The sequence below is a fragment of the Alligator mississippiensis genome, chromosome 2 (genome assembly GCF_030867095.1).
Source record: "Alligator mississippiensis isolate rAllMis1 chromosome 2, rAllMis1, whole genome shotgun sequence".
In the NCBI taxonomy this organism is placed as follows: Eukaryota; Metazoa; Chordata; order Crocodylia; family Alligatoridae; genus Alligator; species Alligator mississippiensis.
Window position 1 is genome coordinate 244,773,811 of NC_081825.1, and position 576,716 is coordinate 245,350,526.

At 42.7% G+C, this 576,716-nt stretch overlaps 4 protein-coding genes and 5 long non-coding RNA genes across 16 annotated transcripts; 3 read left to right on the plus strand and 6 right to left on the minus strand.

Annotated features, from left to right (window-relative positions):
• Positions 1-670: 670 nt before the first annotated feature.
• On the minus strand, positions 671-89,027 carry LOC102576410 (neuroendocrine protein 7B2). Of its 5 annotated transcripts, XM_014595454.3 has the most exons (12): positions 88,810-89,027; positions 86,414-86,484; positions 86,072-86,168; positions 85,196-85,446; positions 83,469-83,629; positions 83,203-83,343; positions 80,934-81,008; positions 80,100-80,267; positions 73,625-73,757; positions 72,673-72,781; positions 72,202-72,352; positions 66,927-71,798 (listed from the first exon to the last, which is right to left on the minus strand). In XM_014595454.3, exons 1-12 carry the CDS (start codon positions 88,939-88,941, stop codon positions 70,249-70,251), a joined length of 3,039 nt encoding a protein of 1,012 aa, XP_014450940.1. In that variant the 5' UTR covers positions 88,942-89,027; the 3' UTR covers positions 66,927-70,248. The 5 variants fall into 5 exon arrangements, with proteins under 5 accessions (XP_006276354.1, XP_059578991.1, XP_014450940.1 ...); XM_014595455.3 differs by lacking the exon at positions 80,934-81,008; XM_019496556.2 differs by lacking the exons at positions 80,100-80,267; positions 80,934-81,008.
• Positions 60,764-63,652, plus strand: LOC109285456 (uncharacterized). The gene is made up of 2 exons (XR_009460199.1): positions 60,764-60,843; positions 60,959-63,652. It is a non-coding gene; the product is annotated as an uncharacterized LOC109285456 (long non-coding RNA).
• Positions 89,028-117,137: 28,110 nt separating the features above from the next.
• Positions 117,138-122,291, minus strand: LOC109285445 (uncharacterized). Its single transcript, XR_002093184.2, has 3 exons — positions 121,908-122,291; positions 119,508-119,641; positions 117,138-117,881 (listed from the first exon to the last, which is right to left on the minus strand). It is a non-coding gene; the product is annotated as an uncharacterized LOC109285445 (long non-coding RNA).
• Positions 122,292-146,801: 24,510 nt separating this feature from the next.
• On the minus strand, positions 146,802-148,729 carry LOC132248414 (uncharacterized). Its single transcript, XR_009459603.1, has 3 exons — positions 148,671-148,729; positions 148,311-148,396; positions 146,802-147,009 (listed from the first exon to the last, which is right to left on the minus strand). It is a non-coding gene; the product is annotated as an uncharacterized LOC132248414 (long non-coding RNA).
• A 9,516-nt stretch (positions 148,730-158,245) lies between these two features.
• Positions 158,246-254,985, plus strand: RASGRP1 (RAS guanyl releasing protein 1). Its single transcript, XM_019496498.2, has 17 exons — positions 158,246-158,546; positions 160,960-161,141; positions 206,083-206,188; positions 209,571-209,633; positions 212,310-212,441; positions 213,467-213,620; positions 221,068-221,241; positions 222,702-222,818; positions 225,097-225,372; positions 230,984-231,064; positions 232,591-232,695; positions 234,444-234,553; positions 235,462-235,606; positions 236,445-236,481; positions 237,176-237,322; positions 240,259-240,641; positions 248,442-254,985. Exons 2-17 carry the CDS (start codon positions 161,072-161,074, stop codon positions 248,574-248,576), a joined length of 2,235 nt encoding a protein of 744 aa, XP_019352043.1. The 5' UTR covers positions 158,246-158,546; positions 160,960-161,071; the 3' UTR covers positions 248,577-254,985.
• Positions 254,986-256,661: 1,676 nt separating this feature from the next.
• FAM98B (family with sequence similarity 98 member B) lies at positions 256,662-285,293 on the minus strand. 3 transcript variants are annotated; one of them, XM_019496499.2, is made up of 9 exons: positions 285,207-285,293; positions 283,283-283,428; positions 282,366-282,500; positions 280,344-280,522; positions 275,340-275,465; positions 270,831-270,911; positions 270,342-270,458; positions 265,661-265,828; positions 256,662-260,682 (listed from the first exon to the last, which is right to left on the minus strand). In XM_019496499.2, exons 3-9 carry the CDS (start codon positions 282,445-282,447, stop codon positions 260,377-260,379), a joined length of 1,059 nt encoding a protein of 352 aa, XP_019352044.2. In that variant the 5' UTR covers positions 282,448-282,500; positions 283,283-283,428; positions 285,207-285,293; the 3' UTR covers positions 256,662-260,376. The 3 variants fall into 3 exon arrangements, with proteins under 3 accessions (XP_019352044.2, XP_019352045.1, XP_006276360.1); XM_019496500.2 differs by lacking the exon at positions 285,207-285,293 and adding an exon at positions 284,904-285,053; XM_006276298.4 differs by lacking the exons at positions 275,340-275,465; positions 285,207-285,293 and adding an exon at positions 284,904-285,049.
• Positions 285,294-285,436: 143 nt separating this feature from the next.
• On the plus strand, positions 285,437-384,773 carry LOC109285447 (uncharacterized). Of its 2 annotated transcripts, none has more exons than XR_009460200.1 (2): positions 285,437-285,589; positions 384,670-384,773. It is a non-coding gene; the product is annotated as an uncharacterized LOC109285447 (long non-coding RNA). The 2 variants fall into 2 exon arrangements; XR_009460201.1 differs by lacking the exon at positions 384,670-384,773 and adding an exon at positions 327,060-333,071.
• Positions 287,271-295,737, minus strand: LOC109285446 (uncharacterized). The gene is made up of 2 exons (XR_002093185.2): positions 295,557-295,737; positions 287,271-287,479 (listed from the first exon to the last, which is right to left on the minus strand). It is a non-coding gene; the product is annotated as an uncharacterized LOC109285446 (long non-coding RNA).
• Positions 332,557-431,352, minus strand: SPRED1 (sprouty related EVH1 domain containing 1). The gene is made up of 6 exons (XM_014595453.3): positions 430,556-431,352; positions 384,737-384,911; positions 361,755-361,923; positions 359,815-359,864; positions 344,697-344,855; positions 332,557-337,641 (listed from the first exon to the last, which is right to left on the minus strand). Exons 1-6 carry the CDS (start codon positions 430,585-430,587, stop codon positions 336,982-336,984), a joined length of 1,245 nt encoding a protein of 414 aa, XP_014450939.1. The 5' UTR covers positions 430,588-431,352; the 3' UTR covers positions 332,557-336,981.
• Positions 431,353-576,716: the final 145,364 nt, after the last annotated feature.

The window sequence follows — 576,716 nt, forward strand, 5'->3', positions numbered from 1 at the left end:
GGTTGTTCAACTGGTCGGCCACACGTGACCCCTGAAAGGCTAGCATGTGGCTCATGGGTTCCCACCAGGCCACTACTCCTCCCATCAGCAGCTCTTTCCATGGCTGCCAGGAAAGGGCTAGAGTGCCTGAGATGCATGGCAAAGCCAAGTTGCCCACACTGCAGGAGGTTGATTCATGCAGCTGAGAGAGCGGGGGCAGATACTGTGCACGTGGCAGGGGGAACTGAGCTGAGCTGAGCTGCCTGCAGAGGAGGAGAGGCTGCCCATGAGGCTACAATGGAGAACTGAACAGCCCACAGAGCAGGGGACTGGAGCCAGGGGAGTCCCAGCCCACCAGTACAGACAACATATGGTCCCTGGGTCTGTGGCTCCTCTCTGGAGTAAGGCTGCCTAGAAGTTAAACAGCTCTGTTTTAATGGCTAAATGCTGCCGACACTAAGCCAGAAAGAGTTGGATGCCAGTTTGTAGACTAGAGAAATATTAGCAGCCAGCTAAGGTGGGTGAAAACATCTGGAAACAGTGAGAGAATTAAATGATAAGAAAAAATTGAGAAAAATATTGCACTGAATATATTATCAAAGCATACTGTTTTAATTTTTGTTTAGCCTGACAATAACTGAACCAGATTATCCTATTTTATATTTTAGAAAATGTCACTCAGGAAACGCTCTAGATTGCTTGAATGTTTATTAAAATAGACCAAAAGCCAAAAGTCTCTGAGTAAATTAATAGCTTGTTTTTGCTAAGTAACTGTATTTGTGAACAAAACACAAAACTCTAACTTCTGTGTTTTGAATGTCGCAAATATTAAGATTAAACACTGGGCTCAATTGAGTAATATTTTTGCTTGCCTTCCTTTATACAAATTGCTCACTGAAGCCATTTACTTCACGTTAGCTCTTAACATGACTAATATTTTTAAAGCTTACTCCATGACTAAAACGAAAACAACAAAACAGGCCTATTACCATAATTTAACAGAAAACAGAACCATATTTTCATTATTTAGGAAAACATAATGTTATAAATACAGCTGTTTCTCATCCACAATTATATAAATAATAAACATGCTGCCAATCACAATAATTTCAATAGCTGGTTATATATAAGCAATAATATTACGATCTCATGAGGAATGGCCTGAGTTTTCATCATTCGTCTTTGCAGTTCTTATTCGGTGCCTTTGTCTTCATCTGAAAAATGAGGAACGGATTTCTTTGCGACAACATTGTCCAGTCTCTGTCCTTGCAGGTATGGGTTCACACTCTGAAAAAAGTTTTAAAAAACCCCAAAAAACAAATTAAAAGATACTAATTATTAATGGGGAATTATACCCAACTAGCAATAATAGGAATATAAACAATTTTTACCTGTTGTGTAAACTGATAGATTGTTAGGAAGCCAAACAGATCAGATAAACAGAAGTGACCAAGTCACTTGCTTTCAGAAGTTCTGCACTCTCCACCTGACCCAACTTTTCTAAGTGTATTTTTCACTGCTTTAGTGACTTTAGTCCTTCACAGCCTACTTCCATTCTATGGAAAATTAGGGGCTCACCTCTACCAAACTAGATCAATAGTATATTGGGTGTTTTATGAGTAAAGAGAAACAAATCAAAACTCAGTGGGTTGCTCTCCACAGAAGCAGCATGTGTGTGATCAGGTTAGTAAAAGTATATATAGCATTACATGTTGCAGCTTCACCAGTATTTCAGGGTATACTAAAGGAAAGCTTATTTTGAAAGAATAATTGGCCTGGAAATATTCAGAGTTTCTCCCTGGGAGCTATTTCTTCTTCAAGGACTGTGAAAAAGAAACAGCTCAAGGGAATTAGCTTTACTAGTTTCAAGTTGGTCATTGTTTTTTTCCTAAATAAACTCTAGTGCAAGAAATAATGTATTCCACTAAAAAGAATAAAGGCTTTAGTTGTACTTACTGTGCAATGTAGAAAAATGAATGAGAGAATTTAACAAAATCTAAATAAAATGCCAACATATTGATTTTTCTTCTGTTCTACTCAGAGCAAAGAGAAAGGGGGATTGACAATAAGCAGGATACAGATCTCTGATTCTCAGCTACATGACACCAGCATAAGTTAAAGATACAAGGGCAAGCTTTTGCTACTAATGTAATGTCTCTCATGGATCTTATGCCAGTGGAAGCTGGCTGTCCTTCTCCTCTTCAACAGTCCTTTTCAGACCCCTGCCTTTCCATGTGAAAGAGCAGCCAAATGGGGAGTCTGCTGCCAATCTTAAACTGGAAAAAGTTCCTCCTCGACAAAGGAATACTACCAGGACAACCCTTGGCTATTTTGAGTTCACTTTGTGCTATGCAAGAAGTATAAAACAAATGTGGAGGCTCCATGAATCCAGCTGTGGAACTATTATGACAGTGTAGTGGAGTAAAAAGTGTCTGGGATCAATTTTCAACTATTTACTCTTTTCTGGCAGTATAAAGTAGCCTTATTGTGAGCTTAAATATTAGTAAAATCCACTGTGAGGCCCCTTTATAACCTCAGGTGAGTCAAATACTCTCTGTTCACTCATGGATCTGAATAAAACTTGGCAGCATGGCTTCTTATTTTCAACCAAAGTTTTGTGACACCTTAAGGCTGGAAGCAGACGTTGCTTTCGTATCACCATGAACATTGTTATGGTGGCACAAAGGCCAAGCAAACAGATGTCTATGTCTCTTGTCATGCCATAAACACCCCTATCTATGGCTGTAACAATAGATAGCAATATAAACTTGTGCATCACCAAGCTCCAGGGCCTGACCATAGTCTGCTGTCCCCATGCACTAAAGTGTCATGGGGATAATGCTCAGAGTTCAGTCCCAGACCCCAATATCTTCCCCCTACCATGTCCAAGACCTGCAGGGGAACAGGCCCTGCAGAGGACCAGTGGCCATAGTCCTGACAACCAGCACCAGCAGGGAAAGGAGCTTCCAGACACAAAACATTCCCAGTGTGGCACAAGGCCCCATAGATGGGGTACTAGTACTTGACTGAAGACACCAGGGTTCATCAGTGGACCATGATGAGGCTGCATCCCCATCAGTGGAGCTAGCTCCACCTGCACCCTCACAGCACCTGTCCACCACATACAATAAGACATCCCTGCTCCTGGGGTGTACTCTCTGTTCTCCATCATTTTGGGCAGAGTGGAGTTGCAGAAGACCCTGGCATCATGATGCTGTCCAGTCAGCCACTGAAGATGTGGGTGAAGTGGCCACAGTGGTTTGTACAACAACATGAAGCAGGACAGAGAAGAAACCCTTGTGGTTGACGAACTCCATGGAGTCTTGAGGTAGGCAGATAATGGGAATACAAGTGTTGTTGATGGCCCCTATGCAGTTGGGAAAGCCCATCTGGCAGAATCCAGTGATGACCCTCTTGTGACTTGCTGTGTCAGACAACATGGCTCACTAGCATGTCCTGCATGATCAGCACACCTCCTGAACTGCTGCTCTGGCCATGGACTTCCCGATGCTGAACTGGTTGACAGTGGAATGGGGGCTGCAGAGAGATGTGAGCTTCCAAATGGTGGCTGGTGACATGCATTGTTGAGGTCAGGGGTGGCTTTATACCAGTGTTCTGCTGCTTGATATAGGAGACCAGGTAGGCAACAATGATGATGAAGGTGGCCCAGCACATGTAAAAGTTCTGCAGCCACTGCTCAACATCTCAAGTGCCCAGAATGATCTGCTCCCAGTAGTCACTGCTCATCTTGCAGGCCAATCAGTCTGGAGTTGCTCCTAGACCACCCCAGATTTCATGGCCTCCATTAGGGTCTCATCTTCCTTGGCCATATGTTTCATAGTTTCATAGTTGGTAGGGTTGGAAGGGACCTGAGCAGTCCGACCCCCTGCCATGGGCAGGAAAGAATGCTGGGGGTCAAACGACCCCGACTAGGTGATTGTCTAGCCTCCTTCTGAAGACCCCCAGGGTAGGAGCGAGCACCACTTCCCTTGGAAGTTGGTTCCAGATCCTAGCCACCCTGACTGAAGTAGTGCCTCCTTATGTCTAGCCTGAATCTACTCTCAGTCGACTTATGGCCATTATTCTTTGTTATTCCCAGTAGTGCTTGGGAGAACAGGGACTCTCCCATTGCCTGCTGGTCCCCCTTGGCAAGTTTATGGATAGCCACCAGATCCTCTCTCAGCCTTCTCTTGTGGAGGCTGAACAGGTTCAGGTCCCGTAGCCTCTCCTCGTAGGGCCTGCCCTGCTGCCCCCTGATCATGTGAGTGGCCCTCCTCTGGACCCTCCCAATGCTGTCCACATCCCTCCTGAAATGCAGTGCCCAGAACTGGATGCAGTACTCCAACTGCTGCCTGACCAGTGTTGCATAGAGGGAGAGGAACACCTCCTTGGACCTGCTCGTGATGCATCTATGGATGCATGACAAGGTACGGTTAGCCTTCCTGACTGCATCCCCACATTGGCGGCCCATGTCTGTCTTGGAATCAATAATGACACCAAGATCCTTTTCTGCCTCTGTGCTGACAAGAAGGGAGTTCCCCAGCCTGTAGGTATGGAATTTGTTGGCTAGACCCATGAGGCTTGCTGGCCATGAGCACTGATAAGCAGCCTCACATGGGAGTACATGCCCTGGAGCCCTGTGCTGTATGTCACCATAAGCATCTCCTGGATCACCTCAAGACAGGCACAGAACATCTCTCTAAGTCTCTGGTGAAAGGAGGAGGACAAGCAGGTGTTGGTGCAGCTCTTGGCTTCTACTAGAGGGGTAGGAGTGCATTGCAACATGCAGAAACAGAAACTGATATGATTGCTCTGGGGTTCGTCTTTCAAAGCCTCTCATCTGCGAGAGAGAAGACAGCCGGCCAATCAGTGCTTCCCCATGCACTCAGCTGCTCTCAGCACTCTAGCAGCCAGAGGTGCCCACAAAGGATGCTGGGATGTATTAAAGGGCCCCCCTGGCTCTAGGCCATCAGCAGACTCTCAAATGCTTATAATGTTCTACTGATAAGTTTTCCTACCAGGGGAACAAAACCATGAGACTTCCTGTGGTTCATTTGAACTTTTGTACATACCCAATGGTAACTTTAAATCAGGACTCATTAAAAAATGATGCGTGTAAACATATTTTTTGCATTTGTTTTATGCAGATCTATTCAATATTCATTTAGCAAAATTCAATTGTTACACAACTTTCTAGGAATAATCGTAAAATTCTTAGAAGACTTAATTGGTTTGTTTTCTGAGGGAGCTCACTTCTTAATTTTTAGAAATGAGAAGAAAATGAGACTACATAAAGAATTATTAAGAATTAATAAAACAGAAACCAAGATATAATGCAAAATTCTGTGTTGACATAAATCTCAGCTAACCCTGCTGAAGTCAAAGTAATATTATTGTAGCTCTGAAGTATCTCTTTTCTCTCAAACCAGATCAATAATATGGTCTGTGGTTTATCAGAACAGGGAAACAAAAACAAAACAACTCAATGGCAAAATCCAGTGATGATCTCTTCTGAGTTGCTGTGGCAGATGACATGGTTCACTAGCATGTCTTGCATGATCAAGCACACCTCCTGGACTGCTGCTCTGGCCATGGACTTCCTGATGCTGAACTGGTTGACAGTGGAATGGAGGCTGTGGAGAGATGCAAGCTTCCAAATGGTGGCTGGTGTCATGCTTTGTTGGGACCAGGGGTGGCTTGCAGTTTCTCTTGTGAACATAGGCCAAAACCCAACTGTGTCATTAGATGAAGAAGTAGCACTATATTATTAGTGTTGGCTACATAAGCAGCATTTAAGGCCATTTGAGAGGATTTAAGATTCTATTCCCATGGTAAAGGCACATGATTATGTGTAAGTTGCAGAAAAACAACGGAAGAGCAGGTACCTCCCATGCTTCAGCCCAATAACCTAGTTATTAGGACATTTACTAGAGGAATGGGAGACCCAGGTTCCAGTCCCCACTTACACAGAAAGGGTTTGAACATACATCTCCCTCTTCCCAGAAAAGTGTCCTAACAACCAACTCAGACTAGATATTGCCAAAAACAACCTCCACCATCCTTTGAAGCTGAACCATTGGGCAGCCAAAAGGAAAAGATATGCAGGACCAGATGGAGAACTAGCCACAGTAAGGGAAAGACAGGGGCTTGGGTTCTATGCCCCTCACATAGGGCAGAAGCTCACTCACTGCTGTCTGTCCATCCAACGACTGTTAAGTGAAAGCATGCAGAAATACCAGTGGGGCAAAGGCAGGGGCCAAAACCTTAAATCACCCTCCTTTCCAAAGCAGTATCCATCACAGAGTCATCCCTAAAATCAAGCCACTTGAAGTTTGCTGTTACTTTAAATAGAGTTCTTGATGTATTTAGGAAAAGATTTTTTAGATTTTAGAGAAGGCAAGTAAGCACAAATCTGAGTTCCCTTTTAAGTATCTCAGTGCTACTAACCCGTCTAAAGTTAGATCCCACTCCCCTCCCAAACAACTCAACTTGTCCCTCTGAGCCTGCTCAGACAGAATCTATCATGCCCACTTCTGTTTTGTGGCAACCATATTCTACTGCTGAGACCATGTAATTCTGCATAAACATTTTTAGTAATGTTCTGTCTTTTAGACTAATATTAACAGATACCACATTCTAGGTCTTCAGCCTGAGAGTTTGAACCTTCATCTCTTGCTTCCCAGTAGAATACCCTAACCACCTGGTGATAGGCTAAAAGTGGTAAATACGAAGGACACACGCCACTCCTGTTGAAGCTGGTCTACTTAGTAGCTCATGGAAATACATGTTAGACCAAAAGGAAAGCAAACCAGAAGATGCTTTGCTCTGTGGCTCAGTAAAACTAACATTGTCCTAAAAGGAAAGGAGCCCTGTGCTCCAGCCCCTGCTCTCTGTACTCAGCATTGTTTCTGTATTTGGCATTAAATAACCATTGAATAAAATACATATAGATCCATAAGCTGGAGCCAAATGCAGAAACCAGGACCCCCTGACTTCTAGAGCAGCGGCATCTCACTGAGCTATAATTCTTCTCATTTGCTTTTCTTCTGTCTCCAGATATCTTCTCCTGTTGTGCACTAGAGGGGTAGAGGGTAGTGTTAGCCCTACCCCACTGTTTGGCAAGATAGCGAACTTTATTGGGAAGTGGGAGATGTAGAGTCAAGCTTTCTTAAAGGCCTAGAATCCCCAGACAAATGCCCCTTCCTCTGGGCTAAAAGTTAGGAGGGCTGCCCTCCTACAACTAGCATTCTGGGGACTGACTGAGAAAATTAGGTGTTCTCCTGGGCAAAGCATAAGTGGCTGGAGCAGGTCTTTCCTAGCATGCTCAGTAAGAGCATTTGAGTTATGCTGATGCCATTTATCTCTCTAATGTTAAGCGGGTAAATAGCACTTACTTAGGCCCCAGGCAGACATTAAACTTAAGACACAGTTAACCAGTTAATCACATCTTGAAGTGTAAACTAGCCACAAATTCAGTGGATTAATGGCATAATAAAACAGGAAACCAGCTACAAAGTTATTAATCAAAATATATGTAATAACTTTGTGGCTGGTTTCCATTATGCTTTAATTTGAACATGTGACAGGGGCTGCCCTAGGATTCAAGCTCCGGAGCAGTTCTGATCAGCTGATCCTGGGCAAGATTGGCATCGCTCCAGGGCTTGAGCCTTGGGTGTTGCTGATCAACTGACTAGCTGATAGGGACTTCCCTGGGGATTGAATCCCGGTGCAGTCCCTGCCAGATGACAACAGATCATGGATTCTGCTGACAATCAGCTGATCAGGACTGTTCCAAGACTTGAGTCCCAGGGCAGTCCCAATTAGCTGATGTTGATAGATCAGGACTGCCCCAGAACTCAAGCCCAGGGTAGTCCCGATATGCTTACAATCAGCTGATTGCCAGCCAGATCTTGGGACCACACAAGGATTCAAACTGGCTCCTGGGGCCCCCCTGATGATCCTAGACTCCTCCTGCATAGGTAATATGGCATAAGTGAGATCTGCTCCCCAATCATGCAATCATGTCTCCTGCCATGCACATGTGGTATGGCAGGAGGCACAATTTTTGAGATTGCAAATCAGATCCCATCCCAACAAATGAACATTTTAGCCACCTAAAGGGGGAGTTGGATTTGGGCATTAGAGCATATAGGATTTAGTAACCCTGTAAGTAACAAATGCAGCTAGGCTTTTTACATTATAGAAGAATGCACACAGGCATGTGCCCACTCGTGTACATATGCACACACTTGGCATGAAATTCATAAAGAGAATTATGCGTGGTTATGCTGAGCAGTCCAGTGCCTACCTTTAAGGCAGCTTGTGGTAAGATTCACAAATCCAAGTTAGGAACCTATGTTCCCTGTAAAAGGGAAGCACAGATACCTAGAAATGTGATTCATCACACCAAACGAGGAATGCCTAAGCTAGCCAATAGAAAGTGCAGAAAAGTAAGGTGGTACCTGAAATCCCACCCCTTTTTCAAACCTAGATACCTGTAGATTATGGCCTTATCTATGCTAAAATGTCATGCTGGCAAAACTCAAGTTTTCATGGTAAAAGTCTGCATGACAAATTCCCTCAAAAGTGGCAGAACCACTGCTCTGGTTACAGCCAGGTTTCATTATCTCCCAACTGACAGATGCCCTTCCACATTATATGGAAGTCAGCAGAAGGCAAATATAGACATTACTGTGTCTCTGATGGACCTTAGCAGTCCACTTAGTGCAAGCTCATAGTCAGCCATTCTGGATGTTGTTTTGGACTATGTTGTCCAAATTTTTTTAACATACTGGAAGCCAGTTCCTGCTTAAAAGTACCTGGCCATTTCAGAACTCCCCCATTTGCTGCTTCACCATCAAGCTTGAATTTCACACCTTTCCTGCCTGTGGCTGCAGTACTGAAAGGGAAAACATGGCTTTAAGTTTTGCCTTATTGATAAAAGCACAAGCAAAAATAAAAAGTGCTCCCTGGCAAAACCCTATTCTCTCCTGCCACAGACAGCTCCAGGGATTGCAAACCACCAGTTCTCATGCACTGAGATGATGTGCTGGGAGCAGTGCCTATGACAGATGGGATCAGCAGTGGAAGGAGAATATGCTCTGGCAGTTGCAGAAGGAACAGGAAGCCAGCAGGTGTATGCAGGGGAAGATTATATATATCTTCCAATAGTAGGCAGGCATGCTACAGAAGTTCATTAATCTACACAGCCAGCATGCTGCATCCAGCCTCCTTCAGCAAGCCCTTGGAAAAATCCCACATGGGATGTCCATCTACAAGTGGTCTCTGCTGAAAATGGGACAAAAGCCACAAATGATAGGAGATCCAGGACAGGTGTTTAAAATAAGGACTGTCCTGGTGAAAGCAGGATGTATGTTCACTATACCTTTCACCTTACTCATCTTGTGCACAATACAACAAAGCCACAACCACAACAGGCACATTTAGCTTGCTCAAGTCCAGTTGATTCCTAACTGACCAGAAGCAATCTCGGGTGGCCAAATTCCACACAGTGATCACCACTCACTTCTCAACAGGTAAAGTTGCTATCAACTCCTGCTGCATGTGCAGCACAGGGACAAACTTCACATGTGGATTGAGAAAAGGGGCCTTTCATATATAAAAAGTTCTTCAGACACTGCTGGTCATCCTAGGACAATTCAGTCTTACCACTCTGTGCCCCAAATTTTCACAAGCTATTAGCTGTAGGGATCCACTTTTTGTATACTGTCTACATTCTTTATCCAAAGAAGCCTAATACTACAGCTGTACCTTGTTTTCTTCCAGGTGGTACAAATAAGTAAATATGATGCGTTTCATGAAGAGGAAGGACTCAATCATACTATAAAGCCCTTTGGAACCTATGCTGATAGTGGAGGAAACAACAACAGCTGATGGTGAGTGTTTGAAAGATGGTGTGTGCAGATAAAAAAGCCACAGTAAATAGAGAAAAATGCATGCTAGGTTGAAGGTAATGCTCCCCTTTTCCTTCCCACCCTCATTTCTTAGTTCTCTTCCCTTTTATCCTGCAACACACTTGCCTGGAAGGCCAAAGGCCAGTAAGATGATTTCTCATGGTGTGTTTGGTGATGGTGGCTGTTGTAAGACAACAGAATTGTGAACTCCAAATTTTCTAGAGTAGGCCTGAGATTTACAGGCAAAAATGAAGGTTGGCACCCATCTTTAGGACAACAATCTAATGCCTGGAGCACTATCATAAGAAGTGGGAGACTCAAGCCTTCCTCCATCTGTAGGGTTTCAAATCCACATCTCCCTCTCCAAGCAAGAGGGAATGTGTAGTTCCAGGATTGGAGGTCTGGATTATGGTACCTGCTTCAGAGACTGTTTGTGCATTTTGATTAAAGAGTCATGGGAGTAAAACACAAACAGTCCTGCAAGCAAGGACTAGACCCAGGACCTCCCCTCTTGCCAGAGGAATGCCCACAAGTGTTTCTTTTTCCTGGAAAGAACTGACAAACCTTTCTTTATTTGTCTTCTATTTTTGTGGTCCCAGAAAATATTCCAGTATTAACATTTCTAGATGACACTCATGTAGCTATGTTGCTTCCAGTTCTTGAGTTAACACATACACAGTATCTTTGCATGATGCTACCGTGACCTGCTCTTTGCAGCTTTAGCCCCAAATGATTTATCCAAGGTCTCACAATCAATCTGATGGATGACTAGTTTCCATTTGCCTACCTTTCAAGTCCCAGATTACTACTTGAGCCAGTAAAGCACCTGCTCCTCCCTGTTCATACATATATGTTGAGCAAATGAGACAGCACAAAGCTTTCTTTTCTTTTCTTTCTTAAGTAACTATTTCACTCATCTGACCTTAAAGTACAGTCCTGCTTCATTTAAAAAGATTCCATATACCTGCTCCCAAAGTCACATCTGCTTACTGTACTGATTTAAGTTGGCACTTTATTTTCTTTTCTATTAGCACAGCAAAACCAACAGAAATATAGAAGGAGGTAGATCCTATTCTGGACCCTGTAATAATCACTAGGACTGAGTACTAAATTCTGATTGCAGTATGTTTATTGTTGGCAATGTATGACTAGGAAAAACTCAACTTGTCTCCTCACTTCTTGGCAGAGACTGCAGGGTAAGAAGTTAGAAAAACAATCTTCATTTGTGTTTCACTTATTCCATCCCAAGTCTGTTCAGTTTACAGTAAACCTGTAGCTCCTTGATGTCATACTTTATGAAGTAACTTTTCAGTGTAGATGCACACTTTAACTGTAAAGCCCTATTTTCTTCTTGCACCAAATTCAAAAATCTAACAACAGAGACTGTGACAAGGCTAGAAGCAGTGAAAGCAGTGAGAGTTTAGCAAGATAGAGGGTGTAAAAATCCTGCACGGTGACTGTACATCTTTTTATAAGGTCATCATCAGAAAGAGTACCTATCCATCTGGTATGTGAAACAGCCAGACCTAGAACCATGAGCTTGATTCTCTTCTTACACTGCAGTAAATCTGGAGTAACTTCACTGATATTGCTAGAACTGGCACATGTAGTTAGAAGTCAGAATCTGAACCATGGAGATCTAGCATTAGCACTGGATTGACCTTATATCTGTTGCAGGGAAGAAATGTTTAAAACTTCAATTTGAAAGAAATGATCTTGGTTATTAAAAATAATTTCCAAAAAAGTAAAAAAATTAATATGAAGGCTATTAACATTGCTATATTATAAATCAAAGCTTTTCACCTGAACACATCTTCTGCATGTTATATACCAATATGCAATAAAATAAAATAAAATTGTCTCAGTGGATTTTCAGAGACTGTAGCATTGTAACCCCACCCCACAAAAGATATTAAAATGAAACCAAGTTGTAGTCTGACTTACCCTTTTTCTTCTTTTTGGTCCACTCTTCATCTTCTCAAAGAATAAATTATTCTAGGAAAAAAAAGTATGGATCAAATTTAGGTCATTCTTTCTTTAAAGCAAGACTTTGTGTCATTTAAATATTAGCATATGAACATTTTGTAAGCTAGTTTAGATGAGGTTGTCATGATATTGGAAAGATAAACCACAGAGAAACATTTGGATAACTGAAGCTAATATTTTTCAATTCTTCAGGGATAGTCAGTGTCATCAACAATTATAAAAACAGGAGTTTTAGACAGTCTATGTTATACAATGATTTTATTTGTGATCAACTCATAAGCACTCGGGGCAGGGGGAGGAGAGGGGGAGAGAAACACATTAAATAAACCATTTATTAAAAAAATATATAAGGAAGTGGGATACCAGTTTACTGTAACTCATTTCCTTTCTTTTGAGACTATAATTGTAACTATGCAGTATTTTTATTTATGCTTTTCTGACCCCTTTTAGAAACTGGTTTCCTAGTTGCTACTTCTGTTTCTTGCCTTTGATTATTTTATTCCTGATATCAACTATGTTCTATGCAAAGAAGTTCTGCTGAAATTCTTTTAGTGCCCATCCCTTCCTTTGTTTAAGTAGCGCCCCCAATAAAATCTCCAAAAACCATTTGGTCTATAACATTTTTAATGGAGTGAACCTTTTAAAAACTGCCAAAAAATGTCTTGGCAGAATGGAAAGTTATGATGAGAAAAAAGAATGACTCTGTGACCATAGTTTGTATAAGTGCTTCCACATATTGCTATATTTCATACACATAGTGAACTCCAATAAGGTCTGGAATATCAGACACATGCTCAACAGATTGTGTTTCATTTGTGATTACTGTGAGGAAACCAAAACCTAACCTGAAAGTGGAATGAGAGAAGAACTACATGTTTAAAAGCAAAACATTGTATAAACAAGGCCATTAATTCAGCTATAAACAAGTGACCTAACATTGATCATATAAATAGAAAGTGGAATTCTAGTGAGAGACAAATTCACAAAACATTTTTACCCTGTGTGCAGCCTCAATAGGAGAAAAACAAACATTTTAGAGTGCTACAATGACATCTGCCAAAACTGTCTGTTTTGTACTTCTCATGTTCATTAAACCCCAAATTCACAATGCATATCTCTTGTCCAACCTCAGCTATTTCATCAGGGATGTGCCAAAAAGGCAAAGAAACGGAGATGAAACTGGCCAACAAGATACATTCTTGGCTATAGTCAGTTATACAAACTCACGTGGGGAAAACTTTAATTTAGCTTTTTTTTTAAAAAAAATGTAGATGTACAAATTATTCCCAGTAGGAATCAGATCATCATTGCACTCTTTCTTCATACACTGTTTGAACTTATATTTTACATTAAGGATAAAAAAAACAGTTCTGTAATAAAAAGAATTGCATGACTCCTAAAACTAAACACTCATATCAGGCAGGAAAATTCCTCATGATTGAACTGTTCCTGCTCAGTGAGATCATATTTTGTTTAGTCTGTTTGGGAATGTTTTAAGACCATAACTACCATTTAAGTAGAATGTATAGCACAGGGCACATAGGGTTATGAAACCTGATCTAAGAGTATGCTTGTGCGGTAACAACAAATCTATGCCACTATGAACGGGGCTGATTCTGTGACCCACTACATTCTTTCGTGAAGTGCTAAACGTTCTCAGCTCTCATTTCAGATTTGGATCTGAACACATACAGCACATTACAGGACTGAGATCCCAGAAGAGAAAGATATGATGCCTTTATACCCAAATATTTCACTTTTAAATCCTTATCTTAGGAAGTATAGAGCAAAGAAAGGGAATATAGGATTTAAGAGAGAGATGTAGGGAGTATCAGGCCAATCATCATGTTCTCCTCTACCTGCAATGGACAGGAGATCTTTGGACCTCAGGGCTGCAGTAAAAGGTACAGCATGCTCTACAGCTAAGAGGATGAATGATTTCTTTCCCCTTTCCTTCTTGTCATTTCTTACACGTAAGTCTGTTATTTTGTCAGAGTACGAGGGACCAGATTTAGGCTTAAGCCTTCAAACTGTATAATGTATAAATGCCAAACCGGCTAATGCCAGAGAAAGGGTTTGTTGCTTTTTTGTTTGTTTGCTTGCTTGCTTAGGTTGTTTTGGTTTGGGTTTTTGTTTTTCTTTTTTTTTTTGGGGGGGGGGGGGGCAGGGTGACTTTAAAAAAACTTTATTATAAAAATAATTTAAAAAGTGCAATGGTATATGGCCCTCCCAGGGGCTGAGTATGATATAATTTGTTATCAATGAGAGAGAGATGTGAGAGAGATTATTTTTAGACATCGGTGGTTATTGAAATTAATAAGGATGCTCAGCTCTGTGCTCTGGTTTTGCATAATCATTTAGTTGAGCTGAAAAGGAAACATAGCAAAATATACCCTGCCTATCTTGAGATAGGCTTTTTATCTTTCAGTTTAGAATCTGTGGGTGCTGCTGCCTTCACACATGAAGTTTTATATATTAAACCAAACAGAAAACTACTCAACTGAACTGAATAATCCACAGTATTGTCTAACATTTAAAAGTATTTACAAAGTTTAACATAACTCTTCCTCAATCATAATTTCTGCTTAGATATTTAGAAATTACTTGTGTAAAGACATGCCCACAAAATTTATGCTCAGTTATTGCAATGGCTGTGTAAGTCAATTACTGGATAACAGGCAATTTGTATGTACAACTGCCACAGGACTGCACACGCCATTTTGGTAAGTGTATGCATGTATTTTTAAAAGTCTGTTTTTAATTTTCTAAATGCCTTCAATGCCAGGCTAAAAAAAATAGCAAAAACTTTGCTCTCTAGTTAAACTATATCACTGATCATTCTATTCCTTTGCTTTTCTGAAAAGCTTTAAAAAAAAAAAAATCAAGCAATATCAATAATGATAGGAGCCTATCTCCCTAATTCAACTGTGAATTACACTTAATTTGTAACAACACCTCATGCCATCTGCCTGAGTTAAGCAGCAATTCCTTTCAGCTTCCTTACAGGCTCCATTAGCTGTTGATCTCCACTGCCTGAAAAGCCCCTGCCCTCACTTGCAGGCCTGTCGCCAGTGCCCACAAGTGGCAGTGGTGGATGGCAGCTGCAAGCCGGTCCCTGCAGGTACCCCTGGCAACTTCCCCTGAGCAGGCTGTCAGGGAGCCAGTTGCTTTCCCTCCTTTCCCCACAACCCCCACCTTGCATTTGATCACGTTTATTACCAGCTGTTTCATCTGTAATTAAAAAGATCTGGACCTGGCGATGATGCTGCTGAATGTAATTTCTGTTGGAGAGTGTACACTTTGTTTTAATTCATACATGGGCAGGGTAGGTTTTTCTCTGATTTAACAGTAACCGGCAACACATTTTTAAAACAGACTAAAAAAGACCAAACTAAGGTATTTGACAATCTTCACTAAGGATGACCTATAATCTCTTACGTGCATATTGTTGATGACAACGTATTATGAGCCCTGGTTCTGAAATACTGTTTTAGGCCAAAAACTTGATGAAGTGTTTTTACAGTCTTCAAAGTAGCATCATGAAAATAAATTACTTCTGAATAATAAAAACAAGTAACAAAGTTATCTGGCATAAATAATGGAGTTCACCATCTGGTGTTTTAATATTATAGCCTTTGATGGTAGTTACTTAGATTACAATAAGAATTTCCAATATTCAGAGTTCTGGCATAGTTCGGTCTAGAATTTTAGGGCTCATATATGGGAAGACATGAAGATTGATTATAGATGATGAATCATTGTCTCATGGTCACCGCAAGAGAAGGTGCTGCCAAGCACATCTATTTATCAATATTTGCAGGAGGAAATCTGGTTTAGGGCAAGCCTTTCTAAACTGAAAAGTAACAGCAATGAATTATGGGATTTCATAGTTTGTTCTACAAGTGCAAGTTGTTTTAATGATGCTTTAAAATGGATTTGGTATCAGGCATCTAACTAGAATGCAAGAGTGGAAGGAACCTCCCATGTCAGAGTCTAGTCCCTTGCATCTGTAGGCAACAATATACCGAACTCTGCCAAAAGGTTAGACAAGAACATCCACTCTTACACACCACAGCCACAAATCACAGCACACCAAATAACAAAGGGAAAAAACCAAAAATCATACCACTGGACCATAAAGAGGAAGTGGAACATCCCACACTACAAAAGGGACGCAAGAAAAAAACTTTAGTGGTCCTTGTCAATTTGACAGAAAGTTCCCTCTCGTGACTGAAAACATGATAATTAGTTTAACTCTTAAGTGCATGTGGAAGACCTAGAAGCCAGGAACCCATAACTATTAGGAGCACCGGCATTCCCAGACAATCTTCCATTTATAGTCATGATCAATGTCCACTGCACCTAGTAAGTAGCCAAATAATGCATTCAGAGGGGGAAACGTATGATGGTGACCCCTGAAGATCCCAGGGCAAGTCATGAAGCATGAGATTAATACAGTCATCAGTACAGCAAACATTATAAACATATCACAAAACTTATGTAACCTGACTTTTAAAGATTTACTCTCCATGGACCAACTCCTTCCTTGCATAAGCAATCTGGCTCCAGTCACTGGAGTCCTTGTATAAACAGAGCAAGAATTTGTTAGGTCTGGCTATATTTGTTGAACAGAACATGTAAAACTGGGCTTAAAAATAAATTTTAATATAAGCCCATCTTACTGTGGGTTTATTTTGTTTTCATTCAAGTGAAAGGAATGGAATGATGGAAGCTTGACCAGGGGGCGATTGAATCCACTTAAGGCCTTATAGTCTGTCCTTATCCAATTAAAGTTAATATTAAACCTTATAGTACTTGACAGTCCAGGTATTGCACATATTGATAAATTCCTTTCTCCACAAGTAAGCCGCTAAAATATTTCTGCATATAGTCACACTGGGCATGTCTACACGAGACATTTACTGCAGAGTTACCCAATTAGCTCTGTAGTATGTTTACTGCAGTGTCCACACATCTGGCCCTATTAGGCTGCAGGAAACTACTAAACTGCACAGCAGGTCAGTACTTGTAAATACAAGAATCATCCTGTGGCAGAGTTTTTTCATGCACAGAAATGTATATGTAGATGCTGACCTGGCTGGCTGGGGCATGAGGGTGATTCAGAGCAAGGGCTGCCTGTAACTAACCTGCACCGGAGCACCCTCATGCTGCAGCCAGCCCTTCCAGAGCACACTGAGCCAGGTCGGAGCAGCTCTGGACTGGCAGGCTGGCTCCCCAGGCTCCCTGGCAGCCAGGACTGCACTGACTCAGCTCAACATGCTATGGTCTCGGGCACATATTCAAGTAGCACACCCAGAAGCAATAAACTCCAGCGTGATATGTGCTGGAGTTTATTGCTGCAAATTAACTGCATGTGTAGATGCATTCACTGAGAGGTAGTATTTGGCATGAGCAAAACTGAGTTAGGCAGACAAGGTTCTTTGGGTGAATCTGATATCTTTTATTAGACCAACTTAAGTCAGGGGGCCAACTTAAGTTGGTCTAATAAAAGATATCAGATTCACCCAAAGAACCTTGTCTGCCTATGTCCTTAGACCAATACGGCTACAGCCTACAAAACTGAGTTAGACATTTACAGAGCCTAAGTCATCAAAGTCAGTTATATCTTACAACCTGAGAGGAACACCTAAACCATTTTAACATTGGAAATTCTGTGCTAAATAGATACTACATCTTAATATTATAAATTAATATATATTATATTATAATATACAGCATATTATGCAATGATTTTCTAGCAAACTATATTATAAATGTATGAATATAACAGACTGCTGCATGAACTGCAGTTTGAATAGAATCCATGTGAAATTACTGGATTTATCACATACATTATCATCATATGAATTCCCATTTTCTCTCACTTTCATTTGCCTATAAATAATATTTATCTTTTTTGGCCATTGATTCCATTTTTCTTTTAAACTGAAGCAGGTTCTTCTCTTTAAAAAAAAAATACTTCCTCTTATGTGAGCCTTTTTTCTAGGAGGTCTTCTTACAGCTTTTACCTACCCACCACTTATTTCAATACTTAACAAAACTAAAGGCTGATTTACTCACCCATTTGCCCATGCTGGGGTAGTCGTGCTCTGGATCAAAAAGGTGTTGGTGCAGCTGGTATTCCCTACTGAACTCTGCTGTGTCTGGTGTGTTTTCTAGACATCCATCATCAACTGCAAAAGTATTTTGAAAGCATTAACTGATAAAAAAAATTGCAGTGCTTTAAGAGCCCATTCATATTTTGTGGCAAATTTCTTAAACAAATTAGGCAATAAAACCTTTTAAAGAACTGGAATACTGAAAAATACTGCATAGTTTTTCTTTGGAAAGACTCTGCCAGGGTATTTTTTTTTAAATCTCATAAAATACAACCCTTTGGAAGCTTGCACATACAATCCATTTATTTTTTAACCTCTTTCTCACTCTGAGGGCACTAAGCTGGTTGGTAAAACACACTGTTCTTCCACCCTGGGGACAATTCACCATATTTTTATTTTAGAAAAAAAGTGTTATTTGTTTGCAGTTCATCAGCTTGCACTGTAGTAGACAAACTAGATCTAGTGCAGAAACTTCAGTAATCTTGAAACTGACAAAAGAGTGATTCTACTGGTGCAGGTAAAATCTCTGCCTTACTAAACAGATACTAGCACAGACAAAAGTGACAACTTTCACCTGATCCAGCCACAGAAGTGGGCTATAGCCATGACCAAACACAAGTACATGGCTGCAGACAGCTTAAAAAATGGCTGATAGGGTGAAAATCTGACCCCTCATTGCATGAGAGGTCAGATAAAGACATTTCAAAACACAGCATCTTTTGTAACTTCTGTCTGCGCTGCCTCCCAGCCAAGGAGATGTTTTCAGAATGGGAGGAGGGAAAGGGAGCAGAGGGAGTTCAGTCTGGGGTTTTTTCATCCGCTGCTGGAGGGTGGGGTGGGTGTACAGGAGCCCTTCCCAGGTGGCAAGGGCTCCAATTCACCCACTCCCTCTTCCAGCACTGGCTGGGGAACTTGTTCTTTTCCACCCTGCGCCGTATGGGTGAATTCGATTGATTGATGGTCGCTGTTCCCAAGGTCATTCCCCATAACCAACACCAAGTCCAGTAAGGCATTCCCTCTAGTGGGACCATATACCTCCTGCATTATGCGAAGGTCCTGTACACTGGTTAAGAACCTACGTAAATAGTTGGATTTGACTGACTGCTCCCCCCAGCAGATGTCACAGTAGTTTAGGTCCCCCATGACAACCATGCCCCTGGACTGTATAACCTGAGAATTCCAAGTCTAGCTCCTCCACTTGATGTGGCAGTCTGTAGCAGACCCCCACCATCAAGTCCCTTTCTCCCTGACCTGCATGTATGCTAACCCACAGCACCTCAACATTCTCCTCCTCTGATCCCATTTTCATTAAGGTAGATGTATACTGCTCCTTAACATAGAGGGCAGCCCCACCCACCCCCTTCCTCCCTACTCTGTCACATCTGTACAACCTATAACCCTTAATGCGTACTGCCCAGTCATGGGTAGGGTCCCACCAGGTTTCCACTAGCCCCACTAAATCGAAGTTATTGTTTGCAAACAGGCATACCTTGCTCTCCTGTCAAGGCCAGATGTACCTTGACTCCAATGACAGCCCTAGAATTGCTTGATTGTTTATATTGTTTCTTTTCTGTTATCACTGTGTATCAATAAATTTGCCCTTTAACAAATGGAAAGGTTGTGGTTGGTCTGAGGGTGGGTCCCCCTCAGGAACAAGGCATCTGGGTCCTAAATCCAAAACCAACAATTAACACCCAACGTGGGGCTCAGGACTCTGACTCAGGAACTGGGACCGGGTCCAATGCCAGCTATTGCTGACTGGAGCCCAGGAACTGGAATTTGAGGGCAGTAACCTGACAGATCAGGGAATTTGTTGATATAGAATGACCCTTTTTAGAGGGGTCAGCTAAGACTTGTAGTAAGATAGAGCTGTATGGTAATTGTAATTAGGGTTGTAAGTTTTGTGCAGGAGACGCTGAATCTGGATAGCTATCTTAACAATTGGATAAGACACTGATTGTGGAGTGACATGCTGGAAGCCACACTGGAAAAACAATCTAAGTAAATCAATCAGTGTGGAGTGGGGAGGGATGAGCAGGTCTTTTGGGCCTGGGTGGCAGGCCCAGGGAAGGGTAGGTGGGATCCAATGGGGGAGGGAAGAGGGCTAGCCGAGGCAAGATGTGGGACCGAGTCACAACGGCTCATTCGGGGGGCGTGGGAAAGGGGGGTGGATCCCACCCAGGGGAGCCATGGCGGGTATGTGCCCCCTGGATATGTGCACAGGGTAAGCGTGAACTGTTGCTGTGGGCTGGAGCCAGGGCCATTGCCAGGCTCTTCCCAGCTGCAGGGGGGCTGGGCCAGGGCTGTGCTCAGGACAGCTGGCAGTGGCACTGGAGTGGGGGGGGGCCTACGGGGTGAGCTGTGGCCACCCCAGAATTCGCTGTAGGCCCCCCACCCCTCTAGCCCCTTCTCCTCCTGCACCCGAGTGCAGCCCCGGCCCAGCCCCCCTGCCAACAAGAACAGCCCAGTGCCGACCCCCACCCCAGACCACAGCAGCAGCCTGCCCTTGCCCCACACACAAATCCAGAGGGCAGACGACCCCCATGACTCCCCCAAGGATATGCATAGTGGCGGGATCCGCTCCCAGTCCCTGTGCCCCCCGGATGAGCCTCTCATGGCTCCGTCCCATGCCCCACCCTGCAGCACCTGCGCCAGCCCTAGCCCCACTCCCTCCCTCATTGCAGGGGCCTCTATCTTCACCCCCATGCCCCTTCCCTCCCCCTGCCCCTTTCCCCACAATAGACTTACCAGCCAGACGCTGCTCTCTCCAAGCTGTGGGACTGGCTGTATGCATGCTGCAGTGGCACAAGTGCATGTGGCATTTATTGGCGACATTATCTGCCACATCAACCAAAAAAAGCCAATTGCTGATAATGCCAATTTTCCTTTTATTAGTGCCAATACGATATGGACCAATGTATTGGTGCACCTCTACGATAAAGTTTTGCGCTGCCTTCCACCTCCCTACATGCTGTAGAGGGGGGGACTTTGAGGGGCAAGGAGTGCGGCCAGGCTGGGCAGGAAGGTAGGGTGGGGGTAGGGGTGGGTAGCCCCCCCCCATCCAGGGTTTACCAGGTGGGTGTGGCAGTGCTCAGTGGCCCGAGTCAGTCCCCACTGGTGGCAAGGACATGCAGTTCCTGGCAGTGTCCTGAGGCACAGGGGCACAGCATCCAGCTGCCTGGGCAGAAGCCCCTGCTGGGGTACAGCTGGAGCTGCTGACAGCCAGCGATGCCATTGCCAGCCTGGCCTCCTGGGTGGGGCTGCGCACCTGGAGCTGGCAGGGCAGATGCTGACCCTGGCTTCTGGAGCTGCTGGCTGAGGCCAGGGGCAGGGAGTGTAGTGAGATAGGCTCCTGGTGAGGGGCCCTCCCCTGGTGATGTGTTGCTGCAGGTGCCAGGCTTCAGCAGAGGCTTAGGCAGGCCACTCATGCTGGAGTACACAGCATGGCTTCAGTCAGGGTCCTGGGGCATGAAAATGTCATCCAGCTACTGCATAAGGGACATGGACTTGTGGGCAGACCCCAACCACTGGTTGTGGTTGGTGAAGGTGACCTACTGTGCCCACAAGGCTTTGACCTTTATGCAGCGTGGATGCACTGACCAGTTGTGCCCATGCTCCTGCATGCATCCTGACAGGCCCTTGTAGTTGTACACATTGGAGTGCCCACTCCATGCTAACTGGCTGAAGACCCTGGCCTCACCCCACAGTGCCACGAGGTCTGTGGTCTCCTTCTGGGACCAGTTGTGGCCCCGGGAGGTGATGTCTGGCATTGGGGACAATGCCAGCGTGGCTCCATTGACAGATTGTTGGGCCACTGAGCCATATTCCTGGCGCTGCCAGGCCTAGGCAGGTGCCTGCAGCACCCAGCCCAGGGGCATGGTGTGGGGCAGGCAGGCACACGGCAAGGGGTGTGCAAGGCACCAGCACTGGGGTCTAGGTAGGCTGCTGTGACTGGGTGCTGTAGGGCCTGGCAAGTGCCTGCAGCACCCAGCACAGTGCAGTGGCATGGGACAGGTAACTGCATGGCGACGCAAGGCTGAGGGAACAGAGCTGGGGTTCAGGCAGGCTGCCACAGCTGGCCTAGAGCCTAGCTGCAACACACAGTGGTCAGAGGCTGGCTGCAGATGGCCCAGGGCCCTAGTGTCTCCGCAAGCTTTTAAGGGCCTGGGACTGGGGCAGGTAAAGAGATGTCCCAGCCTTGGAGCTGGAGAAACTCCCAGCCCCGTGGCCCTAGGGTGAGGCTGCAGGTGGCCTCCTGGTGGTAGGGGTGACTGGAAGCAAATTTGGTCCCAGTCAGCATCTACATGTGCATTACTGTACAATAACTACTCAGGAGTTAATCTGCTACCTGTACTTACAAATAGAAAATTAATTTGCAATTAGAGCAAATTTCTGTGCAGTAAGCATCGGCACGTATAGATTGTGATGCTTACTGTGCAGTAATGTGCTCTACCGAGCAATAAAGCATCTCATGTAGATGTATGAATTCACAATTCATCATTGTATATTGGTGTATAGCTCATTCATTGTCATCATTACTAGAGATGATGGCACCAAGTGGCTGCTCTTCCCACCTACAGGAGGATACTCTATTCAGCTGTAGAAGTGTTGGTATTTCTTGTTTTTCTTGTGCAAGTTGGGAGCTTCTGGGGCCAGAATATGCCAGTGAATCTAGCTGGATCCATTATTGCCTCATTCATGTACAATAACACTTTCCCACTAAGGCAAAGTAGAGAACGCCCACAAGTTTGTGTGTTGGTTTCCTTGATTATCTCATGTAAATCAGGAGAGTATTTGCCATTCTTCTCAAAACATCCAGGAGCAGCCGAGGCACTTTAAGTGTCTACTACTATCGGATACAGCCTCATGATGACGTAAGAGCAATATTTGTATCTAAGTGACCATGAGGAAGCTATTCTGGGTTTATCTACATTACGGCAGTAGCATGTTGTAGTGAGGATGGATGCAATCATGCCCTGCCCAGAGTTTGCAGGCAAGTTCCAAATCCCAAAGTGCCATGTCCAAGTGTTTGGTCTCTGGTGGTTTTGGGAGCAGCTGCTAAAGACAAGCCCATTCTAGGGTGGATTGGACATAGGCAGGGCATGTTCAGCTCATCCTCAGGAACCAACTGCTGCTGTGGTATAGACAACCCCTCTAGGTCATAAAGTCCTTACTTTTTTGCTAAAATTAAGATCTTAATTTGTCAGTTGGCAACAGGGTAAAACTAGCTATACTAGCTGTCTAATTAGAAAACTGTCAGTAGGAAGCTAAAGACACCTAGCTAAAGCTTTCCTGTGGCCTGAATACAGAAAGCAAAAAGCTATCTTAAGCTGAGAAGTGGCTGAAAGAAACTATTTAGGCATTATCTGCCTTGTATGCCCTTGACTCAAACCACAAGAAACAGCAGGGCATGTTGCATAATCAGACCGGTACCAGTGGCCAAAGAAGTCTTCAAGCACATGAAGCATGTGCACCCCACTGTGGGATGTGCATGAATATAATCACTGGAAAGAGGATGATTTGTTTCCCATTAACCAATCCATAAACCTGTTCTCTGGTAGGCTGTATGGACAATGTAGTTGTAACATTCACCCTTTGGATACAAACTAATTTTCATAACCATAAGTGGAAACGTTTCTACTGAAATATTGGTAGATGTAATCTTCACTGAGAATGCATCTATGTAAAAGCAGCCTTTCATAGTAGGCAGCATTTTTCCAGGAATGCTCTCGATTTTCATATTTGGATGTATCATCTCAGCTGACTAAGCATTATTTTCCCTAGAAGAAAACAAAAGATTTCAAGGGAGCCTCAAACAATTTCACTGGAGTCCAAAAATTAATCTTGTTCTTCTAACGACTAGCAGATCTGATGGGTAAACATAAAATGCAAAAATCTGTGGAGAAAAAAAAATCTAAAAATAATTATTCAGAACTTGTCAGAGAAAAGATATATTGGAAATAATGTAGATATAAACAACATATATAAATACTAAACAAGTATTTCTCATTTTTAAACTTTTAAAATATTTCTAGACCAAAGGTATACTTTTCTATTCTTTAGTGTTTATTCCCACAGGAGCAGATGCACTTCCTACTAGGAACCAATGAGAATTTGCCTATTAATTTCAGTTCTGGAAAACTTCATGCAAGTCACCTAAAGGGAAAAAATCAGTCCCTTAATATATGTTGATAAATGAATGAGACAAATTCTTCTTGGAGAGTGGAACAACACTTCTAAAGGAGCCATTATGAACCTTTTCTTTTTCCAATATATGTGCAAGGCTAATTTTTTGACTGCTTCCTCTAACGCACCAATATTAACATATATATTATATATAAAACAATCCAAAATAAGAACACTCCAATGCACACCCATCTCTTTTTGGGAGAACAAAATACTTAGCTGATGTTAGTCACATTGTTTATTGCTCTACTGTAAGATACTTAGATCCTGCCATGAAAAGCAAGGTATAAGAACTAGAAGTACCTGTTTTTCCAATTGGGCAGGGATTTGGAGGGTCAGGGTATCCCTGATCTTCACTAAAATCCTTTGGTATGTTATCTCCTGTTAGCTCAGCGACTATGTTTGGGATATTGCCGTAAGGACCCAAGTGCTGAAGACCTTCATGTGCACCACCTGATGAAGAGAAATTCATGCTCAGACTTTTTAAAAGGAGAAAAAGTCAGATTTTTGCTTTAGCTTTTCCAGGAAATGTAGGCCAATATTTAAAAAAAAAATAGATGCTAGCCTCCAAATTCATGTTTAGGAATGTAACCTTGATGCAGTTCTTAAAAGCACCAAGTTTACAGCCCCTTTGTAAGTCAAACCACTTTGGTACCTAAGCCTGGACTTCAGAATTTAACTTCAGGAAGTCCTTTTGGAAAATCTTAATCCACAGTTTTTTTCTAAATACCTAAGGGATGAGTAAAAGAACGCAGAAATAAATATCTAATATTCGAGATAGTAATGGAGTTGAAAGACAATACCTACTGTATCATAGGTAATGTTACTGTTCATTGCATCAAGTAAGAATTGAGAAGTGGTAAGATAGCATACATAGTGCCAAAAAGACCATGTCAGAGAAAAGAAATAGCACTCTTTTTAGGAATTTGTAAATAAATTCAGTCCTAGGAAAGAAATAAAGATATATCTTGGCTATAAACTGATTACATGCTCGTCAGCTAAAAAAAACATTGTGTCCATCTCTCATTCTGAATAATAAATCTAGTGTTTTTTCTAAAGTAATAAAAGCAAAACCAATTAAGGCTAAGTACAGGCATTCAAGAAGTCCATTGCAGAAGCACTCTAACTTTTGAGCTTTACTCTAAGCACCCAACCTAAATGGGGGTGCTCAGAGTTTGCCTGTGAAAGCAGCTGGTCCCAGGGCCCAGGAGGCTCCTGCAGCCACACCCTTGCACTGGATGTGGCTCTGCCCCACTCGCACTGTGCCCCACCTGCAGAGAGGCCAAGCCCAGAGCCAGGAGCCCCCCGAACCCAGTGTCCTGGCCTGGCCAGGCAGAGTCCCCTTGCAGGCAGAGCAGCTGTGGCCCACCCCTGCAGCTGAGCAGGCTGGACCAGGCCCTACCTCAGGTGCTGCTGGGCACCCCGGTCCACCCACCCTGGCCTGAGTCTGTGGGACCCCAGGGCAGCCCTCACTTCCTGCACAGCCCCCAATCTCCTGCGCAGCCTCTGCACCTCTTCCCTGCGCTTGCTTCTCCCTGCACGGCCCAGACCCTGCCCCAAACACCCAGCCCCAGCACCTGGTGCCTTGGTGCTGCCCCTGCATGGGTGAGATGGGGCCTGGGCTCCCCCAGATCCAGGACCATCAGGGAGGTCTGAGCGTCCCGGCCTTGGGGCTGCTGTTGATGTGCCAATGCCTCCCTCCACCAGACACTGCCCTGGACCACAGGGCTTGAGTCACAGCTGGTAGCGGTGGGAGATGTAGGTGGCAAGGGGCATGCCCTCTTTCTCTTTTTCCTTTTTTCTCTTTTTCCTTTTTTCTCTCCTCTTTTTTCTTTTGTTGTCCTCCTTTTTCTTTCTCTTCTTTCTCTCCCCTTTTCTTTTTTCTCTTTACCTCTATTTTTCTCTTTTCCCTCCTCTTTTTTCTTTCTGTTTCCCACTCATTTTCTCTCTCTCATCACAACATGCTTAACAAAAAAGAATACACAAGAACAAATGTAGTATATGAAGTTTTATTTATTGCCACCAGGTTTAGAATCTTTAGAAAACCTGGTATTTACTGTTAAAAAAAGCAACATACATGATTATTAACTATATTAATATGCAGTGTGTCCTGCCATGTACCCTCCCTCTGCCTGTTCTGTTTTTCTGGCATCCTTCCCTCATGTGTCCCTTTCCAAAAGTGGCAGGGAGAGAGGGAGGTCTGTTTTTTTTGTTTTGTTTTGGGATTTTTTGTAGGACGAGAGGGGAATTTTCTTGTTCCTGCAGCAGTTGTCAGACACAGCTTTGGCATATCTCCTGTCCCTTACCTGGGGGTGCTCTCTGAAAAAACTGCTGTAGGCCTACCTCCGCTGCCGACTTCTCCAGCAGGGTCCCTCCAGGCAATTCCTCTACAACATCCCTGGTCCTGTTGGCATGTTCTTGGGGACAATACCCTGTTTTTGGTGAGGATATGGGAAAGGTCCTTGTAGAACTGCATGGTCTGCCCCTGGCCCCTAAACTACTTTCTAGAGTCAAGCATGTGGTAATAGTCCTCCCCGTTGACATGGTCTCAGCAAGGAACTGCTCCCAGTCTCAGCTGCAATCCCCTTGCCTACATCTGCTGGGCGACATGCTTGAAGATGTCTGTGATTCAATACCCTATCTGGAGCTGGTGCTGGATGTCCTCCTCACCCCAGATGGCGATGAGATCCTTTATTTCCTCATAGTGCCATTTCAGTGCCAGGGGTTAACTCATAGCAGTGGCTGGTCCAGTTTTGTCCATGGCGGTGTCCACTGGGGTGTCAGTATCCATGGGCAGGTGATGGTCTGGCTGCAAGGGGAGCGGGTGGAAGGTTGGATAGAAGCAGTGGTGGATGCGCAAAAATGAGGTTTAGGGCATGTGATTCTCACTCTTTCTTCAGGGGCTTAGGGTCACTGCTCCTGCTCTACCTGGGCTTGGCTGTTCAGGTCACCTCCACAAGCTCAAATTTCCCAGACACCCTATGATTCTGGCAACACCACACACCATGCCCAGGTTGCAAAATTCAAAGGTCCTCATCCCTTAACCAAGGAGGCAGCTGGCCAATGCCCCACATGGTCCTGAAGGTTCCTGGGGTGTCTGTCAGCTCGCTCCAGCTTGGAGGTTCACTGTCCCCCTGCCCCTTCCCCCTCCCACAACCACATCACCCTCAACTAGCTAGTTGATCATTTATTAGGTTGATGGGTCAATGAGGAAGAAGATGGGAAGTCAATCCACATTGAATGAGAATGAAGCACATGGCAGGAGCCTTCCCTCTGAAGAAGCTAGAAAATAGGTAAGTATTTAGGGCCTAACCCACCCACCCTTTTTCTTCACACCCTTGTAAAACGGAGGATGTTAGTGGAGTGGATTCTATTACTGGCATGTTATGAATTTCAACCCCAAATAGGACTTGCCAAATGTTATTAGATTTCCTTTTCTTTCCCCATCCCATAACTGGCACGGTATAAAATCCCTGTTTTTAGATTTCAATATAAATATACATATTACAAATGAGACTACACTAGGCACCACACTGTCAAGTGGTTGTTTTGCATTATTACAAATTTATTTTTATATTTGAAAAAGAAATAAATCAATCTGGATATGCAGTTTATAAACTGAAGCAAGGCAGAAAGTTGAGATGACTCATAGGGGCAGATGTGGTATTGAAAGGCATGTGATTTTAAAAGGAAGAAGATTACAGAGGTCTGAGACAGAGATAAGAAGAAAACCTCTCCTCTCATTACTTTCCATCATCTGGAAATGTAACCTTTCAAGAACAGACATAAAAGTAGAACTATTGTAGTGCTGGAACCAAAAGCATATGCCAGGTTCAGATCTAAGACTAATACAAACACTCCCCCACGCACCTAAATTGAAGTTTCATATTTATCTATTCTCTACGTGAAAGTGATTTTTGAATGAACTAAACTAGTCCAGAGAGGTTTTGGTTCAGAGCTGAGAATTAACCTAAGTGTGAGGCAAGCACATACTTGGTTTGAGCAAGACACTGTTTACATCAGGACATTACAAAATACTTCCGAGTGTAAGCAGCTGCTTACTACATCGGATGCTTCTGAAATCACTTTGGAGAATGCAGGATGGCAAGTAAATATAATGGATTGTAGATACTGAGAACAAGAAATACAGTTTACTTTTTTGTTACTTTTTTCCCCACAAAAGCCTTCAGATGGAGTAAGTGGAGTCCTTTCCTTTTTGTGTCCTTGTGACAAGGCATTTAGCAGATCCACTGGAATCTGACAGGGCCACGGTATGAGCACTTCTGTGATGGACTTAGACTTGTGATCTCCAGGCTGTCAACTTTGCATCTTAGTGTCCATACCACCCAAATCCCCAGAAAGTGGAGTGTTATTAAAATATTTTGGGCAAGATTTTGCTTCCTAATTTACACCCACACACATAACTGGCTCTTATTCTTATTTTCTTTGCAGGTGAATTAGTGAAGCTGCTGAGCTCTGATAAGCTTCAGTTGGCTTCATTCACCCCTGAATGTGCTGTCTTCTCACTCCCCATTTCCCCAAATTGTAGTATTTCTGCATACTTGTAATGCTCTTAATGATTACCCAGCTCAGACAATTTCTCTAATGCATTGCAAGAAGACAAAATAAAGGCAGGCTAGAGATGTATCTTATAAACAGTCCCATGCAAAAACTCAATCCTGCTCCACTTGAAATCAACGGAAACTTACCCCAATTTTAGATTTAAATATGTTACTGTATTATAAACTTTCATATGACTGAAAGACTGTGAGAAAAATTTAATCTAATTGCCATGAGTGCAAACATTCAATACTTTTTAAAACCTTCAAAGGCAGGCAAGGTTATTTGGGTAGATGCGATAGCTTTAATTAGACCAGCTAAATAGTTGGAAAAACGTTCTCTCCAAACTTTTGGGCACAAACTCTCTCCTAATGCCTGCGGAAGGGTGTTTGTGCCTGAAAGTTTGGAGAGAACGTTTTTCCAACTATTTAGTTGGTCTAATAAAAGCTATCGCATCTACCCAAAGAACTTTGCCTGCCTATGTCCTTAGATCAACACAGATATGACCAACAGCCTTAAAACCTTCAAACAATTTCTTGGTAAACAGTGTATTGTCCTGGGCCATGGGATCAAGTGTCCTGCAAACATACAATGCCTCCAGTTGGCTGGTAATGTTAGGATGCCAGCTAGTAAGGCAATTAAAAAAAGAACTGATGAAATACTGACACAGTACTAAATACGTGATAAGTCCTAAGTTCTCCTTTCTGGCGCATGAGCTGGCAAATGAGACAACCTGACTGCCTCCATTCACCACTCTCTAGGGATTCAGGAGAGTGACCCTGTTTGTCCGGTGGCTTGCAAAATTCTGTACAGATTTTAGGAAATATACTGGATTCAGAAGGAAAGATCAAATCACTCCTCCTTTTACAGGCAGCACATTATAAGGGCAGGGAAAGAACTTCCTCTCCTCCCACTGAAGAAGATGAGGTGTTTCCTAAGAGGAACATCATAGACACTGAGTCCCAGAGGGGTGGGTTGTTGTTTGGTTTTTTTTTTTGATTGCTGAGTGGGTCTAAGAAAGGAATGCTACATTAAGGCTAACAAGACCATTGGATATTATTATTCATACAGCCAGGAAAAGAAAAAACTGAACAATGGTAACTAATAAAATAAACAACGTGGGAGCTTGACAAAAGCTATATATCTACGGAACTCCCAGCAGCATACTTCAAACTCTGTACTGAACCAGCTTTCTACCAACTGCACGTGGTTCCAACTCATTAATCAAATGACCAGGATTATCAGAAATTGGCTTCAAGACATGAGAACAGAGAAACACACTCTGCTTCTTTATGGGCCATTTAATTCATCCAATGTTTTTGGGACTTTGCGTCCATGAGCTGGACTCATGGGATTCTGATCCTGTCTCCTGTATTGAACACAGGCAGTATAAGTGCTTCTCACAATCTACATTTTACACATGCATTTGGTTTCTCTAGACATGTCAGAAAGCAGTGATGCTACATGTGCACAGGTGTGCTGACGGACATTTTGGGCATGTTCAAGTACACTCTTACTTCCATTAGGGAACTTGCCCATTGCTAGAAATCAGTGCAGATGAATCAGTTCTTAAGACAGGTTAACTGCGAGACAAAACAATACAGCAGCACACCCACATTCAGCACTAGCTTACCTGCACCCATGACAATAAGCAATAAAAGAAATTCAGCAATAAGCAATTTTCTGTGTGTGGAAGGATCTATGCTGCCCAGAGGGAGGACATGGGTGGGCCTGGGGACAGAGGCTTCACTGATTCTTGCCAGGGATAGTCTGGGATTAGGCCCAACCCACTGCTTGGGCAGAGAGGAGCTCTGGCCTAGACTAGACCATTGCCCCACGAGGAAGGGTAAGAAGAGTGCCGCAATGCTTCAAGGGATGCCAGGTCATGATGGGACCATACCAGGTCCAGGAGACCATGAGTGATAGATGCGTAGGTTGTAAGTCCAGAAGGGACCTCGGAAGATCATCGGGTCCAGCCCCCTGCACCAAGCAGGAAAGATAACTGGGGGTCAGGTGATCCCAGCAAGGTGACTATCTAGTCTCCTTTTGAAGATTTCCAGGATAGGTGATTGCACCACCTCTGGAGGGAGCTTATTCCAGTCTGGACACCCTGACTGTGAAGAAGTTTTTCCTAATGTTGAGCCTGAATTGATCTTCTAGGAGTTTGTGGCTATTACTCCTGGTTTTCCTCCTGGGTGCCCTGGTGAACAGCTGCTCACCAAGTCCTTGATGTACTCCCCTAGAGTAGCAGTAAGCTGCTACCAGGTCTCCTCTCAGGCTTCTTTTTCTCAGGCTGAAGAGTCCCAGATCCCTGAGCCTTTCCTCGTATGGCTTGCCTTTTAAGACTCTGATCATATGGGTGGTTCTTCTTTGGACTCTCTCTAACTTGTCCACATCCTTGTTAAAGTGTGGTGCCCAGAACTGGACGCAGTACTCCAGCTGCGGTCTCACCCATGCTGAGTAGAGCAGAAGAATCGCCTCCTTGGCTTTCCTGGAGATGCATCGATTCATGCATGCTAGAGTATTATTTGCCCTGCTGGCTACAGCATCACACTGCCAGCTCATTCATACTGTGGTCCATTATTACCCCCAGGTCCCTTTCATTCGTGGTGTTAGTCAGTTTGGTGCTACCAAGCCTGTAGGTGTGTTGAGGGTTGCTTGTCCCAAGGTGGAGCATGTTACATTTCTCTACGTTGAATTTCATCAGGTTCCAGTCCACCCAACTTGCTAGCCTGTCTAGGTTTGCCTGTAACTGTAGCCTATCTTCAAGCATGACCACACTTCCCCCATAACTTGGTGTCATCTGCGTACTTGGCCAGTGAGCTGTTCACCCCAACCAAATGGTTAATAAAGATGTTGAAAAGTACTGGACCAAGCACCAATCCCTGCGGGAAACTGCTGCCCACTTCTCGCCAGGATGACACAGATCCATTCACTACAACAATCTGGGTCCTATCCTGCAGCCAGTTTCTCACCCACTTGACTGTCTCGGAGTTAAGCCCACAATTCTCCAATTTTCTCATGAGGACATTGTGGGATAATAGATCAAAAGCCTTTTGGAAGTCTAGGTATCCAATGTCAACCTGTTCTCTTGTGTCCAGGTGGCAAGTTACTTGGTCATAGAAGGAGATGAGGTTGGTAAAGCAAGACCTGCCTGCGATGAAGCCATGCTGGCTGTCATTCAGAATCTTACCTTCTGCAAGCTTATCGCAGATAGATTCCTTGATGAACTTTTCTAGGATTTTCCCTAGGATGGAAGTTAGGCTGATCGGCCTATAGTTAGCTGGGTCCTCCCTCCTGCCCTTCTTGTAGATGGGCACAACATTGGCCCTCTTCCAGTCCTCGGGGACTTTTCTGGAGCTCCATGAATTGTGGAAGAATTTTGCCAGAGGTTCCACAGTGACTTCAGCCAGCTCCTTCAGCAGTTTTGGATGAAGATCATCTGGTCTTGCTAACTTGTATAAATCTAATTTTATTAACTGGTCATACACCGATTCTACGGCAATAGTAGGAAGGCAATTATTCCTACCGTGCTCATCTGGTACCCTACCTGGTAAGCTTTTCCCCTTGGTCCGGTGAAAGACTGAGGCAAAGTAGTCATTCAGGAGTTCAGCTTTCTCCTGGGTGCTGGTTACCAGCTCTCCTGAGTTGTTGAACAATGGCCCCACACTCCCATTTGTTTTCCTCCTGTTCCCTATGTACCTAAAGGACAACTTCTTGTTGTCCTTGATTCCCGTTGCTAATCTATCTTATCTGTTCCCTGCAAGTGCAGGCCATCGTGGAATAGTCCTCCTTGGGGCCCACCCCAAACTTCCATTATTTATAAGCCACTTTCTTCTTTCTTAAAAGGACCGTGATTTCCTTGTTTAGCCAAGAGGGCTTCCCAGACCTTCTGTTACCTGTCCTCCATGTGGGAATGGACTTCCTTTGTGCTTCAAGGATAGTGTCCTTAAGAAACAACCACTCTTCATACACACTTTTCTCCTTCAGTCCCTAGTCCCGCAGCCCTAGTCATGATGGGATGTGGTACAGATTTTTGTTATGGTACTCTAACCTACAGCACTGAAGTCTGATAGCACATCCATCCAGGGTCATCTTAGAGTGGGATCTGCCATTTTTACCGTGCTCTATGGGCCCTGGCCATCTGCTCAGTTATGGTGGTAGAGCACTTTCTACTACCTACTGTGCAGTAAGTGTAACTTCTGTACTGGCCTAAGATCCCAAATTGTTACTAGTATGTTTAGGTACAAACACATTCTAAGGGCACATTAAAGCATTTAGCAGTTTTCTTCCTTCTCTGACTTAATTAATTCTGAGTATAGGATTCTTTATTTCCCCTGAAGCATAGCAGCCATCACTGACTGGTTAATAAAGCACTTGTAATCACCAATACTCATAAAGGAGAAGCACCTACATTTTAAGTATGTGTAGCTTGTAGTATCCATGTAACGTGGCAGGATACTAGAAAACAGGGAAGTTAGTAGGTCAAAGCATATCACCTCATACCCTTGGGAGAATTTGCAGAGGACTCTCCCGAGTAAATTGTTTTTTCAGGTTCTGAATTGCACAAGGAAAGCATCAGCAGTTTGGAGGATCAAGAAAGAAAGACACAAAAGGCAAAGATTTTCCTCTGCAGCTTGAATGGACATGACTGACTGATAGTCAGGTATTAACCTGGGATCTGAAGAGGAGCCTGCAATGTGCTACACTCTTCCTTGCCTTTTTCCCCAATCATAAACCCATATAATCCCATTTCATCTGTGGAGCTGTCATCATTGAATAGAAGGAGCTTCCATCACAGTTAGAGAAATGTCACAAAGCTAAGTCCTGGGTTCACCCCCTCAATACTTCTCCATACATAGGAGCCAACTCTGAGTGCTCTGGGGCTCAAGCACACACCAAAAAAAAAATAAAAAAAAAGAAATAAAAATGAGCAGGTGCTATGCTATGCTACCCACAGAGCCATGTTTGCAGATGTATAAAAACAAAAACAAAAAACAAAAAATGCACTTTTTTGGAAGCAGTAGCATATTATACATGCTGCAGAGCCAGGTTGAAGTAAAGATTAGGTACTTCAGTGGGGCTTTTTGGCTCTTGGCTAAAACTGATTCAATCAGTTAGTATATAAAAGTGCCAAAAAGTCCCACTAAAGTGTCTGATCGTTACAGACAGTGCAGAGCCAGGTTGAAGTAACGTGCTGCCTCTTCTGGGCATGTGCAGGGCTCGGCACTGCTTTATGCCAGGTTATTTTTTTCACATCTGTAAGCACCCACCAACAAAAACCAAAGTAGGTGCCAATGTCTCCATACACAGATCCATCCATTTTGTTCTCATTTACTGGCCAGCAGTATCTAGTCTTCCAAAAAATATTGAAATATTTGAGTGTTGACGTGATGATGTCCAGGAGATATGCAAGAGGCAAGAATTCCTGTGGGTGATATCTTTTATTGAGCTAACTATATGGTTGGTATAGACACAAGCAAGCTTTTGGGTATCAGAGGCCTGAAAGCTTGTCTATGTCTATACCAACCATAAAGTTGGTCTAATTAATTATATTACTCACAAAATTCTCATCTCTGATGCAATGTTTGAGAGGTTTTCTAATTGTTATTCTCCATTGTTACTTTGAATTTCAGATAAATAAGAACAACTTAAATTTCTGGCTCAAGTTATCTCTGGCACCCACACATGAAGCAGCTTTGAGGCCAAATGGGCTCAGTTTTTAAAAAACTAACTACATTCACGTAGACTTGAACAAATCACTTAGCATTTCTGCCATCAGTTGGTTGAACTGAGTGCTAAATTGAGACAGTTCAGCCAATTGCCAGATATTAGCAATTAATTTGCATCATACTCTATCAATTTAAATTTTGCAAAAAACATTATTAGATTCTTCTCAGCTATATCAAGTCTCTTTGTCTGTAACCCAATTGCCTAATATTGCATTTTACAGACACACAGCAAACACAAAAAACTGATCGTATGAAAAGTTCCCAGTTTTGAGTTATGATTTTTTTTTTACTTGACAATGAGATTTTTACTAGAAACATAATATATCTAAATCTATAAAGTTTATTGTACATTTATGATCTGTAGCCAAAACAGAAATTATATTTGCAAGGGTTACATAGCTTCATAAAAATGCTTATGGGGATGTGGTCAAAGGAGTTTAAAAGAGCTGTCTTGTGACATCTAGCGTGTATCATGAAACAATTTTTGGGCAGAGATCCTTCATATGAAGATGGATTGCACATATGTACTTAAAAGCACATTGTAACTCTGCTGTAAACTACAGAACCACATAATCAATAAGTGTTTGTATATCCTATATACAGTTTGGTTCACAGGGGGACCATCTGTCAGATACAAGCGTATCTATACTTGTACGTGGCACAGACCTCCTGGCACCAAAGTTCTGTCCATAAAGAAAACAGAGGTACTTAGCAGCCTCCAGCATACTATATTATATCAAAGCTTAAGTTGTCTGCCAAAAATTCAGTAGACTGAGTACAAAACAATATTTTATATTAATCTAAAGAATTGTTTCCTTTCAGTATAACCATTCAAGGGTTTTTTTTTTCCTCCCTTCTTTCCAGATTTTAAGACAACAGTACCTGTTTCAGGACTATATTTTTGCTCACTTGTGTGATTTAATAGCATTTGCAAAGTTCATTCCTTATAAGCCACGATGTATTCATTAAAGACTGGACTGGTAAAAATGACATGCTCCAAGTATACCAGTTAGCTATACTTGATCTGAGCCTTCAAGAGGCCAAGAAGCTATTTTTATATTTTAATTCACAAATTCACACAAGTTTAGTGCAAAAACTCAGTCAAAAACAAACATTGCAGCTACTCAGTCATTGCAGCTACTCAGTCAAAGTACTGTGACTTACACCTATACATAATCATCCTGAAAAGACGGTATTAAAAACTCTGGTCTTGAATCTGCACCAAGACTTGAGGTACTGACTAGAAGTTAAGGCAAAAGAAAAATCAATGAAATATTAAAGAAAACATTCCTAATGATGAGATCTATTACACATCCAATGCCAGCACCACTGCTTGATTTATTTGCTAAAGCACTGGAAAATAGTATGTGGAAAAATTCTGCACTAGCAGAGCAGGTACATTAGGGCTAGGGACAGACATTACACATAAACCGGTTTAAGTGATCATAAACTGGTTTAAACCTGTAACAGAACAGATGTTCAGTGCACATAAACTAGTTTGAAAATGGCTGAAACTGGTTTGAGATAAATCTGGTTTAATGTAGTATCAGACTTAACTGATTTGGGTCAAACCAGTTTATGGAATGTCTGTCCCAGACCCCTTCCTGGTTTAAGTTAAATCAGACTCCCCCAGCATCCCAGCATTCTGTCTGGGCTGGGCAGGGCTCCCTGGCTGCAGCTCCAGCAGAGACATGCAGGCACAACAGCATCTGCCTTCCTCCTGCTCTGCCCCTCCCCTCACCACTCCCTGCTAAACAGAGATCCCCTCTCCTCTCTGCCTTACACAGACTCCTCAGCATTAGCAAGCAGACCGCACGCTGGCTACAGTCTGTGCTGTGGCAGACGGCAGTGTCATCTTAGGGCTGTTTGGAGCTAATCAACAGCTCAGCTGGTAATGTCCCTCCGTTTCTTCTTTGTTTAAGAAGAGCTTGAACTAATGAGAGAGGTTGTCTGTTTTCTGATGAGGTGATAAATGCTGATAACAGAGCTGATAGATCCTCTATTATCAAGGAGGGGAGGGAACCCCTCCCTAATCCTGTTGGGGCCTGGCCACATCCCCCCCCCCCTCAGCTCAGCTCTACGGAAGAGAAGGGAGGACTGCTGTAGCACCCCCAACTTCTAGCCTGAGCCACTGCAGACAGCCTGTATGTCTGGGATGTCAGTGCAGTTACAAAGTGATTTAGCCTAGCCAAGTTAGACTAACCTGCAAAGATTGAATCAATTCAGGCTCACACTTTTTGCATGTGTGTCCCTAGCCCAGATGAATTTATAGGTCTCATCTGCAATTATTATGATTCTCTGGAATGACTTTTGTATACCACAGCCCTCTAACAGAGAGAGTAAGTTAGATCTATTCACAAGTATTTTATTTCTCTCTGCAGGGTAGAGCCATTGTTATAGGTTCCATGGACCAAGCTCTATTTTAAACTCAGCTTTAACTTTCCAACACCACATTTTTGCAGCTAGCTGCTGACACTAGGCTCTGTTTGCAAGCAGTCAGGAATTGCTGAGGGAGAGGTGGGGAGAACAGCCATGCAATTTTGGGAGTTTTTTAAACTATTTCCCTAGCTACTACTGCTATCCCAGCTAGAGATAGTCAGACAATATCCACAAACCTCAACTGATTAAAAACAGAAATAAAATTGTACAATTTGCTGTAACAGGCTGTTAGTGAAACACACCCTCTATGGGTGGGAGGACAGCACAACTCTGCTCTAAAAAGAACCGCAAAGAGCAATAATTTTCCTATAATAATACTGAACGCTTGCGCCATACCACATACCAGTTAGAATTTCCTTTAGCCTGTTAAGTGCTTATTGCTGCTGCCCATTTACTGGTAACACAACCCAAAATTGAACTAAGTGTGCAGTCAGGAGCAATGACGCCTGTCAGTTACAAGAAGGGAACGTTGCCTTCAGACAAGTCAACTTAAAGCAACAAATTTTCATCTTCTGTTCCAAAATGCAAAATGACTGCAGCACTTATGAAAATAAATAGAGAGAACAATTAAGAAAAGAAGTGGTCTGGCCCATGCTAGGAATCTAAGACAACAAAATGGATCATGAACACCAGTAGTGGGTACATAAATTCCAGATGCAAATGAAAGCCTTTAAAAAACCTTTACTTCCAGACTTTTGTTAGATGCCCGAGTTTCTCTCAGACATGTTCAAGTTCTACTTGGATGCAGTGAGAAGGGAAATGGCCAGGGAGCTAATTGCAGCCTCAATCTTGAGATACCCATCCCCAGAGCAAGGAAGAACCATCAAGGAACATTCTAAGTCACCCCAGTGATGCAAGGTCCTCAAAGGACTTAGTGCCAGTGGAAGATCAGGTATATCAGCGATTTGCTCTGCCGCTTGCTCCCTGTCAACTCCCTAACATTGTTCTATAGGAGGTGACATAAGTTACACAGTTTTCAGTTATTTTATCCTTTTTGCTAATTCAGTAAATCTAAAATTTCTCTCTCTGTCTTTCTCAGTGTCCAAAGCTGGAATGTCCTTGAAAAGCACAATCTTCACCTCTCCTGAAAGACAGACCCAGGACAGGAAACATAAACAGCACACAAAAGATAGTATGTTCTGTGAAGTACCCCCTTTCCACAAAAATTGCTGGTCCAGAAAATAAAGACTGGAGGGGCTGGAGAGATCACAGGAGGACCATGAATTTAAGGATAATATGCTGCAGGACAATCAGAAGTATAGGAAGATGCACCAAAACACCAGGTAGCTCTTTAGGCAATAAACCAAGATGATGGAAACTATTAAGCAGCAAAGTATTCAAACTTCTCCTCTACAGCTTCCTTTGTATCCGATGAAGAGTTACAAGTCTGCCTACAAGTACACCCCATCTACTGCAAGGAGTAGCAGCATCCTTAGAATGCAATCTTTGTAAAATCATTAAACTATTTGTACTAAAAACTTCCATATATATATATATATATATATATATATATATATATATATAGGTTTGTTTTTTTTTTAATTCTAGCACACTAAATGCATTTCCTAGAGTTTTAGAAGAAAAGTTACTGAACTTTTGGCATTGACTCAATTTTATTCCTTATTTTAACAGGACACAGTAAAAATATTTCTTAAGACATAAAATGGGTTCATTGTGAAATGGTATCACCCACACTTTCCTCATGAAGAATTTATAGTGGTAGCTCTACACACAATAAAAAGAAACAGTATTATACTTCATCACATAGCATTAAGGTGATTCTTAACCACTCCCCCAGCAGAGCAGCTCCTTTTAGGAGAGACTGCCCTATTAGGATCATATGAAAGTAGAGCTGGAAGGGATATCATGATGCTCAGCGCAGGATCATTTCCAACTAAACCATCGCAGTTATAAGCGTGTGTTTAAACCAGGAGTGGGTAAAATACAGCTCACAGGCCAGATCTGCCCCACCAAGGAATTTTATCTGGCTCATGGCAGGTCCCACCCAGCCCAGGCCATAGTGCATGAAGCTGGTCCGGCCCCCCCAGGTGGGGTAGGAGCATCGTGACACCCAGATTCAGCTTCCCAGCAGCCCCTGCAACACTGGCTCACTGCTCAGCTGCTGGTAGTCCACCCTGCACTGGAGGGGCACCAGAAGGGGCAGGTGGGAAGGATCCCCATAGAGACTGGTCTCAAACCAGTGAGCAGGATGCACTCATCTGGATGGATGGGATGGGGCTGGGAGCAGGACAGGCAGGCAGGGCCAGGGCCAGGATTGTGGGGCAATAACAGCGCAGAGCCTGGGGCCTAGGGCAGAGCCATGATCTTCTCCCCACACGTCCCTCAGACAGAGCCACAATCCTCCTCTCATGTCCCTGCCCACTGAACTGGACCCTACCCTGGACCCCGGCCCCAAGCTGTTAGCGTCCCCTGGCAGCTGTGCAGTGTGTGGCAGCAAAACTGGAAGTGAAAGTGGCGCAAAGTGCTGTTGTGCCCCGCCCTGCCCCCCCCTGCTTCTCCATACTGCTGCCGCGTACCCCCTGGGGCCTTCCCAAGTACCCCCAGGAGTTTGTGTACCCTTGGTCTAATCTATTAGTAAAACTACATCATCAACCACAACACACTCACAAGGCATAACATCTTACCTTGCCACAGATGAAGCCAGGGGACAGCAGCAGCCAAATGTCCTGCTGCTATGAGAGCTGTTAAAATATGCTCGAGAGATCCAAGGAAGATGGTCACACCCCCTGCTACAGAGCAAACCTCTCCCCCCACCAATCTATACCAGTCTAACCCTGGGGTAAAATTTCTTTCTGACTCCAAATTCAATGGTCAGTCTGACCCTTAGTAGAGAGGCAAGATCTTCTAGCCAGGAACGTCTGGGTTTAAAGTTCCAGCAGGAGCACTGGCATACCCCAGTCAATATCCCCAGCCTTTTCTGCAGACAGCACCATATGATCCTAAGGAAGATAATCAACACTTCATTGTACATCATGGTGCACTGGGGACAATTCAGTGTGCAAGTCTCCCAGGTATTGATGCTAATACTGTATTTCTTCAGATTGGCCTTCAAGGTGTTGTCCTCTTCTTTTTCCCACCTTTAAAAACCGTGACCACTGGTGAGCTGGGAGTACAAGACCTGTTTTGGAAGCTGGTTGTCAGGTATCCTTACGATATTCAGAGGTGATGGTATCTGCTTGAGCCAGAATGCTGGCATTCATTGTTCTGCCCTGCCAATTGATAGGGAGGATTTTCTGAAGACATCACTGATGGTAACATTCAAAGCTTTCAGACATTTTTGAAATGTTGCCCATGTTTCACATACCCATACAATAGGGTAGGTATGAGAAGAAGATGAGTAGACAAGGAGTTTTGTTTGGATCCTGATGTCATGATCAAAGACACAATTTTGGAGATGTCCAAAGGCAGGACGAGTAGATTTTACTCATTACTGAATATTGTCATCTACGTTTATACTTTTTGGGAAAGGTGGATACCCGGGTAGGGGAAATGCTCAACATTCTTCGAGGATCATCCTCTAACCGTGTTGTGTGGAGGAGCAGCTCCTCAGTTTGGGATGGGTTATAAAAAAAATCCTGTTTTTTGTGATGTTGACAGAGAGTTCAAGCACGGTGTGTCACCAGGAACACAGCCTTCAGAAACAATTAAGAGTTATCACAGCAGATCTACACCGCAATCTGATCCTACCAGAGTGCTTGTTTCTCAGGCCCAGGATATGCCATTCAATGTAGTTTAACTTGTCAGTGAATTGCAACAACCTACTATTGTTATTCACTCTCTGAATCATCTGTCATTCTCCTCAAAGTAGCCTGTCATCTACATCAAATTACTCACGACTATGGTGACAATGCTCATTTAAATTCTGCAAATAAAAAAGCACAGTAAAGACGCTGCTGATGCACTTCTTATGAGATGCACAGGCATTCCCTGTCTAATAGAAGTTTTAATAGCTCAGAAACTTCCATTCAGCTGTCACAGTTTCAACCTATGCCATAGCATAACCAAGAAGAGAAAGACTCGAAATCACAATTAGCCATTTCCCAACATTTCTATTTTTCAAAATAAATAACAAACCACTTTCTTTACAGAAAATTGGGTTAAAATCTAGTAGGCAGAATGAACACAAATTAGAAGCAAATATAAAAAGGTAGAACTCTTACTACAGATGCCTAAAGGTTTATTTTGTTTGTATAAGAGCAAACCAGATAAAAAATAAAAAATAAAATCCACAGCTGCTCAGCAGAATTTAATCAGTTATTCAGGAATAGGCTTTGCATTCTTATGGGTGGTGTTCACTGCTAAATAAAATGTAGAATTAATATTACAGTCAACTCCCATATACCATTAATCCACTTTAGATTGTGGAAGTCCTATAATGTTTCAGATATTATCAAAATTTTCAGCAGGTGGAAACTAAGTTATAAAGAACATTGATCCTACATCAGCTTTCTCTATGGTAAACTGAGGCAAGCAGAAGTAAATTAGTGTAATATTCTCATTCAAATCAATGGGCTTCTTTACATGTGCTCCAAGGTGGCAGGGAGGCATTTTAACTAGAGTGGCTCTCAGCAGCTGCTCTAATTAAAATGCCTGCAGTCGTGTGTATTCAGCATCCCACACTTCAAAATGGTAGCAGAGGCACTTTAACTAAAGCTTGTTTGACAAGATTTAGTTAAAGCACCCCCACCGCCATTTTGAAATGCAGAGACATTTAAAAACTCAATTTCAATTAATCGAGTCTGCTCTGATGCATTCTAATTAGAACACACTGGATGTGTATAGGTGCCCAATCATTTTACTTTACAGACATAAACACTTACTTCTATGTCCCAAAGCACTCCAGATTCTTTAAAAAGTGACTGCAGAGAGTACTGATTCTAAAGATGTAAATTTATATCATCCTATCATGTAAGAGACCTGCTGAATTTAGGTGCATACATATGTGCTGAGTCCGCTTGAGTTAAGCGATGTCAGAGTGTGCACACATACAGCTTGTTGACATGGTGGCAGAGATCTTGCGAGCTAAGTCGACTTAGTGTAACTCAAGACTATTCACCTCGGGGGTGTATTATCTTGCACCACATTTAAGTCCGCTCTGCTTCACATACATGTGCACTCTGACACTTAAGTTAACTTAAAAATGTAAGTCAGCTTACCTATCAGAAAGTCAGTATGTGCATATGCACCCTTTATAATCTGTTGCAGCCACTTGTCTCCTAGGTTCCCATGATCTTGGGTATGTCACCTTTGGCTAGAAACACAGAAGGACTTCCCACACAGAAACAGAAAAGAGTACTAGGGATGCACCAATAAATATTTTTTTGGCTGATACCAATGGCCAATTATTAACCAGCCATATCAGCCGATACTGATCCAATAACCGATTTACAGAAAAGCAGCCCATGGGGGTGGAATAGGGCGGGGCAGGTGATGGAGGCACTGGGAAGTGTGACTATGGGATGGGCTAGGGCCACCCGAAAACTCCCCATAGCCACTGCACCCAGCACCACCACCGCCACCCGCCCCCCCCCCGGAAAAAGTTGGTGCAGCCGCTGGCCCTAAGCCTGCTCTCGCCCTGCACACAAATCCAGGGGGCACATGCCCCCCATGCCTTTCCCAAGGGTGCATGCAGCAGGGAGCCACCCCCCAGGTGGTGAGAGAAAAATATTATTTGGGGGGGGGCTGACCTCACCCCACCCTCCCACAGGGCCATTATGTGCTGATACTATACACTATGGCAGAGGAGGGGTGCCAGGTGCTGTGGGACAGCAGTGCCGCAAAATTAGTTTGTGGGGGGCCTAAGACCTGTTGGCCCTGGGCTTTCACCACCTATGTCCCCTCCTCACTACCCCCCACCTCTCTGGAAGAGCCACCCATGGCTGTCCTGCTCCCAGCAGGGTTGCATTCACCACCCTGGCTTAGCAGCGCCTGTCCCTGCCCCACTCCCACACACCCCTTCCTTCCCACAGACTTGCTAGCTGGATGCCACTCTCCAAGCTGCCGGGTTGCATTCCTGGCCATGTGCATGCTGCGGCTGCATGCATGCACACGGTATTTATCAGTGACAGACTACACCAGCCAAAAAAGCCAACTGCCGATAATCTTAATTTTCCTTTTAATTGGTGTTGATCTGATATGCCACTGATATATTGGTGCACCTCTAGAGAGCACCTCATCACAGAATAGTCTGTAGCTTGGCAGCCAGATCATTCACCTGGGAGGTAAGAGCTATAGAGGAACATGCATCTCCCACATTTTAGAGAGTGCTCTAACAATTGAGCTACTTGATACAAGGAGAACAATTGCACCACAATCTCAGTAGATGTGATTTGTGAGAAAAGACTGGCATAGCAATCCAATTTAAGGAAAGAGATATAAATCCAAGCCCAAGACAGGTGCTTTAATCTGTATGGAGGTACTCAAGAACTCGAGAGAGGTGAAAATGGAAACACATTGCCTTGGCGATTCCTTCCTCAATTAGATGGCTACATACCCAATGTCCTGACTTTTGTAGATCCTATTCTTAGGTACCTAAGACTACGTCTTCACTTTCCATGCTGCTCTCAAGACCTGTCCACCCACTCTTACTGCACATGCTTCAAACCTAGAACTGAGGTGGCAAGTATGTTTAGCAAACTGCTACTCTCAGGATCTCCAGGGACAGAGATCTTGAAAATGACAAGTGAGGTGCTCCCAGAAAGTCCTCATTGACATTTGTTCACAGCAGAACTTAAATGAGTTACTCAAGTCCAGAGGGACCAAAACCCAGCAGTTACCAGCTGAACTCCTGTCCAAGCAGTTCAAGAATGGAACTTGTCTTTTTTGCAGGAGATTTGTCTGTTAGTCCTTCATTTCCCAGGAGCTCATTATTCTCCAATATGCAAGAATGCATATATAAGGTTTAATTTGTTTCAAAACAACTTTTTCACAGAGCAATGAATCACAGCATATATCCAGAGAGACAATGTATAGCCTATCCTCAATCGATTGTGAATCAGTCAGTGTCACTTGGAGCACCTATTCACATGCAGGGAGGCTGCTGCAACACACTGTAATTACACATTATTAATAATAGTCTGCTGGAGCATGGTAATTACTGTGCTCCAGCTTGTTCAACAAGCTTTAGTTAAAGTTAGTTAAAGTATACCCCAATGCCATTTTTCAGCATGGGGACACTGATACACGAGACACTCCAGACGCTTTCATTAGAGTGGCTCTTGAGCCATTGTAACTGTAGCCCAGGTAACTTGGGTATATACTCCTCTTCTCCAATTGAAGAGGACTGTTAGCTGGCAGGTGTGCTATGGAAGTGGGGAACTGCAGACCGCTCAGTTTTCCTCCATCCCTATAGAACCAGTCCAGGACAGTCAGGGGAATTAAGTTAATGTAAATAAATTTGTATATAATTATCACAAGGAAAAGGAACATGGATAGAAACACATGTACAATATATATATATATCTAAACAAGTAACATAAACAATACCCTCTGGGTAAATGACATAAAACCTTATACCAGTGTTCCAGATACAGGTAAGTATCTGATCTGAAACAGATAAACCCCAAAGATAAACTTAATCCCAAGGGGAAACCCCAATGCCCTTGTGCTTTTCCTAAGCCCTACAAGGAAGCTGGTAACTTTAGGGGGGCCTTCCCAGTGGCACCTCCACTTTCAGACACCCTTATTTAGCCAGGGGGGACTCCCCCTCCCCTGGGGGAATCCTCTTTTCCCTACAACTCACAGCTCCCAGGCCTGGAAGGTAGCCCTCGTCCTCTTCACCAAACTGCTCTCTCGCCTGCAGTGGGTTTCGGGGAGGTCGCTGTCCCCTGAAACAGGGCTCCTCTATGTAGGGCTTCTGGGGCCTCTGCCTCAGCCCTGTCTGCTGGCTTAGTAGCCCAAGCACCGTCAGCTCCCTGGACTCAATCTTTTGCTATGGGTCAGAGGCCTGGGCTGCCTCGTGCAGCACCAGGCTCGGTCTGCTCCCAGAACCTCTTGCACTGAGCTCCCAGCCTCATTCCAGGGGTTGAGGACCTGAACCGCCCAAGCGCTCCAAAGGTCCTACTCTGTGCACCAGCCTGTGCACCGTATCTCTGGCCGCACACCAGAGGTTGCAGACCCGAGCTGCCTCACGCAGCTCCCAGGGTCTGAACGCCGTGCACTGTGCTGCATACCGAGAGCCTAGCTGCTGGAGCCATTCGCTGTTCCCTACTGATGGAAGTCTTCAGGGGCGCTTCTGGGCTACTGCTGAGCAGGTCTCCTCAGCTCTTCTAAGCCCTGCTCTTCTCTTTTTTCTGTCCCGGATGTGTTCCCTCATGCTGGGCACACAGCTCCTTCTATACTGTCCAGGGCTCCGCCCCTGAAGTCTTCTGGACCTGAGTGTTGCAGTCTTCAATCCGGTCGGGGGGGGGGAACTCCTCTCCCCCTCCCCTCAGGAAAGGAGTGTGACTTAACTGCTCTTGTTGCCTCCTGATTGGTGGATGGGCTCCACCAATCAAAACAGCAAGATTTCAAGCCTGGGACTCAACCCAAGCTCCAAAAGGCAAGCCTGCTACATAATTAAAAGTGCTCCCAACACTCCCGGAGCACGTGTTATAAACACCCTTAGACTTTAGAACTGCCATTTTAAGCCCACCCTTATAACATCACTTGACACCCAAACTCCTCAATTACCTTGGACAATGCATTTTGAAAGGCACACAGGAAAAAAAATCATAGGAATTCTAGCAAGATCTATGTAAGAATCCAAATGTTAACTTCAGTTAAAATGCATGCACTCCCCCTTTCAATTTTTTTTGTGCCAAATGTACAATGCCCCAAATTTTTCACCTGTGTTGATTTGGTAATTTTATTTATTGCATATCTCTAGTAATTTATAGAAAATTGAAAGGAGAAAGTCTCTTGGAACATGCTGGCTTTTGTTTTACACTTCAAAATCTTAATAAACTGCTTGACGGACATCATGCATGCTTTTAACCAAAGCACTCCCACTGCAAGCACAAAATGAATCCAGTTGATACAGAATGTTCCTTCTAGAGCCGATATAATAACCCCATATCCCAAACTCTTGCCTGGTCTTTTTTGTATATACTGACAGTGCAAAGCAGCCCTAAAGCAGCAAAACTGATTGTGGGAGGTCTGCCCCAGTACAGTGGCATAGTGCCAGGGCACTGACTCCTGCACCACTTCCCACAGTCACTGGCATAGGAGATGTAAACTAGAGCAAAGGGGATACAGCCACAACATCCTTATGTCTGCTGATCTCTAGCTGCCATATTCCCATGCCCCCAGGGCCATTGTCAGGAACTATAACTTTACTTCCCTGAAGGCAAACAATGATTATACTACAGAAGACTGCTAGCACACAGCTTAGAATCAGAGGAACCTGAAGGTCAATTCTGCATTAATCTTAGTGAAGGAATCCATAAGCCATATTTTTCTTGGGTGATGTTATCATTGTAGGAAACAAACAAAATTCTTTAGATTAAGGCAGAGCAAGGTGTATACAAATCTGGGACTATTTTTCTCCATTTGCAAAAACGAGAAAAAAAACCCTGTGCATCACAGGAGTGGTGTAGCTTAATTCATTAATATTGGTAGGGCACATTGAGGTCTGATGCTTCTAAAAAGCGAAGGATTACTATTATTAATGTAAATGATTCTCTCTATATTTTTGTCTGGAGTTTTTCAGAAGGTAAATTTTGCTCGAAATACTGTCTGGAAAACACAGTGGCTTATGCAATACAAGTATGGTTGTCACACACTAACAATCAGCCAACCCATATCTGAATGTCTCCCTGCACCCTTAAACAAAACCCAAGCCTAGTCAGCAGGCGTTCAGAAAATGATTTAGTCACTCTTGGAGATGCAGCTATGTTTTTCATCCCTACAGTTGGTGAGGTCTAGGGTGAGAGAGATTAAAGGGGATTTCTCTTCTCCTGACTGGACTGTACCTGTTTTGGGATCAAAGCTTCAGTCTCAGAGGACTGTGCGCAATCACTTTAGCAAGATTACTTTCATCTGAAGATTTCTTTGGGACGGAAAAAATATCTAGGGTTTAACTGCTGTGTTGTAAGTGTGGTCTGGCTGGAGAAGAGGGAGCATGTTTCTGCGACAAAAGTGATTAAGAGGAGACAATAGTTTCAAAATTAACATAAAAATTTATGCTTATTATTGTGAGTACTAGCTTGAAACTGCTCCATCTAAGATGCTGGTGCCCCCCTGTGTATAAGCGTGGTTTTACTGCTCTCTTGTGTGTGAGATAACATACTTAGTTTTGGATTTGATTCACTTGTCTACTCACCAAAACTACAATATTTAAAAAAAAACAAACCCTTTAATCCTAAATTTGTACAAATTTTACATCTGTAATTGCAATATACACAGGAGTATTTAAGGGAAAACAACACTGTCTCTTCCTTTGTTAAATCCCTTGCAATAGGAAAAAGATCTTCCCTCTGTTTTCTAGACAGCACTAAAAATATTTTGAAATAGTATAGAGCAGTAGCGCTCAACTTTTTAAACCCCAAGGCACCCCTCAGAAAATGCCAGCTCTTCATTTTCACTCATTTTTTACTATGGAAAAATGATACAGCCATTTTTCTATTGCAAAGAACTCAGACACAATACATCAGAAAGTTTTCAACGCTATGGATTTTTATTTGAAACCATTGGATGTTCCAGATGAGCGTGCACATGCAGTTTGCATACAAACCACATGAACTCCATATGTAGGCATTCACCATGCTGCTAATTTGCAGGGAGGGGGGGGTTGTTTTGTTTTGTTTTTTTATACCAGGAGATTCCTGTGTCAAAAAAAACCCTATGCCTGAAAAAAGCAGAGCGGCACACATGGCAGCAGCACGCACTGCCTGAAACCAGAGCCTTGCCAGCCAAAGCCACACTGGCTGCCGGCCAGGCTCTGTGCACTGGATCACCACTGCCGGAGCCCCAGGAAGCCCCCAGGCCTTGAGTAAGGCTGCTGGGGCCAACTATGTGCCACTGCTATTTGTCCCCAGGGAAATACACATGAATGCTCATTTCGACGCGCCCACTGGGCTTATTTTGTGAATCATGTCTGCACACCTAACTGTGCTAACACTGTGTGGCATCCTGTGGGACTCCTGATAGGATATCAAGGATATCAAGGCATCTCAGGTGGTGTGGCAGGTGAGAGTCTCTAGTATAGAGTCTCTGGTATAGAGGGTTGCTATATCCACACATCGTATTTTTGAAAAAGGAAAACAATATGTTGTTTTGATTGAGATTATTTCATCTTTCTTTTTCCTGCGTTAAGGCAAATACAATGTTGTTACTTTCATTGTACTGTATTTCCTTCAGTAAGCAGTGCTGCAGTAATCAAAATAGTTATTATGGAAGCTCCCCAAGACATTTTTTTCTTAGGATACAATAGTGCTATAGCTAATTTGGTGAAATAGTCTAAGAAGAGGTAATAGAGGTAACATATATGCCCAAGTATTTGTTTAATATGAGGTTGCTATTTTAAGGATATAGGCTGCTTGCAGATGATAAAAACAAAACAAAACAGCCCCCCCCCCCCCCCCCACACACACACACTTGGTGCATTCCCATGCCAAGCCCAACACATGCCCAGAAAAGGCAGTGCGCTAGTTGGATTCAGCTAGCCCAACATCTGTAGAGAGAAACCAAACAACAACTGCATACCAGAATGAACATACACCAGAAATATACCAAAGACAAGAATACCCAATTACCTGTGGGGACACATTTCTCACAAGAAAAGCACTCTCTCCCCAATCTCTCAGTTCTAATCCTCAAAGGGAATTTACAAAACACCTTCCACAGACAAGCCTACAAACTTCACTTCATCAACCTACTGGATATAAAAAAAATCATGGACTAAATATACATTGGATTTATGGCACATTATAACCACCTAACATCCGACTCCCCAGGTACCTCTCCACTATTTACCTGCTACTTTAATTCCTCCCACCCCAACCTGTCTCTCACCCATTGACTCCTCAATTTACAGTGTCACTGACTGCCTTTCTTGCATGCATACCATCCTCTGGCTTCTTTACTATTCATTGCATCCAGGAAGAGCACACATGAAATGCAGATGGGTCAGCCTGATGAAAAAGTGTTTATACCTGAAAGCTTGCAAAGAAGAATTTTTTCCAACTATTTGAGTTAGTCTAATAAAAGATATTAGATTTACCAAAAGAACCTAGTTTGACTATGTCCTTAGGCCAACATGGCTACAACCTATACCCCTGAGCTTTAGTGGGGTTTTAGTGCTTTTCTCTAAAAGCTGACTGACTCGGCTTTAGATAAAAGTGCCAAAAAGCCCTGCTGAAGTGCCCGATCTATACAGGCACTGCAGAGCCAGGTCAAACTAACATGCTGCTTCTTCCAGTAAAGCACAGGTTTGGGGTTTTTTGGTTTGTTTGTTTTTTTAAAACATCTGCAAGCAGTCTTGGAGTACACCTGCAAAGCAAAGTATAGCAAGCAATAAAACATAAAAAAAAAAATTGTACTTCCTAGAGAGTTCAAAAGGTAACATAGGCCCTTTCATTTAGGGACACCTGCTAGTGTCATATTCCAGCAGCAGCCTCACCCTATAGAATCCATTTAGCTTCCTTCAGCTATTAGTATACAGTGCACCATCTACTGGCTAAAGCACGTACACACAGTGAATTGGATGTATATCTTTGCATTTTTATATTTAACAAACAAACTTGCTGTTAATTCATACTACTGCAGCATTCAAAAATCTATTTACCGTGATTTCAGTGATGCCTTAAGCCACAATAACATTCTTATTATCCTGAACCCCTTGCCAAACAGTTTTTATTCAGTGTTTATTTAACTGATTTTAACCAACTGAGTAGCATTTAATTTTTTTACTGGAGATAATACAAAGCTTTTATAGATTATAAGAATGATATCAAAAGATAGAAATATTAAGATGTATTCATGGATTTTAATCTAAAAAAAAAAAACCGTAAGTACTTCACAATTCAATCATCAGGGAATATACATTTTACTATGCACTTAAAACAAAATCCTCTATACATTCAGAAAAGGCTATATACTGATTTATATGTTCTCTGAATTTTACTTTTAGAAAGGGCTATTCTTGGCACATGAGAAATTTTACATGAGCAAGCTAGTGACTGCAGTTATTTATTGTCAGATTAACACTACCTATTTAATGTAAAAATGTTGGAATGTTATGCAAGTCTACTGCAATACATTTAACTCTGCCCTTCCAAGCATTTTTTAGCCAAGAGCCTGATAGTTATAAATGGTAAAATGAGGGAGTTGGTATGAATTAAATGTGGAAGAAAAGGGAAGCAGGCAGATTATATTTGCCACTCAAAATTCTACTACTACATTTGTCAGGAGGGATGTGGAGGAGCGGGCACAAATATAAATATTTTCATACTGCAGGTATCTTGTTTTGTGAATTACATAGGTTTTAAACAACAATTTTGTTACCTTTGAAAGGATTATCAAGCACTTTTTTGAACTAAAATGGTCATCAAAAACACACAGTAATTTGTAAAAACTTCTTTCCTGTAAAGCAGCCAAACACAATCCTAAATGAAAAATAGAAATTTCCATTTTTTAATAAACCCATAATCATGGTAAGTCTTTCAGACAATCTACTGAATAGTGTTTTACCATGGACTTCAGCAGAGCCAGGGGTTCATCATATGAAGTCTTTACATAGGTGCAGCACGTCTACACAAGAGCTGTTCAGGAATTCTCTGACAAAACATTTTTTGGTTAGAAAACATAATGTGGCATAAATGAAACTTGATGCAGGTAAGTAACAATTCTAACTAAACTTTTGCTAGGAAAGACTGCATGGAACACCTGGTAAAAACACACACACACACACACACACACACACACACACACACACACACACACACACACACACACACCCTCCCCCCACAAGAGCCTACTGGTTAGGACACTCACCTAGGATATGGGAAACCCTGTTTTAAGTCCCTGTTTTCTTCAAACCAAGAACTTCTGTTTTGGTCTTCTATGTAATGAATGAATGCTCTTCTTCCTCTCTGCTGCCCCACAACTGTTTTCTTTCTTTTTTGTTTGTTTGTTTTTTGAGAAAAGCATTCATTGGTCTCTTTTGGCCCAGTATAAAATGGCAATATTTTGACACTTCAAGATGCTCACAATCAACTCAGATACTTGTACTGGGTTGATATAGAAGAAGGTTGGCAGATAATCAACTATGCTCTGGCAAACCCTAAATTGCGGAATTTACTTTTCTTTAATGTATCCCAGCTCCCGCCTCATCATTCTTAATAAAATTGAATGATTTTAACTATTTTTATCACATTCCTTATTTCCTGTACCACGCTCTCCTATTTATTTTCCTTTCATTTTAGTCAATTTTAAGTTATTACATTATTTATCTTGATTATGCAATAATGCCAATGGGCACTCAGAAGCAAGCTTTTTAGGAATAAGAATTACTGCACATGGATTCTAAAATTTCACCCATGTGTGGTCATTTCCCTTACAACCAAAATAGAAGTCAGCTATCGTCCAAGTTTAAACCACTGGGGTATGTACGTTACAAGCCCTTTCCCCGTCAATCCAGAGAAGACTTGACTTTGTTGTAGCCCCAACTATGTAGGATAGGCTTTTAGCTTGAGCCCCACTAGCAGCATCCAGCTTAGTTCTGGAGGTCTTTGGCTTATTTCCCCATCATTTTAAAATATAAGGGTTCTATCTAAAGACAAGCAGAGATTGAAACACCCTGGGGAAATGTGGGTATTTTGACAAGATTAGAACAGCAGTGCTCAACTTTTTGACCCCGCAGTCAGTCTGTGGGCTAGATCTGGTCTATGGGCTCAATCCGAGGTACGAGCACCAGCCTGGGGCCTGATTGGGCACTCATGGATGGCCTGGCCAAGCCCAGTGTGGTGTGCAGGAGTTGTCAGATGAATGGCCCCAGCCCTACAAGCTGAATTGGGTCCTGTATCACATTGCACCTGCAGCCCTGGCCCCATGCACAAGATTGTCACCTGGCCCACAGGGTTTGGAAAATTTGGCAGTAGGGTAGCGCTAGCAGTCAGTGTTAATTGCTACTGCTCCCCTGCTGCCAAATTTCTGAACCCATAAAGTCCCCTGTGGGTCACATGATGTTTCCACAGGCTGAATATGGCCTGTACGCCAGAGGTTGAGTACCACTATATTGGAATATGAACATTTTTTTGAAACAAGATGGTCCAAAAATCTGATTCAGAAACATCGAAATTGATTTTGTGTTGATTCATTCTCTACCTATAAGCCTGTGATGCTTCACAGCTGTTGTAGCTCAAATGCCCCCAGCCTTCATTCCTCATGAGACAGGGTCCCTGCTGAATTTTTCCAAGTTTTATTTTGTTCAGAAAAAGTGTCTGCTGACTGAATTTATTCAGAAGTTTCATAGTAGCTAGGGTCAGGAGGGACCTGAACAGAACACCTAGCCTGACCCCCTGCCACAGGCAGGAATGAATGCTAGGTTCATAAGACCCCAGACAGGCAATCATCTAACCTCTTTTTGAATTTACCCAAGGTAGGGGCGAGGACCACTTCCCTAGGAAGTTGGTTCCAGATTCTGGCCACCCTAACTGTAAAACATTGCCTCATGATCTCTAACCTAAACCTATTCTCCATCAGTTTATTACCATTGTTTCTCATCACCCCAAGTGGTGCTGGGGAGAATAGAGCTCTTCATATTTGTTGATGATCTCCCCTGATGAGTTTGTAGGCAGCCACCAGGTCCTCCCTCAGCCTCCTCTTGCTGACGCTGAACAGGTTCAGGTCCCTCAGTCTCTCCTCATAGGGCCTGTCCTGCTGCCCTCTCATCAAACGGGTGGCCCTCCTCTGAACCCTCTCCAGGCTGGCCACATACTTTTTAAAGTGCAGCGCCCAGTACTGGACAAAGGGGACTCCAATTGCGGCCTAACCAATGTCACATAGAGGGGGAGTATCACCTCTCCGAACCGGCTTGAGATGCATCTTTGGATGCATGACAAGGTATGGCTGGCCTTGCTCGCTGCGGTCTGGCATTGGCGGCTCATGTTCATCTTGGAGTCAATAATGACTCCAAGATCCCTTTCCGCATCTGCGCTTTCAAGAGGGGAACTCCCCAGCCTGTATGTATGCTGTGGATTCCTTCTCCCAAGGTGCAGCACCCTGCATTTGTCTACGTGGAACCCCATCCTATTCTCATCTGCCCACTTTTGTAGTCTGTCTAAATCTAGTTGCAGCCTCTCTCTCCTTTCAAGTGTGTCCACCTCATCCCACATCTTAGTGTCATCAGCAAACTTGGACAATGTGCTTTCAACCCCCTCGTCCAAGTCGCTGATGAAGATGTTAAATAGTGCGGGCCCGAAGACTGAGCCCTGGGGGACCCTACTGCTCACATCTTGCCAGGTTGAGTACGACCCATCCACTACTACTCTTTGTGTGCACCCCCATCAGCCAGTTTTTTTACCCATCCAACTGTGTAGGCATCGATGTCACAGTCGCTTATTTTATTAATGAGGATGGGGTCAGAGACAGTGTCAAAGGCTTTCTTAAAGTCTAGAAAGACTACGTCCATGGCAACACCATCATCCAAGGATTTAGTTACCTGGTCATAAAAGGTAATTAGGTATGGTCAGGCAGGAGCTGCCTTTGATGAACCCATGCTGATTGCCCCTGAGCATGATCTCCCCTGCTGGCCCCCCACAGATGTGCTCCTTGATGATTTTCTCCAAGATCTTCCAGAGGACCAAGGTGAGGCTTACGGGCCTATAGTTACTTGGGTCCTCCTTCCTCCCTTTCTTAAAAATGAGGACTACATTAGCTAGTTTCCAATCCCCCCAGCACCTGGCCAGATGACCACAAATGCTCATACAGCCGGGCCAAGGGCTCCGCGATGAACCCTGCCAGCTCCCTCAACACCCTTGGGTGGAGGGCATATGGACCTGCAGATTTAAAAATGTCCAGCCCTTCCAGAAGATCTCTAACTACCTCTGCGCTGACCCAAGGCCTGTCAAAGGCCAAGATTATCCCTACCTCTGGCAGGAGGGATGTCCCAGTCCCTATTCAAGAAATCAGAGGCAAAGAAACTGTTAAAAATATTGGCTCTCTCATCCGGCATAGCCACAAGGTTACCATTTGAGTCTTGCAGGGGCCCTACATTGCCTGGTGCCCTCTTCTTGCTCCCAATGTATTTGAAAAAGGACTTTTTGTTGTCCTTAATCCTGGACGCTAGCCTGAGTTCCATCTCTGCCTTGGCCTTCCTAATAGCCCTTCTACACTCCTGGGCTGAGGAGGAGTACTCCTCCTTGGTGATAGCTCTTCCCTTCCACTGGTTGTACGCCCCCCTTTTAGTCCTTAGGCATTCCTAAATGCCCTTTCTGAGCCATGGGGGTTTCTGAGCACTCCTACCCTTGCTTCTCTCAGGGATTGTTACCCTTTGGGCCTGGAGGATTCCCCCCCTTAAGGAACGACCATCCCTCATGGACTCCCATATCCTCTACCTTCTGGGCCCTCGTATCTTGACAGTAAGAAATTAGTGGACAGACAGAAGAATAAATGGTCAAAGGTAGAGTTTTTCTTACAAGGATATCATGTATAATCATTCATCTCTCAGAATATGCAACAAAAACAGTTTGAATACTGCTTTCTTAAAAACAAACAAACAACTGACAGCAAATAAAACGCACAATCTATAATGCAGTTCCACCCCTTCAAATAAGCAAGCCTAGATATTTGATTCTATATTTTCATAGTTAATCCATAACTTATATAAGAAACGTAAAGGCTGCTCAGTTAACATGGTAACTAGGGAATGTGATCCAAAGCAATGTTACCTTGATCAAACTGTATATCTTAGATCTTCTCACTTAGGTTTAAAAACAAAATGAAAACATGATATTATGTTATAATGAAGGTATGATATTAAGTTACATTTTCTTAACACAAAAAAAAAAGTAGGGCCAGAAAACTCTATGCATAAACCCTTAAATGAAAACACACACACTTTTCTAATATGGGCTGTTTATGGATATTAGTTACAGAAATGAACTAATACATTACAAAATTGTTGAGTTGGAAGGAACCTCAATGGTAATCTAGTCCAACTCCCATCAAATGAAAAACAAACACACAAAATAGCCTTGATCAGTGATTTTCAACTGGGGTGCCATGGCAACCTGGAGTGCAGTGAGACCCTTTTAAGAGTGTGAGGTGCCATGCAATATTAGCACAAGTATACAAACACCTATGTATGATTCACAAGATAAATCCAGAGGTTTCAAACATCATCCATTTCAGAGGAATCCATAATGTCAAAATCATTCTGACCTGCTGTGGTCTCAGTTTTCTACAACACAAGAATTGCTTTATTATTTTTCTGTAGCCAAAAACTGAGACAAAAAGGAGTAAAATTAATTTTTGAAATGAAGTGCTGCTGCTAAGTTATGGCCAGGTTAATTTTGGTAAGCTGTCGAGAAAAGTTATGGCCGGGTGCTCCGAGTCTAAAAATTCTAAGAATCAGCGGTCTTCAAAGTTATAGCTCATAGATGCGTTAAACAAAAAGAAATTTTTGTCAAAGTCCTGGTTTAAATATATAATTTAAAGTTGTAGGACATTTGTTCTTTTCAAAGGATCTGCTGCTTTTGAAGAAGATTTATTAGCAGAGTTCAACATTTCTTAACCACTGTAAGAAAGGGTTTGCAATTCTAAAAAAAAATGTATACTAAATCTTGCAAAATTCACTAGCTGTACTGCAAGATTGAGCCGCATATCTGAGAATAAGGAATTTTAAAGATGATATGAAAGAGGTTTTATCTTTTTATTTTACTCCTTCCGAGGTATAAAGACAGGCTGAAAACCTTTAAAGGAAAAAAAAAAAATCACACATTAGCTATTCCAAACTTGTCTACACTGTCTTCCCTGGAAGAAATACTGTAACTGAAGAACCAGGGTGAATATAACCAAAGGAAAGAAAGCTAATCAACTGAGAAAATGAGCATTGTTTTTATTGACACATGTAATTGAAAGGAGGTAGCATGTAACAGGACCCGACCCCATTTCTGTGGGGAGGAATGTGTCCAAACCACCTCCAACCCAGGACATTCTCTCCCCCCTCCTCCCTTCCCCAGCTCCAAGACAGATGCAGCTGCGTCATGGCTGCACTAGCCAGCCAGAAGTTGGTGCAGGGTGCAACCCCAACAAACAGCTCTAGCTGTGGGAGTGTTCCCCAGTTGCGGGCAATTGGGAACTTGGCCATCCAGGTAGAGTGGATGGGCTCACCCCCACAATAGAGAGGGAATAAAAGCAGCCAGGAGCCCCTGCCAAAGGGGATTTCTCTCTCAGGGGCAAGAGGCTACCAGGGGCGCATGCAGACAGCATGGTCCCTGGATGGGGCTTCCCTCACCCTGCCGATTCCTAGGACTAGCCCGTGCCCAGGTAAGGGTGGCTAAGGCACCAGTACTGCAGAATGGAGTACAGACTGCAGAGGACCAGAACAAGGTAAGTGCAGGCTTTTTTTATTTTATTATTGTTGCGTTTGGGTTTTCTAGTTATAGACCAGGGCAGACAATTATTTTGGCTGGAGGGCCACTTCACGAATTTTGGTAAGCTGTCGAGGGCCACGTGGGTAGCCCCACCCCTTGACAGTTGCCCCGCCCCTGGTCATCATTTTGTGGCCGGAAGTCCCACCCCTTAACCCCTACCTTTTGCCACCAGAAATCCCTCCCTCTGCCCCCAGAAGTACTCCTTTTGGGAGGGGGTAGTATGGCCTTGGAACTAGAAGTTATACTCTGTCACATTGTCTAAGTCAGGTGTAGGCAATGATTTTTGGCCAGAGTGCTGAAAAAATAATGTCTACCTTGTAAGAAGCTGGAATACAGGCATGCCAAAAAACCAAAACTGGGGCAGGGGGTATATAGCAAGATGCATGGCATATTAATATAGTTAATAATCATAAATGGTTTCTTTTTTATGGTAAATACCAGGTTTTCTAAAAATTCTAAACCTGGTGACAATAAATAAAACTTCTCTAAATAAAGAGAGAAGAGAGGGAAGAGAGGGAAGAAGGAAAGAAAGAGAGAAAGGGGAAGAAGCAGGCACAGGGGGAGGCACCGCAGGTAGACTGGCCTGGCCAGGCCCTTGAGAAGGTTACAGCCGAAGGAAAGGGGGGCCCAGAAGGGAAGTGGGGGCTGCCTTCGAGCTCTGCAGACTCAGGCCATAGCTGGGCCCCCCAGAAACATCTGAAGTGGAGCCCAGCCTGGCCCACACAGCTCTGCGGGATGGGGCGCAACCGCCTTGCCCACAGGAGGATGCTGCCTGGCAGGGGCAGGATGCTGGGCTTAGGAGGCTCCCAGCTCAGCCTCTGTGCACAATGAGCACAGCACGAGTAGGACAGGGTCCCCCGGGCAGCAGCAGGAGCCCCCGGGGCTCTGGGAACATTTGCATAAAGCTGCGCACTTATCTCTGCTTGCCTGGCCCATCCAGTCCCAAGCAGTATATGGCCCAGTAGCCATTTCTCCTCACCTGTGCCGACTGGGCATTCAGAGCAGCATGCAGGGAAGCAGCAGCTGGGCCGGCTTTGCTGCATGCCGCTCGGGACAGGACGGGCCTGGCCAGGTCAGCACCGGCAAGGAGAAGCAGCGGTTGAGCCAGCCGAGCCATGTGCCACTTCCTCACATGCTGCTTGGCACGGGCTCAGCCATAGCTTTGCCTCTCTGGTGCCAACCTGTCCCAAGCGGTGAAGGGAAGTGGCACGCGGCTCAGCTGCTGCTTCTCTTTGCTGGTGCTAACCTGGCCAGGCCCGTCCCGTCCCGAGTGGCACACAGCAAAACCAGCCCAGCCACTGCTTCCCTGCATGCTGCTCAGGATGTGACAGGCCCAGCTGAGTCAGCATCAGTGAGGAGAAGAGGCACCTGAGTCGCATACCGCTTGGGACCAGCCAGCAGAGGTAAATAGAAGCTGTGGCTATGCCATGTGCCTTTCAAGCCTGACCAGGCCAGCACCGGGGAGGGGAAGCCATGGCTGAGCTGGTCCCCAGTGACACAAGGTTCAGCCGCCGCTTCTCCTCACTGGTGCCAACCTGGCCGGGCCTGTCCCATCCAATGTTGAGCGGCACGCAGCAAAGCCAGTCCAGCCACAGCTTAGCCGCGTGCTCAGGATGAGATGGATCTGGCCGGGTTGGCACCAGCGAGGAGAAGCAGCTGAGTGGCGTGTGCACCTGCCACTCCCCATGGCCCCTGGTAACACCCCATCCCTCCCCATGCTGTTCCCCATGCCCCCCCCCCCCCCGCTGCAGCAGTTCCCTCTGCCCACCACCCTGCTTCCACCTGTCCCGCTTCCAGCCACTGGGCTGTTCCAGCAGTCCCCGCCACCCCTCCGTCCAGCCCAATACAATCCAATCTTGCCTTACTTTCCACTTGGCCACAGAGGCTTCTGGTTTGGGGCTGAGGGTGGGAGGGGAAAGGGGGTGAGGGCTGGGGGCGGGTGGAACCAGGCTTGCCTTGCTGCTCAGCCACAGGCTCCTGCTGGGTCCTGTTGCTGCTGGCTGCCTGTCATCTTTGACAGGCAGTGAGGGGCAGATAAAAATTAATTTTCTAAAATTTTTAAGGCCCTGCCAGCCAGATAGAATAGGTTGGCAGGCCAGATTTTGTCCACAGGCCGTATTTTGCCCACCCCGTTATAGAACCTGGGGCTGGGAGCCCAGGGTTTGGTCAGCGGATCCTTAACCAACCCACACCAGCTAAAGTAAGAGGGGGCAGGTATGGCAGTACACCCAACCCAGCATGCTCAGCAGCACCCCTTCAGAGTCACAGCCACCCACCCAACTCACACAGCAAAAAGTTGAGAGGAAAGAGTTCTTCGTTAGCAATTCAAATCCCTACCTTACAATAAAAAGGTAAAGAACTGGTATATCTGCCACCACTCAAAAAACAAAACAAAAAACAGAACAACAACAACAAGAAACACAAAATAATGGGAATGTGTTATTCTAAGATAAGAAACTAGCAGGGAGGGAAAGGAAACAAGCAAAAGAGCCACAACTCACTTATTTACCTAACAAAAAATGCAATACTGGCTCCTTCTATTTTTCACCATAAGACACATATGTGATTTATAAAAAACACAAAAAAGATGGCACGAAAATTTCACCAAAGGCAAAAATCAAGCCCAAGTTAGACTTAACCTTCTCTTCAGCCCCTATACGCATGTATTTGGCTGAAATATTCTTTTAAGATCTTCATGACAAGGCCACTCATCGTGGAAAAAATAGAATATTAGCAATTTTTGCCAGGATTTTAGTCAATAGCATCATTTTGGTCTTTGAGAAATAAAGCACATATTTTTGGCTTTTTAATGGTCATATTTTGACTAGGAACGCCAAAAACTGCCAATATAACACAGTACAATACTCCATGTATGTTGCAGTATTACTGTTAGAATATCTTGCACTTTGAGCCACGTGGTTCAACTGGTTTGCACACTTAAACTGTGATTCATATGAAACTTTCTTTCACACAAATATAAGCCAAAACTTTTGAGAATGAGCAAAAGCTGTGTTGTTCTCCACGACCCATTCACTATCATCATTGAGTATATAGTCAATAGAGTAAAATTGGTAATGAAGGGGAATGTGTAAGCTAATGGCTGATGTAGTACAGCATGAATATTGCACTGGAGAAGGACTTTGTCAGAGATTGCCATTTGGAGCCATTGTAACACAAATGTTGCCAAGTCTATGTTAATTGGTTTGCAGAGCAGGTGCAAACAAACCTCCCTGTTCTCTTCTTGCTGGTCCAATGTACAAGTTATCACTACAGTTAGCCTCAGCAAGGTATAACTGCAAAATGGAGGGTGATTTTGTGCTCAACTTCAGGTAATAATAAAATCAACATTAAGAATGACATGGTACATGATGCTTTGATACCTAGAGTAGACACCATACATACACACAAAACAACTTTAGCCTAATGGTTGCAAAAGGAAGCAAACAAACAAGATACAGTACAAAGGAGGAATCAGCTACCTTCAATGCTTTGTGGACCCACTAGATTCATAGCCTGATGTGCTGGATATTCTACTCGGGGTCTGGCAATGCCCAACTGTTCCATAACCCCGTGAAGGAGCCTCTGAATATCTGCCTCAGAAACCCTATCAGCGGTCCTGGAGTTATGACTTGAAGCCAGGGCCGATCCAAGTGCCACCAAAAATACCATGTTATAGAGCATCATGGTTGTCATGCTGGTGGCCATTTCTAACCTGTAAAAACAAAAATAAATGATAAAGGAAGGAAAATACAGCATGAATATTTGAAACAAACACATCTGATCTTATTACAGATGGCAGCTTCCAACTTCAGCTAGAAAGTGCTCTACCAAAAATGATGCATTTAGGACGGCAGAAGAGACAGCAGGAATCAGTGAATTCTCTGAATAGTGTTTATTCATAATATTTACTGCCTTCATGAAACAAAATGGTCTCTCTCAAAATCCCTGGAGAAGCATCAAACCAGCGAGAGAAGATTCTCATGCCTGGCTTTTCCCCCTCCCCTACTTAACTCAGTATTTTGAGGCGCTTTATAACGCCTACGGAGAAATACAGAGAGGCGTGCTCTGCTTTTCAAATGTCCCTTTGTGCTTCTCCCACGAAAGGCAGCGCTTCCCATCAGAGAGGGGCCTTCGCGGCCTGGTTTCTAGCTGGACTGGCAGCCTCCGCACCGTCGCCACACACCATTTTTTCCCCGCCGAGAACAAACGCGCTTCATTTGCTCCCCTCAGCTCCATCCCTCCAGACGGCCGCTGCGTCTCACCCAGGCACACTACAGCACTTGTCATTTCCTCGCTGGGCTGGGGTCAAGCAGCGCCTTTATTCTCCGGAGAGGTAAGGATAAACGCCCTCTCCTAGAAAAGCGGGTCCATTAGCGCTGGGGGTGGGGATCCCAACACCCCTTGGGACCCGTTTCGGCCTTTGCGGTCATTTCTCCCGCGCCCCGCAGGAGCCTGGCCTCCTGGAGGAGATCCCGCCTGGACACTCCGTGTGCGGCACGTCGCCGCGGGGCTCCCCGGGGAGCCCGGCCCGCGGCCCCCCAGCCCGGGCAGCACCACTCACCGCGGCGCCGAGATGCGGACGAGCCCGAGCAGGCTGCGGCCGGGAGTCACCCACGCGCAGTCACAGCCCCGCCCCCCCCGCAGGTGCCGCCGCAGAGCAGCCCCGCAGCTGTCCTAGGGACCGTGGAGCGGATGGGAGGAGGAGGCCGGAGGCTGCTTCCTTCGTGACACGTTCACAGAAAGGAGGGGAGCCCGTTCCCGCCGCTACAATTCGTCCGTCAGCATTTCGGTTTTAAACTCGAAACCTTCCTCGGCCTTTCTGCCACATGCAGGCGAACACAGGCCCGAGCTCCTGCCCTCGGGAGCTGGGATTTGCACAGTGAAACAGGGAGGCTGCACCAACGAGGATGGCATGCAGTGCTCCTCACTTTTTTTTAAATAAAAGTTTTTCTACCTTAGTAAAGTGTGTGTGTGTGTGTGTGTGTGTGTAAATTTTACTAAGGTAGAAAAGCCTGTTTTAAAAAAAAAGTGAGGAGCATTGCATGCCGTCCTCGTTCATACTATTTCACTTGTATATTCAAATGTCTAGTTGTATCCTGTACATAGGCCACACATAGGAGGGACAGGGGAGGGCACGTGCCCCTGAGATTAGCTGCCACCAACCGTGCGGCGTGTCTGCAGGTGGTGGCTGCCTCCCCACCATCCATAACTGCCTGGGGGGGGTCCCTCACTGCCAACATCACCATGTCTGCTTGCACGCAGTCCCCACCTGCTGCCGCCACACCACCACTTGCAGGCTGTCACCATGCTCCCCCATCCTCAGGAGGCACGAGTCATTTACTATCCTATACAACTGTAGGACTCTGCAAATCAAGCTCACACCTGAGTACCAGATGCAGAAGATACTGACCCTCCACTATGAGGGAATTAAGAACATCCCCTAAAAACATTTGTGTGATCAAGATTTCAGGCTTCATCCCCTCCCTACAGACTAATTTTTTGGACTATTTGATCTCTAAAGCATGAAGGCACAATCTGGCTCCATATTGGTTAGCAGATTGGAGCTGGCATTGGGGTTGTGCGTCATTATGTAGGTGGCAAGAAGTACAATTTTATGTCACACAGCCCAAGCTGGTTAAGGATGCCAGGATTTATACGGCTAATTTTCCATACAGAATTAGGAACCAAGGCGAAGGCAAACTTATTCACAATAAGTAGAGGAAAAGGGACTCCCTCCCCCACCCAAAGCCTTTCTTTAAGGTATTCTTTTCTTGATTAGTTTTCCAAGGGAAGCTTCCAAGTCTACCACTTGATTTAAATCCTTCAAGAACAAAACAAATCAGGCTCCAATCAATCTTTTCTACAGCCGCTTTGTGTAGTTCCCTGGCACTGTGTGTAATGATTTGATAGTACTAAAATCTGCTCAAAGATTTTGAAAGAATCATAGAAAGTTAGGGTTGGAAGGGACCACAGGAGATCATCTAGTTCAACTCCCTGCTCAAAGGAGGACCACCCCCAACTCGATCATCCATCCCAGCCAAAGCTTTGTCAAGCCTGGTGTTTAAAACTACCAAAGATGGAGCTTCCACCACCTCTCTGTAAAACTTGCTCCAGTGTTTTATTACCCTCCTAGTGAGAAAATTCTTCCTAATATCTAACATAACTTCCCTTGCTGCAACTTAAGATTGTTGCTCCTTGATCTGTCATCTGCCCCCACTGAGAACAGTCTAACTCTATCCTCTTTCAAACCCCACTTCAGGTAGTTGAACGCTGTTATTAAATCCCCTCTCAGTCTTCTCTTCTCTAAGGCTAAAAAAGCTCAGTTCTCTCAGCCTCTCCTCATAAATCCTGTCCTCCAGCCCCCTCACATTTTTGTTGCACTCCACTGGATTCTCTCCAATTTATCCACATCCTTTCTGTAATAGGGGCCCCAAAACTGAACACAGTGCTCCAGCTGTGGCCTCACCAGTGCTGAATAAAGGGGAATAATCATTTCCCTTAACCTGCTGGCAACACACCTACCAATGCAGCCCAGTATGCCATTAGCCTTCTTGGCAACAAGGGCACAGTGCTGGGTCATATTCAACTTCTTGTCCATTGTAACACCCAGGTCCTTTTCTGAAGAGCTGCTGCCCAACCAGTCAACCCCCAGCCTGTACTGGTACATGGGACTGGTCCCTCCCAAGTGCAGGACTTTTCACTTCTCCTTGTTGAACCTCATGAGATTTTTTGGCCCAATCCTCCAATTTGTCTAGGTCACACATTCCCCCCCCCCCCCCCAACCCTACTGGTGTCCCTCAGTCCTCCCACAATAACCTCCCAGCCCTACATATGCAGGCTCAGACACCCAGGCAGGTGTGTGAGAGGAGAAAGGGGCAGGGTGAGGCAGGGGAAAGGGAAGGGGCTGCAGGATGCAGATTGAGTGGGTCTCTATCTGTTCCCAGCAGGGCCAGGGGTGCAAGGGCAGTGGTGCCCCTCTGTGGACCACACACACACTGCCCGGCCAGACCAGGGGGCGGGGGGGGAGGGAGGGTTAGCACACAGCTGCCACCCCTGCCACCACTACTACTGCCGCGCTGCTTTGCCATGAAAAATACCAAATTATATTCTAAAAATAAAACATCTACTACAACATTCATTAATTTGATTTCAAAAAATATTTTTTCCTGAGTTGCCTGCATTTGTGTTGTGTACAGAGGTGATTGCACAATAGCTCACAATGAAGTCTTACTCCTGTATATTGTGGGGGGCTGTGGATGTGTGGGTATGTGAGGTGTGAGGGAAGGTGTGGGGGGGGATGCAGGAGCATGACAGGGTGTGAGTGCATGTGGGACTTGCTGTATGAAAACACACACACACACACACACACACACACACACACACACACACACACACACACACACACTTTCACCACTTTCCTGCCCACCACAGCGCTCCAGCACCACATGGTTCCTGGCTGCATGGCCACGACTACAGGACTCAACAGGAACCAGTCAGGCCTAGCCCCGAGGACTCGTGCGATTGCCTGCAGTCCTTCCCTGCCTTCCCCCCCTCTCCCCTTCTTATCTGAATTTCCCTCTTGGGTGGAAGGAAGTGGGAACAGCCCAAGGGTTCCAGGCCAGAAGCCTCTGCTAGGCATGGGCTTCGGAAGGGGGGGGGGGGGGGCGCAACCTGTAATATCCAATCAATGGAACCCTAACTGAGAAAATATCAGATTTCATCAAATCCATCCTAAAATCTTTAGTCACCTAAAGAGCAGCTTTTCCAAGACTCAGACTTTCTATGAAAACTTAAAAACATAGACCATTTTCCCAGCCATACCCTCCTAACCACCATAGATATTACCAGCTTATATACCAACATCCCACACTGGCTTGGCATCCACATATCTACAAGAGCAAAATTACAACTCTGAGTTCAGATCTAAAGATACTACCCAACTTATACACTTCAACCTTACAAACTACAACTTCAAGTTCAATAACAGACACTTCCTCCAGACCATGGGTACTAGAGATGCACTGATACGTTGGGCCCACATCGGTTCAGCACCAATATAAAGAAAACGGACAGTATTGGCAATCAGCTTTTTTGGACCAAAAACGTTGCCAATAAACGCCCTATGCATGCATGCAGCCACAGTGCAGCGCACAGGCGGCCAGGAACACAGCCCAGCAGCATGGAGTAGCAGGCTCTGGCTGGTAAGTCTGTTGTGAGGGAAGGGGTGTGAGGGGGGCGGGGGGCAGATCAAGGTCCCCACAGTGAGGGATGGAATGGGGCTGGGGTAGGAGCAGGTGCTGCACAGCCAGGTTATTGGGGGGGGGGGGGGGGTGGAGACAGGGAAGGAGCTGCTACTGCATGCACCCTGGGCTGGCATATACCCCTGGATCTGCACAGTGAGGGCAGGCTGAGGCTAGGGCACTGATGAGCTCTTCCCAGCCAGGGGTACTAGAGCCAGGCTGCACTCAGGGTAGGCAGCAGCAGCACTGGGAGGGGCAGTTGGGGGCCAGGAGGGGTGGGTTACAGCAATCTTTAGCATGGCTGCACCCACCCCCATAGCCCCACTCCCAGCACCAAATGCAGCCCAGCCCAGCCTTACTGGGAGCAGCCCAGTGCCACATCCAGCCCCAGCCTGCAGTGGCAGCCTGCCCTGCCCCGCATGCAGATCTAGAGGCACACACCCTCCATAACCCCCTGGGGTAAGTGCCCTTGTGGTATCCCCCCACCCCCGTGCTGCCTGGATGATCCACTTGCAGCTGTCCTACTCCCTGCCCTGGCTGTGCAGTGCCTGCCACTGCTCCTGCTCCAGCTCCACTCCCTCACCACGGGGGCCTCTATCTGTCCCCACACACCCCCCTTCCCTCCCCCAACAGACTTACCAGTTTATTGCCATTTCCCACGCTGCCCAGCTACAGATCAGAATTGGCCAATATGGCTCGCTAAAAATCAGCCATTGGTATCAGCTCCGAACAAATCTCTATTGGTGTACCTCTAATGGGTACAGCTATGGGCACTAGAATGGCCCCACAATATGCCAACCTTTTTATGGGCCACCTGGATCAAGTACACCAAACCCACACTATACCCAAGATCAATGGTGGGCAAGATATGGCTCACCAGCCAGAGGGGCTTTGTCCATCCCATGGTGGGTCCTTCAGTCCCACCTGACCGTAGCACATCCTGCCACCCCCCACCTCCAGGGACGCAGTAGGGGCGGGGCACTTTGCAGTGGGACTGCTTTTCTCAGCAGCCCAGCTGCTGCCACAACCCCAGCCCTGTGGTAAGAAGCCAGCATGCACAGCCCTGACCCTGCATGCTCTGAGCCAGCTTCAGGCTTGCCTGTCTGGGTTAAGCAGAGGCAGTATGGGGGCAGCAGCGGCACCCTAGGGGCCCCTCCACTTCACTGGTGCAGCTGCCCAGAGCCAGCACAGGGCTCCCCTGCATTTCTGCTGCTTCACCTCCTCTGGGCTACCCCATGGGACAGCAGTGGCAGCGGAGAACAGATGTAGGGCAGCCCTGTGCAGGCTCTGGGCAGCTGCACAAGGAAGTGGCTGCACAAGAGCAGTTTCTCTCCCAACACCATTGCTGCCGAGCCTGGGTCCCAGTACCTGCTCCCAGTTCACCTGTCTGGGCTAAGCAGCAGCAGCGTTGGCAGCACTGGACAGACAGTTGGTTGCTCAGTGCAGGGAAAGCAGTCCCTCCCCCTTGCCACCACCGGGCAGCTTTTGATGTGGCTGCCCAGAGCCCGTGCTATGCCGGACTGCCTCGTGGCTTTGTCACCACCACCACTTCTGGGCTACCCTGCAGCTGCTCCGCACCATCACTGCTGCTATGCTGGGCAGCCTGGAGGCAGCGATGATGGACCCACAGGGCAACCTGGTGTGGCGCAGGCTCTAGACGGCCGCACCAGAAACTGCCCAGCAGCGGTTAGGGGGAGGGACCGCTTTCCCTGTGCCAAGCAACACTTTCTGCCTAGTGCTGCCGCCACTACTGCTCAGCCTAGACAGGCGAGCCCAGAGCCAGCACAGGGGTCGAGGCTGCACGCACGTGGGGCCAGCAGCAGCAGCTGGAAGGAGCCGCCCCACTGCCGCTGTATGACCAGGGTGGCAGGACACAGAACGGCTAGGCAGTGCAGAGCGGTTGTGGGGTGCACTGGGGCTGTGCACTGTTGGCAGTGGCAGGGATGCACACTCCCAGGCACACCACACATACCCTCAAATCCTTCCCCTGCAAGCCCTCCCCACACACACACACACCCCCACCACAAATACCATACAAACACACACGCACCCCTGTGCACCTCTGGTGGAAGCCTTGTTCACTGCTACATACACCCCACCATACACATGCACCCACCCTCCCCCTCCACACACATCCCCACAAACCCCCCATGCCCACCTAACCACACACACAGTATAGAAGAGTAAAATTTCATTTTGAGCTATTATGCAATCACTTCTATATACACAAACAAATCAGGACAATATTTTTTACAATTAAATTAAAAATATATTATGGATGTTTGATTTTTAGTACACAATTTGTTGTTGTTTTTTCCGGTTCTATGATGGCAATCCCTCTTCCCAAACGAAGTACTTCCAGGGGCAAGGGAAGGGACTTTCAGTAGCAAAGGTCAGAGGTTTGGGGCATGACTTCTGGTCCCAAGATGGCTACTAAGGGGTGGGGCTACCCTTGTGACCCTCGACAGCTCAAAGCTCATTAAGCAGCCCTCCAGCCGAAGTAGTTGCCCACCCGTCTAAGGTATATAGATGACATCTTTATCATTTGCACCCATGACCTGAAATCCAATTGATTTCCATCACAAGTTTAATAATCACCCTTCCAGCAGACTCTCTCTGGCATACTCCAGCACTAACGTTTTCTTTTTAGACACTATGATCAATATTCAGAATGGTGAAATACAAAACACCATATACAAGAAACTCATGGACCAACACACATTTACACGGAGCCAGCAATCGCCTTAAACACACCAAGAAAGCTGTAATATATAGCCAAGTCCTCCGATACCACCAAATTTGCAATGTGGAGAACACCTGGGATTGTCACCTCACAACTCTCAAAAGTTTTCACCCAATAAGGGCCCTCCTCCAGAGAGGGATCACACTTTTGAAAGAGACACCCAGATACTGCATGAAGAATTGTTGCAATACAAAAAGAACATTCCCACGAATCACACACTATTAGGTATGACATACCATCCTTCCCTGGAACCTATACAGAAAATCCTCAAACAATTGCAACCCATAGAAGAAGACCCAATTCTTAAAGAGATCTTCCCAGAACCACCCATCCTAGCCTTTAAACAGGCACCAAACCTCGACAACCTCATCACCAAAAAGCAAAACTTCGTATGGCCCAAAGCACACCAAGTGGATCCAAACCATGCCAGGACAAATGTAAAGCCTGCCAACACTTATCCACTCCTCCCACAACTACATCCCACAGCAGAACCATCACCATTCCTGCATCTTATACCTGCACCCCCAAAACTGTAACGCATCTCATCCAGGGCACTGAATGTCCTGATGGAACTTATGTAGGATAAGCCAAACAATCGAGTATCAGAATGAACACACCAAAAATCTATGAACGATAAAAATACCCAATTACTACCTGTGGGTGCACATTTCTCACAAGACAACCACTCACCAATCTCTCAGTTCTAATCCTCAAAGGGAATTTACAAAATACCTTTCGTAGACAAGCCTACAGACTTTGCTTCATGAAACTACTGGATACAAAAAAAAACAAACCATGAACTAAATATAGATATTGGATTTATGGCACATTACAACCTGCCTGCCAACCAATAACCCCAGGTAACCGTCTACATTTTACCAGTGGTCAACATTCCACTCTCTTGCCCATTCTCCACCCCACCACAACCTACCTACCTACCTGTCTCACACACACAAACTCCTATCCCCCTCTGATCTTCCCTGCCATGCATTTGCATTTTCACACACCTGTATTCTGCATATTGGCTTAAGCTTCTATTCAACCCTAGAGTATACAAATACCAGCACTCTACTGTATGAGCTTATTACATGTATGGTCTATGAGCTGTCTTGACATGCTATTAGTTTCTGAATAGAATCAATATTGAATTTTGACCTACAAAGGCTTCTTGTGTCTGCAATTTACATGGCTTGTAGATGTTTTTGCCCATTACTTCATACTAGAATTGTTAGTAGGAGCACGTGGGTGTGGTATAGCAAAATCTCTCTAGATGCGTGCATGCCCACGCACCAAGAGTAAAGGGTCCATTAAGTCTGAAAGACATTCCTTTCCTTGCCCAACACAGCATAAGTCTGTTGAACATTAAACATACCATTAAGAACCTCTCTGATCTTGCTTTTGGGGAGTATGAAGAATTAGAAGAAGGGGATTTTTATTTTCTGGTAGTTTCAGAGGGTTGGTGAAAGTGCTGGAGTTGGCAATCTCTTACAAACAGCAAAAATCTGAATTCCAGCTGTCATTGATCATTTACCTACACAAAAATAGAGATTAGTGCTGCAAGGTATAAAAGCACTGTAGAGAGAACATTTACAAAACTCAAATAGGATGAGCAAACTTATACTAAAAGAAAGTACATATGCAATGATTTCAGCTCTTAAATCCTGCCAACAAGCAAGCTGTATACATAGAAAGTAACTGTCATAATTCAAGATTTTTAGTCTTAAATAATTTTACAATGGATAACATGTAAACAATTTAAATTCTAAGACAGATGTAAACATTTGTTTGTGCAAATGAAGTTTTAAACACAGTATGGCTTTTTACATTTGTCTCATTATTTCAGTGACATTGTCTTAAATCTACTTTTGTATCATATGATCAGCTACATTTCTTTGCTCTAGAAAAATAAGTTAAGACCAGCATATTATCTATTAACATAAAACCTTACTTTACCACTGACAGAAACTCAAGGTAACATGCACAAAACAGATACATCCGTGTTTTCAGGGGTACAATATTAAGCCCACATTCTGCTTATTTATTTCCTATATACTCAACTACTTCTCTCATGTGCACATGCACAGATAAATGCAACTGGTATGTACACAGAAACCCAACTGTGAGGACAGAGATTTATCTACCTATTGAAAAAAGCCACACAGTAAAATCAGAGCAGTAGAGAAGTCTAGGTCAATGCTTAAGCTAGACTACTGCCATTTAGTCACTGTAGTGTTAAAAAAATATATACATATAAAGAAATAAAAGTAGCAATAATAAATGAGTTTTACACATCCTGATGGATAGCAGTGAGCCATTTTCTTGTGTGAGCATTGGTTTTGGTTTTTAAAAACTTCTGGCAATTGTTTCTTAAAATAAAATACTACACTTGTCTGGACACTGCAAGAATTAGTTTGCCTACTTCTAAAAGGATGCATCCCACACGGTTTGAGATGGCCTTCCATGAACAATTACAACTTAAAGTGTTTAGAAATTAAGCTAGATTTTTGTTTTTCAGAATCCAGTCAATTGAAAATAGCAGACAACTAGTAGTCATAAAGTTACAGTAAACGGAAAATCATATTGATATACAATTAATGACATCTGTACAAATCTAAACATACACCAAATTAAAACAATTACAATTAAAAATCCCATTATACAAAAGAATTCAGAGCTAAAGCTCATCTAGACTTAGTTTTCCCAAAGAATATTACAGAAATTCTAGTTAACCAATTCAACTGCCAATTTTTAAAACCTATAAGTCTACAGGTTTAGTAGATGGAAGAAGTTTAGCTTTTGATATTGGATTCTTTGGAGATCCCCTGTACCGAGCCTTTCCAGTAGCATTTTTTGTAAGGATATTTTTATCTGATGTAGCACCAATAATGTTTGTATTTGTACTCAGTTTAACAGCAGCTTTTGACACTTCATGATTAGTTAGGTCTTCTAAAACAGTCACTTTCTGTTTGCAGCTTCTAACAATTCTCACAGAAACATCATCCTTCTCTACTGGATTTAATGGTTTGGAATGAGATTTGGGAATTAAATCCATCTCTTTATATGACATGAGGACTTGATGTACAGTTTCACAACTGGATGATGTTGTGGAATTCTTTGAGGACTCTTCTAGACAGGAGAACAGTGCAGAATCATAGCTCACTGATTTAGCAAGTGGAGAATAAGCATCACTAGGTTTTGCCAATTTACAATTTACAGACTGTCTGCTGGCCTCCAATAGAGAGTTCATTCTTCTTACAGACTGGCGGACAGGAGTACGTTGAAACTTGAGGGGCGGTTTAGCTTTGCTTGCTGAACATGGATCATTTAAACAAAGCTTATTGAACCATTGTATGTGGTCAGAAACCCTCCCAAGATCAGAAGCAGGTAAAGTTTTTGGTGTAGTTTTATCATAACTTCTAGTCTCTCCACTGTGTTTTCCAGTTTTATTTCTGGACCCTAGCAACTGTGAAGCAGGAATTTGTACCCCAGCAATAGATTTCACACTTTCTGTCTCTGAATTACAGTATTTAAGCTCATAGCCTTCCAATATTTTTGACTGCTCCAATTCTACTCCCCGTTCTTTTCTTCCAAGTGAATTTAAGTTATCTTTGGAGAGGCTTTCCTGAAAATTCAGCTTGCCCTCACTAGTCATTACCCGAGACACAGTAAGTTCTGGCACATTTTCTGTGTCCAATTTCTGAGTCTGAAGCTCAATCTCAACAGGGTTTTGGAAAAAGTTCTCTACAACTCTGATTTCATCCTTCCTCAATTGATGACAGCCAGTGGCAGAAGACTGATCAATTAATTGATCAAACTTATCCTTTGATTCTGCAACTGCCAGATTTTTTGAAACTTCAGCTAACTGTTCTTTCACTGGACTGAACCCTGTGAGATGAGGAGTTCCATTTAGCTTTTCTTCTGTTAGTTCCAATAGTGAAGACTCTGTATCTGCTATCAGATTGTGAAGATTACTTCCAGAGTCAGAAAATGCTTTCTTAATCTTCAGTAATGTTTCTGTAGTCAAGTTCTCATCTTCACAAAGTGAAACTTCTCTTAGACTGACATCTTGCTTATTTACAATAGTAGATCTCAAATCATCTGGAATAACAGGTGGCTTTCCAATTACAAGAACAGGTTCTGAAGAACAGGTCTCCGCTTCAAGATATCCCATCAGATTTGTCTCACTGTTGCTGGTCCCCTGAGAATCTGCATTACTGGGTCCATTCCATGACATTCGATAACTTACTTTATCATGACATTTTGGCGTTAGCAAGTTTTCCTCAGATTTGCTGATATTTTTTGAACCTTAAGAGAAGTTTGATAATAAAATTATTTTTAAAAATGTGTTTAACATTAGTCTATTAATAGAACATTAGCAAAACTATAAACAAGAATCTTGTCAATAAATCCAATTATAATAAATGAATTTGAAGTTGCATCATTCTCCATTTAAGTACTTTGGTTTAAATTTACATATCCAGAGATGAAAGTCTTTCACATAAAGACTTTAGACTACTAGTGTAGTAAGACTCATCAGTAAAGCAAGGTACTATAAAAATACAGTTATTTAAATTTGTAATTACAACTAACTTTTTCCCATTACCCAATTTATCAGTTATTTTTTGTCTGGCTATTTCCCCTCTGGAACCTTTAAGATCACTTAATTCTGTTTTTAATGGCCATCAGCAAGCTGTCAAATAACTTTTACCTTTCTTTGTAAATTTTTCACTAACACCTGGGGTAAAGAGCAATTCTGACTTTGAATCTTCAACTCTGTTTTCCAGATCTTGTTGATTTGCAAGTCTCCGGCCAATGTTTTCAGACCTGTGTACAGCTGGACATCCACTTGCAACATTCATCTTGAAAGTGAAAAAAAAAAAAAACAAACAAAAAGTTTTAAAGACTGAACATAAGATTATTCAAAACTTAATTTGTTTTCTAGATCCAAATTAAATGCAAGTTTACAGTTCAAAGAATGTTTTTCCATTGATAGCAACTGCTAAGAAGACTTGCATTTAAACATTTTTAATGAAAAATTTTAGAACAAAGAAACTTCTCTCTTCCTTATTTAAACAACGTAGACTTCTTTATGCTATACAGGCTACAAGAACAGTACTCTCTCTTCCTTGACATTCCCTAGAATATGCTGACAAGAATAGAATAGGAAAAGTTAACATACTACATCTTTGTTGCTTTTTCCCAGACTGAACTTCAAACGTAACGATCTGCGAACCATTTCTTTTCGGCTAATCTTTGGAGAGAAACAGCCAGTTTTTCCTGATTCGGCCCTGAAAAATGTGAACATTAAGAAAAAGGTAATGGAAAGAGAGAAAAAAAATAAAAACAACCAAAATACTGCTCTCTTTATAATTTGTATCCTTTTATACTTTCTATTTTAGATTATTTCTTTGAGACCAGTGAGATAAAAACTGAAGAGGAAAAAAATGAAACACACTAATAAAATAATTGTTTCTAATAAAGGAATCAACTTCAATACACTTTAAAGTAACTGATTTAGTGTTTGATGCTACAAAGTTGGGGGGGGGGTGTTTTGTTTTGATCCGAGTTAGTGAAATAATTTAAAAAGTGGGGGAAAGACACAGAAAGGGGAGTCAGGAATTAAAGAGAAATAAGGAATTCTAGAAAAAAAACCCACAATATGATGAATCCTTGGACGTTAGGTTTTTACACTTCATGGCTTTCCTTCAGGCATCCACCTCTGTCCCACCCATACATTCCACAACTCCCAGAGACAAAGCACTATGAAGTAAAAAGCTAAAAGCAAATCTGGCAGAACTAAAAATGTTTAACCTTCTGTCTTGTCCAACAGACATCATGAAAGAGAAACATTCCAGAAATCAAATGGCTACCATAATAACCCAAGAAGATCAGTATGAAGGATCTCAACCTTTTTAATCTCAAGGCTTTATTTACCCTCAGGAGTTTCAGAAAGGAACCTATACATAATGGCAGCTTGTTTACTTGCTTGCTAGAAACTAGACCAGTCACCAACTCACTTTTTATACAAGGAGATACACTCTATACACATTGTAAAAGAGCAGCAAAGGGTAGCCTTTCAGTTCTGCTTCTCAATTCAGCACATACTGCACCTATGAATTAAGGCAATTTACCTGCATATTTTTTTGCATGCAATTCTTTTGCTTCTCCTGTTTCCTGTGCTAGACAGATGCTTTTCACTGCTGACTGATGGAGACAACAAAGCCTGAGATGACCGAGACACACAAGGACTTGCTTCATATTGAACTACAAGAACAAAGTTATGTACGTGATAAACAGGTAATTTTATATCTTCATGTTAAAATAAAAACATGCTAAAAAGCTGTTGGAGGCAAAGTTTGGGTTTTTTGGAAAGGCACTCATTTGCTCATTACAACTTGCTTGAATGTGCAGTGTTTGAAGTCAGGTGACTCTGCTGTTTAAAGCATTTCAGGCAAGGAAAAATGTTGGAAGGAAATCACACAAAGTGAAACAAGATCTTTGTTTTGATACTAGCAAGTAGAAGCACCAGCACGTTATTGGTTTCACATCCTAAATCAGTTTCTAGCTTAATACACTTCATTTATTCCTGTTTACATTTTACACTTGAAATTTTTCAGTAAAAACATTAAAATGGTAACATGTCAGTGTGAAGATTAAATGTGGCAGAAAGCATCTGTGTGAGATCTTTTTGCAACACTTAGCCAGAATAGACTTTAACAGCAAAGGATATGGTGTTTTTTATTCATCCACCTACACAGAAAATTGAGATGCATTTCCTTCTAAAATGATTAGTGCTTTAAGACTTGTTTATTCTTCATAGCAAAATGAAGAAGTTGAACATTTTGATTAGTTATGTTAACATAATGGACAGTAGATGTTTTACAGATATTCTGAGTCCCTTCCTGCTCCAAGAAGCTCACAATAGAAAGACACAGAGAGCTTAGAAAATGGAGAAATACAGTGCATCAGAGTGGATAAAGATCAACATTTTCTTTAAATAAGAAAAAAAGATTTTTAATTAAAAAAAATCAATTTTTTTTATTTAAATTCTTTTATTTTTAAGAGGCTTTTAAAAAAAATAAACCTATATAAAAAAGATAGTATAGTTAGATGTTATAATCCCTATTCCATGATGCCATCTTTGAGGTTTAACATATCTTAAATTAAAACTATTTGAGACAATACATTCATGTAACCTTTTTAGAAAAGTTTTATAAATAGGTCAGAACAGGTCATGGATTATATTAGGGGTCCAATCTTATGGGGTTATGGAAGCATAGAATTGCAAGGGACCTGTAATATCAAGTCCGGTCCCCTGCCGTCAGCAGGAAGTTACTGGGCTCAAACAAGCTCGACAAGGTGTCTGTCCTGCCTCATCTTGAACACCTCCAAGGAGGGTCCTGCACCACCTCTGCTGGGTGTTCCAGATTCTGGTAACCCTTAAAGAGAAAAAGTTTTCTTATATCTAGTCTGGATTTACCCTCTATTAGTTTATGCCCATTGGTCCTCATCCTCCCTTGAAGTGTCTTCCTGAAGAGTTGCTCCCCTAGATCTTGATGCTCACCCCTGACATACTTGTAGCCGGCTATCAAATCACTCCTCAGCTTTCTCTTACGCAGACTGAACAGGCCAGTTCCTAGAGTCTCTCCCCATACGGCCTATCCTCCATGCTCTTGACTACACCAGTGGCCCTTCTTTGTACCCACTCAAGCTTATCCATATCCTTCCTGAAGTGCAGTGCCCAGAACCAGACAACAGTACTCCAGCTGAGGCCTCATTCAGTGCCAAATAGAGAGGGAGGAGCATCTCCCTGGATCTATTAACAACACATCAGCTGATGCATGCCAGAGCTCTATTTGCCTTTCTGGCAACCCCATTGCACTGTTGGCTCATATTCATCTTCCAGTTGATCTTGACCCCCAGGTCTCATTCAGATGCTAGAACACCAGACATCGTGTAGTTATAGTAAGGGTTCTTCCTACCCAGATGAAGGACTTTACACTTCTTCCTGTTAAACCTCACCTGATTCTGTTCCACCCATGAATCCAGTCTGCCAAGGTCATCCTGGATCTTTACCCTATCTTCTGATGTGCCTGCATTTCCCCACAGCTTGGTATCATCCATGACCTTAATCACTGAGCTTTCCACCCACCTCACCCAAGTCATTAATTCTGAGCAGAATATTCCACAAGTCTTGAGGGATAAGTTTCTGAGTATAGCCTCTCCATTGATTTGAAATCTAGCGACGGAATGGTATGGTAGAAGGGAAAACCTATCATGGCAGCAGGCTTGCCAGGCCATAAGAGAGAAAAGAAATCAAAGATGAGAAGAAATCTAGGAGAAGGGGTAAAGAAATAACATGTCTGCAGCGCTTATTTGATGTCCTTCTAATACAGCATGGCAAAAATCTCCCATACATCCATTGTTAATCTAGCAAACTGGAGATAGTTCACAAGTGTCTGCTTCAATTAGCTTTGGTAAATAAAGTAACCAAATGATAATTAATTTTCTGGCTGCATCAGAAAACTGAATCTGAAAAAATATCAAAGTCACCACTTTAAAATGTATAGTGTGGTACCTTCTAAAAATGAAACCTACATCCATCTCTGAGTTGTGAGTAACTTGTATTAGAGGTTATATCAAACAACAGAAATGCACTTCTTGTAGAAAACCATGACTAAATTGAAGCTTCCTGCCCAGTGACTTAATCGTGATTTGAATTTATTTCATTTAAATCAAATACACCCTGGGATTAAACTCACTGCACTTAGTACTACTTTAGAAGTGAAACTGTAAAAGGAAGATTTGCCTATTTTAGCCATTATTTTTATATCCCAACCGCATTAACAATATGATAGTTCAATAAAGTAACAACTATATTTTTACCTCAAACATTTTAATGAGAATTCAAGTAGTCCAGAAGTCCACCCATAAGATATGGACAGGGAAGATGGGCAGTCCATGAAGTATGGAACAGGGAGGATTTCATTTAAATCACTGGTCAAGCCTGGATTTAATTTTTTTTATTTTTATTAATTAACACAAAGTGTATTTTTGTTGTTTGATATTCTCAAACGGGGCCTCTTTTATGGCCTGGCAAGCCTGCTGCCATGACACATTTTCCCTTCTACCAGACTATTCTCTCGCTGGATCTCAAATCAATGGAGAGGCTATACGCAGAAACCTATCCCTCAAGACTTGTGGAATATTCTGCTCAAAATGTTTCTCTTTTGTTTCTACTGCCCCTCCCTTCTTGCATTTATCTCCAGATTCCTAGTCCTTGGCCAAATCTACTCCACCCCTTACAATCGTCTATTCATTTAACATCTTGAAACTTTACATTTTTAGAAAGAGGTAAGAGCTTGACTGTGTACACAAACTTGCAGAGACAATAGGGCTGATGGGTAGGTAATCAGGGCCATTATCTCTCATCGCCATAAACTGCTGTTAACAAAAATGTTATTTCTGGAGGAAAATACACAGTTTGAGAATTGAAACTAAGCATCACAGAGATCCTTAATGGGATCGTCTAGAGTAAGCGCCGAGTCCCATCCGGTAGAGTGGTTTTCTGCAATCTTTCCTAAACTATAGAGGAACTTCTGAGAACCCCATAAGATTGGGCCCCTTATAGGTCACAAGCCATGGACTACATTTATAAACCTTTTCTAAATAAGGCAATATATTCTTGTAACCTAAGTAGTATATAGTTAGAAATTATAGTCCTTATTCCATGATGATATCTTTGAGCTTTAACGTATCTTAAATTAAAATTATCTTAATAGAGGGTTTTGTTTTGTTTTTTAAATCAACAAAAATTAAAAATACAATTAAATTTAAAAAAAAACCTGATTTAAATAAAAATCCAATTTATTTTTAACCACTGATTTTTATCTACCTTAAGTAATACTAAATGAGCAGTACCATAGTGACTGCACTGACTTCTTTTCGTCAGGAGGATCCATCCTCAAAATACAGGATTCTGACTATCCATCTTGAACGTCATCATCACTGTCTACAGTTTCAGAGTTATCTGCTAATGATACCAGTGTTCCAGTCAAATGCGTTTCACATAGTATATCACCTGTAGCAAAAATCTCCATCATCCAGAAACAACCAATGTTAAATTTGTAATAAGAACCAGCAATTACAGTAAGAGGCAGTCAATGAAAAAAAAAATGCTCTACTTGTTTATACAACAAACTCTTCTTTCCATATGGTTGAGAACCCATACTTTATTGACACAATTCAGTCATTGTGACCTGCATACAGTCCACCCAACAGAGCAGCAAACTGCTGGATAAAGTGTATGAGAAAGAAACTGAATTGTGTGCAAGAACCCGAGTCCTGATGGGTAGAGCAATGTCCACAATGATACAGAAACAAATGATCAAGAAATGCACACACAGCAGAATACTTACAAGAAGTAGCAGTAAAAGCTATAACAAACAAAAACAATTCAAATATGTACCTGTCACAGACAGTGCTGCAAATGTATCAAAAGATGAGAAGAAATCTAGAAGAAAGCCCCAAGCTAACAACATGCAGCTGCAGCACTCATTTGATGCACTACTTAGTTAGACTTCAGTGCTCCAGAAATAAAGGCTAGTGTTGCTGAAATTGCAAAAAAACACTTCCGTAACAACTACTTTGCAGTAGCTGCTCGGAAGAAAGCAGGAGGAACCAAACTAACTGTCACACAAAACATTAGATGGAACTCAGTAGTGGACTTTGAGTGATATATTGAGAACTGCCCCAATTTGATGATAATTTGTGAACCAAGTCATGACAAAAATAGATGAAACTGTCATAGCCAAAGTTCTCAACATTGGGTTAAAGAGAAATGTAGAACATATACTGATTATCCTAAGGTCTATTTCTGTAGCCTTGAACAAAACTGCATGAAATCAACAGCATCAGCAATTAAACAGTGAGGATTGAGAAGAAAATGAGTGAGACCTTGAAAAGAGAAATGTGCTAGGTGCAATAACAGGAGATAAATTATAGGCATTTAAAAAAAGAATGGATCAATCACTATCTCCAGCTCATATTCATGCCAATATTCTCAATACTTGATACCAGGGTCATTCCTTAACTGCTGATGAGGAGTTGGCTATAACATGGACATCCAGCAATCATCCTTCCATAATACCAACTATAATAAAATTTCAGGGCTAAGGGTGAACCATTCAATAAATATATGTTTGCTGATAAGGTTTTAAAAGGAAAGTCACACCAGTGAATTGGTGGAAGTCATTTAAGCACCCGGATCCATCTGCTTCAATCAGGTTTTGGTAAATAATATAACCAAATCATAATTAATTTTTCTGATGTAGCTGCAAAATTAATCTGAAAACTATCAAAATAAATTGTTGGTTTACTATGTATAGCATGTACCTTCTAAAATTAAACCTACATCTCTTCAGCTGCAAATAACATATATTAAGGTTATACCAAACAATAAGAATGCACTTTTTGCAGAAAAAATGAGGGGGGGGGGGGGGGGAAGAGGCTTCCTACCCAGTGATTTGAATCATGATTTAAATAGATAGGATTTAAATCAAATTCTGCAGTGTGTACAAGTCAATTGACAAGGGTTAATTTGAGAGACAAATGTAGCCAGGATAAAAAGCCTACAGTTAAATCCACAGCCTATAACATTCTTCAGGGGCTGCATGGAATGAGGTAGAGGAGACTGAGAGAGGCTGACAGAAGGAAGGACAACTGGGAACTCTGGTGAAATAAGATAGATTAAACGAATGCAAGTTTGACAAAATGGAACATAGGGTTGTGCAAATGCAGGTACAGCCCAGCCTTGAAGATAAGGTTAAATTGATAGACTAGAAAACAGGGAGCTAATAGAAGGCTTCAACATAAAAAAAGATCACTTGAGCCCCTGTGCTTTGTATACAGTTAGAAGTACCATTATGTGCCTTTAAGGTGGCCAGACAAAAGGAGTAGAATGTGGTAATCTAGTAAACTCTGACTCCTTTATAAACTAGGTGGGGAGCGGGGAATGGGGAATAAGGCAACTTGCAGGGAATTGGAACAATGGCAAAATTAAAACAAACAAACAAACAAAAGTAGTGAATTAACTAGAGACCTTACCGTATTCAGCATGTAAGATGGGAAAGAAGGATTTAGTTATGACCTAGGTATATAAAAAAAAGAGAGGGACAGGAAAGGAAGACTTCAGACTTGCAAGTCTGAGTAAAGGAAAGAATAGTTGCATAACAGAAAGCAGAAGAAGTGCGATGTGGAAAAAGTTTGGAAAGAGAAGAGGAGGTAAGTAAATAATTCTGTCTTATCCATTCCATGTAAAGTTTTCAAGATTTTAATTCATCTTTTCCAGGTTTTAGATATAACATTCAAAAGGAGATTCAGGATTGAACAAAGACAACTGTCATGCATATTTAAATCCGACAGCAAATGAAAGATCATAGATGAAGCTATAAAATAGAAAGGGTCAAAAGCACACAACACCAAGAATATTAAATTATGTTGCTACAGTCCAATAAGAACAGGAGACTGGGCTTTTAATAACGTCTTGAAAATAAAATGCCTTCAAGGTTCAAGGAGGGGGAGGGAGGAAGAGGAAAATCACTGTACCTGATGCTGGTGTTGAGCCACTGTTAAAAAGACTACTTGGTAGCAATTCAAAACCAAAACTATGCTTGAGAGACCGTCTTTTTTTGCTGGAAAAGCCCTGAGAAGAATCATTTGGAAGCTTACGCTTAGTGCTTGGAGTGAGAATCACTGGAGTCACTGATGGAAGGACTGCAATAAAAAAAAATCCAAAACAAAGCACTGAATCTGCAAGAACAGTCTAAAAGATGAGAACTTAATGAAAAAGGTAAAATACTCATTATTTAAATAGGGGAGATTTTTCTGCAGAAGCAGTTATTAGAAAACTGGAATGAAATGGCATGCATTTTAAATAAGCAAGGCACTAAGCAATAGCTTTGTTTATTTTGCAAGCAAAGTTCCCATTGGAAAGTCTACAATATACATTAATAGAACAAGATGATATAAGTGCTAAGAAAATTAAGATAAACAGAATTGTTTTGGCAAGTTTAGAAGACAGAAATGTGCAAGATTCAAGCTTAAGTTTGAATTCATTCTCTAATTCTCCAGATAGCTAAATGCTGCACAGCCACATCCAAATCTTAGTTTGCATCATACAAAAAGCAGTTTAGTTTCTAATCCTAGAACTGCTCAATCCACTACTACAAATGGTACTAGCAGGTCTAAGACTAAAAGTAGTATCCTCACTGAAAAAGTGTAACTATATTCAAAATTTGAAAAGACTTGATTTAGAAACCATTAATCATTTCAGTAAACAAAGCCTTCATTCTTTTAGTTCAAGTCTTATTAAAATATAGTCCACACACCTGAAGATACTGCAGGAGCTTTGTTTAGCACAAACATACACTAAATACCTACCACTTGTGTCTCGCTGAGGTGTAGTGGAGGGTGTTCTGTTAGATTTTAGTTTATTCAATGCTCCACTAACAATATCTGAAATGCAAGACATACCAAGCAATCAAGCTTTTAATCTGAACTTGTCTTGCTCCATTTTTAAAAACGAGAGAAAAGTGATTATGGACAAAGAAAATAAGAAGGGTTTTTTTTGTTTTCCAGGAGTTACACTTGCTCCCCCTCCAAGTTTCCTTGCCAGCTCTTTAAAAAGAAAAATAATTGAGTCTTCCATACACAAAAAAAGTAACTAAATAAGAAAGCTAAGCCAAATTATATACAAAATTGTTAAATATATAAACAAAAAACAGAGAAATATTTTTGGTAACAGACAGCTTTTTTGTACAGCTTCCCCCCATTGAAGTCTAAGTAAAAAAAAGAAGAGACATCAGGTCTGTCCAGGGTCTGACTGTCCTAAGCTTTGTGACAAGTGGGGGGCAAATCATTTACAGGTGCAGCTTGAATGGCAATTAACTTGAATAACCAGCAACTGCACTGGGGAAGAAGTCTTCTCAGGCTAAGAAGAAGTATCAGATTTCTCCCAGGAAAAAGCCTTTTATCCTGGGAGCCTAGTACAAGCCAGCTGTCCCACTTAAGTACCTGTGAGGTATTCCATACCACATTTATAAACTTTTTCAGGTTTAGACTGTGTGGGCATGACTAAAAGTTCTGGGCTTGAAGACATAACTGGACAGATAATTTTTTATCCTAGATTACAAGTGTCAAATAGTTCTTTCAAGCCTAGTTTTTACATTTAGAAAATACTATATATTACTGTGCATTTCCACAACCAAATCTCAGAAAATTAGGGCAATGCCACCCACACACTTAAGCAACACCAAATTCAAAGAACCTTTTCTTAACATCCACACATTGTATTTACCACTCACTAACAGAACGTGCAACTCCTCGGGGATCTCCTTTCCCCTTCCAACAGATGAAGCACGCTACACAAAAGACATAGCGTGATTAGACAAAAAGCTTCACCTCCAACTTCTGCAGAGATATGTTTCACCTGTAGCAATATACACTAAGCACATGGTCCTATTTTTAAAAATGTGGAGAAGTACAGGTACAGTGCTAGTAAGACAACTGTACTGTGCAGAGTATTAGTGGGGTTGCGGAGTACACATTATCGTACATAGAATCAGTGGGGCTGTGGTTCCATTATCTATATTTGGCAAGATTTACGTGAGCTATCATTCCAACATGTGAAAAGACCCAGACTGGTATATCACACCAATAGCCTAACATGTTTTATATGTGGTTTCTGAAATATCCCCTCGCCAATAGCTAAGCAATAGTAAGACCTTTGAGAAGAATGTAGAGAACTGTTTGAGTGTTCTATTAAAAAAATTTAATTTTCTTTTAGCCCAGCTAATCTTATTATGTACAACTTCAAGGCCTATCCCCCACCCCAAGGTCAAATCCTATTCCACATACTGGGTGGGGCCCTTATTGCAATTGCATAGCTGGGCAGAACTTCATTATATCCAAGTAAGTTTCTCATAAACCAGTATATAGTCTATCAAGCTTGAATGCCCAAGACATATTGGGAGAAAAGCTCCTGTGGATCTGTATAAGCACTTTCCTAAAACAGCACTCTACCAGTACATTTAAGTCCTAATTTGCAACATTAATATTTCAATTCTAGAGGTCACATGAACTAACTGTTAGTTTTGTCAAGATGTGGAAGAACCACTGATTAACCAATAAACTGTGGTCCAAAAGCTAAAAAGTGATCCATAGATGGTCACTACTCCTCCCAAGTTCCACTTAAAGTTTGATAAGCTTGTAAACCTAAGAAGTGTGACATCAGTCTGATGGCTCAAGAATTTTCAGAGCTCTAAATTGATTTTATTTGTGACCAAAGGTAGGATTTGAAGCCAGGTGTCCACATGTGAAAAGGTACAGCATTATTTTGCTGCATACCTGCTTACACCAAACTGATAACTATTGTGGTTCAAACAGGAAAAAAAAAAATGCATACTAAGGGTTGTGGCAAGCATTATCCAAACGTGGTTTTCACTTCAGCAATAATTAAGTGCCAAAATGCTTTCCAGCCATACGCTAGCTTTCATGAAGCCAAGCTTTTCAACCTCAGCTTATGAAGCTTCAGATGATGTGGAAGTCTGCAGTTCTGAGACAGAAGCAGGTCCTCCTCAGATACCATGATCTCAAAGTTTCTCAAATTAATAGCACTTGTTAAACTCAGATTTTCAGTTAACACACTTACCTCCAACACTTTGCCGTCTCTTCCTTTTCCATTCACCAGGAGATTCACTTTCTTCGTAGCCCTTCAGTGAAGGAGTAGAACCCAAGCCATCAATACCCAACATGGCTGGCACCTTTTCCAGGATAAACTCTGGTACTTGACCTGAATTAGAGATTTATTTAAAATTGTTAAAGAGGGAAATTATGGTCCAAAAGCACACGCATGCTTTTAAACAAATAAATACACATCTAGTCATTTCAATAAACAGTATTCATTCAGCATCTTACCTATATCACCTGCATGATCAATAAGTGTCTGCACAACAGAGGCCTGCAAACGAAGCTTCTTTTCTGTGCTGACTGACATCTTTTCATCATTACTTGAGTGCAAGAGATTTGGAGCAAAAATCACTGCCAGGTTACTGCTATCCATTTTATTCTCATTGGATCTAAAGAAAATATTTTAAACGTGTATTTTAATATAATTTAAGTTTTAGCTTACAGGGGTGTAGGTTTCAGCCATTTTGGTCTAAGGAAGTGGTCTCCAATCTTTTTAAGTAGGAGATCACCTTTGGCACTTAAAAACAACCCAAGATCTATTGTGTGCTGCCACCTCCCCTCCCCCTGGGCAGGTAAGTCTGTGGGGAGGGAAGGGTGGGGGCAGATCAAGGCAGAGGGAGAAAAAATTATTTAGGGATGCACTTCCCCAGCAGGTAAGTCCCACCCAGCCAGGGCCCCACTCAACTTACCCCTGCTCCTGTCTCTGCAGCACTGTCCCTCACTGCAGGGGGCTCGATCTAGCCCCAGCCCCTTCCCTCCCCCACAGGATGACCTGCTGGACTGGGGTGCCCGTGTGCATGCATGCAGGCACTCAATGCCCCCCCCCCAGCAACCCCAGCCTCGAATTGACTCCAAGATCTGCCGCAAGAGGCTCTGAGATCCGCTGGTTGGTGACCACTGCTCTAGACTCTCTCAACTAAAAACTTGAATTAGCCAGCCTTCCATATTTCCTGTGCTTATCTTCTGATTAAAAGGAGAACATAAAGCTAAAACTTGGGAGGCAGAGGGCATGTGCCCCCCATGGGGCAGAGGCAGGCTGCCTGCTGCAGGCTCACAGCTCTGTACCCAACTGCCTTTGCCCCAGGAGTCTGCCTCCTGAAACACAGTACCCTGCATCCTGTCAGGGTGTGGGGACCCTCCCTCCCACCCACACACCTACAGCCCCCCCAGCACTTCACAATTAAGCCCCCTGACACAAACTTCAAAAATAGCCTCTCATGATTTACATGCCAATCTCTTGATTTTTTAAGCGTTTATCTCATGATTTTTGACACACTGGGGTTGGCAATACTGGCATTCTTATTTGAAAGGTCTGCATTTCAGTGGCAATGCATAGAGGGTGCATGTGCACCCCCTGACAGCCAGTGTTCCCCATTTCGGCGAGGGGCACGTGGGAGCGCTGGTGCCCCCCTGCTGAGAGCACCGGCTGGGGAGTGGGGGCACCAGGAGAGGCGCTGCTGGCACTTCTGGGTCGGTGCGATTGGCTGTGCCCACCCCTGGTGCTGACTGGCACTTTTGCACACCTAAAAAAGTAATACCATTGTGTGGCAATGCAAGGCACACTTAAAAGGATGGTGAGAATCACTGATCCAAGCCAACACTTACACTTTAGACAGGAAGTCATGGCACAAGCATGCTATTGAACTCAACAGTTCACAGTTGATGAATTCTCTCAGACAGGAGAACCACCCAGATAAGAGATAATCTCATTAGCTGCTCTTTTGGAAGGGGGAGAAAGATGGTAGAGGATAAGAAAAGGAGTCATACTCCCAGCAGGTGAAGATTCTATGGTATACACTCAACAAGTTAGGAGGAGACACTGTTTGCATTAACCCTGGTAAGCAATGATTGTTTATATTTATGAGAGAAAACTACAGCCATTATCTGAGTTTAGCATTTTACAAGGTTTCCAAGTTGTTCACCCCCCCCACCCGGCCACATTTCTTCCTACTTACCTCAGGGACACATTTCTGAGGAAGTTGAAAAAGTACCGCAAAGTATCAATTGTTTTGTCAGGGAACAGGCAGGAAAGCAACATTGTAACAGTTTTCTTCTCCTCTCCTAGCTGCTGAGCCTTTAAAAGAGCTTCTTGAAGATGAGAGGGAAGGATGGGCTCTGGCAACTCCCTAAAGAACTGTTTAAGCAGCCCTGCAATATCATATGGCAATGCAGCAGAGAGACAGTTTTCACCTTGATCCAGTTTACTCTGAAATAATTCATAAGGAATGTAAATTGAGGTCTACAACATGTTTTATAAGATTACTAGATTTAAGAGTTTCCAGTCTCATCGACAAAGAGCCAATACATTTCTCACCTTCCCTATTTGCACAGCAGACAAGGTGGCTTTGTTTCATCTCACATCTTTCCAATTTTTAGTTGCAGCCCCCACCCATACTTTACACAACAGTTACAATCCTGGTAACTAGTAGTTAGTAGATAGCATTGACCATTTAATATCAGACAATATTGTTTCTGGATGTATTGACTCTCCTTCATCCCATGCTACTGTGAGAGAAGACTACCAGCCTCGTATACCCACCCTAGCTAACGTGTATAACTTTTCACAAGGCTTTTGTTGTTAAAAAAAAAAAAACAAAACTTTTGGAGTATGTGCTTACGTACTCCAAAAAACTGAACATGGTTTTTTATGTTTCAAAACACAAAAAGGAAGCCTATCTTTGAGAAGAAATTTAAATAAATAACAATAGTAAAGCTAATCCAAGTACTCCCAGTTCAAACACTTGAAGGCTTCTGTAGAGTCAGATCATCAAGCATGTCTAGTCAAGATAAATATAGTTGAAGTCTAATAGAACTACTCCTTTAAAATTTACCTTTAATGTTTTTAAACGAACAACAGCCCCAGATTTTCTGAAGAGTCCTTCAGTGTGGATATGCTCTTCTAAATGTTTGCAAGCATCAAGAAGAAAGCTGAGAAGAGGAAAAAAAAAAAGTCACAACATAGTTTACATTCAGAACGCAATTCAGTTTTCCTTCATCCATCTCTCTTGAGTTCCCAATACAATTTCCAAACTCTCTTTTTTCAAAGTAGAATCTCCCCTCCTCTGACAATCTTTACTAGACAAACAAAAAAAATTGTAATTGCTCTCCAGTTTAAATAATTTGCTAGAGGAAGGGGGAAAATGGATCTAGTTTCACACACAATATTTGCTTACTTTGGAATAGTTCCATATTCTGGCACAAGTGACTGAGGTAAAGCATGAAGAGATATTCCAAAAACCTTGCCCTAAAAAACACAAAATATGATATTGTTAAAGAGTTTTTGAATGTGTTACCAAGCAACTGGTACAGAAAATACCCAGCATAACATAAAACGTAAGTGTAGGGAAGCCGCAAGCAGCTAAAACTTTGCAAAAAACCCCCAACGAAAACAACAAAAAGCCCCAACTTGTTAGAGAGTCTACATCAACTTAAAAAAATTGGAACACGCAGTTCTTTTTATAAAATTATATATTTACAGTTAACTACCAAGGTTACTTCTCCAAGACTCCAGTTTAACCACGGTAGCACACAGTTGCTCTAGTTATAGATGCCCAAATTCTAACACAGACCAAGCTGTGAGCTAAAGTGGTCTTCAAGTATAATATTCTTCTCTACTTTGATGCACCTAATATTTTATTTAAATTAGACATCTAAAACAAATACCTTGTTGTTCTTTTTCTCTTGATGAATATCAAGCCAATTCTGTATTTACACTCTTCTCCAACAGCGAACAAAAACAAGCTTTAGCTTCCCTCTTAATTTTGAATGTGCAAAGTACAGAGTACAGGCTGTTCAAGAACAAGTTAATAAACAACTGATGCAAACTCATCTTTGAAAGAAATCAAGGCTATTAAACAGAAAAAGACTGAATCACTAGGGACTGGTAAGAAAAGTCACAATACTTGCAAACCTTTCATTCCAGATTTCTTTTGAAGGTACAGATTAAATGCAAATTTGAAGATAAAATGATCTACAGATTTACATGAGTCTTAAATGAGATCAACCCACAAGCCTGCACAGACAGCATATAGATCCCATAAGGGGTATCAACTAATATCAAGTGAAGTGTTACTAACGCACCAACAAGCTAGAATGCTCTCCTGGGGGAAAAAAAAAAAAAAAAAAAGGTTCAACAAAAGAGGCATTTTTTCTGGAAAAGAATCTACTACTGTCTTACTGTATTTTCACTCCCGGTAGTGGTTATAAGAGAAGATTTATGCCTCTGTAGAAAATATGTATACAACTTTGCACAATTTGTAAACACTTTTCACACCCATCTGCGCCACACACTTCCTTTTTGTTATACCAGGTGAATAATTTAGTTAGAATGAAGTCATAAAATATTTTGTTTAGACTTCTTTAGCCCTGCATAAGCCAACATCTCTAATATTACCTGATGGGGACATCTGCCTTATGCTAATTGAAGTCCTCCAGCAAATGATAGGGTAATTTATTTTCCCCCCCCCCAAATACTTTCAAAATGCAACTATGTATTTTTAGAACAAACCCCTTTCCGATCATTTGTTAATGTTACCGTTTTTATTTTAAGGTAAAACAGCACAGGGCTTGCCACCAAATAACAACACATCCCCAAATCCTAGGAAATATGAACTTTCACTTCTAACCCGGAGAACTTTTACAACCTTTTCTCCAATGCCTGATGAAGGGTGTTTGTGCCCAAAAGCTTGCAATTAAAGATTTTTTTTTTTTGCAAAAATCTTGTTCTAATAGAAGATATCATCTCTGCTACAAGTCCTGATTGCCTCAACACATCCCAATGACGTTTAAAAAAAAATGATGCACACTAGAACTCAACCTAACAGGAAGTTTATTTTCAGTTCTGCTGAAATGCTGTTGCTTACAAGACTACATATAGTCTTTTTTTTTCTTTTTACATCAAACAGGCTATATCAGCAGAGAAAGCTTCCTCAATCAGAGGACTAAAAATTTCAAGATGCTTCAAAAGCTAAAAGGCTTTTGCATAAAGCGGCACTATACAGCACCACCTTTGGCCCACTTGGTTACACAAAAAAGTCAAACTCAGTAGGACCAAGCACTATTCAAAAAATCTGAGCTGCCTCTTTCACCATTATCTTCTGCCTTGCAACACACAGCTTCTCAGAAACAAATAAGAATTGCAAAAGCAGCCCCATACCAAGTCGCACCACTGCTACGTCCATCGCTGCTCGCAAGACGGACAGAGAAAGGGACCCCCGCCTGAGTGGCCCTCTCCGACACAGGCCTGAAGAGACGCTGAGCGCCTAGCTTCTCGCCCACACTCGGCTCGCGCTATTTACCAAGCTGCTCCGCCGAGCGGCGCCGCTCCCCACCGACGCACCCCCAGCCCCGGGGAGAACCTGCGATCGGGCCGCGCCCGCTCCTCCTTACGGATAAGAAAGGCCGGTCAGCGGCAATAAAGTGCCAACATCGAGCGGAAATGGGGGCGAACAATTGAAGCCCCGGGTCCGGCCCGACCCGGCCCGGCAGGAACGGCAGGAAACGGATCCCGGGGGCAGCACGCGCAGGGTCACTGGGACTGTGGTACGTGCCTCCCCCTTCCCTCCATTACCTCCCCGGCCGCCGTCGGATGCTGCTTCCCCGCCGCCGCCCGGCAGCTCCCGCTCTTGACCTTGATGCCGTGGGCGGCCCGGAGCTCCTGCAGCACCGCCAGCCGCACCAGGCCGCGCCTCTGCTCCGCCATCCCGGCCCGGCCCCGCTATCACACGCCGCGCAGCGCCATCGCGCCCCGCCGCGCTCACGGCCACGGGCCCAGCCCCCTCCCAGCCGCGCCGCTCAAACTCGGCGCCCACAGCCGCCGCCTCGCCTGATTGGGCAGCCGGGCGTTCGAATCGCAGGCCCCCGCGGCTCAACTGCCGACGCTGGGTGCCCACCCCAATGCCTGATCCCAAGCGGCGATGTTGGGCCCAGCGCCACAGCATGGTGATGCGCGGGGGTCCTTCCCACTTTCTCTGCTGGAAGGGCAGACTGCCGGGACCCGGCTTCCCAAACGGCCTCACTGATTCCCAGGCGGTTGTAGAGGATACCTAAAAAAAAGCCCCTTCTCAGTGCCCAGCGGGCGCAGAGGAGCTACGGCGGCCGGCAGGGGGCAATGAAGTGAGAATGGCGGCAGCCTGCCCAGGGTGGAATGGGGCGGGGGTCCGTAGCGATACCAAAAGCTCCGCAGTAGCTGGGGGAGGGGTTGTGTTTTTTTAAAGAAATGTTTCGTGTTGCAAGCTAAATCAAGTCGAAATGCGTGAGTCAGTCCAGAACCATAAGTAGCCCTACAACCCCACCATGGGTTTCAGATATTTCCAACATCTTTTGGCAGGCCCAGTAGATGCGCTTGTCCAGCCGCAGGGGTGCCCCACGCACCCTAGGGCTAGGAGACCACAGCTGCTGCGAAATCCCAACGGCACGGGCTCCACGCACCCCCGCAGCTGGCAGGGAGCAGTCGGGCCCCTCCGGGGAGGAGCCGTGCCCCTCGGGGGAGGGAGCTTACAGCTGCAGTGACTTCGTGCCAGTGCCCGGGAAGCCCAGAACCTGCAGTAAGGCACAATGGGAACTGATGTGTGATTGCATGATCAGGTCTGCCACCGTGCATGTGTGGCACGGCAGGAGGCGTGATTCCGTGGATTGTGCATTGATCTCACCATGCAGCGGGGCCCTGAAAGAACAAGGGATATTTACCAAGGCAAAGAGAGTTCTCTAAAATGCGACTACGATGCAAGGAACAAATACATTAAAGAAGCTGGAATTGGATTGCTTGACACCACTGTTAATATGCACAATATGGAAAGATAGTATAGCATTGACAAGCTAACCCATTTGTGTCCACACAGAAGACATGCACTGTTAAACTCCCACCTAAACTTATTAAACTGGACTACGACTTGTTTACAAGGGTTGTACTAGTTTAATTACATCAGTGGCCCCATCGCTGAAGGAAGGTATTCACTGGGGAAATGAATTGAGTGAGAACTGCCTTTTGAAAAGGCCAGTGGTGACGTGTAGGTGGTACACAGGGGTGCACGTGCACCCCCTGAGAGCGCTTGCGCACAGGCCATGCTCCCCACTTAGGCAAGGTCCAGGGGGGCAGGCGGGAGCGCTGGTGTCCCCACCGCAAGCACAGGCTGGGGAGTGGGAGCACCAGATGAAGCGCTGCAGCCACTTTCCAGTCAACGCAATTGGCCATGGGGGACCCCCTCCGGTCACTGACTGGTCGCTGGCGGGGCACGTGCCCTCCCTGACTAAGGTGGCAAGTCGCCCATATGAATGGCTGGATTACAGGCCTTTTAAAAAAACACTTTGGGGGTAGCACTTCAGCTAGATTTTACACCAGATTAGAACTACTTCAGGAAAAAGTCCAACTTTTGTAGAGGAGACTCAGTTCATTTCCCCAACAAATAACTTTCCTTCAGCGATGGGGCCACTGATGTAATTAAACTAGTACAACCCTTGTAAACAAGTCCTAGTCCAGTTTAATAAGTTTAGGTGGGAGTTTAACAGTGCATGTCTTCTGTGTCGACACAAATTGGTTAGCTTGTCAATGCTATACTGACTATCTTTCCATATTGTGCATATTAACAGTGGTGTCAAGCAATCCAATTCCAGCTTCTTTAATGTATTTGTTCCTTGCGTTGTAGTCACATTTTAGAGAACTGAACCTTTTGGTTTACAAGCAGTTTCTAGCTCCATAGTTGCAAAGTCAGGTTTCCAACCATTGGAATAGAAAATTAAGAATACTGATGTTTTCCTCACAGTTTGCAGACAACTTGAAACAATAGATCTGATAAAGCTGAATTCCTTTCTTCCCACTATGCTGATTGTAGTCTAACTCTAAAGACCACTGACAACATTGAGTGCCAAAAATAACTATTTAAATAACTGAGTTTATTTGGTGGAAGAGAAGACCACAGAGGTCAATCCGAAGTGACATTATACTACAGTAAAAGCTCTGTTACCCGTCATCCATGGGCAATTGGGGGTGCCGGTTAATCAAATATGCCGGTTACCTGAGAGCTTATCCCCAGCCCGGCTTATCTTCTGCCATGTGTGGTGCGCCAGGGCTTTCACTCCCTGGCGTCAGTGTGACAAGGGACCCTGCACAGGTTGCTTTGCCCCGGGCCGTGGTCCTCGAGGAAGAAGTGGGACTCGGCTCATGGCAGCAAAATCAGAAGTGCCATGGTGGGACTTCTGGTTTCGCTTTTGCTGCATTGATCCACTGCTGTAAACAACAAATGCCGTCTATGACAGATGCCAGTTAAAAGAGCACTCTGGATGGTAAATTGCTAGATAATACAGCTTTTACTGTACATTGTATGGAGCTCTGAACACCCATCAAGAGAAAAATCAAATGAGAAAGAGATATGAGAGAAAACCTGACAAGAATAGAAAGTATCTATTCACTTTTCCAAAGTAACTAATCTGGGTAAAATCAGTCATTAAGAAATGACTAATAGGAAAGAGAAGACTAAAAAGCTAGAAGTCCTAGGCAATAATGGAAAGCAAATTAGATATGCATATTCTCCTATGGAATGAGGAAATAAGGTCATATGTACTGCACATGCAAAGTATGTCACATAGCAGAAAGTCAGTGTTTCGTCTCTGTATGGTGTTAGTACAACCACAGAAATACGGTCTTTTCTGGTGACAGTATTGTATGAGGACTTTGACAAGATGTTCAGTTCTGGAGTTGTACACTTGAGAAAGGATGTAGGACTTGCAACATTTAAAGTTATATAGGGAACGATGCCCCATTGAGAGAGAAATTGACTGCATGTTTTAAATAGATTTCCCTCTGCGGCTTTTATTCAGTCTTCTACTCAAATAGATTAGGTGTGCACAACCTCTGGCTCACAGGCCAGATTCACTCCACAGGGTTTCCCAAAGGTCAGAAATCTGGCAGTGGGAAAGTGCTGGCAATTAACACTGTCATTATTCCCCCACTGCCAAATTTCCAAGCCCTGTGGGCCAGATGACATAGCCCTGTGTGCCAGGCCTGGTCTGGCCCATGGACCAACTCTGTATTACTCATCTGGGTACCAGTGGAATAGAGAGTCCCAGTACTAGGACTTGTAACATGAATATGCAAGAGACAAGGAATTTTGCAGGTGATATCTTTTATTGGACTGACTGCAGGGTTGGGATAGACTTAGGCAAGCTTTCAAATGCAGTGCATTCTTCAGATCTTCAGCTGATCTGAAGGAGAATGTATTGTATTACCTAAGTTTATCCCAACCCTGCAGTTGGACCACTAAAATTTTATTACCCACAAAATCTTTACTTATCACAAGTATGCTGGACCATCATGGATACAACATCAATACTACCAAAACATAAACATAGCGTTTTAGTTTTCAGGAAGTAAGTCCCATTAAATTTACATAGGAATCTGCAAGCTATACAGTTACTGAAGTCACCTTTAGTAAATATTCTTTTGACTACATGTCCAGTAAGCTTCCAGTTCAAGAAGAAATCTTTAAAAGAAAATCTACTAGCCATTCAAGTTTGTTACTGGGATATCATTGAATTTATTTTCCTGCAATACAGAGGACCTGCACTAGAGGGTCCTCTGACCTGAAAAATGGAGTAAAGCCCTTCCAGTTCCAAGTGTTTCATATCCAAACTATATATAAAAAGAAACTGTTAAATGTGACAAATGCTTTTGATTATGTGTTTTGGAGAGAGGATACCTGGAGAAAGTCAGCTTTACTAAGAGTAGTAAATCAACATTAAAGCGTGTGTGTGTTTCTTAAAATGCTTTTATTCAAAATGCTGTGCTCACTTGTCTTTCTGAAGGCAGGGTAGATGCACATCTTTATAGACCAACTAAAATATATTTGGTAGATGCGCACCCTTATAGACTAACTAAAATATATTTGTCTAATGTGCATTTTAGTTATAGGAAGAGACAGTAGCATAACTTTGGGGGAGAAGTTGAGAGCAACTGTGGCACTGGCTCTGGGAACCAGTTCAGAGGGGGCAGAAGGATGGCAGCCACAGAAGAGAGCCTGCACTGTGTCCATAGCTTGTGTTAGGGGAGCTTGTGCCAAAGTAGCGATAGCCTGTGCCACCACAGTCTGTGAGAGAAGGAAAGTGCTCCATTCACATCACTCCAGGCACCAACATAATGTAAAGTTATACCTTTGGGAAAGGGAACCAAGGCAAGGGTTAGGTAAACTGCACTTGGTTAAACTGTAAATTAAGAGGAAGATTAAAAAAAAAATTGTAACTCAATCTCAAGAAAGTCAATTTAAGAAATATATGAAGGCAGCTCTTGAACGGCTTTTTCAAAAGCAACTCATTAATGTGCCCATCTTGAGGCCCCCTAAAGATGTCTGATTTCAGAGCCTAAGGGTGTAATACTTTATCCATTAGACGACATGGCAGAACTTGCACTGACCACAATGGTGGAGCCAGCATTTCACCCCAAGTAAGCAGCACTTCTGAAAGTAAGTGATTTTAAAGGCACATCAAGCTGGGCACACAAGTTTACAGGTACCTTCTTAAGCATCATGGCTTAAACTTCAGATGTGAGATAGATAGATAGATAGATAGATAGATAGATAGATAGATAGATAGATAGATAGATAGATAGATAGATAGATAGATAGATAGATAGATAGATAGATATACACACTGGAATCTTTTTTACATATATTAAGGGAATCTTTTTTACATAATACAGATATCTATAGATATCTATACACACACACACTCTAATATAATAAAAGCTTTAGTCTGTCTGTCTGTCCATAATGCTCTGGGCCAACTGTGCATGTGCCGCCAAGAGGGTGTGCGCCAATTGGCTGCAAGGGCCCAGAGTGTTACTGACAGAGGGGGCAAGGGAGCAGCTGCACTGTCCTCCCACCCCCAACAACAGCCAGCAGGGAGGGTGAGACAGAGGGAAAGAAGGGAAGGAGTGGGAAGGCAAAGGGGGGGTTCTGGTGGCAACCCCCCCTGCTGCTGCTGCCGCCTGGCCCCAACAGCAGCCGGCAGACAGGGGAAGTGGTGAGGAGGGAGGGAGGAGAGGGTGAGGGGAGGTGGGGATGTTGGCTGTTGTCAGTGGCTGCCCCCACATGCAAACTCCCCCACACTTTCCTGGGAGCTGTGGGGTGGTGGCAGGGGGTGGGCAGGGCACGTAGGGTCAGATGCGGGTGGCAGGGGGAGTGTGGGGAATGGGGGGGCACACAGGGCCAGAAGTGGGAGTTGGTGGGCACACAGTGCTGGATGCGGGGGGCAGGGGATATGGGGGTGCACAGGGACAGATGTGAAGGGCGGGGGAGGGCAGCAAGGGATGGTGTGTGCATGAGGCCAGACGTGAGGAGTGGAGGGGGGAGGGGGACCTGGGAGATGGGGGGCACATGGAGCCGGACACAGGGGGTGGGAGGGGCACACAGGGCCAGAGGCGAAGTGGTGGTACCACGGGGTGCTGAGTGGTGGTGCTCCATTTCCGCCTACCCCTCCCCCACCCCTCCTATCATTCATGACAGGCAATTTGCTAGTGTGTGTATATATATGAGTCCAGTAATCACATTTTAATATCATTAGTTCAATAACTATGCAGAGTAGTTCCCAACAAAATCACCCAAAAACTCAACCAGTTGAACAGAGAAGCAACTGCAATAGGCTCAGCCACCTCACAAGGAGGGAAGCAGAAAACTTCTAGCCAATGTTACCTTTCATAAACACTCAGAGCTGTACAAGGGAGAATCCTCCTTGGCAAAACCAGGACTCACATGGCCCTACTCATTCTCCAGCCTTGTAAGTTCAAGTAAGAAACATTCTGGGTTAGGTCACCCAGAAATTAAGCTGGCAGGAGATAAGAAAAGCTGCTGCATTAGAGAATTTTATACACCAACAATATCAGTGTCTGACAACAGTTTACTCTGGACATTCTCCATCACTGGTGCTTTGCTCCAATTCCCTTTGACCTTCTCCCCCAGCTTCTCAGCCTTATTACACTCATCTTTCACACTCCCCATATCCTTTCCCATTCTTCTCATCCCCTCTCCTATTTTCAATTAATTCTCTTCCAATAAATCTCTACCCTAGCCCTAGTCCCAAAACAGAAAGAAACATCATCGACATCATCATCCAGCCAATATATGTACAATCCATCATGTGGTTCAGAGGTGTCCAACCTGTGACAGCCTGTTTATACAGCACAAAGCAGATGAGAGAAAGAAAAGGTAGTACAGTGGCAAAATAGGGCAGGGAGCAGAAAGGGCAGCAGATCAGACAGGAAAGGGGGATTACAGAGGGTGTGGGACTAATTTGTGGCATGCCTGCCAAAAAAGTTGGACCTCACCAATGTTGTTCACCTCACTTATGGTTTATTTATATCCCTTCCTCTCAACCTTCGGTCTTGACTCTAGATTAAATCTTATGGCCCAGCACTTGTTGGAGTGTGCTTAGCAAGGTGGTGTCCCCTCTGTCACAAAAATCCTCATGAGTTAACATTCTGTGTTGCATAACATATACTTGTGAGACACATAGTTTGGTTACAGGCAAAATAGTCCTGATTGTTTTACCATGCCTATCTTTAGACTACAAAGATATCATTTGCCCAGTATATTAGTTGTTAGTTCTATACAGAGCCAATTTTAACATATTTTTTAAAAGTAGAAAGATAATGTACCAAAAAGCCTTCTTCTGAGCTAACATTTGACATTACATTCATTTTAACTATGAATTCAGGAAGAAATAGTTCTAATTAAATAAGAATTAGTCTGCCATTATTCACAAGCCTTGAATCAGAGTTCTGCACAATCTCCAAGTACTTAATTAGCTCATAATTGATCACTTTGTCACTTAAGGTGATTGAAGAAGAAGCTACTGTTGAATAAGATTGGCTGAAAGTCCACTAAAAGCTTAATGGCAGCTGTATGAATTGTTGAACGCATATCTGAACTTGGTCCTTATCCAAAATTCTTGTGATTAGACTATTATTCTTATTTAAGTACCAATTAATGAAACAAGAAAGCCTAACTCATTAAAGGGTGAATATTCAGTGCTAAGTCAGAATCATCATCAAGTCAAGACATTTTTGTTTAAAGTATTCCAGGACTTGATTTCATCAGAAGTAATAACAAGATCCTTTCTCTCAATTTAGCTACAATGTTGTAGCTAATAAAACAACTGTTTCTTAAAGTAATTCTGTCTTGACTGTCAATGGCTAGTAGTACCTGGTATTTATTTACTTTGCAGGCCACTGGGACTGCCATTCATTGACTCAAGATTTCTACACTTTTTGCAGTTTGAGGGTATGGTACAGAGTGACTTTTATCTCTAGTTCTAGCAGATGAACTTCATGGAAGTATAAGCTTGGTTTCATCAGATGGGGTAGAATTCTCTGTGAATTCATTTGGTTGATTCCACAATAACAAGCTCCTTGTTTAGAATGAAGAAGTGCTGTTGCTTTAATGCAACTGAAGAAAAAACTGGGCTTCTATTTAGAAATAGCTTGTTTGGGAGTTTTGTAAAGACCCCCCTCTTCAAAGCAAACATAAAGGGATCTGGGGTAGACGTAAAGGCATTTCTCCTCTCCAGCAATACACAAGACAAGACTTACTATCCGTAAATTCCTTATAGAAGTTTTTGTTTTGGAGCTGGGATCTAAGATACTGATTAAACCATATGGTTTCCTAACAAAGAGTTTTGGGAGACATCAGAAATCCTTTGTAGGGCAGTGAGGTGAAAGACTACTATACTTTAGCAGTTCTAGGAACAGGTGTACTGTGACTGATTACTTCAGATCACTTCACATTAGAAAACTACAAAGTGAATAGTCTCCAAATAGTAAATATTTGACATTTTCAAGTCTGTGAGCAGTGTCATAGTTAGTCTATAGCAAAGCTTTTATGAGCTGAAGTATCTGATGAATTATGCTTCAGTTCAAGAAAGCTTTTGCTATATAATCTACTCTGGGTAGTCTATAAAGTACAAATCAAATCTGACTTCATTTTTAAGTCTGGCCAAGGTTGACAGTTTATTATCCTTGACAATAAACACAACATGTTGCAGTTTAATGCTCTGAGCCAAGCAGAAAACACGATCTAAAATAACAATGTAATAATAAGCCCTAATAAACAGATACTGTAATGAACGGAGCTTAAAATACTGTGGTGTGCTAACCAAATCAAAATGTCAAGTCTCTCAGATGTAACATGCAGAAATCTGCTCAAATATGTATCAGAGAGAAATTGTTTAATCCACAGTGAATGTAGTCTCATTTTCTGTTTGTCATTACAGTTGACTTCATGAGGCAAAATACAGCTGTAGTCACCAACTTAAATATTTCGTCATTTAAAAATCTACAAAATTTAAAGGCCATATTACAAATCTTCAAATCAGGTTTTATTCCTATCTTACCGCATGGACATAAAAGTTGGAAATCCAAAAGGAAAGCAGACATCAATGCCCTCAAAAAGCAAATCCCTAGGAAAATATATTAGATAAGTTAAAATGATTTATAAACAAATGGTAAGTATTGTAAGAGTTTTTGTTAAGTTACTTAGAAAGAATGCATGTATTAAGGGCTTTTGTTAATAAACAAAGCCCAAACATTTCTAGAAAGGAAGTAAGGAAAATAGATATACATTAACATTTTAAAAAGATTTTCACATTTGTCAGAGTTATAGCAATCAGTTGGATATTCTTAAAAGAACTACCTCTTCATTTGCACTGATCATGCTTTTTTAGCCTTACTGACTAGCATTACATAGCACTGTCCAGATCTCCTGGTTGCAGAGAACTTCAGTCACTGCTAGAACCAACAAAAGCAGCAGCTGCCCCTTTGACAGGGGGAAATTATCATACAAATCTCACTTTTTCTTATGGATATGGCATATTCTGTATATGCTCAAAAGTAAATCTTGGGCAGGTACCATTTAAAGGTAGGGCATATTGCTCCAAGTCATCTAAGGCAGAGCTAAGAACAGAACCATCTCTCTTACATGACAGACCCAGACTTATTAGCAGCTACATTCATTCTTAGCCACAAGATGTAAACGGTTTGCATTACTGTCTAACCACTTAAGCACCACTGTAGAGCCAGGAAAAAATGGGAATCCTCACTCCCAACATTCCATTGCTGCCTGTCAAATAGGCAATGAAACCACTGGCTAACAGTGTCATATCCCTCCAGTGGTTGACTGACAAAGGATAATATCCAACTATTATTCTTATTTTAGTCCTCATGCTCTAGTTATTGAGAGCTATGCTGTGAATCTATAGGTCCTGGGTTCTAACTGTTGATGACCCACCCATGTGTCAATAAGCCCCTATATAACTTAATATGTCCATTACCACCCCCCCCCCCCGCGCAAGGACCCCAGAGTCTTATTTACAAAAAGCTACCTAAAACATTAAGCAAAGCCAGATGTTAAGAGACACCATGGTTTTCAGTGCTCCTCATGTTCAAACATCAGCATACTATCTTCAGTTACCACATCACATAACATTTTTCTACAAGTGCAACCTCACTTGGGGCAAAAAGATAGACCACATACAATAGAAATATTTGTCAGAAGAATAAGGAAGCTTTCTTATTGAGGCACTGGACTATAATTCAAGTGAGAAAATATCTATTCCTGGATCTACTGTAGATTTCTTAGATGATTTGGGGGAGGCTTTCATGATGTACAAAAAAGCTTGAAGTCAACCTTAGTTTGGTCTTTTTTTTTTAATCCTGTTTTTGTTTTGTTTTTTTAAATTCTATGAGTGCTTGGTTTTATACTCTTAGGGCATGTCCCCACATGCAAGAGTGTGCACTTGCAGTGGCAAAAATAATAGTGGCACAAATTTGTGCTGCTACCTTTTGCTGCTCTGCATGCTCCTGGATATCCAGGGATCCAAAAAAAAAATGCAAAAAAAAAAAAAAAAGGTAGAGCAGCACATTCAAAGGCAACATGCACCACTCAAAACCAGGGCCTGGCCAGGCAGAGCTATGCTCCAGCTGCTGGCCAGGCTCTGAGCAGCAGGATTACCACTGCTGCAGCCCCAGGAGGCCTCCAGGACACCAGGTAAGGCTGCTGGGGCCAGTCTGAGCCTCCCCTACCAAACCTGGGGTAATCTGCCACACGCCAGAGGGCGCATGATACAGGTTTTCCCTGGGGAAAACTAGCAGCAGCACAAGTTGTCCCACTGCTAGTTGTCCCTGGGGAACCAAACGTCCACATTCACGTGGTCGCGGGCTTAGTGTTTTAAGATTTTTTAGCTTAAAGCTTGAATTATTTACTAACTTTCTCTGCACAGACCACTTTACAGCAATTGTTCAAAGATTCACAATACATTTTCAAAGGAGATGGATACACTTTCCCCACCTCTATAAATGGAGAAGTAGAAGCAGAGAAGAATAAGAATTTGGGCATATTATATTATCTGTCTGTAGCATTTCATTAGGGAGAAAAGGGAAATAGAGGGTTATATTTTTAATTAACACAAGACTTGTTTCAAGCGAATACTACAAGATCAGCAAGGAGGACTGCAATGCCCTTCCCACCAGTTTTCAAAAGGGATGGCAAATTGTTCCAGAAAATGGTTGGCCTAGATTAGCCTCTGCCTCACACTGCAGATGATCACATGAAGATGATCACATGAAGAGCCCACCACTACCCCAACCTCAACCACAGACTCTGTGCAGAAGCAATAGTCTAGTCCAGATGTTTTCAAACTGTGGTGTGTGGACCACCACTGGTCTGCAAGCTCTATTTAGGTGGTCCGCAGAAAGGTGACATAAGGCTAAAGCTGACAAACACTACACCTGACATCCCAGAACTTTGTTAAAAAAAATAGGCACGTCCATTGCATTAGAAAGGTAAGACTACTGATATTAAAATATGAGTTGTGTACTTTGATCTGTAGAACAAAAAATGTTTATTAAGTGATCCATCAAGACCCTCAGCAATTTTCAAGTGGTCTGCAAAAAAAAAAAAAAAGTTTGAGAACCACTGGTGTAGTCCTTTGAAAAAGAACAATACAATAAGGCATAGCTCCATTAGTATAACACAGTCATCAACCAAAGCAAAGCTATAAGTCATGGTTTGCTTAGCCAAGTCTAAATAAGAGATCTGGAGAATGACTTATTTAATCAACATTCTGGGAGGGTGGGGAAACAAACCTCCTTCCCCATTTAGTATTAGTCCTCTATCTGCAAATCCTGCTTCTTAATAACAAAATTAGTCCTTTCCCCAGCATATTTCTCTTATAATATAGTTGGTGGACAAGAGAAGAGAAAATTGGCTTAGTTCTCACAGCTGGCTCACCTGCTGTCCTGCAAATCCCTCCCCTTCAGATTGAGGGAGAGAGTGAAGAGGGAAGAAGAGAAACGTAATGTTTTCCTCCTAGTGCACAGATTCTATAATCCTTTTAGAGTGCATTTACAGGTTTTATTCTTGGTAGGATACTTTGATTCAGGAAGCAATGTCCCCAACATTAACATACCTGAAATCGTACATATGCTTAAATAACATAATGCTATAAAGAATAGAAGTGCAAGCCCCACTGTGTCCTTATTTTTTATTTGAAAATGAGGAGTTTACAGATGTTGAACATAGTGGTAGCAATATTATTCTTAAGATATAGCAAGATATATACAATATATTCTTGTTCAGACTATAAGATATTAGTAAATTGTTTATAAATGATTGACTGGTAAGGTTGATCTTTGTAGAAAAGGCTACTGAAGTTCTAGAAGAAACACCACTGCATAGAAGAGAAGTTTGAACTAGATATAGGAAACAGCAATCGGTATTTCTGGTCTTCAAAGTGCTCAAAGTTCTTTAAAAAGGGAAATCTCAATTATCTTTTCAGTACATCAGAAACACAAAGTATTCCGTTGCTTAAGGAAATGGTTGATAATTGTGCTATTAGTAGGTCTCAGAAACTCGCCTCTTATCTTTCCCTTTGGCAATCCTCTTGTTCATCTATTAGATGGTGAAGGAGAGGGTAATATTCAGATTTTAAAACTGAGTCATATGGATAGCAAGAATGTCTTTGCCCCATTTTCCAAGATCTAATTTAGATGTCTTTATTGCCACCTTTGACAGAATTTTAACCTGAAGGCTGTTTTCTTGATTTTATACTCAGAAGACAGGAGTTGGGATTTAAAAAAAAAAAACTGTTAAAGGTACTTAGCCACACAACAACTCTTAAAATTATTTAGAGGTTTTCTGATAAATCTCCTTGTCAAGTTAGAAAATCTCTGTCAAAACTATCAAAACCTGCATACTTTCTTCTGTATGAAGGATATTCTAGCTGAACACTCAGGTCAAGAGATCCTTACTGAGAAAGTTCATTTATGCTAAAGTATAAGTTCCTAGTTTTCTAAGAGCTTAACTTTCTTGGTAGGCAATAAAGAAACATTTTCTGACCAGTGTCATTTTGGATGTGGAAAATGAAATTAAAATCTTAGTAATAATGTTTTATCTTTATAGAGCTCCTGTCATCCAAAGTGCTTAATAAACTATTTTTAGGATTCAGCTCACCCACCACTGAAATGTAACACAGGACACAAAGAATTTGTATCCAGATGAAACTAAAAGGGGCATTGAAATAGGCAGAACCCAAATCAACAGTTAGCTTGAACATCCTACTTGGTAAAACATGCCATAAATATTCCAAGTGGACAGGGTTTTACTTTCACGTTGTATCCCGTGGCACAGTGGGCACTTTCACCATGTTGTGCCAGTATTGACTCAGGGTCAAAAATACCTTCTATTGATTTAAGAAAGTGATATAGTTACAGCTTATCTATAGGCACATTCACCCTTTGTAACTGGTGATTCTACAAGGGAATACTAGTCATCTAGAATTAGAAAACTGAAGTTACAAAAAGCAAGATTTGAACATTTAAAATTAGGTGGCACTGAAACACACAACCATTCCCTGAAATGGAAACCAGAACCCTAAGTTAAGGACCGCAGAATGGGATTCTAATAGCACCCTGCACCACACCTACTTGTCCCTGGGGAATGCCCGTGCCAAGTGCACTTTGGTGTGCGACAGGTTACCCCAAGTGGGGCAGGGGAGGCTGCAGCCAGCACTGAGCTGGCCCCAGCAGCCTTACCTGGGGGCCTCCCAGGGCTGCAGCAGCAGCAATCCTGCTGCACAGAGCCTGGCAGTCAGATGCAAGAGGAAATTGCAAAGGTGAGGAAAAAAGGTAAGTTACTGCAGTGACCCTTTCCTGGGTTATTTAGTACAGCAGATGATGGAGGCTGAGTCAGTGGTACAACCAGGGCAGCATAAAGCTGGTTATGGGTAGAATCAGATGTGTTATTTTCTCCAGTAGGAGAACTGCAAACAGCTGAAGTGAGTCCTTCCTTGCCCCCACCTGTTTGTTTCTGTATATTGAGGGCAAAAGGCAGTGAAGTCTTGGCATGTTGTGGGGGCAGGTGAGTGGAGGAGAGGGGATGCATGGTGGAAACACTCAGCCCCTGGGCTCCAGAGCTATGTGAAAGCAGGGGCTGAGTGCTACCACCACCTGTACCCTGCTGCTGAATCCAGGGGTGGCAGGTGAGGGAAGGAGAAAGGGAAAAAACAACTAGCAGTAGTGCTCAGCCCCTGGGTTCCAGAGCTGTGCACAAGCAGGGTGCTGGGCAAATCCAGTGTCTACCAGCTGCTCACAGTACAAGTGGAGTTCCCAGAAGGAGCTGCGCCAACATACTGGGGAGCTCAGAGACCTCACTGCAGATGCAGTACACTGCATTGCTGTACTCCCTCTCCATCCATGCCTCCTCTTCCCTCTCATACTAAGAAAAATCTGAGGGCACTCTCCTGGGAATCAAGAGATGTGGTTTGATCCTTCTTTGATACAGAGAGCCTGTGAAATGAAATAGGTACTCTAACCATCAGGTTATTCTATAAAAGTGGCTTCATCTTCTCTTCCAAATATGTAAAAGAAAGCAGGGGTCACAAATGTATTGTTTTAGGGAGCCTAATTCTATTGATACAAACTCTGAGAATGCTTTCCAAAGAGGGTTACTACAGAGAGAGGTAGTTAGCTTTGTTTCTCTCAAGTCAGGCAGATGGCAGGCCAGACTTGCACCTTATAGGCTAACTACAGCAGAGATGCATAGCATAAACTTTCATAAGCAGTGGCTTCAGTGGTGTAATTAGGGTGAAGCAACTGGGGCAGCTGTCCCTGGTGCTGCTGGGGGGGAGGGAGTGACAGAAAAGGCTGCCACTGCTAGCCACGTGATCCTACAGGTGGGGTGGCAGCCACCAAAAGTTGTTGCTGCCCCTGTGCCCTGGGTGCCTGGTGCCTGACTGTGTTGCTATGCCATTGAACATCTTGTTTTTTCAGATGCTCTAAAGGGACTGCAGTGCCCCCTTTCTCCTTCCCCATCACTAGTCTTTGTGTGTAGAATCTGCTCTGTTTTCTGCAGCCCCTTCACAGCATCTGCATTTTTTTTCAAAGCACCCAGGTCAGTGCCACGGCACTTGTCCGAGTTGCCTCACCCTAGTTACACTACTGCAGCAGCTGCTTACAAAAGCGTATGCTATGCATCTTTGATTTAGTTAGTCTATAAGGTACAAATCTACCCTGCCTTCTGTCTGGCTTGAGACAAACATGGCTAATTACTTCTCTCTGTTCCAAAACCAAGTCAAGTTTAGGCATGAATTAGGTGCTTAGCTGTTCAGTTCTGTCAAGACAGAAGTAGTTCTGGTTTCAGGGAACTTTAAAGTTAAAAGGAGATGTTTAGGTAGTTATAAACCTCCAGGGTTAGAGGACAGCTGAATGGGGTTTTCAGGATCATAATTTAGGATTTGGGGCATCTAAATTCCCTAGTTCCCTCGTTAGGTACCTAAGTTCCTTCTTTGGACCTGACCCACTTAGAACTCAGGATGACTTTGAACTATGACCCAGTCTGAATTCTTTAACAGCCTAAATCAAGATCCAAATCTTGAAGAGAGCTCCTTAGCTTATGTCCATCTTTCATGTTTATGCCTCCCAGGATAAAACACTATTTTAGTTCTTCTGCAGCAAAACTGTAATATTCAAAAACCCATTTTTTTCTTTTCAATCAGTGTGGGAACGGGAGATATGTGTATGAAAAATTAGAATAAGAATAAAAACCTGTCCAAATTATGCAACAGGGATCATTATGCTATAAAATTGCTCTTCAAATGGGGATGTCAATGAAAGATGTTAAGGTTTCAAAAGTTATTTTCTTGGTGAAGACTTAAAAACCATTTTTATACAAGAACTTCAGCTGAAATCTCTGCCTACACAATTAGTGCCCTTTGGTTCTTAGGAAAAAAATAAGAGTTTGAGCAGTCCCAAAGCATATGAATGTAACATGTAAGTTTTTGGATTAATTATTTGGTTTCAGGTCAGTGCCACATGATATTTAGGACGGTAAACATATTTTCAACTATTTACATATAGTTGCAACTAAAGGGAAACTGCAGTTCATCAATGTTATTTGTCCACTGGAAAGGATCAGCCTATAAACATTATATTGTAGTTCTGGGCTTTAGTTGTAAACCCAAGTGAGTATGTTAACTGCTTTGCTACTGCTAGGGTTACATCTAGATTGGCACATTAAACTACATATAACTAAGTTGAGTTGAAATCTGAAATCCAAAATATTTCTTCCTCTCCATTCCACATTTCTCTTCTTTTTTCCTATGAAATGGATTTTTTCATTCACAAGTAAAGCAAAAATTAGGAGACTAACTATACTAACGGGTCATTTGTGGGAGGGTTAAGGGAAACAAAATGTACAGATGAATGATCTCCTGTTGTTACTGCTGTGGTTGTTCTAGTCTGTCCAGTTCATGCTACTACATATATAATCTGTGGATTTCTCCACACTGCACATGTCTATTATCAAGAACATCATATATATATCTATGCTTTATATGGCACACAATATTGTAGTTTATCAATGTTTCCAATATTTTGAAACAAATATACAAGTTGTATTTCTTGCTTCCCTCTGGTTAGAAAAGGGTGATTATTCTTGTTTTAATGGAATCATTATGAGAGTAGCAGGACAATGAATGGTCTAAAGCAGGGGTTTCAGAAGACCAGGGTGAGTGCTATTGCCCAACATGAAGAGGATGTAGTAAGCCTTCATCTCACCCATTTCCCTTCCCCACCCTAGGGTCAGCCTTAGAACTATTGAGGGAACACCCCTTCCCTCTCCAATGCCTTATGTGGCATAGTTCAATGAGTCACAGCCAAACTGACAAAAAAAAAAAATAGTGGGCACAAGGCCAAGCAAGCATGCAGAAAGAGGCACCTGCAGTCTTGATCTCACACCCTTCTTTGACCTTGATTTAAACACAGCCCAGAATCAGTGACTTGGTTCCCCTTCCCAAAACACCTTTGGCAAGGAGCCAAGCTGTGGCACAGATCCCATGGGCTTGGAATCCCATTTGAGCTATGCTTAAATTGTGGGGGGGAGAGTGGGGAGAACCATGGGGTAGCTCCAGCAAGGAAGCTAAGGAACAGAGCCAGCAGAGCCAGTTAACACAGAGAGCAGATGAGAAGCCTTCATCTCACCCACTTCCCTTCCTCACCCAAGAGCCAGGCCCAGAACTACGCAAGCATGCACCCCTTCATTCTCCAATGCCTTACTTGGTATGGCCTGAGGGGTCATGGTTGCCCCAACAACTAAAAAAAAAGTACAGGGATGAGCAATAAAGAGATGCCTGCAGTCTTAAACTCATTTGGCCTCCCAGCTGCAAAGCCCTGTGTCTAGCAGCTCCAGGATGGCCAAGAGCAGACTGGGGCAAGGCAGCCTAGGGTCTTGAACCAGAACCTGGCACTAAAGAGGCCAGCAAGTTAAACACTGGACTATAAAAGCAGACCTAACCACCTGACCTCTTACACAACCCAGGCTCGCTTCTCTGCCGGCGCGTGAGTTAGCGCGGAGTTCGCACGGGAGGGCGTGCGGGAGGGCGCCAGACCCTGCCTGCGCACCCCCCAGGGTAGACAGTCCCAGCTGTAGCCAGCCTACCAGAGGCATGACACGGATGGGCACGCGCCGCACCCCAAGGGTCCCCTCGGGCTCCGCGGCCCCCCCCCTGGCACCTCAGAGACAGCCACCCAGACGGAGCCCCTGGTTCCGGGCTCCACGCAGACGGAGCCCCTGGCTCTCGGCTGCGGGGGCTGCCTGTCCCTTTTTCAGGCTCTGGGACCTGGGAGCATGGCGACCTCCCCTTGCGGGGTCTGCTCCCTTTTGGGGTCTCTGGCACGCCAGCTGGAGGAGCTCCAGGCCACAGTCCACAGACTGCGTGCCATCAGGGACTGCGAGCAGGAGATAGACTCCTACTGCCAGGCCCTTCTCCCCCGGGAGGCAGAGGGTAGATCACAGTCTCCCTCCAGGCCAGAGGAGGACTCTGGGACCTCCTGCTGTGTCCAGCCAGGGGCATGGACCAAGGTGGTCAAGGGCCCTAAGGCCCACCGCACCAAGGCCCCACCCCCGCCACAACTGAGCAACAGGTATGCACCTCTTGCTGCCCCAGCAGAGCCTGCTGAGTTGCCGGCCCCCACAGGCAACATGGGCCCAACTGCAACTCCCGCCCCTGCTCTCCCCAAGACAAAACGTAAGGTGTTTGTTGTGGGAGACTCCCTCCTGAGGGGGACGGAGGGGCCAATCTGCCACCCTGACCCCTTAGCCCGGCAAGTCTGCTGCTTCCCAGGGGCCCGCATCCGGGACATTGCGGAGAGGATCCCCAAGCTCCTCAAACCCACAGACCGCTATCCCATGCTCCTTATTCATGTGGGCACCAATGACACGGCTCGGAGCACTCCCAGCCAGGTCATGAGGCGCTACAGGGATTTGGGAGCGGGGCTTAAGGGTCTGGGGGCACAGGTGGTGTTCTCGTCGATCCTCCCAGTCTCAGGCTATGGGCTGAGAAGGGACAGGAGGATCTATGTGGTCAACCAAAGACTGCGGCGCTGGTGTCGTCAGGAAGGCTTTGGCTTTCATGACCACAGCCCGCTCTTTGGCGAGAGAGGCAGCGAGCTGCTGGGAAGAGATGGTCTCCACCTCTCTCCCCTAGGGAGGAGGCTCTTCTCAGCCAGACTGGCTGACCTGCTCCACCGGGCTTTAAACTAAGCCCGCTGGGGGACGGGGGCACGACCGCCACTGCTGGCCCGCTGAGCAAATCTTGCAAAGCCAGCGGATCATGGCACTCAAGGGAGCCCGCCCCAGCCCCAGCCCTGGTAAAATCTGTGGGCAAGGAAGGAGCCCCCCAGGGGGCGCTTGCCTGCCTGTACACAAATGCCAGGAGCTTGGGGAATAAGCAGGAGGAGCTCATCCTCCTGCTCAGTGCAAACAATTACGATGTCATAGGGATCACGGAGACCTGGTGGGACTCCACCCATGACTGGACCACAGGGATAGATGGCTATACCCTGTACAGGAGGGATCATGTAGAGAAAAGGGGCGGGGGTGTAGCTCTCTATGTTAAGGAAAGCTACACGTCCCTGCAAGCCGATATTGGCGACCAGGGTGGACGGCTGGAGACCCTCTGGGTTAAAATCCGTGGGGAACACGGCACAGGGGACACAATGGTGGGAGTCTATTACAGACCTCCCACCCAAAGTCCTGAGCTAGACCAGGAGTTTGCCCAGGAACTGGCTGAGGCAGCTTGCTCCAGGACCATGGTTGTCATGGGTGACTTCAATTACCCAGACATCTCGTGGGAGGATCGCTCAGCAAAATCTGAGCGGTCGCAGAGCTTCCTCTCATGCGTGGATGACCTCTACCTGGCTCAAGAAGTCTATGGGCCAACGAGAGGCAAAGCGCTGCTCGACCTGGTGCTGGCTACTGGGGAGGACCTAGTCGGCGACCTAGTGATCGATGGGAAGCTGGGTGACAGCGACCACGAGCTGATCACCTTCACCATCCGCCGAAAAGCTGGCAAGTCGGTCAGCAACACGCAAGTCCTTGACTTCAGGAAAGCCGACTTTGACAAGCTCAGGAGGCTTGTCAGTGAGGCCCTAAGGGACTGTGACCGCAGGGAGAGGGGAGTTCAAGAAGAGTGGTTGCTCCTCAAGGGAGCGATCCTCAATGCACAAACTAAGTCTATTCCATCTCTGAGGAAAGGCAGCAAGAGGGCACAGCAGCCCCCCTGGCTCTCCAGGGACCTAGCAGACCTCCTGAGGCTAAAAAGAAAGGCCTACAAAGGATGGAGGATGGGAGTCACCTCCAAGGAGGATTATTCTGCACTGGTCTGGTCCTGTAGGGAACAGACCAGGAAAGCCAAGGCTGCAACTGAACTCCAGCTAGCTTTGAGCATCAAGGACAATAAAAAGTCCTTTTTCAGATATGTGGGGAGCCGGAAGAAAAGCAGGGGCAACGTTGGACCCCTACTGAACCAGATGGGGCAACTGACAACTGACGCCCAGGAAAAAGCCAACCTATTAAATAGGTACTTTGCGTCGGTCTTTCACCAGCCCCATGGGATGCCCGTGCCTGCTACAGGGCCGGGAAGTCCGGGTGAGGGTGATCCCCTGCCCTCCATTAATGCTGACTTTGTGAAGGAACATCTTGAGAAGCTGGATACCTTCAAGTCAGCCGGCCCTGACAATCTTCACCCCAGGGTACTCAAGGAGCTGGCGAGCATCATAGCCCAGCCTCTAGCACGGATCTTTGAAAACTCTTGGCGCTCTGGTGTAGTGCCCGAAGACTGGAAGAAGGCCAACGTGGTGCCTATCTTCAAGAAAGGGAGGAAAGTGGATCCGGCTAACTATAGGCCCATCAGCCTGACTTCTATCCCGGGGAAGATCTTAGAAAAGTTTATTAAGGAGGCCATCCTTAATGGACTGGCCGACGCCAACATCTTAAGGGATAGCCAGCACGGGTTTGTTGCGGGTAGGTCTTGCTTGACCAATCTCATTTCCTTCTACGACCAGGTGACCTATCACCTGGACAAGGGAGATGAGATTGATGTCATATATCTTGACTTCAAAAAAGCCTTCGATCTGGTGTCCCATGATCGTCTCTTGGAGAAACTGGCCAATTGTCGCCTTGGGTCCCCCACGATCCACTGGCTGGAAAATTGGCTCCGGGGTCGGACCCAGAGGGTAGTAATTGATGGAAGTCACTCATCGTGGTGTCCTGTGACCAGTGGCGTCCCCCAGGGCTCTGTCCTTGGACCCATACTGTTCAACATCTTCATTAACGATGTGGACACTGGAGTCAGAAGCGGACTGGCCAAGTTCGCCGATGACACCAAACTTTGGGGCAAAGCATCCACGCCAGAAGACAGGCGGGTGATCCAGGCTGACCTGGACAGGCTCAGCAAGTGGGCGGATGAGAATCTGATGGTGTTCAACGCCGATAAATGCAAGGTTCTCCACCTTGGGAAGAAAAACCCGCAGCATCCTTATAGGCTCGGCAGTGCTATGTTGGCTAGCACTATGGAAGAAAGAGACTTGGGGGTCATCATTGACCACAAGATGAACATGAGCCTGCAATGCGATGCTGCGGCTAGTAAAGCGACCAAAACGCTGGTTTGCATCCATAGATGCTTCTCAAGCAAATCCCGGGACGTCATTCTCCCCCTGTACTCGGCCTTAGTGATGCCGCAGCTGGAGTACTGCGTCCAGTTTTGGGCTCCACAATTCAAAAAGGATGTGGAGAAGCTTGAGAGAGTCCAGAGAAGAGCCACGCGCATGATCAGGGGTCAGGGAAGCAGACCCTACGATGACAGGCTGAGAGCCCTGGGGCTCTTTAGCCTGGAAAAGCGCAGGCTCAGGGGTGATCTGATGGCCACCTACAAGTTTATCAGGGGTGATCACCAGTATCTAGGGGAACGTTTGTTCACCAGAGCGCCCCAAGGGATGACGAGGACGAATGGTCACAAACTACTACAAGATCGTTTCAGGCTGGACATAAGGAAGAATTTCTTTACTGTCCGAGCCCCCAAGGTCTGGAACAGCCTGCCGCCGGAGGTTGTTCAAGCGCCTTCATTGAACACCTTCAAGATGAAACTGGATGCTTATCTTGCTGGGATCCTATGACCCCAGCTGACATCCTGCCCTTTGGGCGGGGGGCTGGACTCGATGATCTTCCGAGGTCCCTTCCAGCCCTAATGTCTATGAAGTTGCCAGCCTGGCAGGGAAATGGACCAAGTCTTGGCTTCTGCTCACTGCCCCACCAGATTCTGGTCAGACCCAGACACTAATGCACATAGACACTCCAACTGCTTAGACTGATGTATGGCCTGGAACTGGGGGCTTATCTCCTGATTCCTTCAGCCAAGCCCTGCAATTTCATAGCCAAGCCCTGCAACCTGCACAGCTAAGCCCTGACCACAGTTCTTCTGGAGAGGTCAGAAATTCAGGGGCAAAAGTAATGGGTGGGGAGGAGCAATTTTGAATTCCCATGTATGGAGCCCACTAAGGGCGTCTCAGTGGCAGGGAGTAAATGATGGCTACATTAATATCTGTGTTCCCACTACCACCATTCACTCTGCTACTGTCACCATTTCTGGATCCAGCCTTAGTCCAGCCTGATCATGGCAGTTGAGGTTGCCACCCTTGGTTTAAGGAGCAGGGCACTGAACTAAGATACTTGGTTCCTATTCCCTCTGCTGCTCTCCTGCTCTGTGACTTTGGGCAGAACACTTAACCCCTGCAGGGTTAGAAGGCACCCTTCTTATTAAACTGCTCTGAGAGTTATAGATGATGACTTAACAGTGCACTCTTAGGTCACTCTCCAGCCTTTTTTGGTGCCTGAAAGTGGGTAATTTTGCTTTTTCCTGCGGAAATGTTTTGATCCAACTTCCTTATGCAAATACACATCTTTCACACTAGGGAAAAATTATTTGTATATAAATGATATAATTCATTGACCTTATTGGTTACTCTTCTGCTTTTCTACTTCTCCTTATTATTTGTGTTACAATAGTGTGAGATGCCCCAGTTGAGAGGAACATACCATTTTGCCTGGGAACAGAGTAAAACACAGTCCCTTCCACAAAGAACTTACTCTCTAAGTAGACAAGACAGACACATTTTGGGAGGGGAAAGACAGACATCGATTCAGTCTGTTGAACCCTATTATCTGGCCTGCAGTGTTCCCCACAGATCTGGGACTGTACCAGCACATGGGCTGGGTCTGGTGTGTGACCTGCACATAGCACCCGAGCTGGTCTAGTATGTGCTGCAGCTTGTGACCGCACCCGGCTGGCTCCCACACTGGACCCAGTACAGAAGGCTAATCTGATGGCCTTATTCAGCCCATGGATCAGTCCTACAGTACTTATCTGGATCATATAGCCTGATGAGTTTGACATCTTGATATACACTCTTAGGCCGGATCCAGGTGTACAGGCATGTGCAGTTTGTGGCACTACAAACCTCTGCAGTGCCACAAACTGCATGCCTGGCACATTAAAACATGCCCCACATTGCAAATTTGCAATGCGTGGGCAAAATTTGCTACTGGGAAAGCCAGGCTTTGTGCTCTCACTTGTCACCTAATGGCAGAGGGGCAGCAATAACACTCAACTGAATTTAGGAAAGGGAAATCCTGCCTCACTTACATTGCAAGGCCACAATTCTGCAAACTCTTACACATAGGCAACGTGTGGGGGGGAACAGGGGGTCACTTGCCCCCACCCTGAAATTGGCCCTTGCCGGCCAGGGAGTCAGGAGCGCTGGCTGGTGCCCCCCCCGAGAAGCCACCGGTACCCCCTCAGAGCCAGGAGGCACCAGTTGCCCATGCTCTTATACATATGCTAAGTTTACTGTTGCAAATAATCCTGTTGAGATCAATTAATAACACCGCTGCTCAAGCTAGTAAAATCAAGCACAGGTGTAAGTGTTTGCCTTAACAAGCTTTTTATCTGGTCATACATATTTTTTCACTTATTTTAAAAGGAAGTTCTCATTAGGAAATAGCAATTTAGTTTGAAGGAGGCTCTCAGGCAGGTAACAGAAGATAACAATTCATTATAAATAAAAATCAAACTTTTCTCAAATGAGACAGCTAACATTAGTGGCAAATCTTTTTTTACTGGTGACTTTCTTCTGTTGCCTTATGAGCTCCAGTTTTTGCACCACTTTTCCCATTCAAAGCTACAGTATTGCTAACTTGCCAAACAGTTTTAACATCACTCAAAACAGAGAAGACCAGCAGAAGCCATTTCCCTTCATGTTTCCTTGGAAAAGAGCAGTGCTTTATTATTTCTTTGTTTCACCATTACATATCACTCCTGGTCAGAAACAAATCAGAATATATCTATGAGGCATTACTGGTTTCCCACTTAAAGGCTGGTGATACGGTGTTTGCTAGAAGACTAAGTTGGTTCTTATTGAAATACCTCTTTGCTGAAAGGTTGTCAAAATGAAGTTCTATATAACATGCTAAGTTTTCCACTTTACATCTAATTTTAATCAACTCTTAATTGTTACAATCGCTTGTGCATCTTGAATTGCATCAAGACAATGTCTGCTTCTCTTTGTTTCTTAAAAATAGGAGATAAGAAAATAAATCCAGATACATAAAGGCTTCTCTATAGAATGTTAATACCACTATTTATAACATTTTTGGCAGAGAAGGAAAGGGAATTTAAGAGGAGAAATATCTTAAAGAAACACAGAGACTGTGATTTGCCCAGACTCATACAGGAAGGTTCTCTAAGGGCAAAGATGAAACATGGTCTCACCCAGCCCAGTGAAGCAGTTTTCATTTTTTTCAGTCAAATTCTCCTGTAAGGGGCCCAAGTCCTGTAATCCATAAACAAGTAAAATGTCTCACTTTTACTGGCTTTGGGACAAAAGCTGGGACCCTGGACGAGCTCACTAAAAACAGTGTATGCTGGGTGCATTCATTTGGCTTCAGCCTTTGACAGATTCATAAGCACTCAAGACAGCTTAATAAAGAACAAAGCATACACATTTTGGTGGAGCAGTCCTTCTTAAGGAGCTATCTACTACTGTTTAATTAATTTCTGCCTCCATTTATCTAAGCCCTTATGAAATACATTCAGCTCACTAAAGAACTACTGAATTCTCCACTGACTCTACAAAAATATCTGTTAAAAAAGTTGCAAAGATCAAACAATTCCTGCTATAGCTATGGTAGGTGCAGAAAACCACCACCCCTGAAGCTATTTCCTGCTTGAAAAACCATAAGCTGATTGCAGAACAAAAACTGGGTTTTAACAGGCTCTACTTCTTACAGTAGTAGCTCCTGAGTTGAAGCATATCAGATGCAGAGCTGCTCACAAGCCTTTTTTGTCCCTTCTGTGAAGAAGGCATTCTGAAGTTGCCTCCTACTCCTGTTGCAGCTGGGTGTGATGATAAAATGTGTTCCAGTGTTTTGTGTGAACTTTTTTCAGTTTCAGCTGTTCCAACGTTTACATGCTCCAGAAAGCAAAGGGCACGTGTTTAGGTAGAAACCAGGCAGTTGCCTCTTTTCAGTCACGCATCATCCTTGCCCCAAGTCAGTTCCTTTGAAACTGTTTATTTGAAAAACAGAAGTTATGGTCTCCCTTCCCATTCCTTTCAGGACTGTTATGTAGACTTAAGCATATAGCACAGTATATAAAACACTAGTCTTTTGCCTGAAAGGAACTGAAAGACACAGTATGAGTTAGAAAAACCTCTGTGTTGTTCAAAGAAAATGTATCAATTTGTTCTCTGATATTTACTTATTGATAATATTTATTATTGACTGATATCTATTGAGCAATACAGATAATTTATCATTCATTCCTCATTAACCTCATAATATTTATAAATTAAATTGATAGAAAGTTTCCAAAGTAGGAAGAGTGGAGCTTGGTTTGTAGTATATAGTTTAGTGCTTGAAAAATAAAGGTGCATTTTAAAGTTATTTAAATACGTTATGTTCTATATTCAAAAGGGGCATGTCGATGGTGATCTGCTCAGTACTGCAAGACCTAAGTGACTATGAAAGTCACATTTCATTTTTGAAAGTGAGTTGGGCACTTGCGAGATTTCATACAATAGACTTCCAATGAAACTTTAGTTTCTAAGTACCTACCATCAGTGTTGAAAATGCAACTTAGGCTCCTAACTCACCTAATATCACTGAGTGGTGCAGTACCTGTACTTTTAAAATTCAGGGTCACAGGCAGTTATGATCCTAAATCCTTTTAATTCAAATAATACCTAGGGCTCCTAAATTAAAAAAATTACTCTAAACTTTCAGGAGTTCCCACCCTTTTGTGATATATCAACCGTTGAATGCTCACTTAAGACATCTATAGCCTGATGTTCAGAGGTTGTGAGGTTGAGCTAATCATAATTGGTTTTTGACACCTCCAAATATCCCGCTGTGGATGTTTCAGATTGGATGTACAAAATGAATGGGCACTGTACAAAATGTAGGCCTATGACTTTATGCATTCTGATGTACCTAATTCAAGAACTTTTGAAACTTTTAAGGGCACACACGGAGAAAATCCTGTACCTATTAATATTATCAGTCTTTCAGATCTCTTTTATTTTCCTTCTGACATTCTATTGGACTAATTAACCTTCTCTATCACATTGAAAATCAAGAGAAACTCCATTAAAGTCACTGTGGTTTCACAGCTGTGAAATAGGTGTAACAGAGAAGAAAACAGAGCCTGCCTTTTTTTTAACTATATATCTTAGTTCAGGCCTATAAGATTCATGAGTTATGTATAAAAGATAATTATAGACTTTAGCAGAGGTGCCGAGTATGTGTCACCTGAAATGCATAAAACTTTCCACGTGTCCATCATTTTAGGCTCCCCCTAGCAAAAATAAAAGTCAGCGCCTATGGACTTTAGTATTCAAAAAATACATTATTTTATCTTACTTACTCTCTAACTTTTGCTGGGTACTTCTTAGGATATCATTTTAAACATGAATATATATAGTACATTTAAAATGATCTAATATATATACACATAGCCTATTTCTGGTCCCATTATGTTAGTAAAATATTTACTCTAATGGAAGTGGGATCAGGGCCTTAGTAAAGTCAGTATTTCCATAGAGAACATAACTTTTGGGTTAAGATCTGCATTAGTAGAATTACAATCTTCACATTGTAAATATAAATATGGCCAATATGCACAATATGGCATATTGGCCATATTTATATTTGCAATCTCCACATTGTGTAATACAGTGCTTCCCAAACTTTTCCTCAGCATGACCCCATTTATGGCCCCATTTCCCCAGCATGGCTCCTCATTCTCAACCCACAGCTCCCCACCCCCACGACCTCATCCGCTGATGTTGCAACCCTATTTGGGGTCACGGCCCACAGTTTGGGAACCACTGGTGTAATACTTTCTGTCAGTTGCTGTGTGAAAAGAATCTCCCTTTTTTGTCAGGCATTTCACTCCATTTTATTATTTATTTGGATAGCACCATTCTGCCCCAAAATGCTGAAAGAATTACTCTCATAGAAACGTATCCAACTCTGGAAGGAAGAGGTGGCTGACCCACACTGCAAAGAAAACAGTTTAGTTAAGAACGCCTGCGCACACACTTTCTCTCATGAAAAATGATAAGAGAATCTTAAAATCCATGTAGGACAAGCACTTGGAAGGTCAAATATGATAATCAATATTAAATTTACTATATTTGATGGCAATATTGTATCTAAAACTCCCTCTTTTTTCTCTGCTAACTTTATAGAAGGTATTTCCAGTGGAAAAAGGGAAGTATTGATATGATGTAGAGAGAAACATCACATGGAATACAATGCAGTTCTGCCGCACCCCCCACGCTCAAGAAAGTTTCATTAAGATGGAACAGGTGCAGAGAAGGGGTACTAGGTAGTTTACCTTATGAATGGAGAGAAAAAGAAGCAAAGGCCAAGAACAGATATTATTGCTCTCTATAAATATATGAAGGAAATAAACAGCTGGGAGGAAAAAGAATGATTTAAGTTAAGGTCACTGTTGGCACATTGTTGGGGTTTTTTTATCCTACAGCAGTTCCAACTGTGAATCTAGTTATACCAGTACAAGCTTTCCCAGTACAACTGCATGTACTCCTAGAGGGGATGGCATTGTGCTGCTTTACATACTAATATAGGGGTGGAATTACAATTTTTGTTTGCAGAGGTACACAATTGTTTTCGTAATCAAAGTTTTAGTTTACCGTGATTGTTACCATATTTACTTGAATCCAAAATGAGGCTTTTTCCTCAAACAATATGGGGGGAAAAGCCTTGTCTTAGATTTGCATACTGGTCCAGGATGGGTGGCGGCTCAGCTTCAGCTTTGGCCCCAAGCTCAGAGCTTAAGTCAAAGCTGAACTGCTGCCTGCCCCAGGCCAGGACTGTTCATTTGGTGTGGAAGGGGGCACATGGTCGGGGGAGCACTGAGGGAGACAACGGGGTGTGGGGGAGAATGGGGGGATACACTTGTGCCGCACAGGGGGAGCTCAGGTGAGACTGCGCAGCCTGCCCCAGCCCTGACCCAGTTCAACTGAGAGCTGCCACTGGTTTTCTCTGGCCAGGCTGGGCTGGGACTAGGCCAGAGCCACTACTGCTGCTGACTGCCCTAGAGCTGGAGCAGAGCTACAGCAGAAAGGCAGTGACCAGGGCGGTGGAGGGCAGGGAGCAGGGGAGACAGGCATGGGGGGTGGGCAGGTGGCAGGGGTCAGACACAGGCATGGGGGAAAGGGGTGGGGATTTGTGGGGCAGGCAACAGAGGGGAGCAGGCACTGGGGAGGGGCAAGCGGCAGGAAATACAGGAAGCAGGGGGAACAGGCACAGGAATGGGGGACAAGGGACAGGTAGGGACAGCAAGGGACAGAGGTCTGGCCCATTACCCCCATGCTGCCACTTTTCCTGCCACAACAGTGGAGGCAGGGGAACAAATTTTAAATGACCCTTCAATAATTAGATTCTATACATTGAAAATTAAAAATGTGTTATCATTTTTCATGTATAAGATATATTTATTGGCAGGTCTTCTACAATTCAAAATCATCTTGAATTCAGGTAAATACAGCACATTCTTTCCCCCTAATACAAAACTGAAAGAAGCCTGTCTATTAATAAAGAGCCCCTTTAAAAAGAAAAGTTGCAGATTAAAAATACACTTGTGTCTCAGTTTTTTACATACTTCTATTAAAAGAGTTTGATGTGAAAAGTGTTCATCTCTTCCATTTGTTTATGTATTTGACAGGCCTTTCTGTATGTTAATTTGCATGTCCACCTGTATGTTAATTTACATGCTATTGTAAGTCTGTTTCTACTGATTATGTTGGGCTTTCATAAAGCAACATTAAAAAACATAAGGAATATTAAATAAAACCAATAATGGCAAAGATGAGGGCAGATGTGCTCGCTGATATTATTTTAAATTAACTGTTTGTCTGCCTTTAATGGACAAAAGTGTTTATCCTGGGAAGTCATGCCCAATTTATTTATTAAAACCCAAACATACAGAACTACCAAACAAAAGAAAAATAAACTCCTGATTTATCAGATAACCCTGTTCATGGCTAATCATACAGTTGAACCTTTTGACATCTGGGTGTTGGCTCTCACCTTAAAATTTTAATTTTCTTTCTCTTTCCTTTTCCCTAATTGGAGATGTGCCTCTGTGACTATAGTTCAGGAGGGAATGGAATTTCCAACCCTGACAGTGTTTCTCCGAAACCATGGCAGTTTTCAAATCTCTCCTTCTCTGCTGGTAATGAAATACCACCTACAGACAGCATAAAGAAATATAGTAATGATTTTAGTAGTCACCACCACTGATGACTAAATGTAAAACCCTACCCTGATATAGGCCTCCCTCCCCTTCCCCCCACCCAGAACCACAAGTCAGCAGGCAGCAAAGCTTCACTTGTCAGGGCTTCTTCACATGAGATTGCACTTTAAGTAGCAGTGTCATACAGAAACACAAAAAAATTTGAATCCTTCTCCTGACCTGCAGCTGGCAATAAAGGATTCTGGACACAACTGTCTTTGCAGTCAGGAGATGTGATTTCAGCATGGGTAAGTATACCCTAGCTAGTTTTAATTTAGCTGGTTCAGTTAACAATAGCACTGAACAGGTGGCAGCACACGCTTCAGCATGTATGAACCTGGATACTGGACAGCTAGGCTATTCTGAAGTCCATGCTACCACATCTTCGCTGCTATCATTACCCACATTTTAAATTTACTGCTACAAAGAGCATAGTTCTTTACTAGATTTGCAGGACCTTCTGAATATTATCACTGGTGAGACTTGTACTAAATTCAGTCTAAGACGTTCCTCATTTATAACATTTTGGCAAGATAAAGGAGCCTCAAAGTGGAGGTGTGTGTGTGTGTGTGTGTGTGTGTGTGGGGTGGGGGGGGGGTCAGTAATTTACATCACTAAGATTCGTTACACTTGCAGAGTAAGTGCCCAAGTGGTAGAAGGGAGCTATTCTGTAAAGAAGGATCAGTTCCAATGTTAAACTCTGGAAATGTGTCCTGTGACTTTTTGCTATTGCATATTACACAATGGCACTCATTTTCTGAACACAAAAGACACCTTTCAGAGGCCATTTTAGTGTAATTCTGTTCACATCCACAAAGTGCAGAAGGTGACAGTTGTTTTTTTAAAGCGCCCTGTCAAGCTGGCCTCTTTCCTGGTGTTTAGTTAAAAAAAAAATTGGTGCAACGCAAGGAACTCTTATTCTTGAGTTGTCTGTATGCACATTCCACTCTGCGTATGTCCACACTTCCTGTGCTTGACTTGGAGATTTTTTAACTAGTAGTACCCATGCAACATGCATGCACCCTGCTGCATCTCACTGAGGGCTGAAAGGGTGGAGTGCTCCTACTGTATCTCAGTTCCTCTGAACCATTTCTTGAGTTGAGACAGAGGTTCTTGTTGTCAGCTTGCAGAACACAGGCTTTAACTTTACTTAGTTCCTTCACTTAGTTAATTCACTAGAGTTAGTTTTTCTTTCCCTTTGGCCACTAGCAATCTATTCCTAGGTTGAAGAAGCAGCAACTATCCCAAAGACAGATCAAGGTTCACCAGCAGCCATATCAGCTTGCCCTCCTTGCTTTTCCTCATCTCCTATACTAAAGCTTTAAAAAAGTCTGCCCTGATGGCAGATTCCCCTCATGCATTTTCCATCTAGACAGGTAAACTTAAGGATATGCTCCAAATTCATGCCAAAGGTAATACAGAATTTCATATAAACCAACAAATCCATGTTATGGTATTTTCCTGAAAATGTCTTACATCCAGGATGCAGGCATCCCCTCCTGCCCTGGAGGTGAAAAAAAGCCCTGACAAAGCCCTTGCAAAGGGCTGGAGCAAATGGAAAAACTATGTATGTCATCTCACCAGGTGTTTGTAGTCATAGTAGAAGATGATTATCACAGCCATCTCCACCCACAGACTTTCTCAATGGATCTTTGGGCAGAAATCAGGCTACAGAATAGCCAAAGTGGATCCTTCTACAAGTAGCATCAGCAGCACTGTTGAAAAATGTATCCATATTAGACATCTGCAAAGTATTTAGCAATATATTCACAAAATACTATGCAATTTCTAAAAAGCAGAAGTTATAGTCAGCAAAGCAGGACTTCATTTGCTATTGCCCGAGATTTCAGGACCCTGCCTCTGAATGGAGGGTCAGTGTTTGAATGCCACCTATATGCATTGTCTCTTTAAATATTCTGTAACCTATGCCCTCACTACTACCATTCCTGGCATTTTGTGGTTGAGAGGAAACTGAAGCATTTTACTTTCAGATCCTTTTATGTCTTTGGAGCAATGCATAAGGAGCAGTAGGGGTGTATGCACTGGAGGGGCCCTGTAAGCCAAGGAAATTTCCAAGCCTAAATACATGAAACACATGCATACTCTCTGTGGAATGTGTACTTGGACCTGCAAGGTCACTGTAAATTAAGTAACTTCTCCTTAATGTTTTTTTTTTATGGTAAGCTATGAGCTGTGACTGTCTGGGCAAGCATATTCAGCAGCATAAAAACAAACCTAAAATGGCTATCATCATGTGACAAAAAACATTTAAAATCAATCTTTATAAGGTGCTTAGATTTTATTACCTTTTAACTGCAAAATCAATATTTCTGTGGAAATAATATAGGTTAGGCCTATAATTATGCCTATATTACCACCTGTCTTTAATATAGGCATAATTAAAGACAGGTGGTATAAAAGAGCCATTTTTTTTTAAAGGGCCTTCAATTCATAATCCAATTTTGAGAGTACAATTAATTGTTGGTGTGACAGGAAAGCAGCAGCAAAGGTGCAGGTGATAGGGAAAGTAGAGGCTTGAGAGTTGAAGTGGGGCAGGCAGAAGAAAACCAGGGAAGGGAGGAAGTGGGGGAGAAGCAAGGGCAGGAGTACAGGATTGTGGAGTGGGGGGGAAGCAGGGGCAGGGAGGCTGACCCACCTCCCTCTACTTCTCTCCCCATCACCTGCCTTCTCTCACTTGCCTCCCTGACTCTCCCACCTTCTGCTGCCTCTTCTCTGATCTGGATGCAGGGGGAACCCTACAGCCACTCATGCTACAGTTCCTTCTTCCCTGCCTGGTTTCCCTCCCTCACCTCTCCTGATCAGGAGCAGGTTAGGAGGAATCTCTGTGCTGCCACAGCTGCTCCCTGCACATGGAGCAGGAACAGCTCTGGAGCTCCCCCATGCCTACTCCAGCTGAGAGCCAGACTACTGTAGCTGGGAGCTGCAGGGAGCCACCATGCAGGGAGGCTGGCTGGCTGGAGACCACAGCAGCAGTGCACAGATTCCTCCTTCTCAGCCCGGCTCCCTACCAGCAAGGAAGGCAAAGGGAGGGAAAGAGGTGGGGAGCAAATGCTGGAAGCAATAATCTGCATGTGGTTGATGTTGTCCCTGGCCCAGCCAGGCTCCCTGTACTGTCTCTCCCCACAGCTCCTGGATCAGTCTATTGCTTGATGCTAAAATGCTACTTTGTTTTCCCCATGACAAAAAAAATAATCTCATCTTGAAATTGAGTAAATACAGTACATTATTCAATATGGCTAGAATTTCAAAAGAATCAGTGGGTCCTTTAGGGCATGTAAGGTGCCATGAGTTAGACCAGGGCCCTGAATGTCTGTAGGCACCCATGTTCTTGCTCAAAGTCTATTAAAAAGACCTATAAAGCTCCTCTGAAAATATATTCTTTGTCTGTCTAGAGCAACCTGATGTTCAGAATACATTTACTTTTCCATTACAAATTAGTAGCAGAATTCTAAAGCGGAAATAAATGCTGATGTCTTAGCAACAGTTTTCAGCAACTCTTACAAACAACAGATATAAAAAAAAAAATCAGCCAAGGCAAACCTCCTACATAAGTCAAATGTTTCATGGCTGTCCGATTTAATGAATTAGTAAATTCTCTGTAATAGTTAATTGGATTGTTCTAAATACAATGCTATCTGGTCACACTAAAGTTGTGGACAGACATCACATTTGTCTCACTTCAGTTGTCAGACAAATTTTTTATTTCATTAGTACATGTTGATTACATGGTTTATTGCATTTTGCATTAAGTAATTGGATACAAAAGCATAAACAGTCCTTGATGTAGAAATCAGAACCTGGAATTCCTCCCTTCTAGGTGAATACCCATGTCATAAGGCTACAGCCTCCTCCTTCCTTTCTCTCTGACTTACAGACTTTGTAATACATTTGCTGTTTAACTGGAAGGGTGGACAGTGCCCCCACTCATCATAACATTTAATCGGGTGATGGGGAATATACCTGGGAGGTAGAAGATGTGGGTTTGAACCCCTTCAAACTGAGGAGAGCATCAAGCCACTGAACTACTGGATGAAGAACAAGTTGTAGCCTCATCTTCTTTTCTTCCTCCAGTCATCCTTTGTGAGCATCGATTTAGACACCGAATCCAAAAAGAAGATTCAGAGTTATGAAATATGATTAGGTAGCCATTTCACCACAACTTGGAGTAAGATTTCTAAGTCCTGTCCTTCTCTGGAACTTAGGGCACAATCCTGTCTTCAGTGTTTCCAAATTATAGCTCATATGCTGGCTTTTGTGGAGTCCATTCTTGGGTGCCCAACTCTGCTTATAAACTTGTAGGGGGAGCCTAGGCAGTTAACTTGGGACTGGGGTTTCTATAAGATAACCAAGTGCTGCAGACTGTAGCATTTAATCACTTAAATCAAGTGTTGACAACCTACAGCCCACTAACACTTTGGATCTGGCCTGTGGAGCCATGGCTTTGGCAGCCGGGAGGCAGTGCTCAAGGAGTGCTGCAGTCTGGAGATGGAGACTTTGGCAGAGGAGGAGACTCTGCCTGTGCAGCCCTGCAGCTGGTTGGCAGGGTGAAGTAGTGGTGGAGGTAGCTGGGTCCTAGTACCAACCTGTCTCAGGCCTGAGCTGGGTCGTTCCAGCCCACTGCCAGAAAACATTGACCTTTGACCCAAATCTTTTTTTGAATCCAGCCCACAGAGTTAAAACCCCCCAAATTCACTAACTGCTTTTTTAAAAGTTGGTTTAAGTATATGCATATTTTAATATATGCTACTTATATTTATTGGACCGTCCTCTCACCTTATATGGGTTTGTTTCTCAGAAAAGACTGCATGATTTGGTTTCTGCTTGGACAGCACCTAGCACATAATGTAGCACAGAGAAGTGCTACCACAAATATCTATCAGGTTCATGAACTTAAACTTGTATTTTATTGATTCTCTTCTCTTTTGGAGTTGAGCTTTTAACTTAAAAGCATCAGTTAACATCCATGGAGATTAAAATTAAAATAAACAGTACATTAAAAAAAGCCACATTGAACACAAATCTGTTGTACATTTTCCATTTATAAAATGTTAATATGCCAAATACCATATTTAATTTTTTTTAAAAGACAGTAAATAAAGTATCACCTTCAGGGGGCAGTGAAGAGCTGAACGAGTGTTTGAGAAACAGAAAGGGTGCGTCCAGATGAGCGTGGACATGTGATATATGGAGCCGCAGATGCATCTGCAGTGTCACACACTGTACATACAAGTGTTTCCCATGCTGTTATTTTGCAATGTGGAGTGGGGGCAGATGTTTGATCCCAGGAGATCCCAGGGTCACAAAAACCCATGCCAAAAAAGGGGGGTGGCACATGTAGTGGCAGTGCACATCACTCAGAACCAGAGCCTGGCCAGCCAGAGCCACACTTCAGCTCACAGCCAGGCTTCCTGCCATGGCTGCAGCCCTGGAAGGCCCCAGGTAAGGCTGCTGTGGCCAGCACAGTATACGATCTGTCATGCTACAAATGCCCAAATTAGTGGGCTGACAAAAACTGCTAATAGTTTCTGCTGCTTTTTTGCAGCAGACACCTGTTAGCTTTATGACATGAAAGCCCAGAGCTGTCCACACTACCTAGCCACCCCAGACAGGTGCTCCCAGGGCCTGAAGGGCCTGGTCCTGTGTTCCCTCAAGCTCTGGGAGCACCTACCTAGCTTTCTGCTCTTACAGAGACATATCCCAGGAAATATCTGGGGCTCATCTCTGTAAGCAGGAAACCCTAGCTTTCTCTATTTATAGATGTTATAAATAACATCAGCCATCTTTGTGTGTGTGTGTGACAAGTTGCACATGGTGTTAGCAGTGCCTGAATCCTGCCACCAACAGGAACACAAATGGCAGTCAGTGATCCCCAAGTAACAGATCAAGCTTCAGCAGCGCTATGTCCAGCTCAGAGAAGAGGCTGGCCATGGAGAAAATGCAGACAGTTAAAGTTACACCACCAGCTCCTGAATGATTTCAGCTTTGGATGCCACAGATACTGGATGGCCTAGAAGGTGTTCTTTGTCATGCCAATGACATTTTGGTTTTTGGGACTACCAAGGCACACATGATATATGATTGGATGCAACTTTCAAGAAAACTCCAAGAAGCTGGAGTTACATTTAATGAAAAGTGCACTTTTGCTACCTCTCAGCTCATGTTTGGGGGATAATGGATCACACCACAAGGAATCCAACCAGATTCAGCAAAATTTGCAGCTATTAAGGAGTTACCAGAACCCAAGGATGTCCCAGAATTACATATATTTTTAGGAATGACCACATATTTGCCAAACCTGGCAACAATAGCAAAACCTTTAAAAGACCTTTTAAGTGACGAGAATATATGGTTCTGGGGTCTGCTATAAAAATCAGCCTTCAATGAGATTGAATCAATACTCAGCTCATCCCTGACATTGGTCCAATATGATCTGGCACAAGAAAAATATATTGCAGCAAATGCTTCATCCTATGAACTTGGAGGAGTGTTACATCAAGAAGCTTTGTGTCAAGAGTACTTGTTCCACCTGAAACTCTATATGCACAAAAAGAAAAAGAAGCACTAGCAGTTACATGGACATGAGAGTGACTCAGAATTTTCCTCATTGGCCTGACTTTTACTTTACAAATAGATCATAAACCACTCGTGTCCCTGTTAGAAGACAAATGTCTCAATGAACTCCCATTGAGAATCCAGATTTTGCCTTTCAGGATGCTGAAATTAATCTACAATATGGTACACATTCCTGGAAAAGAGTTACAGACAGCTGATGCTCTTTCTAGAGCACCATTATAGATGCCACTGTCACTGGAAGAACTCTGCCAAGAGAGAAATGTCACTGTTTATGTGGACCTTATTGCAGAGGGGATACCCATGTCTGTTTCATTACAAACAAGGATCCAGGAAGTGAAAGAAGCTGAATTTTTCCATCAAAGATAAAGAAGTACTGTTTAGAAGGATGACTTCAAGTAAGATTCAAAGACTGTGAGCTGGCAAAGTACCAACAAGAGAAACTCAATCTCCATGTTGTCAGGGATTTTGTTATGTTCAACAAGAGTACTGCTACCTTCCTCTCTATACCAGAAGATCCTAGAGAAGATTCAGGAAGCTCATCAGGGTTCTACAAGATGACAAGCAAGGGCTCGTCAGGCAGTTTGCTAGCCTTCTGTCACTGATGACATACAGAACTGGGTGGCTAGTTGGAAGGTTTGTGCTCAACACCAACCCGTCCCTGTACAGTAGTGGGCACCAACTGGGAAACCTCTCACAGTTGATCTTAGTCTGGGGGAGCTATCCTCGGTAGAGTGAGATCTACTGTCAGAGGCTCTGTGATTGGGAGTGGCCAGGACACAGGCTGGGAGCGGTGGGACATAGGAATGGCAGGACGCATGTGGCTGTGCTGAGCTGCACCCTCTGCTGCCAGGGCCAGGCCAGGTGAGTGAGATGATCCCCCTCCGTGCCCCCTGCTACCGGGTGAGTGGGGCCCAACTGGGCCAGGGGAGCGGGGGAGGGCGCTCCCGCTGCTGCATACACCCCAGTGGAGGCCCAAAGCCCAGGGAACAAAGCCCAACATACAGCAGCAGCCGCCTCACCCTGCGCACAGATTGGGGGGGCATGAGTCCCCCTGGGCCTCCACCAGGATGCATGCAGGGGTGTGTGCCCCCACATGCCTGAACAAACTGCCCGGGATCTGACCTTCCCCTGGCTGGGGCCCCACTCACCCCTGCCTCTGCCCTACTTCCTCCCTCATCATGGGGGCCTCGATCTGCACCCCCCCCAACCTGCTGGGTGGGGGGGGCGGGTGAGGGGGGCACGGTAGATCTTCACCTTTAAAAGGTTGGAGATCACTGCTGTACAGTTATGTCTTATGGCTGAATTACCAGATTATCCATGACAGATCCTGGGAGCTGATTTACAGACCTGAAAGGGTTCTGTTTATCTCATTGTTATTGACTATTGCTCCTGTTACTTGGAGATGGCACAGTTACAGTATGTCACAGCTGAGAGACTTATAACAATGTTGAAGAGTATATATGCATGCCATGGCATCCTGTCAGTTTCATGAACAGATAATGGTCCACAGTTTTCTGGAGCTGCATTTAAGCAGTTTGTAGCCCAGTAAAACTTCCAGCATATCACCAGCAGTCCACATTTCCCACATAGTAATGGAGAAGCAGAACATGCAGTGCGGACTGTGAAGAATTTGCTTCAGAAGAACAAAGATGTCTATAAGGCTCTCCTGATAGACCGTTCAACACCATCAGAGCATGGATGGAGTCCAGATGAGTCGCTTATGAGCCACTGACTCGTACAGCTCTACCAACTATGATAGATGACTTGGTTCCAAAACTTGGCAATGTGCAGTGTAGCAGGGTGTGGTGTGCACCGTGGTGCACCTGCCACCTTAAGGGAAGAAGCTGCCAGAGAGGCAGTGTCCAGGGGGCGTGGGGGCTGATTGCAGGCTCACCTAACAAAAGAGGGCCAGGCTGAGGCTAGATAAGCCCAGTGCCTGAGCCAGTCAGGTGGTCTAGCCCTGTGAGCCTGAGGAGTGAAGTTGTCTGCAGCAGAGCAGTGGGGCTCCTGAAGAGCCCAAGAAGGGAGAGGAAGCAGAACAACTCTGCAAGCCTAGGAACCAGAGAATATTACACAGGGCAGAGAAGAAAGGGTTTAGGCAGGCAAGGGGCCTTTGTTTTATTTTGGTATTATTGTTTGAGTTATAAGCCTTGAGCCCTGCTGGAAACAGGTTCAAGGCCTACAAAGAATTCCCCTGCCCAGAGAAGGGGCTGAATGGGGATAGAGGGTTCACCAGCCCAGAGAAGGTACTGAGCAAGGGAACAGAGCCCGCCAGCCCAGAGAAGGGACTGAGCAGGGATACAGAGGGCCAGGGAATAGAGCACACCAACCCAGAGACGGTGCTGAATGGGGTACAGAGGGTCCCCAGCCCAGAGAAGGGTCTGAGCAAGGGAACAGAACAGAGGACCTGCTGAAGCAGGGGATTAGAGGGTCTACAATCCCTGAGAGGAACTGCGTGAGGGGCCAGGGTCAGAGGGCCCAGAGAAAGAGGGCATGGCAAAAATGGCAGGATCTCTTATTTATGAAGTCTAATTGTTTTAGGCATTTACCACATATAGGAAGGTAAGGTCTCTGGCCTAAAAAAAAAAATCTGATTTCCAGTTTAAAAGTTCCTCATAGATATCTACTTCATGGCCATCCAACTGGCAGGCCAAATGTGGTCCCACATGGGTTAACCTGTGGCCCCAGGCTCCCAGTCTGGACACCATGCTCCATTACTCTCTTGCTGTTGCTCCTGGAGTCCCCCCTCCCACTTCCTGCTTCTGTTACCTGCCCCCACCCCTGAATGTGAGGCAGAGCAGTGCAGCCTGGGAAAGCTGAGGCCAATGAGAACTTTGCTCTGAGGAAAAAGTGCTGTGAAATGCTAAATCTTTTTGAAAAGTTAGACTACACACATCTCAAACTGAGGACCCAAAATGCTTTAATCCTGTTAACTGTTTTAGCTTTAATTTGGGTTTTCCATTTTTGTGTGTAAAATGGACGACACTACTTCACCTCACAGAGAAGTTATGAAAATATATTCACTCATTTTTTGTAAAGAACTGAGATACTAAAATGAGAATACCATAGAAAATGCCCTGAAGAAATTAATTCTGTATTTAGGGCACGGTTCATGTAGCATGAACTAAATAATGCGGAGGGCAAACCATTGATTAAAAAACATATTGAATACATATTACTGAAAGTGACCTCCTGGGTTATCAAATCCATGCTATCCCACACAGAGTCATAGGGCACATCTACATGAGCCAGGCAGGGTTATTCTGCCCCAAGTGGCACAATTTTCCTAACACCAAAGTACATGTCTGAGCATGAGGGCTGAGGCAAAAAGCCCCGGCTCAAATTTGCGCCGCTTCTATTTGAGCCTTGCGCACCAGCCTGGACTCCATGGTCATGCCACCCACCCCTCCCTCCCTACCACTTCTCACCACCGCTACTCCCCGCCAGCTCTAGCACCACATGCAAGAACAACCCTCACTCTCCTGCTGCCCCGCCCTGGGCCCATGCTGGCTGTCACTCACCTCTTCACTCACTGCCACCTCTGCTGCTGCTTCTCCCTAGCCCCACGCTGAGCATTATAATGAAACACTCTGAACACTAAGTGAAACCAGGTATGTATTTTAAATGAGCGCTATAGAGAAACTGCAGTAAGTGAAACTGTGTTAAGCGGGGGCTGCCTGTAATCAAACTTAATCTTAAAAGCCAGGTCAGTTGTTCACTCCCACTTCCCCTATCAGAAGGCTATTCAAGAACTTTACATCTTTAATGGTTAAATACTATCTTCTCATTTCCTGCATAAATTTATTCATAGCCAGGTCACCAACATTTTTCTTGTGCCTGTCACAGGGCACCTTAGTGCCTGCTCCTAGAGAGGAAAAACTGCCAGGGAGAGAGCCCTGGCAGAGCTAAATGAGCGCAGCTGCGGGTCACCGGAGCAACCAAGGGGAACCAGCTGCCTGTAGGAGGCAGGGCCTGGCCCTTATAAAGCTCAGGGCTGAGGCCAAGCTGGCAGTTCTCTGCCAGCAGCCGGAGAGGCAGGAGCTTACTCAGCCAAGCTATGGGGAGAAGTCTGAATTGCAAGTACAGCTCATGATAGCCCTGGAGGCTCGAGCTATGATACTGAGTTATGGCCATGTGGCTTGTGGTTATGTTACAGCCTAGGGGCTTGTGGTTTTGCTTTGTGTTTGTGCTATTACACCCGGAGGCTGGGGTGAGGCTGTAGGGGTTGGAGGAGGCCTCAACTATAGGGACCCCAGAGAGTGTGGGGTGCCCTAGCGCCAAGATGGCGCATTATCTGCATAGCGCCAGGGAAGGCGCAGCTCGCATGCCAGTGCGTGAGCAACGGGCGGCGAGGAGCACGGCCAGTGGGTCGCGGGCGCAACCCATAGGTTGCGGACGGGGACCTAGACCCCGGATTGCGTGTGGGGGAACATAGACCCCGGCCCCAGGAAAGGGGCGGTATTATTGAGTAGCCCAGAGTGGGCACGGTGAGCCCCAAAGAGGGGGAGCGGCACATTGTATTATTGAGGAGACTAAGAGAAGTAGGCAGTGGGAGGAAAAACTCCGAGAAATGCAGAAACGGGTAGCAGCATGGGAGAAGAAGTCCCCAGAGCCTGATATAGGCCAGACGGGGGGGAACAAAAAGAAGCAAGGCAACGGCTAGAGGTATCCAAGAACCTCATAGCAGCCCGCTGTGACACTAGTGCATTGGCCGGGAACACGGCCGTGCACGGGGAAAGAACCCGCGTCCCTGACAAGGGAAACGAACCTTAGGGCTATTTTACAGATCGACGGGGCAGGGAGTTTGAGGGGCTTGAGAAGGCAAGCCCAGATCAGGAGAGACACTGCCAGTTGAGAGCATTTGAGGATGTTGGGTCTGGTTTAAACCGAGAACAGAGTCATGGCAGGTATAGAGGACGTGGAGAGCCTCAAACAAGAGAATTTCACCTGGCTATTAAAAGTGAGCGAGCTGGAAGAAGACATTGCGCGGCTAGAGTGGGAGCTGGAGGTAGCCCAATCCCAGAAGGAGCAGGTGAAGGCAAAGGCTGCTGGATTGGAACAGTGGGTACAAGCAGGGAGAAAGGAAGGAAGTCCTAAAGGAATTAGGCACCTGATGGCAGTAGAGGCAGAGAGGACTCGAGCACTAGAGCGGCTCATGGCAGAAGAAACCAAGAAGAGCAGACGGAGAGAAGAGAATCTGCAAGACATGCAGAGAGAAATGTCAGCATGGAGGGCAAGATACGATGCACTCCATGAGCGAAACCTATTCCTGGAAAAGTAGTTAGAGACTGGGGAGAGAGAGAACGAGGACTTACAGTCCCAATTGCGAAGCGTGGAGGTGGAAAAAGGACACCTGGAAGAACAAGTACGGTCCCTTGAAACCCACCTAGAAGCCAGCTCAGCTAGAGAGGCAACAAGTAACGCAGAGAGAAAGCAGTCGCAGCTGCAAAGGCTGACCCTAAGGCAGCAGATTCGGGCCTTAGAGGCAGCAAATAAAACATTACGAGCAGCAGGTAGTCAGACGGCTACAAAGGGCCAAGACTCTAGGGAGTTGGAGAGTCCAGAGGTGACAAGTACAGCAACCCAAACGGGAGCAGTGCAGGAGGACCTGGAAAGCTGGCAAGAGCGTTGCTTACAAGCAGAATACCAGGTCAAAGAACTCCGAGAAAAGCTAATAGAGAGCTTTGCCCAGGCAGAAGAAGCGGGGAGAGCGATAACAAAGGAAATAGAGAAAGTAAGAGAATATATGGCCAACCATGAGGCATTAGAAGAACAGAAGCAGTCCCTGGAGACAGAGGTAAAAGCCAGAACACAGGAGTGTGCACAATTGGAGGCCCAATGGCAAAGGGTAGAAAAGGAAAAGGGCCAACTGAGGGAAGAGATACAGTCCCTGAAGGCCCTATTAAAAGAGAGCACAGCCAGGGAGCTAGCATGCCAAGAGAGGATTGAACAACAAGCAGTACCGGCTGCTCGGATACAAAGCAAGAGACTGACCATGATAAGCAGCCTGTTGGAGGAACATGCCTCCATGATTAAGGCAGGATGTGAGGAGCACCTTAAGGAGTCTAAAGGCTTGAAAGAGACCCTAATAGACACAGAAAGACTGATTGAGACTGCACAGCCCCTACTTCTAAAGGTCCTGAGAAATCAGGATCAGTCCAGTGAGGTGGGCTTAGGAATCCCTAGAGAAGAGGGGGAACCCGAGCAGCAGGAAAAGAATATAAAGCTGGAGGCACTCTCCAGGATAGGCTCAAGGATGAGAGAAGAGATCACCTCCATAGTCACGGAGTGCCTGAATCAGAGATGGGGTCAGTGGGCGAGCCAGTACATTGAAAAAATGAACTGCCTGAAGGAAAAACTAGATAAAGGTGCAGGCTTGTGTGATGTTAGGAGATTGACGGTACCAAGGCAAGATGCAGCTTCCGCAGGAGAGGGAGCAACAAAACCGCAAAATAAGAGAGCGGTCCAGAGGCCTGAGGGAGATAAAAGGGGCCAAAGCCCCAAGGAGCTTAAGGGGGAAGGAGAGAAAGGTCTCAAGCTCCACCCTAAGATGGAGATATCTAGCCCTGCACAGCAACAGGGACCAAAATGGAACCGAACGGCAGGTTGAGGTAAAAGGGCCGAAGGTCCACCAATAGCCCAGGTGATCCAATCCGGGGAAGAGCCAAGGGGTGGAAGAAGGCCCTGTGTCTATGTTAATAACCTCCCAGGGCTAACCCAGTGGTGGATGTTGAGAAGGCTTGTGGAAGCTAGAATCAGCGGCGTAGCCTATGTGAAAATCTATAAAGGGCCTAGAGGAAGACCCACCAGACAGGGAAAAATAGAGTTTTGGGAAGAGAAGGATGACCAGAAAGCATTGAAGAGACAATGGGAGCTCTGGGGAATACTCGTAGACAGGCAAGAAACCTCAGGAAGGAGGGAGTGTTACAAGGGACGTGCAGAAGGAGACTTGGGATCTAGATGGAGGAAGAGGAGACCAGATACCCCGAACAAGGGAAAACTGTTCCACCAGGAAGAGTGTGGAGACGACAAAGGCGGAGAGGACAGAGGCCTAGTTTGCACCCTACCAGGGAAAAGCTAGTGTGGGGGGACTACCTTTGGCAGGGTAACTCCTGGAAAATCCCACGCGGTGCACCCTGGGAAACAGGCGAGCAGGGGGCGCCTTAAAACCTCCGCCGCTTATAAGAGAGATGCCGGGTGTGGGAAGAGAGGCCGAGAAGAGCCGCCGAGTCCAACTGGATTTGAATGAATGAAGATCTCCCTCAGTGAGTTCGATCTTGGGGGGGGGGGGGGAGGTGTGTCGCAGGGCACCTTAGTGCCTGCTCCTAGAGAGGAGAAACTGCCAGGGAGAGAGCCCTGGCAGAGCTAAATGAGCGCAGCTGCGGGTCACCGGAGCAACCAAGGGGAACCAGCTGCCTGTAGGAGGCAGGGCCTGGCCCTTATAAAGCTCAGGGCTGAGGCCAAGCTGGCAGTTCTCTGCCAGCAGCCGGAGAGGCAGGAGCTCACTCAGCCAAGCTATGGGGAGAAGTCTGAGTTGCAAGTACAGCTCATGATAGCCCTGGAGGCTCGAGCTATGATACTGAGTTTTATGGCCATGTGGCTTGTGGTTATGTTACAGCCTAGGGGCTTGTGGTTTTGCTTTGTGTTTGTGCTATTACACCCGGAGGCTGGGGTGAGGCTGTAGGGGTTGGAGGAGGCCTCAACTATAGGGACCCCAGAGAGTGTGGGGTGCCCTAGCGCCAAGAGGGTGCATTATCTGCCTAGCACCAGGGAAGGCGCAGCTCGCACGCCAGTGCGTGAGCAACAGGCGGCGAGGAGCGCGGCCAGTGGGTTGCGGGCGCAACCCATAGGTTGCGGACGGGGACCTAGACCCCGGATTGCGTGTGGGGGAACATAGACCCCGGCCCCAGGAAAGGGGCGGTATTATTGAGTAGCCCAGAGTGGGCACGGTGAGCCCCAAAGAGGGGGGAGCACCATTGTACGTTATTGAGTAGCCCAGTGTGGGCACGGTGAGCCCCAGAGAAGGGGGAGCGCCATACTGAGCAGCCCTAGAAAGCGGGGCCATACTGAGAAGCCTGAGACGGGCATAGTGAGTCGGGCCGCAGGCTAGTGCGGCAACACCCCTCAGACTGAGGCAGGGTGCTGCGGTTGCCCCGAGAAGACAGGGAGTAGCAGCGCGGGGAGCCAGGGTCAGAGAGGGTGCCCGTGCGGTTGGCCCATAGGACCGGAGGCCCGCTAGAGAGTCCCTGAGCGGAACCACACCGGCAGGGGAGGCCTAGAGTGGGCTAGACGAGAGTCCCAGCAAGAGGCTGGGCATGAGAGAGGGAGCCCAGAGTGGGCCACATTAAAGAGGAGGCCCGGGAAGCGGGCGTACAGACCGGACAATGCCCATTACATCTGCGAGGCTTGGGGCATGGTATCAGGGGAGGTAGGAGCCACGCATAGCCCATAAGGCTAGGGTGTCCGGAAGACACCCACCATATCGGGAGACCCCCCAGGGGGTCCGGAAGAACCGTGGGGACAGAGGTCCCAAGTAGCCGTGCCCAGGGAAAACACAAGGCAGCCTCCCATCATTATATTTACCATCAAAGACGTGGCGGGCGAGAATTAGAGGGTGTCTTGGGCCGGCCTGACACGGAGCGAGGGACCTCAAGGAGATCACGGCCCCCCGCGAGGACCCCGCTGTGACAGTGCCCTTAAGTTTAAAAAGCTCTTTTCCAAACCCACTATTTACCTTCATGAAGTATTTACAGGCAGCAATTGTGTTCCATCTTAGCCTTCATTTTACTAGCTCAACCCAAGCTCTTTTAGTCTTCTCTTGTAGGATAGATTTTCCATTCTCTAAGCTAAGTAAAGACAGTCAAAAAGCCCAAGGCTGAATCAACTGAATCTTTGAAGGATAACTTAAGTCAGGTGTGGGCAAAATGGTGGATCCAGCCAGTGGCTGGGCTCCATTTCCCAGTAGTCCCTGCCTGCATCACTGCAGCTAGTTTCCATGGAGACCCCAGTAGAGGCAGCACCATGACAAATGCAGGGCCAGGGTTTCCATGGAGACTAGCCCCAGCAGCATTCATAGGATGTGTAGATAGGTGGGCAGCTGCTCTGGGGCCAGGGCTGTGATCTTGCAGTGGTGACAGCATGGTCCGGAGCTGGGGCAGAGTCACAATCTGCTGCCTGCATGCCCCTGCCCAGGGCCGGGATTTTGCAGTGGTGACAGTGCCAGCTCTGAAACAGCTTGCTGCTCAGCCCCAGCTCCAAACCACGCTGTCACCACTACAAGATTCCAACTCTGGCCCCAGAACAGGTCTGCGCCCAGCTGCATGCCCTGCCAGTGTTGCTGGGGCCGGTCTCCATGGAAACCCTGTCCCCATGCTGCCGCTACTGGGGTCTCCATGGAAACTGGCTGCAGTGACACAAGTAGGGGCTGCTGGGAAATGGGTCACCAGAGCATGCCTTCCTTCTTGGTTGGGCCAAGGCTAGCCTGCCCACCCTGAGAGTGATGGTTTGTGGGGGAGGTGCAAAGCATCCTGGGATGCTGGGGGACTGTGAGTTAACTTTATCTGGAGGAGATCTGGAACAGAAGCTCAATAAACCAATTTAACCCAAATCAGTTAAATCTGATACTACTTCAATCTAGATTTATTTTAAAGCAGTTTTGGCCATTTTGAAAATGGTTTCTGTGCACTGAACTTCTGTTGTGTTACAGCTTTGAACCACTTTCTGATTACTTATACTGGTTCATACGTAATTTTTGTCCCTAGCCTTGATGATCATAATAGCCTTTTTCTGAACCTCACGCAGCTTGAAGTTACTTCCCTGAATATGGGTAAATAGAATTGACACAGTATTCAAGTTCTTTGCTTTGCTTGTACAATAGCATTAATTCTTTCCTATCCCTACCTGAAAAGGAAAAATATTTAAAATGCTGAAATGTTTTAGTTTGGCAATGATAGAACTTAAAAAAGTGTAAACTAATCCAAAATGACATGAAACATTTCCAACAACTCAAAACTCAAACATTTTCATTGACATTCAAACAAATGTTTCAAGTTGACCCCAAATACTCTCTGTTTCTTCTTATTTTTGGTTTCATAACTAAAATATCCAGTTTACACCCAGCTTTACTTATGCATACATGTATAAATACAATAGGCTAGAAGTTCTTCATGCAGTAACAAGCATAGTAGTGTACAACTTATTTAATTAATTAGATTAAGGCTGACATTGTAAAATGGAAAAAAAATCTTAAACAAAAACCCCAAAAATCTGAGCACATATGAAAGTGTACATGGATTTTAATTAGAGACTTTTTTACTAGAAATTAGGAAAGACTGAGAACTCTCTGAAATATATATGAAAGCTATTTATAGATAAGCAACAGCATTGATTGAGTGGGCCATTGGAGAAAAAACAACTCAAGGAAAATCAGCCAGGAAACTACTGTATCAGACATACCTTGAAGAAATGAGGGGCCACTTACCAAAATGGAAAGTCTGTGTCACTTTGTTATCAATTAAGGATTGTGAACTGAGCAGCCTGGTATTTATTTGAAGATTTAAAATGTCAAGTTGTTTTGTGTAATTAAATAGTGGCATGAGTATTTATTAAATAAATGAACCTAACACTGTTTCTCATATATTTAAAAATAAAATCTTTTCTAAGAGAAACTTTAGATGTCACAGTGATCATATGCATGTACCCTAGCAACCAGGATGTTGTTGAAATTCGGCTTTATGAACATGTAAGCGTATGAGTCATTGTAAGAGATAACAGTAGTTCTAATAATGAATGTTAATGTATGCTACTGTTCGTGAAGTAATGGAGAGTTAGATCTTGTATATATAGAAGGTAAAATGAATTTACCAGCTATGTGCATATGGTACAGTTTCCATGCTCAGAAAGTAAGTCTGTATGCTAGCTATTTTCACTTTAAAGTAAAATATGCTTTTCCTTTGGCCGGATTACTTTCCTCATTCATTATTTGAAAGTTTCCTCATAATAAAGGTGGAAGTCATTTTCCAAACTGTTCTGAACCCAATGGTCAGGACCTGTTCCACAGTTCTTATATGTTGATTCTATGTTACCCTGCAGTTGTATAGTAATCTATACAGAAAATTGCTTGACTGCAATTACCATACATTATACCCAAGCAAAAGAAGAGTGGCAGACTATGTAACAGTAGGCTATATGTATCCTTTCCCAGCATCCAGTCCTGTTCTATGTATTTGGAGCATGTCTAAAACTCAACTGTGGTCTTGGATAGGCAGAGTTGTACCTGCCTGATAGAACTGCATATTCCACTGTTGATTGTACAGCCTGCAGTAGCTGCTGCTTTACAGTTCAGATCACCCTTAAAAAAAATCAGTGATAAGAACTAACCCTCAAATTAGCATGCAGTTTCCATTTAGGCATATCATCTGATCCAGAGGATTCCTGAGGGGCTGGGAATTTGGCAGTGGGGAAAGTAGGAAAGCAGGTGTTGGCTCAGAGTGATCTAGGATTTAACACTGCTGTCACTCACCCCACCACTGAATTCCCAGGTACAGAGACCAATGGCAGCAGTGTTAACCTCATGGTAGCTGCAGGGGTTAATGCTGCTGCCACTCACCCCACTGGGACAGATAGTTCTGGGTCTGGCCCATGAGGAGTCCTGCAGTTCAGATCTGGTCTGGGTGAGCCAAACAATTGACACCCCTGTTCTTTGACACCAGAAAATACAGTCCTTGCATTAAAACAGTGGTGACACGTAGGGAGTACATGGGGTTGCACCTGCGCCCCTTGAGAGTGCTGGTGCACCCCCTGACAGGCCATGCTCCCCACTTAAGTGACAGGCAGGGGGGGCAAGCAGGAGCACTGGTGCCTTTCCCCCCCATGAGCACTGGCTGGAGAGTGCGAGTGCCAGATGAAGCACCATGGCCACTTCTGGGAGTGCTGTGGCTGCTTCCTGGTCAGCACAATCAGCCGTGGAAGACCTTCCCCCCTGGTCGGCAAGATTGGCCATGGGGGGACTCCTCCCAGTCACTGGGGGGGGGCTCATGCCCCCCTGACTAAGGTGGCACCAGTTGCCCATGCATTAAAAGGTTGGGTTAGCTAGTATTTTCTTTCCCCAACTGCATTCAGTAGATTTTTTTTTTTTTTTTAAACTGTAGCAATTATGAATATTTTTGTTAAGGAAAAAGTAGAAACTACCTTTGCATTACAGCATTTTTTGCTAATTTGTTCTTTAATTTTTATACTAAAGTTGCCACTGCATCTTACAGAGACCAGAATCTAGGCTACAAGGAAGATTTGATCTGTCCCAGAATGGCATTTCCTACATTCCTATCAAATGTTTAGTAACAACTATTTGTTTGGTTTGCCTTACAGTTCCAAGACTATAGGAAAAGATCAGGTCAATGGATATCGAACACTTCTGTAAAGTAAGTTTGATGATTGGCTGCTCCCTGCTGAACTCTATTCTCATCTTGTTCTCTGAAGAACTTTAATAGGTAGGGAAACAGGTACCAGTCAATCCACCAAGGAAAGATGGGAGATCTACCTAGAAACCTCTGAATATTGCAGTAGAGCAGGGGCAGGCAATTATTTTGGGCAGAGGGCCACTTACTGAGTTTCGGAAAGCTATCGAGGACCGCATGACAGGCAGCCCAGGGCAGATTAATATTAATTTTCTACATTTTTTAGGGGCCCTGCGGGCCAGATAGAATGGCCTGGTGAGCTGCATCTGGTCTCCGGGCTTCATTTTGCCCACCCCTGCAGTAGAGTGATATTGTAGCTGTGATGGTTCAGAAATTATGTGAGGCAAGGATCTTTTTAGAGCGATATCTTTTTTTTAACCAACTTAATGGTCGGAATAAAATTAGACAAGCTTTCAAATACAAGAAATTCTTCATCAGCTCTGAGAAGGAAAGTAAGCAAACACAGCTGAAAGGACTGTGAAAATGGAGTGGGGAGGGAGGGAAATTCCCTGGGACAGAAATAAATGATACCACACTCCCAAAAAGCTTGCCTCTGAATACTGAAGGCTGCTGGGATGGAACAAGAAGGAGAAACAGGACTTTACAGGCACATTGCACGTAAGGAGATAGAGACCCAAAGTTTGTTGTGTTACTAACACAAAATTAAGCGGAGAATGAACTGAGGAACTCAGTAAACCCCGATCTAGGCCAGGTTCAAAGTTCACTCTGTTTCTCAAAGTCTTACATGCTCAGGTGTTATCATCCCAGTGATAAAAAGAATATAAGAGGACAGACACTCAAATAAGGTTATGTCTTTTATTGTTGTACATCTCTTCAAATATCTGTAAATTATTTATAGATATTCAGGTACACTGCTTCCCAAACTTTTCTTCAGCATGACCCCATTTTTGACCCCACCCCACCGAGGTGCCCCTCACCCCTAATTCACAGCCCCCCACTCTTTGCAGGTGCCCCAGGGTCAGGGCCTGCAGCCCCCTGCCCCCTCCCCACCTCCCCAGCAGTGCATGAGCCTCAGCTGCCACCCCCAGGAAACAGCAGCTGTTGAGGCCGAAGTGTGGAGCCTAGTTCCTTGCCCCCATCCCGTCTCTTCCCTCATGGGTGGCACAGCCAGACCGGAGCCCATGGCAGGGTGGGGAGGAAGCGGAGAGGATGTGGGCTGCCCACTGCGGGCTTGGGCAGTGTCCTGCTGCTCTTCCTCCAGGCCTCTGCAGCCCAGTGGGCAAGACGTGGTGTGGGAAAGAACGCGGCACCACAACCCCATCTGCTGATGTTACAACCCTATTTGGGGTTGGAACCCCCAGTTTGGGAACCGCTGTTCTAGTGAGAGGCAGCAGAGGCATAACTAGCAATTTTGGCACCCTGGGCAGCAGAGCATCAGAGAGAGGAGGTAGAGGTGGAGGTGAAGGAGGTGGGGGCTCTAACTGTTCCTTTAAATCAGTAACAGAACCTCCTCTAAATTGGCACTAGGTGCTGGTGTTCCATTTACCCTGCCCTAGTTACACCTGTGAGCAGTGAGACTCCATTGTCTTGATCTAGGGTGAAGGAAAAAGAAATAAAAGGCATCATACACTGACAGTGTGAATGAAAATCTGTCTCTTTTCCTGGAATAATTGAGCAAAGGGTGCAGCACATTCTTGCTAGCTCTTATCATAGAACACACACACTGATTTATTTACAGTGAGGCACAAAGTCAGGCATGCTTTTTTTAGCTCTATCTCTAAATACAGAACCTACTGGCATCAGTGCATATCACTGTTGGCATCAGAAGTAATATCAAAATGAGACAGTATTTGTGAATGTGATTGCAGTTCCAAATTTAGGGCTAATAATCAAGATTAAGCAACAGAATTAACACTTTATGAACTTAGCATTTTCTAGAAAACTAGACAAATAAGTGCTTTAGAAGGAGATAAGAGTGGTTGGAAATGATAAAACCTGGATGAATCATTTGTAACTATCAATTTATTTGAGAACAAAAGCCTCTTCTTCTTTCCAAACTGTCTACAATCATGATTATCCACAGTTTGAAACAATTCACAAAGCTGGTTAATATTTTTGGTCTATGAACAAGGCACAAGCTGTTAACTGCAAATGTCTGAATTTTTCAAATTTCCACCGCATTGGTTATTGACATCTCAAGGCATTTGATATATATTGGTGACTTACATAACTGATTAACAGGGTAAATTTTGCACTACATATTTACATATTTGTATTCCTGTATCAAAAACTAGCGAAGGGCCCCAGTGAAGAACAAGTCTCTATCTTACTAACTATTAGAGACATAAAAAACCTTGGTATGCCATGAAGAATATACAGTATAAATTGAACAAATTCACCAAATGTAAGAGGGGAAATGGATGCAAAGTGATTTGTCCAAGGCCATCCAATGATTCAGTAGCTGAGCCAGGAACAGAACCCATTCTAGCATTCCATTTACTGGAACATGCTTCTCACATGTAGAATTTGAGTCTATAATCTCTGCTTTCACAAGTACTTACATTAGTAAAGCTCACTTTTTAGAACATACACAGAAGTGAGACATAGGACAAGCATGCAGTATTAAACAAAATACAGTTAAATGAGCAAATGTTCTGCCTTCTTCAGGTTATAACAGTGGATTGGAGCATTGAATTAAAGGCCTTCTTGCAGGTCGGTTTCATGAAGAAACCATCCTCCCCTATCTCTGAAGTTTCCCTTCCCAGATTAACAAGGTGTCCTTCCTTCTCTTTTCATACCTAGCTGCTGGACTTAACAGGTTTCTAAACAGGGAAAATAGATCATCTTGGGGATGGCAAGGTAGATATGAGGCCCAAATACTTGGGTACAGGAGCACTTCATGAAACAGTGACAGTGTTGTTAACTCTCCTGTTTTTGTCATGATTCTTGAGATATTTGGCGTTTTTCTTAAAGCCACCAACTCCTGGACTCACGTTATTTAATTAGACTTTCAACATTCATTTAACAAAAAATAATATTTCTACCCCTCATGGTTCTAGAGAAAATTTGAAAACATAACCTGCCTTTATGTCAAAGAATTAAAAAACAGAAGGCAAATAAAAGAACCCAAATATCTTTTAATACTTCCCAGTATTTTGGGGAATAACTTATGACTTCTGAATTCTTGGGATTGGAATACTGTACAGCTTCCAGATGAAGTGTTACTTTTTTTCCTCCTTCAGTTTTAAGACACTTGCATGTGGTATGAGCTACAGCACTTTTATTCTGGTTGCTATAGTAGTGAATGTAGTTAACTGCACAATCAGTATGATTAGATAGTGAAGGAAAGTGCTACCTTTAGACAGCTCTAACATTATAAATCATGTGACAGAAGGTAATGTTGATTTTCTATTACAGAAGAAGTATATTCCAACACTCTTTAATCTACATGCAAATACAATATTAGCAGAATGTACTTTAAATAGGAACAAAGAATGATGACCCATGGTTACTGTTCTAGCTACTGTTCTAGACATGGGTTCAAATCAACTGTGTGATCTTGGGTAAGCCCTCAGTGCTCCATCTAGTAATATACTTTATTGCCAAAAGACAGATTTTGTAATGCTGGACAGAGTAAAATCTAGGTCCCTGAGTGAGGTATTTTCATTTCCAATAGGCAAAACATTTAGCCAAGAGCTGTGGAATGTGCTGTGGAAATCATCCCTCCCTTTGAAATTTAGGCACCTTTGTGCTGCAAGAGGCACTCCCATCCACTCAGGATGTATAGCCCACAACACTGTATAGCCCAGAACACTGCCATGTGTCTGAGTCCTTCTTTTCATGAAGAGAGTAGGAAGGGATGATGTCACCACTTATCCTTCTTTTATCCAACAGCTCAGTGTTTAGAGCACTAACTTCAAATGTGGAAAGCCAATTTAAATACTTAATTTGCCAGAGGAAATTTAAAGAACTATCTTCCACCCATCAGCAGAAAAGTGCTCTAAAACAAGAGCTATCTGGGGAAGAAAAACCAGTATCACTTTTTGTTGAAACTGTTTCAATTGACAGGGGTTCCAGTCCCCATTCAAACCCTTGCAGCTATGCAAGGACTTGAGGATTGCCATTCTGTATGCTCAAAATGGGAACAGGGTATCTTAGGTATCTAAGTTCATTTGTGGCACTAGCCTCCAGTTTCCCTGTGTTATTCCCCATTTGTAAAATCGAGTCATGATATTGGTAGTTCTCTGTCAATACTTCCTTTGGTACTGCTAAGGGCATTGTGGAATCAAATACAGTAAAGATTGTGAAGTGTTCGAGGACTTCTATGACAGGGGCTACATAAATGCCAGAGATAGAAAAGCAGTGCAATTAAGTTATTTATCTAAATGTTGCAAGTTGTAGTACAATATGAAGTGTCTTAAAAAGTGAAATAACCAAAAGGGTAAAGGCTTCTATTAAGCATTCTAAAAGCACACTGCTTCAATGAGCAAATATACAGCATAAAGGCTGCATGATTTGTAAAACGCCCCTCCTATACTGATCTCACAGCACTTTATGATCGTTTCAGTAGCTGAATTAGATGATGAAGCAAATGGAACTAGAGAGGAGGTGATACTTATACTTGATGGTAAAGAAGACAGAATTCAGAATGTATGTACTGAGAGAGAATACAGCAAAAGAGGGAATTAATATTGTTTAAGAGCCTAGAATGACCTCTTGAATGTCCCTTGACCATTGGCAAAACACAGGGTGGATCTACATGAGATACTAAAGGCACAGTAGAATAATTCTACTGTGCATTAGCATGGACAGGAAAAACTATACTAATGCACAGTAGAATTAGTCTACTATGCATTAGCATCACAAAAAAGTGTGCCAGCGCTACCGCACAGTAGCACCAGTTACAGCACATTTAGTACCTGTTATTACAGATACTAAACATAATGCGCTGCAATTACTGCACATTAGTGAACAGGTAGATGCATCCACAAAGGTGTTAAAATATAGACAGGGGCAAAGAGTGTAAGAAATGCCAAGAGGTATGTGAAATTTTTGGGATGGTTTTAAAAATATGTTTAAAATACGTATAGGAGTAAAATAAAGTTGAACAGAGTTGAGAATCATGAAAAAGCATAACTCTCACTAAATAACCAGTGAAACCAGTTTCCAGCCCTTTATGGTATCATAAATAAACACGTTTCATTATATTCACAGCTATGAGAGAACAACTTCCTCTGAAACATCTCAAACATACTAAATATGCATCTGCATATCTAATTACACTATATTTATCACCAGAGCACAGCTTAGAAAAATTTCCATGAAAATGAACTAACCCAATACAATTTGTGTGTCTGTCTTTTATCATACTGATTGATGCTGATGAAAGAATGGTGCAAAGCTGCAGAGTACCTGAGGGCCTCTCACAATGGATCAGATTGTGCCACCACTAACCTGTGTGTAAAAACAGAGTGACCTAACTGAACTCAAAAAGGTTTACTATGGATTTACATCAACGCAAGTAAGGACCCAATTTATTTAATCCTAACCAGTCACCTGTTGCCACTGTTCTAACTGAGGACTCCCAATAAAATGTTACCATTTGTCTTGTGATAAATCCCCAAAACTGAAGAAACATCATGTCTTTTACACTTCAAATAACTACTTTCTCATTGTCACAGTCACTGTGACAAACCTTTTTATAATAAATATGCTTCATAAGACTTGTTTAAAATGTATACCAACTATATTCAAGCCTTGATAAGCTTGAGGACCTCCTGGAATTATCGACTGGGCATACGGTTTTTGGAAGGTTCATGATTTTTCTTCTTTGGGAATACATAAGCACCCCTAATCCATTTCTGTACTTCATTGGATGGAACATTAGACTGGATTTTAAGAGATGTGGATTCTATTCCTAGCAATGCCACTAACATCTTTTTTGATACTAAAGCAACACATTTCACTTTTCTGGATTTGCTTGTCCTTCAATCCCATATCTGTTTAGATTATAAACCTTCTGGGGCAGCGACAGTGTCCTTGTAAGAGGTTTAGAGACATCAGTAAAAATTACAGTGCCTCCTCTGAGGTACCAGTAGGAATATATCCTAGCCATTTTGTAGATGAGGAAATGGAAGGCTATGAATGTCAAAGAATTTCCCCAGTGTTAAACAGCAAATCAGTGGTTGAGCCAGAGAGAGAATTCAAAGCTCATATTTGATTATGCAAGTTAGTGACTTGAGGTAGAATCTGAATTGCCTGTTTAAATTAAATATTTCACCTCTATATCCAAATTTCCTTCTACAATGAAAACTATTTTAAAAAATACACATAAGCACACTAGAAATTTGTGTGTACAAATTCTTTAAAAAATCTGGAATTGTGATGAAATCAGTCTTCAGAGTAATAACATTTGTCACTGTTCTCATAAACAACATAACACAGCACTATTTTTAAAACATCTATTCATTCTGTTCCTAGTAGGAATATTTAGTTTAGTCACACAATTGACTGGCAATGCTAGTGCCCTTTCCTGTCTTATTTCTTAAAAATGGATGCCACTGAGATTAATCCTGTATTAACCTTCAAGATGTGCTTGTATCTGCTAAGAAATATAACAACTTTTTGCCTTTTAGTTACCTTGCATAATTACACATGCCCTCTTACTTAAAAATTATGAAGAACCAGCAAAACGGAAAGGAGGAGAGAAAGCGTGCATGCACACACAGGCATACACACAATTTTGTTTTTCACTAATTGGTTATTTGCATTGTGTAAAATTCTATATTAGCATAGCACTTTGCCCTTCTCACTGAAGTATTCAAACACCTTCCTTAAGGTTAATGAATATTACCACTGTAAAATATGTTTTTTTACAGAAGAAAGAAAAGGAGGCACAAGAAGGAGAGCCCAGTATTTTCAAAAGTAGTCTCAATTTTGTCTGTTTTCAGTTTCAGATGCATCGATTGGGACACTATAGCCTGATTTTCCAAAGATGCCAATCACATTAAGTTTAGCTGGACCTGCAGGTGCTCATAAGGTGGTAGGTAACTCAAGGGACAATGACCACAACATGATAGAGTTCAAGATCCTAAGGGAAGGAAGAAATAAGAATAGCAGAATAAAAGCACTGACTTAAAAAAAAGCAGACTTTAATAATCTCAGAGAATTGTTGGGCAGGATCCCCTAGGAGATGAGACTGAGGAGAAAAGGAATCCAGGAGAGTTGACTATACAGGCTCTTCAGAAAGTCCTTGTGTACTTTTAAACTTTAATAACTTAGATTGTGCACAAGACTTTACGAAGACCTTGTATTTTAAGGCAGCTGTATTAAGGGTACTGGAGCAAGCAATTCCAGTGTGATGAAAGGCTGTGAAGTGTAACAGGAGACTGACCTGGCTAAACATCAGTCTCTTCAATGAGCTACAACTCAAAAAGGAATACAGTAGACCCGCCGTTTTACGTGTATTCAATTTACCCGGGTCTCGCGTTTACACAAATTAATATTAACACCCGAACAGAAAAGTACACCCTGAGATGCACGTCATTCACGTGTAATGCGAATGCCTTGCGCAATGCGCAGTTTGGGTTCCCAAGAAGGATTCTGGGGGCTCGCTCAGTCTCAGTGTTGCCATTGCGGTAGCAGCATTCATTAAGTGTTCAAGATGAGTGCTTCTAATAGTGATTCTACAAGTGTTTCCGCCTCTACAAGGAAAAGATAAGGTATAACTTTAGAAGAAAAATTTGAAGTTGTGAAGAGATATGAAAGAGGTGAGAAGACAAAGGAAATTAGGTGTGCTACAGGGCTCAGAGAGTCAACTCTCTGTACAATTAGGGACAATGCGGAGAAAATTAAGGAGTCCTGTAAGAGTGCTACACGTTTATCTACTGCCCATGTTTCATTAACAAGGTCAGCTATCATGGAGAAAATGGAACTCATGTTGACAACATGGATTGAGCACCAGAATCAGAAACACATGCCACTTTCGACCCAGGTGACTCAAATAAAGGCATGCAGCATTTATGAAGTGTTAAAACATGATGATCCTGGAGCCACGCCATTTAATGCAAGTGCCGGATGGTTTGATAGATTTAAAGCACACCATGGATTTCATAATCTCAAACTGATGGGCAAAGCAGCAGCTGCTGGTAAAAGTGCTGCAGATAAATTTCCTTCAATCTTGCAGGCTGCCATTGAGGAGGGAAGCTACGATCCGAGGCAAGTTTTCAACTTGGACGAAACTGGACTCTTCTGGAAACAGATGCCAAGTCAAATGTTTATTTCAGTCAAGGAGAAAACTGCCCCAGGGTTCAAGGCCACGAAGGATTGCTGCACACTGCTGCTTGGAGCAAATGCAGCTGGCGACTTCAAGCTCAAACCATTGATAGTTTACCACACCAGAAACCCTCTGGCGCTTAAGGGTTATGCAAAGGGACACCTGCCTGTTTACTGGAGAGCCAACCGGAAAGGATGAGTTACTGGATCATTGTTTGAAGATTATTTTTCCAGTCAGCTGCATTTGGAATTGAGGGCTTATTGTAACAGGCAAAATCTGCCTTTCAAAATTCTACTGCTTCTTGATAATGCTTCAGGACACCCCCCCAAGCCTTGGTGACCTCAGTGAGAACATTAAGGTGCTGCTCTTGCCACCGAGCACAACGTCGTTCGTCCAGTTCATGGATCAGGACATTATTTGAACTTTCAAGAGCTATTATCTATGGAGGACCTTCAAAAAGCTTATCAATGAGACAGAGTCAAAGGAAAAGACAAACATCAAAGAATTTTGGAAGAAATTTAACATCAAGATGGCCATAGACATCATCGGAGATGCCTGGAATGATGTTACACAGCAGTGCCTTAATGGTGTCTGGAAAAACATGTGGCCTGCTGTTGTGAATGATTTCTGAGGCTTTGCTGCTGAGCAATTTATCAGTGATGCAAGGCATGAGATTGTTGAGATGGCTAAGAGTGTGGGCTTTGAGCAGGCTGACGAGGAAAACATGGCTGAGCTGCTCAATTCCCATAGAAAGGAACTCTCAAACAAGGATCTGCTTGAGCTGGATAGGGAGCGCCATGGAGAGGAAGAGCCCATGGAAGAAAATGAAAGGCCCTCCCCACAAGTTCTCACAATGAAAGGCATGGCTGATGCATTCAAACTTTTGGATCGTTACCTAGCCTTCTTTCACGAAAACGATCCCAATCATGAAAGAAGTGCTAAGGTTGCCAGGCTGATGAAGAAAGCCAATGCCTGCTACACAGAGCTTTACAGGGAGACGCAGTGCTGCTTGGTGCAGTCTTCCTTGGAAAAGTTCTTCAGGAAGTGTGACAGCACTGTCTTGACTCAATCAACCGACTCTCAGCCCTGCACTTCCGGGTAAAGAGATATCACCGCCATCTTTTGATGTGTTCGACCTGGATGAAGACTCAGCTCCTCATTGATGGATGGATTGAAGATTGTTGTATGTCCATTTTGTATTTTTTGTGTGCATTTCTTATAATGTAACTGAATAAATATGTTTATAATATGTTTTTGTAACATAATAAATATTGGTTGAAAAAGGTTTTATTTTGGTACTTTTGATGTCATAAATGTGAGGTCTAAGAAATGCAACCCCTCACTTTTCTATTATTTCCTATGGGAAAATTCACCTCAAGTTGTGCAAATTCAGCATACACGAGGTTTCTCAGGAACGCAATATACGCGTACATCGGGAGTCTTCTGTACTAGAAAAAGTGTAAACTTGGCCATAGTACTAGAGAAGAGTATAAAAATATTACACGGACATGCTTGGACATACTAGTGTTTCATGTGACCCTGTGCGGGTAATCAAGGAACAGCTCTCTACTTAATATAAACAGTGTCTTTATTATAGCAGTTTCTTACAGAGCCGTTACAGGGCCTGTTGTTCTCCCACAGCCTTTCTAACTCTCTTCCTCTTCCTATCTCCTTCCCCTCACTTCCGGTTCCTCCTTCGAACTCCATTTTTCTGCTGTTGCTGGTTTTGCCTCTCAGATCCGTAATGTTGTTACAACTAGGAAGGCCAAGGCATGATTTGAGATGCAACCAGGAAAGGCTATAAAACGTAATAAAAAGGTATATCAAAAGTAAGAGAAAGACCACAGAAATCATAAGTCCCTTAAAGACTACAGAAAGCAATCTAATTATGAATGATACAGAAAAGGCTGAAGTATTTAATGCCTTTTTTTATGTCAGTCTTCACAAATAGATGCAGCTCCCAGATGATGAGCATAGGTTTTAGACTTGAGGCATTCCGCCACAAAGTTCTTTATTTAGTGACATCCCATTTCAAAATATTATTTTTTAAAAGTAGCAACACATTTTTAATGGGTATTAAAGCTTTTTTTTCTGAAGTCCCTTTACCTTAGACTAGATCTCTTCTATTAAAAAAGATACTTCCACAACTTTTGCCCCCAGGTATTCATCTACTCCCCAGTACCCTTGCCAGTTAGAAAACCACTCCTCCATTGTGCAGGCAACTTCAACTCCTCCTCCTCTAGGTCAGATGGTACAGCAGCAGATGGTAAATATGTTCACTGCCCAATTAATCATCAGGTTTCCTTGCTTACCAGACTTCACTTGCTACAACTGTTCCCTTGGGCATCTGCCTTTCCAAAACAACACAGACCAAACTATTTAGTCCTAGGCCTCATAGGCCTATTAATTAATATTGCTCTAACCTTATCCTTAGTGTAGCCTTACCTCTCTTGAAAAAAGAATCCTCTGTAGCTCTATATATAATTAGAGCTGCTTCAGAAGATGAACCTTTCTGACAACTTGATAGCATATGCTTTGACCAAACTAATGAGAATGAAAGTGTTTCTATTATGATGTGCAAATCAATCAGGGACCCTGGGATTTAGCAGCTCTTTATTAAAATTCTGTTTTCAGACTGAAAGAGAAGTTGAGATAATTTCTTTCCCTTTTATGTAGAGGTCATCCCCTAGCTTAATCATCCCTGCCAGAGACAGCTTGTCACCAGCATTTATAAAAATGCTTCTGGAGAACAAACCTGTTTCCCTTGGACTGCCATACCAAATGACAGACACGAATAAAAAAAATCCCAATTGACAAGGCTCCCAAAGCCCAGAAAGTATATGTTCTTGTTCTCTATCCAAATTACATTAATTCAAACAAGCATTGAGCTACTAGAATCCTCGGTGTGTTTTTTTCAGGGGCAAAGTTTAAGCCTTTCTAGCAAGTAAATTTTTGCATAAGTTTGATGGGAAAGATCATTCTTCATCTTAGATTATAATGAGAAATGGTTGGAAATATCAAATTTTGATCCAAAGGAGAAGAAAAAAGCGGGGAAAGGGAACTTGGAATGGTTTTGCAAAACAATTCAGTTTTTCCTACCAGTTCCAGTGATGTGTGTGTCAAATGAATGGCTAAAATATAGATTCCCCAGTAAGTCACCTCATTTCTTGCCTGTATCACAGCAGCTGTTTAGGGGACAAATAAAAAGATCATTAAAGCTGGCATGTTTGAATCAGGCCCTAACTGTATATACCAGTTTATAATGGAAAGAGTACATACAATAGCCAAATGAAGTCCTATATTTACAGATCTTTCTCTCTCTCTCTTTCTTTCTCTCTCTCTTTATGTAGATGTATGTTGCTGAACTGATGGGCTGCTTAACATCATCAAGCCCAGAACTAGATATTTATATACTGTGTGATTCTTTTTCTTTTAAATAATCTTTAACATCCAACTAACCTTATAGCAGACTTCCAGTAGTGGATAATTACAGAATTCCCTTAGAATTTGATCTGAAAGAAACCAAACACTTTCCTATAACACAGAGCGTCATTGACTGTCATTTTACTTGTTATTTTCTCACTAGAAATAAATTATCTTGTAAATATTTTGAGTCAACATTAAAGCCAGAAAATAAAACTTTATGGGCTCCTTTTTCACCCAGCCATATCCTCAAAGGCTTCCTATTAAGTATCACATTAATTTATCAACTTTATCTGAGAAAGCACTTTTAAAAGGTTAAAACAATATACACTTTTTATTCCTAGTCAGCTATGTTTTGCCTCTTGCTGGTGAGGAAATAGCTTATCACCGTCTCCTGAATTTGGAAAATGTTTACAGTGGGTATTTAGAATGGTGTTATCTACTCCTTGCTCCTTTGGAACTGATGATAATCCAAAAACAAGTATCCTTAGTAGAATTGTTACCCTTTTCCCTTCACTATCTTGAGTCCCATCCTCCTAGGCCAATAGATATTCCATGCATACAACTCTATTTAATCTCCACTTTCCCTATTTTATAGATCTCTGTTTGAAAAAACATGGTATTGCTGCTGTTTCTTTCTCCCATTTAAAACCAGCTCCTAAATTACACCTTGTTAAAAGACAGCTATATTAATCTGTATTGTCTTTAAAAGTCTAAAGAAAAACAAAAAAAAGAAGTATATAAGACACTGGCAGCCTTTACCTGAAACTCTTTTAGCACATGTTGATCCAATTAGGAGAGGGTTAAGTACTTACTGACTCATTTAGGCAGGTGACTCATTAGCCTACTTGGATTTATAGTGCAATGATTGTCTAGACTTTTAAGACAACATAAGGTGTGAGCTGAGCAGTCCACAGGTAGGAAAACCTACAAAATAAAGGCTTGACCTTTTTATCTTAATGGTTTTTTTTTCACTAATAAAGTCAATCCCTAAGAAAAGGCTGAGTTCCAAATTTTACCCAATATGTAGATTTTGTTTTTATCGTTACCTGGATATACTGATATTGGAAATTGTTGGAAAAATGAAACCCTCATAAAACTTCAGCAATTTTACAATGCATGTAAATCATTAAACATTATTTCATGAAATATGGCCAAGTTATTTAGCTAGCGTATTATAGATCAATGAATGTTGTATTTGTGTTTATTATAATAGAATATCACAACCTATTCAAAAAAGCATCCTGAAGTAATTTTGGCTCTAATTTTCAACTTTGCTAAAAAGACATATGCAATACACATGCAGCATCCCTTTTCAGCTGCTGTTATTTTCAGGAAAATGTAAAAGCTGGTACACTACTGCAGTACGACATTCTGTCATGTAAGATTCCTAAATAATATGATATAAACTCAACCATGTATAGAGTAAATATGTTTAAAAACAAAACAAAACAAAACAAAAGACACCCAAACCCTAAAGAGAACATGTTTGGGATCCTACAGAATAAAGCCTATAAGAAGCAGGCTTTATTTACTGCTTAGTTGGCTGCTTGTGCTGAACATTACCCTTAGGAGTATTTTCATGGGAAGTAAGAATCACTTTAGATAATTACTCCTACTGCTTTTAAAAGAGCCCCAGAGACTTCCTTGAATGTGTAAGAGTTGAAAGCTCTTAGAGCCACTGAAGCATATCATATTATTCATTTGCTGAGTGAGACACTGAACAAGTTGTTTACAATAAGTATCATCCATTTACTTTGTGGACATGGTAATTTTCATACTATGTAGATATATATTTGTCCATGTGTACACTTGACTGCAATGAGATTCAGATAAGGAAGAAGTGATGACAGTTACAATTTACTGTAGGTCTGAATACTGTCAAAAACTTGACAGAGATGCTATTTTAATTGAAAAAGGTGTCTTTAACCAACAGGATGTGGCAGGTTAGGGTGTTAGGTCTGTGTTGTGTCAGTGTTGACACTAGTCTTAAGTAGAGTTTAGATTATGGATTGTATGGGTGGTTTGGGATCCTGCCTCAGGCAGGGGGTTAGACTAGCTGACCTCTGGAGGTCCCTTCTAGCCCTACTTCTCTGTGATTCTTTGTTACTTATCATTAAAATTGACATTAATAATGACTTAAATATATATAGAACCTTTCATTTAGCAGATATGGGAACAGTTTTTGTATCAGAATTGCAATTAATTTCATAATGTTAGATCAAATTAATAGGGAGATAATGAGACTATGCACAAACTCTTTGCAGAATTTTAAGTGGAGTAAGAAATGTGAATTTGCAATGGAGGCACTATGAGCTTTTTGAAAGATTTTTTCTCCATTCTTCATCCATAATTTTCAGCCTCAAAAAAGACTTGTACATTAAACTGGGGTGTCTTCTCACACCTTCATTTGAATTTTCATGCATACTAAACAGATTATCTCGGCAACTTTCAGTGACACTTTCTACTCCCAACTGTATTTCTATCTCCTAGCTTTAATATACCTTTTATCTGAAATTTATTATCCAGATATTGTCAATATTATCCAGATATTTATATTCCAGATATCTCCTGACACATTTGGACACAGTGTATGTCTATTGATTATTGTAAATTTGGAAAGTGGTCAAGGGCTGAGGTAGTGAGTGTGAAGATGCAGCTTACATCTCCATCATCAGCTGTCAACAACTTCTTGCTGCTGTTCCTGTGCTGGTAATGTAGTTTATCTATCCAACTACACCAAATACAGTCCCATTCCAGGGTAAAACAGGAGTCCAAATAACACAGAGTTCCTTTTGGCTCTTTCTTTCAGGTATTTCAAACTGTCTCTGCCACTTGACAGCAAGTGTCTTTACCTACCCTCTCTGAGTAGGAGAGCTGAAGCATAGGCATCTGCAGAGATGTAGTTCTCCACTCAGGCCTTACTGTTCCACTTTATTCTTTCTTGGAGTTTGCTCTCACTCTGCATTTTTAAGGATTGCACCATGAGTCCTTTAATTTTCTGTAGCAATATCCCCAAAGATCTCAGGGCCCTGCCACATATGAATAACGGTAGCAGCAAAGGTGGGGTAGGGTGAAGTTCAGAGATGAACTAACTTCAGAGGCTTAGGGTTACACTGAAGAGTATAACAGGAGTACTCTATAAAACAGGTGTGTGTGTGTGTACACATATATCTATATCTACACACACATATGCATACATACATATACACCCCCCATGTAAACATATATATATAAATATAAATATACACACACAAACAAACATATACATATAAACATATAAATACACACACACACTGCAAATTAAGGGGGAGCTCGGGGATGGCAAAATTCGCGAATAAGGCACTGCATTCATGAATGCCATCTGGGTTCATGAACTCAGTGCCCCCGGTGGCTGAGGAGGGGCATGGCTGCTCTGGCGATGGCAGGAGTGTGGCGGTGGTGGGAGCCCAACAGCAGCAAGCATGGAGCTCCTGAGGAGCTCCTTTAAGTGTATATAAGAAGCAGATTCGACATTCACAAATATTTGAAACCACGAATGCCAAACTCGCAAATAGTGAAGATTTCCTGTATATACAGAGAGAGATGTCTCTATATAGATATAGAGATCTCTCTCTCTCTCTCTCTCTCTCTATATATATAGGATTTGAATATATCTATTTATATAGATATATCTATTTATAGCTATATATATAGATATAGATATATAGATATATCTATATAGACTCAAATTATATATGTAGATATCTATATCTATAGAGATATATCTATATATATAGATCTCTCTCTCTCTCTCTATATATAAATATATCTAGATAGATAGATATAATCCTGAGGAGCTCCTTTAAGTGTATATAAGAAGCAGATTCAACATTCAAAAATATTTGAAACCGCGAATGCTGAACCCATGAATAGTGGGGGTTTCCTGTATATATATAGAAAGATGTCTCTATATAGATATAGCGATCTCTCTCTCTCTCTATATATATATAGGATTTGAATATATCTATTTATATAGATATAACTATACATATAGATATATTTATATAGACTCAAATTATAGGGTTCATATATATATATGTAGATATCTATATCTATCTATATAGATATATCTATATATATAGATCTCTCTCTATATGTATATAGATATATCTATATAGATAGATATAATCCTATCTATCTATATATCCTATATATATATAATCCTATATATTTCCTATATATATATATATATATATATATATATATATATATATATATAGGATTTGAATATATCTATTTATATAGATATATCTATTTATATCTATATATATAGATATATCTATATAGATTCAAATTATAGGGTTCAAATTATATAGATAGATAGATAGATATACACATGTGCTTACATATACGTATCTATCTATCTATACACATAGATAAGGTGAAATCAAGAATATGAAGCATAGTGTCTGGGTTTTGTAGGGGCAATAAACTCTGTAATGTTGTACTGCGGATGACCCCTTACATGCAGCTCACAAATGAAGGAGGCAGCAGAACATTTCCAGAACTTTCCCTCCAAACAGCAGCTGGGACCTCTCAGGAACAATGTCAGCAACCCCAAACATCCCAACAGTGTGAGTCAGGCACCCCATAAGACTAACTTAAAAATCATTACTTAAAAAAAAAATACATTGCTTTATTGGTCTGCAGGAGCCTTGTCGGTATAAGTGTTTTGCAGTTTGGGGCTTTTCCTGCCATAACCACAAGAACAAGAAACTTACTTTTTAATGGAAGTTGAGGTTTCAATACATAAATAAATAATCCCCTGACACTAGGATCAGGGCCCCATATGTGGGCACTAGTACAGACCATAATGGCTCAAGGCCAGGAAGTTCCATTCCTGACTTCTGTACAGCAGTGACAGCAGCAGCCTTTCTACAGATGGTGAAGGTAAGAGAAGAGAGAAATCCTATAAAAAGCAGGTTGCTGTACTATTACTTTCTCCCCTCCACTAGTTCAACCTCTCTGACATGGCCAGATACAGGGGATAATATTTGTAGTACTAGTAGGATGGGGGAACAGTGTAGTGGGGGTGGATTTGACTCAACATGTGTACATTTTGGCTACTGTATCCTATAGGATTCTTTAGCTCCAGTGAGTTAGAATGCTACAAGGAAAGAGAAGTCATGGGTTTTTTTTGGTAAATCTGCATATCACTGGTTTGTAAATCTGCATATCACAGTGATATGTAATCTGCCTATCACTGTGTTGTATCTGACCACAAAGATGGATTATATTTTTGTCACCAAAAAGATTTATGTATATTATTGTGTATGCTAGTTTGTAAACTGCTCAGGAACAACTGTGAAACTGGAAGACAAACAACAAGCCAGAGTAGAGTTTGGTCAGGTCGTTGAGCTAATAGTCTAATTTTTACAGAAAATGTCACAGGCTCTCTTAATGATCACATCTGGTCAGGACCTTTGATTTTTATTTTTGGGAGTATGTTATCTTGTGAACCACACTGGCCTTCATATATGCTGGGAACTGGCTCACTAGTGATATGGAATAATATCTCTTATTAAGTCATTAATGCCATTGCAGCAGCACTTAATGTCAGGCTTCTGCAAACAGAAAATCAGAGTTATGAAAGTGAACAGATCCAAGGACCCCCTCATTAGGACAGTTATCACAAGGTCTGGGGAAAAAAAAGATCAGCATCAATGTTCTGGCCTTTTTGAAAATCTGTCCCTTATCGCTTATTGCTGATCTTCAACAAACAATCCTTATTGTGGGCACAGAACTCCCTTGAAAAAAATCTAAACCTTACAGTTCAAGGCCAGCCATGCCTGAATTATGAAAGCTGATGGATTCCCAACCATAGGTAGCATAGTATTGTGATGACTGAGTTCCTTTTGACAGTATAATCACATAATACTTCATATGGAGTAGCAAAGGTTTGTAATTAAGGTTTGTAATTCTGATGGCTCTATAAATAGTGCTTCAGAAAGGATTGCTTAATTTTTCAAGTCACTCCAGGCTCATGCAGCATTTAGCAAGGGGAAGGGAGAAGGAGGAAAGGGAAATTGAGAAAGGAGAACAGCACCCAATCAAGAATGTTCTAGCAACACCTACAACTAGAGAGTCCTTAATAAGGCATAGGAATTTATACATGCCTTGTGCTTTCAGGCATATAGTTTTACTAGTATGACTAATGTTTGCCCTTTCAGCAGAAACTGAATACAGATATGAAGTAGGCCAGTCCTTATCAGTAGTCTTTTGTCCAGTTGTATTTATAAACAATGATTTACTGTATGGCACCTTTCTTATCTCTAGACTGTGACTACACTAGGCTGAATTTGAGACACAAATCTCTACTGAATCTAACAATATTTTCATAGAAGTTAAGAAAATTAAGTTTCATTTGGTAATTAAAACCGAGTCTAGAAAGGTGCTGTAACAAGCCATTTCACTTTAACATCAGGTCCTGTAAAGGCAAAGCAACTCTGTAAAGGGATGCTGTTTTGTGCTAAAACTCTCTGGCTGTGGTAAAGAATAAAGGATTTTTGGAGGAAGGAGAGGGAGGCAGTGTGACCAACTCTAAGGCTGTGGTGGGGCCACATCCAAGCAGCAATGCAGAGCTGCGTCTGGGTGGCAACACAGGTCTGGGCCTGCACAGCAGCACATTTCCTGGTGCGTATGGTGGTGTGGGGCTGCATTCAGGTGACAGCACAGGTCTGGGAGGCTGCTGCCAATGGCCGTGTCCATTTGGGTCTAGAGACCCCAAATTCTGCTGCAGGCTACACCCCTCATCTTCCCATAGCCTGGACTACTGGTGGGCTGAACAGATCAATTCCATCTTTGACACCTCCAGTTTAGATCATAAATCTCTCAAAGTAAGAACCCAGGATCAAATTGGTCTCTACATGAGTAAGCAATGGAAATGCAGTAAGTCTGGGTTCCTAGAGTGTGTACAGAAGTGCTCTGTGCATGGTTTACAGCACTGTAATTTAGAGCACTTTTTATAGCACTATGAAGTTACAGCGCTCTTAAACATGACAGAAGTGCAGTGTTTGGTGATGGTGGGGGGGACTTATGAGCCTTCCTGCGCTTTCCAGGCTAGGAGGCAGAGGGCACTCCGTAGCCTCCTGGCGCTTCTCCACTGGTCAGAAACTTGACCAGTATACAGAAGTTATTTAAAGCACTCTAGGTTATTAAAGTGCTGTAAAATACAGCACTTCAAATTGAATACCTCATTTAACAGTGGTTTTGAAGTGCTGTAAAGCTGTGCACATCTGTTAAGTCATAGTAATTAAGTGCCTTAAATGGTGAAAAAAGTAAATTCTGTACATACCAGTTTTCTATCTGATCAAGGATTTTTAGACCCATGTATCTAAGATAAAGTGTCAGTGAAAACTGATCAGTCTCCTGTTTTACTCTGTCCCATAAAAAACATGAACCTAAAAGCAGGGTTTTTTCAATTAGAGAAATGATTCTAAATCATTGCATTACACAGTTCCCCAGCTCATCCAGCCCTCCTAACAGGAGAGGAGCATGTGTCTGACTTCTTGGGTAGGCTGCAAGAAACTAGTGTGATTTAGCTCTAGATCCAATAAAGTACAATACCATTTAGGTACCTGTCCCCAAAGGCGAATCCAGAACTTGAGTTAGGCACCCGGGCTCTAAAAAACCTGAATGCTGAGCAGGGAGCTATCTAGAGCTAGCTAGTAGGAAACACTGAGCACAGAGGTATGGCTTCTTTCTGGAATGTCCATGGCTCAGGGCTATAGGCAGGTGACTGTCCAGTAGAGCTCCAGAATCCTTTTCAAAGGTAGGAGCCTACATCTGGTTTTGAAAAAGAACACTTTTACATATGGCCAGAGTACATGAGAAGTAAGGAAGTGGCTCCTACCCACCTTCTAGGTAATAGCTAAATGCTTATAGCACATGTCCAAGAATTGGAAGACTAGCTGGGAGAGAAAACAGGAGAAAAAAGACTCTGTATCCTAGGGTAGGGGTTTTCAACCAGGAGTACGCGTACCCCGGGGGTACTTGGAAAGGGACTAGCGGGTATTTGTGGACAGGTGCCACATCCCTGCCAAGAAATCGATGAATATCGTGGTCTTATAGAGTTGAAGTAGATGCACCTCCTAATCCCTAGGACAGGGGTTTTCAACCTTTTTCAAGGAGTCTACCCCTTCCGGGTACACTTCTGGCAGAGTGGGGGGCGGGGGGCGGCAGCTGGATGCAGAGCAGGGAGGCTTGCATGCAGTAGTGGTGCCAGGTGGTGGATGGCCACGGCCACGTACGCTGTCACCCACTACCCTGCACCGCCGCCTCCCAGAAGCAGGGCCGGGGGTGGGGCGAGGACAGCAGCTCCCCTCTGCAGGCCGCACAGGCTCTGCCTGGCCGGCTGGATGTGGGAAAGGGGGGGAACTTGCACGTGGCCGTGGCCATCCACCACCTGGCACCACTACTGCATGCAAGCCTCCCTGCTCTGCATCCAGCTGCCGCCCCCCGCCCCCCACTCTGCCAGAAGTGTACCCGGAAGGGGTAGACTCCTTGAAAAAGGTTGAAAACCCCTGTCCTAAGGATTAGGGGGTGCATCTACTTCAACTCTATAAGACCACGATATTCATCGATTTCTTGGCAGGGATGTGGCATTTTCTTCCACGTTCCCTTTCTAACAAAAAGGTTGCTTTTTAACTTTGCATTTCACTCTCCTGCAGGCAGCATGAACATGCTTTATTGTAATGAGAAAGGAGGAGTGAGAAGGAGAACAAGGTGGTGGCAAATATCACACAAGGCTCCCCTACAGATTACAAAAAAGAAGAGAGATTTAAAAGGCAGTGGGCTCCCAGGAGTTGAGCTGGTGGAAGACAACCCTCCCACTTGGTGAACACACCAAATGAACCTCTCTCTATAGGTATAAGTAGGATGAATTCTTAGTAAACAGAGATGGGCTCTCCATCCACAGATCTCAAAGCCTCTGCTCAGGCGCTTTTATTCTCTTGTTCCAGTGATGGAAGTGAGGTGCAGGGAATGCCCGCAGCAGGGCTGTACTGAAGTCAGTTTCCCAAGTAACAGAGGATCTGGATGCTCCAGCTGCGGCAGAGAGAAACTTTTGTTCCCAGAAAAAAAACTTATTCCTCAGAATTTTATTTTTTTTTGGAGTGGGGGGTGGGGGGGAGTGGAGGGAGTACTGTTTTCTTTGAGTGCCTATTTTTTTTGCCTTGAAATATGAATTGTCATTCCTACCTGGGAGAACTTTTACAATCTTTGCCATCCCCTATGGCCAACGAAGGGTACCTGTGCCCGAAAGCTTGCAAGTAAAACCTTTTTTTTTTTTTTTTTGCAAATATCTAGTTGATCTAATAAAAGACATCACCTCTGGCACCAGCGTTGATTCCTTTTTTTTTTTATTTTTCTCCTTGAAGCGTTTGGTATCTTGTCAGTACGACCAACGCGTGCTGGCCTGAAACAAGCGTGTTTAAAACAAATGGAGCTGCAAATGGATCACTTTTAACGAAAAAGAAACACCCCCCCTCCCCCCGGTGGGATTTACTCCCCCCCAAAAAGGGAAAGCATCTCGGCGGGCGGGCGGAGGGAGCAGCTGCGCGCAGCGGGGCACGCCTCGCTACTTGGTAAAGCGCGCGGCTTCAGAGAAGAGCGGCCCCGGGGCTCGCTACTTCCTCCTGCCGATAAGATCTTCGCCTCCGCTAGTCACGGGCGTCTCTCGCCGCGCGCGGCCGCCCCGCTCCTCCGCAGCCTCGAGCGAGCGAGCGAGGGAGCGGCAGCAGGGCCAGGGGGACATGCGGGGCTCCGCGCCGCTCCGCAGCCGCCCGCGGGGCCAGCGCGGCCCAGCCCGCCGGGCAGCGGGGCGCGGGCGGGCGCCGGCATGGGCACCTTAGGGAGGCAGGAGTGAAGCCCGTAAGTTTGCGCCGTCCTCCCCGCTAGGGCCCGAGGTCCACCTCGTGGTGGGGCGGGGGAGGAGGCCCCACGGGCGCCTTTGTCTTCGGGGCCCCCGCGGCCGGGGCTCGGGGGCACGGCACCACCACGGGCCGCCCTGGGCGGGCTGCAGCTGCCCGAGGGCCTCGCGGGGCACCGCTCCCAGCTCGGGGGGGGGCGGCCGGCTGCTGCTGCCAGAGGGAGCCCGGGGGGCGCGTGAGAAGAGCAGGGGGAATAAGAAGCGCGCGAGAGAAAGGCAGGCGGGTCCTTCGCCGGTGGGACTCCCCCCTCTGCACCTGCACGTCCACACGAGCCCGGGCCCCGGCCCCGAGCTTCACGAGGCCTCGAGGGGCAGGGGGTTGAGCTTCAGCCCTGATCTGACCTGGAGCTCGTCTCTCTGCATTAGGGATGCATAACTGCCCAGAGCCCCCGGGGCATAAACCTGGAGCCAGGCATGCCTTAAATGGAGGTGGTAGCTGTGTGGCTCTAAGGACGCAAGTAGGCAAGGCTCTTCTGGTAAATCTGCTATCTTTTATTAGTCCAACTCATCTAGTTGGAACAGTTCTTCTTGGCAAGTTTTTGGGTGAGGCTGAGGAAGCGTCTGGGGATGGTCTGTGGGAGCCTGGGCGCTGACACAAACTCCCAGCTGTGGGATGACCACCCTGTAGTAGTGTACATGCAGTACATTGCACCCAGCGTACGTTTTTACAGTGCTTCAGTAAGCCTTGCTTGTAAAGCGCTTTGAATATTAAAAAGGGGTGCTGGTTGTAGCCGTGGTGGTCTAAGGACATAGGCAGACAAGGGTTTTGGAGGAATTTGTGATATCTTTTATTAGATCAACTTACTAGCTGGAAAAATCGTTCTTTGCAAGGTTTTGGGCACAAACGCCCTTCTTCAGGCATATGGAGAGTCGGGTGTTTGTGCCCAAAAGCTTGCAAGGAACAATTTTTCCAACTATTTAGTTGGTCTAATAAAATATAATATCTACCCAAAGAATGTTGTCTGCCTTGATTATTAAAAGGCATTTTGAAAGAGTAAATAGTTACACTCATAGAATGGGGTGCAACTACATCTATAATTCCCTCAAAGAGTTTCACTGGTGCTGACTTCATTCAAGGCTAGAATTGGTTGTAAAAGGACATCTACACTTCACCTTATTTTGCTAAGTTTTGTTCCTTTTCTCTCAAAATTCGCTCCACAGAGTGTTTTATTTTTAAAAGGTTTGCTCCAAAAGACACTTCTGTCAGCGATTTGTTTAGGAAGATTTTCTTTTTAGTTGCAACTTACTTCCCTCAAAACAGGCCCCAATTCTGTTGCAAGTTTCAATAATCGCTGCCCCTGTGTGAACTATAAAACCATATTTTCAAAGGGCTTCAGAACAGACACTAGAACAGTGCCTGTTGTTTTACCAATGAACATTTTTCAGCACATTTCTTTTCATGCCTATGATTTTCTACCTACTAAATCTTATAATAACATGTCAATTTATAATGATATATGCAAAAATTACAAACAGATTTAAGTACTATTTCTGTAAATACAGAAGTCTTTTGCATGTACCAAAGTTAGGTGTGAATTTATATATGTAGAGGAAAAAAGAAAGAAAAGCACTTGCATAATGATATGTGTAGCTTGATTATAGGCGGAAAAAGTTCTTTGGGTAAATCCGGTATCTTTTATTAGACCAACTTGTGCACAAACACCCTTGTCAGGCTAGATTGGTTATAAAAATTTAACTAATTAAAGTTATTAATCAACCACTTAAACAGTATATTAGCAATTTAGAAGAAACTAGCAGACAATTATGGTAACAGTTATAGAGTAGCAACAAAACATTTCATTAGCTACAAAACATTATAGATACTCTGTATGGGACCCTGATATTTCAGATGTGCATTAGCTCAACTGAAATTAATTTAAAAATCTGTTTTATATAAGATTTAACTATGGACTAAATTCTAAACCCTGTGCTTCCAATGTCTGCACATAACTTCATATTAGATAATCAGTACCAGGACACTTTCCCAGTTTTACATAGCTATATACATTGTTCAATTTGGAGATCTACTGGATTATCTGAATCCTTGTTGCTCTGCTTTGGAGTTGATATGCTTGTATTGAGATTACAGGAGAAAGATTAAAAAACAAACAAACAGAAAAAAACAGCTCTAACCATATGCTGTAAAATGCATACTTATATGAGAATATAACTAGGAAGAGAGGTCCCTTTGGTGCATTTGCCAGGTGGGAGGGTTGTCTTTCACCAACTCAACTCCTGGGAGCTGATTGCCTTTTAAATCTCTCCTCCTTTTTGTAATCTGCAGTGGAGCCCTGTGTGAAATTTGTCACTACTTTGCTTTCCTTGTTCTCACTTGCATATTTCTCTGTCTTTTAGAAAACCTGCACAAGGATGCAGCACTGCCCCTAAATCGGCACTTGAGCTGAAGCAGATCAGTCATTGTGCCAACCATTCATATCTTACCCAATCCACTGAATTCAGAATAATAATGCCTTTGGGACACTTAGCCAAAGAGGCCAGCCTAGAAGACCTTCTTGAAGCCTGCATTCAGTCTTTTGGTGAGTGCCTTATTTGAAACAATTTTTATGTTGCTACAACAGAAGTTTAGGTAACTTATCATTTGTGGAAGATTAGGGCTAGGAATTATAAAAACAATAAATGATAATTTGTATTTTATAGCTATGTATCTGTGTGTTTGTGACTCTCTCTCTCTCTGTCTCTCATATATGGTGCGAATGATAATTTTGCTGTTCTTTCTTGGATGATGACCACTAAGTATAGTAAAGTTGCCATGCATTTTAAATTATTTTTCTGTTTTTCTTACTCTAAATACTGAACTGAAGTACTTTTCATATGGATGGATTTTTAAAAACTGAAGTGTTGCAAAATGGAGAGTACAATGTATATAAATAGTATGTTTATAATATTTGTATTATTACATGCTGGGTTTTTGGCTACAACCAAAAATCCAGCATGTTTATAACATCCCTTTTGGAAATCAGGAGAATTATTTGGTGGATTATGTGTATTGAAGTAGGAATGCTTTTTATTCTATCAGTAGAGAGTTTTAAAATCAGATCTATTGTGAAGGAAAAAAAAGTATCTAGATGAAAAACCCAAATGCGTAACTTCTAGCTTATGAATTATTCATCTATTTACTCTTTCACCAGCAGAACTGCTATATTGATGAGCACCATCAGAGATGTATAAAGTAGGCAATGCCACTTTGAAAATAAAGTGTTTGCTAATGAAAACAGAAAACATCTTTGTTATTTTATTAAAACACATCATGCCAGGAGGGTTTCAAAGCCCTTACAAAGAACAAAGATTGAAATACTTCAAAAGATTTCTGATCATTTATTTTTAAATGCTATAGTTCTTTCTTGACATTAAAATAGCATTTTTCTTTATCACTGTTTCACTCTATCCATATTTTACCTTTCCATGCCAAAGTCTAGTTATTTCAACTGCAACAGAAGTCTGTGGCATCTCATTTATTTACAGAGTTCATGTCTTTAAAACTATATGCAAGTTTTAAAGCCCAGTGTTTTAACATGGGGAGTAAATTGAGAGGAACACCGCTTTTTTTTCCCCCTAAGCATCTAATGAGCTGCTTTTTATCCATTACTGAAAATAGAACAGCTAAAGTTTTTTGTTTATGCACATACAAAAGGTGAATTGCAGTTGCGTTTCCTTCTAGCACAGGATTTATAGGAGTTAAAACAGTCATGCTTAGTGGTGATATGGCTCTTTAGCGTCAAAGCATTAAGCAAACAGCTCCCTGCTTGAGGCGGGGGGCAGTCCCTACCAGGCTTTTGCCCCCCTGCTCCCTGCCTGGGGCTGGCATGCTGAGGAGGGGGGAGTGGGGTTTAAGCCCCCTCCCTGGCCAGTATGGGACCCCAGCCCAGGCCAGTCTAGGGGGGCTGCCTCTGCCTAGTTGTTGCCTTTTTTGCCCACAGCCCTGCTTTCTGCTCAAGTAGAAGTGTTGCCATGCCCCCTGCTCCCAGCCCGGGATTGGCATGCTGAGACAGTTGAATAAGGCAGGGTTTAAAACTCCTCCCTGGCCTGCATGGGACCCCGGCTGGGGTCTGCCTGGGGATGGGGGAGGGCAGCCCCTGCTAGTCCTCTGCCCCCTCCCCTGCTTGAGGAGGAGGGGGCAGCCCCTGCCAGGGTTTTGTGTCCCCCCTGTCCCAGGGTGCTGGCCTCAGGTCAAGGCCTGGCCACTCAAGTGGAGAGTAGAGTGCATGGCCAGGCCTTGACCTGGGGCCAGCACCCTGGGACAGGTGGGAAAGGTGTTTAAACTCCCTCCCTGGCCCAAGCGGGACCCCAGCTGGGGTCTGCCAGAGGGGGTGGGGGGGGTGCAGCTCTTGTCAGGCTTGCCTCTGTTCCTCGCTTCAGTGGTGGACATGGCCACGACCTGGCCCAGGGCTGGCACGCTGAGGCCCGAGGGGATGGGGGTTTAAATCCCCTCTATGACCTGCCTGTCTCCTGCTGCTCCTTGCTCAAGTGAGGACAAGCCTGGCAGTCGCTGCCCTCCCTTCCCTCCCCACCCCCCCACTCCCAGGCAGACCTAGGTTTGGGTCCCATTCAGGCCGGGGAGGGGGTTTAAACCCCCCTCCACTCCCATCTCAGTGTGTAGGCCTTGGGCCAGGGCATGGCCATGCTCTCCGCTTTAAGCACGGAGCCAGGAATGGGGGCAAAAGCCTGGTAAGGGTTTTCCCCACTGTCCCTCCCAGGCAGACCCCAGATGTGGTCCTGTGCGGGAGGCAGGGAGCCAGGGAAGGGAGGACAAAAGGGCAGGGGCTGCCCTTCCCCAGGCAGCTGGGTGGGATCCTCTGTGGGCCATGGAGAGGGTTTAAATCCCCCTATCTCCCTGCTTCAGTGGGGCTGGCCATATCTGCCCCCTCAAGCAGGCAGTGGGGGGAAAGCCTGGCAGGGGCTGTTTGACCCCTCCCCCAGCCAACCTGGGCTGCAGTTCCATGCAGGCCAGGGAACGGGTTTAAACCCCCTCCCCGCAGTGTGCTGGCCCTGGCTGGGGCCTGGCCACACCCTCTGCTCTGTATATGGGGAAAAGCCTGTCAGGGGCTGTTGCTTCCCCTTCCCCCAGGCACCCCTGAACTGGGGTCCGGACCTGGGTTCCCCCAGCCCCACCACCCTCTCAGCTAGCCGAAGCAGTGACAGTGCTCTTGCTAGGGAGCAGAGGGGTGGGGCCAACCCTGCTTGGCTGGAGCAGATAGCCCAGCCCAGCCCAGCCCAGCCTAGGGCTGCAAAGCATCTTGGAATGCTGTGGGACCGTGAGTTAACTTGAACCAGGAAGGGATCTGGGACAAAAGTTCCATAATTCGGTTTGACCTAAATCAGTTAAGTCTGATACTACATCCATCCAGGTTTATCTTAAACCAGTTTCAGGCATGTTGAAAACGGTTTAAGTGCACTGAACTTCTGTTGTTACAGATTTTAACTGGTTTCATAGTCACTTAACCCAGTTTGTGTGTAACTTCTGTCCCTAGCCACAATGCCTAATACTCACAACACCCATGTAGGAAGTCATGAATTGTTACTTATATATACTGATTATATGTTTGCAGATAAAAACATGTCTGTGGGGGGAAGAATTGGTGACAACCATGAATAATGCTGTATTCCTCCTCCACTCTTCTATCCCAACCAGTTTTAAATGAACACTGACTGTTACTTCTTTTGAGGAAAAGAAGTCCACCAAACCACTATAAAAGACTTGGTTCCTGCAAAAACATCCTGACCATATTTATCTCTCTCTCTAGATCAAGTGAGCCAAACAAAGTGCTAAAGTAAAAGTGACACCTGTATAAAAGGTTTACATCTTAGCTAATTGATCAGTCTCATCTTAATTTGTATCCAGGAAAGGATTATAAATGTTATATTTTGAAAGCTGGCGGCAGCTTTTTTGCTCCAAATACTGTGGGTAAAACCCTGATTTCACTGACATATCCAATATTTCTGTTTATTTTGGTCTGCAGCATATTTTTAAAAACTAATTTTAGGGCATATCATAATCCTTCTAAATAAATAGCAGTGTGCATGCAACCTTAATTTTATAAGGTTTATGGAATGGCTTGTTAGTGAGAAATTATGCTGTGTACTGTAGCAATCCAAACTCTCTCTCTTCCATTGTCTGAAGTGATGCAACTCTGTGATGTCGTTCTTTGGCCTATATGTTGTTTTTTCTTCTTGACATTGTGCTGGTTCTTAAAATATCTGGGATTTCCCAGTAGAGTATTTAAATAAGTCACAAAATGAGGCTGGTACAATTAGATAACCTACTTAAGGAAGTTGCTTACAGAGTTCTTTTTGTTGGTATCTACAAACATTTTGCAAAACAGTCTCACTGGACTCCATTGCAGTCTAGGAGAAGAGTTAGCAAGTTCTTATCTAAGATCTCATGTAAAAAGGTTGGCTTTTAATTTGTAGAAGTACATTAACAGATTAAGCAAGATTTTCTCTCCACATGATATTGGAGTACATGTAGTTAGTTACTTTGGACAATCGGTTTTATTCCATTTAAAAAATATTTTCTGTCCACATCTAAAAACTCACATTGGAAAATGCTCTTATGTTTTATAATGTTTCACAAGGTTTCTATCTTATGATATTTAATTATTTATTTTGTATATAAAGTAACCAAGATATCCAGTGCTGTGATATTTTACATTATTATTCAAGATATTTTAATAACAACCCTATGAGTTACTGTCCTTCAAATATTATGTAGAAAAAGTGCTATTTATATGTTCCCTATTTAGAAACCCTCCACCCCAGCATATTACCATATCCAAAATATGCCATACAATGTGCCTTTAAATGCATGGTACATGTTATGTTATGTCATTTTTTTGGTTAATATTTTTATTGTACTGGTTCTTACAGGCCACACTCATGGATCAGATCCACACAGTGTTCATCACTGTACCATTTAAAAAAACCTGATTTGTACATGTGACTAATGGACAATAGTGGGTAGCGTCAACTGAAGTGTAAAGTTGATAGGCTTATGCCATGAAGGAGAAGATAATTAAGGGAGAATCAAGCCAGGCAGTTGTATTATGCCATACATAACCAGGAAACAGATGTCACATTGCTGAAACATTGATCAAGAAAAGTATCTTTTGCAGCAGTGTTTTGAATGGATTTAAGACTGGGAAGCAAACAGACTTGTCAAGATGAGAGAGGAAAAAGTTGGAGTACTTAAGATGTACAATATAGAGGATTTGGACTGAGCCAAAAATGCTAGATCGTGGAGATCCTTAGGATGAATTGGACAGATTTATACAGAGTCTTCATGTTAAAAGTATAAATCCAGGTAGGGCTTGGTTAAAGACAACACCAGATTGTGAACCTGCATGGCAGGAAGGATGGTGTTGTTGTGCAGGGTGACTGAAAAAATGGGGAAAAGTGGGTCTGAATGGGAAACTTAAGCTGATAGCTGTAAAAAATGTAGGATGAATTTTTAGTTTGGAAGGAATGAGGGAGATCTGAAGTGGAAAGATGAGTAAGAGTCATTAGTGTTATGTTAATACTTCAAACTACATTATTGAATGAGATCTTCGAAAACTGGGGCAAAGATGGAGTTAAAAGAAGTGGAGCTCTTGAACTTTGGCCTCAAACCCTCAATGAGGCTGGGAAGAAGGGATTGGAACATCCTCTAAATGTAAATGTTGAAAGAGAAGGAGGAGATAAACCAGAAGAGTAAAAAAACTGAAGGGAAACAAGATTTCCAGAAAGGCATGGTTGATGACTAAAGACAGGTTGATATGGCTAAAGCTGGAATGTGAGCTTCAAGAACAACTCAGGAAGAAATCATGACTCAGTATACTCAGTGGAGGTATCTACATGTGCGCTTTACTGCAGTTGACTAATTAGCTCTGCAGCAAAACATCACCATCTACATATGCAGCACTATAAGGCTGGAATAAACTAATTAACTCTGCCATAGAATAGTATGGCCTGACACACATACTATCCTATGGCAAAGTCTAGTGTACCACAGCGCATGTGTAGACAGTGACTGGGGCTGGCTGGGGCAAAAGGGTGCTACAGTGTGGGACCTGCCTGCTAGCCCTGCACTGTAGCACCCTTGTCCCTCAGCCAACCCCTCTGCAGCATGTTGAGTTGGGACAGAGCAGCTCTGGGCTGGCAGGCTGACTCACAGGGCCTTCTGCCAGCCAGGGCTGCACTGCCCTAGCTCAATGCGTTGTGGTCCTGAGTGCATGTGTAAAACCTGTGCCCAAGAGCAATAAACTCTGGCACAGACTGTGCCAGAGTTTATTCAACTGCACTAATTGCACGCATAGATGTGCCCAGTGAGAGCCGTTTCACCAGAGGATAAAGAGCAGACACCTAAGTATGAAAGGTATAAAGTTTTAGACAGCATGTTTAAAGAGGGAAAGAGCCAATCAAGTGGGGTCAAGAGGAAGGCATGAGGTATGGGGAGAGGAATGAGTCTGAGGAGAGACAGAAGTGAAAGAGAAATGAGGGAGGGAATCAGACTGTAGGGAGAGGGAAGTCAGGAAATGAGGCAAGATGTCACTAGGGTAAGTGGTAGGATTAGAGGTTGAAAGCAGATAAAAAGGTAAAATTTATGGGGAAAAAGAGAAAAGGATGATGAAAAAAAGTAAGGAATGGATGGACAAAAAGGTGGCCAGGGCTATGAATTAGAGGTTCAGCAGAAGTAGTGCTGCTTGGCTAGGGACATGGCAGAGCTGCAAACGGAGTGCATGAATTTGTAGCAGAACAATTTTGCAGTTGTGACTCATAACTGGTACTTCTGAAGTGCAGTTATAATTAGAAAAAAGTGACACTAAAATGACACTGGGAATGAACAAAACCTCTCTGAATCCATAGTTTCCTAACACAATTGTTCAGTTTACAAGTTAATAAAAAGTATTTCTAAAGAACAGTTCTACATGCTCAACATGGGTTCTGAAGGTCAAACTTGACCCTATCTCTTATGTTCTTGCTAGTAATCAAGATATTTGAAACATCGGCTTATTGATGATACCTGAGACAGAACAGAATTGGCTCTGAATACAGTGGTGACACTAGTATAAATATGTCTATCTGACATGATTTGAAGGACACAGGAAGCACAGTTCCATTTTCACCTAGTCATTGTGGCATTGGGAGGGCTAAACACATGTGTAATGTGTTGTAAACATGATTTGAATTTAAATACAGAAATATAAAATGTTATATTTTTAGTCAATAAAGTATAATGGTATATTTACTCTGAGAGAGCAGTGTGGAGTTCAGACTTTCTCTAAGAGTAAATATATTGTGGCACAGACTCTGAACAAGGAACTGAAAGGTTAAATATTTCAGTAGCATTCACTGGTCAGTCATGTTTTAATCTGTCAGCTGTATGTGCAGCAGGTATAGAAATGAAGTATGAATACTTCACAACACTATCCACCCAGCTTATTCTGAAATTATAGCGAGCCCAGTACACTAGAGTTTGAGATCAGTTATGTGGTAGGTGTTTGTCATCGCTGATTATTTTGCTACTTAATCACTCCATGGGGGTGTGAGTTTGAGTGAGAGGAAAATTGAGTGGTAAAAAGTTCCCTGCTTTTTAGCTTTGATTGTCAGTTTCTATCACTCCTAGATAAAGCCACCTTTGGGTTTAATGTGATTAGGGTTAAAAGGCTTGTTTTTAAAAGGCCGTAACTAATACATTCCAAAAGCCAAGGCAGTATGGAGTTAATACACATTAAACTGGTTGAGTTGAAACCTGGGGTTTGTCTAGAGAAGGTTAGAAAGTGTTATATAATGTTTGATTAAAAACTTAGTATAGACAGAGCAAAATATATACATGCATTAGCTGGCAGAAGTGAAGACTATAATGTGTCAGTTAAAACAATTTAGTTAACATACTTTAAAAATACAATCTTTATCTAGACAAGCTTCAGCAGGGAATCTGTTTCAGCTTAACAAGTTTAGCATGTATTAGTGCCCTACTGAAGTCCATTTACTCTGAATTGATAATTGATATGTCAACCTATGAGAGCATAGGGGTGTCTGCTGTATTCTATTTTCAGTCATCATCTAATGAACAAAGCTGTGACTATTGGGAGGGATCACAGGTTATTAATTAAAATTAACTAGTTGAATCAAAATGGCAACACAAGAACCAAAGCTGTGGAATATAAATTCAGTGTAGTCAAGATAGCCACTGTATCTCACTGCATTTTATGGACCTGGGCGCATAAACAGTTTCCCATATGATTTGTACTATAATGTAATATGGTGGAATATGCTATTTGGCGTTGTCCTGTAGTTGGAAGCTTACCTGAAATAAAGTATGTACACTGGAAGTAAGTGCTCACAATTGTATGCATTAATCCCATAGCAAAATACTTCAGCTGAATCAAAAAACGAGATTCTGACCCCATACCTAAAAATCCTATGGTGCCTTTAAAAATTATAATTTCAGGGACCTAGCCAAGTTCTAATTTACATAGTTTAATTTTTTCCACTTAACATCTAACTGTTGTTACAATATTCTTCACTTGCAGAAGTAAGGTCCTCCATGTTCATTATTAAGCATCTCTTAGTGCTGGGCAAAATGATGTATTTATAAAAAATATACTTTGTTCACTAAAATATAATTAAAGAAGCACTTTGGGATCCATCTGAATGAAAGGCAACAGGTAGGCAAATTTATAATAGAGAAACAGAAATCCGGAGGTGTAGACAGAAGAGCAGCTCCCCGTTGTAACTCATGGTGCTTTGAAGGAAGCACCGTAAGTTACAATGATCCTCTGGGCCGAACAGATGCTTGGCTGGGCTGCTGTTTACAGTGACTGCGATTCTGTAGCTGCTCTCTCCTAGTCCCACTCTTTGCCCCCTCCCAGCCCCAGTGCTGTTTTCAGAATGGGAGTGGGGAAAGGGAGCAGAGGGAGTCTATTTTGGGGGTTGCCGACCCATGCTGGAGTGTGGGGGGAAGGGAGGTGGATTGGATCCCTGCCACCTCAGAGGGGCTCCAATCTACCCAACCAACCCTCCAATGCTGGCTGGGCAGTCCCCAGAATAAGCTCCCTTTCCCTCCTCCTACTCTGAAAGCAGCACCAAGAGCAGAGCTGGGTTGTCAGCCCAGCCCTGTCCCAGCACAGGCAGACAAGTTACTGACGTCACTCTACTTCGAAGCACCTTCATCTGAACCATCATATAATGAGAGATCAGATTTTTGTGGAATTGGGCCCTTTTAAAATGCCCTGCAGTCATGTACTTGTGTTTGGTCATGCCTGTAGAGCTCTTTCAGGGGCCAAATTGAGCGAAAATTGGCACTTTTTTCTGCACCTCGGAAGTAGTCTCTGAGCACTTTTGTGGAAGTGTTACCAAACATCTACAAAAATGTATTGATTTCAGAGTGCCTATGATATTTCTAAGGTAACAGTATGAACAGGAAAAAGAAATTGTATTTATCAGGTTGATTTTGTACATCAATAAAGAGGGAAAAGTTTCCAATGCTGATTTAAAAAAAAAATTGTGGATCATCTTTGACAGATTTGCCAAACCAAAGAGGGCATCTGTGTCAGTGCTAAGATTAGCAGTAAGAAGTCCCTGTGCCCTAGTCTTTTTGTTCAGATTACTAAACCAATCGTGTGTCTCTGCTATTTAAAAAATCCTAAACTTTTATAAGAATAAAGAATAAATAATATTTTTCAAGAATATCCTTAGTGATTGCTATATGCCCAGTCCTACAAGGAAAACCACATAGGCAGCCTGCTTCCATTATGTAGAGTCTAATGACAACACTGAATTTCCATGCGGATGCATGGATCTTCCTGTACAGTTCTCTTTGCAAGATTGGGTGCCTGTACACGTGCGGGGAGGCTGCTCCAATGTATGTTAATTGAAGTGTGTCGGAGCAGACTCAATTAATCAAGCCTGCTGGAGTGTACTAATTGCCATGCTCCAGCCAGCCTCTGTACCTTGTGTCAGCATCCCCGTGCTTTTAAAATGGTGGTGGCAGCACTTTAACTAAAGCTCTTTTGAGCTTTAATTAAAGCACCCCTGCCTCTGTTTTGAAGCATGGGGATGCTGATACACAAGAAGTCGTTGGCACTTTAATTATAGCAGCTCTGAGCCACTCTAATTAAGGAACCCCTTCCCCCCCTTCCCCAGAGCATTTTCACATGTGCTCTAAGTGCCAAATTTTAGTAACAGAGATCTGGTTGGACTTGAGTACACTTAGGGCTTGTTTAGGGTTTTTTTGTTTTGTTTTGGGTTTTTTTTTTTTAAATCTTCCTGCTTGATCTTTCAACATTCTGTAAGGCATTCTTACATTACAAAATATTCATTAAATAGTTAAAATCCCATCAACCTGACAAATTCTTCATAGTTGTTAAATGTTAATATTTGTTTAGTTTTTAAAGTAAGATGCTATATATGCAAGGTCAATATTTACTGCCTGATCAAATCATTGATGATGCCACTGAATGCCAGCGTAATTCATACAAACTAACAGCGTTCTGACTCAAAGGCAATTACGTATTTTATAAGCAAATGCACACCCACATTAAAGCAATTTACTTCTTGCTGCTAGATTCACCTGGAAACATTTTGTTTTCCTTTCATTCTTTACAAATTTCTGGATTTTTTTTCCAAGAAAGGTTGTAATTTCTGTACAAAACATTGATGTTTCTGTTCCAAAAAAGTGCCCCACAATTAAGTCGGAGATATTACTCCGTATTAAAATGGGATTGATCATTCTGTTTTAAATATTCATAGCAGAATTCTATCAAATATGGCACAGAAACTACACTATTGCTTGGCAACAGAAATGATGTTAATGAGGAGCTAGTGATATCATAAGAACAGAAAAGCTATAGAATGCTAAATGGTAATTTACTTAACTACTACAGCGGATTATGATTGTAACAAATGTAAGAGTCACCAAACACCTAACATTTTTGCAAAGCAGATTTTCTCATAGAATGTGAAAGGACAGAACAGAATTAAATATTTTTAAAATTATTTTTAGAGAGAGAGGAAAAAAGTGTTTGCCCTCATCTTTTTTTTTTTTAATCTTTTTTTTTCTTCCTTTTTTCTTTGCTCTGCATGTTGACTTTGGATAATTAAACTGAGAAAAAAATCACATACATAGGATTCAGGTATATAGGATGATATTTCATATGAGAGAGTTCCAAAAGAATGTCAGTTTCTGAGCTTGAAAAAGAATACACCACAGGCTATTACTAACCAAAATATGCTAGGACTCTAGATCTGCCTAGGGCTATTGACTGTACTGAAGTTAGGTTAATTTGCACCAACTGAGAACCTTGCCTAGTATGTTCAGTTTTTACTAAACTGAACATTTAGAAAGTTCTATTTGTGAAAGTAGGAAAAAAAGTTGTTTGTACCTATTTTTGACTTCCTCAAACCGGTTTGTCATGTAGCAACAAAACAAAACAAACCAACCCCCCCACCACCCCAAAAGCAAACAAACTGAAGTGATTGGTGCCTCTCTGGACTCCCCAGCGTATTATTCATTTTGTCTAGCTGGTTTAAATTGCAAACTCTGAAGCAAGGACTTTCAGCACATTGTCAGCCCTAAAGAAATAATATTTTCTGCTACTAAACTGACTCAAACAATGAAGCTACTACTTCCCCCAGAAGATTATTATGCAGTCAAACATCTCATTGCTAAAAAGGCTAGATTGACAACAACAACAACAAAGAATCAAGGTATTCAGGACTAGAAGTGAAGCTGTTAGGGAAGGACAAAAGAGGAAGGTAGTAATCATTAGAACAGGCTGGACAAAATGGCAGATTCAGCCAGCGGTTGGACTCCATTTCCCAGCATCCCCTGTCCACGTTGCTATGGCCAATTTCCATAGAGACCCCAGGAGCGGCAGGGCTGTGATAGCACTGGGGCCAGGGTTTCCATGGACACTGGTCCAAGCAGCTGTGGCAGGGTATGTGGCTGGGCAGGGGACTGCTCTGAGGCTGGGATTTTGCATGGCCTGCAGGCTGGACTTTGCCTGTCCCTGCGTGAGAAGCTATTAGGACTACAAATGCATTGGAGATGGATTACAGGAAAGCTGAAGTAGATGGCTTTAAAAGACTAGAATGCCTGCTTGCAGAAAAAGATAATTATTCTGTGATTTCTTAGTTGGTCTAATAAAAGGTATAATTTCTAAACCAAGAGTTCTAGATTTTTGCAGCACTTAAAGTATTCAGGCGCTTGTACACATGATGGTGGGGCCATGTATATTTGACAAAATGATGAGAAATTTTCATTTGTCTAACATAATGGCATCACCATGTACACATGCACAATTTTTTTTTGTGTTAATATTTATTTGAGCATGGCAACTTAGACCACCTTGGATGTATTTTAGTTTGATCAGGGCAAATTGTCCCATCGTGGATTTAAAAAAAAAATTGTGCGTGTGTACATGTCTGGTGACTGGAGAAGGCAGCAGAGACCATGCACAGGGTGCTGGAAGCCCTATCAGGCTGACAGAAACTTGGGCTTGGCAGGTTTCCAACGCCCTGTGCACCATGCCTGCTGCCTTCTCTGGTCACCAGCATGCCCAGCCACCCTCCTGTCACCTTCCCACACTGCCCCAGAGGCAAGCCAGCCCAATCTTGGTGGTTCCAGGTGGCAGGAAGGCAGCAGGGACAGTGTACGGGGTGCTGGAAACCCAGCAAGCCAAAGCTTCTCCGAGCTTCTCCAAGCATGCCTAGGCTTCCGGCACCCCATGCACCATTGGATCAGGCTGGGCGCTGCTTGCAAGCTGGCACCCACCCAGCTAGCACCCTGCCCAGATGGCCCTCGTGGGTGCTGCCACTACAGAGGGAAGCACCAGTTCTCCTCCACAGCCCAGGGGCTGCATGGCCTGGTGGTGGCTCTGTGGGGGGGGGAGGGGGAGGGAAGGGGAGGGGTGAGCCCAATCCTTTTTTCCTCATGGAGCCTGCCTGCCTCTCCCATGGCCAAGGGGGCAAGCTGCCAGTGGCCTCTGAGCTGCGAGGACCCCCAGACCTTCCCTCCATGGGGACAGCATCCCCCAGGGCTGCCTGGGGGGGCTTCTAGCAGGTGGGTGCTGCCCAGGGGTTGCTGTCGCTATGGAGGAAACGTCCGGGGCCCCCTTCAGCTCATCTGCCAGTTGTAGAAGAGGTAGGTAGGCTCCGTGAAGGGGGTGGGGGGAGTAAAAGATCAGGTCCCTCGTTTCTCCACCCCCCACCCCCCTCCCGGGCAGAGCCTACTCGTGGTACCAGGGGTGGGGAGGGTGAGCTGATGGCAGGCCATCACTTCCGTCACAGTGATGGAAGCCCCTAAATTGAAACTGTGGGTCACAAAAACCCACAAATTAAAAACCCATTGTTTCAAGTTAGGGGAACTAACCCCCCTCGCGTGTATAAGTGCCCTTCAATATTTAACGCCAAATGAACAGAAAGAGGTAGTTAATGTGTTAGTCTGAAGTCAGGCAGAAGGCAGGGTTAGGATGAATCTTATTGACTAAATCGGAGATGCGTAAGCCTGTATGAGCCCGAGCATACTTCATTAGCTGTTGTGATTATGTGATCATATCAGCATCTGATGAAGTGAGCTTGGGCTCACACAAGCTTATGCATCTCTGATTTTAGTGAGTCTGTATTGTGCATCTCTACCCTGCCGAATACCAAATGTTTAGTGGTGAAATGTCACGTCTCTAAATGGGATTTCTCCGTAGATACCTTTCCTTTGAAATGTGGGTCTCCTGTAGCAGAGATCAATAATGTGTGACATCAGGATTCTTTTTTGTTTTGCCTTTGAAATTGATTCACCTTTTAGCACATTAGTTGAGATCACTTCCACACCACCGTTTTGGATGAACTGTCCTTCTAAAGTATTTTCTACAATTTGAGCGTAGATCAGATTCTCCACTCACCTACACTTAGGTTCATCAGCAAATATTTAAAAAAAAATCACCTTCCACTTCATAATACACAACCATGTTATTTCTTTAAATATATGCAGGCAAAAATTGTTAAGAATAACCTACCAAATAAGCAGATTTATTTGTTGCTGTTGTTAGTATCATAGAAGTGTATAGAAGCTCTTCCTGTGGAATTAGACTCCATTCTGCTGAGCACTGCACAGACAAAAAAACCCCAAACTGCTTAATATTTTAAGTAGTTTAAAATATAAATTGATTTAATGGAGATTTTTCATTCACAACTGAACAAGCCTGAAACAACAATAAACAATAGTAAGGAAAATGGAACAGCAATGAGGAATCTTCTGTTGACTTCATTGAATTGCATAGAGTTTAGGGAGTGACTGCAGAACTGAATTAGGATTTTTCACTAGCTGTCATGTTTCTCTTATTCAGAGCTGCTAAGTAACACATGTCATGTGATGCTCATGTACTTAGCAGATCTGTCCTGCCTTCTTGCAGCCCAGCTGAAATATCAGTTTGCTCAGTCTGTTTAGTTTATCAAAAAGAAAGTGGAGAGTTGACTTAATCACAGCATTGAAATACCTTTGCAGGGAGAAAATCGTGACTTCTTAGTTGAGGAAAGCTTTAACCTACTGGAGGAGAGCCATAACGAGAGCCCAGGATGGCAAGCTGAAGTCAGGCAGATTTCAATTTGATACAGTACTAAGAGAGATGAGTCATTTGGGGGAAAAACTGCCAGGCGAAGTTAGGCAGGCCAGGTTCTTTGGGTAGATGTGATATCTTTTATTAGACCAACCGAGTAGTTGGAAAAAAGTGCTTTGCAAGCTTTCAGGTGCAATCACCCTTCTTTTACATTCTCACTAACATCCTGTCACACTTTTAGCTGCTTTCTTTCCTTGGAGATCTCAGAGCAGCAGAGACTCCCTATGCCTGAAGAAGGGTGATTGCAAGCTTCAGGCACAACGCACTTTTTTCCAACTACTCAGTTGGTTTAATAAAAGATATCACATCTACCTAAAGAACCTGGCCTGCCTACATCCTTAGACCAAGACAGCTATAACCAAAAAACCCAGGAGAAGTTAGTTCTTCTTGTATTGATATCTTCAGATTGAGATTGGATTTCTCTCTGGTACTTATGGTATAATCAGCCAGAAAGTTACTGAAATTGGATGGAGCTGCAGATACTCTGGAGAGTAGGGCTAGGATCCAAAATGACCTGGATAGACTGGAGGCATGGTATGCAATTAATCAGATGAGATTAAACAAGGACAAGCACAAAGTCCTGCATTTGGGAAGGAATAATTGCATGCACAAATACAGACTGGGTGTAACAAAGTAACAGGCTAGAATCCTTCTAAGGGGGAGAAAAGGCAACACAGGAGGGAAGCTAGAGCAGAACTAGCTGCCAGAGAGTAAGTGGTAGAGGCAACAGAAAGACAGGAGCCTACAGATGACTACTGTTGGGCAAGCTGCACTGCAACCAGTAAAGGACAGTACAGGAGGAGCAGGCTGAATAAAGCTAAGGAGAGACTCCTGTGTAGGGTTAAGAAACATGCAACGGGAAGGGGTGGCTGTCCTGGGGAATGTAAGCCAGCTCCTGAGGCACAGTAGGCAATCTGTCCCTGACTGCTGCAAGGAAGGGAACCTTTCAAAACATGTGTGGGTAGATGAAAAACTGGACCACGAAGAAGCTACCCTGTGAGCTGAGAGAGAGCCCTCTGTGGGGTAAGGTTTTGCAGGGGAGCTGAGACCCAAAGTAGGAACTTTAAAGAAACAAAACAACAATTGATTTGTGGTTTAAGTTCAGTTTCTAACTGTGAGGTTCTGAGTGGCTATAGGGGGGGAGGAGGCGGCCATGAAGAGGTATCCCAGGAAAGGTGCTGTTAAGGTGGGTGCCAGTGAGACACTCTGCATCGTGGGACTGTGGTCCCAGTGCATGGAGGCAGGGCCAGGGGGACCAGTGCAGAGATGAGTGCCTGGATGGGTTGGAGCCCTGAAAGGCTGCCTGTAGGAGACAAGTGAAGGATGAGTGTTTGGAGAGCTTGGAGCCCCCAAAGGCGGCTGGTTTTGGAAATAGGCCAGGATGAATGCCTAGAAGGGGTAGGACCCCCAAAAGACGTAGATTTAAAAAGAGAAAGATCTGTGAGGTAGATGTGCGGGGGTGGCTGAAGGCCCCTAAGGCAATTTGTACCTTAAGGCATGAATAGGGGCCAGAAGGGCCATGATTACATGCCGTAAAGCAAGACTAGTCCTAGCAATGCACAAATAGAACTGGGGGTCTGGTTAAAACAGAGTGAGGTAAACTAAGGCTCACTCTAGGACCCTGGGGTAGCTTCCCTAAGTACTATGATATATCTATCCAGGTGTGGCAGGAGAGGGTGAGAAGGGGGAGGGGATTACACTGAGGAGCCAAAGTAGGGCAGAGCTATTTTGGCCACCAGGGGGCTCCATGGCTGCCCTTGGAGCTGCTTCTGCTACACTGGAGAATGATTGGTTAGGCTGCACTACTGCAGAGAAGGACCTGGGGGCTACAGTGGACCATAAACGGAATATGAGCCAACAGTGCGCTCTTTTTGCAAGAAAAGCCAAAAGCATACTGGGTTGTATTAGCGGGACCATTGCTTGCAAATCAAAGGAAGTGATTCTTTCCCTGTATTCAGCACCGGTGAGGCCTCACCAGGAGTACTGTGTAAAGTTTTGGGCCCCACACTTCAAGAAAGATGTGGACAGTTTGGAAAGAGTTCAGTGCAAGGTAACAAAAATGATTAGGGGTCTCAGAGGCAAAACTTATGGGGAAAGGCTGGAAGAACTGGGGTTATTTATACTGGAACAGGTAAGACTGAGTGGGGACTTGATAACAGTTTTCAAATACCTGGATGGAGATGGACTTTTCTCTTTGGTTATAGTAGACCAAACTAGGAACAATGGCCTCAAGCTAAGGCAGGGGAAATTTTAAGTTGGAGGTTAGGAACTTTCTGATTATGGGGTTGGTCCAGCACTTGAACAGACTACCTAGTGAATTTGTGAAATCTCCATCGTTGGAAGCTTTCAAGAGTGGGTTAGATAGACACTTGGCCACCATGGTGTAGTCAGGGATTATAGAGAAGCAGGGCTGGAAGGGACCTCTCTAGCCCCCTACCCAAAGCAAGATCATCCCCATCCAAACCATCCCATACAAATCAGAAACCTCGTAGCAGAACTATGCAGTCAACCCTAGCACAACAAGACAGAACAGCCTAACCTGCCACAGGTAAAGCAGGGGAACCACAGCAGCCAATGTACTGCTGCTGCTCAGGTTGTTAACAGGTGCTCAAGAAATCCCAGGAAGAAGGCCATGCCCCTGCTACAGAGGAAGGCAAAAACCTCCAATTCACATAAAGGGGACTCACTTTACAGTGTAACAAATAGGGATATGTCCCAAGACTTTGACTGTACTGACCCCCAGACCCATTTCTACCACTTTTACAAGACAATTTTGGTATTCACCAACACTAGACAGTACACAACACACACAAGCACAGCGTGGTGGTGAAAGTTTAGTTGGTGTGAAGAGAGGGTGGTGAAGCAGGGGCATGGCCTTCTTCCTGGGATTTCTTGAGCACTTGTTAACAACCTTAGCAGCAGCAGTACATTGGCTGCTGTGGTTCCCCTGCTTTACCTGTGGCAGGTTAGGCTGTTCTGTCTTGTTGTGCTAGGGTTGACTGCATAGTTCTGCTACGAGGTTTCTGATTTGTATGGGATGGTTTGGTTGGGAATGATCTTGCTTTGGGTAGGGGACTAGAGAGGTCCCTTCCAGCCCTGCTTCTCTATAATCCCTGACTACACCATGGTGGCCAAGTGTCTATCTAAACTACTCTTGAAAGCTTCCAAGGATGGAGGTTCCACAAATTCACTAGGTAGTCTGTTCATGGATGGACCAGGGAGAGAGGTAGGAGATAAGCTAGCAGGATGCTTAGCAGCCATAATGGGGATGGCAACTACAGAAACATGTTGCAGACAGTGAGCAAGGAGCAGAGATTCACACAGGAGACTATATTTTGGTGCGCGTCACTCCCACAATGCACTACACAAAACAGCTGGCTGCAGGCTTCCACCGCACCGATCACATAAGAGTGAATTACCTCGCATATAATAATTTTTTGGTACAAAAAGGGTCATCACATAAGAGTGAATTTACACATACAGAACCTGCATAAAGTGAGGGAAACCTGTACACAACAGGGACAGGCAAAATACGACCTGAGTGCCAGATCTGGCTGGCCAGGCAGTTTCATCCAGCCTGCAGGCACCCACCAACTAATTGTACCCCGCCCGGCCTGCATGTCTCACTCCCACTCTTGTGGGCAGAAGGGCCCTGCCCAGCCAGCACACAGCTTCCAGGCAGGGCTGCTGCTGCCACTTCTGCAGCCGCCAGGGGATCTGCTTGGCTTCCCTGGGGTCCTGCTCTCTCTGGGCACCAGGTAAGGAAGTGTGGGTGTGGGGGGAAGGGGAACTGCAGCTGGGTAGGAGCACAGAGCATGGGACTGGGGCTGGTGGCAGCACAGAGCCCATGCCCAGGACGCCCCCCTCCTCTCTATGGTGCACAGTCCCTGCCACCAGTGGCAGCAGCAACAGCAGACGGGTGTTTGTGGCCCACAGCGCATGGCTCTGGCCATCACCAGGTCATCCTGCCTCTATTGCACAGGGCCCCCACAGTACACGTGCAGCTCCCAGCACTCATGTGTCACACACGATGAAGCCAGCTGCCTTCCATACCTCCTGCTATGCCGGTCCCTGGACTCTGCCGGGAAGTAGGGAGCAGGGCTCCCTTCTCTTCTGGCAGTGTCCTGGGACCTGCATGACAGGCAGTGACAAAGGCAGCTGGCCCCATTCCATGGGGCTTCCGCCAGTGGCATAGATTCATAGATTGTAGAGTCAGAAGGGACCACAATGGATCATCGTGTCCAACCCCCTGCCCCTGGCAGGAAAGGGGACTGAGGCCAGATGACCCCAGCCGGGTGACTATCTAGCCTCCTCTTGAAGACCTCCAAGCTAGGTGATAGCACCACCTCTCTTGGAAGCCCATTCCAGATCCTGGCCACCCTTACTGTGAAAAATGTCTTCCTAATATCTAACCTAAATCCACTCTCAAGTAGTTTACACCCGTTATTCCTAGTCACTCCCTGGGGCGCCCTAGTAAACAGTGCGTCCCCTATTCCCCTTTGACCTCCCCTAATAAATTTATAGGCAGCCACAGGATCTCCCCTCAGCCGTCTCTTGTGAAGAGATTCAGCTCTCTCAACCTCCCCACGTAGGGTCTATCACGAAGGCCACTAATCATGTGAGTGGCCCTCCTCTGGACCCTCTCGAGATTCCCCCGTCCCTCTTGAAGTGCGGCGCCCAAAACTGGACACAGTACTCCAACTGCTGCCTGACCAGTGCCGCATAGAGGGGAGGCATCACCTCCTTTGTTCTATTAGTCATGCAGCTGCTAATGCACGACAAGGTGCGATTGGCCTTGTTGATGGCCTCGTTACACTGCCAGCTCATGTTCATCTTGGAGTCATTTATGACTCCAAGATCCCTCTCTGCCTCCGAGCTGCTGAGAAGGACACTCCCTAACCTATAGGTGTGCTGGGGGTTCCTCCTTCCCAGGTGGAGTACCTTACATTTATCTTTATTAAATTGCATCCTATTTCTCTCTGCCCATTGATCCAATCTGTCCAGGTCAGCCTGAATCTGCTCCCTGCCCCCCGGTGTACTAACTTTGCCCCATAACTTGGTATCATCAGCGAACTTGGAGAGGGTGCTCTCCATGTCCTTGTCCAAATCGCTGATGAAGATATTGAATAATATCGGTCCAAGGACTGAACCCTGAGGGACGCCACTGCCCACCTCCCTCCAGGCCGAGAAGGAACCATCCACCACCACTCTCTGGGTGCGGTCCCTAAGCCAGTTGGCCACCCACCTGACCGTGTAGGTATCCACTCTGCAGTCTGCTAGCTTCCCAATGAGGATAGGGTGCGAAACTGTACTCTACCTGTGCCTCGGCTCCTGCATCCAGGCAGTGTGTGACCTGGTCACAGAAGGCTACAAGGTTTGTCAGGCAGGATCTACCTCTGATAAACCCATGCTGGTTTCCCCTTAGCATTGTTTCTCCTGCTGAGCCTGCACAAATGTGTTGTTTGATTATTTTCTCTAGCATTTTCCCAGGAATAGAGGTAAGACTGACTGGTCTGAAGTTACCCAGCTCATCCCTTCTCCCTTTCTTGAAAATGGGCACCACATTGGCCCTTCTCCAGTCCTCAAGGACCTGGCCGGAGCACCACGAGCACTTGAACAGCTGTGCCAGCTGCTCAGCTATGACACTGGCCAATTCTTTCAGCAGCCGTGGATGGAGGTCATCCGGGCCTGCTGACTTGTACCCATCCAGCTCCTCCAGGAGCTCCTTAAGTATTTCAGAACTAACCATAGGTGGACTGGTGCCATGTGGACATCCATCAGTGATCGAAGTGGGGGAATTGGCTTGGTCAGTACATAGAAATACTGAAGTGAAGAACTCATTGAAGAGCTCTGCTTTTTTCCCCGTGTCAGCCACCAACTGTCCTTATTTGTCCTGCAGGGGCCCTATGTTGCTCTGAGCTTTCCTTTTGCCCGCTATGTACCTGAAGAAGGACTTTTTATTGTCCTTGATTGTTGAAGCCAGCCTGAGCTCAAGCCCCGCCTTGGCCTGTCTAACTGATTCCCTGCAATAGTGTGCCAGGGAGATATATTCCTCCTTGGTGGCTGCTCCTTGCTTCCATTGCCTATACATCTCTTTCTTTGCCCCCAGACTCTCCTGGAATTCCCTGTTCAGCCAAGGGGGCTTTTTTGCCCCCTTACCTCCCTTCCTATGTAATGGGATAGACTCCTTTTGAGCCCCAAGGATCACTCCCTTGAGATATCTCCAACCCTTCTCGACCCCCATATGCTCTATGCTCTTGAGTTGCATCCCCTCACTAACTAGCCTTCTAAGCTTGCTAAAGTTGGCCCTTCTGAAGTCCAACACTTTAGCCCCACTAGTTACTTTACCCACCCTTTGCTGCATAGTGAACTCGACCAAGTGATGATCACTATCTCCCAGGCTACCATGAACTCGCATGTTCCCCATGAGATCATCCCCTGTTGCTAAGACCAGGCCAAGCAAGGCGCTACTCCTGGTAGGACTAGACACCATCTGGGTTAGGTGGAGGTCCTGCACACAGTGTAAGAACCTCCATGAGCGGCTTGTTTTGGCTGTCTGCTCCTCCCATTAGATATCTGGATAGTTTAGATTTCCCATGATCACCGCCTCCCTTGCCTGTGTGGTGTCTGCTAGCTGCCCAGAGAATACATCGTCTAGCTCTTGATCCTGATGAGGAGGCCTGTAGTAGACCCCCACAACCAAGTCCTTTTCCCCTGGCCCCCCCTGGATCCTGACCCACAATGCCTTGGTGTTCCCCTCCTCCACCCCCGCCTTAATGGTAGAAGATGTATACTGCTCCTTAACATAGAGTGCTACCCCCCCCCTTTTTTCCCCACTCTGTCACACCTATACAACCTATACCCCTCAATGCCTACTACCCAGTGATGTGTAGAATCCCACCATGTCTCGGTTAGTCCGACTAGGTCGTACTGGGTGCTAGCAAGCAAGAGTGCGAGCTCCTCCTGCTTGTTCCCCATACTCCTGGCATTTGTATAAAGACATTTTAGTCCCCCAAAGGGGGCTCTTGGTGCCCCCTGTGCTTTGATAGTGTGTGTTCCCTTTATTACTTACCTGGTGTGGTCTGGTGCCTTGTTTATAGCTTACCAACCCCTTAATACTTACCTGGTGCGATCTGGCATCTTGTTTGTGGTTTACCAACCCTGGGCTCTCTTCGACCACCGGTTCCTCGACCCCCATCAAGCCTAGTTTAAAGCTCTTCGGAGGAGATCAGCCAACCTGCAGGCGAACAGATACTGGGAAGATCATCATCTCCCAGGAAGCCTTCTCCCTAGAAGTGCTGGTCATGGCTGTAGTACTGTAATACATGTAGTATCATGGCTGTAGTACTGTAGTACATGCAAGTGCTGAGAGCTGCATGGGCACCATGAGGAGCCTTGTGTGATAGAGCTGGCTGCCAGGCCAGCCTAGCTGCGCTCCTTGCAACTACATACAGCACTGGCCAGAGCCGCGTGCCAGCCGGCCGCCTGCTGCTGCTGCTGGTGGTGGTAGGGGCTGTGTGCCATGGGGAGGAGTGTGTGGGGGGTTCCCACACCCCTCCACCCTCCCTCATGTCCCACAAATGCCACACACCCATACCCTGCCCCTACAACCCCCCCCACATATACATCCCCCAACATACCGTATTGCCCCCACACACCCCGACATACAATATACAAGAGTAAGACTTTATATAGAGGTGATTGCATAATAACTAAAAATATAGTACACAAACACAAATCATGGCAAAAATATTTTTATAATATAATTAAAACATGTTAGAGTAGTTGTTTGACTTTTAGTGTATATTTTGTTTTTTTTCTGGTTCCAAGATGGCAACCCTCACCTCCCAAAAGGAATACTTCTGGGGGGCAAGGGAAGGGACTTTATGGTGGCAAAGGTCAGGGGTTAGGGGATAGGACTTTTGGTCACAGGATAGTGACCGGGGGTGGGGCACCTGTCATGGGGTGGAGCTACCCTTGTGGCCCTCGACAGCTCACCAAAACTCATTAAATGGCCCTTCAGAAAAAATAATTGCCCAACCCTGGTCTGTACTAATCTGACCATGGGGCAAAATTCCTTCTTGATGCCAAATATGGCAGTTGGTCTGACCCTGAGCAGAGGGGCAAGACCTAGCCAGGATCCTCTGGCTTTAAGTCCCAGCAAGCACACTAGCACATCCTAATAAAGATGCCCAGTCTCAGCTGCAGCCAACTTCTGATGCCTCTGAGGAAGGCTTAAAAACATCCTGTAACATGTAGCAAAAAGAGGGACATGTTGAGGAGGAAGACACCCAGCAAAGTCCAGAAGCATGAGAAATACTCATAGTGAAATATAGGCATAGTTATGCCTATGTCACCCCTGACCAACCTGTGCTTGAACACTTCCAGTGATGGAAAGTCCACAACTTCCCTAGGCAGTCTATTCTGCCTCACTGTTTTAACAGTGAAGACATTTTTACTGATATCCATTCTAAACCTACTTTGCTGCAACTTCAAGCCATTGGTCCATGTCCTACACTCTGTAGCAAGGATGTTCCTGCCTTGAGCAGGGAGCTGGACTAGATGACCTTGTGAGGTTCCTTGCAGCTCTACTCGGCTATAATACAGAGGTCAAACTGGTTCAACTAACAGACCCTTGAGATATTAAACTTTATGATTATATAATATGAATGCCATGTACCCACTTGGGCTGAAATAAGGAGCTTCATTTGCAGGTTTGGGGCACTTGGGCTTACAGACAGTTGTACAACCTCTCTGCTTTCCCTCTGGCAGCTAGCCATGCTGGTTCATTGTGGGGAAGCAGTGAGGAGGAAGTGTGGGTGGTAGTGGAAGTAGTAGTAGCAGCAGCAGCAGCAACAGAGAAAGTGATTAAGTTCCCAGTACTTGTGCCAGGCTCTTCCAGCTTTCCACATGATATCCAATATCCCAGGGGTGGGCAATATCCCAGGGGTGGGCATGCCAGTCTGGCCTGCCAGGCCATTCTGTTCAGCCTCTGGGGTCCCTAAAAAATTAGAAATTTATCTGCCCCTGCCTGCCTGTCAAAGATGACAAGGCACCAGAAGCAGCAGGACACAGGAGGAGCCAGGGGCAGGACCTAGCAGCTGCAGCAGTGAGGCCCGGCTGGCCTGGCCCCCCAGCCCCCAACTGGCTTGGCAACCATGGGGCTGTTCCCAGCCTCCCGCAGTCCAGGAGTGGAACTCAGCTAAGAACGGGGGAAGAGGAGGACTGCTGGTGACTGCCCCAGTCCTTGGAGCTGGGTTGGGCCAGCTTCTGTGGTCCTGGTGATGCAGCCAGGAACCACATGGTGCCAGCAAGCGGGTGGGTGTGTGTGAATGCGGTGACAACTGGGTGGGAGTGTGAGGCCCACAGTGATGCCCCGGGGCCAGGGCTGGCACAGGCTCAGGGCAGGGTGTCAGGAGCACGGGGCCTGGGCTGGCAGGGGCGCTATGGAGCCAGGCCGGCTCCTCCCTTTCCTTGCTGGTGCAGCTTAACCTGGGTCTATAGAACCCCTGCCAGCCTCCTGCTGCCCTGCTTTGGACCCCCACTGGCCCCGGTCCTAGAGGACTGGTACAGGCCCCACACTCCCGCCCAACTGTTGCCGCACTCATGCCCAGTCACTACTACTTGCTGCCCCCAGAGTGCTGCTGCTGCCACCGCCATTCTCCCACTTTTCCTCCTGCCACTACTTCTCCCCAACCCCTGGCATGCCAGCTGCTCTGGCACTAGGTGGTTCCCAGCTGCATTGCCAAGACTGTAGGACTCAGCAGGAGCCAGCCACCATGATCCTTGGCTGGCTCTGTGCAGTGCCAGCCGGGCCAGACTAGGTCCTGCTGCATCCTGCAGTCTCAGCTGTGCAGCTGTGAACCGCATGGTGCCACATCCCCGCCCCCCACATATACAAAAGCAAGACTTCATTTTAAGCTATTTATACAGTCACCTCTATGTACACTATGTGAACACATGTAAATCAGGACAAAAATATTTTTTGAAATCAAATTAATGAATGTTGCAGTAGATGTTTGATTTTTAGAACATAATTTGGTATTTTTCTGGTTCTGAGATGGCAAACCCCTTTGCTGAAAGGCATACTTCCAGGGGCAAAGGGAGGGACTTCTGGTGGTCAGGGGTTGGTGAGTGGGACTTCTGGTCCCAAGATGGTGACCAGAGGACAGGGCACCTGTCAAAGGGTGGGGCTACCCATGCAGCCCTCAACAGCTTGCCAAAACTTGTTAAGCGACCCTCCCACTGACATAATTGCCCGCCCCTGCAATATCCCCTCCAGACATCATGTTTCTGTAAGATATCATTAACTTACCTTTTCTCCTTGCCCACGTCATTGATATCTATACTAGTCAGCCCATTTCACAGCTCCAGACAGCCCCATCCCTAGTTGCCCACCCACCTCCAAGCTTTGCACAATATCCTCACCCATCTTCCCATTCCTCTGGTTCAGCCTTCTTATAAAGCCTCAAGCAGTTCTGCACAACCAGTGCTTTATAGAAGATACCCTGCCAGATTCAAAATACACACTTACTTCAAGCCACCCCTTAAATCTCTTCTCATGTACTTTCAGCACAGATACCAAGTTCCAGCATACCATGACCCAGACACACTACTGATTAGAGCAAAATGTGTTGATGATAATCAACAGTTTGTTGTAACATGTAAATTAAGTATTGATATGCAAACTACTAGAGCTTGTTGCATCATATTGTCCCCTCTGTAACTGCACATGTATAAGAACACCAGACTAGAAAGAGCCTCCCAAGCCAGTTCCCTGGTTTCTATTGCCAGAGTGAACACTGGTGCACCCCAGCCGAACTCCTACCTCTGGCTGCAGCTGATACAATGTTTCAGAAGATTTTGGCGGGCGGTGGAGGAGTCACGGTAATGTAATGTATAAAGAATAACACCTTTCCGTCTTCCAGTGTTATATTCAGAAAGTTGCCATTTTTTCTTTGGTCAATTTGTGACAAGAAAAGGTACAGCTTGACATTTCAGTATTTCCCAGGAGAAAGATTTAGATATTTTTTGATTGACTGGTTCAATGAAAGTGACATGAAAGCTGGGTTAAACCCCACCTATTTGTTCCAGTGAAGTCAAGTCTGAATGTGGAGTTCTTGAAGATAATTTTAGGCTTAGTCCAAGGAAAAAGGGTCCGTTTTGGTGAATGAGCAGCATTCTTCTCTTTGGTAACAAAAGTTCTAATTCCATGATTTATAACTTTTTTTTTTTAAAAGCTTGCACATTCATAGTAATTTATTAGGCTTTATAGGAAAGATCATTTTGTACAAATACTTGTCTTATTTAAATGTCATAAGTTTGCTAAAATGAGCAGTTTTAACATGCTGTAGAACAATGAACATCAGGTGGGGGTTTTTCACTTTACTCTTGGTTTTGGCCTCCATTACTTGATCTGAATTTCCACTACTAATGGAGTGCTTTCCACCCACATTTCCATTTGATGTCTGTTTAACTATGCTTTAACTTTTCAAACTCATCCCATTTCCCCTCCACAAAAGCTTTTATCTTTTGTTTCTACTTCAAAGTGGCAGTATTCTCTCTTAAGGAGATTAGCTTTATAAAGGTTGTTCCTGCGGGAGGGCAACAGCACTCTGGCTCCTGTCTCTAACCAAATTTTACCCAAGTTTCCTTTTTTGTAATGTTTCCTCCTGTGTCTGACTAGCTGTAATACCCAGGAATATCTTTATAGAGCCTTAACCTAATAAGAGCATGGAGCCACAAAACATTACTACTCGGGTAACTTACTTTGGTTTCGGTACAGTCATACACCATAGTCTAGAAAGACTGATTACAATCTCCCCCAGGGTAGCTGCCAGGGTATGTGCTATTACAGCACCTTGCCAGTGGTAGAGGAGCTTGTAATAATGTGTTTGCACTGAGCAAATGGCTAACAAGAGATAAATGCAGACATCACCTGCACTGATGTAACTATTATAGGTGTAGCTTTCCCCCTGATTTTTTCTAGATGTAGTGCTATTTTTCACATATTCACTCCTTGTTAACACCAGTGTAAAAACAGGGTATATCATTGTACTAAACATGTGCATCCAGGCCCTGAAAGAGAGAGAGCTAATAAAATTAAACTGAGAAAATAAATAGGCTGTCTACTTGAATGGTTATTGACAAATTCAAATCAGGCACTCATCTGAATAAATAGGATAAGGGTACTTATATTATTTACTGGTACTTGGCACACAAACCATTTCAGGCCAAACATTTCTCAAAACATGGTTTGAATAGGTTTATGACACAAGAAGGCAGTTGTGGCACATTAAGCAAACCCTGTTTCTCAACCTCCTTCTACCTGGAGACCTTTTTTTATTAAAAAAAAAAAAAAATACGGGCTCTTTTGCCAAGACCATGTAATTTAAATTGGTTTATTTTTAGGGGGGATCCCTGATTTAAGAGTTAAACAGGGTGGTAGAAATACCATTTCATCCTCTTTCCAAGATCCTGTGGTGTTGTCATTTCATTTTATAGAGCTGGGTTAGGTTTGGTGTGAGCATATCCTCACGTATAGGATACAAGTGGAGTATTACTTTTATTTAACTATGAAGGTCCTATCTATATGGGTCTACCTTATGATTCCTTCAGTGCAGATTTGAACAGGGAGGGACAACATTGATTTTTTCTGTGTAAGCAAAACCAAAGCATACAATAATTGTATTACAGGCCAGAACTTCTAAGTTCTAGTTTTAGGGGTTTTTTAACCTGAATATGGTTTTTTTCCCCCATCTACTTAAAACAACTCAAGAGTATTATTGCATAGTGACCCCATAAGTGAGAATTCACATCGTGGATGTAATAACAGTATAACACAGGCTGCTACATTATTCCATCTTTTGTCTCTTCCCAGAGCAAAAAGAAATGAAGTGCATTATTTTTTAATTCTAAGACTCTTGATACGAGTGCATCATAACTGAAAGCTCTGGTATTGGAGAAAAGAAACGTTGCCTTTGGCAAAAAGCTGGTTGTTTTTAAGTCTTCAGGGCCGGATGACATTCATCCTAGAGCAGCAGCTATAACCTTTAACAAGCTGTGGACTTGAACAACCAGGTTCTGGTTTGATGTGGGCCATGTGGCTTTAGTGCAGGGGCGGGCAATTATTTTGGGCGGAGGGGCCACTTACTGAGTTTTGGCAAGCCATTGAGGGCTGCATGACAGGCAGCCAGGGGCAGATTAATATTAATTTTCTAAATTTTTTAGGGGCCCTGCGGACTGGATAGAATGTCCTGGTGGGCCGCATCTGGCCCATGGGCCACATTTTGCCCGCCCCTGCTTTAGTGGCACATCAGCAGTGGGGAGCTTTGCTTGAGCCTGCACCAGGGCCAGGCAGCTGAAAGCTTCCTCTTCCTCTCCAAGCTGTCACTCCTTCTCCCCACACCATGTCCTCTCCACCTCCCAGTTCCTGTACAGGTCCCCACTGGGTAGAAGCTACGCCAGTGCCATAATCAAGGAGCAGAGGGCTGGGGAAGGCAGCAGCAGGATGTTGCTACCTGGCCTTGGAATGGGCACAGGCACAGACAATGCCCTTTGGCTCCGTGGGTCAGATCCAGTGATTCTGCAGGCCAGATCAACTGTTCTGGAGTATTTGGTGTAAACCTCTGTCCTGTTTGGTGCAGATCCCTGTTGCCAACTCCTGTTGTAAAGTATTCAAGGAATTGTTTGAGGTAACTGAAGAGTCTTTGGAAACTGGAAGAGGGCAGTTATAGTGCCATCTTTAACAAATAGTCTTTAAACACATGAAGGGTAGTTATAAAGAGGATAGTGATAGAGGCTAGGGTTACCATATTTCCAGATCCAAAAAAGAGGATACCTGTCGGGGGTGTATATGATTGGGGGGGCAGGGAGCAAGTGATATGCCCATGCCGTGCTTCTGCCTCTGCCCATTCTGTAGCCCCTCAGTCTCAAGCCAAACCCCCTCCCCCAGCCCTGCTGCTGCCCTTCACTCCTAACCCACAGACCCCCCTGCCCTGTCCCTACTAGTCCCAACCCGCAGCCCCCTGGAGCTGCCAGTGCCCCACACTCTGGATCCACAGTCCCCTACCCCCCACCCCCCCAGTACCCCTCACTCCCAAGTCACAGCCCCTTCCCCAGCCCTGCCAGTGCCCTTAACTCCCAACCTGCAGCCCCAAGCCCTGCAATGTCTCCCGGCTGTCCCACCCCTGCAAGCACAGGCACTGGCTCCCTGCTGCCCCTGAACGGCGGCGACACGGGGTGGTAAGTGGCAGCGCTCTGTCCTCACCCTCCCTTCTTCCCCAACCCCCCATCATTCCTGATGGGCAATTGGATATTTTTTCTATAATTGTACACATGGGAAGAACCCTAGCTTAGGTTATGGACATACGTATATTTGGAACTGTTTCAAAAAGGGAACTGTAACAGAATGGTCTGTCCCCTTAAGATGAGTCAGCCAACTCTAGTAAGGGTATTCAATTGTGGGCCTTCTGATAATGGGAAGGAGTATCCTCAGTAGCAGCTTAAAAAACCCAGAGAAGAGTGTGGGAAAAGACTGAAAAAACAATTTTGAGAGGAGGAAGCAAGCCTGCTACAAGGTACCAGGTTGCTGCTCTGGAAGCCAGAGCCAAAGGGCTTCTTTTCGGGTACCTTGAAAAAGGCAAAAGGACTTCTGTTTTGTTTGCTTAGTATTTGACTTGTTGTTACCTAAAAACTTTGTTGCTTAAGAGGACTGTTTGAGGTGTCCATAAGGGAGTAAGGGTGCCTGCTGAGGCCAACAGGTTAGGGAACCTGCTTACAGGGATTTCATAAGGGGAGCTGCTGATTGGGAGCAGGCAGCAACTGTTACTCTCCCAAAGTTGTGTGTGGACAAGCTGGGAAACATACAAGTGTGGCAAAACCACCTTAACTTGAACACTACTTCATCCAGGATAAAGTTGGAGCAGTTTCACTGCATTTGTATCACTCCCAGCTGATCCACATGTAGCTGTTGTAAGAGATTTGAAGCAAGAGTCTCCCCATCCCTTCTGAAATGGTTCCAAATGTACATGTGTCCATCCCCATAGTTTGCACCATTGCCCACAAGTCTGATAAAGTCTGTCACAACTGGTGGACAAGACAGTTGCTTCCAGCTTCAGCTTGATCAGCTCAGAAACCAGCCCCTTAGACCTCTGCCTTTAGACTGGCCACACATGCAAAGTAATTATCGTGCCATAAAAATGTATATCCAGCTATAAAAAGAGCCAACCACTTACATAGCTAGTGGTTGAAAATGTGTAACAACTTTAAAGCTGGTTTCTGCCCAGCTTTAATTTGAATTTGTGGCAGGGGCCTCAAGTGATGATGTATGTCTGCCATTAGGCACCACCCCACCCTGCCCCACCCCATTGTGGTTAATATAAAGTATCAGAACTGCAACAATAAGCAATGTGGGTAAATCTGTTGCATGAAAGATGTAATGATAATCAGGTGGCAGCTCAGGTGAGGTAGAACAATATGAAAAGATAAAAGTATAATTTTAGGAACAAAATGTTGGTATTACGTTGGTTCTTAGGGAATTGCTGGAAATAAAAAGTTACACAAAATATTTTACTTTTTCACCTTTGTTTTGGCAATAGAGGAACACAGCAAACAAAACAGATTATATGAAAATGAAAGGTATTTACTGGTATCTATATCAATTCTTCCCGAAATAGTTTCACATCTCAGGTGGTGGTAATGTAACTTTACATGCAAAGTATCAGTACTAGGGTTTGCACTAAATGGCATATACATAATTGCAAGGTTCTGCTTAGGAATTTCCAAGTATGTAGGAGGCTGCACAGAGGTCTTGAAGAGCTGGTCAAGCTGATAATGTGGTGTACCATATTTAGTAAGTAGAAATTCAAACTGCAGAAGTTTATATAGAGTAGGACCAATGAAGCCACCTCTGGGAAGTTTTTGAATATTTATAACACAATGGGGAGGTCATATTCTGAACAAGTCTCTCTTCTAAGTGCATTAACACGCAAGCATGTTTGATTTTTACCAAATATGCCTGCTGTGGGCAAGTTAAGTAGATCGTGTGTGGTTGGCCAAAGTGTGAAGACCTGAGTGACTGTCTCAAGTAATTCTCCCTGCAGACAAATTGCTATCTATTCATCACTCTTATTTTTATTAGATTTCTGCCCCTAGATGAAGGGGCAGTTTTTGCTTTTATGAGATGGGATAGATACAAAGTATAGTGACTATTTTTTTTTATTTTTAAAGCAAATGTTCCCAGGACCATCAGCTTTCTTACTGTTCTTGTGGCACCTCACGTTGCATACAGAATCAGATGTGAGGGAGTTTTTAGCTGGGGTCTTCACTATACAGTGAATGTTTTAGAAATTCACTTAACAGAAAAAATGGTACAAATAGCACATCTAAGCATTGTCATCCTGTAAAGCAAAAACATGTTTAACATCAATGAAGTAATATAAGAACTTGGAGGCTTATAAAGTGCTGCCCATATTATAAATTGATAGGAACAGGTATGTTGTACCGTTTATGGCAAACAGCCACAGAACTCATGATAATGATACTTCCAGAACTAGTTGTTTCTGTTGTTCCAAAGATCTTCTCTTAGTCCTGCCTCTTAGTGGCATCTGGAGCAAAGTGCAATGCAGCAGTAACAAAAAAGCTGATTAACTGTTTTCTGAGCTTCAGCAAAATATTTGTCTGGTACACATGTACATGTTTCCTCAATGAAAACCCCTTCCTAAAGGGGCTCTTCCAACTGTGCTAGGGGAGTGTGCTACTTTTTCTTATGTCAACAAGAGAACATGATTGCCTTCATGATTACAGTTCCAAACTATTGAGAATGACCTTCTATGCATTTTTGCTAAGCATACTTGCTGCACTGATTGTATTAGTAGGAAGTTGTGCTCAGCTGACTTTTGGGATCGTAATAGGGCATAAGGCAGGAGAAGGTCCCTTAGGTATGTAGGGCTCAGGGCCTTATAGCTCAAAACCAGAATGTGAAATTGCACCCAGAAAGTTATTAAAAGCCAGTGTAAACTCTGGAATTTAGAAAATACATGTTAAATTGGATTGACAGGCCTAGTACAGGGAACCTGACTCTGGAGAATACTGCTTCTGATCGTTGAGTTCCATTTAGCTTAGACCTGGTAGACAAAAGAATTCTGATTATGGCCAAGTGGTTAATGGATGTGGCTTGCATGTTTCATTTGCTCTGCCTATTCTAAGCAGCATCAATATGTATATGTGCATGTCTTTGTGTGTGTGTGTGTGTGTGTGTGTGTATAAATATATATATCTATATATAATGATTTCTAAGGCTAAGTGCAGACAGTCAAAAAGTCTGAGGTGTGTATGTGTGTATATACATATATATATATATCTATATCTAGATATAGATATAGATATATATATATATAATGATTTCATTTTTTTTAACGGCACATAGCTGCTATAACACCTTAAAGGTGTTAGTTTTGTTTTTCCTTTCATAGTTAGGAATATTATAAAAATCACCTCTTGACTCTGTTGAAGAGGGAAATTACAATTGCAAGTACTCATGAAAAATATTTTACAGAAAAGGAATGTAAGCATTTGGAGTAGATTGTTTTACTGAAAACAAATACAAACCAAACACTTGTACAGTATTTTTCAGCATTTTCCCAAGGTGAAATCATATAAACACTAACACATAGCCATTCCACTTTACTATTCACTCCGTGGTTTTGCTCAGCAGGGTGTGTGGTTAGGAACAGGTACACAAACGGAAACGAAAATAATTCTCAAGAAGCTTTCAACTTATAAATGTAAAAATATACTACCCAAAGTTCAAGTGTATGTTATAACATACACAGGCTGACTTTTGCAACAGCATTGGAAGGTACTTTTTGGCTCAGTGGTTTGTATGAAGATAATTTACTTAAGTTTTCATAACTTCTTTATACAAAAAACATATGTCAATAGTTGCTTCTCTAACCCAGATTTTTAAACATATTTACCAAGCAATAGGGAGCCAACTCCATACTTAGATTCTGATATAAAAGTGGCCTTGTTTTCTGAGAGGCTGAATATAGCTCTGGAAGAAACTGATTTTTAAGCTAGTGTAATAGAGAGCCAGAGGTTCCTGTTACTTGAAGGGTGAAGAAGCAGGGAGAGCCCCAGGAGGAGGAAAGATTTCCATTATGAGCAGAAAGAATTCCCAGGTCCCTGGTCTGCACCAGGGACCTAGGGATTTAACTGCTACAAGTACTTACTGCCAAACCAGCTGCACGGCAGTAGCCCACTGGGCTACTACCTTGCATGGAAGACAAGCTATTGTTACAGCAGAGGCCAGCAGCAGTAAGTTTTCTTGGGGCTGAGCTGCAAGCTAAATCAGGAAGCACCTGTGGTAATGTAGGGAGTCACATGACCAAACTGGGGCATGGCTTCCAGCCCATATAAACCCAGGGCCTGAGCCTGAGTATTCAGTCTAGCTCTAGAACCTGTTGAGAAAAGACCTTTAGTGTAGGATTACTGTAGAGAAGCTCTTGGCTGGTGCCTGGATTACCCTAGGAAAAGAGCAAGTAGAAATGCTGCTGACTTGCAGGGGAATAGGACTCAGGGTAGCAGGGAGCTGAAGGATACAGCCAAGAAGCTGGGGTTTGGGCTTTGTTATAGACAGAGGATTTATTTTGGGTTAGAGTTCTATACTGGTGCTTTGTAACAGGGACTAAGGGGTAGTTTGGAGGTCTCATTAATGCCCAAGGGGCATGTGACTGTTTGGATTCTGGTTAGGAGTCAGGCTCAAGGTGCAGAATGGGGCCAGAGGATCCAGAGGAAGGCAGAGCTTGGGGCCAGAGCAGGGTGGAGACAGGGCTAGGGGACCCAGAACCAAGGTAATCAAGGTAAGAACTGGTGCCCAGAAGCCAGGTCTGGTACAATGAGCCCAGGCTAGATGGCCCAGCTAGAGAAAAGGGTTGGAGGCTGAGAAAGCCAAGGCCTCAACAAGGCAATAATGGTACAGTGACATCTGAGCATGGGCATGGCTGTAGGGGAGATAAGGAGGTTGTGTTTAGCCCATAAGGCTATGGGTGCCTTAGGGGCGCACGTGGGCCACGAGAGCCCATTTAACAGGACAGTCTGGTGTGAGCAGCAGAAAGCTTGCTCTAAGACTTGTGGGCAACCTCCCTTCATTAATTTCTTAATAAGAACAAGGCACGACAGGTGAGGAATCAAGGGAGGGTATCTTGGAGACTGAGCCAGGCAGGATCCATACAGCTACCAGGGAGCCCAGTCCTGTTGCACATAAACTAGTATAAATGATCAGAAACTGGTTTAAACCTGTAACAGAGCACAAGTTTAGCGCACATAGACTGGTTTAAAAATGGCTGAAACAGGTTTAAGATAGACCTGGATGGATGTATTATCAAACTTTACTGACTTAGTTTAAACCAGTCTATGGAACTTGTGTCCCAGATTTCCTCCTGACTCAAGTTATCTCACAGTCCCTCAGCATCCCAGGATGTTTTGTGCCTCACCCCCCAGCCCCCACTTGCAGGGCCAGCAAGCTAGCCTCTACTCCACTGTCTGCTCCAGCCAAGCTTGACTGGCCCTGCCCCCAGGGTGTCACAAAGCTGACAAAGTCCCAGTTTCCCAGCCGAGCTGGTGGGGGCACAGGGCCATTGGGGGGGTGGGGGGGATGGAGCCCCCCTGGCCCAGCTCCCCCCTTTTCCCCTGGGGTCTACAGAGAGTGGGGGGAGCCTTGGGTGGGTGTTTTTCCTCCCTCTGCAGCCTGGCTAGGTGATGATCACCCCTGCCCCATGTTGGAATCAGCCTCTAAGCCGCATGGGGTGGGGGGGGGGTACACAGGCCCCCCTGCCCTGGCCATATACACCCCTGACTAGAGTCTGCACAGCCTGGGGGAACCTGCGGGGCAGCGGGGGCTTTTCCCCTTCACCCTTGCATTCCTTCCCAGCAAGCCTGGCTGGGTGATCACCCCAGCCCTGCCGCAGTGCTGGACCCAGCCTTTTAGCTGCTGGGGGCAAGGGCAGGGGGAACCAATCCCCCCACCCCAGTCATGGGCCCCCCTTTGCTCTGCCTCCCTTTCTCCCCCTTGGCCACAATGGCTCCAGTTCTGGAAGCCTAGGGGGCTCAGCCAGGGGAGGGTTCACAGTGACAGCAGGGGGTTGGAGGCATGTGCCTGACAGCCAATCAGGGCTGTTTGGCTGGGCTCTGCTGCTAGGCTGGGAGATGTGCAGGAGAGCCCTCTCGCCTTCTGGCCTGGCCAGTGCAGGTATTTGCCTGCTTCCTCCCTCACAAGGGCAAACATGTCTTATGTTTGCTTACGATTCAATCTTTGCAGCTTAGAGAAATCCACAAAGGTTGAATTGATTCTGCCTCAGACTTTTTTACTGTCTGCACTTAGCCTTAGAAAACAAAGTTCAGATTACAGTCCTGTAGACCTTCAGAAACAGAAGTAGTCTATACCATTTCTAGTTCTAGTTAGGGTAATCAACTTACTACAGGGCTGCAGCTGACTGGGCTGAGTGATGCAGTGCTGCACAAATGTAGCCAGGCTGCTTCTAGCCACTAACTCTTTAGCTTTTTCCCAAGCTAAATGCTGTATAGCCACATTCTTGTGACACTGCAAGTGAGGCAAGGAGCTGTGCTTCACAGTATTCACCCAGTGCAGTGTCAGGGCAAATTAGGTCTCTTAAAAGCTTATGATTATCTCCATAACTGACAGCATCATATTGATGCAGCACGAGGCAGCACACTGCTATGCACTTTTAGGAGGACACTGCCTGACACTGCTAGGACATTTGAAACCAGTTGAGAACCAGTTTTTCAAATTTGGGACCAAAGTGCCTAAATTAGGAATGTCCCAGAGAACTCTGGACAGTTGGTTGCTTTATATATGAAAAATACTGCCTATTAGTGCACAGAATTAAATATTTTGAAAACCATGCAGTAGAAATTTTGAGGAGTGGGCAGGGAAGTGGCTTATGGGATCACTTACAATGTTCTACAGAATAAGGGCTTGAAACTTTCACATAACAGCTCCAGGGAACTGGTGGATTTGAAAAACAGTTGCATCAGAAGCATTCGTCACAACAATTTCAGAAAATAAGACCTGAAGGATGTTACAGCATCTACAGGCACAAGGAAGGAGCAAAGGTACTTTGGCCCTTTGTCTTCCAAAGTGCATGTATATGTGTATGGTAAGTGTGACCATAGAATGATGAAATGAGGGTTGGAAGTGACCTCTGGAGGTCTGTAATCCAACCCCCTCCTCCAAGCAGGACCATCCCAGCCAAGGGTTTATCTAGCTGGGTTTTAAAAATCTCCAATAATGGAAAGTCCATAACCTCTCTGGGTAACCTGTTCCAGTGCTTTACTATCCTCCTAGTGGGAGTTTTTTCCTGATATCTAACCTAAACTTCCCTTGCTAAACGTGAGATCATTGTTCCTTGCCTGTCATCTGTCGTCACTGAGAACAGTCTAGCTCCATTCTCCTTGTAACCACCCTTTAGGTAGTTGAAGGCTGCCAAAGGCTGGCCACACATGAGACCATGGCAACAAGCTCAAGTGTTCTTTTACCAAAACAACAATGTTAAGTGGGAATAACCTTGGCACTTTATACTACAAACAGTAACTCTCTTCTAATGTAACACCTGTTTTTGCCAGAATAACCCCACTGACTTCAGTGGACTGATTGCTGATTTATCTCCTAGAAATAGAGAAACGGACCATGCATTTCATATACCTGTCATAAACAAAGTATTAAGTGTATTTTTCACCAGTTACTGTTAAGTAAATTTAGAGTGCCACTTTGTAGAGTGCCATCTTTCAAAAATATGCTCCTCTTTGAACATATTTTTCTGTACAGTAAGGGTTAGATCCTCTTTGACTTTGCATGCCCAAATAACATTTATCTAAACACACATGTACATGGAGTGTGGATATGCGGGTATCTACACAGCTGTAGAGTATGCTCAGTAGGCTTTGCTTTAGCCAGGCAAGTGCATGGCACTGAACACACACCTTGGCAAGTACAAGCCCTGGAATTGTGGCTAGGCAAAAAACTCTTGACTATCAGAAGTGGACAGGAGGAGGCCAGTGGCCTTCTCATCTTTCAAGTCAGTAGCCTAATGGTGTTCACCCAGGAAGTGGAAGATTCAAGAATGCAGAGAGGTGAGCAGATTTAGCCCTCGCTATTGGACTGTGATTATTGAAAATGTCACCTGGGTGAGTGATGGACCAAGTTGTAGGGGTGGAGGAGCCCTGGACAAGATACAGCTCAGGACAGATGAAGAGTCAATGGACTGTAGAGCATAAACCAGAGGAAAAGAACAGCTGAGAGGAAGTTTCCATAGGGCACATTTTCCCTTAGTCTCCAATAATTCCATCAAGGCATGGCAGGTGAGAAATCCAATGACAAGGGAGTATTGACTGTAAGTGGGAAACTAACCCACAGGCCAGATAGTAACTGTGACAGGGTGCTAACAACAAAACAAAGTATGCAGCCTTTCTTTACCTATTTTTATTATGCAGTTATTGTGAAAGCATCCACACCATGTCCTTAATATTAATTTTTTGGGATCTGATCCTCTGAATCTTTCCTTCGGCAAAATCCTTTTGAGGCCTGCAAATGGTGGCTACAGTTAACATAAGAGAAACTTGAGGACAGAAATTTAGTGTAAGAAGCTGTCTGCAAGTCCTTCCTGTGAAGTGAAAAAGCTAAATAGGCCAAAACATATTTCAGCACAAAACAAAATAAATTAAAAAGTCTTGCAGGACTATATTTCAATGGGAAACTTGGCACAGAACAGACACCTAGATTATGTGGTGATAAGTTTAGAAAAGAATAGGAGAGAGAGCTTTAAAGCATTTGTATAGTCATAGAATGTGATGTGTGAATGTGATGAGCACTCAATAGAATGTGATGAATGCTGAGTGCTTTTGAAAAGTTGGATACTGAAGTAGGTGCACAAGGCCTCAATCCATCCAAAAACAGGGTTGTTTTTAAGCATGTGAGTAATGTTGCAGAGTTAAAATCATACATAACAACTTAGCTCCTAGAGCCTCCTTGTTTTACCCTAAGCGATAGGGCATGATGATAGGGTCTCCAAATGCAAGGACTAGGAATGTTTTGCTGCCGCTGCTGCAATGAAAGAGGTCCCAGATTTGGACAGGCTGAATGGGGACTAGATTCCACTTCATTGATAACACAAGCGCTGCTCTGTAATTTTCCACTTTCACACCTGTAGTCTGGTTCCATTGCCCTGAATACAGTGGTACAGAGTATCTGCATACGCTATTCCTGATGTAGGCTGCAGCCTAATGGGCCCCAAAGATCGTAAATGAATTAAGGGCATCTAAGATCCAACCTGTAGTCTTGATTTGGCCCATGAAGCCCTATCCTCCAGCTGCTGGTGCTGCCCCTGAGTCTCAGTTGACCCACATGCCTCATGCAGTTCATTCAAGACCAGCCCAGCACACGGGGCCCAGGAACCATGCCGCAGAGCACCAGCCTCAACCGGTCTGGGACACTGCTACACTGTATGTAGCATGGGTTCTGGACTGGCCAGGGCAGGTGGCATGTGCAGCATGCATCCCAGACCAGGCTGGCACAGGCACTGCTTATGATGCAGTCCAGGACCAGCTGGAGCATGTGCTGTGTCCAGCATGCAGGAGGGTAGGAGGGATCCATGGGCTAATCAGGCCCGTGCACCAGCTCTGTGCCACGTATTCAGTCCACAAGGCCAGATGTGTCTGACATCCCTGAATTAAATTAACCTAAAACACTATCAGTAAGTACAGGGAACTTCAATATCATACTAAAATTGCAAGCTACAACTGTAGGCTATGGAAGGATACTGATACAAGTTGTTACAGTGCAGCTGTGATGTCAGCATGATTCTGCAGTGATGCAGGTATGGCAAAACCAGTCCAACTTTACCTGTGCTTCATCTGGGTATGGCAAAACCAGTCCAACTTTACCTCTGCTTCATCTGGGGTCAAAGTTAGGGTGACTCACCTCACTTTTTGCTATAGGATCATACAGGTGTAACAGTTCCAGCGTAACAGCAGTCGCATACTGCTGATCAACATCTCCACCTTTTACAGGGGCTACAAACATGTTTCTCCATATACTTGTCCATAAAATTGTAGATTAAGGGACAGCTCAAGAATCTTGACAATAGACAAATAATTCTACATTTCCTATGTGCCTATTTATCTCCTGATTTTATTTTCCATGGCTCTCCCCAGTATCAAGGTTAGACTAAATGGTGAATATTTTTATGGATTGATTTAAGAAGATTTTTTTTGTTCTTTCTAAGCATCAATAGGGGGAATAATCTGAATGACCATAATTTATTGTTAACAAGTCTGCAATTTCTTCTGCTGTTTCATCAAAGATTTCCATTCATCTGGTTTCCAGCTGCTAAATTCAACTAGTCTGTTTTGTAGCTAGATTTTTAAAAAAGAAAGAAACAGTATATCATTAATTATGATGACTAAATGCCATGCTAGTGTTGTAGATAGCTGGTTCCTAACTGCCACCATATGTAAACTTGTATTGTTTCAATCTAAAGTACTGACTGCTTTGATTTTTTGTTATTCCATGAAGGAACACTTAGCCTATGTGCAGAGTGTTGGTGCAGGAATCAAAATACTTTTTATCCATTTGCACAAATGGACACCAAATGATTATTACTTGAATTTCAAGTACATGCCTATTTGTGTGGAATAGAGTGTTTATAGGGAAGACAAAATAGTCTTCATTTAGTTTTCTCAGCCAGAACGTACATTGGTTCTTACTAATGTTGAATACACTAACAGGCTTCTAGGACATCCAACAGAAAATGTGCCATTGCAGGATTACCTATTTAACATGCACACACATGAACATCCTGTACAGATGGCTGTTAGAATTTTTATACTTTTAATCTGTAAAAAAAATATTTAAAGGAAAGAGAACTCTACAGAAAAAACGAGGCAGGCAAGGTTGTTTGAGTAGTTGTGATATCTTTTATAAGACCAACTGAGTAGTTGGAAAAAGGTTCTTAGCAAGCTTTTGGGCACAGTCACCCTTCTTCAAGCATAGGGAGTCTCTGCTGTTCTGAGACTCCAAGAAATGAGAGAAACTAAAAGTTTGGCAGGATGTCAGTGAGAGTGTAAGTAGGTAGAAATTAGAAAGATATTTCTAATTAGGCATCTTTTTAATTTCTCCCTGTTTACATTCTCACTGACATCCTGACACACTTTTAGCTTCTCTCATTTCTTGGAGTCTCAGAACAGCAGAGACCCCTATGCCTGAAGGAGGGTGACTGCGCCCAAAAGCTTGCTAAGAACTTTTTTCAACTACTCAGTTGCTTTAATAAAAGATATCACATCTACTCAAAGAACCTGGCCTGCCTATGTCCTTAGACCAACACAGCTACAACCAAAAACACAGAAAAAAACAAAACATTCTGTTACCTTCCCATCCCCTTACGCTGGAGGCAATTGAGCAGGTTCAACTGCACATGTAAGATAGAATATCCTCAAGACTCGTCTTACCAGTGATCCTCAGGACTCGTCTTACCAGTGCTTCCCTGGCAACAATGACTTGTAACAACTTTTTGTTTGGTTTACAGTTGCTACATGCTCTGACCATATCTCCTCCAAACCCCTCCAGTTCTCTCCCAACAATAGGCAGAAACAGAAATAGGTGGTGTGAAGCTAGCTATGCCAGGTTTATTCATTGAATTCAGAGTCAGAAGGGACTACTGTGATGATACCAGCTGACCTATATGATCACAATACTTCTCTAAATTAGTTCCTGTTTGAGCTGAAGTAGATCTTTCGAAGCCTCTAAATCCATCTCAACTTGACAGTCGTTCTTAACTTAAATTTTTCTAATGATGGAGAATATACCCTTGTTGTTCCAGTGGTTAATTACAAATTAAAAATATGCACCATGTTTCTAGTATGAATTTTTTCTGGCTTCAGCTTCCAGATTTGATTTATGTTTTTACTTTTCCTAATTAGAACTCTCAAATGTTTGTTCTTCATGTAGGGTACTTAGGGAATGTGATAATCATTTACCTTGTCTTTGATAAACTAAACAAGTGTAGCTTTTTGAGTTATGTTTCCAAACATGGAAATCCACTTCTCTCAGCTCTTATTTGAACTTTTCCAGTTGATCAGTATTCTTCAATTGTTAACAGCAATCAGAACTGAACAGGATTTTCCAGTAGCAGTCAGCTACAGCCATCATGTAACTTCCCCACTTCTACTTAAAATTCCCAGTTGTACATGCAAGATCATATTAGCCCTTCTGGCCAAAGTGTCATACTAGGAAGTCAGTCATATGAGTCGTCATTATCTCCCAAACCATTTCTTAGTCACTGTCCTGTAAGTATGGCATGGATTCTTTGTCTTTGATATAGGACTTTACCTTTGACTATATTAAAATACCAGTTTATGAGGTAGTGCACAGCCCCTACATACCACTGTCTTCTCTTTCTCATTATTAACTATTACCTCAGCCTTTGTCTCTTCTGCCACCTATATCAATAATGATTTTATGGTTTATTTGAGGTTGCTGTTAAAAAGTGTTAAATTGCATACGGCCAAAAGATTCCAGTAGAAAGCCTGCTGTTTATTGAGTATCCCCATCTTGGAATCTCATTTTCGGATCTAACAGTTAATCAGTTTTCAATCCAATACCATCACCTTTATTGACCAAACTTGAACTCTCATAAAAATACTGAGTTAGTCTGGCAGTCTATTTTCCATAAATCCATGTTGATTAGCATTGATTACATGACCTTCCTCTAATTTTTAAATTCAAATTCTGTATCAGTCATTCCACTATTTTTCCATTCTCTATTTAAAGGTGAGAGGCCTAGAACAGTCTGGATTGTCTAGTTTTTTGTATTTAAAGGTGAGAGGCCTATAACAATCTGGATTGTCTAGTTTTTTGTATTTAAAGGTGAGAGGCCTAGAACAATCTGGATTGTCTAGTTTTCTGTATTTAAAGGTAAAAGACCTATAACAATCTGGATTGTCTAGTTTTCTCCTTTAAAGATTAGAAGAACATGAATGTTGTGCCAATTCTCTGGCATTTCCTTGAGATTCAAAGACTTATTGAAAATAAACATTAATAATCCAGAGAATTAACAATACAATTCAGTTTAATGGTCTGGGATATAAGTTGTTCAGACTTGCTGATTTGGAAATGTAGTAATTGCCCTTTAATGTCCCTCAGTTACTGTTTGAATTGAAAGTATTTCCTTTTATGTGATAAGACTATCTGTCTCCTTTCACATTTTCCCAAATACAGAACATAAATATTTGTTAATCACTTTAGCATTATTAATAATTCTGTTGACAGTGACTCCTTCCCCCCTCCCCAATACTTGTGCACAATAAGAGGAGGGTTTTTACTCTTCTCGTCACTGAAGAATTCTTAACTAGCTGATTAAGTTTTTTTTTGCCCACATTATGCTGCCACAGAAGAGGCCAGGGATCTGGGATAAGAATTTTTGTTTATGAAGATGCTATTGTTGAAGATATGTCCTGTAATAAAAGCAAGCTTTTAAAACTGAAATTCTCCTGTGAAAGTTATACAACCCCCAGGGTACAATTCTAGGCTTCTCTTGCACAATCACAGGCACCAGTATTATGGTACCCTTTGCCCTTTCCCCTTCTAGCTCATCATATACCCCTTCCAGGCATTTAGAACTCTGATTTTAACTCATGTATATCAAGATTTCATTGGTCCTGTGGGTCCACAAAAAGACTTAGGTTGAGATTTATAAGGGTATTACTAAAGCAAACTTTAACATGTCTAGCTTCAAGAGCAGAATTCACAAACCCAATTTAAGAAGTTCCTTATTAAGTTCCTTATTAAGTGAACTGGAAGACATAGGAATCTGAAACTGGGATTCATAACATCTGCTGTGCTGGGAAGGGGCAGGAGGTGATGCCTAAGGTAGCCAATAGAGTGTGTCCGGAACGGAACTGTTCTTTTTGGACTTCTGTACCTATGTACAACCCCAAATTGGGTATCTGTCCAAAACTGGGATTCATGGCCCAAAATCACTTCCTGGACTTAGGTACCCAAGTGATTCCTTTGGCTAAAGACCCAAGAGTTCCTTCTCCCTTGAGGGGAGTACCTTCAGAGCCATGCTCTTTATTGCTTGCTTTCTTTGGTCCTATGAATCTCACATTCCTTTCTACCCAGCAGCCCAGCTTTAGTTGAAGAGGTGGAAACCACATCCCTGACTTATTTACAACCTTCTGGATAAGGTATTATCTTGGGAAATAGATGTGGGTTTGAACAAGGGATTCCTCAGGCTAAGGAGGGCATTGAACCCAAGTCTTCCTCATTTCCTGAGGAAGTGGTCTAAGCACTAGACTGTTTTGTAATACCTATTACTTATGGCCATGTTACCTATACCCAAATCAAAGCTTAAGAAAGGAACTACCACAAACAATTTCAACAGTTAAATTTTCAAAATGGAATAGGAGCTAAAATCTGGAACAGGTAACTAGAGTTGTCAATCACAGTGAGTGGCACAAATCAATACAAGAGAAAGTGGAACCTGTTAAAAAAATTCACAAAGATAAAGGCACCCTGAATTTACTTTGAAGGGTTAGAAAAAAGTTACATGGTGTTTTATGAGTTTTTAAAGATTCAGAGTGCTGTGAAATAAAGATGAAACTCCAGCTTCTTTTAACCGATAGATAAGGATCTACCTAAATTGTGGTGAGCAAAAAAGAGCAGATTATTTTAGCCTTCTTGCGATGAGCCTGCTCTTTGTTGCTGATTGGCTGAGGGGGCCCTGTGGCCCTTGCCTCTTGCCTGAGAGGGCTGTCAGTGGCCACGTCCCTCACTGCTGATTGGCAGGGAGGGGCAGGGCCATACAATGGGTAGCCCTCTCAGCCGATCAGTGATGAGGGGTGGGGGATGTGGCCACCATTGAAGATGCTCCCTTTTGGGCCAGTGGCTCCCCATTCCCCCAGTAGGCCACAAGTCAAGACCACAGCAGCCATGAGGACTGCTGGCTCTCATTGGAGAGCCAGCATTTTATTTTTTAGTAAGTTTTTAATTTTTATTTTTGATTTTGCAGGTTTCACGGACAATGCCTGATTTCATGATTTCTGTGAAATCCACAAAATCATGAATTGCGTAGGTCCCTACAGATAGACTTCTCATATCTAGTCAAGGGAGACCCACAGAAGAGAAATCTTTAGAGTGAGTGAGTTGTGATACAAGGCTGAAGATGGATCTGTTCAGTTAAAAGTGATGCATCTTCTCTTTGTACAGTGTGAAAAAATGAAAATGAGACTGACTTGGCATCACTAGTCAAAACATTAGCTAGGCATCTTATCCTAAATTTTCTTTAAAATCCAGAAAAAGATCTTGGATCAGAGGTGCACCCTTTAGAGCTGGCACCTTCCTCCTGCATAATGGTACAAAACTTTTGCTTGACAGCTGCCTCTACATTTAATCATTTTAAAGGTAAATTAAACTTGACATCTCCATATTCATAATCTGAAAATGTTTTACCTCTAACAATGTGCACCTATACACATGCTGGACATCTGCTCCAATGTGTGCTAATGCTCCAATGTGTGCTAATTAGCACACATTGGAGGAGACTTGATTAATGGAGTTAATTAACGTAATGCAGTCCAGCAGCCTCCATGTTACATCTATTCAGCATCCCCGCACTTCATAAACTCATTCAATGAGCTTTAGTTCAAGTGCCCCTGCTACCATTTTGAAGCATCGGATGGTGAATATATGTGATCCTGCAGGTACTTTAATTAGAGTGGTTCCTTGGAGCCCCCAACCCAGAGCATGTGTATAGATACCCAATATGTGTAGTTTCATATGCATCAAGCCTAGTGTTTTGCCTACTGTTTCCGTTTTGCCTTCTCGTTATGTATTGCTTCAAGGATGTTTTATGCCATGCCAGTTTTCAGCTGCTCTTAACTAGTAACATAAATCCAGCTTCTTAGAAGAGAATATTTTTAAAAGCACTCAAAATGGTTATATTTTATTATCATGTTGCAAGGGAATCCAATTTCTATTTAAACTAGCCAGTGTCTCTTTTCAGATACTATATAAAAATACAATCTTTGAGTGTTTATAAAATACTGATTATACCCGCAGCAAATTTACTGTAATGTTAATTTAAACATGTCTGAAATGCCTGATACCTTGGATTTTTTCCAAGTATGGAAGCGAGAAAATGTTAAAGTTGTATCTAAATCTAGTACAACTGAACTCAGCAAAAGATAACTCGTGTTAGGTCTCTTGGGGCAAAATTTTTTTAAGCAAGGAGGTTGCATTTTTGTTTTCAAGTTTTCCTGATACTGTATATGTATACATGAACCTGGAAAGCCCAGCGTGGGTGTACTTTGAAGAGTTGTGAATCAAATCAACTCTGCAAAAAACTGCATGTATACTTTAAAATATCTGCAGACTGACAATCATCCAGTCTTGTTACAGCCTAATTATTTTGGTTCAGTAACCTAACTCCACTGTCCCTAAGTTTTCTAATCTGTTTAAGAGGTTATATTCATGTTCTTGAAGTGAAAGATTGGTAGATCTTTGCTAGATTGGAGCCACTGTATACATCTCTGAATGGTATTTTGAAGGTGAACTAATGTTTATATTTATATAGTACTGATATTTTTATCAAAAGATTTGGAAGTCCATTACAAATTGTTTATTACGTATTTCTCTTTGCTAAATAATGATCTCACTGCTGCAGTAGAGTATGTAATAGATCTCTAGTATGCCACAGATAAGCAGGCCTGATCAGAAGTGAAAAACTGGAATAATCCAGCATCATGTATGGCAAGTTGTATTTATTTCTCAATAAGACTTCTTCACTGCACTTTTCAGATGCAGAAGGAAAAGTATGTCAAAACAGCCAGCTGCTACAAGTAATGCTGACTATGCACCGATTTATCATCCCTTCCACAGACATGCTTCAAAAACTAATTGATCTATATCCTTTCTAATGCTTGCTGTGATTAAAGTAAGGTAAGACAGTTATGTTAATGACAAAGTTGTAAGTAAAGTATATGCAAGCTATTGGCTCCACATAAACAGGTGTATTCATTTCTGTATTTCACAGTGCCTTAGGCTATAAACAAGTGAAATGGTCCTGATTGTTCAGAGTCAAAATCCAGGAAAAGAAGAGGCACAGCTCTTCCAAGCTGCACTACTGCTTCTCTGCCAGGGAGAGCATGGAGCTTGACAGGCTTGTCCCAGTAATGACTGGCAATTAACTTGAATGAGCCATGACTAAATTTATAGAAATTTATACTGTCCCAGGAAAAAGTGTTAACACATTTTACCTCACATACTTCACAGCTGCTTAAACTAGCAAAATGGACTGGTATATCTGTAGGATCCCAGGACAAAAGTCTTTCTTTTGGGAGAAGTAATTTGTTTACACCCTTAGTTTTAGATTGCCTTCTCTGTGCAGACAAAAGTTCAGAGAATAAAGTGGTAAATTTAAAAGAACTCCCTAGTGTGAAGAGATGCAACAAGTTCTGAAAATATATTTTTCACAAAAATTACAGCACATTTTAAAAAATCATGACGTTTTCCTTATTTTGTTGTAGATTTTTAGTCAGCTTCTTTGTATTCATAAGAATGAGAGTTTGGCTCCTCAAGCTTATAATAAAAAGTCTAAAATGATGAATACTGACAGTATTGCTCTCTTATTTAGAGATTCTAACTATGAAAGAGAATGCTTAGCTCCTTTGGCTTTGGGAGAGATTTGCTTATAATTAATTGCGCACAGGTGATGCGTGACCTACTGTTGGCTCAGGCATTTACTTAGTGCACCTTGTTTTAATTAATCCTTTCCTTTCCATTTTCCCCTCCTCACATAACTTCAATTTGTATTGACTTCTGATTAATGTAGTGGTTCTCAACCTTTTTAAACCTAAGGCACCTCTCACCTCTAGTTCTTAGTTTTCACCCATTTTTTGAATAAAGAAAAATAATAGTGCAATACTTATGTTGCAAATAATTTAGAAGTCCAAAACAGATCAGAATATTTATAAGACTACGGATTCCTATTTGAAATTTGGGCTTATCTTGTGAAACATATTTGCAAACCTTATAGTGGTAATATTTCGTGGTAACCCATGGCACGCTTAAAACAATCTCCAGGCACTCCAGGGTGCTACCACACCCTGATTGAGAATTACTGGATTAGCATCTTTGTGCTAAAAAAACTGCCATTACATTAGTATTTAGACTAACCTACTATTGTTTTATACATGTAGAATGTGGAGTGTCTAGAATATCAAGCAGTTGCTTAATGGTTTTTGGAATAAGTGGCATTTAATTTAAGGTCCTGCATTTCCCCTAGAACTGTAAAATATGGGGTTCAATTCTGACTTTATTTACATTGCTGCCAGTCTAACTATGAACCAAACACATAACTGATTTATGGGTGCAATTTTATTCCAAAGCCTAGAAAACAATTCTGGTTTAAAATAACATGAATCATAATTTTAAGGAGATTAATAGCCATGCCAGTGAAGAAAGATCAGCATGTACTAAGAAGGGATTACACCATCATCTATAAAGGATCAGAACACAGATGTAAGGTTTAAGGATACTCCTCCTCCACAACTTTCTCCCTACAGAAATAGACACAAGGGCTAGGGACAGAAATTACACATAAACCAGTATAAGTGATTGGAAACAGGTTCAAATCATGTAACACAACAGAAGTTCAGTGCACATAAGCCACTTTCAAAATGGCCAAAACTGGTTTAAGACAAAGCTGGATGGATGTAGTATCACACTTAACTGATGTATGTTATATTGGTTTATTGAACTTCTGTCCCAGATATCCACCAGATTCAAGTTAACTCACAGCATCCCTGCAAACCTTGCTTCACAGGGTGGGTGGGCTAGCCATGGCCCAAGCTGTCTTTTCCAGCCAAGCAGGGAGGCATGCTCTAGCACCTCCCAGCTTCTGGCCTAGCCCACTGCAGGCATATGGCTGCATTTCTGGAATCAAAAGTGAATGTCTGTTTGCTTGCTTATTGGTTCAGTCTACACAGTTTAGACTAATGTGTGAAGACTCAATTGATTCAGCCTCAGGCTTTTTGACTGTCTGCACTTTGCCAAGGAGATTTGTTGAGATGTAGCATGGATCTGGTCTCTTCTGGAGACCTCAGTAGATATGGGCTGAGTCTGTGGGGGAGGCAAGGCGGGGGGGAGGGGGAGGAGAGGGAGAAGGGGTATATGATTGTGTGTGTGGGGGGGGGGGCGGGGCAGTGATATGACCATGCATCACCTCTGCCCCTCACTCCTAAGCCACAGCCCTTCCCAGCCCTGCTGCTGCCTCTAACTCCTGACTGACTGTACCCTGCCCTACCAGTGCCTCTCACTCCTAACCTGCAGTCCCCTGCCCCCCCCCAGCCTGGCCCATGACTCTCTCAACCCACAGCCTTTGTCCCCACCAGCCCTGCTGGTGCCCCTCACTCCTGACCTGCAGTCCTGTGCCTGCCCCCCCCCCCCCGTGTGCCTCATTCCCGACCCACAGCCCTCTGCCCCCCACAGCCCTGCTGCACATGAAGCTTGTGTGTGCATGCACACGTACACTCTCTCCATCTCTGTTTCTCTGTCTCTCTTACCTGCTGGGGCATGTACCCAGAGCATGTGATCCCCCAACAGCGAATCATGTTGCCCTGCTACTCCCAGACCCAAGCAGCCAAGCTGGAAGTGCCAGGAAAAAGCAGAGGCAGAGCAAAAATCTGGACATTTGGTTGCATTTTAAAAATTCACCTGGACAAGGGGCCAAAAAAGAGGACATGCTTGGGAAAACCTGGATGTATGGTAACCCTAATTGCATATAATTTTTATTTGATCCTGTAAAGTCCGTAAGTTGTCTTAATTAGAATAAGTACACAATACCACACAAAATACAGCATACCTGCAGAAAAAAGTCCATAATACATATTTTTCTGAACTGATCTTCCATGTCTATAAAATTATTTAGCATATACACATAAAAATCAAGTGTTCTCTCTACAATACACATATGTTTCTTACCTTGATAAGATCTCTCCCCAGCAGTGAATTTTACTGTAGGCATTTATACAACTATTCTTTTCACTACTCAAATTTTATCAAATGCATTGGTATTTGTAAAAATCCTATTTCTAATTGTCCTGCACTAATGATTTCAGAAGGTTATAGTTATGTATCAGAACCATAATCCAACCTCAGCTGAAGTCAGTAGAAGGTTTTTCCAATTACTTCTATCAGTGGATATTGGATTAGGCTCCAAGAAACAGCAAGCACATCAAGTTTTAGATCACAGGTAAACTGCCTTGTTTTCCTTAACAGTTCTCCACCTATCTGGATGCTTTAGAAAAGAAATCTTCTGTGTTTTCTGTAAAGATATGCTATTTTGTAAGGTAAGGACTTTTCATATAAAGGATTTTGCCAATGACATGCTAGCAACAGTTATACAAGGTGTTCATGAGCTGCCACAAATAGGACTGAGTGGCTTTCTATTTCTTAAGCTACCATTCATTAAAGAGGAATGATTGTATTCTTTAGACTTCCTTAAATGTTTAAACTTTAACAGATTTATGTGTAATGGACTGGTGAAATTCCATTTAAGTTGATGGATGAATTCAGCTAATTTTTTATTAAGGCATAATTACAAGCCAAGTCCTTAAAGTATCTTAAAGCATCTTTTGTCGAGATCAGAAGAAGCTGAAGATGCTAAGTACCTAGTAGCCTTGTTCCCAGTGTTACTGTGCAATTTTCTCTTTCTGTGTTCAGTAAAGTTGAATGTTGGCAGTACACCAGCATGAAGAATCCCCCATTGCATTCACTAGGAATTCTATTTAGATTAACGCAGTTGACCCAAGGCATTTCTTCTCTTTGCCCATTCATTACATGTTTGATGATTTTGCTTAGGGATATTTTTAATAAAGAGTCAACATTTGCCAAAAACAATTGCACACAAATAATTATTTTTAAAAAATAATATGCGATTTAATGTGATTTAACAAGGAGAAATGCAAAGTGCTGCACCTAGGGAGGAAAAATGTCCAGCACACCTACTGCCTAGGAAATGACCTGCTCGGCAGCATGGAAGTGGAAAGGGATCTCGGAGTCTTAGTGGACTCCAAGATGAACATGAGTCGTCAGTGTGACAAGTCATCAGCAAAGCTAACTGCATTTTATCATGCATCAGGAGATTCATGACAAACAGAACCAAGGAGGTGATACTTCCCCTCTATCGGGCGCTGGTCAGATTGCAGTTTTGGGTGCCACACTTCAAGAGGGATGTGGATAACCTGGAGAGGGTCCAGAGAAGGGCCACTCGTATGGTTAAGGGCTTGCAGGCCAGGCCCTACGAGGAGAGACTAGGGCACCTGGACCTCTTCAGCCTCTGCAAGAGAAGGTTGAGAGGCGACCTTGTGGCTGCCTATAGTTCCCTAAGTTCATCATGGGGGCGCAGAAGGGAATTGGTAAGGCTCTACTCACCAAGGAGCCCCTGGGGTTACAAGAAATAATGGCCACAAGCTAGCAGAGAGCAGATTTAGACTGGACATTAGGAAGAACTTCTTCACAGTTAGAGTGGCCAAAATCTGGAATGGTCTCCCAAGGGAGGTGGTGCTCTCCCCTACCCTGGGGGGTCTTCAAGAGGAGGTTAGATAGGCATCTGGCTGGGGTCATCTGAACCCAGCAAACTTTCCTGCCTATGCAGGGGGTCAGACTCGATGATCTATTGAGGTTCCTTCTGACCCTAGCATCTATGAATCTATTAATATATTTTTAAAAAAGGGAATGACTGGCAAATGTTGGCTTAGCTATGACAATTATATTACCGCAAAAATGGCATATTGCTTCAGTCACATCTTATCTTCCCACATGCAACACGTGTCTTTGCTCAAGCAGAGATGTGCATGTGAATTGTCATGAATGAGTGCACATGTGTTTTTGCATGTGCACACTGAAGGCTTCTGGAAATTTACCGTATAATGTTATGTGTAATACTGAAATATTTTCAACTAGCAATCTGACAATCTAATGTAAAAAGCCATATTTCTCAGGAACTATCTATCATATTCTATAACTATCCATGTGTAACTATATCATCTATACAAATCTTGCTTGTTTACGGGTAGCAGTTTTTCAGCAGATTTTTCTAAAGCAAAAACTTGCATTGGCACAGGGCATTTTCTTCACTGTCAGACTAATTTCAAGAAGCTCTACAAGAGTATGTCTTAAAATTTTGCAGTATATTAAACAGAATATAAAGAAAATGTAATAGCTTAGATCAGGTGTTGGCAACCTGTAGCCAGTCTGGCCCATAACGATTAATTCCAGCCTGCAATTTGGTCTTTTACCAGCAGTGTGCTGAACCCTGTTGCATATTAGCTGTGGGATCAAGCCTGGGTTTTTCATTCCACATTTTACTAGCAACTGGCTAATCCTTTTGGCAGTCCTTGTTCCTGCTCCAGCTCCATGGAGGGAGCTGCTCCCACCATACTGTAGTGGTGTTCACTGAATTAGCTACTCTGAAAGATGCAGGGAGAGACAATTTAGAGGACCTTGGGGGTGCAGGGTTGGGGGACAGGGAGCAAGTGACCAGCCCCTCAGCACAGAGCAGGAACTGGGGCACAGCAGGGGGTGAGCAGCCCACAGCACCAGCTGGGTCACAAGGAGTTGCCTATGGTGAGTAAAAGAGGTTGCCAACCCTTGGCCTAGATCTTTAGCTTTTATAAATTAGTGTAGCTGCATTGATTTAAGTGGAACTACTGATTTATACAGCTGAAGATCTAGCCTGATATAAAAAAGATTCTAGCACTGAATCAACTCGCAGCTATTTGATAGCTAGCTAAAGTATATTTTTACAAAAAAGTAAACCAGAGGTGCTCATATTAATCCTGCATTTGATTTATGCATTCTGTTGTCCTGAGCTAGATAGACGAGAGTACTTTGAAGAAGATACTTGGTAACAAGATTTGTAATCTGGAGTGAACAAAATACAAGTAATCAAAGTGTATCTTTGTCTTTCAGTCTTACTGATGTTGCCTCAAAACATTTTTATTATTGTTTTTCATTTACTAAAGGTATTGGATTACAGAGTTCTGGGTCATGTTCAAAATGGATTCTAAACTAACTAAAACTGTGGAGGAGTTGCAGGAACTGGCGAGAGCTAATGGTGAGGTGTTCCACTGTCGTCTACTTGACACAACTCAAATGTGAGTGTTAAAGAGTTTTAATGTTTGGAAAACAAAACAAAAGTTGTATCTCGCTTTCCTAAAACTGACATAATTCTCCACAAGCTAGACCAGAACAAATCCTCAAAATCTGTATTGGCGACATGAAGAAGATCTTAGAGTTTACTGTTTAACCTATACAGAGGGCTGGTACAGGACCACATTATCCTTATAGGCCTTTTTCAGGGCTTAAATTGAATTTAAACCATTGACCTGAATTTAACCCAGTGTTGACCAGGGCAGATTTCACTCTGTGTAAGGAACAACAAAGATTTGTAGGGGATAAAAGATTTTGAAGCATTCCTTGAAATGGCAGTGAACAAGAATAATGTATGTTACTCCAGTTGAATACTAGTAAAAAATGGAAAGTTAGTACCAGCTTGTTTCATTTAATTGACCCTCTAATGTCTAAATCAGTCTTTTTAGGCACAAGGCACCCCTAGATAGATTAATGGCACCTCTGGATAGATTTGCAGCACCCCTCAGAAAAAGACCAGCTCTTAGTTTTCACTCTCTTTTTTCACTACAGAAAAATAGAGCAGTTTTTCTATTTCAAAGAATTCAGAAAGACCACAGCTATGAGTTTCTATTTGAAATCTTCAAGTTTATCTTGTGAATCATGTTAGCAAACCTAACAGTGCTAAAGTTGTGTTGCACCTGTTGCACCCTTGAAAGGATCTTAAGGCACCTCAGGGTGCCATGGAACCCTGGTTGAGAATCACTGATCTAAATTGTGAGTGCATTTTAAGTAAAAGACTTATCTTGTCAAGAATAGATCCTCGGGTGCCTTTAAAAAATAGGGTGAATGTGATCTGTCCCTTATGCAGTTCTCTTCCAAAAAAAGAAGTTTTCCCATCTTTATGTGTATCAGCAACAGCACCAAGTCTGCTTTAAGTGTAAGTTGCAGTAAGTCATACAAATGAGGTAACTAGTTTCAGGGAAAAATTAAAATTGGTTTTGTTAAAGCAACCTGCATTTTACTATTTTATTACTTCTTTTTTTTAAAGAAATTCTCGGGATTGGTCCCGGAAGCTGACACAGCGGGTAAAGCCCAACACCAGCAAGAAACGGAAAGTCTCTCTTCTTTTTGATCATCTAGAGCCAGAAGAATTGTCAGACCACCTCACCTACCTTGAATTTAAGTCTTTCCGAAGAATATCAGTAAGTTATGAGCTCTTGATTGGTAGGGTATAGGGGCATTTATGTTCTGTTGTAGCAATGTCTAGAAGCATGGGCCCTGAGCAGCAGCTGTGGGTCAAAAAGAGCATTAGTCAAGAGGTTGCCAGGTGGAAAGAAGGGATCAAAATACTGACCTGAATTCTGGAGGGATGGTCAAATAAATGGGGAGGGGGAAGATAATTTTGACCTTCTTAACAGTTAGCCAGCAAATGGGAAAGTGTGGGAAATGGAGAGAATAAGGAATAAGTAATCTCCTGTCATGCAAAATAGTATTTATGCAGACACAAAATATTTGGGGTGATGGAAGAACAGAGCAGTGGAAGAGCTAGACCATTTTTTCTCAGTGATCTTAGCTGTCACCACAGAGAACCGTGCCACACTTCTGCACCATAGAAAAAGGGCTTCTGGATGACTTTACAACCCATTAAATGTTGACCTGTCATTTGTTTTGAACAGGCTCATTGGTACTATAGTTGCCCACTTTCTATTTTCAGCAAGGAAGTGTTGGGAATACAGCAACACTTCAAAACATTAAGTTCTGGTATGGTTCATATGTGAGATACTAGAGTGCATGGCAGGACTAGAAATACAAAATGATAGCACAGAAGTAGGGTGCTGAGTTCAATCTACTCCATGATCCCCAGAAAGTTATACTGTATTGCTTTGAAAGATGATATGATGAGGTACATATCCAGAAGAACTAACAGACTCTTTTGAATGGTTGCACTAGTTTAAATTTTGCAGTTAATGGGGATTATGAAGATTGTAGCAGATTTCACATAGTTTAAGGGCTTGGTACGTGACTCCTCTCATGTATAATAGAATCAGAGATGTGGGGTGGAAGAGCCTTCCATAGGTCATCTAGTCCAATCCTCTACCCAAAGCAGGATCATCCCTATCCAAACCATTCCATACAAATCAGAAACCTTGCAGCAAAACTATACAGTCAACCCTGACACAACAAGACACAGAAACCTAACCTGCCACATGTAAAGCAGGGCGACCACAGCAGCCACTGTACTGCTGTTGTAAAGGTTGTTAATATGTGCTCAAGAAATCCCAGGAACAGGGTCATGCCTCCTGCTACCGAGGAAGCAAAAATCCTCATAGTCCTTACCAATCTGACCTTGGGGTAAAATTCCTTCCTGACCCCAAATATGATAACTGGTCTGACCCTAACTGGAAGGGCAAGAACCCCTAGGCTGGAACCTCTGGCTTTAAGTCCCAGTAGAAATACACATAGAATCATAGAAAATTAGGGTTGGAAGGGACCTCAGGAGGCTATCTAGTCCAAGCCCTTGCTCAAGGCATGGCCATCCCCAACTATACCATCCTAGCCAAGGCTTTATCTACCCAAGTTTTAAAAACCTCTAAGGATGGAAATTCCACAACCTATCTGGGTAACCTGTTTCAGTGCTTTGCTACCCTCCTAGTGAGACTGTTTTTCCTAATATCTAACCTAAACTTCCCTTGCTGCAACTTGAGAGCATTGCTCCTTGTTCTGCCATCTGTCACCACTGAGAACAGTTTAGCCCCATCCTCTTTTGAACCACCCTTCAGGTAGTTGAAGGCTTCTATTAAATCCCCTTTTAGTCTTCTCTTCTCCAGACTAAATTAGCCCAGCTCCCTCAGCCTCTCCTCATAACTCATTTGCCCCAGCCCCCTAACAATTTTGGTTGCCTGCTGCTGGACTCTCTCCAATTTGTCCACATCCTTTCTGCAATGGGGTCCTAAAACTGGACACAGTACTCCAGAAGTAGCTTCACCAATGCTGAATAGAGGGGGATAATCACTTTGCTTAATCTGCTGGCAGCAGTCCTACTGATACAGCCCAGTATGCTGTTAGCCTTTTTCACAACAAGGGCATAGTGTTGGCTCATATTCAGCTTATTGTCCAATGTAACTCATGTCCTTTTCTGCAAAGCTGCTGCTTAGCCAGTCAGTTCCTAGTCTATACCACTGCATGGGATTGTTCCATCCTAAGTGCAGGACTTTGCACTTCTCCTTATTGAACTTCATGAGATTTCTTTTGGTCCTCCAATTTGTTTAGGTCTCTCTGCATCCTAGCCCTACCCTCCAGCATATCCACTACTCCACCTAGGTTGGGGTCATCCATAAACTTGCTGAGGGTGCAATCCATCCCATTTTCCACATCGACACATCCCAGTGAAATTTCCCAGCCTTCTCTGCAGCCAATACCTGTGGAACTGAAGTCATGAATTTATGTACATGCTACTACCTTCAGGCAATGATAACACTTAACATTTATTTAATAGTTAATGTTCTCCAGAGTTCTGTGCAAACTTAATTAATGATTAATGGGCATAACAAGTATTATGCACAGTCAGTCTTGCTTTCTTCATTATATACAGGTAATTACTTAGCAGTGGGATGCTGACTTCTCTATATTTTACTAGTGATAAACTAGGACCAAAATTTAGTTTACTGGAATCTTGGACAGGGTTGGAGATTATTATCCATGAAATAGAACATCTGTTTAACTCCTTACAGAACATGCTTTTGAAACATGAAGCCTACATTTTTCTAACAGTGACTAAATTAAGAGATTATGCAAATGAAATGATGTAATATTAGCATGAGAGTAACCACATATAAGGTCAATCACTTTAAGGTCAGAGGAGACCATCAGATCATCTGTACTCCCATCTGTGACACAGGCCAGTTATTTACACTTAGTAATCTTCTAGAAAGGCATATTTCAGTTAAGACTAGGCAATATAACTTCTTGTCTTAAATGAAAATATGGCAAGTCTCCCCCTTCCTTGTTTCTCATTTGGATTTCTCTGGCTCCAGATTTCAGCCATTCCATCCAATTATACTGATGCCCAAGTTAATTATCTGATCATGCCCAGTACATATTTGCACATTGACTTGAACAAACATTGCAAGAGGCACTGCCTTTAAAAGGTTTTGAGTTCAGCAGTATTATTAGAATGGCATAGTAACCAGTTTGACTGTGGTGTCCAAAAAAACCTATGTGGGTCCAAAAAAAATCTCAAAATAACTCCTGGGCCCAGGGCTGTTCCTGCATTCTATAATAAAAAAGGTAATTTGGTAAAATACAAAGCCAGTCCTGGGACAAAAGCCAACACAGAGGGCTGCCTCTTCCAGGGTGAGTGCCCCAGCACCTAAGCTAGAGATTCTTAACCAGAGTGCCCAAGGTGCCCTAGGGTGCCTTGAGACCTTTTCTGAGTGCCACACAACATTAGCACTGTTAAATGTGAAGACATGATTCACAAGATAAACCTAAGTTGAAAGCCATAGTGTTAAAAAATATTCTGACCTCTTGGGGGAAAAAAAGTTAAAATTAAAACCAGCATTTTCTGAGGGGTGCTTTGAGTCTAGAAAAAGTTGAAAACCATTGAAATAAGCTGGAGTCATACTCTTTGACCCAGTGAACCTTGAATTCTTATCTGCACAGGGGCACAGCTCCACAAGAGTGGTGCAGAGTGGCTAATAGGTTAGATAACATTTTGTCCCACATTATAGAAAAACATGGTGGGGGGGGGGTGTTATTTTTAGAGAATGTGCTGCTGATAAAAACTGATGGATCTTATTCATTATTATAGTGAAACCCAACATGAGACAATAATTATAATTAGTTATATAATTTGGATAATTTTTCATCATCTAGAGTGGCTGCTCAGGTTCCACATTATTGCCAAATCTGGCTTTGGTTCAAAATTCAAACAATGGATATAAGTACATGTAATAAGTACTGTGTAATCTCATAGACAACTCTGCTCATTAGCGTTAATATTTCTTCTTTAACAAGAGGAAAAATGCAAGGGTGTCTGTTGTCATCTGTACTTTTTGAACCCTTAATAGCTCTTATTAAATTAAAAAATAGGTTAAAAGAAGGTAGAATGTGGGGAATGTGCAGAAGCTTGATGATGTATAACTTTTTCTTCTTGGTCTATCCCTTCCAGCCCACTCTAACAAACTAATGAGAGGAATTCATTGTCCACTCTCATTATAAACTAATTCTTTTTAATAAGAATTATTTTGGAGGCTGTGGACACAAGCCTTCCATCACATGATTTCTATTTTGGATTGCTTTAGGTGATGCAGATACTTGAGTATTAAAGTCGACTTTAAATGTTAAGAAATGGCCATTGACTCAAAATAGGAAGTCATTTTAATGAATATCCTCTTGTGTTGGTGAACAGCCTTGATGACCATTCTTCGTTGGTTGTTGTATTGTAAGGGCACACTGTAACACATTAGACCATTTTCTAGTTAAATTAAATAAGACTCACAAATCACAAGGGGAAAAAAAAGCCTTATAAGCCTGGTTCCAATATAACTTGCATTAGGTTTGCAGTGACTTCATTGGAGTTATTTCTGCTTTATACCACTGTAAGTGAGGTCAGAATTGTGCCTTGATATGGACATTTGAGAGAAGTCTTAAGTTTCTTAAAGAAAAGCTATAGCACCAAGGGCTGAATTGGACCTTTCCTGAGATTTGGATTCAATGAATCCATGAAGCCACAGGAGGTATGGTAAGTATATCCAAGCCCCTAGTACCTATGAGTGCAGACAGAAATGCAGCTCCCCTTTGCAACTGAGAATGCTTTACAGGAAGTGCTCTGAGTTACAAGGATCCCCTGGACCAAACAGAAGTTCACTGTTGGTTTGAGGGGGGAGGGAAATCTAGCTGTTGGCTGCCAGCCTGCAGCCCATTTCCCCTTGCAATGGCCCCTCCTCCCTCCAAGCCTGTTGCTGTTTTCAGAAGTGGAGGGAGGAAAGAGAGTGGAGGGAGCTTGTTTTAGGGGATCCCCAGTCCTCACTGAAGTGTGGGGTGGGTGAATTGGAGCCCCCCACCTTCCCCAGCATACCCACCCACCTTCTGGTGGGGGCTCAAAGCCCCCCAGACCAAACTTCCTCCACCCCCTTTTCCCCCCCTCCCATTCTGGAAACAGCTCAGAGGCTGGCAGGCAGGCAGGCAGACAGCAGTTACGGAAGATGCTGTGTTTCGAAACATCTTCATCTGACCTCTCATGAAATGAGGGTTCAAATTTTCACCCAATTGGCCATTTTTTTAATGGTCTGCAGCCATGCACTTGTATTTGGTCATGGCTATAGACCGCTTTCTGTGGCTAGATCGTGCAAAAATTGCCACTTCTGTCCGTACCCTTTTTTTTTTTTTTTTTTTTAATAGAAGTATCTGCAGCATTTGAGAGAAGGCTCAAATCAAGACTAACTCCTCTGAAAAATTTGTAATGCAGAACTAAAGTCCTTGTCTGTCTCCTGACCCTTGTTTCCTTCCTCATCTGTCTTGGAGACCTGACTGACTTCCAGGACCACTCCTCTTTCTTCCATGTATTCACTTGTGGATGTGGGTCAGACACAAGAGACTTTGGCTCAGCCACCTATTCCAAGATAAAGTAAATTAAGCTTTAGCAGACAGGGCTTCTGCCTCTTGGGAGGTTTGACATAAACATCAATCACACCACTATTTCTGTTTCTCTTTGTTTTCTGTGCCTCCCCATCCCTAGTGACAACAGTTCTTATCTCCCCCTCTCCCTTTCTGTTTCTGAAAACTAGCCTATGGACAGATATAATTTTTAACTAGTTGCAAAGAGGGTGTTGCCACTTGGAAACTCACATTAACTGTTACAATGCAACTGATACATGGATGATCATGCAACTGATGCAATGCAGCAGATACAGAGGATCATGCCATTCAGTTATGGCATGATGGAAACCAAACACAAAGTTATTACGTATCTTTTGTTTTATCACACCATTAATTGAATGTAAGTGTGGCCAGGTTAGATAAATCTCTGTCACTTTAACCTTGAATGAAACATGGAGCATGCCAACATAAAAGTGTTACTGTGAAACAGCTTATACCAGTACCATTTTATATTACCATATTTTCTTGCATGCCACCGCCCCCCACCCCCCTCCCTCAATAGGACAGGTACTTTGTTTTTTGGGAAGACAGAATTAAGGAAAAAAGAGCACCCCCCTCCCCCCCAAAATAAACAAACAAACAACAAACCAATCTTTCCAGGGTTATGGTTGCATAGATCAGGGACAGAGCCTAATCTTTAGTTTACTCACCTTTAATTTACTTGCTCAGGCAAAAGCCAGAGCTTTCACCATTTCATAGCTGAACTGTCAGCAACTCTTGGCTATTGACACAAAAGCTGAAACTGTTGCTGCTGCTGAATCTATGGCTGGGATCTATAATTTTGAAAAAAGCTAAAAACAGTCTGCAGGGCTGTGAAACAGAAGAGAGACCAGAAGTGGCCAGTGAAAGGAAAGCTTGGTCTTTGATCAAGCTTTAAAAAGGAGAGTGGATTGTTAACATCTATTGAGTGAAGAGCAATTAAAAGGAATCAAGTAGATTACAATGAACCAGGAAGTCATTTAATTCCCTCAGGGCTGCCTAAACAGAAATGCTACTGCTGCTATTCCAGGAAGAAAAAAAAATCAACTTTCTCCTTGCTTAAGAAGCAAAACCCAGTTTTGAAAGGCTAATTTTTGGCAAACGGGTGCATGTGCTCCTCTGTGAGTAGATATGGTAATATAATTGGTACATCTCTTAGTGATGATGGACATTTTTTGCTCCCTTTTTATGGATGCCTTTTTTAACTTGGCTCTGTGATTACATAGGGGTATAAATATTAATTGTCTTACTCAAGCTAGGAGAGCTATGACAGTTTACATTTAATATTCTAATATGAAATATTATATTAATATTGTAGATCTTTTAATATGTAGCTAATATGCTACTCCCTAATATTTAATTTAGCTACTTCAGAGAGTATCCTTTGGAAGGGCTACCTATAAGAAAACCCAATGTGTATTCACTATAACTCATTGATGCTAGAATTCCAAAAAAATATTTTTTGCTTATTCCATAAAGACCTCTGGCTTTTGAATAGTGTATTTCTCAAAGATGCTAGCATTTATTAAAAGCTGTAAATTAAAACCACACATACCTTTCCTTTTATGCTTAAAGGCAGACAAGGATGGAAACTGAAACACTAGAACTTTAGAAAATAAACATACTATACATATTCATGAATATGTATTTAACGAGAAATAGTACAGATTGTGGGCTGAGGGAGAAGTTGCTCTTACATAGGAGGTATCTTAATTGGTATACAGTTGGTTGAGACATCATATCTGCCTTCTGCACCAGCTGTTTTAACTAAAACAGATCTTTTTACACATACCTACCACTCGTGAAAGGTTCTTTGAGAAGCTTCAACTGGTTCCCAGATTGCAACCCCTCTCCTTTGTGCTGGGTAGAGCTTTTTATAGGGATGAAATCTCTCTCATACATGTCTGATGCATAGTCTATCCCAGTATTTCACTTTGCACATAAATACCGGCACACAAATACCATGGAATACACAAAGTCTGGATGAGTTAATTTAGTTTGGTATTTTAGTTTTCAGATTATCAGAACTACATTGTGAATAGCTGTGTGAAGGAGAATCCAACAATGGAAAGATCTATTGCTCTTTGCAATGGTATCTCCCAGTGGGTACAACTAATGGTTCTTAGTAGGCCAACACCTCAACTTCGGGCTGAAGTGTTCATCAAGTTCATTCATGTTGCACAGGTCAGTTTAATTTTGACACTTTTTGCATTTGTCATTATTCCTCTCTCTTTCTTGATTCCATAGTAAATGCTCAAGTATCACTTTTTCTCTTTCCTCAGTTGCACTAGAGCTCTCTCATGATACTCATATTACATTCTCTTCTTGCCAGAGTTTCCTAGAGCTGTCACTAATTTAGGGGCTCTGTTTACCTGCCAACTCTTCCTTTTCCAGAAAATGAACAGCAGCAATATGTTTGGTCATTGATAGTGGCCAGATGCCTTGCAAAATTACCTTATTTGACAGCCTGGAGTTGTCCTACTATCAGTTTTGAACTAAACTCAGGCCCCTACGGGATATTCAGTTAAAGGCACAATGGGATCTGAACTGCAATCTCAACACTTTACTCTTTCTGCCATGCCACATGTGCATGGCAGAAAGTGCGATTGTGGGATCAGGGATAAGATCCCAATAGCTTCATATTGCCAGTGCGAGAGAGAGAGGGATCAGGCTCCCCCTTCCCCAGTAAGCTGGGTGCTTGGTGGAGCTCAGGGCTCAGGTGTGATCCCACAGCTGGGAGCCTGGAATCAGCTGATTGGGGCTTCCCACCACTGGAACACATGGAGCCCTTGGGGCTGGCCACATGATCAGTTTATGGCATGATGGGAACCAGACACAAGGTTATTACATATTTTTTGTTTTATCACACCATCAATTGAATGACAGTGTGGCCAGGTTACTACTTAAGATGCGATTTACTGGTTAATCACTTTTTAAGTGTAATGTCTGCAGGGGCCTCACTGTCTGCACTCCCAACTTAGATGGTGTACAGCATTTCTTATTTAGAGAAAAACTGTGGGTGGGAAAGAGGGACCAGATCCTTTTCTATTTGTTAAGCATCCAAATAGACTTAAGCACTTTTGTGTGATTCTATTTCATGGTATTCAAGTCACTGAAAATTCATTAATACATATACTTTTGTAACAGTATAATTTTATCCATAAGATTGAGTCACAAAAAAGCAGCAAGGAGTAGGAGGACCCACATTTTGTTATACCAGTTTTTCAGGATGGAATAGGATTGCATTTAGGTACCTCACAAGTGGAATAGAATATGACCCAAGATGGCTACGATCTTCTGATGGGCAGAAGTGAACAACATTGTTAGAGTTTTCATTTTTGCTTTGAGGAGAGTCCTTTTTCTTTATTTGTATTTGTAGAATATAATACCAGTACCTACCACACAACAGAATTACCTACTTACAACCCCCACCAATGAGAGCAATAGTTTGGTATCAAAATGAATAAGCATGAAATGGATACAACGTGCTAACAAAAAATGAAGTGCTAGTAATAGAGTTTGTGGGATCCCCCTAACACTAAGAATATTTTAGATTCTGATTTTAAAAAAATTAATGATAGTTCACTATCTGTCACTTCAGTGACAGACATTAAGCAATAAGTATTGTTTGTTTGTCAACACAGAAGCTTCACCAGCTGCAAAATTTCAACACATTAATGGCAGTAATTGGAGGTCTCTGTCACAGCTCCATCTCCAGACTCAAGGAAACAAGTTCTTATGTTCCTCATGAAGTCAATAAGGTCAGTATCACAAACAGACATGTTAGATAAACAGGCAAATAATTTAGTTCCCTCCCCACAACCTTAATTATGCTTATGCACTGAAGTCCATGTTGTTATGACAGAAAACAGCAACAGAAAGCTTTTCCCCTCAGCTTACAAGGTAGTGAAGTCAAACCCTTCCTGTACCTCCCCCTGTCCACCTATGAATACTTGTGCATGTGGTAGTGAAATTAAATCCTTTCTGTGCCACACACACTTTTCCTTTAAGGAAAAAGTAATTTGCTAACATTTTCTTTCTAATATTCAGAATAGACAGGTAGTATTCCAATTACAGATATTACAGCTATAGCATAGCATGCATGACTGGATAATAAAAAATCTCAGAACCTAACTCAAAGTCAGCTTCAGCGGGATTTACTGTATTTACCTGAATCCAAGATGACTTAGACCTTAAGATGACCCCAAATAATTAGATTCTATGGATTGTCTTAAATTTGTCCCCGCTAGTACTGCAGCAGGGAAGGCAGCAGTAGAGGGGCACACAGCTTGCCCCTTGTTGCCTTACCCTGCCCTTGTGCTTGACCTCTGAAGCCTCAAGCCCCCGTCCTTCCCCTTCCCCATCTCCCTTCCATGCCACTTGTGCCCCTCTACATCCTATCTCTTCCCCTTCACTCCTCTCCCACTTACCATTGTTCCATGCCAACAGGCTCCATCCTGGGGCACAGAGCATGGTGCACAGCTCCAGTCTGGCCCCACGGCAGTGGTGGAGAGCCAAGCACTGCTGCTCTGGGGCCAGGCTGGAGCTTTGTTCCATGCTCCAGGCTAAAGTATGGACAGTCTACCGGTGCCCAAGAAAGAGTAAAGGAGGAGGGGGGGGCAGAAGCAGCAAGCAGGGGTGGGGAGAGGGAACAGGGGAAAGGGGTGATGGGGAAGGGAACAACAAGGGCCAAGGTTGCTGAGGGGAGAGACAGGGGGTGCTGAAGTGGCAGGGGCTAGGCAGCTCTGGAGCTGCAGCACCTGCCCCTGCCACCTTTTACTTGATTCCAAGATGACTTTATCCCCCACCATGTTAAATGGGGAGGAAAACCTCATCCTGAAAATGAGTAAATACAGTACCTGCCTACATGTGACTTATGGAATGCTAGTATAGTCCTCTACATTTGTATGGAGATCCTTGGTGCAGGATCAGGGATCAAAACTGGCAGAGATTTTTCTCTACCCCCTTGTACTAAAGAATTGTTCCCTATGCCATAAAAGTTGTCTAGTTCAGATTCAAGTAATACAAATGAAAAGATTTTTGTTCCTTCTCCTTGGTAAATGTGCAGTGTAATACAGCAGAATGCTAGTGATCCATAGCAATTTTCATTATAATGCCTGTTTTTCCAACAACTTGTAACATGACCAAGCTGGCAGGGATTTGATAAGCAAGGTTTAGAGTGCTGCATATCTTTAAGAAAGTTGCTTAGTACAATTTTATTATTTTGTTCAATTAAAAATGATCAAATACATACTTTTCCTCCCAGGTCTAATAACAAAATGATTTAATATTTATAAATTGTGAATACAGTCCTTAGCAGACTAGTGCCTTTTACTAGTTAGCCATATCTGGAGCCAGAAATGTTTCATGTTAGGTACCAGAGGATCTTGGCTCTTGAATACTCTTTCACCCAGTCAACACTTAACGAAAGGTACAAGTTTATAGCATAAGCCAGAATTACAGCCTTCCACAACTGCTCAGTTATTTCATTTCACAGAACTCAGAGCACCCTCACACTTATTAAGAGATACAGGTTTTGGGGGGGATAAAGCATTCTCCACATAATTGTATTCTGATAATACCATTGTAGGATCAACTTGATATATTCTCAGTCCTGAAGTGATTTTTTTGCATACGTATTTGATAGCAATTAAATGACTTTACTGATCAAGAAATTCCAAATAAGCTCTGGTAAAAGTCAGGAAAGAAAAAAATGGAGGATGGTGACTTTAGCCACTATTTTTTAAGATATGTAGCTACAAATCATACTCATTTGTGAAGCTAAAGTTGATGGATTAAGTGCTTTTTAATATTATTAAATTGAAGGGTGTGTGCATAATAAAAATAGTTGTAAGCTAATTTTCACTTTAAAACATTTGATGTTTTAGTCTTTTAATTTTAGTTTGGAGGACAAAACAAGTCTTTGAACAATAATATGGGTTATCCGTATACCATCTGAAGACAGAAAATAGTTATAATGAACAAAATGATGAACACTTAAGACATTATATTAATTTTTCCACTCTGTTTCTTTTTCAGGTGTTTAATGAACTGACCGAACTGCTTTCATCTTATAGGAACTATGACAACTATCGACGTGCCTATAACGAGTGCACTAACTTTAAGATTCCAATTCTTGGGGTCCACTTGAAAGACCTGATCTCCCTCTATGAGGCCATGCCAAACTACTTAGAGGACAAAAAAATTAATATACATAAACTGTATTCTTTATATAATCATATAAATGAGCTGATACAACTCCAAGAGATGGCACCTCCCCTAGAAGCTAATAAGGACCTTGTTCATCTGCTCACGGTAGGTCTGTAAAATCACAAAAACAGTAGGGCTGTGCGAAGCTTCAGTCCCTGATTTGATTTGGGGGTTGAATCTTTGAATCTGAGTCAAATCAGAGGACCCTTTAATCTCTCCAAATCGAATCAGAACCTTCCAAATCGATTCGGAGAGATTCAGAAAGATTCTGAGATTCTAACATAGACACAGCTTCAAATATTTTTTCTACATACCTCTAGGTAGCAGGGGCTCGTGAATGCTGCAGTGCTGGGGCACATGGAGTGTCCCACAGAAGCGTGGGGGGCTCTCCAGCGCGCTTAGCAGCAGACCCAGAAGTGAACCAGAAGCACTTCTGGTCCACTTTCAGGTCCACAGGGGAGTGCACTGGGGGGCACCCCCACAACCTCCCAGCTCGGTGACTGGTGCCTCCTGGGTCTGGGGGGGCACCCGGGGTCCCCCTGCAGCTGATTACCAAGCCAGGGAGGTGTGTGGGGGGGCCCCATATGCTCCCTGGCAAACCTGGAAGTAGACCAGAAATACTTCCGGTCCACTTTCGGGTTCACTGCCAAGCACATGGAGGGCCCCTTGCGCTCCTGTGGGACATTCCATGTGCCCAGCATCACAGCGATCATGAACTGTGCCTGCTACCTCAAGGTATGTAAAAAAAACTTTTAAAGCTGTCTCTGTGTCTTAATTGCTGATTCTCTGAATCAGCATCGAATCTTCAGATTCGGATTCGGCTGAATTGAATCAGGGACAGTGATCCGGATCAACAAATCGAATCGCTGTTCCTGATTCAGGCTGAATCTGAATCCGAATCAAATAGGGTCCGCTTCACACACCCCTAAAAAATGCTTCTAATTTTTTTTTTAACTGACTTAATGCCATTCTCAAGCATTTAAAGCTAAGTATATACAGGCAACCCCTGCTGAACGCTGTTTCGCTTAGTGCTGTTTTGCTATAACGCTCATTTTAGATTGATACCTGATTTTACTTAGCGCTCAGTGAGTTTCATTGCAGTGCTCGAGGTTGCCATCTTGGGTCATTAAAAACAATTGTGGTCGCCATCTTGAGTCATCAAATACTTTTGATTTTGCTTAACACTCATTTCACTTAACACACATTTTTTTCAGGAACCAATTAAGAGTGCTAAGCGGGGGTTGCCTGCAATTGTCTAAAGTTGCAATTCCCAAACTGTGCTTCATGGATCCCTGGTGGGCTAGGAGGTGGTACATGGCCCATGGACTCCCCTTCTAATTTTTGGCAATGTTGCCTAGACATTCTAGACAGTTGTAGGCTCTTTAAGGGTTTTGAGTATGTTAGGTGTAACGGGATCCATTGCTGGTGGCATGGGTGGTGTCTGCTGTGGCCACTCGAATCTCACTCTAACCCTATGGTATCCCTGGTACTCCCTGTCCTCACCTGCCGTGCTTTTGATGGTACTATTATACTCTGAGAAGTTGCCTCCAGAGAAGCAGTGTGGACTTGGGTGCCCTGCTGCTTCAATCAGCACAGTCAGGGTCCATCTCCACTTCCCCACAGTGCTTTGCAGAGCTCCCAGCAGTGAGCTTTTTCCTCCAGCTCTGTCCAAGTCTGACTACCTTCTGCCTCAGATGCAGGCCTAATACAGTAGCCCCTGGCTCCTCCCCCTTCTAATTAACTATCTTATTAACTGCCATCTGTTCATTACCTAGGGCTCTGCAGCCTATAACCTCTGTCTACTGCCTATTACTCTCAGTAATAGGGCTTGGCCCCTGTTACAAAGGCTCTATATGAGTGTTACTGAAATCACTATGAACTCTCGCAAAAGGTGCATTGTGAGATGTGTTGGGCTAAAAGCACCCCACCTCTTAATTAAATTGTTTGCTTTGGTACCAGTAATGATGATCTGGTACTATGCTATATTGCGTGATTTCAGTATTTACTAAACCAGGGGTGCTCAACCTCTGGCCTGCAGGCCAAATTCAATCTGTGGAGCATTGGAACCTGGCCCACGGGGCTCCTCCCAAGTCAGGAAATTTGGTGTCAGAGGAACAGTAGCCATTAATAAGGCCACCCTTCCCATCTCACACCACCAAATTTTGAAATCCCAAGACCTGCACAGCCGGTTGGAGCCAGGCTGTGCTCCCTCCCTCGACATTTGGATCAGGGCTGGATTGGGGCCAGGCCATGATATCTTCCTCCCTCCTCATTCCCCACTTGGGGCTGGGCCATGCCACTCCCTCCATATCTGGATCAGGGCCAAGTTGGGGCTGGGCTATGTCCCCCCACCCACAAGGCCATATTCCCTTTCCCTGTGGGGCTGAGTTGGGGCTAGATTATCCCCCTCCGTGGGAGTGGATGGTGCTTTCCCTGCATGCTGGATCAGGACTACCAGCCAGATCCAGCCCCTGGACTGACTGGGCACTGTCCATCTGGCCCTCGGGGAAAAAGTTTGAACACCACTGTCATAGACTGTCTTTGCCAGCACAGTGGTACTGAGAGGATACTGAGTTAAATCAATTGACATGCAACACAAATGTATCTAACTTCCCTGAACTTTCTCCCAAAAATAGTTTTGCCAAAATAATTTTATGCATTAGTAGTGTTCGAAATGTCCATCTTTCACAATTCCAGTGCAAAACTTCTGTTATTGAAAGAACAGTAGGTGTTTTCTGAGTCTTTGCTGGCAATCTCTTGCAGTCGAGGATGATTGTTTTCCATGACTGTCTGTTTTATCTGTGTGTCTGAAGATGGTTTTTGGAGTAGGTTACACCCTATACAAACGTGATATCTGCTATAACAGCAATTTAAAATAGAAGCTTCTCATCCTCTGGCATTCCTGTCATCAGGCTAGCCGCCTTTTATTTCAGTTTCACAGTATCATCCACCCTTTCTCTCTTTTACCCATACACTTCTGCACTTGCACATGTCAGTTTGAAGAGGCAAGTATAACTTCAAAGATGAGTGAATAATTCATAGGAAAATATCTTATTTGACACATTTGGTCTTTCCTATTTTTCTGAATGTCAGAGACTTGTTTAAGGTTGCCTGATTATTTGAAATTATTAATTATAATGACTGTAGTAATAATGTTTTAGATGTAGGCTGATAATGAGCAGTTAGTTGCACATGTTCAGTACCTGGAACTAGAATGTATTTCTATTCCATGTTTTGTACAAATATGATGGCCATCATCTTGGCTAATACATGGGGCTAACAGAGCTAACAGCATAAGCTGCTATAGCTTAGCTAAATCTCTTTAGCAGGGGTTGTTCTAGGTTCATATTTTCAGCAAAACAGTCGCAGAGTGAGACCTGTAGGACACACTCACTAGTGCATTACATAAGCCTAACTTGTTGAATCTGATTTTTACTGTGAACACCTGCATGTACGCATTAAACATTAATTCTTGTGACTATCCTCCTGTATTAGCTGAAAACCAGTGTCTAAGAACGGTCGACAAATTTATTTACTAGAACCCCGGCAGGTACAAGGATGATCCCTTTCTAAAATTGGTCATGGCAGCACCAGGCTTTTCTCTCTGTTCACAGAACCCCTCTTTGGCTCTGTGATGCAGCTACCAACACTTCATGAACTTTGGCTAAAAACATCAGCAAAGAGCACATGGGTGAGAGCAGTGAAGCAATATACCTCTATGCCCACAGCCCCTGTGCCTGGTTTGCCAGGGCCTATTGAGGATACTAATTCTTTTCCAGCTTCACAGCTGTTTTGCACTTCAATTTCCCCAGCACCAGGTTTTAGCTGCACCACAGTTTACCCTGGTAGTTGGGTTGTTTAGCCATCTGACTGAGCCAAGAACTCTATTTTTTCCAGGATACAGAAAGCCAGTGGAAAAAAAGGCAGAAAAATGAAAACATCACCTCTTCACAAGGGCTGGTGTAGCCATTTCTTACCTTTATTTCAGGGGCTCACTCCTCTTCACATGGGACTCCCAAACAATCCATTGTTCAGGTCATCTCCAGCCTTCTTAAGCACATCTGATTTCCTCCTTAAAAGAGAAACTCAAACCAATCTTACCATCCTCCTGATCTCTTCTACACCAAGGGAAGACTTTTTATCCTCAGCACAGTGTTAGCAGCCTACAGCTCCCATGATTACTGGATTACAAGTCCCAGAATCTTCATGCTTTTGGAAAGGTCCTAACAAGAGCAAGCTGACTCTTTACCCTGCAAAGGGGCTAAACTCATATTGTGATGGGAATTGATCACTGCCACTGCTCCCTAACATCTACCTAGTAATATGATGATGGTGATGATATGCAATGAGTGCACTGAGGTGAGATGATTACAGGCATCATATAATGATATACACTAAGTTTATCCAATAAAAACAATTCCAAGAAAGCCGTAATGGAGAGGATTCTATATAATAAGGTTCCAACCTTTTGAATTTAAAAGGTTCTGGCAGACACATAGTGGTCTGATACTTGGTCTTTGTGTGGTGCAAGAACAAAATTCTAGTCTAAGGAGAAAGTTTCCTCTCATAACTGGGTATAAAATGTGAGGCTCTCATCCCACATACTGGAAACTAATAATACAGTATCCCAGCAATAATGATCATGGAGGGTGGTATATAGTATGACAATATCACATAATAAAAGCCAAAATTCATGGCTACAAAGGTGGTATCAGTGAAGCTTTTGCTTCCTTGACAACTGATTGATGTTCTGACAAAAATTACTGCTGTTCAGGGATAAGATACTTCTAACAAAGATCAGCTTTTGGAAGAGAATCTTAGGACATCATCTGGCTAATCTGGCAATCTGGAGGGCTTTAAACTAGATTCCATTGGAGTGGCAACAAAAACCCACTGGATGATGTGTACTTAGGATAAAAAAATGAGGATTGGGAAAGGGGGCTAAATTCTTGTGAACCATAATACGGTTAAACAGGTGCAAGAGGAAAAACAGCAGTTATCTTTGATGTCTGTACAGTATACTCTGTTTAAGTGCTTCTGAAAAGTTACAGGGGAAGAAAAAGCAGGTGGCATTACACTGTGTGTCAAGGATGTATATGCTTGTTCCAGGGTCCAAAAGGGAATGAGAGCTAATGAATGCATCTGTGTGAACATAAAGGGGAAATGGAACAGTAGTGATGCTATGGTGGGAGTCTATAACAGACCATCTAATCAGAAAGAGGAAGTATATGAGAGATTCTTCAAGTATGGAACAAGAATATCCAAAATGCATGAGCTACTAAGAGTGGAAATTTTAACTTCTCTGATACCTGTTGGAATAAAAAATACAGGAAAACATAAAATGTTCAGCTAGTTCTATTTCAGAAAGTTTAGGTGTTTTTTCCTAAGTGCTATATTTGTTTTTTATTATGTCATGGGAACAACTTGTGAGCACACTGTAAGCTACAAATATCTAAATGTACTTGTGTTAGTGATCATACTTGTGTGATTTTAGGCAAGCTCTCTCAGGTAATCAGAAAAGCAGATTGAAATGCTAAGATGTCAACTTGGCATCAACATGCATACCTTGTATAAGTGTCTTCAAATGCATGTTTCTGTAACAACACTTAAAATAGTTGTTGATTTTCAAGGAGATTGCAGGTGAGCCAGGAACAAATAAATTCAGGGAACAATAGTAACTGCTTAGAAACTAAACCAGTTTTATGTTCACTTTCAGCTGTCCCTCGATCTTTACTACACAGAAGATGAAATTTATGAGCTTTCATATGCTCGAGAGCCAAGAAGTCACCGAGCTGCAGTAAGAGACCTTTTTTCTTTCCAAAATTTTAACAAAATGATTTAAGGACAGTAATGTGTACCTTTAATTCCTTATATTCACTTTAATTTAAGCCACAGTACATGGAGGCATGGCATTGTTTAATACATCTTTACATTACAGACAAAGTGAATATGAGTGAAGCTTAAATAGTAATCACTCTCTATATTAGAGGCCTGATTCTTCTCTTGCTTATGTCATATGCCAGTGTAACACCATTTTTTTCAATTAGCATTATTCTTGACTTATATTAACATGAGCAGAGACACCAGTCCTTATCCCTTTGATTTTAAACATTAAGCCTTCTAAATAAATAGTTCTTGCATAATTCCAGTAATCAGATGGTAGGTTTTCTTTAAATATTTATTTGCTATTTTTATAGCTTTGTGGAAAATAAAGTGACTTATGTTGTATAAAACTGATTTACTGTTAATCAAAATATACAGGACTGAATTATATTAACAGTGGAAAAAAAATTCTTCTTCTCCCTTAAATTGGTTTAAATACTGAAAAATAGAATTATATACCACCACATTGACCATAACATATGGATTAAACAGCTTCTGCAAAGTAAAACTGTGTGTTACAATCCAACAGATCAAGAAGCCTCAAAGTTCCTAACAAGAGGCAAAATAGATTAAATACTTACATGATGAAGCAAAAATACTGTCATAGAGGAGAAACTTGAATAGAAAACAGAGCCAGATATAAGCAATCATAAACCATGTGGCATCAGAGGCTCCATATTAATGCTATGCTACACCATACTAAAGCTTCATACTAAGACCTGATCCATCTAGAAAATGAGAATGACATGTCATAATTTAGGTTAGTTAAGACTGTAAAAATATTGTGATAGATTTCAGAGGGAAAAGGGGGCAAAAAGATGGCAGATGATAGTCATCAATAAAAAAGGATAAAGCACCATACCTGTGAGGGAGTAATTACACATTTGAATTACTCCTACAGTTAACTGAGATAATCGGTAAATTGTAACAAGTTGGGAAGAGCATCTAGGAATGACTGGCCACCCCATTCAAGGCCTTCCTCTGAAATAGCTGGTATATTTCAAAAAAATATATCAGAGATAGGACTTTGGATTAGAGCAGTGGTTCTAACCTTTTTAGACTGAAGGAACCCCTCAGAATATACCAGTTCTTAGTTTTCACTTTTTTTTTTACTACAGAAAAATAAATAGAGCAGTTTTTCTGGTGCAAATAACTAAGAAAGGCCACAGGTATGGGTTTCTATTTGAAATTTCTGGGTTTATCCTGTGAATCATGTTTATAAATCTAACAGTGCCAACACTGTGTAGTACCCTGTGGCATCCTTGAAAGGATTTCAAGGCACCCCAGGGTGTTGTGGAACCTTGGCTGAGAATCACTGGATTAGAGGGACCATTAGTTTGATCCTCTGTAGTAATTCCTATGTTCCAATTAGCTAAGGTGAAAAACCTAGGGATTAAAAATACTTGATGTTATGATAAGTTTCCATGATATTTATTTTAGCCTTTGACACCTTCCAAACCACCAGTAGTTGCAGACTGGGCCTCAGGTGTTGCTCCAAAACCCGATCCAAAGACCATCAGCAAGCATGTTCAGAGAATGGTGGATGTAAGTATGGTCAGCCCATTTAATGTATATTTTTTTGTTTAATGTTTTAGTTGTATCTGGAAAAAAGTAAGTAATGAGGAGCTGTGTCCTAAAAAGTTGACATATTCAAAGCTGCATGTAAATGTAATATTCAGAATACTACATTTTTAAAAGCATAATGGTAGCAGGTAACACCACAGTGACAGTATGAAGGAAGTAGTCTACTATGTACACTGTTGTTTGGGAGACTCAGGTGTTTGCATTACATATGCTTACTGATTGCTATTTTTTTTTTAATATGGTATGTTTTACAGAGGTGTTTATGAAATGTTTGGCAGTGAGAATTTCAGGTTTAAGCTAAAATAACTTTTAACTTAAAAATTAGGGCCTGATACTAACCATTACGCTGATTTGTACTCATGCATAGTACCACTGAACTCAATGACACTTGACAGGAACAAGGATTGTAGAATTGGGCCCATATATCTTGATTCTGCAAGATGCTTCAGTATATGAGCAATCCCACTGACTTAATTGTAACTGTGTACAGGATCACTTTTTTTTTTTTACACTGAATTGAGAATGTAGCCAAGGATAAATGACTGTGGGTGACCTACACATGCAAGATATGCTACAATATGTTATATTCAGGTATTTAAAATTCATCCAGCTCTTTCTCTTAAGTGCATGTACACCATTGCACTTGCACATGTGCAAGCAACATTACTCTTGTCCATAGCCTTGTGGAAGTAATAAGGCACTGGAACAGGTTACCAAAAGCGGTTGTGGAATCTCCATCCTTGGAGATTTTTAAGACCCGGCTAGACAAAGCCTTGGCTGGGATGATCTAGTTGGGGATGGTCCTGCTTTGAGTAGGGGATTGGCCTAGATGACCTCCTGAGGTCATTCCATCCCTAATTTTCTATGATTCTATTTTGTAAGTATTTTTAAAGAGGGGGAAAAGGGGATTTGAAGAGATGGTGGGTGCCCAGCAATCCAAAGCAAGACAATGTCAGGAGGCTTTGGGGTTTGGGAGAAGGGGAAAAAATCCAAAGAGAAAATGCATGAAAAATGGGAAATTGCATTTCTGGTGGGGCTGTGGCTACATAACGAATGGAAAGACACTTCCACCCTCCTTCCTTCCCAGTTATTTCTGCCTGGATCAGAATACTTAAAATGACAGTAGAGGCTGTCAGTTCCTAGAAGAAAGGTCCCTAAGGCATGTGTGGATGTACACCTGCTTCTGCTGAAGGGGGCAGTTATATTGGCACCAATTGTATGAATGCAGATCAGGCCAGAGTGACTTAGAGAGTGAGTGAGAGGGATTTGTGGAAGAGAAGTGCCACCACAGCCAGTCAGTGGGAATTCATGCGCTATAAATCAGTACAGAGTTTAACTCAAGCTTTTTAGATTTAACTTGTTCTTTTAATGCCAATCAAGAATGCATAAAGTTTCTGAAGACTTAACCAGGACAGGCAGTGAATATGTTTTTTGAATTGTTTTCAAGGAAACAATTCAAAAAATTGGTTTTTTTAAAGAAACAATACGAGATTTTGTTTTGGACTCTCTCTTTCATATATACACACACGTGTACACGTGCACACATACTCAGTATGAGTCCAAAACAAAGTCTGGAATTGTGTATGAGTATATAAATAAACAAAGAGACTGTGCACACACACACACACACACACACACACACACACAAACGCGCGCGCGATGATTTGGCTGCCACTGCTTCATTGTAATTCTGTTATTATCTTATCCAGTCTGTCTTCAAAAATTATGACCATGATCAGGATGGATACATTTCTCAAGAAGAGTTTGAAAAGATTGCAGCAAGCTTTCCGTTCTCATTTTGCATAATGGACAAAGACAGGTGTGTGCCTGCGAGCTTCTCTTTTGCATTTGCTTCTGCATTTACATTTTGTAACAGCTTTTTATTATGACCACTACATATTAAAATTGTCCTGCCCCCTCTAAGACTGAAAGCAGAAACATAACTCACTGAAGCATTGTTTGGGGTAGTAGTAAAGGGCATACCTACCTATAGCAATACTAATTAGTTCTGTGCTGTATGACAGACTGATATGCTGCAGACAGATTTTAGTATAATATCTTAAAGAATATTTTATTGAGCAACGTTAAGTACTAATATATTAATTATACTGAGCATTTTTCTAATGTAAAATCATTAGTCTCTCAGGACATGGTATTCAAGAAAATGTAGACAAAAATACCCTTTGAAGCAGATCAGTGAACTTATGTTTGACCACAATGATTGTACATTAACCCAGACATTCCTGAAATTATGGAAAAAGGCATTACTTGAAAGTTCTCTTGCCTGCAAAGGCTTAACATCCAGAGGCTTAGGGAAAATGAAAATTTGGCAATTCTAGAAACACTTATTGTGTATCTTTCCTCCTTGTTCTTCAAAAAACCATTCTCTGCATTGCATTACAGATTGTAAAGAACAGTTTGAATTCAGAGTGAAATGAATGATTCCTCCTGTTCCTTCTTTGTTTCAGTAATTGTACACAGCTTTATGAAATGGTGAGGTTGCATCTCACATGAAGCTATTTTGCTTATTCTTACAGACTGCCTTTTAATTTGTATATAAACAAGTTCCTGAACAGTTTGGCAGTGTTATTGATTATTGTTGACATTTATGGCCATGAAAAGGATTGCAATTACTGTAAGCAGGGGGTGAGAGAAGATGTAGTTTATTTTCCTTGTGCTGCTGGAAAAACAGGGTCCCAATTAACCATTTCTCTTGTTTATTTGCAGGGAAGGTCTGATTAGCAGGGAAGAAATAACAGCTTACTTTATGAGGGCCAGCTCCATCTATTCTAAATTAGGTCTTGGCTTTGCTCACAACTTCCAAGAAACCACTTACTTAAAGCCTACGTTTTGCGACAACTGTGCTGGATTTGTAAGCTTATTTTTAAGTAAACTGTATTAATGTCCATAAGCACAATGCTGTTTTGTTAAACTCATACTTAAACATTTTATTATAAAATCCTGAAAACTTATAATAATTTCCACAGGCTTCAGGCTATTAACCATGTTTCAAATTTGTTTCAGTCTCTTTCTCTGCAATATTTTTACTACTACTTTAATATTCCCTCTACTCTATTGTGCTCTTTTGGGTGGCAAAGTGGCAGGGTTTCAGGCTGTGTCACTGTCAGGCAAGAAATTCCAACTTGGAGACTCTTAGTCCCTGATGCTGTTGGAGTTGGTCCTGTCGAGTACAGATATAATGCACTTCCTGTCTAGCAAGATTGGGCAAACTGTGCACCACTATTGCCCAATAACTGATCTTTGAGATCAACGCCATGCAATTATGGGATGATTATGCTCTGCTTCAGCAGCCAGGGAGCTGACCTGGAACACCTGAACTACTCCAGAATCTCTATGGAAAATTTATCTAAATTGCAGTGAATTCAAATTATATGCAAGCATGTACCATTGCAGACGAGGGACCCTAGATTTAAACTAAAGTATTTTATTTATGAACTCTGAGCAGCAACAGGTAAAAGTTCAGCCTGCCACCTGATTAATGCTTCTGCTGCGGAGGTGAATGGCACACATTTCTGATCAGTACCCTTTCTGTTAGACATGGGCAGAAGGCCAAGATTTGCTGGCACAGAATAAAACAATTGGGTGGGGCTTTTGTCATTTTGTTATGCTTTTTGCAGGAAATCCTACATACCCAGATTACCTGAAATATCTTAATACAATTACCCTTTTTTTGTTTGTTTGAATTCCAGCTATGGGGAGTCATTAAACAAGGATATAGGTGCAAAGGTAATTACTACTTTTAAGCTCCACCCATTTAATGAAGTTTAAAGGTGATCAAAACAAGAAAAGAACCCCAGACTTTGATTGTCTGCTGATATTCCTTCACTGATGCCCCTACCTCTGTCTGTCCTGGCTAGTGGGCAGATCCCAAAGACATCTGTGACATAAGAAGCCCTAGCATGACAGCTGAAGGAGGGGTAGATGGCCCAGAGTCTATGTGAAGTCACAGAACCCCAAAAGCCCCCCCACCCCTTTTGTAAACTCCGCAGGATTCACAGAGTGTAGGGGTGGACTTTTTTGTCCCACAGGAAAGCAAACCCAAATCCTGACTAAACTGCATGGGGAGGAGGGGAGATACTTGACAATGGAATTCTCACAAAATTTTCCTCACCCAAGTGCCTGCCCTCCTACAGGCTTTTGAATGAGAGAAGACAATTTGATGCTTTTTTATTAAATCCTAGTTAATACCACTGTATTGTGTTCCGATGGAATATTTACCATTGGATAGCTTCAATATGAAAGTGGTTTGACTAGTATAAGGCACAGGGATGCAGCAGGGTCTACATGTAACCTGTGGTTTCATATGGTGTCTGAATGCGGAGTGTGAGAGGAAGTCTACTGCTTTCTGAAGAGATATAAGACGTGCTTTTAGATGCAGCAGCAAAACCGCTAACACATGCGAGACTTATTTTGTTTACAGACTGTGGAATGAATTGTCATAAGCAATGCAGAGACCTGGTTGTATTTGAGTGCAAGAAAAGGTCCAGAAGTATGTCTTCAGATAACAGCCCAACTTCTGCGCTTGCTTCTAGCCTCTGCCCCATAGCGGTCAAAGAACAGTTCCATGGTAAGTTCAGATAACTAAGTTCAAAATGATTATTACATATGGGACTTATCATGTTCCACCTTAAGAAGACTTTTTAATTAAATATCTTTTTTTTTGTGGATTAACTATGGCTAAACATTTTGAAAACCAGCTGTAAGCAAACCTTGCTTTGGTTACCTCTCAGCCTGCCCAGAATATTGCTAAATTCTACTCAACCCAGAACTGCTGCTCCTAGTTCGGTCTGGGTCATTCCCTGAACAGAGGCCTCCTGTCTTGCTGAACTGTATAGTGAACAAATTGTTGAACAGAGACATTTTCAAATTCTTGTGAGTTTTAACTCAAAGAAAATCTGAATATAGATGCCTAAAAATGAAAGACTGATGGGTTAACTCATTGTGCCATCTTGTGTCTTAAGTGTGCTCTAGTGTTTATCCCATGGCAGGAAGCGATTGCTACATTAAACAAGTGGCTCATAGTTAGAACTTTGAACTAAAATTTCGTTTTTGTGTTTCTAATTTTAACTCGCATGTTTATCTGTACATCAAGAAAGTAGAACTGTAATTGCATTAGGTTTCTTCACTTCCCCAGTTGAACTCATAACACCTTAAGCTAGACTAACCCTTTAATATTAGTTCTTAGCTGTGCAGATCTTTCAGTGCTTTTACTGACTTCTCATGCCCACATTTTCCTACCTATCTTGACCAAAGAAACATGGTTTAATCTTAGATTTCACCATTGAAATATCCAAAGGCAGACATGCTTCTCTTGAATGAAGCCAGGGGCTCTTCCTTTTCTGACTCGTACCTTCTGATGTGCCTTTCTTTTTACACATCTTCTATCTGCAAATCTGCCTGTCACTGCATTCACCTGCATCAGTGCCTCAGCTGTACTAATTCTTACCTGTGCCTCCCTTGCCTTCTCGATGGTCACCTTCTGGTCCACCTTTCCATATGCCAGCTCATGCAGATACTCATCTCTACCTAGTCCCACAATCAAAGGACCAGAGCTACAGCCTCAAATAATTCCACCAGCTCTCCATTCATTTAAAAGAAAAGCCATAAATTGTTGTTCCTACTTTCTAGTGTCACATTTGCCACAGTCAGATAGTATATCAGACACACCTCTTTTCTTTCCTCTTTCCACATACATGTACAGATCTAGTTGCAGCCTCATTTTATCAATATTCATAATCTCTGAGCTGCTGAAGAAAATTTCTTTGCAACTTGTGTAACTTGCATCTCTCTGAACCCCGCAACCCCGTATCTCTCCTGCTTTCATTTATTATTCTAACTTTGGAACTGATATCAACATCTCTAAAGAATTATAGAATTAGCTTTCTAACTTATAGTACTTTTTGGTAATTATAGAATTATTAACTTATACTCAAGGAAGGGCACTTGATGCCCAAAAGATTTTCCAACAGCTCTCCCAACTATGCAGTTCGTGCAGCAAAACATATCTGTCATGCCTCTACCTATCCAGTGGTTAGTCTCTAGAGTACCCAAAGCAGGCTCTCCACCTTCGACTCACCTGCCACGACTTGATGTTAATAGACTTCTAAGGAGGGGTTAAGTGATGTATATATGGATGCCCCCATTGGGGGTACTCACGGTTTTGATTCAGTCGATGTTGGGGCTTTGCTTCCCCTACACCCCATCTACACGCCACCCATTGATGTTGAGGCTTGTGGTGACTTTGGCCTTATCCAGTCTCGGTATTTGTCCACTGATGTCCCATATCCACTTCCCCTGTGGATTGCCGCCCGGGCCAGATGGGGTCTCCCTGGGCCTCTTATGGCCAGCTGCCTGTTCCCTGCCCTCTATGCATGGCTTACCATGGTGGGCCTAGATAGGGGACTTTTGGTGCCCTGACCCCTATGGCCTCTCAAAAAAATAAAAAACAATGCAATCATAAAAAAAAAACCCTCCACTCTGGAGGAGTTGTAAATTCAGGGCTTGTTGCCTGTGTTGTGTTTATATGGTTTTCTTCACTCCCTATCGTGCTGATCCCTGGGCTCAGCTGGACCCATAGTACCAGCTCCAGCCCAGTGGGGCCTTTCTGCCCAGGGCTAATAGAGCTGTTATGGCCCTACCCCCACTCTGCCTCGGTGCCCTAAGACCTTCTCTGCCCTGGCCTCCGCTGGCTTGGAGGCAGTTTCCCTTCTCTTTCTGTCACCATCATTGGTGCCTTTTAAATCTTCCATGGTGGTGCTGGCAGCTAATGTCATCAGCCTGGCGCTGCCTAGTTTGATTGACATGGAGCTTATAAACTGTGGTGGTGGCGCCATGTGTGGTTTTGGCCCTGGCTCTCCCGGCAAGTTTCCCTTTTCTCCCAGGGTTCCCTGCCCGACCTGTTCTGGGTTGGCCAGTGTTCCCAGGGTACTTAGGGACTGTGTGCAATCCCTATTGCCACAGTATCATAAAGAATCCTTGTCTTTCAAAATTAAGGTATGTAATTATACCAATTTTGTAGATTTGTAAGATATAAAGAGAGATTATGTGACTTTTTGTGGGGGGGTTTTAAGGCCAAAGAATGAGTTGGGGACAGAACTAAGAATAAAGCTCAGGAATCTTATTTCCAAGTTAGTCACTAGTGCACTGACCACCTACCAGTGGTCTGTGAAGAACTTGCTAGTGTTCCAGAGACCTCTCTAGTCCCACATTGCTACACTATGTTAAAAACAATTAAACTGAATAACACCTCCCTTGTAGTGCTTTCCTATGCAAGTACTTACTAGTATGTATAGCTTTTTCATGTGAATGGGAGGGAAGCTGTCCATACCCTGGAAAAAGTTTGAAAACCTATGCTAATAGAGCAAATTCAGACAGATGTGACTATAATAACTGCTTAAGATTAAATATGGCATTTTCCTTATTCAAAAAAGGGACAATGAATTATTATGGCCTACATACCTTGTCCCTAGTTTGTTAACTCTGTTTGCTCTTTGTGTCCTGTAGGGCAGGAGGAAGGACCATTTTCATTTCCTAATGGAGAAGTGCATGAACACAATGAAGACAGTAAGGATCGAACAATTATGCTTATGGGTGTCTCACCACAAAAAATCTCAGTAAGACTGAAACCAGCAGTAGTTCATAAAGGCACACAGACTGAGGCAGCATTAACGACAAGTGACATACCCTTTTGGCTGATGGAGAAGAAGGAGCATAGGACACCATCAGAAAATATTTATCTACAGCCTGCCCCACCATCACCAACACCATGGCCAAGCCCAATTTTAAGCCGCAAAAAAGGTTATGTGAAATGGGATAACAAAGAATCCAGCCAGAAAATAAAAGAAGAGTGGCGCATTTGCAAACCCTCATACCAGGAACTTGAACAGGTACCTATTCAAGGGCCTAATTTTCCTTTGCACAGCAATGGCACTGTAAGAGGCTTTAAGTGGTTATGACAATATATCACATCATGATTCCTTGATGCTGCCAAGGTAATTAACTACCGGAACAATCAGTGAAGAAAAAAACATTTAATTTTTCATGTGGTAAAGAAAATACTAAATAAAGTTTCAATCTAGAATTTCTAGTTGGGGGTGATCCTGCTCTGAGCAGGCAGTTGGAATAGATGACCTCCTGAGGGTCCTTCCAACTTTAATTTTATATGATTCTGTGATCACGTTTATGTGAAGTTCCTATGCAGGTGTCAGATGAAATTATCACAACAATCTCTTCCAGCTTTCATATCCGTGGGTGAACCCCTTGCCCAATAAGGTTATCAAGCTGAAGCTTCTACTCAGTAAACGTAATCATCTAGTTTAAGGAATATAGTCTAATACAGCCAGTACAGTAGTTTGGAAATTCTAATTTGAGAGAGAGAGAGAGAGTGTGTGTGTGTGTTTTTCCACAATAGAAAAATAGCCATTACGCTGTAATAAATATGCTGCTGCCAGATAAACGCTGTCTTGCCAAAAAGTCTTTCTAGCTAAAGACAACCCTGAAATAGTCTTCCCAGGAAGCTTTTAACATAGTGTTCAGGTTACAAAAGCTCAAAATATGCAGAAGTCAAAATGTCCACCAATAACCTAAGTCAACTGAGTGGAGTTTAGTGTTTTGTTTCCACTTTTCTTTTTGGAAGAACAGAAAAGGGCATTACAGTTTGTAGCTGAAAACATACTGTAACATAGATTGGAAGTGCAATGCAGCCATACTCACTTTGATATTGAATTAATTATTAGTAATCTTTCTGATAGCCATATATTCTGTCAGGAGGAAAAGTGAGACTCAAGTCCTCATGGCAGAACCTGTCTTCCATAAAGTCAACATATAAGCCCCAGGCCTCATGAAAGATTTATTTTCACAGTGGTTATAAATCTTTATTTAAATCAGTAAATTTACTCCCTCATATTTTTTGTTAAATACTGTTCTATCTCTGGGCAAACTAAACTCTGTGACGTGGTTGTTTCCAGAGCCTGATTATACTTGGCTCCAAAGGACCAAAGCATTCACCTGTTTGAAGCATTAAGGACTGTTGTGAAGGATCTTCACCTCTCAAAATGGGATATTCACAGTATTTCTGTTTGCTACAGTGTAACAGGTCTCTCTCTTCTGGGCATTTTTGCTTAACGAAAGCTCAAGCTCTTTGAATATTTCTAGAAATGTCCCCTTGTATAAGCCCCTCAGGGGCTGGTAGGGGAGTAGCACAGAGTTCTCCACATGTATTTGTTAAACACTTACCTGGTTGCCAGAGCTGATTTTGAAATTATTTGCTCGGTAAGAATCCTCAGAACTTCCTTCTGGGTACATTCCTACTTGTGAGCCAACAACAGTAGGATGGATTTGGAAAAACACTTAAAGAACAAATGGTTATTAACCTTATAGTAACTGCTTGCTTGAGATGTCCTGTCCACTTGCATCCCATCACTTGAACCCATTCTTTCTTCTTCAGTATTCTTGTGACTTAGTGAGGAAACTGAGGGTCAGCTGCACGGCTCTATGCCCTGGATGTAGGGAAAGGTGAGTATTTTGTGAAAAGTACCAATTTTACTTTGTGAGTACTTTGTGAAAAGTACTGGCCAGATTTGGATGCCCTGAAAAATACATCAAGGTCCTAAGGCTTGTCCCTGACCAGATGAATGAAACCATCCTTTGTAGCAGATCAGAGACAGATCTATTTGTCATCAAAATGGGTCAAGCAAGGATGTATCATCACTCCAATTCTGTTATTCATTTTTTAACTGTCATCCTGGTTCCTGTTAGGGACCACATCCTTTCCAGAATGGACACTGAAAAGCCTTCCATTCACTTGGTATTCAATCTGGGTTGTTTTCTTTTGAAGACCAAAGTATTCAAAACAACCAGCCTTGGCCTTCAGTATGCCGACAACTGCATCATCCCTGCACACACTCAGGAAAACCTCTAAATGATGCGGGATCTCTTTGCAGAAGCCTACTGTGCCTGCCTGGCCTCGAACATCCGGTCACGTGCGGCTTTGGTCCGAATGTTCGATGGTGTCCACCTTGTCACCCCGGGTGGTCCGTCGAGTTGGTGTCTGCTTCCGATGTGGTCCTCCGAGTCTCGCCTGCCACAACTTTGAATCTTATTTCAGTGGAGGGTCGGACCATTTGGATTCCCCCGGGGGCGGAACGTCTCTGGTGTTCTTCTGCGAGGCTCCACCTTCCCTTTACCTTGCCCTTATACCCAGCCTTGGCAGGTCACTGCTGTCCTTGTGGCCATATTCCCGAGCGCTGAGTCCCTAATTCCTTGTGGTAGGGGTGAATCCCTGCCCTGCCCTTTTGAAGGTGTTGGCAGCCTATGGCGTCCTCCCTGGTCTCTGAGGCTGCAGCCTTTCCTTAATGCTAACCCTGATCCTGAGGCTTACGAAACAATCAGGCTCCCCGAGCCCTGACACCCAACCCCTCCAAAAGTGGGAAACACAAAATGCAAAAAAACCCCCCAAAAACCCCTTTTGACACTGTCAAAGGGACCCAACTTCCCCCACGCCAGGCCCTCTAGGCCTAATCGCACCCCCTGACTCTTATGGGGCCATGCTAGGCCCTATACATGGCCATGAGATCCTGTGGTTTCCATCACCCATCCTCTCCCGCGGTGCCCTGCCTTCTATATCTTCGGGCCCCCTGGGACCCTACAGTGGATACGTGTCCTCCCGTCACCTGCGGGATTGGCGATACGCCCCCAAGGTCCGAGCTTCGCAGCGTCTTGTGCTGCCCTGGCCTCTCGTCTTCCACCTGGTGCACCTCTCCTGCTGCCTCGGTACCCTCCATGGTCCCACCTGGTCTGGTGCCGGGTAGTGGGCCAGCACCTCCAAGCCTTCTGCAGCAGCCGCTGGAGTTGGGGTCCCTCCGTGCCCCTCCACCCTTTCTCCAGGCTTCCGGACGGGAGCAACCGCTTCTAGTTTGCTGCTGCAGCCAGCAGTCTCTGGCTCGCAGTGGGTGCAGCAGGATCCTTTTCTACCGGGGGAAACGGCCTCCAGCTCTGTTTGCTCCCTTGGGAGCTTGGGAGAGGCCCCTTCGTCTGGTGCTCCTGCCGGTGTCCATCTTCCCCCTGCCTCTTTGCTAGCGGCCCGCTTTATTTCTGCTGGCTGGTGATCGCCGCTAACATCACTGGCCGGCTGCAGGTGTGTGAAGGCACGGTTAATGAGCCGCGCGGGCTCCTCCCCGTGTTCCAGCTTCGCCACGGGTCCCGCTGCAGGTGAGTGTTCCCCTTTACTTTTGCTCTTTTCCCCCTTGTCCTTCTAAGGATTCCTGTTCCCGGGGTTCCCCCCTTGCCCTTTGGGGTCCTCCCTTTTGTTTTTCCCTGCGACATAACCCCCCACTTAAGTTGCCTTGGGGCGGTTTGTTCAGGGTTATTGTTGTCCTACCTGTCCGTTCCTGTACTTCCATCTGTTTTTGTCCTTCCATGGCGTCTTGGGATGTGTCATCACATCTAGACAAAAAATCCGCTGTTATGTTGTTTATTCCCGGCTGGTGTACTATTTGGAATTTAAAGGGTTGGAGAGCCAGGGCCCACCTCATAATCTGGGTGTTGTCTGTTTTTGCTGTACTGAGCCATCTTAGTGGGGCGTGGTCTGTTACCAAAGTGAACTCTCGACCCATTAAATAGTATCTGAAGTACTCCACCGCCCACCGTATTGCCAAGCATTCCCATTCAATTGTGGCGTACCTTGTCTCTGCGGGTAACAGTTTTCGGCTCACATAGGCCACCGGTCTTTCTATCCCGCCATCCTCTTGCGTCAGCACAGCCCCTATGGCTGTCTCCGACGCATCTGTCTGTAACATAAAAGATTTTTTTAAGTCAGGGACATGTATGACTACATCCTCACACAGGGCTTTCTTCAATAGCTGGAAACTTCTAGTCATTTTCTCTGTCCACTTAATCCCTTTCCCGGAGGGCCCTTTTACAGCATCTGATAATGGAGCTGCTAGTTCGGAGAACCGTGGTACAAAGCGGCGGTAGTAGTTAACTAAGCCCAGGAAGGACCAGAGTTGCCTGGGGGTCTGAGAGGTCTGAAACTTCCGAATGGCTTCAACCTTGTCGGCTAGTGGCCTGATGGTTCCTTGTCCTACCCTAAATACTTCGTCTGTTGTTGCGCTATTGCGCATTTCCTGCGGTTGGCTGTTAGGCCCGCGTTCCGTAGTTCTGTTAGTACCGCCTTTAACGCCTGTAGGTGTTGTGTCCAGGATTGCGTGAAAATAATGATGTCATCGATGTATGCCGCAGCATAACTTGCGTGGGGGGCCAGGATCTGCTCTATTAGGCATTGAAATGTTGCCACGGTGCCATGCAGCCCAAATGGCATACGTAGGAATTCATACAAACTCCATGGCATTCCGAAGGTGGTTTTGGGCCAGTCCCGTGGGGTCACCGATACCCCTTTGCTAGATCTAAGGTGGATATGAATTTGGCAGAGCCGATTCGCTCCACTAACTCGGTGATGTGGGGCATGGGGAAGGCATCGAAGATGGCTATCTCGTTCAGGCGTCGGTAATCTACGCAAAGTCTCAGGGTACCATCTGGTTTGGGTACCGGTATGAGAGAGCTCCGCCAGGGGCTTCAAGAAGGCCATATGATGCCCAGCTCTAGCATCTTCTCAATTTCCTTCCGTATGGCACTTATGAGGTGGTGCGGTATGGATTGCCATCGATCTCAGTACTATGGTGCCTGGTGGTGTGCAAATTGAGTGATATGTGCCTTGTAGCCATCCTGGCTCCTCCCTAAATGTGTCTTTAAACTCTGCAATGAGCATCTGTATCTCCCCCTTCTGGATGGTCGTCAAGTTCTCCCCAACACGTATTGGTTGGTCTAATTTTTCCTGTTTTGCTTTGTTCCCTTGGGGCCCTAGGTCCTCTGACCCATCTTCCAGAAAGGTGGCCCAACCCTTGGGATGTTGCCATTCGTGTTGGAGGTTAATGTGGAAAATCTGCTTGGTCCGAAGGTGGCATGGCCTATAGACTTCATCGTCTACAGGGCCTACCATCCTGGTTATTTTGAAAGGCCCCTGCAATTGCCCCTAAATCTGCTCTCTGCTAGCTTGTTACAAGAAATAATGGCCACAAGCTAGCAGAGAGCAGATTTACACTAGACATTAGGAAGAACTTCTTCACAGTTAGAGTGGCCAAGGTCTGGAATGGGCTCCCAAGGGAGGTGGTGCTCTCCCCTACCCTGGGGGTCTTCAAGAGGAGGTTAGATAGGCATCTAGCTGGGGTTATCTAGACCCAGCACTCTTTCCTGCCTATGCAGGGGGTCGGACTCGATCTATTGAGGTCCCTTCCGACCCTAGCATCTATGAATCTATGCGTTAATAACTTACTGGTAGATGTAGGCAACAGTATGAGCACCTTCTGCCTGGGCTGGAACTCTCATCTTTTGTTGTCCGCGTTGTACTTCTCCTTTTGTTGCTGTTGGGCTTGCCGTAAGTTCTCTGTGGCTATGTCTCTGGCCAGCTGTACTCGGCGTTGGAAGGCTTGCCGATGCATCGTGGGATCTTGAGCCACTGTGGCAGGAAGCTCCCAGTCTTCCCTCAGTATTTGCAGCAAACTCCAAGGATGGTGCCCCAGTACCAGCTCAAACGGTGAATATTTCAGGGACTCCAAAGGGGTGCCTCTAAGGACGAATAGCAGAGAAGCAAGTCCCATTTTCATGGGTCCCCCTGTATGCATTGGCATAAAATTCTCTTCAGGGTCCCGTTAAGTCTTTCAACCAATCTGTTTGTTTGCAGATGGTAGATGGACGTGTGGAGTTGCCTGACTTTCAGTGTTTGGCACACCACCTTTAATACCCCTGACATGAAGTTACAGCCCTGATCCATCAGAATCTCTTGCAGTATTCCTACTCGGACGATTCATTTTACGAGTTCCTCCGCTATTCGGGGTGCTGTTACAGTTCTTAATGGTACTGCATCAAAATATCACGTGGCATAGTCCATGAACACTAAGATGTATCGATTGCCTGCACTGCTGCGGGGTAATGGCCCGACCACATCCATTGCTATTCTTGCTAACGGGATATCGATTACTGGCAAGGTACCGTGCAGTCCCAACAATCATGCTTTCTGCTATGCCACATATGTATGGCAGGAGGCATGATTTTGGTATTGGGGATCAGAATGCAATCACACCCTACTTGCCAGTGCAGAGGAGCCCAGGAACATGATCCCAGGTTCCCCCTTCACTGGCAAAGGTACCCAAGAATCAGTTGACTGTTGGTTGGCTCCAGGGACCCACAGTGCTAGTTTGAGCCCCTGGAGTCAGTCGATCAGCTCATCATCAGCTGGATCAGGACTGCACTAAAGCTCAAACCAGCCATGGTACACGTTCTGCTGATTGGCCAGCAGGGACTGCACCAAAACCCAGTTGAGCCCTGATGCAGTCCTAACCATGCCCCATTCATTTTAAGGAATGACAGAAACAAACCACATAATTATGACACATTTTTTGCGCCACTGAGTACCTGAACATGTGGCCAGGTTACACTTTAATGTGATTAACTGGTTAATTGCATCTCAAATGTAACATCTGCCAGAGACCTAAATGGTAAAGAACTGTTTTTATCTGGCACAAGCTAAGGACCTGATCCACCCTACATTGAAGTCAAAAGAAAAAGTTAGTCTTCACTAGGAGTTGAGCGAGACCAGATTTTAGGTGGAAGAAGGCAATGTTATTAACCTAATTTCACAGATAGAGGACTGAGGCAGAGAAATGGAGCAGCTGATTCAGGAAATTTGTGGCACAGGTAGAAATTAAATCCAAATCTAAGTTGCTGGCCAGTGCTTCAACCACAAGCTTCCCCTTGTATCACCAAAGTCAACCAACTCAAGTGAAAATTGTGAAGATTAAAACCTTAGGTCTGATCAATGCTAAAAGTCTCAGGCAAGCAAGGTTAAAAGACAGTTTGCAATCAATCAGCTGCTAAGTATTAGTGCATGGGAAAGAGAAGTGATTAGACAAGGTTTCAAATAGTCCAGTGTCTCCAGTGAGCAGAAAAAAATTGAGACACCAAGAGAAAAGCTCTGACTACCTCTTGATAGGCTCCAATCCTTATTTCGGATCGTTGGTTGTAGGTTGTGTTGGTTTAAGGACATAGGCGGACGAGGTTCTTTGGGTAAATGTGATATCTGTTATTATTAGACCAACTAAATACTTGGAAAAATTATTCTTTACAAGCTTTCAGGCACAAACACCCTTCTTCAGGCATAGGGAGAGTCTGCTGGTGTTCTCTGTGCTCTCCTGGGTGGAAAGTCTAATAAAAGATTTCACATTTACCCAAAGAAACTTGTCTGCCTAAATCCTTATTTGGGAAACACTTCCTCTTCCTCCAGATGTTCCCCCAGCATCTTTTGTATGATGGTTGTGTGGAAAATATACTAGAATAAATGTAAACTGCACATTGTGCTGAACAATACTGGTTCTGAGCTTAAAATGGTTCATTTGCAAGATAGTCATATACATTTTTGAAAAATACAAAAAGAAAGCTAACTGTCTGCTCATGTTGATCTTTGTGTCTGCAATGTATCATTTATTGGTCAGTGCATAATAACCCTTTGGAGAGAATTAAATATACTCTCACTGAAAATATGAAATGTCAATCAAGTGCACCTGCAGACAGGGTTGAAATTGATTTGAAATCCAGTGCTGCTCTGATGACACTGACCTTTCTCTGTTTTTGTTTAGGAAAGAAACATTCTAAAAGCAGAAAATGAAGCTTTAAAGATTCAGCTTCAACAGGCACGTAAAACAATTGAATCTCTCAGCATCCAACAAAAAAATCACGTGCTAGACAACACAAAGCACAGAGACTGCTCTTAGCTAAAAAGACAGGAGTTCTGCTGTGGAATAATGTTAAAACTGAGACTTTGGGAGGTGTGACAAGGCTGCTATATTCAACTGAACAGGAAATAGAGACTGAATGGTTTTAAAGAGAGTTAAATTCTCTTAAATCAACATATTTTGCCTGTTAAATATACTCCTGAATGTATAAATGTGTTCCTTTTTCTCACACCATTTTAAAAGATTTTGGTGTTTTCTGAGCATTGCAAAAAGCACATTCTGGGATCTCTCTTGAAGGGTAGTATACACTTTGAAGTTCGCATTTATTCTCAAGACAATGAAGGCAAATTTCATTCCCAGTATAGATCACAAAATGATTTGACTGCAAGTAGCTATAATTTTTTTTTTGTCAAGTTTACAGTCCATATCTGCAAGTGTTGTGTCAAGGTATCCAATCAAGACAACCTCACCCACTCACAGTTGTTGCAAGTTCAGGTGTGTAAAAAAGCAACTTTTGATAAAGTTTAGAATTTGGATGCTGCCAGGTCTTTTCAAGGGTGCCATTAGGTATAAGGACGTAAGTGAGGTGTTAGAAGATAAACTAAATAGCTAAGCACAGGCTCAGGCTTGTTCCTGCCTGGACAACTCTCACATCCCCACTGCAAGTCCCCCTCTGCAAGAAAGTAAGTACTGTAATCCATAAATCAGTTTTTGAAATTCACAAAAGCTATGGAGGGGGTCCTCAAGTCCAGTGAGGGGTACCTCAAGTCCAAAAAGGTTGAGAACCACTGCTCTAAGACATTAGGAATAAACTGACATTGTTGAAAACGTTCCATTGCAGAACTGTTTTAAGAAGTCTTACTGCTCCAATGTGAGTCTCTACAAGACTGAAAATAATAGTGCCTCATAGTAGACTAAAAGATTTAACATTTGAGTGTTGCTGCTTCTTATGCATTCCATGCTTCTTGGGTCAGGCAGCACTGCTGGCTTGCTAGTTAACAGATTTTATCCACAGGATGGTGAGTATAACGTTGGACATTTTTCCAGCATTTAAATCTTTGATGCATAAAAGTACAATATATTCCTATATTATTTCATTATTTAAACATAAAATATTAATAATAGCATTGAGGAAGGAACAAAATACTTGCTTCCTATGAGCAGTTCACTGTCATGGTATCCAACTGAACTTTTGCTACAGCTTCAATAATTTATGATTTCTGGTGCAGTTGGCAGCTAAGGACAACAATTAGGTCTTTATTGTTTGCACAGTGCTTTGAAGTAACATGCAATTACTTCTGCCTTAGAAAGTTTGTTGGCTTAAACAAACTGCGTATGTAATGAAGCAATTTTGAGAAGCCAGGCTGTAGCAGGATGTTGCATGAACATTTTGGGGAATTTTAGGTGATGCTATTATGAGTACCTTTTCTTGCTAGAGATTCTAAGGTCACAGGATCATGGTGACCCATTGCACCCACAGAGAACCTCCCTTCCTTTTTCCTTACCTGCAGCTTTTTGGGAACAAGATCTGGGGACATTTAATTTCTCCATATTTCCCTGAGCAGTTCAAGGAATTCAGGACAATTCCCCCCTGGTATTTAAGAAGCTTGTTTATGCAGTCTTTTCACAAGAAAGACAGGGCAAGTGGGATAGAGGCATAAACTTCATGCTGCTAGAAAGGCTACTGGACTTCTTCCCTTTTTGTCTCTCTTGGAAATTGCAGAGGCTTGGTGTTTCCTGCATCCCTTAGGGTTGTCCCTTTGCCCTTATTCCCTTTTGAATGGAATAATCATAGATTCATAGATGTATAGATTGTAAGGCCAGAAGGGACCTGGGAAGATCATCAGGTCCAGCCCCCTGCACCAAGCAGGAAAGATAACTGAGGGTCAGGTGACCCCAGCAAGGTGACTATCTAGTCTCCTCTTGAAGATTTCCAGGGTAGGTGATTGTACCACCTCTGGAGGGAGCTTATTCCACAGTCTGGACACCCTGACTGTGAAGAAGTTTTTACTAATGTTGAGCCTGAATCGGTCTTTCAGGAGTTTGTGGCTGTTACTCCTGGTTTTCCCCTTGGGTGCCCTGGTGAACAGTTGCTCACCGAGCCCTTGATATATTCACCTAGTGTAGCAGTAAGCTACTAACAGGTCCCTTCTCAGCCTTCTTTTCTTCAGGCTGCAGAGTCCCAGATCCCTCAGCCTTTCCTCGTATGGCTTATCATGTAAGACTGATCATATGGGTGGCCCTTCTTTGGACTCAAGCTTGTCCACGTCTTTGTTAAAGTGTGGTGCCCAGAACTGGATGCAGTACTCCAGCTGCAGTTTTTCCAGTGCTGAGTAGAATGGAAGAATCGCCTCCTTCGTTTTGCCAGATATACATTGATTGATGCACGTCAGAGTATTATTTGCCCTACTGGCTACAGCATCACACTGCCGGCTCATATTCATACTGTGGTCTATTATTACCCCCAGGTCCCTTTCATTCAAGGTGCTAATCAGTTTGGTGCCACCAAGCCTGTAGGTGTGTTGGGGGGGTTCCTCATCTGGAGGTGGAGCACTTTACATTACTCAACATTCAGCTTCATCGATTCCAATCCGTCCAACTTGCTAGCCTGTCTAGCTCTGCCTGTATATGTAGCCTATCTTCAGGCGTGACCACGCTTCCACATAACTTGGTGTCATCCGCCAACTTTGACAGTGAGCTCTTCACCCCTGCATTCAAATTGTTAATAAAGATGTTGAAAGTACTGGACCAAGCTCCAACCCCTCCTTGCCAGGATGACACAGATCCGTTCACTATGACTCTCTGGGTCCTATCCTGCAACCAGTTTTTCACCCACCTGTCTCAGTGGGTGTTAGTGACTGTATGTGTGTGTTAGTCACTTATTTCAACATATATCTTGGTTCTGTGGAATTAATATCTTCAGTGCCTACCAAATCAGTGCCTACTAAAACTCATTCCACTTACACCATTTTCACACATTCACTGCAGTTGTGCACTTTTCCAGCAGTGCTACAGCTGCCTGCAGTTAACATCTCCATCTAGCTCTCAGGGTCTTGCTACAACTAGCCTTTTGTACAAACTCGTATTCTTCTTCTCAGATGCTGGTTGGGACCATCTGTCTCAGATTCTTACTGGGATCACGTTGCCTCTCCAAACCAGGACTGTTGGCTTATCATGCCATTATGGGTCAAATTTTCAAAGCAGTCTGTTAACGTGTATGTCTAGACATTCTTCTGGGGACTCATCAAGTTCCAGCAGAAATCGGTGTCAAATCCTTTTGATTTGGAAACAAGATCAAGTTCTAGCAACATAAAGTTCTGAAACTGTATTTCTAAGTACTTTTGCACAAGTGTGAAGATGCCCATTTTTGTTCACCTGTTTTTGACTATAGTTTCTGGGTACCTGTCAGACTGCAACATCTTATGGAAGAGGGCTCCCTACTTTGTGCCCTTTTAAACAAGAGGCTTGAGTCACTGAATGACGTACCTTCTTTTACTATCTCTTAGAGGTAGTGCAGCAACCACTGTATCTGTGGGAGGATCTACTTGAGATTCCCTAACATACAAGCATAACTGTCATTTATACGCAGGTGCTTTTATACTACTCTCAGGGCCTCAATCTAAAGCAATTTTGGACTAGGTAAAGGTCTTAAGTTTCAGATGGCCTAATTAAACGAAGGTTTTGATTAAGATCAGATGAGACCAGAAATAGTTAGCAGCCTGACAATGCAAAATTCAATTGGATAGACTCCTCTTAGGTTGAAGCACAGCATAAAAAAATGCATCATGCATTTTTGGGATTGCAAAGTACAGGCTTCCTCACAATCCCAAAATCTCACAGCCATCCTTTGGCTTCCAGTCCTGTAATCGGTGCCATTACATACGGGTTTTAAAATTCATTGTCTTTTAATCTGAGATGACATCAACATTCCAACAATATGATTATTGCAAAGTCACTTAAGAATCTGAGTTGTAAAGCAGGACTTCATTGCACTGGACACTGACAAACAATGCACTGATTTGCTTGGATGAGGCGATACCAGGCAAAAGAACTCCTCGCTAGATTGATGCCGACTAGCCGCCGAATTGGAAGCAGTTGCACTCTGCATGCAGAGGTTATCAACCTGCACATAGCACCACACTAACAGCTGTAAGGCTTCCAGTATATCTGCACAGAGCTGCCTGCAAAATGGTTATAATCCTTACAGTTTCTTCTGTTCTCCCCTTTTAGTTTATTATTTCTTAATTTCCCTTCTCAGCTGCTAGCAGTTTAAATGCCATTTTACCACACCTGAAGTTACAGCTATATAAAGTGTCAAGATGAAATTCCTACTTTGCATGTAAGTAGTCCATAGCTGCAGGTGCTAGGCTGAATTAAACCCAGTCTGTTCTTAAGGCAACAAAGTGTACATATTGTTAAGAGGCAACTAAAATGGTGTTGCAAATTGGCACATTAAACTCCAACCATCAGAGGCCAGTTTCAGGATTGTGTTTGTATTCTGAGATTGTAAGACTCATTAGTTTCATACAGTTTGGTTTCACTGAACAGGGATGTTATCATCAAATGTAATTCAACTGAACATCAGAAACTTGTGTTAAAGAGATGTGTGCGCTACATTTGCTTAAAGCTCTTTCATAAATTATTTTACACGAGTACATAGCTGTGGGAGATTGAGTCTTAGCTGATGAATGCAATAGCATGTATACTTTTTGTGTTCCAGCATATAGTAGAAATGTATGTTTATCTCAAAGCAGTTTAACTGTTAAGTGTATGCACCCTTTATTTAAGAAAAAGTTTTTAAAAGTTCACTTAAAATGACTTATAAAACTGTAAGCTTGAATCTTTCTTTTTGAACTTGGATTTTAGGTTGCCATCTCTATTGCTGTGTTAACCAAGTAAAGAGATAAAGCCTATTAATAACGCCAGTGATATTTTACTAACTGTAAATAATGTGTACAGTATGTAAATGGTTATGCATGTGGGTTTTTTTCCAAAAATCAGTAACTGTGAATTGTATGCAGTTTTGTTACTAATACACTAAACCCAAACTACCCATGATGTGGATCATCATAAATTGCACCTGTATTCAACAAGTAATTAAAAGTGATGTTGGATCACACTTGCAAATTTGCTTTGACTTCTCTCTGATAGGGTTTTTTTTTCCTTTAGGAATCTGGCTCCCCTCTTTAAAGAAACCCATGCATTGATTCAGGGCTAAAATTTGGATTCCAATAAACATTTGTTTTTATAAAAACTAATATGTACAGAAATACATTTTAAATTAAGCTTTTGAGCCCAACTGGTTTTAACTTACGACTCCAAATTAGAAAGTTATAATAACTTCTTATAACCATAGTAGATACAAACCCATTTTTCCTATGTATGCCTCAGTTCTTGCAGTCTATTTGAAGGACTGGCAGGGACTCATTTGCAGGAGACCTTCATAGGGAAGGCTACGACCCTTTCACATTTGCTGAAATAAGCCACTGCAGAGTCACTTGAAATCTGGAGAAGTTCATAGCACTAAAAGTACTTTCAGGCACTACATCTGCTCCTTTAGGCCCCTACTAATTCTTGCAGCATTAGAGCCACATTTTCCTATGTTTGAGGCTCCCCTCTGCTGCGTGAACAAAATTGTGCTAACAGTGGAAACTGACTGCACAGGGAAAGTATTGCAACTGACTACAAGAATGTTGTGGAAAGCACAAAGTGAATAAACTGAAATAAACGACTTTCCGTGTTTTTCACTTTCAGCTACTTTACAGTGTGTCTAGACCAGGGGAAACAGGTGGGGTTTTAAAAACATGTTGCTGACATTTTAAATTAAAATGAGCTACTAACATGTTTTAAACAGCAGTTAAGTCCTTTAAAATGTGTTAGGTTGTCATGGCTATCAACTAAAATGTACCCACCATTTTTCCTAGTCTAAGACAAGGCCTTAGTTGCTGCATGCCCCAAAAATAAACTTTCAAAGTGTGATTTAAATTTTTTTAGTGGATGTTGTTCTTTTAAAGACAATACTGTTTGTGTGTAGATTAAAAGTCTAATCTTTTGAAGTTACTTGTTGACTGATTAATACTTGTATAGGAATAAAGTAGACTAATGCATATATAATGGTTTTCCTAACATGGAACATTCAGAAGCTGTTGCCTATAATTTGTATGCATCTTTTGAACACAAAGAAAATTCTACAAATTACACCTAGAGATGTTAAAAGACAACTGACTGAAAAAAAATGTACAGACTGTAAAGTTTATATCAACACGTGCAAGTTTTCTGTTTAAATATTTATATTATAAAGTAATTACAAACTACAGATTTAATGCCTCGTGATTAAAACTCTCTCTGACTTGTCCAATGCTAACATGTTTTCAAGCAGTTACATCCTTAAAATGTGTTAGGTTGTTCACAATCAACTCTGAAATAAATATTACCAAATGGAAAATTATGCACTTTTAGACATCTCTCATTACTGTCATTTTCTTTCAGCCTAGCATCTGTCATTCTTAAAGGACTAAACTATCTGAACACATTTACATCTTTATCTATTAAAAGCCTCACTTCTAAACATCAACTCTAGTGTAACATGACTTAAAAAAATTGTTTTTAAAAGCTATCACTTCTTGCAACTTTGTACATGGCTTTGAGGTACTAAAGTTTGTCTTATCTTTTTTTTCCAAAATAAGATAAAATTCTATTGTACAAGCTAAAAAAAAGCACCTATAGCATTAAGAGGCATTCAGAAAATATACAGCCTGACATTTAATGATGCGATCAGACCCACCAGAGTTCATATACTAACATTTGCTAGTAGCTATTTTGCTTGGTACTTTATGAAGATGCATCATTGTATCAGGCACAGAAAATTTGAAAAAGAAGAATAAAATCCAAGTTGCAATCATGTATTTCCCTAAGAAAAGACTCAAGCCCAAGAGAAATCCAGAAGTCCATGACCGCAGTACTGGGGGGAGAATGCTTCTTTATCTGGTACAATTAAAAGTCCCCACAACTGAATTTAACAAAGGGAGTATTAGCATTAAGGATTAGCCACCATCCCAAAAGAAGTTGCTGCAGTCCACAAGATAGTGTTGAATGACAAAAATGAACAGTGAGACAGTCAAGAGTGGGCATTACACTTGATCACTGCATGTCATTCTCAATAAATAAAACCTTAGGCACGAGAAAGTGTTATCAAAATGGATGCCCAAAATGTTGATCAGAAAAAACCCAGCTTGGCATTTCCCAAATACCTGAGGCAATTTCAAGCAAATCCAGAACAATTCATAGGCAGGATTGTAAATCTCTATAAGACACACCTTGATCTAGAGCCCAAGCAGAAGAGTGTGTAGCAAAAGCAAATAGTTTTCACCTGCCAAGAAATTCAGGAAAGACAGTATCTCAGTTGGTAGTCATGGCCACATTTCTTTGGAATAGTGGAGGGATGCTCTTGACTATATCAACAAGCAAGAATGTTAATGGGTACTGAACTGCTGCGCATAGGAGAAGCCATAAAAAATAAGTCTCTTGGAAAGTTGATGCAAAGCTGCTTTTCCAGGATAATGCATCATCAAGCATCCCAGCTTGTAATGACCAGAGAACAACTGACTTTGAACAAATCCCCATCTAGCCTTTTCATCAGATTTAGCTCCCTCAGCTTTTACTTTTTTCCCCACACTGAGGGAAGACCTTTGTATGAAGATTTTCAGTAATGATAAAGAGCAGATTATGGCAGTGAAGGAGTTGCAGAACAAGGATTTCTACTAGACGGTCATACCTAAGCTGCAGCTGTGTGCAACCACAAGCACTAGTATCACTGGGGACTATATTGACAAGTAGTTTAACAAACAGTTGAATATACCTGACCCTTGAATAAAACAATTTAGTCATATCTGTGATGCAGCCATTTCAGGAAAGTCTCAGGAAATTGTTATTTAGTACTTAAAAAGTTAGAGGCTACCATACAGAACAGAACTCTTCACACTCCAAATGACAGACTTCAAAATATTTCTATTTTCCCCATCAACTCAATGGCAGTTCTTCCACACACTTGCAAATTACCAATGGGAAACCATCCTAAGAGCAATGTACAAAAGTTGATCTAAACAACATACAAATCATGCAAAAGAATTTTAAATACAATATTTTATTTATCAGTGTTCACACCTGCTAATAAAAGTGTTTTTTTAAGTCTTGGAAACCATTTTTTCCAAAATCTAAAGTCAAGTAAACAAAAACAACATTCTGGGTGGATGTTCACTAAATGCAAGTAAACACAAAAACTGTTCACAGACACACGTACCAAAAACTATATTTACACCAGAAATTTTAAATACATTGTTCAGGACTGAAATATACAAAATATTTTGAGAACAGGTTTAAATCAAATTCACTTTTCAACAAATTTTATTGCATCTATAGAAAGTTAAAAGCATACATCCTGAGAACAGAGGACACAAAAAATGATTTAATCTCTAAAGTGTAGCATTGTTCACTTTGTTCTCGTCTCCCAATTCTTCTGATTTTGGAAACTCTTAAAGTTTCATTTAGCCAATTAAAAACAAACTTAGCAAATTTATTTTATTTTCAGTTCAATATAGATCTGGGCTACAAGGCTGTACTAAAATAACTGATGGCATGATATTAGTTTATCAGACCAAATTAGTTTAAATGGTATTATTGTGGTGTTGGCACACAATTTAAAGCTGGTTTACATAAGTTTAGCTGTCAGTAGTCCTGTTATGGAATAACTAAACAAATGAAAGGTGGGTTTAAATCAATCAATGTAAGAGTGTCCACTTATGTAATCAGTATAACTGAACTAAACCTGTGACCTCAAACCTTTAAACTGGTGCAGTGTTGGTGTTTAGATGAGCCCTGTGGTTTTCCTATTTGTGACTGCCACTCTTATTGATTGGAGACAGGCTTTGGGGTGCAGTTCAGATGTTATTTATGACAGAAATAAAATACTTTCTTAGAGTGAATAGAAAGAACTTCAAGTTAGGGAGTGCTATGTATGAAAAGACTGGTTCTTTCATTCCCATTCTTCTTCGATTCTTCTTCTATAGCCAGTTTGGAGACCAGAATTCTCATTTTTTTAAATGAATCCATCACCTCCTATAGTACCAGGGATGAGGACAACAGGCAAAGCCATGCACAGCCACGAGGAACTGAATGTTGCTCTCCACAGTCCTCACCAGCTTCTCTCTCTCACGACTGCAGACTGTCAATGATTCCCCTTTTACACAAGCAGCATATGCAGAACAGCTGAGTTGCTGCATAGTATCAGCAGCTGGGTGAAAACTGGGCCAGCTGAGGGCTGCAATAGATTAGGAGCAGCTGACTGCCCATCACTTTTCTCCTTCTATAAAACCTTGGTGCCCTACCCTCAGGCTCCAGGGTTTTCTCCTCACACTAGCTGACCTCTTAAATGGAAGAAAATGAAGGTAGTTTTCTTCAGTACCTATTTTGTAACTACTGATTCAACCATTTCTACCACTCAGATTATAAACAATATTCTTACATGGTCTGTATCAGAAAACAGGGAAGGAGTGGGAAACTCCAAGTTTAATTTAAATGAGAAGTTCAAATGTTTTTTTAAAAAGTGTTCACTATAAGTTACCTTATGAAGTCCAAGACAGGTATTTGAGGGACAGACTCACTGATTTTGAATATAGCTTCAAAAGCAGAAGTATGCAACTGGCATTAGAGTCAAGGAAGCCATGCCTGTATCCCCAAAGCCAGAATATACCCAAATATACCATGTAGGACACTCAGGAAGATAAGAGGGAAAGAACTGAACTGACAGTTTAGACGACTAAGAACAAAATACTGAGGCCCTTTTTACTCCAACATTACTTTTGCAGCTGTATGACCCATGGAAGTTCTCTGTTCTTTCTATGGTCTGTAATCAAAAACTACTCCTTGGGCGTGTCTACACAAGACATTACGGCACAGTAGGAACAAGCTACTCACAGGCACTAAACATGTGGCGATGACAGTGCACAGTAGCACTGGGTAAAAACCTTGTGGGGACAGTACTGCACAGCCATTTAGTACATAAGCCAGTAATAAATGACTGTGCAGTAACAACTGTGAAGTGTGCCGCACATGTACACCTGGCCTTTGTTTATACGACTGTCATCTTGGCTTCAGCCACATATATATTTCAGCCCAAAGGAAGGTTAAGATTCTGTCCACCTAAATGCTATTTATGGTAATCTAAGCCTGGAAAATGTCACCAGAAGTAGACTCTCTCTCCACTAACCACCCCAACACCTGGGGGACAGACAAACAAAATGGGCCATGTGAACGTCTCATTCCATCAGGCAGCTCTGAATCAGAGCTAAAGGTTTGCTTATACATGGAAGCCTATCAGGATAATTCTCTGTGCGGACACTCTTCTTCCAAAATAAGACCACCATCAGGGAGAGAGCATCCAAATCAATATACAGGGTAAGAGAGGTCTTTTTGGGGGTTGGCGAAAGGGACAAATGAAAACAAATGGCTTACATGCAGAGAGCTTGCCCCCAACGTGCTGGAAATCCAATGCATCAGAGCAGACTCAATTGAGTCTGCTGGAGCCCACAGATGTGCTATGGCAGCCTCGTGCATCACATGTATCAGTGGCTCAGCGCATCTTCGTGCTGAGAATATGGTAGCAGTGCACTCGGAAACAAACCACATTTGAAGTGCTTTAGTTCAAAGTGCATTGCAACCATTTTTTCAGCACAGGGACATGCTATACCACTAATGTGTGTGATGCATGGGCACTTTTAATTAGCGCAGATTGCTAATTAAAAGTACCTGGTGCCATGTTGGGAGCATATGTAAAAATCCCCCACAAGACTTGCTTCCACAACTATACTTCCTCTTGGGGAAGTGGGTTGCGAAGGGTACCTAGTTACAAAAGTTCTTCTTGCCCATTGATCAACACAGCTCCACTCAACAAACAAATATCTGTTTTTCACTGTACATCGGACAGGTCTCCCTTCTAGACAGGCCAGCCCAGTGCTCAGTTATATTACATTTCTAGGGCTCACAAATACAGAGAAGCATGTCAGCAACCAGGTACAATAGTTGGGGAATTTTTCTTCACAGGGTCTTACTTAAAAACATTTTTCATGGAATACCTACTGTAAGTAAAACGAAAGTGATCTGCTACCAAGGTTTACCACAAATCTTTATCAACAAGGCTCTTGGCTTTGAAATATTTTAATGCATTTTTATAAGAATAGCCTAGATCTGTTTACTGTATGTAACATGGAAGTGAAATTTTACCACCTGAATGTGAAATTCTGGAAGACTCAGAAACCTGTGGGAGTTTTTGTTTTAACTTAAAATATTCTAAAATGTTTAACTTCTGAAATTATGGTTCTTTCAGATAGAGGACCAAAACCACATGCAGCTGAAACCAGTTTTGTACAGCATATTAAACCTTGTGCAGCCCATGGAGCTGAAGTCCTTCTAAATCACTTCATGCATGATGGATGAGGACAACAGTTAGAGGCTCAAACATTAAGTAGTAACATTTTTAAAAGAAAATTCAGTGTTTCTGTTCATTTTTTCTGAGATTTGTTATTTTTTTAAAAAAGCAAGCAAGATATTTAAAAATATGTGCTCAGTGTGAAACAAGGGCTGCTTTACAGGTGTCACATTTTCATATACATATAAAAAAAAGTCATTTAGTTTAATAACAGGATTCAGTGACAAGATGAGGTGGTCTAATGCAGTGATTTGTTAATAAGGGGATTATATGTACTCTAACCTAAACATAACCAAATTCCTGTCATCAGTAAACTACCACCCAGGTCCTGCCAGTTACATTAATGTTTCTGAAGTTTTAGTATCTTCTATATCCTCCTCCCCTTCCACCATATGGATCACCATAGCCACCTCTACCACCATAACCCCCCCTGCCACCATAGTCCCCCCTTCCCTGGAAGCCACCTCCACCTCTACCACCGCCACTGAAACCACCACCACCTCTACCACCCCCTCCCCCCCAGCCACCGCGCCCACCTCCTCCACCCCCCCAACCACCCCTCCCACCACCTTCTTGTCTCTTCTGCCAAGGAGGCATTTCAGGAGGAGGTGGTTCAATCTCAGTTGGTCTGCCTCCACGATCTGGTACTCTCCCCATCAGAACCTGTGCAAGGAAATATGCAGTGCTTAGTTTCAGTGGTAATAAGCCTGTTGAAAAAGATGCAGATGAGATGAGCAAGCAAATGCTCTGTTTGCAACGTAACAGCAGGCCATGTGGACTTTGAGAGTCAGGACACCTAGATTCTCATCTAGCCTCTGCTACTGATTTTGTGAGACAACACAAAGTCTGTTTTACATCAGTAACAGCTCCTAGCTACCTAAGAAAATGTTCAGCTTTAAGTAACTGTTTATAACAAACTTCAGATATTTACCAAGGGTGCTACTTAAGTGCAAAGTACTACTAACATTATAAGTGTCCATGGCTCCTTACTTCTTAAATTAGGATGTTGTAGAAATACAAAGAATGGCAAGGATACGTTCAAATCTAATAAAAGACTGCACAGACAGATACAGCAACTGACATGGCAAGCTGACAAAACGGGTAGCCCTATTCAATTCTAAATGCCATTCAGCTTGATGCTTTGGCTTCAATTATAAATGACTAAGGCAGTGCCCCAAACTGAAATATAAACAATGCATTATGCAACACTGCAGCAGTACCTTCCGAAGAAAAGTATTTTCTTGCTATTTGATGCATATGATTTAATGTATAAAGATGAAAAAGTTACATAGCCTATTGTCATTTTAATATGTAGAGGCACGTCCTTACATTAAACTGTCATGCAGAAGAATGACAGTTTCAGTTATCCAAAAAGCTTGCTTATTTTCTTGTTTTAGAGGGTTTATTTTCACCCTCCCCCACCACCAAAATTATGAACACTAACATACAAGCTATTTAGCCTGCTCCTTGTCAAAACAGCATCAACCCATATTATATATTAAACAGTATTTACAAAGACAAAAGGAAGGATTTGTATCAAGGCAACCCTTTGATTCCAGTCAGCCAGTTATGTGATATCCTGGTACCACTAAACCAAAAGGATGTATGCGAGAAACAACTGCTGCTCTCACACACCTCCTTTCTTTCTCCAGCTCCTCCTGGTCCTCCTCCCTCCAACTGATTTCAGATGTCCTATTCTATTCTATTTGATCCCACAAGCTTTGTGATCCACCTCCGGCACCCAACAATTCCAAAGCTAGTCTTTCTCTACTCTGCCTGTCTTAGTTGCTTCAGAGTTGCGAATCCATCTTTACACCTTGCTTTTACACCATCCAATACCCATTTGTTCCACCCCTTGGTGATCTGACCCTTCTGGTTTTCTCATCATTCCCATTAAGAAGGCACAAATTCCACTTTTGCTAAATTAAGAAATCTGGGGACTGTGGTGGCTATTAAGTATCACACCTAAATAGGTTTACAAAGACTTTGAAAGTTTCCAGATATGCAATTAAAAAATATTTGGTCTTTAGCCTACTTTTGGTCTATTTTTAATTTTGGGTTGGGGGGTGGGCAGAAATCACTCCCAGAGACCTTTTGTACCTAGTTTCAACCACATAATGTTTAACTGAGCAATGAGCGTTAAGTCTCAGAAGACTCATCCATAATGAAAAGACACCTAAACTCAACAGCTATTATGACATGCCTACTATGGGTATTAAAGAAGTGATGATGAAATCATTACATTTAGTAGCTAAGGTACTGATCTTGGAAGCACCAACTTATGTGCTTAACTTAGGAGCGGGCAAATATTTTGGTTAGAGGGCTGCTTACCAAGTTTTGGCAAGCTGTCAAGGGCCTCATGGGTAGCCACACCTCTTGACAGGTGCCCCGTCCCCTGGTTGCCGTCTTGAGACCAAAGTCCTGCCCCTTATCTCCTGACCTTTGCCACCAGAAGTCCCTCCCCTTGCCCCAGAAGTACTCTTTTCAGCAAGGGGTTTGCCATCTCAGAACAAGAAAAATACCAAATTTTTTTTTTTTTTAAATATAATCGAACATCTACAACATTCATTCATTTGATTTCAAAAAATATTTTTGTCCTGATTTACACGTGTCTGTGTAGTGTACAGAGGTGATTGCACAATAGCTTAAAATGAAGTCTTACTCTTCTATGTTTGGGGGGGTGTCTTGTGGGGAGTGGATAGGTGTGGGGTGAGGGAGTGTGTGGGTGTCCATGTGGGGTGTGGGTGGGTAGGGTGGCTGAGATGTATGAGGGAGTGTGGGGGAGTGCTGCAACAGCTAAGCAGGAGCACGGGGCCAGGCTGGCAGAGGCTTTGGAGCTGGGCTGTCTCTCTCCTCTCCTGGCTGGTGCAGCCCGGCCCAGCTCCATAAAGCCCCTGCCAGTCTGGGCCCTGTGCTCCTGCCACCCCACTCTGGGCCCTGCCAGTGTTGGCCCTGCACTCCCACCCAGCTGTCACTGCGCGCCCGCTCACTGCCACTCCTCTCCGCCTGTAGCTGCCATTTCCCTGCTTTCCTGCTTGCTACCACAGCACTCCAGTACCACATGGTTCCCAGCTGTATGGCTGCGACTGCAGGAATCAGCAGGAGCTGGGCTGAGGCAATCATTCGTGGTCCTCCCCTGCCTCCCTCCTCCCCCCTGCTTCTTATCTGAATTTCCCTCTCCAATGGAGGGAGGCAGGAACAGGCCCAGGGTCCCAGGCCAGAAGCCTCTGCTAGGCAGAGGCTTGTGGTTGGGAGGGGGCTGAGGGAGGGGTGGGGCTGGGCAGCCCTTGCTGCTGGGGTGCTGGGTCCTGCCACTGACTTCCCTGGGTCCTGTCATCTTTGACAGGCAGCCAGGAGCAGATAAATATTAATTTTCTAAGTTTTTTAGGGGCCCCAGAGGCCAGATAGAATGGCCTGGTGGGCCAGATCCAACCCATGGACTGTATTTTGCCTGACCCTGGCTCAACTTCAGACCTATGACATAAGCAGTCCCACTGGATTCAGACAGACCTCTTATACACAAAGTTAAGCATGTATGTAAAGGTGCTTGTAGGTTTGGGACCTAATTCTATAACTGAAGAATGAATAATAGATTTGATCACAGTAGATTTGCACCTTTTAGACTAACTAAACCAGATCTGCATAAGCTTTCATAGGATCTTAGGAAAATAGGGCTGGATAGGACCTTGCAAGGTCATCCAGTCTAGCCCTCTACTCAAAGCAAGATCATCCCTGCCCAAACTGTCCCAGCCAAGTGTCCATCTAACCTGCTTTTGAAACTTCCCAAACATGGTGATTCCACAACTCAAGGTAGCCTGTTCCAATGCCTGGCCACTCTCGTAGTAAGAAAGTTCCTCCTCAACTCCAGCCTGATTTTCCCTGCTACAGTCTGAGGTTATTGCTCCTAGTCCTGTTCCTTACAGCTACAGAGAAAGCCTATCTTAGTCCTCTCTATAATTACCCTTTAGGTATTTGAAGGCTGTTATTAAATCCCCCCTCAGCAGAGGTGCACCAATACATCGATCCCATATTGTACTGGCAATCGACTTATTTTGGCTGATGCAGTCGATTATGTCACTGATAAATGCCCCATACGTGCGTGCACCCACAGCGCAGCACACAGGTGGTTAGAAGCGCAGCCCAGAAGCATGGAGAGCAGTGTCTGGCTGATAAGTCTGTTGTGGGGGAAGGGGCATGGGGAGGGAGGCAGACTGAGGCCCCTGCAGTGAGGGAGGGAGTGGGGCAGGGGCAGGCACTGCACAGCCAGGGCAGGGCAGGGGACAGAGCCGCAAGCAGCTTGTCCGGGGGGGAGAAGGGGAAGGGCAGAGGGGGGCAGCTCCTGCCACTACACCCCCCTTGGAGGGCATAGGGGACATGCCCCCAGATCTGTGCGTGGGGCAAAGGCGGGCTGCCGCTGCGTTCTGGGGCCGGGGCTGCACCAAGCTCTTCTTGGCAGAGGGACTGGGCCAGAGCTGCACTTGGGGTGGGAGGAACTCTGTCAGCCTGCAAGGGGAAACCTATGGTTTCCTGCACTCTTCCCCGCTGAAGGAGGAAATCCGTGTTCTTCTGCAGCAAATGGAAAACCCAGATCCCTAATGATGATTCAACCAGTTACACATCCAACTTACTGTATCTTTCATCTAGTCTGCATTTTTGTATCTTTTTAATTGTAATGTTGTGAGAAACACCATCAAAAACTTTGCCAAACTCAAGGAATATCACATCCACTACTTCTCCTGCATCCACAAAGTCTGTCACTTTATCATAGATGGAAATCAGGTTGATAAGGCATGACTTGCTCTTGGTGAAACCATGATGGCTGTTCCTTATCACCTTGTTCCCCCTCTATGTGCTTCACAATGGATTCCTTGAGGGCCTGCTCTATGATCTTTCCAAGTATCAAGTCAGGCTAACTAGTCTGTAATCCTCTGAATCTTTCTCTTTCCTTTTCTTAAAGATGTGCACTATATTTGCCCCTTTTCCAATCACCCAGAACCTTGCCTGATCGCCATGAATTCTCAAAGAGGATAGCAAATGGCTCTGATATTACCTCAGCTAACTCCTTTAGTACCCTAGGGTACATCGCATCTGGCCCTCCTGATTTGAAAGCACCTCACTTCCTTGTTTTTCCATTACTAGACTATTTGTCTCTTTCTCCATCTTTCTGCCAACTGCACTCACCATCTGGTAGTTGCTCCTACTTGTGAAGACTGAAGTGAAAAAGGCATTTACATACTTCAGCCTTCTCTGCATCATCCATAACTAGGTTGCCTGTTACATTGTGTAAGGACCTATGGTTTCCTGCAGCCAAGCATCCAACTTAAAGAACTATCAGGTTTGGTCCTGCCTCCTGAACTATAGAGCAAATATATAGCATTGCAGAAGTACAAAGAGCATCTAAACCTCGCTTTCTTCATCAACTGGAATTCTCATGTACAGCTACTGTGTAAAATGACAGGGTAGCAGAGACGGTTGGGCCAAAGCTATATCAAGAGGAACACTGAAACCCTTCCTTTTCCAGGGCCACAATGCTGCAAAAAGGGAAGAAAATAGTAGGCAAAGAGGAAATTAGCTTTTATAAGTAACTAGAAGTTGCAGGAACCATTTGTCTCTATCACATTAGGGGAAGGAAGAGGCCTACCTTATTGATGGCACAAGCTGTCTTTTCTCTTGTAGATCCACTGCTTGTCCTTATTATCTTTGATAAATCCTCTCGGGCAGCAAGAAGGTGGGCTAACGTAATGGTTGATTTCGGAGATAGTACATAACGCTTGGGCTGGTAGATTCTTGCTATGTCATCTGTTTTTACCTATATAATAAAAGGTCAAACATAATTCATTTGTTACAGATCTCATGTAAAAGAAAAGCACTTTAATAAATGCTTATTGTGTACCGATCAGTGATATATGGTAAATCTCAGTCCGACTGTAGAACACAAAGTTTGGATGTTCTAACTATCATAGTAAACATGGTGCCAGTCACTCAATGCCTTCCAGTCTTGTTTCTATCAACCAGCCAATGAACAAAAATGCCAAGGCAGATAGCCATTTGAAGCTTAGCACTCCTCCTCTGGAGCCATTTATTTTTCAAAGTACATAAGGGTGTAACAACTTAGATGTAAGGTTGCTCTCTCAGGGCTTCAAACATGTGATAAGTAGGCCGCTGCACAGCATGATAAAAACAGAACATCTTCAAAGTAAGGTTAACTGAGAACAACAAGATTCAGGACTGCATGACACTTCAATATGACTTTTCATAGGTTGCAAAGGGAAAATATTATAATCTCCCAAACAGTATTTATACAGAAGGATTTTTTTTTTTTTTATCATTAATCTTTTTATTTCTACCATAAAACAGAGGAGAAAAAGATACGCTGCCTGAAAAGCCTGAAGTCAACTTCAGAGCAACCAGATATTTGCCCATTTGGCTAGGGCCCAAAAATGGTCCACAAGAAAGGTGCTGGTGAAGACAGAGGATGAAGGAGATGTCTCCTTATTGCATGAAAGTTTCAAAAGCAGGTTAAACAGACACTTGGCTGCTAGAATTTAGTCAGGTATGACCCTGCCTTGAGCAGGGAGTTGGATAAGATGACCTTGTGAGGTCCTTTCCAGTCCTACTTTCCAATGATGCTACAGCTTGCCATTCTTGCCTTCAGAAGATCTTGTACCAGACTTCCACGATTTAGAGAAGAGGTGGGCCTGATATAGAAGTAGTAGCAAATACATGTTCTCTGCCCTTCCCAGCTTACACAAGAGAAAAACGTATATGTTCTCTGGGCAAGGGAAAGAATATAAGCTATCCAAAAAGAACAACACATAGCAAAACACAGAGTTGGTCATATGAATATCTCAAGTATATCTTAAAACATCTCTTATATACCCATATTACTCTCACATTAATATGTAAAAGGTTCCATATATACATTCTGAGAAATTTTAAGCAAGTAAAAAAAGGGAATTTTAAAGGCCAATTCTTAAAATGTTTCCAAGGGGACAGTCTTCTTTTCACAGGTGCAATTTGCACCAACAAATATACCTGTATCTTGCATGCATAATTCAACTGTAACTGTAAAACCTAATGAACAACACACTTGAGTCTCACAATCTTTATGCTCAACTATAGATGTACATAATACTCAATTTGCAGTTGTGATTAATTATCGTGGGCACAAATTTTAGACAAAAAGAAAGTTGGTCGCAAGTCTTTTGAAAATTTACACAGTAATGTAATTTCAACCTCTACTGCACTACAATAGACCTTTTGGAAATATCTCAGGAACTGTACTTTGTTTTTGCATGAATAATCTTTCTAAGAACAGGCTTCTGACTCATCTCACCACTTTAACATCATTAAATAAAACAATAGATATGCTTTTCTCACAATGGAACAAAAGCAGTTTAAGTCGTTTTCAATGTCACATCTGTGGAGTAGTACAAGATCAAATGACTCAAAAATTAAAGTTAATTTAAGTTGGAGTCACATATTAAATTTAAATAAGACTCTTAAAATTAATTGTATTTAAGATTTACATAGTTTTATAGCTACATACTGTGGAACCACATAAGACACAGACAACCTCTACTTTACTCCTCCGACAGAATTAAAAAAATGCATAGGAACATATTTTCAAGCTTCAGTGCTTAAAGTTAGGCACTGATGGGTGTTAAAAAACCTAAACTGAAGTTCCAACATAAGGAATCCTACTGGACCATGTTTCCTCCAGTCCTTGGGTTAGATATTGCCATTTTTACATAGCAGTAAAGAGGAAATAAATACATGCAGGAGAGTGACTTTGCCATACCAAATTAACTTCCTATCCTTTCTTCTACAAGGCATCAGCATTCAAACTGGATGGTAAGATGAAAGATCCACAAAAAGACTGAATGTCTGAGAAATAAATGATTTGTTCCACAGGGAAATAGGGTTTGCTAAGTTTTTGTTTTAAGAGAAGTTACAAGCTTAACTCACACTAGCGGTTAGGGTGTAATAGGCTCACAGGGAAACTTCCAATCCCAGAGGTAGCCACGTTTGTTTTTTGGACATGCATGACAAATTAATCTCCATCCCTTCTGAAGAGTCACACTGATCTCCACCCCTGAGATGTGCATCTGACAGGGCTTGCGCCCTGGGGGATTTGGAATGGATGGAGTGTATGGGGGGGGGGGGCAGGACACTGCTATGAGAGATGCCACAGCCAAGAGCTATGTTAACCCTTTCTTGGTCCCACAACCACCCAAATTTGTATATGGTGAAAAAGGATCCAAAGTCCTGAATTTGTCAGCAGCTGCAGGGTCGGGGAAAGATTAATTCAGCTCTTGGCAGAAACAGCTGACTGCTCCTCTTACAGCAACACCCTGCTCCTACTCTACTCCATATGGCCAAATGCTCTAGACCAGCAGTTCTCAACCTCACTCCACCTATGTAAAATCAAAAAATCCTGGTCGCACCAGTTGACAAGCGGGAGGGGGGTCCCCCCAGAGGCAATTCAAAGAGCAGAGGGGAGAGGGGGTTGTCCCCCAGCAGTCAATTGAAGCACGCAAAAGCAAAACCAGAAGTGCTGCCATGACACTTCTGGTTTCACCGCCATGACCCAAGTCCCATCTAGAGGACCTTTGCGTCCCACCAGTGGGACACCTTCCATCGGTTGAGAATCCCTGCTCTAGACCCACCTGTCTCAATTCTGATAATTCCCTTTACTGAGCACCTGGGGCTCACATGCCACATGCAGCAGCTATCTGCACCCCTTGCAGCACACATGCTGCCAACTGGCCACCCCTGACCTATCTGGATACACAAAACGGTCACAGGTTTTCTGATACACACTGCAATTTGCTGGAAAAAAACCCCCAAAACAGTTGATTTTAGGCTTCCATTTGGTTCAGTAGTCTGAGAACTAAGCTACTAGCAGCTTTCACAGGAGGAGTTACAGAATGATCCCAAGGACTATGCAAACAGTTCTATGCATTGGCTCTCCCCCTACATTAAGGCCTGTTGTTTGTCTCTTTCCAGAGAAACACTCTGATGTTCTCCTACAGTGGTCTAAGGAAAACAAAAGGAAATGAAGAAACTGTTTATTATCTTGTGGACCAGAAGCTGAATGCAAGCCAACAGTGTGTTCCTGTTGCCAAAAAGAGAAGACAACAGCATATTAGGGTTCATTAACAGGAGTGTCGCTTGTAAATTGAGGGAAATGATTCTTCTGTTCTATTTGGTACTGGTGAAACCTCATCTAGGAGGTCTGTGTCCAGCTTTGGACACCATACTTCAAGAAAGTTATGTACAGCTTAGAAAGAGTCCGGAAAAGAGTGACAAAAATGATGAGGTGGCTAAGAAACGTGACTTAGGATGAAGGCTAAAAGAACTCAGATTATTCAGTCTGCAGAAAAGAATGACAGTGGATATAATAATAGTCCTCAAATACCTGAAAGGCAATTACAATAGTCTATCTCCATCCTCTTTCTTTGTGACTGTGATCCCCTGGGATAGGACTAGGAGCCATGGCCTCAAACTGCAGCAGAGGAAATTCAAGTTGGCGAGTAGGAGGAACTTTCTATAAAGATGGCTATGAGGTGGAACAGGCCATCTAAAGATCCTTGGATATTTTTAAGAGCAGGCTGAAATAGTTTAGTCAGGGATGATCCTGCCTTGAGCAAGGATCTAGACCAGACAACCATGTGAGGTCCCTTTCAGCCCTACTTTTCCAAGATCAAGTTAAATAAATAAACACATAAATAAAAAGACCATACAGAAAGCTATTGTTATTGGAATTTTAGGAGTGCTTTGGACAACAAAAGATGGGTAACATTACAATTTAGACCCATGATTCTCAACCAGGGAGTTGTGGCATACTGAGGTGCCTTGAGAACCTTTCAAGGGTGGCCTAGGATGCCACACAACATTAACACTATTAGGTATGCACACAAGATTCACAAGATAAACCTAGAGATTTCAAATAGGAATTAACAGTATTAAAACCACTCTGACTTGTTGTGGTCTTTCTGAGTTCTTTGCAACAGAGAATTGCTCTATTATTTTTCTATAATCAAAAATGAGTGAAAACTAAGAGCTGACATTTTTCAAGGGCTGCCTCAAGTCTAAGCAGAGGTGCCTCAAGTCTAGAAAGACTAAGACCCATTGATCTAGACAAATCCTCTCTCTATCACATCCAGGGAAGGTATGTTAGGAGGTGATGAAGGAAGTTGGTTAGATAGAACTGGTTGTAACAGGAAAAACATTTTTCATGCTGTACATCTTCTGCAAGACAGCTTGGAAAATTGTAATAGACTCCCACCTGCAGGAAGCCAATAATAAAGCATGCTTACCTTTGCTCTATCAGACCAACCAAAGGACTGAACTGTCACATCTAACCTCTTCATTAACATCCGACGACGACATTCATATTCACTACGGAGAGCATCGTTGATTTTTTCCAATCTTTCCTAAAACATTAAATAGCACAAATACTGAATTCTACTAAAAACAACAAGTCCCCTCAACCTTACCCATCCCTATGACATCTGTTGCTAGTTGGCTATCAAAAGCATACATATATCATTTATGGCACTTCATGCATAAATGGACACCTCAGCAAAATCAGTCGTAACCAACTGAGTGAATGAAACATTTTAGTATGAAATCACAAAAATACTTTAATACTAAACTGATTTAATTGTAAACATTCACTGTCCATTACTTAAAGCAGACTGCAAAATGAGTATAAAGAGCTCATATGCATTATGTCTGTCATATGCATTATACAAGGCATTATACAATGCATTATTTGTGGATAGCAAAGTAAAGAGCATTCTTACCACTTGATCAGGATTCAAGGATGTTGTTAACAATGGTTTCCCCACATGATTACTGTGAATTTTTGAGAGAATATCCTTTATCTGAAATAAAGCCACATACATACATACCCTTGTCAAAATAAATAGAAAGACAGACCCAAATGATATTCACAAATGCATTTCAACAACTTGCTTTAGTCCTGAGATTTAATATAGTGCAGCTTTCCACTAAAATTTGGTTCTATTGCAGAGTCTTTGTTGTACCCTTAAAACCAGATAAGGACCTTTTAGCCTGCTAAAATCCCTTAATAGGATTTTTTTTTTCATAGCATGAGCCACATATAATTTTTCTGTGGACCACATTCATTAACAATTGCACTAGCCAATCACCTCCCAGTCATAACTGCATAATATCTGTGTGGTAACTTCAGCAATCATTTGCACTGACAAGTAGGAATAGTATTGTCTTGTAGCACCTGGAAACAAAGAGGTACATCAGACCAATTTTCGCATTTACCTTACGGCTAAAGGTAAATGCTGGTAATAAAGATTTCAGTTAAGATATTTTCTACTTGTTATTTTTCTCTTTTAATCCAATTGGCAGCTTCTTTTTATATCCTCTTCAAAACATCTATTTCCCTCTTTTACCACTGCCTAGTACCCATTTTTCCTTCTTTCACCTCTGTCTAGCACCATCACTGCTGACATTTCTGGCCTTTAGTCTTCTCCTACCTAGTACTTTCATCGTCCCTTACCTCATTCTCAGTTATCCTATTTGCATCCTCCCCCTTTCATTACAGCAAACTTTTTCACATCACCTCCTATGCTTGAAAGAAGCTCTCTTCTGACAGTCCTTTCAGTTCTTCCACAAACTTTATAACAAATGCCCAGAAATTTCTACATAACTCTGAGGTCAACTGATCCTTTATATAGGTTATTGTATAACGATATTACTCATGACAAGTTTAGGATGTTGGGGAAGGGATAGTGTCTTAATTGATTTTTGGATGAAATATTGTATAAATCAAAACAAATTAGATTAAAGCTAGAATTATGTACCTTTACAATCATGGCACTTGGGAGCTTCAGAAGAAATCCCATTATAATTCTAGATCTAAGGCAAACCATCAAATCACCTCTCTAGAACTAGTTAGTTATCTAGTATGTATGCACAGAATTTTCACAAGACACATGAAATAAAGGTGAACTCCAAAGCTCTCTTCTTCCATTCATATTTTTAAATTCTAAATCTTCTTGTCAGAAATTAAAGGGGTGCCAATATCTTGAAAGATTTATATGTTTCCTTAAAGAAAGCACCAAGAAGCAGTTTTGCACTGTCACTAAGAATCAAAATCTAGAGCAAGATGATTAAGAAAACCATTGGAGTAGCAGTACTTTCCATTTCTTTTTAAAAACTGAGGATTTTGTTTTTCTTGGTGTTGAAGAACTTAAGAGTTTGTTCAGTGTGCCTTTCATATGAGAGTTTACATACCCCAAGAGAACCTTTCCCCCACTTTTCAAGATACAAAATATCTGCAATATTTCTATTCTCCTACATCAAGGTCACAGAAAAGGCACAATAACAAGTTTCTCAAAACTAGGATTTCCCAAGGTGGTAGGCAAAACAATGTCTCCCCCTAACAGCACTCTGAAGTGAGCAAATTTTCTGAAAACTGACTGTTCAGGCCTATAATGTGACTTGGTGGCCGGTGAAGAAGAGGGATCCTCGTGGGGTATAGTGGCTTTTACACAACCCCTAACCCCAGTTACTGCCACAGATAAGAAAAGGGGACATGGCCAGTGCCTTTTTACACACCACTGATTTCCCTCCCCATCTGTTCCTGCATTGGTTTCAGAAGGCCACCAACAGCCTGCGGAAATTTTCAACCAACTTCAGATTTGTCTACAAGACAGACTGCCCTGCGGATCAGGGAAGTATCCCAGGGCATCAGGAGAGCACAATGGCCCCCTATGCATACCCTAACCAATATGCCTGGATTTAGCAATGCCTCAAAATTTAAATTTGCTTAAAATATATACAGTCATGGAACTTGGGGGAAGGGGGAGGAGGGAAGAGGGAAATGGCTGGAGGGCCATAAACTAAAGTGAATAAATGGCAACGTAACAAGCTGTGCATGTCATAATAGTGTACATCACAAAGCTGGCAAACTGCAGAGATGATAATAAGTTATTAGTAGCCCAGAAGGAAGAATAAGTAGAATGTGAAATGAAAATCAGAAATGACACTAACTGAAGCAACCCACACACTCCAGTAAGAAAAGAAACATAATTGCCTAACGACATTAAAAAAAAGAGAGAGATTAACTTTGGAAAGAGAAATATACAGATCCGAAAGAAAATCTAAAACATCAAATGAGCGAGAAAACTCAGTAAAGCACCAGTACTGAAAGGGATGAGTGAAAGCTGAGAAAATCAACTTAGATATGAATTTATAACTAGAGAAGGAAGTTGAAAGAGAAAATACAATATTGGGCTCAGTATATAAAAGGCAGGGAATCATAAGATAAAGTAGCACAGTTTAATCCAATTGTGATAAACTCAGAACTGTGGCCTTTTCTTTACCATAGAGATTGAAAAATGTATAGCACCCTGGAGAAGGAGGGTTTGTGAGAATGTGAAGGAGGACAATCAGCACCTACATAATCTAGTCTGGATTTTAACTGCAAAGTTTCAAGGTTGACAGGGAAGTGGAACCCACTCTCATACTCACAGCTCCAGCTATGGCTGTCTTGGCCTTAAAGTACACTAGCAAAGGCAGGGAAAGAGAAAAAATAAAAGTCCTGGGGCAATCTAGGTAAAAGTCCAGGTTAACTCTGCAGTCAACACAGAGTTTTTAAAGGAAAATTTAAAATCTTACATGATGATAGCAGGATCAGCATGTAGCTGTTCTGAGTAATCTTAGTTCTAAAAGGCATCCATTGCATTTCCAGAAATCAGTTGAAGGATTACAAATTTGACTGATAACAAGATATTTACTAGGAATATAACTGGTATACCTGTGCATTTCTAGGGCAGACATGGCATTATTTATATTATCTAGAAACAGTCTCTAAAGCACATTATTTACTATATTGTTGGATTGGTCTTTAAAAAAGGGAGGGGGGGAGAAAAAGATGCCATACAAAGCAAGTTTTTTGGACTTTTCTCCTGAAATGATTAATTGCATTTAAAAAAAGAAAGGAAAGGAAAAAAAAAAAACAAAAACACACAACCTATTCATCTCAGTTAAAAATCACATGTCTTAAATAAGTATGGAAAGAAAGGGTATTTGATGCTTTTAAATCCTGTAGTTCTAAGTTTTTTAATTATTCTAAGACTTTGAAAAAAAAATTGAAGATGAACTATAAACACTAGTTTATTTTAAACTAAACTGCCAACTGTTCAAGGAAGGGACAGTTTCTTAATTGCCTGTGAAGTGTCATATACATTTACAAAAACAAACAAAATCACATAGAAACTACTATAATAAAGTTTGTCATATCCCTTTTACCCCTTCATACTCCTCCATTTGTCAGATGCTTTTATTGGTTTTCATATTTATTCTCCTAGCTGTAAGAATATTTTTGCATGATCTATTATACGTTGACCTATTTAGGCATATAGTGTACAGTAAACCAAATGTTTTGTCATATTTCTCAATGACTATGATATTACAATTAAGCATTGTATAATGTATTTGCACAAAGTATATTGGATGTATTATAATACACATTTTGAAAACTAGTCAGGTTAAAAACAATGTACTAGTTTTGAGAACAAATTTCAGAAAAAACTTCTTAAAACTTTTTTTTTTCTATTCTATTTTTCCAATTTTCGTAAGATCCCATCTTCTCTCCGTTTTAGTTCATTCTGTACCATTTCACTTCATTTTACTTAGACAGCTTTGATCTTGTATTTTGTACATACCACCAGACCACTTAAGGTAATAACACTGGTGGCAAGAGACTTTTTGAAGTCTTTGTATTATGATTTTGTGTTGTTTGGAAAGTTACTTTTTATTTGTCCATTTCTAAGTAGTGATTAAGTTTGTATTATCTTCTGTATGAGGACTAAAGCTAGGGATCAGCAATATAAATTACAAGAAAATACATTCCTGTCAAATCTCCTGAACTTCTGATGGAAGTTCACCTCCAAGTTATGCTTCTTTTACACTAAATATCAGTGTTTTTACCTAAATTTACTGGGGCAGGGCAAAAGGAGGGCAGTATTACCTTGACAAACAAATCCAACAGGTAATATACTAATTTTTTAATCCCACCAATTGAGGGGAATAAATTTAGTATTACTGCCAGCATGGTCTCAGTTCTTCACATTGCTTTAGTTTATTAACCACTATACCAGTTTACCATAATTAATGTAAATTTTGAAGTGACACTTAAGATGTTCAAAGTCTGACCCATTACAAAAGTTAGGATCTCAAGGAAAAAAGTGATCTGGACATTATACTTATTTTTTAAATAATCTGAGAAAAGATTTAAAAAAAAAAATCAACATTCTAATATGCCATACCAAAATACAATGTGTGATCTGTCCCTTTGGTATACCGCTGATGCAAAGCCAAATACTATTCTCAGAACTATTCCCACAGCTACTGACAATGGTGAAGATGCTAGACAGAGACAAAGAGCAGACGTGCTGAAATGAAAATACATTTACAAATTGGATAAAATTGGCAGATAAGTAAGAAAGTTTCCATTTTAATTATTTAGTTGCTCTAATAAAAGATATTGCCTCTACCCAAAGAGTTTTGTCTACCCATTTTAATGATTAATTTTAAGTCAAAATATAATATGGAACCAAATGAATTTAGACGCAATACACATTTAAGAATTCAAACACTTATTTCAAATGAATTCTTACTAGAAAATAGTGCTAAAAAAAAAAACACATAACCGCTACTTCTGTAAATATTTTTGCTAAAATATCATCTGAATTTAGTATTTCTCCACAGATACTTATAATCGTTTCTAATGTCAATAGAAATTGTTAATTTGTCCCTTTTAAAAATAAGTCTTGGGCATAGTGAAACAAAGATGGTATAGTATTTCCCAGGGATGGGACAAGGAAATTTGTATTTTGTAAATGAATTAGTATGCAAAAGACAAACTGGAGTATTGATTCTTAAAATATAACACACCTTGCAAACTCCAAAGTATCACTTTATTGCCTCAGTGACAGACACATTGAAAGAACAGGGCTAAAGAGCTTATAAGTGAAAAAAGTTTGTATCAGTTTTCAGTTCATGTCAGTAACTTATAATTTTCTACATATTAAAATTATAAAAATCTATATACCAGAACAGACAAATTATTCTTTTTTGAAGGGGGAGGGGAGGCCCTTAAGCTTTTACGGGATCATATAGAAAAGGAGAAATTATTAATGCAAAAAAATACTTGCTAGGTTCTGTATTTTGCATAGGATTTTTTTCCCCATAGGGTCAGATACAGAACAACTCCTGGTCTGCTTAATGTTCAATCTTTTATATCAAATTAAGAGCAATGCAGGCTTCCCCCACACAGGGGAGCCCCTTCTCATAGACTGTGATCTTTCACTGTATAACAATAACAATGATCTTAGCTGGCTTGGTGAATTTTTATTCAGTTCTAACTGCAGTGCTTACTGCGAGCAGCCAAACTAAAGAATAAAATCTAATTATCTTGTATATGCTCATGTAGCCATCTCAGAATGCCTCAAGTTAAAACCACTACTAGATATGAAGGAACATATATATTCTATATTAGCCAAGGAGCGAATTTTCCTAAGTTCATAAAAAACATCCTCCACTTTGAAGAGTTATTGGAGAGAATTAGTAAGTGCCACAATTTTTAGTACTGTATGCCAGATCCAGACATGCGGGCATGTGTGGTTTGTGGTCCTGCAAACTTCTTTGTAGTGCCACAAACCACGTGTTGTACATTAAATTGTACAAGGCACTGCTAATTTGCAGCATCAGGGCAACATTTGCTACAAGGATTTCCTGGTAGGAAAAAAAAAAAAAGTATATAAGAAAGAAGCAGCACAAAGCATGCCAAAGTGGCATGCACTGAGACAAATGTGGAGACAAGGGAGCAGGCAGCCCTGGGCTGTGGAGCCCCTGCACTGGGGTGCAATGTTCCTCAAGACAGAGGAGCAGGCAGCACCTGGCTGCTCCCTTGTCTGCATGCCTCAACACAGGGGCTCTGCTGCAGATCCCCTGCACTGAGGCACATGGTGACAGGGGAGCAGCCAACCCAAAGCCCAGGGCTGGTTGCTCCTCCATCTCGAGGCACACCGTGCCCCAGCCAACTCCTCCATAACTGGCTGGGATGCAATGTGCCTCAGCACAGGGGCTCCATGTGCCTTAGGGCGGGGGCTCCACAGCAGAACCCCTGCGCTGGAGCATGCGGATACAGGGAAGCAGGTAGCTCAGAGCTGGCTGGCTGGGGCACAGGGTGCCTCAACATGGGGGCTCCACAGTGTGTGGAGATGGGGGAGCATTCAGCCTTGGGCCGCCAGCTCCCCCGTCTCCACTGCCGCTCCTTGGCTGCCTGGGGCACAGGGTGCCTCAGTACAGGGGCTGCCTAACAGCTAGCACTGCACTGAGGCACCCTGCGCCCAGCCAGCCCCCTCTGAAGCACATGGAGTAGAGGGACAATGTGTCCCACTGCAAAGGGCACAGACTGTGGCACAAAGTAGCAGCACAAATTTGTGCTGCTGCAAACAGACCCCTGTCCGTGTGGACGTGGCCATAGAGGCCACTCAGTTATGACACATTTAAAAAATAAAATAAAAATTAAAGTGTAAGGTTTGTTTGTTTTTTTAAGAACACATTCTATCTACAAGATCTTAAAAACAACAACATTTTAAAATTTACTTATTGCCTAAGTTGCTTCCAATCAACTGCTAAAGAATCAGGCCAACACCAATGCCTTTGAAAAAAATCTATGCTGGGGGACCACCGGCTTGCTAGAAATTAAACTAGCTAGCCAAGGGATATAAAAACTTGCTATGAAATGAAATGCAACTGGAAACTTGGTGTTACAGTAAAACCAACAGATCCCAGTGCTATAAAAAAATCATAGGAAACAGAGACACTTAGTTGCCTATAGTCAGGGAAGTGGTCTTTTAATATTTTTGTTGAAGTTTTCATTGTTGCATGTAATACAGTGTTGCCATTCTCTATGTACACACACCTAGTGCCACACACAGGTAGCATATTAAACATTACACTGAAATTGAGTTAGAAACACACAATTAAAATATATCCAATTTAAAAGTTTTGGCTGGCTCCCATCCCTGTGGCAACATGATTTAGCAATAAGACTATGCAGGTATTTTCATTTCCTTCTGATTTTGCATTAAGAGAGGTCTGCTGTTTCACTTGAAGACACCCATCTTTAAATCTTAAGAAATGGTCAGGAAAACGCAATAACTAAAGAAATGGCAAATAAGATGAATTAGCAGTCTACCAGGCTACTTGTGTCATATCATCTCAAAAGAGTTCAATAAATTAGTATAAATTTTGATTATTTATATCATCCAGCTTGTTGAGCAGCCACATCCCTACAGAAAGAAGAGTAAGATAGCTGAGGGAATGTTTTAGTGTGGGAGACTCAGGGATCTGGTTGACTTCTGAAATGGTTATATTATTGAATGCCTCATCGTATAGGTCTGAGGTCTGTTTCCTAGATCCAAAATAACAAACTCATCAAGCTGAATAATCTTCCATTCAAACTGGTGCCCATTAGCAAAAAACTGGGTCACTACAGCCTCAATTCATGCTGTCAGAGAAGGGCTGCAGCAATAGAAAACACTCGGTATAAAAGAAGAAACAAAACCCCCAGGTATTAGTGCTGCCTTTTAGAAACACAGATTCTGAGATGTTTGGGGACCATGAAAGGATCCAACTACAATTTGTTTTCACTGGAGTCTTAGAGTTTTAGTTTATAAAAAACAAATTTAAGTTCCTTAGTCTTGATTACTCTCTAAGATACAAGAGAGTGAATATCTAGAACATCCATTGTGCCAACCAACATAGTTAATGTTGGGCATCTCAAGCTTTGGGTACCGAAGTGGGGACATCTTAAAGAGCCTGGTTTACAAAAAGTGCTTAGCATCCACCTTCTGGAAAACAAAAAAGTCTTTCAAAAATGTCCAGTTGAGCACACAAATCAAAACACCCAAAATAACTTCTTAGTCTCAGTGTTTGTTCTTCTGACAGATTATTTAGACAGCTGACATTAACTGGTAAGCATTTTATAGTAATCTAAACTATATTACAAACTTAGGCAGAAAAAGAAAAGGTTTCACATTCATCTGTTTCACTGAAAACTGAGCAGCTTTGGAGAAGTGCTCACATACATGTCTGCACACAGCACAAGAATGTGTCAACAATCCTAAACATGATCTTTAAGTACTAGAACTATAAATGATGGTAACCCCTCCTCCCCCTACAAATATCTAACATTTATAACTTCTAAATATCTTAAGAGCTATAAAAAAACCCTAAAGGTTATTTTAGAGTATGAAGAGTATTTTACAGCAAAGTAGTCAATATGGAACCAAATTAAACAAGCAGGTTGAACCTAGTAGACGATAGTTTTAAACACTGTCTTGTTGAATGAGGTTTAAGTTGTTGGGTAACTTGGGTTAGTCAGGGCTCTGAGGTGACAACCCACAGAACTGTTTAACATTAAATTACTATAATGTTAAGTACAGAATATCCTACTGGATAAACACCTAATTCACTTAAATGGATAACAGTCCAGCTGTTTTCATGGTAACAAATGTCGGTTATCTGCATATTAGTTAAGTGCCAGAACCATTTAAATTCTGAGACCTGTTATCTCTTTAGTAACTGTGCTCTGTATAAGTGCAAAACTGATGAAACAACCGGACTGTAAATTACACAGCTTCTAAAACAGCCCTCAACCAACTTGATTCTGTCAGTTTTATGGCTGCTATTGAAGCATAAGGCACTCCTAGAAAGAAGCCTTAATAAAATGCAAAAACCTTAGTGCAGTGCAATCAATAAGCACAATTTATTTTGAGTTTGGGTAAGTGTGTACTCCAAGTAAGGCAGCCCCATAGCTATGCCCTTAAAGGTTTAGGCAGTATTTATAATCCAAGAAGAAACTGTGGAAGATTGGTGTGATCAAACATTCAAATTAAATACATATTTGGATCACTGCTGATTCAGGTAAATAAAAGCAAAAACCCCATCTTATTTTAGGAGGCATTTGGTAAAATAGTAGACTTCCCCACGTGGTCCTACATTCTACAGATAGCAAAATATACCTCATCAGAAACCACATTTTTCAAAAGATAGCAAAGATTTTTCACTTGATAACCAAAATTGGCTAAAGGTATGCAATTTAGACATGATTAAAATAGTTTTCAAAACTAGAATTAACTTCTGTGTTAGTTGGAGAAACCTTTGATACTTAACATTTGACTTAATTAGACAGTAAGATATATAGTGTAAGAATATCTGAATTATAGAAAATTACAGAAAGAAAATTAAAAGTTCTGTACCTTTGATTCTACATTGCTCAATAAAAGAGGCATGTCAGAAGATGATGACTTTGATAGGCCCAGTGAATCAGAGATAGCTTCCACTTCGTGATAGATTTCATTATGCTTTTCCAAGTGAGAACCTTTAAGTTGTTTGTTGTGCAGTATCTTTAAAGCTTGAAGCTCCGTACTTAGAAATACTAGAGAAAAAAGTGCCATAATAGGATCTTTAAGAAAGCTTGAATAACTTTGTGCCTGCATTCTCACAGAAAATAAAACACAAATTAATAAAATACAAAATAAATAAAACTATAAGAAAATAGAAAGGGATTAGACAGAACTCTGTCAACTTAAGGACAAATTTCAAACATTAAAAAAAAAGTTATAGAAGCATACAACTGGATGTTACTCATTTCTGGTGCCTACTTGTTTTCTCCTGCAAAATTCTCTTGTGTGTGACTAATATTGCTCCTTATCTAAAGCAGTATCTGCCCTCAGTCTCAACTCCTTCAGCTATACGAACAGATATACATTTGTAGATGCTTCAAAAGAGGAGGAGGAGCTGTTGTTGCTTGGAAGCACATAGCAGCTGTGATGTACCTATTATGTGCGTAAAAGCCAGTAGCAATACAAGCTAGCTATATCACCCAACTCTGACCCTGGAAGAAGAAGAGTTAAAGCTCAAGTTCTTCTACACCAATGGTGCTCAGGCTGTGGTCCACAAAACCATAAGAACAACCTATCATCTAGCTGCATGCATATTGAGTTCTCTGAGCTCATAGCATGTCAGCATGGGTTCTGCTCAGAGCCCAGGGAGTGAATACCGCCACCATTTGTCTCTTTTCCCCTGCTACCTCAGTGGCAGGGACATTCACCCCCTCCACTCCACAGCTCCAACTGGTGAGCTCGGGGAAGCTCACTACACATGCAGACTTCCAACTATGCTATTTTATGAGCACTCAGCACATTTTTGATCTTACGATCTGGCCCACTTGTAAAAAAAAAACAAACCAAAAAAACCCCCCAAAAAAACCAAAAAAAAAAAAAAAAAAGCTGACTGTACTACACACTTTACACAACAATCATGCAAACATAACAGCTATATCCTTCAATAGCAGTACAATTATTATATCCATTACACTCTTTAAGTCTCTTTCTTTGACTTCTTGTCTATTCTTTCTACTCAGTTCCAGTTGTTTCTCCATCCCCTGGTTCCTTGCCAGATTTGGCTCTCTTCACACTACTATCTATGCTTTTCTGCACATTCCTAGTCCTATCAGCTTCTCACCTAATCTCAGTCTTTGTTACTTCTAATCCTTCTGTCCCATCAAGATTTCCCTCAGTGCTTCCATTTCCAAAGTCCCAGGCTTGGTAACCCAGCTTCAGCCCCTGTCTCACTAACCTCATGTCCAAGATACTATTTCCACCCCCTCAATCCAACTATTGTCATCTCTGATAGAGCTGACCTGAGCAGGGTGCGGGGCCTGGGACAAATCAGCCCATGCAGGGCCCCACCCTCACTCCGATCCCATGGCCCCAGACCCGAAAAAGCTGCCACCGCCATCCTGATCCCATGGCCCCGGACCCGAAGAAGCTGCCACCGCCATCAGTGGCGAGGGGAGTAGTAAGTGGCTCTGCCCAGCTATACACTGCTGCTGCTCTGCCCTGCTCCGTGGGGGCCCCCAAAGCACAGGGCCAAGGGTGGTTGCCCTAATTCATACCCTTAGGGATAGCCCTGGTCCTTGCCCTCAAATCAGTTGACTTCTTACCTCATGCTGTCTGGGAACCAGTAGAGAAGTCATTAAATTCACTAGAGAGGCAGGTCCTTGCTTGCAGTTTTAATACCCTACCCAAACTGATGCAGGACCACTCATTTGAAAGAAATTTCAGGTTTCGTTCCTATAATACTCAAACTGTGGGACTAGTTTATGCACTCTGATCAGCCCTAATAACTATGAGGGGCCAGAGCATGTTTTTTTAAAAATTAAGACATATACAGTACATAAAAGATACCAATTCTTAATGGGAATTATCAGAACTTACATAGGAGTTTAAGACAATCTTCTTTCTTTTGTAATCTGTCTTTAACATCTCCAGAAACAAGTACTGAATATGGGCAAGCCATTTCTTTTAAAAAACCGCTAATCTCAAGCTGGAAGCTTTCCACATCTTTCTCACCTTAAGAAAATAGAAAACAAAGTAATTGGAAAGTTAGTGGGCTTTTCAAACACAAATTACAACCTATTGCCCTTAATACAAAAGTTTATATGTGAGATATTGATTGATGGCGAAAGACATTTATGACCTATTAATCAACATCACTTTCCATGATCTTGAAGAAAATCTTGCACAAACATTTTTTTTCAAAAATGAATCTTGCAAAACACTTTTTTTTTATTCCCAAGAAAAATGTTACACTGATCTATTAAGGAAGGAGTCCACCTAGTTGAAATGAACTAGGAGCTAGCATGTAACAAAAACAGATAGTCCATTTTCCACTTTCAAATAAAAATATCACTGCCATGTGAATATTTTATATCACTAAAAATGAATCACTGTAGAGTATTTAAATTATGTAAGAAAAATAACTAAATGCTGTGTATTTATTTAAAATATCTCACTGAGGAAACAGAAAGTTTACAAATATTTGTAGGTAGTATGCTAATTTTACATTATGCCCTTTTTACATTAAGATTACTTTAAAATAATTATATTGTCAATTTAAAAAAAAAAAATTCAGTTAAGTTGAAATAGAACACTTCCATACATGCACAAATGAGCTTCAACCTCTTGCTTATCTAGATTATAGCTATTTTACTGCTAAGTTTCAAAATTGTTTCTTGAAACAAGATCATAATTTATACTTTAAGAGTAAATGACTAGGAAAAAAAAAAATCAACGCTTAGGCAAATACCAACGAATTAAAATAATATGCAGTCCAAAGTCTGTGCAAATACCACCTGCTGATGTGATACTTTCTTCCAGGTCACAGAGAGGTTTTATCTGGGAGCTTAACCAAATGCACAGTTCAAAAAATTCTGGTGAAGACAATCCATTTTCTACTGCTTTGTTCAGTGCTTCCTCCTCTAGTAGAGGACCTTTGTACCTGGACGGGGAGGGAAAAAATGAAGAGTATTAATAAAATATCTACTATTACACATGGATTTTTATACTGCTTTAAACCATTTAAGAAATATTTAGCATTAGGAGAATGATGGTGCATTATTGGAATGCATCACAAAGTGGGAGACGTACATGTTCATCTACCACAAATAAGACAAATCACTCAATCGTTCTATTTACCCTGTAGCATTTCAGGCTACATTGAATACACTAGGCATCAGGGCACAGTTTACAGGGGCACTCAATTTTCAAAAACCACGTAAGCAAAACCGCTTACTGTTTCATCTTAGATCAGCAGCAAGTAAACCCCAAACTAACAACGCTTAATTTCACCTTTCCAAATTCACGCATTGCAGGGACACTAGGCTGCAATGTTTGGCATGTCCAGTTTCATTTAATACACCCTCAATTTCAAAACCTACTGGAAGATTTATTTTTTTTAAATTACCTCCTAAAGTTTGCTTGATTATTTTTCTGTAGTCGGAAAAAAAGAGAACTAAGAGCTGGCATTTCCGAGGGCTGCCTTGGGTCTAAAATGGTTGACAACCACTGGCCTATGAAGTGCATTTCTACCCTGCCTCCTGCCTGCCTTCACACTGACACAGCTAACCTCTCGCTACCTTTGAGGCAGACACAAGGGCCAGTTTTCACTATCCAAATGCATTCAAATCCATGAGGACGGTAAACTCCAACCATGAATTGAAGTATGCGAGAAAGGCCGGCTGAGAGCACTGCCTACCCCGCATTTTCTTTGTACATGTGTGCGGGACCAATGACAGTCACTGCACCAGAAGAGAGTTGCGTGGAAATCGGCCGCCAGCCTCGGTAGCTTGCTCCCAAGAAGGAGATCCCCACGATCGTTGCCAACTCTCACGATTTGCGGTATTGCTCTGAAGGTCTATGCTTGGGGGATGTGAAAAACTTGGCTCTTTATTTGTATTTATACACACATAAATAAAAGTGTACACTTTTATTTCTAAATGAAGGAGCTAAGGAAGTGACTGTGAGGAAGCTAGGGTTGCATCGAGGGCGGAAAAACAGGCCGGTGTCACTGCAGCCGCCCGGCTGGCCGAGTCCCCCATGGGGAAAGGCAGGGTTTCTTGGGGGCGGAGGCTGGTGGGGCAAAAGGCGCGGCGAGGACGGCGCCGGCCAAGCCCGCGCCAGCCAGGCCGAGCAGCACAGGAAGCGGGGCTGGAAGGGGAGGGCGGCCCGCCCTGCCTCTGCCCCTGCCCCGCAGCATCCCTGCTCCCGCCACGGGGCTGCAGGGGACGCCGGTTCCTGCTCCCCCTGCCCCGCGACCACTTCCCGGGCCGAGGCGGAGTCTGCGGGCGCACGCGGGGCCCAGGCGCCGCTCGGGGAGGGGAGGGGAGGGGACAGGAGAGAAGAGGAGGGCCCGGCCCAACGCGGCACGGCGCCCCTGCCCGCTCCCCTCGCGGGCCCCAGCCGCCGCCGCCTCACCCCAGCGCCTCCAGCGTGTCCAGGATGTCTCCCTCCATCCGCAGCGCCGGCTCCAGCTCCTTCATGCTGCCGCGGCGCCCGCCCCGCGGTGTCCCGCTCTCACGAGCCCGGCTGCAACCGCCGCCCTCGCCGCGCGTTCCCGCCTGTAAACGGCCGCGGCCCGGCCCGCCTTCGCCGCCCCCGCCCCCGCCCTCGCGGGCCCCGAGCAGCCCCTGGCAGGCTGCCAGCCGCCAAGGGAACAGCCACATTTCCCACTTTTTTTCCCCTTTAAAGAAGAATTCACTTTCAAAGTTTGCTCACGACCTTTGCCTACGTTCTTGCACCCCGCTTCCCGGGTGCAGCCCACAAGTGGAGACACGCCGGACTAGATGACCCCTGGAGGTCCCTCCCAGCCCCACTTTTCTATGACGCTCTCTCCAGCACAGCACAGCACAGCACAGCACAGCACAGCACAGGTGCGTGGCGGTGACCACCAGTCCCTGCTTGGGCGGGACAGGCCCAGGACGGGACCATCAGGTCCAGGGGCTGCACGACTCCAGGGCAGCATCTGTCCCAGATTTGCAGGCCCCTGCGCTCCAGTTTGCAGCTGGGAGCAGACACATGGGGCTCCATGTGCATGTGCACGCCCACATACATGCGTGTGGCGGGGAATACAGCTGGGCACCATGGAGAGCAGCTTCCAGCAGGTAAGTTAGGGAGAGGGCCAGGTTGAACCTTTCCATGTTGGGGAAGGAAGGACTGGGAGTGCTGCCTAGCTGGGGCAGTGCATGGGCCCACGGCCCGGGGTGGGGAGCATGATGGGAGCCATGGGTGGTTCATCCAACGGGTGTGGGGGAGAAGGGGGGCGGCTCCCTGCTATTGCAGCACCCCCTGGTGAGGGTAGGGAGGGGCACATGCCCCCCTGCCAGATTTGTGCGTGGGGCAGGGGCGGATGCAGACTGTCCGCTGCAGCATCGGGGCTCCCTGCCCTGGGAGTCCTGCGCTGGCCATGCACCCACTTCATGCCCGGTAGCAGTGGGGGCAGCAGTGAGGAGCTGTGCTCCCTGCTGCTGCCAGACAGGCAGGGAGCACACAGCCAGCATGGGGCTCCCAGGGGAGGGCAGCAGGGTGGGGAGCCCATAGCGGGTAGTCCACATCTGCCCCCACCCCACTCGGTTCTGTTCTGGCTGTGCCACTGTCGGGGGGTGGGAAGGTGGGCATGTGTCCCACCATTTCATTTTGAAAAGGCAGTCGCCTTACTTAAGAGTCCGATCCGTGAGCCATGGACCTGCCACAGAAGTTGCAGGAGAAAAAACCTGGAAGTATTCTCCCAAATTATTTGTACATGAGCATGCACTAATAGTCTGCCTGGTGACAAATGGAAGCGGTGCATAAGGCAGCCCCAGTTGGCTGATGCAGTCTGCCTGTGGTCAGCCTGTGTGTGTCTTTATGAGGCCTCAGGCACTTCCTATTATGCCTGATTTTACCACACATTTCTATTAATATTGATTCATACTACTACACATACATATATGTAAATAATCTAACTAGGGTCATATCAGTCACATTAATTCTGATATTTCATAACTTCTGAGTGCTGAACTTTGCAACCTTAGTATAGTTTGCATTCATCATCATAACTTTGGGACTTCATATATTCAAATGTTACATTCAGCATTCAAAGATACTAACTACTGAGGGTACAAAGAAATTGTCTCCAATTTGTGGTTAATGCAAGCAGATGATTGTCCACTTTCAGGATTTTATCATTGCATATTATAAGGTGCTGCATGCTTAGAGCAGTGGTTCCCAAACTCTGGGTCATGACCCCAAATGGGGTCACACCATCAGTAGATGGGGTTGTAGCTCAGTGCTCTCTCTTGCACCAGGTCCCACCCACTTGGGTACTGCTGGGATGGGAGGGCAGGAGGCGGAGGGTGGGGGGCTGTGGGACCTGGGCCTGGGGAACCTACGAGGAGTTGGGGGCTGTGGACTGGGAGTGAGGGACGCTTGAGGAGGGTGGGGGGGGTGAGTTGGGAGTGAGGGGCCAAGTTGAGCAAATGGGGTCATGCTGAGGAAAAGTTTGGAAAGCACTGGCTTAGACAGTGTTATTCTAGGATTCAGAAGAACAGTTAGGCTGGTTGGTCTGCAGTAGCTGAGATTAAATGCTTTCATGTAAAATGGGTGGTTTTCTTTCTCTTTTTCAGCCGTTCCTCCTTTTGGTGCCCCTTCTTCTCTTCCTCTTGTTTGAAAAATTCCCTCGCAATTGGCCCGTTAGAACTAAAAAAATAACGTACCTTGGATTTTAAGAATAGGTATCTAGGTCTCCTTTACAAGCATTAGCCAGGCTTCAAAGCACCGGCCATCAAATCATAGAAGAAAGTGTCATAACTTACCTTTTCTCTTTACTTTTATTATATATATCTACAGAGAGGAAAACGTTATATCACATAGGAGTATAATAATATATTAAAATACAACAGACAAGATTTTATGGAGTAGAGTAAGCAGTAGTGTAGAGGAAATGTCTATTCTCTCTTCACCTATTCTTCTCTGAGATACTCAAATCCAGGTCTTCAAAGGTATTATGTATATTTCTGTTAATAAACAGAAGCATGTTAAATCTATGTAACTAGCGCTGTTCATGATATACATTTTATGGTAAGTGGTTAGAAGGAATTACTCTTGGAAAAGCAGTATTCAGGCTCTTCATGATAAAAATAAAAATGTGTAGAGACACAGTAAGCGTAAGTTTCATAAAATCCATTAATTTTCTCCTTTATAATATACAACATGGTGAAAAAACAGATCGAATGTAAAGAGATGAGAAGCAGATTCCACAACAGCTATTTCAATGCAGAGCACAAACAAATCTACATGCCTCTTCCTGTATATTTTCATTTCAATAATATGCAGTATAAAGATGCATTTCATAGAAAACAACCACTAGAGGGGACCATAGAAGCAGAGAAGAAAGGGGAATAAAATATTCAAAGTACTAACAATTTTTTTGTCTAACACTGAGAGCTTGTCTATATGCAAATGTGTACTTGCTTAAATAAATGTGTAATTTAAAATTGATTGAATTAAATCAATGCAAAATACTATGTGGACACTTTTCAATCAATATAAGTAACTTATATTGATTTAGTTTAAATTGATTAAGGACAGGTTTAAGCTAAAATGAAATAAAGTATTCCTAAGCCAAAATAGGAGTGTTTTCAGAGGGTGTTATTTGATTTAATTTAAATTGTTTAAATGCAAATGGTTCAACTTCTATCTGTAGACAAATAGCTATTCTTTGAGCTGTTGGGAAAACCTTGCACGCTGATCTTTAAACTTGTCTACAAACAAAGGTTGCACATACGTAACTTAATATAGTTTAAAAACTGATGTAGTTAAACCCAATGCTAAGCCCATAGTTAGCACACTTACATTCATTCAAAATTGATTGGGATGTCCACGCAAAATAACACTAGTTTAACTAAGGGTATGGACAGAGATTCAGGAAGGTTAGGGGGAAGTTGGATCAACTTAAAAATGGCCACCCAATCTAAGTATGTTGAGATGGGGGATGGGGGGAGATCAGAGGCAGCTAGCGAGGTCCATGGGGGGCTGGTGGGATTGGGGAGGCTAACAGGGTCCCTAGGGGGATTGGTGGGTCAGAGTGACCAGCAGGGTCTGTGGTGAGGCTTGGGGAGGGATGCGGGAGATCCCCCCCACCCCCCCCAGAACCACGGGTTATTTTTAGCCTCCCAACACCCCCACCCCCAGACAAACAACCCTCCCAGCTAACCAACCTCCCAGTCTTGCCAACATCCCAACTTACTTCCTTGGCTCCCAGCACCAGTGAAAGCCAGTAAAATGGCACTGGGAGCAGCTTGCAGGATAGGGGGTTTGGCAGGTGGTGGGGGGTGGGGGTGGTGGCTGGTCTGTGAGACGGGTTATCCATCTGGGAGTGGAGCATGGGGTTTGGGCAGGGGGGCGGGGGGGAGAAGGGGGTGCTAAAAATAGCTCAGTGCCAGGGCAGTAGGGGGTTAGGAAAAGCACAGCCCTATACCTGGGGCCAGCAGCTGGGCTTTCCCAGCCCTATGACTGCACGGGGGACTGTACAGAAGTTCAGTTAGATTGATCTCACTGGACCCAATCAAATTAAATTACCTCCTAGGTACAGTTAACTTAGATCAGGTTGGTCATTTTTAGATGGACCTAACCTTCCTGATCTTCCATACAGTTTGCACTTAGATTGACCTAACTAGGGATCTAAGTGTAAGGTCCACATCAGGGCAAATTACATTAGATTGGGTGGCCATTTTTAAAGTGATCTACCCTTCCTCTGATCTCTCCAAACAACTGTATGTACCCTAAATCAGTTTACAATAACAGTTAAACTGGTACAATTTTGTGTCCAGTCCACACATTCAAAATAATTAGATGCAAATTAGAGTTTCACTAACTAAAACAGAATATAGCAATTTACACGGGTTAAGAATCCTGTGCATTAAGTAGCTAGTGCTACTTAATTGAAGGTGCACACACAAGGTACATTTACAGTAGAAAAATCTGTCTTTATATCAGTGTAAAGATGGGATAGACATGATGTACAAATCAACACCAGTGGAAGCCACTACTCTAAAGTAAAGATACTGCTGGGATAGTCAGGTGTGACTATACACTGGTACACATGATGTGTGTCTGCAGTTCAATTTAATTTCATCTTAGGACAGCCATTTGCACAATGCAAATAGGATATTATTAGCTCCCTGCAGTTTAACTGTGAGGTGCTGAAATGGTGTCCATTTTAGGCAGCTACCTCCTGACAGCTGGCTGGGTGTCCCTGAAGACATGAGGGTAACTTACATTACCATTCAAAATAATGAAATTTTTACTGGTGTAAATGTTTCAAATATCTGCTTTCTATCATTGAAGCTTGCCTCCCATTATAAGCATTTGATTTAGATTCTGTCTCCCCAAACTCCAATCCACCTGACCTTGTTGCATATAGATTTCAATCAGGAAAGAACTATTTTGAAAACTTTGTGACAAGGTACATGGGAGATATGATAGGTCAAAATGAAAGGCTTTTTTATCGGGGACATTTTATTAACTTCGTTATATCTCCAAGAAGTTCTGGGTTTAGAAACTCCACATTTATTTTAGCCATTTAGTCTTGGCAAAAAGGAGTACTGGTGAAGTGTGTGAGGGTGATCTGGTGGGGAGAACTTTTATTTATGTACTTCATAAAGTCTCCAAGGAAGGCAGCCTTAATTGTAAAACAGCAGGCAGGAATCATATGAATTTAACTTGCTTTAAAAGTTATAATAGTGTATTACTCCTGGCTACAATTTGTCTAGCCCTTGTGAGTATGTAGTTGAGGAGAAGGAATAATACCTTTCTCACATTCTATGGTTAGAATTGTAGTTTCTGGAAAGGGAGTACAGGCACTGCTTCAAGATTACTTCCTCAGGAGCAGATGGTTCTCCAAGGACAGTGAGGCAAAGTCAGAGTAAAGCAAAGCTATCTCTACACAGGACCAGCTGCACAAGGTGAGTTATATATTCCAGCTACGGAGTGCAACCCTTTCAGTACTTTCCCGTCCTAAGCTGGTATGACTCTCTACTATTCTCAATACAGGGCACATCTATACATGCTATTAATGCTACAAAGGCTTACTGCCTAGTGAAATACTGGGCAGTAAGCCTTCTCTGGGAACATGCCTACATTGACGGGACAGTTCCCAGCCAGCCCCAGGCTGCTTGGGGAAATCCCTGCACAGCCCAGAGCTGGCTGGGAGCTTTCCCAGAAAGGCCAGCCCTGGGCTACACAGGGAAGCTGGGAGCTCCCAAGTCCTGTGGCGAGCTGAGCAGCACTGGGAGAGGAAGTGGGGCAGGGAGCTACCCCATCCAGGCACTGCTTGGCTTCCAGCTTCTGGCAGGAGCTTGGAGCTGAGTAGTGCCAGGACGGGGGGCGTTCCCCATCCCCTGTGGCCCTCTAGTGTTGGGGTTGACTGGGAGCAAATTTGTTCCTGGTCAGCATCTACACATGCACTACTGAGCAGTACCTACGGTGCACTTAGTTTACTATCTGTATTTACAGATAGTAACTAACTGCACAGGAAACTAATTTACTGCACAGTAAATGGTGCGCATGTGTAGAAGCTGACACTTTACAGAAGATTAGTCTACTGTGCAGTAAAGCATCTCATGTAGACACACTCACAGAGTTGTACCTGTGAGACAATCTAGCTCTGTGAGATTATTGGCTCATGGAGCTAAGGTAAATAGTGCACAGTTTAATAAGTATTTTGCCATTTACTTCAATAGGGCTAGGACTGGGGGCCTGAAAATATTTCAGCAAGATATGTTCTTAATTGTTGGGACCACTAATGTCCTTGGCAACTACACCTCCCCCTTAGCTTTTGATTGTTCTGCTAGCAGCATTACAAAGGAAAGGCACTTTTTTGTACCTGAGATAGGTAGGTTTGCACCTTACAGACTCATGTTAGTCAAGTAGAAGTCAAATAAGACAGTAAAGTAGAAGGGTTGTGAAGTGAGCATCAGCCAACAAAAGCTTGTTCTACGCGCGCGCACACACACACACACACACACACACACACACACACACACACACACACACACTGCTTAGCCTAAAAGGTCCAAATCTACCATGCCTTGTACTTGACTTTAGACTAACATGGCTATCTACATGGGTGGCAAATTGATTAGATGGTCACACCCAGAGAGTGGTGGTGGATGGGTCGTTTTTGACCTGGAGGGATATGGGCAGTGGAGTCCCCCAGGGCTCGGTCCTGGGGCCTGTACTGTTCAACATCTTTATCAGCGATCTGGATGTGGGTGTGGAAAGCACGCTGTCCAAATTCGCTGACGACACCAAGTTGTGGGACGAGGTGGGTACACTGGAGGGGAGGGACAGAATCCAGCTAGATCTAGACAAATTACAGAGGTGGGTGGATGAGAATAGGATGGAATTCAGTGTAGACAAATGCAAGGTGCTGCATCTAGGGAGAAGGAACCAGCAACACACCTACAGGCTGGGGAACACCCTTCTTGTCAACATGGTGGCAGAAAGGGATCTTGGAGTCATTGTTAACTCCAGGATGAACATGAGCTGCCAATGTGAGGAGCGGTCAGTAAGGCTAACTGCACCTTGTCATGCATCTTCAGATGCATCACAAGCAGGTCCAGGGAGGTGATCCTTCCCCTCTATGGGGTGCTGGTCAGGCCACAGTTGGAGTATTGCATCCAGTTCTGGGTGCCGCACTTCAAGAGGGATGTGGCTAGCATTGAGAGGGCCCAGAGGAGGGCCACCTGCGTGGTCAAGGGGCAGCAGGGCAGGCCATACAAAGAGAGGCTAAAGGGCGTGAATGTATTCAGCTTCCACAAGAGAAGACAGAGGGGATCTGGTGGCCGTTTACTACCTCACCAAGGGGGGCCAGCAGGAATTGGGGGAGGCTCTGTTCCCCCAGGCACCACCTGGGGTTACTAGGAATAATGGCCACAAATTGTTAGAGAGAAGGTTCAGGCTGGACATCAGGAGACATTACTTTACAGTTAGGGCTGTCAGGCTCTGGAATGGGCTCCCAAGTGAGTTGGTGCTCTCTCCTACCTTGGGGGTCTTCAGGAGGAGGCTGGGACAGATATTTGGCTGGGGTGATATGACCCCGGCACCCCTTCCTGCCCGGGGGGAGGGGAATGGACCTGATGATCTGTTTAGGTCCCTTCCAACCGTAAGCACTATGATACATCTCTCTACTCATTGTGACAGCTGAAAATTATGTCTGTGTGATAAAGGTGGTTACTGAAGGCTCTATGAAGATTAGACCAAGTGTTTTTCTGTATTTGTTTAGATATTAAGCTATATGTTGTTGCTAAGAGCCTAGTTAAAGTTTAAGATGTAGTAAGGCCTAGTAAATTTAGCAAAGCCCTGAAGTAGTAAGGCCCTGTGATGTAGTTAAAATTAACCTTATCAAAGGAATGCAAGGCTTGTACTGCTGTTGGTCAGTCTAAGGACAGTTGAAGTAAAAGGAATCTGAGTGGCTGTACGTTATCAGTACCGTTCAGAAGCTACAAATTGGCTGGAATATCTGGAAATCATTCTGAAGGAAGATACAGCTCTGTGAAAAGAATTAGTTAGCTGGTGGCCTGGATCAGTGGGCCTGTGGATCTCAAAGAGCCCAAGGACTGAATACCAGGGTCCTTCCTGGTACCTCTCAGACAGCGCTGATTGGGGAGGCCTGACTTCACTGAGCTTTTTGGAAAGAGAAACTTCTTGTATATCAGGCATCAGAGGGGACTGCCGATAAGTTGCCAACACAAATTGTTCTTGTCTGTCATTGTCTTGTTACTACACGTAGCTGTGTTTTTGTTAAGTCAATAAACCTTTCTTACCTTTCTACCCCCGACCATACTCTCAATCCCGAACCCTCCACAGGCGGCTGGGTCAACTCATGAAGAGTATTCCAAAGGGCAGAGTTAAGATTCTCTGAATAGGCCACACTGTTTATTCCAGTGATTCTCAAAGGGTATGCTAGGACACACTAGTGTACCACAAAAGCAACAAAAGTGTGCTGCATGATCCCCTTGTGTGACCAGCCACTCAGGGGCTTCCCCCAGGGGAAAAAAAATCATTATAATGATTAAGATAGATCAAGATCTATCTTACATCCCCTAAACAATCAAGAGGGGATGAAAGGATAGTGTTCTCTATAGTGTCCTTTTGACCTCTGCTCTCAGATGGGACTTGTGAAAAGTGATGATGCTTTTTGTGGTGTGGACAAAAAAGTTTGTGGCATGCCACAAACTGTTGTGACATGCCACCAAACTAGCAAAAAAAGATCTGGCCTCCTCTGCAGCAAATCTCCAGCCTGGCAGGACAAAGTAATGCATATTCCAAGTTCATATTTCTCATTCTTTAAAAATAAACTGTGCCCATTTTGCTGCTCAGACCATATGGCATGAATCACTTCAGTGAAGCATTCTGCACATCACATCACGATTTACACTGACATTATGATTTCTTAGAAGTTAAGTGGAAGCAAGAGCTGCATAGATAAAGCCCAGTCTGTTAAACAGGTTCTACAGGTGCATAATCCTATTAAGCTTAACCTTGCTGGCGTGGGTAAGTAGAGAACTAAACCTATCATATTATTCCTGCTTGTGGTTTTGTCTCTCCTGATTTTAAATTAATCTCTCAGTGAACACACACAAAGTTGTTTGAAATCTTATACCTGTCTATAAATTTGTACCTCGCTATTTGATATCCTTCCTGCTTCCAATCTTCAAGCAAAGAAAGTGCAGCATAGGCAGGACATGCGTCTAGTTACAAAAGCCCTGTGTGGCTGGATAAAGAATCTCTCTCAGGACAGAAGCATCTCCCCCAGTTCCTGTAATGTGTATAAATGTAATTGGGATGTTTACACATCACAGAAGCTTCTGAAGAAAGCAGCTGCTGCTGTCAGTGGATTAAGAGGCTCCACGTTGAATTATCGTCCTAGCCTAGTCCAGCAGGTTTGCAGGACTTGCCCCTTTCTAGTTCATCTGGGAAACCTGAAGCAACTAGTTAGGACAAGTGCCACTGATGTCTTAACAAGTCAGTTGAGATAGAATAGAAAAAATATCTCCCACCTCAGAAAAGAATGAAAGAGAAAGATATGAACCCATCTGGAGATATTTTCTATACTTAAAAGTCCGAAGAGTGAACCTAAGAAAGAGGCATTTGGCTTTTACTGTTTTCTTTTGACAATGTTTTTTGTTAAATTTATTTTTCTAATCCATCCTTTTTGCCATTCTGAGTTACAGCAAATTAATGAGTATAGAGTCACAGAGTCATAGAAACGTAGGGCTGGAAGGGACCTCTAGAGGTCATCTAGTCTAACCACCTGCCTGAGGTAGGATTATCCCTATCCAAACCATCTCGTACAACCATAATCTAAACTCTGCATAAAACTACCATCAACCTTGAGACAACATAGACCTAATACCCTAACCTGCCACAGATAAAGCAAGGGAACCACAGCAGATAATGTCCTGCTTTTATAAAATGTTGTCAATACACACTCAAGCACACTATCCCAATGTTTCTCCAGCTATAATAGTAGGCATTCTACTGGCCAGAAAGGAAAGATGGAAGAGACAATTGATTTTTCCTCACAGTCTGTTACTGTCTTTTTCTTTTCTTTCTTCCTTTTCCACTAATCATTTTTAGCTTATCCCTGTCCTGTCCTCTACTATGCATTCCCCAATTTTGTTATTATAAGCATAGGCAGCAAGTGGGGTGAGGCCACATTTTTTTAAAAAAAGTAAAGAAGCAAACAACAGCATAGAATTTGATGTGTCTGTTAATTTCAATATGTTCAAATCCTGAATGTCAAGTAGGAGAAGAGAGTCAACTCTCATGATTTTTGAACATTAACAATAAATTCAAAATCTTCCAAGTTATCACCTTGACTCCAAAAATCCTTCCACTCCCACCTCTTGTACTCCTTAACTGCTATTTTGTTTCCTCTCGCATTGATTTCTTTACTCTCTGGTTTCCCTGTATCTTTCTGTATAGCTTTGTTCAGAAGGACAGAGTGGCAGTCAACAAGAGGGACAGCTTTTTTATGTGGCCAGAAGTAAAGGCAGGAGGAACTTCTTAGGCTACACCACTACGTACCTGAATTAAGGAAAGTTGCTGAACCATTTCTTTCCTCAGTTTCCCCAGATGAAAGATGATGGCACTACTTGGCTTCTTTGTAAAGCACATCTCAGTACTCAGAAGAAAAGGGCCTACTGTGTATGAAGTGCAGGAATTATCTTCACCTGGGATACAACAAGGACAAAACAGAAGCACAGAACATTATAGGGGGTGGGAATTAAGGTATCTTTCTTAGCTTTTCCATCAGTATTTGGACATACAGAAATTCCTAAACTGGTCATCTTCCAAAGTATGTTTAAAAAAATCCTTGGATAGAGTTCCATTATACCACAACAATACCTGATACGTTAAGTATACCTGTTAAAATCAGTGAAAGTATGTACAGAGGAAGGGACTAAACACTAGGATTAAACACAGTAGAATCATGTTTTAAATGAATAACCAATAACCTTCATGATCTTACTCTCCTTGCCATAGTAAAATATCAATTCTAGGGTGCCTTAGTTAAAACAAAAGCCAAGGTAACCATTGGGATCACTTGAATAGTCTGACTTGTTCTTCTGAAAACAAAAATGTAATAAAGTCTTTTAAGGAAAATTCCTGAGTCCTGAACGCAAAACGGAGAGCTGTAGATTATGAGACATCCTCTCCACTGGGGCTTGACTCACAAGTCATACTTCATAATTTGTAGCAAAACTGGGTTCTTAACATATTGGAAGAAAGATTTTAACAAGTTTCCATCTGTTAAACCAGCAAATTGGCTTGGTACAATCATGCTTGCTGTTTTAATAAATAGGCAACATCCTTTTTCAAGCCACATCTTGAAATTATTTCAGAGGATTTAAACTTGCAGCAGTTGTGGCCAGCTCTGAAAGGCTTACATTGCTTGTTCATTTGGACAAGATTGTACCACAAAGAGTGCCCAACCTTATGGCCCAGTGGCTTGGAAGAAAGGCATCCCAGTGCCATTTAGGAAGGGTGGGCTAAAGAGTGACCTCAGGATACTCGCTTCCTTGACTAATGGTATTGCAAATGAAACATAATTGGTCTCAAACAGGAAGGGAGTGAACCACTGAAGTCCGAAAGCAATTTCCTGTCTGGAAGGTGTGTTTACCACAGAAAAAGAGATCAAGTAACTACTTTGTGAGCATGAGGAAAATGAACTGAAGGCACTTGTGTCTCACTTTTCAAAAGCACAAATGATGTGTAAACAAAAAATGGCACATCTTTCCCTACTCAGAATCTATTGCAGACACATTTCTAAATTCAAGAGCTTCTTGGGTTCTATACACAGAGTTTTAATTGAGATCAGCTTTACGTAGGCAGAAAGGATGTAGGACAGGACCCCTATGTATTGTATCTTGCCGTGGAATTTACTCCTGGCCATAGCATTACACTCCATAATCAAATGTGAGCTGAACAGAAATTAAAACAGTATTGTGTTGCTGAGTCTATAAGCAGCCTGAAGCATTCCTCAGAGGGAGGTGGATTGCCCCCACATAGCTCGGTAGGCATTGACTCTGAAACCTAATAAGGATAACTTGTGTCAATTTCTAAAAACTTATTACCAATCGTTTTTAATAAAACAAAAAAAAGTCCAATATGTTTATCCCTGTTTGCCCCATCTCAAAGAAGCAGCCAAATTCCAGAAGCCCCAGTTTTCTCTCATCTGGCTGCCAAAAACTTGAGCATCCCCTGACACCTACAGTGCAGTTTCATGTGATCAGTATAAAAATCCACCGCCTGCTGAAAATGTATGAACACAGTAAAATCAATTCAATACCTAAGACCATTGTCTTTGGGGAACAAAATAAAATCAATCGCCTTTACCACCCACACTTATTAAACCGGAAAGCTGCCACAGGTAAGTGTTCTTGACTTTTTCTGCTGGTGGGTACTGCACTTAAAAGAATCTGAACAGGGCAGAAGGAGAGAAGAGGCATTTATGTATATATTTGCTTGTTTTGAGCAATACATATCTCAAAGCTATAAAAAAGGTTAAAAAAGAAAAATAATTAAAATAAAGATGGATGCATATAGCCTAGGTAAAGGAACCAACAGTGGGTGAATAATAAAGTGGAAAAGCTGAGGAAAATGGGTTAAAATGTCATCAGAGATGAGGAAACCTTGATAGGAAGGCCTTGAACCAACCTTTGAAAATACCCTCTGGGAGGCATTTTCCAAATGGCATCCTTATATCAAGACAGTCCCAAATTTTAAGACAGATGAGGATGCTTGATGGAAATTGGGGACAGCTTCAATAAACTGAGTCTCTTTGGAGAAACATGGGTAAAAAATAAGTTGGACATATTATTTATGGCTTTATATACAGAGAAGTAGAAGGAAAATTGGTCCAGGAAGTTGAGGAGAAAATAATCCTTTGATGTGAAAAGAGGTGTGAATATTTTGAGAACTACACAAGAACAACTTGTTTGGCTGGCAAAAAAGCAGAAGGATAGTGTCAGAAAGGAGGAAACACTGGTAATACACTTTTGTTTTCAGCCTTTTTGATCACAACACAGCTTGGTGTCTTTCTGTACCGCAAATTCTTAACTCCCTCAAATTTGCACAGATTTATGTTCATGCAAGTATGGTGTTACAAGTGATAACACATGAAAGGGGATAATTGCAGAACATTGGTTTCATATGCAGTATTTAAATAGTTTATATTCTGGATGTTAATAAGTTCTTTCAGAGAGTAAATGAAATGCCCTACCCTTTCCTCCTTAGTAAAAGTCTGAGAGAAGACTTGAGCTTTGCTGGATTAGTAAAGGAAACAACTTCCAGAGTCAGTGAGCCTCTATTAATGGCATATCTTTACTGCAGAATTAACCTTTGCTCTTTCTTGGCTGTTGCCTCCAGCCTCCTCCTGTCTGCACACAAAAATCTCTAACTCATATTTCCTAGTGCTTTCAACCTGAGCTTCTTGGCTTGTCTGGAACTACAGACTAAAGCCATGGTAGTGCCTTTATTTGGGCAGACAGCTCATCCAATTGGCTGTTAAGATAGAGGCTAAAGCATACAAGTGCTGGTAATCCTCCAGTATCTTCTCATGCATGACCCATGTGCCCAAAAGGACAGACAATTTCTCCCACAGTTCGCTGGGAAAGAATCATAGAATGATTCAACTTGCAGTAACACAAAGACCTATTGGATGTGCCTCCAAAAGTCTTAGCAACACACAGGAGCACCAGTGAGGATCCAGTTAACTTGAATGTGACTTTCCAATATGGCTGGTGTCTCCTGGGCTAGAGTAACCTAGGTACAAATCACCCAGGTGAGTCTTCAGTGAAGGCACAGTCTAGGAATTCTTTGTCCAAAACCCAGGATGTTCCAATGAGCCATGACATTTCAAATACCATAACAGAAAAGATAATTTTTTTCATCTCCATTAGAAATGAAGAATAGAGCGCAGGGGCTTAGGATTTCAGAAACTCTCTTGCTCCAGCTTATCCAGTTAGGAGCATATGTTACTTTTGACTGCTAGACTTTACAACTTCAATAATGTTTTTAATAGTTTTAATCTTTTAAATTATTGTTGTATTTAATTTCAAATCTCTTTATAAAAAAGACTCTAGTATCAGTGGCCCCTATCAATCAATCTTAGTCCCCCTCAGCTCCTATCCAATTGGTCTGCCCCCTCCAGTGGTTCTTATCCTCCTCCCTTTATCTCTTCTCCTTCCCTGCACATATTGTTTCCATCATTAGTTCAAATCTTGGTCTGGCTCCTTGTCTCAATCTTGCTGCTCAATTAGTTCCAGTACTCTCCCACCCCTCTGCTCCCCTGTTCCCTCCCACAATTGTTCCCAGATGCAGTCTCCTGACCCAACTAGTTCAACTTCATTCCCCGTGTCTACTCGTCCCAATCTCTATCCAACCAAGACCCATTGGTTCTGGATTCCAACCCCAGCTTCCCTGTCCAAGCCCTTATTGCTTTGCCCAACCAGTCCCAGTGTACATTCCCAGCCTTTGCTCTCAGTCCCAGCTTCTGCTCTCTGGCTTCCAGTTTTGGTCTTCATACACGTTAACCCAGGATCACCGTGAATCTTATACTCCCTCTCTACAGTTCCAGGCATAGCACACTATTTATTCTAATGTACTTCTTTCCCTCCCCATTACTTTGGCTTTTGTCCCCGCTGCATTTGGAACACATAGCTTCCTCTCCCATGTTTTATGAATACTATCAGGGAGGTCAGTGAAAAAGTGCCAGAGACTGGCTTTCTATTCTCATTGATCAGCTTGTTTGGAGCAGCTGGGAGTAGCCATTGATAAGGAAAATCCAGTTTTGCCTTTGCCATCTTAGGTTGGAGGAAATATGTTCAGTCTGGCCAGTACTAGGAGCTGTGAGAGGCTATAGCATACTTCAGAGATTTTAGCTGCTAGAACAGAAGAAATCTTTATTAAATGTGACCAAACTGTAGTCGTTCAAAGGATTATAGTTGGGCAAATTTGGGAGGCAAAATGCACGTGCCTGATGTCACAACCCAATTAAGTAGTGCCCATGTCACAAACAAGTAAAACCATTCAAAACAGTTTTTTTCTGCACTAGGTTAACTAAGGGTTAACAATAATGATAGTAACCGCTTTTTTTTGCTGCGCATGTCAAAAAGAGATTTATAACTGCGACACTAACAGAGATAAAACTTAGCCTTCTGTGCTGTACATAAATCATTATAACTGGTCAGAGAAAACAGGGAGTAACCCTGTGAGATAATACCCTAGCGAAGACCGCTAGGTAATTGGCGATTCTAATTAAATTTATGACATGGCGAAAAGCAATTGGCTATTACACAAATAAAACCCGTCTTCACTTCCGTGAAGAACGGGAGACCTCCACACACACACCTGAAAAAACCTCTGAACGTATGCGTGAGAATAACTGACAAATTGATCGCTTGTCAGTATCCCCCGTCTCGACCTTATCAGACGTAAATCAACGACCTGCCGGCCCGACTTTTTTCTCCGTTTATCTGCCCGACCAACGAACTCTTATGCAGACCGACCTATGACCTACAAACCTTAAGCTGTAACTAACCAAGTATCTCTGACCTCCGCTATTCACCACCTTGACAGCGTGAGTAAATAATCTTGCTTTGCAACCAATAAGCGTCCGCCTAATTAATTCCATTCCAAGTGTCACGAGTACCCGCCTGACGGCCTTTTAAGGCCCCGGACCCTTATCTGCCCGGGTGGGAGTCAGGGAGAGCTGCTGGCCGGCTGCCCTGGGTCCCGACACCTGACACAAAGGCCATCTGCTGCCAAGTTTTAAATTCCAGCTCCACAGTATGAGGGCAATAGAGTGGTTCAAAAAATGGTGGCCAGTTTTTTAGCTTCGAAAAAACAGCATATTTTTATTAGTCTCATTCTCTGAAACCAGTGAAATATTTGATGAAGATTCATTCTGTGGAAGACACCCTGCATAGATAATTTGAGCCCAAACAGGGAAAGTTTGGCAGTTATAAGCTCTGAAAACGGTGTCAGGCAACCTTAGTAATAACTGGCACTGCTTGTCCCTAACACACACACACACTCTCAGTCTCTTTCTTTCTCTCATACACACAGATTAATACACAAGGATGTATATATAATAGAAAGTGACTCATCTTTACATTGGGCTCTTAGATTTTCTTTGTCAGATGATTCATTAATGTTGCTTCTGCAAAAAGCTATTCAGCCATTCTTAATGGAGTCTGCGAGAAAAGGGAGAGAAGAAATGTTTTTTTTGGACTGTTCATTTTGGTTTTGGTTTTTTGTTTGTTTTCCAAATCTATAAGGGTTTATTTTTTTTACAGTAATTCTTGTTCTTTTAATTTTTCGTCTTCCCCTCCCCCCATCCCTACTACTGTTGCCTGAAAACTGTGGGTGGCAATTTAAGCAGTGAGCATCACATGATGTCACCTAGCAACTCAATGTTCATAAATAGGAACAATCTTTTTTTTATGGCTATTTTTCTCCATCAGGAAAAATACTTGGGCCCATTCCATTCTGATAGTGCTGACTTCTTCCCTTGACCTTTTAGCATATTTATTGTTTACATTTTCATTTTGCAAATGGGTCTTACTCCAAACTTTGACATCCGGCTGTCTGATCTCAAAAGGGCCCGCAGCATATTTCTGAGCTTAACCCAAGAAAAAAATTAAAATTTCCTCAACATCCCAACAAACCGTTAAAAAAAAATTCCCTGTAAGCATCTGCAGTGTACACGCTCCAAGTGACTACAGGGCACTGCACCTGAGACTAAATCAGAATCGTTATCCACAAAGGATTTTTTTTTTTACATGCATTTTGGGAATATGCCAGAAACTGTAAGAGACTTCTTGATTCTCTCTCTCAAGTGTTTGTCAGAATGTTGTGTCCTCTTAAGAGTGCTTACAAAACATAAAACTAAGTGCTAAACCTCCCTATACAATTATTATTAAGGTAGAAACAAAATAATATTTCAAACCAAGCTGAGAAGTTTGTGTGGGCACATGCTCTTGACAAGCACCTTTCAAAAACTGCTGAGGAAATTTAGTCAAGTTATTTAACATCCAGGGTATCTGGTAGCTGTCCCTTAGCAGATCTCTGACTGGAAGCACAGAAAGGACTGAATACCATCTCTGCAATACTGATTCCTTTTTCTAGACAATATCCCCTCAAAGGGTTGAGGGATCTGTAACTGGGAAGGAGGCGTGGTGGCATGGATAATGCCAAAAGATCAATATTAATCCAAATGTCATCACTTCCACAACATGTACAGATACTCTATATTCCCCTACCCCTAATCTAGAGTCAAAAGAGCAATGGACTAAACCATCTAATTAATAAAACCAATTATTCAAGTATGTCTCTCTTTTATTTGCTTCCTCACTTATACCTTTTAGATTCAATATACCACTTCACAAGACAGATCAAGCAAGTGAACTCTGTTTTCCTTCCAAGAAACTCCTAGAGAAACCCCTATAATTCGTGGAATAACATTCCTATTTCCCACAACCTCTTCTGATAAAGCTGACCCCAGATGTACCCAAGGAGTGCTTTGCTGGTATAGATATATACCAGTAGGACATACAAGCTAAACTTTACTTTTGCTAGCTGTGATGAATTAGAATATATTTGTATGATATGCGATGAATATGGTGAATGCCACTGTGTGTTTGAGGGCTACTCACTGCAGAGTTAGATCAGGAGGCACAATGAGCGGAGCCAAGTCTTATAAAGCAGGTCAAACTACCTATAAAATTATCCTTGAAACATAGAAGTCTCTGAAAACTGGAGATATTGGTGCCTGAGCCACTTCAAAAACAGGCATAACTCTGGAGGAAAATCTCATTTTATTACAGCCTAGATATCACAAGTTTGAAACATCTATTACAATACTGAAATTTGGTGTCAATTAATCAACGAATGGTTTGATCCATATTACACTCTTCTGCAATAAGCTATGAAAATGTTTGTGTAAAGATTGTTTAATATGCTGTATCTTTCAATTAAGTATCCTGCCAAAACCCAAGAATAATCCTGAACATTGACTTTTGGTGGAAGGTGGGGGTCAGGAGTATACCCGTTTCCCTTTTTCTTGTGATGTTAAAAAACATGAGCTGAAATTTAGTATCAGCTCTAGAAAGTGGGAAAAGAAAGGGCATATTATGATATTTGCAGATTAGTATTTTACTGACTGACTGCTAGATTTTTAACAGATGTATACATGAAGATAGTGCAACTGAATATATACAGATATACAGTTCAAGTTTAAAGTAGTTATATCATTCAAACTAAAGTCTATATTGGTTGGAGACATAGGAACAGTAATTCCTTAGCTCATAATTAATTTTTTGCAATGCTTAATTGAATCATAGATCCCTTTAACTCTGTAACATAATCAAAGGTTTAAAATCATAACTGAACGGGGAAAGTAAAAGCTTGAAACGTGAGACGTGACAAAGCTGTGCATCACAAACAGGAGCTGCAATCATGTAGCCCCAGGAAACAAGAGCAATGCTATGTATGCCTGTATGCCAAGAGATGGTGCTCTTTAGCACAGCATACAAGCACATGTGTTAGCTTCATACAGAACAATTTTCAGTCCTCTCCCTTAAAGGAATTCTTTGAATGAATAATACAAATTGTGAATACACAGGACAACCTTTCTTGTGTGGTTTTGTATTTCTCTTTTCTTTCTGTTAATGTTTGTCCTCCAAATGTTTCTGCATTGGTAGATCTTCTGGCTAATTTGGATTGTACCTGCAGGGGCATGCGGAGCAGGTGATACGTGCATGTTTCCCAAAGTTAACTCCAAAACTCAGAACTGGCAGAGAATGTAGTCTCTGCCTCTTTGTGCCTGATCTGTAAACAGGAGATCCTGGATTCAAATGGCTTTTTGTTTACAGCTGGAGAAGCCCGCTTTGTCCCACCCATGTTGGAGGGACAGACCCTTGTAGCCAGACTTTTTTGCTGACAATTCCTTCATTTGGCTAGCTACTTATAGAACTGGGCTTATCAATAGGGGTGTGCGAAATGGGCCGTATTCAATTTGGATTCGTCCCAATTTGGGTGACAGTGATTCGATTCACTGATTTGGATCACTGTCCCAATTCAATTTGGCCGAATCCGAATCTGAAGATTCGATTCTGATTCGGAGAATCAGCAATTCAGCCATAGACAGTTTTTTATGTTTTTCTACATTGAAATACCAGGCACAGCTCGTGAACACTGCGATACTGGGGCAGATGGAGTGTCCCACAGGAGCGTGGTGGGGCCCTGCATGCTTGGCAGCAGACACAGAAGTGGACTAAAAGTATTTCTGGTCCACCTCTGGGATGGTGGTCTGCTGGTGTACCTAGATACTTGATGTATAAATGGGAGTAAGTGGGTCATACTTGGGAACATCCCAACTAGGGCATGCTGCTGATGTTATATAGACATACCCTTAGGCACCAAAGTCCTTGAATTTGATTTCCATTTTCTAGTCTTAGTCTATGTGTCTCAGTTTCCCACCCATAAAATGGGGACTCTACTTTCCCTAATTTACAGGGATGGTGTGAGGATAAATATATTAAAAAGATTGTGAAGTGTTAATGGAGACCATTTGATTATCATGGCTAGAATGAGAATGACTTGTAGGAAATAACAGGACATGGCAAATCCCAATAAACCTTTTCAAAGAGGAAAAGTTAAATAGTTTCCATTTGGAAGAATAGAGAAGTCTTTTCCTAGATTCTATGACAATGGTAAACATTTTTAAAGCAATGATCAGCTTTGGACCATAGAGGAAGATTAACAGGATTAGCTTTGTACAGTTGTAGCCAAATTCTTCTCTCATTTACACAGTGTATATTTGGAGATATTCCATTTACTTCAGTGAGTTACTCTAGATTTAAACCAGTGTAAGCAAGGACAAATTAAAAATACTTGTGCTACAATTTGCTATGGAAAATACATTTATCCAGGATAGACATTAAATTTACTACTGAGACAGACAGCATGTCTTGCCCATAATAATTGTATATTTGTTTCTCTTTCTCTAACCTTGAAATGTGTTCATGATTTCCTGAGAGAGTAAATGTTTTCTAAAATGAATACGCTATTTATTCAATATTTAGAAAAAAAGGTAGTATATTTAATATGTAATAATTCTTCATGGCAAAAGCAGTAATAATTATTTGATGAGACGCATAGTATGAAGGGTGTTCAGTTGATCCTATGGTCTGAGGTAAATAGGAAAGACAATCCAATACACCCAACTGACATTACACAAGGTTAAGACAATGCTAAGTTAGACCACCAGTTCCATCTATCGTGTCCTTCATAATATGAATGTATGAACAATTTAGGGCAAACAGATTCACATTTCTCTGGAATGATATATGAATTGTATAAAAAGTAGTGAAAAAATTCTTTGACTTTTAGTATATTTTCAAACTGAAACTATCATTCCTTTTTATTTAGGATTCCTTTTCAGGAAAAAAACCAAAATGTTTACAAGTAAGCATCCCCTGACAGAATTTGGCCCAAGCCTTCAATCCATACTCCTGCAAGTCAGCTTTACTCATTTGAATAGATAAATGGAAACAAGTTCTGATTAATGATGTTCTTTTTCATTGTCCTGCTGGATGAAGTTGGAGGAAAGGATTTCTTTTCCTTGAGGACAAGGTGATGAAGGTATCTAGTAAGAAAGTCTTAGGCATAGTGTGAAAAGCCGTGTGATGAAGGACTGGACCCCAATTTAAAAGCAGCATAATTTTCTAATCATAATTAAATGAGAATACTTGTGTTACCTGAAATTACCTCATAATTTTATTTTAGTGTTGTTGAGAGACTGAAGCACCAGTTCCCTGGGGAAAGTTCCCCAGGCCAAATGCATTTTCTACTGAGTTTTTAAAATATTTTAAATAAATACTATTTCCCATCCTACCCACTACCCTTTACTGTCAGAATTAAGACTTGTGATATCTTTCTCTGCCAATGCTCTCTGTCATGGGTGACTGGTGTCTCTTTAGTCAGGGGGGGCATGTGCCCCCCCAACACTAGTCAGCGACAGGGGGGTGGCCACTTCCAGAAGCAGCGCAGCTGCTTTTGCTGGTGGCCCCACTCCCTGGCCGGCACTCATAGAGGGGGCACTGGTGCTCCTGCCTGCACCCCTGCCCACCGGCTAAACAGAGTGCATGGCCTGACAGGGGGTGTACCCACACTCTCAGGGGGTGCACGTGCACCTCTGTGCACCCCCTACATGTCGCCACTGCTCTCTGTCACAATATATGCTAAGTGTTAGGAACTTGAGAATAATCTAGTACATAGACTCTCTTTATAAAACAGAGGTAACTACTCTCCAAAATATAAGACCAGGAGAATTTCTTCTTATATTTATAGGCAAAGATCTGGAGAAGTTTATAAAAATCAAGAGATCAGACCGTATTATTCCACTTTTAAATAGTATCAACTCTGTCAAATTACATGAAACTCCAGCGGATACAACCAAGCACAATATCAAGAAAGGTTTTGATAATGTACAGTAGCATTTCTTCTTAACATTTGAAACATTTGGAATGAGCTGAGTTTTCTATCTTAGAGTAAGATGATTCGTTCTGTGGTAAAATTATCATTCATAAGGATGAATGAATCCAATGGTTTTCCTTTAGAAAGAGGTAGCAAAAAGTATTTAGTCTTTGATATTTATGCAAGTTATTGATACTTATATATGTTTTAGGAGTAATTTCAGTTAGTGGAGGGTAAAAGAGATGATGGGAATGTTGGCTCCATGTTAGTCCCCTTTTATTCCTTCCTTATAGAGGTTTGTCACGGATTTTTCTTGGTATATAAGACAATGCTTGAGAAGGCTTAAGGACTAATATAATTCCCCTGCACATACGTGGAGCTTTCCTGAGTAAACATGCTGGTCCAGCACTATCTTATCTAAGATTCTCCACCTGTGAGATAAAGTGACACTCTCACTGAGGATCAGTTAGTAGGGGCCAAATGGAACTGGAGATCCTTTAGAAACTGAAGGTACTAAACTGAGTGGTTAGCACAGGGGTAGGCAACGTTTTTTGGCCGGAGTGCCGAAAAAGATCACAAAGTCTACCTTGGAAGGTCTGGAATGGTGACATGCCGAAGCTCGGAGCAGCTGTTTGTAGCCTCCCAGCTGCAACTGGCCCACGGAGCCCAGTCTGATTGCAGCAGGGCTTGCAGCCTCCCAGCCGCCTGCTGGGAGCAGCCTGGGCTCCATGGCTGGCAGCAGCTGCTTAGAGCCTGGGCTGGTGGTGGTGTGCTGAACAAAATGGCCTTGCACCATGCTTGGCATGTGTGCTGGGGGTTGCTGACCCCTGGGTTAGCAGATACTTATAGGCCTATAGTCCTGAAGTATTTGTTCATCATCAGCAGTAGTTCCTTGATATGAGCATGACTGTCTTCAAAGAGCTTCATGTTCATCTGCAAATAGTTCTGGGAGGAAGGGGTAGATCCTGGTGATACTGGGTCACAGCTTTCCCTTTGTCTCTCTTGTCTGTCTCCATAGTGAGGCAAGTTTGCTCAAAATGATCAATGTCTGGTATTACATCATGGCACCATTGGGGATGATTCACGGCTTGAGTCTCTTAGGTATGGACGTTAATACTGATGTCCACACAGCAGGAGAGAAAGCAATTTGCCCTTCTCTTACAAGGTTATAATGTGGCGAGACCTCCAAGAGCCGAGCTGTGGGAGCTGGAAAACCTACATATGGAAGAACGCGGTATTTGGAATTAAAGTTTGTGATGTAAAGCATAAGCTTATGGACAGATACATGTTGTGGTACTTACATAACATACATTTCCATGTCAGACACCTTAATAAATGTTGTAACCTTATATAAGTTTTAGCCGTTTATATAAGTTTTAGCAGTTTAAAATTACACCAACAATTCTGAATATTTGAATTTTAGAATTAATTGAATGGAAATCAAGATTCTGTCCTAATATTATTCTAAAAGGACTTATAACCACAGTTCTTATTAGAATAGGACACTTTAATTAAATATCTTGAAATCTGTGGTCAAATCCTAAAGTCTTTAGGCCAGTGATTCTCAACCCTGGGGAGCTATGAGATCCTAATGGCTAGGGACAGAAATCACACATAATCAGGTATAAGTGATCAGAAACTGGTTCAAATCTGTAGGACAACAGAAGTTCAGTACACATAAACCATTTTCAAAATAGGTGAAACCGGTTTAAGATAAATCTGGATGGATATAGTATCAGATTTAACTGATTTAGGTTAAATCAGTTTCTTGAACATCTGCCCCGATCCTGTCTAGATTCAAATTAACTCACAGTCCTCCAGCATCCCAAGATGCTTTGCATCCCCTCTGCAAACCTCCCCTCTCCCTTGCCCCCTCAAAGAGTGGGCTGGCCAGCCTTGGCCCAAGCTGTCTACTCTAGTGGAGCAGAAAGGTGTGCTCTGCAGGCATGTGGCTGCATTTTCAGAATTGAACGCGCTGTTCAACTGTTTATTGGTTCAATCTATGCAGCTTAGATTAACCTGTGAAGACTGAATCAATTTAACCTTGGAGTTTGTGACTGTCTGTATTTAGTCTTAAAGAGTACTACTGGCTGCTATGCAATATTAGCACTGTTACATGTGCAAACACCTACGGAAGTTTTATAAAAGTGATTTCAAATAGAATTCTATAGTGTCAACAACATTCTGACCTGTTGTGGTCTGAGTTCTTTGCAACAGAATAATTACTCTACTATTTCTCTGTACTCAAAAAATGAGGGAATGGCAAGAGCTGGCATTTTGGCAGGGGTGCCTTGAGTCTGAAAAAGTTGAGAACCACTATCTTAGGCAAAAGATTTATTGAGGTTAGCAGGACTGTGCATGAGCTAGAACTGAGTTAAACCTGAATAAGAACATCTGTATTTGATGCTGTATATCCAAGAATTTTTTGCCATCCAAACTAAACACAAAAAACAAAATTTAAGAAGTTATATTTATTTGGAATAATCTCATGCTTCCTGTCTCTCTTGACTGAGCACTATTTTACCACCTTGCCTGAAATGAGTTAGAAAAGCTGGTAGGATCACCAGGTTCTTATTTAAATAGTCGTATGGGCCTGAATGCTGGAAAACCTATTTTTCCTATTACATGAAAATGCCTAATCTAAGGCAGGAAAGGTTCTTTGCGTAAACATGATATCGTTTATTAGACCAACTAAATAGCTGGAAAAATTGTTCTTTGCAAGCTTTCAGGCACAAACACCCTTCTTCAGGCATTGTCTGTACACCAGACTCTCCAAAGCCTGAAGGATGTTTGTGCCTGAAAGCTTGCAAAGAACAATTTTTCCAACTATTTAGTTGTCTAATAAAAGATGTCACATTTTACCCAAAAAGCCATGTTTGCCAATGGCCTTAGACCAACATGGCTACAGCCAACAACTCTAATCTAAGTTCTAAAGCAGTCTGGGACAAGACCTTGAGAAATTCTCTATTCATCTACTGAAATAGGCAGCCAAGGAAGTAGGTAATCTGTCCAAATCAGTTTTTAACTAAAATGGTAAGAATTTATTAGGGTGCTATCTTTTATTGGATGAACCATGAAGCTGGGATAGAGTTAGGCAATTTTGAATGTGTAGCACGTTGGAGTCCCAGGAGTGGCTGTAACACCCCTGGTGGCTCTGCAACCGTGGCTTGCTCCACCCCAGGGTGCTCCCCCCTATCTCATCTGTCATGCCTTGATGGATTATATATGAATATAAAGGGAGGCTGCCCATGGACAGTTGCTTGGCCCCAGTCATGCTGGCCCCCAGGCCCCTGGCTGGGCCTCTATACTCTTAGGCCCCTACCTGGGTCTCTGCAATCAACTGTGCCCAGCAGGGCACTTAAAGCCTTATGGGCTAATTTGTGGTTCCAAACCTCCCCTTTACCATGCCTCACCAGGTTTTACCTAAATATTCCCTCTGTTGTGGCCTCAGCCTCTGCCCCTTTAATGTAGCTAGGCCTTCTAGCCTAAGACCACTGAATAGGACCTGGCTTTGAGGCACTGGCTTCTCTTGTCCCCACTAGGCACTGAGCCCCTGGCTCCTGTATGCCAGGCCCCAGCCCCTCTGTGGCTCACTAAGCCTTCAAGCCCTGAGCTTGAAGGGCTCAAGGCAGTCAAGTCCCTCCCTGGACATTAATGAAGTCTCTACCTCCCCTATAGCTTCATCCACAAACCACCAGTTTCCACCCCTTCATGAGTATAAACCTTTACTAACTCAGTATCCTGGGCTTCCCTGGGCAGAAGTTCCTTCCCTGGTGGTAGCCAGGGAGAGACTGCCCTGCTAGCCCCAGCCCTGAGCTTATATGCAGACTGAGACCTGGCTGCATCTGGTCCTCTGGCCACCTGCAGGAGCTGGGTAATTATCTCATTAGCCAGTTGCCCTGGTAACCTGCAGCTGTGGCACCCGGTCTTCCTACAGAGCTCCCTGGCTGGGTTGCTTTCCGTCTAAGTAACAGAATGCAAGACAAACTTTTTTAGCTCTATCCCAGCTTCCTAGTTGGTCCTATAAAAGGTCTAATCCTAAAAAATCCTTGCCTCAGTTTCTGGACCATCATGACTACAACATCATTTATACAGTATCATCTAAGGTGGTGTGATTTTCAATTGCTGAGGAAGCAGTTCTATGAAAAAATGTAAATGCATTGGGAATATCATAGCATGCAGACTTACGGAGAAGATTTCAAAACAGAGAATAAAAAGAGTGTGTTCTGCAATGAAATGAATATCCTACAGCAGTGGGGACCAACATTTTTGGCAAGTGTGCCACAAATTAGCTCTGCACCCTCCCTGAATGTCACTCAAAGCCCTTCCCACTGTTGTCTCTGCTTCTTTACTTTTTGCTTCTTGCCCAACTTGCTGCTGGTGCTGCTTGTCCCCTTCACAATCTGCTGCATGCCACAAACATGGACTGCCTGTTGCGCATGTAGCTCACATGCTGCAGGTTGTGTCCTGTAATTTCTCTTGAATTACTGGTGGATTTGTCATTACTTCACAAGGGTGAAACACTAGTTTTTCCCACTGAGGCAAACATTTGTTTAAAATAGGAGCCCATGATTAATTACATAACAGTTTATATAATTAATATAAACTATTAATTAACTATTAAACAGAGTTTATATAATAGAATAAGGGGCTTCCTATAATGTAATTTCCTCTAACTATTGAATAAATAATGTATTCCTTATAGAATAAGTAGCACTCAGTAGTACCTGTGAATGCTGTTGGGAGTTTAATACTTCTGAAAGTAAGACAGTTGACTTTGCTAGAAAGTACCATTTATTCCCTGCGGAAAGCAAACTACTATTTAGTTTTAAATACATGTAACATGCAAAATATTTTGCTATCTTTTTTATTTATTAAATAAGAAGAGAACAACACACATTTTTGGAGTATGCTTTTGCTTTAGGTTGGTGTAATATAGCAGTGCCACATCTTGTTTTGCCTTTCAGACATATCACAGGTTTGTTGCATTGATTTAACCATGTTACCCTCTCTCTGCTGCCACTACCCTCTCTCTGCTGGTAATTCCATTGCCTACTAATGGTAAAGTATTCCCCATGCCCTGCCCAATCTATAAATTTTCCATGAAATGACAGGAAAAGGGCAACAGCTTTAAGTTAAGAAAGGAAAATGATGTAATAATAATCAAACCACAAAACAGAACTCCAACCCAGGGAGTGAGCAATGAAAATAAGGTAATAAAAAAAGTAAAGAACAACTTCATAAGACATGTTATTACAGTGAACACTGCACTGACTTTGTTTATTTTGCTTATTATTATGGCTGTCTTTAAAGTTTCTATGACAAATGTGCTTGAGCTTTTCAAATTAAAATTATTTTTCCTTAAGAGCTAAATAGGCATCAACCAACATTTTGCTTACATGCATTCTTATATTTACATGCCAAACTACATGCTATATAACATGATTAGCTCTAGGCTAATATTAACAATAATTACTTACTGAGCTAAAATAAAATTTTGGAAACAAGTGTATGTTAGGTTTACCTATTTAATACTTGTGCTATGGAGGTGCTGAAGGTCATATTCCAGATCCAGAAGTATTGTAACCAAAAATGTTCCTGCTAATCTGTCCAGAAAAAAGTATCATCCATAGTACATTTCAAGTCAATGCCACCTGAATGAAAAAAAATTTTACTAGCTAAGGAGTTCAGCTAGTGACATGCAGAGTTCATTCAACTCCCTTTGGATCAGGGAGCAATAGAAGCTATTTGCATAGGATTGACCTATAAACCACATTCTAAGGTATTAAAAGAGTCTCTTATACATGTGTCACTAAGTAATGCTGAAATGTAAGTAAATTATTTACAAGGGAGACAGAAAAGAAGGGAAAAACCACACCAGGCTTATTCTATGCAAGGTACAAAAACATTATCAGTGTGGTTTTTCTCAGTTAGCAATCACAAAAACTCACAAGCCTGGGGTATGTTATGAAAATGGAAAGTATGGGACTGGCACAACAAAGATTAGTTTATTAATGAGAATGGCCCCAAGATGAAGTTGCAGAAAGCCACTATAACATAGCCAATGGGAGAGCTACACTTTTACAAGTGGCAGTTACAAATATTTTATCACCTGCACCCACTCCAACTCTGGCTTACCCTATGTAGGCATGTTTCTCTGATGCAAGTAGGTACCATTTGGCCCTTTAATTTGATCTATACTGGGGAGACCTTCCAGGATATAAATGTGTTTGGAGTGATAATTTAAGCAACGCTGTAGTACCAGAGGCCTTTTAAAAAAGTTTTTATAACAACTTTAATTAAGTATTTTTAGAATCACCTGTTTCCAGGATGCTAAGTTAATATGATTACAGAAATAGATCTGGTAACCAATGTTGTAATTGCACAAGCGCTCAAACTGGTTTAAAATGTTGGGAATACTATCCAGTTGTACATGATTCCTCCAATTCTGTTCTCAACCTTATCTCTTGGGCTAGGGACAGAAGTTGCACATAAATCATTTCAAGTAATCAGAAACTGGTTGAACCCTGTAACAGAACAGAAGTTCAGTGCACATAAACCAGTTTCAAAATGGCCGAAAGTGGTTTAAGATAAACCTGGTTGAATGTAGTATCAGACTTAGCTGATTTGGGTCCAACCAGTTTATAGAACTTCTGTCCCAGATTCCTTCCTGGTTTAAGTTAAATTGGAGTCCTCCAGCATCCCAGCATGCTGTGCAGCCCTGGGCTGTGCTCTCTGCTTCTACAGAGTAGGGCTGGCTCTGCTCCCAGATGCCAGCAGGGACTTTTCCATCACCAACAGCCAGGAGTGGGGTGGATTTCCCCACCTCACTCCCTTCTTGGCCAGGGAATCAATCCAGCTTCCAGCTGGGGCAGGGAAGCAAAGCCCCCACTGCCAGCTTTCCCCCTCCGCTGGGCATGGGGTAGGCATCCCCCCTCCCCCTCAGCTGGCGGGGGTAGTGGGGCCCAGCTCCTGGGTAGGGACAGGGCCCCAGGGCTGTAGTTCTGTCCAGGAAGCACTGGGCAGCTGATGCTCTGACCCCCTGAGCCAGCTTCAGCAGGCACTAGGAGCTGTGCTAACTCAGCAGCTCCTGGGATGGCAGAAGGGGTCTGGAATGGGGGTGGGAGAGGGAGGGGGAGGAGGATGCTGTTTTTCCTCCCCACTCCCTTCTCAGTTGGCCTGCTGGCTGGGGAGCAAATGTCACTGGGTGGCCAGGGTCCCAGCTGCAGAGCTGCTCACAGTCCCACCTGAACTGGGAACCAGGGAGATCACTTGGCCATGCCCTCTCCCTGTTCAGTGGGCCAGCTGAGGAGGGAGCTGGGTGGGTGGGAAATGGTCCCCATTATGGGCTTCCCACCCCCTGTGCCAGGCACAGCTTGGCTGAGAGTCCAAAGCCGGAGCATTGGGGGGTTCCCTCCACTCCCTCCTCAGCTAGCCTGCACTCCTACACCTGGCACAGCCCAGCTTGGGATCCAGAGCTGGGAGGAGGGGTCATTCTCCCCCACACTCCCTTCTCAGCTGACCTGCTGGCCAAGGAGGGGGCATGGCCAGGTGATTGGCTCAGCTCCTGGATCCAGGTGAGGGGGGAAGAAGGAGAACCACCCCTCTGGGGGTTCCTCCCTCCCCCCTTCCTCAACACCAGGGAGACCCCAGCTGGGGGCCCAGTGCCAGGTGAAGGGGAGGGTTTTTCCCCACACCCCCTCGTCAGCCAGCCCAGACTGAGGAGGGGGCATGGCTTGGGCAACTGACTCAGGGAGTGGGGAGAAAAGGAAAGAGATGCCCTTCTAGGGGCTTCCTCCCTCCTGCTTTGGTGGGGGAGACCCTGGCTAAGGTCTGGGGGGAGGGGTGGGTTTCCCCCCAGGCCTGCTCCTCAGCTTGCCCAAACTGAAGAGCGGGCATGGCCGGGGGGACCAGCTCTGGGCACAGGGAGAGAGGGAGAAACACTCCACTGGGGGCTTCCCTCCTCCCTGGCACTAGGGAGACCTGGCTGGAGGTCTGGTGGGGAGGTTCCCCCACACCACATCAGCTGACCAGGGGCTATAGATGGGAGTTGGCTGGGGAAATCACCCATTTTCCCACTGGCCAGCAGGTTGGGAGGTGAGTTCTAACATTCCCTGGCTCCTGGTGTGGGCCACTGCAGGGGTCTGGCTCCCTTTCACTTTTCAAAAGTGAACATGAGTTCACTTTCATATCAGTTCAACCTAAGCAGTTTACAGAAACCTACAAAGATTGAATCAATTTAGCCTCAGGCTTTTTGACTGTCTGTCCCTAGCCCTAAGGAATAAAATGAAAAGCATTCTAAGAACTCAGGGACTAGGGACCTGTAAAATCAGTTGCCTTGTTACAAATTAATCTCAAAAGAATTATATTATAAAATGGGTTAGACATGGAAGATAGCTTTCAGGTCATGTTTAAATGGATACATATAATCATTTCAGCTACCTGCTCTGAATATTAGACATTCATTCACAGATCACTCCCAATTACCTAGAAATAGAAAGTCTGTATTTAGCTGATCCAGTTTCTTGTTCTCAGTAGTCCTAATGTCCTGCTAGAGCAGGGGCTGTTAAAGGCAAGAGCAAGCCCCTGCTTACTCTGTTTGCATATTCTTTCAAAGAAGACAAGGTAGGCAAACAGCAAGAGCAAATAGGGTAATTTGCAATCAGTTCACTGGGAGCAAGAGGAGAAAGGGGAAGAGGAGCCAGGCACTAGACATGAGATCCTGCTCTTGGAAGGTAAGTGATCTTGGTCTGTGTATGTTTGGTTGTGTTAGGGTTACCATATTGCTAGTATCAAAAAAGAGGACACCTGTGCGGGGGGGCGGGGGCATATGATGTGGGGGGGGGCAGTGATATGGTTGTGTTCTGTCTCTGCCTCTGCCCCTCACTCCAAAGCCCCTGCCCCCCCAGCCCCTCTCACTCCCAACCCCCTAGACATACCAGTGCCTCACTCCCACCCAACAGCTCTGTTGCAGGTACACGTGCCTCAGGGAGGATGGTAGGGAAAGGACTGGGATTGCACTTTCACTACAAGGATTGGGCCCCTCGTGGCTCCCCATCATCCATCGCTGGCACACCAACATCTTACAAGCCAAAGTTGTAGGTGTTTTTTGGCACACTGCTCAAAACTGTTGCTGACCCCTGGTCTAGTCGCACCCAAATTTTACACATGGGGCATAGGTTACTAATCATGATCAGTTAACAGGGTTTTGTGTAAACCTTCTGTCAGGCCCAGGAATTAACAAGAACTTTACACAAGGGGTTTTACACAAATCCCCTCTCTTGCCTCAAGTCCCCACCCAGAAACCTGGGAAACTAAAAGCTACCTGGGTGTTGCAATGCGAACAGACTTCCCCAGCCACAAGAAATATTAAACCATAACAGGGTTTATTGATGGGGGAAGGTAAATGGGACATGCAAACAATCTTAGAATTTGATTAAATGAGCCTGGGGTTAGGAAAACCTATGCATCACTGATTTAGTTTAGTCTGTAAAGTGCATCTCTACCCTACCTCCTACCTGCCTTCCAATAACAAGTTAAGACTATTATATTTTACAGGGTATGTAGGATGCCAGAGCCATAGCCAACCCTTCTTGCTGCTATCTCCACAGGCAGTAGAAGAACCCCAAGCATACTACCCCATAGCACTGTTAGGACACACACTCTGTGCTGTTCTAGTACTATAAAATATGTGGGGATCATGGGAACTGTGTTAAAATACATGGGGAACGTGGCACAGGGGACATAATGGTAGAAGCCTACTACCAACCTCCGAACCAGAAACAAGAGCTGGACCAGGAATTTGCCAGGGAACTGGCTGAGGCTGCACGCTCCTGGTACATCATTATCACGGGAGACTAACTACTCGGACACCTCATGGGAAGAGCACGCAGCCAAATCCGATCAGTTGCAAAGCTTCCTCATGTGCATGGACGAGCTCTACTTGACTCAAGAAGTCTATGGGCTGACAAGAGGTAAAGTATTGCTGGACCTGGTACTGGCCAAAGGGGATGACAGTCAGTGACCTAAGAACCAATGGAAAACTGGGTGATAGTGACCACGAGCTGATCACTTTTACTATCCATCACAAAGCTGGCAAGTTAGTCAGAAATACAGAAGTGCTTGACTTCAGGAAAGCTGACTTTGACAAGCTCAGGAGGCTCGCTGTCGAGGCCCTAAGGGACCACGACTCGACAGGAAGGAGTCCAAGAGGAGTGGTTGCTCCTCAAGGAAGCAATCCTGACAGCACAAGAGATGGCCATCCCATCTAGGAGGAAGGGTAGCAAAAGGGCTCAGCACCCCCCTTGGCTCAGCAGGGAACTTGAGGACCTCCTACATCTCAAAAGAGAGACTTATAAAGGATGGAAGGCTGGAATTATCACCAAGGAGGAGTACTCAGCACTGGTCCATACCTGCAGGGAGCACATCAGGGAAGCCAAGGCTGCAACTGAGCTCCATCTAGCTTCACATATCAAGGATAACAAAAAGTCCTTTTTCAGATATGTAGGGCATTGGAAAAACGCAAGGGTAACATTGGACCCCTGCTGAACCAAACGGGACAGCTGATAACTGACACCCAGGAAAAGGCCAACTTGCTTAATGGGTACTTTGCATCAGTCTTTCATCAGTCTAACGGGACCACCCTGCCGAGCAAGATGCGAGTGGCCAGAGTGAGGACATATTTATATCCAGCATTGGTGTTGATCTAGTAAAGGATCACCTTGAGAGGCTGGACACCTTCAAGTCAGCTGGGCCTGACAGACTACACCCTAGGGTACTCAAGGAGCTGGCAGGTGTCATAGCCCAACCATTGGCAAAAATATTAGAAAACTCGTGCCACTCAGGTGAAGTACCTGAAGACTGGAAGAAGACCAATGTGGTACCCATCTTCAAGAAAGAGCGGAAAGTAGATCCTGGGAATTATAGGCCAATCAGCTTGACTTCAATCCCTGGTAAGATTCTTGAGAAAATTATCAAGGAGATGCTTCTGGATAAGCTGGCTGATGGCAACATCCTGAGGGATAGCCAGCACGGGTTTGTCACGGGTAGGTCTTGCCTCACCAATCTCATCTCCTATGACCAGTTGACGTATCACCTAGACAAGGGAGAAGAGATTGACGTCATATATCTGGACTTTAAAAAAGCCTTCGATCTGATGTCCTATTACCTCCTTATGGAAAAATTGGCCAATTGTGGCCTTGTCTACACCACAGTCTGGTGTCTGGGAATTTGGCTCTGAGGTTAGACCCAGACAGTAGTGGTCAATAGCAGCGAATCATTATGGCGCTCCGTAACTAGTGGCATCCCCCAAGGCTCTGTCCTTGGACCGGTTCTTTATCAAAGATGTGAATATGGGTGTCAGAAGCGCACTGGCTAAGTTTGCCAATGACACTAAACTTTGGGGTATAGCGTCCACACCTGAGGACAGGCTAGTGATCCAGGCTGACTTGGATAAACTTAGTAAGTGGGCAGACACGAACCTGATGACGTTCAATACCGATAAATGTAAGGTACTCCACCTCGGGGGAAAAAAAACCCGCAGCGTACTTTTAGGCTCAGCAGTGCTACGCTTGCTAGCACCACTGCTGAAAGAGACTTGAGGGTCAAGATTGACCACAAGATGAACATGAACCACCAATGTGATGTCGCAGCTGGTAAAGTGAACAAAAGCCTGGCTTGCATCTATAGATGCTTCTCAAGTAAATCTCAGGATGCCATCCTCCCAATGTACTCGGCCTTGGTGAGGCCACAGCTAGAGTACTGCATCCAATTCTGGGCTCCGCAATTCAAGAAGGATGTTGAGACGCTTGAGAGAGTCCAGAGGAGAGCCACACACATGATCAGAGGGCAAGAGAATAGGCCTTATGAAGACAGGCTGAGAGCCATGGAACTTTTCAGTCTGGAAAAGCGCAGGCTCAGGGGAAACCTGGTGGCTGCTTATAAGTATATAAGGGGTGTACATCAGGATCTGGGAGAACGTCTGTTCACCAGAGCGCCCCAAGGAAAAACAAGAACCAACAGTCATAAACTCCTACAAGACCGTTTTAGGTTGGACATAAGGAAAAATTTATTTACGGCCCGAGCCCCCAAGACCTGGAATAGACTCCCTTCAGAAGTGGTGCAGGCACCTACTCTGGACTCATTCCAGAAATGCTTGGATGCTTATCTTGCTGGGATCCTTTGACCCTAGCTGACTTCCTGCCCCTGGGGCAGGGGGCTGGACTTGATGATCTTTGAGGTCCCTTCCAGCCCTAACATCTATGAAATCTATGAAATATAGGCCTAATACTTCTCCCCCACCCAATTTTAGCCATTTCAGCTGGAACTGTAATGCAGACTAGATTTGGGTGGCCTAATTTTGTACGAAACCAAAATTAACACTGGTTAGTAATGTGGGGAAATATCTCGAGTGTAGACAGGACACAGGAAAGAGCTGTCTGATTATCCCTAGAATCGAATCACAGGCATTCTTCCTTACACCCTTATCTTTACACCTAATCAGTACCTGTACTGAACTAAATACTGTATTTATGTCTAGACTGTTAAGGTTGTACAGTGTATTTCTATTTGAAATGAATGTATGCATTTAAGTAGTGTTGAACTGTTGGCTTTCTAGCCCTCAGAAAACAATGAAGTAACAGAACTACTGTAAATATTACCTAGCCTGAGGGTAAATTACTTCAGGTAAAAGAAACAAAAACCACAGCTATTCAGGTAGATGAGGTATCCTAAAAGAATGCAAGTAGATAAATTAATGGTAGGGCTTACCTTCATATCAGAACGCATATTTGGCAGGTAGGCTATAATGCAGCATAGAAAAACCTTTCTGGCATTGCTATCTTATTATTCAGAATCTCAGTCAGTTTTCCTTTAAAAAAAATAGAAGTTTTAAATTGCTATGTTTGCATCCCTAATCTCAAAAATATGAACTGAGTGTAACCAATGTGGAGATGTCTGTGTAAATGTGCAGAGAGCCTAGAACAATTGCTCACACATTATCTGCCATATTTATCAAAATGAGACATTACTTTAAATGTCCAGTGATTAATTTAAATGTCAATACTGGCCATGTCTACACAAGATTATACTATGCCAGGGGTAGGCAAAATGTGGCCCGGGGGGCTGGATGTGGCCCACCAGGCCATTCTATCTGGCCCACGGGGCCCCTAAAAAATTTAGAAAATAAATATTTATCTTCCCCTGGCTGCCTGTCATGTGGCCCTCAATGACTTACCAAAACTCAGTAAGCTGACCTCCGCCCAAAATAATTTTGTCCACCCCTGTACTACACAGTGGTTACTGAACATTTATTTAGTACTTGTATAAGTAATGAGCAGTAACCTGAATTACTGAGCAGTAGTACTAGTGCTGGCAAACGTCTTTTTTGTGACACTACTGTGCAGTAGCCTAATACTACTGTGCAGTAGCACTGTGTCACAGTTTTTGCCATGTGATGCTACCATGCAGTGGTATCAGGCTCCTGCACAGTCGGCATCACATGTAGATGTGCCCATTGTTAACTATTTCATTGCTTGGATAAGAGTCAGGGTTGTAGGCAGGATGGCACCTTGGGGCCTTTGTACATGCCACATTTTTTGCCCTTTCTTGAGCTGCAGCAGCATGACTGTTTGCATGAGTGGCTTTTCCAAGACACTTTAAAAGTCTTTCTGGTGCATTAGAATAAAACTTATTTTAGTTTGGCTTGCTGGGAATTAAAGCATCACATCCATGGATTTGTTGTATGCAAACACAAAGGCACTCAAAGACATGAAATGAGCCTCTTTGTCCACCAGATGGCACTGCAGCCTCTTTTGTAGTTCACCCCTTTGAATTGCTTCCACTTCAGAATTGCTTCAGCTTTTTTATTTTCTTGTGCTATTTGCCAGCTCCCTGCTTCTGTACCTGCATGGCAGGGCACAGGTGAGGGACCCTGGGCTGGGAGGGCAGCGCTGGGCTATCCCACTCTCCTGCGGTGCTGGCCAGGGACTGGGGTTAATTCATTTGAAAACCTAGTGTGTGCAAACACTGATGTGATGCTCCACAATAAACAAGTTTAAATTTTATAAACCTATTTAAGTTAATGAGGATTAAACTCCATGGTGTGTACTGGTGCCCTTGGAAACTAACTATTTCAGAAAGGCATGAGCTTTCATAGGAAACAGCCTACTTTGCTGTGAATGGACTTGCAAAAAGAAAGGATTTAGTAGGAATTTAGGACGCAGACAGCAACGACATTTGTCATGTGATTGGCCCCTTGAAATCACTCTAAAGCCATGCCCAAACAGGAAAGCATGGCTACAGAGTCCTCTGATTGTATGATAAATTTACCCTCATTGTATGAGGGTTCAAATGAAGCCGCTCCTAAGTGGAATGACTTAATTTCTGTCTGTGCTGGCTGCAGCACAGTGAGCTGTAGCTGCTGTCACTGGATGGGGGTGGGGGGAGGAGGCAGAGGAGGGAGGTCCCTTCTGGGGTTCTCTCAGACCTGTTAAGAATGAGAGGGGGCAGTGGGTTGGAACCCATCACCTCAGGGGCTGCACCACTCCACCAGGGCCAAGAAAACCTCAGAAGACCTCCCTCCCATGCCTTCTCCCCCCTCCCCATCCAGAGACAGCAACACAGCTGCGGGGGAGGGGGGAGCGAGGAAGAGCTAAGGGAAGATGTAGCTTCTCTCCTTGCTGCTAGAGCCAGGAGAAAGCCCATTTGGAGCTGATCTTCCACCCTTCCAACAGTTAATGCCTGTTGGATTGGAGGAATCATTCCAACTCACAGCGATTTCTATGAATCGCTATGAGTTAGACTCAGGAGCTACACTTCTACCTGTGCCCTTAAATACAAAGGAAGGGACAGAGGGGGTGGCACTGCAGAGAAAGGCAAAAAGTTAAATGGGGATAAACAAGGTAGTTAACACATTGAGTGACATAGGAATAAACAGGTGAAGTTAAAAGCTAGCCCAAGTAATGGGATAAGAAACCATAGTCTGTTGCCATTGATTAGACAAGGAGTGGGAAGATTGAAGCTTCATGTTTGCCAGGAGTAGATGGAGTTCACAGCTACTATCCTTCTATTTTTAGAGCAGTCAAGAGGCATGCAAGCTTCAGGCTGTAATGGTAACAAAGCTAGTGACCATACTGAAGCTCCACCAAGGGAAGCCAAGCTTGGGGGATCTAATAGAGCTCAGCAAACTCACACAATCATATTGTGAAAATGTGAAGCTTATTGGGTGCAACATCTCATTTTGGTAACTCATGTGGAAGAACCTTATTTGGATACACAGCTTGAAAGAGTGCCTTCATCTTTTCAGCTGATCAGTAAACAGCCCTTCTCAGGCTCCAGGCTAAGCTATCTTCAAAGTCTTAAACAAAAACAACCAAAAACAGTAAATTTTAAAAAAGTAGTCAATTTTACCATGTTGAAGACTCTCCTGGAAGAAGCAGTCCTGAAAAAAAAGAGCTCTCTAGTTCACAAGCAGCATTCTGGAATAAGTGACAACACATGGCTGTATCATCATTATGGAAAACTAGCAAACTGGATCCAGCACTGTGGATGACTCATCTGGGAGCACTGTTCAAACTTTCCCTCAGGCAAAGAATTTCTACTGCTGGCAAGGGAACCAGACCATCAACAGCAATCCTCCCAGACTAATTTGTTCCACAGTGTCTTCAGGACAATACCTGCAACTCATGAAATTAGTTAGCTATATTAGACATGGTTCTAAGGGCAACAAAGCCCACAAAGGCTGCCCAGCACTTTTTTTTTTTTAAGGCGGTCTTGTGATGATAGATGATAGAGGATGACCTTATTTGAAATTACTTGGGTGCTATCACGTACAGATTGGAGTGCATTCAAAAATATAATGAACCAAAGACCTCATACTTTGTCAGCATAGAGCTGGATGCCTGTTAAGAGGGGGACTTCCATCTCAATATTTGAGAAGTGACATTTGAAGCCTTCCTAGTACTCAGTGAATTCTTATAGGTTTTGTCTATAGCAGGGACTCAGTAATCAGGACCAAGCACTAGTACCTGTGCTAAATCTTGGTATCAATAGATATATCTGAGGAAGACTGAGACTTTAGATAAAGGGAAAAAATATGAAGGAAGTTCTGGGAAGAGCCACAAGAAAGTTCAAAGGCTTGAAAAACATACCTCTTAGTGAAAGGCTCAATGAACTTAGGGGTCAGTTCCAGAAAAGGACTGTGGTGACTTTGGGAACTGGGCAGAAGTTTCAATCATTCAAACTTCCACTCAGCTGCCATTTATCTTGGTGGTGCTGTTTCAATTTTTTTTTTTTTTTTAATTTAAAGTTCTTCTGGTACCTGTGGTCCTCCTTCCATGCAGGCCCAGAATTGTTTGATAGGGTAGAGCTCATGCACATGGGTGCTGACCTCAGGCACAAATTTAATCAGGATCCAGAAAGTATGCATTTTTCTGCATTATAGATTCATAGATGCTAGGGTCGGAAGGGACCTCAATAGATCATCGAGTCCAACCCCCTGCATAAGCAGGAAAGAGTGCTGGCTCTAGATGACCCCAGCTAGATGCCTATCTAACCTCCTCTTGAAGACCCCCAGGGTAGGGGAGAGCACCACCTCCCTTGGAAGCCTGTTCCAGACCTTGGACACTCTAACTGTGAAGAAGTTCTTCCTAATGTCCAATCTAAATCTGCTCTCTGCTAGCTTGTGGCCATTATTTCTTGTAACCCCTGGGGGCGCCTTGGTGAATAAAACCTCACCAATTCCCTTCTCTGCCCCCGTGATGAGCCACAAGTTTGCCTCTCAACCTTCTCTTGAGGAGGCTGAAAAGGTCCAGTTTCTCTAGTCTCTCCTCGTAGGGCTTGGTCAGCAGGCCCTTAACCATATGAGTGGCCCTTCTCTGGACCCTCTCCAGGTTATCCACATCCCTCTTGAAGTGCGGTGCCCAGAATTGCATGCAGTACTCCAACTGCGGTCTGACCAGCGCCCGATAGAGGGGAAGTATCACCTCCTTGGATCTATTCGTCATGCATCTGCTGATGCACGATAAAGTGCCATTGGCTTTTCTGATGGCTTCATCACACTGACGACTCATGTTCATCTTGGAGTCCACTAGGACTCCAAGATCCCTTTCCACTTCCGTGCCACCAAGCAGGTCATTCCCTAGGCTGTAGGTGTGCTGGACATTTTTCCTCCCTAGATGCAGCACTTTGCATTTCTCCTTGTTGAACTGCATTCTGTTGTTTTCTGCCCACTTGTCCAACCTGTCCAGGTCTGCTTGCAGCTGTTCCCTGCCCTCCGGCGTGTCCACTTCTCCCCATAGCTTTGTGTCATCTGCAAACTTGGACAGAGTACATTTGACTCCCTCGTCCAAGTCGCTGATGAAGACATTAAAGAGTATCGGTCCAAGGACCGAGCCCTGCGGGACCCCACTGCCCACACCCTTCCAGGTCGAAGCCGACCCATCCACCACGACTCTCTGGGTGCAACCCTCCAGCCAATTCGCCAACTACCAGACTGTGTAGTCATCCAAGTCACAGCCTCTTAACTTGTTCACCAGTATGGGGTGGGATACCGTATCGAAGGCCTTCTTGAAGTCTAAGTATACAACATCCACCCCTCTTCCTGTGTCCAGGCATTTCGTAACCTGGTCATAAAAAGAGACTAGATTAGTCAGGCACGATCTGCCTGCTACGAACCCGTGCTGGTTTCCCCTCAACATAATTTGTCCTGCCGGGCTCTCGCAAATGTGAGCCTTGATAATTTTTTCAAAGATTTTGCCAAGGATGGAGGTGAGACTGACTGGCCTATAGTTGCCCGGGCCCTCCTGCCTCCCCTTCTTGAAGATGGGGACCACATTGGCCCTTTTCCAGTCCTCCGGGACTTTGCCCGTGCGCCACGAGCGTTCAAATAGTCCCGCCAGTGGCTCTGCAATGATGTCGGCCAGTGCCTTCAGCACCCTCGGATGGAGCTCATCCGGGCCTGCCGACTTAAAGGCATCCAGTTCTTCCAAGTGACTCTGCACCATCTCAGGGTCTACGCATGGTAGTCTGGCGCCTTGCTGCTGCCTCTCTACAACCCCAGTGAGAGACTTGTCATGCCCCTCGCTTAGGAACACTGAGGCAAAGAACTCGTTGAGGAGTTCAGCCTTGTCCCCCCTGTCTGTCACCAATTGTTTCTGCCCATTTAGCAGGGGTCCTATTCCTCCCTGGGCCTTCCTTTTAATCCCTATATATCTAAAAAACAATTTCTTGTTGTCCTTTACTTGGGATGCCATCCTCAGCTCCATGGTAGCTTTGGCCCGTCTAACTGCCTCCGTACAAGCGCGAGCAGAGGAGGTATATTCATCTTTGGTGATCTCTCCCTGTTTCCACTTTTTATGTGCTCCCCTTTTGGCCCTTAGGCTGCCCTGGATTTCTCTGGTCAGCCAAGGAAGCCTCCTGGCCCCTTTCCCTCTTTTTCCTCGCATCGGGATCATCTCGCTTTGTGCCTGAAGGATCGTTTCCTTAAGGCACAGCCACCCTTCTTGGGCTCCCATCACTTCAAAACTCCTACTCTGCAGTGCATCCTTGAATAATCGCCTGAGTTCATTGAAATCAGCTTTCCTAAAGTCTAGCACTTTCACCCTACTAGTTACCTTACCCACTCGACGTCTTATGGTGAATTCTATTATTAGGTGATCACTGTCCCCCAGATGGCTACCGATCTGTAGGTCCCCTACCATGTCATCCCCCGTTGCCAATACCAGATCCAGTATAGCATTCCCCCTAGTGGGACCGTGTACCTCCTGTGTCAGGTGGAGGTCCTGTACACAGGTTAGAAACCTGCGTGAGCGGTGGAACTTTGCCGTCTGCATCTCCCAGCAGATGTCTGGGTAGTTTAGGTCCCCCATAACTACCGCCTCTTTAGCTTTTATGGTCTCCGACTGAGGAGCTCAGTCTGGTTTGTGTTCTTAGAACTCAACTAACACACATTCACACGTATGGTCTTTTCACAGTGTGGAATAATGGTTTCCCTTTAAATAACATGGGAAAGGTAGTAAATCAGAGCTCCTCACAAAAATGTGGGAAATCCACATTCAATTCTTTCCTCAAACTGAAGGAATTTAAATGTCCATCTTGCACTTCAAAGCAGAATGCCCTAACAATTAGGTTATAGGCTATTCTAGGTAGCAGGGCACTTCTCATTGCTCCCATTGGAGCCTGGTTTCTGTTGATTTTTAGCATAATTGTGCAGAAAACAAATTGAGATTCAGTGGACCAGAAAGAGAACACAGGACTCTAAAGCCTCAACTAGGAAATGACAGGCCCTGGGTTCCAGTTCTTGTTCTATTATTTCTGCTTTTTAATGTGAAACAGTCACTGGATAAATGACATATGTCATTCCTTGGAACAGGAATTACAAATCAAGTTTTGCCATTCCCAGGGACCAAATGGAATCTTGAATTATTTCCTGAATAGTAGCACAGATTTGACAGGGAAGAAGAGCAGGAAAACAAAGAGGGGTGGGGTGACCTGAGCACAAAAGCAATAGCAACTGTACAATAGGGTCTAGCCACCACAGTGCCAATGGCAGTGCAGCCATTCATGCTGCCCTGTATGCAGTGCGACTCAGGGTGCTCAAGTGCCCAGTTCATGCCTCTGCTGAAGGGTACTCCAGTGAAGTGAGGAAATCTAAGCTTGAGTCCTCCCACATGAAGTTGAACTCATGTCCTGAAACACCCTAGAGCAGTGCAATAATGTGGGTACCAGAAACATCACTTCCTTGAGTTTAAGTTTTTGGGAGAGAGACAGACAGACAGACATGCACAGGAAATGAGAGTGAGTGAGTGCCTTCTTGGTACCTGCTACTCTAATTGCTGTCTCCCTTGCTCACCTGCTATGTCTTGTTGGGAGAAATAAAATAGAAAGGGATTGGCAACGACTAGTGTGGTGGCAGACAGATGGTGCTCCAGCCTCCACCACAGGGCTCCACCTCCCCTATACCCTGTCTGGACCGAACTTGTGTCCAGTGTTGCTCCTGATCATCAATCCTTTCCTCTTCAGGTGTGAAGACAGCCACACTGCTGGCCTTTGCACCTTCTGTCACTCACTGATGGTCTATACTTCCTCTAGGTAGGGTTCCTTCTCCCTCCCCCCTTTTCAGTCAAAAGGGAGTACCCTCATAAGCACCTCCCATTTTTGTATGCTTGTCACAAACTTATAGAGCCTTCCCCCCTTGTAACAGTTCCACTTTGGAAAGACCAGAATCTCCTCAGTCTAACATGAAAGGAAAGGTGGACAAACTTCTAGTTTCTTCCCTTTGGTACTATTTACATAGGCATCTTCCACTTAAAATCCAGTTTGCGGCTAATTAACCTCCCCATCACTCCCCTGGGGTTCTCTGTCCCTGGATGACTCACCGCGGCTGTGAGCTTGTTGGGATGCATCCTGGCCTCTCTTGATCAGCTGGCATCTCCCTTTTTAGGTCAAAATTCTCTTCACCTCCACACGGGTTCACAGCTGCTTGCTCCAGATGCTCTTGTGTCCCCTCTCTGGGGGTACCAAGAACTCATCAGATTGTCTTTTCAACAGGTTCTTCTGGGTCAGGGACCAATCAGTGATGGCTCCAGTGGCAGACTGTGATGTTGGAATCCCCTTTGGCATCCAATATCATTGGGCATGGGAGTAGTGAGATGGGTCCCTGCAGGTGAGTGTTCCTCCATTCCCTTTTGACCATGGGAACAGGGGCCAGAAACAGTCCCCTGTTACAGAGACAGAGAGAGACAGAGAGCCTTTCCTTGCTTGCTAGGCTTCCTCTACCTCTCTACTGATTCAGTGGCCGAATCTCCAAATCTGAATCGAATCAGGAGATCCATTAATCTCTCCGAATCTAATCGGAATCCTCTGATTCGCTTTGGAGAGATTTGACAATTCGGACATAGACACAGATCAGCAACTGGTGTCTCCTGGGTCTGGCAGGGGGGGCACCAGGGGTTCCCCCGCAGACCAGAAGTGCTAGTTTGTACCAATAACAGAACAGAAGTTCAAACACACAAAACCAGTCTATACCCACACAGACTGGTTTAAAAATGGTGGAACCTGGTCTAGGATTTGCCTCCCCACCAAAATGTGAATGTGTGTTTTGTTTGTGCAGAGATCTGGGGCAGCATGGGGTAGACAGTGGCAGCAAGGAAAACCCCCGGCATGGATCTCTGCTCCCTGCTTGCCGCTCTGCACTGGTTCCCTGCCCTGTGACCTGGTGTGACAGGGATCAGAGATCCGTGCGGGTGGCCCTCTCCCTCCCCCAGATGAGCCATCCACGGCCGTGTCCTGCTCCCTGCTGGGGCCCTGCAGCCTCTGGCCCCAAGCCCCGCTCAGCTGGGTAGGGCTGTGCGAAGCTTCTCTTGTAGCCCGTTTGAAACAGATTCAAAGGAGATTTGATGGAGCCAAACCTCTGAAACAGATTCAGCTTAAATGAAACGGGACAGTGATCCAAAACATTGAAACAAACCAGTCCTCCAAAACGGCCGAATCCAAAACCGAATCGGAACACAGCTGTTTTGCGCAGCCATACTATACAGCCGTGATTACCCACTGACTGCCTCAATTTGCATTTTCACTGACTGGCTCTCTCGTGTGCATCCCGGCCTCTGGCTTCTTTTCAATTCCATCCAGGAAGAGCACACACCAACTGCAGATGCTTTCTCAGCCTGATGAAGGTTGTTTGTACCCAAAAGTTTGCAAATAACTTTTCCAGCTATTTCAGTTTGGCAAACTTACCTTAAAAACCTTGTCTGCCTCTGTTCTTAGACTGACACAGCTATAACCTATACTCCTGAAACATGGAAAATATTTTTTAATTAGAACACCTGTTCTAGTTCAAAAAAGCATTAATTCAGCATTTTCATTGCATGTATTATGCAGAAGGTCAGACTAGATTATCCCAATAGTCCCTTATACCTTTATAACCTGCAATAATGGACATTCTATTCTTACTGTATATTTTGTAGTGGGTAACAAATTAGTTAAGCCATCTCTTGCACAGATCAACAGAGAGAGTAAGTGTTTCATGTTGAAGCCAAATCTCATATAAAACTATAATTGTGAAATAAAATGAGGGGAAAGTGAGGTTTTATTTTTATATTTTATTTGTATAATGCTAAAAGAATAGTAGGATCTTTAGAGAGAAGACAAAATCTCTACCCCAAAGACCCAAACCTAAATAAGATCCTAATATCCAGCAAACAAAGATGGCATCAACTGATGCTGAATCAAAGAGCTAGACAACTTTCATTGGTCCTTGTATACTGGAAAACAGTTTTCAAAGCTATTAAAGGTAACCTGTATGAAGAAAAATAAAATAGGTTTTTTTCATTCCTTTTTCTCATGACCTAAAGGATGTTTCTGTGCTTAAATCTTGTTTCCTTACTGAGGAAATAACACATGAGAGTCTCATTTTCTCTTCTGTAGGGCTCACCACTGGTTTAAAACACAACCTAGGAACAGGATTTTTAAGCCATGCAAGCTAATTTGATTTTTTTTTTTAAAAGGCAACTTTTAAGGTATATTCCTTTTTGCATCAGCATTAGTACAGGATCTAGTCTATGTAAAGTTGTTACATGATCTCCTCTTGCCTCATCTTATTTACCTCCATCATTACCTGTGGTTTTGCATAGGCACTAACCCTAATAGATATCCACTGCTAAGAGAAGCTGAGAAAATAAGTTGCTTTCAGCAGCTTTGCTGAAAAGTGTATATAAATGAACATGTTTTTCCTCCAAGCCATGCTATAGCCTGAAACACCTCTCTGCATGAAGGTGTTTAACATGAGCTTTTCCCTGTCCTGTGATTAAATGAACATGTCTATGCAAACCTTTCCTTTTTTGGCAGTAGGCCAAACTTCAGTAGCTTTTATTTAGGATTTGTCTGGCTTCATAGGGCAATAGCTTAGAAAAGGTTCTGAAAAACAGTCTCTTACATATAGATTTTACTTCCCTCTGCCTGTTAATCTGTCAGTTCATCTTTCCTTGCTCTCAGACATTAATTTAATTCTGTATTCACATTTTAGTACATTTAGTGTTTCATCTGTAGCTCTTCAAAACAGGCGTAATACACTAGTGAAATAATTCCTTTGCATTATTTATTTGAAGTTATCCTCTTTTATGTAATTCTTCTTTGGTAAAGATACATTGGCTTTCATTCAATATGATAGCCAGGGACTTGAGTCTGGTAACAGCTACATTTAGCACTGGACAGAGTAAGCCTCCAAGGCTGATTATGATTTCAGGTATCTTGAGAATCTGCAACTATTCCCTGCACAGATCTTCATTTAAATTCTTAGGTCAAGGCAGAAAGATTTCTAAAGCTACCAGTCAAATAACTTAAGGAGAAGTTGACATGTTTCCTTTCACATCCATCCTTTTTATATAAATGTAGACATAGCTCTTGGTCTTTCATGCTATTCAGAGCTCTGTTCTGGTTTCTGTGGACTCACACTAGGAGGCACATTTTATAACTTTTAGTTGATTGTGAGATTTACCGTATTTACTCAAATATAAAATGAGGTCCGTCCTCCTGCCCAATCAGCATGGGGGAAAAACGCTCATCTTACATTTTTGTTTAAGGAAACCTCATTATTTAGAAACCAACTATGAAGCGGATTAAATGTAGCCAACACTGAGCATGACTAAAACACATGGCCCATATGAGGCAAACATACTGATGGGAACCTACCACAAGGATAGGTTAGGGCAGCTCATCTGAATAAGATCTGTGACAGTACCTATTGTGCTCAGTTCCCTTTAGCCCTGACTTTTCCCAACTCATAGGCACTACTGTACACTGAACTTCAACTTCCTCTTCACTCCCACAGCTGAGCAGCACTTTTCTATCACATTTCCAATGATTCTGTTTCTTATTTTTAAAGGATCCCAGGACTCATAACAAGAACACCCAGTTCCAGTCATGAGTGTGGGGCGCGGGGTATATCTGGAGTGTACACATCCTGAGCAATGCTGAGCTATGGGGTCACTGTGACTTGAAATACCATGGTTGACTCTGCTGTGGCCCAGTCCAATGAGCTAGATGGCAAATCATGAGACTTTTGGCTTTACTCAAATCATGCATAGTTATCTAAGTAGGTCCAAACTGCTGCTGAAAAGTGTGTTTATGAAGTACCTGTGCTAAAACTTGGGAGTAGTTTTTTAAAAAGGTAAAATGCATCAATCCTAGATGAACTAAGTCTATGGGTAATCATAGTAAATGCCTATATAAAAATTATTACAGCCATGTTTATTTCAAGGTCAGCGTTTTCAAATTTGCCTCTCACTTCTATGTGCTCATAGAGAGCAGAGTCTAACAGTAAGGAAGGGGGGAAGGGCAGCAGGGGGAAGAAGTTGGGGGCCCAGAGGGCAAGGGGGCCATCTGACCCCTCCAGATTTAATTTTCCTTGCTGTACCAGTGGGAGGGGGACAAATTCAAGGCAAACTGCCAGTGATTAGATTTGAATACCTAGAAAATGATGACAAATTTATACATTTTCCTTGGATAAAATCTCACAAGTGTCATTTTATATTCAAGTAAATACGGTATTTTTAATAGAATCAGTGTTCTTGTTGACACATTTACATATTGTTGAAAATCACTGCATAGATTATGCTCTATACATTATTTCCCACATAAGGGCCATCTAGGAAGTATCTGGTCCTAGAATTGTCTATGCTGCAAACAGGAGTGTTCCATATGTTGAGTCTATATTTGAAGTCTACATGATATTTATACACATACCTTTTTGTGTTGCAATGTACCAAAGATACAGCGCATTGAAGCACACTTGGTTGAGTCTGCTCTGCGTGAGCTGACATGCCCAGCGCTGTATCGCATACATTTATATAAATGGCAAAATGCACGTCAAAATGCACTGGGAAAATGGCAGCAGTGTACTTTTGAATTAAAACACCTTCAATGTGCTTTAGTTAAAAAGCATGCCACCACCACTTTCTCAGCACTTACGTGCATTTTGTTGTTTCTTCAAATGTATGCGACGTAGCTCCGGGTGCTTTCCAACACACCCAGAGCTGCATCACGTACACGTCTAAACATGTCCATTATGAGACTGAACACTTGTTTTTTTTTGCACAAGTTTTTTGTTCTATGCAAAAAGTGCAACCCTAATCTGTATAATTTATTTTCTTTTTTATATTCTTCTAAAAGAGGGTCAGTGGGAGGGGGTTACCCCTCCAAAAGTAAATAAACCCCAAATTTATTTATGTTTGAATTAATTTGCCTACTCCCCCCTCTTCTAGGTAGATTTTGAATTTAATTCTATTAGCTAGGTCAGGGTATTGCCAACCTCAATCAAATACTCAGATCTTTTGCCTATCAACTAACATTATGGATTAATTAAGTTAGCAGTTGTATTGACCAAAGGTAAAAAAGTCATCTTTATAGAGTGTACTTAATCAGTTGTAACAAATAGGAAAACATCTGCAAGTAGAAGCATGCACAATTTAATTCTGAGCAGTCTGACTGGAATCCTGACAACTGACCTTTGAACTAGATAGCCAGGCTAGAGGTCCATCTAAGACTACACTGCTTCTTTGGTGGTAAAAGAAGTTGTTGTCATATCTCCATGGTTTACTTGGTATTTTTGGAAACCTTAACAATTAACATCCGAAATCAAATAAGGTTATAACAAAAGCAATAATCTCATTTTACACTTCAAGAAATAAAGGTGATATATACAGAAACCTGAAATCTGTCATCTTCTGACCTTCATAAAATGATTGCAGGTACAATTTAAGCTGTGCTGTTTATATAGAGACTAATCTGGGACCAGCACATTTTCTGATTGAGACAACTACAGTAAGAATTGGTATATTTGATGAAGGATGCAGAAGGTTCAAGCTAATACTATGTGTGATAATTGTTTTTTAAAAGGTAGTAAGTTAATTGGATTACTTTTTGCTTCACCATTAAATAGCAAGGCTCTGACAAAATGCATGAACTTTTCTATTCTACTTTAAGTAATAGTATTTAATAATATGTAGCATTTGGAACAGCTCCAAATAGAATGGAAAAAAATCAGCTGTTTAATTTTATGATAATTTTAATCAGGTAATTGCAGGAAAACATTGAAACAAACTGTTTTATGATATTATCTGATATGTCAACTTACAAGGGTATGATGTAACAAAACAGTTACAAACTTATAGGCATATTTACATTATATACTCAAAAGTAACAAGCTATATTCTTATACAAAGAAAAACATCTATGGCATGAATTAAACTAAATTATACATAATTTAGTAGAAAGAAATAGCAGTTAAGATTTTAATGGAAATAATATACAAGTGAGGCACTTTGAGGTCATTAGGGTGGAAAGCAAATGGCACCAAGGAAAAGAAGAAGCAGTGTTCACAAGCAAAAAATCTATGTACAGATTATACTGCAGCTTCAAATACAAAGGTTTCTCCACTAGATGTTTTAGAATTCTTGAAACTAAGCACAACTTTTTCTATTAAAGACGCTTTCAGAAAAATGCTTAACATTTATCAGTGCACCAAAGCATATGGAAGTTTTAACCACCTGGCTGCTGGACTAACAGTACCATAAGGCTTTGCTTTTTTATTTTATATATGATGGCCAACTACCATCTTGAACTTCCTTTTATTAATTTCTATGCATCACTGTATTGTCCATATACAACTTTTGTAAGAACTTGTATAAGTTCTATGAAAACTTAAAGTCCAATTTAAAACTTGTGTGTTATTTACATGGGAGTTTAACATTATCCTCCAGGTACACATGGAAAGATCATCTAGAAGAGAACACGTTGGAATCAGTACTACATTGCAACATGCAAAATGTATTAATTTTCCAAAGTCTCTTGCTTTGTCCAGAGGAAAGTGCATGATTTGAGCCTCTCACTTGTGCTCTGGAAACTTTTTAAAATTGTATTTAGCTGTTTAACTATTCTATTCAGTAAATGATTACCATAGTAAGTAAAGGTTATTCTTAGTACATTTTTAAAATCTTGCTTTGAACTCTGCAGGTCCACCTTTCATGAGTATTGGAGTGTGAGTGTGTATTCAAATTTATTTTAAAAAACTAGTCAGAAGTGTTTGTACCACCATTCTGCCTCAGACACATCATTCTTAAGGCCCAGTGGCAGAACATTAAAAGAACACTTTCTTCTGGCATGATGTCTACTTTGATCTTCTACAGGTCATGACAATCTTTCTAGTTTATTCTTAACAGAAAAATCTATGGTCCAAATTTCTGTTATTGCATGAGCATTAGTATTTTGAAGTCATATATACTGAAAGATTTAAAAAAGCATAATAAGGTCTCAGGAATGACATTACGGTTCTTATTCTCATTTTTTATTATTAAATTTATACGTTAGACTTAGTATCTTCTTGTAGCTGAAATGCCACACTAACTGCCAGCCAAATACAATAAATGACTGGTCTATTTATATTAAAGATTACATCTGAATCATGGTTGTCTCCAGTTTTTCCAGTAGATGGTGCTCAAGTGCTAAAGTTGACCTCTTTCCCCTTAGGGACTTTTAATTTTCTAACTACAGCCCTCACCAAACCCGGGAATGAAACATTTGATGTTGGTTTTTTTAAAACAGAAGCCTGCCACATGGCACCACAAAGCTCATGTACTGTGTTTGACTGAAACTAGAATTAACTTTAGAAAAAAATAGTTACCTTTTCCCTTCCAGAAAATATGAAAAAGGATTTCAGGAGAGAGCAAGGTAAAGGTGTTTAACTGTCATAAAACAGAAGGCAGGAAGGGGTGACACCTTGCAGACTAACTAGTTCAAAGATAGGATGCAAGAGTTCCAGAATGGCTCGCTCCATGATATCCTTTTTGGCTACTCAGAGCATGCCTCCCAAAGAAAATAAGAATCCAAATGGCAGAGAAAGGCATATACATATGTGCTCTACTATACGCAACCTTTGCATCACTGTCTTATCATTGCAGTTCTTTTAATTAGTCTTGAATTGGGTATACAGCTAGAAAGACCTATGTGGAAGATGGCTAACAACAGCCATATTCACTTTTTTTTTTATAATTAGGCCAAATGAAATCTTTAAAAAAGAGTAAAGGAAAAGATGGAGACAAAAATTTAGCAGCAAAGTGGTTAAATGCAAATTGAAAATATTAATGCAAACGTTCAGTAAAAATATTAAAGCATATACGTTGCATATAAAATACAGTACAGGACTGGGAGTTGCACTATGTGGAATAGTGCTCAGAGGAAATTGTTAAACTCGTTTCTTCCTGAAGTATATACACAATACAATTCTACAGGATTGTCCTGTACAGCCAGCAAGTTCTTTTCTTAGGTTGTTCAGACCTCGCTCAATTGGGAGTTACAAACCTCGCACTTACAAATATTACATTTTATTCACAAGAAAACCATTCCCATTTCATCAATGAAAAGTAGTTTTTAAAGTTAACAGTCTATTCTAGGCAACCAAGTTTAGCTGAAAATGTGTGAAGCATGAAAATCATCCAGTGTAGCAGCTTTCAAATATATAAACAGTAAAAACAAGACTTAAGACTGCTGCTACAGTGTCATGTTCTTGGACTTAGTTAATCCAATCCATTTTAGTACAAAACTAGAAGCTCTTTCATAACTTCTATAGTTATTAATATATTTGTCTTCTTTTCAATGTGAAATAATATTTCAAGATGATCTATGTACAATGTGGTCAGTTCAGGCTGTCATATAAATATAAATGCTTTCTTTAAAAAAGTATTTTACAGACAGATAGTGTTATATACATTTGTTTGGAATTTAATTCCTGGGCTACAAAGGTGAATTAACAAAATCTAATCTATGTAGAAAGAAAAATTAGATACAAGGCAGCAAAAAAGAAAGAGGAAAAACAAAACAAAACTGGTCTTTTAAAACTAAACATACAATGTTTTTTGTAGCAAGAGTATATTAAGGACATTCTTTTCTACTCCAGCCCCATATAGGTACCTTCCTAAATGAATGAATGCCTTTACTCTTACTAGAGTCTTAACACAAGTATAATTAAAATGTATACATGTATTTGCTGTACCACAGTAATAGTCATGACAATTTGTTAAAAAATTCTCTAAGGGTTAATCTGTTAATACTTAGCCAATTATATTGTAAATTAAACATTCAATAATACAACACCATAGCACACGTTATGGATAATTCAAATACATTAAACATTCTTCTCCATCCCCCACCCTCTCCTCCATTTCTTCCCCATCAATTTCATTCATAAAAAAAGCTCACTCCAATTTTTCTTGAGCTGCAATTTATTTTATCAAGCAAAGGCATTTTTCCGCACCAATTTTTTTTTTGCCAGTTCAAATAAAGAGATGTTTCAATTCAAAATAAGGAAAATGATTTCAGTATTATTATTAATCTTTTAGTTTAATCACAGCACTTATGAACAGCTGAACATGATCCTAGTTTAACAGAAGGATAAACTGAGAATGCTGATGACATCGGATTACAACTGCCTTATTGAACCTTTTGCTTTGCTAAACATTTGTAAATGCAATAAAATATTTTGGAGGACACCCCAAAAAGAAAACAACTTGCTGGTTGAGCAACAGAAAACTTCCTTTTTTGCTATAATGTTGAAACCGAAGACTTTTATATATAAAAAAAATACATGTTACGTTCTTATGAGAACATTTTAGACAATTACATCTGTGCTTAAAAATATTGGTCACTTAAGACTATAATAATTACTATTTCAAAGGTTTTTAGATTACCAGAACGTATGGATACAACTCAACACGAACTGCAATTGAAGGGAAATTGGACTGGAAACATGTTTGTCCATCTGGAATAGTAATGCTCCTAAATAAACTAATTAAATATTTAAAATGCTATTGTGGAATGTGACAGTAGATATGGTCCATACCTACTATATAATAGGGAGGGGGAAGTAAAGTGTAATATGTAATAATTCGTACCTTACACATTTAGTTAAATATAAACATTTGTTATTTATACATAAAGTTGCGTCCAAAAACTATTAATAAGTGATTTAGTTGCACTTAAATCAGTTTCATTTCTCTCATTTGCCAAGTATTAACTTTTCTTAGTCTTAAATCAACTGTCACTAGTGCACTTTTAGTTTAATTCCTCGTAAAGTTTTAATCCTTTGTAAGAGCCCCATCACCTAAACCATGAATGTACAAAGTGGCAAAAGTTAATCCCTTTTAGTATAATTGTAGTTTATATACTCATTTTATAGCCAATAATAAGAAAAGGCTTTCCTTTGCAAAACACCTTCACAACTTGCAATGAAACACCATGCTCTTAAGGCATGGCTAGCATTTGTAAAATGCCAATATCTGGCAAGTCTTGTTGCTTCTTCCATATTAAGCATCTCTCACATGAGACAAGATGCCGTTCTGCTTGCCAAAAGCTTCCATAAATCCAAGTTAGATGTTTTCTGGAAACAAAGATTTTCAGCTCTATTTGTCACTAGACTGGTTCATCCAGCAGCTTTATGCTTTCCTCCACAGCACCCACATACCTCACCACAGTGATGGCATGATCTCAAGGGGAAGTAGCAGCACATACATGGTGCAATGAATGACAATGCTACCAGTGCTAACCATCGTAAGCAGAACTTGTCATCACTAGTGTCACATGAGCAAGGGTCAGAGAAATCTCCTTCAGAGTCTGACATGCAGTGATACAGCATGCTCTCTGCACAAAGCATGCAACTAACTTGGTAGATGCATCTCTTAATAGGATCTGGAGCATCTTGACATTTTCCCCTGCCATTCTCTTCATGATTAAACCTCTCCTGGCAGTATATGCAGCGTGACCGTTCACCATCCTCTTTCCTTCTTTTTGAGTTTTTAAATTTTAATGAGGAAGGCTGTGTTTTAAATACCACTGAACTCTTTGAGTCTTTTAGTGAATTCAACTTAGTCCCATCCCCACATGGGTACAGATAATCAGATTTTTTATTGTCTGACTTAGAAAGCTGTATATTTGAGTCTGCATCATCCCTCTCCAGGTCATTTTTCCACATGTCAGGATGTCTGTAGTCTGCATAACGACGTATTAAAATATCACGAGGGTTTATCCTAACAATTTCATCCTCATCCTGAAAACTGACGTGTCTGATTGACTTCAATGGGACCTGAAATAGCAAATTGAGACACATTAACCTACGTATGGGGACATATAATTTAGTAACTGAGTTAACCTAAAAATCAGGCTAGAGAACTTTTCCTTGCTGTTCAAACTGTTCTTTCAGGGAACATATTCTCTTGAATCTTCATAGAAGGATTGTACAAGACGTCACTTTCCACATATGAACTCAACTTACCTTGCAAAGCAGATGATCAAATAACGCGTATGAAGAAAAACAAAAGCCACTTCTACCAACCTAGATTAATTTCAGCATACACTCTAATGGAGTTATTTTTTTCACTCCAGCAATGCTACATAAGAAATGAATTAATGTTCAGAGTGGGAGCTCACAACCAGTCACCATAACAAGGGTTCATGCTGCTGGCATCTAATGGAAATACTGCTAAACCAAGATTGACATAACTTTTTCATCATTATATAAAGATCAGCTGGTGATGAAAGGCATCTTTCACTATTAATAAAAATAAGTTTGCCATACAGTTTTAGTTTATGATCAAAGATTAAAAGCAAACACTCCTTTTCCATCCCTGCCAACAGCAAACGAATCCCTCTGTTATAGGGGAGTAACCTCTGCTGGAATGTTTGAGAATCATGAAGACTTGGTTCCATGGAACAAAACACAGAACCAAGGAAACCTGCCAATGGTGAACACTAATACCTCAGAGTAAACTAAAACCCTCGCAAATATGGAGGATACAGTCCTGGGGTCTTTAATGGCTGATGTTCCTGACTTCACCCCAAAATGGGGCTCGGATTAACAGGAAATGTGGGCAAAACATGGGGTATGCATATGTATAACATGCAAATTAAAATAAAATCAAATTAAAAACTGATACAATTTTCTTGTGGTCTCTAAAGATACTCACAACCCTAGGAGAGACCACAGACACCTGGTAAACTAATAGTAGGGCTCCCCTCTATGAGAGTTAGAGAAGCAGACAGGAACAGCTACTCCTGTGAAGAGGACTAGACAGAAAGAAGAGAAAGAAACTGTGGGGTGGAATAAATTGTGTGAAGTCTAACGAAGCATTATATAAAAAAGATGAGAAGTAAATGGGGAGCAACACCATAATGTTATGCGCAGCAATAATTAACTGTCCTTCCACCCTTCTCACTTTGGAGAGAGTGGGAGGAGAGAGCGCAGAACAGTGTGGGGTGCTAGGGGACCAAGGATATATTTGCGCAATGTCTCATTCATGCTGCTATAATTTTTTTTATGGCAGCACAAATACTGAGCAAATAGACTTCCATACCCTTTTTTGCCACATGAAAGGAAATTTAGTGGTGCAACAAAAGGTGGTAATAGACTCCGCTGCTTTACTGAGGTAGACATCTACTGCCTCTGTCATGCTTTCCCTGGTCAGATAGCCAGACCCATGCCTTGGGTCTGGCTGGGTAGGGAAAAGTCCTTCCCTGCTTCTCTACTCAGCCAAACCAGTACTCCAGGCCTGGCTGGGCAGAGAAAGCAGGGAGATTACATCGCACCTTGTCCTGCAGCATCAGGGGCAGGACAAGGGGTGGCATGCGTTTTGTCCAGTGAAGGCGGATGAGTAGAACTGCAACACTGCAGCACAACTGACCCACTTCACTCTGACAAATTTCTAGCCCATGACACCTCCCTGTAGCACTACAAATAATTGTTCAGACTTTATATATGGTGCTACAAAGTGCAGCACTACAGCAAGTCTCTCTCTCTCATCCAGGAACATTTCTGTGGCACCTCCTGAAGGAGTTCCTGATTTACTTGCTCAATACTATCCATTACAGCTGCATGTGTCTGCTCTCTGGAGTTTATATTCTCTACAGTTCTTCCACATGAGTGGTTTTTCTTGTTTTTAGTTTCTGAACTCCTCTTAATTCTGCAATATCCTGTTTAAAATTAACTAACTAGTAAGGAACACAGTAATCTAGATGAGTATCCAGCTCAAGAAAGATACTGCATAAAACTGAGACTTTTTAGCTTAAGGAAAAAGAAGAATTTACGTCTTAAAGAATATACAACACAGTGAACATCAGAGAAAATGGACAAAAAACTTCTGCTCATCCTGTCTAATGGTACAAGGAATAGGGTACATTGTAGGTTTAAAGGCTATAAATTCCAAACTTCTGAAAAGAAATACTGAAGCATTTATAATCAAAGTATAAAATGAGACAGGGGAGCACATGGTAATAGTGAGCAATGTTAAGTGTAAATTAGCATGTCACCAACTACTTCGTGCAGTAGTGCTCAACCTTTTAAGCCCCACAGGCCAAATGAGTGGCACAGGGCCAGTCTGCATGCCAGATTGGACCCCTCACCCCACGATCTGGCCCATATGCTGGGAGTGGGTCCCTGGGCCCTAGCACCATCTCCACATGCCAGGATCAGGGCCCCGCACCACCCTACATGCCAGATGTAGCTTGCAGGGACATGACCTACAGGGTTCCCCATGAAGAGCCCCTCTGGCCAGATGACAAAGTGGTAGGGGCTGGATCTGACCTGTGGGCCAGGAATTGAGCACCTCAATTTAGCACAACCTCCTGGGAGTGCCTATGCATAGCTTACTGCTCTCTGGTTGTCAGTTTTGCCTTGTTGGTCCTCTCCTTTTTTTCTGAGGGACCTTCCTGTCTCTCACCTGCCACAGCTTGATGATACTGAAATTAGGGATTAAGTCCTCAGTTTTGTAGGAGAGGAGTCAGTGTAAATGTCTCTTCTTGCATATGTATCTCTTTGCCACCTTTCTGCACTGTTCCTTATGGTCTCATAGGCCCTCTGGCCCCAGTTAGGTTGAGTAAGCCAGAATAATAAAAAACAAAACAAAACAAAAACCAGCTTGGTCTAGGCCAGGATGAGCACCCAGCCTAGTTACCTCTCCCTCTTGACCTACTCTTAGATTTCCTGCCACCTCCCACTCCTGTGATCAGTGTTGATTGTTGTAGCCACCCTCCAATTCATTCAGTTCTGGTGGGCTCAGCTGCCCTTGCAAGCATTCAGTCCCTGTGTTCAGTTCAGTCCATGTTCAGTTCTAACTTTTCTTGGAACATCTCCAGTTTCCACCTCAAACTACTGTGGCTATCCCTACTACAGGCTTCCTGCACCTATTTAGAGCTTCCATCTCCAATCACTTCCCAAAAGGAAGCTCCTGCCTCCAGCTCTGTGTGGGCCATACTAACCTCCTCTACCTCTGACACTGGGCTTATATCCAAGTCCCACCTCTTCCAGCCTCCCAGTCACTCACCTTAAAAGGCATAGTCCCCCCATTTCTTCACCCTTATTCTCATTCTCTAGTAACAGGGCAGGATCCCCTGTTACACCTAGCTTGCTAGCGTTTAATTGTTTCATTAGAAAAGATGAGCTTTAAAGGAAAGATGAACCTCTGTATTCTCATTGACATTCTTCTCTGCTTTGTCAGGGAAGCTGTCTGCCATTCTCTCAGAGATTATCTCAGCGTAGATTTCCAAAGTACAGAAAAAAACTAGAGCTGCCACACTCTGTGAGTTAGGGGTGGAACATACCAGCAAGAGAACAGTTGTCCTCTTGCCCACCCCTCTCCTCCTCTTCTGAATATCAACAAATGGACTTCCACATAGTCAAAGACAACGTGAGTGGACAAGGGATATATTATGTAGCCAGTGCTACTGCTTTTGGCATACTTAGTATGGCCCAATTTTAAGGATTAGGGACTGCTTCCTACTCACAGAAGCAGATATGTCCCTACATTTTAGAAAATGTTTTTCAACAGAAGGAGGACTCTAGTTTCTATACCAGGAACCAGATATGGATACTCAGCTATTTTTGAAGTATTTCATGTAGATCTGTCATTGACCTATTCTAAGAAAAAACTGAGATGTCAAAAAGTCTCATTATAACACCACTTAAGGGTGTTGTTAAGGGATTCTCATCCTGCCACCTACACAAAATACAGAAAATATATTCTACTAGAGACTCAACCTTTCTTACAAAAAATGTAATAAAATCAATAAAGGACACTACCAAGATTAGCAGTCCTAATGCTTTCCTTACCCCTTCTCTCCTGGTCTTTGTAAAGCACAATTTTAATTATTTATACATACAGAATAGCCATTTTTCCTTTCTGAAGTCATAACCAATCTACCACCTGCTCAAAGACTTCAGTAATGTTATATTAAAGCATGACAGCATTCCCACCTCCCACCCCCATTAGCAACCTGATAATAAATCAGTCATTAACAGAACAGGGGGGAAACAAAAAAACGTTGTCAGATTATGTTCCAGTACATAAAGTTCATACACGAAGACTCACTGCAAAGTGATTTTAAGAAAGTGAGCGGAATACTTTGTTAGTGTATTTTTAACCATTTAAAAGGATACCTTCACAGTAACATATAACCCAGATTAAGTTATGTGCAAAGCATGGCAATTAAGTGTGTGAGGGAGGAGGGGAATCAAACTTACATTTCACCTTTTCATCCAGAACAATCACATTCTCTCAGCCTTGGAGAATATACCTATACCTACATTTCATTTCAAGATACGCTTCACCCATTCCTGAAATGTGATCTCTTTGTTCAAACAAGAATTTGAATAAAGTGAAGAAGAATGCTAAGTCATACTGGAGTGCCAGGAAGAATCTCATTAAAAACACAACTACCTGAATGGAAATCAGCCAGGACACTGCCATTGATACGCCTAGTATTGCTGGAAGTACAAATAAATTCTTAATGGTTGTGGTAAGAGCCTTAGTGTTACATTTCATTTGAAAGAAAGCGTCTCCAAGTGAGTAATGGGCTTCTGGTTCAGTCTGACTGTACAATCAATCAATCAATCAATCAATTTAGGTTTTCCTCCAGTCTCCTAATCAAATAAATGGGAAGATCTAACTCTGTTTAGTTTACAAAGGCACAGCCAACTGAGCTACAATAAGCATTTAAGGATGTATTATAGAATTTGAAGGGTCAGATTTTGGTTGAATATATTTATAATCTTCCAAAAAGCTTCTGAGCACATGTCCTCTTATTATAAAAACGTGTTCCCTTAGATCATTTAATCTATGGTACTTACTCGAATACAAGATGAGGTCCCCCTGTCCCCCCCCAATCAGTATGGGGAAAAAGTTCCTAGTCTTACATTTACATACAAGGAAACCTCGTTAAATACATTGTCTATCATTAAACTGCTGCCAAAAGCAGCACATGCTCAACAGTGGAAACCAACTATGAAGTTGATTAAATGCATCCAACACTTAGCATGACTACACAACACATGGCTCATATGGGACAAACATGCTTGTGGGTACCCTCCCTTTTTGTAGCCCTTAAAAAAACAGGCTGTTGCTCCCCCAGAAAGAAATAAGCACCAGGCCTGGAGGTACTGCAATACCAGGCCAGCACTTGGAGAGGCCAGAGGAAGCTCTGACACCCTTCCCTGGGTGATGCAGCAACCAGAAATGCTGATAAGAACCTACCACAAGGATAGGCCACTGCACCCCATCTGAATAAGATACATAGTAGTGCCCACTGCACATAGTCCCACTCAGCACCAGCTTTTTTTCAAGTCCTGGTGAGCCACTACATTGAATATACTGGGATTCCCCTTCACTCCCACACCTAAGTAGCACCTTTCTTTCTCATTTTCAATGAGAGTTTCTTCACCAGCCTTAAATGTTTTGGCAAACGTCACCAAATGGGGCCCCAAACAGTTCACCCAGAATTCCTGTCCCATATGAATAGTGTGAGCAAGACTAGGTTGTCCTGTGCCTCATTTGCATATACAGTTTTGGCAGATCCAAGGACTCATGACAAGAACACTTGGTTCCACTCATGAGTGGGTGGTAATTAGCACTTGGATCCTTTGTGAGGGTTAGGCGGGTATCTGAAGTACACAACACATACTGAGTAGTGTTGAACTCTGGAATCACCATGGCTTGAAATGCTGTTAACTCTGCTGGAGCCCAGCCCAATGAACTATATAGTAAATCATTATCCCAAAACCAAAAGGCTGATATCATGCAGTTTGTACTATATACAAGCAGGTAAAAAAGTGCTGCTTAAAATGTCAAGGTCAGTGTTTTCAAATTTGTTCCTCACTTCCATGTGCCTAGGGAGAGCAGGGTCTGATAGTAATGAGCAGGGGAAGGGGCTGCACAGGGAAGAAGTTGTGGGGAGGCAAAAGGCAAGAGGGCTACCTGACTCCCCCAGATTTATCTTCCCCGCTGTAGCAGTGGAATGGGGGAAAATTTAAGGCAAACCTTCAATAATTAGCTTTTATACCTGGAAAATCATAACAAATTTATAATTTTTCCTATGTAGTATCTAATTATTTGGGGGGGGGGGTATCATATATTTGAGTAAATATGGCACTACTTTTCTGTCAAAACAACTGATACTTGGGAAATAAAAGAAAAAACATCCACACAAAATACTATCAACAGATTAAAAATTACTATTTTCTCTAACCTAATAATGGATGAAATACTGCACCTTTTAGAAAATGTCAGCAAACTGGCTTTGTCTGTGTCAATGGTCTTTTCATTCTCTGAAGTATGCACAATTTTCTCTCGTAGCAAAAATATTATCCTTGTCTCTGACTGCTTATTATACTGTATGCAACGTTATTAACAGAAAACACTATGCAATATAAGGCATACATTTAAAATAACTATTTTATAATTTGTAACTAAAAATGTCTTTATACATGCCAAAATGTTGTTTCATGATGACTAAGTTCATGTTTAAATTTTTCAAAATAACTTAAAATGGCTTATCAAAGCACAACATCTATAACAAAGATTCCTGAAAGAATTAAAAAATAAATTAAAAACCTTATTAACAATTTAGTTAAATAAAGGATGGGAATATATAGATTTACAAAGCTCTACTGCCAAAATTTCCTTTGTGAGTTAGTAATCCTAGATGTTTCAAGGCATGTCTACCATGTTTCAGGAAGTCAAGAGTGCAGTACTATAAACAGATTTATAATGAAGGTGCTCTACTAGCTGTAATTATATAGCGTGGGATTAATGACTAGTAGTGAAGTATACTCAAGTAAAACAAGAAGTGTTTTGGGGGATGGAAGCTTCTTACCTGGTTTGGTTGACTGGGAAAATAGGATCTTCTGGAGTTTAAATCTTCAAATGTTGAGGGCTTTATATTTGAACTTTTGTAAGATTCATTGGTTACTACAGTTTCAGGTTGGAAAAGATGTTCTTTTGTTAAGGAACTGGAAGTATTTTCTTGAGTTGTCTAGAATAAAAAGAATACAGGTTTATTTTTATATATGATTTAATTTACATAATATCTTTACCAAAACCTCCAGTGTGTGTGCATGCATGTGTACACCAGGAGTGGGCTATTATTTGAGCCTGTTGGCCACATAGACAATTCTGGGGAACTGCCGTGGATCAGTCAGCCCCCCTCCCTGGCAACAGCTTGGAATCCACGCGCCCTGCAGCTCCTCCCCACCACTGCCAACAGTGCACAGCCCCAGCCCCGCTCCTGGCCTGCCCCGTGCCTACGCTGGACTCGGCCCAGCTGGAACCCACATGCAGAGCCCTGAACCCAGCCTGCCCTGCGCCTGCTCTGCCCACCTGCCCACGCTGAGCAGCAGCAGCCGTGCAGAAGCTGCTGTTCAGCAGGGGGGGAAACCAGCTCCCTCCCTTCACCGCTTCCAGGCCCTTCTTGCTGCAGCTGCTTGGAGCCCATGCGTGGGCTACCCTGCAGTTCCTCTCCACTGCCATCACTGCCACCTCCCGGCCACCCAGCAGAGCAGTGGTAGAAGTGCAGAGGAGCCTCAGGGCAACCCAGGTGGCTGCAGCAAGAAGGTCCCAGCAGTGGCAAAGGAGAGGGGCTGCTTTCCCCCGCACTGTGCAGCAACTTCTGCCTGGCTGCCACTGTTGTTGCTGCTGCAAGTCTGGAGCAGGTGTGGGGCAGGCTGGGGTTGGGGCTGGGGCCAGTGGCAGCCAGATGGGGCCACCACTGCCTGGGTTGCCTAGAAATGCAGTTCAACTGCAACCCTGCTGCATGCCAAGGAAGTGATGGAACATGCCATGGGTTGGACAGTGCATGGGTCAGGCAGGACCAAGGGACACGCTGCGGGCCAAAGTCTCTCCATGGGCTGTATTTTGCCTACCCCTGGTGTACACCATACATGGTAAGAGAGAAATTTCACAAGTCTCAAATATATTTTATGAAGTGGTTTCATACTAATGAAATAATTCGGTCCCAGAGAATGACATTTCCTATCCACAGAACAGATACATCACCTGGACAGCAGTAACACAAGCCAACTACATTCTTCAAACGAGACAAAGAATCATTTCCAGAAAGCAGAAGTTAATTCAGTCTTCAAGATAATTTCCTCTAGAACAGCGGTTTTCAATCTTTTTTGGTTGGTGTACCCCCGGTGACCAGTCCAGAAGCAGGGACTCCCCTGGCTGGTCAAGAAGTGGCTGTGGGGGGGGCCCAGCAGCAGATCAATGAGCTGGGGGGTGGGAGTCCCTCATGGTAAAACCAGAAGCACTGCTGGCGAACTCAGAAGTGCTCCCCCCCCGCTTCTCTGCACTGCTGCTGCGTACCCTCTGGGAGTTTCACAAGGACCCCCAGGGGTACATGCACCCCTGGTTGACAATGCCTGCTCTAGAATTATCCATGAGGGTGTTAGTTAAAGTTAACTGACAGTGACTTGCGACACAAGTGTTCAAAATTCTAATCACTCTCAGTACGTGTTATTAAAAAAAAAAAATTCTTTAATTGAATGGTTTGCAATGATGGACATCAATAGAAAGATCATTTTAAGATTAATATTGAAGCCAAGTACAGTGAAATGGGCATGCACGTATACCAGAAAACTAATGCCTATTTACATTTTGAAACTAAGGTTACAAATATGGCAAGTATATAATGAGATGCCTGCAGGACCCATGTCACTCAGGGCTTGAAATAACAAAACAAGGTATGCTTGGGTTGAAAAGCAGCAGGTAATCAATGCCAGATTAGGTTGAATGAGACTAGTTACACCTGATATATGCTCTATGACAGGGGTGTCAAACTCATCTGGCCCCAAAGGCTGGATGAGTAGCATGGGGCCAGTCCACAGGCTGGATCAGGCCCATAGGCCACCCAGCCCGCATGCCTGATCCAGTGCACACAGCACCCACCTGGGCTGGTTCAAGACACTTGCTCCAGTAAGCATCACAGGCAGTGTAGCCTGAAATGCTGGCCCTAGGCAAGCACTGAGGCATGAGGCCAGTCCAGGGCAGCATGTGGGTCAATGGGGCAGCACTAACAGGTGGATCACAGGGCTCCACAGGCCAGATCTGGCCCATAGGCCATATGTTTGATACCCATGCTGTGAGACAAAAAAGTATGACCAGAACAAAATACAATGAGGGAAGCCAAACAGATACAAAACCCCAAACAAGGATCTCTCACAGGCAACGGGCATGGTGACGTAACTAAACAAATTCATCCCAGATCTGTCAAATTAAGTATTCCATTCAGAATGCTACTGGAGGACAGTCTAGAACAGGGGTAGGCAACGTTTTTTAGCCGCAGTGCCGAAAAAACCACGTCTACCTTGGAAGGTGCTGGAATGCCAAAAAACAAAATGGGGGGCGGGGGGTACATGGCAGGACACACTGCATATTAGTATATTTAATAATCATAAATATTGCCTTTGTTGTTGTGTATTCCTTTTTTGTTGAGCATGTTGCAATGGGAGAAAGAGAGAGGACCAGACACATGCAAACAGAGAGCCATGTGCCCAAACACAGAACCAGAACACACCCAGAACAGACGACATGTGTGTACACACAGAACCAGATAGAGGCAGACAAACGCACAGAACCAGCTGCATGGGTGCACAGAGCCAGGCTCCTGGGCCACTGGACAAAGTCTGACCCAATAATGCCCATGTCCCATCAGAACCCCTGTGCTTCCCGGGGGAGCCAGCCCCTGGGCTGCAGCGCGGTTGGCTGCAGCCCAAGCCCAGAGCCTGCCCATCAGCCCAACCACCCACCCACCCTGCACAGCTTATCCTGCAAAAGGTGTGGTGCTCTTGGCAAGGGGCAGCATCAGCCTCATCCCGGTGTGGAAGGCTGGGCTCGGAACAGGTGGGATTCAGGCGGGCTCAGCTGCAAGCAGACTGGGCTCCACGGCTGGCAGCAGCTACCAGAGCCTGGGCCTGTGGCAGCTGGGAAGTTGCAAACAGCTGCTCTGGGCTCCGGCATCAGCTCCATACCGGCGGATGCATGTGTGCCCCGAAGCAGACGGTGGGGATAGGGCCTGAGGTAACACATCCCTTGTGCTGTCCATTCTGAGATGCACGTGCAGTCACCGCCAGCATGGAGCTGATGCCGGGACTGTGGAGCTTGCTGCAGCTATTTGCAGCCTGCCCTCTGCCTGCTACAGCTGCCCAGAGCCCAGGCTGACTACAAAAAACTGTGTCAGGCTCCAGAGCCCAGTCACCAGCTCTGTGCTGGCAGCAGGGGATAGGCAAAGTTGCGCTGCCTCAGGTCCCTCCCTCACTGTCTGCTCCGAGGTATGTGTACATCCGCTGGTATGGAGCTAATGCCGGAGCCCAGAGCAGATATTTGTAACCTCCTGGCTGCAGCTGGCCTAGGCTCTGGGTAGCTGCTGCCAACCATGGAGCCCTGTCTACTCTCAGCAGGGCTTGCAGCCGCCCAGCCACCTGCTGGGAGCTTCGTGGCTGGCAGCAGCTGCCTAGAGCCCAGGCTGGCAGTGGCGTGCCATGCTCGGCCCACGTGCTGGGGGTTGCTAACCCCTGGTCTAGAAGGATACTACAATGACTGGCAAATGAAATGCTTTGATAAATTAAAAAATGTATTTTATCTGAAATATTTTGAGACGAGCAAAGAGCCTACCATGTAAGTTAAAGCAAAAGTTACAGATACTGTGGGCTGTCCTTCTGCAAGGAAATTGCCCAATGGCATAGATGCTTCCAAAATACTGATTCAAACCACAAGAGAGCTATGTTCAGATTGAAAAAAATACACAAAACAAATCTCTGGCAACTATTTTTGGTTGCAAGCAATGCTATGAATGTTTACAAGTAGAAACTGGTTACAGCAGGACCAGAGTGAGCAGCTGGAAGCCATTTTACATAAACTAAGTGCAAAGCAGCACCTATACTTAAGGCAATAAGGACTTTACAGCTTGCATGTACTGGAAAAATCCTAATATCTCCAATAAACAACAGATACATGGCTCGTGAAGATGTTCCACAGCTTAAGAACTGTCACAAGAGGGCTGGCACTCAGGCTGCTGGCAGATGTGAAGGTATTTGTGCAACTGGGGTCTGAGGAATTATATGCTCCATTCCCCAATTCACACAACCTGCCATGCTGCATGTGAATGGCAAGTCATGCCATTCTGGGAATGGGGCGCACAATTCCTCAGACACCAACCATGCAACTGCCAGTTGGCAGCATTGGGGGGGGGGCAGTGGAAGGGACCAAGAGAAGTGGGGTAACCTGCAGCTGGGGAACAGGAAACTCCCTGCTCCTCAGCTGCTTGCATGGGGTGGGTTTTTTTTGTTTTTGTTTTTACAGTGGCATGTGAAGCTGGGGATGAAGAAAGCATTTGCCCATTAAAAGAACTGCCTGGCATGTTCAGTTGGAGATGGGAGACCTTCCTCATGTTCCACTGCCTTAAAACAGCGCATGCAGTGGGGGATGGAGATGTTCCCCCATCCTCAGCTATGTGCCTGTTTTTAAAGAGGCATTCAGCATTCTCCAGGGGTAAAGTAGGGGGCAGCCAGGCAGTAAGCATCTTCCAGGAGTAGAGTAGGGGGCAGTCACAAGATCCAGAGATTCCCCCAGCCTGATCTCATCAACTGGACAGGGATGGCTCTGTCCTAGATCCCAGGGCTTCCTGGTGCCAAATCCCAATGCTCGGCTAAGCATTGAGATTCAGAATTAAGCAGCCCCAAGCCCTGGTTCAGAACTAGGGATGTCCCCTGCCCAGTCCTGAGAATCATGCAGGGGAGGGCTGTGTCCCAGATCCTGTGGCTGCCCCATACCCGGAGGCTCAGTGGGACCCAACATCTTTACAATCCTTAGTAAGTGGGGACCATGTGGCAAGGGTCTTTAAGGGTGCCAGTTCCTGGCAAGCTTGCATCCCAATGCCAACAATCATCAAATGTCAGCATCAGGACCAGAGCAACCCCCAGCCAGATTCCAGACCTGATGCTGCTCAGGATGATGGGGCATATTACATGTTCAGTGTATGGCACCACATAAACCAGGCACAAAGATGTGACATGGTGTTTCAGCAATATCTTTGTGGCTCATCTATCAGAAATTTGATGAATGTGTGGCATGTTGCCATTTATGGTGCAACAAACACATTCATTGCACCAGAAATGTAATGTGTGATGGGGGCCTCATTTACACAGTTCACAGACAGGATTTATTGTGCACTGAATGTGGGCATAGTGAGTTGGCCAGTAGATCATGCAGCAGGAGGAGACTGATGCTGTGCACTTAAGACCTACAATATCCAAGTTCATCCCCCAGTCTTACATCATTGTTCATCTAGCACTGACCAGGCATCAAGGGCATCAAGTTCCACCTCTAGCTCAAGAAGAGCTGTACAAACTACAACCCATTCTTTTCTCTATTTATTGTTTTGGTCTGAGTAGCTCCATGTGGGGCATGGAGAGATGTTATTTTTGGTGGTTACTATTGACTGGATTTGGAGGAATCTCAACTGGCTGAGATTTCTTCCGTTGTGCAAAAAAGAAACTAGAACTAGAAACTTGAGGTTTGGTTGCACAATCTTATCTTTTACTCCAGATATGAGATCCAATCATTTTTCATGGATTGGGAAATCATTGCCTGGAATGTTCCAGTTAAGTGAAAGGCTAGTGTTTCTGGGGACGTAAATCCCAGGAGGTAGGTTGGAAACTTCCCTTTAAGGGAACAGTGCTTGGGACAAGATAAATCTCAAGCTCCTTCCCAGTAACTTAGCCATTGAAATCTTATGCCAAATTCTCAGATTCCACAAACAGTTTCAAAAGGCTCAGTGGCATTTCTTGTTTAGAGGTATATACAAGTTCCCAGTCTTGGAAGGCCCCTAGAATAAATGCAACTCTCAAGGACCTTTGGTTGAAAAGGGGCAAACAAACCCTTATAAATGGGAGAAGCTCTGGATTCAAACTTCTAGAAAGAAGTAAGAAAAGCCTGAGTATGCTACATGCACTCTCTCCAATAAAGAATAGAAAAGGCAGCAGAGAAAAACTTGACAGACTTTTTTGTTTCAGTGAAAACTGACAGGGGAAAGAGAAACATTTAGAATCTTTGGGCACCTATACATGTAATGAAGCTTAGCACATATCGGAGCAGACTCAATTGAGTCAGCTGTGAGTCTGCTGGAGGGTGCTAATTAGCAGGCTCCAGCAGCTTCTGCATCATGTGTATTCAGCACCCCAGCATTTCAAAATGGTGGCGGGGGCGCTTTAACCAAAGCTCATCGAACAAGCTTTAGTTAAGGTGCCACTGCCACCATTTTGAAGCACGGGACACTGAATACTTCTGATGCTGCAGGAGCTTTAATTAGAGCTACTCTCAGAGCAGCTCTAATTAAAGTGGCTCCCCCTCCATCCTGGAGCAAACGTATAGATGCTATTTAAGTTTAGAATTTTACTATGTATAAATAATTAAATATAACTTTTTGAATTTATAATGGTATATTATAATTGTGATGTAAACCAAAAAAGGACATACCCATCTTGCAATAGATACAGGTCCAGAGAAAGCGTTTCACAGAATAACTGTTCTGTCGCAGGCTCAATACCAGTCTGAGAAGGCCCTGGAGTGAAATGGATCAGTGGTTCTACAGCTGAACTTTGCCCTGTTTGCTTTCCAGGAAATAATCTTGCTTCTATTCTTCTAACTAGAACTGTTTGCAGAGTTTCCTTTTTTTTTTGACCCCTACGTCATAAGTATTCTCAAGGGACTATTATGCATCTTTGATTCCTCTAAAAACTTCTGTGCTTGGCTGGTTAATGGTTCTATCTTTGTGCCACTAATTAAAAGTAATATTTGAAAAATTTGGACTTTGTGGCCTTCCCCTACAAGTTAAAAAACCAAAACTAAAAAAAATTCACTTCCTTACTCTCTTCCTCAAAAAGTTCCCCATTAAAAACCTGAAGTTACATTTGAAAGGGTCTTCATACCATATTTCAGAAATATACAATATATTCAAAATATCTAGAATGCTAGTTTTCAAATGTGTAATGTAAACTGCATTGTGTTATGTCTACAAGCCACCTATGATTAGTTCTTCAGTCCTGAAGTTTGTAACTGAAGGATTCTGAAGATGCATTTTTTTCCTCTCCAAATCAAAACTTGTTCCAACAGAAAAAAGAAAAGAAATTAAAGTAAAAAAAAATCCAGATTCAGGATTTAATGTACACTACACTTTTTAAAGAACTAAATTATCAAATCCAAGGTTGCATCTGTAAAGTCTGTGTACATTCAGATCCCAAAGAATATTCAAGCAATTCATTTGTGTGCACATTAGTTTAGTTTGGAGAGACACTATATATCTCTGTTTGAAACTTCAGTCTTAATGTTTTCTGCCATGATAGCAGACACTGTATGCAAAATACAGAATGATGCTTCTGTCAAAATGAATCCCAGATGTAACCAACTGAACCCAAATGACTTAGAGCAAGGATGTTGTGGTGCTTTGTTTTGTTCTGAATTATTTCCAGTCTTCCTGTCATACAGGTGTACTAAAAACTATGGGTTGGGTTGAGATAGGGAAAGAGAAATCTATCTTTAATCAAATAAGAAGCCTGAGGGAGACCTATGCAGAAGGGGCAACACTTAGCCTAGCAACCTAGAAAATGTCCCTTTAAATGCCTTTGGTGTTTAATTTTTTTCCTTTTCAAAATATCAAGTGATTAGATCATTTAATATATTATTTAGCTAACAAAAATTTCATTACTGAAATAGAACTGTCTGCACTATAAAGGTGCAAAAGTGTGCCATGAACCAATAAACATTTTTATTGAACTCATAACTTGATATGCCAAACCAAATTTTATTAATTTTGAAAAAGCCTTGCTTTGGACAGAGGGTATATATGCCAAGTTTAGTCCAAAGTAAATTTTTATAGCAAGGTTATAAACACCTGAAAAACAGCATTTATAATGGAAATATTGACAACTCGAAGAGGTCCTAGAAACAAACATCTATCATAACAAAAAAAAAATTATACACATACCACAAACACATTTTAAAAATAAATACCCCACACACACACACACACAAAACATAAATAAAATAAGCATATAAAGTCCTCTGCAAGAAGGACTTGTTACATTAAATACACAAAGTATTACACAAAAACACAGATGCACACATTCCCCTCTCCAACTGTCCATAGCAATTACACACCGCCCACATTCAATATCCTTTAACCACAGCCTGTGAAGTACAGTACTGGCATAGGTTGCTCAGTATCATCTGTAAAGTAACCTACGCCAGTTTTTAATGCGCAACGGAAATCTGGTTTGCTCCCAGCTGCTGGTATAATAATTACTGTCCTATGGTTGCTAAGAGATACTCTGACTTTTTTTTTCCAAGACTACTAAAGCATTTCTGTGCGCACAAGCAAAAGGATGCTGGGTAAAGCAATAAAATGACTCCAGCTGTAGCTCTCCAGCAGAATTCAAAGCCAGATGACAGCTGTAGAGAAAATGAAAACCAGACTGAGCTTCCCTCTTCTTCAAAGCTTCTCGCCTCACTTTTCCCCTTCTCCCACTTTGTTAGAGCTAAGCTTGGGGGAGAATTCAACATTGTTCTGCAAACACTGTTAAAAATGTTCTGTTTTAAACTGAATGATTACACAGAAGGATGGATAAGAAACCAAATTTCCCTTAAGTCCCTATCCTTGTATTTGCTGTCTATGAAGCCTGAGATTTTGCTGTTTGATTCTCTTTAGCACTAAAAGATTTTTTTCAGATTTTTAAAAAATTTAAGTGACACAGGCCTCAAAAAAATTAAAAGTATCCTCCTTCTGTTTTAGCTGTTTCTTAGACTTAGACTGAACAATTACTTTCAAATTTGACAGTAAACACTTCCACGACAAGCAATCATTTATATAGTTTCTGGCCTACATTCTGAAAGTATTTTGAAATGTTATCAGGATTTGTTTAAATGCTTTAAATCATCTGGATTTTTTAAAAAGATACCTGAAATACACTTTTCACCTAAATCTACTTTAAACAAATCAGAACTCAAAATTTTACTATGCAAATTAATAAAATATAACATAAGACGACATACGCTTTAAGCAGTAAATATATAGAGACTAACTCACTTAATGGGTATTACCCAGAAAAAGAATGAGCATTTTCTCTTCCTTATTTGAACATTATTCCACATATGGAAGTAAACAGCCTTAATTAAAAAAACCCTGTAGTTGATTCGAACAGGGAATATAAATGTTGCTTTTTTTTTTTTTTTTTTTTTTAAACTGCTTGGAGTTCACTCAAGTTAATCTATTGTTTGAATCATTTGCAAATCGTGTGTAATAACTTCTTAATCATGTGTTACCCGATAAAAATGACATTACAAATATTGTAGTGTCATCAGTGAATTAGTTCACACTTATTTGCAAGAGGACCTTCATACTACAAGCTATTTGTGCAACAGAAATTCTAAACTAACCTAGTTTGCAGGCAAAAAAAAAATGCCAATTAAATATTACCTTTATATAGACACAAAAAATTCACATCCTGCCTCCCTGCTTGCAGCAAAACCACTTTAGACAACATGTGCAAATCACAGGACTTTTCCCCCACTTTGGCAAAAAAATCTGCAGCATCTGCTCCTGAAAACTGTTCAAGCCCATTCCTCCTGTCTCTCCCCGCTGCCCTTTTAAAAAAAAAAACTATTCAGGCTTCAACTGTATTCTACCCCAGGAAATTCAAGAGAAAGCCCTTTTCTTATTCATTCACAATGATTACGAAAAAAAGTGTTGGTGGCCTGTGAAACACATTCATCTACTTTAACAATAAAATCTTCTAGGAACTGTGACAGATTTGTTGCATCGTCTCCAAATTAAAACTTAATATAACAATTTGATAAAAAAGACAGATAAGTATTCAAAGAAACACTGTATGGAAGGAGATTTGCTTATATTTCATTATATATGATCTTAAGTCTTACTTTTGGTTTAGGATTCTTAATAAATTAAAATAAATTATATCTAGAAGTTTACACTTAGCAAAGAAAAACTATGAAGACCAGCCATTTTAGTTACAGATAACTGAATGCAGAGACATGGATACTTACTGATCAAATGAATCCTGCTTTTCTTACAAGAAAATCAAACGCAATACCAAGCAACTGCCCATATATATGACCAATAAATAGGTCTGTCTGCTAAATGGACTAAAAGCTCATCCATTAGAGCTTGCGTGCCTGCATGTATTTTTAAGTACACACACCTGCCCACCCACTCTATATAGTCATACTGTACCCTAATTAATTATACACGCTGGACCATATTAACCTTGGTCTCAACCAGGACTATAGATTCTTATCCCTGGAATAACTGTTGATTTGTGTCCCTCCAAGTGTTAATTGCCTTGTTCCTCTCAAATGATCTAATCAATCCACTTATTGCCCGTTTTCAAAACATCTCCCTTTCCCTTCCATATAAAATCTTTTCTTTCTCCAGTCCATTCTTGGCATCTGATGAAGTAGGTTGTTACCTATGAAAACTCTAAGGCAGTGATTCTTAACCAGGGTGATGCCAGATCCTTTGAAGTGTGCTGGGAGGTGTGAAGGGATTAACAGATAAACTAAGCAGATAAACCAGGATCAAGCTTGTCTGTCTGCATCATCCCCTACTGCCCAGTCCCTGTGTGCAAAGATAAGCGCTGTAATATATAAATTATTTTTTAAAATTTATTGCCATTCAACTCTGAGAAGTTATGATGGGGTGCTCCAAGTCCAAAAAAGTGGAGAACCACTGCTCTAAAGATGCCAGCCACCTTGCCCTACCTTCTACCTGAATTCAGACTAACAGTCAGAATCACCAATTAGTAATTAGTGTAGTAACTGAACAAAGAATAAATGGTATTTAACTTAAGAGACTTAATAAAAGTATACCAAAAATTTTCCAGCAATAAGCTACTGAAAGACTAATAGCATACTTTAACCACTTATGGCAATAACTAGTATTTCTAATTCTTGCAAGCAAAATAAAACCTACATGGTATGGTAAGAGTGAGGCCAGATACAGTCTCAAAACATGAGATGGCAGTGGCTTAAATAGATGGCAGTTTTAATCCCACTTTAGTCATTTAATACAGTCATGCCATTCTTAAATTGAAAGCAATTATGGAAAAACAAAAAAAGTGCCGATTAAAAAAAATTATCACTTTTTAGTTTTAGTAAAGTATTATGTTTGAAAAAGAACATCTAAAGTAGGGGTATCAAATTTATCTGGCTCTGCAGACCAGAGGAGTGGCATGAGGCTTCTCCACAGGCTGGATCAGGCCCATGGAGCCCCTGCTCACATGCCTAATCCAATGCATGCGGCACCCACCTGGACTGGTCCAGGATGCTTGTCAGTGAGCGAAGTGGGCTGCACAGCCTGGGACACTTACCCCAGTGAGCGGTGCATGGCCAGTCCTGTGGATTGTGTGGGTCAATGGGGCAGCACCAAGTGCCAGGTTAGGGACCTCCATGACCACATATTTGACTCTCCTGATTTAAAGCAGCCACATTAAAGCGATCTTTCCTGAAAGTCAAAATAGACTGGCTTGCAATGAAAAGGGTGCCTTACCACTACCAACTAGATTTGATTGCCAATTAGGAATCTTTTTATAGTTCACTAATCATGAGAGGACAGTTTTATGCTTAAGCCACTTGCCTAGGAAGTATGAGTTCAAAAATCCTTTCTTTGCTCTAGCTAGAGAATCATGGTGTGACTACAGATTACTTATTTTTTCCCTTGAGCTTCATTTGTAAAAGTAGTGATACTGAAAACTGTTTCTGCAAAGACTGAGAAACTGTTTCTTCCTCTTAGCAAAACTAATTAATAATTGTAACAACTTATCAAGAATGCAGTGTACACTCCATCCCCAACACTTAAAAAGCAAAGTTGGACAGTTTTCTTTAAAAAAAAAAAAGATTTGCTACCGTTTAAACAAGAATTAATGCAGAAAAGTCTATACAAGGGGTTCTGTCCAGATGATCACAAAGGTTGCTTTGTGTTAAAAAATAAATAACTAAATGGTGCTTTACTTTAAACTCCACATACCCACACATCGAACACAACGCATGCCCAGAAAATGCATCGCATTAATTGGACCCAGCTCATCCAATGTCTATAGATTGGGTGCTTTAGTGGGGCTTTTTTGGCACTTTTATCTAATAGCTGATTGAATCAGCTATTGAATCAGCCATTAGATAAAAGTGCCAAAAAGCCCTGCTGAAGTGCCTGATCAATACACACTATGCAGAGCTGGGTCGAACTAACACACTGCTTCTTCCAGTAAACCATACGTTTGGTTTTTTTTCCCCACATCTGTCAGCAGCCATTGAGTTTGTAATGTAGGAACCAAAGGAAAACAAACAAATGAATAGGAGCATCTTCCTAATGATTTTTCATACATTTCAGTTACATTGGCTACTTTGTCACTTGCTATTTTCTCATAGGAACTCTTATGCTTTTGTAAAGACAGGCAGGCATTATATTTTATTTTATCTTCCAGCATATTTAATTTTCTATATTTTGCAATCTGTGTGTCCTTTATTGGGAACTTGTGGGCTCAAATGTGCCTTTGCTACACTGATAATATCCCCAGAGGTTTCAGGAGCAGCAGACCCTATGCTGCAACTTACTTGGTTTAATTTAAAAAAGTCAGAATGAAAACAAAGAAATGACAGATATTTGAAACAATTGCAAAGGAAGAAGTTTCTAAATTATTATTAAATTTAGCTCTTACGAATTAAATGGATTTCATAACAGAAAGGAATGCATATTTAACAGCTTTATATTAGCAAATACTACAGAAGTCAATCAGGCATAACATATAGCTCTTTGCTATGAATTTCTACACTTAGTAGAATAACTAGAGAATATTTACTGAAACCTCTAATAAAATGTGAATATATTTGTACTGTTTTAAAATGTTCTTTGTACATGTATACAATGTGGAATTTGCGTAGTATGAGCTATTACAGAAGTCTATACACATTTTTTCATTAAAGGATAATAACATAACAGAGCCTATTATATACATGTCAGGGAAGGATTTTTGAAACATTGGGGAAATTGTCTAGACAACAAAAAATAGACTATTTTACCAAAAGTCAGAATTCTGCTGAAAGAATTCTGCACAAATGCAAATTTTATAACATTGCTTTTTGTGGCAGTTTCTTGCAAGGCTTAAAACAAGTTTCTCTTCTCCAATACACTCCCCTTTTGGAAACAATATATGGTCTAATAATACTGTCTGAACTACTTCAATGATAGATTCAACTATATAGGGACAAATTCAATATTGCTGGATGTGTGACAATAAAATAGTAGTTTAAAAATAAGCGCTTGATTTCTCTATGATTAAAACAAATATTACTGCATCCACTTTTAACAGTGCAGATTAAAAAAATTGGAGTTTATTTTATTTTATTTTAAAACTTCCCACTGCCCCAAATTAAAATGCTTGCATGGTCAGATAAGTGTCACATTCAATTTTCAGGATCTCTTTCAGTAATTAGGAGGATAGCTTATGAAAGGCCTTTGATTCTTCAAATACAGTAGAGTTGGATATCTCCACTTACAATCCACTTTCAGTTTTTTCCTTATATTGGAATACCATCTCTTTAATCATTGTTTGATTCATAATCAATTTCTCATATGTTACAAATTGCCCACTAATCTTATCTTTGTCATTTTCTACATTTCAGTGCCTTACCTTACCTGTATAAACAGGTTAAAAAATGTGTACAGCAATAATCTAATGTAATGTATAAGAAAAAAAATCTCTTTAAAGTTGCTTTAGAATACCACTAGTTTTGAGTGACTCTTAAATCTTTAAGGAGAATGTTGTGTGTAAAGAATTAATCCTTTATTTAAATGATGCATTTGAAAGGTGAAAAATAAAATGTGTGCATGAGTGGGAGAAGTCAAGATTGCCTTTGTATTTCCCAAAGTAGTTGAGGCTAGAAGACCTGTCTGTATACTTGAAGTGAAGGAAAACCAGTTTGTCTAACATAGCAATGACAATTGTTTTTTTTTTTTTATTACAAAGAAACTTGGAATATTTAAAGTAACAAATCAAATTCTCACTGTATTCAATGACAGCCCTTTGGTAAGTGTCATTATTTTGTGGTACTTGAAGAGGAAACTTGTTATACCTTTTAATGTTGTTTGTAAAAAATTGCTCAAGGACGGTTAAAAAAATCCTGTAGTGCTGCCAGGATCAATAAAACTTCTAAAAGCTGCTTATGAATAGCTTTAATTTTGGCATGTTTTATTTAAAATTATGTGAAATTCTGTGATTGAGAACCGATTTCATTCTTTTGTTTGAACCGGATCCTTAGCAGCATTTCCTCTATGACCCTTTAACCTTCATGTTATTTCCCGACTCCTCCCTACACCCAAATCACTCACAGTGCCAGCAGAACATACTGTTATATAATGAAATCCAGTGAGCAAATAAAAGTCCTGGATTTTGTAGGTCAGTCCTGGCTGGTTGGTGAAAACTGAAACAAGAGTCCTGGAATCACAAGGGCGTTGGGTGCAGTCTAGTGGGGAGGTGGAATGGCACTGTGCGACTGACTGCCTGGTGCACTATAGCACTCTTCCTCCCTGCCAGACTGCACCCTCCGCCCCTGCCCACCTGCCTCTGCTTGCAGCAGCAGCAGCACTGTTGACTTGGGGGCAGTGCCCCAGACTTCCTTAAAAATATGGTCACCCTATATATAGTGCTACAAATTAACATCCGTCTGTAGCCTAAAATAGGAGATGGACTGTATAATATGTTTCTTCCAAAAAGGTGACTTATAAAACTTGTTTTGAGAACTCATTCTGAATCATTAAACCTGAAACTTCTTTGTTAATAACAAGAATAACCCAAACAACAACAGAAGTCAAGTAAAGGTAATTTTCTCAAAACTTAAGTACATGATTGATATAAAGTTAAAGCACTTACTTGATAGCTATCTTCAGATGCCTCAGCTTCACTTTGTGATAGTGGACAACCTATGAAAACATTGCAAGAATTTGGTCATTTTTTTCATTGTAATTTCTTCCAAAAACATTTAATACACAAAAGTTAGACACACACATACCATGTTACTGCAGATACAATGTTTATCACCCGCAGTGATGTCTCCACCATTAATTAGAAAAGAGTTCCTTCTTTCAGATTAATAGATTTAAAACTTTTACAGGGGCAAGGTAATAAAGAGAAAAGAGCAATCAATGTGCGCTCAGAATGTTATAGTCTTTCATTTTCTCTTTTAGAGACCTGGATGCTGATATAGAAAGCAACATCTCAACACAAATCATCTAGTAGGAGAAAATAATTAATATTTTTCCTTTGAAAGAATAAGTATCCCTTTGTTATGCATACTTCATGCAAGTGAAAAACATACTTAAAATATATATCAAATGGATTTTTCTGTATACAGCTCTCCATTATTTGAAGTTACTACTCACATATATATGGAAGGGAACACTTTTAAATAAATATTGATCCTCCCACCCCCCAACCTATTTACTGTGTTTCTACCTTACATTTAACAGTCTTTGTTTTCCTTGTTTGTCTGTTCCATGAAGCAGCCATAGACAAATCTAGGACTCTTTTTAATATTTAGCATAACATGTTTTTCTATAAGTATCAGATAAAAAACTTGTACTCAGAACTATTAGAAAAGTGTAATTAAAAAACCCAAACAAACGTCAACTAAGTGTCTAAGCAGACAGAGATAGTATTCTTAAGGATGTCAGAGCAATCAGCATTACAGTTTACACCCTAAGAACACAAACTGACATACTGCCAGGAAATGCTAGAGCAGGGGTGAGCAAAACGGCAGATCCAGCCAGTGGCTGGACTCCATTTCCCAGCAGCCCCTGCCCACACCACTCTGACCGGTCTTCATGGAGACCCCAGGGGCAGCAGGGCCATGACAGCCCCGCACTCCCAGGGTCTTCATGAAGAATAGCTTGGAGCAGTGCTGGCAGGTGTGCAGCTGGGTGGGGAGCTGCTCCAGGATCTTGCGACAGTGACAACACGGGGCTGGAGCTGGGACTGAGCCGTGCTCAACAGTCTGCACACCCTTGACCACAGAACCATGGACACTAGCCATAGTGGTGTGGATAGGGCATGCTGGAAAATGGAGTCTGTCATGGGCCCAATCCAGCCTGCGGGCTGCATACTGCCCACCCCTGTGTATTCCCTGATGCATACAAAAAAAGATCAGCATTGGGAAAAGACAGTCTAGCAGTTAGAAAACAAAACAGAACTAGGAATCTAGGGATATGTTCAAATCAGCACCCTTACAGGCTTCTGATATGATGTGTGGTAAGGCACTAGATCTTTGGGCCTTCATTTTCTCATCTGTAAAATGGAGAAAATGCTAAATCACTCAGGCCCCCACTATACGTTATGTATATTATAAAATTAACTGGTTATTCGTTTAATAAATTTAGACAGGCCACACCTAGAAAGTGAGACTGGCCACACATGCAAAGTAATTATCATACAATTAACTGATTAATAGCACAATAAATTTAGACTAGCACAGGTACAAAATAATTTTCACATGATAAAAATGCCTATCCAGGTATAAAAAGAGCCAATCAGCTATAAAGTTAGTGCTTGAAAAGAAAGATCTCTATCCAGATTTAATTTGAACATGTAGCAAGGCCCTCAGGGATGTTTGAAAATACAATAATTAACGTTTCTAAAATATTTGAGAATTCTTTCTTGGAAGATTCTGCTTAAGTATTATTCTGTGTCCAACCATTATAACCATATGCTGTAGACTAGTCCAAATAATGAAATACCTTCAAAGAATTAAATCAAAACACTCTTGGATGACATCACATCAGATTCATATGGATAAACTGAAAAACTAAGATACATACCTTGAGAGATATCCTCTACAGCCCTACGAATACCCCTGTCAAATGCTCTTGCATCAGCAGGACTCTGAAAGGTGAGGCCAAACTTTTTGTCATCAATCTTCCAGTGATGAAAAGTTGGGGTAACTTTGTTGTAAATGAGGTCTTTCTTTAATGTACATTCCAAGACCACCTTCCAAAGAGAGAAAAACAAAGATGTTAGCTGAAAAATGTATTAAATATATCTGAAGAAAGAACAGTCATTATTCTGGGTAATTTAACTTCAGATCGGATTCTTAAAAAAGACTTCTGTTTCAATTTTTTCCAGTTGCAAGAAAGCCGTTTCATCACTGTTTAAACCAGTAGTGGCCAATCTTCAGCACAAATGCCACAAGTGGCAGTGGTAGCCTGTGTGTGTGACATGGCAATTGGGGAAGGGACAGGCAGCACAGTGGCAGACAGGGCAAGGAGCAGAAAACAGGGAAGATCAGGTAGGGAGCATAGGATAGGAAGCAAAAGGCAGAGCTGAAGATTGGGTAAGGAGCACAGGGCAGGAAGCAGGAAGTAGAGCAATGGGTCAGGCAGGTGAAGGGGACTGGAGTAGTATTCAGGAAGGGTCCAGGGCTAGTTTGAGGCACATCTATAAAAAAGCTTGGTTCTCACTGATTTAAGCGAAACGCAGGTCTAAACTTGGGATGTGAAAGATTAAATGGTTAAACTATAATTATATTTATACCGTTAAGGCATTACAGTAAATGTTTAACAGAATATTTTTCTGAAGCACAGCTTGCATTTGCTAGGGTGAAGTCAATTTCATCAGATTTTCAAACTAAATTGTGCAGATTGTTGCATGGTTTACCAGTACTGCAGAGCAGTGTGGTGTGTCCCTCAGCCCGGCCCATACGTATGTGTGTTGTCGGTTACTTAACTGATATAACAAGAGTTTAAATGGCTACATTTTTTAATGATATTCACATCTATAGTTTAAGCCAGCAGCTTGTGATGGCAAAGCAGTGTTTACACAAAATAAAATTAATTATGACCATAATAGATTAAAATGACAATGTTTTAAAACAATTTTTATCTAGCAATGATAAATACCTCCCGAAAGAAGAATATTTCCTTGCAAGAAAAATCCTTCATTACTAGTGTACAATGGTTGTACCAGGAATGCACTACCCACATTTTGATATAGGTCTTCTGCAACTTCTAAGGAAACCAACAAAAACTACCATATTACAAATTTTTTTAATAAAAATATGTTGTATTTTGCACTTACAAAAAATACTGTGTTCTTCAGTCTCGCCAGATTTTTTCCCTATCACCAGAGCTCTATATATAAGAATTGCTTTAGGCCAGGTAAAGACATTATACTTTTGCTGGTATAGGTGATCAGAAACCAGTCTATACCTGTAACAGAAATGAAGTGCAGTGCATACTGACTGGTTAAAAAATAGCAGAACCCAGTCTATGATTTGCGCCCTGCCCTTCCTCCCTCCCACCCAAAGGGCTAATGTTTGTACCGATCTAAACTACACCACTTACAGAAAACTGCATAACTTAGACCGATTCTGCATCAGGCTTTTTGAATGTCTGTACCTAGCTTTTGAATATATTGCACTGAATGTTAGAATTTATCCTAAGTCCTTTTGTCTAACACTTTTTCTAGTCTATTTTGAAGGGTATAGTTTGATGAAACCTCCTTGCTTCCCCTGCAACATGATTAAACAGTTAATGAATTACATTGTTTGCTACTCTTCTGAATTCCTCCAAAATGATTTATATACCAATGTGGAATGGGGAAATCTCCATCTTTGGAGGTTTTTTAAGGCCCAGCTAGATAAAGCCTTGGTTGGGATGATATAGTTGGGGATGGTCCTGCTTTCAGCAGGTGTTCGGACTAGATGACCTCCTGAAGACCCTTCCAAACCTAATTTTCTATAATTCTATACTGAGGTACACTATGTATACTTCTCCCTTGAAGAAGCAAACTAAGGCCTGCTGGGTTTTTGGTTGTATGAATGTTGGTCTAAGGACACAAGCAGGCAAGGTTCTTTGGGTAGATGCAATATCTTTTACTAGACCAACTGAGCAGTTGGAAAAAAGTTCTTAGCAAGCTTTCGGGTGCAATCACCTTTCTTCAGACATACGGAGTCTCCTCTGACTTCCTATTCCTGAAGAAGGGTGATTGAGCCCAAAAGCTTGCTAAGAACTTTTTTTCAACTACAAAGTTGGTCTAATAAAAGATTCATAGGGTCGGAAGGGGCCTCAATAGATCATCGAGTCCAACCCCCTGCATAGGCAGGAAAGAGTGCTGGGTCTAGATAACCCCAGCTAGATGCCTATCTAACCTCCTCTTGAAGACCCCCAGGATAGGGGAGAGCACCACCTCCCTTGGGAGCCCATTCCAGACCTTGGTCACTCGAACTCTGAAGAAGTTCTTTCTAATGTCTAGTCTAACTCTGCTCTGTGCTAGCTAGTGGCCATTATTTCTTGTAACCCCCGGGGGCGCCTTGGTGAATAAAACCTCACCAATTCCCTTCTGTGCCCCCGTGATGAACTTATAGGCAGCCACAAGGTCACCTCTCAACCTTCTCTTGCAGAGGCTGAAGAGGTCCAGGTGCCCCAGTCTCTCCTCGTAGGGCTTGGTCTGCAAGCCCTTAACCATATGAGTGGTCCTTCTCTGGACCCTCTCCAGGTTATCCACATCCCTCTTGAAGTGTGGCGCCCAAAACTGCGTGCAGTATTCCAACTGCAGTCTGACCAGCGCCCGATAGAGGGGAAGTATCACCTCCTTGGATCTGTTCGTCATGCGTCTGCTGATGCACGATAAAGTGCCATTAGCTTTTCTGATGGCTTCGTCACACTGCTGACTCATGTTCATCTTGGAGTCCACTAGGACTCCAAGATCCCTTTCCACTTCCGTGCCACCAAGCAGGTCATTCCCTAGGCAGTAGGTATGCTGGACATTTTTCCTCCCTAGGTGCAACACTTTGCATTTCTCCTTGTTGAATTGCATTCTGTTGTTTTCTGCGCATATGTCCAACCTGTCCAGGTCTGCTTGTAGTTGTTCCCTGCCCCCGGAGTGTCCACTTCTCCCCACAGTTTTGTGTCATCTGCAAACTTGGACAGAGTACATTTCACTCCCTCGTCCAAGTCGCTGATGAAGATATTGAAGAGTATCGGTCCAAGGACCAAGCCCTGCGGGACCCCACTGCCCACACCCTTCCAGGTCGAAACCGACCCAATCCACTACGACTCTCTGGGTGCGACCCTCCAGCCAATTCACCACCCACCAGACTGTGTAGTCATCCAAGTCACAGCCTCTTAATTTGTTTACCAGTATGGCGTGGGATACCGTATCGAAGGCCTTCCTGAACTCTAAGTATACGACATCAACCCCTACTCCTGTGTCCAGGCATTTTGTAACCTGGTCATAAAAAGAGACTAGATTAGTCAGGCATGACCTATCTGCTACGAACCCGTGGTGGTTTCCCCTCAGCATAATTTGTCCTGCTGGGCTCTTGCAAATGTGAGCCTTGATAATTTTTTCGAAGACTTTGCCTAGGATGGAGGCGAGACTGACTGGCCTATAGTTGCCCGGGTCCTCCTTCCTCCCCTTCTTGAAAATGGGGACCACATTGGCCCTTTTCCAGCCCTCTGGGACCTGGCCCGTGCGCCACAAGCGTTCAAATATTACCACCAGTGGCTGTGCAATGACGTCAGCCAGTGCCTTCAGCACCCTCGGATGGAGCTCATCCGGGCCTGCCAACTTAAAGGCATCCAGTTCCTCCAAGTGACTCTGCACCATCTCAGAGTCTACGCATAGCAGTCTGGTGCCTTGCTGCTGCCTCTCTACAATCCCAGTGAGAGCCTTGTCCTGCCCCTCACTTAAGAACACTGAGGCAAAGAACTCGTTGAGGAGTTCAGCCTTTTCCCCCCTGTCGGTCACCAATTGCTTCTGCCCATTTAGCAGGGGTTCTATTCCTCCCTGGGCCTTCCTTTTACTCCCTATATATCTAAAAAACAATTTTTTGTTATCCTTTACTTGGGATGCCATCCTCAGCTCCATGGTAGCTTTGGCCCATCTAACTGCCTGCCTACAAGTGCGAGCAGAGGAGGTATACTCCTCTTTGGTAATCTCTCCCCGTTTCCACTTTTTATATGCTCCCCTTTTAGTCCGCAGGCTGCCCTGGATTTCTCTGGTCAGCCAAGGAAGCCTCCTGGCCCCTTTCCCTCTTTTTCCTCGCATCGTGATCGTCTCCCTCTGTGCCTGAAGGATCATTTCCTTAAGGCACAGCCACCTTTCAATCACATCTACCCAAATAACCTTGCCAAACTAAGGCCTATCTTTTGCATGAAAGTGTGCTGACAAAGAATACCTGAATCTGATATAGACAACTGTTGTGTATGAAAGCTCATACTTCTTTGAACCAGTTAACTTTTAAAGGGGGCATGCTACCTTACCTCCTCTAGGGAAACAAAGTAATAGTATAGTAATAAAAAAAAACAACAAAAAAAAAACAACAAAAAAAAACACACTTGATTTTTATTCTGCAGATTATTGCCATGTCCCTTTTCACACTAGTGATTAAAGTTTTTTCTCCTGAAAAACACCTTTATTTTGGATTCTAATTCCCATCCTCTCCAATGTGAATATGTATGCTTAATCCTCCCTGGTCCCCCAACCTAGGTTGTTTTGTATTGTTTGTGCCTCCTTTTGTTTAAAATTTTGCCTAATATCAGACCATAAATTTTATACAGGTTACACCCTCAGTCAGTTCATCCATGAATGTTACCATCTAAAACCTTAAAGAAATTAAATGAAGAAATGGAGGGGGGAAATGTCCTTGCATTATATTCAATAAATATGGCAGGGAAGTCTATTTTAAAAGAAATGTCCTCTACAAAATACTTAGTTACTTTATGCAGAAAATCAGCATTTTTGAATGATAGATAGTTATACAATGTATAGCACCAGATTAAAAACTTTGTTGCCAAATTGTACTGCTGTCCACAACTCAATTTTTGCCAAGTACAGAGGAAGGGGTGTTTTTTTGTTTTGTTCCTTGGTAAACCTGTTTTATGGAATACGTATATGTTCAACGTATTTGAACTACATAATCTCCTAAACCTGGTTTTAAAGTTGTGATAAAGTCTAATCTGCAGTCACATAGGGAACATTTCCAAAAACTCTGGCAATCTATAAGCCTCAGGGTAATGCTTTCCCCTCTGAAGTATAGAGAATGTTTTTTTAAACAAACAAAGGAAAGCAAGCAGCCACAACACATTCTTCATTTTTACAAATCAACCAAGTCCCTCTGTGCCAACACAAACTAATTTAGGTTTTTTAGCAGGCCACTTCAATGAAGCACTTTGAGATCTATATGTAAGAGTTAGACAAGTGTTCTATGATCTTTGTTGATACAGAGCTTGGGAACTTCTGTTTTACTCTGCATGTGATGCTGAAACTCCAAGATTTCTGAACAGATTGAAGAAATATTTTTCTTTCTAGAGCTTCTAGTCTTGCTCCTCTACACAAGTCACTGTTCAGTACTAAAATATGAAGTTTGGGTCAATAAAAACTAAAACATGGTCAGCAGTTAGGAGATTTTGTGGTATGTAGGTTTAATGATGAGCAATTTAAAGAATAGTGTCAGGTGGCATTACATGGCTGCAGGAGGTGAGAAACAGGTTGCAAATGTAGTAGTGTTCTGTGCGTGCAATAGTCTGCTAGACCGTAAAGCTTACGTATCACCTTCTTCAACACAAAGGCAGAATGAGACCGTGTGTGGTATGGGGACATGGAGACATTGGTCAAAACAGATTAAATTAAGTTTGCTCACAGAGATATTTTAAGTTTTCACTTCCTTATTTTTAAAATCCGGTTCTTAATGAATGTCCCATTCTGGAAGGACATGAGATAATGCAGAGCTAAAAGAGACCCCACTTGTAACAAAGTATTTGTCACTGAATGTATATATATATATTTTTTTTTTTTTAAAAGGCAAGAGGAAATGTTTCCTGCAGGAGTTGCAACAGACCCAGATGCCAGCTGTGCTTCCTCATCAACACCGTACCAAAAATATAGATTACAACATCTGGGGTTCATTTATCTGCTCCTCTACTTATGTTATATATACCATCACCCACTTACAGTTTTCCTTTACTGTCTACATTAGATAGATGGGGAAACCTCCATGTCACCCACCTCGGACAGGAAAAACTTTCTTAAAAATAACACTTAAAAAACCCCCACTTGAATGTGAAATTATAGAACAAGAAATAATCCACAGACTGGACTGTGTTAAGTAAAGCCTCAAAAGGGACTATGAATTCTTATCCCATTATCTGTTTTAGCTTTCATAACCCATATGTCTCTGTGGGTTAATTACTTTGTTAAGTCTCTTTCAATCTCCTTAATTTATTGACCTTCCATCTATCTCAGCAGTGCCCCCTCCTTTCCTTATCTTTTGTATTTAAATGACATTCTTCCCTTTCTATACAGTATCCCTACAAGTCCATTCATAGTATCTAGTAAAGTAGGCTGTAACCTACAAAAGCTAATGCCTTTCTGAATTAGTCTATAAAGGTGACACCCTGCCCTACCTTCTGCATAACTTCAGGCTAACACGATTAACATTTTATCTACATAGGTTAGGAATCATATCATATTCCTTAAGAACCCTACATTGTGAAAGAGGAACAGAATATGATCATGGCTGTGCTTTGAAGAGCCTGGAGCATGGCGCTGGTAACAGGACTAATGAGAGAATCACATACATGATTTATTGACCAAGATCTTGACAGTTTTACACAACTGGTACAGCAGCTTTGAGCAGGTAACAGATGCCTTGTTCATCTCTCTCGTTCTTCACACTTCGGCTTCATGCTTCCCTACAATTCCTGCATCCCCACCCCTGCAGCTTTATACTTATAAAGACAGCAACTTCTTGAATGGCTGCATGCTACTTTGTTTTTATAATCTAAGCTGCACTTGGAACTAGGTCACAAAGCTGCACTACAACCCTATTCTGCAGGACTCAATACACCATGCTTTTGGCCCCAAAAAACTAAAACCTTTAATCAAAACCTCTTCCCATCTACTTTTGGCCATTTCTGCCATTATACATAAATGGTATATATATACAATTTTGCATTTTTCCTGGATCCTGGAGGTTTAAATCTAGATTATTTTCAGGGCCCATTACTTCCCAACTCACCTGGATGAGAAAATGAGAAGGAAAACAGAACCTTTCCAAATTCCAGAACAAACACAGAGATCAGGGTTTAGACCCTCCCTTATTCTCCGATAGCGAGACAACCCCATTACAACCCCTGACTCCTATGAAAGCAAGGGTTTCAGACATAAAGCAAAGGGGGTGGAACTCTCCCTTAATTCCTAAGCATCAGCTTTACACCTATCTGCAGGGATTAATTAATTTAATTGAATATTGCATTCCATATTTCTTCCTCTATACTAAAGGGACAGTGGAGGTTGCCAAACACTAGTTGGGGTAAATGTTAAGTAACTGAGACCTCTTGAGCTATATCACAATTCTGGTTTGCTTCCTCAAACATGAAAAATAGGGGTGAATCTGGAGAGACAGAAAGAGAGAGACAGAGAGAAAATGAATGAATCTGGCTCTGGCCCCTGCCTCCCTTCCCCCTACCAAACACACTGAAAAATGGTTTTGGGTGTATTTCTGAAACCCTTCATCAAATGACCCCAAATTTAGACCATTAAAGCCAGGTCCACCTTGAGTGACCTCTGTGTCTGTAACTATATGTCTGTATGCGTGAGTGGCATGAATAAGCAAATGCCATTTGCTAACTTACCTTGTATCCCAACTGGCTTTGATTTTGAGCCTGATTTAATATTTCATTGATCTGAATGCTACAGCCTCATAAGAGTTAGAGAAAAGAACTAATGCATGTTATTAAATACACAATGGATGGAACACTAAAAGTTAAAGAAAAAGCTGTAACACCTAACCCCCTCCCCCCAAACTCACAGTAGTGCTCCTGGCAGACAGACAAAATAATTTTATTTTTTGAGTGTAAATTCTCAAAGTAGCAAGGTTTTAAAACTTAGGAAGAAGAGGCTCTATTTTTAAACGTAACTATGTATTGAAATATTAAACATAGCTCTCCTTTCCACGGTTATATAAAGTTCATTTTGAATACCTTGGTGGATTGCATTTTCAAAATTTCACTTACATTGGAAGGGATTGGCAAAGCCATTTGACTTTGGTAGGCAAGATGACATCTGTCTAAACTGAGATATAATTACAAAGCCACACTTTCAAATAAATTACTTCTGCATGATAGTGTTATTAGTGCCCAAGACACTTGTAACATTGCCTAGTTTTTTCAATGGACTACAAAAAGAACTCTAATTTGATGTAAACATCTGCTTTGATACTATTTTCCCCATTATTGACAATTTCTAAACACTGGAAGCCAATTACACAAATAAAAATGTGGTGTATATATATGTGTGATTCTAACAGATAACATCACTACATGTGGATAGGTACAACTGGATCAAAAGTCTAGAGTTTAATCCTGCAAACCACTCAAAAGTGTTGTTTTACTTGTTTGGGTAATCCCATTAAAACCAGTAAAGTAACTCATAGACCAGATCTATTTGCAAATCCGCTAACACACAGGGAGAAGCAAAACAAATCACATACTACAAATGATGATCCACTATGCTATTACAGTAACCTGCCTACAGTCATGGGATATAATTACATGCAACAGGAAAATTTTTACATTTGCAGGAGTGAAGTCACCTTGGTCAAATGCAACTAAAATTAATGCAAAAACACTTCCCCAGGTGTTACATGGACACAGTCATCAGAGAACACCTGGTATCCATGCTAAGAAGCCCTGCTAAAATGTACATTAGAGCTTGCTACAACCAGTTTAAGAACTAGAGCCAGCCAGCCTTATTCACAAGGTGCACCCTACTCTCTTGCATAGCCCCGAACAATTTCAAGAGGCTCCCAGGTCATGAGACCTCCCTTAGGTTTGGAGGAGGAAGATGACTGCCTATTAGTTTATCTATGTAAATCCACAGAAAGAAAGGTTTTTTGCTCTGAAGTCAAAAGTCTCCTATGAGATTGCAGGGGACTGAGACCCTGTCACTATGGGTCACCATCCACATGTACTACAAAATTTAGTACTGCAGTTGGTGTCTCAACCAGCAACATTTTTGTAGCATTTCCGCCATTTTGCAGTACTGTAGGTGATGTAGATGTCCATCTGCCCAACTTCTGTAGTGCTAAAGGCATTTATAGTAATACAAGTGTTACATCTGTCCAGGGCCCCTCTGTTTTGAAAACTAGTACCTTTGAGAACCAAGGCAACTGCCAGGGAAGCTGGCAGGACACAAAATCCTGTGTGTATGTGTATCCCTTGAAGAAAGATTTGATTTCCTCGTCACTCCCGGGGATGAGAGGATGCAAGTGGAGGTTCTCTAATATATGGCTCCTTATACTTGGTGTGATGGAGGGGTGGCCACCTAAAATTTGGAAGATCCAACAAATCCCCTAGACCAGCTCACTTTATTCAGAGGGTTTTTTATTTTACATGATTTTGGCTACCTTTGCCAAAAATAAGGAGTGAAAGTCCCACTGCAGCAATTGGAAGGATAGAGAGATGCATGTTTGATGAGTAGCGGCAAAATTTTTTTTTTTTTACTGCCTTCTCTCAAGTCTGCAACATCTACAGTGAAATTGCAGCCTGAAATGGTAAATTTTGGACAGGTGGAAAATTAAGGGGTGAAGCAGAAGGCAAGCCACATGTCCAAGCCACACTCCTTTTTAAGGGTTTGCATCTTGAAATGAATGGAATTTGTACATTTAATTCACTCAATTACTTATGAAAAAATACCACCATTCAAAGATAAATAAGGGGATTAAAAACCTAATATTAGGCTCACTCCCTCTTAAAAAAAATTTGGCCCATGCATATTAAAAAATACAGTTACCAATGAAAAGTTATTTAGATTTCCAATACCTTCACAAAGCAACTTTGTTTTAACGTAAAAAGTTAAAAACAATTATAGCTCCTAAGGCTGCAAACATTTATGCACATGCTTGATTTTTAGCACACAAAATGTTTTATTGAATTCAATAGAAACAATCTTGTAAGTTAAATGTTTGCAAGATCAGAACCATAATTTTTAATGTTTTAGTAATTTTGAAGTAGTTAAATAACATTCCACTGAAATACCAATCTTTATAAATTCGCTGATACTACAGCAACAAATAGCATTAGTTTTCAAATAAGCAAAACTGCTATCTTGCTGTAGGATAGGTGATTTTATCAGCAGTGGACTGAGAACCATTTCTACTGTATGTTTACAATGTATACACACTACCATGACTCCTTTTAAGGGAACAAAATGTTTTCTACTTCTAAATATTGTTTCCCTTAGTTGTATACTTGCTGGCTTCTTATTAAGAGAAATGGTAGGATTGTTTATAAAAAATGGAAAAAAGTGTATGTTGTAAACTTGTAAAAGAAGAGATGGCACAGTGGAGTAAATGTCTTGTTTAGGAATTTGCATGCTAGAACACATGTATAAATGTGTTTTTTTTCCTGGTAGCATGAAATCTCATGGTTTTGTTGCTTATGAATTTAGCTAGTAATCTTTTTCTAAGTTCTTAACTCATCAGAAGAGACCAACCAAACAAAACAATAGAATGGAATCTGCTAAAAAGTGGTGGATTTATAGAATATACTAGTTCTTGTGCAAATTCATTTCTCTCTCTTCAGCTGTATTGAAAATAAACATTTTTAACCCTCTTCCATCTGTCATGCATAATAAATATGCCAAAGTAAACCTGCCACCTTTTGGGGGTGTAGGTGGGGGGGGAGGGGCATGACAAGTTGCAACTGCTGGGACGGACTAGAAAAAGATACAAAACATAATAGGAAAGCAAAAAATCAGTAGAAATAAAAGTCTCTTTTAACAAGTAAAATCTACAGAATTTCAAGGATTACAGGCTTAAGTTTAATGTACGGTTAAACCTGTTGTATTAAGATTGAAGTGAGCCTATGTAAACACAGACAGAGTAGCAGACCTGACCAGGTTAGAGTGGAGTATAATTGTTTCAAGCAGACTGACTGGAGCCAGATCTAGAAAGGTGAGGGTAATAAAGGAGGAAATGTGCAATTATGTCAAGGGTATTTTGTGAAACAACTTTACATTCCAACATGGAACTAAACAAATGGGGCAAACCAGCTCAGGAAAGCTCAGTCCTTTTCTTTTATAGCACAGCTGGAAAGAGGTGGCATGCCTCCCCCCTCCCTTTATAATAGTCTAATGGTTAGAGGATACTTGTAAAACAGTGGGATTACCCCTAATGCCAAACAGAGAATTGCATCTAAAATCTCCCACCTCATCTGCTATTTTGGGACAGAGGCACACTCCTCCCATTTGCAAGGTAAAACTGTCTATATAGCAGCAGCTGATAGCATATAGCCCATAGGCTGGTTCTGGTCTGTGAAGCTACTGAACCTAGCTTGTGGAGCTGGAAAATTCTGCCTGCGCCTGCACTGGGGCTGGGCAGTGAAGAGCTGAGTGGGGGCCAGGCAACTTCCAGTTGTGCCCATGCCACTGATGCTTCTCTCCAGCCTCCCAGGTCCAGTCCGGTATGGGCTGGGTGATTTCAGTGGTGCATCAGTGGTAGGGGGCTTTGCCTATACCACCACTGCTTTCCCCAATCCCCTGCTCCCTGTTACTTCTTTCCCTGAATTTCTCACCAGCTGTAGCCCAAGCACAGCTTCCAGCTGGTTGGAAGCTATGCTGGGGCTAGGCAACTTCCAACTGTGCCCATGCTGCAGCCAGGGGGTGGGGAGAAGCTGCAGCAGTACAGATGTAATTTGCAGATACCTGGTCCTAGAGTAGCACTCCCTAACCTCCCAGCTCCAGTCCAATATGGGCTGGGTGTTTTCAGTGGTGCATCAGTGGTAGGGGGCTTTGCTTGTGCCACCACCACTTCCCCCAATCCCCTGCTCCCTGTCACTTCTCCCATTGAAGCTCCCCACCAACTGTAACCCAGGCACAGCTTCTAGCTGGTTGGAAGCTATGCTGGGCTGGGCAGCTTCTAGCTGCACCCATCCTGCAGACAGATGGTGGGGAAAAGTGGCAGCAGTGCAGACGCAGTTTGTAGATACCTGGTCCCAGAGCAGAAACCCCTAGAGCTAGAAACTGTGCCCACACCACAGCTGGGGAGAGGCTAGGAAAAAAGTGGCGGCATAGGCTCAACTCCCAGCTGCCTACTCTTGCATGGGCACAGGGGAAGCCCCCTGCCAATAACGTGCTGCTGAAGTCACTCAGATCACACTGGCCTGGGGCTGGGTTGCTCTGGCTCATAACTTGTAAAGAGCTGTAATCCTCTGGTTTAAAGGGACTAAAAACATAAACATCTTTTAAAGTTTCTGAGCAGGGGTGTCAACTTATCTGGCCCAGGCTGGAGAAGTGGTGTGGGGCTGGTCCACGGGCCAAATCGAGCCCACTGATCCCCTTCCTTCCTGCTTCTTCTCCCTTTTCCCCAGCACAGCTGATCCAGCAGCTGCTCCTGACAGTCTGGGACACATGCTGTGTATGGTGCAAGTCCCAGACAAGCTAGAGCAGCTGCCAGGTTAGGTATGCTGGGGGACTAGCCCTGTATCAAAAGCATGCACTGTGCTCTGTGTGGGCCTGCTTAGACCCAGGCGCAGCATCTGGGACTGAAAGTTCTGCAGGCCAGATCTGGCCTGTGGGCTGTATGTTTGATACCGCTGGTTTTAAAAAAATATTTCTCCTTCATTACCGTCATATTTTTCTGCACACAACATACACCTTTCCCCTGAAATCAGCCCCCCAAAATTAGAGTGTGTGTATACTGATTTTCTGACTGGGATAGAAGTATTCTGGTTTGATTTCTGCTCCGCAGTGCAGCAACAAGTTGCATTACTATTCAGGAAGCTGAGGCAGTCAATTGACTTAATGGCTCATTGTACTTCACTCCAGAGATGTTAATGACCGTCTATCCTTTTTAATAGTCCTGATATTCCTTTAATCAAGGTAACTTTTCTTCTGGAAATGCTGTCATCTGCTAGCTGCTTCTTAAGTCTCTTTCCTTATTTCACAGCCTTGGAGACTCCTTGGCTGCCTATATATACGCTTTTTCACGTTGTAATTTAGAATGCTCCAGCATTGCCTAGCTGTTGCATGTATTAAGCCCCTGTGCATTTTAAAATAGCTGCAGGGCACTTTATCTAAAGCTCATTCAATGAGGTTTAGATAAAGTGTCCTGCTACCATTTTAAAATGCATAAGGGCTTAAGACACATGACGGTGAGCGGCTTTAATTAGAACAGCTGTCTGGGAACTGTTCTACTTAAAACGCCACCCACGCCTGAGCATATGTCTAGGCAGACCTTAGCTTTTTTCAAACTCACAGATCTACCTATGAAGACCAGTTTTCAGCAACAGCTAACAATTCAGCCATAGTTAAGCAGGAAAAGGAGGGTTAGTCAGCTGAAGATAAGTTCTGCCCCCATGACTCTGGAAAAAATCTTTTTTCCTCTATTCTGCCTTTCAAGAACAAGGTACATATTGAACCCAGCGACACAGGTCAGCAACATCAGAAGCAAAGAACAGGCCAGCCAATAGGGGAGTTTGAGTGGAGAGTTCACTGGAAAAGTTTGCCTGGACATTTTCTTTCTTATCCTTTTGTCACTGTAAACTTGCTAAGTGGAGGCAGGTAAAGGAGGAAGAGGAAATTTCTCAGGAAGTATCTGCAGAAAAGGAAGAAAGAGCTAGCAGGAGAATCAACAGGATGGCTGAAAGAAGTTGCAGTGCCTCTGCCACTATCAATCCATACTTTGCCTGTACCTATACAGACTCTCTCCAGACATGGCAACTAGTCACCAAGGCTTCCACCCAGGTTCTAGTCTGGTTTTGCAGGGACTGCTGCCTGCATGTTTCTGCTGAAGACAGCCAAGTAGGGGAGAAGAGTGACTACATGGCTCTGTGTACAAAAGTAAAGAGGCTGGGAGCCCAGGGATGTTTTCACTGATCCTTTCAGTCAAGGGTAAAGGCTCAGCTAAGAGCAGATACAACCTGGAGAACAACATAGAGATCAGCTGGGCTTTGGCTTCTTCAACCACGGGGTGGGGTAGTGTTCTAAGAAGGACTGGTAGGAAGTGACTGAGTCCAACCCGATGAAGACAGGGAAGAGTATCTTTGCGTACAGGTTTGCTAACTGTGTGGAGGTTCACCGAGGGATGGAGACAAAAGCCCAGAGATAAGTAAAAAGCCAGGGGACCTGGATACAAGCTAGGACTATCACATAAACACCTGGAACATTTGTACACTAATACAAGAAGCATGAGAAAGTAAACAGGAAGTATTGGCAGTCCTGGTACAATTGAGGAATTATGATGTAAATGGGATTATAGAGAAGTGATGGGATAGTTCACATGATTGGAGTATGGTCATGGATGGGTATAACTTGTTCATAAAAGACAAGCAGGGGAAAAAGTAGGGGGTATTGCTGTTTATATAAAAAGGAGATATATATATGCATTCTGAGGTACAGTACAAAGTAAAAGTTAGGCCTACTGAAAGGAGAAGGTAGGTCTACACATGTACACACATTCCCACTGCCCTCCACCCCATTTCTGAAAACTATTTTTTCAACAGATGCTTCATTGTAAATTCAAGTATTTATAACATTAAGCAGATATAGTAATGGGAAGGGAATTCTTGATACTTGGACTCCAATCCTTCAAAAGTTTTATATACATGCTTAAAACTTTAATCACTTGAGTATTCTCACTGAATCTATTGGGACAATTCACCTGCTCAACTCTGCAGAACTGAAGCCTTAATCAAAACGTTAAAAATATTTAAAAGATTTTTTTGAGGAATCCTGTGCAAAATAATGCTGGAGAGAAGAGAAAAAAAATAAGAGAACTGGTAAACATGGCATGTTTGAACACAGGATTATAGAACCCTTCAAAAAGCAGCTGTAAAACTTGTTACTACACAGAAAAGATTAAAACCTAAACAGTTCTAAGCATCACTGATCTGTTCCTTGCTAGAGTCCCTCTCAGGAAATTTCACTGCCTGAGCATCCCCATGTACTTTAGTTATCTATCAGATACGGGGGTCTTGTTTCTTCTATCCAAACAGATGTCCTAAATTGCCCAGGGTATCTGATCTTTCCTGTTGAATCACTACACATTAGCTTTTGACTACAAACAGCCTTTCTTTGAAGTCAGGACAATATAAGTATACAAGCAACCTATTATTCTGTTACCAAACACCTACTGCCATAATAAGTACCACAGTAACTTTTCTCTGTTTGGACTGGACTCCGTTTTGCAGGGCTTCCCCACCACACTGCCTTCAATCCAAGCTGGGCAAATTAACTTCTTGCCTGCATTCCAATCAACTTTCTTCATTTACCAAAGTTGATTTTAAGCAGCACCTCTGCTGGAACTTTTGTAAATATAAAAGTAAGTTCCTTAACTCTCCCGGCTCTCCCACATCTTACTATAGTTCAGTAAGGTCCAACATTTTTGGCACTAATTAGCCCCATACCCTCCTGCAAATTCTACTCTGATCCCCTTCCCCAGCCTAATCTGCTGTTCTGCTCTGCCCTATCTGCCACTGTTACTGGTCCTATGGCAGATCAGCTGTGAGCTACATGCAGAGAGTGCACGGCCACTTGTGCTTGAAGATGTCCTCACCTACCCCTAGTAATCAGCTGAATATGAGGGCTGTATGAGGGAGAAGCTACAAACTCTCTCTTGGTTGACTCTTTCAGTCAAAGCCAAAGATATCTGAGAACTGCGGCTAAATTATGCAAATTACACATGCAGACCAAGTTCTCCAAAACTCCCTCATATGACCTATTAGTGGAGGATCCTCTAAATTCTGACCAGAAAACTACTAAAGTGTTGAGCAACTATATTCTAGGAGAAGAGAATGCTGAAACCCCAAGGCTGCATGAAGACTTAAGACTGTGAAGAACAAGGGGCATGGCAGGGCTTTTCATTGAATCATAGAAAATTAGGTTTGTCAGGGACCTCAGGAGGTCATCAAGTTCATCCCCAGCTAGATCATTACAGCCAGAGCTTTGTCAAGCTGGGCCTTAAAAACTCCCAAGGATGGAGATTCCACAACCTTTCTGAGTAACTTGTTCCAGTGCTTCATCACCCTCCTAGTAAGACAGTTTTTCCTAATATCTAACCTAACCTCACTTTGAGGATCTGCTCCATGATTTTTCCAGGGACTAAGGGGAGTCTGACTGCTGTGTAGTTTCCCAGATCCTCCTATGTCCCTTTCTTAAAGATGAGCACTATATTTGCCCCTTTCCAAACTTCCATGACATCTCACCACAAGTTTTCAAAGATAATGGCCAGTGGCTCCGCAATCATAATGGCCAACTCTCTCAGCATTCTCAGGTACAAAAGATTCTTGAGCTCACAATGGCTGCATTTTCAAGCTGAGGTTGAGGGGCCCACACCCAGCCTTGAACTTGCAGCCTTCTAGTTGCCGGCACTGAACAAAGGCCTCTGAACCACAAGACAGCTTTTTTGTTGTGTGTTCGTGTTTTTATACCTCGGGAGCCCCAGGCATTAGACAGTGATCTTTTTGGTCTCCCAATACTTTATATTCCATTTTTGTGAGGTTTCTCTTTTGGGGACTTTTGCTGTCCCATGCTCTAAACTGAAACAGAGTCTAATTCAGTCTCTTGTGATGCTCACTTTGCCACCTGCTTTGCAGACAATATCTCCTGTACCTGGCAGGACTTGGGGACCACCACTTTTGCAGGAGAGTCAGAGTTCAGGGTTGAGGAAGCAGTCTTGTCCTGTTTATATGAATCAGTTTAACCTGCTATCACCCACTAATGTAGAGGGTAGGATAAGGGTGACCATCTGTGTATTGGACCTGTGTTTGTCCTGACTTGTAAAAGCCAGCCAGGGGAGACTGGGTACACTGCTGGCTGGGGTTGTCAATGCCTCCCTTTGGGAGGGCAGGGTACCCAAATTTCTTAATTAAACCCCTGAAGACTAGACAATGTCAATACTCTGGGGCTAAAGATTACTCATGTCAGATGCAAAACTCTGCTTTGAGAAGATATCGCTTTGAACCACCACTGATGGAACCAATTCTGCTATATGATCAGATTTTAGCTAACTTGGTTTCCAACCCCCTCTGCACTCTAGCTCATTACAACACCCCCAACCCCAGATTTAACAAGATCCAAATATCATAGATTGAAATTTGAAGAAACTCAAAGTGAAAATACATTGCAAATTTAACAGTGAGGGTCACATACCATTGGAATAGAATATACTGTGTTTCTAGTTCAAGATTGGATGGCTTTTTAAAGCAAATTCTCTATTGCATGTAGAGGTTATAAAGCACAATGCAGGAATTATTGGGTGAAATTCTGTGGCCTGTGTTTTGCAAGTAGTCAAATTAAATAAGCATTAGGATCCCACCTAGTCTTATACTTTGAAAAGAAGATGCTCTTGTGTAACTGCTGGATTTCAACTGAGTAATCTGGGACCTCATACACGTTCTTCAGATTCAAGCTAGCTCACATCTCTATTTTGTTTGCTAAACGGCTAGATGATGGTTTGGTCTTGAATAAGTGATGTGAAAACTACCACCATAAAAACAATTACTTGATTAAAGGACAGAGGGGCCTTGGTTGATCCAACATTTGCTGCTATCGTGCCTACTAAAAACATTGCAAACTAGACATCTCTTTGTTATTCTAAAAAGTTCCTTGGTAAGATGTTGAATCTCATGGAATCTGCTTACAGGTAATAACAACAATACCATTTCTCTGAAAGACAGGTCCCTCCTTAATGAGTTCTTGAGGTGGTATGAAAAAGTTTCTTCCATCAAGTGACAAACTCTTTAAGACTATTCATTACTAAATAGTAAAATCTGCTGATCAGAGCTCAGAGATCCAATGACACAAACAGTATCTTTGAGACAGTTTGAGGAAAAAAGCTTGAAGGATACTGCTTGACATTGGTAATTGTTCTCTCGATTCTGCATATCACAGCGCATCAGTGACATAAATGTAAGGGAACAGAGAAACAGTCTCTTCAGTCAGATAGATCACAAAAACCCTTGAGAAGCAATCTGAGCCAGAAGGGCTGGTTTATCTATTTAAAGTAAAGGACCTTATTATTGCTACATTAAAATTAGCCCTGATATTTTCTTTTAATATCCCCAAAAGGAACTTGAACAAAAACTGAAGGACCTCTTGTTCTCTAGAACTAGAATAATGGATATAACAGCAATATATTGGCAGGCCTGAAAAGGGGGAGAAAAGACAGAAAAGAAGAAAAACATTTTCTGTTTCTATGAAGTACCTCCCCACTTCAAAAGTTCACTTATTTAGCCAGGAAGAGAAGAGACAAAAATGTCTTCAGATAAGAAACTTCAAATGGAAGCCTCTATGGCACATGAAACAGGGAGCAGAGGATGAAAACAGAGCAGAGACTACAAAGGCTTGCAAGTCATGGGGGAGAAAAAACATTTTTAGTAAACTTGTCTGCAAAATCTTTTGGGGATCTGACCGCAGTAGTATTCATGAAGCTTTTCCTTTGTTGAGAGAAATCTTGACTGAGATAAAGAAAGTTGTTTCTGTAGTCCAAAAGTTTAGTTGACTTGTCACCATGAATCAGGAAACATATATGAATTCTACCAAGCTACAAAAAGGCTCTCAGGTAATTCTGGTCATAGTTACAATTGATCAGTAAAAGATAAACATGGAAATCTCCTCACCACCCTGAAGACCAAACAAAGAAATGGGAAATGTGCTTTCATTATATATTAAGCAAACCTCCACCTAACAAAATTCAACTTTGACAACAATAGAAGAATTCAATGTTAACTGTACAGAAATCACCTTGGAAGAGCTTAACAGCTGTCAACAAACTAGAGCACTATAAAAGGCAGCAGGGCAGAATAAGATCGTTACAGACATGCTCAAAATAAGCAGCACAGAGTTTCAGTAGCATTTCTCTTCACATAGAGTAGACGATTTGCCACAGAAAAAACAGGAAAAAGGGCTCATCATAAAAACACCTAGGAAAAGGGAAAGGGATCCAAGGGACTAAACTGGTGAGAGATCATTCTTTCTTCTTAGAAACCAAGATATTTCTAATGATAGCTATCTCCATACGCATCCATAAATTAAATGAAGCAAAAAATTATTGCTGCTAAAGAATTAGATCTTGTGATCAAGCAAATCTAAAACTAAAGTTTTAAAAGTCAATTATCCACCCAGGATTCCAACATTTTAGAAGGAAGACCTTCGAGTACTGTCAATGAGCTTACTCACCTAGGCAGTATCTTCCACAGCAACTATATTTACTCCTCAGCAGCTAGTGTGGGCAGATAAGCAAAGCTTTTCAAAAGTTTCTCTCAATGAGGAAATGTAGCACCATCCGTGGTAGCATTAAGCAGCAAATCTCTATTAGCATGCTTCTGTGAGTACTGGAGTCATGGGAGCGTGTCAAGATCAGTCAAATAAATTAAATAATTTTCACTGTAAATGCATACAGTGGAGAATCAAAGTGATCAGCAGGGGGGGAAAAAAAAGAGAGAGCATTGAGATCTTAGAACAGGCACAATTATTAGCTGTGAGACTTACCTGGGCCACACTGCAAGACTGCCAATAGGCTTCCTTAACAAACCTTATTTTGATAGCCCCAGAAAAACGGAGAGACTTTGAGCCCAGGCATATTAAAAACCTGAAGGAACAAACTTACAGGCTACCAACCAGAGCAGATTAACTAAGGACAGAACTGGTTGGTAAAAGTTGACCTCTACCTTATGCACATGATGGTAAGAAAAAAAAAAGGAGTGGACTGTAAACAAAAGTAAAGAAGGGCTCTGGAATATCCCTGAAACGGGTCCTCTTGTTCCAATTCAATTCTTTTTACGATCTTCAGAAAATCTATTACTGGGAACACTGCTCTGACCTTCCTGTTTATTCTTAAGAGCACGTAAAAGAGCAGATTGGGTATATATTATAAAGACTCTTGTATAATTTGTTAACAAGGTGAATAATATCCACCAAGATTTCAAATCTCTTCACTTTCCTGAAAGCTGGGCTAGTCCTGCCTTTTCCAAAGATTAGGTGGGAAAATATTGACAGATGCATCACTTATTTAGAAGATTATATTAGCCAGGAGACACCAATTAACTACTTTTTCCTATTTGGGCAGCCCATTACTCTTTAAGCAATGACAGCAGGGTGTTACAGAGGAAGGACCTGCCTGAGGCCTTGAGAAAGTGTCAGAGATTGCACAGCAGGGAAAAAAAAAAAAATCACTAATTTGATGGAACTTTTCTTAAAATCTAAGATGACAAAAAGGTTGGTCAACAACTAGTTAGGGCTAGGATAATGAAAAGGTGTACAAAGTAACTCTCTAAGGGGCCTGGAGTCATTGAAGTCTTCTAATTCTGGGCGTGACCCTTTGTGAACAGTAGGAGAAAGAGGAGAGCAAGTCTTCTGCAAGAGTTGGGAAACTAAATACCACTTACCCTGGGGAGTGTGGAAGAATTGGGAGGTGTGGGAGGGGAAGGCAGTTTCTCATTTAAAACAAACCCCTTGGTTTGCCACAGTTGCCAACAGTGTGAAACTGACACTGCCTCATCTCCAACCAAATAACTATTAATGCAGAAATAAGAGGAACATGAATGGGAGAATGAATGACTAATAGAGGACAGAACAGACATAAGAGTTATGGCCCTCTCGTTATACATAATATTTATTCCATTTATAAGTACAGTAAGTCCAGCATCTTGGACATTTCCTTCCCCTCTGACTGATCTAGTCCACAAATCCTGAAGCCAAACTGTAGCAGACAGAAGTATCAAGCAGGAGAAACTGGCTGAAGATCTCTAATCACAAATGTCTCCAAAAGCTATCCTCAAATGATATACAAGGCATATAAAGTGCTAGTAACATGGGGGAAAGAATTGCAAGTGCACAAGGTTGTGTAGGGAAACCAAGAGAAATTTCCAATTTCTTCTTATATAATCTAGTCCGATTTGATGAGAGGTGGGCAATTATTTTGGCTGGAGGGCTGCAGGGGTAGTCCCACCCCTGGTCACCATCTTGGGACCTGCAATCCCACCCCCTAACCCATGACCTTTGCCACCAGAAGTCCTTCCCCTTGCCCCCAGAAGTATTCCTTTTGGGAAGGAGGTCTGCCATCTTAGAACCGGAAAGCCCCCAACTTGTATACTAAAAAGTCAAACATCCACAATTACATTTTAATTTTATTTAAAAAAATATTTTTGTCCTGATTTGTGTGTGTGTTGTGTATATAGAAATGATTGCATAAATCACTCAAAATTAAGTCTTACTTTTGTATATTGGAGGAGGGTGTGGGTGGGTATGGGGTTTGTGGGGGGATGTGGGGTGTGTGGAGAGGGAGGGGGGATGTGGGGTGTATGGGTATGGGTGCACGTAGCAGTGAGCGGGGCTGCCCCCAGAGGCGTGTTGATGCGTATGCAATTGTGTGTGGGGGAGAATTTGAGGGTATGGTGGGCATGCATGGGAGCTCCCCTACTCCCCCAGAAACTGTTGCTCGGCTCGGGAGAAGAGTGGTCCCTCCCCCTTGCTGCTGTCCAGCTGTTCCTGCTGCAGCCACCCAGAGTTCACGCTGCAGCAGGCTGTTCTGCATCTCTGCTGCACTACTGCGACCTCCGGGCTGCCTAGTATGACAGCAGTGACAGTGCAGAACAGCTGCAGGGCAGCCCAGGTGGTGGTGATGTGGCAGAGAGGGTAGCCCAGTGCAGTGCAGACTCCAGGTGGCTGTAGCAGGAATGGTGGTACAGCAGCAAGGCGGAGGGACTGCTTTTCCTCGCGCCAAGCAACAGTTTGCCTGGCCGCTGCTGCTGCTGAGCCTGGACAAGTGAGTCTGGGTCAGGGCTGCATGTGCAGGGTCAGCAGCAACGGCAGCCAGAAGGAGCTGCCCCCACCTGGGTTGCTTAGAAAGGCAGTCCAGCTGCGAAGCTACTGCAGCCCCACTACATTCCCATGGGCGGCAGGACATGCCACAGCCAGGTGGGACCAAGGGACCCACCATGGGCCGGACAAAGCCCCTTTGTGGGCCAGATCAGGTCTGCGGGCCGTATTTTGCCCACCCCTGTATGAGATAAAAGGCAGAAAAAGGATTATCAATTAGGACTGAAATAAGCAAAAGGTACCCACATAAAAGAATGAGTAAGATAAATCTAAAATGCAATTTCACCTTTCAAGAGAGAAGAAAACCTGGGACTGGCTTTAAGGTAATCATTTAAAGGAACCTTGACAGCTATGAATACAGATAACAGATTAGATCTAGTTATTAATTTTAAAGAAGAGAGCAGTAAAGCCCATTTAATTTTGTTAAATATAAACTAACAACTATTTTTAAAAATGAAAATAATGAATATATAGATAAACAGTACCTGAGGTAATACAGCCTCTATAGCCACTGTCTTGGCATTGTAACATGCATACTTTCTGACTACATTAATCACTCACTAAGCCATGCTGTTTTTGATGGGTCTAGGGACAACATATTTTGGAGAAAACTCCTTCAGTAATTTGTGTTCAGTATCTCCTTCCACCTTAAATCCAAGCTGCATAATTCCTGAAGTTGTCTATTTCATGCTGCATTCTGGTATTAAAGATTTTTCTGTAGAAATATAAGGTTTCCTACTCATTCTGTTGGATTTCAAATATTATTTTGATATTAGTTTGTCAGATTTCAAGCAGTAGTTAAAGATAGTCTGCTAAAATCCAGATACAAAAATTCACCTGTCACCTTTAAATGTGGAATTTCTTTTGGAGTTTTAGTAATATTTCAGTAATATTGTATTCTTGTCCCTTTATTTCCAGACACTTGCTGACACCATAGCCTCTAAGGTGCTTCCATTAAGGATACAATATATGTATACTTCGTTACCGTTTTATCCCTGAGTCGTTCTCCATGGATAAGAAAATCAGCACAGCTATTCTCTTCCTGGTGAATGACTTTGAAGACTGTGACATAGCTCAGTCCACCCCCTCCAAGTGGTAACCATCCGCCACTTGAGTCATCCCGGGTCATCACCACAGCTCGCACTCGTGCATAACTATTACTGGAAAAGATGTAAAAGAACAAATAAGCTTTTCTGTAAACATAAAATAGCTAAGCATCCAGTTTCATTTGAAAACCCCCAAACTACATCAGCTGATATAATGGTTGCTGAGTGTTTTCTGTGCTTACTGCAGTCAACCAGAAGAAGCCAGAGCTTTAAAAACTATCTGCTAATAAACTAACTTAACATACTCTTAATTAAGAGTTTAAAATAAAATTGTTCTATAGACATATATCCTTGTCCTTGGACATTTTCTATATAAATCTATTGTATTGGAAAGCCTGGATATCAGAGACACTAAAATATGGCATAAGCCTCCATTCAAGACACAAACTGCTTAAAAAACTAAACCAAACAAATCCATACAATTCAATGTTTTAATTATTTCTGGGAAATCAACTGCCAAATTATTTTGACTAATCAGGGAGTAAGTGAGACTATCAGCATGAATTCCGTACATAGTCCAATATGGAATCCAAAAGGACTGGATCCCAGCCCCACTGACACCAGAGTAAAACAGGCCCTAAGCCAGGAAACAAATTTATTTCTATTTGCTTTACAAACTACACAATTTTACCAGTCCCAAAAGTTATGTTCTGTAAATTAAAAAAAAAAAAAGGAATTATTTATAGTTCTATATAGTATGTGTAATAAGATCATAATTCACCAAACCACAGATGTTTCACCAAACAGAGTTGCATATTTATGCACAGCTAAAAAGTTATTTATTGTAGCAAGAAAGAGAGAGAAAAAGATAAAACAATCTTAAGAATATTTGTGTATTTGCACTTAACATTTATTATTGGCTTCCCTTTTCTAATACCATTTAAGGAAATTAACTTCCATTTCACAGGTCATATATAGTTTTGATATTTGCAAAATAAATGCTACAAGAGGCAAGGATATTTTGGTGATATCTTTTATTGGACCAACTGCAGTTGGGAGAGATATTAAGACAAGTTTCAGGCACTGACCGCCCTTCTTTGGGTCTGAGAAATAAACATCTTTGCATGACCTGAAGTTTGCATAATTATGGTAAGTGCTGGTCGCAGAGAATGTAATAACTGAACTGAAATCTACAGGAGAGTACTATTTATAAACAAATGCATTTGGAATATGAGACAATGATTTACTAAACTGTCAATTTTAAAAACCAAAATATCCCATTCAGATTTTCAAAATGTCTATAAATATTTTAAGTTTGTGGTGTGGTTTTTGGCTTTAATTGGCAATTCACATTAAAAAAAATGCATGCTTTTCACCACTTAATGGTCAAATACTCAAAACTGAGGAAACCAACAAATGAAAACCCGTTTTAGTTTAGAGACCAATGAAATACAATTTATCAAACATCCCCCCCACCCCCACTACATTTAGTAACTGACAAATCTTTGCTACTATCTGTAACATGAATGATGTGTGCCTCTGGAGGCTGGGGGGGCATGGCGACTATCCACAGGCAGCAAGGGTGTGGCAGTGGTAGCAAGCAGGGAGCTCCCACAGGCGGCCACAGCAGTGGTGGCAGCAGGGGAGGTGGGGGTGGTAATCACCGACCAGCAGTCGCCACCACCCATAGATGCTACCAGCAGTGTTGGCAGCAGCCAGCTGCTATCAGGGACTGCGTGCAGATGCCACCAGCGGTGTTAGCAACGGGGGCAGGGGAGCATTGGCAGCGCTTTTTGCAGGGGGTGCACCATCAATCTCAGGGGGTGCATGTGCACCCACATGCATCCCTTATGCATCATTAATGATCTGTAATGACTGCTTAAGTAGATCTTTGGGCACTGTAATTATTTAGCAACCCCTCTTACACAGGGGACAACACAAATATGTATATCATATATGTACATATACATACACAAATGCAGTCTACAACCATGGTACTCATTCATATATTTGAAAAGGAAGATCATTAACCAAATTTATCTAATACTTAACACTTCACACGGTACTGAAAGTCAATGAATCTGCAATTTAAAGTCTAGAATTACACATACTTTTTTTTCTTTTTAAGACTAAAGATCTTAAGTGTACACGTAAACATTTATAATACATATGCCGCACACTTCCTTTGACCAATGCTCCCTGAAGCATGAATACACAGATCTTTATGAAGGATATCAAAGCTACTACGGCCTCCATATGAATCAATGGGTATATGGTAGTGTTACAGTGATGGGCCACAGCTAACACAGAGGCAGCTTGGTCCAATATAAGATTTTTTTCATGCCCAACAAGTCTTTGCCTCTCTCTATATTGGGAAGTGCCATAGTTTTGTCAAAAATATTATATTTCAACTTCTTTTCCATTAAGGGAACCACAAAGGGACATTCAAGTTCACAAATAACTGAAGGTACTGTTACAGGTTACCTTCAAACCATTACATTGCCATAAAGTTAGAACAGTTTCAGAGCATTCAAAGGTTAAGGCTTAATACCAGGGACAGGCAATTATATTGGGCAGAGGACCGTTTACTGAGTTTTGACAATCCACCAAGGGCCACATGACAGGCAGCCAGGGGCAGATACATATTAATTTTCTAAATTTTTTTAGGGGTCCCGCAGGCTGGACAGAATGGCCTGGTGGGCCACATCCAGCCCACAGGTCACATTTTGCCCACCCCTGCTTAATCCTCTCAAATCTTAAAAATACCCTGTTTGAAGTAAATGGGCAGAAGTAAAACAAAAGGAATGAAAAGAAAATATTTTTAAAAAGAAACAAAATCTTCAACATGATTCACTGCTTTAAGATTGGGTTAGGGGTGGGGGCAAAAGTTGGGTTAGTACTTGCACCACAGCAGCGCTGAGATTCAGTAGGCTGGGTCAGGGTAGAGCATGCCACATCAGAGCACAGCTGAGACCTGCCTGGGTGGTTTTCATTTTCTGGCTCATTCTCTTCATGGAGGAAGACACTATTGCTGTTGCTGTTTGTACACCGGTGCTAAAGCAAGCAGGAAACTGATGAACTGTATCTGGGTGCTCAGCATGATTGGGGTGTGCTGGGGTTGCACCCCCCATGTTGCCTTGGGGCCAGTATCCCCCACCAGCCCTCCAGGCTGTAGGGATCAGGAGAGTTGAAAGCTTGCCCACAGAGCAAAAAAGTGGGAAGGGGTGGGAATGGTGCATCATGGGATGGCGGAGGAATGAAAATTGAGTGCTTTATCTCCCCAGAGCGGACTAACAGTTACCCATATCATTCCAGGGTAAACAGATCAAAGGCTAACCCTTGCTTGAATTGGCATAACTTTAAACCATTTAGAGGGTACTTAGCTTGGGTTGACATCCTAATGGATGAATGCTCCTGTTTTAAGTGCCTTTATGGCTGTTTAAAGGTAACCTGGAACACCATCCTGATCCACTGTGTGTATTAACTGAAGCATAGAACATTCTTTTTTGTTTAAAAAAAATAATCAAGGAGAACTTTTTTTTGTCTATTTTTTTTTTTTTTTACTTTTGCTATGGTGCTTAGGATCTTTGGGAATAATTAATTTAAAACACCTGCTTAAAAAACCCATAACAGGCAATTTTACAGCTTTCTATGTTTAGAAACTCACCTCACAGCCTATTTACTAAGTAGCACTTCAACAGGCAAAAGGTTCCATTTTCACTAGCCCTTATAAATACAGCATAAATCAGGGGCGTCAAAAACAGTTTCCTGGGTCAAATCTGAACTGAGGGGCTCTTCTGTGGGCTGGATCCAGCTAGGGGCCCAGGGTTGTGGTAGCAGGACTGGCAGCCACAGGGTGAGCAAGGCTGTCAGGGGCAGGAGGCTCACTAATGGCCATGTCCACCAGGGCCCAAGATTCTGTGGCAGGCTGCACTAAGCTGTACAAAGTAGCTCTGCAGACCACATTTTGGACACCCCTGGCATAAATAATTCCACCTTTCAATAGTATCAGAGCTACTGGTTCCTAAAATGTCAAAGAATGTACATGTTCACGGGAATTTTACGATCACATTTCTCCCATGAGTTAGCTATGGGAAACCTAGAACAGACAAGATTCCAGCACCAGTCAGCAGCACTGGAGTACTTCTTAGTCGCAGATTTAATGAATATGGCGGTTTTGGGCTGGGGAACCTAGAAGCCTTGAACCTTGTTTCTGTTATCTTTCCCACAAGGACTCAAATATGTGAAAATGGGTAGCAGCACCAACAACTCTTCTCTATGTCATAGTGCAAATTAGTCTGAGGATACTTTACACTGTGAATGGAGGAATTACATCTACAAGGACCTGGGCACCTTATGGAGATAACAGTTATCTTACATGATAACGTTGAGCTACAGTTAGTGAATGAAGCAGAAAGGGTTTTCCACAGTGTGCAACGCCTTTGTTACAAGATTAAAGGAAACTCACTTTACCCAGAACCCACAGCAAGTTTTCCAATGGAAACTATCAAATGTGTACCCATTAAACTTGAAACATTGTTTCATAATTTTACACAGCAAAAGTTCATCAAATGACTGTGCTTTGATTCCACATGGTCTCACAGCAAGTGTTAGCCTTTGTTAGCAGCGTAAGACAATTTTGAATTTAGAATAGAAACAAAAAATATCAGGGAATAACTACTGTATTTACCCAAACCCATGATGACTTCAAATTTAAGATGACCCCCCCCCATCCCACCTGTCCACTTTGGTGCCTGTCCCCTTGCCTGCCTATCCCAGCCACTGCTTACCCTATACACAACTCTTGTTCTAGCTCTGGCCCTGGCCCCTGGGGTTGGAGCAAGAGCCACAACAGCTCTCATTGCAGGCGGCTTTCCATGTGCCATTCTGAGCCAGACACCATACATTTCCCCGCTGTGCCACACAGCCTCCTCCTTCCCTCTGCATAGTCTCCCCAATACTTCCCTACTTTGCCCCCCACTCCCTTGTCACACTACTGACCTTATGCGACTCTAGCCCTGGTCAGGCAGCAGCAGCAGCTCCAGCCCTGGCCCCAGTACTTGAATCCAAGGTGAAGCTCCCCCACCCACCAGCTGAATTAGGGAGGAGGCAAGGGGGACGGGACCTAGTCTTGTATGCAAGTCAAACTATTGAGAGGGCATGAAAACAGGATGTTAAAATCCTAGTCTGATAAAAATGTATAATTTAAATTAGTTTACAGTGTTTATAACTCATATTATACATCCTAAGAGTTTATAGGTAATCCAGAAGGGAGTATGATGTCTGTATGTATCATAATACTCAAAAGCCCCAAAGTAGGGCTAGAATCCCATTAAATTGTGGGATTCTAAGGGAAACACAGGTGTCCCTTCCTAAAAGACTGTTGAGTTTCTTCAGTTTGGTGGAAGTATGTTTTTTTTTGTTTTGTTTCAAGATGAATAAATAAAACCATAGTTTACAGCCACAGAACTATGCATTGCTGTTTGTAACCCTACTCACAAGGTTAACTATTCAAGGTGATTTTTATAGTTAAAACTGCTAAACTGTGCATTTGGAAGTGTGTGTCAACAAGAATTAACATTGTGTAACTACTACACAGTGCAAAATAAGTTTCCATGGATTTTCAGCATGTTATTGAAAAGAGAAGTTGCCATTACATGCACAGCCTTCCATGTCTGAACACTAAAGGCTATTGTATAAGGCTGAAGAAAAGGATATTTTGCACAGTAGAGCATCTAGATAGTTGGAGTTATTTTTTCTAGGGTAGGGGAAGAAATTGAAATGAATAAATAAACAAACAACCAAACAAACAAATAAATTCCTATTAAAACAGTGGTGCTCAACCTCCGGCCCGCAGGCCAAATGTGGCCTGTGGAACCATTGCATCTGGCTGTAGGGCTCCCTACGGGGCAGGAAATTTGGCAGCAAGGGAGCAATAATTAATATGGTCACCCTTTCCCCACCAAATTTCCAAACTCCAAGCCCCTACTGCCAGTCATATCTAGGCCACACCCCCTCCACCACATCTGGATGGGGGCCAGGCCACACCCCTTCCCCCTGCAGGGACAGACTGGGGCCCAGCCATGTCCCTGTCCCTCATGGAGCCAAGTCACACATCCTTCCCCTGCAGGGCCAGGTTGTGGTTGGGATGCCCCATGCCCCCCTCCGTGTAACCGGATGGTACCCACTGCACTGACCCTGGTGCTCATCAAACCCCACAGCTAGATACGACCTGTGGACAGATAAGGCACTGCCCATCTGGCCAGCCATTGAAAAAGGCATTCTGTCTTAAAATATGCTAGTGTAGTCTAGATGCTAACTAGGGCACCATGCTCTGTGTTGGCATCTCAGACTATACTCTTCCTGAATCAACACGTTACAATCCTATCTTAGAAGCTCCACAGCATTCTTCGAATATAAAGGACTTTCTGTTTACACTTTGGGAGGGGTTGCAAGAGCCATTTACAGAGCCTTGTTATCTAAACAGCTCAAGGGAGTACTTTATGATTGCAAGGAGACAAGCAGTGGAGCCTTTATGAATATATTACAAACAAGGTAAGTACATGAGTAATTAAAAAAAGGTATTGTAGTAATATCAAAATCGATCAGATAAAACATACTGCAGAAGATAAAATTTATAGCATATTTACTCCATTTAGGTTAGGCAAAAATCTATACTTGAAACAGGGTACTACAATTTTTGTACTCCTGTGTGTCCCTGCATGCTTGTTTAGCCTTTAAGACTGAGGTTTGGGAGTACCCCAGAGGAATAAATGGACTGGCCTATACCAAAGCAAATGAGTCCTGTGCTGTAGAAAGGAAAGTTAGTAGTGTGGGAAAGACTAATTGTGAAATTCTGCAGCATAACATGCATGTCTGTTTTCTTGAGCATCAACAATCACTTCTTCGGAATCAAGTTCAGAAGTATCAAAAAAGTAGACCTACGTTTCCTTTATTTGAGAAGTATGTAGATCTGAGGCTAAATGTTGATGTTCTTAATTTCTATTCTCCCAACCTGCAGGGATCTGAGTTTTCTGTTTCCTATGGAAAAACCACAGATTTTCTCCTTTAAAGGAGAAAATCATGGGGAACTGTGGGTTTCCCCTTGCAGGCTGGCGGAGTTCAAGCCTGAAAGGGGCTGCTTGGGGCTGGGGGGAGGTAGGAGGCAGGGGCACCACATGCACACATGCATATGGCCAGCAATACAGCCAGGCAGCGTGGTGGAGAGCAGCTCCTTCAGCTCCCTGCAGGTAAGTCAATAGGGGGGCATAAATGAGGCACGCGGGAGGACAGTGGGGGGCACAATTTGTGGGGAGTTCTAGGGGGTGGCACCATCTTGCACCAAACCTGTACAATAAGGAAGGGAGTGGGGCACGGTTGGTGGTTGGGGCTGGAAGCACTACCCAGCTGATAAAAAAAAATAAAAAATTATTAAATAATGATAAAATAATGATTAAATCATAATATAGATATCAAATAATGATAACATTATTATAATGATTCAACTGATAACTATATATATAGTGGTGTTTCACTTTAATCATGGAAAAATGCAGAATTTGAGGGTTTTAATCAGAGAATTTTGAATTTTAACAGAGAAAACTAGGATCCCTTTCTAATCAGCAAATCATTTTGTACCAAATCCTTGATGACTAAAATACCAAATAGACTCAAACTAAATCATAGTAGAATATCTTGCAAGTAATTTTGGCTTTGTGGCAGGGCACTGTGGATGTCTGTCACTTTAAGACCAGAGCCAAGCAGCCAGCAGGTGCTTGATTGAGGCAGCCATTTTAGATCCCCGGCTGCCTATATAAACAGCTCAGTTTCCTGCTGGTTGGCAAGACAGCAACAGTGCCTGGCTCTGAGGCTCCATAACATCCTGGAGGTAAGGGAGGAGCTGTAGGGGATGGTTTAGGAGGCTCCTGGTTCTGAGCATGACCTAAAACTGCACCCTGCCAGGACTAAGTGGCCTGGTGGGGCTCTCAGTGGTGCGGGAGCACCCAGGAAATGCCAGGCCAGTTATCACCCCCAGTGAAAGGCGGGTAGGGGTGCCTTAACTCTAGCCCTCACCTTCACAACTAGGTTCAAGTAACACCAGAGATAGTTGGGGGGGGGGGCCAGGCACAGCTGTGGCCACCTGAGCCCTGTGGGGTGCAAGACCCTGAGAGACCCTGAGGAGGGAGAGTGGGGGCCAGGCACAGCTGCGGCCACCTGAGCCCTGTGTGGGGTGCAAGACCCCGAGAGACCCTGAGGAGGGAGAGTGGAGTCAGGCATGGCTATGGCCACCTGAACCCACTGGGGAGCAAAGCCCTGTCTCTGTTGTTGCTCCTGGAAGGGGCCAGAGTAAGCTTAGGCCTGGTCGGGGAATTGGCTGGCCACTATCCTGGTGAGTGTCATGGAAAAGGCCCAAAAGACAGTACATCTGCCACCCAAGGGATGGACTAGCTAAGCTTATGGCCTAAGGGGCCCACTCCAAGAGGGAGCAAGGCAGAATAAGTTGTCGACGGATGAAAGAGACCCCGTGAGACAGGGTGGAGTGTGTGAGTCCCAAGTAAGAGGCAGGCGGTATACACGTGCGTGAGACTGAGGCCTGATGGTGTGGCCTAAGCTTGATCCGGCCATAGGCTGGGAGCATATTGTCATCTGCAAGGCATGGGCTGCAGTGTAGGGGAGGTTTGGAGCCACAGATGGTGCCCCCTGGCATTGGGGCATAAAATGGGCAGCCTCCCGCTTAATTAACATCCTAATTAATAAGAACAAGGCATGGCAGGAGAGTCAGGTGGGAGGTGTGCCCAAAGGCAAGTGGGGCAACTAGCACTGTGGCTAGGTAGGGAGCCCCACTTTGCCACAGGCTCCTATGGGAAATTTTTACCAGCCTTTTTGTTCATTATATTTTTTTAAAAAGCTACTATCCCTTCTATAACATCAGTAAACCTTTTTCGGCTCAAGGCATCCCTCAAGAAGTACTGGATCTTAGCTTTCACTTTTTGACTACAGAAATGTAATAGAGATTCTGTCATGAAAAACTCGAAGAATTACAATAAGTCAGATTTTTTTTTTTTTTTTGACACTCTGGATTACTATTTGAAATCTCTGGGTTTATCTGGTGAATTGCGTGTAAGTGGCTTGCACATGTATCGGGCTAAAACTGCATTCTTAAAAGGATCTCCAGGCACCTTAAGTTGTGGCAACAGCCTGAATCTCTGCCTTAAGAGTAAGCTTAAAGTGTAATTAAGTAAAGAATCTAGATAAAATTTTAAACAGAGTTAACAGTTAGTTTGGCCCCAGTTTAAACCTAGGTTTCTATCCTTAGATCAGTATGCAAATGCTATATAAATCTTTTATGTGCATTTTCCCCACTCACCCACATGGAAAAGGAGATAAATACTCATACCAAACCAAAGTATGATCTGAATTTTAAAAAACAAAGTGACAGATTCAAATTCTAATCTGGATGAGGAATATTGTGTAAAGTATGTTATACAACATTCTTAAGAAGTTGCAGGTTATAGTAAGCATCTAAATTACATTTAAAACGCACTTCAGTATTTGTATTAGAGTTCCCCCTCCCCCCACCCAAAGAGAGAATATCTGGTCATATAAACATTCTGAAATGAAGCTCAGCAATTCATGGTTTCATTTTATACTAAGTTTTTAAAAAGCTTCAAATTCCCATCTTGTGGGAGGAGGGGGTGGTATTTCTATATCACAAATAAGTAAATTTACATATCAAAGTAGATTATTTTTTGTTCTCAGACTAGTGTGGATAACTAACTTAAAAGGTTCTTTTGGACATGTTTTCTAAACTGGAAAAATATATTTAAAGGAATAGTAAGTATCTAGGTTACTATGAACTTTGATTTTTATTTTATTTATTTTTTTAAAGAGCAAGATCCTACAAAATCTAAATACCAGTTTTAATCTAGTCACTCAGCCTTATTATTATGGTATATTGGTCTTTATACTGATTTGCATTAGCTGCTAAGCAGTTCTCACTGCTACGTACAGCAGAGGAAATAAATTGAGGCAAAGACAAATGAAAGGCAAATACATACGAAATCTTCTGAAAATAATTTTTCAAAGAAGAGGATGTAAGAAAGGGATGAGATAACTGATGAATATACTGCCCTTCATATTTTGCAGTACATCACTTGGTTAGACTCAAACATGGACCACAAAACGTGACCGGTATACAGCCGCACAATCCAGTCTTAAAGTCCCAGGCACCGTTAGCAGTAATCAGAAAAAAATTTTCAACAGCAAAAGATGACTATAATTGAAACTCTGTGAATACCCACACTTAGAATTCAAAGTGGTCTGCACCCCCATTCAATTTTTTTTTTTTAGGAGTCTGCTTATCCTATTTTACATAATTACAGTATTAGTGTTTAGTACAATATTAGTGATGGTAATAGCCCACTATCTTTAAAACAATAATTATACTAAACTACAAGGAGAATGCAGTGTGTACACTTTCAAATATTTTTACTTTGAAACCGCAAAGTCCTAAACAAAGAGTTAACACAGTGATATCATGAAACAGTTTACTGTTATGCCATCATCTTGTTGCTTCCTCTTTGGATTTTTCAAAAAATTAAGCTCAGAGCGGATGGTGAGGGCGAAACTTAGATGAAATAAGGAAGTTCTGAAGGGCTTAAAGAGAACAAGGCAGGCAGCACAACATACATGGTTAGACCATCTGCTCCAGGAAGTGAGTACAGCATGAGAAAATGCAATCATAGTTGTGTTTCCTTTGGTAGGTAAAGGAGCCCAAATCAGTAAGAATGAAATCAGTCTAACAGTTCTGGCCAATATAGAGATGAGACTTCCATATTTAAAGAACAGGGCCTTTGTATGGTTAGAAGCAGGAAGCTTCTGTGTGCAACTGCCATCTAAGTAACAAGTTTCTTAGGCAATACAAATACTGACAAGCTCTAATAAATGTTTATCTAGATTTATCAGTCCAGTTACATATTAAATATCTATTTTTCATATACACATTCACAAAACTTTAAACAGGGGAAGTAGATGTATAGTTAGTAGATAGATCATTGGCCTCTCTCTTCCTGACTGCTTCTGTTCTCACAGCTGTCTGCAACAACCTAAAGAAATGGCATCTGAGGTGAATTCTCATTGCTTTTTATGAAGAAGTCTCTCCAAAAGAAATATACAGACATGAGAGAGCTATTCTCTCTCTTCTGGTCTTTCTCCCCCCCCCCCCCCATTCTAGATTTCAGGCACAGATCTACTACTAACCCATCAGGATCAGTTAGTGAACAATGACTTTTCTATACAAAAGATGCCCAAGAACCCTGGCAGGCCTCAATCTGTTAGCTCTAATGAGGATGCCTAAAATTTTAGTCAACTTAGGATGGTGGAAATCATGAGAAACCTCTTTACTACCTGAAGGAATGCAGCCATTGCTATTTTACTTAGCTGCATGAATGTCAAGACCAGGCAACCATGTATTACTTGCACTAGAGTGATGATCCTCCAACTAGTCTAATAACAGTCACAGCAATATCTTGCAGTTAGGAAGTACAAGAATTCTTCCCTAACTCATGAAACTAAAGCAGATAGTTCATTCCAAAGTACTGGCTGTGAACAAAGATTTACCTATTGAAATCAACTGGAATACAATATTAAAAAAAGGAGGTGCTAATCCTGGACACTTACACATGTCTTAAACTTTAATTTGCAAAAACGGAAGACAAGCAAAGCAAGAATGCTGCTTCAGCCTGCACACAAGTTTCCAACTACTGCAGGCTTTGTGCTAATTCTCATTGACATCTAGTCTTATTTCACTTTTAAGTGATATTTGGGTACATAACCCGGCACTGAGGCACTATTTGGGGAGTTTGTTTTTTATTAGCTACTATGCTATTTTACTATTTTCTCTGTTTTCATAAATTCTCTCTCTGATTTTCTGGTAAGCCACCCTGAATCTTTCCTAGGACTTGCAGCATATAAATCAAATCAATAATACTGCTTTCTAAGAAGTGAACATAAAGCATTGTTGATGAAACATCAGGAAGCCGCTACTCTTGAAGAGAAGGTTCAATAGCCAAGAAATATGCTCTAGACAACTCACACAGCCATAACATTCGCACATTCCTCCTAATAACTAGTTCGTGAAAAGAATAGCCCATTTTTGCTTTGTTTGTACTTCAGGATACATATTTTGACTGCAAAGCTTGGTGCTTGATGCACAAAAGAGCCTCCAGTCGGGATGTATATTAAAATCAAATACTTTAACCAATTTAAACTGTGTTTAATAGTCTTTACCTACATCCACATGATGTAAAGTGAGTTCTCAAACATCTTCTAGACCAGTCATCAACCCAGATAATGACAAAAAACATAGAAAAGTGAAGCCATAATCATAGAAAATTAGAGTTGGAAGGGACCTCAGGCAGTCATCTAGTCCAAACTTCTGCTCAAAGCAGGACCACCCTACTAAATCATCCCAGCCAGGGCTTTATTTACTAGTCTTTAAAAAGCTCCAAGAAAGGAGATTCTATAACCTCTCCAGGTAACTCAGTACTTCACTACCCTCAGAGTGAGGAAGTTATTCCTAATATATAACCTAAGCTTCACTTCCTGCAACCTGAGACTGCTGAGAACAGTCTAGATCCATCCTTTCTGGAACCAGCCTTCTGGTAGTTGAAGGTTGCTTAAATCCCCTCTCAATCTTCTTTTCTCCAGACTAAAGAAGCCCAGTTCCTTCACCCTCTCAAGTCATGTGCCTCCGCCCCTAACCATTTCTGTTGCCCCGCCCCCACCCGACTCTCCAATTTGTCTGCATCCTTTCTGTAGTGAAGGGCCTAGAACTGGACATTGTACTCCAAAGGGGCTTCACCAGTGCTAAACAGAGGGGAATAATTACTTCCCTTGATCTGCTGGCAATGCCCCTACTAATGCAGCCCAATATGCCGCTTTCTTTGAAACAAAGGCACACTGTTGGCTCATATACAGTTTAGTGTCTACCGTAACCCCCAGGTCCTTTTTCTGCAGAGCTGCTGCTTAACCAGCCTGTCTTGGTGCATGAGATTGCTCTGTCTTAAGTGCAGGACTTTGCACTTGTCCTTGCTGAATTTCATGGGATTTCTTTTGGTTCAATCCTCCAATTTTTCTAGGTCACTCCAAATCCTAGCCCTACCCTCCAGCGTATCTACTACTCCCCACAGCGTGGTGTCGCCTGCAAACTTGCTGAGAGTGCAATCCATCCCATCTTCCAAGTCACTGATGAAGATACTGAACAAAACTGGCTCCAGGACCGACCCCTGGGACACTCCACTTGATAATGGCTGCCAACTAGATACTGAGTCATCGATTACTACCCTCTGAGCCCAACAATCCATTCAGTTTTCTATCCATCTTAGTCCATTCATCCAACCCATGCTTCCTCAGCTTGCTTGCAAGAATGTTGTGGGAGACCGCATCAAAAACTTTGCTAAAGTCAAGATATATCACATCTGCTGCTCTTCCCACATCTGCAGAGCCAGTCAGCTCATCATAGGAGGCGATCAGGTTGGCAAGGCACGATTTGCCTTTGAATCCATGCTGACTGTTCCTAATCACCTTCTCTTCCAAGTGCTTATAAATGGATTCCTTGAGGACCTGCTCCATTTTTCTAGGGACTGAGGTGAAGCTGACTGGTCTATAGTTCTCTGGATCCTCCTTACCTTTCTTAAAAATGGGCACTATATTTGCCCTTTCCAGTCATCTGGGACCTCCCCTGATTGTCATGAGTTTTCAAAGATAATGGCTACCAACCAGCTCTGCAGTCACATTCGTGAACTCCTTCAACACCCTAAAGGTGCATCGTGTCCAGTCCCCTGGACTTATGCACATCCAGCTTTTCTGAATGGTCCCTAACCTGCTCTTTCACCACAGTTGGCTGCTCACCTTCTCCCCAAACTGTTCTGTCAGGTGCAGTAGTCTGGAAGCTGAACTTGCCTGTGAAGACTGATGTAAAAAGAAGGCATTGACTACTTCAGCCTTTTCCTCATCTGTCACTAGGTTGTTGCCTGCCTTGGCCATTTTCAAGGGGCCTAGGCTAAGCTGCAGAAGTGCTGCTAAGCAGAAGGCCCAAAGCCTGATTCTGAGTGACTGTAGTGTGAACTTTTGCAGATGTGATAACTAACTTGGTCAGCAAGTAGAAGAAACCATCAAACACAATTAAACAAAGCACAAGGCCTAAAAGGAGATAAGACAAGACCATATATTAAATAATCCATATATGCTATATCATAGCTTTTTCTTAAAATAGTAGTAGTGATTGATGTAACCACATGTATTAGATGTCATTTTGCTATAATAGATATATTTTTGTTAAAATGCTTAGATGATTTGTAAAAACAAAGAAAGGGCAAAGAAAGGAGATGAGAAACCCTCCTTCTTTCCCAAGGATATAAATCCCAAATAATTGACACCTTCCAAGTCCACAAAAGATCTAGTTCAGTCCAGTTCCAAAAGTTTCAGTGAAACAAAGAAATTTAAATAAAACCAACCATCTATAAATATTGGGCATAGGCTGGAAGAAAATTTGGAGAACTCTGCAAATTCAAGACCACCCACTGCCAATCTGTGCGCCCTCCCACCTCTCAAATCTTCCCAGCCCAGATAGGTGAGAATCTATGTTGTGCTGTTGCAAGTAGCCAGAAAAACTTGAAGATTGTTCTCATGTTTTAAGGTGCAAGCAAATCAAAGTTTGGGCTGTAGACTGGTTTCTGCCCTTTTATCACTAGCCTACCCAGAAGACTACCTGTAATCTAGGTAACAAGGTTGCCTCCCCTATTCAGTAAGGGACCCACACTTTTTCTGATCTTACTCTTGTTGTTGACATACTTGTAGAAACCCTTCTTGTTACCTTCACTTCCCTTGACAGCTGCAACTCCAATTGTGCTCTGGCTTTCCGGATTTCATCCCTGCATGTCTAAGCAATGCTCTTATACTCCTCCCTAGTAGTTTGCCAAAGTTTTGAGTCCTTGTGAGTTTCCTTTTGTGTGTTTTAGTTCACTGAAGAGTTCCCTGCTTAAGTCAAGCTGGTCTTCTGTCACACTAGCGTCTTCCTGCACACTGGAATGGCTTGTTCCTGCACCCTCAGTAAGGTTTCTTTAAAATATAAGCAGCTCTTCTGAACTCCTTTTCCCCTCAGACAGGCCCGTGAGGGGGATCCCACCCATCAGTTCCTTGAGTGAGCCAAAGTCTGCTTTTCTGAAGTCCAGGCTTCTTATTCTGCTGCTCTCCATCCGTCCTTTCTGTAGGATCCTGAACTCAATCACCTTGCAGTTGGTGCTGCTCAAGCTGTGAACCACTTTCACATTCCCCACCAAGTCTTCCCTATTTGAGAGCAGCAGGTCAAGAAAAGCACGGCCCCTAGTTGGCCTCTTCAACACCTGCATCAGGAAGTTGTCCCCAGCACTCTCCAAAACCTTCCTAGATTGCCTGCACATTGCCATATTGCCCTCCCAGCAGATGTAAGGCTGACTGAAGTCCCCCATGAGAACCAGGGCCTGTGATAGAGAAACTTCTGCTAGCAGAAGTTTCATCCACCTAATCCTCTTGGTCTAGTGGTCCGTAGCAGCCACTTACCCATCACCCTTGTTGCTCTCCCCTCTGACCTTAACCCAGAGACTTTCATCAGGCCTATCTCCAGTTTCATATTGGAGCTCTGACTGATCATATAGCTCTTTTACATAAAGCACAACTCCTTTTTTTTTTTTTTCCTCCCCTGCCTGTCCTTCTTGAACAGTTTATACCCATCCATGACAGTGCTCCAGTCATGTCCTCATTATGTGTAGGAATGAAAAAGGAGAGATGGAGGAACCATTTAAACTTTTTAGGACTTCTTTACATAACAACCACAACTGAAACATCAGAAGTGGTAGCTTAAAAAAATTCTTTGCATACCACCTTTAATGGCAAAAGTCTTACACATTTTAAGGCAGGCAAGTTTTTCAAAGAGTAACTTCAACTTGGTATGAAAAAACAATAGACAAGAGACAGGTGTTCAGGCATTCATCTCTACCGCTGCATATTTCTGTGAAATCTGAGAGAGGGAGGGAGGGAGGGAGCGAGTGAGAGTATATAGGTGCTCCAGCTTTTAGAGTACAGGAGCTCCTCTCCTCTCCACAGGAGAAGAGACACCTCTTCTCCTGTGGTCCCCATACCTTCTTGAGACCCAAGTCTGGGGAAGGCAAAGGGTAAGCTGTTGCTCAACTCCTGCCAGTCACAGGGGAGTCCAAGTTACAGGCATTCATTCTAGCAATAAGAAACTCATGCAAGGGAGATCTCCCAAGTGTCAAAGTGGAAATTTTTTGTAGTGACTGGGGCATATTTTCTCTGAGAGAAAGTGAATAAACACCTATATGCTAACAACTACTACCAGGATACAGCAATAGAAACTTAACACCTGTAATATGGCCAGACTGATTAGTTTCATATAAATACTGAGAAACATAATTATTAAGCAAATAGATTTTCTTATTACATTTATTCTGTTAAACTGCAGTCCTATCTAATATAACTCTGCAAAGAGAATTAAAAAGTGCTGCTTAGCCCTTTTTTTTAAAGAACAGATTTTTTGAAAGGACAGCTAAAACAGCAGCAGAAATGGACTAAAAATAAAAGCACAATCACAGTGTCAGTTTACTTTGTAATTTTTCTGCTGTTTAGTTATATGCCAAATCCCATAAAAAAAAAAATGGGTTATATAAGGGCTGTCAAACTCATCTGGCCCACTGGAGCCAGTCCATGGGCCAGATCAGGCCTACAACATGGCCCAGCACACTGGATACAGTGTCCATGTACCCTGGACTGGCTAGCCACCAGTTGAGTAGCATACAGTGCTGTAAGTGCTCCTGACCAGTCTTGTGTACTGTTTGCCACTCACACACTAAATCCAACCCTGAATGCCAGAAGTGCCCCAGACCAGCCCTGGGTGCTGCACTCTATGTATAGTGCATACCAGATCTAGCCCCATACACTGCATGCAGCGCATGGGGTCAGTTCAATGCATACCACATGTGGTGTGTGGGTCTAATCCAAAACCCACTAGTGACACTGAGTTGGACAGGGCTCTGCAGGCCATATTTTTGACACCCCTGTACTATATAAAAAGTTTAAAAGCTAAGCCTATAAGTCAACTTAGTTAAAAATAAATGCATATTCTTACTTCCTTGTCCCACTTTACAATCTCATTTTGCACAACAGCTATTTTGGTATTTCATTTTGAAAAAGAACAGGAGAAAGAAAAGTGGTTATGGGGATTAGACAGCAAAGAGGTTGAGGCTCATTAGCATAATTAATCTGTCAAGAGACAGAGGAAGAATGCTCAACAACCAGACCTACTGGATTTTTCCTGAAATCATCTGCTACCGTCCTTGAGATCAGATCCTTCAGGCCAGTGAACAGATCTGAAACCTCATGAGCTTCCTTAGCAGAAGTCTGTGCAACACCAGACTACAGTATATCATACCTGAAGTCTCCTTCATTCCCAGAGATGTTTCTTTCACTTTTCGTATTCATTAAATTCCTTTTGCTGGGAGTTAATCTAATAAAAGTAATGGCTAGCCAGTCCAGCATACATGGACGTGTATACAGAAAGTTCAACTGTTACAATGCGAAGCAACAGCAAGCTGGTTCTAAGAGGGAAAGATAGGGGTAGGGGAGCAGATCTGGTAGCAAAATTGAGAAAATGTTCAGTGGGCTTATCTATCAGTCTAGTGACAGTAGCAAAACTTCCAAATAATACCACCAAAAATGCATCTCAGATAGCTAAATATTAGCAAATCTAACCTGCATGTATTTTTTTTGAAACCTTGATCAAAGGAATAAATAAGCTGGCAGTTTGTAAATATTGTATAACATTTATATTTACATTATGACAGAGGATAGATACAATGGTTACAGAGCTATTTAATATTTCTATTAGAACCTAAGATTGCAGCCTTATACCAACATTATTAAAAATACATATAGATTAATGCTGATAGTGTGTTTACAAAATTAAGTTATAGAATAGGACAATAGGGAGGCAATATCAAAACTCATTACCCAAAATAGGATGGTTATTTCCATAACAAACATATCTGAATTTCACATTAAAATGCAATAAAGATGTAATGTAATGTATATCATATAATGGTCACATTAAGGATCACTATAAGATTGGATCTGCTTTAAAAAGATTACATATTAAATATTATATAAGTTAATTTTAGATAGGGGGGGAGTTAGTGAGTTAACTGAGTACATGTAAACTGTAATACAGTTTCTCTACAGCTGAGGCCTAAACAATATATATATTTTTTTTTTTATAGCTACAAGACAAACATCAGTTATACTTATGGTTTTCTGCAATATAATTAATAGTGTTCAATACACCTTTTGTTTTATGTATGTAACTAGCAGTTACTTTCAAATGAGTTAACACGTACCCGATTAATGTGTTTTGTCTAAAAAGATGCACAAGTTACTGCACATTGACACATTTTTCTGTCCCTGACATTTACAACAAAAAGAGTAGAACATGCATCACAAAGAAAGAATACATACATTAAAAAAGAGAAAATAGCATTTTGGCTTTTTTACAAGGCCAACATACAAAATGCTGATACATACACCTTTTTTGCACAGGAAAGTATTTATTCTGGAGAGAAACAAAACTAACAGCACTCCTTCAAAATGACCTCAAAGTACCAATTTTTGCAGTACTTCCACTAAAAAAGCACTTAATGTGTATTAAGTCTGACTGATTCACCTTGTGCATTTCAAATTATATAACACTATATAACATTAAATGTTCTTGGTGTGGCAGATCCTTTGCTAAAGCTTTACTGGTTTGTTTTGATACATTTGTCAACTGCATACTATTTATTGCTTTGTTTTTGTCTTTCTTTTAAAAAGAAAAAAATGTAAGAGGGGAAAAAATATTTCCAATATAATGAAATAAACAGGAACAGAGCATTATTTCCTGTAATTCTTCCTTCACAGAACATTCATTTTTGGGCAACACTTGCTAAATAATTTTTAGTGCAGCCTTGGATCTGAAATCTTTTGGTTAAGCATTCAGCTCTGGGATACTATCTTTTGAGGACAAGTAAGTAGATTATTCTACCAATTCAGGTACTTAATTATGTACAGACTAAACATTTTGCAAACTCTCCCTATGCCTGAAGAAGGGTGTTTATGCCTGAAAGCTTGCCAAGAACATTTTTTCCAACTATTCTGTTGTTCTAATAAAAAATATCACATCTACCCAAAGAACCTTGTGTGCCTATGTCTTTAGACTAATATTGCTACAACTGGATACCGACAGATACACACTTATCCAAACTAAAATAGATGTTATGAAAGTTTATTATTCAAGAACACATTTCTGAATTATTTGGAAGGCAGGGTGTGCAAGTGTGCATTCATACTACATTATGTGCACATTAATATTTTGTTTTTGTGTGGCATTCATATTTTATATACATTTTATATTCACATGCACACTTTTATTTAAAAAAGGAAGTTGAAATATTGTGGACAACGTTTACACAAATACAGTGAATTTGCTTCAATCATTGATTACTCCTAGTTCATCTAACAAAATATTGCATTTTAAAGTATTAGTTTTATTTCTGAACCAATAAGTCTCTTCATGCCTCTTTATCTTTTGATCTGTAAGCTCCAGCTACGTCCAAGATTATGCAGAACCCAAACACAATACACAGCAAGCAAACGGTTAAAAAACAGCATCCAGAATAAAATTCTGGTGGGAAATGGCAAAAGAATTCACCCTACTCCCTATCTATCATTTATTTCCTATCTGAGATAAGTAAGGGGTTGGGAATCTGCCTTGCCTCTAGCTCACTTAACAAACTTGAACATCAGTGGGACTTTGGTAGACTCCAATCCAGAAACAGAATAAAAAAGAGCAAGCTTCCATCCAACACATTCTGAAAAGACCTCAAATGAGGGAGGAACTGTGAATATCTGTGTTCTCTTTTCTATGTAAAATCATGACATCTGACATCTTCAAGTAGTGACATCTACAAAATAGAGACGGTGACTACTAAATAAAATATATCAACATAGACTTTTAGAATTATAACTGGATTCATTTGTTTGCTTTATATACTGCATTCAGTAATAAGTTCCACTTGATAATAAAGCTATTTTCTGGTCACAGCTGATATCAGAGAAATCTGTAAAGTAGATAAACTGTACATACTTTAAAAATCATCTGAAAGGGCTTTATGACTAAGTGAACAAAATGTTCAACTATTAACTCCCCTGCCATGTCAGCTGATTACAGTTAATTATTGATGCATATAAAAATGTGTTATTTGAATCAGTTAATCATTTAATACATGTAAGGCATCTTAAGTGCATTATGTTCTATGGACTTTTTCAGAAGAATGAAATACCTATCAATGACTTAAGTTAATACATGCTAAAAATTATATTTTTAATTTTAAAAAAATGTAAGCATGGCTACAGACCTTAGCTACTGCCATTTTAAATTCTGGCCAAATATTTACTAACTGCAGTTTCCATATCCCCCAATTTCATTTGATTATTTAAAAGCAGAAAGAATCGCCAGAGCTGCAAGCCATACACAGGCATCCAAAACCAGATGGAATTAGACTTACACAAATTTGTGTTATTTCATTTGAGGCGGGCAACTCCAATGGGCAAAATGAAAACTTCAATACCAAGCTGTAATTGACACTTGCATTCCTGACTGCTCTCAGATGTGCACTGAACGGAGCTGCCTGCCTACATGGGATTTTGACTTGTACTGAGGCAAATCAGAAAGTGAAATGCATAATCTAGCATTTAGGAACATAACGTCACTTTGACCCACAAGACTTGAAAGAGTCTAGTTTTAACTATAAGAAGGCAGGTTAGGATTTGCATTTTACAGATTAACTAAATCAGGGATGTATAGCATAAGCTTCAGTAAGCAGAGGGCTTATTTCATCAGATGTTGTGAAGGGACTACCTTTAACCACATGAACACATTAAAATGATAAAGTGTTTTTGTGATGAGCAATAATGGCTTGCAATGGTCCTGTTCACAGTGAAATAAAACCCAAAAGCAACACTGGGGGCAGGAGAGAGTCAACAGCAGAGAACCCTCTACCCACACACTTAAAAGCAGGCAAAAGTCTGACATAGTCAGAATAGTGAGTGACATCTATAACTTCACAGGGTATGGGTAGAGGGTAGCAACCTGGATGCTCTTAGGATGGGGGTGGAGAGAGAGAGGCTTTTAAGAGGGGGGCAAACTCCCTATCAAGCAGAAAAGGTTCACAGTTTTAACACAGCTAGAAGAGAAGAGCCAATATGAACAAATCCCAACAGGAAATTCCACCATCCTCTTTTAGCAGAGTGGGACTACACCCCTGGACTTGTAAGGTCAATGGAACATTTTGCTCTTGGACAATTTTGGGATTCTGTGATAAAATAAAATGGTGTGCAATAGGATACCACTTGCCTTCCTTCCTTGAAAGTTAATAAAATTTAAGGAATTTATTTTCAGTCTTTCAAAAAGAAAAAAAAGCTTCACTTTATAAAATTTGACCTATTTTTAAAATCAATAATATGGGGGGGGGGGGAGTGAGCGACAATGTGCATGTGTCAAGTTATAAATTTACAAAGCTAAAAATCTTTTTCTTAAATTTCCATGCCAAAGATTAAAATTGTTTAAATGTATAGGGGGAAAAAAAATCTTTGTAAATCCTCCCAGGGCTCAAACCCCACACAAGTTATATTTTTTAATTAAAATAAATAAATAAAATAAAGTATTTTAAAAAGCTGGTTTCTTGTCTCAATTTTATACAAACAAGGTTAAGCCATGTGACAATATTGTACCCCATCACTATTTTATGAAGCACTGTAGTAGTTACATTTCTATTTCAGAACTTATTTGTATCAATTTAAAAAAGTGGACATACCACAAGAAAAAGGCTTGTGCACCCAAACTGACTTGAACACTTTAGCTCTGAGTGCTTTCTTAGAGATGGACATTTACCAATTTGCTTTCATTAAAAACACTCTATAAATATCTTTATATAGACCATAAATACAACATCATTTTAAGTTGAAGCTAAAATGTTGGTATTGCGTTATTACATAACTACAAAACACCAATGTACTGCAACCTATACAAATATGATACTATGTAAGCTGTCTTGCCATTTATATTCCACATATAATACGGTATCAACACTTTAGAATGGCCACAGGACTTGTAGTCAAGCCATCCAAAAAGTTGCATAGAAGGGTAGCATCCTTTTTTCCTTCAAAGAGAAAATTTTTGATAGCTGCTTTTAAAGATTTGAGTTTGAAAGATAAAAATCAGAGTTTCAAACTAGAAAGAAGTTTCAAGACAGTTAAGATTCAGTATTGGCATTTTGTTCTGAACTCTATGCTATAAGTGATTCATTTTGAACCAGAATTAAGAATTGTATTAAATTCCTATTAGCTGTGCACAAGAAAAAAAAATGAGTGTAAGTAATGGAAAAATATAAGCATAATTTTATAATTGTAAAAGGCTAGTGAGACTGACATTACTGATTGAAAAAGTGAATTCAGCTATAAAGCTGAAGGCTCCACAAAGCCACAAAGATTTCAGCACATCCATATGAAGATAAGTAGCAAGCTGGTAGCAATGTTTGCTTATGACACTCTCCTTTCTGAAAATGTACTGACTTCCCCTTTAGTTTTGCAAGGTTTCAACAAAATTATCTACATACATCCAACTGCTTTGACCATAAGGTTTTGAATAGTATATGACACTGGGGAAAAGTTACTTTTTGTAACTGAAATACTATACTCCAGTACCAAAGGAAGAATCATTTTTTGTTTATTAAAGGGAAAAAAATAACAATAAATGATGCATCTAATTTGCTTTTTTTTTTTTTTTTGTTATTAGATTATGGGAATTTACACAAAGGATCACAACCCTGAAATGGAAGAGAGGTTTGTGCACTATCAATTTGATATTGACATTGCTGCCCTTAGGTGCAGGAGAGAGCATGGTGACAGCAAAACCTTTTTTTGGAAAGGGGAAAAAAAAAAAAAAAAAAAAAAAAAAATCAGACAGAGACACATCCACACCAGCAATTTTACTACCAAGACCAAGATTGTTACTCTGATGCTGGAATATCTAGTTGACATCAACAAGCATCTCCAAAACACAATCTATACTCCCAACTCACTAATGGTAACTGCTCTAGAGGTGGTTAGAAAAAAGAAATTCAAGGACAGATGCCTTGAAGGCCAATCTGAAGAAATGTGATATTAACATCAATACTGGGAGGGGGGGTGGAGAAATCAAACACTGAAATGTCCCCAATGGGACAGTGATGTATGACAAAGCATCAATCATTTTAAGCAAACTGCCTCACTATGGAAGCAAATAGGCAACGGAGACAAAAGGGAAAGCTCTGTCCTCTGAGAACTATTTGCCAGATCAAACTCCTCAGTTATCTACAGACTAACCAATGACTTCACTATTTACTGGAAGCCTGTGTTCCCTTACTGAATGATTACTGACAGACATGTGTAATTTCCCATATTATCATTTTAAAACATCCTCCAAGAATTTCAAAGGTTCAAATATAGTTCTGAAAATACTGGGGTCATATTTAATCACCAAATTTAAGGAGGAGAAATACAAAATAATTCAAAGGTGCCAACTGTTTATCAAAATACCCACACAGAGGATAGTTTTATTAACCAAATTATGACATAAGATTTTAACTCTGACATTTCTGCTCAACCAAAGTTTTAAACAAGGGTATAAAAAAATCTTTCAGTATAATACACAATGGCAGGAGGCTCAGAGACTCTCCTTAAAAAGATTTCTATAATCCTGACAACAACTAAACCTTAAGCTTCAAACCAAGTACTATTATTTCTTAAAGGCTTTTCTCATATGGATTGTGTGTCAAATAGATGCAACCCCAGGGATGTAATGTGATCTTACAATAATTATGGCTAAATTACAAGTTTAAAAGTAGATGGCTATCAAAGGAAGGAGAACAGGCAATCATGGATTCAGGATGTGCATGTTTCCACACATCCAGCTAATGGCAACTTTAATAGGATGCGATAGATTTTTCTTCACCAGGAGAAAATACTGACTGCATTTTTGTTTCAACAACCCACGCTAGCTGACTAATGGAGTTATATTTTTGTTTCCTATGAGGAGAGTTACTTGCCCGTCCTCTTTAACAGTTGCAGAACAAAACATGAACAGCAGCTGTGATGGACTAGAAAAAGCTGTTCTATTTAGTAGCCATGATTCAGAAGTCAGGTCTTCCTTTTTAATACTAGGACTAGTTTTTCTGCAGCAAGATAAAACACTGTAGCACAGGGGCAGGCAACCCCTGGCACAGGTACTGCAGCGTGGCACATGAAGGTATTTTGCTTGGCATGCATGCCTCAGGGTAGATGGCAGGGAAGGGTTGGGGGCTGCACTGCCACAAAAAGGATCAGATCCCTTGTGGCTCTCCTGCTGTTTGTCCCTGGCACACTAACATCTTACAAGTCAAGGTCGCGAGTGTTTTTGGCACTCTGCCCCCCCCCCCACCCCCCAAATGTTGCCCACCCCTGCTATAGCACAATAGAAAACTACATTTAAGGAAAGCACCCAAGAAAGCTCAGTTTTAAAGGAATAATAAATTCTTATCAGGAGAGAGAGGGAGGACAAGTAGGAGCTCTCAGACACTTAAGAACCCTTGACAGCTGAAAAAAGTTGCCAGGTTTTTTTCTAATTATAAAGAAATCCTCATAGATCAGAACCAGAGCAAGCTTACTTAAAAGTACTACCTAAGCACATGTACAATAAGCTACTCACATTATTTAATAAACCCAATTAAAGACTGTATAATTTGTACCACACCAAGGCACAATAATCAGCTTTCCTCTAGAGCTAGAAGAATGGATTATGTAATAATTTAGGCTCTTGGTCTGGCAAAGTTTAAACTTTAGAAATCTTACACAGAAGGAACAGACATACACACAGCAGTAAAGTATGCAGGTAAGATTTTTGCAGACTTTGACACGATACTAATAATATTGTTACAAAATTAGGATCAGTCTCCAGCCTTAAAAAACATCTCTTCTGAACTTTCTAAAAGGCTTGGAATTAACTTTGAACAAAGAGACTTCCCATTCCCTAGCATTACCTTAAGCCTGTATTTTGTCAAGTAAATCAAGAAGAGTCACACAAATATATGGTTGAAGTCTGTAAAAATCCTTGTATGTGGGAAAGACTTTTTAGTAATGCTGTTGACTACCCCTAGTAACAGTGGTAGGAACAATGATGGAAGATCAGCATGGTTCCAGTGTCTCACAAGCATGCAATTTCAGCATATTTGGAGCATATCATGCTTGGGTTCCAAACCACTTCTGCTCCCAAGTTCATAGGAGATGCTAGTGTTCATTCTAGTGTGCTTAAAATATTAAAGTTTAAATTAATTTAATAGTCCACTGGAAGAGATCCTTTCAAATGTGGATTCTTTCAAATAATTAGGCTGGGACCTGAAGGAAATGGTGTTAGGGTTTTCTAAGGTATCTAAGCACTTGAGCAGGAGCCCAAGGAGACAGACATGATAGTTAAGGAGTCATTCAAAATACCTTCTTCCCAAAATTAAGCTTTTGCTTCAATCTCCCTTTGCCTGCTATTCCTCCCAGTCTTTCCTTGCCTATTCTCTAGGTCCCTCCCTTATTCTTTTTCAAGTTCTTCATGAGTGATACTCAAGTGTTTGGACCTGCTGGCTACATGAGGGGCATATAGGGATGGTCTATAGACCGGATCAAGGCCCATGCTCTGAGATTCGGCTGCAGGGGTCTGAAGTGCTGGGGTCAGGCATCCAATCTGGTGCAGATGGCCTAGGGCTCCCCATAGGTACAGAGATTTGGCAGCAATGGATAGGTGCCACTACTCCCCTACTGCCAAATTTTCAGACCTGCAGGCTGTGTGACAGCGCTGCAGGCCAGGGCTTGAGCACCTCTGTACTTCACCTTTCTTGGAAGAAAAGACAGAGAAAGAGTCTTTTATTCCTCAATAACCAACAATCCAAGTGACCATTCAACTGGTCACCTTTGCAGTTTGGTTTGCCTCTATCAGCTACAGGAAATCACTGATTCAGGATACAAGTTTCCACACACACAGCTAAAGGCAACTTTTCTAAGATGTGAAACACTTCTCCAGAAGCTCTACCTTGGCAGTGTTTCTAACCATTCCTTTAACCAGGAGACGAATGGAGTTAACTATAGCCTGAAACAGAACATACCTCCTACTGGATGCCCTTTGTGGCTTTCAGCTCCCACAGACTGTCACTCTCTGTACCACCATCCATTTTTAATGTCCCCTTCCTCTTCCAGCAACTCAGGATAAAAAGAAACTCTCCAACCTTTCTTTACAGAGTGCCCAAACATCAGTGGATGCCTGTCCTATTCCTAGATACAGAAGCCAACAAGAGCATTATCACTAGACAGTTTTGCTCTAATGCATCACTACAGTTAGAAAAGTGTTATATGCGAGAACAGAAATACCAGCCTTACTTACTACAGTGAAAATGCCAACAGAATTTAACAGCACACTTAGAAGAGAGAAAAGGAATAAAATAAATTTAAAACCCTAGAAAATCTCTCCACATATATCCAGCAACTAGAGCCTAGATTACTAGATCATCTAAAATGAGTGAGTGAATTCAAAAAATGTTGGTTAGGAACATTTTATTTCAGCTTAAGCAAATCAAGATATGCAGATATTTAAGCAACAGCAAGGGTGAAGTTTAAGAGGAGGCAAAAGCACTAACCAGGGAGCAGAAGGGGACCCATCTCTTCCTCAGATACCAACTGCATCTAACCTAGGTTACATCTGAAACATCTTGATTGGATCCTGATGACAAAAATTAAGCCTGGTCATACCCAAATCATGGCTGAAACACAATGCTACAACATGCTAACTACAGAGGTGGTAGGGCAAGGTGGAATTATAAGCAAAACAGTTCCTACACACCTGGGAGGGTTCATAGTGCTCCTCCTTAACTACGCATAGTTGAGCAAAGGATGCAGAGAAAACACTCCCCTTCCTCAAATACCTCCACTTCCCCACATGAGCCCCAAAGCAGGGAGAAAGACAAAGTGAAGAGGAAAGCTTTAGGATGTCTGTTTACAAGCTCTACTGACCTCATCAGCTGGGGAGGCCCATTTTCACACAACAGTACAAAAATAAAAGCATCCTGTCACCAACGTAACCACTTGTACACATAAGATATTCTATAACAAAAGAAACGCCTTTAAGTAAGTTTTACCAGTCCCTAGAGTGTCATGTAATTACAGGCACCCATTTTGGTTTACCACAGCATGTTATTCACACAGTTTTTGTCATACTGAAATTGGTGCAAGTTGAACAACACTATATAATCTTTTCCCATGAAGAAAGTTATCTGAAAGATTCTGCTTAGATGTAACGTTTCATTTTAAGTTTGAATGCCTATTAATAATAGGGTCCCTGAATTACAGTATAATTAAACACAAAACAAACATCTCCACCTCCCCTTCAATGCTATCAGCCAGGCCCATATGTATAACTTTTCCACATAGAAACCAAGGTGAATGACATCTCTGGTGGCCCAGGGCTCCTCCATTAAGCTTCAAAACCACACTTTTATAAATATTAAGCAGTTTCATAAAGCTGCATATACTTGCATCTTTCTATATAGCACTGCACGTGAATTGTTATAGCTCTATGTTAACACATGGAAACAAAAGTCAGACAAACACCAACTGCTTGATTGTGTGTAAGCTAAGCAGAAGACAGCAGTGAAAAGTAAATCATTTAAAATAAAAGTCAAGTGACAAAGTATATGAAAGGAATACAAATTAATGTGCTTGAGGACTTAATCCAATCTCTATACTATTGAGACAGGATGAAATCCACATAAGAGGTAGATTAGGCCACCCATCTGCTGCAAGGTTTGTGTGCTACCTTCCAAAGCCTCTAGTTCCAGCCACTGTGAAACAGGATACTTGACTAGCTGGTCTACTTGGTTCATACACTATGGCAATATTTAGGTTTCTATGTAAAATGTTAAGATCTGACAGTAGTATTAAAAACACATGCACTGCCCCTCACGCACTTCTTTTACTATGATTTTTAATTTACAGTGACCCTACAGCAGATGTTAAAGTCTCAATCCTTCAAATGCAGTATTGAGGCCTTTGTGAACACAAACTTCTCAGATAATTTAGATGAATATTTCTGCTCTGGTTTCTTGGAATTTTGAATTTAGACAGAAGCAAGCATAATCCAACTGTTTTGAGGACTATGCTGCTAATAGACAACTTTTGAGATATTACCCGACTTGTCCCCAAAACATCCAAAAATCACGGCAAACTATAGACCTGTCTTGCCATCAATTCTCCTTTAAAAATAAATATTCAGTAATTACTGAATAACTCTCGTTCCCACCCCTTCAGAAACGTATCTCCAGGCCACTCACTCCTACTCTACGCCTGTTTTGGGGGGTTGATTTTTTTTAACCTTACTTTAATGTGGACACTACCTGAAACAGGGGCCTTGCATTTTGTGCCAGAAGCAGATTGCCACCTCAGCCTTTAATTAAATTATATTTGCCAGAGCTGGTGCAATCCAGAAAACTGCCAGACCTATAAATGAAATTATGTTAAATGGCCTGCATGCTTATGCAGTTTTATCACGTTCTGCAATAAATAACAGAGTAACAGAAGAGGTCTAAGAACTTCTTTAAACGAGTTATGTACTTGAAATACACAAATAATATGTCATTGGGCAGTGGTCACAATAAAGATTTCATTCCATCTTCTGGTAAGCAAAAGGAAAGGAGTTTAAAACTAACTCCCTATTTACCACACATACACACCAACACCTGCCAATGAGTTTATTTTACTAGCAACCTTTCCATTAGGGCTATGTACTGAAAAAAGCAAGTACACCCTATACATATTAATTTTCTTTAAGACCTGGTGCATGCTGTAATCTTAAAAAATGCTTCATTTTAGTTCCACTTAATGTTAGTAAGATTAGACATCAACCTCCACTCTTAAAAAGGAAGGCTGTTCATCAGAGGAACGTATTAGTGTATGGTGAACCTTGTAAATAAATTCCTTCTGCCAGTTTTTAGAACAATTCATAACTCTGTTCTCCAGAAGCAAGAGCACATGGGCATCATCAGCAAAGTAACTCTACAAGAATCAGACCAAATATCCCAAGGCCTACTAAGGTGATGGACTGAAGAAACCTAAGGAAAGAGAAACTCTGACAAGTGTGGAGGCAATACTAAAAAGGTAGTGTCCCCCAGACCTCCTGTATCTTTTCTTGAAACTTCTCACTAAGGCTCAGAAAAAAATACTAACAAGAACTGAAAGTAGGAAATAAGAAGGTACCAAAAAAGTTAAGCTATGATTGACTTATGGCAGAAAGAAGAAACAATAATCAATCAGAGAACCCAGTTTCCTGATGCTGATATGACAGCTGAAGTCAAATGTTATTAAGAAAAACAACATAAATCAAAATTTTCTTGGTCAGTATGGACAATTTATACCACATCTTTCAGTGGACTGGCAAAGATGATCATCTCAGCAAATGGACTAAAAATAAATATATATTTGTTCACCATTAAGCAACTGAAAGATAAGAGGCTAAGTAAAATGCATTTCTTGTTTTTCTATAATTTTTTTAGGCTAGAATTAGCTAACCTCAGTTTAAAAAATTTCTCTCACATCAACAGTAAACAAAAACTAAGGTAGATAGATGCCTTCTATTATAGAATTATAGTACAGTACAGAAGCGTTATTATCTCTATTTTGCAGAAGACCCTATCTTAATGTCTGCTTTACTTATTTTTTACTTGTTTGTGTGGCTCATTTTTAACAATTTCTTTGGCAACCAGTTTTAGATTCATATTGCTCTTGGACAACATACAGTATCTCTAATATTTATAGAGAAATGTTCATCTCAACATCACTTTTTGTCAAGAAGAACTACTACACGATCCAACTCTCTTACCTAGGTGTGACACTCGACTGTACCTAAACCTTTCATAATCATCTTCGAAAAATAGCTGCAAAGATTAAGCTGGATGGACATTGTGCGAAAACTTGCTGGAATGAGTTGGGGTGCCACTGCAGAAGTACTCCACACCTCTGCTATGGCACTGGTCTTCTCAATGGCCAAGTACTGTGCACCTGTCTGGACTGCTTGCACTCATACCAAATGTGTGGCTGTCCAGTTCAATTATGCAATGCGTGCCATCACCAGAACCCTGAAATCTATACCAACTCAATGGTTACTGGTGCTGGCTAATACTGCTCCTCCATACATCTGCCATGATGAAGCTGCATGCAGAGGTCATCCACATGAATAATAACCCAGACCTCCCCATCCATAGAGATTTGAAGAACCTCCCAGCTCAGTGCTTGGTCTTCCAGAAACCTTTGTGGACAAATGTACAAGCCCTGGTAGGACACGACAGTGCAGCAGTTTGGGTGAAAGCATGGAATAAAACCACCATTTGAAATAAACATCTAATTTCCAACCCAACAATAAAGACTCCTGGTTTTGACCTTCTGCAAAAAACATGGAAGGCTCTAAATTAGATCTGAATGGGGCGTGGCCACTGTGGTCACCTGATGCACAAATGCTGTATTAGAAGTTCTGCAAAATGTGACTGTGGTGATCCTGATCAAACTATGAACCACATAACACTCTGCCCTCTACACAAATTTGATGGTGACACTGAAGAAATACAATCCCTCTCAAGAGCATTAGACTAGTTAACTAACCTTAAACAGGACTTATAATTGCTGCTCCAAGCCAGCCATACAAAAGGATAGAGAAATTCATTTTGCTTAAACATAGAATTAAGCTTGCTTGAATATTCACTTGTCAAAAAAAGATCTGACCCAAACTTAAAATCCTGGATGTGGTGACTGAGTATCAACTCTTAAGCTGAAGACAAAGCTGAAGACAAACCAGCTTCTATTTGCCTCCAAAATCCAAAAATGGCATTTACAAGGTTATTGGACATGTGAGAGATTTCAGAAATTTTTTGCTGAGCGTGGAGCCAGAGAAGGACTAGATTAGAAGAGTGCTTAGGGAGTGGAAGTAATTCACTTTAATTAAGCTGCTAAAAATATATCTATATGACGCCTCTCACAACCCTGGCTCATCCACCACCTAAAAAATAAGGCACATCCAGTTGGCTATAAAGACTTGCAGCTATGCAGATGACTCAGAAGCATCCAGAAGAGGATGCTCCCTTCATCCCCTTTAAGGCTCACAGTCTCTCTTGAGACAATATTTCCAAATATAATAAAGAGTTACTCTAGTCAAACCACTCTGCTTAACTGCTGGTCTCTGATGTACAAAAAGACAGCAAGTGGATGGAGCTTATTTTGTCATTGGTTGGGAGGACATACTCTAAATAGTACTTATAAGGACTGTGGTAGAAGGCTTATTTTGAACATCAGCTATAGTGATGGTAACCTGAAACAAATGTGGAGGATGGAATTTTCAGAAACGCTCAGATTGATACTTGCAACAAACAGAACCCAAACAATTTCTATGACTCCAAACCTAGAACATGGGTCTTGCCTTTTTGGCTTTTACCACTTTTCAATCAAACTGAAAAGGCAAAACTGAAAAATTTCCTAAAGTGCATGCAAAACATTTTCTTGTTATTCTTTTACCTTTTATTTTCCCCCTATGGTTGATATCTTTTATGAATGCCTTGCTCAGGATATTAAAAGGAAAAGCTTGCGGAAGAGGTCATTTAATACATACTTTGCCTCCACTGTGGAAGCTTCTGCATTTGATAACTAAAGCTAAGATACCCACCAAAGAAATTCTGTTCAGTGTCAAAAGGGTCTAGAGTTGTCCCACAGGAAGCAGTTTCCTGAATGCCAGAAAGGTGCTAGATTTGGAAATTTCTTCAAAGCTGGAAGTCCACATGGACGCAAAACAGTTGCTCAAGCCCTTGCCAAATTGGTGGCCCATTGATAGAAAGATTTTCTATAACCATCTTAGCAATGTGTTGATTTCCTGCCTGAGTTTGCCCTCCTTGCATGGCTGTGCTTCAGAAGATGGAAGAGGCTAATTAATTAAGTAGCAGTCACCAGCAGCAAACAGGCCATATTGAAGTCAGTTATTTAAAAATAATCAATTTAAAATATGATTTTAAATTAGCAAGCAGGAAACAAGTCATTTTAATTGTGTCTTGCATTTTTACTTCTTATTTTCCTGAAGAAAGATTGCTCTCATTGGTTGGTAACCATTAAAACATGCTAATTTGTAACTGTATATAATCTTGAGAAAAATTGGGGGGGGGGGGGGGTTGTTTTTTAGTAATCAAAAGGATACACCGTGTTTGTTAAAGTTTGCCATCTTATAAAAATGTGACATTAGTTTCCACAAACAACATGACACAACAAATTATGGAGCGGATTCAGGAACTTAACCAAGTGACTTCTGCCTTGGAAGGGCAACGCAAACTTTTCCTTTCTGTGCACTTGGAAAGATGAGCAGAACACCATTTGCCATCTCACTGATAAGACTCTCCTGCTGGAACAGAGGAGGGAAAATGGGGATGGTATGTGCACAAGGATCTTATCCTTATTACAAGTGTCTTGCCACAAAACCAGAAGATCACTACCCACATCCCTGACTCAGAAGCAGGCTGAAACTTGTAACTGCTTTTCCATATGTTCATCTCCCATACTGGGATCACGTTTAGGGCTGCAAAGGCAGAAGAGAGGGAAGCCAAAAAATGAAGAGAACAAGAAACTTTGCTCCTAAAGGCAGCTAAAAGGGCAACACAGATCCAGGCAAATTACTTCCTAATCACACCAGAAATTCAATGTTTTGTTTTAGTTTAGAAAAATAATTTGAGAGGATCTTTTAGCTCTGCAGTAGAAAGGTCTGTTCACACTCCAGCAATTATAAAGGAAAACCTGAACTAGATAGCAAGATTCTCCTTAAGCCTGCTTTTGACAGGTGTAAATTCTGCTCCTATAATGGAAAGCAAACTGTACGCTCTGGACCAAAATTCAAGGAAGAAGCTAGATTTCTCGGTCTGGACCATATTCCTGATGTGCCAGATTGACAGGATTTTTTTTCTTCCTAGTATAACAATACACATCGTATACCTCCTGATTGTGTTCATTAGACCAGCCAAAAAACTGGGGAAAAAAAAAAAGTCAGTGTCTTTACTACTACCAAAACCCTATAAAATATTCTATGTAACAAGGAAAGATGCTTTGTAAATACTTCAGCATAGCAGTCACCAAGTTAAAATATCTGTAACAGGGGAAGTACCTGAGATGTATGGAAACACTTATTATGATAGTATATATTATATACTATTATAATAATATAACACTATAATATATAATTATATATATTACAATTATATATATATTTTTATATATATTATGTTATATATTATATTATAATATTTATAATATAAATATATTCTATATTTATATTAAATATAAATATATTATAATATTTATAATATAAAATTATTATATATTATATTTATATATAACTATTATATATAACACTATAATAGTGGCCAAAAAACTTAGAATTTCTGGCATTCAAATATTAAGCTTAAAAAAGAAAGGGGTAGAGAAAAAAGATTAAGGAATGCAGAGGGAAAAAAGTGTAAAGGGCTGCCAACATGGGAAAGTTGACTAATATAGCTATTCTAGAATAGCACTGTACGGATATTCTTGCTCCAGAATATAGTGTACAGGGGCAATTATTTTGGAAAAGCTGTAACACTTTATACTAACTCCTTATTTAATATTAGAATAACTTGACACAGGTTAGGTCTATACATGCTAATTGAAGTCTTGCCTGTAAAAACTTCAGGATTATCACCTTTTTTCACAGCAGCTAATGTGGATACATTCCATCTTGATGGTTCAGAAAAAAATGCAAAAGAAAGAAGGGGATGAAAACTCTATATTTTAAACTAAAGGAATTTAGTAAGAAGTGCCTGAGGAAAGAAAATAAAAAGGGGTGGGGGGGCGAGAACATCCACAACATGCAGGTTTGGTGTTGTTGTTTTTAAATCAAATACAAATCCACCAACAAAAATACTTGCTCCGATATTTCCTCTCCTATTGGTGCTCCCATAGTTTATTTTCTTTACAGAGAACAGGAAAAATAAATATTTAAACAATGTGATGCAGTAACTGGACTCTAGCTTTTTCTGGTAGCTTTCAAACAGAAAACTATGACCAAAGCAATGATGAAACATCCAGACCAAACACAAGAGGGAGATTTCACATATTTCAGTATTTCTGCCATTTAAACTAGTGTTTAGTTAATACATAACATTTTTGTAGCCTCAGTTTTACTGCCCCAGGCAAATGCTTAACTTAACCAATTTCTGCAAATCCTCCATTACCTAACATGGTGTTGTTAACATGCAAAATTCTTTTCCATCACCATAGCAACACTGCATGTACATTTTAAGGTGCGTGGGGGCTCTTGAGGAGGATGTTTCAAGTTAATGATAGCCAAGACAATATATTTGCTTTAAAGCAGCATTATTCAGCATGAGTACAGGAAATATATTAAAACATATTACAACTTAACCCTAAAATGTTTGCAGCATGTGTTATTTACCTGTTAGAAATATGAAGTTTCCTAGCGGGTGGAGGAAGTAGAAGGGAAAGTAAAATTTAATTTAGCCCACACATTATAGAACAAACTATTTGGATATTTTTATGTACCAAGGACCTGTTTTTTCGACTAACATGCATCTGCAGTTCCCATCAAATGTTATGGGATCTGGGGGTGCGAAAAACATCTATAAAAATATTACAATATGCTTTCACTGATAACCATGAAGGAGGAAGGGAGAGAGAAAATCCCTACTGATTGACTGAGATGATGACCCCCCGATGCTTTCATCAAGGTTAAAAAAAAAAAAAAGTTACAGGCACTTCATATATCTAAAAAAAGTGTTTTAAAAGTGTGACACTTTTTTGCAGGTCACCCAACAAGCAAAACTAGTAGCAGCACAGAAAATTCTGGCTGTAATCTTTGTCTATAAATTAAGTTTATGCATATGAAATATACTAATCTGGGCAGCTGGCATGTCAGGCATGCACTCTTAATTAGAGACAGACCAATAAAACTTAAGTGACACTCCCCAGATTGTCCATTACTGTATTAAGAAAACCATTAAAAAATTACTTCAGCCTATTAGCAGAAAAATGTACTTTTCCCTCCATGGAAAAGAAAAAAAAAAGAGAATGGGTGAATGAAAATGTGGACAGCTTCCAAACTGGCATGTAGAAATTCAATTTGCAGATAAAGTTTAAAATATCTTTTTAAGCACAAAGCCAAACAGAAGGTTTTTAGGAAGTAATACAAAACAATCCTGTAGAATTTGGGTATTGTATGAAACTGCCCCATAATAAAATCACTAATATCTTAAAAATAAACAATAAACAAAAAATTGTAGATGAAGCTAACTATTACAGCAAAATTTGTTGGATACCAGAGTTGTTAAAAGAATATTAATGTTGCAAGTAAAGCATGCCAGTAAAGCTCTCTGATGTCTGCATCATCAGAATTAAGACACTACACTTATTTCCTTTATTTCTGCCCCTTTGCACGTAAGTGTTAAGATACAGTCTTGAATTTCATATGCACATACTGTTTTTTCTACAGGACCCTTGCCATATTTTGTGTACAGAATGGAACAAGGTCTAATGTTTCAATAAGAAAAATAATATTTCCTTGCATCTAAAGTATAATAGTAGAACACAGGGGATCTGGATTCCATTTCTGGCTCTGCCACACTCTCAGAATGTATCTCCTTTAGGCAAATGTACTACAACTGCCTAAGCTATCTACATTCTGGAATTTTCAAACTTTTAGTACAGTAGTTGATTTTGCAATAATGTCCTTTTGGCACACACACATGCCAGCTGAACAAGAGAGCACCATTTTTATATGGAGTTTCCTAGGGTTTAATAGAAGCAGACCGAAAACTCAAAGAATTCCTTCATGTGAAGTCATTAATACAGACCTCCAGGATTTGAGCTGTAAGAGTAATTGATAACAGCAGTATACAGCTCCCCTCTGTACACCAGAATATGATACATGGCCTATTTTGCCAGGGATGCATTTAATAGACACAAGAGGAATACAGGGAATTGGCAATCTTAGGACTTGGGTCTAGAGGGGTATATAGCCCAGGAAATAAAAGACAGCATTAGCTAAACACAGTTTGAGCACTGTGTTTTAAAACAGCAGCGTAGCTACAAACTCAATTACCCCTCTCAAGATGGCTTGGCTTCAATTTCTTTAGGCCACTCCATAAAGGAAGCAAGAAAAAGTCCGTCATAGAAGGCCAGCATAAATAGCCTAACTCTGTTCCCTTCTGTCAATCACAGTCTCCATTGACAGGGTTTACTAAGAGCATTACTGAGCATGTCAAATGCAGGCAAAGCAAGAGCATGGACCACTTCAGCAGTTTCAGACTGCAAAAAACCCTCCCCTGCAGTCTAGAACAGCCTCCATGCCCCCTACCTCCACTGCCCTTACTAGAACCTTGGTCTACCCATATGTCACAGAAGTGGAACAAACCACTCCTAAAGCTATTCAAGATTATGACATGTCACCAAAACACTAGAGTACTATTTCAGAATAACAAGTCACATGTAGCAAAACCTATCACTGGTTACAGTTTTCTGATTCTATTTTATCCATTTAAAATGGAAAGTCAGTTTTAAAAATTTATATTTACAGTATTAAAATATTTAAACTATTATATTTAACATAGTGAAAAATCTAGGTTTTAAAAAAAGGGTGTTAAAAAAAACAAACACATTGCTGTGCTTCTTGTTTATTCTTTACACGTATTTTGGATTTTTAGCAGCTAGGCCAGTCAGTGTCAGTGTCTCAGGCATTCAGTGTCAAATACCAAAAGGGATGTTTAAGACTATTTTTCAGCAGAGTTTAAAGATGGACAAAAGTTTTTCCTTAGTTTTCTGACAAGTTGGTTCTTAGGAAATTTAATTCTAGGGCCAAAGAAAAAAGAATTATAGTATTCCAACAAATATTTTATAGACCAAACATTTGGCTTTTCAAAATAAGCATAGCAATTCGTTACAAACCCACCCTCCTCCAAAAAGTCCTACTTGCTGGTAATAGCATTGATTTCTCAAGATAATAGCAACTTCATAGCAAAAAGCCTTTCATCTTTATCTTGGTCTAAAACAGCTGAGATAGCAAATTTGGATCCTATTTGTAGAATTACTGTGTCACATACCCTGAGAGCAGAGGCAGATCCAGATGGGGTACGGTAACACAATCATACACACCCTTTCAGACCATACCACAGAAGCATCAACTCTCCTCCCATTTTCCCTCTACCCTGCCTACTGCTGTGCTGTCCCTGCTGCCCTGGGGGAAGTGAAAGCTCCAGGGTCACTCCTACCCCACTGTAGCCAAGTTGCACGGGCAGCTGGGCTCAGCCCAGTATAACACCTGTTGGTAGGTTCCTCCTCCCTCCCTGATCCGCCCAGGTATTTCCTCCCAGCCCAAGAGTAGGTTCAAGGAGAGGGAATTTGCCCACCACTACTGCTGTCCCTGGCAGATACAGGGCAGGAGCAGCTACAGAGTTCTCCTCACCTGCAGGGCAATTGGAAACAGTAGAGATGGGGATAGCATAAGGATGTGAATGGGACAGCAAAGAAGGAGAGGTGTGACTGAGAATGAAGGGGAAGGAAGGGGATGCCAAGAGTTGGGAGAAAGGAAATTCTCTGTCGATTCAGACTTTAAAAAAAAAAGTTTCTAGGTGCCGCACCTTCAGCATGGCTTGTCCATGCCTGTGAGAAGGAGAGGGGGAGCTGGGCGGGGAAGCGTCATCATCCCTGCAGCACCAATTGTTGCTTCCACACCTCCATTTACAAAATCCTGGATCCACCCAATCCTGGGACCATAATATTCCATGACTCGTATTTTTCACTTTACTTAAAACTCCATATTTAGGATGGGATGTAGAGAACTAGTTATGTTTCTACGGTATAATTTAACTGGTCACATTATTCAGTGAGTGTCACAAGACAGTGCACTCTTACATAAAAGATATAAACTAAAACAGGGATTTTTCCTTTCAAGTTAACATGAAGATCATGGGAAAAATATCATTTCAGTTTAATAACTACATAGTTTAATTACATTTTAAAGTGTATCCTCAAAAATAAGTATATTTCAAATAAACATCTGTGACATAAAATGTGCATTGTCAATGCTAGGATGGAGGACATATTTAAAAGATCTGTTTCTTTTGGTCTGTTTATTTTTCAAGGAATTAGATCCCAGCCTTTTCTGTGTTTAAATACCTTTTCTTCATGTTTACCATAAATGTATTTGATCCATTTTTAATGAATCACTGGTAGCATTATGACCAGTGGCATAGCAAGGCTTAGTGTCTGCATGATCTTTTCTAATCTTTCATGAGTAACAACCTATAAATCCAGCAGTTGTGATCTATTGTGCTAGGAATGATGTACATGTTTCTGTTCACCTTATCTGAAGAGAAGATTTGTGGAATTTTATTCAAGACTGCAAAACCTCTCACTCCTGAAGTAGAGGGTTATTTTGTTTGGTTTTTTTAAATAGTGAACTTCAGTGTTCACAATGCTTAAGTGCAGGTGGACCTATTTTAAAATAGTTAGACGAATTTGGGGTTAATTCTAGACTGGCCAAACTCAAGAGAAACAAATAATAAACAAGGTATCTTCAAAGTCTTTGTTTTATAGGCTATAAACTGAAATCATGAACCAAAGCAACATGAATATTACAAGAGTAAGTCAGAACAAGTTTTTCTTTGAAATAGTACCCTTATCTAGGGGCTGATCTTTATTAGACACTTGGTAAGGAAGTAGCATATCCATGTGTCCATAATGACTTATGTTAATAAATGCCACGATGTTGGCAAGCAGGTTTTAGTTACCAATTGCTTTCCCAAAGTCTAGGATTAGAAAAGGCCACATCTCTCTATACAATAATGAATACAAATGAAAACAATCCATCACTTTGCCATACTATTCTTAAATCAGGATTCTAGCTTTGGATCCATTTCCCAGAGCACTGTCCTAACAGTTGAAAGAATTTGGACATCACAGTAAACATATTAAATTGAGGTCTTCATTAATATGCAACTATGTTTGAAAAAAATGGGATAATGGATAATATGAAGCATTAACACCTTTTATATAAATCAGTGTTAGGTTCTCATCTGCAATATCATGTGCCCCATCTCAAAGGACAGAGCATACTAGTGCCTCATCTCAAAGGATACACCTTAAAACTAGAGGGGGATTTCAGAGAACACAGACGCATACAACTTATCAAGAGACTGAAAAGACAGAAGAAAAAAGAGAGTGATAAACTAGAGGAGACGCAATAGATATAGGGAGATGAGGATTTTCTGTTTTCTATATTCTATAACACCAAAACATGCGAACATTCATGTGGGAAATTCAATACCAATGAAAGGAATTCATTTTTTCAGTGCAGCATGTGCTTAGACGATAGGACTCCCTGCCACAGGACTGCAAGGCAAAGGACACAAGCGACTTCTAGCTTAACCCCTCTAAACTACTTGAAAGAGGATGAAGCCTGTTAGGTTAATTGTTCCAGAGGTGTCTAAAGTAGTGTTCTTACTTCAAAAACAAATTATTTCTGATACTGTCCACTGTCAGAGACTGACTACTAGACTACAAAGACCTTGGGCTTGAACTAATATGGTAATAGTAATGTTTCACATTTCCTGAAATGCACTATGAGTTCCTTAATATTCTTAACTGAAGAGGAATATGGAAAATGCATTCATGTATCTAAGCTAATATGAAACTCTGCATTAAGTTGCATACGCTCTAGTACGTATTAACTCCAAAAAAAAAAAAAAAAAAGAAAAGAAAAAAGCATCTATTCTTCTAGAAAATAAGATGATTTATGTCCCCTTTTGAATTCCATTTCTAGACTCTGAAAGTTATTTGTCATCATTTTCAAAGTTCATTTTTCACGGTCCCATTCTTTGGAGCCCGACAATTTGCTTACAGTGACTTTAAAATCCCCATAATAAATCTCCTCACAGTCTTCAATTCCAAACTAGCAAAATAAGATTGCCTACTTTCTACAATGAGTTAACCCCCCCATCCTGCCTTTACAAGCAATATTTATATACAAATCCATAGCAAAAGTATGAATTTATAATTTTTTATCATTTCAAATTTAAAAAAAAACAAACTCCACCTATTAGAACACTGCATTTAAAGGCTTGAGTAAAGAGATACCTCTTCATGTATTTGTACCCTTCACTACTGAAAAACCAGCCCACATGCATCTTTACAAGTATGATTTGGTTACCTAGGAAAAAGAATTGATGGGAGTACTTCATCTTAAGGCTTTGGACCAGCCGTCACTAACCATGAGCTCAGTTTTAAACACAAAAATATTCCCTCTGGGCAGGATCAAGGCCAACATATATATATATATGCGCACTGTTGTCCCCACTATCCACATTTAAAAATATACTTATTTTCTGCCAACCCCTCAAATAATACCACTTGCTCGAGTTTTGCTATGACCTCCCAGAATACACTTGTCTGATTTCACAATGATAAAGAAATGCCTGCTAAATCTGACCCAATCTTGACCTCTCAATTTATTATGCAACTTGTAGGCTTAGTCTTCCCAAGTGGAACATAAGGCCAAGAAAATGATACAAAAAAAAATAAATCAATAAAATGGAAAATAACTTTCTAAGACTACAAAACAAACAATGCACCAGAAAGAAGCAAGTCACAAAATGACAATTGTTTAATGAAATTAGTTAATTTTAAGAGGTACATCATCAGTTTGCTTTTTTTTTTTAAACTGGAAAAGGGAGAGAAGTTGCACACATAGCACATATACCCTAAACTATTAAGAGTGAGAGAATTTCAGAAGCTAGATTTGCTTTCTTTGTTCTGCTTTTTTGTTGGTTTTTTTTTTTAAATACCATTAAAGGTTGTCCCAGGTGCTGAAATGCATTAAAAATTTAAATACTACATAAATATGTTGAAGATAAATATGTTGGTTTCATTTGAAGATCAGGATCTTGTGTGCTAAAGCACCTCTTTTAATATTTTGGTTAGAAATATAAGATACTATTTAAACAGAACTTCTGTAATATTTTCAAAGCTCAGTGGAAACATTTTGGGGTTTTGTATAGCTTTACTTAATATTTAAAAAAAAGCTAGTCCAGTTAGGGATGATGGATGTGACCTAAATCTGTTCTAAACGAGTATTCTGTGAAAATAGTATTCAGATGCAATAGTATTCAGATCTGCTGAGCTATGACAGGAGAGTATCATACAAAGACAAAGCTGTCTACCTGGTGGCCTTCAGGACACGTTCGGCCCTTGAGGAGTTAACATGCAGGCTTTGCTCCCTCCCTCTGTTTTCCTGTTTCTTCCACCAATCTCCAGGTTCCTCCTCCTCCTCCAGCTTCTACTGCCTACCCCTGGAAGCAGAGCAGCATGGACCATGGGACAGAAGAAGCCAATGAGTGAGGGGCTGAGGAGCCCCCCATGTAGCAAGAAAACACCAGTGAGGTGGGGCAGGAGAAGTGTGTGTCTATGTGCGAGTGTGTGTGTGTGGGGGGGTCATCTGTGGCATGGCATATGACTTGGGGGCCTGCAGCCACTCAGAAAATGGACTGCCCCGATTGCAGATTACTGCTATTCACATGTTCTTCAGATAGTAACTACAAATAATACCTCCATCACAAAAAATTGATAGAATCCCAAAATCCCAAGGAAAATGTGACAACAGTTCATACACACACACCCCTCCAACAATTTGCATAGCCTGAATCTGAAAGCCAACAATATGAGAAAATGGTTTCCACAACTGAATTTAAGAGTATGGAGAGACTTCGCAGAACCAGGTAAAATTTCTCCTTTGGTTGGCAATTTAAAAAAAGGACAATATTTTAGTTTTATTTTCGACTCATTGCAAAATGAGTTTAATCACATCCTCCTAATCTAGCAGTCATCTACTCATATGTTTAACGTACATATAATATACATATGACACCCTACATTAATAGTAGGTTTCTTCTACTTAAGAGGGCACTCAGCACTAGAACAACGGTAGCATTCCTGGTCAGGAGTAAAAGTACACCAAGAAGCCAGAAGTCAGCAGGTACATTATGCATAGTTCAAATTAGCAATGCTAACTCGATTCTCTGAGCAGTGATATACAGTGATGGAAGAGAAAAAAAAATGACATGCCTGACCAAAAAAAAAATCTGTCTGCAGGCAGCAGAATTTTGCCAGGCTATTTTTCATATGCTCACCACAGACTAAAACAGATGCAGCATAATTTTATCTAGCTTTTAAAGTGAATGCTTACACACCTTTCAGTGTGACCTGGACAGCCAGGATGCACTATTCTTAAAGGAGGTCAAATTCTAAGCAAACATTTAACTTAACCTTTTAGTCTTTCTGCATGAATGGAAGTTTGCAAACACAGACTAATGATCAAGCCCAGTTCTTACTTGCTATCCTACAACAAATTATCTTTGCCTGTGCCAGTAACTTACACAAAGATAAATTTGTAAAACAGATTTAAGGCACAAATAGCTTATGTAGATTTATGAACAGTTAACTGAATACAGTGAACTTAAAGATTGGTATGTTACTTGAAAATTATTTAGTCTCCCTGCCAGTTTCTGCAGCTTTATAATCAGATTCCACTCCCACACTTTCTAAAACTGTTTCCTCAGGCCTATTCCTAAGTGAGAGACCCATACAAAATTAGAAAACAGTGAAATTGACTTAGCACAAAATAAAGTCAAAACACCAAAGCACCAAACCAGGAAATACTGCATAAGTATATTCTCATTTTCCAGTTATAGTAATCTTGGGATGTAAGTGAAATAAATGAAAACAAACAAACAAACAAACATTGGTCATGTTTAAGTTGAAATTTATATTAGCCATCCGTTTATATATTACAGAAAATAAAGAATTGACCCTGGCTATAATGATTGGAAACAAGTTTTCACTTTTGTATATAATTTTCACTGATTCAACCAGTCTATTTACGAATGCTGAACATAACATGTAAAGATGACCACATATCGGGCAATTCATATGGTTCGGGGAATCATATTCATTCTAGTTCCCGGTTTAGTCAAAAAGTATTCTTTCAGAATAAAATAAAAAATAAGAGCAATTTCCAGTACTGTGATAGGTGTTGTAATTCTTTTTTTCTTTTCCTTTAAAAAAAATAAAAATAAAGTAAGGTTCTCACCTACTCAGCTGATATTTAAAAAAAGTCTTTTCAGCAAGGCCAATACTAATCGAGTAAACAGTAAAAGTACCAATACATAAAGTGCTATAAAAAAGGTTAAAGAAAAGAAAAAAGAAAATCAGGAAAAATATTCCCTCTTCATCGATTCAGTTGCAAGAATCTTAAGTATTACTTGTGACTATAAAATAAAATGATATTTGCAAACCAAATAACATCCGATTAAACTTAATCAAGTCACAGTTCCATGTTACAGAAGTCAATTGCAGCCTCCAATGTCATTACTGTCAGAAGAACTAATTAATTTTTAGTGCCATGGGACTCATCAAGAATAGTTAATGCTTGGTACTGAAACAAGGCCACATTGTTGAATTGAGTCTCCAGTATTTAATTTACATTCACTACTTTTTTTTTTTTTTTTTTTTTTTTTTTAAGAGAAACTAGGCTAGAAGATATTTTCCTAACATGCCCTGCCAGCTTCCATTTCAAGAAACGGGAGAAAGAAGGAGTTATTTCCTGACAAAAGCGGTCATGTAACAATACGGTGCGTACTGAGAAAACAAACAGCCGAGCCCCAGGCCCCGCGTGCGGCCTCGCCTCCCCCCGCGCACTGCCCCGGGCCCCGCGCTGTCCCCCCGCGCCGCCAGCCTTCTCGGTGCACACTCACTGCACTGCGCTGTGAATGGGCAGCCAGGTATTTTATGAATGGAGCGGATCACGTGCTCCCAGCACTTCCCCGAGCTGATATTTCCCACATAACTGTGTCAACAAGCGGTGCACAGCATTTTTTGTTCTTTTCTTTTTCCTTTTTTTTTTTTTTTTTTTGACACAAAGCAATCAATCAATCAACCCCAACCCCCGCGCCCCCTGCTCCCGCGGCGCGCTTCGTGCGCCAAAGGCTCGACCCGAGTTGCGCGGCGGGTCTTGTTTTAGGGCAACAGCGGTGATGGCTTAATTTTTTTTTATGAATGGAGATTGTGGTATGCAAATGAGAATGATTCACAAAAAAGAAAATATGGCGCCGGCTTCTGCCTCTCGCTGCGAGCGACCCGCACGGCTCACCTCCCTCCTCCCGCCCGCTTCGAGCCTCGCGGCCCCGAGCTGGGCCCGGTCCGCCCCGGCTCCCCCCGTGTCGGAAATCATGACACGAACGAAGCGTTTCTGTTCCCAGCCCTGCCTCGGGGCACGAAGGCCGCAGCGAGAGGCCGGTAAGCAAGCGACAAAGCTCCCCCCCCCCCCCCCCCCAGCGAAACCAACGCCGAGCCCGCTGCTGCGCTCGCCATTGCGAATCAGACTGGGGCGGGCGGCGTTTCCGTCCGGAAGCGGCCTCCGCGCTCTGACAAGCCCCATCATTCATAAATAAGTTGCTGCAAATGCCTGAATCGCAGATCGCTATTCCGGGAGACCGAGAGCGAGGAAAGAGAGAATGGAGACGGGAGAGAGCGCGGGACAGCTGCGGCGCCGCCTCCGCACCTCGACCCTGCAACTCTTCCCATCGGAAACAGGAGATCGACCCTCGCGGTGTGCGTGTGTCACACGCTGTGTGCATGCATGATACATATATACACACACGTGTATGTGACATACATATACACACATCACATGCGTGTATATGTATATGTGCGTGCACCTCACGTATATCTACATCAGTGTGCATAAGATGTGTGTGTATATGTACATACATACACATACGTGTACATGACAGCGATGTCTTATTCGTATATTCATACATATGTACATACACACACATGGCTCTCACGCACACCGTTGCCTAGGGGCAGGTCATTTCTCTCCCTCTCTTCAAGCCCAGGAGGGAAAGCAGCTGGTCTCCCAAGCCGAGGCTCATTTCTGTGCAACACCCCCCCTCCCAGCCCCCTTCCAACCGAGTCGATCACATGAAAAACATTTCAGATCCCCCCTCCCCTACTCTTCCCAAAGCGAAGGCCCATCAGCTCGTTTTAAAAAAAAAAAAGCTAGGCTTCAGGGGGAGATTTATACTGTATTTACATTGCCTGACTCATCCAATTAAAATTCAGGAGCAGTTTCCTGCAGGATGAAGCTCCCACACACTAGTTTCCATGTGAAGCAGCGCGAAGGGATGAGAGCGGATCCTGGGGGCATGCGGGAGGGGAGGGGAGGGGAGGGGAGGGGGCTGGGCTGCAGGATCGGTGCTTGGACGAACAGAGTCAACCCCGCTCCCACCCCCAGCGCCGCCGCTGCCCGGGCGCTGCTGGAGCCCGAGCCCCCGCCCGGCCCGGCCTGGCCCAGCCCCGGGATAGCCCCGCACGTCCGAGCGCGCCGGGCACCCGCCGGAGGCGCAGGGAAGGGCAGAGAAGGGAAGAGAAGGGCAGGGGGTATCGCTTACTCGTGGTTAGAGTTGGCCGTCTCTTCGCTCATTTTTTTCCTCACCGCGATCCGAGCCGGAGCTGGAGCAGCAGCAGCGACGCAGGCAGGGCGCAGCAGGACCTCCCCAGAAACCCCACCATCGTCCCCCCCCACATCTGCCGGCCGCGGGCGAGCGGCGCGGGGCTGAGGCGGAGCTCTCCTCGCCCTGCCCCGCGGGCAGCCCCGGCTCCCGGCCGCTTCAGCGGGGCCCGGCGGGGCGGCCCCCGGCTCCCGCCTGCGAAGGGCTCCACGGCTCCGCCGTCCTACCGCAGCCGCAGCTCATCGCCCGCCGCCGCCTTCAGCCCCTTCCCCGGGCGGCCGCGGCGGCGGCACCAGCGCAAATTCCTGCAGACGGCGGCGCGGGGCGGGCGGACGGACGAGCAGCGCCTCCTCCTCCTCCTCCCCACGGGAAGCGGCGGCGGAGAGGGGAGGAAGCGGCGGGAGGGGAGGCGCTGAGCGCGGCCAGGGGACGGGACAGGACGGGGCCGAGCCGAGCCGGGGCAGGAGGCGGCTGCGTCACGGGGGGGCGCACAGCAGCCCCAGAGACCGCGACCAAGTTGAGCGCCTGCGGCCCCACCCGCTCCGCGCCGCGCCGCGCCGCTCCTCCTCGCAGGAAAACTGAGCGGAAGCGTTGCCTTCACGCTCCTTCCGCCGCCGCAGCCCGATCCAAAATAACCACTGGGGGGAGGAAAAATAATCCCTCGGACACTGCGTCCGCCGCTCACGGGCTCGGAGCCAGCGGGGGCTCCTCAGAGTAGTTCCTCCCCCGCCGCCGGCCGCACGTAGCTGCAGAGCCGGGCCCACGCGCGCTCCGCCACAGGCGCGGAGGGATCTAGGAGGCGCTGCAAACCCCCCCCCCACCCGTGTGTGTGTGTGTGTGTGTGTGTGTGTGTGTGTGTGTGCGTGTGCGCGCGCGCGCGCGGTGCCTCCCCTGGCTTCTGCCTGGGGGGTGGGAAGCTCGAGGGGGAGCTCGCCGACGTGCAGCCTCGACCTCGGGGCTGGCGGCGGAGCCTGCGCGTGGCCTCTCGCACCTCGAGCAAGTGCCCCTTGCCCCAGGGCCCCCGCGAGTCTCTCAACGCCTTTGAAAAGAGATTCATGTACTTCTTCCCAAAACACTAGGGCTCCCCCCACCCCCAACATGGCTCCAGTTTCTCAGCAATGTCTTCTAAGGGACTGATGTCCAGGGCCAGCCTCGGGAGACTCTGGTCCTACTGGAAGTCTCAACTCCTCTTTGCTGCTTGTTGATTGCACATTTTAGGAGCAATGACCCTCTTCCCCCCACAAGGGAAAAAGCTGGAAAGAGGGAGCTGCCCTGCTTGCCCTTAATCCTGCCAGTTTGAAGGCTTGTAGACACGCTGAAAAGCACATTCCTGCCTCTGCCCTTTCAGTGTTGAAGAGGGTTCCCTTTGTAATGAGGGTCTTAACTGTGCCAATCTATAAGCAGATAAAAAGTTGGGGGGGGGGGGGGGATACTGTCTGGGCCTGCCTCTCTTCACCCATGATGACATGGAAGCACTTGCAGTTCCACATATGCAGAGATCAATAAGGCAGGAGCTACCTAGCCCTAATCCCTTTCAGGAGCTGGTATGGTGAACATGCTTCTATAGAGAGGTTCAAGAATCATGAAGCAGACATATATATATATAACATACATATGACACCCTACATTAATAATAGGTTTCTTCTACTTTTAAGGGCACCCAGCACTGGAACAATGGTAGCATTCCTGGTCAGGAGTAAAAGTGCACTGAGACGTGTCCAGAGGTCAGCAGGTACATTATGCATAGTTCAAATTAGCACTGCTAACTCGATTCCATGAGCAAAGTGACACGCAGCCATGAAAAAGAAAAGAAAAAAAAATGACATGCCTGACCAAAAGATACCTGTCTGCAGGAAGCAGAATTTTGCCAGGGTGTTTTTCACATGCTCACCATAAGGTAAAAGAAATGCAGCATCATTTTATCTTTCTTTATAGATATATAAAAGAAATCTGTGTCTGCTTTATGAGTCTTGAACCTCTCTATAGAGACGTTCTTGAATCTCTGTCTCTTTCTCTATATATATGTATTGTGTCCTATTCTCCATCTTTTGATTGTTGAATTCCCCCTGCCCATCCACAATTGGGAATGCAAATTTATGTTGCTCATGCTTCCCCTCTGGCAGAGCGCCCCCCCACCACTGCTGAACATCTGCCCATCAGTTTTATCCCAGGCATCCCAATCAATTCTGCTCACTCTCTTAGTTCCCACTCCTTCACTCAGATCTGCCCCCTGCCTCCTCCTCAGTTCTATCCCCTTATTGGCCTGTCTGAAGGACTTTGACTTTTCTCTTCTTCCACCTCTTCTTGCACCTGGGGAGGAGAGGAGCAGGGAAAAACTACCCAGATGCTAAGCCTGCTGTCAGCTCCTGACCTAAGATAAAGAGAAGTCTGTGGGCTTCCTGAAATGCTCTTATTGGTTGTTCTTCCCTAAGCAGTAGGAGAGCAGGATAGGCTGTTTAACAGAAAGGGTTCTTTCCTTTAATAGCTGGAAACTGCAAGACAGCAGGAGCTCCTGTTTCATGGAAAGTTTGGCTTTAGCATGACCAGACTGGTAGTGGCATTCTGAATGAAGGGCAGGGATTTATTGCTTTTTATATCTTTCAAAACAGACTAAAAGGGTAGTTTTTCCATTGGTTTTGACAGGACCCCCTAAACATTTTCTTGGACTACTGCATCATGGAGCAACAGGAAGTTCTTTAAGATGCTGCAGCGAGAGAATATAGAATTTCCTTCAGGATTTTTTTTTGGTTGCTTAGTCAAAGCATTTAAAAAAGAATCCACATTTACTTAATACAGCATGATATATATATAATATATATAAAGTGCATGAATATTTTGGTCAGTTTCCTGCATCTACTTAAAGGTTCTAATGTATAAAGGATAATACAGTAAGCTGCCATCAACTATTTTCTGACAGTGGCCTTTAAGATGTCATAAATATGCACCAGCAGGACTTTCTTCTTTATCTGAGAAGGGTGTTGGAAGAAGAATGAGTAATTATTGTGTAAAAGCATGAGGGTTTTGTGTATTTAAAACACTGTACCATAAATTATGTTACCATCCTTCCTGCACAATTCATTTCAATTAATATAAACTACAAAGCAGGTTCTAAATATAAAGACCTTTATAGCTTAATCTAAAATAATTAAATTTGTGCCATTGCATCCAGGTAAAATGTGGAAAATATTTTTAAATGAGTTCTGGGCACATGAGATTATCCTACTTAGCAAATTCAGAGTGTTTTTCAGTTTACTTTCTGTTTTGAAACTGGCAGATAAGGTGATTTCCTGTTACTTAAATCCTTGTTTTCTACTGGCTTCAGAGTTTAAATGGCTAAGATCCTGTAAGTTAATAGTTTACAATGATAAGTTGATTAATATGTTCCAGTACATGAAATGCTCAAGATCTAGTTCATTTTGTCAGATGACAAAATGACATTATTGAGATCCAAACTGAAACAGAGGCAGATGCTCAGTACAGAAAAGAGCATTTGCTTCAAGAGGTTATTTTTTTTAATAACTGTATTTTAAAATGTTTTTCATCGTGTTAGTTTCAAGAGATGAAATATTTTGTAATATATCATGAAGCCAGAAAGAGCTTCAAATAACTCTGAAACACATTAATTTTCAGATCCCAGAATAGTGGCATGGAACCTGTAGCCCTCATGGCAACTGTGAAATTATTATACCAAAATGTTTTACTCCTATAGTGGTATAAAATCGATTTTCAATTATGAAGTCAAACCGCAAGCCTGCAACTTTTAACCTGAGGTGTTATAATCTATGCTGTCAGTGTTGGGAGCAGGAGGGGCAAGAAAAGGGTGCCACCTCCCAACCGTTTCCTACCACTTCTTCAGCAACTTAAGCTAGCTCTGCTCCTCCTGCAAATTTCCTCATGCTGTCTGAAGTAGATGACTACCTGGCACTACGTAAGTGGTATAAAGAGAACAGAGCAAAAAATCTACCCCATGTTTTGAAGTTGACAACTTGAGCACTTTGAATAATTATTTTAGTTATGCCTGAGAGTTGATGTCCAAGTTAAAGAGGTTGGATATCATTGTCCTAGGATCTTATTGTCCATTTGCCAAGGAGTGGTAGTTGTTGGGACATTGCAACATTTCCATTTGGAACAGGAAAAAAAAAGATGTGCAGCCAGGTATTTTCTTAGTGCAATTCATTTATTTACAAAATGTACACAAGCTTTCCCTCGAAGAGTGATGGTAAGGTCCTGACATCCTATAAGCAAGCAATTCCCTTTTATAGAAATCCCAGATAAGGCATCATTGCTCTGAACCTAGAAGCAGGAGCCTTGGGCCTCTGCCTTTCTTCAGGAGTCACGTAAAAGTCACATTCAATGGCTTCATCATATCATGTGACTACTTTCCTCCCTCATGTTTGGCTTTTTACAATTAGAAAGCTCAGAATCAAAGCCTTCCAGAGTCTGGAAAAGATATCCTCAAACCTGAAAGCTGTTAGTATTTTTTTTTTTTACCATAACAAGTTAAGGGTAATAAGAACCTCTCTTTATCACAGGTATAAGGATGGATCCTTGACTGCTGTTGAGATATAATCAGCAAAGCTGGGAAGCTGAGGAAGACAGGGCTAGTTAAAAGCAGTTTTTATGGCTTTTATGCTTTTATGGCTTCCTGCTCCTGACACTGGCTGGGATCCATCCTTGCCACAATCTCTCTAATTTATTCCTGGCAACTGGTTCCCCAAGATTCCATTTCATCAGCTGAGAATCACTGAACCACAAAGGTGTTTTCTAGCCCAAGCCCTTTTCCCTGGACTCTTTCTATGCCAAATGTTAGAAACAGAGAGGGTACTGATAAGAAAATATTTCATCAGGAAGCCATATAACACATAAGAATAAATCTAATCAAGTAAAATAACATTCAGGTTTTCTGCTTTTCTTTTATATTCACAGGGTAATCCATCGGAAACTGCCTTCCCTGAATATGTTTTAGGCAGTCTTTATTGCTCTTATATTTCAACTGAAAATATTTAGTTATGTTCACATTTTTGTCATGTAGCAAAGCCTACTTATTTGCTATAGAAGGGATACATGTGTCCCTTATATAACTGTTAAAATAATGGTTATAAATCAGGAATAAAAATGGCCCAGTATGCCTATCTGCCATCCCTTAAAATAGCTTACATATTGTAGGTGCATCTACACGTGCACTTTAATTCACATTAGCTTATTTTAATGCACATTAGAGCATCACAAAATGTGTGCTTTTATTAATGCACATTAAAATAGACTAATGTGCCTTTTTCTAGTACCTCACAATGGAGGGCATTTATAGATGTGCTCCGGGAGGCAGGGGCACTTAAATTAGCATAGCTCCGAGAGCCGCGCTAATTAAAGTCCCCAGCGCATCGTGTGTATCAGCATCCCTGCACTGAAAAATGGCAGTGGAGCCTTTTGAACTAAAGCTCATTGAACGGTTGTAGTTTAAACTGCCCTGCCATCATTTTTCAGCATGGGAATGCTGATACACATAACACTAGAGTCTGCTAGAGCACGGTAATTATCATGCTCCAGCACAGTCTATTAATCAAGTCTGCTCTGATGCGCTGCATTTACAGCATATCAGAGCAGCCTTCATACACATGTATAGGAGTTTGGAGGTACTAAATTTAATGCACGTTAGCAAAAGTGCATTAATGAATGTGTGGACATGTCTTGTGAATAGCCCTGACAATCTTCACCCCAGGGTACTCGAGGAGCTGGCAAGCATCATAGCCCAGCCTCTAGCACGGATCTTTGAAAACTCTTGGCGCACTGGTGTAGTGCCTGAAGACTGGAAGAAGGCCAATGTGGTGCCTATCTTCAAGAAAGGGAGGAAAGTGGATCCGGCTAACTATAGGCCCATCAGCCTGACTTCTATCCCAGGGAAGATCTTAGAAAAGTTTATTAAAGAGGCCATCCTTAATGGACTGGCCGACGCCAATATCTTAAGGGATAGCCAGCACAGATTTGTTGCGGGTAGGTCTTGCTTGACCAATCTCATTTCCTTCTACGACCAGGTGATCTATCACCTGGACAAGGGAGAAGAGATTGATGTCATATATCTTGACTTCAAAAAAGCCTTCAATCTGATGTCCCATGATTGCCTCTTGGAGAAACTGGCCAATTGTCGCCTTGGGTCCTCCACGATCCACTGGCTGGAAAATTGGCTCCGGGGTCGGACCCAGAGGGTAGTAATTGATGGAAGCCACTCATCGTGGTGTCCTGTGACCAGTGGGGTCCCCCAAGGTTCTGTCCTTGGACCCATACTGTTCAACATCTTCATTAACGATGTGGACACTGGAGTCAGAAGCGGACTGGCCAAGTTCGCCGATGACACCAAACTTTGGGGCAAAGCATCCACACCAGAAGACAGGCGGGTGATCCAGGCTGACCTGGACAGGCTCAGCAAGTGGGCGGATGAGAATCTGATGGTGTTCAACGCCGATAAATGCAAGGTTCTCCACCTTGGGAAAAAAACCCCGCAGCATCCTTATAGGCTCGGCAGTGCTATGTTGGCTAGCACTATGGAAGAAAGAGACTTGGGGGTCATCATTGACCACAAGATGAACATGAGCCTGCAGTGCGATGCTGCAGCTAGTAAAGTGACCAAAACGCTGGCTTGCATCCATAGATGCTTCTCAAGCAAATCCCGGGACGTCATTCTCCCCCTGTACTCGGCCTTAGTGAGGCCGCAGCTGGAGTAGTGTCCAGTTTTGGGCTCCACAATTCAAAAAGGATGTGGAGAAGCTTGAGAGAGTCCAGAGAAGAGCCACGCGCATGATCAGAGGTCAGGGAAGCAGACCCTACGATGACAGGCTGAGAGCCCTGGGGCTCTTTAGCCTGGAAAAGCGCAGGCTCAGGGGTGATCTGATGGCCACCTACAAGTTTATCAGGGGTGACCGCCAGTATCTGGGGGAACGTTTGTTCACCAGAGCGCCCCAAGGGATGACGAGGTCGAATGGTCACAAACTACAAGATCATTTCAGGCTGGACATAAGGAAGAATTTCTTTACTGTCCGAGCCCCCAAGGTGTGGAATAGCCTGCCACCGGAGGTGGTTCAAGCACCTTCATTGAACACCTTCAAGATGAAACTGGATGCTTATCTTGCTGGGATCCTATGACCCCAGCTGACTTCCTGCCCTTTGGGCAGGGGGCTGGACTCGATGATCTTCTGAGGTCCCTTCCAGACCTAATGTCTATGAAATCTATGAAATCAATGAAATAGCTCTAAAAAGAAGAGCTCATGACAGGATTAACATTCAATGCTAATTAGTTTATATTCTTCAAGTTTAAGATGGAGGAGTTCATATAGGAGTGAGAATTCATAGAATAATAGAAAATTAGGGTTGGGAGACACCTCAGGAAGTCATCTAGTCCAACCTTTTGCTCAAAGCAGTACCATCCCCAGCTAGATCATCCCAGCTAGTTTGTCTAGCTGGATCTTAAAAACCTCTAAGGATGCAGGTTCCACAAGTTTTCTGCACAACCTGTGCCAGTGTTCCCTCCTAGTGAGAAAATTCTAATATCTAACCTAAATTTCCCTTGCTGCAACTTGAGACCATTGCTCCGTGTTCTCTGCCATCTGCCACCATTGGGAACAGTCTAGCACCATACTCTTTTGAACTTCCTTTCAGGTAATTGAAGGCCACTATTAAATTCCCTCTCGGTCTTCTCTTCTTCAAATTAATTAAGCCCACTTCCCTCAGCCTCTCCTAAGAAGTCATATCCCCCAGCCCCTAACCATTTTTGTTGCCCTCCTCTGGACTTTCTCCAATTTGTCCACCTCCCTTCTGTAGTGGGGATAGTGGAGGGGCCAAAACTGAACACAGTACTGCAGATGTAGCCTCACCAGTGCTGAATAGAAAGAAATAATCACTTCCCTTTACCCGCTGGCAACACACCTACCAATGCAGCCCAATATGTCATGAGCCTTCTTTGCAACAAGGGCACACTACTGACTCATATTCAGCTTATTGTCCACTGTAACCCCCAGGTCCTTTTCTGCAGAGCTGTTGTCAAGCCAGTCAGCCCCCAGCCTGTACTGGTGCATGGGATTGCTCCATCCTAAGTGCAGGATTTTGCACTTGTCCTTATTGAACCTCATAGAATTTATTTTGGCCCAATCCTTCAATTTGTCTAGGTTACTCTGAATCCGAGCTCTATCCTCCAGTGTATCTACTACTCCCTGCAGCTTGGTATCATTGGCAAACTTGCTGAGGGTGCGCTCTCTGCCATCTTCCAGGTCATTGCTGAAGACATTGAACAAAATCAGCCCCAGGACTGACCCCTGAGGCACTCCACTTTAGGAGGTTGGGGTTGTATGACTTTATTAGCATGCACATTACATCTTTAAATCCATAATAGGCTCAATGAATGCCGTCAAGTAAAGCCAGCCTAAATGCTCAGTCATTATAGAAAACAACAATTCTCATTTTGGATTTTAACTACAAATATAATAATTTTGAAGTCTCCCTCCACAAATTGTATTACCACACTGAGATCTTGGTGGTAGATTAACAAACAAGGGAAAGATCAGGGATGTTAGCATTTTCTACATGATACTATTCTGGGGAAAACTGATCAAAGTAATTATCACATTAATTTTGCAATGTTCCCTCTTTTTCAGAGTCCCAATCTTAAAGCTAGTTAAAAACTGGGTGGCCATTACACATATACTACTAATAAGGATTTACTGGCATTGAACTAATTAAATCTATATTAGTACTTCAGCAAAATCAGGCCCTGTTAACTCCTAAACAAGATTTCACATATGTATGCAAAATACAAAAAGACATTTTCCCATCGGAACCTAGCATATTGGAAACAGACTTTTTCAGCAGTACAAGAGAGATTGCAATCAAATATCTGTTAATTCTTGAATCAGCTAGGTGGATGTGACTCAGCAAACAATCTGAATTTCATAAATTATTCTAGCCATTGACATGTGTATTGTTTGGAATAATTGATACTACACAGAACAAAACCCCTTGCATTAGTTACTATGTGTTGGAAATGGGGGGGGGAGAGGGGGGAAGGTGGCTGGATCACAGATTTAGGTGTTAATGGATCTATCAGCTGCTTTCAGTACTGTCGGTCATGTGGCACAGTTGACTTGCCTAGCAACCAGAGTGGGTGTAACTGAAGGTGCTCCTCAGTAGCTCCATTCCTTTTTTGCTGAGCATTTTCAGTGTATTTTGGGGGGAAAAGTTGTTTCTCTTTGAGGGTGTTCTCATAAATGGTGTCCAACTGTTCTATCATAGTTCCTTTTCCAGTGAAGCTGATGGGAGGATTGGTCATGAGAGTACAGAGAATACCATAGTTTCAGCATGCTGGTAAAACTCAGTACAATGTTGCTGTTTTTTCCAGCTCAGTCACTGCAGCTGAACACCTTGTTCAGTGTCTGAGGCATGGATGCTATTTGACAGAGGCTGTCTGGGTACGACAGAAGCAATACTGTTTGGTGGGGGAAGCAACCAAAGTATAGTTCTCCTTTGAATGAAGTGTGTTTGCCATTTTTTCACTCAATTTGCAGTCAATTAGTCTCTTAACTCCCAGCACTTTCACATGTTAAAGTAGTAGCAGCAACAAAAATGATTTGTTCATGTGTGTCAGTCCAAGGTGTGACAAACACATAGGTACCTGAGTCTATTCCTCTGTCACTTTGATATTAATATTGCGGTGTACATAGGTGACTCACCTTAAATCCCTTTGATAACTAAAGCTGAAGCAGAATTTTATCATGAACGTATGGCATTGGTGGTCCATGTGTTGCAATAAAATCCCGTTTTCCAACTGAACTCACATGATGAAATGCCCTTCTTTTTGTATAGTCCCACAGCTAAAAGTGTGGTAAAGGGTGCTTATACTGGTCAACTGGTAGGTGCTTTTCCACAATGCATGCTTAGCATTAGGCTTATTACCCCACTGGTCCCAAGCAAGATGAAACTTTTGACCTTTCAGACTAAATACATTCCTCCTCTATGGGATCAAGATAAAGCAGCATGGTGCACTGGTGGCAAATAGTTTATTTCTTTTAATTCCCTATTTTAATGTTTAATTTTGTTGGTTAAGTCTCTTAACCCCCAACTCTAATGAGCCACTGGACCATGTATTTCTCATGCCAAAAGGAATACATGAATCATACACATTTCTACTGTGTTGTATACAATTTGGAATTAGAGAAGCAGGCAGTAGAACTTCTTACATCTGCCCCTCCCTCCTAGTTAGAAGAAGAACCTTCAGGGCAAACAGGTATTGGAAAAAAAGAATAAAAATCTTCAATTCACCGTAACATTAACAAAATGTTCATAACTAGGGTTGTGCAAAGCTTCGGTCTCTGATTCAATTTGGCACAGCTTTGGCCCAATTCGGTGGCCAAATCTCCGAATCCGAATCGAATCAGAGGACATTTAATCTCTCTGAATGGAATGAGAACCCTCTGAATCGATTTGGAGAGATTCAGAAAGATTTGGCGATTCATCTATAGACACAGCTTTAAATGTTCTTTATACCTACCTCAAGGTACCAGGTGGCTCATGCATACTGCGATGGTGGGCGTATGGAGTGTCCCACAGGAGTGCGGGGGCTCCCCAGTGCACTCAGCAGCAGACCCGGAAGTGGACCAGAAATACTTCTGGTCCGCTTCTGGGTTCACCAGGGAGCATGCTGGGGGCCCCCTGCACTCCCCCAGCCCAGTGACTGGTGCCTCCTGGGTCTGGGGATCACCCAGGGTCCCCCCACGGCCAACTGCCGAGCTGGGAGGGGTGCGGGGGGGGGACCCCCACCGCTGAACATCCCCCTGCACTCCTGTGGGATGTTCCATGTGCCCCAGCATTGCAGCGTTCAGAAGCTGTGCTGGTACCTTGAGGTATGTAGAAAAAACATTTAAAGCTGTGCCTATGTCTGAATTTCTGATTCTCTGAATCAGCATTGAATCTTCAGATTCGCATTTGGCCGAATTGAATCAGGGACAGTGATCCGAATCAATGAATTGAATCACTGTCCCTGATTCGGACTAAATCCGGATTGAATAGGGCCCGCTTCGCGCACCCCTATTCATAACCATATTTTATGAAAAGATTGATATTGATTTCATAGATTTCATAGACATTAGGGCTGGAAGGGACCTCGGAAGATCATCGAGTCCAGCCCCCCGCCCAAAGGGCAGGACGTCAGCTGGGGTCATAGGATCCCAGCAAGATAAGCATCCAGTTTCATCTTGAAGGTGTTCAATGAAGGCGCTTGAACAACCTCCGGCGGCAGGCTGTTCCAGACCTTGGGGGGCTCGGACAGTAAAGAAATTCTTCCTTATGTCCAGCCTGAAACGATCTTGTAGTAGTTTGTGACCATTCGTCCTCGTCATCCCTTGGGGCGCTCTGGTGAACAAACGTTCCCCCAGATACTGGTGATCACCCCTGATAAACTTGTAGGTGGCCACCAGATCACCCCTGAGCCTGCGCTTTTCCAGGCTAAAGAGCCCCAGGGCTCTCAGCCTGTCATCGTAGGGTCTGCTTCCCTGACCCCTGATCATGCGCGTGGCTCTTCTCTGGACTCTCTCAAGCTTCTCCACATCCTTTTTGAATTGTGGAGCCCAAAACTGGACGCAGTACTCCAGCTGCGGCATCACTAAGGCCGAGTACAGGGGGAGAATGACGTCCCGGGATTTGCTTGAGAAGCATCTATGGATGCAAGCCAGCGTTTTGGTCGCTTTACTAGCCGCAGCATCGCATTGCAGGCTCATGTTCATCTTGTGGTCAATGATGACCCCCAAGTCTCTTTCTTCCATAGTGCTAACCAACATAGCACTGCCGAGCCTATAAGGATGCTGCGGGGTTTTCTTCCCAAGGTGGAGAACCTTGCATTTATCGGCATTGAACACCATCAGATTTTCATCCACCCACTTGCTGAGCCTGTCCAGGTCAGCCTGGATCACCCGCCTGTCTTCTGGTGTGGATGCTTTGCCCCAAAGTTTGGTGTCATCGGCAAACTTGGCCAGTCCGCTTCTGACTCCAGTGTCCACATCGTTAATGAAGATGTTGAACAGTATGGGTCCAAGGACAGAGCCCTGGGGGACCCCACTGGTCACAGGACACCACGATCAGTGACTTCCATCAATTACTACCCTCTGGGTCCGACCCCGGAGCCAATTTTCCAGCCAGTGGATCGTGGGGGACCCAAGGCGACAATTGGCCAGTTTCTCCAAGAGACGATCATGGGACACCAGATCGAAGGCTTTTTTGAAGTCAAGATATATGACATCAATCTCATCTCCCTTGTCCAGGTGATAGGTCACCTGGTCGTAGAAGGAAATGAGATTGGTCAAGCAAGACCTACCCGCAACAAACCCGTGCTGGCTATCCCTTAAGATGTTGGCGTCGGCCAGTCCATTAAGGATGGCCTCCTTAATAAACTTTTCTAAGATCTTCCCCGGGATAGAAGTCAGGCTGATGGGCCTATAGTTAGCCGGATCCACTTTCCTCCCTTTCTTGAAGATAGGCACCACGTTGGCCTTCTTCCAGTCTTCGGGCACTACACCAGAGCACCAAGAGTTTTCAAAGATCCGCGCTAGAGGCTGGGCTATGATGCTCGCCAGCTCCTTGAGTACCCTGGGGTGAAGATTGTCAGGGCCGGCTGACTTGACGGTATCCAGCTTCTCAAGATGTTCCTTCACAAAGTCAGCATTAATGGAGGGCAGGGGATCACCCTCACCCGGACTTCCCGGCCCTGTAGCAGGCACAGGCGTCCCATGGGGCTGATGAAAGACCGACGCAAAGTACCTATTTAATAGGTTGGCTTTTTCCTGGGCGTCAGTTGTCAGTTGCCCCATCTGGTTCAGCAGGGGTCCAACGTTGCCCCTGCTTTTCCTCCGGCTCCCCACATATCTGAAAAAGGACTTTTTATTGTCCTTGATGCTCAAAGCTAGCTGGAGTTCAGTTGCAGCCTTGGCTTTCCTGGTCTGCTCCCTACAGGACCGGACCAGTGCAGAATAATCCTCCTTGGAGGTGACTCCCATCCTCTATCCTTTGTAGGCCTTTCTTTTTAGCCTCAGGAGGTCTGCTAGGTCCCTGGAGAGCCAGGGGGGCTGCTGTGCCCTCTTGCTGCCTTTCCTCCGAGATGGAATAGACTTAGTTTGTGCATTGAGGATCGCTCCCTTCAGGAGCAACCACTCTTCTTGAACTCCCCTCTCCCTGCGGTCACAGTCCCTTAGGGCCTCACTGACAAGCCTCCTGAGCTTGTCAAAGTCGGCTTTCCTGAAGTCAAGGACTTGCGTGTTGCTGACCGACTTGCCAGCTTTTCGGCAGGTGGTGAAGGTGATCAGCTCGTGGTCGCTGTCACCCAGCTTCCCATCGATCACTAGGTCGCCGACTAGGTCCTCCCCAGTAGCCAGCACCAGGTCGAGCAGCGCTTTGCCTCTCGTTGGCCCATAGACTTCTTGAGTCAGGTAGAGGTCATCCACGCACGAGAGGAAGCTCTGCGACTGCTCAGATTTTGCTGAGCGATCCTCCCACGAGATGTCTGGGTAATTGAAGTCACCCATGACAACCATGGTCCTGGAGCAAGCTGCCTCAGCCAGTTCCTGGGCAAACTCCTGGTCTAGCTCAGGACTTTGGGTGGGAGGTCTGTAATAGACTCCCACCATTGTGTCCCCTGTGCCGTGTTCCCCACGGATTTTAACCCAGAGGGTCTCCAGCCATCCACCCTGGTCACCAATATTGGCTTGCAGGGACGCGTAGCTTTCCTTAACATAGAGAGCTACACCCCCGCCCCTTTTCTCTACACGATCCCTCCTGTACAGGGTATAGCCATCTATCCCCGTGGTCCAGTCATGGGTGGAGTCCCACCAGGTCTCCGTGATCCCTATGACATCGTAATTGTTTGCACTGAGCAGGAGGATGAGCTCCTCCTGCTTATTCCCCAAGCTCCTGGCATTTGTGTACAGGCAGGCAAGCGCCTCCTGGGGGGCTCCTTCCTTGCCCACAGATTTTACCAGGGCTGGGGCTGGGGCGGGCTCCCTTGAGTGCCATGATCCGCTGGCTTTGCAAGATTTGCTCAGCGGGCCAGCAGTGGCGGTCGTGCCCCCGTCCCCCAGCGGGCTTAGTTTAAAGCCCGGTGGAGCAGGTCAGCCAGTCTGGCTGAGAAGAGCCTCCTCCCTAGGGGAGAGAGGTGGAGACCATCTCTTCCCAGCAGCTCGCTGCCTCTCTCGCCAAAGAGCGGGCTGTGGTCATGAAAGCCAAAGCCTTCCTGACGACACCAGCGCCGCAGTCTTTGGTTGACCACATAGATCCTCCTGTCCCTTCTCAGCCCATAGCCTGAGACTGGGAGGATCGACGAGAACACCACCTGTGCCCCCAGACCCTTAAGCCCCGCTCCCAAATCCCTGTAGCGCCTCATGACCTGGCTGGGAGTGCTCCGAGCCGTGTCATTGGTGCCCACATGAATAAGGAGCATGGGATAGCGGTCTGTGGGTTTGAGGAGCTTGGGGATCCTCTCCGCAATGTCCCGGATGCGGGCCCCTGGGAAGCAGCAGACTTGCCGGGCTAAGGGGTCAGGGTGGCAGATTGGCCCCTCCGTCCCCCTCAGGAGGGAGTCTCCCACAACAAACACCTTACGTTTTGTCTTGGGGAGAGCAGGGGCGGGAGTTGCAGTTGGGCCCATGTTGCCTGTGGGGGCCGGCAACTCAGCAGGCTCTGCTGGGGCAGCAAGAGGTGCATACCTGTTGCTCAGTTGATTTGTAATAACATTTAATGTCTAGTGAAGTAGTGCAAACTGAAGCTCCAATGTGAATACCAAAAAATCTTCAGTACAGGTTGACTTATTCTGCAATCAGTGTCTAGTATTACTGTTAACAGTGGGTTCTAAAAATGCCCATCTGCTTGGATATATGGACTCAGCTTGGAATTGGCTGTATCTGATCCCTTATATAGCCTGTTCAAGGGAGAGAGGCTCTTTTTTATCTTTGCCCTGTTGTGAGCCTATGTAAGGATCAAGTACAATATGCAGTATTGCCAACCCCACCAGGACAAAACTCATGGGATGAACTCTTAAAAAAATCAAAAGATTGGCATGTAGATCATGAGATGCTGTTTTTGAAGTGTGTGTGTGTGTGTATGTAGGGGGGTGTTATTTGTGAAGGTGTTGGGGGTTGTGGGTGTGTGTGTGGGGTTTGAAGCCTGGGTAGGGAGGATCCCCACACAGTCTGGCAGGATGTGGGGTACTGTGGGTCAGGAGTGAGAACAGCAACAGGGCTTGGTAGGCTGTGGCTTGGGAGTGAGGAGCAGACACACAGAGACACTGATAGACACACAGACACCTCTGCCCCTGCTCCTGCCCCACTCCTTCCCTCACCACAGGGGCCTCAATCTCCCCCCACTCCCAACCCCCCAACACTTCCCTCCACTTACAAGCTGCAAAAATCCAGAGAGCTGAGGGTTGGATCGGGAGATCATGAGTCAGAGTTATTTTGATTTTGAAATCCCGAGTTTCGTGATGGTTTTGTGACAATTGGCATTACTGTACTGAATATGGCCTAACTGACCTGTTTTAGGGCCTTGTTATACCTTACACTGTAAGCCACACAAATGTTGATTGCTATTCTTTGGCAATCCCTTGCTATTGAGGTTGACTGTCTTCCATGATTGGTGTTGTTGCTAGTTTGGAGTAGTCACACCTTTAGTCTAGAAATCTTCTCTGACTGTTCTGCACAGCTGTAATTTACCACTAGAGGCCTGGTAAGCAGGGGCAGGACTAGGAGCTGTAGCTGTGATTGCCACTACAGGGCTGGTAAGCCAGGACAGGCTTCTATCCCTGCTCTACAGGCAGGCGTGTGAGAGATCCTGGGATTCTGGAGGACTTCAACTTGGGTGGCACATCTGTGGGGAATGGACACATCTAAATGGAACAGGAGCTGGGTAGTGCAGATCAGAGACAATCTTGCCATGGAGTGGAGTGGTGTAACTTTCAGCCGCATTACAAGTGCTTAAAGCCACTTTAAGGTGTTAAAAAGCGGGTAATCTAGGGGTTAAGAGAGAGCTCTAGGAGCCACCCTAAATTACTGTGTGACAAGGCCCTTAGGCTGTTTACTGAGTGGGAGAACAGCTAACAAGCAGAATTCACTGCTAACAAGCACTCCTCCCACCCCTAGCTAGCCTTTGCAACAGTAGGGACAGCTCTGTAACCAATAACATATGTGGCTGGGAGAACAAATGGGGCACCAGGGCCAGTTTCCCAGAGAGCACGTACCACAGGGTTGCTGTTGCCCAAGCCAAAGCTGCTACTATAGCAGTGGCAGCAGTAGTTGCTGCCTTCTTTGTCCAGAGAGAAGTGCGAAGGTAAGACTCTTCTTCCCTTCCTCTCACTGTCCTCTGCTTCTCCCCCAGTAGTTGGCATAACCCTTCTGTCCCTGCCTCCAGCACTGAAGGATCTCACTATGCCTTTGATTCAGGCTACTTAAATGCAGTGGGGTAAACTACCTTTTCATGACCTGCCATAATATGGCATTTACATCTGATATCACAAAACCATGACACAACCCAACATGCTTTGCAGTGAGGACTCCTTTTGAATATTGGGTCCAGTTCTATAGATCTGCCATTAATTTGCATTTTAATCTATTTCAGTTTATTTTACTATATGTATTACTTATCTGGTGAAGGAAGTTAACTGAGAAGCGGTAAAAAATTTTCAGGTGACATAAAATTATTTAGGTGAATCAAGCCTAGAAAAAGAATGTGAGGCTCTCTACAGGGAAACAAAATGAAGTGAATGGACATCATAACAGCAAATGAAATTGAGTGTTGACAGATTCTAGGTAATTCACATTGAAAGGAGTAATTTGAACTTCTTCTACACTGTGCTGAGTTCTAAATTAATTGTTATCATTCAGGAGAAAGCTCAGAAGTAATTCTGAATGGCTTGACTAAAAAATTTCCTCTATGTGTACCAGTGGCTAAAAAGCAAACAAAATAGAAGAAAACAATACTGAAAATATGTCATGTTATATAAATCAATGTCTTGTTCTCCTTTTGGACCAGTTCTGGTCACTCCCTCAAAAAAATGTTATACTAGAATTAGATTGTATTCAGAGATCCAAAGACATTTCTCTTGATTAAAAGAATGGAAAAATGTCCATTTTATGGGGACATTTTAGTTTAGAGAGGAGATAGCTAAGAGGGAGCAGAATTCAAGTGCATACAGTAAGGGTCACTTGGAAATTTATCATGCCTCCTGTGTTTGATGCCTTGCCCCAGCAACTTCTGTGCATTTTAGAGTAACCAATGGGCAGGACTTCACAAGCCAATTGGTATTTTTCTCTAAGCAAACATTTGCTAGAAAAGGTTAGCTCAGGATCATTAGCTGCTATTCCTTCATGCTTTCCTTCCTTCCTCACCGACAGCGTATCCATCTATCCCTACCCCTCGGAGCTGAAGGGTTGTTGGTGTAGAACCTGGCTAGGCCATGTATAGATCCTGGTACTGGGAAAGGAAAGAGGATTAAAGCAGTTCTTTGTTCCTTTTGCATTCCCTGAAAGACAGTAAAGGAGTGGAGTAGGGCAGAAAAGCTGTCCCGTTGTTTTATACAGTATATAACCCAAGGAACTAGCTAACCAAAATCACATCTGATGAAGTAAGCTGTTGCTTAGGAATATTTAAGCCTCTCTGAAGTAGCTGGTGTATAAGGGCATGTCTACATGCGCATTAATATACTTACTGTGCATTAAATCTACTACCTCCATTGTGAGGTACTAGGAGAATGCGCATTAGCCTATCTTAATGTGTACTAACTAAAGAGCATGGTTTTTAAGTGATGCTTAATGTGCATTAGCCTATTTTAATGTGCATTAACTAAATAGGATGTTTTTTGTAGTGACACTTCAATACACATTAAAATAGGCTAATATGCACTAAAGCACATTTGTAGATGTGCCCTCAGATGCCATTCTGCATTACCTTCCACAAATATTAGTGAGACTTAGAGCCTTATAGGAATAAAAAAAATTAGTTCAGGGGCTCTGTGATGCTGAATTGCTGTGATATTTTTTTAGTTGAGATGTAAATTCGAGATCCTGATAAGTAGTGCTTATTAAAAATCTTGTGGTCCTTTTCGTACAAGCAGAATATGGATGGATAGTTACATTGGCACATAAATTAAGACAACAGTTCTAGGTGTTATAAAGCCTCATGTTTCAAGGCATAAGCCACCCACTAGCTGCCTGATTTTAGGAAGAGCCCTCTCCATTACATAATTGTTCAGCATGGGGGTTTCTAGCACCTTCCTCTGAAGCATCTGGTACTTGTCACCTTTAGAAACAGGATTTTAGACTAGATGGACATTTGTCTGAAGCAGTTTGGCAATTCTTGTGTAATCTAATCATCTTTGATAATTATGTTGCAGTGTTTACTGGTATAGTTGGTACATTCCCAAGGCTATTTAAAATGTACATTTAATTTTGTTTTTCCCTTAAAAGGCCATTTTTCAGCTGTTTTATATATGATGATATCAAAAAAAGAATTTATGTACAAACAAAGGAGCAGGATTGTACGCATTGTGTGTGATAGTGGGTGACTCCTTTTAGCGTATAGAGACTGCAGTTCATGAAGAAGCAATGAATTGCTAATAAAGAAGGTAGGAGGACTGTTATATAAGTTAGCGCTATCCAGGGATATCTTTAGCTTACTCTCAAATAATTTGTTTATTATTTCCTTTGCAAAAAAAGAGAGCTAGTGTAACTACTTCTTAGGGTTAACACATGTCCCAATGTATTAACCTTCTTCCTACAGTATTTTGCTAATGTTGACTCCTGATTGTTTCTACAAATAAAGCAGCACATGACTGCTATGAAAATGCTTTTAAATAATTTGAGAGATTTCAGGAAGAGATCTGCATAATGGGCTTATCATTTATTTGCAGAGGGATGAGTTAACTTGTGTTTACAAAGCATGTTTGATTTCAAAGCCTTTTCCCTACTATGTATATGTTTTATTTCTAAGGCATGTATATATAGTAGGGAAAGGGCTTTGAAATCAAACATGATGGGGGGGGGGAAAGTAAGCCTTTTTTCTCTCCCCGCAGCATACCAACTTTTGGGATAGTAAATGATTATTGAAGGCAAAGCAGTTAAGCGTGTATTTCCTATAAGCATGTGCTTAAATCCCTCTGAAGCCAGTGGGAATTAAGAACATATTTAAAGTTAAGCAGGTATTTAACTGTTTTATGGAATAAGAATAGGATTACTGACTTGCAGGTAAGTGATATGTTTAAATGTTTTCTTGAATCAGGGTCTTACACTGTACAACAGTATTTCAAGCCTTTTTTTTTTTTACAAACAGTTAAAATACTGTATCCTATTGAAACTTAATCCACTTCAAATAAAAACTATTCTCACCCTACTCAGTTGCTGTATGTGTTACAAAGTAGCAATATTTAAGACAGCAACTACTTTTTAAATTTCAGATTAATCTGAAGCTCTCCAACTGATGGGCTTTGTAGAAAGCTCTCCAACCAGTTCCATCAGTAGCTGTGATTTCCAAATGTATCAGTTCTTTGTTTTTTTCTGGTGCAGTGATTGCAACTGTCACTGAGTCACACAGCTTGTTTTAGGCCCACAGCCAATTTGATTACAACAACAACTTGTGAACCATAAAAAGGTAGTCTTCACATCCATAAGCACTTTGCTAGAGAGTTGAATTCTGCAGAATAAACCCCAGCATGGCCACCTAATTTTTTTTTACCCATATATGAAACTTGTACCAAGCAAACAATTTTAAGAAGCAAGCAAGGAAGAAAGAAAAAAAAAAAAGAAAGTTTGAGTATTAATGGTGAAATCACATCCTCCTCTCCATTAACAGTTGTTACAAATTACTGGCAATGTTCTGTTGTATTCTGTTGTGTACTATATAGCAGTACTTTGTTAGTACCACTATGGCAGAAGCACTAAACAGGTATACATTTCACATCAAACACATCAGCAGATCTTCTCCATGCTTTTCAATATAATTCAGTCACATTTAGTTATGAATAAAATCCTACCCTTTTAGCAATACTTGTCTTTTTCAGTAATCACACTTGTTCACTCCTTTGTATAATGGCACCTCAATAGATCTCCTTTTTGAAGAGGGCAGCAAAGTTATTGATCAGGAAAAGACTCAGCATGTGGTCTGTTTCTGGGCTATGGTAAGAGCCATTAGCTGTGTTTATATTTTAACCCCTTTCGGCAACAGTGTACATCTTGATCATAAACATTTGTTCTCCACTTCCCACAAGGAGTAGTGTGACACACAGGAGAAGCACAATTTTGGGAAAAAAAGTTACACTCACGTTGCTTCAGCCCATTTATTTTCATTACATAAATTCCAAAGCAAGGCTGGTGGTTGGTCAGCCATTTAAAATATATATATATTGACCTCCAAGAGTTGAAATACCACTTTAATTTAAAAATTAAATTTTGCATTGGCTAAATTTGAAGTTGCCTATAAAGTAGTGTAAAGCAGGACTGTAATTTGGCCTAAGCATGTACAAAGGGGAAACAGGGTAATCACACTCCAGCATTTATATGTGGCTAACCTAGGCTGCTCTCTGTGCACAGCTGGAAGAATGCACTTCCTGGGGCCACAACTCCCCACCCTATGCAATGGAAAGATGGGTGGAGAGTGGGTGGCTTTTCCTGTCACTCTTACTTCAGATGCTGGCCAGTGAAGTTAAGCCAACGCTGTAGAGAAAAACAATGTGCTTTTGTTACAAGAATAATGAAAATAGGAGAAGGATTGGGGATTCACTGCCACGTTCTCTTCCCTGGGCTGCTCCTAGTGTAACGCAACTGCAAACTGTCACTTACATAGGGGAGGACATATGTTGTCTCAATCTTGCCTGTAGTTTGGTCTTTCGAGACACTTGTCACTGGCTGTGTCTACACGAGATGCTGACTGTGCAATCATTATTGTGCAGTTGTTTAATACTTGTATAAATAAATACTAAATGACTGTGCAGTAACCCAAGTTACTATGCAGTAGCGCCAATGAGCATCTTTTTTGTGATGCTACTGTGCAGTAGCCAAATACTACTGCACAGTAGCATTGTGTCCAGGGCCAGATCAATGCATAGGCAAACTAGGCACATGCCTAGGACCCTGAGCTGCAAGGGGGTCTGGTCCTTCCCGCCCCTCCCCTCCCTTCTGCTGGCCTCACTGTCACAGCGGCTGCTTCCTAGCAGCAGCAGCTCTGAGTCCTGCTCTCCACAGGCAGCAGCACCGATGTGGGAAGGGGTGTCTTGACAGGTCCAGGGCCCACAAGTTTGTTTGCCTAGGGCCCACTAAAGGGTTAATCCACCCCTGGCTGCGTTACAGTTGTTGCCATGTGATGCTACTACACTGTAGGATCGGGCTACTGTGCACTTAGCATCTCGTATAGATGCGGCCACTGTGAACGAATTTATTATATCTTGTCCATATGTTTCTCAGTTAAATTACACAGGAACATGGGTTTAGAAGGAGCCTCTCAAGTCACTGAATCCACAGCATGTAATCCTTTTCAGAAATCAAAAAAGGTCCCTCTTAAAAAATATCAGGATTTTAGCCACCACTACTCATATCAGAAAATTGTTCAAGTAGCTGACTGCTCTGATGGTAAGAAACCTCTTTAATAATTTCCATCTTAAATTTTTTTCATGGTCAATTTATACCCATTTCTTTTTAGGCCAACACTATTCTTAGCTTAAATAGGACTGTTCCCTTCCTGGTGTTTGTACCAGTTTCTGCTGGTATATTTGTATGCAACAATTCTAGCCTTCCCAGCCTTCACTTTGCTAGACAAAACAAGCCAAGCTCTTCTAGTTCACTTTCATATTATAGGCTTTCCATTCCCCTGATCATCCTAGTAGCTTGTCTCTATACATGTTCTGTTTCCAATGGGTTTTGCATAAACATGGGCAACCAGACCCATACAAAGTACACCAAATGAAGTCTTATCAGGTCTTGTGCAACAACACTATTTATTGCAAATACCTTGCCTGATATACCTGAGGATTAGATCAGACAAGGCTCCTTGGGTGAATTTGATATCTTTTATTAGACCAACCCAAATGGTTGGAGAATAGTTATTAAGCAAGCTTTCAGGTTCAAAAACCCTCGTCAGGCTAAGGACGCTGCAGCAGTTGCTGCGTGCTCTTCCTGGATGGAATGAAAAGTAAACAAGCCAGGGGCTGGGCTGGGCTGGGGAGTCAGTTGCCAGGCAGACTGTAATGTATCAAAAATCCAATGTCTATGTTTAGTCCCTGATCTCTAGTATCCAGCAGGTTGATGAGGATTAGATCCGCACTTTTCATGGTCACATCATATTGGTGGCTAATATTCCTTCAGTATTATAGCCCAATCTTGCTCAGTAGTGATGATGCCATCAGACAGAAATGATTTCCCTGGTCTAACTCACGTTGCTTCACAGAAAGTGCCATAAATTAGACCGCTCCTCCTGACCCAACAGACATTAGCTGTTGGATTGGGAAGGTGGGGGATTGAGCTCCAATTTGGAGCTGATTTAGGTAGAGAGGCTGTGTCTCTGCAGACTCTTCCCCTAGCTCTGTTTCCCCTCTCCTGACCTCTCTACACATGTTCTGTTTTCAATGGCTTTTGCATAAACATGGGCAACCAGACCCATACAAAGTACACCAAATGAAGTCTTATCAGGAGTAGGTCTTCTGGCATGTACAGACACAAGTTAATGAAGGTTCCTCTCTTTGGAACCTCATGTAATGAGGGTTCAGATTGTTCTGAGATTGAGCCCTTTTAAAATGCTATGCAGCCATGCACTTGGTCACCTTCAGGGACCAGATTGGGTAAAAATCATCACTTCTGTATGTGCCTTACGTATCATCAACAATTTCATCAGCACAATCCTCTTTTCTGTCCCAAGGGTATTGAAGAAAAAGTAAAGAAGATTGTTCACAAGACTGATGCTTGAAGAATTCTGTTAGTAATTTTTAACAAGATATGCAAAAAATACCATTTTGCAAACTGATGTGTGGATTATGGTCCTTATATATATATTTTTACTGTAAAATCTCAAGATATGGTGATTTAAAATGCATTCTATAGAGGGGAGAGGAAGAGGCAGTGAATATTGTTTTGCATAAAGAAATTAAAACCTTTAATTTTTAGGGCTTATATCTAGCACAGGCTTTTGGTCTCCCAAATTGGTAACATTTGCAGGCAATTCATGGATCTAAGTTAAATTAGTTTAATGGTTTCAGACCAATTTCTAGTAGACAGCTATCTTTTAGCTGGAGGCAAACGAAGAAATGGTCAAGTTAGGTAGAAATTAGGGCTTGGGATTCAATTTGGAGATCATATTAGGGTTAGGGTTCAAATTAAATGGCACAAAAATAATCTATAATTCAATGGAATATATACCATTCTTGTTTTGGACACAACCCTGAATCAAAACTGGGGGGAGGTGAGGTATTCAAGAATGTAAGTATTCAAGAACCTACCTTTTGACATCCAAAGAAATTGGATTTCAAGGTTCTAGTTTTGGTTCATATCTAGTCTTCATATCATAAAGCCACCCTCACAACCATCACATTTACAAGATGTTCCCTCCCATTTTTAGGGATGGAATAGAAATTGTCCGTTTCCATAGTGCCTAACATAGGGGGCCAGGCAGGAACAGATGTAGTGCCGGGGGGGGGGGGAAGGGAGGGGGAGAGGCAGGGAGTGTGTAGGGGTGCAGTTGTACCCCCGTTTGGTTCCTGGTCCACACAAAGTTTAAAACAGACTGTCTGACACTGGCAGCAGCATTTCTATTCAGGCAGCAGTGGGGGAGTCATTTGACTTTACATTATAGTCTATCTGATTCCTTCTAAACTCTTAATTCTACAGGTGTTAGCAACACCTCTCTCATTTTTTATGGTCTTAGTGTTCCACTAAGAAACCTGTTCTTTTTTCTGCAAGTCTGCTGTCTGTTAGCTGTTCCTGGTAAAGTAGCTCCAATTTCACAACCCTGCAGACAGTTTTTAACTCTAGGTAAAAACATTAACTCAGCTGTGGACATAACTTTCAGTGAAGCAATGGATGCTCTATCAAGATGCTCAAGAAGGCTTGATTTTGTTTTATGAATCTGAAAGAGATGTACATTTAATTCTAATGATGACAGGGCTGAAGAAACAACATCTATTAATTATTTTTGTCTAGTTTGTTGTGTTTCTAATACATAATGCATGATATAGCAAATTAATGCACATTCCATTCCAATAAAGTATATTTGTTTTTGTTTAAATCTTAAACTGAATAATACAGCTCTAGGCCCCTAGTATATTAGTAAAGCTTCTAGTTTCTTTTTAACTGCAGAAAAATGTGTGTTGTGTTTTATGTGATGATGCACCACACCCCCCTTTTCAAAATCCTTGATCTGCCCATGAGGCCATGGTTCTCAGTTGGGTCTACGACAATAAGCCTAATTAACAATAACAGTAATAATAATAATTTAGGATAACATAATAATTAGGATAATGATGTAGTGTTAGAGTAATATTGTAAAGTTAGAGTAACTGGTGACCTGATGAAGACCTGATAAAGAACATTTTGCATTTGAAATCTTGTGTAATTCTATCCCAGCTATGTGGTTGATCCAATACAAGATATCACTCTAAGAAATCCTTGCCTCTAGTAATAATGGGGTAGTTTAGGATTGGCACATTTGTGGAGTTTAGGGAGAACTACTATACTGTCAATGAATCATGGATAAAAATAATCACTTAAATACTTCCCCTTATCCACCATACTCCTTAAAAATAAACAAGACATTCCATTGAAAATAACAGGGTAAATGCATTTCCTGAACAAAAAACTATGTTAAGGTAATAAAAAATGACCAGATTGAATTTATAAAACAATGAAAAATTCAGAATCTGGTTGTGCACACTATTATTAATTCATTCCCTTCTACATAGGAACTACAACATCTCTAATACCTGAGGAAATGAAGGGGAAGTTAAATTATTTTCTTGATTTTGTAGATTTAACAGAAATGCTTTAACGTAGTTGAATCGTTCAGGTGTAAATTGCCTGTGTGTGGGTGGGAGAGAGAGAATTGCTTTTCTTCAGCCAAATCTGACTTACACTGTGGCAATTCATCCAAACAGCCTGTTCTCATTTAGGAAATGTGTGGCAGTCAAGAAGCATACTGCTCCTCTTGTGATCTGGGATACTGACAGCATGTTTCCAGTTATTCATTCTAAATAGGAATTTAGACAAGTACAACATCGAACACGTGGCTGGAAATGTGCTCTGTGTTTTTGGTGGAATTTTTCCATCACTAAATTACTCTTCTTTTCAATATCTGCACAGTGTGATTGCTTTTTTGTATTTCTTTCTTACGTGCACATGTGCATGCATGCATACTTCAATTATGTCTGAAACACTAAGTATTTATGCCAATAGAACTCATGATTTATAGCTATTTTGAATGCATTATACAAAATTAATATACTTATTATGTAATGCTATTATTTATTATTATAGCTGCACTTACAGGTTCTGAATAAGACCTCTGCCCGACTGTGTTGGCACTGTACATATACATAGAAAAAAACAGATAGTTCCTGCTTTGCTTAATTTAGCATCAAAATAGGCAAGACAGACAAAGTATTCAGGATGGTAAATAGTTTCAGATGGGAAACTAAGGCACCCAGAAATTAAGTGACTTGCCAGGGTCATAGTGAGAAGGCTTAGAACAGCCAGAAATTGAACCCACATCTCTCAAATTGCAGTCCAGTGCATTAACCACAAGCCATCATGCTATTGTACTGTAGGCTGTTATTCATTTTGATTGGCTACAATACAAGAAACACCTAAAGCAGCGGGAGGCAGTACTACATGTGCATTGGCAGAATGTTTTGGAAATTGAAGTGGCTCTAAAAAAAAAATCAATGCATTTTTTGCTCCCAGTAAAGCAAAACAGCAGAACTCCATTGAAAACCATATTTCATCATCCCTTTTCATATATAGGCAGTGCAGATTACCCTTGGATAACAGAGAGAGATTTTTAGTGAAGGAGTGCCAATGTTTATATATAGTAAAAATAAGCAAGCAAGCAGTAAAAGGACATTTTGAATGGGTCTCTGTAATCATGGGATAATGAAAGGAAGAGAAAGAGAAAGCTTTGAAAAAACTAGCCATATCGCTTGTACCACTTTCTTCAAGATCACTGTATAAATCAACATTTACAACCTGGGAAAGTACATACCAAGCATTAAGCTATTAGCTCAGCCTTGTTCTGAGAAGACTTTCTACTAGACTTCACATGGATACATCCATTCTCTGGGCTATTAGGAAGTCCCCAAAACAATTGGCTATGTTGCCTACCCACACTAAGCAGCACCATCTTGATTGCCATGGTGGTAGAACTTATTTAAAGGAAGATATGGGAGACCCTCAAACCTTATTTTTTTCAACCAAGTGTTTTGAAGAGGGATGTAAAAAGCATGCATAAAGTTAAGAAATGCAAGACAAGCACCAAGGGTTAGTTTCAGTAGCCAAGCAGGGGCTCACACAGGACTCTTTAGTTGCTGTAATTTTATACATCTAATTTTATAAATCTCCTTACTATCAAAAGGATTATTAGATGTTTTCCTTTGCTTCCTTAAAATAAATTTGCTCTTCACATTCCGCTGGCTGCACATTAGGGTGAACAAGAAAACTAAATATCCATTGAAGAGCATTGTGGGGACTCCCATATCTCCACTTACTTTTCAATGAGAAACTTCAGGTATCCTCCATTTGTTTGAACTTTCACCATTTTCTATGAATGGCTTTATATGCCATAGTACAGGATTAAGGTCTCATTTTCACCAGGAGTCTTTGAAATGAGAGGTGTCGTAATAAGTCTGAAAGACCAAGACTAGTAGTTGTAATAGTGCTAACAATAAAGCTATGTTGTAAAACAGGTGTCCCCTAGAACTTTATCTGTTGTAATGAATTAGAGGGTTGACCTTGTACTCAAGATGTGGTGGTAGCATGTTTGATGATTTGCGTCATGTTTAGACATCAAAATTAATGTTGTCCCATTAATAAAATAGCTGGTTGTTTTGACTTGCTTCTCTGACTTACTCTAACAACATGCAGCAGAAATTCTTCCAGCCTCAATGTAGAATTATGAAGTCCATTAAGAAGTTTAAACAATCTGTTTGGAAAGGCAGGAATCCAATAAAATTTCTAATTTTTCCATGATGACTGATGAAGTTGGAGCAATCTTGAGGGGTGGCTGCATAATATTAAGTGTTTAGTGTGTGCCAATCTTGCCACCTTAAATGAACCCAGTAATTACCTTTATTCAAACAGCATCTTCAAAAACCATCTGAGAAGCATACTTATAGTTACAGTTGTTTGCAAAGGTTTCAGGCTTCAAAACAGTGAAAGAAAGGGAATTTGTCCTCAGGAATAATGAGGGTTCAGGCAAAACATTCTCATTTCACTTATTCATCTGCTTTTTTGTCACTTGATCTACTGAAGCTGGCAGAGGAACTGGGCTGTGGGGTGCTCTACAGTGATGGTGGTCCTTCAAAATAGAGGGCATTAATAAAAAATGTCTGGAAAAATCCAGGAGTGGAATAGAAGTGGAACAAAACGCAGTGGGAAAAACCAAGAAATGCTGTTATCTTGATTGGCTGATAAAGCCTTTACTTGTTATTTCTGTACTTCTAAAGATTGCACTCTTCGCCTTGTGTTTGGCTGTTTAGGACTTGGATACAGTATCTAACAATACACTCTTACAGTTCTTCAGTTAGTCTGTGGTTTATGTGGTCAACACTGACAGCATCAACTAACTTGGAGTTGCAGTCAGTGATTGTGCATGTCATGGAAACATATGATTCCTTCATGTGTTTTCAAGTGCTGTCATATGAATCCCGTTGGTGAGAAAATTCTATCCTCCACCCTAGCACTTAGTTAAATGCTGCTGATATCACTGCCAAATATGCATATGCTTGCTGTAATTTTTAGGTTTCATGTCCAGAGAATATGCTCTGTTTTAGAAGGCCTGCAAACAATTTGAGGCCAAATTTACCTCAGTTTACAATGGGTAAATTGACTACAGTGAAGTCACTTTGGCTTATACTGGGCATGTCTACATGAAATGCTTACTGTGCATTAGTCTAATAACATTGTGCAGTAGTGTGGCAGTTAAAAACCATGCTAATAGCCTGCTGCGCAGTGTTATTAGGTTAATGTGCAGTAAGCATCACAAAATAACCATGTGCTGGTGCTACTGCTCAGTAATTCTAGTTACTGAGCATTTAGTTAGTACTTTATTAAAGCAAGTACTAAACTAAATTTGCAGTATCTAAGGCTCATTAACGAACGTGTAGAAGTGCCCACTGTGTCTGAATTTATAATGAAATCTAAAGAAGGGATCTTCCTTCAGATTAAAAAGAACCTATTCTTCACTATTCTTCCAGGGAAATGAGGTAACAGCTGGCATTTCTATGTAGCTTGGCAGTTCCCAGCCTAGGGCCCATAAGCATCTCTGAGGCTGCTCTCATTTGGCATTTGTACACATGCTTGCACCGCAGTGCTGGGTGGTTTTAAAAGCGCCTGGCGCTGTGGCGTATGTATTTGTCTAAAAGGTGAAATGCATGTCAGTGCTGAGAAAATGCTGGCGGTGCGCTTTTGAATTAAAACACGAAGATGTTTTTGTTCAAAAGCATGCCACTGCCATTTTCTGTGCACTGACGTGCATTTTGCTGCTTATACAACTGCACGCAACACAGCGCAGTCCCATCAGCTCGTGTGTGGAGCAGACTCGATTGACTGATTCTGCTCTGATGTGTCGGATCTCCAGCACGTCGCAGTGCAAAAAGGTATGCGTATAAATGCCCATTTAAACTGGGTAATCAGCCCCATTCTTCAAAAGATGTAAAGATAGATTACAGTCATTTTTGCATGCTCCCAACTAGTCTGCATTGAACACTGTGAAGATGAATCAGAATAGCTGACCTTTAATCTTAATTTTTATTTTCATGACTGTTTTTCCCCTCCCTTAATAGTAGAATTAATGTTTTATCATTAGTAATGCACTCTTAATCAACAGCTTTCAGGATTGTTGATCATGAGAGATTTACTGCAGCATTATCCCTGCCTGGTAGCCACTAGCTGCCTCATATTCGACTCAGGATCATGCTTCATCACTTACATAAAACCTAGTTGATGTATGGTAATAATAGACATTGAATGAAACACATACCAAGATCTCTAAGGCCCCATCTCTGTTAACTTTCAGAGCATAGTACTCCAGTGGTGTACCTGCCTCAGTGTATTCCCATTCCTCTTACTTAAAATCCCCACAGAAAGTGTTCAGGAGAATTTGTCATCTGTGTGTGGAAAAGAAAGAGGAGGGTGAAATGCAATAAAAGCTGTATCTTGCCTTATTCCAAAGTCCCCAAGCTATCTTCAGACTAGGCTATACCATATTTACTCACATACCACACAAGTTGGTCCCTGAAATCAGCCCTCGAAAACTGAGGTGTGTCTCAAACGGGAAAGTTGATTTTTTCCCCCCTTACTGAAATAGAAATAGGGAGATGCTGTGTTCTAATAGCTCCCAAAATGCTGCCACTTTTTTTCTGGCTCAGCAAGCAGCACACACAGGGTCCAGTGGTAACCCTCTCATAGCCACTATTGGGTGAGCACAATAGAGCAATTCAACTGGCAAGTGAGCAGCTTCTTGCAGGTTGTAGTATCTTGATGAGGCTCATGGTATGGAAAAAAAAAGTTATTATTTACAGGAATGTATATAAAGTACTATTTATAGTAAAGTAAAGAAATGACCATCTTGCTACTGCCTTTGCAAGAGTCTGGGCCTAACTTTATTCCTGTCACGCCAGGAAGTTCCTGCTGTCTCACCCATTCTATCTCCTGGAAGGCCACACATCCTGGACCCACTCTGTTTCTAGAAAGACTTACTCTGTTAAACAGTCAACCAAAATCTTCCCCCTACCTTCCCTCCCCCCCCGGACATTCTGTCTTTCAAAAAACAAGGTTGTTAGCTTACTTGGGGGGTGTTTGGTATGTGAGCAAATACGGTATATCTAAGACAAACAGGTACATAATTCCTTATTTGAGCAGAGTTACTGCAGATGAAAAAGGACAGATTTGTCAGAACTGCTGAAATAAAATTGCATACATTTATGACCAAAGTGTTCCCATGGGAGCTGCAGAAATATATAGAACAAGCTGCTCTCAAATTACTTGCAGAGTTGCTGGAGTAGTCACACTGTTATTTTTAAAAATTGTTCTGAGTAAGTTCCTTTTCCATCCTGTGCTATGTGGGCATAAACATTTTATCCTTCCACATCACGAAACTTAGAGAGACTCAAAAGCCTTTTGTATGCCACATTCAGATTGATCAGGAACGTCCATTATTCTGAACTGGATGCAACAGTTACAATCACATAGAAGATATCCTTTTGACTGAAATGATGCTATGATTTCATTTCTGTTGTGATAATCAGCAGACAAACAGAATATTTAGCTGCCAGCGGAACACATGAGAATCAATACCTGTCAGTCAGCCTGATAGAAATACAACAGAACCAAAATGCTGTTATTCTATTTTTAATACTATTTTAATAGACCTTATAAAAGGGGGACTAGGCAATTGTTCCTGTTGAGATTCTCTGAATAAATGGCATTTCCCAGACCCTGCAAGGGAACCTTCTAAAGTACAATTAGTTTTTCAAGTGTAAACAATTTATAAGTCATCCCCAAGGCAAAAAAAGAAAAAAAAAATGTATAAGGGAGAAAAACACAGCCAAACAAGGGATGTATTCTCCTAGTTGCATTGGTGCCCACTTGGTGCTCTGTCTCTGATTTTGCATTCTATTTTGCTGTTCATTCATTCCACATCTCCAATCTAGGTTTTCTTTGTCTCCTATTGTTCCAGTCTTCTTCATTTGGGAATCACTCTTCCATCTCCCTGCCTTATTCATAAATCTCATTCTCTCTCATTAAACAGCTGAGTCACTTCAGCTTTGTAAATCTTGCCTGAAAATGAGAACCAGTAAGAAATTGGAAAGAAATTTCCATGAAAAATATTACAGAATTTGCACTGTTCCTTGTCAAAATTTGGAAAGATTCTTAACAGCTATCAGTAAAACCTTCAATTTTATTTTAGGCATGCTTTTCCTCTCTCTCCGTAAGTTATTTATGTGAAAGATGAGACATAAGCGATCATGTATTATAATACAAAACATATGAACAAATGAGTTCCTACTGATATAGAGGGAAAATTATTTGTACAGAGACTCCAAGTATTCGCAAAACTGAGCACATACACTAGTAGTCTCATAAATTTCCAGGGACTGCTTGCATGAATAAGCCTTCTCAAATGTGAGAAGAATCCAATTATATACAGAATATTTCCACAAAGACTCTTAAGTTTTTCTACCACTCCTATCATTGTGGCATATGGCCCTCGCTAGATTTTTTAAATAATACTATTCACTATATGTTTTATAGCCTACTAGAAAACCAGCTTTGAAGTGTGAGTTCTCTGAATCTCCCTCATCAACACAAGTGAAAAAATCATACTGCGTGTTTCCAGACTTTTGATACCAATAATATGTTTAGACAATTACTCCTTTATTTCTAATTCCTGTACTGTTTTCACATAGAAAAGTAAGCTCTTATAAGTCGAAATTATAAATGCTTTTCAGAAAAAAAAAAATTAAAAAACAGCCTGGGGAGGTGGATGCTCTGTTCTGTGAGGATGGCTTGGCAGTAAAATATACTGATAAAAGGTAACAATGAGTACCCACTCTTCCTTCTCCATGATGAGAACGCAGTTGTAGATTCCTTTTGAGATTGAACACATACAAAAATAAAAGCTCATGTGCAACTAATTACATCAAAGACTTGGGAAGAGTGAATAGGACAGATTAAATGTTGAAACCATATGATGCCACAAGGAAAATCATGGCTGGGTTTAAAAAAAATATAGTCTATATAGTTTAATTAGTGATTCATGGTGTCTCTATTATCTACCCAACACTGAAAAAACTTTAACTGGTAGGATGTTGCCCTTTCTGGACTTTCAGATGTTTGTCCTTTCCAGCTTCCTATTAAAAGGGAGATAATGATGGCATGTCACATGGGCAGCATTTCATGTAATACTGGTCAAAAAAGACTGAGCTAGGTGCTTGTTTCTCCGCCAATATGGAGTCTGCTCAGAGAGATAAAGAAGAGCACAGGGTACTATTGCCCATGTCTTCTAGCCAGCTGTACTTTTACAAGAGTGCTTTGAACAATATAGTTCTTCCTTTGACTACGTGAGAGATTCCAGACTAGATCTATGCAGTTATTGTGTGAAGTGTTGTGTTTGTGAGGTTCCTGTGCTACAGCCTGGGTCAGTGCACTTAACAAAAGCTGCAGGGCAGGAGCTTGACCCAGCCTGCAGCACAGAAGTTGGGCTCACCATTAGGAAAATTTTGTGTGTGTGATGGTTGTGGAGTATTTTCTTAAGAAAAATTATGAAAGTCCCATAGTTTAGGGTACTTCCAGCTGTGCTTGAACAAACACTAGAAAGGAAACAATCCTACAATCCTTTTCAAAGAGATGGGCTGAATGATTTACATTTTTCACCCAGCTAGAATTTTGAGATACTATGATTTGTGAAGAAATTGAAAATCCTCATGTTTTGTAGAATTAGAAAATGAGAGAGGCCAGATGCTCAGTTATAGTATAAAGTTGTGTGTGTTGGGGGGGGGGGGGAGGGAGCAGCTGATGCACAGGTACAAAAAGGACTTAAAGCTCACTTTGCACTTCTCAAATCATGCTGCAGTATTTTAGGCTAGCCACTATCAGTTTCAAACCTAGGGTTTTGAAACTAGAATCAGGGTTTGGTAATGCACAGGGGGCTGACCACAGACTTGCTTTTAGTTTCCTCCTCTGAGCAGCTGTTCTTTTACTGTTCATAGATTCATAGATGCTAGGGTCGAAAGGGACCTCAATAGATCATTGAGTCCGACCCCCTGCATAGGCAAGAAAGAGTGCTGGGTCTAGATGACCCCAGGTAGATGCCTATCTAACCTCCTTTTGAAGGCCCCCAGGGTAGGGGAGAGCACCACCTCCCTTGGGAGCCCGTTCCAGACCTTGGCCACTCGAATTGTGAAGAAGTTCTTCCTAATGTCTAGTCTAAATTTGCTCTCTGCTAGCTTGTGGCCATTATTTCTTGTAACCCCCGGGGGGGCCTTGGTGAATAAAACCTCACCAATTCCCTTCTGTGCCCCCGTGATGAACTTATAGGCAGCCACAAGGTCACCTCTCAACCTTCTCTTGCGGAGGCTGAAGAGGTCCAGGTGCCCAGTCTCTCCTCGTAGGGCTTGGTCTGCAAGCCCTTAACCATACGAGTGGTCCTTCTCTGGACCCTCTCCAGGTTATCCACATCCCTCTTGAAGTGTGGCGCCCAAAACTGCGCGCAGTATTCCAACTGCGGTCTGACCAGTGCCCGATAGAGGGGAAGTATCACCTCCTTGGATCTGTTCGTCATGCATCTGCTGATGCACGATAAAGTGCCATTGGCTTTTCTGATGGCTTCATCACACTGCCGACTCATGTTCAACTTGGAGTCCACTAGGACTCCAAGATCCCTTTCCACTTCCGTGCCACCAAGCAGGTAATTTCTCAGGCAGTAGGTGTGCTGGACATTTTTCCTCCCTAGGTGCAGTACTTTGCATTTCTCCTTGTTGAATTGCATTCTGTTGTTTTCTGCCCATTTGTCCAACCCGTCCAGGTCTGCTTGCAGCTGTTCCCTGCTCTCTGGTGTGTCCACTTCTCCCCAGTTTTGTGTCATCCACAAACTTGGACAGAGTACACTTCACTCCTTTGTCCAAGTCGCTGATGAAGAGTTGAAGAGTATTGGTCCTAGGACCGAGCCCTGCGGAACCCCACTGCCCACACCCTTCCAGGTCGATACCGACCCATCCACTACGACTCTCTGGGTGCGACCCTCTAGCCAATTCGCCGCCCACTGGACTGTGTAGTCATCCAAGTCAGAGCCTCTTAACTTGTTCACCAGTATGGTGTGGGATACCATATTGAAACCCTTCCTGAAGTCTAAATAAACGACGTCAACCCCTACTCCTGCATCCAGGTGTTTTGTAACCTGGTCGTAAAAAGAGACTAGATTAGTCAGGCGTGATCTACCTGCTACAAACCCATGCTGGTTTCCCCTCAGCATAATTGTTATATCAGCAGCAGGAAGGAAGAGTGGAGTAGAACGTGGAGGTAGTGGGATCCTGCTGAGAATGGATAGGTTTAAGGCCAGATTACGTTAACAGTGGGACAGAACAGCTGCACTTCTTGAGAGAACATTGCTAGTAACATATAGTACATGTACCAGGTTATCTCATTGTTCTGCTGGTGTATTATCATATCTATGTGGGATGATGTTTTTTACCACTAGGAGAAGTAAATTTATCTTACAGTACTCTTGCTGCTTGAATAAGGGTGAGGCATACATATTTAATGCAATTCCTGGCATTTCTGCAAAGCTCTATCAATGATGATTCCTGCTGTGTTCAGGATTATAGTCTGCTCCATAAAACATGGATTTTTTTCTAAGCAATTATATTTACCAGTTTTCAAATCAAAATATCTCAGCTATTTGGATACATCTCCTCTCAAAGTATACAAGTTCAATCCCAATTCACTGATTTCCACTTAATTCAAGTAGTTAACAGAAATTTCAGAATCAAATACTTGGCATTCAAAAGATTTTCTTAGATTACTGTGATCACTTATCATTGACTAATCCAATGAATATAAAGCAAACATCACCTGAAGAAAGTCCAAATCCAGAATAAACCCCTTCATCAAAAAAGCCTCAGTATGAAAGATCAAGCTGGAACATGATTCAAACGTTCTTAAACTTACAGGAATAATCTCAAGTAGGCTGAAACCTGATGATCCTTGTCATCAATATAATATTGAGTGCACAGAGCCTGGTTCTGCACAATTGAATTTGACATGAACTTTGGGCATGTACAGACATTCAGTTTTTCCTGGGAGAGTCTCCTTGAGTATACAGACGTTCAGGATTTTTTTTCCCCCAGAGCACAAATGGCCATTTCAGGAGAAAACTGGGAACAATCAGGGTTAAATTACTCTTGGGAGACTTTCTCTTGGGATAGTGAATGTCTGTACAGCTTACTTTTCTGAAAGAAGCCCCAACACAGTTCTCCAGCATCCCAGGTTGCTTTGCTCCCTTCCCATTCTCCCCCACCTACCAAGACAATGTGTTGCTTGGGCTGGACTCTACTATTCTAGCCAAGCAGGGAGCAGAACACACCCCTTTTACACTTCCACATTGTGCTGCCAGGATATACAGGTTAACTCTAAGCAGTCTGGGTCAGCCAATCAGGGCTGCCCAGCACACTGCTGCCATCTGTCAAGAGGCAGACTGAGGGAATCTGCAGAGCATGATGAGATGGGTGAACAGCCCCCCCCCAGCTGCACAGCATCATCAGTGCAAGCTCTCAGTTCTTTAGGGCTTCAATATTTGAATGTCTGTTCAGACATCTCTGGGTAAATTTTCCTAGCAGGAGAACAAACCCACAACATGTATATGCAGCCTTTGTCAGTAACTAAAAGAGGAGCAAGATTGGAACTAAAATGAAATGTGGGTGCAAATCCACCTCTAAAATGAGGCTTCTGCTATGTTCAGGTTGTTAGAGGTCCTTGTGTTAGATTTGTTCCCATAAAAGGATGTCTACACTTCTTACAGACTTTTAAGAACTAGTTTGTATTATGCAAGTTCCGATCTGTACCTGCTTATTTCAGTCAAAATAATACGAATGGGTTTGGTCAACCCCAGGAGCTACTCTGTGCTAAAAGAAAGTTGAATCATTTGCCAATTTTCAGCTCACAAATCAAAATGGTGTATGAGTTATTCAAAAACAGAAATACCTCAAAATATATGCCTGCAAATAATTTAGTTCTTTTTTTAAAGACTCATAACTTCAAAACAACTAAACTAAATTTTAAAAAGATATTTTCTTAGGGAATATGTTCCTAGGCTGAAGCCATCTACACTGAGTTCTGAAAAACTTGAGACTTACTAGAAGTAGTGGAGCAAGACCTGATCCTCTGCTACTGTGAATCTTATGTATAGTCTACATAGAATGCTATCATTTTGCTCTGAATTCTGCCATCATGTTCACTTTGCACAATGGATATACAAGGGCTAAGCCTGTGGCCAAGACTCTGTCTAACTGAATGTATAGTTCTTACTTTAAAACAGTGACCAAAAATTAGATGTATCACTATTACTTCTTGTTTATTTATCTAACGGGGAATATGCTCTTATTAGATATATAAAACTTTACCAAAATCTATGCAAACTGATTGTATAAATACTGAAAATCTTAAGTGGAAAAGACTTAATAATTTCATCAACAGCCATTGTCTAAAATGTATGGGTGAAGTCTTGTCATATTAATACAACATAGCAAAAGCTGTCTGGAAGTTTTACTTCCCTTTTACATAAATGAAATGTTTTAATACAAGTCATTAACGTTTTTAATGACACCCTGATACCTTAAAGCAAATTTTGTAAAATATTTTCCTTGGCAATGAATCAGCTTCTGAATTACCATCATCATGATCATGATCATCATCATCAGGCCTAGAGCCCTGAGCATGAACAGGAGACCTGTAAGTCTTACAGTTTTCTTCCCATCCCCTATTACACAACCCTTTCCCTTTAGAACTTCTAAAAAATAATATAGAAAAACATCTATGCTAATGAAAGTTTTACTGCATAAAGACAGCATCTATTCCTGCTCTTATTCCTTAGCTGAAGGTTGTTCCAATCCCCATTGCTCAAGTCTCTTTGGAGATGCCTACCTCTCCATGTTTTAGCATAAAGCATCAAGGGTACCTAGAGTCAGTCAAACTGGGTTGCTCTTTGGAGGTGCCTGAATGTCTCCATTGAATGTATAGAGATCCTAATAAGTGCCTACACCCACTCACATTAGATTGCTGTCCCAGATTGAGATACCTAAATGTAGGTGCCCCACAATTTGGAGCTAATCTAAGAACTCAAGATGAAGAATAAGCACCAGAAACATATGACTTCTATTCCTGACAGAGGGTTGTGAGCGCCACATTTGGCTCAGAGCCCTTCATGTAGAGAAACTCAAAACCCATAACCAAACACAATTAAACAAAAAGAAAGACATACCTGGAGTAGGAAAAATGGAGTTGCTCTGGTATGTTAGACTTCAGAGTTCATACTGCCACTTTTGGAGCTTGATTTCTGAGAGTGTGACTGAGAAGCCCACTTGTTTTTATTGAAGGGATCACGGGCTAGTATCTAAGTAAGGGAATTGAAACTTCTACTTCCTAGCAGAGATGTTTCAGACTGTACCTGTGAAGTAGAAAAGTAGGTTAGTTTGATGTTAGTACATTCAAATAACATGAGTGTTTGCCAATCTTCAGCTTGATGTATTTTGTGAATGTGTTTCATGGCAGAAGAGGTTATGGAATTAATGCTGTAAGTCAGGGGTGTCAAACATATGACCTGCGGGCTGGATCCAGTCCACAGAGCTATTTCCTCCAGTCTTCAGGGCTCCTGATGGGCCTGGGAACTTGTGGATGGGTCATGTGTGTGTTGGCACCGCGGGGGCGGGCAGGAAGGGCAGGGGCAGGACCCGCTGCAGAATTTCAGGCTCTGGGGCTCCATTGTGGATGGCCTTCAGCACCAAGGCAAAAGAGTGAATGAAAGCTGTGCTGACACTACACTGCTTATAACACTGTTTGTTATAAACAGTCACATCTTAAAACAGGCCTAGTTATGTAGTAGTTAGCTAATGGCTGAATGCTGAACAAGGACCTTTGGAGTTGAGACTTGCAACCACTTCCATAATCAGGTTAGTTCTATGTTGCCAGGGGAGAAGGGGGTCTCAGAAAAATTTTGCTTAGCTTGTTATCTCACAACATTTCAACTTAATTTTGCTTGTTTTCTGAAAGGGCAGCATCTGGCTGCTAATGTTTTGGTACATATTATTAGAACAGTCTGATAAATATGTGCTAAAAAGCCTTGAGCTGCTAACAAAGTTAGTTTTAAAAGGAAACCCTGCTATTTTACAGTACCTTTCTCCAACAGTACTAGAGAACGATGATCATACAGTTTTGCTAAATTCCATGACATGATACCATAGGAAGAATTGCCATTCTGTATCCCTATAATTCACCATAGGGTGAATTAATTTCAGATAACCTTTTAACAGCTATGTGCCCATGGGACTTTGTATGTTTTCTGGTAGTTAAAGAGTGTGGGAAATAGTTCCAAAAATAGTGGCAGATGATTAGAAAAAAGTGCAAATAAAAAAGCTGAAACTAGCACAAAAATGCTCATTACTGAGCTACTATATTGAACTAGCAACCTTGAAAAGAGTTACTGATACTGAGCTGTTGCTACTGGCACATATGCAGAAAAGCACTTTTATAATATTATAAAGTTGCTGTTTGTTGTTTCAACAAAAGATTACTAGAAATGGAAAAATACAATGATACATGGCTTTGAAGAGTTCACACAATGGAAAGCTTACAGGGAATGGGGAGATCTCTGTCGGTTTGGTTCTAATCTCATTTGTGCCACTTTACATGGATTGCCAAATTGTCAGGCTGTGCAGAAAACAGAATCAGGCCCCTAATCTTTATTTCAAGTTCTGCAATTTAGATTGTGAATGACATTCACCTGTAATTTGCCACTTAAACTTAATGTTGGGATTACATTCAGAATCTACTGATGGAGGGTTGAAACAAGGGGCATCATTAAAAAGATCTCTTTAGCAGCCCAATATTCTGTGGGCAAATATGCTGCCATTGTTGTAGTCCAAAAGTGAGCCCTTTGTCGGTGCACCAACACAAAAAATAAGATCATTGCAGTCAGTGTCTCCATTTGTATAGTTGTTCCAACTTATCTGACAGTTATTTTCCATTTTATAAATACACAGAAAATTACATTAGGTATCTCCAAGTGCTACCTAACCACCAGCAGCCCCATATACAAATCTGGGGACAGGTGGGGTGGTCCACTTTATACCCCAGGCTTATAGAGCTCAAATGCTTGAGCTTTCTAGAGGGTGAGTGGATTTTTTCTGTATGACTTTGGGTACTCATCAAGCACTACTCGAGCCTTTGGATGCTGTATTAATATACTTTATAACCTTTTATGAGACTCAATTTATATTTCTTTTTCCTGCTAGCATTACAAGGCTCTATTAATAATGTTTATAAAGTGCCTTGAGATCTTCCTTTGAAAGCCACTGTGGAAGTGCAAGTTATTTTTATGATGGCATTTCTCTTATAGGCATTCTGAGATATATAGTTTGCACAGAGGGATATTATAAGTCTTTCAAGAAAAATTCTAAATCCTGACTTCCTTATCCATTTTGACATTGGGCACTTATAACTTGTAAGGGAAAAATAGTTTTGGAAACAATTTTACTTCTTAAAAAGGAAGAAACTAAACATATGTGGGTTTTTACCATAGAAGTCAAATTTGACCAAAGCTAAGTCAGTACAAAACACTGATTTTATATGTTATCCATTTTCTTTTGTTATTAAGCTTGGAATTCTATTGCAACACTAGTTAATAGAATCTTTGGCCCACAGATCAGATAAGATCAGATCGGATCAGATCACATTACATAAATAGCAGTTAACAATCCTTTGTATCAGCCTGAATTTGTACGTCACATTCACATCCCATGTAACATATGCAATAAACTAAATAATTCTTGTCTTGCATTTATAAAAAAGTCTGTCTGATTTTAGTACTCTGGGGATTTAATTCTCCATTTTTCTGCACCATGTGGGTACAAAACATGAAAGCCAAGTAAGTGTAAAGAGTGTAACACACTAAATTTTTTGATTTGATAGTACTTTATACCACATTGTTTATTTATTTTTACTTATGTTTCACTATATTAAGGCCTACAAAAAGGCAACAGGCCTGTGATCTGATAGGAACATTCCTGGGTAAATTTATGATTCTGCAAGCTGGTACTTTTCTTAGTAGTTAATTGAATCCTGTTGCATAATAGCAAAACCAAGACCAACTCAACTTCAATCATTGAGCTACAGTATGCTGATGATCCTGTAGTGTATGCTTACTTGGAAGTAGACCTTTAGGTAATCATTGATGTCTTTACCTAGGTACACAAGAACATGGGACTGACACTTAACATTCAGAAGACTAAGGTCCTCCATTAACAAGCTCTTAATGAGCAGTGGCTAGATCAGATTCAGATTCAAAGGAGACTCTGGAGAATGTTGAGTATTTCCCATACCTCAGAAGCCATCTCTTGCAGAAGGCTTACATCAGTGAAGAAATTCAACATGGCTCAAATGTGCAAATGCAGCCTATGGATGCCTGAGGAAATGGGTGTTTGAAGATCGCAACATCAGATCTGAAACCAAGCTCATGTTCTATCAAGCAGTTGTGAGCCCTACCTTACTGTATGGAGCTGAGATATGCACACTGCATAGGAGACACATCAAGTCACTGGAGAAGTAGAATCAGTGCTGCCTGCAGAAGATACTTTGAATCCAGTGGGAAGATAGATGTACCAACATTAGTGCCCTCTAGCAAGCAAATGGCACAAGCATTGAAGTGATGATATCTGACGTCAACTTGACTGGGCTGGACACATCATCCAGATGTCCAGCAACAGATTCCCAAAGCAAAGCAAATCTTATTCTTTCAGCTCAGTCAAGGTGTATGCTCAAAAGGAGGGCAGAGAAAGTGCTACAAGAACATCCTCAAGGCCAACTTGGAAAAATGCAACATTGACATCAACTTGTGGGAGACTATTGCCCAGGACCAGGCCAAAGGGAGGAAGAGTCTGCTGCAAGGATCTCAGTACTCTGAAATTTTATGATGACAACAGGAGACAGAAAAGCTGGAGTGGAAGAAATAGTGTGTGGTGGACTGAATCAAGAATCCAGAGCCACACACCCTGCACAGAAACACGTGCCTGAATTGCGACAGAGTCTTTTACTCCTGAATTGGCCTCATCAGCCATTTTCAGACCATTTTCAGCCATTTTCAGATAAGGCAGTCATGGAAGACAACCATGAGGAATTGCTGCTGCTGGTTGCATAATATTGGCATAATAGTAGTAGCTCAAGTGATTAGGTTGGTCTAATACACAACCTGGTATTTCCAAAAAAATAAACTTGCTCATTTTATATGCCATGAGTTGTATAAGCCTCATAGTTAAGTCCTACATAAGGAAGAAACCATTTAATAATGTTTTGCAGTGCAATATCACAACACTATCATTTTTCAAATGTTTAGCTTTGGCACAAATGCCAAAGTTGGATCAGTTTGAGAAGCTGAGCCTGCAGTCTTCATCAGGACAAAAGATGGAGGACTCCTTTACTCTTCCCCTATTATGGAGTTGCAGGGAAGCCAAAAGAAAAATCCTGGAAATGTTTGCAAGGAATTGAGCCAGGTTCTTATCCACTGTATGAATGTATCTATCCATATTGAGGTCAATGGAGTTAGGCAATTTACCTTAGCAGAATGGTTAAAGAGGATATATTCTAAAATTGTGCCCTCTAAAAAAGTCCTGAAGTAAGCTAAGCATGGAATGAAAGGCCACATAAATTGTTGTCTTTGTAAGAAAAAGGCTAATCAGTTTGGAACATTTTAAATTATAGCTTTTTATTTGAAACTGGATGTTTTCTATGCAGGTCATAAAAAGTTCAGTCCTAAAATGAGAAACTTTTCAGGAATTGTGTCAATTACAAACGAATAATTTAGGTCAGAGTGACTGTGTGGCCAATTTGTAAGACAGTGTGATGCAAGTGCTGGGTATCTGAGGTCACCACAAAAATTATAATTTTTTAAAAATAGGTCTAATTCTTCACTGCTTTATGCATCATGTAGTTGTTTACATTGATGAAAAGTGCTACCAGAACAAAATTCTTCATTTACATATATCACCTGCATTTCAAGTCAAGTCAGTCCCATGGCTGCTGCAACCACAGGGGCACCTTAGATGCTATAATAACCCTCCTCCACTCCACCCTGTGTTTGGCTAGCTTTGTGCACTGTCATTTGAAGCCCTGTTGAGTACTTAATATTGGTTCAGATGATTGATGATCCCAATATCATGCGTCCTTCTATATATGTGTGATTCCGTCATGCTATTAAATAAATGTGTGCCAAGGGCCTACAAAGTACAAAGCAATGTTGAATTGGTTGATTATCTTTAGTTGTTAAAGCATCCCAGAGAACCTCAAGCTATCTAGTGTCATTAAAAAGTGGTAATAGGTAGTGATTAGAATAAATCTTGGCTAGGTAGATGTTGCATTTGTCCCTGGATAAGTTGCTTCTGTTTGTCCCAGAACAAAAATATTCCAAGATTGGCATGTACACACATTGCCCTTCTAATCAGTGTTTAGTGAGTGGCTAGATGCAGTACCGCTTTGCTGCCATTGATTTAGTAATGTAATTCTGGGATAACTGTGCAACTGTACCTTGTAATATTCCTGGATAAACTCTTACTACCTCTTATCTAGGAAAAATTTTTTAGGACTTATTCCAAGACAAAAGACAAGGATGCCTGTGTGGCTGCAAATAGATGTCACATTTATCTTAGGATTTTATCCTGGGACAAAGTGCAAGTGTATAGATATCCACGTTCATTGTCCCAGGATAAATTCTAAAAATGTTTCCTAGATAAGAGCTAGTAACACTTTATCCTAGGATATTGCAAGGTACATCTGTACAGTTATCCCAGGATTGCATCATTGAATCAATGGCAGAAAAGCAGTACTGCATTCAGCCATTTCATTAATTTCTGATTAGAAGGGTGATGTGCGTGTGTGTACATGCCAATCCCAGGATATGTTTGTTTTAGGCCAAATACAGACACAATTTAGCTCTGGACACATCTAACTTTTGTTCCTAGCCTACGAATGCATTTTGTGCTGGGATAAAGTGGTGCGGACTTGTGTGAAGTCCTGTTGTCTTTAGTGGAACTCCATACTGTTTTATCTCTTTGCCAAATAAGAAATTAAACTTGGAAATGTGACCATTTGCTGGAACCAATAAAATACACAACTTTTCCCTGCTGTACTTCAAGTAGCAAATCCATTTGCCATGCCTTGGTCATGATTTCTAGGGTGAAAATAGTTTTGGCATCACCATGAGCTCTTAATGCAACCATATGACAAGGAGTACAGTACTTTACAACATGCTTACTCATTTATTTTACAGATCCATGTCCCAATTTCTTCAGCTACTACTTCCCCCTAACCAAGTGCCAAGAGGAAACCATGATAAATAATTTTAGCATGTTGATATATTAACCTTTTTTGATGCCTCCTTTCCACAGCTGAGAAGAAGCTGACAGAGGGGCTGAGAGGTGGAGGATTGCTGGCTGAGAGGGAGCTGAAAGGTTGAGGAGTCCTGGAATGTGTTCAGAGCTGAGGAAATCCACTGGTTCCATGGGCAAAAAGGCTGCCAGAATAAATAAATAATATTTTGGACTAGTCAGTAGGATGGACCACATGGACTTTAAAAAAATTATTTACTCTAACAAAACTTTTGCTTGTATCCAAATTTGTGAAATAAAAATCAGTTAGGATTACATCAGTGTAGCTCAGCATTCATACTATTATGACTATTCAGAGTAGGAGCCAAACCTTGGAACGGTTGACTCTTTTATAGCAGTTATTTAGCAGTTTATTAACACTTTTTAGCAGTTCACCTGCACATTCTTTATAAACTAGGAACATTTTATTATCCCCTTTTTACAGATGGAGAAACTAAGGCACAGAGAGGCAGTATGACTTGACTAACATCACCCAGGTGGTTAATAACAGCCAGAAATAGAGCTCAGGACTTCTATGTCCCAGTCCAGTGCTCTAGTCACATTCATGAGGAAATCATTCTGTACACAAACAAAACACTGGAGCCAACCGTTTCCAAAGTTTGGTTTCTACTCTGATTCTGTAATCAGCCCCAGTCTCTTAACTGTCCAAACCAAATTCCTAGATCCAAAAATCCCTCAAGACTGTGGGTTTAAGGTTCTGTTTCAGAGCTGAACTCTTCAGTTTAGACTAATATCTACCTGGTGTAATAGCTATGATTGCTTTGGATTAGACCTCCTTTGGAACAAAAAAGAAAAAGCATAGGTCACATAGAAGGTATCCTTAGCTATAATTGGAATACGCTTGATTCATCTGATTTTGGGGGTAGAAGCTAGGGGTGTACGAAGCTTTGATTCAGCAGAAATTTGGCCCTGGTTCGATTCGGCAGAGAATTGGCCCGATTCGGTGGCTGAATCTCCGAATCAAATCAGGAGACCCTTTAATCTCACCAAATCAATTCAGAACCCTCTGGATCGATTTGGAGAGATTCAGAAAGATTTGGCAATTTGGATATAGATACAACTTTAAGTGTTTTTTTCCACATACCTCAAGGTACCAGGTAGCTCGTGAATACTGCGCTGGTGGGGCGGATGGAGTATCCCACAGGAGCATGTGGGGGGTGGTCCCCATCACGGTCAGCAACAGACCCGGAAGTGGACCAGAACCACTTCCAATTCACTTCTGGGTCTGCTGGGGAATGCGCAGGGGTCCCCCCTGTATCCCCCCAGTTCAGCGACTGGTGCCCCCTGGGTCTGGGAGGGTGCACCCAGGGTCCCCTGTGGCTGATTGTTGAGAGGGGGGACATGGGGAGAGCCCCCCTGCCTGCTCCCTGGTGGACCCAGAGGTGGACCGGAAGTACTTCTGGCCCACTGCCGAGCATGTGGTGACCTCCCTGCACTCCTGTGGGATGCTCCATCTGCCGCAACATTGCAGCATTCACAAGCCATGCCTGGTACCTCGAAGTATGTAGGAAAAACATTTAAAGCTGTGTCTATGGCCAAATCGCTGATTCTCTGAATCAGCATCAAATCTTCAGATTCGGATTTGGCTGAATTGAATCAGGGACAGTGATCTGAATCAATGAATTGAATCACTGTCCCCAATTCAGGCCGAATCTGAATCAAATATGGCCCATTTTGGACACCCCTACTAGAAGCCAGTCTAGCCCCACACGTAATTTAGAACAGCTAAATTCAGAGCTGCTCTAAATTATGGGTGGTGGTTTATAGTCATAGGGGTGAGCAGACACAAGGACTCTGTAGACCTGCCCACTTTCTACCCCTACCACCATTTATGCTAAAGGGTCTAACTTTGAGGGCTGGTGCAGGCACTGTAGTTACTTAATTTTAGTCTGGGAATTCTCCTTATGAGAAGAAAATCTTCAATTAAAACTGTTTTGCTTCACTGAAGGACCACTGGAACTGATTTAAGAATCAGTGTCTTCTGACTACAGACAAGAAGTTTAGAGGATACTAAAGTGTAAATAAAATTGATTTTTGCTCTGAGAAAATTTGCTTTTCTATTTAAAGAAGAAACAGGCTCTTGGGCTGATTAACTATAGCAGGTAGCAGGTTGATTTGGAAATATCAAAGGGTAGAAACCTGTAACACTGCTCTAGTTTAAGAAGATAACTGATGAGTATACAGGATTTTCAAAGCAAGATCTGTGTCTACATAACAGGTAAGCACTTAATCAGGCATGTAAGTAGAAGAGAGGCATCTGATATATTTTCTGAAGGTGATTTATGTTATGTACTGATTGTGGTATAGAGGGGATATTGTCAAGCTAAGCAGATGGCCGACAGGGCTACAAAGGTAAATCTACAATTTTGAAAAGCAGGGTGCAGATTGTGTGGTGTATCATCTCATAACCCAATGCATATTTTCCTCCAATTAAAAAGAAACTAGTAGGTTTATTAATATGCCAGGGACCTACGGATATATTATTCAGTTTAAGATTCAAGCAAAGACAAAAATGACTGAGTCTGTGGGTGGCAGACTACCAGCTCCAGCATGGGGCAAGCACCTGGTATCAGGGGGTACAGCTGTTACCCCCCAGGAACTGCTTCCTACACCTCTACACATGAGTCCCCCAAACCTTTCACCAGGGCCCCAAAGTGTCCTTCACTGCCCCCGATACCTCCATTCCTCATTCTCTCCTTACACTATTCCCATAACTGTCCTCCAATGCCCTTCACTCTCAACATACAGAAACAAAGATTTGGGCTTGCGGAAGACTCATTTCAGCCCCTGGCAGGACACCTATCTGGGAAGACCAACCTCTCTCATCCACCCATGCAGCTTTATGCCATCTTGGTTGTGCTGCTGGTTCAGGCTTCCAGTCTGTTATCTGCTGCAATGAATAACCCAGGAAAGCGTGACTGCAGTAACTTACCTCTTTATCTCACCATTGCAACTCCCTCCTACCTCTGACTACTGCACCATTGCACACCTCAGTCTACTTTTAGCCCTGCTCCTCCCCTAAGGTTGTGGGTTTGAATCCCCTAGGAACAAAGCCACTCAGTTCCTAAGTAGCAGCAGATCTTTATTGCATAAATTGGGGGATGAGCAGAGAAACATTACTAATAGATAACAGAAAGCCTTTCTTCTACAATTATCCTATCTTGATTAGAGGAAGATCAGTTGTTGTTAACATAGATGGAGAGAAGAGATTAGCAGAAATCAGAAATAATGAATCATTAAGTCCATTGGCTCTCTCTACTCCATCTGAATAGAAATGTGGCTGTCCTTGCAGGGCAGTTTGTTTTAAATCATGGATTCGATTCTGATAAAATACAGGATTATTTTAGTGTATTTAAGAATAATTATTTTGAGTGTACCAGAATTAAATCTGTGGTCCAGAAGGTAAAGGTGGGCAAAGGTATGAGATTAAAGTGATATGCAGAAAATGCAAATGTGCTTAAGGGAATGACAGTTTCACCTTTTTTCCCCTCCCTGCTAGTTGATCTTTTTCATGGCATCTTGTGGTTCCTTGCATGTGAGAAATAGGGAGTAACCTTCACCTGATCAGTGAAGCAACCAAATGAATAAATGCACCACAGCTTTTCAGCCTTTTTGTTCTCAATGGAAATAGGCCAAAAGAACACTGTTTAAATACATTCCTGAAAGACAAGTTGCCTAACAGGTTGCAATTCCACTGTTAAAACTCAACATAAACTCACTCTGACACCTGAGATACAACTTGAGCTTCTTTTCTTCTGGTTCAAAGACAAGACTACTGACATTCTGCCACACACCCTTCTGTGCTATGTATTTCCTCTCTGAAACCAGATACCACCAGCAGATCTAATTTTACCATGGCCAATTTCCTTAGAACTTTGCTAATTTTCCAACTGTAAGATTGTGACAGGCTCAGAGGATCTCCCTCCCCAGAGTCTGCTGCCTCTAGACTAGCCTGTCAGTGTTCCCCGACCACCTCTACCTCCTGCCTCTCACCTGCTATGACTTGCTGTTAGATATATAAAAGGAGAGGTTGCCTATAGAAGCTAAAGAGGCCTACTCCTTGGTGCCTGTTGCCTCTCTCTTCTCTCCCCATGGGTGTACTCCCTGTTTAAGAGGGCTGTGATTTCCTTAGGGGCTTGAATCATGACTTCCAGATGCCCCAATAGTCACAGATGACTCTCAGCTGTTTCTTTGTAGCAGATCTCTTATGTCCAAAATTCAACACTGGCCCCTCAGGCCCCAAAACCCTTGTCCAGGCTTATACCTGCCTGGCTTCAGCCCTCTTTATCTGGCTGAGACTTCTTCAGCCCAGGTCCACTGCCTCAGACACTAGCTTCCTGGTTCTCAGCCCTAATAGTGAGAGTGCCTCTTACGCACCTCACCCATGGGCTCCATTGCCCCTACAGCTACAACCCAGTCTTCCAGTGTTATATGTTGTCAAAACATACATACAAGCAAGCCACTTTCCAAAAAAAAAAAGCAGCTGCAGTTAGGCAATGGTGGCTAGGCCAGCAGCATGGCAACTGATAATTTTGTGCTGCCTTCTCTCCTGCTTCTACATCAGTGCCTGGGCTTAGTTTACACTGATGGCGCTGTAGGAAAATAAAAGAGATCTTTCCTTCAAGAAATGTAATGAAATCTTTGTTCAATTTACAGGTTCAACACTAAAAACACAAAAATTCATGTTTGGAAGTTAGGCAGACAAGGTTCCTTGGGTGAATTTGATATCTTTTATTAGACCAACCCAAATGGTTGGAGAATAGTTATTAAGCAAGCTTTCGGGTTCAAAAACCCTTCGTCAGGCTAAGGAAGCTGCAGCGGTTGCTGTGTGCTCTTCCTGGATGGAATGAAAAGTAAACAAGCCAGGGGCTGGGCTGGGCTGGGCTGGGCTGGAGAGTCAGTTGCCAGGCAGATTGTAATGTATCAAAAATCCAATGTCTGTGTTTAGTCCCTGATCTCTAGTATCCAGGAGGTTGATGAAATGGAGCTCATAGGCTCGTCTCTGGGAAGTGTTGTGTAAGTTTCCCTTGAGGATCAGGACTGAGATTGGAGAGAGAGTGGCCCTCCTGTGAGAAATGTGCCCCCACCGGTAATTGGGTGTTTCTGTCTTTGATGGATTTCCGGTGTGCGTTCATTCTGGTGCGCAGTTGTTGTTTGGTCTCTCCTACATATCTTCCATCAGGGCATTTGGTGCATTGGATGAGGTATACTACATTCCTGGAGGTGCAGCTGTAAGATCCTGGGATGCTGATGGCTCTGTTGTGGGGTGTAGTAATAGTGGAGGTGGTGGAGATGTGGGGGCAGGTTTTGCATTTCTTGTCATGGCACGGTCTGGATCCTTTTGGTGTGTTCTGGGGTTGAGGAAGTTTGCTTCTGGTGATGAGGGTGGCGAGGTTCGGTGCTTGTTTGAAGGCTAGGATGGGTGGCTCTGGGAAGATTTTTTTAAGAATAGGTTCTTTTTCTAATATGGGTTGCAATTTTTTGAGGATTTTCCGTACAGGTTCAAGGGAGGGGTGATACGTCATAACCAGCGGTGTGCGATTCGTGGGTGTTTTTCTTCTGTACTGCAGCAGTTCTTCACGTGGTATCCAGGTGGCTCTTTCAAACGTGCGCTCTACCTCTCTGGAGGAGTGTTCTTGCTGGGTGAAAGCCTTTTTAAGATTGGCGAGGTGGCAATCCCGGGTGTTCTCTTCAGTACAGATGTGGTGGTATCTGAGGGCTTGGCTGTATATCACAGCTTTTTTGGTGTGTTTCGGGTGATTGCTGGTTCTGTGCAGATATGTGTGTTGGTCTGTGGGCTTCTTGTATACTGTGGTCTGTATTTTACCCTTCTGGATACTGATCATTGTGTCTAAAATGAGGATGTTGGTGCTGGAGTATTCTAAAGAAAGTCGGATGGAGGGATGGTGATTGTTGAATTTCTGGTGGAACTCAATCAGAGATTGCAGGTTCTCACTCCAAATGATGAAGATGTCATCGATATATCGTAAGTACAGCAAGGGTTTGATGGTGCAGTTCTTGAGGAAGTCTTCTTCCAGGTGGCTCATAAAAAGGTTGGCATACTGTGGGGTCATTTTAGTGCCCATAGCTGTTCCCATCATCTGGAGGAAGTGTTGATTATTAAAAGTGAAATTGTTGTGTGTGAGGATGAAGTGTATAAGCTCCGTGATATCTTTGGGTCTGTATTCTGGGTTGTAATCTTGTTCCTGTAGATATGTAAGGCAGGCATGGATGCCATCCTGGTGTGGAATGTTGGTGTATAGGCTGGTAACGTCCATGGTGGCTAGGAGTGTGTTGCTGGGAAGGTGGTCTATGTTTTTAAGTTTCCGTAGCAAGTCTGTGGTGTCTTGGACAAAACTTGCTCTGGGGGTGACAAGCGGTTTTAGGATGGATTCAACAAAACCTGATATTTCTTCATTTAGGGTCCCATGGTTGAATATGATAGGTCTGCCAGGGTTCCCTTGTTTGTGGATTTTAGGGAGCATGTAAAAAGTCCCTGGGTTAGGTAGTGGGGGGATCAAGGTCCGTAGTTTTTCTTGTAGTCTTGGTGGAAATGATTTGATGGTATTGTTGAGTTTTTTGGTGAAAAGGGGAGTAGGATCTTCTTGTAGTTCTTTGTAGTAGGTGGTGTCAGAGAGCTGTCTGTTGGCTTCCTTTATGTAATCCTCATGGAAGTTTGGAAGTTGGGAGTTTAACAAAGGATTCTTAATAACTATGCACATTTCCAAAGGGGGCAAATGCTTTTAAAGGATACTTTACAAATAAAAACTGGGCCAAATTCATAGATTCATAGATGTTAGGGTCGGAAGGGACCTCAATAGATCATCGAGTCCGACCACCTGCATAAGCAGGAAAGAGTGCTGGGTCTAGATGACCCCAGCTAGATACTCATCTAACCTCCTCTTGAAGACCCCCAGGGTAGGGGAGAGCACCTCCCTTGGGAGCCCATTCCAGACCTTGGCCACTCGAACTGTGAAGAAGTTCTTCCTAATGTCCAATCTAAATCTGCTCTCTGCTAGCTTGTGGCCATTGTTTCTTGTAACCCCCGGGGGCGCCTTGGTGAATAAATACTCACCAATTCCCTTCTGTGCCCCCGTGATGAACTTAAAGGCAGCCACAAGGTCGCCTCTCAACCTTCTCTTGCAGAGGCTGAAAAGGTCCAGTTTCTCTAGTTTCTCCTCGTAGGGCTTGGTCTGCAGGCCCTTGACCATACGAGTTGCCCTTCTCTGGACCCTCTCCAGGTTATCCGCATCCTTCTTGAAGTGTGGCGCCCAGAATTGCACTCAGTACTCCAACTGCGGTCTGACCAGCGCCCTATAGAGGGGAAGTATCACCTCCCTGGACCTATTCGTCATGCATCTGCTGATGCACGATAAAGTGCCATTGGCTTTTCTGATGGCTTCATCACACTGCCGACTCATGTTCATCTTGGAGTCCACTAGGACTCCAAGATCCCTTTCCACTTCTGTGCCACCCAGCAGGTCATTCCCTAGGCTGTAGGTGTGCTGCACATTTTTCCTCCCTAGGTGCAGCACTTTGCATTTCTCCTTGTTGAACTGCATCCCGTTGTTTTCTGCCCACTTGTCCAACCTATCCAGGTCTGCCTGCAGCTGTTCCCTGCCCTCCGGCGTGTCCACTTCTCCCCATAGCTTTGTGTCATCTGCAAACTTGGACAGAGTACATTTCACTCCCTCGTCCAAGTCGCTGATGAAGACATTAAAGAGTATCAGTCCAAGGACTGAGCCCTGCGGGACCCCACTGCCCACACCCTTCCAGGTCGAGACCGACCCATCCACCACGACTCTTTGGGTGCGACCCTCTAGCCAATTCGCCACCCACCGGACTGTGCAGTCATCCACATCACAGCCTCTTAGTTTGTTCACCAGTATGGGGTGGGATACCGTATCGAAGGCCTTCCTGAAGTCTAAGTATACGACATCCACCCCTCCTCCTGTGTCCAGGCATTTCGTAACCTGGTCATAGAAAGAGACTAGATTGGTCAGGCACAATCTGCCCGCCACAAACCCGTGCTGGTTTCCCCTCAGCATAATTTGCCCTGCCGGGCTCTCACAAATGTGAGCCTTGATAATTTTTTCAAAGACTTTACCAAGGATGGAGGTGAGACTGACTGGCCTATAGTTGCCCGGGTCCTCCTTCCTCCCCTTTTTGAAAATGGGGACCACGTTAGCCCTTTTCCAGTCCTCCGGGACTTGGCCCGTGCGCCACGAGCGTTCAAATATTCCTGCCAGTGGCTCTGCAATGATGTCGGCCAGTGCCTTCAGCACCCTCGGATGGAGCCCATCCGGGCCTGCCGATTTAAAGGCATCCAGTTCTTCCAAATGATTCTGCACCACCTCAGGATCTACGTATGGAAGTCTGGCGCCTTGCTGCTGCCTCTCTACAACCCCAGTGAGAGACCTGTCGTGCCCCTCACTTAGGAACAGAGGCAAAGAACTCGTTGAGGAGTTCAGCCTTGTCCCCCCTATCTGTCACCAATTGTTTCTGCCCATTTAGCAGTGGTCCTATTCCTCCCTGGGCCTTCCTTTTACTCCCTATATCTCTAAAAAACAATTTCTTGTTGTCTTTTACTTGGGTTGCCATCCTCAGCTCCATGGTAGCTTTGGCCCGCCTAACTGTCTCCCTCCAAGCACGAGCAGAGGAAGTATATTCATCTTTAGTGATCTCACCCTGTTTCCACTTTTTATGTGCTCCCCTTTTGGCCCTTAGGCTGCCCTGGATTTCTCTGGTCAGCCGGAAGCCTCCTGGCCCCTTTCCCTTTTTTGCCTCGCTCGGGGATCGTCTTGCTTTGTGCCCGAAGGATCGTTTCCTTTAGGCACAGCCACCCTTCCTGGGCTCCCATCCCTTCAAAACTCCTACTCTGCAGTGCTTCCTTGACTAATCGCCTGAGTGCATTGAGATCAGCTTTCCTAAAGTCTAGCACTTTCACCCTACTAGTTACCTTACCCACTCGCCGTCTTATGTTGAATTCTATTATTAGGTGATCACTGGTCTCCCAAATGGCTACCGATCTGGAGGTCCCCTATCATGTCATCTCCTGTTGCCAATACCAGATCCAGTATGGCATTCCCCCTAGTGGGACCAGGCACCTCCCGTGTCAGGTGGAGGTCCTGTATACAGGTTAGAAACCTGCGTGAGCGATGGGACCTTGCTGTCTGCGTCTCCCAGCAGATGTCCGGGTAGTTTAGGTCCCCCATGACTACCGCCTCTTTAGCTTTTATGGTCTCCGAGAGTTGCCTCAGGAGCCCCGCATCTATTTCTTCCCCTTGGTGTGGGGGTCTGTAGCAGACCCCTACCACCAAATCCCTTTCTCCTTGCCCCCCATGTAGCCTAACCCACAATCCTTCTACTTCCTCAACCTTGGATTCTGTCTTGATGAGGGTTGATGTATATTGCTCACTGACATAAAGTGCAACCCCCTCCCCCCTTTCTTCCCCGACCTGTCCTTTCTATACAATCTATAGCCCTCAATATATACCGCCCAGTCATGGGATGAATCCCACCAGGTCTCTGTTAGCCCCACTAAGTCATAGGTGTTTAGTGCAAGCAGGAGCGCTAATTCATCCTGCTTGTTCCCCATGCTCCTAGCATTAGTATATAGGCACTTGAGCCCTGCGACTGGTGCTTTTGCTGCCCCCCCGCTCCGAGTCCCAAGAGGCCCATTGTTTCTTACCTTCTTGTTTCTTACCTGTTCTGTAGTGCTGGTCTCCCCATGGCTTTCAGGTTTCCAATGTTCTCGTTCTTCAGGCTGGGCTGTCCTTGTGGGTGCCACATGGTTTGGTGGTCCACAGCTTCCCCTGCCCTCGTACTCCCCTCCCCCCGACGAGCCTAGTTTAAAGCCCGCCGGAGGAGATCCGCCAACCTAGTAGAAAACACACGCTTACCTTTGGGGGACAGGTGAAGCCCATCCCAGCTGAGCATGTCCCTCGTCGTGATGTGCGGGTCATTGTCCAGGAATCCGAAGCCTGCCTCGAGACACCACTGCCGAAGCCGCCAGTTGGTCTCTCTGATGCAGTTCTCCTGCCGTCTTCCTCGTCCGGTCACTGGTAGGATGGAAGAGAAAACCACCTGTGCACCGAACTCCTTCAGCACGCCACCCAGAGCACTGTAGTCCACCATCAGGTGATTGGGGGTTCTCCTGGCCGCATCATTAGTACCCACATAGACTAGGACCATGGGGTAGTAACATAATGATTTATCTTATGATAAATCATTATGTTAAACTGGCCACGTCAATATGTACATTAATGCACTTTTCCTAATGTGCATTAAATTTAGTACTTCCAACGTGAGAACCTATATTAGGCTGCCCTAATGCACAGCAGCAAAAGTGCACACTTTTTTTTTAGTGATGCTTCATATACTGCAGCTTATTTTACTGTGCATTAGCGTATTTGCATGGTTTTTTCTACAATACCTTAATGCACAGTAAAATAGGCTATTGCACATTAAAGTTCACCTGTAGACATACCCCCTGTGAGGCTTTACATGTCATCTCAATCAGCAATATTTTCTCCTGCCAACAATGAGCACCAGAAAGTACTACTTAAAATAAACAGAAAGAAACATACATAGCTGTCTAATGAGTGCCAAGTACATGAAATTAAAGAATATATTTGGGAGAAAAGACTGTTCAACTGTTGCATAAAATGGCTTCTCTCATAATGTGCCCATAATTCTCTATAACCCGCCACCAAAACCACACAACTCACTGAATAAGGTTCTTTTTAAGACATTGCACATGATTACTTTCCATGACTTGAAACAGTAAGCTTTCTCACACCTTTTTCTACAAATTCTCTTCCCCGATACTGAACCCAGTTGTTACTCTTATACAAGTCTCTGGGCCATGTACTTATGCAGCACTGTACTAACAAAAAGAAATGGCTTCTCTTTGCTAAAATTGTACAAATGCTTATCAGTCACCAGACTATACTTTCCCCAGACTTTAGACTCTGTGTGATTTTCAGTTTAGTATCATGTTATGAATTAACCATAATTGGACCACACTAGTTCTGATCCTGCATACTGGAATACTGTTTTGATTCAAGGAAAATTTGTAAACAAGAAGTGGAGGATCAAGCCAAATGGGTTAATTTTGAATTGACCACTTTAAAAAGACTGCATTTTAAAAGAGATCTTTCATAGGGGTCATCATATAGGTGTGTGAGTTGCATTTGTAATTTCATGATTTATCTTACTCTTACAAAGCATACCACAACACTAGTAAAGTACCATGAATACTGCAGATTCCTGTGCGTGAAAATACCTGAGTTTTAACTCTGAATCCTATTTTAAAAATTGTTAGGCAACTGTAAGAACACTCAGCATTTATATACATGCTTGGGGTGGGGTGGGGTGGGGGAGAAGCACTTTAATTAGAGTGGATCCGAGAGCTGCTCTAATTAAAGCACCCAGAGTGTCAAATGTATCAGCATCCCCGCACTGAAAAATGGCGGTGGGAGGAGTTTTAACTAAAGCTCATCAAACAAACTTTAGTTAAAGCACCCCCGCTGCCATGTTTCAGCACAGGGACACTGACACACATGACACTGGAGTTTGCTGGAGTGTTGTAATTATCATGCGTGAGTCTGCTCCAAAGTGCTGTAGTTACAGTGCATAGGAGCAGCCTCTCTGTACATGTATATGCACTCTATACAGAACAACATGGCTATAGGTCACTATTTGGGGCGTGAATAGTGCAGAGTCTGATATAACCTAAGTCCTTGCTGGGATCTCTAAATACTCTGACAATGCAAATTAAACAACAACAATAAAAATTCTCTGGAAGGAGAAGAGTAGTGAGCGTAAATTCACGCATTTTATTAATATATTCATGTGTATTTCTAATGACTTGCTAGCAGTTCCGGGTTTATCATGGATTAAAATGAAACTGGTGCTACACTTGAGATCTTCTACCATAACTAGGTCTGCAGTTTTCATTTTCAGAGTTTTTGCTGAAAGAAGGATGAACTGCTGCCTTTACTTCTGCTCCTTTTTTTTCTCTCTACATTTAATGCTTGCTGACAGATCAAATGACAAATCCTGCTTTTTCCTGTTCCCAAAAGAGGAAGCCCAACTTTAGTGCACATGTGAATCAACTGCTGTTGCCAAAATGGAAATGATGTCTTCTGGGCTTTGAAAGGAGGATAATATAATAGCAGAACTGAGTTTGGAACATGGTAAGAACTCCAGGCCAGATCATGTCGTTTACATCTGCAAAGAGAGAACAGCCCCACTATACAGAGATCTCTTCCCCCCCTTTTAGAAAGGATGTTCAGCTGTCTTTATGTCATCCCCACTTCCTTCTCTGGAGATGCTGGAAGGTTGGAAAGGTTAGGCAGGGAGTGAAAAAAGGCAGGTAGAATATGGCTCTTGGTTAGGGAGAGGGTGACACACAATACAAGGTATAATTCACAATATATTAACCTTTTTGATGTCCCCTTTCCATACCATTTTACTGAGGCATGTGGGAGCAGAGATGTCAAGGAATCCTAATCCATTCAGAACTAAGGAAATTCACTGATTTGTTGGGCAGAAAACTGCAGGGTCATATTCCCTCTTCCTCAGTGAAACTACCTGTAGCAGAATTTTGGGGTAGCCCTCCCACCAGTACACACTTATGTATTTTTTTTTTAAATGGCTGGGTGACAGAGGTAACTATGAAATGGTGCAGTTGAAATTTAGTAAGGATCCCAAAGGAAAGCAAGAGAGAAAGATGCACAACAATCACCAGGATTGGGAATGGATTAACAACTGTTACTATTTTTTATATTGCTCCATGGGCCAAAGCCATATAATGGTAGGTGCTATACAAGCATAGAACAAAAAGACAGTCTCTGTCCCAAAAAGTCTACAAGCTAAGAGTTCAACATCATGGAGCAACTGTAAAGGAGACCTCTTCCCACAAAACAGCTCAAGAGTCTCAGTAAAATTAGGCAGACATAGTACACATTCATATAGTGTAATGAAAAGATACAAATTCACTTCAGAAGTGCTTTCATTGATCCCATTATAAAGAGGACAATAATGTATTTCACATGTTTTGTATCACTGTACATTTTGAAGGTCACCTTTCCAGTCCTGAGAAAAGTACAGATTTCTGCTATCTTTGTTTAAAACTTTAGACCAAGGGTGTCAGTCATACAGCCCACAGGCTGGATCCAGCCTGTGGAGCCACTGTATCTGGCCTTCTGGGCTACCAACATGCTACTGGAAGTTGAGGCTGATCAGAAGCTGCTTCCATTGCTGCTGCCATGGGCCTTATCATCACAGAGTGCTCTGTGCTGGGACCTGAGCTGTCACCCCAACGTGAGACAGTGATAACAGGAAATACAGTGATATGTTTGGATAGATTATTAAATATTCACCAGTGGAATAATGTATCAAAACCATGTTATTTGTCAAATAGTTTTTTCTGCTTGTGTATTCCAGACTCAGTTAGGGACCACAATGAGTGTGAATGTCATATTCTTAGTGTTGAAATGGTTAGAAAATACTCATTCTATACTTTGGATAGCTACATGGTACAGTCCTCTTCAGTTTGTATATAAACTGCCATGTAAAATACTTGGAGAGTTCTCTATACGTGTAAACACAAGAAGTTGTGGTATATTCCAGAATTAGTGAGTTTGCTTATGGTATAGCAGAGGTAAACAAATGAGAATCCATTATGAAAGAGGATGTTTCTAAACAGTGGATAACTATTTATCAGTATATCACTAGGTACAAAAGGTCCTAATACTGGAGTAAAGCATAAAAATGTGTGCAAGTTCAGCTGCCTTGTTTTATCAGATTGGAGCTTTATGCAAGGTGATGATACCACATGACACACTGCACTGAGTCTCATGCTGAAGCACTAAGCTATTGTGTGACAGGATGTTGCTGTTGTTGACCCTCATTGCTGCTTATATTGTGTTAGCATTAAAGAATGTTAGAAAAATGTCTTCTCTTTGCAACGTCTTAATCTTTAGTCAGAGCTTTGAGGTCCACTTTATATAGACAGAAGACAAAAAGTGTAAGGTATTATTTTGCATTCCAGAGTTAGAACTAGATTGTTTGCAGAGTATAGGGGAAGTGGCTGAACAAGAGAACAATGTACATAATTGTTGCTCTGCCTTCAGCACAATGCATAAGAATACACTAACTACGTGCTTATATGCAGGATGAGATCTGTCCCATTAGGCTGTGGACTGATATAACTTTCAACTGTTTTAAAAGAGGAGGGGGAGTTGCTGTTTGCAGAAACCACGATTGTGGGCAGGTTCTGTGAAAAAGTGCGGGCTCTATGCTTTTGCCAGGCTCCCTGAAAAAATAAACTTACTGAAAATAAAACACTGGCTCCCTTTGGAGAGCCAGCAGTCTTCATGCCTGCTTGTGGCCTGGTCACACCGCCCAATTAGGGGTGGGGAGGGTGAAGGGGGACTGCCAGCATGGCAAGATGACTGCTACCCCCACTCCTCACCGCTGATTGGCTATGAGGGCATTTGGCCCTGCCTCTCTTCACCAATCGGCAGCAGGGGGCGGGGTCATGTGATGGACAGCGATTGCAGCCAATCAGCAGTGAGGAGTGGAGCCACTGTGCCCCCTCAGCCAATCAGAGGTAAAGGGATGGGCGCTACACTGAGCCCATGAAAATGGCTACCAGCCCTGTGATCTGCACATGTGAATCCTGTTTCCTTGTCTTCTGGGGCAATTGTCTCAAGATAAGGGCAAAGTTTTCTACCCATTAGAGATCTGAAAGCTGGTTTGCTGGGGACATTGGACTATGTATTTTCTGTAGAAGTCAAAGGATTGTATCAGAAAGCCAAAAGGCTTTTACGTGGAAAACTTTCTCAAAGATTCAAAAGAGATAATCTCTCTAGGTAGCTCTGAAAGGGGAAGACCTAACATAGTCATTCATCCCTGGTATTTTGAATTGTTCATGGCTTTTAAATAAGAAAGTTTGATTTTTAGCACGATCAGATTCCATCTGGCTGTAATTGTAGATTTCCAACATCAAGCAGTGAAGTTTCTAAAATGACTGTTGGATATTTACCCTCTGGTGAATTAATGATCTTCATTATGAAATAAGAGACATGCTTGGACAAATCTCACAGGGGCCCTATTTAAACTTTTATTGAACTGTTCCATCTACCATCTGTCTCTGTACAAAGCTTTCCTCATAATCAGAAGTTAGTTCAAAGAACTAGTGAGATTTGGGCCCTGGGTGTAGGTTCCCTGCAAGATTGTATTCTATAAGAATAGATGGTCCTATGTCCCTATTCCAAATTTCTGTCTAAAGTAGTCTCTGGTTTCCATCTCAATCAGACCCTTAACTTGCTCTCATATCAGCCCTAAGCCACATTCACGTCCAGGGAGTAGCATAATTAGGGTCAGGTGAGTAGGATACCAGCCTTAGGCACTGACTGTAAGGGGGTGCCAGAATCCCACCCCCACTCCACAATCTTTGTCATGGAAGGGCAGCCCTGTACTGCTCCAGCTCAACCACAGGAAGCTGGCAGGGCAGCACCACACCAAGCAGTGTATCTGAGGGGTGGGGGGCAACTGGAGAGCAAAATGGTTCTCCTTTGTTGTCCCTACCATGCTCCAGAGCCTTTGCCAGAGGAGGCACAGCCCAGCACCCAGTGGGCACATCTACATGAAATGCTAACTGTACAGTAGCTGAATACTACTACACAGTAGGATGTCACAACACAAACAGTGCTAATATGCTACTGCACTGTATTATTAGGCTACTGTGCAGTAGCATCTCTAAAAAGGTGTTCACTGGTGCTACTGTGCAGTCACTCCAGTTACCGCCCATTTATTTAGTACTTAATTATACAAGTACTAAATGGAATGTGCAGTAACAACTGCACATTAATGAACATGTAGATGCACCCAATATGGGGAGGAAGGGAGCACACAGGGTCATAGGATTAGCCCCCAGGGAGACTGGCCATAGGGCTTATGCCTCTGAGTGGAGCTGACCCTGCTATATAGAGCAGGGGCAGTGGCAGCTGCAGTGGCAGTAGCAGCCCAGGAAGTTAAGCCTTCCCTTCTCCTCCCCCATGACCCTTTCCCCGTCCCATTTACAGTGGTCAGCATACCCTGTGCTCCCTCTCCCTCCTGCTCCAGGTTCTCAATATGCTCACTATTCCTCTGTGTCCAGGGGTGGTTCAGGCTCCACATCTGAGAAGTTAGGAGGTCTTGGTAGAATCAAATGAATCCCTAGGTTCTCTTGACTTTTTGTGTCACCCTGCCTGTCCACAAAGTTTCTGGAAATGGGTAAGGCTATGCAACGTTAACTGCTATAAACTAGCAAAAGTATACATTCTTGTGTATGAATGTTATCATTTTGAATTAAATCTTATGAAACATCCAGAACATGCTTTTATAAGCTGCTCGTTTATTGAAATATATTGTTTTGGAGAAGAAATACTGAGTGATTTTTGTTCTTCAGTGGACACTGTTTATTAGAATTTTCCAAGTGTGTGCAAGTGGAGTTATGTGGCAAATCATCTTGAAAACCCACAGTTCATAGTTTCATAAATTTGGAGACCAAAAGATAATTTTGTTTGCATAGTTACCAACCGTTTTGTAGTATTTAGTGTAACTGATGAATCCAAGATTACAAATTTTCACTTATTTTGTAGTTCAAAAGCACAAAAGCAAGAAGTTGCAGAAGGCCCTTGTCCCCATTTTCCTGGAAAAAAAAAACAAAAAAAAACAGAAGTGGCTTTTGGCAGGGCTTTCCAGACCATGCAGTAATGTTAATTCTCACTAAAACCACACAATTATCTCAGTGTTTATGCCTGTTTGTAATTGTACATTTTAGAGCATTTCTGATTCTCTGTTAGTCATAATGTGATGAAATTTAACAAAGATGTTTGCTTCATACTTTCTCCATTTTTTAACTAAACATAAAATGTCAAAAGTGTCATTTCTACAGTGACTTAGGAACTCAAGAGCCTAAGACCCATTGAATGTCAAAGCCATGGAGACAATTAGTAAAGGAAATTGTGCTCAGTGACTAGAGCAATTAGCATCAAGGGCATTAGGGTAGGTATTCAGCCTAGAGTAGAGACAAAAAATAAGGGATTACTTAGATAAGCTAGTTGTTTTCAAATCAGCAGGGCCTGATGAGATTCAGCCTAGAGCATTTAAGAAATTGGTTGAAGTAATGCAGAGCTATTAGCTGCTATCTTTGAGACCTCATGAAGGTCAGGTGAGGTCCCAGAAGACTGAAAAAGGTCAAATATGATGCTCATGTTTAAGAGGGAAAATGGAGAATTACAGATCTGTCAGGTTAGCTTTGATATCTGGAAATATACTGGAGCATATCATCAATCAATTTGTAAACACTTAGAAGATAACAAAGTGATAAGTAACAGCCAATATGGATTTCTCAAGAGCAAATCATGTCTAACAAATCCAATTTCCTTCTATGATAAGAGTGATGGGGATGAGCAATGCATGTAATATACTGCAACTTAAGGCTTTTGACACTGCCTCCCATGACATTCTGATATGTAAAAAAAAAATATGGTCAAGATGAAACTCTATAAGGTGAATGCATAATGTGTTGGATAATTGTGTTGAGCCAGTTGTAATCAATGGCTCAGTGTCAAACCATGGAGAGATATCGAATGGAATTCCTCAAGGATCTGTCCTGGATATGGCATTGTTTAATCTTTTCATGTATGACTTAAAAGATAAAATTACAAATGTAGTAAATCTGTTGATGCTAGAAAGCTGGGTAGGTTAGATGGCAAGGTTCTTTGGGTAGATGTGATATCTTTTATTAGGCCCACCGAATAGTTGGAAAAAAGTTATTTGCAAGCTTTTGGGCACAAACACCCTTTGTCAGGCATAGGGAGACCCTGATGGCGTTATGTGTTCTCTAGGGTTGGTTAGATGGCATTTTAGAGAACCAAGTAGGATTCCAAATGAAAACAGTCTGAAATCCAGTAAGTACAAGTGCAAAGTATTACAGCTGGGAAAGAACAGTAAAATGCACAAATACAAGAAGAGGAATAACTGGTTAGGCCACCATGTCTCAGAAGAGGATGTGGGAGTTAAAATGGATCACAAGATGATTATGAGTCAAAAGTTTTACACTTTTGCAAAAAAAATGTTAAAATATACTGGTATGAATCAACAGGAATGTCGTCTGCAATTGACAGGAAGTGATTCTTCCACTCAGGCCTTACCTGGAGTACTGTGTCCAGGTTTGGACATTACACTTTATGAAAAATGGGGAGAAATAGAAGAGAATTTAGAAGAGAGCAAGAAAAGTTAGTAGAGGTCTAAGAAACATGCCATATGAGGAAAGGCTGTCTGAATTGGGATTATTTAAAAAAGCGAAGACTGAAGGAACATTTGGTAACTATCTTGACACAGAGAAATAATTTTTATAAAGAGGATGGCTATCAATTGTTTCCTGTGTCTGCTGGGGACAAGAGAATAAGAAATGGGCTTAAACTGTAGAAGGGAGATTTAGGTTAGGTAATGAGAAAAACCTTTCTAGTTAAAAAGCTGGTTAAGCACTGGAAAGGAGCACCTAGAGAAGTTATGGAATTGCCATCACTGGAAGTTTTTAAGTGCATGTAAGGCAACCATTTTTCTGGTCTGTTTTAGATAGAGATAACTCTGCCTTGAGCCGGAGGTTGAACAAGATGACCTATTGAGGTGTCTTTCAGGTCTATTTTACTAGGATTTCTGTCATTTTAAGTAGAACTTAATCTCATAAATAACAGGAAGCTTCCCACAGCAGAACATAACCTAATATATGATAGGGGGGCATTACTCTTTGTAATGAAGGGTAGCAAAGTCACTATAGCTGGGACCAGTCTTTAATCAAATGGAAGGAAATGTGTTAGATAAAGCACTATTGCTATATTGCCCGAAGTTTACCCAAACAGACCTCTTCAAGATGAAACAAGTTCTTTGAGTCTCATAACCAAAGTCTGGCAAGACTGCTTTATAAATTCACAGGACAAAGAAGGTAGGATTTCTTATACTACTCCATCTGTCAGATGGGCCCTGCAGAAAACTGACTCACTGGATGGGAATGAAGGAACTAGCAGCTAGGGGTAGATCAGGTGACTTTTTATGGAGTGGCATGAGGGAAATGGCAGCTGGGAAAAGGAAGTAAATCTGAGGAACTTACAGGAAATGTCATGAGAAATGAGCAGCTGTGGATGAATATGCTTATCTTTATTCTGCAATGCAATTACTAAGGGTGATGTAAAAGCATGACACATTTATGGCTCACAAAATTCAAAAGTCCTTACTTGAATTTTACTCCGTCCAAGCTCAGGCAAACTCCCTCTGAGGTCATTGGGAGAGTGCCTGGGGAAAAAACTGAGTCTCCAGACTGAATCCATCTCCCAAGATTTGTCACTGTGACTGGCATGCATTATCAACTGCACCTTCTATGCTAACATCCTGAAGATATTTACTGCAGGGATGGGAGATCTACTGGAAAGAAAAAGTGCAGCTTATATATAAATTTCAATAAATCTTATGGAACCATGCAGAGAATAAGTATTTGCAAAAATGAGAAAGCTCTTCTTGTTTGGCTCTAGAAGTGTACATTGCAATCTGTACTTGTTTATAAAAAAGCAAACACTCCCCCCAATATATTTCTTTAATCTCAAAACAATAATAATAGTGATGACAGCTCTGTGTTTGACAGTTGTCCTGCTAGACATGTATTCTTTGATTTGCTTTCTAAAAAAAACCCTGTCTATTACATGTTGGGGTTTTTGCTTTTACGTGTTTGGGGGGAATAGGTGCATTGATAAATGGTTTAGTAGTTGACTGGCTGAATGAATAAAGATGGGAACTGAAAGTACAAACTCTGGAAATCCTCATAAAACTACATGGAAATCCAATGTAGTGCAGTGGATTAGTGAAAAATTTTCAGGGCTTTTTAAGAGCTAGATCAATGAACTACAGAACGGGTTCCCAATGATGAGAACACAGGGTAATACAGGACAGCTAAGTCAAGTTGAGTCATCAATGAGACATCTGTATAATCTGTCCTAAAAGGACTTTGTATCTCTACCGTGTGAAAGCCAGACCGTGTGTAGCCATTTACATCTATGCACAGTGAACACAAAGTGGGGCTTAATTGCTATCAAATGGTATTTCTTTTCAACATTGACCTTGAAATTCTGAAATCCTTATTTTGTTAGGTTTAGAGTGTTCTCATAGCTGTGATGATCAAGGAAATGTATAAGAGGAAAGCAGTTTTATATGGATATGGATATCTTTTATTGAATCAACTATATAGTTGGGAAACAAGTTTGACAGGCTTCTGGGCACAAGCTGCCTTTCATCAAGCCTGGGAGAGGAGCAGACAGCTTGAATTAAATAGATATGAAATCCTGATTGAGTACCCACTGTGTACATGGGAAATCTCTCAGTTAAACAGATCCTGAAGTGCTTACTTTGGGCTCCTGGCAGATGTTAATTTAAACATGGTGGGACCCGAGGAATTTTACCTGGATCCCACAAAATCACGTATGATGCATACCAGAATTTCAAGATCTGCCATGGCAAGTGTGGCAGAAGGCCAGCTCTGTCTCTCCCCCAAAACTCTGCTCTGTGACAACTTGGTTAATTTGGGCTTTGCAGAGGGCAGACATCCCATCTCTTTAGGTAACCTGAGTTGGATACATTCCTGAGGGAGGGGGGAAACCTGCTCCCTCTGCCTACATGACTGGCATCATGTACCTGGGTGAGGGGCTTATGCTCCCTATTTTTCTAAGCAATGCCAACCTGATTGGAAGGGGGCTGGAGACCCTGCCAGTCTGCCCAGCAACCAGTGATGCATTTCAAAGTGGTTGGCTGGAAGCCAATAGGTGCTGGTTTCCATTGGACCAGGTAAATGAATACATAAGGGCTATATAAGTTCAGGACTGCCCAGGAGGAGGAGCAGTAATCATGATGAAAACTCAGAGAGAGCAGAGCTGGACCATCTGAAACTTGCTCTCTCTCTTGAAACTCATGATCAATGAACTGCCTGCCTCCAGAGGGAATGTCCACCTGCCTCTGGATAATACTTGTGAGTAAGCTACCTGAGATCTAACTAGATATGTAGCTTGCAGTAACTCAGATGTGTGATCAAAGGCTACCCAGCCACCCTGTTTGCTCTATGGGATTTCTCTGATATTGCTCAACCCTGTACCCTACTCCAAACCTACTTCTTGTAACCAATAAAGTTCTCCTTCGTACCTAGCATGGGAGACTTATTGAGAGTGGGTCTAGATTATGCCTGAGGGTCCCCTTAGTTTGGCTGACTAAGGGAGACCACTATTTGTGCTTCAGACTGAGGGAAGTACCCCAAGTTCTTAAAGTAGGTTGAGTACCCTCCAGGGCTACTAGGCCTGTGTTTCCCAGAGGGCACAGAGCCAGGATCACTCCAGACCCTGGGTGGTGGTGGCACTACCCCCAGGCTAGTGGGTGTGTTCCAGGAAGGGGGTTGGCTAGACGTGAGGCGCCCCCAGGGAGGCACTTGGAGCCTGGAAGGAGGTCAGGTGCAGTGAGGTGGGTGGCTTAGCACAGGAGCATCCCCTACTGGCCCACCACAGCAAGATTTTAAAGATTTGGAGGTAAAATTCCTCAGATCCCATCATTCAGGGATCACACTATGCAGCCCAGCATTAGGGACTGGTACCCAATGCCAGGTTGCATGGCATAGTCGCACATTGGAATCTGGAAATGTATGTGCTGGTACCTTTAAAGCCATGATAGCATCCCAGCACTCGGGATTGGTCCCTGATACTAGGTGGCATGGTACAACTTTCTGGTGCCCAGAATGCTTGGCATCAGAGACTGACTCCCCAGTGCTGGGTTCCCTGTGAATTGGAAAATTTAAATGGGCTTGCAGACAACCCAGCATCAGGGAGCAGCTCCCAAAGTAAGGACCCAAAGTAAGCCTTTTAACATGCCACACATTTAAATTAAAGTGCAATACAAACCAGCCACAAGGATGTTCCTTATTAAACATTGAATGTGGAACATCTTAGTGGCTGCTTTGCCATTTCTATCACACGACAAATTGGTTAAACATGTGGCACGTGAAGCTTTATGGTGAAATTAACTATTAACTGTGTAATAAATGTAATGCCTGCCAGGGGTCTATAGGACAGAAAGGCAGGAAATTGAAGGGGTTGATTTTTAGTGTTTCCTTTCAGTCACTGCCACTAAAAAGGTGGGTTGGGAAGCAAAAGAAGGGAATGGCTGGTGTCTCAATCTTCTAGGTTTTGTAGATCAGTATGAGAAAGGCAGAAAGGTCAGAAAGGCAAAAGTTGTCCACATAGACAACCACAGATCTGTACAACTGAGGTTTCCCAGCTGCTAAGGTCATCCTATCATTAGCTGGGCCACCCTGGGTCTTCCCAGTAGCAGCTGCAGAGGTAACTTCAAGGAAATGAACATGGTTCCACCCTGTATCAACTTCCTAACAGACCTGTACACAGAAATCCAGAGAGGATGGTGATTCAGAGAGCAGCTGGTGCCTTGTTTTGCCTCTTCCTGCTCCCACTCACATACTGCACAGAGCATAAGCAGAAAGGCTTTTGCAGGGTCACAGGAGGGAGGAGAGAAGGCTTTGCTATGAAGTCAGGACTGCCTCTTTTTTATGTAGGCAGAGAGATTAACTCAGAGAGAACATTTTTTTTACTCAGTCAGCGGGAGCTTTGCTTGAGTAAGGAAGTTTGGGTTTTGGTCGCTGAGTAATATAAATTTCCACCATGGGAAAACTGGCTTGATATTCATGGGAATTGTATGTTAATTTTCCTGGAAATTCTTGACATAATAGTTAAAGAAACAGGATTACCATTCAACATTCTGAATCATGAAAAAAATTCTTTATAAAAAAACAGAGTTGGAATCTATACTCCCTCCAAAATGCAAATTTCCTATATTTTACCAACACCTGGACTCTTGTATGTATCTGATTATATATGGTAGGCTGAATTGTTTAATTTAGCTTTCTATATACAGCCTGTAGGTTAGAACCAGCAAATAGTACTCTGCAATTTAAGTGATTGTTGCCTGTGTTTACCATAATTACAGAGATATTTTAAACTTCCACATTTTGTTGTAGGCATAATATTAGGTAGGGAATAGAAGCAGAACATTTTGGGTAATCTGTTATTGCGGACATATCCTGAAGATTAGCCGATGCTATATTTAGTCACTATGTGATTAACTGTGACTAGACGGAGGATGGTTTTGTTTTTGTTTTGTTTTGTTTTTTTGAAGATACTAACATTGTTAAGTTTTAGTAACTGAAATGTAGATCTTAAAAGAATCTGATATTTTAGAGGCTAATGTAAATTTGTCTGTTTTAATTAAGTTCTTGAGCATTCCAGAAAAATAATAAAGGGTTTTGCCTTTTATCTATTGTACATTGATTTACATGGCTTCGGCTCTGTGCATTTTAACAACCCTTGCAGCAGCAGGAAATAGACCATCATTCATCCCCCGCTTTACCTGTGGCAGGTTAGGATGCTTTTGGTGTCTTTGGGCACTGTGCTGTGTAGCTGTGTTGCAGGGTTGATTATATGGTTTAAGGAATAGGTTAGACAAAGGCTTGGACAGGGATAAGCTGGCCTCCAGTAGGGGATTGGACTACAGCAGGGGTTCTCAACCTTTTTCTTTCTGAGGCCACCCCTAACACACTATAAAAACTCCACAGCCCACTTGTGCTGCAACAACTGGTTTTCTGTATAGCCAGTAGATTAAAAGCTGTATTTTATACAGCTTTTAAAATATATATATTGTTCACCCTTTGTTCACAAGGATAAGGGCTTTGTGGCACTAAGCAGCCCTGATATGCTGGTGCCCTGCCCATGCTGTTGCCCTTCACTCCCAAGTCATAGCCCCACCTCTCAGCCCTGCCAGTGCCCTCACTCCCAACCTGTAGCCCCTTGTCCCTGTCAGTGCTCCTCACTCCCAATCTACAGTCACCCACCCCTCAACCCTGATGGTGCCCCTTATTTCCGACCCACTTCCCCCTGCCCCCAGCCCCGCAGTGTGTGGGGTGGTGGTGGGGGGGTGCAGCAGGTGGGGGGGCTCAGTTGCTGCCACTTGTCTCAGGCTGCATGCGCTGCCCCCCCAATCCACCCCATCTCCCCTCCAGGCCCTGGCCAGTCCATTACTCCTCCCATTGCTGGCATTGTGGATGTTGTGGAGGTCCTGGCAGCAGCAGCAATGAGTCTCGCTGCCTTGCTCCACCCTCCTGTGCTGGGTCCCACCCACTGACATCCAGGCTCGTCCCGCTGGAGTCCCATGCTAGGTGCGGGGCAGTGGAGAAACTTAGCCAGGCAGTGCCCAGCCCTGGGCAGCCCCAATCCCCTGGTATGGGCTACAGTCACTTTGAGGTTGGTGAGCAGCTGGTGCTTGTCATGGTGCAGCAGGCACAAGTGACCTACAGGCAGGGGTTGAGTATGATGCCATAGCAGGTGGTGCCACATGGGAAGATCCACTTGAAAAGCTTGCCAGGCTGCTGCAACAACAGCACCGTGCATCACACTGCCTGACCCTGCAGCTCATGCAGTGCTGGGCTCAGCCAGCAGAAGCCTGGCATGAAGAGTGCTTAGCCCAAGCCTCCTGCCTGGAACAGCCAGCACCTAAGAATCCACTCTCCCACCTCCTTGTCCCTCAGGCACAAACCCCCTGAAACCTTCTCATGACCCCTCCCTGGTTGTGAACCACTGGATTAAATGACTTATGGAGGTCCAATTCAATTATACATTTCTATAATTTTATGATTCTGTGAATTATGTGAAGTTATTTTTTACTCTAACCAGTGTAACAGCAGAATCAAGCCCAACATATCCATTATCAGTAGCTTTTTACTTATGGAACTTGATGCCAGCAGGGCTTTGGCTTCTTTGACCATGGGATGTTGTTCTAAGAATAAGGATTGCTGGGAAGAGATGGGATCCACCTGACAAAGAGAAGGAAGAAATCTTTGCAGACAGAGATGCTAACCTACTGAGGACGGTTTTAAACTAGGTTTGACAGGGGATGAAGACCAAAGCCTTGAGGTAAGTGAGAAAGTGGGAGACTTGGAGGAAGAGCAAGTGGGAGGGGGCAACAGGAAAGGTGTTCTCATACTTTCTGAGAAATCAGGGCAATTGACTAGTTACCTTTGGTGCCTGTACACGAATGCACAGAGCGTGAGAAACAAGTAGGAAGAACTGGAAGTCCTTGCACAGTCATGGCACTATGACATGATTGGAATAACAGATACTTGCTGGGATAGCTTGCATGACTTGAGCATTGTCATGGATGGGTACAAACTGTTCAGGAAGGACAGGCAGGGGAGAAGAGGAAGAATTGCATTTTATGTAAAAGAGCCATATGATTGCTCAGAGCTTCACTATGAAGCTGGAGATAGGCCTGTTGAAAGTCTCGGGGTCAAAGTTAGTGGGGAGAGCAACAAGAGTGATGTTGTAGTGGGTGTTTGCTATAGACCATCAGACCAGGAGGAAGTGGTAGATGATGCTTTCTTCAAACAGTTAGTGGAAGTTTCCCAATTACGAGCTCTGGATCACATGGGGGATTTCAATCTGCCTGACATCTGCTGGGAGGGCAATATAGCAGTGTGCAGGCAATCCAGGAAGTTTTTGAACAGTGTTGGGGACAACTTTCTGGTGCAAATGTTGGAGCAGCCAACTAGGGGCCATGCTTGTCTTGACCTGCTGCTCACAAACAAGGATGAATTGGTGGGGAATGTAGTAGTGGATGGCAACTTGGGCAGCAGTGATCACAATATGACTGAGTTCAGGATTCTGAGGAAAGGAAGAATGGAGAGCAGCAGAGTAAGGACCCCAGACTTCAGAAAAGCAGACTTTAACTCACTCAGGGAACTAATAAGCATGATCCCCTGGGAAGCCATTCTGAGTGGGAGAGGAGTCCAGGAGAGCTGGCTGTAAGGAAGCGTTACTGAGAGAGAAGGAACAAACCATCCTGATGTGCAGGAAGAGTAGCAGGTATGGCAGAAGACCAGCTTGGCTTAACAGGGAACTCTTCAGTAAACTAAATCACAAAAAGGAATCTTATAAGAAGTGGAAACTTGGACAAATAACTAGGGAGGAGTATAAGAGCATTGCTTGGGCATGCAGGGATTAAGTCAGGAAGGCCAGAGTACAATTGAAGTGGGCTGCTAGTGGGTGAGTGCTGCCTGGAAGGGCACTGCCACTGCAGAGGGAAGCACCAGGCCCTGTGCAGCTCAGGCAGGCAAGCAGGCTCTGGGAAAAGAGAAAAGTAATCAAGCTCCTCACTGCTTCCCCCCCCCCCCAGTTGAGCCTGCCTGCACAAGCTGCCATCAGGTTGCACAGTCCCTGAGCCATGCAGGGCCAGGTGCTTCCCTCTGCAGTGGTGGCACCCCCCAGGATGGCCTGTGCTGCATGCTAGTAGGCAGGTGCTGCCTGGGAGGTGCTGCCTCTGTGGAGGGAAGAACCAAGGCTCCCTGCAGCTCAGGGACTACTTGGCCCATTGCTGTCAGCTCCTGCCCCCACGCGGGAGACGCAGGAAAAAAAAAAAAAAGGATTGGGCCCCCTCACCCGTGTACACGTGACAGAGGTTTAGTTCTCCCTAAATTGAAATGGTGGGTTTTTAAATGACACAATTAAAACCCCACCAATTAAAAACCCACTGTTTCAATTTAGGCAGAATTAAACCCCTGTTGCGTGTACAAGCACCCTATGACCTTAAGCACTCTTGAAAAATTTTACCTATTATGAATCCTGCATTAATGCAAGGTGTAGATCTGGATGACTCCTGAGGTTTCTTATATTCTCTCATTTTATGATTCTAATCCACTGTGGGCACATCTACACATGCTATTAATGCAACACAATAAACTCTGGCAGAATTTGCACCCACATTGCATGTGCGCCTGGGACTGCAGCATGTTGAGCCGGGTTGGAACAGCTTCAGCTGGCAGGGGGCCCCAGAGGTTAGCTTGCCAGCCTGGGGTGCTCTGACCTGACTTAATGTGCTATGGAGGGGCTGGCTGAGGCATGAGGGTGCTCCAGTGCGGGGTTAGTTGGGCGGTAGCACTGAAGCAACCTCGTGCCCAGCCAGCCCCGTCAATGTCTACACATGTGTTGTGGTGCACTAAATAATGCTGCTGTAGAATAGTATTTGTGTTTACAAGTACTGTCTTATGGTGGTGTTTATTAGTTTATTGTGGAGCTAATTAGTCAGCTCCTCAGTAGATGTCTTGTGTAGATGCACCCTGTTTCAAGTAAATGGAAAAACACTGATTGTATAAGCTATTTTGTCCAAGTAACCATCTACAAGGATGCCTCACATAGCAAAAGGTACAATAATTGCAAATTTATTAAATGAAGAAGAATGCAAATATGTATAGAATGGGAACAAGCACTGTTTTAAAAGGAGAAGATTGCTGCAGGTGCTCACTCTGAGCATGAAGTACCTTCTTTCTTGATTACAAAGCCCCAAATGTCAAACTGGGCAAACATGCCATTCAGCTTGCAGAGGCCTGGACATGTGGTCTCTAAGCCATGCAGTAGCCCCACAGATAGACAGCTATATCTGTTCCCTGAGACAGACACCGAGCAGTCTCCTCTTCCACTTCCTACTTACCTTTCTGATATAAAAAGCCAAATATTATGCACAGGCTATGTCTTCCTCCAAAGTTTTAACACAATGGAGTGGAACATTTGGCAACTTGAATGTGATTTGGGTTGACCCATGTAAAAACTAAAGCCCTGTGGGACAGTCAGCATGACAATAACAATATGCATTCAACATTCATATGCTAAAATGCTTTGAGAGAAAAGACCTGCTCCAAGCACTTAGGGAGGTGGCAGGAAGATTTGGCTGAGGCAGGAGACAAGCCTAAGTAATCCCTACCTCCTGCTAAAAAGAAGATGCTTTAGTCAGATCTGGGCCGAGAACTGATCAGGAAAGCAAGGCATTCATTTTAGTTTAGCTGGCCACCTCCCTGCTGCCCTCTAATTTTGTGGGACTCATGAGTGGGGGTAAGTCAGGAAATGACCAGGGTACATTGACAAAAAGCTTTGAAACAGAAACAGTCCATGTTATAGTTACAAATGAGAAAATTCTGTCCTGTAGGATGACACTAAGTCAGAGATGGGCAAAAAAACGCGTGTAGGCCGGATCTGGCCCACCAACTGATTGGACCCAGCCCACAGAGACCACCCACCAATTGATTAGATCCAGCTTATGGCTGCCCCTGTGGTGCTCTGTATGGGGCCAAGCCCTGCCCAGGGCAGCTGTGCCATGCTCCGGCCCACACCCGTCAGCCCAGTGTGCATAGCTTCTGGTGGGGCTGCTCCCAGTATGGCTGCTGTTTGGCTCCCATCTCCTCCAGTGGTGGCTCCTCCTTCTGCTCCTGCTGAGCTTCTCCAGACCAGGAAGAAACTTCAGCTGGGTGGCTCATGCCCCAGTGTGCAGGACTGGCTCCAGCTACCAGCTGCCTTCCACCCATTCCACCTGCCCAGTGAGAGCCACTGAGTGAGTGGAAGGCAACTGGGAGCTGGAGCCAGAACCTCATGCACTGGGGTAGGAGCTGCCTGGCTGAAGCTTCCTCCCAGCCCAAAGCAGCACAGCAGGAGCAGGAGGATGAGCCACTATTGGAGGCGGGGGGAGCCAGGGAGAGCCAAGCAGCAGCTGCACTGGGAGCAGCCCTGGCAGAACCTGTGCTTGCTGGCTGGGACTGGACCACCAGATGCAGACTGGCATGAAGTGCAGTTTGTCCTGGGCAGGGCTCAGCCCCATGTGGAGCACCATGGGGGCAGGCTCAGACTGCACCTCCTAGGTGAGCTCTGCTGCATGTGCCCTCTGCTCCTTCCTCCCTCCTGTCACCACTAGCTGGCTCCTAAGACCTAGCACTCAGGCAGCTCCCCTCAGACATGCACATGTAGCAGAAAGCCCCCTTTCTTCTTGCCTGCATTTGCTCTCCCCTCTTTGGATATGTTTCTCTTTTTCTACCTTTTCTTCCTTCCTCTCTCTTTCACTTTAAGATAAGGAATTGTGTTTTAAAATTTGTGTGTGTGCATTTTGTATCTCCCCTTGTAGTTTGGTATTTTTATCTATTTGTGTGCCATGGCATTTGTAGCTTATATTTTATACTCCTCACCTTTCAACTTTCAACTGAAAGTGTTTAGTTTCATAAGTAAATTATACATTGTAACAATGTTAACAAGGGCAGGAATCAAACTGCTCTTCCCTGTATCAGGCTGGCCTCTGAAAGAGCCAGTGAATCAGTGATTGAATGTGTAACATGATTGAATGTGTAACATGGAAGCAGGCAGCAATTAACACCTGGGAAGCTGCAGATCAGCCAATGGAAGAACTCAATAGAAGACAATGTAACAACCGGGAAATCTCTAAACAGCACTGATCAAGGGCTAGAAGCCCAGGCCTGAGTTAATCAACGCAGGGGACCAACTTTTGGGCTGAATATTTCCAGATCAACCACTCCCAGAGCCCTATTCTAAATTCATCAACCGACTCCCAAACCTGCACGTTCATGCGGACGACCCCTGGGGCTGACAGATGCTGTCCAGTAGCCACCAAGGGAGGGGAAGTCCCACGAGGGTCAATGACCCCTGGATTGGGCAAACCTGAAAACTGGGGAGTCACCAAAGTCTGTCAGGGACAGATAAAAGGCAGTGAAAAGTGACCCTCAGGGGCGCCCTCTTGATCTCCAACTCGACCAGACCTGTCCAGCCAGAAGGACCAGCTGGTGACCCCCTTCTGGAAGATAACACCACACTGAAAGAAGCCTCAACGACAGACTCCAGCGCTTGTAGGATAGGTATACCTGACTCTGTAGCCTGCTTTTGTGTGTGTGTGTGTGTGTGTGTGTGTGTGTGTGTGTGTGTGTGTGTGTGTGTGTGTGTGTGTGTGTGTGTGTGTGTGTGTGTGTGTGTGTGTGTGTGTGTGTGTGTGTGTGTGTGTGTGTGTGTGTGTGTGTGTGTGTGTGTGTGTGTGTGTGTGTGTGTGTGTGTGTGTGTGTGTGTGTGTGTGTGTGTGTGTGTGTGTGTGTGTGTGTGTGTGTGTGTGTGTGTGTGTGTGTGTGTGTGTGTGTGTGTGTGTGTGTGTGTGTGTGTGTGTGTGTGTGTGTGTGTGTGTGTGTGTGTGTGTGTGTGTGTGTGTGTGTGTGTGTGTGTGTGTGTGTGTGTGTGTGTGTGTGTGTGTGTGTGTGTGTGTGTGTGTGTGTGTGTGTGTGTGTGTGTGTGTGTGTGTGTGTGTGTGTGTGTGTGTGTGTGTGTGTGTGTGTGTGTGTGTGTGTGTGTGTGTGTGTGTGTGTGTGTGTGTGTGTGTGTGTGTGTGTGTGTGTGTGTGTGTGTGTGTGTGTGTGTGTGTGTGTGTGTGTGTGTGTGTGTGTGTGTGTGTGTGTGTGTGTGTGTGTGTGTGTGTGGACCAGCCCCAAGGTTTATGATTATAGTGTTTCAATCTGCCTAATAAACTAGAATTTTAAGGATCCCGAGTTGGACATTTGTAGCCAACACACATGCCCCATGATCCCAGCCTCACCCACCCATCTTGGTCCTGGATACCACTCCCTGCCTGGCTGCAGTCCCATCCCACATAGGGAGTTTTGGTGAGTTGTTACAGTGGTGAGGGAGTGCTGACCTGGCTCACAACAACTCATTAAAACCCCCTATGTGGCCCCCAGGCCCAAATAATTGCCCACCCCTGCACTACGCCTTTCCACTCATTAGCTAAATATTGACCACTTTACATTTCAGTGCCTCAGGTGAACATTAATTAAACCTCACAATGTCCAAATGAGAGACGGTGGTTAGGCAAGTAAAATTATCCCCATTGTATGAATCAGAACTTGAGCTTCCCTGGCTCTTACCAGTTTTTTTTTCCATACACCTTTTTCAGGCACACGCAATGCTACACAAACACTGGATAAGGAAATAACATAGTTTTAATTAAATAAGATGATTTGACAATGAATAATTAAAAAGCATGATTATCATGGCAGTCACTCAAGATAGCAATGTAAACCCAGCCATGGTAGAACTCTTCTAGTAATACCTTGTGTCACGGCGGGGTCCTCGCGGAGGGCCGTGATCTCCTTGAGGCCCTCTCACCGTGCTACTCCGGCCCGAGGGCACCCTCCATTCTCGCCCGCCATGTCTTGATGGAATATATGTAATAGGGAGGCTGCCTTGTGTTTCCTCGGGCCTGTCAGCTCCTGGACCCCTCGTGGGTCTCCCCGTACAATGGCGCTACCTAAGCGCCCCAGCCTTATGGGCTATGCGTGGCTCCTACCAGCCCCTAATACCACGCCCCAAGCCTCGCAGATGTAAAGGACGTTGTTCGGTCTATACGCCCGCTTCCCAGGCCTCCTCTCTAATGTGGCCCACTCTAGGCTCCCTCTCTCGTGCCCAGCCTCTTGCTGGGACTCTCGCCTGGCCCACTCTGGGCCTCCCCTGCCGGTGTGGTTCCGCTCCGGGACTCTCCAGCGGGCCTCCGGTCCTATGGGCCAACCGCACGGATACCTTCCCTGACTCTGGCTCCCCGCGCTGCTACTCCCTGTCTTCTCAGGGGCAACCGCAGCGCCCTGCCTTGGTCTGAGGGGGATTGCCGCATTAGTCTGCGGCCGGGCTCTCTATGCCCGTGCGCCCACACTGGGCTACTCAACAAAGCACAATGGCGTTCCCCCTCTCTGGGGGCTCGCCGCGCCCACGCTGGGCTACTCAATAAAACACCATGGCGTTCCCCCTCTCTGGGGGCTCGCCGCGCCCACGCTGGGCTACTCAATAAAACACCATGGCGTTCCCCCTCTCTGGGGGCTCGCCGCGCCCACGCTGGGCTACTCAATGTACAAGGGCGTTCCCCCTCTCTGGGGGCTCGCCGCGCCCACACTGGGCTACTCAGTATGGCCCCGCTCTCTAGGGCTGCTCAGTATGGCGCTCCCCCCCTTCTCTGGGGCTCGCCGTGCCCACACTGGGCTACTCAGTAATACCGCCCCTTTCCTGGGGCCGGGGGCTACGTTCCCCCCACACGCAATCCGGGGTCTCGGTCCCCGTCCGCAACTTATGGGCTGTGCCCGCGACCCACTGGCCGCGCTCCTCGCCACCAGCTGCTCACGCAGTGGCATGCGAGCTGCGCCTTCGGGGTCTACGTTCCCCCACACGCAATCCGGGGTCTAGGTCCCCGTCTGCAACCTACGGGTTGCGCCCGTGACCCACCGGCCGCGCTTCTCGCCGCCAGTTGCTCACGCACTGGCGTGCGAGTAATTGAGGCCTCCTCCAACCCCTACAGCCTCGCCCAAGCCTCCGGGTGTACTAACACAAACACAAAGCAAAACCACAAGCCCCTAGGCTGTAACACAACTGCAAGCCGCATGGCCATAACTCATCAGCATAGCTCAAGCCTCCAGGGCTATCATGAGCTGTACTTGCGACTTAGGCTCCTTCCCATATTTCGGCCAAGGGAACTCCTGCCTCTCCGGCTGCTGGCAGAGAACTGCCAGCCTGGCTTCGGCCCTGGGCTTTGTAAGGGCCAGGCCCTGCCCCCTACAGGCAGCTGGCTCCCCTTAGTTGCTCCGGCAACCCACAGCTGCGCTCATTACCTGAGCAAGCCTCAGCTGGGCTCGTTATGTCAGGCCAGGGCGCGCTCACTCGCTCCCTGGCAGTTCCTCCTTTCTAGGAGCAGGGGCACTGAGGTGCCCTGCAACACCTTGGTTCAAGAATAAGAAATAAAAGCTTCCGCCTTTGCTCTCTGAGATTTATACTGATACTCCTTGTAATGATCTCTCTATGATAGTTTTAAATATGTTCTGTGTTTTTCAGTGACACCTACATACCTTTTCAAAATCCCAATTGCCAATAACTTAAATTAGCAGTTCAGAATTAATTGCTAGTTTGGTAATGTCTTGAAAGTCTGATTTTGGTTTTGATGCAAAACATTTATTACTTCTTACCTTGGAGGGGGATATTATCAGTTTCTTTATTAAGATTTTTTCCAATCCATCCCTCTCAACTGGATAAACAAGGCCACCCCATACTCTGCTCAGCAACCTTCCTTATTGTTGTATTCTTTCCAGGCCCAAATCTTTACTTGTCCTTGGCCAGTACACCAATCTTATGTAGCTGCCAGCTGTTTTACAATAAACCTCCATATTAAACTCTTTCCTCCCTCTGTTTTTTCTGAAAATGGTTTACATACTATGTGAAAAAATCATCCATGGTGTAACTGCACTAGCATCAGTCATTAGACCAGGGATAAATTTGGCTCTGCACATCTATTATGCAATATTTTCAGATGCACAGCTCTATGATGAACAAATGATTGCCAGATGTGAAATGCAATCCTTGTTCTCTCTTTTTGAGGTCTGTGCACAAATTCTCATGTGCAGATTGTTAACTGACTTGCTCATTTAACATTACTTTAGAATAATTCCACAGAAAACATTTAAAACTGCATCATTTAAAAGAATGGCAAAAAAGCCTGCATTTACTTGCAAGCTCTTTGCTCTAATTTTGCTGCTGTTTGAAAAAAAAAGAATCTCCTCTACATTCCTTTTCTGCATTTGATTCATCCTGAGATTGACGGCTGTCTCAAGGAAAGGGTACAAATGGCTATATACCCAAGCAAATGGTTATATACCCAGACACAGAAATACAATGTTACCTAATAGACAAAAGCTTTTGTTTGTGTCTGCAGCTTCCCAGGAGTGTACCAGGAAGACTCACAGACTGCATCCAGACATGCAGGGGCATGCAGTTTGTGGTGCCACAAACCTCACACCATAAATGTTAAAGCATGCCCTGCAGTGCAAATTTGTAGCACAGGGCTAAAATTTGCTACCAGATTTTCCTGGTAGCCAAAAACACCCCCAAAAACCTGGGCAAAAAGTGGTGCAACGCATGCAGAACAAGTGTACCAGCACACACAGTCTCCAGCTCTCCCTGACTGAAGAGATGGGAGGAACTGGGCAAGGACAATTTGTCCCTCAATGAAGCGCATGTGCAGGGGTGCATGCTATGGCAATTTGTGCTGCTGCAAGTGTGCGACCCTGCATGTCTGGATATGGCCACAGTGTGCAAATAGATCCTAATTCTTTTCAAAACAGTATAATGCTACCCCATGAGACTTTGGGAAGGTTGGCTTTAAGAGGCTGGTGAAGAAGATATATCGATGCTTGTATCTTGGCCTTTCCATCAGATGCTGTCTTCAGTGACCTGTTAACAAGAAGAGGCTGAAGAACTGGGCCAGAATATATTCTTTGTGTTTTCCAATGCAGATACGTAGAGAGATCCATATTTTCAAATGTTTGTGTCTGAAATTAGGCAGATAAGCATTTACAGGAGCTCAGAACATGCAGTTCCTTATGAATTTATGATGATCTCATGATCCCAGGCTGCTACTATTAAATAAATTATTAGTTTATTTGGGAATGGTATTTTATTCAATTAATTTTTAGTTCTAAAGGAAAAGACTTTGCAGATATATCTATACCATGTGCCTGGTGGTTTCGGGGAAAGCTGTTCTTGAGAATGCCCTGCCCACTCAAATGTTTCAAACCCAGAAATTAAGTGATCAACCCTCTTGCCACACTCCAGCACAATACTGACAGATGGTAGGAGCACCCCTGAGTTTGGTGTGTGACTGGATACAAATGGAAGGGTGTGTTGGAGAGTAGCCCTCTACTGGAGTGCCGGGGTGAGGTGTAGACATCCTTTTCATGACCTAGAGAGGGGTTCCCAAACTGTGGTATGTGTACCCCTGAGGGTACACAAGACATCTCTGGCGGGTATGCGGGTGAAATTGTGTAATGGCAGATTTAATTTTCATTAGCATAATATTTGGCATTTAAGGGGTTAAAATATAAAACATATGCTGGTAGGGGTGCGTGGGCAGCTGATAAATCTGGAAGGAGGTACACAATAAGAAAAAGTTTGGGAACCTTTTACCTAGAGGCAGTTCACTTTACAACTGCCCCTTTTTGCTTGCTGATTGGTGCCCTAATACTTTTGATATCAGTTTATTGCAGAATACAAAATGGCTCAGTAAGAAGGATGCTTTCTTTCAGCTCATGGCTTAGTTACATTTTATTAAGATCTTGTCCACAGTAAAAACTGATGAAAAGTGAAAGGCAAAATATGGGCTTCCTTTTTTTTAATTTTAATTTGGCCTTCGTACTAACACTTCCAACACGCATCAAACAAATTGGACTCTCAGGATTTATGGTGATAACCAAAGTATCTTGGATGGAGGTAATTCACATTCTGAAATGACTGCAGTATTATATGACTGAAGTTTGTTTGCAGTACACTCAGTATTTGAAACTGAGCCATCTGGGCAGACTGGCTCTGAAATGGTAACAGTTTAAGTTGACTTCCAGTCCTGCCTGAAGTTAGCAGTAAAGGAAGTCTCCCTCCTCTCACCAGCTTCTTTCCATCACACTCCCTGTTTTCTTATCTGTTGCTAAGCCATACACCTATATGGAAAGCCATAGATTTTTAAACTTCAGTATTAGTAAACAATATATTCTGGAAGTATTATATACAACAACAACATAAGTCAATTGGAAACCTTTGATTTTAATTCCTCCTCTATATTATCAACACCATATTGTTGTTTCTTGGCATAAAATACCTGTGCTGCTTAGCATTATCCAGCCATATGGGTCTAGGCCTCCTATATCTATCTGCATCTATTTATATTCATCTTTCTGAAATCTTATGGGAATTCAGTGGAAATAGTCAGAAAGTTGAATACCCTAATTTTTTATATCATTCCCAATGCCCAACACCATAATTCCAACCATTTAAAGGTCCCAAATCAACAATATATCATAATGATATTGTCATAGTTATCTGATCCCCTCCTGGTCTTTTTAATGCACTTTCTTTACGTCTCAGGGCTTAACCCATTACCTCCCTTAGGATGAAATTATGCAATTTTTTCCAGTTCTTGATTGAGCCCTTGAGCTTCACTCTTATTTCTAACCATGACGACTGTAGAGACTCAATGGATGCCAATGTCTGAGGTTCTGTTCCCAGTATCTATAGTCAGTGGAAGCTTGACCAGGGAGTGTCTTAAAGAGCAGTATTGTTTATTTAGAATTAAAGTATTTCAGAAGAGAAAATGATCTGAAAACAGGAATCAACATATCCTCATGCTTCTCTGAGATCTGCCAGCCCCAAGGAAGTTGGGAAGATTCATCTCTTCCAAATGCTCCTGCAGGGCCTGTGCCTGTTCCCTAAAGACACCAACTGACAACTCCCATCTTCCTGTCTCCAGAGAAGCAAGGGTAATCGTGAATATTTCCTGGACCATCATGGCTATAGCTGCAGTCTCTACCGCTGCTGCTGTCTCCCTGGTGATTTTTAATGACTTACCTTCTAGCCTTGGAGCTTTCAAGTAGCACATCCATTGCTAATAGCTTGGCCATTGTCTTGTAATTGCCCCTCCTCCCAAAGCCATTTATTGGAAGGCTGCTTATGTATATTGTGTTCCCCTCCTGTTTATTTTTTAGCAGCTCCCTATAAAACTAAATGTATTCATACAGACAGGCCTCAGTGACTGCCTCACTACCATGGTATGACTGTTAAAGCAGGGCTGTCTAGTTGGCAGCCTGTGGGCTGCATGCAGCCACAGAGGGGTTAACACATGGCCCTGGGGCTGGCTGCTGCTGCCCGCCTCCATCTCCCTGGCAGCTTAGGTGGCCAAAGAGTCCAGGCTCCCTCCTTCCTCCAGTAGTGGGAGGGTGCTGCCCATTTGGCAAGGGAAACCCTGGCTGTTAAAGCTGCAAAAGAAGCCATGTGCATGCAGGTGAGAGTGAGTCTGCACTGCACAAGATGTCCATGTGGCAGGGCAGAGGTAAACCATGCACATGCTGGGGAGAGACAGGCTGCATGAACTGCACATGTAGTGGGTGGCGTGGGAGGGCAGCAGTCTGTGGTCTATCCAGTGTGCAGCCTGGGGGTCTGCAGCACGCATGCCATGTGGGTATCTCACTGCCCAGAAGTTGGATGACCCTGATTTTTAAGCTGCTAATTCAAGTAGTGAATTTTGTGCAAGATTGCTAACTTCCTGAATGTACCTCTACTTTACCCAGTTTCCAACTCAGTTTGGGATGGATAGACTTTACTTTTTCTAATGTCTATTCATCCTCAGTTGGGGGGAGGGGGGGCGAGGGGTAATATTCTGCATGCTGCCAGTGCAAACCTAGCAAAAAGAGTGGTTGACTTAAATACCATATCACTGAAAAGTGATTACTCTAAACAACAAGATAGCTCCTTTTGTGGAAACCTGATTAGCAAGGCTATTTTGGGCAGTGATATCTTCTATTGGACCAGTACCATGGTTGGGAGAGATTTTAGATAAGAAGTCATCTTGATAATAAAATTGCTTGGCAGGGGTTTGGGATCCCCTGAGGAGGCTGATTAGAGAGTCACATGTAGAAGAACTGGAAGGTTATAAAAGGGTTGGAGCTGAGCCATTTGTCTCTTGGCTGTTTTTAACAGCTCAAGCTGAAGAGGGGCTGCCTGCATTAAGAGCCCAGTGACATGGGTGTATCCTTAAGAACTAAAGGAAGGGTGGACTTGATTGAGCAGCATTGCTTTTAAGAAGCTTGTTAAGTGGGCAGTCCAGTTATCTGTATCTGTCCTGGTTTGGCCTCTTGAGTAAAATCAGTGGTATATTCAGAAACTCTATTCAAAACTACGCCTTCTCACAGCTATCACATGCCTCCTGAAGAATTAAACTATAAACCAGAAAGCTCATACCTTCAGTGAGGCTCTGGAAAAAGGTATTTTTAGACACTGAAGGGAGTCTGAGAAACCAGTGCTGTATCCTGGGAACAGGTACTTGGATTGCTGTATTTAACTTTCCTGAAGGGCAGCTAGAGAGAGGGTCAGCACCATGTCTATCACTGTCCTCAAACTGAAGGATAGTGCATGAATATTAATGAGATTATGGAGGCTTAAAATACCTAAAGATCCAGTGGCTAGGTCCCTTGACAGTACATTAGTGAGCCGTCAACAGGGATGCTTACCAGATTCCATCAGAAAAATTACTGTGATATTCATAACATTCTTACAGAGCAGGACTCTTAGAGTATCATGTTGCAGTTCTACTGTTTGCCATGAATGTACATCAGCAGAAGTCATGATTAGTGAATCCTCCGGGACCTGAACCTGTTCAGCCTTCACAATAGAAGGCTGAGGGGGGACCTTGTGACCATCTATAAACTCACTAGGGGGGACCAGAAGGGTTTGGGGGAGACCTTGTTTCCCCTAGCGCCCCCCGGGTGCTAGGAATAATGAATGAATAATGAAGGAATGAAGGAATAATGGCCACAGGTTGTTGGAGAGTAGGTTTAGATTAGACATCCATAAGAACTACTTTACAGTTAGGGGGGCTAGGATCTGGAACCAACTTCCAAGGGAAGTGGTGCTGGCTCCTACCCTGGGGGTCTTTAAGAAGCAGCTCAATGCCTACCTGGCTGGGGTCACTTGAACCCAGTTTCCCTCCTGCCCAGGTAGGGGGTTGGACTTGAAGATCTACAAGGTTCCTTCTGACCCTACTTCTATGATTCCTATCTCAGCTTGCACTTTCTGTTGCTTGAAGAAAACAAGTAAGAAAGAACACGCTTCTGCAACCTGGTGGCTCAGACTTAGAAGGCCAGGGTTTCCATCCCTGCTTCTAGTCTTATTCCTGTTTTGTATCTGTAACAGGAGGGCGGTCAGGGTCACCGTGCTCTCCCCTGCCACCTCCTTTACCATGCTAAGCTGCCGACTCGCACCCTTCAATTCTTTCCTGCCACGACTTTGATTTTATATATTTCTATAGGGAGGCTGCCTTCTGTCTTCTTGGCCACGGTTCTTCTGTCTCAGGTGTCTCAGGTGTTCCATACACCCCAGCCTTATGGGCTATGCGTGGCTCCTACCACCCCTGTACCACGCCCCAAGCCTCGCAGGTGTAACAGACATTGTTCTGTCTCTCTCTCTGTCTCCATGCCCTCTCCGGCGCTTGGGCTCTCCACAGCCCTGTCTCTCTTCATGCCCTCTCTCAGGGCCTCCCCAGTAATGCCGTCCTCCTCTGGGGCCTCCCCAGTAATGCCGTCCTCTCTCTGGGGCCTCCCCAGTAATGCCGCCCTCTCTCTGGGCTCACCATGCCCGCACTGGGGCTTCTCAGCAGTGCCCCTCTCCGGGGTTCCTCAGTAATGCCACCCTTCTCCGGGGCTCACCACACCCGCACCAGGGCTTCTCAGCAACATCCCCTTCTCTGGGGGCTTCTCAACTGCCCCTCTCTGGGGCTGGGGTCTGTGCAACCCAAATGCTGCACCCTCACTGGTGCTGGGTCCCCACACTCCGCTGTGAGTCCCCTATGAGGCCTCCTCCATCCCCTAATAGTCTCACCCAAACCACCGGTCATAAAAGCAGCAACACAAACACAAGCCCTTCGGCTATAACTTAAACTGAAGCCGCCTGGCTATAATCACGCTCAAGCCTACCAGGGATTCTTCATCCCGCCACAGTAGCAAACACTGCTCCTGCATTCAGGCTTCGCTTCTCTTATATGGCAGAGAGCTCCTTCCTCCTTAGCCACTGGCAGGGAACCATCTCTGGTCTCAGCCCCTAGGGTTTATAAGGGCCAGGCCCTGCCCCTTACAGTCAACTGACAGCTGGCAGGTGTGATTGCTTGTTAGCTCGGTTGCCCTGGCAACCTACAGCTGGGCTCTTTATTCATTCATTGCTAGGGCTCCCTCCCTAGCAGTTTCTCCTCTCTAGGAGCAGGGCACCTCAGTGCTCTGCGACAGTATCCAATATATAATGCGTTTACATTCTATTTAATGTAGAATGCAAAAAACAATCCTGGATACAATATCAAAAAAGAAAGGAGAGAGATAGGAGAAGAAAATGAATCCTGCTCTGTGGAAGCATATGTATGCACCTCTACCCTTGTTGTATGAGGTTCTTGACTTCACTTTTGTGCCTGAGCTCCATTGAGGGGCAGGAGGGGCATCCCCTACTAGGGCTGTGCGAGGCTTTGGACAGAGCTTTGGATCCGGAGAAGCTTCGGACGCTTTGGGGTCGAAGCAGCATGTCCAGGTCAAAGCGCTGGCCTTGTTAGGCTTCCTGAAGTGGTTCGGAGCTGCCTCGGAGCTGCCTCAGAGATCCGGCCATAGGGTATCATGCAGAAACAATAAAATATCTATAACCCTGTTGTTTTTTTCTGATTTGGATGAAATTTTCAGGAGTGGTAGACTCTGTAGGGAGGATAAATTCTGCCAAGTTTCAAGAAAGTGCAGGGGTTTGGGGGGAATGGCACCCCAAATTCTTGAGAGCAAAGCTCACCTCACGTCTAGGCATTACAACATAGCAGGGTAAAAACTGCTGTTAAAAACCCGGTCCAGAGAGTCCCGTGGTAACTCTTACTGAGGCCACAAAATCTGCCAAGTTTCAAGAAGATTGGGGCAGGGGTTTGGAGGGAACTGCCCCTTAAGCTGCGGACAAGCAAAACTTGTGCCTTGGGTGCTTCTGGGATTGACTGTGTGTGTCTTGGAGCATGGAGGGGAGACACTGCTGCAGGCCTGGCTGCTAAGCTGTTGTGTTCCCAGTTACTAATCAATCCATCATGATTCACTCAGGGACCAGCTCAATACACAGGACCTAGCTACTACATAAAGACATAAGGAGCATCAATTAGCACCTACAAAACCAGGCTAAGGAGAGGAAAGAATCAATACAGACAATCAACTGCCCCAAGACAGAGACAGTCTTGGCACGATTTTAATCTGTCAGCAGTTAGGGGTGCAGGGCCCCAGAACCCCCCTGCACCAATCTCCTCAACAGCTGGCAGGAGTCGCGTGGCCTCAGCAGGGGCCACCATCCCTGCAGCTGTCACCCTGCTGTGCCTTAGCACACGCAGTGCCACCCATGGCACGAGTTTTGCTTGTCCGCAGCTTGAGGTGCAGTTCCCCCCAAACCCCTGCACCTACCTCCTTGAAACCTCGCAGGCTTTGTGGCCTCAGTAAGAGCTACCAGTCCTGCAGTTTTGACCCTCCTGTGGTGTAACACACAGCTGTGACATGAGTTTGGCTTTCAAGAATTTGGGGTACAGTTCCCCCCAAACACCTGCACTAATCTTGAAGCTTGGCAGATTTCATGCTCTCAGCAGAGGCTACCATCCCTGCAAGTTTCATCCAAATCAGACAAAAAACAACAAAGTTATAGATATTTCATTGATTCCCCATTATACCCTATGGCTGGATCTCCAAGGCAGCTCTGAAGCTTCGGAGCTGCTTCGGCTGGATCGAGGCGGAAACCCGGTCCAGAGCTCCAGATCAGATCATGGCCATCTGAAGCGGATGGATCTGAAGCTGGATTGGATCACTGCCAACTTGCACAGGCCTATCCCCTACTGGCTTTGGATGGCTTCCTACATACAGTAGTATGCTGGTTTTATAGATTGCCCTTTTGAGGCACTGTCCCTCCTCTTCCACTGCATATGGAGCCTAAGTACCTAACTGGGGTTTGGATTTCATTCTGCAGATAGGGCACCTATAATTTATCGATTACAGCCCAACTTGTAGGTGCCCAAGTCTTTTACTTGATCAAGCCCTAAGCCTAATTCTATCACTGATTCCCTGAGCAACTTTGGACAGGTCATTCAATTTCTCTGTGCTTCAGTTTTTCCAACTGTTAAAGGGGGATAATGAAATTTCTCTACCTGTGGATTCATAGATTCATAGATGTAGGGTCGGAAGGGACCTAAGTAGATCATCAATTCCGACCCCCTGCCCTGAGCTGGAGAGAATACTGGGCTCATATGACCCCAGCTAGGTAACTGTCAAGCCTCCTCTTAAAGAGCCCCAGGGTAGGAATGTGCACCACTTCCCTTGGAAGTTGGTTCCAGATCCTAGCCACCCTGACTGTGAAGCAGTGTCTTCTAATGTCCAGCCTGAACCTACTCTCAAACAACTTATGGCCGTTATTCCTTGTTACTCCAGGAGGTGCTTGGGTGAACAGGGTCTCTCCCATTTCCCGCTGGTCCCCCCTGGTAGTTTGTAGATGGCCACCAGGTCCCCTCTTAGCCTTCTCTTGTGAAGGCTGAACAGATTCAGGTCCCATAGCCTCTCTTCATAGGGTCAGCCCTGCTGCCCCCAGATCATACAAGTGGCCTTCCTCTGGACCCTCTCGATGCTGGCCACATCTCTCCTAAAGTGCGGCGCCCAGAACTGGATGCAGTACTCCAACTGTGGCCTGACCGGTGTCACATAGAAGGGGAGGATCACCTCTTTGGCCCTGCTTGTGATGCATCTGTGGATGCATGACAAGGTGCGGTTGGCCTTACTGACCATGTCTTCACGTTGGTGGCCCATGTTCATTTTGGAATCGATAATGACTCCAAGATCTCTTTCTGTCATTGCACTTTCAAGAAGGGAGTTACCCAGCCTATAGGTATGCTGCTGGTTCTTACTGCCCAAGTGCAGTACCCTGCACTTGTCAGTATTGAATCCCATCCTATTCTCATTCGCCTGTCCAGGTCCAGCTGTATCCTGTCACTCCCTTCTAGAGTGCCCACCTCACCCCAGATCTTGGTGTCATTAGCAAATTTGAACAGGGTGCTTTTCACCCCCTCATCCAAGTCCCTAATAAAGAGATTAAACAGTGTGGGCCCGAGGACCGAGCCCTGGGGGACCCCGCTGCCCACATCCCTCCAGGATGAATATGATCTGTCCACCACCACTCTCTTGCTGCGGCCCCTCAGCCAATTTGCGACCAATCTGACTGTGTAGGCATCAATGCCACAGTCGCCTAGTTTTTTAATGAGAATGGAGTGGGAGACGTGTCAAAGCCTTCCTAAAGTCCAGAAGGCTACATCCACCATGACACCTGCATCCAATGATTTTGTGACCTGATCGTAGAAGTCAATCAGGTTGGTCTGACAGGACAGCACACTGAAGTCTTCAAAATGAAGAGTACCAAGCATCACCGTTCTACCTTGGCCTAAGGTTCTTGGCCCTCACTTGGGTTATTATGCCAGTTTATACTAGTTTGCTGGTTGCTTTAAGACAAGAAAACCCTTTCCAATCTGATATATAACATTATTGTTTCCCTCTTGGCTTAGAGGTTGCAGTGATGGATTCTCTATTCTTCAGAGTTGTGGCAGCGGATTTTCTTCTTTGGTCTGAAATTTAGACAAGGGAGCTCAGGAGAACAGGCTTTTTTGGTTCTTGATGTTTTCTTAATAGCTCTCCTTCTTAAAAATATGGCAGCATTCCACTTACAATAATCATTAAAGCAAGGAAGAAAAGATTAACAGGATAATTAATAAAAAATAATTAAAAGTTGAAAGAACTTTTCAAATCCTGGTATACCCAGGTGAGGAGGCATGTGAGTGCTTCTGGCTGGGTATCCACAATTAATTTTTTGTGTTGAATTACAGGCCTATAATAGCACCATTAAAAAGTAGCTGTGACTGCAAATCAGGGTCAAATAGTACTTTTCCTATTGCTTGATCTGCTAGAGCAGTGATTTTCAACCTTTTTTCACTTGCAGTCCCTTAAAAAGTTTCAAATGGAAGTGCGGACCCCTTCAGAAAATTTGAATGGAGGGGTGGACCCATTTGAATTTTAAGTATGGGGATTCACATACTTTTGAATGATCATAGACATATTTTGCAGACCCCTTAGACAAAGTCTGCAGATCCTCAGGGGTCTGTGGACCACAGATTAAAAACCATTATGCTAGAGAAATGGGATATGTTTATCATGAAGGGTAGGGCAGATGATGTTGGACACCGTACTGAATCATACAACCCTACCTCCTTTTTTACCTTTGCATAATGGAGGGTGGTCCCAGATCCTTACTGTTTGGGTCAATTATATCAGAAAAAAATTCTCTTTGGGGGGATTGGGTTACTAGCTTGAGTAAGGCACAGGAGCTTGCTAGCAAGGAAAGCTGTGAAACAGGAAAAATAGCACCGGGGTAGTATCTCCATTCACGTGATTCCTTACCTTTTTGTAGCTGAGGGACTGAAGATAGCAAAAGATACATGAAAGTCATGTACATGGAAGTCACATTGCCTTTCAGCTTGGTTATTTTCGATGGAGTCCACACTATGATTGGGACATATGTTTTCAGCATGGGTATTCACGTGTTTATATATTTCGTTCTGAAGCCTGTGCTACTGTGGCTTCATTGCTATTGGTACCTAAGATAACTACATTAAAGCTAACATGAGTATGCCCACACATCACACCTCCTGAAGGAGCAGGGAGTGCTAGATTTACCATTGATATCCATGTCATCCCAGCATTTGATTTAGGAGTAAGGACTGGGGAAAATGAAACCCAGAACCCAACTCTGCTTCCACAGTAATTAATGTCTTATCTCCCATTGACTTTCTTTTCAGACTAAATCAGTGACTGTGGCACTCTGGTTGAGAACATCCTGGGGTGCTGTGAGATCCTTTTAAGGGTTTTGTGGAGTGTCATGCAACAACATTGTTAGATGGGCAAACACCTACACATAATTCTCAATATAAACTAGAGATTTCAAATAGGATTCCATAGTGTCAAAAATATTCTGACCTGTTTTGGTTTTTCCGGGTGTATCTGTTTTGTTTCCAAGGGGACAAGTAGTAGCAGCACAAGGTGTGCTACTGCTACTTGTCCCTGGGGAGCACCTGTGCCATGCAGACTCCGGGTGGGGTAGGGAAGGCTGGGGCCTGAGTTATGGACTGAGGTATCATTCTAAAGCAAAGGGAACTGGGGAGCTTCACAGAATCTGCTTATCCTTTTACTGGCTCTGTCCAGCACTCCACTACACATTGCTGTATGGTGATGTTGCTATGGCACTGTGCTTTGGTACTTCCTTTTGAAGTACTAATGCATGGTGCAGTAACTGTTCGTACTGTGCCGTGCGCATGGTGCATGGTTAGTTTTTGCCGGTTTGTCACTGTAGCGGCACACTAAAATGGGGGAACGTGCTGCTATGGTGACATATTTGCTGATCATGTGTAGATCCTCATGATTGCTATGTTGCTGTAGTGCACCGTATAACATCATAGCGCATTGCTATGGTGACATAGGCCAACGTGTAGATGTGCCCTATAGTAGCCAAATTCTCAGCTCGTTTATGCTACATACTGTCAACCTCATGAAGTCAATAGAGCTGGTGAAGGTATAAACCAGACTATATTTTTGTCCTCTGCGTGTATGCTTGCTTTAGATTTAGTATGCTTACTACTCTCAAAACACTCTAGCTGGTGCCTCTTTTTATTTCCACTACTCATTTCCAGCAGCTGGGATACTTATTCAGAACCTTTGGCTGCTTGCTTCTCCTCACTTCTTTCTGAATAATCTGTTTCTCTGGAATATATTAATACAGTTAAAGTGTGGCACTTTAACATTGTATCATATGCATCAACTGAGGGGTAATATTGCACCCTTTCCAATGGCTATGCCTGTTCAGGTGACTATTAGCTACCAACCATTTTGCAATACAACTTCAATATATAAATAAAAACCACAATCTTCAACAGTTTTGTCAGCACTATGTGTATAAGGCTTTATTCAGGGGCTGAATGTAAGCCAGAATGTTAATAGTTAGGACATTTTGGGCAGAGAAAATGCTATAGATAAGGGAGAAGCAAGGTAATTAGTTATTAAATATCTTTCTCACCTCAACATTGTTTTTGTATTCTGTGTGAGGGAATGGTGCTAGATCTCTGCTGTGTCAATTGAGGACATGATAAGAGCAAAAAGGTAGTGTGTCCTGCTGGTAAAATAGTACTACTACTGTCACCAAAAAGTCAGTCTAGTATAAGCATGGGGATAGGGGGCAAACAGTAACTACTCATTTCTGAACTCCTTGCTGGGATTGGTATTTTGAAAAGTGTTTTCATTCACAACGCTGGCTGAGAGCCTACTATAATCACCTAAAAACAGGAGACAGAAAACCAATTTCTGACCTGCTTTTTAAACATGAAACAAAAACTTAAGGTTCATTGCAGGGGTGATTTTCAACATAAACCTTAATTCCAAATATTGTAATGTTCCAGGATAAAAATTTCAGGCTCAGACCATACCCTCCCCCCCACGGTGAACTTCCCTTGAGAAAACTTTGGATAGCTCTTTCTGGAGTTTATTGTTATTTAAAAGCATTTGAGGCTGATACTACAACTGATTATATATCCTGCAATGGAATACTATTTTATGGTTTAGTGACCCATGTAACTCATTTAGTTCAAACCTTGGATTTTGCTCTGAGAAGAGTTCCACTTGGTGCCATGAAATGCTGACATGCAGGAAGGATTTGTATCCATTTATTTCCAAAAATTCATCTGCCGTATTTGCATTATGAAAATGTGTAATGAAATTCTAGAATATATAGGTTTCTAATAGGAGAAAGGACTTTTCTAACTGTATGGTTTGAATAAGTACATAACACAACCCGAGTTTAACATGTCTATTTGATCTTTGAGTTCTGAATTAATGTTCAGGGTTTTTTTATCTGTATTGATTCAATTTCTCTTGAACTGAACTCTGACATCACACTCTAGCAAAAGGGCTGCTTATCACGCTAAGGTCAGAAATGACAATTGGGAATTGAACAGTGCTCTTAAAAGCATGCATACATACATACAAAAAGCCAAACTGGGGAGAACACATGCCACCCAAGGAAAGCATTACAAAATTGGTAGGTCATTTTTCTAACCCCACATTTATATGTGGCCTTTTCCACCAATAATAGTACTATTTCACTAGCAGAACTTGCTTTCCTTTTCTTCCCCAGGCATGATTAACACCTCCTCATCCTACAAATGAAATATTTCCTACCTCACTAGAGCTCCCCTAATATTTCTGTTGATGGCTGAGCAACCTCACCCTCTTTAGATGTCTGATAGCTTTATTAGCTGACATATTACTTTTCTACTCCTTGACGTTTAGTCCACTGTCTCCCAGGAGGAGCTGGGAACCAGTAGAAGGATGAATCTGGGGAACAAGCATGTGGAATGGGCCCAGCTGAGACACACTTCAGACAGAATTTTAGACTTGACCCCACTTACTCCTGTCCAGAAATCCTTATTCTTTTTTTAACGACAATCTCTACTAGCTCTTAAGGATGTAGCCTGGCATCCTGGTGCTAAACTTGTAAGTATTAACCAGTAGGGCTGTGCAAAACACCATCGTTTTGTTTCAACATCTGTTTCACCATTTCAAAGGGACAGTGTTAAGTTTTGTCATTTCATTTCATTTTAAAGTACTGTCCTGTTTCATTTAATTAAAACTGTTAGGTCTCCTGCATGCCTGGAGCTCAGATCAGTGACATTACCGAAAAGATTCCTGATCTCATCAAGCTCTCCGATTACTACTCCATGGTCCTTGTCCATGTGGGCACAAATGATGTGGCTGGGAGTAGTGCAGACCGCATCATGAAGGACTTCCATGAGCTGGAGGTCGGGCTCAGGAAGTCGGGGGCACAGGTGGACTCCATCCTTCCAGTTGGCAGCAGCTGGAGGCGCCAGGATGTCTGCATCAGGGTAGTTGACAGATGGCTCCAGAGATGGTGTCTTCAGGAGGACTTCAGATTCTACAACCACAAGGAGGCTTTCTGGGAAGGCACGATCTTCATCTGTTCTCCTGCAGGTTGGCTGATCTTCCCCAAAGAGCTTTAAACTAGGTTTGACGTGGGATGGTGTACTGATGGTCGACAAGAACCCAGGGTTCATGAGCCACATACAAGGCACCGGACCAAACCAGGTATGCATTAAGGGGCACACTAACCATCAAGGCAAAGGGGCACCCAGAGCTCCCATTGCAGGGCTAAAATGTCTTTACACAAATGCCAGGAGGATCGAGAATAAGCAAGAGGAGCTCACACTTTTACTTGCTAGCACACAGTATGACCTAGTTGGCTTAACTGAAACATGGTGGGATTCTACATAAGACTGGGCGGTAGGCATTGAGGGGTACAGGTTGTATAGGTGAGACAGAGTAGGGAAAAAAGGTGGGGGTGTAGCTCTCTATGTTAGAGAGCAGTACACATCTTCCATCATCAAGAAGGGCGTGGAGGAGGGGAATACCGAGGCATTGTGGGTCAAGATCCAGGGGGCCAGGGGAAAAGGACTTGGTAGTGGGGGTCTACTACAGACCTCCCCATCAGGATGATGAGCTAGACAAGGTATTCTCCAGGCAGTTCTCAGAGGCCATACAGGCGAGGGAGGCAGTGGTCATGGGGGATCTAAATTACCCGGACATCTGCTGGGAGGAGCAGACGGCTCAAACAAACTGCTCATGTAGGTTATTATACTGCATGCAGGACCTCCACCTAACCCAGGTGGTGTCCAGTCCCACCAGTGGTAGTGCCTTGCTAGACCTGGTCTTCGCAACAGGGGATGATCTCATGGGGAACCTGCAAGTACACAGTAACTTGGGAGATAGTGACCATCACTTGGTAGAGTTCACTATCCTTCAAAGGGTGGGAAAATATCCAGTGAGGCCAAAGTGTTAGACTTCAGAAGGGCCAACTTTAGTAAACTTAGAAAACTAGTTAGTGAGGTGGCCGAACTCAAGAGCATTGAGCAAATGGGGGTCCAGGAGGGTTGGAGATTTCTCAAGGGAGTGATCCTTGGGGCACAAAAGGAGTCTATCCCCTTATGCAGGAAAGGGGGTAAGAGGATAAAAAAGCCCCTTTGGCTGAACAGGGAACTCCAGAAAAGACTGGGGGCAAAGAAAGAGATTTACAGGCAGTGGAAGCAGGGGGCAGCCACCAAGGAGGAATACACCTCCCTGGCACACTATTGCAGGGAATCAGTCAGGCCAAGGCAGGGCTGGAGCTTAGGCTGGCTACAACAATCAAGGACAATAAAAAGTCCTTCTACAGATACATAGCGAGCAAAAGGAAGGCGCAGAGTAACATCGGGCCCCTGCAGGACCAATCAGGACAGTTGGTAGTTGATGCAAGGAAAAAGGCGGAGCTCTTCAATGAGTTCTTCGCTTCAGTATTCCTAAGTATTGACCAAGATACTTCCCCCACCTTGAATATAGACAGATGTCCAAAAGGCACCAGACTGGCAAAGGTTAGTGCTGACTTAGTTAAGGAGCACTTGGAGGGGTTGGATGGGTACCGGGTCATCCGGATCAGCCTGCCCAGATGACCTCCATCCACTGGTGTTGAAGGAATTGGCCAGTGTCATAGCTGAGCCTCTGGCACGGCTGTTTGAGCACTCATGGTGCTCCAACCAGGTCCCTGAGGATTGGAAAAGGGCCAATGTGGTGCCCATTTTTAAGAAAGGAAGAAGGGACGAGCTGGGTAACTTTAGGCTAGTCAGTCTTACCTCTAGCCTTGGGAAAATACTGGGAAAAAATCATCAAAGAGCACATTTGTGAAGGCCCAGCAGGGCAAATGATGCTGAATGGAAACCAGCATGGGTTTGTCGCAGGTAGATCCTGCCTGACAAACTTTATAGCCTTTTATGACCAGGTCATGCACTGCCTTGACACAGGAGATGAGGCTGATGTCATCTACCTGGCCTTTAAGAAGGCCTTTGACACAGTTTCGCATCCTATTCCCATAGGGAAGCTAGCAGGCTAGACACTTACACAGTCAGGTGGGTGGCCAACTGTCTTAGGGACCGCACCCAGAGAGTGGTGGTGGACAGGTCATTTGCGGCCTGGAAGGAGGTGGATAGTGGGATCCTGCAGGGTTTGGCCCTTGGACCGGTGTTATTTAATATCTTCATCAGTGATTTGGATGAGGGTGTGGAGAGCACCCTCTTCAAGTTCGCAGATGATACCAAGTTATGGGGCAAAGTTAACACACCGGAGGGCAGGGAGCAGATACAGGCTGATCTGAACAGGTTGGATCAATGGGCAGAATGAAATAGGATGATTAGTGACCTCCATGAAAGACCCTATGAGGGGAGGTTGAGGGATCTGGATCTCTTCAGCCTTCACAAGAGACAGCTGAGGGGAGACCTTGTAGCCACCTATAAGTTTATCGAGGGAGGGCAACAGGGAATTGGAGATGCACTATTTACCAGAGCACCCCTAGGAGTAACTAGGAATAATGGGTGCAAACTAATGGAGAGTAGATTCAGGTTAGATAGTAGGAAGAATTTTTTTACAGTAAGGGTGGCCAGAATCTGGAATGGGCTTCCAAGAGAGGTGGTGCTATCACATAACTTGGAGGTCTTCAAGAGGAGGCTTGATAGTCACCTGGCTGGGGTCATCTGACCTCGGTCCTCTTTCCTGCCAGGGGCAGGGGGTCAGACATGATGCTCCTTTGTGGTCCCTTCCGACTCTACGATCTATGAATCTGTTTCGCTGTTTCGATGCATTTCAACATTTCATCCATAGGCTATAATTGGGAATCATGAAAATGCCTAAAACTTTGTCACTTGTTGCCTGATTTGGATGAAAGTAGCAGGGATAGTAGCCCCTTCTGAGGGCATGAAGCCTGCCAAGTTTCAGGGAGATAGGTGCAGAGGTTTCTTGGGAACTGCACCTCAAAGTCTTGAAAGAAAAACTTGTGACACTTGCCGGCAGCAGCAGCCTCCTGTCATCTGGAGGAGATCCAGGGGCCTACACCCCCAAGAGGGCTGTGGGGCTGAGTCAGGCTCCTCCCAGGGGTGGATCTGTGCTGCATGATAGAAGGCTGCTGCTGCTGTCTGGGACCGGTGCTGAGCATAGCTTGCACTCAGTGCTGGGGAAGACAGATGCTGCCGCTGGCCCCAGGTAGTGGCAGCAGCCTTCTGTCATCCAGGTGCAGATCCAGGGGCCTGCATCCCAGGAGGAGTCCAGCACAGCCCCGCAGCCCTCCCAGGGTTGTGGGCCCCCAGATCTGCACCAGATGACAGGAGGCTGCCGTTGCTACTTGGGATCAGCGCCAGGCTCCATGGAGCCCAGCCTGGCAGCAGGAGGCAAAACACAGCCCTGGCTCTGCCCACCTACTGCTGCCAGGCTGCACTCCATGGGGCTGCGGAGCCACTTGGAGTGCAGCTTGGCAGCGGGATGTGGGCAGAGCCAGGGCTGTGCTCTGATCAGCTCCGCCAGCCCCACGGAGGACAGCCTGGCAGCGGGAGGCAGGCAGAGCCAGGGCTGTGCTCTGCCACCCACCACCAGGCTGAGCTCCATGGGGCTACGGAGTTGCTTGGAGCACAGCCCCGTGGTGGGAGGCAGGGAGAGCCAAGGCTGCGCTTTGCCTCACACCGCCGGGCTGAGTTCCACAGGGCTGCAAAGCCGCTCAGAGCGCAGCTCTGTCTCTCCCCTGCCTCCTGCCACCGGGCTGCTTCGAAACACGGAACGTTTCAAGACTTCTGGAATGTTTCAAGTGCCCTCATTTTGTTTCAGAGCTGTTTCGAAGCTTTTTGTTTTGTTTCAATTTTGCTGTTTTGAGTTCAAAACACACCAAAACAGCTTACAAACGAAACACTTGGTGAAATTTTGCATAGCCCTATTAGCCGGTATGCTTAGGGTTAAATTAGCACTACAGTCATCTTAGAAGTCCCAATTAGTTATGACAAAAAAGACCTCCTAGCCCTTTTAAAATCATCATTAATGTTATAGGAATGCACTGACATGATCATAGGCAGGCAAGGTTCTTTGAGCAGATGTGATGTCTTTCATTAGACTAACTGAGTAGTTGGAAAAAAGTTCTTAGCAAGCTTTTTCAGGTGCAATCACCCCTTCTTCAGGCATAGGAAGTCTCTGCTGTTCTGAGACTCCAAGGAATGGGAGAAGCTAAAAGTGTGACAGGATGTCAGTGAGAATGTAAATAAGTAGAAATTAGGAAAACAAAAGTTAGACCAGGGAAGGGAGGGGGGGAAAAGTGTGGGGGAAGACAGGGAGCCAAAGGTGAGTAGGGAAATTACATGTTTCCCTTGCTTTATGCAGGTTCTGTGTGTGCAAATTCACTCTTATGCGATGACTCTTTGTTATTTGCGAAAAATTTGTTATATGTGAGGTAAATTCATTGTTATGTGATCGGTGCGGTGGAAGCCTGCAGTCAGCTGCTTTGTGTGGTGCACTGTGGGAGTGATGCACATCAAAATATAGTCTCCTGTGTGGATCTGTGTTCCTCGCTTGTTGTCTGCAATGTGTTTGTTGTTGTTGCCATACCTATTATGATAGTGTCCTGTGCTTGTGTGTACTGTCTGCTGTTGGTGAGTACCAAAATTGTCTTGTAAAAGTGGTACAAATGGGTCTGGGGGGTCAGCGCAGTCAAGGTCTTGGAACCTACCCCTGTTTGTTACATTGTAAAGTGGGTCCCCTTTGTGCAACTTCGAGTTATGCACCGTTTTCCAGGAACGCATGTACAGCATAAAGTGAGGGAAACTTGTATACAGTAGTAATAATTCAAGGTAGATATGAGGCTGTCCTTAGACCAACATGGCCACAACCAAAAACCCAACTGACATGATCATGGCTTTGGTCTGGGTCAGCAACTGATTTACTTGTTGATGGCCCAAATAATTTTTTTTAATGTTTTGAGAGCAGTCTCCATTGCCCTGGGGTATCACACACTTCAAGCACTCATCTCACTTCCCCAGTAAGAAAGGCTCAGGAGCCAGGAAAAAAATGAAGACATCATCTTCTTTGACTTGCTAATTTGTAACAATATTGCATGTTAAGTGTTCCTTACTACTATTGTCAATACAAACCTAATGTTCAAGACAAGTACATTAATCATGCAGCCTGTGCAGAAAACGTCCCAACTAAGCTGACTAAATTGAGGCATTTTGGAGAATGTTTGCATTATGACTTAGTCATTCCCTACACAGTTACTAAGCTGGGTTCTATTAGCTAGTGAGGTAGTTGATTGCAGCATTGAATATTTTTAGTGTGAATTTATAACAATGACTAACACTGCGTCATGCCTCAGAGAGAACATGTAGCATTCTGGGAAAGGCATGCTCATATGTCAGAAAGGGTTTAGGATGGGATCATAAATGAATGTATCAGTGTCTAATGAGCTTACCACCCATAAGAAGTGTACTGCCTTGAGTACAAGAAGCAACCTCTATGTATGAAGAAACAACGTGTACTGTCAGTAAACAGGAAGAAATGTAATTCACTTACCCTTCCTAAAACCAGCATCAAGGAATGTAAAAATATGATAAATAAACTGGAAATGTAGGGCCATCTAAAACATCATAATGGAAGTCCATTGAATATAAGGGGAGGTGTGCGTGAGATTGATCAAACTTCAACCTCCTCTAGAATGAAAGGGTAGAGATTTAGGGCTAATGGAATATAATAGATGCAGAAGAGAGGCTGCAAAACATATGAAAGATACAAATCCAAAAAATCATAAATTGCATCAACCTCTCCTGTGCTGCTATATTTCTGAAAATGTAAAAGGAAGGGTTTTGAGGCCAGAACAGTCAGTGCATGCATAGCACTGCAGGAGGGGTGATGTCCTCAGGAAAAAGGGAAAGTCTGTAAACAAGATTTCTTTGAACAAATGTGTCGTTTCAACAATCAAAAAGGAGTGTGAAGAGTAAAGAAGACAGTGTCACAAATAGGAGTGTACCAGGTTCATATTCCAGCTGTCAAATACCATAATGTAGATGGTTGAAGCACTCTAAAAGTCTACAAGAGGGGAAGAGAGGAAAAATAGAGGGAGCAAGCTGGCCCACAGTAAACAAATAGTAGACTGTCACTGTGGGAATGTCAGAGTTCTTGCTTATTCCACAGGACAAACACCTGGGGATCTGCTTTTAATACTATTCAATGTAAGCCTCTCTCTATGTGTTATGAACATGTAGTAGTGCTTGACTGTTTTGAGAAAGTTTTATCTGGAGGTACGTGCGTTTTATCCCACTGAACTCCAGCTACACAAAGCAGTTGTTCCCCGTGCTGTGCAACACTGGGCACATTATAAGTTCTGTTGTCCTCTTGACCCAAGGATCCTTGCAACCACTGGTCTGGCAGTACCTTTTGAAGCCATCCTGCTTGGACTTATTTCTAAACATGATATGACATTAGCACTGGCCACAGATAGCTTTTGATGCTTTGGAAGTGTATGGCACTCAGAAACCCTTGAGTAGGATTTAACTGAACCAAATACAATTTAGAAACTATGAAAGAGAAGTGCCCAAATTCTGTGCTGAGTTTCAGTCCATGGACCTCAAGGCCCCAAGTGCTTTTCTAGCAGGTAGAAGTTAATGTAGAATTGACTTAAGAGGCCCACGATAGCATTGTTAATGAGAGCATTCTGGTGCAGATGGGTCCTGCAAGAATGTTTATTTGCTTCAAAGATTCATTGACAGTATTGTTTCAGAAATAACATGGAACCTCTTCTCCATCTCAGGTAGACAGGTGCTTATATGAAAGATGACTCAGCTCAGCAAAGTAAAATGTTGCTGAGGAAAACAAGCTGGTATACAATTTGTCACTGTAGAAAAGCCTGAACACAGTAAGATGAGGTGTGGGGCCACACCCAGCTCTCACTAGGGTGTTCAGCATCACACAGGAAATCCTTAGCATCTTGCAGGATTGCACCCAATAGGGGCAAAAATACCCATTGTCTTCACTCTTTTGAGGAATGTGCATGTGATGGAGTTTGGTGAAGGGAACACATCAGGACCCTGGCCCATCTTTTTCACATAGTTCAGTCTTGTCTGGGTGAATATGAGGTTAGGTTGTACATGCTTTTCCTTTCTCCTAGCACTCGTTGCATATTCAGTTGGGGACTAGAGGCCTGTTGTGAGAGGACACCAGGAATAAAGACCAAACACAATAAAAACCTTCTCAAAATACAAAGCGGGCAATGAGTCAAATGTTCTTGACAGTCTGTGCTTTGCATGTAATATGAAAAGTAACTCCTGTATGCTGCCTTCCTGTAAAATTTAGCCACAGAACTTATTTCAAATGCAGCCACACACATGCCTGGCATACCCAAACCCACAACTTATTATGAGGGACATCCTATACTTAAGACCCAAATTTACCTCTGTCTCGCAAAGGACTTAGTGTTCTCACTTCAATTATAGTAAATTGATTACATAAGAAATAGCAAATCATGCAACACAGTGTAAAGAGCTTTCCTGTATATTTGTTTACCTCTTCACACTAGTAATTATCACACGTTTTCATTTTAGGACTTGTCTCTTACAACTGGGCTTGATTACAGCCTCCCTAAGCCCAATTCTATATCAAGAATAGCTTTTTTCATTCTCGAAGTTAAAAAAATGAATAAATTCTTCCACAAAATGATATCCTTGCTAGCCAGAAAGCCTATTGGTTCCCTTCCTTACACAGCTTGCCCCAGAAAATGAACCTTTTTTATAATTATGAGGTCACTTGCTTAAGCAAATTGGTGACTTATAGATCTGTACCAAAAAAAAATTACCAAGTAAACCTAGCAAGTCATTCTCTGAAGAAACATGTTACAGCTTCTCTTGAAGAAAGATATACACTACCTGTCTGTCATTTCCCTCTGTTTTTTCTAGTTGGTGTTCCCTTTATTCTGACTGGTTTGTCATTCAGACCTCAAGTGATCCAAACAGCAATTGGTTCTGAATATTTTTTAAAGAAATGCTTCATTAATGATAATCCACATTTATAGAATGTTCCTTATTCAGAGGGACAAAGATACTTGGATAGGTTGCAATGTAAGTGCCTATTATTGAAATGTAGTTATTTCTGTGGTAGAATGTGGCATCCGTTCTGTATCAACAACACATTTTCAGATAGTGAAATGTGGAGTAAGTAATCCATACCTTTCTCCTTCCCTGTTTCATTTTATAGTCCAGCCACATATCTGTAACTTATTCAAAAGTATAATAAGAAACCTCTGTTATTAATGATACCAATTTTTTGGAAATTGTACCAGCTACTTGCCTCATCTTGCTTGAAATACGATTCACACATCAAATTTAGGTTCACTGCTTTTTGGTTTGGTTCACAGATTTCCAAAATCAGTGCCATATTAAGGATGGGGGGTGGGAAGTGTTGCCCCCAGCGCCAAATTATTTGCTACAGCATGGTCCAAAATGGACAACATAGGACGTGCCCACCATATGAAGGGATGCTTCATGACAAAAGAATGTGTTGGAAGGGTCATTTTATCCCTTTTCCTGGGTTGCCTTTTTATAATACACATATGCTTTCTTTTGCATTATTCTTCTCCTGTTGTGCTTCCTGTTAAGTCACTCCTGCCTCCTTGTCTTGGATATAGAAGCTACACCAGATGCAAGGAGGTGGATCAAGCTGTCAAATTCAGATGCCATCAACTATGGGGATACTTAGTGATTCATGTACATACAGTAGAACTGGTAATGTGTTCTGCTACTTCATAATTACCATCCCCCCATAGAAAAACTGAAATGCATAAAACAGGACCAAATAGACTGAATTCAAAATGAGAGAGGAGGTTAATTACCTTATTCCTAATGCCCTTTACAGAAAATTTATTTATCTCTATCAATTCCGTTCATTTGCAATAGTCTTTCAACACAGAACTGCACAGAATTAAAGTGCATATCCATTTAAAGAAAGAGCATCAGCTAAAAAAAATACACTTTTGTCTGGACCAGTTGTACCTAATATCACTAAAGGTAACATCCAAGAATATCATAACTGAAAGAGATGAGAAAACAATTATTTTTTTGGTATTTCCCATTAATTTATATTGGCTTTTAACAGCAATTGGTATGTAGTGAGTTTCACTGCTTTCTCAGCACAGTCAGTTTTCCCTGTCATTTGTAGGGGTCTTTCAAATATCACAATGGGAGAAGGAGAAACATTTAAAAATCAGAAAATGTGACAGAAAAAATACAAAAACTGGCAAGGGGATTTTCAAGGGGGAGGAAGGATCTCTGGGACAGGTTTGAGCATCTGAAATTTCTAATACAATAACCTTTTTTAAATGAATAGATTTCAAGTGGCTGTGTCATTTGAAGTATAGTAAACCATACTTGTATATGCATAATACAGTGATCTCTATGATAATGCACTAGGAAATGTACCACTACTGAGTGAGGCTTGTTTTGATCCACTATAATACCCAGTGCTTTTCATCTTCAAAGCCCTTTATAAACATTAACTAATTGATTTTCATGGCACACCTGTGCGATATGTATTAGCATCTCGCATTGTGGGGGAATCGTGATATAGATGTCAAATGTCTTTCCCACAGCTGTAGAAACAGCAATTCAAGAGAGGCAAAATTAGAAGTAGGAGTTCTGCCCCTTAGCTCTGTGCTTGGATTACTCTACCAACCTTCTCTCAAACAGTACTGTTTATTTGGTTGGTTGGTTGGTTGTGTTAAAGAACCCAAAACCTTGTCCACCCTCACCTCCCAAGAGTGACCCAGCAGGGATGTGGCCTACTCTAATTAGAGATCAGGCATATTTTCAATACCTATTACCTACAGGAATGCTCAAACTACAGACAAGCAAAAAAGGAACAGTTAACCTGACATACCAATTATCTGAAAAAAACAGGGTTTGATGTTCAGTTCTCAAAATATTTACCTGAACATTACAGGCAGGACCTGGACTGAATCCTGCCTCAAACAAACTCTTCTAACACTACAGTTAAGACAAAGGAGAAAACAACCAAAACTTGCAATGTTTTAGAGAACACCAGAGAGCAGTATGAAAATAATAAATAAAATATTTCTTTAGGTTGTCAAGGATTTTTGTCTCAGCTGGTTACTTTTCCAGTTCATCCTAAATATAGCAAGTGGTATAATGCTGTGCACCACACACAGCCCAATAGCAATGCTCACATCGACCGTGATCTTTTAATTTAAACATTTTACCTGTGCAGGATTTCACTGAAATAACAGACACAAGGTATGGCTCTTATGAATCTGATTGTTGAATCATTTAATATACAAAATGATTAGGAATGGGAGGATTTGAGGCAAGGGAAAAATCACTTTCAAGTCACTAGCATGCAATAGAAATACAGCAAGTTAATTTGGGGTGTGGGTTTTCTTTTCATTATGCATATGTACACTATTTAGGATGTTGGAGCATTGATCCCTTATTAGGACCTGAAGAAGCCACAGTACTGCTAATAATGATTAAAAGAATTGCCAGTGACCCTGTGTCTACAGTGAAAGAGCAAGGATTACTTAGCTTATTGGTCTAGATGCCTCCAAACTCATTACTCATTAAAAGATCTTCATTTTCTGTTAATGTATTTCTTTTCTATTCTTTAATTTAGAAGAATGTATCTGGACTTAGGAGTAATGACCAATAGTGGATCCCCCTGGGAAACCAGACTGAGGGGGAGAGGATTGCCTTTTATGGTGAGATGACTGGCTCTGTGGATGCAGGGAGACCAGTGGATGTGGTGTACCTTGACTTTAGTAAGGCTTTTGATACAATCTCCCACGACACTCTTGCAGGCAAGCTAAGGAAGTACAGGCTGGATGAATGGACTGTAAGGTGCACAGAAAACTGGCTGGAACATTGGGCTCAGAGGGTAGTAATCAATGGCTCAATGTCTAGTTGGCAGCCGGTATCAAGTGGAGTGTCCCAGGGGTTGCTCCTGGGGCCGGTTTTGTTCAATGTCTTTATCAATGACTTGGAAGATGGAATGCATTGCACCCTCAGCAAGTTTGCAGATGACACCAAGTAGGGAGAGTAGTAGATATGCTGGAGAGTATGGCTGGGATTCAAGGTGACTTAGACAAATTGGAGGATTGGACCACAAGGAATCTCATGAGGTTCAACAAGGACAAGTGCAAAGTTCTGCACTTAGGATGGAACAATCCCATGCAGCAGTTCAGGCTGGGGATTCACTGGCTGGGCAGCAGCTCTACAGGAAAGGACCTGGGGGTTACAGTGGAAAAGAAGCTGAATATGACCCAGCAGTGTGCCCTTGTTGCCAAGAAGGCTAATGGCATACTGGGCTGCACTGCTAGGTGTGTTGCCAGTAGGTCAAGGGAAGTGATTATTCCCCTCTATTCAGAAGTGGTGAGGCCATGTCCAGAATACTGTGTCCTGTTTTGGGCCCCCCACTACAGAAATGACGTGGACAAATTAGAGAGAGTCCAGTGGAGGGCAACAAAAATGGTGAGGGGCTTGGAGGACATGATTTATGAGGAAAGACTAAGGGAATGGGGCTTATTTAGTCTAGAGAAGAGGAGACTGAGAGGGGACTTAATAGTAGCCTTCAACTACTTGAAGTGTGGTTTGAAAGAAGATGGTTAGACTGTTCTCAGTGGTGGCAGATGACAGAACAAGGAGCAATGTTCTCAAGTTGCAGCAAGGTAAGTTTGGGTTAGATATTAGGGAGAATTTTCTTACTAGGAGGGTAATAAAACACTGGAACAGGTTACCCAGAGAGATGGCGGAAGCTCCATCCTCAGAGGTTTTCAAGACCTGGCTAGACAAAGCTTTGGCTGGTATGATCCAGTTGGAGATGGTCCTGCTTTGAGGAGGGGGTTGGACTAAATGATCTCCTGAGGTCTCTTCCAACCCTAACTTTCTATGATTTTATGAGTTTGTACACTCTGAAGTAAAAGTAGGCTTTGGTGGTAAGGCCAAATTAATATATGATGGAAATTGATGCAATGCTGATTAAATTGGTTAAGTTGCACCAGCTTGTATCAGGTCTAACTATGTTTTTTTTTCCATTTATGTCCAACCCTACCACTGATGTTTTGGGTACATTACTATTATGTGTTGCTTTTTAGTACCTGATAGCTGGTAGCTGTTGAACAGTGTTCCAGGAAACCTGATACAAATAAATGTAGTACAAATAACAGGAGTATAGACTAAGGGTGCTCAATCACCAGCCTGAGGGCCAAATCTGGTCCACAATCTGGTGGAGTGACCCCAGACTCCAGGGACCAATCCTTGTGCAGGGGGACTGGCAGGTGGTAGCAACAGGCCTCCAGGACCCAACCCTGGCTCAGGGGGGCAGGAGAGGGTGGTGGCAGGCCCCTGGGGCCTGAGCCTGGCATGCAGGATTTGATCTAAGCCACTGAATAGCCCCAGGGCCAAAAGGTTGAGCACCATTGGTACACAGTGATCTTAACATATCATTGGTTAATATTACTGCTGCTTTTGTTGACTTGTTGACTTGATAAATGTTTAGGGTCTTGTGGGTTGTTTCTTCTACTCAGAAATTGATGATGCAATTGGCTATACAATTATCACAAAGTCCTATTTTTCTGAGCGCAGGAGGAAGAGACAGGAGACAATTTCCTTGTTCACAGTTCAAAACTTTTGTGTTCAATTTACAGCTAGTGCTCTGCCCAAAAAACTCTTCTTTGGCTTTCTCTCAAGTGCTTCTAAGCCACTCAATCTTTAACATAACAACATAAAACCCTTGGGCGTAAGAACAAGACTTATTCTGAAAGAGGTCATTGGTTATATTGATACATATCTGACTTGGATCTCATAAGGCTTTTGGTAAGTGTTTAAGAAGCTCATGTAAAAGAGACTGGTATACTTTAAATGTAAAGTTTTATTTAAATGTTCTCTTGGGGCTAAGGACTCACTGTTCCACATGCAATTGTACTGTTGTCTCACTCATACTAACATAAATCAAGAGGAATGTAAAGGAAGTTACAGATCAATCTCACACCCAAGGGGCATATCTACACGAGACGCTATGTTGCTCTTGCACCTTATGCTGTAAGCCGAACAAACGTTAATCAGCTTAGTGTTGTTCAGCTTAGTGAAGCAGTCACACTTTAAGGCAAAAAAACATCTCTTGACTGTCCTTTGCCTGCAGAGCTGTGACTTGCCATTAGATGCCTGGAGAGCAGGGGCAGAACTAGGAGCTAGGGGGAGGACTAGCTGGCTTCTTGAGCTCCAAGGGTCCCGATCCTTTTCTTTTCCAGAGCCGGCCCCCTGTGCCACCCCTGCCCAGGCTGCTAGCTGGCTGAGTGCTGCCTAAGCTCCAAGAAGGACCAGGCCCCTTGGAGCTCAGGCAGCACCTAGCCAGCTGGCAGCCCAGCTGGTGGCAACGCAGGGGCCGCCAGGACCTGGACACACACCATGATGGGGCTGGTGGAGCACTGCAGAACTCAGTGGCTGCAGCACAGCAACCCAAGGCTGGTTCCCACTGACCCCATGCTCCACTAGGCTGTGCAAGGTCTGGCTGCCAGCTGCCCCTGCCTGGCTCACCTGGCACCAGCCATGATTGGAAGGTCCTGAAGCCCCTGAAACCCCTGTAGCACCCAGGTGGCTTCTGGCACAGAGCACCAGGCTTGGCACTGCCCATCTGGGCTGGAGCTGCACAGAGCAGGCAGGGAGGCTGTTCCACTTACAACCACCTCCCAAGCCTGGCAGGGCAGGAAGTCCCAAACCTGTACACCCCCCGCCTCCCACCCCCCCCCCCCCGGCTGGGCAGAGCCAGCACATCAGCTCTGCTTGGGCTCAGTGGTCCAGGAACATGCCGGAGGTGGGGGGGGGGTGGGAAGATACAGGGATGGGATTTCACACCTCCAGTGGGCTTGGGAGGTGGCTGTGAGTGGTGCAGCCTCCCTGGCTGCTTTGTGCAGCCCCAGGCTGGATGGGCAGTACTGAGCCCCACACTCCATGCTTGGAGTTGCCTGGCTGCTACAGGGTGTTCAGGGGCCTCAGGCTCCTGCCAACCATGGCCACTGCTGGGTGAACCAGGCAGGTGGAGCTGGCAGCTGGGCCTTGCACAGCTTGGTGGAGCATGGGGTCAGCGGGAACCAGCTTTGGGCTACCACACTGCAACCACCAAGCTCAGCCTTGCTCCAACTGCCCGGAGCTGCCCAGGGTCTGTCCAGATCCTAGGGACACAGGTACTAGGTGGGAGATGTGCTGTAGTGGAGTGCAGGGCTGAGCACAGGTTTAATTGTGGTTCAATAGGAAGCCTGATGACCCCCCACAGGCACCATAGCCTGAGTCAGGGCCAGAGATTCAGAGCAGCAAGGCAGTCCAGAAGGCATCATGACTGCTGGATACTCCAGGGCTGTGGTGCTGGCTGTGCCTGGTGGGAGCAGTGGGGCCGAGGTGCCATGCCCAGCCCTACTGCACCCTGGTATTCCTGCTTGCCCTGATTCAGGAGAGGCCAGTTCACTCTGGGATACTGGTGGACTTCAACTTGGGCAGAATAGTTGTCTGGAGCGGCCACAATTTAATGGAACAGGAGCAACATTAGGTGGATTATAAAATAATCCTGCCCCGGAGTGGCATAATTTATGACAAATAATGAGTGCTTTAAGCCATTTAAAAGGTATTGATGTGCAGCCAACCCAGGGGTTAAGAGCTTCAGAAGCTGCCTAAAATTACTATGTAATGAGGCCCTAAGAGATTAGAGACAAATACTGTTTTTTATTGTTTCGATACGTTTACTGTGTGTAGTTGACAGCATGTTATACACACCATTTCCCTGTATAACGATTAGGCAGTAAGTTAGTTTCTCCTATTTGTCTGAGTCTTTTATACAGCAACAAAGAGAAACTATAGCAAAAAAAGTCTGTACACAGGCGACTGGTGCCTCCTGAGTCTGGGGAGGGGGCACCTGCAGAAGCTGCCAGCGGCATCAGTGGTTGGGGTGGAGCTGGCGAGATCCCGCAGTTGCCACTGGTTGTGTTGGCGGCGGGGCCAGAGCTGGCAAGTATCTGCAGGGATGGCCCTGTCAGGGTGGGCACGTGCCCCACCCATGACTTTCCTACGCGTTGCCTACGGCTGTACAACTACCAATAGATATAATAGCTAAAACTATTCAAATAATTTTAAAAGGACCTCCTTTGACACAGATGTCCCTTTAATTTTGTGTCTCCAGATGCTCAAAGGTAGGCGAAGGGCCAGAAAATCAGAAGAAACCAAGGCACATATTACAACATGGTTCCCAGAAAATAAATATATCTTATTTTTCTCTTATTGTATTTTTTCATCTTAGCTTCTCTTTCTTGAACATAAAGTACTTCACTTAGGATGGAACAATCAAATGCACAAATTCAAATTTCAGAATGACTGTCTAGGCTGCAGTACTGCAGAAAAGGACATGGGGTTACAGTATACTGAAAGATAAATAAGAGTCAACAGTATGCACGTGTCGCAAAACAAGCCAAGAACATACTGGGTTATTTTAACAGGATTGTCACCAGCAAGTCAAGGGAAGCAAATTTATGCTATATTCAGCACTGGCGAGGCCTCACTTGCAGTAATGTTCAGTTTTGGGCACTGCAGTTCAAGAAAGACATGGACAAATTGTAATGATTCAGGGGAGATCAACAAAAATGACTGGATGTTTAGGAAACATGACTTATAAGGAAAGTTAGGAAAAATATGTAATTATTTAGGGTGGAGAATAGAATACCAAGGGGATTTGATAGCAGTCTCCAAATACACAGAAGTGGTTACACAGAAGATGGTGATAGATTATCCTCTGTGGCCAAGGAGGCGGGGCAAATTGGAAGTAATGGTCTTAAGTTGCAACAAGGGTAATTGAGGCTGGATATTAGGAAGAACTTTCTAACTACGAGGGTAGTTAAGCATAGAGCTACATTACCTAGAGTGGTTGTGGAATCTCCATCCTTGCAAGATTTTAAGAGCAGGTTAGACAAACACTTGTATGAGATAGTTTAGACGGGGATGATTTTGCCTTGAGATGACTTCCTGAGGTCCCTTCCATCTATATTTTTGTGCAATTCTGTCACACTATCACATTCTTCAGTTCTGCTTAATTTCTGATTTGATTAGATTGGGACTACAGGGGAGAGAATATGCATTAGGCAACTCCTCTATTCTATGATGAACGCTGGTTTTGGATGATTCCGTTTAATACATGTGAAATACAATTTTGACTGGATAGCATAGTGTAACTACAGGTGAGAGAGAGGGGCACCTGCCCCAGGCACCAAGTTAGAGGTACCAGAACTGCCCCTCACCTCTGCAGAATCTATGGTCCAGCAGCATACCCATGGTAGGAACTCCTAACCAGTCCCTGGTTGCTGCTGCTTCCACTTTAAGAGCAATAGCTGGGGCAGGCAGAGCACATGGCAGTGGCAGCAGGAGCTCAGCTGGGTATGGTATAGGAGTTTTCCAGCACAGGTAAGACTGCTGCACCCCTCCCCACCCTCACCCTCTGAATGAAACACCCCTGCTCACCCCGCTCTTGGAATCACACATTCTCTCTCTGCTCTTGGAACCCATGCACCATTCTCCCTCTGCAGGGTTTGCCATGGGTGCCAACTCTGCTTGTTACATCATTGCTGGACAGCTCCTTTCCTTTTGAAATGGTGCTTCAGAGTGGGCTCAATCCTCCCAGTGAATTCAGTTGGAGCTTTTACCATCATATTCCAAGGCAGCATGAGAAGGGAGAATAGTATCTACCAGAGAAACACTAATTGCCCCGTTGCAGCAGATAAGTCAGTTAATATGATCATCTCTGTAGTTTTCTGTTCTATCAATGGCCCCAAAATGAAAATAAATAAATAAAGAATGAAAGAAATAACTCCCTGAAATCTGGCCTGGTCTGATCTTGCTGCTGGATATGGGCTTAGCAATTACTGCACCCCTCTGTGTTTCACAAAGGGGTAGTACTTTTCAAAGCTTTTCTTCAAATGGGCTTTCCTTAAAATTCCTGTCCTCCTGCAACATTCAAAGCACAGCAGAGAACAGCAAAATACTTTAGCAAAGGAAAGAAATTGGTAGGAAACTTGGGATCCATTTGTTGTGGTATAGTGAAGTCCCAGAATCTCAAACGTCTTTAGAAAGTGAAAGGAAGATGAATCAAAAACATAGCTGATTTATCCCTATTAAATATAGGTTGAAGGATGATCTTTCTACACTGATCATGATGTCTCATGTTTGTGACACATCAGAGCTTGCAGGTTGCATTATACCACCAAAATGGGGTTGCCTTGGTAATCTAGAGAGTATTTTAGATTTTTTTTCCAATGAAAAGATGGTAATTTGCATTTCTTGGATATAAAATTGACTTAAATTTAACAGGTCTGATTTACAAGTAAGCTTTCTATAGAAACAAATGGCTAGTGAAAGGCAGTGTGAAATGTTTAAATAGACACAGATTTGGAAGTTAAGGTACTTTCAGTTTTAGTCTAGTCTCTGTCACTGAGTGATTACTGGTACATAGCCTTGGGAAAGTCATGAAGGGCTAGATCAGTGGTTCTCAAGCTTTTTAGACTCAAGGCACCTCTTGCTAGACTCAAGGCACCCCTTGGCAAATGCCAGCTCTCAGCTTTAACTTATATCTAGACTACAGAAGAACAATAGAGAAACTCTTTTGTTGCAAGAACTCAGAAAGACTACAACAGGCCAGAAAGGTTTTGACACTATGGACTCCTGTTTGAAAACTCTGGGTTTATTTTAACAACTATGGGTGTGTCTACACGTGCATTACGGCGCTTTTTCTAATGCACATTAAATTTAGTACCTCCAATGTGACATACTAAAGAAATGTGCATTAGGCTGCCTTAATGTGCAGTAACAAATGCACATGGTTTTTAAGCGATGCTTAATGTGCAGTAGTTTATTTTATTGTGCATTAGTGTAATCGTATGGTTTTTTACTTGACACTTTAATGCGCAGTAAAGTAGGCTACTGTGCATTAAAGCGTATGTGTAGACATACCCACTGTGTAGGATTTTGCATACCTTGTATTGTGCAACACCTTTAAAAAGATGTCACTTCACCCCAGGGCATTAAGGTAACCTGGTTGAAAATCATGGGGCTAGATCTTAATCTACTTACTAAGGCCTTGTTAGACCATGCACTTTAAGCTGCTCAAATGATGATTGGTGTTAGTGCTAGCTCAAGTTTGGAGTGGTCACACCTTAAGCTATAAACCTTCTTTGACTAACACTGGCCTGCACAGTTGTAACTTGCTGGCAAGCAGGGGCAGAACTAGGAGCTATAGTTGTGAGTTGCCACAATAGAACTAGTGAGTCAGGACAGGCTTCTATCCCTGCTGTAGGTAAAGGTGTGTGAGATATGGATTGTGGGGTAGGAACATGAAGCTGGGAGGAGGAAAGTTAACGGGATGGGGACTCTACCTGGGGTCCTGGGGGCCTCCTGCGGCTGCAGCAGCAGTGATTCTGCTGCAGGGAGCCTGGCTGGGAGCCGCAGCATGGCCGCAGGTGGCCTGACTCCACTTTTGAGTGGCATGCGGATATCCAGGGGTCAAAAAACCCCTCAGAAAAAAAAGCTGAGCAGCGCATGCATGGGCAGTGCTCCCTTACAGCTGGGAAAACATCTGAATGTGTGGTATGTGGTGCCTCAGATGTGTTTGTGGCACCACATACTGAATGGCTGTGCCCATCTGGACATGGCCGCAGTGGTTTTAAATACACTTTGGGTGGCTTAAAGTTACTCCATGCACATCTATGATCCATTCTGCTAGGTATGCTCAGTTCTTGCCTAACAAACACTGACAGCATTGGATCCCTCATAAAATGCTGTAAAAGCTGCAGAGAAGTAGGATGTTGTTGGATCTAGTAACCTAGTGGTTGGAGTGCTTACCTTGGAAGTGGGAGACTAGATTAATTTCTTCCTTGTAGTAGGGTGCAACTACACATGCTATTAATGTGAAAGAATAAACTCTGGTGCAGTTTGCATCAAAGTTTATTGCTCCCAGGTGCTGCATTTATGGGTGTGCCTGGGACCACAGCACATTGAGCTAGGTTGGAGCAGCCCTGGCTGGCAGGTGGCCCTAGGGATCAGCGTGCCATTCCAGGGCTGCTCTAATCCAGCTCAGCTTGCTGCAGAGGGGCTGGTTGGGGCAAGAGAGTGCTTCAGTATGGGGCTAGACAGCAGGCAGCCCCTGCACTGAAGTACCCTTGTGCCCTGGCCAGCCCTGTCAGCATCTACATGTGGATTGCGGTGCACTAAATAATGCTGCTGGAAAATAGTACTTGTGTTTACAAGTGCTAACATATGGCGGAGTTAATTAATTTACTGTGGCCTAATAGAGCTGCTTGTGTAGATGCTGAGACTTTACTGAGGAGCTAATTAGGCAACTCAGTAAACATCTCATGTAGATGCATCCAGATAAGATTTGTTTAAACCTGCATCTTCTGCCCTAACCACCAGACTACAGGCAATCTTGCGTCAGTAGGGACACTGTTCACCCTTTCTTTGAAGCTGACCAGCATAGAGAAAGAAATGCAATTATCATGGGGCACTTTTACACGTTCTGGGGGGGTGTGTGTGTGTTTTAATTACAGTGGCTCCGAGAGCCACTTTAATTAAAACACCATGCCTGTATCAGCATCTCCACTGCCAGTTCAAGCATCCTCACTGCCACTTTTAAGCAAAGGGATATGGATACACAAGACACAGGACGCTGCTGGAATTTCAACACATTAGAGCAGCCTCCGTGCTTGTTTATCGGTGCCCATATTTAATGTAAAATATGCAGCATTCTGAAGTCAGGAACCAGAAGCAGAACTAAATCACTCCCAGCTGAGTGCCTTAACCACTAGAATGTGGAGTCAGACTCCTGGCTACTTGTTTAATAGCCCATGAATCTTTTCTGTACACTGAGTAGCATCACAGATTGCCCTGTGTAGTAAGAGATACAGGGTGTGTCTACACAAGAGACTTTTCTGCAAAGTAGTGTAGTTTACTACACAGTAAGCATGTGTGTTTACACGTGCACACAATTACTGCTCAGTAAACTTTGCTAATCACGAGTAAATTTTCTTCGTACAAATGCAAGTAGCAAATTTACTCATGAGTAGTTACTGTGCAGCAGTGCATGTACAGATACCAGCCAGAAGCAAATTTGCTCTTGGCCTGCCCCACCACTAGGGGACCAGCCTGAGCTCAGCCCCAGGGCCCCAAGCCTTGGAGTCTCTCCTGCCCTAGGCCTGGGCCACCTCTATGGCAGCCCCAGCAACAGGACCTTTAAAAGCCTGCAGGGATTTTGAGCCGTGGAGCACAACAGCAGGAAGCCCGAGGTGACTGTTGGCCTCTGCTGCCCCTGCACAGGCCACAGGCTACCTGCGCCAGCCTGCCTGTACTCTGGTGCTGCTGCCTGGCACTACAGTGCCGCACAGCTGCCAGGGTCACACTGTGCAGGGCTGCAAGCTGCTGCAGGTTGCTTCCAGGTCTTCCAGCCACTGGCAGTTCCTGGTCACCGGGGTCAACTCCAGCTGCCTACAGCCAACCCCCAGCTGAATGTCTGGAGCCTGCAAGTCCTGTGGGGCATCTCCACATTGTGTGGCTTTTAATCCCATGCTATGCCCCTGCACTGGGCACTGCAGGCAGCTGCCCAGACCTGGAGGCACAGGGACAGCAGTGCAGAGGCCTGGAGAGCTGGTGTGGGAGGCCCAATGGCATCCTCACCCATGCCACATGCCACCACCTAGGCCCCAGCTGGTCCATGGAGGAGACTGGTGACCTTGTGGTACTGTGGGTTGAGGCAGAGATGCAGTGGCAATTTGCATGGGGCAGGTGTTCCAACATGCACATCTACAAGGGGATGTCAGACCAGATGTGGGAGCATGTGCATGACTGGTTGGCAAGGCAATGCTGTGTAAAGGTGAAGGCCTTGTAGGCACAGTGGGTACAATCACCAACCACAACCATCAGTTGGGGAGTGCTCACAAGTCCACACCCTTTATGCAGCAGCTGACTGACATCTTCATACCCTGGGACCCAGGCCACATCCATGCTGCATACTGCAGCACAGGTGGCCTGCCTCTGGGCTGGCATCTGCGGTGATGTGTCACTGGAGGAGGGCCCCTCCAGGTGTGAGCAGCCTGTCCCACTGTGTTCCCCACCCCCAGCCTCCACCAGCAACTCAGGGAGCCTGGACCAGTGCCTGCCGTGACAGCTGCAAAACCTCAGACCCAGCCATGAGGCAGAACCGGCCGTGTCACCACTAGCTAGGGCATGAGCTTCTCATACACCAAGGAATACATTGACGTTGGTGGTGATGTCATCCTCAGCTGTGACGGGAAGGGACATGTAGCTCAGCCACAGGTAGCCTTCCAGGCTGCAGTGGAGGTTTGTGGGGCAGCCCAGATTTTCCAACCATACCATCGCCCATGCCAGGTGTGCAGGTTCACCCAGGGCACCATGGCCAACAGCAGCAGCAGCAGGACATAGTGGGTTGGGCACCCCTTGGTCCATACAAAGAGCTGATCCATACAAACCTGGCTCTGAGGGCATGTGGGTGAGAAGCCACAGTTGGCAGCTGGGATGTGGCCTCAGGGTTTCCACTGCCCATGACTGGGACTGTGCAGATGTGGCAGATCTGTAGGAGGAGGACCCAGGACTGAACCTTCCTCCTGGACTGGCTGGTGATGGCTGTGGAGGACTGTTTGGGAGATGCGTGCATGTGGTGGGTTGAAGACATCACCTTCCAGGACAGGTAGCAGGAAGAAGACATGGTTTGTGAGGATGTGTGGTGGGTGAAGGACATGGCCCACAGGGATGCACAGAACCAGGCAGACTGGGAATTCAGGGTGCAGCTCCTGGCTCTGGTGAGGGATTGTATGGAGGCCCTGCAGGAGCAAAACTCATGCCTAGGGCAGTGGAGGCCATGGAGGAGGACCACTTGGTGCTGGACACCATCCTGGCCCTGGTGGTCACCTTCATGCTGCCCACTGACCAGCCCCTGAACCTAGCTCTGCCTACCCTCTGGCAACTGCCTGCTGCTCAGCAATAGGCACCCCTATAGGCCTGAGTAGAGGTCCAGCACTGCTTCCACAGGCCAGAAGCCCCTGCCCTGTTCCCCACCCTGGGTCCTCCACCACCCAGCCCCCTTGCCTGGGCCCAGGCTCGCCACTTGGCTGGGCTCTGTGTGGGCATGCAGCTGGAGCTGCCTGCAGCAGGGCCAGGACTGTGCGCCAGCCCTGCTGGTCCTAGCCACCAGCTGCCAGAGGGGGAGCCACTTGCACTGGGGGAGAAGCGGCGGCTGTTGCCTGTGGGTGACCCCCTGACCACCAGGCTCACTGTGGCATGTGCACTTGTGGGGGAACAGCCAAACACTGCCTGGGTGTGTTTACTCATGAGGAGTTTACTTGAAAATAAACTGGTCCTGGATCAAACACATGTGTAGATACACCCACAGATTTGAATCCTCCTAGAATGCAGGTAGACTCGAAATAAGGTCTCCCATTTTCTTGGTGAGTACTGCAAGCATAAGAATATTTCATAAAAGTTGAGTATCACCATCTCCTCCCCTAGATACAATTTAAAAAGAAAAAAGGGAGCCCTCTCAGTTCTTTGAAAGAGTAGTTGTAGCCTTCTATCTAAAGGAGACAATTGCAGGTCTGAAAACGAAGTTTACAGAATTATCTGCCCAGGCCTCTACCAGCTCTGGAAAGGGGTGAGAATTCAAATGACACCATATAGTTAACATTTCTTCTTGGCTAGCTCTACACCAGCACATGGGTTTTTTGGAGTATCATTCTAAAGCATCCAGCTTTTCCCATAAATTATATAAGGACCTTGTGCTCTTTCTTTTGGTTTACTCTGGACCTTTTGCACCCCAGCTATTAACCTAGTGGGTACAGCACTAAGTTTGAGGAAGGTCCCAAATTTCAGCCCTGCTCCCTAGACCATTTGTGCATTTTATATTAAATGGTTAGTGGATGACAAGACAGGAATAATCCTTGGAACAGAACCAGGACCCAGGATACTTCTCTCCCAGATATGTGCCTCCATCACTACCTAGAAAGCTCTTTTTCTACCCCCTTGAATCTAGCAAACTTTGAAGTACAGTAGCCAAACTTTAATGAGCCGGATAGGGAATGGCTCCCACTTATTCTAATCTATAGTAAGGTGATTAGGGAACTCTTCTAGGAGGCAGGAGATTTTAGTTTGAATTCCCTTATGCTAATGCGGCACCTGGGCCCAGATTTCCTATTTCCTGCCTGAGGCCTCTAACCCGGGTTATTTTCTGAATGAAGGTAGTTATGGCTTGTGTATTTTTTGCTGAACTCAATGCTGAAGAGGTTAGTTAGGCATGCTTTGACCAGATTGGACTCCTAAAAGAATTTTGTTTCTGCTGTACCCAGTGGGGGCTTAGGAGGAGGTAAACACCTAGCTGATAAAGTTGGGGCAGTTTTTGCTATCAACAAGCAGAATTACAGATACTTAGTAAACTTTCAGGTCAAAGGGAAGTGCCTGGTAAATGTCAGTGCCTCCAGAGGCAGAAGTGGTTCAGGAAAGAAGGGATTTTAGTTTACAAATCTGGCACTTTTAACTCTGCTGGTGTGCTGCTTTTTGGCACCTACCATATTCCTTCCAATAGAAGATAACCTTGAATTTAAGATGAACACAATTGTTCTCTCTCTCAATTCAAGAAATATATGCGCTTTTTACTTATTTTTAATTCATTTTTAAGACATGTTTAAGACACATTTAGAAGAGATTTCATTTTAAAAATTGTGTTTTCTAGTTTAGTGGTGGGCAACTTATACACAGGTACTACAAGTGGCATGGGTAGCCTCTGTGTGTAGCATGCAGCAGGTTGCGGGGGGGGGGGGGTGACAGCATAGCAGAAACAGGGGAGGAAGCAGAAAGAAGAACAGCAGATCCGGCAGGAGTACAGAGCAGAAAGCAGACAATTAAATTGGGTGGGGACAGAGATCAGAGTTGCACTCAGGGAGGTTGCAGGGCAAAGTTGTGGCACTCCTGCCAAAAAAACCTGGCCCCTACTGTTCTCGTTAAAGGAATATGGTAGTGGATGAAGTACCACCAAAGATATATTGTATGGGTAATGATAAAATGAATTACAAGTGGTTGGGGGAAAAAGACATAGTTACAACAGCCTGAAATCATGTGGAAACTCAGTTGATTTGGTGCTTTGTTCTGAGCATGAAGATCAGATAAGTAGAGAGCACTGGAACTGGTTGAAATTTGGTAGTTTGGGCTTGGAGATTTGGAGTTTAATTTAACCCAGATATTTAGGTGGGCATGAACCTGCAAAACAGTATAGCCAAAGGAAATACTTGCATGAATCCCTACAGATGAAACCTGACAAGTGTCACATGGCCACAGGGGCTTAAGGAATTCAGATGATTCTTAGCCAATTAAAACCAAGTCTGGCATTTTTGTTTGTTCTTTTATTTACTTGGAATCAAGGGACAAACAAGAGCTAAAATATTTCCCCTTTTTGTCAGATGGAAGAGCCAATATCCCCTGTGTAATTTCAGCTTCCACAAATGCCACAATCTTGTCAGCATATTGCATAGCTTTAGGGCACAGAACATCTGTTTTGCCTGTTCTTGCAATCATTTCAAGCTTCTTAAAATTATACCCCTTACAGTGGGCTGTCTCTCATGATTGATTCCTGTAGACTTCCATTTCCTCTTTCAGGGGCCCTTTACAACTGCTCCTAGGAGGAATGCAGGAGAAAACCAAAGGGCAGCTATGTCATTTGCATTATTTCCTTGATTAGATCATTATATGCTAGAGAGTAAACTGTCCTTCATGAAAGCCAGCAAAAGATTGGCAGAAAAGTAGCACAGCTCCATCCTAAGCCCCTATAAGGCAAAAGTATTGACCTTTTTGGGAAACCACATTGCCGTGGGGCACATCTGATTGAAATTATGTTAAGCCATCCTTTAATTTAGATAAATAATCAACTGAATGGGATCAGCTTTATACAGATACCATACAAAACCCATTCACATATGTAAACTTTGTGAAATGAGAAGACATCTGCCACATTGATGTGCTGCCAGCTCCTTCATTTAAAATGTTAAAAACATTATAAGCTCGGATCTTGTGAATATTAGCTAAAATGATCAAAAGCCGGCAGTCTCTAAGGTTTAGAATAATTGTGTAGGTAACAAGGGTTTCCTGAAAAACTCAAGTAGACACTGTCAAATTTAAGGAAGTGGAAATTATTTTAACTTGTAACAGCAACTTATTAAATTAGTCGACCAATTAGCATGGTCTCTGAAATCTGATCTTTAATTAAATACCACAATTAATAATATATACCATTGGTAGGCTATGTCACAGATATTTTATTTTTGAATTATGCAAGATACCATTACAACTGCAAATACTTTTTCTGTAGAGAGGACATAGTAAAGTGTTCAGGGTATATGCTGGCCAAAAGCCGCATATAGTAAGGGCTTTAATTCCTTAAGAAATCCTAAATGTAGCACTCTTAACAAGACTTGCAAGCAATGATACAGTGGATTACAGGAAAATCTTATTTGAGATTTTCATCATGATGGATAAATATAGGCCCTCACCCAGGGCGATTATAGCTATTGCTCTTATCAAAATGAATGTTAAAGATATGCTTGTGTAAGAAGACCCTGTAATGCCAGAGTTTGCTTCTTCTGTAGATATAGTTTAAGTGGTTTGCATACACTCCTGTAATTCATCATATATAATCTAGTAATTGCCAGTCACAAAAAAACAGAAGCTTTGAAGTTAAAGAGTGAAGTCTAGTGGTTAGACTGCATCACTGTGAATTAGGGCTCTAGGTGCATTCTGGGTAACTGTGTTCTGCCTGCTGACTTCTCTTTTTTGCAGTGGACCCTTATGTAAGTTATATGGGCCCTAATTTTCGTAAGTGTCCACCAGGCACAGTTCTTCATGGAAAAAGAGAAGTTAGAGAACTTACAAGCACACAGATATTGGAGATACTGCCTTGCGGTTATCACTGGCCTCTAAACTGAACACTTCATTGTATCAGCACGATCCTACTATGTGTGTGGGTGGCTACAGATCCAGGCTAAGATGGCTTATATCCTGCCCTGTACACTCAAGCTAGTCCTGTGTTGGAGTGTATGGGTTGGGTGATGGCCAGAGTATAGTTCCTATTTACTTATCCCGAGTGCTTTGGGAAAACACCTGGCCTAACAAAATTAAGGACTTTGGCTTCTGTCCTGTAATGAACGAGTCAGTGGGTCAGTTCCAGAGGTGATATGTAAGTCAGACTCTTTTAGGCACCCCCAATCTTCTGAGTAAGGGAGCTTAAATTGGTATGAGTAACTCACATCCTGAGAAACTAGAAGGAGGGGCATGTTAAAGTTGGAAGCCATGAATTGTAACATTCATTTTTGCATCCTCTGACAGATATCTGCATCAATACATTCCTGTCTTGTTTACTCTTATCATGTAAATTACACCATCCTAGGCTTTTACTAGACATTTTAATAGTGTGTACACTAAGGTATAAGAAAATCATTGGTAAGTGGGAATAATAGCAAGTCCAGAAACAGTTTAAAATTGAATAAACATATATGTAACCCTGTTATTCAAATTGCATATGAGAAACACAGCATAGCACAGTTAAAGCCAAGCAGGGGTCAAACATTTGAATTCCTTGTCTCTCAGAGAAGGATGACAGACAACAATTTTTAGTGATATCTTTTATTGGATTAACTGTATAGTCGGGATAGCTACTGGGCAAACTTTTGGGCATAAAGTGCCTTTTGTTAGGTGCAAGAAAGAGGCAGACAAAGGCTGAGCTAAATAGCAAATAGTCTGCCTGGAGCAGGACTGTGTACTAGGAGTGAAGCAGTGAGATCAGGAGCCCTTATAAGACAAAAGAAGTTCAGTAGAATAGGCAATCTAGATAGTGGAAGAGCAATATGATTCAGGAAAGAGGAATGTAATTATTATCTATGAAGTGCAGAGAGATTACCAGCAGTATTTGTTAGGTTGTTATCAGCCATAAAGTCACCGTTTATATGAAGTCCAGATTTTTGTACTGTCCTATAGGGTAATGAACTTCTATTCCCAGGTTTGTCTACTGGAGATCTTTTGTAAATTTCCTTTTGAGCATGAGGATTGTGAGGTTAGAAAGGGAGTGGCTGTTTTGTGCCCCTATTGGTATTCATATGTCTCATCCTTTATATTTTTTTTGTGAGAATTCATCCTGGTATGTCTATTCTATGTCTATTTTTGGTTCATCTCTCAGAAAGGAAAATTTGAGGTTGATGCTTAATATTTTTTTTAGAGTGGATTTATTAATAGATCTCTTTCATTTGACATAATTACAGAAAAATGACCTGGGGAAATGAGTGTAAAACATTGTTAAATTACTTTTTTTATTTTTATGGTGGGTGAATTTTATTATTTCATAAGGTTACTGCACAGTTTTCCATTTAATCTCCCAGGGCTCCACCCAGGAGCCTAACAACCTGCTCTAGGTCAGGTAAGCTACCCACAACCATCCTGCCAAATGGGATAAAATGAAAGCTGTTTGTCTGGCTATTAACAGCTAGTCAGAAAACTGGTCTTTGAAGTTCAATTTACAGAAAACCCAAACCTTCAGTGTTGCAAGAAGAATGAATAGATGGTAGAAGAGAATTTCTTACTCACCTTGAGTTACAAGGGTGATATCCATAATAGAATTACGTGTAGAACTTAACCATTTTTTTGCCTGTATCACCGTAGGTCTAAACTGGAAGTCACTTGACAAGAGTAAATGAGTAAACAGGCAGTGCTTTCCAATAAGATTGACAATATCTTTGAAATTATGGGCACCTACAGATGTGCCTGATGCCTGCTCTGACATGCACTCAGGACCACCCCTGGGGGGAGCACACATTGGGGCGACTGCCTCCCCCCCTCGGGGTCACATGGAGCAGCAATGCAATGGTGACTCCATGCTGCTGCTGGCTTCGTGTCCGACCACTCAGCACCTCCCCCCCACTGCTGCCGAATCTGGCACCTCTGCCCACTCAGCATCCCTCCTACCCCCCCCCGCCCCCGCCAAATCTGTCCCCAGCTTCCTTGTGTCTGGGGGGCGGGGCTCTGCACAGGCTGATTTGCCCTGGGCCCCGCACCCTGCTCAGATTGCCTCTGCACGCACTAATTAGCACACTTAGGAGGAGGCTTGATTAATTGAGTCTGCTGGAGCATACTAATTAGCACACTCCAGCAACCTCAGTGTCTTGTGTATTCAGTATCTCTGTGCTTCAAAATGGTGGCAGGGGTGCTTTAACTAAGCTCATTGAACAAACTTTAGTTAAAGCATCCTCACATCCATTTTGAAGCACAAGATGCTGAAGACATGAGATGCTATGGACACTTTAATTAGAGCAGCTCCTGAGAGCCACTCTAATTAAAGCACCCCACCCCGGAGTACTTGATAAAATGCCCTATCTTCCTTCCTTAGTGCACATGGGTGGGAGAACATCAGAAGGATTTCAATCCAGCAGCGAGAAGGTCATCTAAGTATCTGCTGCTCAGACTTAAAAAGAAACAAAAAAACCCAAAAGCGCCTTCACAAACTTTCTATCAGTTCATCTGCCTAGCAAGTAGCTGCAGACAACACTAGGCATTAGCCAAGGGGGCCTCACTCCATGCATCACATCAGAAGGGTACACATGCTCCAAAGGCCATGTAAATCATGACACCACAATGTACTGTACACAAGCTGGCAGGTGGACTCACCCCCCACTATACTGGATGCCCAGGTATGTGGCCTCCTTTCAGCTTATCAGCTTCTAGGTCCCTTGCTGCACCATGCTGTAGGCTTCCCCAGCACCACAAACTGTGCCAAACTGCACTACAATATATTATCCCCTACAGAAGGTAAAGAAAGCAGATGCTAGAAGGGAAGCCCACAGCCCCTGGCTGCTGCTATAGCTGGAGCAATAGGGAGAGCAATGAATGTGTGGGAAACCAAATATTTAAAAATATTCCAAAGTGTACATGAAGTATTTCTGTATGTTTCACACACTACTTGTGCAGAAGCATATTAGCAGTTTGCAAATCTCACATACATTTGTGTGTTGGAGGGTGGGGGTGACGAATGGAGGCAGAGCACATCAGAAATGTGTGTGTGGTGTTTTTAGATAGCTAATCTTTAGCCTTCTATCTTCCTATGTTTGAGTTGAAGCATTCCCTAGTTTGCATATAACGGGTGAATCAGAACAACTCTGAGTTTCCAGATAGGGGCCTAAAAAGTGTGTCTACATGTGTATGGGCATGTTTTGGCATGTTTAAAATGAGTCTGGTATCAGAAATTCTAAATATATAACATAGGGAAAGTCCTACAGTGCTACTGACTTATACAGTCTATTTACATAATCTACTAAATGCTTTTTTCCATGCCAGGAATGAATTTTAAAATCCTACCACCTTGTCCTGATTTGAAATCTTGACCTAACATAAGCAAAATAAATGTTATTCAGTTACTCAACGGGACACAGAGTTATATATTATTATTATCACCATATTCAACTTTCGTGACTCTTTTTGTTTCTATGTTGTAAGAACCCTTCTTCTTCTTTCATATGAACTTCCAAATCTATGAGTCACTGCCTGGTATTATTACTCAATGTGCAGAGTCCATCTACCCTGTCTGGGCATTTGTAAAGAATGCAGCTTTCTATTACACAGGGGGCTGTCCAAGATGTTCATCTTGTGAAGTGTTGTTTTGAAGTGTTTGTATCCAGATCTCAGTCTATTTATCTTGATCCATGCTTCTCTGTCAAGGTCGCACCCAATGGGGGCTTGTTTGGGTTGGTATAAAACACTGTAGAAATTAGGGGTGTGCAAAGCGGGCCCTATTTGATTCAGATTTGGATTGGCCTGAATCAGGGACAGTGATTCAATGAGTTGATTCAGACCACTGTCCCTGATTCGATTCAGCCGAATCCAAATCTGAAGATTCGATGCTGATTCAGAGAATCAGTGATTCGGACATAGACACAGCTTTAAAAGTTTTTATACATACCTTGAAGTAGAAGGTACAGCTCATGATCACTGCAATGCTGGGTTGCATGGAGCATCCCACCAGAGTGCAGGGAGGCCCTCCACATTTTCAGCAGCTAAACCAGAAGTAGACCGGAAGTACTTCCATTGAGGTCCACTGGGGAGTGCTCTGGGGGTCCCACCCATGCCTCCCCAGCTCAGCAATTGGCCACAGGGGGACCCTGGGTGCTCCCCCAGATCCAGGAGGCACCTGTCACCAAGACAGGGGGGTACATGAGGGGGCCCCCTGCACTCTCCCCGGTGGACCCAGAATTTGACCGGAAGTGCTTCTGGTACACCTCCGGGTCTGCTGCTGAGCGTGCTGGGGAGCCCACCATGCTTCTGTGGGACACTCCATGTGACCCAGCATTGCAGCACTCATGAGCCCCTGCTACCTAGAGGTATATAGAAAAAACATTTAAAGCTGTCTCTATGTCTGAATCTCTGAATCTTTCTGAATCTCTCTAAATCAATTCAGAAGGCTCCAATTTGATTCAGAGAGATTGAAGGGTCCTCTGATTTGATTTGGATTCACAGATTCAGCCACCAAATTGGGCCAAATCTCCGCTGAATTGAATCAGGGACTGAAGCTTCACACAGCCCTAGTAGGAATAGCTTCCACCTTTTCCAGAAGTTGGCCCACTCCATTGCTGCTCATAGGTTTGGTTCAGGACTCCCAATCTCTTTCAGGAGTTTATGGGCTTCATATCCAAACAATTTATGACTTTTAAGCCTCTTAAACCTCCATCTATTTGGGTTTTCAGTTAACAGTTGATGAAGCAGGTAATTTTTGTCATCTCTGCCTCTATTGGGAGTAATGATGTTAGGATCATTTGGTCTAATGCCTGAGAGTACAGAGGGTACATCTGTGTGTGTGTGAGTTGTCCAGCCTGCTGTGAGTCTCAGCACACTGTTAAGTATAGTGTTAGGGTTTTTAGTGTGACGATTTCTGGACCATAGATGAGCACAATATTCTTCTGGGGCATATACCATGGCAAGTACAGTGGTTCTGAGTATTTGGGGCATTTATACATGTGCTTTGGGATGGGGGTGCGGGGGGGGGGGGAGGTGTGCTTTAATTAGGGTGGCTCTGAGAGCCACTCTATGACAGGGGGCACCTCTTGGGGCCAGGTCTCATGTTGGCCCGCTCACCTGTCTGTATGGGGCAATCCACCTGGTCTCTCCTGCCATGACTCTGCTGTTCCCATATATGGATGGTACTTGTGGGAGACTGCCCATTACTGCCCCGATGCCAGGGGGTGCTATCTGCAGCTCCAAACCTCCCTTACACTGCAGCCCATGCCTCACAGATGGCATCCAGATTAATATTACTCCTGGTCTGAGACTGGAGCAAACTGAGTCCAAATTTGGGCTCCACACACACACACACATTCACACCACCTCCCCTCTCACAGGAGGCCTCTTCCACTCCGCTCCTCTCTCACTGGGGCCTCTGGCACACTGCCCATTACTGGGCCACACTCCACTGCCCTTGCTTCTCCTTGAGTGGCCCCTCTTGGGCCATCAGGCTTCACTACTCCCATACTGGCCTCACCATGCAGGACCTTCAGTTCCCATGAGTTCCCCATCTCTTCATGGTCCAGCCTATGCCAAACCCTAGGCTAATTCTGCCCCAAGCCCCTCACCAGACACAAATTCTCATGGGGCTGGCCCTTGCACTGTCCTTCAAGTTTACTCCCATTCAACCCTACTCAGTCCCTTGGGCTGTCCTTGAGGCCTACTCCTACTTCAGCCCTATTCAGCCCCCTCATATGCACAGCCCTTCAGGCCTACTCACACGTCAGCCCTACTCTGTGCGGGGCCTCCCAATATTCTCCATGCTACCCCCTCTGGGGTCTCTGGGATCTCGCATCCCTGCAGGGCTCAGGCACATACACATGGGCATACCTGGCTCCACTACTCCCTCAGCTACCTCCAATACCCACCCAAAGATGAGGGCTGGGGTTAAGGCACGTGCCTCACCTTTCACCGGTGTGATAACTGGCCTGGCATTTCCTGGGGACTCCCACACCACCAGGCCACCCACCAGGCCACCCATCCCCCGCAGGGTGCAGTTTTATGTCGTGCCCAGGACCAAGACCCTCCTGCTCCTACCTGCAAGATGTTTCATGCAGCAGTTCAGCCAAGTGATGTTTCTGCCTGGACTACCAAACTGCTCTGTTTATATAGGCAGCCAGTGTTTTAAAATATTGAACAATGCTGATACATGTAACACTGGAGTCTGCTGGAACTTGGTAATTATCATGCTCCAATAGATTTGATTAATTGAGTCTGCTCTGTCATGCTGTAATTACAGTGCATCTAAGTAGACTTCCTGCATGTGTATAGGCACCTTTTGAAGTTGGCACACTATGTTGTGCTGGCTAAATATCTTAGGGCAGCTACCCATGCAGACATTTTACTGCTGACCTTCTGAATGTGATATAGGTGAAGGACCTCAGGGTTTCTCCCTTGAGTAGTTGTCAAGTGAAACTAAAAGTCAATACCAAGATAACTGGATTTTTGATTTTTAAGAACTAGACTCACATGATATAAAACATTGGTGATGCGTAGGGGGTACACATGGGTTGGTGATCGGCTGCTGGGGGGACCCCCCTCCCAGTTGGTGATCTGGTGCCCCACCAGACTCGGGAGGCACCAGTCGCCCATGATACAAAACTTCCTAAATTCCCAATGAATTAAAGTTTATATTTTATGGGAATGTTGGATGCTTAGTTTCTTCCCATAGACGTGCAACAACTCTCATGGTCAAGTCCTAGGACCCTGGAACAGTTATGTCTCTTTTAAAGGGCCTTTTTAGAAATTCTGAGCATGTAGCCTGCACTGCCTGAATAAGAGATGGAGCGGGAGAGCTACACAAATAGCAAATGAGCAACTTGATGTCTTTTTTTTTTGGTATGAGATTAAAAGGTTGTTTCATAAAGGAAATAGTGTTGCTGTAATATATGTAGATTGCTGTTAGAATAATAAAAATTAATATGGCACTCATTAACCTTGGCCAATTGATAAGCCTCTAAATTTAACTGTAAGGAGAGAATAATCACAATGCATTTCCAGTGGGTTTCCATGGGATTGGTTCTTAAACCCATGCTGTTTTTTTAATTAATTACCTAGAAGAAAACAAAATCATTACTGGTAAAATTTTCAGATGACACAAGGACTGGGTAAATAGTAAATAATAAAGAAAACAGGTCACTGATACAAAGAGACCTGAACCACTGGTAAGCTGTGTCCAAGCAAAAAAATGGGTATGTCAATATGGCATAGATCTAGGAACAAAGGATATAAGGCACTGAAGGGGTGGGAGATTTCTGTCCTGGAAAACAGTGACTCTGAAAAAGACTTGGATATCCTGAAGTATAATCATCTGAGCAGGAGTTTTTACTGTGACACTGTGGTTCAGGAGAGTCCATGCATTTCATATTTAAAGGCAGTTGCGTGAATAGGGCAAGGTGAGTGTGGCATAATTCATTTACACTGATTTAGAGGGTGGGCCTCCAGGGACCCACAAGAAAGCTGCAGCAGTTGGGTGCAAGGACTCAACATGGCAGCAACAGCAGAAGCCAGGGGGCTGGGAGCTTGTGCTGCAACAGCAGCAGTGGAGAACTTTGGCCCCCTCCTCTTTGACTAGTATTTTGGCAGCACTCAACATAGATACTATCGCATGTATGCCAGTCCTAGGGTCAGGGCATTGAGAGAGGGGTGCACTTGACTGAATCTCTCACTGAGGGCTGAAATTGCTAGTGAAGCCTCTGTTTAAAGAGAATACCAAGTAGGAGTAGAGAGGTTATCTTATCTCTGTAGCTGGAACTGGTCTGACCACTACTGGAATACAGTGCCCCCATTCTGGTATCCACATTTCAAGTATGTTGAGACATTAGACAAAATTCAAATCGCCACAAGAATCACTGAAGAGTTGAGCCCCTTTAGTGTTTCTCTTTGAGGAGCTCCTCTTTGGCTTACAGAGAGAAAACTAAAGAGTGACTCACTTGATAACAGGCCATAAGCACCTGCATAGGAGGAACAAATGTCTGATAGAGAGATCTTGAGTCTAGATGACAAAGGTACAAAAAGATATAATGGCTGGAACCAGAAATTGGATCAGTTTAGATTAAAAATAAGGCAGAGTTTTTAACAGTGAAGATAATTAACTGTTGGAACAGTTTACCAAGGGCCATGGTGGACTCTCTGCTACTGAAAAGTTTTAATTCAAGATTGGATGTTTTTCTAAAAAAGATACTTTGGTTCAAACATGAGTTAATTCAAACAATTCCTATGCTCTGTTTATGCAGGCCAGACTAATTTGTCAGTGGTGTCTTCTGGCCTTCTAAACTGTGACTCTATGAAACACTTATAAATGTAGGTACTATCTAAAAATAAACTATTATCGTACAATTGAAGGGATTATTCCGCCTAAATTTATGTTATCAGTGTAAATCAAGATATCTCTCTTTATGTGTTTTGCAAGGTCTGAAAACCGAGTTTCATGTGTAAGTGATTCTTCTCATTCTATCAAACTTTGTTCTTTGAACTCACATGCAGCTTCATGACAAATCTCTAGGAAGTTCAAGAGCTTCACTTCTATCTTCTGATCATTTTATGGTGAGCTGGCTAGTTTCTAGTTCCCTGTTTACTCTCATAGTTCCCAGTTAGTGGTGAGGAGGAAAGAAGTATAAAAACCAGAAGGATCCCATACAGATTTTTCAGGAGATTGCTGCTGGCTCAGGAACAAAATTATAAGGGAACTTTGCAATCACTCTTGTAATAGCAGAAGTTACAAAGCTTAATTCGGTTGCTAAAAATGTTTATTTTTTACAAATGAATCTTTGTCTCTGAATTAAAAAAACATACAACACTAGTTCAGGTGACTTTTCTTAGGATAGACAGGTATCCAATTTTTTTTTTCCTTAAGTAAAATCATCCCTTAAAAATTAAGGGAAAATAGTTCACAACAAGCATTGCAAACTCAATTTCACTACATTCTTTGTAGCAGACGATGAAGTATGCCATAAGAAAGCTGAGTGCCATGCTGGTCTTTCTGTAAGAAGCTAGGTTAACATACAGCTCAAATCACAAGTAAAGTAAAAGTGCTTCCTCTTTAAAAGGTTCTTTGTTATAACTGTGGCTAACTCTCAGCTCTATTATAAAGTGCCTATTTATAATGCATGTAAGCAAAAAAGTGCAGCAGGATGTGGGTTACTGGGAGATAACCACATGCCCAGTGGCTTTCCTTTCATACCCATAGATGTTAATTTAGGATGATTCTGTCCCATTGAAGTCAGTGGCAAAACTCCACTCTTTGCAGTAGGAGAAGACTTAGGCCCCTAGAGAAAACAAATCTTGCTATGATTATAGAATTACTTTAAAACAATAAAATATATAAACAGTCATCAGAAAAAAACTCCAGAAAAATATGTGCCAATTAAAAAAAATATACATAAGGAAGGAAAATCTTTATGTAATTATGCTAGACTGGAGTGAAAATTGAAATTTGCACCCAGCAGGAAAATTGAAAATTTCAGCATATGTTTCCATTCCTAATTGGAACAAAAAGTTGAAATGCCTAAATTTTTCATTAAACAAGTTTTAAAAGATTTCAATTCATAAATGGGACATGTTTCATTTTTAGAATTTTCAATCAAAATATTTTGCTATTCCAAAATTGAAATATTTTGTTTCAGCTTGTTACTCAGTGGTCATATGACATCAATGAGGTTTCACATCTCAGTCAAAAGGGGAAAATAGTGCATCATGGTGAGATACAGTCTGGCCAGAGAGCTAGGATCATAGCTGAGAATGGAGGCGTGAGACAAATTACAGCTTCTATGTATCAGCCTAGCAGAGGAGTGAATTTTAATGCTGAAGTGCCTGCAAAAAAATACTTTAGGCTACTTCAGCACATGGAAAAATTTCAATTCAGGTTCAAGCAGTGGAACACAAATATTCTAGATGGAATATCAAATAAAATTATGTAAAAGTAACATTTTTCCATAAAAAAAATAATATTTTTAAGACGCTAATGTCAATGTAAAATTAACAACCAGCTCTAAAATGTCCTTTATGTTAATAGTGATACATATAAGCAACTGTGAGACACAGACTAATGACTAACTTAACACATGGATGGAAGGGAAGGACTGTATCTGTGATGAGATGACTAATGCTTAAAATATGAATGTATGGGAGCTTAACAGGTCAGGAAATTGGTAATGAGATCTAAAATCTGTCATGTCTAAGTTTTTCTTCTTAAAATCTAGTCTGAGCAGTATTGATTGAAGGTTGTCATTATTTGATAGCTGTTTTTGGACTATATGAAATGAGCTAATGGACTCAACCAGGTTGTAGGGGGCAGGTGTCCCCATGAGAGCTAGTACTAATTAGCACATTTGTTATAACAGTCTCAGAAAAGAAGCCAAGGACTGACCGTATCCACTTGCTATACCATCATCCTTGGAGATGTCCCTCCTAGTAATTAAAGGAGCAATACTGAGAAAAGTTGTGCTCTTGTTACTGCTGCTTCAAAGCCACCACCACCAATTAACACTAAATTAAAGAAAATAAATTAACAAAATCTACAGGGTCTGAAGAAAATAATTCTATCCATCTTCAAAATTACTTGTAATTTACTTGTAAAAATTGGGAAGACCCATCTGGGAGCCCCTGGGTTCTTTAAGCCTGCCCAGAACTTACACAATAAGAATGGTTTTGACTCTAGTATTTTTAAAAATATCCAAGCTATTTTTTCTTAGATGCAGTCAATAACCATACTCCCATTTAGCTTAGATAATGTTCCATTACAAAAGGATAAACAAGCGTGGTTCAATTGATTATTCTAAATATTAGGGAAGAATTAAAAACAGCAAACAGGATGTGGCCACAATGTTTGTAGATTATTTCTGTAGTCTGACAGTTCTACCTTGTTAAATTATATTAAAATGCACTGTCAGTGCATCCTGCAAGTACAATCATGGCATCACTGTGACCTTCTTTAGCAGAAGGTTTTATGCTGGGCTTCCATTTGGACATTTCTATAGTTCTGAGATTGGCTTCTGTATTATACCAATAATGGCAAAGATGTTGGTTTAGCCTCTAGGGGGTAAATTTTTGAGATAGGACTGAAACAAAGATTTGTGTGTGAACATGTGTGTGTACACATGCTTATATTTTTTGTAAGAAGATAGACACAGTAGGGCACAAGACGAGAAACCAAACATGTGTGTGTAATTCCTTAAATTTAGTGTTCAGTCTTCAGTCTAAGAGTTCGGTAAGGAAGAGAATAGAAAGCTGATTCCAAAGCCAGCTTTTTCTGGGAAACACGAACCATTTCAATGAAGTATAGAGTCTAAGAAAAGAAAAGAAAACATTAGTCAGGACCACCCTTAGAGGCACTGCCCAACATACAGCGGTGTCTGAAAATCCTTATTTAGACAAGTAATCTTTACTCCACATAAGTAAGTGTTTGTAGGATGCTGCGTTCCATTTGCAGAAGAACTTAGATTCAAAGAGGAAGAACAGCTTTAATAAGTGCATTAGCTGTATCACAGAGTCAAAGAAGAAATGCACAGCACCTAGGGCTGGAGGGAGAATGGAAACAAAATATTTGTTAATAACTAGCAAGCTCTATATAGAATTGTGCTTCAGCTGTTTGTACAGTTTTTGAATTACTTTTTGGAAAATGGTTTTAGACAAAATGTGTTTGGTCATGGAAATTAGTCTTTAGGGGATGGCTAAACTGAAATGCAAACCTAACACAAACCTGAATCCTTTTTGAGGTTTGAAAATGTTTGGTAAACTATTAAAAGTTATTTCTTGTGCCTTGGAACTTCTTGGTTTCATCTAGAACAGGAACTAGAGATACCAACATACTGTGAGAAAGTCTGTTCTTGCGCTATAGATGACCTGAGTGAAACAAGGAAGTACTGAAAAATTGCATGACAGTCTGTTTTTATGAGATTTTCATCCCATTTTCCTATTCCAGACTAACGAGGTTTGGGTGAGAGAAGATAAACTTTGGAAAAAAACCCTCTGAACTGCTGCAAGCACACCTGAACAGAACTACCAAATTCTTGTGGCTCACCCATTACTGACAACCCTCCCATGGAATGTTAAATATAAATAAAATAATTTTATCTGGAGGGAGAAAAAACCCAGAATACCAAACAAGCCTGAGTTTTGCCTATATTACCCCCAAAACATCACAAAATTAGGAATATACCATGAATCTTGTTATCCCATTGGCTGCACTGATTTAAATTAAAAGTAAATCCATGGAAATCAATGGAGATGAGCTCATTTCACTGAGAGAATTCTGTTCCACCTGTTTAATGCTATGCAGTCAAATCCTGGACAGGCTGGGCCTAATTCATCCATGTGCAAACTTCATTTGCTTCAGTGAAGATGCTTCAAGGATGTATTTGTTCATTAATCTTTGCTTTACTCTTCCCTTTAATCACTGGATTCAGATACTGCAATGACAGTGTTTATAATGGTGATTCTGTTTTGGGATGGTGTTTACAGTTATGGTGGCTTGGCCTAGCTCAGCTGTATCTTTTGTTTATCTACAGAGCATAGCTAGACTTCCAAGGCTAATATTGATCCTGTGTTACTTAGGCCTTTCAAATAAAACTTGGGTCCTGCTTTCGGTCATTAGTGAAATTTGATAGAGTGGCACAAGATTTGGATGGGGACTTTTTATAGAGATCCAAAAGTTTTTTAAACTTTGCCATCAACCTTAACTTGCTCTAAAAGACGAATGGACAATATGAACAAGTCCTTTTCTCTGTTTAATACTAAGTTTATTAATACTAAGTTTGTTATTTTAATGATACTTAGATGAGTATCAAGCTAAATTTATTTTCTTATGCAAAGGCTCCAACTGGAACCTTTTAAAATTTAGTGTATAAGCCATAGAATAGTTATACAAAAACACTGCAATTATGTACTTAGTTTGCTAAATCACAAGGTAATGGGAACTTTCAAGGGACTGGATTGAAGTGACACAAAAGTCAGGAAATGACCCCTGCAATGGTATTTCAGAAGCGGTAGGTTAGAAACAATGTCTTCTTACAACTTCTGCAATTTTGGAACATACCATCCACAACAAAACTAGGGGTAGTGAAACCTGACATCTTAACTCTAAAAAGCAGTGGTTTAGCTGAGGATTACCACAAAGAAAAGATTTCTGTACGTGCACAGTTGGGAAATGAAAGCAAGCTACAGCTGATTCTCATTGTTCAGCCTAGTACTGAAAAGGAAGTCTTCATCCCACTAGACAAATTCAGAATACTGAATTGAAATCCTTTGAGAGTTTTGTTCAGCCAGCGAATCCTATGTCTGTCAGATAGCGTGCTCCAGCCAACCTCTCTGTGGTCAGAGAGTGGTGCGGAAAGGAAGCTGCTCTCCATACTGAATAGTGTCTTTGTTCTTCCTGCTGCAGCACTTACATCCTGCAGGCCATGCAGATACATCAGTGGCAGCATGAGAATGGAATGGAAATGAGATGCTGGCTCCCCCCAAAAGTTTTGCTTCTTTCCATTAGAGCTGCAGAGGAATGCTGGCAGCTAGAAAAGTAACCCTTCATAGGGAGCACTGTTTCCATTTTTGTGAAAGCCTATTGAGTCAAAACCTTTGACAAACTGAAAGTAAATTGCATTGTAGTAGAAAAGCACATATGGACATCTGTAGGCTTGGTACTTTGCAGGACAGAACAAAAGCTCCTGACAAATTAAAGGCAGAAATTATACACTGCCATAGAGACTGCCTGCACAACTACTAGTTTAACTATGCATTAAACAGTTTAGAAGAATTCCAACGCCTCCTGAAATGACCTGTGGGTTAAACAATTACTTTGGTACCTGCAACTCAAATTACCAGTTAAGGAATTTAGCCAGTGACCTGCATACCTTTTGCAATCTCTTTGGGGATAGAAAAAATGTGTTTGGAAAGATCATGTTTATAAAGTCATTAACTTTTTCATTTTTCCGAGTTATATTAGATCTTATAATCCTTTAACTTTGTGGGGACAGTACCCATTTCCTGTTTCTACTTACAAACAGCAGGGTCTAGCCTCCCTTTTATAGGTATATTCTGTCTCCCATCTCCAGAATCCAGCTTAGAAAGTAAAAATCCATAAAGATCCCTATGTAACATATCCCCATAAATACAGTCCGTGTGAGACCAAAAAGTCAGAACTCTCTTGAAACAAGGGACATCAGGACGGTCCCCTTAGAAAACCAGAACTGAAACAGGAACAACCTGAAATACCACAACTGAAGTATCTGATAGCAATTATACAGGGTTTTGTGATTTTACTTGATTTTCTATCGTTTTTTTCTGATAGCAAAGGCAATATGTAACATACTGTTTATTTTCAATCACAGACATACCTGCTATTTTGATGGGCTTTGCCTTCAGTCTGCAGCTCATTTTGTTTGATCCTCCTTTAAATGTGCATTCTATGATTTTTCTACATTTTTTATTGTAAACTTTTAGATCTATAATCATCACTAAACTTGTATGACTTCTTTTAAAAAGTGTAATGTTTAGTAGAATGCCGATAGAGAAAAGCATGGAAGACCTGATGGCTTTATATTGGAAATACCTACATTAGCCATTCTTACCCCAGTGATGTAAATAAATACAGGATACAAAACCTTTTTTATGGGCCCAGAGGTTTGTGGCTTGCAAGGAAGTAAAGAGAGTAGAAGGAACCTTCTTCTCCTTTATGGGCTATTCATTTAATCAGAAACTTTATTTCAAAGGAAGCAGTTCCATTGGGCAACCACTAAGTACTCACAATGGGCATTTATAGATGAGTGGGAGGTGAGGGGAATTAGGGGGAGGGCTTTAATTAATGCAGCTCTGAGAGCCACACTAATTAAAAGCACCCAGAGTGTCATGTGTTTCAGCATCCCTGAGCTGAAAGATGGCAGCGGGGTGCTTTGAACTAAAGCACGTTGAACAAGCTTTAGTTTAAAGCACTCTACCACCATTTTTCAGTTCATGGATGCTAATACACATGATGCTGGAGAGTGGTAATTACCACACTCCAGCAGACTCAATTAATTGAGTCTGCTTCAATGCACTGTTATTACAGTGGTTTGAAGCAGTCTCCTTGAACACGTAGAGAGGAGCCCAATATGCTGACCAGAGAAGATAGCTTTTACCAACTTTCAGGAGGCACTAAACTCCTTTTCAGACTCTAATGCTAGGGTACATAAAACAATGGGGTTATAGTTGTGTTAGTACAGAAAATGCATGAAAGGTGAGGGTGTTTTGTGATATCTTTTACTGGACCAACTGTATATTTGGGAGAGAGGTTGAACAAGCCTTTGGACACAAGCTGCCCTGGAGACCTGAAGAAGAGTGGTTTGTGCCTGAGAGCTTGTCTAGCCTCTCTTCCCAACTATACAGTTGGTCCAACAAAAGATGTCACAAAAAACAAAAACAAAACACTCATCTGATCTACACAAAATAATTTAAACCAAACTTCCAAATGTCTGCAGGAAATACCATTAGCGTAAAAGTTCTTAATTAGAAATGAATGAACCATTTGAGGGGAATTTGTCACTATCCATTAAATAGTGCTGGTGTCAATGAAAATGAATGTAGAATTCTGTACTGGGAAGTAAAGGTTCCCAGTGAGATTTCTATCAGATTTAAGAGACATACATTTATAGAAAAGATTTTCAAAGGAGGTTGGCATATTAGATTCTGAACTTTGAAATACTGGTATATGATTGCCACAACTACGTATTTTGCCAGTGTCAGAAATCTAGGTTTATACAGCCTTATAACAGCCTGTTCTTTAAACATACTGAGCCAAACTCATCCCTAGGGTACATTACACCTAGAACTGCAAGGATATTTTGGCAACGTTTGTATAAGATTTGGCTTATTCAAACTAACACATCTGAATAACATAAAAAGCTTCAAGACTCACCCAATACCAGCTGAAATAATAAAATAAGCAAATGATAAATGTTCATTTTTAAAATACATCTAGACATTCTTCCAACTCAAGAGTGAGGCAAGAGGGCTCTCTACATGTTACTCAATGCTTACATTTTAGAACTCTCAAGAATACAATTTGCATTCAAAGAATAAAGAAAAAGCCGCCACAGGTGAAATATGCTCAAAAATAACCTCTGCTACAGTATGTAATGCTGATAACTTTTTGAAAAGTTAACAGCTTTATTTACTTATTAACTCCTGAATGCTTTTCTTCACTAGCTATTTACCTAGAGGCTAGAAAAGTAGGACAAAGCCTATCCTTTATTTATTTAGTAGCATGCTGACCAATCACGCACTAGTACCTTGTAACTAGGCCCAATCATAGCTTTTTTGAGTTGTATGTGGGGAATTTATCTGACTTGCTGTTAGGACAATAGCAGTGAGGTGTGGTCTTATTCACCCAGTAGGTAGGACCCTCAAATTCTGAATGCCTTACTGTTTACCCAGCCTTTGGACCAGTGAATGCTGGGCTGGACCATGTTTACCCAAATACTGATCCACTGACAACTAGGTGTGGTTTTATTGGACAGTTACTCATACAATTTTGAATGAGAAGTTCAATTTCTTAGCTGCAATGCTTAAAGAAATTATAAAGGACAACACGAGGATGAACTAAAACTGATTAATGGTAGAGCAGATGGGAACTTCATCTAGATTTAAAGACCAGAGGCCGGAAATTAGCTGGCAATGACAAAGAAAAAAAATCTATTTTTGTTAACTATGTGGGCAACAGTTAAATAAAGGGAACATCTGTGTATCAAGCAGTACTATGCTGCTTCTAATTACACCATCATCTTGTTGGATGCTAAATTAGTGACTAGGGGTGCAGATCATATCCTCAAACTGACAGACTTTAAGACCTTTCTCTCTCTTTCTCTGAGCCTGCCACATAGAGGGAAAAATAAAATTTCCTGTTTCACATTTAAAGTAGGTTTTGACTCATAATCGTAGTTGCCATGAGAGAGAGAGAGAAAGAGAGAGAGGCATTATGTAATCAAGTTCTTGCAGCAGTGAATGTTTAAAGTTTTTGCTTAATAGCATCCAAGGAAATTTTGTCAAATAGCAGCTTACCTGCTGTGAACTTTGACTAGGAAAAGTTCAGATAAAGAAGTTACAGCATTGCTCAGTTATAATAAATAAGAAGTTTCAAACACTGAAGAATAATTAACAATCTGAAATGTGCTAAATATTAATTCTGGTGTTAAGACCTGGGAAGATGTTACAGCTTGGGATATATCATATACCACAGCTAAAATGATTTAATTATGTGAATGATCTATTCTAAAGGATTATGACATTTCCAAGCCATCGTTTAAAGTAGCAGCTGATGAGAGAATTCACTTGGTTAATTCCCAGGATACATTATGAATAAAGAAGAAAAATAATTTCTTAATAACATTTACATACTGTTCTCTGCCATTCAGTTACCAAGTCGGGTCTTGCTTTTGAAGAGAGCCATGGTTGTGCTGTAGCCCTTTTGTGCTGTCACGGCTAGTGTAAATGGGCTAGAAAGTTCTCATGAGGAATTTCACCTATGGAAAACTTCTTGGGTAGATAGTTTTATACTATCACAGGAGTTCCTAGTGCATGTGGTGCCTTAGGATCCCTCTGACAGTGTTCACATGTGCTGGCTATTTCTGCTGCCTGTGAAGCTAAGTGCAGATTAGATTCTGTTCTAAGTCTGCACTAACATATGCTGAAGACCCGTTCACCCCAGTAATTTAAGGCTAAGCCCCTATCCCACAGTCAGCCTCATAGCTAATGCAGGGTTGAAGCTGGGCCTCTGAGATGAACAAGCAGGGGTGGCTCAGTGCTCCGGGACCCGGACCTCCACTGCAGGATGGGGCAAGGGTAGCACAGGGACCAGGGGCCCAATCCTAGTGTAAGGGGTCCAACCCAGCCTGTGGACCAGCCCCATAACCCTCATCTGACCTGCAGGGCCAAAAGTTCAAGCATCACTAGCTTAAGGTTGACTAAGCTGGCTTATTTTTATGTCAGATATACTAGGTCTAGAAAAAATGGACTTGATATTCATAATCCATAGTTTAACTGTAGTATCTTCTAGTAAGGCATCTCAGAGAAGTGTTAATTTAGGGCAAGTATATGGTTTCTTACAGCCAACATAAGAAAATTAGCAAAGCAGACATAGATGTTGGTACCTCTTATCGGGTTAAGAACATGGAAGCTTTGATTTAATTTAAAAAATAACTCTGGTTTATGTTATTGACATACATGGCAAGGCTTGCCATTTCCTTACTGTCATTGTTGACTTGAGGCTATTTTAAAACTTCTCTAGGTTTTCTATTAGATTTGTCAATCTCTACATGATTTAATGTACTATTTTTTCCCAAACAAGGAGCCCAGCTAGCTCCTCTTCTAGCCTCTGGCTTTCTTAGAATATGAATCATGGCCTGGTGGGCTCTTTCAGCACTGTTTTCTAGTGTGCTGAAAGCTTTAATTTCCCCCTCCTCAAAAATCTTCCTCAACTCTTTTGTTCTCTTGCACTCCAATAAGTGTACCATGATGACAGGACTAAGAGTTTGAATCCAATAGTGGTTTATTTTTCCCTTGGTACCAGTCCATATTTTAGTTTTTCCAAGCTGTTACCATATGTTTAGTGCTCATACTCCCTTAGTGGGGATTAGGTCACCACTGCGAGCTCTGAGTTTCATTCGGTTACTTTCTGTTAAAGGACTCTTTTCTATCAGTACTAGTATTACTATTTCTGGTATCATTGTGGCTCATACACCTAGGCAGATTTAAACATTAAAAAGGTAGCACCCTGAAAGTCAATGATATCTCAATCTTTATTGTTTTATTTGGTAACTTGATCCACAAGTCAGAGAACCAGACTCCAGAGACTATAATTCTTTTTACTGAAAATAAAAGTAACATACAACCTTTTGCTAGGGTTTGTTACTGCTGACTGTCCCAGCTAGCACACACTCACATACCTTTCTCCCATGTACCTTCCAGGACAGGCAAATATATCAATCTGCAGAGCTCTAACAACCACCTCCTTCCTCTGGCCCTTTTTTACAACAAATATATCCAAATACCACAACCAGATTTCAAATATTTGAAGTATAAAGATGTATTGCAGCTCTAGCAGGTCTCATTCTTTGTGGATGCGTTATAACTCTGCTAGATTTGGACACTCTGGGTACCTATATACTGGGTACCTGGGTAGCTATATACTTTGGGTACCTATATACTCGATTAATCATGTCTACCGGAGTGTACTAATTAGCATGCTCCAGCAGCCTCAGCATCACATGTATTCAGTGTCCCTGTGCTTCAAAATGGTGGCAGGGGTATTTTAACTGAATTTTAGTTAAAGCGCCCGCCACCATTTTGAACAGTGGGATGCTGAATACATGAGAAACTGCAGATGCTTTAATTAGAGTGGCTCCCGAGAGCCGCTCTAATTAAAGCACCCCTCCCCCACCCCAGAGCTCTCTGTTTTGGTAAGCACTATTAATGCATCAGCCATTAGTCATCATTTTTCTCTATTCTTTTGTATCAGACCTGTACCCTAGCATTCTTTAAAGGCATTTCTTGAGAGTTTAGTGGGTCTTTTAGCTTTTTTGATTAATTCCTTCAGATTTTTAAATTCAGTGGCATAGGCATGATCCTAAGACCACTGAACATTTTTTTTCCAGGAGTGTTCTTATATATGTAGCCTTTACTGCTAAGTATAATCTTCCTTACAAAAACTGGCCATTGAATTTTGGCATTCCTTCTTTATCTTTAGGGGATGGTGTGTTGATAATGGCCATAACCCTGTTAGGATCAACTTCCACGCCTTCTTCTGTTAATTTTTTTCCTAAATGTAACATTTGCTTGAACCTGAATTTGCATTTTGCCTGTTCAGTTTCAAGCTTGCTATTCAAGCTCTTTCTAATGCCTGTTTTTAATCATGCTCCTCAATGGTGTTTTTCCAAATTAGGTTAACACTATGCACACTACAGTTACTTCAAGCCCTTCAAAAACATGTTGTACCTTCTTGTGAAAGACTTTGAGGTGCAGAACACAATCCAAAAGGAAATCTGAAAAGCCGCATCTTCCAAGAAGTGCATTGAAGGTACATAATGTAGTACTATTCTTGTCCAGTGCATCCAGAATGGAGAAATACTTAGCTTCTTCCATGCTTCCAAAATTTTCCTCTCTGGCAGGAATTCAAGTCTTCCCTTTTGATGTTTCATTGTTTAGAATCAATCTCAAAGATCCATCTTTCTTTTCAACTATGATCAGGGAATGAGCCTAAGATAATGGTTCTTCTATTTCTATTTTCAATTTTTTTAATATCCAAAACAGCTAATCAGTCTAGTCCTTCTTTAAGTTTATTTCTTAAAGAAAGAGGAACATTCACAGGAGCATGAATAGTGGGAATGTTTGGTTCTATCAGTTCACATTGACAATTTCCCTATACCATTAAAAACATCAGAAAACTGCTCTTCTGTATTGCTGTCCACTGGCTTTTCTTATTTCTCTTATTCTGTGTTTCTCGCCATAAACCCCAGTGGTGGTTTTAACATTTTGTTCAACAATAAAACCAGGTATTATGTTGACTTGCATCCCTGTATCCAATTTAAATAGCTCAAGTAGTCCATTTGTCTTCAAGGTGATTGTCCAGTCCTAAGATAAACTGGCTTCTTCTTTCATCATTCCAAAGAAGAATTCCTCCTCTTCCTCATTGCATAAGGTATGCATCATCTGTTTCCTGTACTGTCCATCTTGTTTCTGTATGCAAACTCTTGCAAAGTGATTAAATCTCTTACACTTGCTTCAAAACTTCGCAAATACTGGTCACTGCATGATTTTTTGGCTACCTCCACAGTACGTGCAGCGGCAGGCTGTGTTATCTTCAGGAAACTAACTTTTGCTTTTGTTGATCTGATTTGCACTGAAGTTGTCTGCTCTGTGCTCTCTGTGCATTGTCTTGGGCCTCTGTGATTCTGTAATCCTGTCCAGCTCAACTGGCTTGTCCTGGTGCTACTGCAGTCTGGTATTTGTGCCTTCAGAAGCTTGGCAAAGTCTAATTTCTTGTACCTGAGTTCAGTATTTGCCTAAGCTTGATATTATTGATCCCCAACACAGTTTGGTCTCTTACAAAGGATTCTGTTAACTCTCCAAAGTTGCAAGTCTGACTCAGAAGCCTAAGGTCAGTAAATCCTCCACAGTTGTCTCATTTTCTTTAAAAAAATGTAATTTTATTTTGGTAAGCAATACTCTTCAAGCTTTTTTGTTCTGTCTCATAGTTGTTCTTTTCTATTTGTCAAAGTTGCAAACTCTCATATGCAGTTAGAGCTTCCTGCTTTGCTAGATTAGAAACAAGATAGCTACTTTGACTCAGTTTATTGAAAGTGGCAGTCACAGACAACCTTCTAACACCAGCACTTGAATAAACTCATCTGTGTTCCACCGAGTACTGTTTCCTGTAGCAATATGCACATGTTTATGGTTAAGCATATGCTTATGTGCTTTGCTGGAATTAGACCTAAATTTGTTATTACTTTCTTGGTTTTATACTCAAAATAAGTATTTTTAGAATTTCAGATACTTTATTTATAGTATTTACTACAAATACTCAGGCATTTGGTCAGCTCATGCAATTATAAGAATGACCTATTATTTGTATTAGACTATCGTGGACTTCATTTTGTTGGGTACTGTCTATATACATATAGACCTTAAAAAATTTAGAGTATAAATAGACAACATGTGGGTGAGTCAAAATATTATCACCCTTTTATATATTGGGAAATTAGGATGCAAAATGACTAAGGGAATCACACCATGTATATGATCGAGTCATCACTTGATTCTGTCAGCTCACATGGGAAGTCTGTGGCAGACCCAGGATGTGGTAGTAGCCAATCAGGTGTCAGCACATGGAAACTTATTATATCAGTTATTCAATAAGACCACAGTCTTTCCTATTTGCATCTGATTGTATGTTGTGGTGTTAATTTTGCTTTACAAAACACTTACTATCTAAGTGACCACACTTTCCCACATACACCTTACAGCAATTGTCATCAGTTTAGGTGCTTACTCTAGATATCCTACAGCTAAATGTAAGAGATCTGGTGGCACTGCATTCTTGGGGAATCCTCTGCATTGGAACTAGCTTTGCTATTAATCCAACATAGAGTTACTCATCTTTATGGTACCATTCAAGTCTCATCTCTTCTTAAGTATTTATTAGAGGGAATGAGACATGTTGCTTATAAGGATTGATCTTTTCTGTCTCTGAAAGATGAGATATTTTATTCAGTTTCACATGTGAGTTTTAGGCATGGAAGGACTTTATAAATCACCTAAATACATAATTTTAAGAAAATGACTTCCTGGGTTTTATTGTTTGGGGTTTTTAATACATGTGTTGTACACTATATAGCAATCAGGGTTCTAGTCATTGAGACTGTAATTTTTGCTGATTACCCTATTTTAAAATGATTCCATGATTTCTAGATCTTTTATCCAGTTAGTTACATGAAGCTACTTTGAGGCAATGAACTAAAACAAGATTTCAGCATCAAATACTAAATGATTTCAACCCTGCCATAAATCCTCTAAGCAAAAGAGAACTGTGTAGTTGTGCTGACATGAACAGAAATTATCATGACTTACACTCACAGTGTAATTCCTGAGTCCTCCCCTTACTCAGGAGTCTGTGTAGATGGAAGTAAATAATGCCATAATGGATTACTTTTCTTGGCAAAACCAGTTCAGATGCATTGTCTGGCATATTACAGGAGAAGAGGAAATGGATCCAAAGGCCTTCTTACCTCTTAAGCATCTGTACTGGGGAAGGACTAGAAGTCTTGTGGAGGAATCCTCTTATGCTACCACACATGATACAAGTAGTTAGCTCAGGCAAGGTAAAAGTGCATTTTCTTCCTTTTGTCTCCCTGTCTTGGGCTTGTTTGCTAGATCCCAACCTGTTCCTTGTGCAAAGCTGCTGCTTTTCATATTTAATACTGGAAGACACTTAGAAAAGGATTTTTTCCCCCTTAAAAATAACTATTATTGCAAAACTGTTTTGTTTCATTTCACTATTTTTGTGGTAAAGTTTTAAGAATAAAAATAACTTCCATGGACTGAAAAAGACATCTACATGTGAAAAACATTATGGTGATGCATGTTTTCATGAACAAATGGTGACATTCACAGAATTTTATAGGGGCTGTTCAACATAATGAAACAAAGCATTTTTCTTCTGTTTAGTACCATGTTAGTGTTGTTTTTAGGCTACCTTTTCCTGTAAAAGTTAGATTATTTTTTTACCACTCAAATATCAGGACATTTCCCACTAGTTATTCTAACAATTTGCCTTAATCAAAAAGATTCATAAGGATATGTTAGTGGCTTTGCAAGGCCAGAACATCTTCCAAGCTGAATCCTTTCTCTTTTGCTTATCTGAGCTATTCTGCATTGATATTCTACTAAATTTTGAGACTGTTGGAAGGAGAGGGTTATGTAGGCATGTAACAATGTGCATGCCACTGGATAAAAGTATTGCAACTGAAAACTCATTTATAGAGGTGTTGGCAAGAAGAACCTGATTGTGTCTTGTATATGTGACTAAAGGTACTAATCTCAAAAATCACGTTATAACAGTTAACTAGATAGGACTTGCTTTCACGCCAAACTAGTTAAATTACATTGTTACAGTGGTATTTGGTTATCAAGTGATGATTAAAACAGTAGACTTATTTGTGCCATGTTTTAATATTGGTCCTTGTGGTTACAGGACTGCTGTTCTTTGCTACACCAGAAATATCACCACCAAATCCATTTGTCCATTATTTCTTCTTTGCTTTCTTTATGATCTTTCCCTTTCCCTTGGCTCTCCTGTAGTACCTAGTTTTCCAAGATAGTGCCTGCTATGTTCTAATACTATTCCCAGGATTTCTGCTTATCAAAATAAATCCATATTGCCACAGAGCCAGGGTGGTTTCCTGATTACAGCAAATAACTTGGATCCAGGATTCCTTGGCCATGTTTCATAGTTCCATAGTTGGTACGGTTGGAAGGAATCTGAGCAGATCATAAAGTCCGACCCCCTGCTAGGGGAAGGTGATCATTTAGCCTCCTTTTGAAGACCCCCAGTGTAGGAGCGAGCACCACTTCCCTTGGAAGTTGGTTCCAGATCCTAGCTGCCCTGATAATGAAGTAGTGCTTCCTGATGTCTAGCCTGAACCTACTCCCGGTCAACTTGTGGCCGTTATTCCTAGTTACTCCTGGTGGTGCTTGGGCGGAACGGGTACTCTCCTGTTCCCCAGTGGTCCCCCCTGGTAAGTTTATAGATGGCCACCAGATCTCCTCTCAGCCTTCTCTTGTGGAGGCTGAACAGGTTCAGGTCTGTAGCCTCTCCTTGTAGGGCCTGCCCTGCTGCCCCCTGACCATGCGAGTGGCCCCCCTTTGGACCTTCTCAATGCTGTCCACATCCCTCCTGAAATGCGGTGCCCAGAACTGGATGCAGTACTCCAACTGCAGCCTGACCAATGTCGCATAGAGGGGAAGGATCACCTCCTTGGACCTGCTCGTGATACATCTGTGGATGCATGATAAGCTGCATTTAGCCTTATTGACCGCATCCTCACATTGGCAGCCCATGTTCATCTTGGAATCAATAATGACTCCAAGATCCTTTTCTGCCTCTGTACTGATGAGAAGGGAGTTCCCCAGCCTGTAGGTATGCTGCTGGTTCTTTCTCCCTAGGTGCAGTACCTTGCACTTGTCAGTATTGAATCCCATTCTCATCTGCCCACCCCTGTAACCTGTCCAGATCTAGTTGTCGCCTGTCCCTCTGTTCTAGCGTGCCAACCGCTCCCTACAGCTTAGTGTCATCCGTGAATTTGAAAAAAGTGCTTTTCACCCCCTCATCCAAGGCTCTGATGAAGATGTTAAACAGCGCAGGCCTGAGGACTGAGCCCTGGGGGACCCAACTGCCCATGTCCCTCCAAGTCAAAAATGACCCTTCCACCACCACTCTCTGGGTGCAGCCCTTTAACCAATTTGCAACCCATCTGACTGTGTAGGCATCAACGCCACAGTCACATAATTTTTAAATGAGAATGGGGTGAGAGACAGTGTTGAAGGCCTTCCTAAAGTCCAGAAAGACTATGTCCACCGCGACACCTGCGTCTAAGGATTTTGTGACCTGGTCGTAGAAGGCAACCAGGTTGGTCTGACAGGACCTGACCTAATGAACCCGTATTGGTTGGCCCTAAGCATAACCTCCCTTGCTGGTCCCTCACAGATATACTCCTGGATAATTTTCTCAAAGAGCTTCCCCAGGACTGAGGTAAGAATAACGGGCCTATAGTTTCCTGGATCCTCCTTCCTCCCCTTTTTGAAAATGAGGACCACATTGGCCCTTTTCCAGTCCTCTGGCACCTGGCCAGAGCACCATTAGTGCTCGTAAAGCAATGCCAGGCGTCCCGCAATGACCTCTGTCAATTCCCTCAGCACCCTGGGGTGGAGATCATCTGGACCTGCTGATTTGAACATGTCCAGCCCCACCAGAAGTTCCCTAACTAGGTCCTCTCTGACTGTAGGCCTGGCTGTGCCAGTCCTGAGTCTGTCCACAAGCCTGGTGGGGGGGATGTCTCGGTCTCTGCTTAGAAAAATGGAGGCAAAGAATTTCTTGCTGGCTTTCCCAAAGATTTGAGGTACAGCCCCAAGCAAGTTAGGGGCATCTTTATACATGCTCCAGGGTGGGGGGCAGGGTGTTTGACAGACTTTAGTTAAAGTGCCCCCAGTGCCATTTTGAAATGAGGGGCCACTGAATTCTAATTAGAACACTCCAGCAGACAGATTAATCCAGTCTGCTCCGATGTGTTCAAATTAGATGTCGGGGATGTGTATAGGTGCCTTTTTTAAAGCTGTTTTGTGATCCTTTCATGTAATGTGTTATTGTCCTGCAGACTACATTTTCTCATTTACTTCTTTGCCCATTCATTGCCCTTCTTGCTCTCAATATTGTAAGTGGTCATGATGTTATAGTTCAGAAAAAAACGATATGCTCTCTTGTATGATACCTGTAGTATCCAGTTTATATAGCTGCACATAACAAAAAATAAATCAGTGCCTGCTTGACTTTGATCTTGTAGGTCTCTGATACACCTTTTTCAGCAAAAGGTCCCTGCTTTCATTAATGTTGAGTAGATTATAGGTAGGCTGTCCCAGAGGTCAGAAAAACAGTCCTCTTATTGAATGACAAAGTCCACATGATAGAACTATTTCACTTCATCCTCCAAAAACTTTTACATTTGTTTCTTCATATTATGGTGGGGCACTCAATGTGCCTGCCACTTTAAGGGGTGCTGCTCCTGAATGCCAGCTGATGATGATGACGATGGCTAGTGCTAGGCCATCTGAGGAGGAAGGATCAAGGAAAAGGGTCCAAGAGTAAGCTGGGGCAAGAGATGGAGGACTTGGATGGGAGATGGAGTCAGAGCCAGGAGGCCTCGTGGTTAGCAGCCCAGGAAGGGTGTAGAACATCTAGGGGGAGCCTAGAGAGGGACTGTGTAAGATCAGGTAGACCTGAAGACTGGTTCTAGGTAAGACCTGAAACTGCACCCTACTGGGGATGGTTAGTGTGGTGGGGCTGCTGGTGGCAAGGCAGCCTCCATGAAATGCCACACACGGGCTGCTCCAGGGAAAGGCAAGGATGGGGCACCAGAAGGCCTCAGCTCCCACTGCCTTGGGGATTACACCATGGAGGGGGAAGGCTAGAGGAGCACACCCCAACAGAAAAGCACTTGGCAAGGAAGAATGGGATCACATGGATCTAGAAGTCCAGAGAGGGACCAGGGATGACTAGGACCATGTGGGTCCAGAGTCCCAGAGAGGGCCGAGGAAGACCAGGACTGTGTGGGTCTAGCAGCCCAGCAAGGGGCCAGGGAAGACCAGTAAGGGGCCATCAGCCCAGCGAGGGGCTACGGAGTAGAGTGCAGGACCAGACAGGTCCGTGGAGTCTAAGGCCTATAGTGAGGTTCATTAAGGGGCCAGAGACCTATATTAAGGCCCAGCGATCATAGTGGGACTGGAAGGGTCCAGTGGCACACTGAGGGGCTGTGAATGGAGTGCAGGACTGGATGGGTCGGAGGGCCTGGAGAGTGGCCAGGAAAGTGGAGAACTAAAAGGGTCTAGAATGAGGGACCGAAAAAGGGCTGGCAGCCTGGAGAAAAGCCGGAGGGAGACCAAGGGGCCTGGCAGCCCAGGAATTCGTTATGCAAGACTGAGAGGTCTGAGAGCTCAGAGAGGGACTGAAGAGACCTAGGGGTCTGGCAGCCCAGAAAGAGGCTGTGTGGAGAGACCAAGAGGTATGAGGGCCTGAAGTGGGGCTGAGACTGGCTGAGGAGTCAGAAGGCCCAGTGAGGAACTGCATCAGCAATTGGTAGAACATCTATAAGGGTGCCATCTGTGAGGCACGGGGCATGGTATAGAGGAGGTACGGAGCCATGCAATGGGCTCATAAGGCCAGGACTACAATTTGGGTGGTCACTATAATAAGACCAGGGCAGCTTCCTGCACTCTATATAACAACTAACATCAAGACATGGCAGGAAAGAGCTGGGCAGACTGTCCATAGAGCAGGATCTCTCAAAAAAAATATTGGTGTACCTTGTGACACATTGTAACAGGACACCTGAGGTGGTGTCTGTAACTAAAGGTGCCTGTTACTTTACATCAAGAAATGTCAGTTAAGTGAAGAAGGAACACATCTACCATCCAGAGAGTGACTGCAACATCAGGGGTAGCTGCATGACATCTTACACACATAAAATCTGAATGGGTCTAATGCAGGGGTGGGCAGTTATTTTGCCTGGAGGGCCACTTAATGAGTTTTGGTCAGTTGCCAAGGGCTGTATACATAAAATCTTTCAGAAGATATAATCTTAACAAATTATAGATAAAAACAAATCATATACTAAAAATCAAACATACACTAAAGCATATTTTAATCGTATTTCAAAAAATATTTTTTGTCTGGATTAATGATTTTCTTGAGTAGCGTATAGAGGTGACTACATAATAGCTCAAAATAAATTCTTACACTTATATATTATGTGAGGGGTGGGTGGGTAGGGTTGTGTGTGTGTGTCTGTATGTGGGTGTTTGTGTCAGAGGGTGGAGTGTGCATAGGTGTGTGTGTATGGGGTGTGAGTGTTTGTGTGGGGGGTTGCCTGTGTGCTAGGTACCAGGAGCTGGTGGGGAGTGGGAGAAGTAGGGGGCATATTCAGTAGACCTCACCTGGGCAGTGCATGTGCTGGTATGGTCCGCACCCCAAGAGGAGCACTGTGGGGGCAGCCACAGGCCAGATCCAGTCAGTTAGTGGGTGCCTGCCTATGGGTCAGATCTAATCTGTTGGTGGGCTGTGGGCCATATTTTGCCAACCCTTTGTCTAGTGACAATGAATGACCCTGAAGAATTCTTTCTTCTTTTATTAAAGGGGCCTGCTGATTCCTTGTTTATAAATTACATTGATCATGTCATGAAACTAATTGCAAGAAAGTTGACTAAGTATGTAATAAGTTCCATTTCTAAGGGGCAAAGTAAGTGTGTAGGTGACATACTTCACCGAAAGATTATGTATTGTCAATCACACCACAGTAAGACTAATTAAACCACACAGACTACAAACTTATTTCAAGTCGCCTCTTCTCAACATACTGAACCATGGCCAACTGAATTACAAAGTCTCTGCGCCTGCACTGTCCCATACTGACTCTTTTGCTAGAAGTTTACCATACTAATAGTGGAGGAGCTATTTTTCTTCTGCCACCTACTATCCTCCCCCATGGTATGATATCTTTTGGGCCGGGACCATGTTACAATGTTAACACTGGAATATCAGATTCACTATGCTAGTTCAGTATTTATTCACATTTTATACTAAGCTTTTAATCTGAACCTGATTTTTTTTCTTTTGTTTTAACTTTTCCTAGTCCACAACTGCTGGTCATACTCCCTTGATTTTCCAGTTACAGACTATAGGTAAAGACAGAAGTGATAGTTTTAGCCTGATCTGGCCCCTGAAAG

Excerpts from the sequence above, each read along its gene's own strand:
- LOC102576410 (XM_014595454.3), bottom strand. The coding sequence starts at position 88,941 with ATGGCGGAGCAGAGGCGCGGCCTGGTGCGGCTGGCGGTGCTGCAGGAG. Across the intron at positions 83,630-85,195 it reads CTCAGAAATGTGTCCCTGAG|ATCCAATGAGAATAAAATGG; the intron begins GTAAGTAGGAAG and ends TATTTTCTTTAG. Across the intron at positions 80,268-80,933 it reads ACCTCAGCGAGACACAAGTG|TCCTTCCATCAGTGACTCCA; the intron begins GTAGGTATTTAG and ends TTTTTATTGCAG.
- RASGRP1 (XM_019496498.2), top strand. The coding sequence starts at position 161,072 with ATGCCTTTGGGACACTTAGCCAAAGAGGCCAGCCTAGAAGACCTTCTT. Across the intron at positions 161,142-206,082 it reads AGCCTGCATTCAGTCTTTTG|ATGCAGAAGGAAAAGTATGT; the intron begins GTGAGTGCCTTA and ends TGCACTTTTCAG. Across the intron at positions 235,607-236,444 it reads GCGACAACTGTGCTGGATTT|CTATGGGGAGTCATTAAACA; the intron begins GTAAGCTTATTT and ends TTTGAATTCCAG.
- FAM98B (XM_019496500.2), bottom strand. The coding sequence starts at position 284,968 with ATGAAGGAGCTGGAGCCGGCGCTGCGGATGGAGGGAGACATCCTGGAC. Across the intron at positions 283,429-284,903 it reads GACACGCTGGAGGCGCTGGG|GTACAAAGGTCCTCTACTAG; the intron begins GTGAGGCGGCGG and ends CTCCCCGTCCAG. Across the intron at positions 270,459-270,830 it reads CCTTGAATCCTGATCAAGTG|GAAAGATTGGAAAAAATCAA; the intron begins GTAAGAATGCTC and ends TTAATGTTTTAG.
- SPRED1 (XM_014595453.3), bottom strand. The coding sequence starts at position 430,587 with ATGAGCGAAGAGACGGCCAACTCTAACCACGA. Across the intron at positions 384,912-430,555 it reads ACGGCCAACTCTAACCACGA|TAATAGTTATGCACGAGTGC; the intron begins GTAAGCGATACC and ends CATCTTTTCCAG. Across the intron at positions 344,856-359,814 it reads CATCTGAAGATAGCTATCAA|ACAACTCAAGAAAATACTTC; the intron begins GTAAGTGCTTTA and ends TTTTTATTCTAG.